The sequence below is a fragment of the Lynx canadensis genome, chromosome E1, assembly GCF_007474595.2.
Source record: "Lynx canadensis isolate LIC74 chromosome E1, mLynCan4.pri.v2, whole genome shotgun sequence".
NCBI classification, from domain to species: domain Eukaryota; kingdom Metazoa; phylum Chordata; class Mammalia; order Carnivora; family Felidae; genus Lynx; species Lynx canadensis.
The window spans coordinates 46,542,929-46,948,678 of NC_044316.2; the positions used below are offsets into that span (position 1 = coordinate 46,542,929).

The 405,750-nt window shown below is 44.6% G+C and overlaps 3 protein-coding genes, 1 non-coding gene and 1 pseudogene across 9 annotated transcripts; 2 read left to right on the forward strand and 3 right to left on the reverse strand.

Moving 5' to 3' along the window:
* Positions 1-543: 543 nt before the first annotated feature.
* On the reverse strand, positions 544-25,941 carry NOL11 (nucleolar protein 11). 2 transcript variants are annotated; one of them, XM_030296147.2, is made up of 18 exons: positions 25,678-25,941; positions 23,608-23,721; positions 23,422-23,478; positions 20,184-20,332; positions 18,756-18,813; positions 18,311-18,455; positions 15,910-16,098; positions 14,151-14,227; positions 11,537-11,660; positions 10,855-10,943; positions 10,211-10,279; positions 9,295-9,479; positions 9,017-9,142; positions 8,640-8,867; positions 8,125-8,203; positions 7,387-7,479; positions 3,063-3,170; positions 544-2,897 (listed from the first exon to the last, which is right to left on the reverse strand). In XM_030296147.2, the coding sequence occupies exons 1-18, from the start codon at positions 25,816-25,818 to the stop codon at positions 2,781-2,783; spliced, it is 2,148 nt and encodes a 715-aa protein (XP_030152007.1). In that variant the 5' UTR covers positions 25,819-25,941; the 3' UTR covers positions 544-2,780. The 2 variants fall into 2 exon arrangements, with proteins under 2 accessions (XP_030152007.1, XP_030152008.1); XM_030296148.1 differs by having other exon boundaries at positions 2,487-2,897; positions 8,640-8,807; positions 25,678-25,862.
* Positions 25,942-40,377: 14,436 nt separating this feature from the next.
* Positions 40,378-299,582, reverse strand: PITPNC1 (phosphatidylinositol transfer protein cytoplasmic 1). 5 transcript variants are annotated; one of them, XM_030295115.1, is made up of 10 exons: positions 235,523-235,714; positions 172,906-173,054; positions 156,453-156,541; positions 155,391-155,398; positions 133,016-133,087; positions 90,456-90,551; positions 63,494-63,649; positions 60,349-60,412; positions 49,133-49,251; positions 44,987-45,072 (listed from the first exon to the last, which is right to left on the reverse strand). In XM_030295115.1, exons 1-10 carry the CDS (start codon positions 235,697-235,699, stop codon positions 45,067-45,069), a joined length of 936 nt encoding a protein of 311 aa, XP_030150975.1. In that variant the 5' UTR covers positions 235,700-235,714; the 3' UTR covers positions 44,987-45,066. The 5 variants fall into 5 exon arrangements, with proteins under 5 accessions (XP_030150974.1, XP_030150971.1, XP_030150973.1 ...); XM_030295114.2 differs by lacking the exons at positions 49,133-49,251; positions 235,523-235,714 and adding an exon at positions 298,669-299,582 and having other exon boundaries at positions 40,378-45,072; XM_030295111.1 differs by lacking the exon at positions 49,133-49,251 and having other exon boundaries at positions 40,378-45,072.
* Positions 100,622-101,210, forward strand: LOC115500595 (annotated as a pseudogene).
* Positions 299,583-310,622: 11,040 nt separating the features above from the next.
* PSMD12 (proteasome 26S subunit, non-ATPase 12) lies at positions 310,623-340,292 on the forward strand. The gene is made up of 11 exons (XM_030295586.1): positions 310,623-310,818; positions 319,841-319,900; positions 319,989-320,117; positions 324,689-324,796; positions 328,630-328,734; positions 331,823-331,972; positions 332,068-332,202; positions 333,210-333,322; positions 334,008-334,182; positions 336,805-336,882; positions 337,830-340,292. Exons 1-11 carry the CDS (start codon positions 310,711-310,713, stop codon positions 338,037-338,039), a joined length of 1,371 nt encoding a protein of 456 aa, XP_030151446.1. The 5' UTR covers positions 310,623-310,710; the 3' UTR covers positions 338,040-340,292.
* LOC115501891 lies at positions 331,103-331,189 on the reverse strand. The gene has a single exon (XR_003964943.1). It is a non-coding gene; the product is annotated as a small nucleolar RNA SNORD35 (small nucleolar RNA).
* Positions 340,293-405,750: the final 65,458 nt, after the last annotated feature.

A 405,750-nucleotide genomic window follows, 5' to 3' on the forward strand; every position in this document is an offset into this window, starting at 1 on the left:
AGAGAGACAGCACAAAGAGGGAAGGAGCAGGGAGAGAGAGGGACAGAAGATCTGAACAGGCTCTGCACTGACAGCAGCGAGCCCGATGTGGGGCTCGAACTCATGAACCACAAGATCATGACCTGAGCTGAAGTTGGACACCCAACTGACTGAGCCACCCAGGCACCCCTAAAGTTGTTCTCCTTCCTTCCTTCCTCCCTCCCTTCCTTCCTTCCTTCCTCCCTCCCTCCCTCCCGCTCTCTCTCTCTCTTTCTTTAGAGTTTATTTATTTATTTTGAGAGAAAGAGAGAGACAGGAAGGGGTGGGGGGGGGGGGAACAGACAAAGAATCCCAAGCAAGCTCAGCCCTGTCAGTGCAGAGCCCAACATGGGGCTCAATCTCATGAACCATGAGATCATGACCTGAACTGAAATCAAGAGTTGGATGCCTAACCAACTGAGCCACCCAAGCGCCCTGCTTTAAAGTTCTATACATGAAAAAAATAAAATAAACATAAAATACTAAAGTTCTAACATGATGCAGAAGTGCCTGGCTGGCTCAGTCGGAAGAGCATGTGACTCTTGATCTCAGGGTCGTGAGTTCCAAAAAGTTCTATACATGATCCAGAATGGATTCCACTATAGTTAGTCACCAAATATTCACAAGAAACCTAAAGAGACAAAAGGCAAACAGATGTCTAATTTCAAGTATTAAAGATAATTTGTTAGTCCACATTACCTTGATAAAACATTAAGTTCACAGCAGGAAACTGCTTCCTAAATGGAGAATTTAAGTTTAAAAAACAATTATTTTTCTTTTTATAGATGTAGTATGTAACCAGAAACAAATCTGAGATATAATTTAGGGTTATGAAAAGTAAGTATAAAGGCAAAAGGTACGCTGACTATATGTAAACACAGAGGATTTAGTTTCCAGAAAAATTAACTGCTGCAAACCTCAGAATTTACTCAATAGCTGGACAGATAAGATCCATTATTCAGTAACTTTATTCAGTAACCATCTACTGAACGCTAATTATGTGCCCGTGGTCCCGTGTTTAGTGTGCAGAAAGGATAAGACATAACCCTTGCCTTGAAGGACTCGGCCTACAAGAGTCTACTGTCAATTATACTTCGATAGAAAAAAAGTCTCTACATATCCTTATAAAATCTTTATTTTTAAATTTAGTGACTTAGGTTGTGGGCAACCTAATTTTATAGCATGTAGCATCAGCAAAATTTCCCTAATATTAAATCCACACTATTAAACTTTACAATAAAGACTTTATAAGGACCATATACAGAAACTCTACTACTACGAAAACCTGGATTTTCTATTTCTGCTGAGAAGTACCCTATCACTTTAAGAGCAAAAATTCCTGTTATGTAAAGTGAGCGTGACAATTAACATACGCTGTTACCTTTGTTAAGTCTTTTCTCTCAGGATTAAAAAGAGATTAAGAACAAGGGAGGGGTGGCTGTTTGTTAAATGTCACAGTTGTAACTAAAGTTTACATGGAGTGCCTGACCTAAAACGAAGCCTCTCTCTGATGCAAATTAAGTTAAGCAATCCGAATTCTGTAACTCTGGGCTCTACAATCACATTTGAACTTATATTTATGCACTAGAATTTACAGGAATTGTTTTTCACATATTGAAACTCTTCAAGTTAAAACAGGTTTCAATATGATTTACTCAACAGAGATTTCATTGCTCAGAAATGTTTCAAGTTATTTACAGGGATCTTAATTCATCACCTGAAAGAATGATTTCATTTTTTTTTTTAAAATTTTTCTTTAATGTTTAATTTGGAGAGAGAGAGAGAGGAGGAGGAGCAGAAAGAGAGGCAGGTGCAGAATCCTAAGCAGGCTCCAAGCTCTGAGCTATCCACACAGAGCCCAACGTGGGGCTCGAACTCACAAACTGCGAGATCATGACCTGAGCCAAAGCCGGATGCCCAACAGACTGAGCCACCCAGGCGCCCCGAATGATTTCATTTTTAACAAAGATAAATCCTGAGTTTATCTCCAAGAAACAAAAGCATCCATTTCATCTACATAAAACCCCTCATCTGTCCTAAATCCAAAGAGTTAAAATGGGAAATTCTATGGTCAACTAACCTATAAAGCTATTTTCAGAACAGACTTTTCTACTATTTAGTAATATAAAAACCTAAATTACCTACTCATCACGAAGATGATCTGAGGGACAATAAATAGAGGGAGGTACTGTTCAACCCCTAGGCATATAAAGAAGGTAAGCAGAAGTCGATAAAGGACAGGAGAAAATGGCAGAAGACAGGCACATGCCTGTACAGACCTTTCTGCACCTGCTTATGGGACCGACTTCTTCGGTCCCCCACAAGCACGGATGAGCTAGGACAGCTTCGGACTCTGATAAAACTACATTCTTCTTAGAATCACTGTTTCAGTGGTGATTTTTACTATTATTATTATTTATTTATTATTTATTTTTTTTTACTAAAAGAAGAACTAACCAAAACACATGGTAAGAAATTAGATTTTTATCAATACACAAATAAGTTTACTTAAAATCAGCTCAGTTACATATTTAAAAAAAGTTTCAGAACCTCTCCCCACCAATGTCCATAAACTAAAATAGGTTCACATGAAACCTATGTTCCAACCCAGAAGAATGCAACAGTGATGGTCCAGGTACTAGAGGACTCATTTCTCTGGTCACGGAGACAGTTACAAACAAAACACATCTCTTGCCTGGATGAGCAGGAAGAATTCACATAAAAGAGCTTCATAAAACATCTATGAAGGAGAATCGGTAGTATCAGAAGAGTTCCAGTACTTCGATTGAATATAATTCCCTATTATTCTTTTCTTGATTTAGTTTTTGCAGCTCACGAAAACTTACTTCAATCTTGTTGAGCTCGGAGCAAATGCATATCTAAAGAAAAAAGTTTCAAAGTAACTTTTACCATAACTTCCACACACAAACAAATCCTCCACTATTACTTATAACTATGCCAAGACAAAAATGTTAAGAATAAATTATAATGTAAGTGATACTCGGGTACAAAAGGAATTCAGCATATATCAAATAATCACACACCTGGGATTTCACAAACTTATAAAGACTTAACAGTAGTCTTTTTGCTTCTGGTATCATTACCACAACGGTAAAGTTAGCATCCAGAAGGAGGCATATCCAATCCATAATCTGAGGATAAACAGGAAAAGGAAAGTTAAGATTTTAAATTTAATTTTAGGTTAATTCATTTTAGAAAGTCCAGAATTATATCAAACAGTTATAAGAAAAGTTAGTCTTGTTTACAAAAATCTAAGCATTTAAGTTTAGAAATGGAAGAATTTCTAAACAATATAAAAATGGTCTTCCTTGCTTTACACTTGTTATTTTACAAGTATAACTCAGTCTTTTTCACAGCATTAATCTTTAAAAAGAAAGCCAGAGTGACATTTAATCCAAGGGAGAGTTAGTACATGGTTTTTATTAAAAATTTTTTTGTAATCAGGGCACCTGGCTGGCCTGGTCTGGTCTGTGGAGCATGAGGACTCGACCTCAGGGTTGTGGGTTCGAGCCCCACATTGGATATAGAGATTACTTAAAAATACAATCTTAAAAAAAAATTATTGACAGTTACAAAAAACAACCCACTCATCTCCTACTCTGAAATATACACTATGCCCCAAGAATAGGATGTGGTGTATCAAAGATGAACTACCATGAACTAAAATACAACCACTATACATTTATTAAAGTATTCTACATAGTTTGACACCTTCAGATGGGCTATAGTTAACATGCAATATCACTTGTCATGAAAAAGCATTAAGGAAACTCATCCACCATTTGGGTGGAGAAGGGAAGGTTCATTCCCTATGAAACTCCTTACACCAAAATAAATTTTTTTATATGAATCAAGGAATTAAACACAGAAAAAGAAACCATGAATGTACTAAGAAAGGGTGACTATTTTTATATTCTCTGAGTTGAAAGGGCCTCAAGCATGACCTAGCCATAACGAAGCCAAAAAGGAAAAGCTTAATAATTTTAAAAATTAAAACTTTAAAATAAAATCAGAAACTTATCTATCGCAAAAATTACACTGAAAAAAGTAAAAAGACAAGTGATAGGAAGAAAGTACTTATAATACACTCCATAGAAAAAGACAATTTCCTAATACACAAAGAATTCTTTATAAGCAAAAACGAAAAAGACAGAAAAAGCAATTGAAAACTGGACAAAGAACCCAACCTGGCAGTTCACGAAAGGAAATGTAAACAGACAAGAAAAGATGGTCACAACCCTTCAGAAAGGTACTGGCATTTTGGAAACTAAAAATGCAGGGCATCTGGGTGGCTCAGTCATTAGAGCATAGGACTCTTGATCTCCGAGTTGTGAGTTCAATGCCAGGTGTAGAGATTATTTAATACGGAAAAAAAAGGGGAGGGGGAGAAATTGTTTAAAACAAACAAACATCTAAAAAAAAAAATGCATGTACCCTTTATCCAGTAATTTCACTCCTGGGAATTTACTCCACAGGTGTTCCCTTATAATCATACTAGAATATCTGTGTAGGGGCACCTGGCTGGCTCAGCCAGTAGGGCATGTGACTCTTGATCTTAGGGTTTTGAGTTTGAGCTCCAGATTGGATACAGAAATTACTTAAGAAAAAGAAAGGGGGGGGCGTGCCTGGGTGGGTCAACCAGTTAAGCAGCCGACTCTTGATTCTGGCTCAGGTTATGATCTTAGGGTTTGTGAGTTTCAGCGTCACAGTGGAGCCTGTTTGGGACTCAATCTCTCTGTCTCTCCTATGCTTGCTCACAATCTCTCTCTCTCTCAAAATAAATAAATAAACATTTAAAAAAATAAAAAAAAAAAGAGTATCTGTGTAAAGATGTTCGCTGAAGGTTTACAATAATGAAAAAACTGTAAACAACTTAATGCAAATCAACAGGGGACTGACATAAATTAAGATTCTCCATAAAATGAAATAGTATGCAGCGATTAAAAGGAATGAAGCAGGGAGCGCCTGGCTGGCTCAGTCAGCACAGTATGTAATTCTTGATATCGAGTCTGAGTTTGAGTCTCATGCTGGGTGTAGAGATTACTTAAGAAAGTTTTTAATTGAATTAAAGAAAAAAAAAAAAAAAGAAGAAGAGAAATGAGGCAGATGTTTGGTCCAGAAAATGTCTAAAACTCAGGGCTGAATAAAAAAGCAAATTGCAAATAGCATGCATACTATGACCTAATTTCTGTTAGAAAAACAAGAGGAAGATAAGTTAGGGTATAGAAAGAAAATTCCCAGACATAAAAGAGACTTTTTTAAGTTAACTTAATCTCTTCACCCAACACGGAGCTTGAACTCACAACCCTGAGAATGAGAAATGCACGCTCCACCACCTGAGCCATACAGGTGCCCCAAAAGAAACTCTTAATATTGGTTATCCCTAAGACGGACAAGGGGAGTGGAGAAGCAACCTCTGATAATGTTGGAATTTTTAGCTCCAAAAATTAAGTTCTTAGGGGCACTTGGGTGGCTCAGGTGGTTAAACATCCCACTTTGGCTCAGGTCACGATCTCATGGTTCGTGGGTTTGAGCCCTATGTGGGGCTCTGTGCTGACAGCTCGGAGCCTGGAGCCTGCTTCGGATTCTGGGTCTCCCTCTCTCTCTGCCCCTTCCCCACTTGCGTTCAGTTCAGTTTTTCTCTCTCTCAAAGATAAATAAAAACATTTTAAAAAATTAAAAAAAAATAAAAATTACTTAACAAAATTTTACTAAAAAAAAAAAAAAACGAAAGTAGGGGTGCCTGGGTGGCTCAGTCAGTTGAGCGACCGACTTCGGCTCAGATCATGATCTCACAGTTTGTGAGTTCAAGTCCCGAGTCAGGCTCTATGCTGACAGCTCGGAGCCTGGAACCTGCTTCAGATTCTGTGTCTCCCTCTTTCTCTGCCCCTCTGCCACTCATGCTCTGTCTCAGACATAAATAAACATTAAAAAAAACTTTTTTTTAAATGAAAGTAGTCAAATTAAGTGTTTGAACTGCTTAATTAGGATAACATATTCTTAAACCACAATACTTTTTTTTTTTTTTAAGGAATTTCTATACCCAACATGGGGCTCAAACTCACAACCCTAAGATTGAGAGTTGCATACTCTACGGACTGAGCCAGCCATGCGTTACTAGCAACAATAAACTTTTTAATGTTTTAAACTGCTTCTCAAATAAATACTGTATTTAAAGAGATTCTCTGAAAACATTTTTTTCCATTAATCTTAATTCTCTTATTCTTAAAGAGATTTGGACACTTACACCATCTCCCAAAGAGATAAGGAAATTCTTGAAAAGGGTCGCAATAGCAAGAATTTAAGATGTATTTAAGTTCTTTAGCACAGAATTTTGACCCCAAATTGAGAGATCCTCCCCACCTCTCACTCCAGTGGTTTGTATACAGGGTGAGATAGGAAATTCATACGGACTAGGAGACAAAGAGAAATCAGTTACCGAATTCCAAGTTCTGACACTATTATATATAACATTATTTTGTTCTTACAGACTTTTCCTAGCACCAGATCTAGTTAAAAAGTTAAAAAGATGATCTCACCCCTATGTTTACTGTGGCATTATTTACAATAGCCAAATTATAAAAGCAGTGTAAGTGTCCATCGATATATAAATGGATAAAGAAGATGTGGGGAAGGTGTGTGTGTGTGTGTGTGTGTGTGTGTGTATAATGGAATATCACTCAGCATTAAAAATGAATGAAATCAAGGGGCACCTGGGTGGCTCGGTCAGTTGACTATCTGACTCTTGATCTCAGCTCAGGTCATGATGTCACGGCTTGTGAGATCAAGCCCTGCATCCGGCTCTGTGCTGACAGTGCGGAGCCGCCTTGGGATATTCTCTCTCTGTGTCTCTCTCTCTCTCTCTCTCTCTCTCTCTCTCTCTCTCTCCACCTCTACCCCACTTGCTGCTGCTGCCCCACTCATAAATAAATAAACATTAAAAAAAAAATACCCGGAAAGTTGCTATTTGCAATAACACGGATGGAGCTGGAGTGTATTATGCCAAGTGCAATCAGTCAGAGAAAGACAAATACCACATGATTTCACTCATATGCGGAATTTACAACACAAGTGAACAAAGAAAAAAAGAGACAAACCAAAAAAACAGACTCTTACTGTAGAGTACAGACTGTTGGTTACTAGAGTGGAGATGGGTGGGGAGAATGGGGGAAATAGGTGAAGGGGAAATAATGAGAGTTCACTAATTATGATGAGCACTCAGTAATGCCTAGAACTGTTCAATCGCTATACTGTGCACGTGCAATTGATATAATACTGTATGTTAGCTCTACTGGAATTAAAATAAAACTAAAAAGCTAAAAAAATTTTTAAAAAAGATGATCTTACTTGGTTCAAGGTTGGAGGGTGCAGTCCAGGAAGAGTCATAGTAGCATTTTCACTACACTTCAGATAAAGGAAATACAAATACTGGAGAAATAGCTGGGTAGGAAGAAAAAGGACAATTTATCACTTTGATAGAAAAATTTTCTCTCTCTATAAAGCTAACAAAGAGACTGAAGAATTTTAAGAAGCTACTGAATTTAATTATACAGCAGACAAATATGCTAGACATCTGGGGACATAAAAAGAATAAAACACAGTCTTTGCTATCAATGGGGAGTTCATCTGGTTGGGGAGGGGTAGCTGGGAAGCTTATCCTGTTTGTAAACAATAAGCAGAAAAGAGAGAATCCATCTCTGGGCGATTCTTTTTAGTTTCTACTTTTTTTTTTTTTTTTTTTTTTAATATTTGTTTGTTTAAAAGTAAGCTCTACGTCCAACACGGGCTCAAACTCACAACCCTAAGATCAAGTGTCATATGCTCCACTGAGAGCGAGCCGGCCAGGCACCTGTTTTTAATGCAGATGGATCAACTTGGCCTTCAGGCTTGGCACCAAGCATGCCAAGATCTGCCCACCAAAAATCACTCGTCTCCTTGGCACAGTTTTTCACCGTGGGGGCTGGGAAACCTCTTATTCACATGAAGGAGACTTCATTGATCACCTTTCAAATGCCCTAAAGTCGGTCAGTTGAGCAGTGAAATGTATAGAATATAAAATTCCATAGGATGTCTACAAACACTTACAGTGACGTGTTGTGCTGGGATGTCTTTCAAGTGCGGCAGAAGAAACATTTCGCTATAAGCTGAATGAAGAATTGCATTTCTACTCAGGACTAAAGGAAAACCTTGTTTCAACAAATGAAGGCTTTTCTACCGGAATTATGAGTAACTCCCTGCCTCAATGAGATCTTTTCTAAATTTATATGCAAGTTTCACTTTTCTGAAAGAGCTCGATCACTGAACTTTCTACTCATCACGACAGGTCACCTGGAATACTTCACTCATCTAACTGGTATTTATTCAGAAGACTAATTTTTAGAATTGATAGAGCTTCTGCTTTCATACGCCTTCTTAAAACAGGTTTAAGTAAGTTATTTGAATCTAGCACTGAATGTATTCCACATTCAGGCAGAAACTGAAAAAAAAACTGAAGAAAACAAAAAGCAGCTGAAATGATCTACTTATTCCCGGGTTACTGCCTGGCACTCGCCTGTATCTGTGGAAAGAGACAATACGGGGGAGAGGGTTTCAAAGGATACAGCAGTGCCGCTCTCTTCGGTACCACAGGGCACGAGGTGGTCTCCTCGGCTGCGTCCTGAGGCTTTTGGTTTAACTTCCGATCACAGCTATCACAGTTTTGTTCGTCAGCATTGAAACCGTTTTGAAGAATTTCCGTTTGCTCGTCCATTTTCTCTTGCACAGGATCACTACAGTCAGAAACTGATTCCATATTGATTTCTGTTTCTTGAAGACTGTCATCACTAATGCTATCATGTTAATTGAAAGTGAGAAATTAATTCATTGCTGCATGAACTAGAAAAATGTTCATTCTGTAAGCATCTGAAGTTTTAGAAATCAAGGACTGTAAGAGAGTAAAGATGCAGTGGAGAAAAAGGACCATCAGCTTCTAACTTACCTCAAGAAAAGTTTTAAGCAAGCGCAGGTGATCGATTCAGGAATGTCGGGGAACTGCTGTAGACACAGCTGTAACATCTGCACATCTGTCTTTTCCAAGGCCGCCTCCATCAGGCCGGGGCACAAGCTGAGACAAAACACCATGAACCACTTTTGTATAGCAAGAAAGATCTCAACTGCAAATAACGTATAAGCTTTTTCAGAGTATGAATACTAGAACTGTAAAAAACAAGGTCAAAAGAGTTACAGACACAAAGCGTGGTACACAGAAACACTTACCTGTAAGAAAGCACGTGTGTCTGGATAAGTTGCATCAGAGAGTTCCGGGGGTAAAATGATGGCTCTGTTGTATGTCGTCCCAGAAGTTCTAATACTATGTCCCCAACAATAGTATGAAAGTCAGGTGTCCGCTTCACAGCCAAAAATTTACATAGTTCTACTTCAATGTCTTTTTCTGAATCTTTCTGAAAGGGTGGGAAGTAACAGACTTCAGTCTAGTACAGGAAACAAACGTCACTCTGAAGTCAAAAGTTCCTAGCTCAACATCTTCTCAAATCACTCAACAACATTCATGCATTCCTGTGAAACTGGGAGTTGATACGATATGCTACACAAAGACCAAACCAAAACAGAAATTAATTCCAGGGTTTAGAGATCAAATTCTTTAAAAGGCAAAGTGACAAGTGTATTCAACGCAAAGGTGAAAGAGATCCTGATGAGGCCACCTCCCTCTCACAAAATGGTCAGTAAGAGTCAAATAAGCCAAAGTATTAGGTAGCTCTGACAACCTGAAGACACTATACATATGTTAGCTGCAGATATTAAACCATGATCAGAAAAATTAGAATGGAAAGCAGATGGGATTTCTTTTACCACTTCGGTTGATTTTTCATATTTCTTTTTTTTTTTAATTATTTTAATGTTTATTTTTGAGAGAGAGACAGAGAGAGAGAGAGAGAGAGAGAGAGAGAGAGAGAGAGAGACAAAGAGACGGAGCGCAAGCAGGGGAGGGACAGAAAGAGACAGGAAAACACAGAATCTGAAACAGGCTCCAGGCTCCGAGCCGTCAGCACAGAACCCGACGCGGGGCTCGAACTCACAAACGGTGAGATCATGACCTGAGCCAAAGTCGGACGCTTACCCGACTGAGTCACCCAGGTGCCTCGATTTTTCATATTTCTAATATTTTATTTACCTTTATTGTTGATAAAAGTTGTTCGAATGCTGGAGGCGGCACATTCACTTCAATTTTCCTTCTCCTTAACTGTAATTAAGTAAATTGATTAGGATCTCAAAACAATGCAAAAGATCCAACATGTATTTAGAAGAATATAAAATGTCCTAAAGACACTAGAATTGCACCCTTAATGCTCTCATCACAAGCTTTTCAAAATATTATAGCTTCGTTATAGTGAAGAGTGGGTTTATTTAGAGTAATTTAAATACCTTTAAGGTTTTTGTTTTTTAAACACACACACAAAACTCGCTATACTCAACAAGGTATTATTACTAATTGCAAACTGTCCATTTTCACACTTGTGTCTTAGACACACACACACGCCCATAAAAATTAACTACTAAACTACACCTGACATTTTGGATAAAGGCTGTCAGGTCACTGGGTTCACGATTCAAATTGCCGTCATGAAGATCAAAGCCATAAGAGTTGTACAGATGTGAATTATTAAAACAATCCCACCTTTTTTTTTTTCCTCTCTTTTTTTTAAATATTTGCACTAACATTTTTGGAGAACTTTTTTTTTCTTTTTTTAAGATCTTATTTTTAAGTAATCTCTACCCACCCTGCACTAACATTTCTATTTCAACTACCAAACTTACAATTCTCTTCGACTGCTCTGAGTTCTGGGATCCAAATCCATATCCTCGAGATGTTTCCCAGTTTACAAAATGAGGCACAGTGTGAGTGCCTAAGAAAACACAAAGCATACAATTTCTGAAAATTTTTGACCTATTGGTGTTTAGCCAAATGACAACCATTCATGCACAATTCAAGAGATGCTTTAAAGACCATCGAATTCTACAGATAACCCCACATCAGTAAGTCACAATACCGTAAAAGGGTATGTGCCCAGCAACATTAAGCCAACAGATGAGATCACTGGGAAACACGAGAGGATAAAGCAGTTAGTGATTTTGCCTGGGGGACTCTTCCAATGCCCCTAAAGTCAGAACACTGGTGTTCAAAACAGTGTAGCTCTTCAGCCTACACCAGTACCTGCAGTATAGACTGCTCCCAAGGTAGATACCTGGGTCAAGGAAATTTCAATGAACAGTGGCAAATTTCAACATCAAAAACAGGCTCTGTAAACTGATGGCTGTAGAAATCTACATCACACTGGAAGTTAATAAAATGGTTTACATTAATAAGAAAAAAACAGAAGTTCCTGGGGTACCTGGCTGGCTCAGTTGGTACAGCATGCGACTCTTGATCTTGGGGTCATGAGTTCGAGACCCACATTAGGCACAGAGGTTACTTTAAAAAAAAGGGGTGGCCTCCTACCTGGATCTTGACTATGCTTGAGTTTTCCAAGAGCACCTGCTAATGAAGATACTTCACACTTGTATGGAATCACAGTAAGAAATTTTCCATGTAGCATAAATAAATTTTCCCCAAAATACCAGAGCTACAAAAAATGTTACAGAAAATATAAGCAATTTTTTTCTAAGATCTGAATCACACTTATAACAATAACTTAGTGTTAAGTAATCTTAACATAACAAAAAACAACAGGATAAAGTTAAACAACTTTCCAGAATAACCTCACATGTACAACTTATTAACTGGGTAGGCTTACACAGCTCTTATTTCTACCCACGACTGAATGAAGCACAATTTAATGTTTATTTATTTTTGAGAGAGAAAGAGAAAGACAAGCACAAACAGGGAAGGGGCAGAGAGAGAGGGAGACACAGGATCTGAAGCAGGCACCAGACTCTGAACTGTCAGCGCAGAGCCTGATGTGGGGCTTGAACTCATGAACCACGAGATCATGACCTGAGCCAAAGTTGGGCACTTAACCGACTGAGCCACCCAGGCGCCCCTGAATGAAGCATAATTTAAAGGATACTCTCAACTCTTAAAAATCTGATCACTGTATGCATTTAAAATAATTATTTAAAAATAGTATTGCCACTATTCTAAAGCTATTAATGTAATGACTACCAAGGCTACTTAACAGGGCACTCAGTTAATGATGTGCTAGATGAAAAAAGCAGATGGGAATGCAAGCTGGTGCAGCCACTCCGGAAAACAGTATGGAGGTTCCTCAAAAAACTAAAAACAGAACTACCCTACGACCCAGCAATTGCGCTACTAGGTATTTATCCGAGGGATACAGGTATGCTGCTTCAGAGGGGCACATGCACCCCAATGTTTATAGCAGCGCTATCGACAACAGCCAAAGTATGGAAAGAGCCCAAATGTCCATCGATGGATGAATGGGCAAAGAAGATGTGGTGTATATATACAATGGGAGTATTACTCGGCAATCAAAAAGAATGAAATCTTGCCATTTGCAACTCTGTGGACAGAACTAGAGAGTATTATGCTAAGCAAAATTAGAGAAAGAAATCTCCTGTGACTTCACTCATATGAGGACTTTAAGAGACAAAACAGATGAACATAGGGGAAGGGAAACAAAAATAATATAAAAACAGGGAGGGAGACAAAACAGAAAAGACTCATAAATATGGAGAACAAATTGAGGGTTAATGGAGGGGTTCTGGGAGGGAGGATGGGCTAAATGGGTAAGGGGCACTAAGGAATCTACTCCTGAAATCACTGTTGCACTATATGCTAATTTGGATGTAAATTGTAAAATAAAATTAAAATTAAAAAAAAAAAAGAAAAAAGCAGAATTTAACATTGTTTCTATCTTAGGATTCCAATTATTAAAATAGTATAAATAAGATCTATGAACAAAAAGCTTAAAGAAACATGGAAATCATATGTTACAGAACTGTGAATGGTTAACTCTGTTGTAAGTATAAATTACAATTTTTTAAAATGTTTATTCATTTTTGTGAGAGAGAGAGAGGGGGTATGAAAAGGGGAGAAGCAAAGAGAGAGGGGAACAGAAGATGTGAAACAGGCTCCACGCTGAGAGCAGCAAGCCTGATGAATTCATGAACCGTGAGATCATGACCTGGGCCAAAGTCAGATGCCCAACTAAACCACCCAGGCACCCCTATAAATTAGAATTATATTGTATGCTGAGAAATTTAGTCTCTTTATCCTCTAATTACAATTATCAGTAAAGCTGTATTACCTTTATTTGCATTTTATTCACATTCACTAAACCACCAATATTCACTGAGCACCTCTGCTAGACACTGAAGATAAAATAGGTAACAAAATAGACAAGGACCCCCGGCCTCAGGAAGTTTAGTTTGGTTGGTCTAAATTTTAATTCTTTAATAATTCTTGTGTAACTCCATGAGAACGTTTAACATATATCTAAAAGACTAATTTGTTAGAAAAGTAACAGCCCTGGCACATGGTTCAAAATACAGAGGCAGGGGTGCCTGGCTGGCTGAGTCGGTAGAGCATGTGACTCCTGCTTGGTCTCAAAGCCGTGAGTTCAAGCCCCACACCGGATACAGAAAATACTTAAAAAATAAAAACAAAATATAAAAAACAATACAAAAGTAAAAAGGTCAAACCAAAGAGCAGCTAAAAACAGAAGTTGTTTTATTTACTAATTATTCTCCCTTGATCTAAAATTACCCCAAATTTAGTGTTTTGAAAGTAACAAACATAAAAGAAAATTCAAATAACCAAACAAGTATACTCTTGCAGATAAAAAAATATTTCTCAATTTATTTTAATCGAAAATTGCCAAATAGGGACGCCTGGGTGGTTCAGTCAGTTGAACCATGAATCAGCTCGAGTCATGAATCCAGGGTCTTGGGACTGATCTCCACGCTCAACATGGAGCCTACTTAAGATTCTCTCTCTCACTCTCCCTCTGCCCCCGGCTCACGTGGGCTCACACACACTTTCTCTCAAAACAAAAACTGCCAAATTATTTAGATCGGAAGTCTCTTCCTTTACAGTGTATTTATCATGCACAAAAGTACTAAATTTGAAAAAAGAGTCAAGGACAAAAACTTACTTGACCGCTGGTCCCCTGTGGTAACTCTCTGGAAGTCTGTAGTGTTTGAAATTTCGTGTTCCATATGGAAAGGCATTCTGTAAAATAAGACATACAAATTCAGACGTCGTGCCACATGTAAATACGTGATGCTGAGGGCAGGGGGAAGTGGGGAGACTGGGGAGAGTTACAGTTAAACACACAAGTCTTGCTTCATTCAGTATAAAAAGAAGTCACAAAGACAGTGAGTACCACAGAAATTCAAGGAAATGAGATCTCATGACAAGTGGACATGTGTGAGGGCAGGGGGCATATGGGAGATCTATGTATCTTCCCCTCAATTTTGCTGTGAACCTTAAACTGTTCTAATAAAAGAAAGCTAATAATACTAACAGTAATAATAATGACAAATGTTAATATGGAAAGGGCTCTTTGATCTCTCAGGTAAGTGAATAAACAAGGTACACAACAGCATGTATGGTATGCTACCATTCATGGAAAAAGAAGAGGAAAAAAACTAAGCAGTAGTATTTGCTTGCATACATATAAAAACCCTCTGGAAAGAGACGATGGAAGCTCTAACGGTGGTTACCAGGTTTCGGGGGGTAGAGCAGAACCAGAAAGAGGGATGATGGTGGGGGAGAGGAACAGCACAGGGTGGTAAAGTGGCGGGGCGCCAGGACTTGAGAAAAGTAAGGTCCGTGACTGAAGAGGCAATCTGCTTGGGCTGAATCCCCGCTCTACTGAATCCTCTAACACTTGTTTCCTGGTCTGTAAAACAGGAGTGCAGGAGTGCTATTAGTAACTACCTTCTCTCCTGGCATTGTTGGAAGATTAAATAATGCAAAGCGATAACACAAGTAAAATGCCTGGCCCAGGATAGCTACGCTGTATCTAGTAGCTTCTATCTCAATAAGCAGGAGAAACAAAGAACCACCGATGAGCACAGGCAGATGAGAGCACAGGCAGATGACGCGTACAGTCAATAGGAAGCCTGGACTGAATAAATCAAAGGGTTTTTGCTCTGCAACTGGGAAAGGAGACCGGAAAAGGTGGGTGGGGTCTAGACTGTAAGAGACCTGAATACCAAACAAAAGACTCTTGAGTTTTATAGTGTTGCCTAAGAGATCCCAATCTAGCACTGGTCAGGAACAAATGTGTTCTTCGTGATAGACTACAATTCTGTGTTGTGTGGAGGGGTGTTTGGGGGCTAGGGGAGGTGCAAATGAGAATCATGCTCTGAAGTCACAGATGGAAAAGCATTCTAGTAGACCCTGAATTTCAAGTCATCCAGGTCGTGTGGACTTCCATTCTGCTGAAATGCCACCAGGCTATGAATTCAATTCTCTACTGTAAGGCTTACCAATGATCAAACGCCCATGGGCTGGTACAGATATTTGCAGTTTTTATTTCTTTAAGACATTAGTCACGAGCAAGGTAATGATATAAGGAAATGTTTTTTAAAAAGATGGGGCATCTGGCTGTCTCAGGAAAGTATGTGACCCTTAATCTCGGGGTCGCTGAGTTTCAGCCCCACGTGGGGCATAGAGATGACCAAAAAAATAAATAAATAAATAACCCGGGGGGAAGAAAAAGATTAACTAATGTTGAGATAAAATCAAAGACCTATTCAAGAAGAGTTAGGAAGCTACAAAAATAATTTGAGTACGATGATAAAGAAAATGAATGGGTGGTAATAAATACAAAAGAAAAAGAAGAAAAAGAGGCACACGTTGAGGGAAAAACCCAAAGGACTTCTTAATTGATCACATCCAGTCACCCTTGGAAGCTGGCAGCGGCGGTCCTAGGACTGCTACGTGATCCTGATCCAGGACGGTGAGTGCAACACCACTTCGAGCATTACCGGCCACCACAGTCTTGAGCAATAGCGATCTGACTACCCTCTGATTTTCGTCTGGGTCCCTCGGATGTATTGGTATCGAGGTTTCATATACACACCCATCAGAGCCTGTTGGGAACAAGCATTTGTTGCTCATTATCAGTTAAAGGACAGTTCTAGATCTTTCAGAGCTAAAGGTACCAGGTTATTTGTAAGTTGGACCAATTTGATAGAAGATATAATCAGAAAAATAAAGTTAACAATCACACTGCTCTTTGCTTTCCCTTAAAGAACGCACTGCGCTACAAACCTAAAATTGAGCTGGGTGTGGAGCCTGCTTACGATTCTTTCTCTCTCCCCCCTGCCCTTCCCCTGCTCACTTGCTCTCAAAAAAAAAAAAAAAAAAAAAAATCGTCACAACAGGTAAGAATTACAAACTGTAGATACTAGTACGAACTTAAAATATGAGAAGGAACTGTCAGGAATACAGACAATCTAGTCACCAAGAGGATGTATCTCACATTTAAGATTAATTAGCATTCGGGTCTGCACATGACATTGTTTGTTACTCCATCACCCTGAAAACTGTATGAAGTTGCCGTTTTTTGTATCTCAATTGAAGTTGGGCAATTTCACGTGGTTCTAGCTGAATAACACAAAGATTTTAGGGCTCTTTGGTTCAGATTCCCTTATTTCTATGTTCATGCATTAACTCACAAGCTTTCATTTAATCGTAAGTATATCTGGGGTGCCTAGCTGGCTCAGTCAGTAGAGCATGCGACTTTTTTTTTTTTTTTTTTTTTTTTAATGTTTGAGAGAGAGAGAAAGAGAGCACATGCAGGAAGGGGCAGAGAGAGGGGGACAAAGGATCCAAAGCGGGCTCTGTGCTGATAGCAGAAAACCCAAAGTGAGACTCAAAGTCACAAACTAGGAGATCATGACCCGAGCTAGCATCAGACACTTAACCAACTGAGCCACCCAGGTGCCCAAGCATGCAACTCCTAGTCTCAGGGTTGTGAGTTCAAGCCTCATGTTGGGCATGGAGCCTACTTAACAAAACAAAACAGAACAAAACCAGTAAGTATATAAGTGAAACCATAAGAAAACCAGTCCTTCTTGAGCAAAGGCATTAAGTGCATTCCAAAGATCTTCTAGATACGATAGGAATCTTTTTCTTAATAGCCATTGCAAACATTTGCACATTAAAAAACTTCACAGGTTTTTAATTGTGATAATAGGAAAATGCTGCTTTTGTTTCTTTCTCCCTTTTCTCAAAACAACTTCAAGAGGAGCCATAAAGAGCAGGAGGATGAGAATCCCACACAGGCACTCTTCTTTCTCCTAGTCACATAAAATTGGATTATACTTTAGACCATTACATACAGCTAAACTCCAAGGCATTAACAAATCTATAAAATGCTGGCCGGCAGAGGCCACGAATGCTTTGTTAGTCTCCTTTAACCCATCTGCCTCCACCACTGTTCAAAGAAGGGCAAACTATACCTTAAGGCTAAAAAAGAGGACTACCGGAGCCACTCAGTACCAACCTTAGGGGCGCCTGAGTGGCTCAGTCTGCTGAGCGTCTGGCTTCAGCTCAGGTCATGATCTTGCGGTTCGTGGGTTGGAGCCCCACAACAGGCTCGCTGCGGACAGTCTGTCAGTGCAGAGCCTGCTTTGGATCCTGTCCCCCTCTCTCTGCCCCTGCCCTGCCTGCACTCTCCCAAAAATAAATATTAAAAAAACAAAACAAAAATACCCTCTTAATTTATGGGTCACTATTTACAATATCAAACAACCTGACTTTATCACGATAGTGATTTTTCCTTCTTTATTGGTATTATATTATTATTATTTATTGCTTATGATAAATTTTAAGATATAAAAGGTACCTGCCGATGGGGCGCCTGGGTGGCTCGGTCGGTTAAGCTTCCGACTTTGGCTCAGGTCACGAAATCATGGTTCATGAGTACAAGCCCCATGTCAGACTCTGTGCTGCCAGCTCAGAGCCTGGAGCCTGATTCAGATTCTGTGTCTCCCTCTCTCTCTGCCCCTCCCCTGCTCATGCTCTGTCTCTCTCTCAGAAATGAATAAACATTAAAAAAATTAAAATAATAAAGAAATAAATAAAAAATAAAAGGTACCTGCTGAGAAATACTGACTTAATGCATGACCACACATGACAAAGTGCAAAAAGTGAGGGCATAAATGCTTGTAAGGAAGCACGTGAAGGGAAGTGTTACAACAGACAACTGCAAAAACCTAAGACTCAAACTCCAAAAAACCACCATCCTGTGATATCCCTTTATTTACAATCTCTGAAAGTTCAAAGAAAAATACTTACTTAATGACATCAGAGAGATGAATTTCCGATCCACAGATGCAGTAAAATTCTGTATGACAGATTTTTCTTCTTGTCCATGGAAGAGTGTGTATTTGCTTAAGGTGCGAGAGCTAAATGTTTGTATGTAAGCAAAGTGATTTCCATGCTGCACACAAAAAAAAGGGTTATTTTATTTAAAAATATTTCCATTTCAACCAACTGTACCTAAATGTTAAAGCCAACTGTCACTCTAATTACTTCAACGAGTGCTTAAAAACCTCTTATCCATTTAAACGTATTCGAAAATGTATTTCCTTGTAACTAATAGGTTTTTGAGCATTTAAAAATACACACACACACACACACACACCTGAGAGAAATACTAATGCCCGATTTTAGTTTTAAAAATAATATAGGTGAATTTGAAATGTCACAAAACAGGCCAGGAATTAGAGCAGTCACTTACTTTTTCAGTAATAAAGATTAAGACAGGATGCCTAAATACCATGAAAACCTTTGTCCACCTAAAAAACAGAAAAATTATAAAACATCAAATCACCAGCTGAGAGAAACCCATCAAACTAAATTTAAGAGGATACCTTATCTTCAATATTTTTTAGAGCCAGAGAGACATCAGAGAACATTTGATTCGGTGTTTCAAGATACATATACGACAGGGAATCAGTAGGCATTTCTCTGTCAAATGCATCTCTGGATTAAATGCAAGTTCCCGGAGCTTTGAAAGACAATGTGAGGGGCGCCTGGGTGGCTCAGTCGGTTAAGCGTCCGACTTCAACTCAGGTCACGATCTCGCGGTCCGTGAGTTCAAGCCCCGAGTCGGGCTCTGGGCTGATGGCTCAGAGCCTGGAGCCTGCTTCTGATTCTGTGTCTCCCTCTCTCTCTGCCCCTCCCCCATTCATGCTCTGTCTCTCTCTGTCCCAAAAAAATAAATAAACGTTAAAAAAAAATTTAACAAAAAAAAAAGGAAGACAATGTGAATTGTAAAGCTCCAAAGGGGTGGCTGTGGGACATTGTGCAGTGTTATTAACCTCATCTGACTCACCTCCTCTCCCTTTTCAGTCACTTTTGGGACCATGCTCTAAGGAAAACATGAGGCGCTCATGTGCCTTCCTCGAGCCACAGAAGGACAGTGGGCCGGGGGTTGGGGGGGGGGCGGGCGGTGACGGGCTTCTAGGCAAGGCCACACACAGCCAGACTCTGGCAAAGTGGCCATTAGAACCCAGGTCCTCCACCTACGTCCCTTTTCCGAGGGATTTCCTCCCTTTCCTCCACACATTAGGAGCATTCAAAAGGGCAGTCCAAGATACACATGGTCACTGTCCACACTGTTCACTCAGTACAAGCCTTCACCTTGACTTTCAGGAACTTAGCTTGCATCAAGTAGACCTGGACAGGGAGCAAGTTCACTAAACAGGAAATGTGATAAAATAATGGGGACTGGAGGGAATTTCCTTCTATCATTTGAGTGAGTCATTTTTCCAGTTTTATTCCAGAATTTGGGACAGCAGGGGGCTCAAAGCACTATCATGATTTTACTAACAACAAACTACTTTTGCTCAGGGGTAAGGGTTCCAACCTTGGCAGTCAGGGCAATAGGACAGAAAACAGAGATTTTGGTCTCCTGGAGTTACCCACTTCATCTTCAAATAATTGACTATCCAGTTCTCTGTCATTAGAACAGGATTCGTATGTCCCTGCAGTTTCCTCAATCGCCTAACACTCTGAAGGCTTCTGGAGGATGCTAATTTGGCCAACGGCACATACATGGTTTTTAATTAAGGTTTGTTATGTTTATAACCAAGGCAAAGAATGTCAAAAAACATGCAGAGTCCATTATTTTGGTAAAAATTCACTTACAAGTATTGGAACTTACTTAATCACTTCATCATCAGAGAGAACAGTTTCAATTTTCTGCTGGGGCTCTGCAAGCAAGGCCTCTAAACCACGAACAGCACCTTCCTTGAATAGCACTAAGGGTTCTGTCCCTTGTATTGAATGTATCCTATAGATCTCAGCTGACAACTTGAAAAACATAAAAATGCATTAATTTTTATTCTAAAACAATTGTCACCTAATAAAATAAGGATGTTTATAGAAAGCTTATTTTTAAGAACTGATTTGTTTTCATTTTGATTCAGCTTTGTATGGTTCCAAAGTCAAATGCACAACATAAATATACATAGAAGCCTTTTCTTTATAAAGTTTATTTATTTACTTATTTATTTAGAGTGCAAGCAATAGGTTTAAGGGCAGAGAGGGAGGGAGAGAGAGCATCCCAAGCAGGCTCCACACTGTCAGCATAGAGCCTGACTCGGGGCGCGATCTCACCAACTGCAAAATCATGACCTGCGTGGAAATGAAGAGTAGGATGCTCAACCGACTGAACCACCCAGGCACCCCCACACAGAAGCCTTTTACTCCTATTCTGTGTACTCGGTCCCCTGCTCTCCCCCTTAAGTATTTTTTTGCATTTCTATGCATTTTGGGTTTATCCTTTCATTGTGAGTACTGGAGGTTAGGTACAACCTAGCTTTCCAAAAACTGAAGGTGGAAGAGGTATAAATAAAGCCACTAATTAGATTTAAGCAGTTGTGGTGCAAGACAAAGACTGATGCCATAATTACAACTACAGCCTACAAACCCAAGAAAATAAGTTAACCCCACTGTAAAAATCAAGATCATGTTACCGCAGGGTAAATGAAAAGACAGGGGCCGAGAGACAACATAGTTAGCTAGCCAGAAGTTTCAAGGTTCCAGGTGATAAATGCGATTATATCTGAACCAGCTCCATTATAAGCCACGTCTACAATTTGCCAATTAGGGGCTCCTAAGTGGCTCAGTTGGTTACTCCTCCAACTTTGGCCCAGGTCCTGATCTCACAGTTCCGTAATTTCAAGCCCCTCGTCGGGCTCTGTGCTGACAGCTCAGAGCCTGGAGCCTGCTTCAGATTCTGTGTCTCCCTCTCTCTGCACCCCCTCCACTCACATTGTCTCTCTCTCAAAAATAATAAACATTTTAAAAATGTTTAAAATTTGCCAATTATACTTAGAATTAGACATCTTTGTTTATTTATTCATAGCACACGCAGAGTGGGGGGAGGGGGGCAGAGAAAGGGGGAGAGGGACTGAGAGAATCTTAAGCAGGCTCCACACGCAGCACGGAGCACGATGCTGGACTGGATCCCATGACCGTGAGATCATGGGAAGCTCAGTCGATTGAGCCACCCAGGCACCCTTAGAGTTAGACATCTAGAACCGGAAGGAGCTTTGGGGGCGCCTGGGTTGGCTCAGTCAGTTAGGTGTCCAACTCTTGATTTCGGCTCAGGTCATGATCTCATGGTTCATGAGACTGAGCCCTGTGTTGGGCTCTGCAACAGTGTGAAGCCTGCTTGGGACTCTCTCTCTGCCCTGTCCCCACTAGCGCTCTCCACTAAAATAAATAAAAAGTAAAAAGTAAAAATAAATAAATAAATAGATAGATAGATAAATAGATGGATAGAAAGAACTGGAAGGAACTTTCAAGGTTACCCTAATTTGAGACTCTCAATTTGTAAGAAAAAGTTAATTAACATACTTTAGGTCATCACTAGAAAATGCACAGTTCCTCATGGTTATTTTTACTGCATTCTGAGCCACTCTTAAAATACATAATGCAGGGACGCCTGGGTGGCTCAGTCAGTTAAGCGCCCAGCTCTTGATTTCAGCTCAGGTCATGATCTCACAGTTTGTGAGTTCAAGCCCTGCATCGGGCTCTGCGCTGATAGTGGAGCCTGCTTGGGATTCTCTCTCTCTGTATGTATGTAAATATATATATATATATATATATATATATATATATATAGGCACATGGGTGGCTCGGTCAGTTGAGTGTCCAACTTCAGCTCAGGTCATGCTCTCACAGTTCGTGGGTTTAAGCCCCGTGTGGGGCTCTGTGCTGACAGCTCAGAGCCTGGTGTCTGCTTTGGATTCTGTGTCTCCCTCTCTCTCTGTCCCTTCCCCTCTCTCTCTCTCTCTCTCTCTCTCTCTCTCTCTCTCAAAAATAAACATTGAAAAAACAATACATTATGTATGTATGTGTATATATATATACATATATACACACACACACACATACACACACACACACACACACACACACACATATACATATATATTTCATCAAAGTAGCAGGACGTGTTCTACTTATTTTAAGAAAGGGCATGGTAAGTTCTCACAAGAGACATACCATAAACACCTGAACTCGTGGAAATTAACTGTAAACTTATTCAAGAATTATTTAAAAAAAATTTTTTTTAAATTATTTATTCTTGAGAGAGAGAGAAAGAGCAAGCGAGCAGTGGAGAGGCAGAGAGAGAGGGAGACACAGAATCCGAAGCAGGCTCCAGGCTCTGAGCTGGACAGCACAGAGCCCGACACGGGGCTTGAAGTCACGAATCATGAGATCATGACCTGAGCAGAAGTTGGGACACTTAACTGGCTGAGCCACCCAGGTGCCCCAGGAATTATTTAAATTCTTAATCTCATGGAATAAAAAAGTTTATATTTTCTAACATTAACTCATGAACTAAGATGTGTTACCAAGATACACTATAAGATAATTAGAATGAAAGCTAATGTAACCTTTATGCTCACTTTCACAGATGCATGAAGAGAAACGATCTACTACATTAAAAACGTTAGAAAATTCCAGGACACCTGGGTGGCTCAGCGGGTTGAGTGTCTGACTTCAGCTCAGATCTGATCTGGCGGCTTGAGTTCAAGCCCCACATCGGGCTTGCTGCTGTCAGTGCAGAGCCCATTTCCTATCCTCTGTCCTCCTCTCTCTACCCCTCCCTCCCTCCCTCTCAAAAGTAAATGAACATTTGGGGCATCTAGGTGGCCCAGTAGGTGGGTGTCCAACTGTTAATCTCTGCTCCCATCACGATCTCACAGGGAGTTCGAGACTCACATCGGGCTCTGCACTGATGGTGTGCAGCCTGCCTGGGATCCTCTCTTTCCTTCTCTCTCCCCGTCATCTGCTTGTGCTCTGTCTCTCTCTTTCTCTCTCAAAATCAATACATAAACTTTAAAAACAAACATTTTTTTTTAAAAAGTCAGAAAATTCAGACTTACTGTGGCTTTAAATACTTTATCCAGGTTTACATCTTCAGTATTCCATATTCTCAAAACCTTAAATCAAAACATACAAGTTAAGAAAGCATTCCAGTTTTCATTTATACATAACAGTTTTCATTTACACAGTTAATAAATCAACACTTGTGCTGTATATATTATTATATAAATAGTTTTAAAACTCACCTTATTGTCATGTACAACAATAAACTCTCCAGTTTGAAAGTTGCACACAGCTGGACACGTTATAATTTGGCCTTGTTTCACTGACCAGCTCCCCAAGGGTTTCTGATCAGAAACCTAGTAAAATTAACATACAATATTCAAAAGGTCAATTTCAGATATTATAAGCAATTAAATTTACAATCAAAACAAAGGAATAAATCATTAACATAATAGCATTTAACAAACTTCCTAAATTAAAAAAGTAAGTAGGGGCGCCTGGGTGGCGCAGTCGGTTAAGCGTCCGACTTCAGCCAGGTCACGATCTCGCGGTCCGGGAGTTCGAGCCCCGCGTCAGGCTCTGGGCTGATGGCTCGGAGCCTGGAGCCTGTTTCCGATTCTGTGTCTCCCTCTCTCTCTGCCCCTCCCCCGTTCATGCTCTGTCTCTCTCTGTCCCAAAAATAAATAAACGTTGAAAAAAAAAAAAAAAAAAAAAGTAAGTAGTCACAAAAGACAGTGTCGGATTCCACTTAAGACAGAAAGTAGAATGGTGGTTTTCAGGGGCTGGGAGAATAGAGATTTATTGTTTAATGGTGGAGTTTCAGTTTTGTAAGATGAAAAGAGTTTGGGAGGTGGAAGGGGGTGATGACTGCACAACAACGTAAATGTACTAAATACCCTGAGCTGTATGATCAAAAAATGGTTAAGATCTAAGTTTTTTTTTTTAAGTAGGCTCCATGCCCAGCATGGAGCCCAACGTGGGGCTTGAACTCACAACCCGGAGATCAAGACCTGAGCTGAGTGAGATCAAGAGTCAGACGCTTAACCAACTGAGCCACCCAGGCATCCCGAGATGAATTTTATGTGTATTTTACTACAATTAAAAAACATAAACAATTTTCAAAAAGTAATTTAAATGAAAATATGACTAAGTTCCTAAAATGAAAATGTAAATAAACAACACTATTTAGGGAACAGTACATTTAAAAAATGGATTCCACTGTGCCTTTGAACAGAGGCATGGGAAACTGAGTAGGGACAGTCCCGATCATGTCAGTTCCAATCAGCCACTGTATTCCTATGCAGGAACTACAAAATTTTAAGTCCACTAGACAGCCAAGGTAAAAACCAACAGTGTCATCAGAGGAGTCAAGGGGCACCTGGGTGGCTCAGTCAGTTAAGCTTCTGACTCTTGATTTTGGGTCAGGTTGTGATGTCATGGTTCGTGAGTTCGAACCCAATATTCGGCTCTGTGCTGGACAGCAGGCAGCCTCCTTGGGATTCTGTCTCCCTCTCTCTCTCTGCCCCTCACCCGCTTGTTCTCTCTCTCTCTTAAAATAAATAAAAATAAACTTAAAAAAAAAAAAGGAATGTTGGGAACCTGTTCCCCAGCTAGCTTCTTAAAGACACGTGAAACTATGTTCAGCAGCCCAAATAAAACAATTACTTTCTATGAGACCACTAAAAGCACAACTTATTAGAACGTGTGGTGAGCCAAGAGCGAGGATGAAAAGGGGGTGGGACGTATAGAGCCTGTCCAGGACTCAACTCCAGGATTTACAACATGGGAGTTGGCAAGAAACGGCTCACTCGGAATCAAAATTCCATCAAGCTACCAAGGAAACAAACAAACAACCAAACAAACAATAAAACAATCCACACATCTCTTTTCCCCAAAGAGAGGGAAGAAGGGTATGGACACAAACACTGTTCCCATGCTGCCAATCACGCTCTCCCGCCCAATCTCTGTTCAACCTTCTGCGGGCAGCTGGGGTGACAGAAATCCCAGGAGGGGATGTTAAGGCCCTGTCGGAGAGATGCGAAGCGAAAGCACAGGTTTTCTTTTCGTTTCTGAGTCTAGCCCACGTGCACTTAGACGCTCCGCCACTTGCAACTCCGAAATATGCCTCTCTCTCCAGGAAAACAGCCGAATCCTATTCTAGACCTCACTCAGCGTCCCGGAGGGGCCAAGCCAGCTCTCCAACAAGCTGCTCGGCGATCTCTTTCTGAAGCCGTGAGAAACCTGCGGCTCTAGCTCAGTGAACGGAAAGGGGCAAGACCTCAGCGGGGGCTCTCCGATCACATCGCCCTCACCTTATAGAGGATGACGGTCCTGCCGCCGTGCGTCACTAGAAACTGGTCTGTTTTGTCGCTCTGCTCCACACCTAGGAGTCCGTTAGGCCCGGCACCCAAGGGTACCGTAGACAACGTGAATTCCTCCTCCAGGGCTGCCATTTTGGGCAAACCTACCGACGGCCGCGCATCCCTCCCGGCAGGCTTTGCGCTTTCTATCGCGAGAACTAGGATCGCAGCTGGACAGGCGCTCGCCAAATAACAAACCTGTTTGCTGAGCCTGCGACCTCTGCCGGGCGTGGCGGGCGTGCAGGGCTGTGGGCGCCGCCGGGTGGGCGGAGCCTGGACTTTCCTCCTAGACTCCGCCTCCCAGCCACGCCCCGTCAGCGTCCCGGATGTACTCTGCGTGACGGGGATGGGCAGGCTGGGGAAAGCTTACGTTGCGTACAGCTGCCCAAGGTGCAGCGCCTTCTGCTAAGGTTTTGAGAGTCTGAAGGGTGGGCGTGGCAGGTGACCGAACAGAAATAAGCTCATTTTTGTTTTGGTTGTGGGTTTGTTTTTGTTTTGTTTTGTTTTGTTTTTACTCTACGTGAACTCTCTGGGAATTCTTTACCAAGGCCTCAAGGAACAGTGTGCTAGAGAAATTTACCTCTTTAAATAAACTCGATAAAGTGCTGTACCTAAGTGAGATGCCTAACCCACCTGCATCTGTCTCAGTCGCCTTCTGTTTTCTGAGCCCTGTCTAGCTAATGAGAACTTGTCTGATAGAAGGTGAAGGCCAAGGTCCTCTTGGGCAATTTTTATTTACATCATTTCTGGGAGAGATTTCTAATGTCAGCATGATTGATTTAACTAGTAATGTAAAAAAAAATAATAACGATAAATAGTTCATGTTCTTAGGGAGAAACCATCTAAATGGGCAATTACTAAAAAACCTATATCAGGTGTTACATCAGGGCAACATTTAAATCAAGCATCCACATGGATCGCCTTATGTGTGGAGATACTTTATGGCTACAACATTACAACACTGGAGACAAGAGGATATTTAGCTACTGTAAAGGAATCAAATACTGTTAACTCTTAATAAGGCTAACAGGCCTTTAATTTTTCAAAGTTGCCAAGGAATTTGACTACGAATTTGTGGCCCCTTTGTTAGTTGGAAAAGAAGTACTATGAGATTCGACCCATCTTGGCCTCTGTGAAACCTTCCTTTTCCTCCCAGGACAGTTAATCGGCCTCTCCACTGAACGTTGTCTGGTGCATACTGCCCATGGTTTGGTTCCAGCCTAGACGTTTCCTCCTCCTCCAGGAAGCCTACCCTGATTCTCTGGGACTGGATTAAATGATTCAATGCACCGATGTTGTTGTAACATGTGCCATCCAGTACTGGGAAAGCCTACTCAAATATCTGCCCCATTATGTTTTATTGCTTTGAAGGAACTCTGGATTTTTCGCTAGTATCTGGCATAATGCCTATCCCATAAATATTTGTGCGACCAATGAATAGTGAAAGCTTACTCATAATTTTGAATTTGTGCTTTCCCTTTTCCTTCAGCTTGAAGACTTAAAACAGGGGTTCTTGGGATACCTGGCTTGCTCAGTTGGAAGAGGGATAGCTGGATAGCTCAGTGAGAGGCACATGCAGCTCTGGATCTCAGGGTTGTGAGTTTGAGCCCCACATTGGGTGTAGAGATTACTTTAAAAAATTAAATAAATACAGGGTTTCTCAAACTTTGTGATTTCAAGATTCCTTTACATTCTTTTTTTTTTTTTTTTTGGATTTTATTTTAGGTAATCTCTATACTCACCATGGGGCTCAAACTCAACCCCAAGATCAAGGGTCACATGTTCCATGGACTGAGCCAGCCAGGTGCCCCAGGATTCCTTCCAATTCTTAAAAATTATTGAGGATCACAAATAGCTTTTGTTTCTATGGATTATATTTATTGATATTTACTGTATTGGAAATTAAAACTGAGGAATCAGGAAAAAAGTTACTCATTTTAAAATAGTAACAAACTCATTACATATTAACATAAATAGTATTTTTTATGAAAAATAATTTGAAAGACAACTTTTTTAAGTTTATTCATTTTGAGAGAGAGAGAGTGAGTGAGGGAGGGGCAGAGAGAGAGAGAGGGAGAGAGAGAATCCCAAGCAGGCACTGCGCTGTCAGCACAGAGCCTGACACAGGGCTTGAACCCACAAACAGAGAGATCATGACCTGAGCTGAAGTGGGACACTTAACCGACTGAGCCACCCAGGCGCTCCTACATTTTCTTTCCATCCTTTCTTGTGATAGAGGTTATGGGCTGAATCATCCCCTCCCCTAAACCAAGTTGATATGTTGAAGATTTAGCCTCCAGTACCTTAGAATGGGACTGTATCTGGAGACAGAGCTTCAGAGAGGTCATTAAGGTAAAATGTGGTCATTTGGGTAGGCCCTAATCCAGTATGACTGGTTTTATTATAAGAAGGGGAAATTTAAAAAGGAGAAGGAGAAGAGAATAGGACACAGACCCACAAAGAGGAGGTCTTGTGAAGACATGAGGAGACAGCCATGGACAAGCCAAGGAGAGAGGTCTCAGAAGAAGTCACCTTGAAGACACCTTGATCTCAGACCTCTAGGACCCAATTATGGCAGCACCAGGAAACGAATACGATAGGTTACGCAGAATTCCAAACATACAAAGGCTATGTGGAGTAAAAACTCTCCCATCCCTGTCTCCAGCTACCCTATCCTCCTCCTCAGAGATGATCAGTGTTACCAATTTTTACGTAACATTTCAGATAGATTTTCTACCCATATAAGTCTTGTGTACGTACACCTTTTTTCATCTCGCTTTTACGAAAAGGATGGCATAGTGTACCCAGTGCTCTGCCCTTTGCTTTTTTCACCTAAATAATATGTCTTGTAGCTCACTCCCTATCAATACATAAAGAACTTTCTTCTTCTTCTTGATTCTTGCATAATCGGTAATAGATTTTTGATGGTTTGGGGATTTCATGAAATATGCAGCCATATATGGAGTAGCTATTGATATCATTCTATTTTTTAGGTTGGGTGGTGGGTTCAGGAATATGTGTTTTATTACGCACGTATTATGCTTTGTAACTTACATGATTATAAGTGGCAAGGAGGAAAAAAAAAAAAGCTCAGAAGGGAGAAATGAAAAGGGGAGGGGGGAATTGGATGATAGGTGTGTATGTGAAATTTTAGTAAGGATGGGACCATAGAAGGTGTTCTTGAGAAGATGTCTTTTGAGTAAATGACATGAAAGAGGAGAGGGAGCTAATGATGGAGTTAGCCGAGACAAGAGCATTGTCGGCAGAAAGTGCAAATGTCCTGTGGCACAAGCAGGGGACTTTATTGGAAGGCTATTGTAGTTACTGTAGTTATCCGAGTGATAGATGATGAGGATACCATCATCAGAGAGGCCTTCCTGTCTACCTTGTCTAAAACAAGTCTTGCCCATCATTCTCTTAACAATTTGTTTCCTTTTTATCATAGTTTGTAAATTTTTAAAAATTAGTTTTCTCACTCACCTAGGCTCCCCAACTATATCATAAACTTTTTTTTTTTAGTTTATTTATTTTGAGAGAGAGATTGAGAGTGCACACACAAGCGAGCAGCAGAGGGGCAGAGAGAGGAGAGAGAGAATCCCAAGCAGGCTCCATGATGTGGAGCCCAATGCAGGGCTTGATTTCCCCAATGTGAGATCATGACCTGAGCCTAAATCAAGCAGCGGATGCTTAACTGACTGAGCCACCCAGGCGCCCCTATATCATAAACTTCTTGGGCATAGGGAGTCCCCGTCTGTCCTATTAACCTACACATCCTCATTTCCTGGCACTTAGTAGGTACTCATTAAAAATATGCTATTTGAATGAATGAATCGATCACTTTACATCTTTGCATTCCTAGCACCAGCAATTGTGTCTGATCTACATAAAGGGTTCAATACAGGGGTGCCTGACTGGCTCAGTCAGTAGAGCATGTGACTCTGGATCTCGGGGTCATGAGTTTGAGTCCCATGTAGGGCATAGGGTTTACTGTAAAAGAAGAAAGAGTTTAATATACGTTTGTTAAATAGCAGAACGCTCACATGGCAAGCCATTGCAATAAATGGGCTGTGGGCTTGATCCATTAGGATAAAGTAAGACTTGGTGGTTGAGAAAGCTGAAGCTGCGTTTGCGTGTTCATCTGTAAATTCGAGTCTAAGTTTGGTAAACTATTAAGGGAGATTGCAATCCTTTCTGGAAGGACACCAGCCGTAACAAGGGAACTAGGAGGCTTCAGTAACCTAGTCTCAGATAAGAACGGGTCAAAATGTTCCACTTCCAAGATGCATCAGTCAAGGTCAATGAGCAAGAACATAGCCTGGGTATCCATCGCCGGTGAGAGACACAGAAGAGCCAGGCTTCAAAGGCGGCTGTGACCCTGTACATTTTACTGTGAGCTGTGGCTGTTCCATCTGAATTGTTTGTCGTGTTTATGCTGCTTGGCTGCCTAGCCGTGAAGACTGGGGGAAGTTATCGCCTCTCACATTCAATTCCTAGAATAGAATTAGGTGATAAATATACAATGAACAAGTCTAATTATGTAACGGGTAGGAAGGGATGCCTGCCCATATTCAAAAGGGAGAATGTTGCCCATTATGGATTTTTCATGGAAGGTTGACAGTTGGTGGTGTGCACATTGCATGAGTGGGTTATAGTAAGAGCTTTGCCAAAGGAACATTTCTAGAAGCACCATTCTGAAAAGAAGATGCATGGCAGATATATATATTCTACCAGATCTCCATATCATATGGAAGTTATGGTGGTTCTTAAATATGGTCTAAGATGCTCCAAGATATATTTTCTGGTGTTAGACTCTCAAAGTACCTTTGAGGCAAATGTTGAGACCGCCATGATGAATTGAACAATATCACTGAAACTCAGTCAGACACCTCTGTACTTCCCACGGTAAATTTCAGAGATAAAGGAAGAATCTAAGCTTTTTGTTTTTAATTTTTATTTTTTGGTAGTTTAGGGCACACATTTCAGTCTAATGCTAATGCCCTTCCATTGTGCCCAAACGCAACAGGTGTGTTTGGAATTTGAGGTCAAGCAAACACTTGTAATTTAATTTCACAGGACAGGGAAGGAGGAGGAAAAAACTTGAGCTGAGGATCAGAAGAGGTTTTTGTTTTTGTTTTTTAAGATTTTATTTTTGGGGCGCCTGGGTGGCTCAGTCAGTTAAGTGTCCGACTTTGGCTCGGGTCATGATCTCATGGTCCGTGAGTTCGAGCCCCGCATCAGGCTTTGTGCTGACGGCTCAGAGCCTGGGGCCTGCTTTGGATTCTGTGTCTCCCTCTTTCTCTGACCCTCCCCTGTTCATGCTCTGTCTCTCTGTCTCAAAAATAAATAAACATTAAAAAAAAATAATAAAAAAAAAGATTTTATTTTTTTTTTAAATTTTTTTTTTCAACGTTTATTTATTTTTGGGACAGAGAGAGACAGAGCATGAACGGGGGAGGGGCAGAGAGAGAGGGAGACACAGAATCGGAAACAGGCTCCAGGCTCTGAGCCATCAGCCCAGAGCCCGACGCGGGGCTCGAACTCCCGGACCACGAGATCGTGACCTGGCTGAAGTCGGACGCCCAACCGACTGCGCCACCCAGGCGCCCCAAGATTTTATTTTTAAGTAATGTCTACACCCAACATGGGGCTTGAACTCCCAACCCCGAGATCAGATTAAGAGTTGCATGCTCCCCTGACTGAGCCAGCCAGACACCCCTTAAGCTGAGGACTTTTAGACAGGTGGGCGGGGTACAGTGTCCACAGAAGCCAACAATCTTCAAGAAGAATTTGGACAACTTGTCACTAAGGGTCCAAGTTGAGGTCAGAGCAGTAACCAGGGCTCTGCAAAAGTGATTGCTGGCAGGTGAACAAACAATCTGGGAGGGGTCTGGCCTCTGGAAGTGGTTTCTAGTCACTGGACTGAGGATTGGATCTGGCCAGAAATCACTGATACTTCCTCTCCCTTGTCTCCCAGATCCAAACTGTTCCTATGTATTCATTCACTTCACAAATATTGATGAGGGCCTAGGAGTTGTGAATTTGGCAGTGAATGAGACAGATGAGGCTCCTACTCCCAAGGAGCTCTCAACCCCATGGGAAGTGGGGGAGACAGTCTGCTCAAGAAAAGTCTCCCTGAAGATGGGACTTTCCCACTGAGATTTGCGGGACAAGAAGGGGTCGGGTGATGGGGGACAACCTATGGTGATGAGGCGGAGAAAGGCGGGAGCCTTGATCTTCTAGGACTCTCTGTAAGCCAAGGTGAGGAGTTGGCACGTTCTAAATGCCATTAGAAGTGCTGGAAGGGTTTTAAGCTAAGATCTGATTTCTATTTTGAACGGATTACCTTTGCTCCCGAGGGGAGAATGGGTTATAGGTGAAGAAAAGTGGAAACGGAAGGACCAGTTTTGAGACTCTACCATTCATCTGGGTGCGACAGATGGTGACTTGTGGTTGGTTAGTAATAATGGAAATAGAAGAAAGTGGACTGATTCAGGATGGGATTTGGGGTGAAGTCAACAGGACGGTAGATGGATGGCGTGTGGTAGGAGAGAGGGAGGGGAATCGAGAGCAAGCCCTGTGCTTTTGGCTTGAGTGACCAGGTGGATTGGGGTGTTCTTTACCGACATAGGAGGTCGGGGCAGGGGAGGGGGGATTTGGAGGGAGTGGTTTGGAGAGGCCAGACCTAGAGTTCTAGTCTGGCTGTGTTGAGCTTGAGGTGCCAAGTAAGCAGTAGCTCTCATGGGCCCGGAGTTCCTGGCAGAGGTTCAGGTCAGACATACGGATTTGGGCATTTCAGCACCCTCGGCATGTGGAAGGTGGGACCAGAGTAGGTAGGTGTCCAACGCTGTTGATTTGATCTTCTCAACCTAGCTCAACGTGTCCACCTCGCCCCTTCTCCCCTACCATCCCTCAGGTCCAGCCCCCTGCTCTTCCTTGGGCCACTGTAATTGTTCCTTGTCCCCGTGCTTCTCTGCTTGTTCCTGTTTAATCTGTAGCCAGTGTGACCTGTTCAAAATGTAATCAGATTATGCCGCTCCCCAGCTTCAAACCCTTGAATGCCTTGGTCTCAGGAAGAACAAAAGCAAATCCTTACCTGACCCGCAAGTAGGGTTGCCAAAGAAAACACAGGATGCCCAGTAAAGTTTGAATTTCAGATGAAGAATCACTTTTAGTATAAATATCATCACTCGCCTTAAATTAAACTCAACCTGGCATCTTGTACTTTTTTTAAGTTTATCCGTTCATTTTGAGAGAAAGAGAGAGAAAGAGAGGGCACGTGCACACGAGTGGAAGAGGGGCAGAGAGAGAATCCCAAACAAGCTCCACACTGTCAGCCTGAAAGCCCCATTTGGTCCTCGAACTCATGACCCGTGTGCCCGTGAGATCATGACCTGAGCCCAACCGAGAGCCAGATGCTCAGCCGAATGAGCCACCCACCCTTGGCATCTTGTATTTTTATTTGCTAAGTCTGGCAACCCTACCTACCCACCAGGGCTTTGCAAGATTTGACCCCTGCCATTCTTCCCTGGTTCATCTCTCATCAGATATCCCTTGTTCTCTGACTCAAGTCATATTAGTTTTCTTCAGAACCTGAAATACAGTCTGCCCTCTCCACCTCAAGGCCTTTGCTAGGAATGCTTTGAGTATTTATTTATTTATTTATTTATTATCAAAATTTTTTTTTAACTTTTTAATGTTTATTTACCTTTTAGAGAGAGAGAGAGAGACAGACAGACAGAAAGTGTGTGTGAGCGGCGGAGTGGGAGAGAGGGAGACACAGAATCCGAAGCAGGTTCCAGGCTCTGAGCTGTTAGCACAGAGCCCGACGCAGGGCTTGAACCCACAAACTGTGAGATCATGACCTGAGCTAAATTCGGATGCTTAACCGACTGAGCCACCCAGGTGCCCCATTAAAAAATTTTTTTTGAATGTTTTATTTATTTTTCAGAGAGACAGAGACAGAATGCAAGCGGGGGAGGAGCAGAGAGAGAATCCAAAGCAGGCTCCAGGCTCTGAGCTGTCAGCACAGAGCCCGAGTGGGGCTTGAACCCATGATCCATGAGATCATAACCTGAGCTGACGTTGGACACTTAACCCACCAAGCCAGCCAGGCGGCCCTGCTAGGAATGCTTTAAGTTCCTCCTGGATTAGCTATGACTCACCTTTCAGATTTCACAGCCTTCTCTTTGTGTTGTGTACTCTCCTAGAGTGGTGTAACTTTCCTTCACTGACCCTGTGTCAGACCGCAATTACACATTTGTGTGACTATGTTAAGTATTGTATCTTTTCCGCTAAACTGTAAGGTGAGAAACCAGATTTATTTGTGCTCACTCTGTGTCCCCTGTGCCTCTCCTCGTGTCTGATACATAATAGGCACTGTGAAGGGAGAGAAGAAAGGAGTTAAAGGAAAAAGGAGGGGAGGAAAGAGGGAAGGAAGGAAGGAAGGAAAGAAGGAAGGAAAGACAGAAGGAAAGAAGGAAGGAAGGAAAGAAGGAAGGAAGGAAAGATGGAAGGAAAGAAGGAAGGAAGGAAAAAAGGAAGGAAGGAAAGAAGGAAGGAAGGAAAGAAGGAAGAAGGAAAGAAGGAAGGAAAGAAGGAAGGAAGGAAACAAGGAAGGAAGGAAGGAAAGAAGGAAAGAAGGAAGGAAAGAAGGGAGGAAGGAAAAAAGGAAGGAAGGAAAGAAGGAAGAAGGAAAGAAGGAAGGAAAGAAGGAAGGAAGGAGAGAAGGAAGGAAAGAAAGAAGGAAGGAAGGAAAGAAGGAAGGAAGGAAAGAAGGAAGGAAGGAAGGAAGGAAGGAAGGAAGGAAGGAAGGAAGGGAAAAAGATGAAGGATAGTACTAGATTACTGAATAAGTTTTATCAGGACCAGGGTGAGGAATAAAGACTCCAGCAGAGATTGGCCCTAGGAACCAGTTTCACAGGGAAGGCAGGAAGAGAATGCAGGGTAACGACAAAATACCCAAGTCAGCTTGGGAAGAAGGTGCCGGTAGTTTTCCCAATATGTGGGGGATGGGGCCAAGGATGAGGTTTGAGGCTGCTTAAACATATTCTACCTCTAAACTCTATTAGGTCCGGCATATGGGGCAGCACGGGGGTGGGTACGAGTGAACTTCTTTGTGCAGTTGTTGCCTCAGGGAAAGGTCAAGTGGGTCTGGGCTAGGACGCTGCTCAACTATGTGGGGATTGTTCCCCTCCACCCCTGTGGCCCCAACATCTTCCTTTGTCAGCTTAGCGTGAGCAAGGGTTAAAGACAGTCCGTTCACCAAGCTCTTCTTCCTCAGTCAGCTCTACAAATAAATTGGTTCTATTCCTTTTTTTTTTTTTTAAAGTAGGCTCTACACCTAACATGGGGCTTGAACTCACGACCTTGAGATCAAGAGTTGGGGATTCCACCAGCTGACCCAGCCAGGCACCCCTAAATTGGTTCTATTCTTTTCTTTTTTTTTTTTTTTTTTAATTTTAAGTGTTTATTTTTTGAGAGACAGAGTGCAAGTGGGGGAGGGGCAGAGAGAGAGGGAGACACAGAATCTGAAGCAGGCTCCAGGCTCTGAGCTTAGCACAGAGCCCGACATGAGGCTTGAACCCACGAACTGTGGGCAGCTCAGTTGGTTAAACCTCTGATTTCGCTCAGGTCATGATCTCACGGTTCATGAGATCGAGCCCCGCGTCAGGGTCTCTGCCGTCAGCGCAGAGCCCGTTTCTGATCCTGTGTCTCCCTCTCTCTGTCCCTCCCCTCTCTGTGCTCCCCTCCTTCTCTCTGAAAAATAAACAAACATTTAAAAAGTATCTATCTATCTCTATATATATGGCGCCAGGGTGGCTCAGTGGGTTAAGCGCCTGACTCTTGATTTTGGCTCAGGTCATGATCTCACGTTTGTGGGTTTGGGTTTGAGCCCTGTGTAGGGCTCTGCAGTGACAGTGCGGAGCCTGCTTGGGATTCTCTCTCTCCTGCTCTCTCTACCCCGTCTCTCAAGAATAAATAAATAAACATTAAAAAAAAAAAAAAAGATTCCGGAGGGAGAGGAAGAGAGGAACTCACCAAAAACACTTAAAATAATTGATTCGTATTTGGATCAAGATCTGAAGAGGCTCTTGTTAAAGATATGTATGCTTCTTTGAGTACATTTGGTTTAATTTTACTTAAAAGGATTCACTGAAGAGTTTCAGCTGAGGCGGTGTTATTGCTTAGCAAATCCAAATAACAAAATGTTGGTTTTTCTAGTTAAACTTCTGTGTATTAATTAGATCTGTCTCAAAAGCCATTCATCAGGTTGGGGAGGGTGTCTTATGTGAAAAAGCTTTTTCATTTAGATGTAAATTAGACCTAGCCTATCAGGAAAAAAGGAAAGTTCTTGACATTTTTATATTCTGAAAATACAAGGTCATGTTGCTCAAAAGAATCTGAGTATACATACTATTGACCCACCAGATAATATGAATTAGCCAGTTTTTAAAAAAATGACCCAAGCACCCTCATTTAATTATCTTTATAGAAGTAAAATGTAGGGGCGCCTGAGTGGCTCAGTCGGTTAAGTGACTGACCCTTGGTTTCGGTTCAGGTCATGATCTCACGGTTTCATGAGTTCGAGTCCTGCATCCGACTCCGTGCCGACAGCGCAGAACCGGCTTGGGATTCTCTCTTTCTCTGCCCCTCCCCCTCTGGCACATGCTCTCTCTCTCATTAAAAAAATAAAAGAAACACATATAAATCCAAATGCTTAGCCTTTAAAAGGTTTTAAACAAGATTGCCTGCCCCTAAACTCAAATATTAGCCTTCCTCCCACATCCCCCAACGCAGCCCCTCAGCTGTAGCTAACCCAACGGTGCACGCTCTCTCTCTAAATTAATAAACATTTAAAAAATAGCCAAAAAGGGGCGCCCGGGTGGCTCAGTCGGTTGAGCGTCCGACTTCAGCTCAGGTCATGATCTCGCGGTCTGTGAGTTCGAGCCCCGCGTGGGGCTCTGTGCTGACAGCTCAGAGCCCGGAGCCTGCTTCAGATTCTGCGTCTCCCTCTCTCTCTGCCCCTCCCCTGCTCATGCTCTGTCTCTCTCCGTCTCAAAAATAAACAAAAACATTGAAAAAAAAATCTTTAAAAAATACCCCCAAAATGTTTGAGAGCTGTGATGAGTATGTTATGGTGAAAAAAAGATATGGCTGCGAAATATTTCACTAATAAAATATTTCACAAAGGTTTGGGAGGCGGAACCAGTGGCCGCATGTATGAGAGGGTCCTGTGGGAATCAAACAGTTCTGTAGCTTGAATACGATGGTGATTACACGAAGCTACACAGGTGGTGAAATTGCACAGATACACACACACACACACACACACACACACACACACAATGTGGTGCACGTAGAACCGGTGAAATCTGAATGAGCTTTATGGATTGTATCAATTTCGTGGTTATCATATTTATTGGGGGAGGCCGGGGTAAGGATGTACGGGACATCCCTACCCATTGCTTTGTAACTCCCTGCGAATCCATAGTTCTTTCAAAATAAAAAGTTAACCCAAACACACGACACGGACAACAAAAAAGTAAAGACAGCAGTCAGATGGCGCACGAATTTGAGGGTAGATTTTATTCCTTGTCCTTGTGATGTGGGAGGAATGACCATTCTCCTTGAGGAGAATTCTCTCTTCTCCAGGAGTGGCTCTCCCGTGGCGTCAGTGAGAGAGGATGATGCACAGTCTGTTGATGTCCTTTTTTCTGGGGACACACATGCAATCTATCATCATGTTCTTTCCAAGAAGTTAAAGGAAAGACTTAAGCTTCTGCTGTCCTTACCAAGGTCCTGTTAGAATCAGGAAAGCATGGATTCTAAAATAACAGTGAGCTTGAGTTCTTACTTTCATTCTCTCCTGGTTAAAAACAAAACAAAACAAAACCACCCCAAAAAATTCTGTTGGCGTTTACATGGTGGTTTTCAGGAAATCCTCAAGTCAAGATGCATTCAATGTTATCGCTGAAAGTGTGAACACAGATGAGAATTGATGTTTGTTTATTCAATTAAATGGAGTTCCTTATGTTTTTGTCTCTTTCGTAGCCAATGTTTCTGCAGTGTAGTAAGCCAGCGAAGACACCGAACCTCTAAATAAATCAGAGAACTTCTTCGTCTACGTTTGCCCTTCATCACATGAACACCCAAAAAGAGAGTATTAATACGTTAACCCAACAAAGGACTTAAACGGGAATTGGATGCTAGCAATTGCTTAACAAGTGGAGAGTAGTAAACTTTTAAAACTGTAAATACTTGTTTAAAAAGACAAATGTTCTCACTCATATTGTCAGCAGGACTGTAAATTGTTACAATTTTCTTTGGAAGAGATGTTGGCAGTAAATACTCAGTCATAAAAACATTCATATCCTTTGGCCCAGTAATTCAATTTCTGGGAATTTACCCAAAACAAATCATTAAAAAGAAGACATAAACTATGTTATAAAGATGCTCCTAACAACACTCTATATAATAACAAAATCCAGAAAATAACCTAAATGCCAAATAATAAAGGAATGTTTAATTATGGATTTCCAACCTGGGGGACTATTATATAGCTATGAAAAATGGTAAACAGGCTATGTATCAAATGGAAAGGTGCTTATAAAACAATTCGCAATCGTCAAAGCATTTTATAGAAAGGTATGCACTTATGAGTTACCCTCCATAGAAGAAAGAGCAAACTCTACAGTGCTTAATTAAGGTGGAAAGTGAAATTCATGTCCTCGGGTCTATAGAATAGATTTTAGCAAAATGCAAATACATAGAATAAGTCTAAGATGGGTGTGAGGAAATTCAAACTTGTAGAAACATTTATCAGTTTTCAAGTTACGTTCTGAGAAGAGGCGTAACACACATTAGAACTGATGGCTGGTCTTGGGGCGCCTGGGTGGCTCAGTCCGTTAAGCGGCCGACTTCGGCTCAGGTCACGATCTCGCGGTCCGTGAGTTCGAGCCCCGCGTCGGGCTCTGGGCTGACCGCTCAGAGCCTGGAGCCTGTTTCCGATTCTGTGTCTCCCTCTCTCTCTGACCCTCCCCCGTTCGTGCTCTGTCTCAAAAATAAACAAACATTAAAAAAAAATTAAAAAAAAAAAAAAGAACTGATGGCTGGTCTTTACCCAGTGCACACAGAGGGCAGCAAAGCTACCTTTGGAATGCTCTGGATGTGATCACTAGTGTGCTTAAGATGCCACCATGATTCTCAAGCGTTTCTCAGGAGCAGCAAACTGCCAGCATCTTGCATGTGGAATCGCTTAGAAGCAGGAAAGTTATTTTGAAAGATAAAGGTTTAAAAAAAAAATCACAAAGGTCCAGATGTGGCTGTCCTTAAATATGCTCGAGAGACAGAGTGGCCAGTCTCCCTTCTATAAATTGGAGGGGAAATGATGATCTCCAGGCTTTTGTGTCTGCCTTCTAAATTCCAGGTGTTTAGTTCATTTTGTAAGGTCGGTAACGTTGCTCCGTAATGTTGCTGTACCGAACAGCCACGTTCAGTAGGATTTGAAGCCATGTCGAGTTTCCTTGGCTACATCTTACCTTGAGTCCTCACTGCTGGGACCAGAGCCAGAGCATTAAGGCAGAGTACCAGACTGTTTCCAATCTTCCCAGTTTAATGTTTGGACTTGAATGGCATATCCCACTAGGTTGCATGTTATAGAAAAGGAATTTTTGAGAGCACGGAATATTAGAGGGCTGATAATTCAATGGAGAAAGTCAACATAACAAACTTGAAAACAGGGATTTGCTTGGATCAACCACGTGGAGTTAAACACACACACACACACACACACACACACGCACACACACACACACACATGTACATGCACACACAGGTTGATTGCTGTTCCAAGGCCATCAAAGCTTCAGGTTTGAGAGAAACATTTTCATGGAGGGATATTTCAGAACAGGGCTTGGAGGAAGGATACATGATTTATCCTGAACTTGACAGGCCAAGGTACAATCGGAGGTTGGAGGCAAAAACTCCCAAAGGGAAACAGGGAATTTTAGAGAACAGTGTGGGCATTTGGACGTCTAAGAGTAATACTCAAACAGGAAACACTGATTAAAAGCAGTACTGGTAAGCTGGTAAACTACAAACTATTTATTCACCAGTAAGCATCCAAATACTTAGCAACCTTTCTAGTTTGGCCCCAGGAAGAAACAGCCAGGCTGGCTGTACCTGAGTTTGCTGGCACAAAGTGAAGTCTGCGTGTGTGGAAGAGAGAATTAAAAGGCGGGGTGGGAGTGGCAATGGCGAAATGAGAGCTATAAAAGCAAGCATGTTTTAGTTCATCGGCTCAGCGTGACATGATTACGTGAAAGTTTTCGGTGTAGAAAGCCTAGTTATGGTGCAGTTATATGAAGACTGTGGCCTGATGGCAATCGGGACACGGACGTTGACATTAGCTTCAGGTTTGAAGAGAGCATAGGCTGGGAGGTATGTAGCAAACGAGTGCTGACAAAGGGCAGTAAAGCATTTCTGTCTTCACACTACCCACTCCCACTCCTACCTAGAACTAGGTCTCAGTGCCGACCATTGGCTCATTCCTTCTTCCTTGAAGCTTCTTTTCCGGCAACCCGCAAGTTCACAATTGCTAACATTCCCTTGAGAATGGCTGAGAACGGGAAAGAAGGAAGCTACACTTGGAAAGAAGATTGCTTGGTAGTTTATTTACAATAGAATGTAAGAAAAAGGAAGTTATTAGCAATAATAAATAACTGGGGGAAAAAAACCAACAACACAAAACAGCCATAAAATGACACAGGAGGATGGCACGTATGATGATCAAACCTTGCTTGCTCTGCTCGTAGTCTGTAACACTGTGCATTCCAAAACTTGGTCCTTCGGCAGTGGCAGTGGTATTTTGACTCAATATATGTAACTAATCCAGATCCCGGCTTGAAATGTAAACACTAAAAAATTACACTCGAAGCCACATGTAAGGGGCATAGAGATAACAACAACTCAAAGAACCTCTTCTTGGTGATGACACAGAAACTGAAGGGAAACTTGCAATTCGACAGACGTTTTCCATTTTAAGCAAAAACATCCAGAGGCTTATCCTAATGCACTTGTTAACGATGAAATTATAATAACGGCATCTGAAAAATTCTTAACTTATTCACATTCTCTTATTGCACTAACTCCTAAAAAGCTTAAACACTTCTATTTCAAATGCAAACAGATTGTTTTGAAGGTAGAACACAGAAGGACCCAGTAGGTGTTGTCTCTGCATGCCAACGCTGTGCTCTCGAGTAACACTTCAGTTTCGGCAAGAATGGAGAGTTTAAATGGTCTACTTATGATCAATTGCAGTTATTAAACAGACCTTTTTTTTTTCTTTTTAATTTCAAGAATTATGGCTCAGATGGCAGGTTGTCACCTAGCCTACTGAGTCAGATGATCAGAAAGGGACTAAAGCTATTTAGACAATTCTTCTCTATTGGATTATCTGAATACACATTCTATGTGACTAAATTATACTCTGGCCCTTGTAACAAGTAAAATTCCTATTGACGTAAGCCAGCCAGTGACCTTGTTGTTTCTGAGGCCACGCAGAGATGCTAAGGTAAGTAAAATTGGAAAACACACATAAAGACAGTAGTCCTGAAATTTTCACGGAAAAATGACTTCCTGAGAAGTGTCAGAATCTTTTCTCTTAGGTCACTGTTGGTGACAGTGTCATTTGCTTTTGGAGGTCTCGTGTTTTTTTAAGTGTCTGCGTTCATTCGACACCCACAACTGCACCCCTTAGAGATTTATTTTCACAATCCAAAACATGGGTATTAAATCCTCCCAAATTAAAACCATTTCCCCCCACACACAGATGCAAACCCAAAGCAGAAGGTTTATAACTTAGTTCACCAGCAAACTCTTTGTTTCTGTTATTACGTTGGTAACTGAAAGACGTCACAGACTCCTTTGTTATGCTTTTCCTTCGCTTTGCTTTATTTCAGCCCAACTGTAGGAAAATGCGATGATCTTCAGAGCTCATCTCAGAGAAAGTCTGTGCAGTAAAAACACGGAGACCTTCTTATCCTGGGACAGCACAGCCAAAGCGACAATGCTGTATTATAGCCAATGAGAAGCACAGGGGTATTTCACCATTTGAAATCCATCCAAAGCAACAATATTTATGGCCATTTTGATGGTCTCCACTAACGACAGAGATAAAGATGGGGCGAACATATGTGTTCTTCTATGGATTATTTATTTTAATTTGGCGACCAGAGACTTAAAACTGGTGGTGTCTCATTCACTATACTATATTTATATATATACAGGTATAATACAATTTCGGTGAACAAAGTTGAAGGTTTCCACATTGCAGACAGAGGCACTGAGTTAAGATTCTATGTTTCCCCAAACATGCTTAATAAATTCAAGTTTCGGCTTTGTTTTCTTCTAAGTTTCCATCATGCAAGCATTTAATTTCCATCCTTATAGGAATTATTAATGGTCTATATATACACGTTCATCGCAGGCTTGTATCGCACAAGAAACAGACTCATGTATGGAGAATATGAAAGGACAGGTGAAAAATCAAGATAGACAAAATATTGAAGTCATTTATGCCTTGTGATGACCGCATTAAATATTCAAAGCAGCTAAGGGAATATTTGCACCCCCCCACCCCCTTGTTTAAATGCACACAAACCACATGTAGACAGGAAAAACTGAACATACTTGGAGTGCACACACATTTGTTGGCTAAAAACCACACGATCATTGGCAGCTTTGAAACTGATGTCTGTGTTACTGAACTGGCTACAGGAGAAAGAAAACTCACAGAAAGAAATCAGAAATCAGCTTTCTAAAGCATATAGCATTGTTGACCTTGATAGCAGAAGCTGCTTTACAAAAAAAGAAAAATGGCAACGGTATTAATGGAAAAACTGGGTGCCAGATGTGTTAACAACCTGCACAAGATAAATCTGTTCTGTGCAAAAATAACGATCCCGCCCCATCCTGGCAAATTTCAGCTGGCAAATAGTAAGCAAATACGTATACTATGTCAGTGTCTTCTGAGAGTAGAAGTTTGCACTCGAAAGCCACACATTCTCATTAAGTACTACTGTGTGGAGAGGGGACCACTGAGCAAGTCCAAGAGGTTTGAGAAGATTAAGTTTTCCCACAGGCAAAAATCATGCTACTACACCATGCAGAGAGGTCTTACTACATGTAGCGCCGTCATTCTCAGGGAAGAGACGCACCGTGGATCTAAGCTATTTGCAACTGGTTTCCTTTGAGTTCTGGGTTTATTTATTTCTTAAGCTCAATGTCAACCTGTAGATAAAGAGATGATCTTGACAGTCTGACGTAGGACTTAGAATACTCGGTGCTGGGTTCGTGGGGCCAGCGCCTGCACCTTGGGAGAGTTGATCAATTGGAAAGACACTATGCAGTGTGCTGAGTGCTGAGAGAGAGAAGCAGGCAGGGTCCACTGGCTGAGAGGCTGTGTGGGAAGGAGAACGCGCTCCTTGGTTCCTGTTGTTTCCTTTGGAATCTGTGTTTTGGGAAGGTCCCTTTCCTGAGGTTGGAGGTTACGGTCAGGAAGGCTAGCTGGGGCCTCGGAGTTGCCCAACTACCTTGTCGTCTTCCTCTCTTGGAGGACAAAAATAAATTCTAGGTTCTGCTTGCCCTTCCTTCTGCGTTTAAAGGCAGTGAGGCGCGACGATGGCAGAGTTTTCTCTTTAGAGCAAAGGAGAGTTCGCTTTCTGCCACTTGGGTGGAATGGTCTTGCTTCCTGTCAGCCTGGGTTCTGATCCTGCATTACGGCTACTTGCAGAAAAGAAAGCTAGCCAGGGGGGCACCTTTTCTCACGCTTCCTGTATACTCTACAAACAGGAGTCATCAATTCTGCGCATTCTCTCCGCCCCCCCCCCCCCCCCACCGACAGCATTTACTCCACGTCTGCAGCATTCCCAATATTTGGATTTCAAGTAAGAGCAAGAGAAGGACAGTCTTTTTTAAGGTCCGGTGATGGGCAATCTGTTCCGGGGAAATCTGGATGCTATGAAAAGTAAAACCTGGAGAGGGATGGGAGACAGTTCTCTTTTTCAGGGTTCCCAAACCAGACATCCTGACAGTGCTAAAGTCCAGTCAGCTTAGACTACCCCTGCGCTTTTTAGAATGGACAAAGAGTCAACGAATTCTACTCAATTAATTGCAAATACTGTGAATCTTAATGGATGACGGAAGGTGACAATTCAGGGTTTGTTGGTACCTGTAGAGAAAAAGGACGTTTGCCTCACCTGGGCCTCTTGGTTCCTAAACCAAGCCATCCCCGAATCAGTCAGTTACGGCCACACTCATCCATGCAATTCTGAAAGGTTTCTGAGGCCACAAGGGCACAAAGGGGGAAGTTATTAAAAGACAGAAACAAGTGGAATCTTTATTAAATTCTGCGAAAGGTATAAATAAGTTCTCATTAATTGCACTTGGAGCCTCTATAGGTTGATAATTAAAATTTTCAAAAAATTTAAAGAGTTAATTAGGCCCCAAATCCTGAGTCAGATTAATCAAAATAGGAATCTCAGTTAAGTACTAGTATTCAAGTCTTGGCGATAAACAGTTTGAAATCGAACAGTTAGGTATGTTATGCCTGAGAGTATTTTTGAGAATTCAGGTTTGATGAGAGGAGACTGACTTCACTATTTTACCACCCCTGTAACAGTGACATAAGGTTTTCATTTATTTACTCTTTAAGTCCACACCTACCTCATCAAATGCTCAATAACAAGGCTTCCTGCCTTCCTCCCGGCTTCCAGCTGTGGTTACAGAAGATTCCTTCTGTCCTTTGCAAGCCTTACTTTTTACATCTAGTATGATGCTGTGTGGCATACTTAGGGAATCGTATTATATGGGAAATTACTTAACCACATGCATACTCAGAGATTGAAAGAACATGGTTGAGTGACAAAGCAGTCTTTTTCTCTATCAGAAGATTCTTAAAAACAAACAAACAAACAAACAACCCAACAACCCAAATGAAAATATAAAAACCCCATGAAAGATTCATAGGAAGTTACTCTAATTTGGGCCGACATGGCTTATCTGAAAAGTGTATGCCAGGTAAATTCAGGGTGGCTTTTTTCTCAGGGTCTGGAAGCGTGAGAGTTTCTGGGGCTGACTTTTTCCGGGGTCGATCTTTGGGAACGGACAGAAATTCTGGTGCGTCTGTGGAGAGAGGTGTGGACGGAGCACTGGAAGGGGCACTGCGGACTGAGGAAGGCAGCAGGGGGATGCTCGAGATAGAAATCGCAGGAGGGAAAACGCCAATTTTCCTGTTGGTGGCTTCCTGAGTGGCTCGTTCAAATTCTCGGACTTCATCCATTGTCATGTCTTCAAAGGAAAAAAAATAGAAAAATGACCAGTCATTTAGAAGAGATGTAAATGGCTTTATCTCTACACCTGATTTTAAGGGAACTACGGGAACTGTATCATAAAGAGGTCTGTCCAGATTATAAACCAAAAGTAACACTGAAATGCTAAACCCTAAAAATAATTTTTTTTTTTTTTTTTACTAAGGCAAACCTCTGGGGAAAAAAAATTCCTTTATGAATATCCATCCAAGATTTTCCAAAGCATTCTTCAGTGAGTAGTTTAAATGTTCTGAATTAGAACTGATCAGCAGAGTACAGAACCAGACTCTGTGTGTGTGTGTGTGTGTGTGTGTGTGTGTGTGTGTGTGTGTGCATGCGTGGTGGGTATGGTATGATATATGGAGCTATTATTAGACCTATCTTTTCTATAAAGGGAAGGCAGTTAAAGCCATCAATGGCCCAGGAATGACACATATTATTACCTACTTTAGGTCATGCAAGTATACCTTTATAGTTACCGGTAAAACAGGCAAATCATCAGATTTTCTTCTTATTCAATAAATGTATTTTTTTGTATTCTGGGGGTTACTGGTTTCCTGACTGTGAACCCATCCTGACTATGTATCCATCCTGTATTTTAATTAATTCAGCTTAAAAAAACAGGTAAGATAATGACAACAACAAACCCTGCTAATTATCCCAAAGCCAAGAAAAATAAAGCCATTTTTCAAGGAAACATAAAAGAAAAAAAGCATTCAAGAAATAAACTCAGTGATGCCCTGTGTAAGAATTGCCAGATGATGGAGATTTTCTAAACACCTGAGATGTTTTTATTTAAGTGAGAAAGTAAAAAAAATATATCTATTTTAAATGTAAATCTTTCCCTAATCTATTTATTTCTTAAACAGTTTTTATTTTTAAGTAATGTCTATGCCCAACGTGGGGCTTGAACTCACAACCCTGAGATCAAGACTTGCTCGCTCTACCAGCTGAGCCAGCCAGGACCCCACCCTGCCCTGCCGCTCCGGCCATATATTTAATGTATTATATACACTTGCTACCATTTAGACCTAATACATTGAAAATATATCATTGTGCTACAACACAGTGATGACTCCTCTATCACGGCCTATTTTTTTTTTTTAATAGTTTGAGATCTCTAGTTTTCAAAACTCTATGACTATTACCATCATCACTATTGTTACGGTTCTTATTAATTACTCTCTGGCTATCCCTGGTCCCCTTTGCCATTTTTCCTTACTGGGAACAGAGAAAATGGGTAACTGGGCTTATTAGAAAAAGCACTGAGTGAAAGTCTAAGGGCTTGTCCTTGAATAAAAGGTGAAAGCTATTGCCCATGGATTTTTTACATGTATTTTAACTTCCCACAGACCCATTTTTCATTCTTGTCCTCTCCCATGCACCGAGTGGTAGAACCATGAGATGACAGTGCATCAGCTAGCAAGGCGCAATACATCCACTTTGGAAATATTAATTATGGGATGAATATTCATAACATGGTATTAATCATTAGGAGATATATATGCATATATGAGGTCATATCGTAACATGAGCAGACCAGAAATGTTTCTTTGGGTGTTGAGTTTGATAAGTTCCTTATAGATTTTGGATACTAACCCTTTATCTGATATGTCATTTGCAAATATGTTCTCCCATTCTGTCGGTTGCCTTTTAGTTTTGCTGATTGTTTCCTTCGCTGTGCAGAAGCTTTTTATTTTGAAACCAGAAATATTTCTTAAAAAACTAACCCCTTAAGAGGATTTCTTGGGAGCAATTGCTAAAAGATTCTGAAAGGGGAAATTTATAAAGTAAATACAAAATTACGATCGTATCGATATCGTAGAAAATTTAGACTATAACAAGAAAAATTGTACCTATAAATTTACCACTTAAAAAATAGTAAGACTATTAAACAAGCTAAGAAATGAGATTAAGTTTTTAAAAAAGAAGGATTTACTCCAAAATATAATTGAGACTCCCAGAAAAATTTTAGTCAATGGAGTATGTTTCTGCTATCATAAATAAATGTCATCTTGGAATATTAGACTTTCTAGTGGCTAGTATAATGCTCTATTCCACACATCCAGCAGGGGGCAGAGAGCATCCAAAATACAGAATTGGGTTTTTACATTCCCAGAGTCTCTTAGAAGTTCCCTTCCTTGAAGGCACTGAAACTGCTCAGTGGAAAAGAAGACTGTTATTTTCTTATTGCCGTGTTCATGGATGCTAATTTTGCATAATTTCAACCTACCACGTCCTGTCTGAGGTTGAGGATTTAAACTTTACTGAGCACGCATGCAGTTTTTATTTGTGACGGACAGCGGCCTCTTGATGTCAACTGTTTTTCATTATGATAGAGAAGAAAGACAATGGAAAAATAAATGGTCCCCAATTTGATGGAATTCCAAAGCATAAGGGAAATGTCGTCAGCACTCAAAATAACTGCTTTGTATAACTTCTGAGGAAATAGGCATCTCTTATGCTGAAGTCATGGGAACCACAGTGAATCTCAGCCAGAGAACACATGGGGCTTCCCCATGGGAGAACCATCTAGGTACCACTGTCTACATACATAGTAAACGGACTTTCTAATGGTAATCATCACAGCAAAACAGAAAGAAAACCAAACAAACAGCCGTAAGCTATAAACCATAAGAGCCTGGAATGAGAAAAGCGCTTCGCTTAGTATCCCTGGGAATGTGGCATTTCTCCCCCTTTCCCCTGGCTTCCTTTGTCTGGTCACACTTCCAGCAAAGCAGCTTTCAGAGCGCGGCTGAGCGAGCGCTAGCATCTAAGATTCCAAAAGGAAAGGGAATAGAAAATGATGCATATTCAAGGACAGTGTCTTTAATGAGCATTTCCAACGTGGGCACAGGGACAGAGGAAAGGGGGAGGTCCTGCTGGGACTGGCCTGTGCATAGAGAGGAACACCCCAGTTAAGTCTACCCAACAGCTTTCCGCAAATCCAATCACTGCGTGCAACATGGGGAGGAAAGGTCAGGGCCATTTTGGCCTCAAGGACAGCCACACACACCCGACAAGAACAAACGAGCCTTGCGGGGCACACACCAAACACATGCTCTAAAAACTGAACTAAGAATTTCCAAAGCGCAACCAAAGGATCTTCACAATTCCGAAGCGCCCATTTACAACAATGGCCGTTGCTCAACTTTCCACAACTAGGTTACCAGTTTCTTAAAAATCTAGTATGTTCTGTCCTGGGGCATGGGCCAGCTGACATGCAGGCTCAAGCCGATACCCAGAGAGATCACGGCTCTGGCCAAAAACACATACAAACAACTTGATGATTACATTTTCTTCGTTATCTGTATCTCCCCTTCATTCGCACCAAATGATTGGGAGGGAACAATATTCAAAACGCTGACATACACCATGCAGTCAGCTCTCAATGTCCAATGTGCCACTAAATAACCTGTGGCTCTCTGAGTCTCATTTTAAGTCCCAGGCTGGACGTGCTACATGGCCCAGCACGTTCCCAGCTCACCACACCTTCACCGCTCAGCCAGTGCGTGCACAGATTGCACCCCATCTTGAGATGAACCCAAGTAAAAAGGAACTGATTGGCTAGAATAGAACAGCTATAAAGAGCCATAGAAAGCATTTCAAAGGAAATGTAAAGAAATCTCAAATACCAGATGAGTCACAAGCTGTCCCTTGAATGAATAACTTGAATGCTAACTACGTTCTTAAAAGTTACGGTCACGACGTTCTAGTTTTCCTAGGACTTCTGTTTTCACCCCTGTCTTCCTTCGTGGTGCAGGCCATTCACCAGCCACAAATGTTTCCACTCTCCACGTTCTTGGGTTGTAGGAGTGGAACAACCCCCAAATCAAGCGGCTTTTTGAAGGAGCGAAAAGTCGAGAGGGGGGTGACACTGTCCAGTTTAGACCCAGCTCAGGTTCCTCACCAACAGCCTCTGGGCGACGACGACATGTTTTTGTGGCAGGCCGAGAACTGAACGTTTGCCGTATTTCATATATCAGTTTATGTGTACGTTTGGTAAAGGGTGGGCAACATGTTTTAAAAATTCTACATACACTTGTTTGGGCATGGCTCTCTATGTCATCCACAGTGGAGGAATGCTGATTGCAAACTTTTATGTTGGTTTGTTCATGCATGTTTTTCTCGTATTCCCGAACATCATCCATTGTCATATCTGAAAAAAGGTCAAGACGTTGGCAACTACTGTTATTAAACGCAGACTTTCAAGGGGGAGACTTTAGGGAAAGAGGATAGCGGAAGCCAAAGAGAGGTTTAAAAAGCAGGGGATTCGCTAACTTTATGAAGAGGATGTCATAAAGTTAGCTACACCAGCCAAACGGGGAGTGAGTGCAAGGAAGTGAAGTTGAAATAGTCTTAGAACAGAGAAGAGTGGAAATTATTTAGGGGTGAATCTTGTAACGTGAGCTAGATGGGTAGAAAGTATTAGCACGTGGGCAGAGCCATAGCCTGAGATCTCCTAAAGCGATCGTTAGAAGATCCCTTCGGGAACGGGGTCAGGTTTGTTTGGTTTAATACTTACCTTTCATACACCCTTCAAAACAGATTTGGAGATTTTTTTAAGTCAACGCATTCGACCATAGAAAGGACACTTTCATTGCTAGTGCAGGAGACACGACATAGAAGGCAGACAAACGATGTTTACCGGTACAAGGGATATTGGGCGCAGTGCTCACACATGGATGTATTTCTGCACAGAATTCATAGTGTTGGAGAGTGCGGGTCTACATCGAACTTCAAGTCTAGTCTAACAGCTTGGAGATGGCTGGCATTACTTCCACCTACACTGATCTATAAATAAAATGGCACATGACATTATGCTTTTGGGTCTGAGTCTGTAGTTTTTCAGCATTTCAGGATAACGATCTCCTAATCTAGTGGTTCCCAGCAGGGGACAACTTTGTGACAGTTTCGGTTGTCACACCTGGGGTGGTGGTGCTACTGGCATCTAGGGGGTGGAGGCCAGTGACGCCACCGAATATCCTACCAATGCACAGCACTCTCCCCTTCTCAACAGGGAAGTGTCTGGGCCAAAATGTCAATGGTGGTAAAGGCTGAAGAACCCCCGTCTAAATCCAACTGACAAAAAGCTGAAACAAAGAACCCATTCAACTTCAGCATGTGAAATGCGTAAAAATAACAATTATTCTCACTTTCAAGATGGCTGCTGTTTTACCCTCAACGCCCCACCCCGCTCTTTGGTTATTTTACACCATGCTACCAGCAATCTTCCCAGACACAGGCATTCCTCTGTTGCTCTCATGGCAGAATTTAACTTCATGCCCCTCTACAATGAAGGTATGCTGAATAATTGGTTATGCGACCACCCCGATCACGAATTAGCTTGGTGGGGATTCAGAGAGGGTATTCACAGCTGGAATTTTTCCCTAAGTATTTGCTGCATCATGTGGTTTGCTGTCTTTTTATATCAATCCATGTATGTCATGTGAGCTTCTCTTCATCTCCACAGGGTACACTTGCCAGAACCCTGTGATTCAATTCAGTGTGGTCTGGGGCCAAGATGGAGGGCGGCTCTAAATCCGAACCTGGGCTATTTTATTTAGCCGATGACCCCCCTCCCGCCCACCCCAAAACCATCAATCAAAAATACTGTCCATAAGCAATGGAAGTATCGAGGATGCTAAGCAGCAGTCTGGCCAGGCAAAGAGCATGCTTTTCTTTTAGAAAATCGAGGTAACTGGAAAGCAACAAAGAGACGCTGCTTTGTAATTAGAACAAACGTTATCTTAATTAACAATATTCTTTCAATACAATCAACTTTAACCTCAAAGGCTAGTTATCAACATTTCTTAAACACAAATACACCTGGAATGAATACTGAGGTCATTTTTAAGCTAAAACTTTGGGGACGTTTCTCTATATATGTGTTCATTAGACATTTCCCTCCCTCCCCTCCCTTCCCAGACACTGGCATGACAGTATTTTGGCAAACAAAAACAAAGGCATTGTAGTTTTTTTGTTCTAGTGAATCCCAACAGAAATCGTTCTTTATCTTTAATTAGCTCAACGTGAGGAGAAGGGTTTAACTGTGTAACCGTGTGCTTTCAGAGATATTTCAATTTTGTAGATGTGAAGAAGGATTTAACAACAAAGGTATTCATTACTGCCTTGTTCGTAATAGTGAGAAATGGAAAACAACCCAGGGGACTGAAGGTAATATACAACCATTCAAAAGTGATGTAGAAGAAAATTAACACTATAGAGAAATGTTCTCGGTATATTGTCAAAAATTGGAGGTGAAAACACTGTAGGTATTATATGAAATCATTTTTGTCAGAAAAGCATTATATACATTTTAAAAAGACTAAACGGATACATTTCAAAATATTAACAGTGATTGTTTTGAGGAGTTGGAATTATAGGTAATTTTCATTTTCTTCCTTTTGTTTATTATTTCCTACATCAAATCTGCTGTACTTGTGTAAGAACAAAAACGAAGAACATTATTTAAAATCTATTGTTTGGGGTCAAATACCATCAGTTTAGGATTGGTAAGGAGAAAATACAGTTTTCTAGGGGCACCTGGGTAGCTCAGTAGCTTGAGTCCGACTTTGCCTCAGGTTATGATGCCGGGGTTCGTGAGTTCAAGCCCCGCTTTGGGCTCTGTGCTGACAGCTCAGAGCCTGGAGCCTGCTTCAGATTCTGTGTCTCCCTCTCTCCCTGCCCCTCCTTTGCTCATGCTCTGTCTCTCTCTCTCTCTCTCCCAAAAATAAATAATAAATATTTAAAAAAGAAAAAAGAAAATATAGTTTTCTAGAATTTCTGCTCATTCTAGAAACATGGTGCCTTTTAAACAAATTTTTTTTTTAAAGTTTACCTATTTATTTATTTTGAGAGACAGCACAAGCAGGGTAGGGCAGAGAGATGGGGAACAGAAAGAATCCCAAGGAGGCTCCACGCTGTCAGCACAGGGCCCGATGTGGGCCTCGAACTCAACAACCGTGAGATTGTGACCTGAGCCAAAATCAAGAGTCAGATGCTCAACCGCTGAACCGACTGAGCCATCCAGGCGCCCCACCTTTTTTGTTTTGTTTTGTTTTAAACGAAGAGTTACAAAACAAAGTTCCAGGAAATTTCACCTAGAAGAAGAAAATCTCCCAATTAGACCACATAAGACTCCTGAGTTCTCCCCATGTACCATACATACATGCTTATGGATATGATGTAAATATTTTCAATATTCCTTAGTAATTTATGGAAAGCCTAATCAAGTGAAAATATTCCTGTTTAGTTTATCTGGTGAAATGTATTATGTCTTGCTTCTGCAAAGTATATTACCTCAAAATCTATATATGAATCAATTTTTTAGTGAATTCGATTGCACTGCCCAACGACAGATTATACTTTCAGAGATGATTCATCTTCATTACGGATTGATTTTCAATGATCAGAGAATGACTTCTAACAGTTTAGGTTCAAACCTTTTTATTTCCAGTTCATGGGTACTAAGACACTCTAAAAGGAAACTTATGTTAATTGTTTTGTAAATAGACCGATAAGTAATCACTCCTCAATATACAGATTTGGAAGGTCATAAGTTAACTTTTCATAAATAACGTTTCTTAGATAAAAGGTTTTTAAATAAGTAACCCTGGGCTAGTTCCTTGATTTAAGAGTATGTTGTAACTAGTATGATGTTTCTGGTGGTAAGAAAGGTACATCATAGTATCTTTGACATTAGGCTGTTGGAAGTTTTATGTGTGTGTGTGTGTGTGTGTGTGTATAACACTGACATGATCTGCTCTGGGAAGTATGCTGGGGGTATAAATGCCCTCATTACACTTCAGTGGCACAACATTTCCTCTCTTTGCTCTCTTGCGAGGCCGTTTCTTTCCTTCTCTTTCTTACCCTCCTTCGGATGACGGGAGAGCTGATCCTGTCTCCTACTCCGGCCACATGGAGGTCACACTGAATGTGGCCCAAATAGAACCTTCCCCCTTGCCAGATGACCGGGCTGAGATGGGAACCTTCTGCTTTTATTAGCAGTCTGCTTTGTCCAAGAGGCTCTGGATCCAGGGAATTTGTTAATTGAGGAATCTGCTTTGATTTCTTCAGCTGTGAACTAAAGGCTTTCATTTAACAACAAAATATAGGGGGTGTCTGGGTGGCTCAGTTGGTTCAGTGTCCAACTTTGGCTCAGGTCATCATCTCATGGTTTGTGGGTTTGTGGGTTCGAGACCCTCTTTGGGCTCTCTGTTGTCCGCACAGAGAGCCTGCTTTGGAGCCCGTGCTCCCCTCTTTCACCCCTCCCCTGCAGCATGCACATGTGCTCTCTCTCTCTCTCTCTCTCTCAAAAAAAAAAATATATATATAATATATATATAATATGTATATAATATATATATTATGTGTGTGTATGTGTATATATATATATATATATATATATATATATATATAATATAATATATATATATTGTATTGGGGTGCCTGGATGGCTCAGTAAGTTAAGTGTCAGATTCTTGACTTCGGCTCAGGTCATGATCTCATAGTTTGGGAGACTGAGTCCCGCTTTGGGCTCTTTGCTGACCTCAAGGAGCCTGCTTGGGATTCCGCCCCCCATCTTCTCTCTGCCCTTCCCTCATTCGCATACGCAGTCTCCCTCTCAAAATAAACATTAAAAAAAATACGAAGAAGTGACATTAAAAAAATATATAATATATATACACCTCCACTCTATGAATGTTGGTCTGCTTCAACCATTTTCTGCTTTTTAATAAAATACGGATTTCAGTGACTGTTTATGAAATCACTCAAGTAATACATGAATTGTGTTCCATAGAAATAATTCAAACAGTACTGATTTATATCGAGAAAAGAATTTAATTCCTTGTAACCTCTCCCACTAATCCTATTTTTTCTGAATATCACTACTGTTAAGAGTTTGAGGTACAGGCTTTTCTTTTCTATGAATTCACATGTATATTACTACACATACATATAGTCTCACTTATTTCTACATTTATGGAATCATACTATATAGTACCCTATGCCATACATCCTACACATACTGTTCTTTTTCTTTTTAAATTTTTATTTTATTTATTTACTTATTTATTTATTCATTCATTCATTCATTCATTTAGAGGGAGAGGGTACAAATGAGTGAGGGGCAGAGGGAGAGAGAGAGAGAGAGAGAGAGAGAGAGAGAGAGAGAGAGAGAAAGCTCACCCAAAGTGGGGCTCAAGCTCATGAACCTGGAGATCATGACCTGAGTGGAAATCAAGAGCCGGATGCTTAACCAACTGAGCCAACCCAGGCACCCCATTTTCATTTTTTAATGCATTTTTTAAAAGTTTTAAGGGCACCTGGGTGGCTCAGTTGGTTAAGGGTCTGACTTTGGCTCAGGTCATGATCTCACAGTTCGTGAGTTCCAGCTGCAAGTTGGGCTCTGTGCTGACAGCTCAGAGCCTGGAGCCTGCTTCGGATTCTGTGTCTCCCTTGCTCTCTCCCCCTCCCCTGCTCACGCTCTGTGTCTCAAAAATGAATAAATGTAAAAAAAAAAATTAAACAAAATAAAGTTTTATTTATTTAAGTAATCTCTACATTCAACATGGGGCTTGAACTCATGACCCTGAGATCGAGAGTCACATACTTTACCAATGGAGACAGCCAGGCACCCCTATACATATTGATCTGATTTGCTTTTTCCACTAATGGAAAATATACATATTTCCATAGTGGTATATATAGAACTAGCTTATTCTTTTTAACTGTCACAAACAATATTAACAGTATGGGTGTATCGTAATTTATTTGCTCATATTCCTATTAATAAAATAAACACTTAAACTGAGACTAATTTCTAGCTTTTATAAACAACACTATACTGAATAGCTTCTTTGTACCCACATTCAAGGGCACATGTATAAATAAACAAATTTCTATAATAAATTTCTAAAAGTGGAATTGCTGGGTCATGGGTTTTTGTACTTAATCATTTTTATAGTAACTGTTTATTTGTTCTCCCACTTTATCCAAAACAGAATATTTTCAAGATCTTAATTTTTTGCTATCAGATGAACAAATGTCATATTTTGTTTTCATTGTATTTCTTGTGATTAGTATCAAAGTTATTGGTCATTTGTGCTTTTTTCTATGGTGTACCTATTAATGTTCTTTACCTTTTTTTTTTCTACTGAGTTGCTGGATTCTTTATTTACAGGACCTCTTTATACATTATCGATATTCTCTGTTGGCTACCCTATACTACAAATATCTTCCCCTTGTCTTTCAACTTTGTTTATGGTGGCAATTTTTTTTCAATCGCTTTATTTTTTAAAGGAGGCAGGCTGACTTCACCGTTTGTGGAGGTAAGATCATATATTTGAAAGGACAGAAGTCAGCTGAACATACAGAGAAGTTACAAATGTCATGGGACAAAACGTCTGCAATCAAAAATTTTCCTTCATTGTATTGCATACCTACAGCAGCTAAAATTTTAATGGAGTTATATACTTTAATTCAATGACCTGTCTAGCAGTACGTGTTTTATTTCCTTCTACAAACATTTTCTCTCTACTTCTAGGATCTTCAGCCTAAACAGAAGCAATTTTTTCTTAATACTAGGTCAAAATGGAAGTGTTAAACAAGTGGTTGGGTTAGGGGCGGAGGGAAGCTCCAGCAACCATGAATGAAATTTGATACTCCTCGGCTCTAGCAAAATGACAATTATCCTTTGGCGTGGGGTGGGGGGGGAGGGGCGGAAGGGAAAGAGAGAATGAGGTAGGGGCAGAGAAAGAAGAGAGAGAATCCCAAAGCAGTCTCCGCACTTTCAGCACAGAGCCTGATGCGGGGCTTGAACTCACGAACCATGAGATCATGACCTGAGCTGAAATCAAGAGTAGGACGCTCAACCAACTGAGCCATCCAGGTGCCTCCCGCCTTTAAAACTCTTTACAATGAGGGGCGCCTGGGTGGCTCAGTTGGTTGAATGTCCAACTTTGGCTTAGATCACGATCTTGTGGTCTGTGAGTTCAAGCCCTGTGTCGGGCTCTGTGCTGACAGCTCAGAACCTGGATCTTGCTTCAGATTCTGTGTCTCCCTCTCTTTCTGCCCCTCCCCCACTCACACTTTGTCTCTGAAAAATGAATAAACTTCAAAAAAAATTAGAAGAAAAATAAAGCTCTTTACAGTGATTATAAATTCAATACAAGCTTGTTATAAATAGCTTAGGGGTGGGCTCCACTGTTTTTGTAGTGAAAGTAGCCAATCCTCAAGTCTTGGCCAATTACCCTTTCCATGTAATTCAGACCCCTAAGACCTAGAATTGTAATACACGGTTATGATTTTTTTATAGTTCTTAATTTGGGGAGGTAGAAGAGAGTCGCAGATCCCTTTGAAAATCTGATGAGAAGCTAGGAGTTCTCTCCCCAGAAAAATGAACACAGGCACACACACATAAAACGTTGTGTAATAGCCACGGCACTGAAATTCATACTTCAGGAAACTGGAGGCCATGGGAAAATACCGGCTTGGTGAGTTCAACCAGCTAATGCTAGTCTAGTCCCTCAGTAGGCTTCCTTCTCCACCTTGGGCTAGCTCCATTCATTTTTAGGCCTGCTCTAGGGACTGGAGAATAATTTCTAAGTCACTTTCATGAGGGACTTTCATCTATACTAGCAAGACTATGCCACCCCCCCCCCCCCACCCCCCACCCAGTCTCATAATTTTTTTGGAAGGGTGACAATTTCAAAGACGTTCATGAAGTTCCACTCAATCATAGCCTCTCTTTGGCAATCCTCTTTGTGCCTCTCTCAAAATACCGCCAGATTTGTGAACCTTTTGTGGACATGGTTACACTTCACAATGAACATGAGCAGAATAAAATTTGTTTAGGGAAATAGTTATGAGACAGCCACGTGCTCAGACTCAGAAAAGATACAAAATTAATCCCTGGGTAAGAGAAGATCAACCACCATGTACAATGTCCTTCCCACTGACCCCCCTCCCCGCTTCTTTCTTCTTAATTAAGCACTGGAGGTGGTTAGCTTAATTAGAGAGAAAGACATTCAGGGGTGCCACTGCCTATGGTGTAGAGTTTGTGTTCGGTACAAACACATCGCCCGGGAGGCCAATGGGACTAAAATTCAGCCTTAAGCTGAGATCACCTGCTGAACCGGCCCAGAAGGATGTCTTTTTCCAATTCTCACAAGGCACCGAAGCCTACCAGTTGGCCCGGAAGACATCCACCATTCTCTAATCTGTTTGGACTGAATTAATTAAGCTGTACTTGCAATCTAATCTGATTTAAAGTTGTTCTTAAACTTTAGCAAGTATCCGAATCATCTGGAGGGCTTGTTAAACCACGGATTGCTGGGCTATTCCCCCAGAGTATTTTATTCCGTAGGAGCCCAGAATTTGAATTTCTAACAAGTACCTGAGGTGGGGGCTGATGTTGGCCTGGGGACCTCACTTTGCACCAATGCTACAAACCACAGGCAAGGGTTTTTTAATTGTAACTTTATTATTATTTATTATTATTATTTTTTTTACTTTGGACCTTTTCTGTGTCTACTAATGAGAGCCTCACTGAGCCTACTGGGACCAAAGAAAAATAAGTAACTTCAGGTAGCCCAAACTGAAGGGCCATCCTCATGGCCAGTGACACACCCATTTCCCCCCGAAAGGCCCACAGTCCCTGGGATCACCTTGAATAAGGGACTGAGAAGGCACTCTGTGGGCAGGGCTATTATGACTGAGCCGTCTGTAGCTGTGTAAGGAAGGAGCCACAGTTTTCCTGGCAAGCAGTTGCGGGGGAGGGGGGCAAGAATGCCAGTAATTTACATGAAATTGATGGGGTGGTTCCTAGACCCCTTGCTAGTGAAAAGGCTGCCTGTTTTGGTTGGAGCTAAGACTGTGTATACAGGGGGTGGAGACCTTCTCTGCAGAGTACACGGTTTCCCCATGATCTACATCCACTAAACCACACACTGCTTTTCTGCACTCAGATACAGAAAGGCTTTTTGTCAATAGACTCCTCGAGTTGTTAATAGGTCCACCTAACCCATCCTGAGTAAATAGGTAGGCATTCTCCCTCTGAAAGCTCTCCAGGACTGGAGGCCTCTATTTTCCTTTGATGCATTAGTCTAGCTTTGGGCCCCCTGGAATGGTCTGAGATTTTTTTTTTTTTTTTTTTTTTTTGGACTAAAAGACTTTAAGTCTCTTCCTTGCTCTGGCATGCCTGAGACAGAAAAGAATCAGCCCCCATTTTTTTGTACCCCAGCTGTTCTGTATTGGATGCCCACCCACATTTTTTTTTTTCCTATATCCTGCCTCTACTCAAACCCTCTTTTCTGATCAACAGGCTTGAAGTATTTTGTCCTCTTAATCAGGAACCAGCTACCCTTTTTGATGTTGCCTTTTCTGAAAAGACCTCTATGGCATTCTGGTACTGGAAGGAAATCTATCAAAGTGCCCTCCCTGTCTCTTCGTCTTCAAAGTGTCAGATTCTTGGCCCTTCAGGTCCCCATTCACTTGCCAATTATTCTTTGAATATCCTTTTGATATTCTCTTAGTGTTGGTGGCAAGGACACCACGAGCTTAGAGAAGTCCAAGTTCAGAGAGAGCAGCAAGTCTTCAGGATTTTTTGCATCTACGCGCCCTCTCTAAGAAGCTGAGAAAAGCTCCGGGTGTGTGTGTATGGGGGGGGAAGCAGAAAGATTTGTTTCATGATCAGGGTAAGTAATCACAGGAGGCTCTCCCTCTACCTGCCTTGGGGAGACATCATGAAAATCATGACAATGTGGCAAGCCAACATCTGCTACATGTAAGCAGTGTCCTGGGGGTGTGCGGTAAGAACGAACAAATGATGATCTTTCAAAAGAATCTCTTCCAGAGGTCTTCCTTTGGACAAACCCAGGAAGATGCACTTGGCTCTCCAGAAGATGCTGATCTGGGAAAAATGCACACACACATGCGCACATACACACACAGACCAAGCCCTCCAGAACAAGGTTTTTTGAAATGTGGCTCGAGGCAGCTAATGACATTAATGACAATCATTTTCTTTGCCTGTTTAGTCCAATGTATCTTTTCATTGTGGATTTGATATCTTCTGCTAAGAAGAGGGAGGGATTGGTGGAACAATGACAGACAAGCACTAAAATGCAATGTAGGTTACACTGAGGACAAATTCAATTGACTTAGGAAGAGGCCAAGGAGGACAGCATTTCATTGGCTAATCAGATCTAACCCAAGTCACCAACTGGGTATGTTCATTTCTATTTATAGTCAAGGACAAGAGCCTCTGATGACTGATTCTGGGAATGTAGAAGATTCATGTGGATGAAATGATAGTGCTGCGAATCTGGAAAGGGTGGTCCATCCATCACAGGATGAAGCAAACCTTATTTTCTTTTAGTGGAAATGTGCAGAACTTGTTTAACTCCTCCCAAATCATGAAAAAAAACGAAAGAAAGAAAGAAAGAAAGAAAGAAAGAAAGAAAGAAAGAAAGAAAAAGAAAAAAGCCACAACAGTCTTAGGATGAAGGGGCACCTATGGATCCTTGCAGAATCCTTAGGTTTTTAGCGAGAGAGTATTGCAAAGTGTCCTGTGAATCCAAGGATTCACTTTCACTTGATATGATGCTTCAGACAGTTTTGATCTTGAATCGAAGTCTGGGATAAATCAGGATGGGTTTAAAACCCATCCAACAGAAGTACAGAGCCCTTGTGTTCTCAAGTATGCCAGCAGCAAAGGTACGGAGGTCCTACTTATTAGTCAATAACTAAGTACAGTTGACCCTTGAACAATTAGGGCGTTAGGGGCGCCAACACACACATTCTCTCCTGTGGAATCGAAAATCCATGCGTAACTTTTGACTCCCTCCAATAGCCTACGACTGACTGGAAGCCTTACTGATAACATAAACAGCTGACGAACACATATTTGTATGTTCCGTGTAATCAATTCTGTATTCTTACCATCAAGTAAGCTAGAGAAAAGAAGATGTTAAGAAAATCATAAGGAAGAGGAAACACATTTACAGCAGTGTACTGTGTTTAGTGAAAAAGAAAATCTGCCTAAGTGGATCCACACAGTTCAAACCCGTGTTGTTCAAGGGCCAGCTGTACCGTGGTTATTTGAGACAAAGCTTCTATCGTTATATTCTTCTTTGTTATGTTCCCACAGACAGCGCTGCTTGCAATTCAGGGCGGAATAGTCCTGCCTTTGTTGTGTCTTTCTAGGTAGCATCTGAAGCCAGGAGGGATGAAGGTGGGGAAGGTGACTTACCATACCACTCATCAACCCATGCAAAAGCCTGTCTATGTCCAATCAGCAGAATATCCCGGACCACCTAAAAAAGTAGAAGAAGGAAGGTGAAGTAATAACCACGTCTGACGAAAATGATCCAGAAAATAGGTTGTTCCCAATTCTAGGAATCCTGGCAATTACAAATTTCTCAATCACTCTGTCCATGGGACGGCAATTATAGTCTCATGGACACAGATACGGGCTCGTTCGCTCCGAGTCCTTCCATGGCGTGCTCTACTCGCTGTAAGTTAATCTCTTCATCTTGTTTGAAACTTGGACTGGGAGTGTATACATTGTGGACAACCTTACTTGGCAGTCGTACAGCAGGGGCTGGGATGGATCTCTAGGCTCATCACCCTGAGACTTTTCATTTATCTTTACCTAAAACAGGTTCAACTTTTCGCTCGTGGCACGGTGCGTGTCTCGGTGGTGCAAGGAGGTCCTAGGTGTTGGGAATCAAGAATGCTTTTTTGGATAGCAAGTGACTTCTAAGCAAAGAGCACTTAACTCTTCCCTGAGGAAATAACCTAAATATTGATAAAAAAAATTTTTTTTTAAAATGTAATTGAAGATGTGGGATACGAGATAAAGAAATATCATTTGGGGAGTGACTTTCACATAACAGAAGGGGAAAAAAGCAGTTTACACAAGTTATTATTGAAAGAGACGAAATAAAGAGACCTCAGCAGGTATAGAACAGATGGGGATGCTAAGCTTGGCTAGGAGACAAAAGGAAAGAAATTGTTTCTTGTAGTGACACGCAATGGCAATAGAAGACTAAGAAAGATAATATATATAGCTTGTGTGTATATGTGTGCCTGTGTGTAACCCTGTTCATGAGTTTTAATTTTATTTATTTATTTATTTATTTATTTATTTATTTATTTATTTATGAATCTTCTGGTGCTCTTTTTGTCCTCTATAAATATGCCGCTTTACGTTTCTTGGATACTCACACGCTCCCTTCAACATTCCTTTCTTCCTGCCAAACAAAACCCAGCAATTGTCAAAAACCTCTCGCGAAAGGTTCAAGCACGTTTCAATAAATGAAGGAGTTTAATCTGGCGAATTTGCAGAAACAAGGGAAGCGTTTATAATGAAGTGTTTATTTCTCCATGCCTCTGGATAGCTGGTGAGGCTTTTATGATTTGGAAGGAGGAAATATGTCAAGAAAATAAGAAACAACATGAAACCATACACACTCAAGTGCTGACTGTCAAATTCATGGAAATGAAAAGAACGGCATCGAGCCATCAGTAAAATATACCCTATTACATTAAGCACAACACAGCTGTCTGCTGGAACCAAGAATTCAATAATGTGCTAATGGCTCGCTTTCGAACATTTTTCCCCCTTAACTGTGAATAGATTCTTAAAAAACAAAAGTATTCAGAGAAAGGCATCCCTGGTACTTTAAACGCATGCAAATACTAGCCTCCTATACTCATTAGCAGCTCATGGGCCAGAGCAGGTGTGGTTAGGGGGTGTGGATAACACTTCCTTATGTTTGGAAACGGGCATGCCTTTTACTAGAGCATAATTCCTACAGGTATTTTAAAGAAACAGAAGTCAAAACTAGCCAAAGTCATCGGGTGAGAAAAGAAACACAATAAGCCCTACAGCAATCTAAATAGGCTTTGAGAAGAGAAAGGAGGATATGACAAGTGCTCTGTGTAGTGGCCCCGAGAAGAGGAGATCCTTTTGGGCTAAAAAATAAGGGGGTAGAGATAGTGCAGGAAGTCAAAGAAGATATAGCCCAAGTTAGACACAGAGCCGGGAGCGTCTTCCCGCTTAATCACTTGGGACACGGCTGGGAAACAGGTGGTCCCCAAAACTTGATTTCTATGTGTCTCTCATGTGGCTCCCACCTCTGGCTGGGCCGACAGGGCTCTAGAGCGCAGAAGAACGAAACACCTCTCCGTTAAAAAAAACACCAAAGCTCTCAGATCTGTTCTAGAGTCTCATGAGCCCAGGTTCAATCTGTTCCTTTGTACTTAAATTCAAAACGTATACGTGTTATTGCCAATCGGCCTTCAATCTCAGTAGACCAATCCGTCTAAGTAAGTAACACAAAGCTCAGTGCATTAACGTTAAATTCCAGCGGCCCCAAAAGAATTTCAGAAAGCTATTCTTTATCAGTTTTTAAGTGGAAAAATAAACAGATATCCAGCCTATCTGGAATGTAGAGACAATGTGGGTAGTATTTATTTTTATGAAAATGGGAGGCATTACAAAGGGTCATGCAAAACACTACATTTTCCATTTGTTTCCATGAGGGTAACAGTCATGCTAGAAGCCCCTAACAAACTTAAGTCATCACCACCAGGTGATGATTTCCTGCTACACAATTAACATGTTTAGCTAAAGTGGGTATACAATTGAAATCTGTGTTTCGAGGCTATTAATAATTCTTTGGTAACAGAATTATTAAATGACAGAAATACTGAGACGCACCATCTAGGGGACAATCGTGTTTTCTCTTGGGGGCATCTTCTACCTTAAGTGTCTATATTTGCAGGGTCTTTTGAGTGAGAATGATCTTGGGGGCTGCACACACAGATAAGCCCTGTGCCTCTGCCTGGAATCCAAGTACCCAAGTACCAAGTACAAGTACTTCTGCCTGCAACGAGGTTAGCCTGATGCCAGAGGGAGAAGTATGTTTTGCAGTATGTTTTAAATTCAGTTAATTTCCTGAATATACTCATCCAGCAGACATGGAGGTCACGGAATGAGAAATGAAGGGCAAAACATCAAATTAAGCCTGGATGTAAAATGCATTTTCACGAAAACAGGGTTTTCTAGATGCAGTTGGCTCGTGTTGGCTCAGCACTGTACAGGTGTTGTGCGTTGTGCACTCCAGCTGACAGTAAAGACAGTCACGGAGAGCCTGGGTGGCTCACTTGGTTCAGCATCTGACTTTGGCTCAGGTCACGATCTCACGGTTCGTGAGTTCAAGCCCCACATCAGGCTCTCTGCTGTCAGCACAGAGCCTGCTTCGGATCCTCTGTCCCCCTCTCTTTCTGCCCTCCCCTCTCTCAAAAATAAATAAACATTAGAAAAACAAAAACAGAAACAAAACAAGTCACTGTGTCCACAGTCCGGGAACTGCTGTTTATTCACTTACCTTGTGTACAAATTGTTCCACTCTGGTCTGAAGTCCCCAGACCTCAAACTTCACGGTCACCAGCTTGTAGGAACACATGATGGGTTGATGACTATCTCTCCAGCCTTCCCTTAATTGGCCGCGTCCTGTCTTCTCAGACTTGAAGTGTTTAGGATCCTGAAAAAGATACATCAAAGAAATGATAACTTTAAAGCTTAATTATCATTTATATAGGAAATTTCCAGAATAGGTAAGTCCATAGAGACCAGCAAGATGAGTGGTTGCCAGGTGTTGGAGTCACTACTAATGGATAAAACGGTTCCTGTTGGGGTGATGAAAATGTTCTGGAACCAGGTAATGGTGGGAGTTGCATAGCTTTTGTGAATACACTAAAACCCTCTGAATTGTACACTTAATTAAAAGGGGGAATTATATACATCTCAATCAAAAGAGGGGCTTACGGTGTAAGTAAATAGTAAAATGATAGCTCACCTATTCACATGTCAAAAATGGGATTTATTTATTTATTCACATTTAAAAGATTTTATTTTTATGTAATCTCTACGCTCAAATTCACAAACCTGAGATCAAGAGTTGCACATTCCACCAACTTAGGTAGCCAGGTACCCCTCAAAAACGTGATTTTAAGCCAGATTTGTGCTGGGACGCCTGGGGGGCCCAGTCAGTTAAGCAACAGACTTTGGCTCAGGTCGTGATCTCACGATTTGTGGGTTTGAGCCCTGTGTCGGGCTCTGTGTTGACAGCTCAGAGCCTGGAGCCTGCTTCAGATTCTGTGTTTCCCTCTCTGTCCCTCCCCTGCTTGTGCTCTGTCTCCCTCTCTCAGAAATAAATAAACATTAAAAAAAAAAAAAAAGCCAGATTTGTGCCACTGCATTGTATTTTCTCTGACCTTAGATTCAATAAACTTTACAAAAAAAAAATTTTTAGGTACAACCCAGTACTGGGTGTGTAAATTTGGACAATTGCTCAACAATGTGTATAAATATCTAAGAGCTAAGCATATGCACCTACCTATGACCCGACAATTCAATTTCTAGGTGAAATGGGTGCATCTGTCCATCAAAAGACTGTACTTGAAATTCACAACAGCTTAAAAAAATTTTTTTAATGTTTATTTATCTTTGAGAGAGAGAGAGAGAGACAGAGCGCAAACAGGGAAAGGCAGAGAGAGAGGGAGACACAGAATCTGAAGCAGGCTCCAGGTTCCGAGCTGTCAGCACAGAGCCCAACGTGGGGCTTGAACTCACGGACCGTGAGATCGTGACCCGAGCCAAAGTCGAACACTTAACCTAATGAGCCACCCAGTGCCCCCAAAATATATAAAATAGTTAAAAACAAAGAAACAAATAAATAAGAAAGATTAAAAAAATTGTTGTAATGTTTAACCATTTAATATTTCCTCAATGATTGCCATTTGGAAATCAGCTTCTGATTTATCTCATCAGAGGATTATTTTTCAGAGATACCTCACAAGAAATGTGTGAATTAATAAAGTAAGAGAAAATGCATATATACACCTAAAAATATTTTTATTTCTTTTCCCAGCTTAGAGTTAGTAACAGATAACACTGTGTCGGCTTAAGGCGTACAACGTGTATCATTAAAAAAATTGTTTAAAAATTTACGTAGGAGAGAATTTTCGTTAACATACGGAAGACTTTGCTCTGGGGATTACTGTCCAGCTCTGTTTCGGGGCTCCCCTCTACCACAACCCTGCCCCCGCTCGGGGGGAGGTAGGAATTTGGAGGAAATGAGCCCCCCAAACACAGCAGAGGCCACAAGATAAAGCAGAATGAGGCTCCCCCCACCCCCCGTCCAAGAGAGACCTGGGGACCCTGTGCAGGAAGGGAGGTAGTCTGAGCCACGGAACTGGATTATCTCGACTGCCCAGCCCTTTTAACTCAGCCCGGACTGTGCCTCAGGGGTAGGTCCAGCAGGTGCAAGCAGGATGCTTACAACTAAAGAGAGCGTTATCACTGGGGTCTGGCTTGGCTCTGAGGGGCTGGCAGGCTGCCCCTGCCTTTCTTTACTGGCGTGCCTCCTGCGGACAAGACTTTGGCTGCGGTGGCCACTCCCAGAACTGTGGCTCCCCCAGAAAACACAGCACACCCCCGAGACCAACGCCCACACGAGGCTGATGCCAGGCCCTCAGCGACATCCAGGCAGAGCCCACAGCTTCCCTGCCCCTGTGGCCTCTGCCTCTAGCCGACATTCCCCATGCTGCTGCCAGAGTGACCTCCCAAACGAAGACTTAATCCCATTGCTGACTTCCTCAGAATCCATCTACAGCACCATGACTTCAGGATACCATTAAAATGCCTGGCATGAAATACAAGGCCCTTTATGATCTTGCCTACCTTTCTAGCAGCTCTTCTGGACCACTGTCCCAAAGCCACACCTTTCCCTTCAGCCTTACGAAGCTCCTGCATCCCCATGCTCCAGGGCTCCAGAACCTTCTAGGCAAGTGTCAGTTCTTCTTCCCGAAATTTTTTCTCCCCAGCCAACTCCTCCACTTTGCCTCACTCTTCTTTTCCTTCTTTAAGACTCAGCTGGAGGGTCCCCTCCTCCCAGAACACTGTCCTATGTGGTTCAGAATGAACACGCCTCCTTTACGCTTCCAAAGCCATGAACCTGGCAGGTGGGAAGGACTCTCATCACTGGTGTGCTTGTCCATTTCCACAAGACCACAGTCGTCTTGAGCCCAGCGGATGCTGAATGCCCATGATGCTGGTACACGACACATGCTGAATAAATGTTTGTTGAATGAATGCCGGAATTGTTTGGACCCACCACACACACACATGGCTGGGCATCTCAGCTACATTTGGGTAAATCTTAAAGTGAAAGACAGGTTAAAAATGCTATGTGCCTCATTACAACTGCCGGCAAGCATGTGAAAAAATTAGAACCCTCACACACTGAGGATGGGGATATAAAATAGTGTGGCCACTTTGAGAAACAACTGGGTAGTCCCTCGAAAGGTTAATACGGAGTGAATTTGGCTCTGCCATTCCACTCCAAGATACCTACCCAACACAATTGAAACCTATGTCCGTGCAAAACCTTGCACGTGAATGTTCAAATTCCTAATAGGCAAAAAATAGAAACAACCCAAGTGTCCATCATCCGATGAATGGATACGCAAAATGTGGTCCATCCATACAATGGAAGATTATCCAGCCATTAGAAGGAATGAGGTACTGATCCATGCTCTAGCACGGATGAACTTCAAGAAACATTACAATAAGCGGAAGAAGCCAGTCATCAAAGGCCACCTTGTATAATTCCATTTATCTGAAATATCCAGAGTAGACAAATCTACAGAGAAAGAGAGCAGAGTAGTGGCCTGAGCTGGGGTGAGCTGCCATGGAAACAGAGTTTCTCTTGGGGCTGATGAAAATGCTCTAAAATCAGGTTTAAGGTGACGGCCGACAACTCTATAAATATGCTAAGAGCCATTTAACTGTACCCCTTAAACGGGTGAACGTTAGGTAAATTATGTATCGACAAAGCTGTGAAAAACACACAAATGCGGTATAAAAATGCCACGTGCTACCTTAGTCGGATTTTTCAGGGTATGTACTAATTCTGAGATTCCTGAAAGTCCTGCATAAAGTAATATTGTAACAGTCATTATCCTAAGCATTTACTGAATGCACAATGTGGGCACAGTAGAGAACCAGATATTACATTATGCTCTCCCTTGACCTGGTTTCTTTGCCCTGAGGGGTGTGGGAGGGCAGCAGCAGCAGCTGTGTGTGTGTGTGTGTGTGTGTGTGTGTGCGTGCGCGTGCACATTCGCACGCCCTGGAAGGTGTGGGCTGTGTGTGGTCACAGAGCACTTCCCCCCAACCATGGTGGAATCCGCTCTACTTGGCTGATTTCCATTCCTTGACCTTCCCCCGGGTCCCTCATTGGCATCGGTTGCAGGAAGACATTGGGCCTGGAGGTAGCAGGGACCAGAGTGGGACAAATATATAATTAATGGATTACTCAACTGACAAAAGAGGTTCTGAAAGAGAGAAGGAAAAGAGAAAGCACAGTAAGTATCCCATAGGAATAAGTGTTCTGTGAAAGGAATAGCTGGAGATTGGAGTATGGGTAGCATTTTCAAATCTTTGATACCAATATTGTCATGCTGTGTTTTTATCACCCGAACCAGCCCAGAAACGACTACTGAAATATACATACAGGCCTGGAAAGATTATGTTAATTTAATAATAACATGATTCAGGAAAAAGGCACAGGCCTAGGGTCTGGTTCATGGCAAGTGTTCAACTGACGTTAGCTATTACGGTACTCCGAAGGCAGTCTCAGATGCGTTTGAGTAACATGCCCAATCCTGCAGTCAAGGGCAGAGCCACTGATGCTTTTCCAAAGTACCCTGGAATTGCTGGTAGGAGATTTGATGGTTTAAGGTCACGGGACTAATTCCTGCCTACCCCATGTTCCTACAGTCTATAACGCCATTGAGAATAAAAAGAGAAAATCAATAAATCAAGAGGTATCACCAGGGAGTCTCTGGTGGATAATCTCCAAAGATGGCCTCCAGCAGCTCCTTCCCTCTCTGTGCCAGTATGCTGTTCCTCCCACCAAGAGATGGAGGCTATCTCCCCTCACTTTGAATCTAGGTTGGCCTAGGTCACGCTCTGACCAATTGCAAATGGCAGAAGAGAAACTGTGTCAGTTCAGGCCTCTCAAGGAAGCTAGTAACCGGACGCCTGACACAACGTACAGAGTCGGGTCTGATTACCCCGAGCCCACCATGTTGGGGGGAAGCCCAAGATAGCCTTGCGGAGAAGTGCCCACCCATTCCAGCTAAGAAGCCAGCAGGCATGCGAGGGAACAGGCCAAATTGGATATTTCAGTCCAAACATACATCGTGAGGAACAGAAGATCTGCCCAGCTAAGCCTCATCAAAAAATTTACAGCTGCCACGTAGTCAATGTGAGTTAACAGACAGGAGCTGGAGTTAAACAGGGAGGGTTGGTTTCTTTCGCCACCCGCCTACTAACTTTCCAACGAAAGGCAAATGAGGAGTATAATTATCAGCACATGGACAGTAACTATCCTTTTTAAAAACAATTTTTTTACGTTTATTTATTTTTGAGAGACAGAGAGCACGAGGTGGGGAGGGGCAGAGAGAGAGGGAGACACAGAATCCGAAGCAGGCTCCAGGCTCTGAGCCGTCAGCACAGGGCCCGACGTGGGGCTCAAACCCGCGAACCGTGAGATGATGACCTGAGCCGAAGTCGGACGCTTAACCGACTGAGCCACCCAGGTGCCCCTGGACAGCAGCTAGCTTGAGGCTTGGAAGACATGGCCTCCATGCTTTGGCCGACCAGAATACACATAGGCAAACCACTGAGAACCTGAGAGAACGTCGTCCTTCTTGAGTTTGCAAGTGGGCAATCAAACCACAGTTCCGGAGCGAGCAAGTGGCGGAAGGCGGGAAGGCAACTCTCTCAGCAACGCAGACGTGTGGGAGACAAAGGACCCCGCAAACAGAGCAAGGGGCCAGGCACAGGAGGTAGGGGGATGGGGTAAAAGCCATGGCTGTAGCCTGACTGCCTTCACGCGTCTCGGATCTTGTGCAGGGAGTCCGAGAGAGGCCTGAAGATGAAGGTCCCGGAGCCACCTGGCGGCGCCCCGCCTTGGTTCGTGGACTAGCCTTAGCTCGCCTCTTGGGCTGGCAACTACTTGACTTTGAAATGGTACCTGTTCCCGAATCTTCATATACATTCTAGGCATAGGCTTCTCAAGAAATCAAGCGAGACTCTGCAACATTAGGCAGGGAACGCTGGTAGATCACGTTTTCCCAAACAGTGAAGAATCACAGGCCCTCACAGCAACCATCAGCTCTGAAGAAGACTGGAAAAGTAACGTCTGCACAGCAAAAACCATGCAGATGCCAAGATCTATGTGTGGCTCCGGATCACGCCACAGAAGCACGAGGTCACAAGGAGGAGACCAGAATCCCAGCTCCCCTAATTCTAGGCCAAATGTTCTTTCCACTACATTTACTTTTAATGTTAAACAGCAAAGGGTGTTTTTGTCATAGCCAGATGCCAAAGAAGCAATTAACAATTGGGCTTTTGCTGGCGACAGTGGGTTGATGTTTTTGCAAGTCTGGTGTCATATCTACAGCTGCTGATTTCATCTAGTAAATCTTATACGTGGCCTATAATTAGGGATTCACTTTCAAAGAGAGGGAGGGAGGTAAGAGAGAGGATTTACCCGAGGACTCCTTTAATCAAAACTCGAGATCTGGGGCGCCTGCGTGGCTCAGTCGGTTGAGCGTCCGATTTCGGCGCAGGTCATGATCTCGCGGTTTGTGGGGTCGAGCCCGGCATCGGGCTCTGTGCTGACAGCTCAGGGCCTGGATCCTGCTTCAGATTCTGTGTCTCCCTCTCTCACTGCCTCTCCTCCCCCCCCCCCCCGCCCCTCACATTCTGTCTCTCTCTCCTTCAAAAATAAATAAACATTAAAAAAAATTTTTTTAAACCCCTCAAGATCAGAAATGAATGTCCAGCTGAATGAATGCCTTTAAGTGAGGATGGAAAAAAAAATCAAACCACCGGGTCTTATCTGAAATATTCTGGTCACTGCAAACCTTTCTCCTTGGTCATGTTCTCCCCCTCCCCCACCCTTGCCCATGCACCCCCTAACATCCATTCCACTTGAAATCATCTTCTTCGGTTTCATTTTCTCACTTGAGTTTGTGAACATAAATGACTAAATCGCCCCATTCACACATCAGTTGACCTTTCTTCTAACCTTTTAAATTTTTTAAATTTCTGGTTTGTGTTTCTATAGCTTCTGTACTATTTTGGTCCTGACTCAAAAAAAACTCTGTGATAGGATTCACTCATTCTTTTTTTTTTTTTTTTTAATTTTTTTTTTTCAGCGTTTATTTATTTTTGGGACAGAGAGAGACAGAGCATGAACGGGGGAGGGGCAGAGAGAGAGGGAGACACAGAATCGGAAACAGGCTCCAGGCTCTGAGCCATCAGCCCAGAGCCTGACGTGGGGCTCAAACTCACGGACCGCGAGATCGTGACCTGGCTGAAGTCGGACGCTTAACCGACTGCGCCACCCAGGCGCCCCTTTTTTTTTTTAATTTTTTTTTCAACGTTTATTTATTTTTGGGACAGACAGAGACAGAGCATGAACGGGGGAGGGGCAGAGAGAGAGGGAGACACGAACTTTGGCTTTTTTTAAATGAGGACATCAATCACATGGGATTAGGGTCCACTCAACCTTATTTTAACTTGATTCCTTCTGTAAAGATGCTATTTCCGGGGCGCCTGGGTGGCTCAGTCAGTTAAGTGTCTGACTCTGGCTCAGGCCATGATCTCGTGGTTGGCGGGTTTGAGCCCCGCGTCAGGCTCTGTGCTATCAGTGCAGAACCTGCTTTGGGTCTTGTGTTCCCCTCTCTCTGCCCCTCCCCCACTTGGGTGCTCTCTCTTTCTCTCCCCAAAATAAAAAAACATAAAAAAAAAAAAGGATGCTATTTCCAAATAAGCTCACATTCTCAGGTGCCAGGGGGTTAAGGGCTTCAACATCTCTCTTCTGGGGGACACAACCCAGCCCGCACCAGTGGGTCATAATTTTCACAAGGCAAATCTTACAGGGTCCCCTGTAACTAGCTCTCGCGTAGCATGCCCACTCACTGGGTCACGGAACAATGAACCTCGCGCCCTGGCTGCGGGTGGATCCACGGGCTGCCGGGGAAGCAGTGCTCTTGCCTCCAGGCTGTGTGATGTACGGCTCCTGGAGCCCAGCAGCTGGCTGGCGGGCTGGGATCACGTCAGGCTGCAAGTTCCTCTGGCTGGGGGCTTCTAAATTCATCTCCGATGAGAGCTCTGGCTCCGGAGTCTGCTGGTACTCCCCAGGCTTGGCACATGGCAGATCGGGCCCTCGTAGTGAGTTACAGCCCATCTGTGTGGAGGGAGGTAATCTCCCAAGCCAGACGGACCAAATTGGTGAAGGGAAGGAAAAATTCTTCCTCTGCCTTTCAAGGTCTTCCAGTTGGACTAAGAATTCAATTTACATGAGACAGATTAACAGGAGGAAAAAAACCAAAGTGTTATTATGTGCGCACAGAGGGCCAATAAGGAAATTGAGGCCTGAAGAAATTACCAAGATATATATATATATAATATATATATATATATTATATATATATATATTTTTTTTTTTTTTTGCCCCCAATGTTTATTTATTTTTGAAAAAGAGAGACAGTGTGAGCAGCGGAGGGGCAGAGAAAGGGAGACACAGAATCTGAAGCAGGCTCCAGGCTCGGAGCGGTCATCACAGAGCCCAATGCAGGGCTTGAACTCACGGACCGCAAGACCATGACCTAAGCCGAAGTCAGACACTTAAATGAGCCACCCAGACGCCCCTGTTTTCATAAATTTTACACAAAGAGAATAAATCTCTGAGGGACTGACAGGACAGAGAAAACTTTGGGAGCTTCAGTTAGGAAGGTATTCTAAACAGAATTTGGGCTGGGGTAGTAAATACACAAAAACGTAACAAGGGTTGTTTACACAGCCTTCTGCACCCTGAACTTCCCACCTCTGGTGATAAGAAGGTCTCTCTACTTCCTGATGAGGCTACCTTTCACAAGGGAGATTGATTTCCTGCATTCAGGGGACAGAGAAGGGTCTGAGTGTCCTCCTTTTTTTTTTTTTTAAAGATTTTATTTTTTTTCAAGTAATCTCCACACCCAATGCAAGGCTTGAACTCACAACCCTGAGACCAAGCGTTGCATGCTCTACCAACGGACTCAGCCAGGTGTCCTGGAGTGTCCTTCTTGCACAGCCAATCTCTTAAGTAACTTTTATTTAAAATAACCAAATGCCAAATTGGCACATTTGGAACAGCCTGCCCTTGGCCTCCACATTGGCCACCCCTTCCATGCAGGTACATCTTCTTTAGAAGGCTTCCTCTCCCTGGAGTCAGTCACACCTCCAGGCTTCATCCATCTTGCACTTGGACAAAGCAGAACAAAGGCGAAGCCGAAAGGTGAAGCCGAGGGCCTCTTCATTAGTGCAGTCCTTTCGAGACTGTGTCTCTTTGTTTGTTAGAATCAGTCTCACATCCGGGAGGTGCAAGGAGGAGCCCCCCCAGGAGGTCCTGGCCTGGCTGGGGCTCAGCTAGCATCTCAGAGGCAATATTATCAGTCTACATTCACTGAGATTTAAAGTCTCCATGATTAATTATGCTTTCAATGTGAACCACAAAGGACTAAATCCAACGGGGGCTTGCCCTGTTAATTGAAATTAGAAGTTTTTGATAAATGTTAAATGAAATAGGGCTAAGCAGTAACTGGGTAGGAATTGTTACATTATGTAACTACAACGCTCAGTCCTAAAATAGGGATGAACTAACAACACTTATCGGACTTTTTTTTCCTGCATTCTTGGAGTCTTGAAGACTCCAACGTGATGAATATATCCTCATTCCCCATCAATGAATGGCATTTCAACCAGGTAAAATTCGGCTCTGAATTTGGACTCAGATTCATTGAACTTGAATCCTAAAAGGAATGCACATAAAAAATTAAGGAGCTTTCAAAGCAGCTAGTCACAACAGACCACATATTAAAGGATCCCATTCAGATGAAATATCTCGAACAGGGAAATCTACAGAGACAAAAAGATTAGGGGTTTCCTAGGGCTGGGGTGGGATCGGGGGTAAAAAAGCCGGGTGTGTGTGTGTGTGTGTGGGGGGGGTGATAGTTAAAGCATGCAGGGTTTCTTTTTGAGGTGATGAACCTGTCCTAAATTTGATTGTGATGACGGCTGCCCATATCTGTGAATACACTGAAATCCATCAAATTTGCCACTTGAAATGGGTCATTGTATGGTATGTGAACTCTTTCTCAATAAAGCTGTTGAAATAAGCAAAACAAAACTAAGGAGCTTTCAGAGTGCGTTTGAGAAGTGACCTAAAACTTTACTTAAAAGGTCAACTGCTGTGCATCAGCTTAAAAAAAAAACAAAACCAAACAACAACCCTAAATGCAAATTGTAGCCACAAGCAGCCAATTCTTGCTTTGTTAGCAGTTAATACCTAAAGTGCTATTTTTAAAGCATTTGCTCTTGGCACTCGAGTATACCACAAACGCTGAGTGATTTGTGCTATTCCTCTGCAAAGCGACTCTCTTAAAGGAGCTTGACTTATAAAGTGCTACTGACACGCAGAAAGGCAGAGAAAAGGGGGGATGTGGTGGGGAGGCGTTTTGGTGTGTGTTCTGAGCCCTTCTCAGTTATAATTCAGTGCCAGAAAAACTCAAAACTTCTCTACTGGAGGAGGGAGCATGAGAATGGAAAATATGAGCACAAACCACAAAATAATTTAATAGTCGGTGGTCTCCAGCTGGAAGGGTAACCACTGTTGATGCCTGTTAGGACCGAGGGAGAAGATTAAGTCCAAAGAAAATCCTCAGAGGTGATCAGAAGAAAGAGAGGTTGGAAGGAAAAATAACCATGCTAGCTAATGTTTATTAGATGCTTCCTGTGCACCACAGCCAGGGTCAAGCACTTTATAGATACACTTTTCCTTTTCATCTTTATATAATAAGAGACCTATTTTGAGGTGACTTAGGGTGAGGTTCCCAGATGGCCTCGGAATGGAGCTGGTTACAGAAAGCTCTCGTGCTGAGGGTGGAAACCCTCAGCCCCACCCACTGACCTTTGGGGAGGGAGAAAGGGGGGCTGGAGATTGAACTAGAAAAACTCTTGACAAGATCTGGAGAGCTCCCTGTGGACACAGGGATGCGCTGGGGGGTGTGGCATGCCCAGAGAGCGCAGGGAAACTCTGCACCTCCCCCCACCCATACCTCGGCCTGTGCCTCTTTTCCATTTGGTTGTTCCTGAGCTGCATACCCTTTGTAATAAACTAGTAAACATAAGTAAAGTGTTTTCCCGAGTTCTGCGAGCCTTCCCAGCAAATTTTCCAACCAGAGGAGGAGGCTGTGGGAAGCCCTGACTTGTGTGGGTGGTCCTGGACTTCTGACGGGCATCTACAGTGGGAGCGGCCTTGGGGGACCGAGCCCTTGAACTTGTGGGGTCTGACGCCAACTCCAGGTAATGTCAGAACTGAACTGAATTGTTGGACACCAGGTCAGTGTGGCGGAACTGGAGCAACAGTTGGTCTCAGGGCAAATATACCAGAATTCTCCGGACAAATCTCTAAAACAGTACACGGTAATCTTCATTTTGCATGAGGACCAAGGGAATGTCTGCATCCTATTCCCAGACGGACTCGCCCACATTTCCACCCCAGCTCCCACCATGGGCTCCTTCCAAAAGCCCCCTCCTTCAGAAATCTCCAGATGGGCAGTAGGCATCAATGTCTGTGTTCCCCTACAAACCTCTGGGGCCACTTTTCAGTCTCGCCCCTGTCCCATAGGGTGGCAGTGCTACGGCTGGACCTGGAGGTTTGCAGCTTGGCAAAGAGTCAGCTTTTTTGCAGATGTCCCAATTTCTGTAATTAATGCCCTCCGAACACTCCCTTCACAAGGCTTTGGGGTTAGGCAAGAAGTGTACCCCCAATGAACTCTCCTCCCCCCTCTCCAAATACAGACTAGAAGTGGGGCAGGGGGGCAGGGGAGTGGGGTGGGAAGACGGATGGCCCGGCCATGATGAGAGGGCCAGCTGGGCCACCTCAGTCCCAGCCCTGGGGAGAACCTGGCCTCGGTGATTAGCACCTGCCCGTGGAATGTGGAGTCATAACCCCTTTGTCCCCAGCTTTGGGCCTGGCTCCCATTTCTAAAGCAACCAGAGACGGCTCCCTAAAATCCTGTTATATCACACTAACCTGTTCCTTTCAGCACTAACACATATGACTTTATATTTTTAAGATCACCTTATCAAAACCAGTACGGTCACTCAAGGGCACATTGCAAAGAACCCCCGTCTTACTGTGTGTGACGGTGAGGCCAGGCACCAGTTCTCCTAAGAGCCCATGAGGCAAACTCCGCTCAAAAAGGAGGGTGGTTCAGACTTGGCTCGGTTTGCAGCCTTTGAACTGGGATTGCTTGCTGTGGACTGTCCCTGCTCACTCCGCTTTTAGCAGTGCTGTTTGGACACAGGCTATGACGCATGAGGAGCCTTGATCCATACCGAGGACATACAAATTTGGCCCTTAGATAGCTTGATAAATCAAAAGCTTGTAATAGACTAACAAATATTCTTGATGAGTTGCAACATGGCAACAGCAATCAGCACTGGATTAACTGTCCCTAAATCGAGCTTGCCTTTCATGTACTGTATTATTTTGGGAAACCTGGACCTCCAACTTGAAGAGAAACCAGGATAGAGATGTTCACTCAGCCAATCAATCTGTAATTTGAAGGCAATACAGGATTTCCATTTTTAAACCTGGAGGAGATTTCAGACATATTTTAACTTTAGGACCCATTTCATTTTTCCAAATAGAATATTATTGGGAATCCCAATACATTTATAAGGCAGGTGAAAGTGACAAGTGGAGTCCTAGGGCTATTTCAACCTTTATTGTTTGACACAATGCGTTGCATTATTTACTGGGTCCGGAAGCACCCCTGAGGGGCGCAAGGTTCTGTGGAACCAAACTAAGGAGGCAACAGAAAAGGCTTTGGAACGAGACACGCCTGGGTTCGAATTTCTGTTCTAGCAACGACTACCCGCGTAAACCTGGGCAGGTTATTTAACTTCAAGACTGTTGGGGTGCCTGGGTGGCTCAAGTCAGTTAAGTGTCCAACTTTGGCTCAAGTCATGATCTCATGGCTTGCGAGTTTGAGCCCCGCCTTGGGTTCTGTGCTGACAGCTCAGAGCCTGGAGCTGTTTCAGATTCTGTGTCTCCCTTTCTGCCCCTCCTCTGTTCACACTCTGCTCGCTCGCTCTCTCTCTCAAAAATTAATAAACGTTAAAGAAAACAAAAAACCAAAAACTTCAAGACTGTTGTGGGGATGATAGGGTGAGAAAAGGAATGTTTTCCAAACTGGGGTCTGGAGATATCTCTTTAGGGGCTAGGACATCTTTTTTTTTTCTTTAATGAGTCCCTGCATTACCTAGTTATAGGAAGGCCAGTTTTTATTTTTTCCAGTCTAGGTTTGTTTTGTCCAATCCACTATTTTCTAGAATATTCACAAAGAGGAAAATTTCCCCCAAAGATGTAAAATGGAGTGCTAGCAGATCAATAAACCTAAGGGGAGTTAAAAAGGCCCTTTCTCTTACCCTGTCTTTCCCCCAAGTCCTCCATTCATATGATCGGTGAGACTCGGGGTTAATGAGGTACATTTAGAGAGGAAACCAATTGAGTGTTCTTCAAAGACAGACAACAGTTGTACCTCCAGCTTTAACCGAAGGAACCAGCTTGGTGTGGGGGAAGCTCAGTCTTTAAGCCTGGACAATTCGGGGTCTAAATCGAGGTTTTGGAAACTTCCAGCAAGTTATTTAAGATTCTCTGAGCTTCGGTTTCCTTATTTATAAAATGGAGGCAGTATCTATTCTATTGGATTGTCAGGCTTAAGTGATATAACTGAATGAAAACAACTTAGCCATGACTTTTATTTTTCTCAAAAGTTAGTTCTTGGCCGTCTAGGTCTGGGTCTAGCACTTCTGTGAGAAATCTGCTGAAACTTCTGAGGCCCAAATTAATGAGCTGGTAATTGTAGGTCTTTCTCTGGGCCCCTTAAGACGGAGACAGGCAACTTAATAACACCTATTCTTTCCTGGATATTTTTGGAGCAGAAGCTGAACAGTTGTACTTGGAGTCTGAATAAAGAGAAGAAGTGGAGGAGAGAATCACAGGGTCACGTCTTGTCTCTCAAGGGGAAAAATATGACCTCCGTCATTAGCCTTGTAGCCACAGATTCTTGGAGAGCCAACTGGGAAAAGGCCGGGACAAGACTGGGCCAGAGGACCCGCTGGGGGTCAATCTGAAGCCAGTCCCCAGCTCAGAAACCATTTAGGAGGGAACCTGCCCAAATGCATATTATAATTAACACCAATGGCTGGCAAGGACAACGCTGATGTGACTCCCCAGATGGTATCAGATTCTCAACAGACGGAGTGATATTCAAAGGCATTGACCCCTCCCCTTAGTAGGGAAATAGGCAGTTTTCCAGGCTTAGGTTGCTATTACCTTCTCCCTCCACAAAATTAAATAACAATAAGTTGGCATAAAAACTTGAACACAGAAAATAAATAATAAAAAAACCCAAAAGCTCGAATACAGAAAATGGAGCTCTCTTAGGCAGAGCTGCCTTACCTTGAATAGATCATAGATGTGGAAAGATACTCTTTCTCTTGGCCACCGGCTAAGCACACTAGGCCATGTGACCCCGCGAGGCTGGTCAGCTCTCACCGGGAGGTCCTCCCTGATATGCCAATCAAAAAACTACTTTCCACATGTATCATGGCAGGCAAAAGTTGGGAAGGTCTGCTCTGAGGCTTATTTCCCCAAACCCGGTGTAATTTTATGTAGATCCTTGGGTCCTGTCTTACTGCGTCTCGTTTGGTAAGTCTAGGGTAGGGTCCAGATATCTGCTTTTTTTTTTTAAAGGTGCCAAGGTGATTCTGACCTGATTTGGGAGCTCTGCTCTAAGGGCTAAGAAATTCTGATGCTTTAATTTAATAAAACTAAAAACAGCAGAGGCTGATGTAGCTGGTCCAAGTCCTGAGCAAGTTGTGGATTTAATGCCTGTTTTCTTAAACAGGTTCTCCATGGGACAGAATTTTTTTTTAATTTTTAACATTTATTCTTTTTTTTTTTTTTTTTGAGAGAGAGAGAGAGAGAGAGAGAGAGAGAGAGAGACAGACCGTGAGCAGGGGAGGGGCAGAGACAGAGAAGGAGACACAGAATCCGAAGCAGGCTCCAGGCTCTGAGCTGTCAACACAGAGCCAGACGCGGGGCTCGAACTCACAAACCGTGAGATCATGACCTGAGCTGAAGTCGGATGCATAACCGACTGAGCCACCCAGGGGTCCCTCCATGGGACAGAATTGAAAAGCTCGGTTGCATCTATTCACTTTTGGCTCCTTCTTTCTTCTTTTAAAGTCTTAAAAGTTATTCTTTTAAAATATGCCTGGTAAGGACTTCGGACAGTGACAGAATGCCCCAAACTGCCTTGGGCACCCTCTTGGACTCCGGTGCCACAGACAGCTCGAAGTTAGCACGACAGACGGTAAGCGTAACTGCTAAGGTTTCCTAGAGGTGAAGTATCAGAGACACGCGTCACTCTGGATTCAGATGAAGTAACAGCAGAAGAAATAACAACATAGTTTTTAAAAAGTCTCAGCAATAAAAAAATGGCTGCAGTTTCTGAAGGAGCTCGCTGTACCCACAGAGGATTCTGTGATCTTGAGAACTAGAGGGATTGGAACCAACCCTCCTCTGTTTCTCTTCTCCATGCAGTCATGCCAACAGGTAAAACGCAATATGCAAACTCCCAGAGCACCATCCATTCACGGCAGCCGCTTTCCGAAGACACATGGTTTCTACTGAGGAACCATCCCAGCAACACATCTGTAGATCTCAATGCCGGAGCCCAAGCAGGGGGAGGGGACATTTATTAAATGCTTACTATGAACCAGAGACTATGCTAGTCATTTTCTTTGTTTGTTTATGTTTATCTTATTTTTGAGAGAGAGAGAGAGAGAGTGCAGAAGCGGCAGAGAGAGAGGGGAGACACAGAATCCGAAGCAGGCTCCAGGCTCTGAGCTGTCAGCACAGAGTCCGACGCGGGGCTCGAACTTACGAACCGCGAGATCATGACCTGAGCTGAAGTCGGAGGCTCAACTTGAGCCACCCAGGCGCCCCTGTCCTAGTCATTTTAGTGTCGTGCCTTTCACGTCATATCATCCCATCCCATCCTGCAATCTCTCCATCCACTCATTTGAAGGTACAGTAATTGGAGGCCATGCAGCACAGCACAATGACTGTAATCACTTGGGAGGCGACTGGGAGCCAGGGTCCCTTATTACCTTGGGGTTGAGTCATTTTCACACGGAAAGAATGGGTGGGAATCCCCACCCGTAGGCTCTAGAGGTTATCTTTTGCATAGATCCCTCTACAACAAGCCTAATTGTTTCTCCTTTTACGGATGTTTTGCTTGGATGAGTCCTTCCTTTTGGGGCATGGAGCCATTTCCCAAGGACTTTTTCTTTTATAAAGTAGGCTTCACGCCCAGCTTGGAGCCCAATGAGGGGCTTGAACTCAAGGCCCTGAGATCAAGACCTGAGCTGAGATCAAGAGTCAGAGGCTTATCCGACTGAGCCACCCAGGCATCCGAGCCCCAAGGACTTTTTCTTTTCTTTTTTTTTTTTTCAACGTTTATTTATTTTTGGGACAGAGAGAGACAGAGCATGAACGGGGGAGGGGCAGAGAGAGAGGGAGACACAGAATCGGAAACAGGCTCCAGGCTCCGAGCCATCAGCCCAGAGCCCGACGCGGGGCTCGAACTCACGGACCGCGAGATCGTGACCTGGCTGAAGTCGGCCGCTTAACCGACTGCGCCACCCAGGCGCCCCTCCAAGGACTTTTTCTATTCAGTCGGTGATCCAATGCCACAATCAGCAACTCCACTCCCTGCAGAAGCTTAGAATCTCTGGTTCCGAACTGTTATTTGGGAATTCATTTGCCTCAATTTTGTTTGACCTACTTGGTCTGGCCTTTCACTACCTGATCCAATTGGTAAGATTTGGTCCTCTGAGCACCGAGCTCTGGGGGACCTCGTTCGTGCAAATTGCTGCAGCAGTTAAAATTTTTTTTTTTCCTTTGAAAAATTAAAAAATGAAAACCTTTTCTCGAGGCTGGAGTTGGGCACTACTGTTTTCCTAGTAAAATTGGCTTTGCTTAAAACAGTGCAGTAGTTAGTTCCGCATAATCAGGCCAAAAGAACAGAGGTGCTTTTAAGAATCAGCACGAGGTACGGTACTTTGTCAAGACTTGGTGACCTAGCTTTCTTTTGTTTGGAAGAAATGAGATCCCAAAGAGATTACCTATTTGTTCCTAGGGAAGGGAGCTCCTGATTATTGGTCTAAAAATGTGGTAGCCAGGGTTGCTGAGGGCTGGACTGCTGTTTAACGCCTTTTCACTTCTAAAAGTTCCTGTTCATTAACAAAATATTATTGCTGTTGAAACGGCTGAAGCCCGCTTGTTCGTGGAAGGGATGGCGGAGGGAGCGAAACAGGCTGGTGGAGTTGGAGAATCACCAACCCGTTGGCATCCAGAAGCCCGGCCTCACCATCCCCTGGAGGAGTTAGACTCTCAGGAGAGGTCACAAATGGAGTCCCGCTGCATGGTGGCTGGTGACCCCTGCTTTGAAGGCCCTCTGCTACTTGCAGAATAAAATCCAAATTCCTTAGCTTGGCATTCAAGGCTCTTCTTCCCTTCTGACTCAGTCAGTTATTCACTGACCCTTGAAGAGGCACGGGGATTATTACTGCCTCTGCCCTCAATACACTGCTCTTCAACCTTACTCATCTTCAAAATTCAGTTTGCTCCCACACACGTGTGGATCAGAAGGTAATTTTTAAAAAGATTTTTTAATGTTTATGTATCTTCGAGAGACAGAGACACAGAGCTTGAGCGGGGGAGGGGCAGAGAGAGACAGGGAGACACAGAATCTGAAGCAGGCTCCAGGCTCTGGGCCGATGTAGGTCTCAAACTCACGAACCATGAGATCATGACCTGAGCTGAAGTCGGGACGCTTACCTGACTGAGCCACCCAGGCACCCTTCTATTTTTTTTATTTGAGAGTGAGAGAGAGAAAGAGAGAGAGAGAGAGAGAGAGAAAGCAAGTGGGAGAGAGGGGCAGAGGGAAAGAGAGAATCTTAAGCAGGCTCTATGCCTAGGGCAGAGCCCAATGCAGGGCTCGATCCCATGACCCTGGGATGGTGACCTGAGCCGAAATCGAGAGTCAGACGCTCCACTGACTGAGCGAGCCACCCAGGTGCCCCATAATCTGCAGCAACCTTATTAGAACAACACGGAAAAGATAGCACGTGAGATGCTTCCTACAGTACTATCCCTGCAAGAGAATGGAAAGCCCTCTCAAATGTCCAGCAAACGACGAATGGCACGAGAACGGAGGAACCACACACTGGCACGTCATACAGCTGTTACAAAACCTGCTAGGGACACGTGCGCTGCCACAAACAGGCGGCAAGCTTATATTGTTCGTGAAAACCTACACGTTGCAAGCGGTACAGTGTGGTGTCGTTGCACAGGGTGGGCTTATTTTCATAAAATAACGTCACTTATGCATTATGGTTAAGTATACACATCAGAAACACCGACTTTAACTACAGCTATCTCTGGGACGAGACATCACAGGACATTTGTCTTTTCGATGTTATATATTCCTATGCCGGTTTTTTTGCTTTTGGTGGTGGTCGATGCCGTTGTCGTTTACAAGGACCACATCTTACTTTGTGAACAAAGAGGAAAGAACATCATTTTTGAAAGGTCCCGCTCAGATGCCACCATTCCTCTAAAGCCTGTCTTGATCGCTTCTGTTTAGAGAGCTGCCCCCTCCTTGAAATCCTGTAGTGATGACGGAACAGAGTTTCAGGGGAGTAAACCTCAGCTGCGAAGCCTCCTGGTCCGCGGCCTCCTGCTGTTCCTTACTTAGCCTTTTATGTTGTGATACCTGGATTACAGGCTTCTTAAAAGTGAGGGTGTCCCACTTTTTCCCTTTACATCTGCTGCTCTGGCCGCTTCCAGAACTCCTCCCCCCCACCCCCCGCTCCAAGTCCTTCCCTCTCTAAAGCATTGGCCTCATGGAGACCCTGCCACCGAGGAGGGCTCCGGGTCCTGCGACCCGGCAGCTGATGTTAGCGTCTGGTCACCAGGGAGCACTTTGGTGGCAGAGGGTGTCCCCTCCTCTCCACGATACGGTCAGTCCAACTACCCAGAAGCACCTGGCCCCAGTGAGTTGGAACCCATCACAAAACAGTTGCGTTACTCTCAGAAACAGACAGACGGAGGGAAAGGGGGGGAAAGATGACGTCACGTACCCGGCGTGAGGCAGCTGTGTTAAGCCTGGCCATTTGGAGACAAGTGAAAATTTTTACCACCCTAAATCGCCAACATGAGGACCAAAATGAGAAGATTTTAATCTGAGGGAGCCGAGCAGTTCGGACGAAGCACTTTGTACGGAAGGGTAGAGCGAAGCGTGACAATATTTACTCATTTGGTCTCTCGGTTCCCTTTCCGCGGCCCGTCGGACTTAGCAAACAGCATTTAATCCTCACCCTGGGCGGTTATTGGAAGAGTTAGATGTTTCTCTCTTTGTTCTGTTCTTTTCCCTTAAGAGAGAATTCAACGGGTGTTTAGATCGGTGTGACCAATGAACGGGCTACCGGTCCAAGAAGATTCTAGAATCCAGGGGCTTACAGACTGAGTTCAAAGGAGTCCCCTTAGGCATCCAGCTCAAGGGGAATGCTCTCAAATTCTAGCTAAAACCTCCCTGGTACTGTCCTAATTCTATTACACCACTTCAGGAGTCCATGGTTTTGGGCAGCATCACTCACATGAGCCCTTCCCAGCGCCCGAGTTCCAAACATTGTAAATTTCTCCATTAAAATTATTATGCTCTAGGGGCGCCTGGGTGGCTCAGTCGGTTAAGCGTCCAACTGCAGCTCAGGTCATGATTTTGTAGTTCGTGGGTTTGAGCCCCGCGTCGGGCTCTGTGCTGACAGCTCGGAGCCTGGAGCCTGCTTCGGATTCTGTGTCTCCCTCTCTCTCTCTCTGCCCCTTTCCCACTCGCACTCTGTCTCTCTCAAAAATAAATAAACATTTTTTTAAAAATTAAAAAAAAAAAATAGGGGCGCCTGGGTGGCACAGTCGGTTAAGCGTCCGACTTCAGCCAGGTCACGATCTCGCGGTCCGTGAGTTCGAGCCCCGCGTCAGGCTCTGGGCTGATGGCTCGGAGCCTGGAGCCTGTTTCCGATTCTGTGTCTCCCTCTCTCTCTGCCCCTCCCCCGTTCATGCTCTGTCTCTCTCTGTCCCAAAAATAAATAAACGTTGAAAAAAATTAAAAAAAAAAAAATTAAAAAAAAAAAAACTATTATGCTCTAGCGGCACCTGGGTGGCTTAGTCAGTTAAGTGTCCGACTTCAGCTTAGGTCATGATCTCACGATTTGCGGTTTCGAGCCCCCATCAGGCTCTCCACTGGCTCCCGCCCCAGATTCTTGCTCTCTCCTCTCTCTCTGCTCGTCCTCTGCTCGTGCTCTCTCTCTCTCAAAATTAAAAAAAAAATTTTTTTTTAATTATTATGCTCTCTTTATCACTGGTAAGATGGGGACTTCTTTTACATCCCTGTAAATAAAGGGAAAGAGGAATTTCTGTCATTAAAAAAAATTTTTTTATTTTTTATTAAAAAAATATTTTTAACGTTTATTTATTTTTTGAGAGACACAGACAGAGCATTAGCAGGGGATGGGCAGAGAGAGAGGGAGTCACAGGCTCTAAAGTGGGCTCCAGGCTCCGAGCTGTCAGCAAAGAACCCAAAATGAGCCTGGAACTCATGAATTGTGAGATCACGACCTGAGCCAAAGTCAGACGCTCAACTGACTGAGCCACCCAGGCGCCCCGGAATTTCTGTCATTTAAAAAAAAAAGATCAAGTTCAAAGGCAGAGACTAGACACAATCATGGCCTCTGTAACCTCAGTGCCCAGCACAGAGCCTGGCACACAGTAGGCCCTTAGTGAATGCAAACTAAAAAAATTCACTAAGGAGTCTTGCTACTAGGAGCACCTGGGTGGCTCAGCTGGTTAAGTTTAAGTTTCTAACTCTTTTTTTTTTTTAATGTTTATTTACTTTTGAGAGGGAGAGACAGAGCATGAGTGGGGAAGGGGCAGACAGAGAGAGAGAGAGAGAGAGAGAGAGAGAGAGAGAGGGAGACACAGGATCTGAAGCAGGCTCCAGGCTCCGAGCTGTCAGCACAGAGCCCAACGAACCCATGAACTGTGAGATCATGATCTGAGCTGAAGTCGGACGCTTAACCAATTGAGCCACCCAGGCGACCCTAGGTGTCTGACTCTTGATCTCAGCTCAGGTCTTGATCTCAGGGTCATGAATTCAAGCTCTGTGTTGGGCTCTATGCTGGGTGTGGAGCCTACTTAAAGAAAGAGAGAAAGGAAGGAAGGAAGGAAGGAAGGAAGGAAGGAAGGAAGGAAGGAAGGAAGGAAGGAAGGAAGAGTCTTGCTACTACTGCTTTTATTAAATTTCCTTTCTTTGGATTGATCTACAACACGGTTTCTCGACTTAGCCACTCCCGGTGTTTGGGGACGTCCTGTGCATTTGTAGGACGTTAAGCAGCGTATCCGGCCTTTCCACCCACTAGACGCCATAAGGACCCTACCCTCCGCAAGTGGTGACAATCAAAAATATCTCCAGACAGTGGCAGATGTCCCCTGACAGGAAAAATTGCCCCTCTGTGTGAGACAATGGTCTAGAGGCTCTCCTCTTTGCTTTACATAAATCAATGAAGATTAAAAACAACAAGTAAAAACAAAGCACAAAAAAGTCCTCTATGTATAAACTTAGCTCCAGCAGGTAATTACGTTCCCTGCTCCTTTCTACGCAAGGCACATCTGAACATTTAGAAGCATATGCCCGTATGCCACCCCCCCCAACATTTGTGTCCCTGGTGGACAGCTGTGGGGGGGCAGCACCTGGGAGGCCAACACAGACATCACCGTCTCTGGTCAATCAAGGACACTGAGCTCGGACTCTACCTTAAGTCAACACCAACGGCCTCCGAGTTAGAGCTCTCTAAGCTTGACTCTGGGAATTGGCCGGGCCGGACCAGTCCCGTAGGCTGGGTGTTGAGATGTGTTCCTGCGCCCCCAAACTGCCAACTCAGCTTTGCAGGCCCGGGCTCCCTGCCTGTGTCCTCCGCAGGCACGCTTTTGACATATTGTACGGAGTTCCTCATTCCTGGGCTGGGATCTTCACCTTGAAGCCTTGGCAGAGCATGAGAGGGTTGGGATGGAAATCTTGGCAGAGGAAAGAACCCACGTATCAAGTGCCTGACAAGCACAACCTGTTCGGATTTTGGCTTCACTTCCCCTCTCCTGCTTTGGGGGGTGCTAATGTGACTTGATGCAAAGAGCTTTACGATTGATGGGGGCGGGGCCTTGGTGGGGCTGTGCCGAGGTGAATGGAGGTGCTCCCTGTTTCTGGGAAATCACGCTGTTTTGTTTTGTTTTGTTTTGTTTTGTTTTGTTTGCAGAGTCTTGCAATGGTCATGAGAACAAAACCTGAGGCTAAGAGGCTCTTGGGGGTTGAAGCTCAGGCCCTTGGTGTGGCGAGGAGACAGCAGCACTGCAAAACGAGAATAAGGAGAGCACCGTGTTGTCACCTGATCCGAATCTCCAGAGTGTCCTTCTCAATCTCTGGTGAGTGGTGGCACAAGGCTCCGCCAGGCGGAGGGCACCCAGTGGAAAATTCCCAGCTCCAGTCACCTTAACGAAGAGAGGCACTCTCGCCTCTCGTGTGGCTCGGAGGTTTCCAGGGAGAAACGGGAGGAGGAAAGCAAATGCTTCAGGCCGCTGCCTCGGCCTGGACAGTGGTGCGTGTGACCGGAGCTGGGAGGAGACGGGTGACCCACATAGCCCTGGTCCGAAGGCATAAGCATCAAAAATCGCAGAACAGAGTCAGCCCACGAGCGCCTGAGCTTTCTCCGTGGAAAACATGCTATTTATGATGCTGACACAGCCAATTCGGCTGCCCCGGCTTTCACTTATTCATTCAACAACCGTCTCGTAAGCGTCTGCCACGTGCTGGCCGTGGACTAGCTGGGCAGGTACGGTGATGGGAGAAGACGGCTCTTGTTTTCTCGGGTGGGGTGGGGTGCCCAGGAAAGGCCCCAGTGGAGAAGTTCGCCAGCTGAGTGGCGCAGAGGTGGGGAGGACCGGGGAGTGGAGAGGGCGGAGGGCCCTGCTAAGGCACGGGGCTTCCTCCCAGCCAGTGAGGGGGTCTGAAGCAGAGAATGACAAGGCCAGTCATTTTAGAAGAAAGCTCTTGTGGTGGGGAGGAGGATGTGAATTCTTTAGGGTGCCCAGTGGAAACTTATTTGGAAGTGGTTTGCCTTCTGAATTGGCTCCTTCCCTTGTTCCCAGCCCCTGGCTGATGACACACAACCAAATGAGCCTAGGACACTCCCTTCTCTCCCTTCAGGTGGGCTCCTATGCGGTCTGGAGTCTGGAAGCGGAATGATGTGGGGTTGGCGTCACGAGGGAGTCCCACGGAGCATACTTTCCCTAAGATTTTGTTGGGGGCTCCCGATTACGCCTCTTCCTTGGTGGTCTAACTGCTAGGGCAAGTGAGGAAGAATTCCACCTGCAGTGTAGGCCAGGGATCCTCTGGGAAGGGGTACCTGGTGGAAAGCGTGCAGGGCTGAGCGCTCTGGAGCCCCTTTCTTCCACAGCTGCTAAGAAATCCTGAGACTCCGGGACAGGCAGGGCTGGCTCTGCGTGGGAGCCAGAGTGGCAGGGTGGGAGAGCTGGATCCCAAGTTCCGTTCATCTCCAGTGACCATTTCCTCTAGGGCAGGGTTTCCCTAGGGTGTCACTAGCCTCGGCACGAGGGACATTTGGGGCCAGGTAATTCCCTGTTGGGGGCAGGGGGCACTGTCCTGTCCATTATGGTAACTTTAGCAGCATCTTTGTCCTCCACCCATCAGCTGCTGGTAGCGTCCCCAAGTTGGGACAATCAAAAATGTCTCCAGATACTGGAAGCGTCCTTGTGGGGTGAACTCCCCCAGCTGACAGCCACCGCTCTATGGGACAGTATTCCATTCTTATCTTACCGGACCTCCCAGCAGCGCTCAGTGCAACAGGTCACTCGCTTCCTCCTGAAACTTCTATTCCTTCGTGCACTCTCCGTGTCTTCCTTCCAACTTTCTGCCCGGTTCTTTAGATTCCTGGGGCCTCGCCGTCTTCCTCCTGATCTCCACATGCAGCCCCCTCCCTCAATGCTGGTACTCAAACTCATTTCCTGCTTATACTTTATGCTTTCTCCCTCTCATTCATCCCCAGGATTTTCCAAATATTCCCGCATCTGTCACCGGCCCGGATTTCTCTAGTCTACGCTCTAGACTCATTTCTCTGTGCTTTGGATGTCTCGTTGGCATCGCAAAATCCATCTATCTTTCTCAGAAATCCACTCTTCAACCCTGTCAACTTGTTGTCCGATCCATTAAACCTTAAGGTCATCCTGACACCTGCTTTTCTCTCATCTTCACATCCAGTGCATGACCAATCCCGGCCCAATTCTATCTTCAAAATCGCCCCCAAAACCATCTGTTTCCAACCACACTAGTTCAAACCAGCACATAAGGTGAAAAACCAATAATGCAGATGACTCCAATGGCCTCAGTGGTTTCCTGCCTTCTGCTGTGCTCCTCTCCAGTCCATTTTCCATCCCGAGACATCTTTCATAATTTTTTAAAATGTTTATTTACTTTTGAGACAGCACACACGAGCAGGGGAGGGGCAGAGAGAGAGAGGGAGGGAGAAAATCCCAAGGAGTCTCCACGCTGTCAGCGCCCAGCTCAATCTCACGAACCACGAGATCATGACCTGAACTGAAATGAAGAGTCTGATGCTTGACTGACTGAGCCGCCCAGGGGCCCCCAGAGCAATCTTTTAAAAGCACAGATCAGATCACACGATGCTCGGCTTTAATTTCTGCAAAGGCATTCCGTTGCACTTGAAGAAAATCTACGTGTCTTAACATGGCCCCATCCTCCTTTCCAGTCTTCTTTGTGCCATTCACCCTTTTGTTCCTGCTGCTGCCATGTTGGTCTTCTTTCGCTCCCTCACGTGTGTCACCTCAGGACCTCCACACATGCTGTTATCTTCTCCTCTTACCTTCTCCCCCAGCTCTCTTCATTATGCAGATCTCAGTATGTCATTTCTTCCACAACATCTTTCCTGCTCTCATCCTCTCAAATTCAGTTTGCCCATCATGGTATCTCCCGGCATGCTTCTTTATAGCACTTGTGACTTTTAACGCCTTCTGTACTCAAGTGATTCTCTATTGTTGGCTCCCCTGCCAGATTGGACGTGTCCTGAGGGAAGGGACTCTCAGCGTCTCTTCTGCTCGCTGCCATGTCACCATCTTAATATTGCTATGTGACGCTCAGTGAGTGCTCGGTAAACATTGATTGGATGAATGACTATTCACCTCTCGCTTCCCTGGCCAACCGCGTCCAGAAAAGAATACTTTGTGACCAAGAGAAATGAATGACGTGGAGAATGAAGAAAAAAGCTCCTTGAATGGCTGTGTAAATGAAAAGAAGCTTTCCAGGGACGGTTCTTGAGAGCGCAAAGCACAAGGAGATGAATCGGGTACCCGCTGACTGGCAATGAGACTTGTTGATTTCGTCATTAGCATTTTCCATATTTATCCTAAGACTTTCCACCAAATCAAGAGGGATCCCCGTGAGTCCCAGGCAGGATCACATCAAAGCAATCTAAGAGGCAGAGCTGAAATTAATTCAGTCTTCTGCCTTCCTGGAAGGCCTGAGCTCGCAAAGAGGGAGACGGCAGCCCCCCACCCGGGCCGAAGGAGCCACGGAAGTGACGGGACACAGCTTCCCCCGCTGTGCTGCGTGGCGCTCTAATGCGTCCCCGAAGCCCCGTACGTACTGGGGGACTTGATATGAAACCGTAGAACATCCTCCGTATGATGAGACAAGGAGAGGCCGCGTTTCTCCTCCTCCTCCTCCTCCGCAGGCCCAGTCACGCAGAGCGCATTTCACTCTGTTTTTCTGAAAATTCATGAGGGTGGTTGGCTGCACAGTGTTGGTGTCAGTGGATGACGCTACAAAGCTCAGCCTTGGAGGCCAACCGAGAGTAAGTCACATCAGCCTCTCCCCATCGTTTGAAGAAGAGACATCAGCCCTAGAGCTCTCACGCCCGCAATCAATCAGCTAAGCATTTGCTAAGGGCAGGTTAAGATCCCAAAATGTGGAGGCAAAAAAAAAAAAAAAAAAAAAATCCAAAACCATACTGGGAGCCCAGTCGGTAGAACAGTGGAATTCATTTTTAACGGGTTTATTTATTAGTCTTAAATCAGCCTTAATGAATCTGAGGAAAGAGTCTCAAGGTCCATGTGTTACGGCTCAAGGACGAGTCTGGGGCCCTGAGTCCAAACATACTGTGATTGGCTGCCTGTTGCTAAACAACAGAAATAGCCCTGCATCTGCTGTCAGCGCAGGGCTGGGATGTTATTTACAAGGGGGGGGTCACCCAAGTTCCGCCAGCAGCCATTAATAAAATACGAACGGGATATAAATGGCAACTCGCACCAACAGTAAAATCACAAGGTTGGATGGACTGAGGCACACGATGGATTCTAGTAGGGGGGAAGCTGTAGAAAAAGACACGCTCTTAGATTTACTCTCCATCAAGAATGGAAAAAAAGAGAAGCCCTCACGAAGGCACTTCCTGTTTTGAGAGAAAAGTTCTGTGTTAAGATGAGCTGTTTCCAGTTTCAGTATTCGCTCAGAGGATGGAGAGAGCATTTTCTTTGTGTCACACCCCAAAGATACAAATAAAACCCAGCCCCTGCCGTCACAGAGCATGCAGATGGGGAGACGGGTTGTGCAGGGCCTGGCAAAACAGGAAGTCACAGGTGACTGCTGTTTTTTTTGGAGGCCAGTATGTTGGATGGTTTGGCCTAAGGGATATTTTGCTACCTGGAACGATGGCAGAGCTGGGGAGACAGGAAAACTAAACTGAAATGGAGTGGCGGCCAGGGCCCTGAGGAGTAGGAACTTAATTTTGAGACTCGTATCAAATAATCCAGCAAGATGTGAGACCAAATTGAATCAACACAGAGATGGATGAAAGTCTCCCGGTTGAGGACTTACTTAATAACTATCTGTTGAACGAATGAATGAACGAATGAATGAATCTCTTCTATATATCATCCCACATTTACTGCTTACCTCAGATTCTTTGTAGTAACGTTCCGGAATTTCATCGCAGGCAATATCAATAAAGCAAACTTCTCTCTCTAGGTCTTTGGCCTCATTGTCAAAAATCTGAAAGGGCAGAGCAACATATCAAAAGTTAGTATCTCCGGGCGCCTATGGTTGGCGTGACTGTGCCCGAGGCAGAATAACACCCCACGGAGTATCTTCACATGGTTCAGTGCTCCTGGCTGGGGCTTTCTGCCGGCCTTGGCATGTGCAAGACTCATGAAAGGCTTTTTATTCGTCGCTTACATTTTGTCACATCAGAGGCAGGTGTAGCATCAATCACCGCCTGGCGAGGAGTAGAAGAAAAAGTGGTCTGTTTTTAGAAGTCCAAGAGTGAAGAAATAAATCTCTTCCAAAAATGAAGACTGCTGAGTTTTTTTTGGCAGTGAATCTGAACAGGGGGCGTGAAGAGGCTACAAAGGGTCTGGCTAGATAGAAGACCACGAGTGGCAACAGAGCCCAAGATTTAGGGAAGACAAAGGTGTTTTGTTTTGTTTCATTTTCACGAAAAATGTTATATATGTTTACCTTCACAAACAACACATGCCCATGGCAGAAAAAAAAACAAAAACAAAAACAGATAAACCAAAAGAAGAAAATAGAGATTGTCCACAATCTCATCACCCAGGAATAAACCCACGTATTACTTTTGTTTATTTAAGAACACGATTTCTTTGGGACACGTAGGAGTAAGAAGGGAGAGCTTGCGGAGAAACGGCGAGAGGTTCCCTGATCGCCTGCTTTAGGTTCCAATGGCCCAGAATGTCCATCACTTGCAATGAAATACGTAAGACAGCTACACATCTGGATATAAATTCTGGTGGAACGATGAAGTTCTTCTACTTTTCTCCCTTCTCATTTTTTCTAGCCTAAAGCGTTGCTCTTCCCAGCCCTGCTGAAGGCTGGTAGACAGACTAAGTTTGCAAAACCACTTCATCCTTGGAAGACATTTTAGCTTTAGCTGTATCCCCACCTCACTGTTTGGCTAATTCCTGCCAGGGAAATCAACTGTGCCCGCTGATTAAATCTGATTCTTCAGAAGACAATGAAATATTTTGGCAGAAGAGTGTGCCTAAGAACACTGACTTGACATGTGACACAAATTGGTGCCTATTAATAACATGATCTCCCACAGGACAGCCTCTGCAGGACCCTTTCCATGCTACACTCTCCTTGGTTGATTCGTGACTTAAACTATTAGTCTTTTCCAAATGCTTTCCAATAATATCTGTGCTGGTATGTATCCTCCAAGTCTGATGTTTGCTCTGTTGTCTATTGTCTTCTAAAATGGTCGGGGACTGGACATTTCGGATTTGTCCAAGGAGACTGACTGTCCAGTCTGACCTGAGGTGGCCACCGCCTCTTCCTTAAAGGGAGAGAAGGACCGGTTCTCGGATCAGCTCTGGCTCCTTCCGCTGCCACTTGAGGTCAAGTGCCTGGGGACACTCGAGAGTGTTCAGGAAGGACAGGTGGATGGCTTTGAAACGAAAGAGATTGTATGGAAACAAGTTCAAGTTTGAGTGAAGAAACAAATAAATGAAATACTGGGTGTCAGGTTGTTTTCATGGGTCTCCTTCCCTCCCCCTCTCTTCCTCTCTCTCCTCCCCCACCCCCTCTCTTTACCGGAGTCTCTTTTAAGTATGTGCCAAGAGAAGAAAGACATGTGCCTCATGAAGAAAACAAAACAAAATGGAATACCCCAGAGGGAAATGAGCTTCTAGAGAGTAAATTACAAAAGAAGTTAGAGAGGTTTGACATTTATTGGTGGTAAAATTTATGGGACTGAAGGAAGGGGAAATAAACAGGGGTTAAGGGAGTTACTGACAGATTGTGTGGCTTTTCCTAATTTAATCCAAACATTTTTGATCACCTATTATACCAGTTATCACATTATTGCCCCTCAGCTGCGAATTAACCCATTAGTTTCTGCTCTGAGACAACGCACTGGACCCTAGAAGCACGTCTTCTTTATAGCAGTTATGACATTCCGTCATTTACTGGAGGGACGTGGCAGGAGGAAGGGGGCTTCTCTTCCTGGTGTTGGATCTTCTCCTGCTGCAGAGTCCGTCAGTGGGGACACTCAGTGGCGTTCTGTCTCAATTGCACGCCGGGAGCGCATGGTTGCCTGGTGACCTTGCGGCCCTGGCCTTCACCTTGGCCCTCTGCATGTAGGACCGTGCGTTCCAGGGTTTGCACTGGCTGTGGCACTCGCCTCTACACACCTGCCCAACAGTGTCATCTGACCAGTGCCCAGCGGGCTGTTTCCCAGTGCCCAGCGACCGTGGACCGGCCCTGGTCCAGGAAAACCTGCAAACTGCACCATTCAGTGGGTCATGACCACAGCCTCTCCGGTAAAGGCTGAGCCCCACAGCCACGGAGAAGGACCTCTTCCGAGTCTGTTCTTCCTTCCGTATTCTCCCTCAGCCTTGGGTACCCTTTGGGGTTCCCTTTACATCTTTATAGTTCCACCTATCAAAGTTTAACAGTTCCTTATATTACACTCCCTCTATTCAAATTACCGTGTGCCTCCTGATTGAGCCCTACTGACACACTGTGTCTATAAATTGCTGCCCTCAGCTCTGCGGGCTACAAAGACAAGGAGGGCTGAGTTCCTGCCCTTACAGAGTTACCATTTACTAAGACCGATTAGGAAGCTATTTCGTAAGATGCAAGGCAGAATAAAGTATTTGCTACAATGAAAAAAATAGACTATAAAGCCAGGGGGAGAAGCCATTTATGTTAGCAATTATATTATCAGGGATTCCTGGGTGGCTCAGTCGGTTAAGCGTCCGACTTTGGCTCGGGTCATGATCTCACGGCTTGTGAGTTCGATCCCGGCGTAGGGCTCTGGGCTGACCCCTCGGAGCCTGGTGCCTGCTTCGGATTCTGTGTCTCCTTCTCTCTCTGCCTCTCCCCCACTCGTGCTCTCTCTCTCTCTCTCTCTCTCTCAAAAATAAATATTAAAAACCAACCAACCAAACAACAAAAAACTACATTATCAGGACACTGAGAGAGAGAACTGAGATGAGAAAATTCTCATTTTTCAGATGAGAAAACCAAGGCTCAAGGAAGCAAAGAGCTTTGCCTGAGGTCACACAAGAGCTGGCAGAGAACCTCAGATTCAGGGCGAGCCTCCAGCCTTCACAACCAGACCCCTCCAGGGATAAAAAGCTGCCCTTCGGCACCCAAGCGGGAAGATAAATGTCAGTCAAAAGTGTTTCCTGCTTCTTCCCAGAAAGATGAAACTGGAAACTGCTTCCCCTCTCACTACTGACAAAATGTGTGTCGTGAGCAACTGAGTTTGGGAACTCCCCTCAGGCTGGGAACTTTTCTGGTTTGTTGAATAGCAGAGATTGCTGCAGAATCTACTCGGCCTTCACTACCTTGACACTTAATTTACATTGGAAATACGGAGCACCATCACAGTAATTGTTCCAGGGTGGGGTTCCCACCCGCTCGAACACAGCCACAGAAATCACTTGAGGCTTGAGACTGAAACCTGTCTTCAGGCCCGAGGTTACAAAGAGTTCTAATTTTCAATAAATAATTAACCTCCCAATGATTAGAGATTTGGGGAGATGCTCTTAGGCGCTCAATCAGTGCCCGCCGACTTAATGGATGGCATTAGCTTTTACTTCCCAAAGAGGAATCTACGGCAGGAATATCGCTTACTAATTGATCTTAGTTTCCTTTCGTGAGCAGGAGTTCTACTGCCTTGGTCGGAAGCACCCTAACTTTCCGTAATTCTCAACAGAGGGCTCAATGTCCAGTGGGAACTTCACAGTAGTTGCCGACAGGTCTTAGATTGGGCCTCAGGTGAGCTGAGCTGGACTTCAGTGATCTCCTCTGTGTAACCTTGGGCAAGACCTTGTACCTCCTTGGGGTCTCTGTAGCCTCACCTGAAAATAAAAGCCTTCGTCAAACGGATGGGTACCAGGAAGCTGTGAAACATCCTGGGATCGTACCCCAAATGTGGCGAGGTGCGTTTTTCTGGAGCAAGCGTTCAAGCACTCTCATCTGATCACTACAGAGATCTGCGGCCCCAGTGAGGTTGAGACCAAGAGATCCAGAGGACCACTGAGATTCTTTCCAGTTAAAACGTCTGTGATGTCGAGTGACCTCTGGGTCGTGTTGCATCTTGCTCTTTGGCCCATTCCTTCTCTGCCCCTTCACAGCCAGCTGCCTTGGGTCGTCCACAGGGGCGCTGAGGCGGAGAAATGGAACAGAGCCGGGGATCACGACGACGGAGTGTAATCAGAGGCCACATGGGGGGTGGGGTGTGAAACGGTCGGATCTTCATGCTCAGTTTCAGGGCACAATCCAGAACTAAGCCACCACTGTTACAGAGGCTTAGTCAGGCCCCAGAGGAAAACACCATGAGTAACTACTATTCATTTGGGTTTCCCCAGCAGCAGAAGTAGCTGCCAAAATTCTGGTCAAACCATTGGCTCTCTCAGCGGGAATACGAGATCTGCTGAGATAGTTTTATGATGAGATGCATCTTGTTGATACATCAAGTCACGGCTCCGTCAGGCCCGCACCTAACACAGGTGCCGTGCACCTTGATGGTCTTGGGAGCTTCTTGGGGAGAAGTTGTTCCCTTCTGAGATGGGAGCTGGGTTAGGGAGTTAATTGTGGTACTTTCCCTACATCCCCAAGAATAATGTTCCCATCTTTGGTTAATTACCAGAGACACGCCCGCCCACAGATCATCTGCAGTGGATATCAGTGCCAATCCGGTTGACTCTCCCGACCTTCTCCCACCCACCCACTAGGCAATGAGCGCTCAATAAACAAACTCTTTTTGATTGGAACTGAGCACTACGACAATGAGAAGGCAGATCTCCTGAGTAAATATTATCATATAGATTCCAAACAAAAAGGGAGTAATTTCCCCTTTGTTGTAAAGTATTAGGAACATTAAGTATGAAACATCTTTAAAATCTTAATATACTTTGACCTAGTAAGCTGAAGCTTTGAGAATTTATCTTAAGAATCTTAAATGATGGGGCGCCTGGGTGGCGCAGTCGGTTAAGCGTCCGACTTCAGCCAGGTCACGATCTCGCGGTCCGTGAGTTCGAGCCCCGCGTCGGGCTCTGGGCTGATGGCTCGGAGCCTGGAGCCTGTTTCCGATTCTGTGTCTCCCTCTCTCTCTGCCCCTCCCCCGTTCATGCTCTGTCTCTCTCTGTCCCAAAAATAAATAAACGTTAAAAAAAAAAAATCATTTCCCCAGGAGAGTATAGATACATGGAGGTGGGTGGGACAGAGAAGGGCAGACACCCCGTTTTTTTTTTAAGATTTTATTTTTAAGTAATCTCTACACTCAACATGGGGCTCGAACTCACAAACCTGAGGTCAAGCGTTGCATGCTCTGACTGAGCCAGCCAGCTGCCCTGAAATGCCCCCTATTTAATAGGAGTCATGTGGTCCTAACACAGAAGGGAAAGGTACACTGACAAATATGAAATGCATTTTAACAATGCACTAGATTTCTTCCTCGAACAGGGAGGGATGTCTTTCTAGATTTGGAATCTCTCTTGTTACAGTCCAGTGAGGGACAGCACTGGGTACAGTGGCTTTTCAGAAATCCACAAACCTGGGAGTCACAGATTCTGCATCCCTTTTCTCTATAATGGTAACTTTTGTGGTTTAAGATCCAAGTTTGTTTGTTTGTTTATTTACTTATTTATAAAGTAGGCTCTCTGCCCAACTTGGGGCTTAAACTCACAATCACGAGATCAAGAGTTGCATGCTCTACTGGTTGAACCAGCCAGGTGCCCCTAAGATCCAAGTTTAGATTGGAACTATCTGTACTTGCCGCACAATTTTTCTGTAAACCTAAAACTGCTCTAAAAAAATAAAGTCTATGATTTTTTTTTTAACTGAAGAGGAAAAAAAAGATCCAAGCTTAGTAGCTGTGTGTATTTTATCTTCCTGCCATCAGCTGAAGCTATCAGTCCAAGGTAGAGGTGGGTGATTTGTAGGGATTTTGAGAAAAATTCACCAGTCATCTTGCTTTATGCTTCACATATGATTAAAGGGAAAAGAATCCCAGCTGAGCCACTGTTCTCTAACGTCATTTTGCTGCACTTGGGAGGTCTCTGGAGAAGCAACTGACGGAAGACATACCAACAAAGAACAGGTTCAACAAGAAGGAGCCTTGGAGGCAGAATTACTGTTTTAACAATCCTTTCATTTTAATGCTCTCGATTTGCAAGATGGCCATTGGTTTGGTGGAGGGCAGGCAATGATGGTCCATGGGTTAACACATTAGGCATATGGGGCTAGAGTCTGATTCATGGTTTATTGATTGTTATCTGTCATCGGTACACCCAGTAGACAGAGCCTAAAATGCAATTATGGCTGGGATAAAACATAGTCCAAGTTATTGACAAGGCAAACCGTCATTTCGTTACCCCATCTTTACTGGTATTCTCACCAAGAACATTTTCACACCTACACAATTCAATGGTGACTGTTTCATTAATATGTATACTCTGTGATCCAACCCAACTTATTTTCCAACTGCCATTCAGATAGAGATAAAAAAAGCTTGGTCTTCTTTGGTCTTTTAAAAGCACTGCGTCCCCTTCCACTCCCCCACCTGGAATACAGAGTTGGGTAACTGTTAATTTGTTCTAACGGTGCAATTACTTAAAAATGGTGCTCTGAAAAGAAGAAACTAGATGCACAGCAATTAAAAAATCAGTATTTTATTTTACTTTATTTATTTATTTATTTAGTTAGTTAGTTAGTTAGTTCTGAGAGAGAGGGAGAGAGACCAACCACAATTGGGCAGGGGCAGAAAGAGAAGCAGACAGAGAATCCCAAGCAGTCTCCATGCTGTCAGCACAGAGCCTGATGTGGGTCTCCATCTCACAAACCACGAGTTCATGACCTGAGCCAAAATCAAGAGTCGGACACTTAACCAACTGAGCCATCCAGGCGCCCCAATTAGCAAATATTTATGAAGCACCTACTATGTGTTCAACACTATGACTTTTAGAATGTGTCCACTCTCAAGGGGGCTTGTGATTTTGGAGAGAAGACTAGATTGAATGCATGACTGAACCAACACCACCATATAAAATATAATCTATATGTTACTAAAGTACTGAGTACTAAAAGGTATGCTTCAGACAAGAGTATTCCAGTCCAAATTCAGCAAGGAGGAAACTCAGCAATGGCCCATAGTAGCCTGGGCTCAGGATCATTATTTAACCAGCAAGGATGATTCAAAAGATTGGCCATTTTGGTGTGGCATGGAAAGGAGCCCCTCCATGTGCCTGCACAGTGTGGTCCAGAGACACCTGAGGCTGGGATATAACTTATGGCTGCTGGAGTTTCTGTCTAGGGGGCCTCAGAGAACTGTCTACCAGTGCTGGGGGTGTTGGGGTAAGTGATCACCCCAGACTCACTTCTGAACTGACCCTAGTTTTGGAGCCAAATTGGAGCCCCATATGGTAATAGCATGGGAAGTGAATTGCATTGACTTAATTCTCATCAAATGCTCCACTGGCCATTGGGTTTAGGGGGTATTACGGCTGAGTAAAGGAAACTCATCTATCAGGGTTAGGCCAGTTTGTCTTAGCTACTGGGTAAACTTCAGTGCTTCCCCAGAGAATGTTCCCTGGTGGACAATATCATTAGGCTTTTCAGCACAGAATGGAAAACTGTTTTCCCAAAGCCAGCGGGAGTAGCAAAGCAAACTGAAGGCAAAGGTTTCCACCCACAAGTGTCTGAGAAAATTCTGTCTTCAATGAGGTGGTAATGATGTGTGCAGAGCTGCAGGAGGGGTGGAGAGGGGTGAGGGATGGGGCAGGGGAGCTCCAAAGAACGCCTCTGTGAATCTCAGCAGACCTTTCTAGTTGCGCCATTTTCTTTTCTTTACACTGCCCTCTCTCCTTGAATTGCCAGCTCACTTACCTTCGAGTGTATTGGGTTTGAGTTTTAAAGGGCTTTACGTAGACAATCGGACGAAGGGTCTCTCAGAGGGACTCTTCTCTTTGCTGGTAAACTGGGGAAAATATTGTCATGACCCAGCAACCCTATAGTGTCTTAGAACTGGGGAGGGGCCGCTGAGTTAGGGGAGGATGGGGCAGGGACAAATAAAGCTCTGGGTGGTGGGAGACAGCTTAGATCAGAGCCGAAGATGGGTGGTGGACAAGTGGCTTCCCTCAGCATCATCTGTGGGTATTCTGCATGTTATCTACAGGTCCCTGGACAGTAGCCAAGGGAAGCTGGCAAGCACTTGGGTAAGGCCAGGGCTCCCAAGAGGGCTGTAGAGTTTCTAACAGAGGGAGGACCACTCCCACCTTGGAGAGGAATAAGGATGCGAGTGGGGGTCCTTGGGAGGCCAGGAAGCAGGGGTAGAAAAGAACGCCACATGGTGAGCCATCTTGAGGGAGCCGATTCAAAAAAGTGGGGCATTCGTGGTGCCAGCAACAGGGGCTTGCCTGTTTCCTACATGAGTTACTGAATATGTTTCTCTATATTAGTTCAAATTAATTAAACTCCTAAACAGATCTCTCTGCCAAAAAGGCTTCCAAGATAGGTGCCTGGAGAAAGTTCAATGCAATGGTCATTCCCAGTTTGGGCACACAGAAACAATGGGTACGACTCCCAGATCGCTCAGTCTGGCCCCTTCATGGTTGAACTAGCACAGAAGGCACACCACACCCCTCCAGAGTTGTGTTTTTTTTTTTTTTTCTTAAAAAAAAAAAAAGTCTCAGGAAGTAGATGTTTTTAGTTAGAAGAAGAATCAAGTACAAAGAAGAAATTAGCAACCACCCATAAGATGTTATCCATATCTTAATCCCCCAGTCTTTCTAGCACGGGACAGACACAATTTTGAAAAACTAACTTTATACAAAATCCAGTGCCATTTCATCATTCACAAAAAATAAATGACAACTCAATATCTCAGCAAGATATGTTGATCCTTGTTTTTTCATGTTAGACTCCCTGCCCCTGAAACAACCTTTTAAAAATGTTTTTTTGGGGGCCGTACAGTCCTATCAATTTTAACACGTGGATGTGTTCCTGGAACCACCACTACAATTAAGATACAGAACAGTTTGAGCAGCCCAAAAAACTAATTTATAGTCACACCCTCCCCAGGCCTCAACCCCTGGCAACCGCTGATGTGTTCTCCATCCCTTCAGTTTTTTTTTTTTTCTTTTTAAGAATGTTATACAAACGGAATCCTATAGATTTTAACCCTTTGAAACTGGCTCCTTTCACTCAGTATAATGCCTTTGAGATTCATCCAGTTGTGGCGCAAATCAAAGTTGTGGCACAAATCATTCCTTTTTGTCGCTAAGCAGTATTCCATCGTGTGGACGCACAACAATTTGTTGATCAATCCTCCTGTTTCTAGCCTGGGGCAATTATGAACGGAGCTGCTGAAAGCATTTGTGGACAGGCTTTTGTGTGAATGCATATTTTCATTTCTCTAGGGTACGTACCCAGAAGTGGGATGGCAGGGCGGTAAGGTTTCTGTAGAAGCAGATGTATCAACACCCCCATAGTGGATTCAGATTCACACCATGCCCAGAAACCTCTGAATGTGACCTTATTTGGAAATGGAGTCTATGCAAACAGAATTAGTTAAGGATTGCTATGGACTGATATTTGTGATTCCACTGTTCCTGGCCCAAAATTCCTCTGTTGAAACCTAATGCCCCATGGGATGATGTTAGGAGGTGGGCTTTGTGGAAGTGATTCGGTCATGAGGGTGGGGCCCTCATAAACGGACTAGTGCTCTGCAAAAAAGACCCCACAACGCTCCCTAGACTCTTCTACCACGTGAGCTTACAGGAAGAAGCTGAGGCCTGCAACTCAGAATTCAACCTAATGGTTGGGTTCTGAACCCACTCTTACCCTGGATCTCCTGCCTCCAGACCGTGAAATGAATTTCTGTTGTTTATAAAGTTCCCGGTCCGTGGACCGAAAACGATCTTGGATTTAGGATGGCCCCTAAATCCCGTTGACTAGTGAGACAGAGAAACACATGAGGAGATCATATAAAGCCAGGCAGAGATAGAAGTGATGCTGTTGCAAACCAGGGAATGCCTGGAGCCACCAGAAGCTGGAAGAAGCAAGGAAAAAGTGGCCTGTGGTGATATCGGACAATGATTCACTCTTCACTTGACCCTGAAGACCAGACAAAAATCATGCAAGTCAAGAAGTTCAAATCTTCGTGTTTGCTTTAAGAACACACGTGAAACTGCGCCGGCCCTCACGGAGTATGCATCTCCGAAAAGCCACCAATATCTGAAAGATGTCACTTCACAGAAGCAGTGTGTGGCACTTTGTCACTACAACTGGTGGAGCCGGTAGGTGTGCCCAGACCAAAGAGTGGGGCTTGGACACAGGGTCGGTGGCCCAAAAGGAGGGCTGAATTTTTAGTGCACCTGCTTAAAAATGCAGAGAGTCATGCTGAACTTAAGGGTTTAGATGTAGATTCTCTGGTCATTGAGCACATCCTGGTGAACAAAGCCCCCAAGATGTGGGATAGAATTTACAGGGCTCATGGTCGGATTAATCCATATATGAGCTCTTCCTGCCATACGGAGACGATCCTTACCGAAAAAGAGCAGATTGTTCCTAAACCAGAAGAGGAAGTTGCACAGAAGAAAAAGATATCCCAGAAGAAACTGAAGAAACAAACTTATGACCCGGGAGTAAATTCTGCATAAAATAAATGCAAATAAAAGTAACAAAAAGAAAAAAAAAAAAAAAGAAAAAGAAAAAGAAGCAAGGAAAGATTCTTCCCCAGAACCTTCATAAGGGAGCAAGGCCTTGGCCCACGCTTTGATCTCAGACTTCTGGACTCCATAATTTGAGGGAATACATTTCTGCTGTAATCTCAAGCCACCCAGTCTGTGGACATTGGTTATGGCTGCCCTAGGACACTAATGCAACTGTCTGCTCTTTGGGGGGGAGTGGGGGGAAGGGGTAGATCTCTTTCCTTTCTCAAGTTCAAGATGAAACTCCCTGGAGTTGAAAAAGCTGGCTTTCCAAGAGGCCTCGCTGTTCTGAACTTCCATGACTGAAGGCAATCAGGCCTTCTTTGTTTTGTTATTAAATGTGTGCGGTCAGTAGAAAAAGGTTAGAAAATGAAAAGCAAATCTGAGCACAGGAAGTGTGGACTTCAGACTAGTGACAAAGACTCACCCCCTTTCACCCAACTTTCACCCGTGGGTCCTCTTTTTGACGAGGCCTCACCTCGGTCTCTGTTCTTGGAGGGTTTAGTCTTTTTGTTTAGCAAGAAGCCTGTTGGGTACGTTTAGGGAGAAATCTCCTACTCTTGCTATCACCCTGGCTTGCCTTCAGCGAGAATCCCCCTTCCGTTCACTGACCCCCATCCTGCTCCTTGGCTGTCGATCCCCGCTAGTCCTTCTTCTTGTGCTCACGGTGGAGCCCATCTCTCTCCCCTACGACAAACACCCGTTCTAGAGGTCCCCCTGAATGAGGCTGCCTTACCATCTTTAACAAGTGTCAGGAGTAATTTTTTCTTCAGCATTGGCCAGCGGAGGAGATTTTCCTTTTCCTTTCTCCACCCACCTCGAAGGTTGCAGAAAATTCAACAGGGACAGTAACCTGACGACAGCAGTACGGAAGAGACAAGGGCACTGCTCATCGGTGAAGTTCAAAATAAAAAGCTGTTGGTAAACGCACCTGGGGAATGAGGGCATCAGAGAGAAGAAACCGGGAAGGATGCCTGGGAACGTGGCAGGGTGGAGATCTAAGGGTAAAAGAACCTAACAAAGCGGAAATGAATTCATAGTGTGATCCCTCTGAGAGAAAGGACACTTCTTTCTATTCCAGGGTATGTCTAGAAACAGCTCTGGCAAACCGGTGGAGGGCTGAGAACCACTCTGTGCCGTGACCTGAAGTCCCACGCAAGGAGCAACGGTGAACCCCAGCTCATTTGGGTGAGATGAAAACGTGAGGAAGAAGGTTCAACAGACAGTAATCAAAGTGACCCAGTGACCGATGAGAAAAAGATTCTGATTGGAAAAACACCGTTCTAATAATGTGCTCCGGGTCATAGCAACTAATTAAGAAAAGGGCAGAAAAAGACATTCAAGCGATGCAGAAGGCCGTTCACAAATGCTCGGACACAATTCATTTACTAAAAAGGCTTTAGTAGCACAAAAACGCTTCTAAGCTATGGTTCCCGGGGCAGCTGGAACAAGGCTCTTTTCATAAACTTGGGCTAATTTCGGCACAGAGCAGCCTCAATCCGAATTCTTCCTCTGGGCCACAGCCTCCTTTGGACAGACAGACGGTGCCATGCGATCAGGCCAACACCGCACACGGGCACCTGGGTCGGTGGACGGTTTCCCCGCAGTATGATCAATAATGCTTCCTAAAATAGGTCTCAGAAGCTGAGCTTAAAATAGTTTCAATTTCTCCCAGTTCCTTCTTATTTCAATTCACAGGGTGGTCTCTGGGAACTAGAGCTGATGGTTTTCTCTGAAGTTGACAAATTGATATTTCGCCTGGAAGCCGCCACGGGCTCGCTGAGGGCCAGCCTTCAGGAGCCCCAGTGTTTGGGGGTTCGCCCCATCAAGGTGACTCTGGTCCCCTGTCCTTCCCTGAACCTTTTTTTGAGCCTCAACAATGAATCCTTTGCACAAAGTGGCAGAGTTCCTGACAGAGAAAAATGACTGGTACCTGCCTTTGCCCTCAGAAGCTACCAGCTCGGCCTTGAGGGAAGAGAATAAAAGCAGCGGACACAGATGGCTTGCTGAAGCCCGCGTGGTGGGGTGGCCACACTGGGAAGTCAAGACACAATGGGGAGAGCTGGGAGACGGCTGCCAGCAGCTCAGCTCTAGAGGCCAGAGAGTTTCCGCCTCTTGTTCGCCAAACAAGCGTCCCTGAGGTACTTCAGGGCCTTGTGTCTCCTTCCAGCTCATTCCTGGCGTGCCTCTCTGGGCCAAACAATGGAACGGGCATCAGCCCAAAACCGCTTCAGAATCATGATAGATTGCATCTACTGTCAGAAAAAACAAAATAAAGGAACAAATTGTTACATTTGCCTGGTAGGTTGTGTTTTGTTTGGTTTTCCCTTCTGCGGGATTGGTTCTAAATACCTCTCGAGGCAAAGTTGGGGAACTGTGCAAGGCCTCCTGGCTGAGCTCCACGGGCGGGCCCCAGGCAGCCAACCGGAAGGCTCCAGAAGGATTGCTCCAGGACTGGATAAGAGAGACATGGGCCAGCAGGTGGGAGACGGTTAGCTTCCCAAGCTCTTCCCAAGGTGGTGCATGATTAGGCCTGACGCCCCCAAAGGGGCACGTCGCTGCTGCTTTCCGTCGTTGGGCAGGGAGCACTTTGCCCTCTGCTGTGTCTTTCCTGCCCTGACAGGCCAGCGCAGGGGTCAACTTTGGACTGTCCGTGATGTCATTCCTGTAGTAACAACCTTTTCTCTTTTTTCCTTAGCATAATACTTCTTTATTATGGGAAATAGAGGAAGAAAATTCCATAGAGAGGTAATACAGCACCACAATGGCAAGCCCGGACCCCAGCGTCAGCAGACCTGGGTTTGTGGTCGGGCTCTGCTGCTTGGCTGGGTGACCTGTAGCAGGATACTGAAGACAGCCGGACCTCATTTCTCTCATCCGTAAAGTAAAGCATCACCAGATCTTTCCTCTTGGGGCAGCGGTGAGGGATCAACGACATAAAGCAGGCAAAGCCCGCTTCATTTTGACCTGGCCTTGCTCTGTGAAAAAAAGCCCACAAGGCTGACACTTTGAAAGTCTGAATCGCATTTCATTATATTCCTGTAATAGAAATGAAACCGTCTTCCCGCTCTTAACTCTTTTAAGATCATTCCTTCCCCCCCGACTTTTTGTCCCCTTTCCCACACCGTTGATAATGCTACAGGGAACGCCTGTGATAAAATGTTAATCTCTGATTGCTAAGAACCTAACGAATCTCCTCAATAACCCCGGCATTTTTCCGGAATTCCAGACCTTTTGGTATCAACTGACTGCTGGACACCTATCTCTGGTTTTACTCAAAATTAAATATGAAAACTACATTTACCATCCCCATCCCTACTCTTGGTTCTAGGGTTTGAGTCTGCTCCTCCGTGGTCCTTGAATCACCCAGAATAGAAACTTGGGTGTCATTCTAAGCTCTTACTTCTTCCTTGTCCTCACATCTGCTCAGGCGCTAAGTTTGATGAACTCACTGCTTCTGTATTTCACCAATCCATCTCCTTCTATTCTCTATTCACCTGGAGGAATGCAGGACCTCATAACTTCCTCCCCACCCCCCCCCCTTTGTTTTTTAAAAATAAGCTCTATGTTCAACATGGGGCTCAAACTCATGACCATGACCAGGAGTCGCGTCCTCTACCCACTAAGCCAGCCAGGTGCTGCTAACTTTCTATCTTTTGAGACTCTGGTTTCCACAATCCATTCATCCATTTGTCCATCCGTCTGTCCATCCGTCCATCCATCCATCCATCCATCCATCCATCCATCCATCCAATCCATCCAGGCCTCCACCATCCCATCTATCGGAAGGGGAACAGAATATGCCACCCCAAAATATGCCGTTTCATTTTGAATTAAAGTTACTTGAGGGACGCCTGGGTGGCTCAATCGGTTAAGCATCTGACTTCAGTTCAGGTCATGATCTCATGGTTTGTGGGTCCGAGCTCTGCGTCTGGGCTCTGTGCGGACAGCTCAGAGCCTGGAGCCTGTCTCTTGTCTCCCTCTGATCCTTCCCCGCTTGCTCTCTGTCTCAAATATAAATATTTAAAGAAAAAAAAAAGTTACTTGAGAGACAGCCAGTTCAAGAAGCACACTGTGACCCTTCTTCGTCCCCCTGAAAGCAGGAGATAAATGTCCCAGGTGAAAGGCACCTTCCTTGTACCAGGAGGGTAGATGGCATCCTTACCACCAGAAACAGGGAAGGTAGAGAGCCAAGAGGCTGTATAAACACACTTGTTACTTCTTCACTAACTTACTGCTCCAAGCCTAAACCCCTTTATCTGGTCAATGTTTTCACAAATTTACTGTTTTCTTTGTCTAAAAGGTAGACAAGCCCCCGCACTGGTCATTTCTTTGAGTCCCATATTTGTATAGGGTTCCCGTGCATACGAAACTAAATTTGTTTTGCTTCTGTCTTAAATTTGTCTTCTGTCCATTATTAGGTCAAAGAACTTAGAAGGAAGGAAGGGAAAATTTTCCATCCCTACACATCTATCTATCCATCCACACGCTCCCCTGTGAGTTTTCTTCCCAATATGTTAGAATGGTTTCTTCATCACAGTTCAGGGGTCAAAACATCTGGTCCCACTCTGGGTCCCACGGCTTAGCAATTGTGTGTTCCTACAACCCCTCGAGGTCCCCATATCGTCATCTGGAAGTCAACGCTCTATGCGTCCTGCCCCCTCACTGGGCCATCAGAACCAGATGAGACAATGGACGTGTAGGTGCATCTCAAAATGCTCCAAAAGGCTACACAAATGTCTGGCATTAGTACACCTGCGTCCACCTATCAATTCACACTGCCTGGACTGTCCTTTCTGTCTTCATGGCTCCAGGCGTGCCCTCCTCCCCATGATAAGCATCCGGTTTTCTAACTCACTGTTTCAACCTTCCACACCCCGGGTCTTCCTCCTCCTCCCTACCTGACTCACACCAACTCATCTTTCCAGTTCACGGCCTCTGCCAAGTCTTCCGATTACTGAAGCCACAGTACGCGTAGTGAACAATGAATTCATTTTGGGGGGTGACATTTGGTTGTGGTTCAGTTCTTGGGTTCCCAGAGATCCCAATGCGTGGCTTCCTGGTGGACTTCCCAGGGGCAGACTACCACTAAATAAGTAGTCTGTCTCAGCTGTTGCTACTTCTGTTCCATCAGAAGGTCACAAATCATTAACACTCACGGAAAGGTGGCACAGTTAATCTTTCAGCTTCGGGCCTCTGAGGTCTCTTCAACTAAAGTCAAATCTAACAAGTGGCAACAGGTTCATTGCGATTTTTGTCTTAAAAACTACTTATCGAGCTGGAGAACCCAGGGTACATGTCCTGGTTGTATCAGCTTGGAGAGCGAGCTGGCCGTGGAAGATGAAATCAACTTGACAGGTGACAGCAAAAGTTTTGCAATTCACTGGATTCTGCAGATCTGGACAAGCAGCATCTCAATGACTCCAGCAAAAAGACGGTCACTGCCTAGGTCCCAGAAGGTGCCCCAGCACTATGAGCACATGCGGCCCCAGGGTAGTGGGGGCTATGCTACACAATCGATGTATATCATTCACCTGTGCCTCTCTCTGGCATGACAGCCTCCTACGTAATCAAACCTAACGTTTTGCTGTTGCCAAACTGAACTGTTGGACCATCAATTCGAGTTTTCATTTTTTTTAATGTTTATTTATTTTTGAGAGAGAGACAGAAAGAGAGGGTGCACGCAGGGAGGGGCAGAGAGAGAGGGAGACACAGAATCCGAAGCAGGCGCCAGGCTCTGAGCCATCAGCACAGAGCCCGACGCGGGGCTCGAACCCACGAACAGTGAGATCATGACCTGAGCCGAAGTCGGACGCTTAACTGACTGAGCCACCCAGGCGCCCCCATCAACTCTTGAGTTTTAACACTAGCATTTGTTACCTGTTAGTCCATCCATTTTGTTGTCGGCCAGCGGAGGACTATCCTGTTAACTAGAAAGGAGTAGCGGATGTCAAAGTTTAGGAGAAAAATTGTGACGGAGAAAAAGAAAAACAGAAAAAAAACTCGTCGGTGAAATTTCCTTCTTTTTGCAAATTAGGAAAAATGATTGCAACATTTGATTTTAGGGGCTGAATCCCTTGGATCAAAGAATAGTTTGAGCCTCAGGCCTCAGTACCAAGGACAGTAAGAGCCTGAGGGGCAACCTAAGATCTTGCACAGAACAGTCCCTTCCAGCACGTTCTAAATAGCCCTTCCTGCTCTTTCTTGTGGACACAAATCTGGGAAATCTTGCTAAAATGTAGGTTCTGGTTCAGTGGCTCTGATGTAGAACCTGAGATTCTATCTAAGAAGCTCCCAGGTGGTGCTGTGCTGAAGTTTCTATAAACATCTGATATTGGGGGCCTTTAAGTTGAGGCAGGGAGTATGGAATAAAGAAACTGCAGGGGAAAGTAGTGGTCAGATGGAATTCTATCCCGGCAATGGAAGCCACTGTGAAATTTTCTGATTTGGGCTCTACACGGATCCCATCAGACAACTCTATGGGAGGTGGGTTTAGTGAGACTGTTCTAGAAAAGAGAGAAGGATGTCATCTAGAGTAACAGTAGTTGGAATGGAGAAAAACAAGATGGATGGAATAGTGAGGAGGTAAAACCATCCAAATCGAATTCCCAAGCTCAGCAACATGGGTACATAAGGCAAATAGAGAGAGTTTGGTCTTTTTTTCCCTAATCCAGTCAGACCCATTTCTCCTCTGAACAATCCTGTTACGGATTCGTCAGCAATCTACACAAGCAAGAGGCCAGGCTGGAAGTCCACTGTTGCCCTTGCTTTGGGATTCTTCCTGCTCTCTCTCAGGTGACTTTACAGACCAAGTGGCCATCACGCCTCCAGTGCTGGGAGAACACGTCAGCCTGAGCCTTGGCTGACACCAACCCTTCACACCGGTGCCACGCAGCTCTGCGATGAACGCAGCTTGGAAAATGGAAGGAGGCCAGAGTCTTCTCAAAGGCCAGAAAACAAAACACAGGGAAGCCATCCATACGTGTTGGGGAAAGGACATTTTGAGAGTCCACAAAGACCCAACATTGCTGTTACAGAATTCCTGCAAGGGGCGCCTGGGTGGCTGATTTCGGTGATTTCGGCTTGGGTCGTGATCCTAGCGTCATGGGATCGAGTCCCGAGTTGGGCTCTGCACTGCGTTGTGGAGCCTGCTTGGAATCCTCTCCTTCTCCCTCTTCCTCTCTCACCAAAGAAAATATAAATAAATAAAAGAAAAAAAAAAAAAAAAGAATTTCTGCCAGAGATGCAGGTCTGAATCTAATCATGAGAACACAGTTAGGAAAACCCAAGAATGAGGAACATTCACAAAACACGGCCTGTGTTTCTTTTCAACTGTCAGTGTCACCAAAGACAGAGAAAGCTGAGGAAAGACCTCCAGACTACAGGAAATAGCAACTAAATGCAGCGTGTGTGCCTGTGTTGAGACATGAACCTGAAGGTTTTTATTTTTGTTCACTATAAAAGTCATCGTTGGGACAACTGGCGAAATGTAAATATGAGTCCGTATCAGAAAATAGCATTGCATCACTGTTAACATTTGCAGAATTTAATCATTGCACTATGGTTACGTAAGGGAAAGTCCTTATCCTCCCCCCACCGTGTTTATTTACTTATTTTTGAGAGAGAGAAAGAGAAAGGGTACGCGAGAGGGGCGGAGAGAGAGAGAATCCCAAGAAGGCTCCACGCTGTCAGCGCAGGGCTCAAACTCACGAACTCTGAGATCACGACCTGGGTTGGATGCTTAACTGGTTGAGCCACCCAGGCACCCCGCTGTCCTTTTTTTGTTTATCGATTTTATGTCTAAGTAATCTCTACACCCAGCATGGGGCTCAAACTCACAACCCTGAGATCAAGAGTCGCAGGCTCCACCCGGGTACCCCAGGGAAAGTCCTTATTGCTAAGACCGCACACTTACGTATTTTAAGGGTGAGGGGTCATGATGTCCCCAACTTACTCTCAAAAGGATTCTGGAAAAAAAGTGAAGTGTTAATATTTATACATAGAGAGAGACTAAGCAGATGTGGAAAAATGTTAACAACGGGTGAATCTAGAATCACTCGCAACTGCTCTGTAGGTTTGAAAGTTTTTTAACTGAAAAAGAAGAAGGTTTAAGAGAAGGTCACAAGAAATTGTTTGCTGGCTTGGAGAAAGCGGCTAAGATGCCAGAGGCAACTTCTGAACTGGGAAACTGGGCACCTCTTCGATTCTCGAGAGTTACTTGCGACAGAGGATGTCCCGCCCATCGGGGCTGCTCAGAGATTGGGGGTGCCCTGAGACTGGGGGTGGGCAGCCCTAACGTCTCTTGGAAAATGCCGCCTAGGCACGGTTTCATCTTCAAGCTCCTGGGGCTGACTACCTCCCCCGAAATCTCAGAAGGCTGCGCCCTAAAGGATACAGCTTGTTAGAAAAGTGCCGCCTTGCAACAGGTCTTACTGGGCCCCGTATCGACGTGCCATCATCCCAGGTGACGGGTGCCACAGGCTCCCCACCACCTTCCTCGGAGCTCCACAGGGTGAGAAGGCGGCGGCCTGAATTTTTGCTCAAATGGTGTTTTCTCCAACTCCAAGTGGAAAAATGGGCCTTGCTGATCATTCTTTTCCCTTTGCACCCGGGCCAACGAAGGACGCAGAGAGCGGCTGGCCGGAAGGGCTACCTCGAAGGCCATTTTTACTTTGCAGACAGACGGTGGTTTGTTTCTCTGCTTATCTGGAGGTCGGAGGAGAACAATCTGCAAGAGGGCCGCTAAACAAGAATTCTTTCGCACCGTTCCTTCATTTTTTTTCTCTCTGCCTTTTTTATTATTATTTTTTAATGAAAAGGAAAAAAACCTCTCCTGGCCCAGAGCCTAAAATCTCTTACTTGTGATGTTAATCTCTCCTCCCTGGCTCTGAGCCACTGCTGTTGGCGCTGTGCCTGTTTAATATCGTGGCTGCTGATAGCAGGTTCTCAGTGTTTCCATTATGAAGCTCGGCTTTGGAAGTGTTTTCTGAGATGGACGTACAGTCTTCCAGGCAAAGGGCCCTTACTCCATGCCTGGTCATCCACATGTGGCCCAGGGGTCCCCAGCCTGCATTTATAGACTACTTGGCCTGGAAGGGTGCTTCTGTAGGGCTCTTTGGAAAAGCTCATTTTCTGTGAGATGCTTCATTCCCTAAACATCTCTTGGGATGTATCTGAATTTGGGATTTGGGTTAAGAAGGGTCATGTGGGGGCGCCTGGGTGGCTCAGTTGGTTAAGCGTCTGACTTCACCTCAGGTCACGATCTCGCGGTCCGCGGGTTCGAGCCCCGCGTCCGGCTCTGGGCTGACGGCTCAGAGCCTGGAGCCTGCTTCCGATTCTGTGCCTCCCTCTCTCTCTGCCCCTCCCCCGTTCATGCTCTGTCTCTCTCTGTCTCAAAAAAATAAATAGAAATTAAAAAAAAAAAGATTTTAAATAAAAAAAAAAAAAGAAGGGTCATATGTATGGGGCGTCTGGGTGGCTCATTTGGTTACACGTCCGACTTTGGCTCAGGTCGTGATCTCACGGCTCGTGGGTTCGAGCCCCGCGTCTGTGCCGACGGCTCGGAGCCTGGAGCCTGCTTTGGATTCTGTGTCTCCCTCTTTCTCTCCCTGCCCCTCTGCTGCCTGTTTGCACTCTGTCTCTCAAAAATAAATAAATACTAAAAAAAAAATTTTTTTAGAAGGGTCACTTGTCTTAACATTTTTTCTTTTTTTTAAGAGAAATGCCACATTAGGTATTTTAAAAAGAGTGTTTTCCCTTAAGGCTTGATAAAGAAAATATTTTTGTCCCTTTACTCTCCTGTCTCATTTTTCTCAACCCCATTTTTCATGACTTATGTAACACTTGTTTACATACTGAAGACTTTTTCAACCGAACTAGTGAATAATTCTTTCATTTATCACCCATGGCCCACTGTTGTGTTCATTCAGACAGCCAGTGTAGGGCAGAAATCTTCCCCATCTCTGACGCTTCCCACTGAGGGGCACTCTGGCCACACGATCTGTTTCTTGGCAGCTCAGGTGGAATGTGGAAAGATCAAAGGACATAGAATCAAAACACTGGGGACCTCAGTTCTGTCAGTTATTAATCATGTGGTCTTGGGCAATTCCTTTAAATATCTTTCAACAGGAGCGCCCTCATGTACAAACTGAGCAATAACAGTATCTACCTTAAGATATTGTGAATGAGGGGCGCCTGGGTGGCTCAGTTGGTTAAGCAGCCAACTTCGGCTCAGGTCGTGATCTCACAGCTTTTGAGCTCGAGCCCCGCGTCGGGCTCTGTGCTGACAGCTCGAAGCCTGGAGCCTGCTTCGGATTCTGTGTCTCCTTCTCTCTCTGCCCCTCCCCAACTTGTGCTCTGTCTCTCTCTGTCTCTCAAAAAAGACATAAGTGGCCCAAAAAAAATTTTTTTTCAATAGATTTTTTAAAGACTTAAAAAAAGATGTTGTGAATATTAACTGAGATAACATGTAACACAATGCTCTCCTAACTTTAAGTGCTGGGATATTACACTTTGGTGCTCACTTAACGGGAGCTTCATGAGTGCCTATTGAATTCACCCAACTTTTTATAACCGCAGGAGGTGTTTTTTGGTCTGGCACTGATGGAGTTTTCCCACACGGTTTCAAGAGCTGTCTTCCTGCCCATTACACATTATTGTATTGTCCATTACGACTCCCAGGCACAGCCCAGAACGAATACAAGGACTTACTGGACTGCCTTTACTTACCACTCCCATCATTTAGGTGATCTCTGCACCCAACGTGGGGCTCGAACTCACGACCCCGGGATCAAGAGCCACGCGCTCTACTGACTGAACCAGGCAGGCGCCCCATCCACACAGCACGCACAGCATTTGGAAGGGCGACAGCAACACGTGAGCCATTAACGTAATTTCTCCCAACTGAAATCTTCATTAAGAAAAGGTCAGGGTGAATATGCAAAACAGGGGCAAGTCACGATAAAGCCAGGGAGGACTCTCCCGCATCAGGGGCAAGGTCATCCCTAGGCCGGGTGGCAGCTGCCAGTTGCAGGCAGCATGTGTTCAAAGTCTTGCACAGACTATGGAAAATCCATAAACAGTTCAGGACAAAGACTTTTGCAGAACTGTTATCCTCTCCACATGGTGAGATATGCTGAGTAGTTGTGGCTGTGATATTTTGAGATGTCCTTTGGCACTTGATCTCAGCCGAGGAAGGCGCACGGGGACTAAAAGGTAGGAAAAATAAATTGTTCAGACGTCGGGCTCTAGGAATAGAGTTGTCGTTTCAACTTTGCTCCTGTCAAGGAGCCCTTAGGTTTATCATTAGCCCCGTTTTATTTTTAACTCGTTTCCTTTGCCTTTGGGTCTCTGGGGGCCAGTCTCTCTCTCCCCTATCATGGTGTTTCCACCCAGATCCTTCTTTTCTCAGAATCTGATCATTTTCATCTCCTTGGCACGTGTCACCAGCTTACCATCCTTCTAACCCCCGGCATCTGATTTGAGCTGGACGCAAGATGACCCGGCTGTCCTTCCATCCACACTTAACTCTGTATAAAAACTGAAGACACGTTTGGAAAGCCATTTTCCTGACTATTCCGGTTGATAAACATGCTTTATAAGGCACTAAACCTCTGAGAAAATTCCTCCCAATAAAGACTTTTTGAAAAAACAAGATCATAAAGGATATCATGACAACTACAATCCCTTTCAGGAGTATTTGCTGCCCTATAAAACTTGGAAGGAGGAAAAAAACGTTTTTTTTCCGACATTGCTTCTGTAACGTGGGAGGGACTATTTCCCTTGCCTCTCTATGAAAATTTAAACCCTCAGCCGGGCTTGAAAAACTCAGGTAGCAGATTCCATATACGGTCTTCTAATTCAATTTTTAGAGCCAAATATAGCATATTAGTTATACGAGACTTTGTGCTCCAAGGCCAGACTGACCTAGAATCAAGTCCCAGGGCTGATGCTTGCTAGCTCTGATCATGTGCAGACCACTTGCTCTCATTAAGACTCAGTTCTCAGCTGTAGAATGGGGATAATAATAGTTGTGAGCTTTGAGTAAGAGCATGGCTATAGATAGGCTAGCAGGATGCTGGGCTCATGCTCAGTAACTATTCCTGCCAATACCCACATGACTATCATCACTATTACTCCCCCACTCTTGAAGACGGTGCTTCCTAGCTGGGGCCAGCTGGTTTACCCTCTACCCTTCTGCCTCCCTTTGGCTGACAAGAGGGGCCCAGGAGAGTCGGCTTGCTCCTCCTGTACTTTGCAAAAGGGCCATTAGGTGGGGCCCTGCCTTCATCGCCCACGTCAGCAAGCGGCGCAGATTCTGGACTTTGGAACCTGGGTAAAAGGTGTGAGAGAAATGTCGAATTCTGCGATGGCTGCTCAGATTGAGCAAATGAACCCGCGGCTCTGGTGAAGCGGGGGCTTAGGGTCTGCAATGCAGCAAACACCGCAGCCCCCGCGGCTTGGCGCCGGGCGGGACAAGCCGGGTGGCCGGCGTGGAGGAGAGGAGGTGGACTCCCTTAGGACCAAGAGCTCAGTGTTGAAGAGACGGCATATTCGGAATCATTCATCAAGCCGTGCCCAGAAAATGATTATGAAGACTCCTGGGGAGTGAATTCCTAGAGGCCACTGGTCACTTGGAGAACGTGCTGCTAGGCTCGTGCTTTCTAGTTGCGACGCCTCACTGCCAACGCGTGTTACTTACAGACCACCGATCTGGAAAACCTTGGCCCCTCCATTCACTGAACAAGGTCCAAGGAGCCACACTCAAGGTTCTGTTTTACCCTGACTCATGCCCATAACCTGTGATTTCAGAGTCCACGTGGACGACCCCTCCAAGGGCAGAGCCTAGTGCATTTTCTGCTCCTCCTCTAACGACCTTCACGTCATTCTACTTCTTACCCGCTTCCTCCCAAGCCCCAGCCTGGTCCTGGATCTCCTGGAAGTGACTCCACGTCCGAAATCTGGAAACTCTAGTTGCCTTTTCTCCAGCCTCAACCTCACTCCCAGACACTTTCACCTTGACCTTGCTGGGCCCTCCACTCCCCAAGAGCTTCCACTGGTCTCAAGGCTCATTTCGACTTTCACTTACTCACTCGGTTTTTCCATAGCCTGCTGAGCCCACCCTGAAAGCAAATCCCGAATCAGTCCAACCATCTCCTCTGCTCCCACATGTCGGCTGCAAAGCACAACTGGGAAAATGACACAATTCCTTAGGCTGGTGGCACCAACTCTTTCAAAAATCCCCAAATCACCAGACTGCCAAACCTTTCAAGACATCCTCTTAACTCTTCTGGAGTTGGCTCCCTCCTCTATTTCCCCACACAGGTTATCTTGAACTTTCATCAGCCTCCTTAAGTCCTTTTTTTCCTAAGTCCTTCCTTTTCAGTGGATGACACTTCTCACATTCCTGGAAAGGAGAGGTCATCAGGCATGGCCACCGACTCTCTGCCCCTCTTTCCCTTCCCTGGAGACATATCCCCGCCCTCTGGCCTCTCCTCGTCTCTTGGAGGTTTTCAGGAAGACCATCCCCTCTAACTTCTGGGAGCAGGTTCTTTCTCCTGCTTCCAAACTCTCACCCACCTGCTGGTTCTTTCCTCTCTATATTTCACAGGCAAGAGTTCATTTGTATTTTACCAGCTGATGGGCCCACATTTGTTTCTTGTACCCCATGCCTTTCCCTGGGTTCACTTCTTAAATATATCCCTTCAATAACTTCATTCATCTATTGTTGCTAAATCAGAGAAGTCCACAGTCAGGGTTATTGCTGTCCCTTCGTGTGTGATCTGTCTTTCTTCTGAAGCAGCTTCTAATGACTTTTTAAAAATCTCTGATATTCTGCAGTTTCATTACAACGTGAGTAGGTATGGACTTATTCTTGCCTATCTCCGCAGTCTCCAGAGAGGTAGCTGAGGGTAATCAGATTGCTTGGGGTTAAATCCTACCACCTAGCTGTGACACTATCACCTATCCATGGCAAAATCCTGAATTATTCCAGACCCCTCAGCTGGTCTTCCTGTCCCATTCCCAAATTTAATCTGGCACCCATGTCTCTTTCTCGTCCTAATTTACCCTCTCCCTCTTTCTGCTGTCACTGCTTTCTTTAAGCTTTGGGCAGTGTTCCTTCTCATCTGATCTACTGCAAACCTCCTGTTTTCTCAACTAGCCTCTGCCTGCATTACAATCCTGCCTTTCTTTCCAGTCCCACCCTCCCTCCTGTGTTCTCTACAGCATCTTCCATTTTATGCTGCAATGAATTAATGCACTATTGAGGTCATCTTCTCCTTTCAGTGCAAAATAAAGGACTCCCCAGGTTCTCACTGGGAAGTGGAGACATGGGGATCAAGGAAGATAACTGGTATTTACTAAGCATCTATTAACTGTAGGAATTGTGATAGGTGGTTTTATCAATTGTTTGGTGCAGAATATTCATTATCACTTAAAAAACCGATCCAACGGGGGGGGGGGGGGGGGGGAGGCGGCGCCTGAGTGGCTCAGTCGTTTGGGCGACCAATTTCGGCTCAGGTCATGATCTCACAGACTGCAAGTTCCAGCCCCGTGTCAGGCTCTGTGCTGACAGCTCAGAGCCTGGAGCCTGCTTCTGATTCTGTGTCTCCCCCTCTCTCTCTGCCCACCCCTTCTTGTGCTCTGTCTGTCTCTCTCTCAAAAATAAATAAACATTTAAGAAATTAAAAAAAAAACAAAACTGATCCAACTGGGTAAGGAAAATCCAGGGGGAAGAATGTTCAAAACACAAGAATTTACTCCATCTCCAGGGAATAAGAAACACCCGAGGGAACAGTCTTTAAACCAGAAGGCTTAACGTTCTTGTCCGTTTGGGATAATAATGGTCGGGGACAACACAAGTCAATTCAGGTCTGTGGACAACAGCTCTGCTTCCTCCATCTTTTAAGGCAGGTGCTGACTGCCCTTGAGACAAAGTAGGACTCTTCGGCCACCTGACCCCAACTCTGCAGCAGGAAAAACCCGTTCATGTCCCCGAAGGTTTTGCCCAACAGAACCACTTCTTGACTTTGTCCAGTGTAACTAACTAAACACCTGTTATCTGAGGAGGGCACTGGCTTGGTACGAGATAAAACCCACAGACTTTAAAAAGCCCTCTACATTGGACCTTCCTGTTTGCACAAGTACTTAATGATAATTCTAACCCATTGTAACATTCTGTTCCTCAACACCCCACGGTGCAAACTTACAAAGTGGGCACCAGAAGACACGATCTTCCAGGCAGCTAGAGAACAAACCTGGCAAAAAACCACAACTTCCAAAAATCTGTACCCAGTCACTAATTAATTTTGTTATCCTTAACTGTATGAGAGAATATTCTTCTCTAATAGTACGATTGTTCAAATAATAAGAGCAAATCTCAGAAATAGGAGGCAATATGCAGTTACATGAACACTTAACCCAGAGTATTAAACCACTCCTGGGTATCACAAGACAACCTTTTTTTTTTTTAACCAAAATTGTTTTCTATCTCCGTTACGAAAACCTTCAATAAAGGCATATCATGTGCGCAACTGGTGTATCTGGTTTAACATCATCTATTTCAAGCGACCCAGATGGTTCTAAGCAGATTTAGCTGGGTGTTGAAAACAAGGCTTCATATATAAATCAAAATTAAGTTACTAGAAAAATCAATCTTGCCAGTGTCCTGCATTCCTGAGGACCTTCCTTAGTGTGTTTCATGTTTCATTTCGACGTTTCACTGTAGTTTTCACATGCCAACCAAGGTGAAGTTGAGTTCATAACAAACTCAAACCCGTGACAGATTTCTGATTTCCTCTGAACCTAGGTATGAGGAACAATAAAACATTTCAGCACCGAATGGTCAGTTATTTGGTTTCACCCCCTGAGTATCTACTCCATGATGGCATTTCGTTCATGCTTTTCAAGATCTACTTATTACCAATCTAATGGGAATAGCTAAAGGAAATTAAAATGATTCCTCATAACGGTCTACATATTCCGAAGGTATTTACGACAGTCTCTTTAAAGACCTGGGAACAAGATGGAAGATCTTCAGACGCAGCTTCATGAAGTTTCTATTTAACAAATTTATGTGCCAAAATGGCTGTAAAGTCTGATGGGCTAGAAACAGTCCTTCAGTGGGTATTAGTGTGGAAATATGATGTAAATATGAGTCAGAAAGACTCATATTTAATATTAGTCAGAAAGGATCGCCATTAGTCTCAGAAGATCAGGTGTAGAATTTGGTGCGCAACGGATGACATGTGCTTGCTTAAAATACATAGTCTGTGGGGGCGCCTGGGGGGCTCAGTCAGTTGGGCATCCGACTTGGTTTCGGCTCAGGTCACCATCTCATGGTTTGTGGGTTCGAGCCCCCATCGGGCTTGGCACTGACAGTGCGGAACCTGCTTGGGATTCTGCCCCCCCCACCTCTGCCCCTCCCTGGCTAACACGTGTGCTTTCTCTCTCTGTCTCAAAATAAGTAAGTGACCTTAAAAAACAAAAAAAAAAAAACCCAACCAAACAAGAAAAACCCCCCAAAAAACCCACACAGTCCGTGTACAAGTAAGGGAGCACATGAAAGCAACGCTTTCAGTGCGTCAAAGGGAAAAAAACGCTTTTAAATCATGTCTGCTGGAAATCATTACGGAAACTTCTTTTCCATAAGGTCAGCCCCTATCATCCCGTTGCCCCATTTTTTTTTTTTTTAAAGACTAAAATACTAGCAGCGACTTTGTCCTTGTGGGTATTTATCGGCGCGATGATATCCAGGGATTTTAGAGAGAAATCCATTTGACAAAAACGATGGCTCTGAACCCGTGAGTGGAGACGATCCACCTGTTCCTTTTTCAGAGCTCTATCAAGTCATTCTCTTTACTAGGAAGGCAGTCAGTGCCCTGGAAAAAGTTAACACGCCACCTGCCAGGCCTGAACAGCTTACTAATCAATCACTTCTCTTCCGCAGAATCCAGCACAATGTTCGCACTTTACCTGCAAACACCATTCAGGGCTTACATTCACTATTCAGACATCTGGACGTCCTGTCCAGGAGGAGGTCTCATGCTGAATTCGTTGAATCTAAGACATTACCAGTTATAACACCAAAAAAGAAAAAAAAAGAAAAATGGTGCCAGTTATAACTGCAGAATGCCATCAACCCCAACATGCGTTTCATTTTTAGCGTTGCTGACATGGAAAAATCAGTGGCCACCTTAGACTTGACGAGATAGAGAAATGCCAGTTACAGCTGACATGTCGAGATCCTACTATGTGTAACCAGCACTATTCTGAAAGCTCTTCACGTTTAGTGCATTCAAGCTTCACAAGTACCGATGAGCAGGAACTGTTATGAAACCTATTTGTGGGAGCACTGAGAGGTGAAGTAACATGCCTTCGCCAGCTAAGCCAACTGGTCTTAACCCAACTGGTGTGATTCCAGCGCGTGCAGCCTGAATCCCTCCACCATTCTGCAGCTCTCCTGTTGGTTACTATTTTGGAGCGACAGGACAGGTGTCTGTCACGTCTTGGAGCCAAGATGTGCCAATCAAGATCCTCTACAGGTGAATGAGAGCCAAGGAAGGACTGGCTCCGAAACCAGAATTCCCAGCTTCCTTTAAAGAAGCTACTGGACAGAGGGTCCCAGGCTCCAGCCTGTGTTCAATCCCTCCTCGACCTTGGCAAAGTGAACACAAAGGTCCCAGGGACGGGTGACTTCTCAGCTTATGTCTGGGGATGCCCCATTCTGGAAGGTGGACAATGAGAAGAGACTACAGACATTGAAAACGCGAGAACTCAGCACTTTTCCACTGAAGAACTCCACCAACTTCTCTGCTGGCCGATCTCTGAGAGTCTTAACTCTGAAGTGGTTTTCATGAAGCGTAACTGAAGTTAAAGAGGCTAAAAGAATCACTGTTTATGGAGTATTTGACATGCATCTTCTCACCAAATCCTCCCAATGACTCCCTGAAGTGGGAAGGTTCAGGACAATGAAGCCCCATTATCACGGAGTGCCTGAGCCCCGCTTTGGACCCCGTTCGGTCCAAGGCTGGCGAGTTCTCTGAATCCAGTACATCATCCTTCTAAATGGGCCTGGCCAGCTGCTAGCTTTGGGCAGACTCCTAAAGTGTCCTCATCCAAAATGCTCCGAGACCCAAAGGTTGTTGGCCACCATCTGTTGTAAGCAATCCATTCACTGAGGTACCAACAATTGGGCTCAATAAACATAAACACAAAGCTCTAGGTAAATAAACAGGAAAGCTGTGCTTTATTTGTAAGTGAAGTGCACTGTTTTCCCACAGTAATTAGGTTTCGTATGTAGGGGGAAGAAAAGCCAAGCATTTGGGAAAACAACTGCAAATCAACGGGAACTGAGAATGGATCTCAGAAAACAGGAGCGGTTTGAGTTTCGTGGAACCGACGAGTTGGAAGAGTATTTTTTCTTCAAAACTCAAGATACAAACCTCCAGAAGAATACCAAGGATCCCATGACAAACAGCTACTACCCACCACTCAAAACGAACACGTGTAACCATTTTGTCACATTTGATTCTGAATCTGCCCCTCCTTTTCCTTTCTTTTCAAAGAAATGTCCACGTTTAAAGTTGAAATCTCTTCCCCTTCTACTTCAGGCTGACAGTTATTGTAAACTTGTGATGAACCTGATAAATTTTATATTTCATTTGGTATGTAAACGTATCCATAAACAGAATATGCTTAAGTGATTTTAATGGCTATCCATACTTAGGTTTGTATACTTCTTTGGGAGATTAGTTTTTCATACGGAGTGAGGTAGGGATCTAATTTTATTTTTCCATATGAATAGTCAATTGACTCAACTTCATTTTCTGAGAAAATGACCCAATTAATCTCCCTAATAATTTGAGTTGCTTTATCTACTATGTATCAAACTTCCCTCATCACCTTAGATCTACTCCTGTCTTTGTGCCAATACCATGCTCTTTTAATATGTTTTTGTTATCTGGTGGGATAAATCTCCTCTTCTTGTTCTTTGTTCAAAATTTGTTCTGGTTATTTTTAGACTTTTATTCCTCATTTCAATTTTACAATCAATTTATGACAATCCTGTTGGGATTTTGAATGGCATTACAATTAATTTGGAAGTTAATTTAGAAAATGACTTACTTCTTTATTGTCTTTAGTTTAGCCATCCAGGAACATGGAGCATTTATCATTTATTCACGTCTTTGTTATGTCCTTTTTTGTCTATGAAAGTTAGATTGCTCCCAGATACTTTAAAGATGTGTTGATATTACTCATGCTATCTGACCTTATTCAGCTTTAAATGAGTTTATGAGTGATTAAATGAGCAATTACTATTTAGCATGACAAGATAAAGGGAAGGAGGCACAAATAGGGTAGTATACAAACATCTAGAGAGGCACATAGCCTGGGCTCTAACCCTTAGCAGAAGGGTACACTTAGAAGGCTAGTCTAAATCATCTTATCTGCCCTTTCAAAATTTCAGGACACATCCCAGAGAGTGAAATTTCTCACAGTGAACCTAGGGTTTCTGCAGTTCAAAAAAATCTCCAATTCATAAATATCTTTTGAATGAATAGAATCAATGTTGATGCTAATAACAATAGTTCTGATTAGGCTCATATTTCCCCCTATTTCATTAATGAAATCAGGATATCATTGGAAAGAAAGAGGACTGAAAACTTGTTTTGTGGTACAAAAAAAAGAAAAACAGGGGGGCGGGGGAGAGGGGAAAATGGGTGATGGGCATCGAGGAGGGCATTTGTTGGGATGCGCACTGGGTGTTGTATATAAATGATGAATTATGGGAATCTACCCCTAAAACCAAGAGCACACTGTATACACTGTATGTTAGCCAACTTGACAATTTTATATATATATATATATATGTATATGTATATATATATATATATATATATATATATATACATACATACTACGGTGATGAGTCAAAGCATAGAAATAAAATCACATGGTATATGATTGATAAAACCCATACCACCTGGGTAAAAAAAAAAAAAGAAAGAAAAACAAAAGACTCATTGTGCAACCTTGAGTAAGTTTTTTGACATCTCATTGCAACATGTGAACAGTTCCTCAATTTTTAAAAGGCTTTTTTTAAAGAAAATAAAACCTATATAAATAAAATTTTATTTTTGGCTGTACCATGTGACAGTAAGATACATCGCATGACACTTCATTCCTGAATATGCCGGCACGTATCTCCCAAGAACAAAGAACAAGACATTCCATATATCCACAAAGCACAGACCACAGGCAAGAAATTTAAGATTGCCTCAATACTATACCATACTATTTACCTAATATATGGTCCATATTCAAATTTCCCCAAATGTCCCAAGAATATTTTTCCTTGTCCTCTGCGCTGGCCCACCCCCTGTTAATTCAGAATCCAATCAAAGATTGGGCCTTAAATTTAGTAGCTGGATTACTTTAGTCATTAATTGAGGGCAGTTCCCCAAGTTAACGACATGTTCTTTTAAAAAGTTTTGGCTAGTCGTTTTGTAGAATGTCTTTCAATTTGGGTTTGTCTGATTGTTTCCTCCTGATTGATCCAGGTTAAGCATTTCTGGCAAGAATCCACAGGTGATGTCGTGTTCTCAGTGTGTCACAATGGGAGGCACATTATGTCAGTGCGTCCTATTACTGGTGATGTAAAATTTGCTTACTTGATGGTATCCAATATATTTCTCTACTGTTTATAATTAATACAGAATCTTATAATGCTTTGAGACAGCATGAATTCCTGTTCCCCAATACTGTTTCCTTCCGTGGTTTTAGCATCCATTGATGACTCTTGCTTGAGCCAATTATTACTGTAATAGCTTAAACGGTCACCTAGACCTTGTAGTTGGTGTTGCTTTTCTAGCCCTGATTTCTGGTTTCCCAACCATGATTCAGCCTTGTCCCTTTGATTACGCTGCTTTTGACCAGTCTGGTTAACGGTCTTCCTAACCCTTAGAACTAACCACCAGGCCTTTTTGCATTTACCAGAGCATCTGCGAACCAAGCCTCGACAGAAAGCAAATATTGCTCTAAGCTATTGACTACTACTAATGATCATGAGCAGTATGTTCTAGCTCTGAATGCAGAGGTAACATGCATTCTGAGTACAACTTTGAGAATCAGAAAGCTAGTTGGATAGATGCTACTTTTGTTCACATGTCTTTTACATCCAGCTCTCAGATCACAAATTATACCACAAACAGCAAAGTTACCATCTTAAGGAATCAAACCTGACCTGTTTTCCATTGTCCTCAAAATGATACTGTTAGACATGGAGTGAGCAAGGACAGTGACTTTCCACGTCATGGACCACAGTGGATAATAATCCTTTGAAACCGCAAATGGGGGTATTTTGTGCAACCTTCTTTTTAGCATGTACTGTTATATTAGAGAAAATTACAGATTTCGTAGGTGGCTGGTTATAATAAGGTTAAAAAGAGAACCATAAAAGTTGAAGACATCAGAGATCACATCTAAAAATAAAGCAAATGCTTTTTACTTTCTATAAGACTCAATGAGAAGTCATTTAAGGAAAAGAAGATCAGCTTCAGAGACCTGTAAATATGGATTCTATAGTTCTCACTGGCCCCCTGCTTTGTAAATTGATTTTAGTAAATTTTGAAATCTGCAAACAAATTATTTTACTGTACATCCATCCATGTCATCCTCTTTATGTTAAAAATATGAAAGTAATGGGGCACCTGGGTGGCTCAGTTGGTTAAGCATCCAGTTCAAGTCATGATCTCACGGTTCGTGAGTTCGAGCCCCACATCGGGCTCGGCACTGACAGTGCGGAACCCGCTTGGGATTCTCTCTCTCCCTCTCAGAATAAATAAAATAAATAAAATAAACTTCAAAAAATACAAAAGTAATACTAATAATGAAACAAACTTCATAATGACTACTGCAATAATAAATGTTCAAGGGGCGCCTGGGTAGCTCAGTCAGTTAAGCGTCTGATTCTTGATTTTGGCTCAGGTCATGACCTCCCTCTTGGTTTGTGAGTTCAACCCCCCCCCCCCCCCCCCGTTGGGCTCCATGTTGACAGTGCAGAGCCTGCTTGGGATTCTTTCCCTCTCCCTCTCTCTGCCCCTCCTCTGCTTGTTCTCTCTCTCTCTCAAAATAAACAAATAAATTTCAAAAAAAGAATCCTCGATAAACAGAGTTATCCTTATGATAAAATTCCCTCTTTGTCAGTTGGTAACTATCAGTGGAAGCTATTTGTGGCCAAGAGGAGAACTTTTCTGGCCAACTCTCCACAGCAATGCAAGATAAGCAGTCAAAGCATTGAAATGTTTACTCAGTTCTCCAAAGAAGGCACCCACCCAGGAGAAGAAACTAGATTTCTCAGTTAACTAAATGAGATAATCTAATTCCCTAAAACCAAGCACAATTTAGTGATTGAAAATCAGTCTTTTTTTTTTTTAAGAGTTTATTTTTAAGTAATCTGGGCACCCGATGTGGGGATCGAACTCACAACTCTGAAATCAAGAGTCACATGATCCATCAACCAAGCCAGCCAGCTGCCTCGAAAATGAGTCTTTTTTTTCTTTTATTTATTTATTTTGAGAGACAGAGAGAGAGAAAAGGAGAGGGATGGGGGGGGAGAGAGAGAGAGAGAGAGAGAGAGAGAGAGAGAGAGAGAGAGAATCCCAAGCAGGCTCCATACTGTAAACACAGAACCCAATGTGGGGCTTGAGCTCACGAACTGTGAGATCGTGACCTGAGCTGAAATCAGGAGTGGGACGCTTCACCGACTGAGCCACCCACGCACCCCCCAAAAATGAGATAACCAAGAAGAGATAATAATAATCAGAAGCTGGACTTGAAAGCCAAGGTCCTTCTCAGGACCAGGGTGTTCTCCATCCTGGAGCACTGGAACTTTCATTTTGCTGTCACTTCTCTCCCTAGATAACTTTACTTATTTCTGTCTCTGGGTCATGACCTACACACCTCTCCGAACTCCAGATTCCTATATCCAACTCCTTACCTGCTGGTTCCAGTTGTAAGTCTCAATGGCACCTCAAACTGACTGTATCTCGGGTGAAACCCCTGCACTGTTCCCCCCGATGGCAATCAGGGTCAGGAGACAAAGCTGGATATCCTGAGGTCATACTTACGCCCCCCTCCTCTAATGCATCAAGTGCAAAAGCAAGTTGGTCTGTTTCCAAAATATATCTATCCTTCCTCTCTTTATCCATTGTCACATCTCCAGCCCAAGCCACCATTATCTTTGGTCTGGATGATTACGACCGCTTGCCAACTGTCCTCCCTCCTGCTCCCACTCTTGCTCTCCCTACCACATAGTCTCCATAGAACAGCCAGAGCAAACATTTAACAACATAAATGACATACAGCAACGTGGTCTCCTAAAGTGGATTCTGGAACCGAAAAAGGACATTAGTGGGAAAACTGGTGAAATCTGAATAAAGCCCACGGTTATGAGAAACGTAGCGGGTTTACGTAAGATGTTAACATTAGGGGAAGCTGGGTAAAGGGTATATGCAAACTCTGTCCTATCTTTGCAACTTTACTGTAAATTTAAGATTATTCCAAACCAAAAAGTTTATTTTATAAGCCCATAAATATCGTGTCTTGCCTTTGTTTAAAATACTTGCATAGCTTCCCACTGTGCTAAAATCCAAACTCTTTGCCATGGGCTCACAGGTCTTACGTCATCTAGCTTCCAATACTTTTTTTTTGTCGTTAGGTTTATTTATGTAAGTAATCCTAATGCAGGGCTTGAACTCATGACCCCGAGATCAAATGTCACATGCTCTTCTGATGAGCCAGCCAGGTGTTCCTCGATACTTAAAAAAAATTTGGGGGGGGGGGGGCGCCTGGGTGGCTCAGTCAGTTAAGCATCCGACTTCGGCTCGGGTCATGATCTCATGGTTCATGAGTTCGAGCCCTGCATCGGACTCCTCGCTGCCAGTGTGGAGCCTGCTTGGGATTCTTTCTGCCCCTCTTTCTGCCCCTCCCCTACTCACACTTCCTCAAAAATAAATAAAAACTTAAGAGAATAAAAAACAATTTACAAATTTCATTTCTGAACAGCTACTGCTCTGGCCACTGGTTTTCTGACAGTTCCTAGAACATATCAGGCTGTGTCAGGGGCTGTGTTAGTCCCTGTGGTAGTTTACTAGGGCTGCCTTAACAAAATATCACAGATGAGTGGCTTAAACAATGCAATCCGAAGCTACAAGTCCACAATCAAGGCGTTGGCAGGTTTAATTTCCTCTGAGACCTCTCCCCTCAGCCTACAGGTCGCCATATTTTTGCTGTGTCTTTATATGGTCTTTCCTCTGGACTGACACACCTCTGGTTTTGTGTGTCCCAGTTTCCTCTTCTGTAAGGACAACAGTCAGGTTGGATAAGGGCCCACCCTAATGGCCTCGTTTAACTTCATCAACCTCTGCAAAGCCTTATCGCCAAACACAGTCACATGCTGAGGTACTTCAACATAGGGGTCCTGGGAGGACACAATTCCGCCTACAACAGTCTCCTTTCCCGGACGACCCTTCAGACGGTTGGCTCCTTCCATGCTCACGTGGCACCTGGACCTGTCACCTCTTCCGAGAGGCATTTCCTGACCACCTGGCTTCGAGCCGAGCACCTCCCCCCACCTCTCCACCACATTTATTGCCTTCTTTGCATTTACTACAGCTGGAATCCTTTGTTTACCTGCTTGTTCATCTGTTTTGGCCTACTCCAGGAATGGTGGAGGCCTTGTCGGTCTTATTGCTGTCTCCTCACTGCTGGTTATAACGCCCAGCACATTAGTACTCGACGCTTGTTGACTAAGAAGTAGCTTATTGACAATTCAGACAAAAGCAGGGCCTTGCTAGGAAATCATTAACGGGAGTTAATGCCAAGGTATGACCGTAACAGAAAAAAACTAATATTTTCACAGCACTCTACAGTTTATGAAGTGTTTCCAGGTAAATGAACCTGTATGAATCCTTGTGATGCAAGCATTATTTACTCTCCTTTCTCGATAAAGAAACCAACACTCCATTGCTTAAGGTCACGAAGCTGGGACTTCAATACTGATCTGTTTGTTTCACAAGGGATGACTTTGTGTTCTCTGATTATAACACAGCTGAACCAGAAACTAAATAGATTCACATGCCACTTTTAGGCAACCTCCAAGGAGAGCTCTGTGAAGGACACAGACTCATTCTTCCAGGAACTAAGCTGGACATTCTTTCCACCTGATCAGAGGAGTCTTTTTGCTGAGGAATAATGGCTAAACAAGAATAAATACGGTGCCCTAAGGCCCTTTTACTGTGTGTGTGGGTGGTGCTGATGGTTACATAAACACGCTTTTTGTAAACTGTTCTGTTTCCTGCGGTATGAAGAAGCGAAGAAATTGGGAGAACCCGATTTCCTAAGCGTTCACAGTTGGTTTTAAATAGCGCTTAATATTTCCTTTAAAATCTATACTTCTCAGCTTGGACACACCTTGGATTCACCTGGGGGAGCTTTACAAATCCCAATGCCCAGACCCCATTCCAGACAAATGAAATCAGACTCGTGGAGGGATGGGACAGTGGCATCAGTGAGTGCTAAAACTTCCCAAGTGACTTTAATGCGTGGCCACCACTGACGACCATTGGTCTAGACTTCAAATGGGGTGGCGGGGAGGGGTTGCATATCTTACCCCCAAGAGAACATATCAGGTTTAATTGGAGGATGGATAGAGTCTCTAAAACTGCAGACACTCCTGATGGGAGACTTTGGCATTCCTAGAGGGCTCATGTTCTATGCTTCATGTGTCTTACCTGCCTTAACCCAGTCTGCACCCAGGACCAATAAAATCAGAAACCCAGAGGGATGGAACTCAGCCATGAGCTGTTGTTCAAACTTCTCAGGTGACTCCAGTGTGCGGCTAAGGTTGAGAGCCACTGCTTTATTTTTTTTTTTTATTTTTTTTTTCAACGTTTATTTATTTTTGGGACAGAGAGAGACAGAGCATGAACGGGGGAGGGGCAAAGAGAGAGGGAGACACAGAATCGGAAGCAGGCTCCAGGCTCTGGGCCATCATCAGCCCAGAGCCCGACGCGGGGCTCGAACTCACCGACCGCGAGATCGTGACCTGGCTGAAGTCGGACGCTTAACCGACTGCGCCACCCAGGCGCCCCGAGAGCCACTGCTTTAAATGGTGCTGACTTTGTCTGGAAGAGGAAGTAAAGGCACGGCGGCTGGCTCCCCATTAACCCCACTGAGCCACCGTCGCCCGGCGGCAGCTACACAGGGACTCTCCCAGACCTAGATTTATGGCCTCGGACAAACAACAGATCCCTACCCTGGCGTGGTGCTGGCCTCCCCAGCGCTAATTAAAACCTAAATAAGTCTCATCATTATGCGCATAAAATAAATGGGCCTCAATTTAAGACAACTTTCCCACTGTGCCCCGGTGAATGTAATCACAACTTACGGGGTTTTCACAATCATCAATATACGCGTTTTATTTTAACAAGAAGGAGAAGATATTTATAGCTAGTCATCCCACTACTTTTTTTTTTTTACTAGATAGCGGGACACGTAAAAAAAAATTACTTGCACGGTAATTGATAATGGGATAGCAACATGTACTCTATTCAATCACTCATCAATATGATTATCACTGGCGTCTTTCAATTTAATTATTGCTTCTTATCGTCTGTCATCAATTTCATTAAGTTTTTGGCAGGTAGGGGAGGAAACAGGGTACAGATAGCAATATGAAGGATGGAACGATAAGACTATACGCTCAGAAGATGCAAAGAAATACACTGAGTTTATTAAATGATTTGGCAAAGCAGTGAGACCAGAGAAAGAGCCCACGACTCTGCTACTTTCTCTAGCAACTAGCTATGCCTCCCACCAACAACTCCGTTCGGCTCCCCGGACAGAAAAAGGACATGTCAGCGCACACCATCTGCTGAAGGCTCTAGCTTTGAACCCCTGGACAAAGCTATCCTTTAACAGTTTAAGTATTATTACATAAATATGTATTTGTCACGTTCTGATTTTGAAGCATTAACAAGTGTGAATGAAAACCAATGAAGTCTTCCTTTGCCGCCTCCCTGGGACCAACCTTGAAGCAGCTGGCGACCAACAGCTGCTGTTGAATATGGAAATCGGAGGAAGGCGAACGGGCAAAGAAGTCTAATCAGGCCAGGGTTGGCCTGTCTGGTCTAAAGCAAGACCTGGGGATCTATGGAGTGGAGCCAGGCAGAGGCTGGGGTGGGAGCTTAGACAAGTTGGGCGCCATGACAGAGAGATGAAGCCCAGGACCCCACGGGCAGTCAGCAAGCTGGGGAGGAGGCGGCAATCCAGGGGACAACAGCTGGCATTTCTCCTGGAGGCAGCAAACTGTGCTGACAAGGACTGCATGCGAGTGCCCGGGGGCTTAGCGCTTCTCTTGTGGACCGGCCCAGGTCTCCGAGGGCAAGGACAGAGGATGCTGATGCCAACCCCGGGTCCTGACTTTAGTGTGGCTAACCTGGGATTTCACAGTCCTACCAGAGTAGTGAAAGGAACTCAGCACCTACCACAAAGGGATACGAGATAATAAAATGACAACCATGGACATTCTTTTTGACTGTTTGAATTCAGCAGAGAGAATAAACCAGAAGATCACGCTGGTCCTATCAACCCATGGGGATCATGGTGAGCCTGCGCATGCCCTCACGCCTCTCCGAATGGCGCAGGTACAATCTGCTCATGAGGACAGAGCCATAGAGGAAAAGAGAAAGCAGGAGAATTTGTTTGTAAAGACTGAAAGATATTTGAAAACATTTATCCCCCACCCTATTTTCAGATTGTGCTGCTTAAAGCAGTGCAGGCACGTCTGCTCTGTATCACCCGTTTCCTGATGGTCCTCAGCCACAAGGAAACATCAAAAAGGTCGAGCCCATTTCAAGTACACTTAAGTGTGGAATACAGTGCAGCCATTAAAAATGATACAGGGAAGGGGCGCCTGGGTGGCTCAGTCAGTTCAGCGTCTGACTTCGGCCCAGGTCACGATCTCACGGTTCACGGGTTCGAGCCCCGCATTGGGCTCTGTGCTGACAGGTCAGAGCCTGGAGCCTGCTTCGGATTCTGTGTCTTCCTCTCTCTCTGCCCCTACCCCGCTCATGCTCGCTTGCTCTCTCTCTCTCTCAAAAATAAGTAAACATTAAAAAAAATTTTTTTTAAATCATATAGGGAAGGATACATCACGACATGTTAAAAACAGTCTACTGAGTGATTCAATATTGGGGGAATTGGTCAAAAAATAAATTTATTAATGGTCTGCAACATGAACATGAAGTGCTATCAGCAGTAATCTCTAAATTACAGAAAAATTACTGGCTTTTCTTTTCCTTTTTTGGGGGGTACCCTTTTGCATTTTCCAGGTTTTAATAACCATGTATTAATTTTCCAATCAGAAAAGTCATTATTGGGAGTGGCTCAGTTGGTTAAGCATCCGACTTCAGCTCAGGTCGTGATCCTGCGGTTTGTGAGCTTGAGCCCCAAGTCGGGCTCTGTGCTGACAGCTCAGAGTCTGGAGCCTACTTTGGATTCTGTGTCTCCCTCTCTCTCTGCCCTTCCCCTCCTCACACTCTGTCTCTCTGTCTCTCTCTCTCTCTCTCAAAAATAAATAAACATTAAAAAAAAAAAAAGAGAGAGAGAGAGAAAAGTCATTATTTTACCAAGGGTTCAAGTTTAAGTACGATGTAACATTATTTTAGACATTGAGGTTTTAATGTAGTTGGCCACCACAGCACCTTTTATTTCAGGCTGCTGACAGGGATATGGTCCCAAACTTTTCCCTTGAGGTTACCAACCACCAAGGGACGCTAACCATTGGAGATCCTGAACTTATGGGGGGAGGGTACCCCAGCCAGTGGCATTCCTCTCTCCTCTGGAAAGTTCCAGGAATTCTGGAGAGGGCATTTGGCTGGGACAGATGGTGAGATCTATCAAGTGGTCAAATTCTGAGATCTGCTGGGTGCTGTTCTGATGTGAGTCCCTCCAACCAGGGGTGAGCAAGAGCAAACATTTTTCAAGTAGTAAATAGTTTAGGTTTTATGGGCCACATGAGCTCTGTTGCAATTATAAAACTCTGCCGTTGTAGCATGAAAGCAGCTTAGATGATACACAAATGAGTGAGCGTGTGGTTGTGTTCCAATAAAACTTTATTGACAAAAAAGGTAGTTTGCTGACCCCTGATAAACTCCAGGTTTCTTAACTTAGTTCAGGAAGCTGAAGTGACCTGGTACAAGCCAAGTCAGTCCCTGCAAATATAGTAATATCCCCTTGTCCGCATGTCGCGTTCCGCGGTTTCGGTTACCCACGGTCACCCGTGGTCTAGAAGCAGATGAACCTCCCTCCATCGGACCTGTCACCAAAAGGTCAATAGCGGCCTAATGGTTACGTCACTGCCTACATCATTCAACTCGCTTCATCTCATCACGTACGCATTTTATCACCTCACATCATCACAAAAAGGCTGAGAACAATCAGATATTTTGAGAGAGAGAGAGAGAGAGAGAGAGATCATATTCATATAATAAGTTATTATTAGCTTTAGTAAAAGCTAAAGAATATTGTTATATTGTTCTATTTTATGACTGCGGCTGTTGATTTCTTATTTGTGCCTAATTTATAAATTAAACTTTATAATGGGTACATATATGTAAGAAAAAACACGTATATACACAGTTCGGTATTATCTGTGGTTTCAGGCATCCCCTGGGGGTCTTGGAATGGATTTTTCCTCTCCAGCGATGGGGGGGACAACTGTACAGGGCTCATTACGGAATGCTGCCCTGTCAGCTCTTTCCACTCTCAGGGCTTAGCAGTGGTGGCTCTCTACACTGAAGGAAGGGAAGCCCATTATTGTGCTTATATTTTAAATTATTCACTCTGTTGGTTTTTCCCCCAGCTAAACTAGGAGTACCTGACGTTTGAGAATCGAGCCTGCATTTTTTTTAATACCATGCATACAATTCATACAGTGACATGTAAATAGAAGGTGCTTGATACGCCCTTGCTGAAGACTGAGTGAATAAATGAGTTTCCTCCCACCCCAAGCTGGTGTGAAAGGTAGTTCTTGAGTGACGCCCCTTGGGAACCACTCACGCTCTGTCCGGGCAGATTCCACCTTGAAAGGGCAAGCAAGCTGTGTTCCCCACAAATACACCTACACCTTCTAGAAGAATTTGTTACTGCCACAGGCAGGAACTTTCTAGAAGATATTTCTAGAAGATATCAATGTAAAGAGCCATAGAGTAGGCCTGGCCAACGTTGTTCTTTCTAAAGGGTTTCTTAGTTCTTTTCAGTGACTGTTTTCACATGAATAAAAGATTTCAAGTTGCTGATGCTTAGGAGTCCTTACATCTTGCCTCGTGGCACTTCGTTACCTCCACAACTTCCTGCATCCTGTTTTGCATTCCCTTGGCAGTGTCAAGGCACCACAGGGATCACCTAGTCAGGAAACTCTCTCTTGACCGTTATGACCCGGTCTCAGTCTTCATCATTCTCCACAAATGCAAAACACGTAAATGACGTAGAAGAAGACGTGTAGCTTCTCGATCCAGGCTCTTCCCTGAGTGGATCCTGATGGAACCCATAGCCCAATCTCAGGGTGAGGCTCTCGACAGGTCAAAACATCCACTCCCCAAGAGAAGGCAATTCAAAATTATATTGCCCCAACAGAAAGAGGCTGGCGTAAATGCTAGGTCAGAAGATGGATTCTCAGCAATACTAATCAACTTCATGGCTGAGATCTAGTAAGAGTCAGAATGTCCCACAAGGTAAGTATTTTGCAGGAGGGGCAAACTGATTTTAATGTGGGATATGTGTGTATATATGTGAATATAAGCATAGTCCCGAAAAAATATACAGCATGCGCACATATATTTGCTTGCATTCATTTTTCTAGGTAAATGTGAACAGTCACTGAGAAGACGTATGCTCAATCCAATGACCAGAAACCGAATCCTGGAGTTCAAGGTCCCCACCGTCCCCCTCAAATGCCAGTGACAACCACTCCAGGCCACAGAGATTTCCGCACGGAGGCCCATGGAAAGTACATAAAGATGGGAAGAAAGGCGGGACTGCAAAGTAATTCCAGGGAGAAATCCCAGGGAAATGGCCCCAGAAAGCAAATGCCAGAACTTGTCTGGGGTCCTAGGTACAGATCCTCCTGCTGGGTGCTGGGCCTGGCCACCCAAGGGGCTGTGAAAAGCGCCGCGACTCTGAGAGCCCAGCGGATGAGGGCACGGTACAAAATGGGGGTTCTACAAATGTCCACTGATGGATAAAGAAGATGTGGTGTATATATATACAATGGAGTATTACTCGGCAATCAAAAAGAATGAAATCCTGCCATTTGCAACAATGTGGATGGAACTGGAGGGTATTACGCTAAGTGAAACAAGTCAGTCAGAGGAGGACAGATACCTTGTTTTCACTCATGTGGAATTTGAGAAACTTAAGACATAGGGGAAGGGAAGGAAAAATAAGTTACAAACAGAGAGGGGGCAAACCACAAGAGACGTTTAAACAGAGAACAAACTGAGGGTTAATGGGGGTAGGGGGTGGGGGGGCAGGGAAAATGGGTGATGGGCATTGAGGGGGGCACCTGTTGGGATGAGCCCTGGGTGTTGTATGTAAGCGAAGAATCATGGGAATCTACCCCCAAAACCAAGAGCACACTGTATACACAGTATGTTAGCTAACTTGACAATAAATTATCAAAAAAAACCCCAAAACCATGGGGGCTCTACTCACGCGGTCGTTGCTTCCTTTGTTGTCTTCATACTTGGTTTCTATATGAATGGAGAATTTTGGCAGAAAGGAACACTACGGGAAAAAAAAGGAAAGTTTCATTAGCATACCATTCTTCCTCTCTTTACACCCTCAGTACGGCCGCCAGATGCTCTCCTGACCATCACGTCGGGAGCACCATTCTCGATCAGCAATGTTAAGATACTAGGTCAACATCCAAATTCGGACAGAAAAGCCGCCCTTGGCAACATGAACACAATCGCATCCAGAAGCCAGGCCGGAGAGAATGACCAAGCAATGGAAGGCACGTTGTCCATTTCCAGAAAGAATACGTTCTGTCAGTCCTACCACAGGCTTTAGAAAAGCGAACCCCTGAAACAGAGGCAGGTCCGGTCCCGGGGTGCTGACCTCTGCGGCGAGAAGCTGTCACTGCTGGGGACCCAGCCTTCACCTTCACGTAAGTATTCCCATAAAGTAAGGGAGGTAATTAGTATGGGAGAGCTTTAAGATAACAGATTACCGAAGTCAGACACACCTGGCTTTTCGTTTCGAATTTATGACTGGATAGCTATGTGAGTTTGGACAAGTCATTTAATTTTTCTGAGCCGCGGCAGTATTAATATGGGCATAATAACTATTACCCAGGAGTGACTTTTTGAGGGTTAAGTCATCACGTGTGTAAGTCGTGTAAGTGCCGGGCGCAGAGGAGGCATTCAGCAAATGACAGCAATTGGCTGCGGTAAGCTTGATGTAAAAGGCAGCCCCCCTTTTTGCCAGCACGAGGGGGAAAAACCCCCAAACACTCTGCCCTACCATCCCCGTCTCACTGAACCACATTGTGTGCATTAAGTGGACTTCAAGGGTTAAGGTGGCTTGAGAAGAGGCTTTTGATGGATGTTGATGTAACCTCCCTCCTGCTGCCACTGAGCTGGCCAGTGACTTCCTCGGCCACCAGAGATGGGACTGAAGGCCTAATAGGTAAAATGACCCGGCAACTCCACTGGGAGCTGCAGGTGTCGGAGAAATGAGACGTCTGCCGACAGGCTCACAATCCTGAGTCTGGCTTTCATTTATTTACCCCACGTGCACAGAGCACATATTCTCTATATCAGGCACCAGTCTAGGTATGTCCAAGTGCTCGTTCATTTATTCCTCCTAACTATGCCATGAAGTAGATACTACTGTTATCAGCCCTGCTTTAGAGACGACGGAATGGAGGCAAAGAGAGGTTAAGTAAACGGCCCGTGATCACACAGCTCGTCAACAGTAGCATCAAGATAGCAAGGCTAGTAGCCTGGTCCCAGTGTCCTTGCTTTTCATCACCCCTGCCCCCAAGCTGGTTCTCAAAGTGGGGTCTCCACACCTGTAGCAGTACCTGTCAGAAATGCCGATTCTTGGGCCCAACCCCGTACCCACTGAATCAGAAACTCCAGGGAAGGTGCCCGGGGAATCTGTTTCACAAGCCATCCAGGGGGTGCAGATGTGGGCTTGCACTGGAAAACCACCTCATTACCCCGTGCACGGGGAGAAAACAGTGCATTATCTAAAATCCATTAGTCCCCAATCCCTCACCCCACGTGCTTCATCCCCCCAAGTCCAGGATCCCCTTTCAGCCTAGCTGAGAACCCCGGTGGCATGTGTACAGGAAGGCAGAGGCCTTGGACGTGCCATTGATAATTCTGACATCACGTGACTGTGTGCATTCGGCGTTCATCTGTCTCAATCCAAGTGAAACAAGCAAACTGAACCGTGACTAAGGAAACACAGAAACAATCAATCCCAGTAATTGCCTTTATGGAGAATGAGGCTCTGAGATTATTCATTAACACCTTCTTTGCTGTCTCCTCTCAAATCTCTCACTCCACAGTTGCTGCCCTCACACCCTCAGTCCCTGGGGGTTCCAAGGAGGGGCTGCTCCTCATGAATCGAGGCCCTGGAGGAATCGGAGCGGCTCAGACCCCATGGCAGAGCTCTTGACATGTGAACCTGGAGAGATGCACCTGCCAAGACCCTTTTAAAAATGTCAAGCCTTCCGGCAAACTGATCGGTCCTTTTTAACCCATAATTCATCTGAGAATCAACTTAATGTGTGCACAGGGCCAGATGGCGAGAGAACAGAGCCGTCTTGGGTGGGGAGCTGGGTCCGGGTGCATCAGAGTGGAACCCCACGAGGAGTTTTTATCGGTTGAAACTCTAAACCACTTAACTAAGGTCAAACAAATGAATCCGGGTATTCAACCCAAATATGAAATGCAAACCTCTTATGCAAATTAGCAGATGCTGTTATTTTTGAGTCAAGGGCTTAGGTTATTTTCATATCAGAATGGCAATCTTGCCAGAGGCAGGGAGCACACCTGGCTCTGGCGAGGCAGCGGGGAAAACCCGGATCGGACAGGTCAACTCTGGGCTGGTCAAGGTCTTCCCCTATAGCACCGGTTCGGGACTGATAATCTCCAGGGGCTATCCGATGGCTGGTTCTCAGAGCCCCAGAGGCTGGTGTCTCAGACTCTGAATGTGGAGGATCTCTGGCCTGGGGCATTTCCAGAAAGATCACTAAAAACTTTCCGGCTAGAAGTCTATCTCGAGATCGAGTTCTGCTTGCCCTACACAGGTTAACTTCCCTAAAGACCGAGCCCACTAATCCTGGTAGAGCCTCGGTGATTAAGCAAGGTTCTTCTTTCTCCCTGGCCGGCTTCCTGTTGTGTCTCACTACTGAGGTTGTCATAAATCCCTTCCCTTCTCTAGACCACCCAGGTCTAGAGAAGTCTGCGGGCTTCCCTCTTCCTCCCTCGCAACTAGTAATTTTGATTCATAGTTTAACGAGGCCATGTGATAGAAACACCAACAACTTCCCTCTCCTCCACTGCTAATCTGCTTATTTCTATACGCTGCTTCTTATTCCTTGTGAATCAGACAAAGATGTTGCTTTCTGTATTCCAGTGGAAAATAACGTAACGAGAAGGACTGAGGCAGTGAGGGCAGCAGACCCAGGCTCAAATCTGAGATGTATGGATTTGAGCAAAGTATTTTGGCATTCCCGGCCTCAGTTTCCTCGCAACAGAAGGGAGACCACCCTTCTCCACTCTGTAGGAGTGTTGAGAAGATCACTGACATCATTCCAGTAACCCCCAGCACGGTGCCTGGCACATAGCAGGTGCACAGCAAAAAATTTTAAGTCTCTTCCCTGGAAACTTGTTCCGTCGATTACTTGCATCTTCTCCCTGCTTCCTTCCTGCAGCCTAAAAATATCATGAAAGGTGTCATCTTCCTTAAAAACTAGTGTCAAAGTACCCTTGGTGATGTTCCTTCCTTCATCCACAATTAATTCCATTTCCCTTTGTCTCCCCATCAAACTCTATTAAAAAGTAGCCCATGCTCTGCTGTTTTTTCGCCTCTCACCTCTTCTCAACCAGAGCAACAGGGTATGGAAACAACTGAGAGTCAAAGAATTTTCAAACAAACATCGCTTCCCTGTCGTCCACACCCTGAGGAACTCTCTATCCTGTTCGGTAGGAGTCCAGAATTCCACCTTTCTGGAAAGCGGTTCCTTCTCTGCCTTCCGTTCCCTCCCCCACCCCTTCAATGGAGGGGTCCCCTAGGATTTTGTCCTCTGCCCTATTTTCTTGCACCAAACCCTCTCCCCTGGGGAATCTCATCTGCCCCTCACTTTTCCTAGACCATGTTATCTGGCTGCCTCCCAAGCTGACGTCTAACTCCACCTGCTTTTCTCACGTATGCAGCTCCCCGCCGGCCATCCCCAGCAAGGGTCCAAACTGAAAGGTCCATACTGAATTAGAATGTTCCCTGCACTGTATGAGATTCCTGGGGCTGCCGTAGCAAATTGGTACAGGCAGGGTAGTATAACGCAGCAGTTTACCTGCTCAGTTCTGGAGCCCAGAAGTCTGAAATCAAGGTGTTGGCAATGCTGCCCTCCCTCGGAAGGCTCCAGGGAGAACCCTTCCCTGCCTCTTCCAGCTTCTGGTGGCCCCAGGGGCTCCCTGGTTTGTGGTTGTCTCCCTCCAGTCTCTACCGGTGTCTTCACATCACCTTCTTCTCTCTGGGAGTCCTCTCCTTTTCTTATAAGACACCAGTTACTAGATTCAGGCCATCTTAAATCTAGTGTGATTTCATCTTGCACCTTGAGGTCCTTAACTAATTATATCTGCCAAGAACCTATTTCCAAAAAGGTCACGTTCTGAGGTTCCAGTGGACACGAATTTTGAGGGGACACCATTCAATCTACTACTCTCACCCATCATGGCCAGTGAACCCCCAAATCCTGCTGGCTCAGCTTCCCCCCTTAAAGGCAAGACCTAGAGTCTTCTATATCCGATCCTAATTTTCTTTATATCTCTGTCCTGTATTCCTCCCATAGTCCACCACAGAAGAGTGCTCGCCACTCCCTGGAACACTTCTGGCTGCCATGTTTTGTTTTTTGTTTTTGTTTTTGTTTTTTTCCTGCCTACAGTTCCCTCAGCCTGAAGTCTCCTACACAGCCCATCTCAAATCCCATGTCAGAATGTTGACCCCATGTGTGCGGGTAGCGTTCTGTTTGTACCTGTGTCATAGCACTTATCTCCTTGTCCATCATCACCATTAGCTGCCGGGTGTCCGCCTCACCAGCCAGAAGAGAAGTCTGCAACACTGTTCCATCAAGAAGACCCCCTCCTCACTCCCTGCTGTCACGAGGAATGGCGTAAGTCACAGTCACCCCGTCATTCGGGCATCAAAGCTTCTGTGACGGAGGGCTTTGCTCCAGCTAGGAATACGCCATCTCACCTGGTCACTCTCACATTTCTCAAAGTGGAGTACCCCACCTTCCAAACCTAGACTTTCTCCAAACACGTCACATCCCCTAAAGATTCTGACACATTTCCATCGGGGAGGGGGATTCCATAACACTGAAGGAATGATCGGGAGTGTGGAAGCAGGAAAAAAAAAAAGGGGGGAACCCAGACACAACCAACTGGAACATGCTGCAGGAAGGGAGACGTCAGGAGCGTCCCCCATTGGCTGAACCTGGAAGGCGTCAAGGGATTCGGAGGACTCCTATGCTCTCTAGGGTACAGTCACTTGGGAACAGCGAACACTTCAAGTCCCATCTGGCCCGTGACCCAACATGAAGGACAACCTGAAGGAAAGACTAAAACCCTCCCGCCAGATAGAATGCTCAGATGGCCCCCAAGATTCCCAGCCCTTGATAAACACACGTGGCACAGTTCCTTCCCCTCAAGTGTGGGCAACACCTGTGAGCACCATAGGGTAGGAGCCCCTCTGATCGGATTACCAAGGTGATCAGTTGGTGCACCTTACATAAGACTTATTTTTTGAAGAAGCAGAGATTCTAGCTGCTCTTGAAGAAGTGAGCTGCCATGAGGGGAGAGGACCATGTGGCCAGAGCCCGAGGGAACCCTCCAGGAGCCGAGAGCGAGAGCGAGAGCGAGAGAGAGAGAGAGAGAGAGACACCTCTGGAGACCAGCCAACGAGAAAAGCGGACTTCAGTCCTACAACAGCAAGGAACCGATACTTGCCAAAAAACTAGTGAGCTTGGAAGAGGACCCTGAGCCTCAGATGAGACTGGAGCCCAGCCGAGTGAGGCTCTGAGCCAGGACCCTGCCAACCTGCGCCCAGGAGACACTCTGAGGCCGTAAATGCGTGTTGTTTAAAGTTGCTACGTTTGTGGGAAATTGGTTATGTGACGATAGAAAAGCCAATACAACACCCAACCTCAAGAATCCAACCACTGCTTCCCTTTCAAATCACCCATCCGGCTTTCATCTGAGTAAAAGATTACTCAAGTTGAAGTGTGAACAGGTCCCAGGAAATGGGGACTCTGTACTCTTGGAACTTAGTAGCTCCGGCTGTGAGGTCGACTGCTTTGTCAATGACCACAGAGAGCGCAGGACACAATGACCCCACAGGAAGCAAGAATACAGTAGAAGGAATACAGATTTTCAAGTGAGATGCACGTTAGTTCGAGCCCTGGCTTCTTTTTTCACAAGTTACCGTGTGATTCGGAGTAAATTCCTTAGTCCCTTTGAGCCTTCGTTTTCTCACCCATAAAACGGAGACGATACCAACCTCAGCACCGTGGGGTGAAGACTGAATGATCTAACAAAGGGCCATGCAGTGTCTGGCAGGACAGGTCCTCAGGTGCTGGCCCGTCCCACCGTACCGGTCCTCACGAGATTTCACAGGCTCCGTGGGGAGAAAATAAACTGGGTGGGGAGATCCTCCGCTGCAGAGGTGCATGGACACACTGGGAGGCTGTGGGCTTGTGGGTGCGGTGCAAGAAAAGGACACTTGATTGGTCCTTCCCATGATGTGGGTGGTGGCCATGCCACAGAGCGGGTTTGGGCTTTTTCCGCCTCGCTCTGCCGCCGAACCTGCTCTGTTGTTGAGGACTCATCCTCTCGTCCGTGCCCACAGTGTCCTCCTTTTCCTGAAAGCCTGGGAGCTCCTGCCTCTGAGCAGGGGCTCGATCCCCTGACCTCTCCTCTGCTTCCCTCGACCCCCTGCCAGCTTCAGGCAAGGAAACAAGAACACTACCGAGATCCCCGTGGACTCTCTTCTTTCCTAGATGTAAAGCCTCTACGCCTGCGCGTTCACTCAGCCTTATTACAAAAACTGAGGTTCAGACGAGTTGAAAAATAGCATCACAAAACAGCATTTGGGAGCCCCGGGGGCCCCACGAGATGACCCTGCTTACAGGCAGAAGATTGGGGCAGTGACTCTAGGGTAGTAAGATGAGGCAGGGAGACAGGCAATAAAATGCCCTAATCCCCTTGGAGCCTGGGGGACACCATGAGTCATTTCAGCCCCTCCCTGCTCTCCTTCCTCTCCTGGGCCCTTTCAAGATCTGGAATCTTCGTTCTCACGAAAACTCTCTTTCTCCCTTTCTCTTCTTGACTAGAAGAAAAACAGCTTGGCCAGGAGAACTGTAACAAATATTCACTTTCTTACACCCAGGGTCTGTTTTGCCCCTAACCCCGTAAAAATAGTAGCAGTGTCACGGAGAAATCAGAGAAACGAGGCAGAGTTCTGCCGTCATCTCCACTTTGATTTGCTAGCTTAGATCCTCCAGAGCCAGAAGAGTCTCAGTAGGGCTGCTGTCATCTGCTCCCGCTGTGACCAAGCTTCCTTTGTACCCAGTATCTACACATCTTTCATTTGCCTTCCTAACGCAACGGCAGCCAAGGAGATCGCCGGGTACCTGTGAAATCTCTAGCACCTAAAGCTGAATGTGCACGAAAGTGATGGTTCTTTGTCGAACATTTGAACGCATGTGCTTGTATCTTTTGGAAGTGACGAGAGAATCTGCAGTTGGGGAAAAAGAATGCCAGGAAAAACAAGCAAAGTACCTCCCTCGGCTTCTGCAAGAATAATTTTCCAGACCAAGCGACTCCCAGGTTCAGTGTCGGGAAACGAAAGCAGCCTATGCAAAATGCACGGCAGGGCTGAATTTTCAATTCACTACAGACATGCTTTGGAAAAATGAAAGGGCTATTTTTAGTCCAGTGATTGATTAGGGTTGCTATGGCAATCAGAAACACTTACGAGAAGAAAACTAAATGTAAGCAAGTCTTAAAGAGAAAGGGGCAAGCCCATGGGAATTTCATAGTTAGCTTCTGGGTGGTGCTGAAAACCCTTTCTGCAGTCCCCACACGTGCACAGAGAGAGCAAATGGTGGCTGCAGAGACCCAGGCAGGGGAGTCAAGTCTGAGGCTCTCCGGGGGGCTGCCCTTCAGAAGCGTGCGGTGACAAAACTTCTGGAAGAATGAGCGCCATTCAGGTAGAGGATCGCCATTCCTGTCATGCTATAGACGCCCACAGCACCCATGAAAACCATGAGCTAAAGGGTAGTAATCCCACCCTACATCAGTTTACAAAGGAAAGTGAAAATCATATTCTCTCTCACAGTATAGTTCTTTTTAAAAAATTTTAATCTTTATTTATTTATTTTTGAGAGAGTAAGAGAGACAGAGAACTCGTGCCGTGGGGGAGGGGCAGAGAGATGGAAGAGAGATGGGGGGGGGAGAGAGAGAGAGAGAGAGAGAGAGAGAGAGAGAGAGGGAGAGAGAATCCCAAACAGACTCTGCATTGTAAGTGCGGAGCTCAGGGTGGGGCTCGAACCCAGGAACTGTGAGATCATGACCTCAGCCAAAGGCATATGCTCAACCAACTGAGCCACCCAGCCCCCCTCCGTTTAACCTTTTGAGGAACTGTCAGGTGGTTTTCCAAATCGACTGCACCATTTTACATTCCCGATATGAGGGTTCCAGGTTGTCTACATCCTTTCCAACATTTATTACTTACTGCCCAGGTGTTTCTTCACCTTGGGAAGTTTTGGTATATCTTTGGGTCAAAATGATGATGCAGGGTAACCACAGTCAGCATGCTTTATGCCCATGCTGAGACAGACATGACCCAACACTGAGGTAATGAAGACCAAAATATGAGGCAATGATGACCATAATATGGCGTTATTCCAAGTATTTGATCTATAATAATTCTGTTATTAACTCTCCACCCTCGTACAACTCGATGAGGGATGTACTATCATTACCCCCATTTTACAGATAAGAAACAAAGGCACGGAAAGGTTAAGTCATATGCCCCAAATCACGGAACATTTACATGATGGAGCTGAGATTCAGCTCAAGCTGTCAGGCAAGGAAGTTCGTGCTTGTGACCCTACATTCTGCTGCCTCTTGAGCACTGGGAAAGCACACGAGTGCTTCGAGTGGAGTTGAGCACTCGGTCAGCGGTGATGGTGACTAAGGCAGAGTCTTTGCTTTTCAGTTTGTCCTGTGGCCCCTGAGAACAAAGAAAATGTGTGTGTGTGCATCTGCCAAATGATAGATGTGTCCTACTTCAAACAAGCCCGAAGAAGAAAACAACGGTTTACTCAAAAGATAAATTGAGGGGCGCCCAGGTGGCTCAGCCGGTTAAGTGTCCGACTCTGGATTTCAGCGCAGGGCACAATCTCACAGTTTGTGGGATTGAGCCCTGCATTAGGCTCTGTGCTGTCAGCACAGAGCCTGCTTTGGATTCTCTCTCTTCCTCTCCCTCTGCTCCTCCCCGCCCCCTCTCAAAATAAATAAATAAATAAACGTTAAAAATAAAAGAAAGATAAACTGGGGAAATCATTATTCATCGACGAAATTCACAGTGATATCCCTTCAAATGCCAAAATATCCTAGTACCTTTCAAATACAATCATTTTCAAAAATTGATTTTAAATATGGTGGCTTAAGTTGATCCCCGCCGTGAAGTGCTTTCAAAACCCTGCTCAGGACTCAAGGAAGGGCAGAAATTCTCAAGTGTAAAAAATATTACGAAGAAAAAAACCATTCATTATCGCATTGCTGTTGTAATTTTACGATAAACATCTACTTTCAGAAAAGACATGGAAACAATCCAAAGACCACCAACAGAGGGTTGGTTAAGTACATTACGGTGAACTCTAAAGCCATTAAAATGTAAAGTGTAAAACAGGATGATCCATTTTTGTAAAAAGAAAACAAAAACATGCTAAAAAAAAAAAAAGCATGTTAGTATATGCACAGAAAACAGGGAGAAACAGACACCAAAATATTCTCATGGAGGAGATCAGCGGAAATCACGAGCCCCTTTTATCTGCCCTCATATACGTTTTTATATTTTTATGTTTTAACGTTTTTAATATTTAGTTTTGAAAGAGAGAGAGAGAGAGAGAGACAGAGTGTAAGTGGGGGGTGGGCAAGAGAGAGGGAGACACAGAATCCAAAGCAGGCTCCAGGCTCTGAGCTGTCAGCACAGAGCCTGATGTGGGGCTCGAACTCACTCAAATGGCGAGATCATGACATGAGCCGAAGTCAGATCCTCAACCGACTGAGCCGGGGAGCACCCAGGCGCCCCCTGATACACATTTTTATAATGCTTGCATTTGACAATAAACATCTACTTTTTCAGTAGGAAAGAAAAATTCAAAGCAGTAAAAAAGTAAATAAATATGTCAATGAGATCCCAAAGGAACTATATGGGATCTAATGGAAATTGCAAGGTATTCCAGAAATTCTCTTCATTTTAGTCCACTTTAACCTAAAGGGGAGCATATCATAAAGAGCATGGTTGAGTAGATGGAGGAGGTGTAAGTGAAGGAAGTTTGGGAAATGGCTACTTCAAGTGGTTCCCATCTCATCCATCATACTTGTTCACGGATGAGGAAGGATCTCAGGGATGATACAGTCCTGGAGTTCACACCGCTTTTTAAATGGCACCAGGGTACTTTCTACAAATAAAGCATTATGTAGAGACATGGTGGCTGGTGAGGCATGCCCATGGAACCTCCTGGACCAAGACAAGCAAAGTTTGAGAACCAACGATTGAGCTCAATAGCAGTGTTTTATTGCCGGTTACCAGCCGGAATCCTTCCACGTCTGAGGACAAACCTTCCAAGGAGGCTCAAAGACAAGACTGTTAAATGGAAGACTTGAGAAGCTGGCGTGGGGTTGATGGAGTGTTTACAGGCTTTCAAAAGATCATTTCCTTTTAGCTTTTATCCGGACTCAATGCATTCCTCTCCGGCCATCTTGTTCTGTCTCCGTGCACACGGGTCCCCCTGCTATCCGTGAACATTAAACTCAATATAGACTTGACCTCCTCTCTAATGGAATTCCCCTGAAGACATTGATTCTCTGGTACTGTATTCTATATTATCATATTAAATGTACTCCAAGGCCGTACAGGGTATTTCAGCCTGAGATGGGATCATTAATAAAAATGAATCTGCAAATGTTTTCAAGTTTCACCAGCAGGAGACCTACACGAGAATGTGCCACAGGGCTCATGAGATCAAGTCTAGAATTTAGGATTTACTGTCTTTTTGGACTCTGGGGCTGCAGCCTGTGTTGTCTGTAAACTAGGAGACTATGGGTGGTCAATCTGTACGTAAAGGCAGCTGACAGATATCTAGATCTTAAAGTAACTCTCAACTTCCTTTACTCCGTTTTTAAATACTTTTCTTTGTTTTTTTTAATTACTAATTAATTCATTAATTTTAGAGAGTGAGAGAGAGCGAGCGCACATGGTTGCACGTGAGCAGGAGAGGGGCAGAGAGAAAGAGAGAGAGAGAATCCCAAGCAGATTCCAGGATCAGCACGTAGCCCGACGTGGGGCTTGATCCCTTGACCCTGGGAGCATGAGCAGAGCCAAAATCAAGAGTTGGATGCTCAACCGACTGAGCCATCCAGGCGCCCCTTCCTTTACTCTTCATGAGGAAATTTTACTCTTCCAATTTGAAATTTTGCCCCATAATTGTAAAGTGTTTTACACACACATACACACACAGTCACATATATAAACTCCTCTATTAGGCAGAGATCCTTCACACACACACACACCAATTTCAAGAAGGCATATGCCCAGCTGTCCCTCCCATCTACTCAGAATTGCAGTCATCATGCAGGCAAAGGTGCACAGGAAGGAAGCGGAGCTATCCGGGCTTCCATTGGGTTCTTGGGTTCCGAGGGCCATGTATGACTTTACACCTGGATAGGGTGGGTGGCAATGCAATGGGGCGATTGGGAAAATAAACTGCAATGACAATTCCAGAAAACTGAGAAGAGGAACCCAGGTGGAGGAGGAGGAGGAGGAGGAGGAGGAGGAGGAGGAGGAGGAGGAAGAAGAGAAGAATTTTAAATTATTTTTTTTTGATGTTTATTCTTACATTGAGAGCAACAGAGCGCGAGTGGGGCAAGGGCAGAGAGAGAGAGAGGGAGACACAGCATCAGAAGCAGGCTCCAGGCTCCGAGCTGTCAGCACAGAGCCCGACGCGGGGCTCGAACTCACGAACCGCGAGATCATGACCTGCGCCGAGGTCGGACGCTTAACCCACTGAGCCACCCAGGCGCCCCAAGAAGAAGAATTTTAAAGCAAAGAGAAGGAGAAAGGGATTGCATGTAAAGGATAACGATGACGATGAGTCTGAGTGACTTCCCTAATATATGCCGCACAGGAAGAAAAGGGTGGCCAAGAAGAACAGTGGGGCCTGAAAGAGAAGTGGGGGAGGACGAGAGGACGGGACCGAGTGGAAGGAAAACATCTGTCTGTATTCCAGCCCCCAGCCTCTGCGAGGCCACTCAGCAGCTTGCACCCTACACTGAGGCTCTCTGTTCATTCATTAGTTCATTCATCGCAGGAGCCTCTTCCGTCCTCTGACAAGCTGAGTAACAGCATCTTGCAGGAGAAGCAAGGCCAGGAGGGAGAGGCAGCGAAGACATGAATGAAAATATGTTTTCTCAATGGGGCATGGTTTGCTCCTGGCGCCTCTACGAAAATCGAGCAGGGAAACTAAATTCAGGCTCATACAGTCTAAAGCTGGACCTGTCACGGAGAAATAAGCAGAAGGTGCCTGTGAATACTGATAGCTACACACAATGAAGGCAGGACAGGGATTTAAAGAGACAGGCAGAACACATCCAATGAAAAAGAATCACACGTAAATAATGGAGATGGGAAAGACTCAGAGGAACTCCCCAAATACACAGGCTGCATAGCAAACTTTATGACAAGCCTTCTCAATTAAAAACTGAAGCCAGGTCACGATCTCGCGGTCCACGAGTTCGAGCCCCGCGTCGGGCTCTGGGCTGATGGCTCAGAGCCTGGAGCCTGTTTCCGATTCTGTGTCTCCCTCTCTCTCTGCCCCTCCCCCGTTCATGCTCTGTCTCTCTCTGTCCCAAAAATGAATAAACGTTGAAAAAAAAAATTTTAAAAACTGTAAGAACCACCCCTCTGAGCCAAACCAGGCACATTCCTTATTTAAAAATATATTAAAACAACAACAACAACAAATCGCACTCACTCTTAAAAAGAAGATCAATGTTGAGATTCTGAACTGAAAAGATGTTAGATATCACACAGTTGAGATTATCTTAGTGGTTAGAGGGTCAAAAACACGGGGGCAATTTTGCACTCACTTTATTTTAATCACCAAATTTAGTATATCCATAGTTATAGGCAATTTATCGTATTTTTACACAACGAAATCTGCCCCACAAAATCTGTGCAGTTGTACTATTCTTCCCTCCCCAACATACACTGAACACAATTCCATAGGTACTAATAAACCAGAGAAGAGAAACCCACTTTTCAGTGCCACAAGTGGAAAACAGAAAACAAAAGAGAAGGAAGGTTCTATGAAACATGTATTTTCTCTCTGATGACTGACCCATATAAAGTCATTCTGAGCGGTGTTTAAAAAAATGCAAACAATTTCAAAATGTTAACGTTATGGTAGAGAAGCCCATTTTATCGCCTGCCCTCTCCCCCAAGATGGCTGAATTAATTTTCTTTGAAGTACAAGGAACAGCTTGGGAACAGCCAGAGGAAATGGAAAAGGGGATCCACCAGACAAAGAACACTGCTTTTCCAAGGATCCTGAGTCACCAGGCACCAACTGACTAGGTCTGTGAATAAGGTCCCCCCGCCACCCCCTATATGACCAGTTCATTTTCGAAACGGAAACAAATCACTGTCATCTCCGTGCAGGGCTGCCTTTGCACGGCACCATTTGGAAAGAAATTCACAGGTCATTACTGTTGGGAGTCTTTCAAACCACTGGTATTTGAGGAACAGTAATCACTATGCAATGTATTAACTCACTGAAATTTTAGAGAAAACAACATTTACTGAAATAGAATTGATCCACTGACCTACTTTGTGGGTGCATAATGGCTTTAACCCTGAGAGAAGTTTCTGGAGCTCCCCTAAGGTTTAGAAGGCTGTCCTTACAAAACCCAAGATCCCAAGGAGAAAATAAGTGTGGAAAGTCCTGCAGCTCCCACGTGAAGATTCACAATGTATGGCAGAAAAGTGAAGCCTCTGACAAGTCCTGCAATAATTTAAGCTTTGTAGCTTTGTATAACCCAGTGCTTCCCAACCTAACTGGCTGTGCACAGTTTAATGATAGGTGTAAGTGGTTTTAGACTCTTTCCACCTAAAATCTCTTGACCCCTGAAGATTTCTGAACTTGGCTATTCTGACTCTCGACTCTTTATGGTCTATGACCTGTGTCATGACCTATGTCTCCCTTGACTTTTTTCTTTTCTTTCTCTGGGAGGGTCCTCCTCCGGCCTGTGGCTAAGTGCTGCCTTGCTCATCTGCGCCCCCAACTGGAAGACTGTTTCTTTTTGATCACCACGATTACCTTCTGCCCTGGATGTTCAGGGTTAATTGCAATGTGGAGATAAAAGTTATTCCCTAACTATCTAACCCCCATCCCTACCCTTGTCTCCATGACTCCAGAGAAGGAACACTTAAGGACCATCATTCTCCTAGCTTAGTTGAGATGGCCAGATTGTACTCTCATGTCCGTCTGAATAAGACTAATCCTAGCGTTCAGGCGTTGAGTGTATTTTCTCTGTACTGGCACCTATTTCCTAGTTATGTAATTCAGTGATTTCTACGACCCTTGGCTGGGACTCAGTGGAAGGTGGGGATGGGGAGCTCAAGAAAAGCCTGATGGGCATGGAGATCATCGGTCTGCACACACAAGCACCCATCAGCACTTTCAATTATCGGGGATCTACTGAGGCTAAGATTTCAAGGAAAGTTCCTATCCAGAGCCGTTAGTTGCTTTCGGAAAAATACCTCAGCCTCCCTTGCCACTCCTGGGAAGATGGCCCGAGTTCACCTCGGGTGACTCATGATACGTTCTCAACGGTGAGCAGGCTCGACTCTCTACCCTGGCTGGTCTGAACCAACCCCAAACAACCCCATCTCTCATTGTGGCTCAACACCATTTGAGCTACTCATTCAAGAGTCATCTCCTTCTCCCTGGTCTGTTATAATTTACCCTGTCCATCTTTTTCAACTAAATAACGACAATGTGGAGGAACACGGGACAGCTCACCACCTCTGCATCTTGGGCAACAGAAGCCATTCTCACTAGTACAAAGGGGCTTCCCATCTGTCATTGCTCCTTCTGAAAATTCTTATTGAAAGGTATTTTGGCGGAGGGGAGCCTAGCTGGCTCAGTCGGTAGAGCAGGCAGCTCCTGATCTCGGGGTTGTGAGTTCAGGTTCTGCACTTGGGTGTGGAGCCTACTTTAAAAAACTAAAATCTTTAAATAAATAATAAAAAAAAAAGATATTTTGATGGAGTGGGATGGTCATGGCCCCCAAATATATATAGTAACTGTGTATCTGGGTCACCACTATCAAATTACTGTAAGCTTCAGTTTTCAAATTCGTACAAATGAGAAAAAACTTTTTCCCCTTTATCACGACCAAGGCTGAACTGATGCGGCTGAGCTATGTTCGTGGTCCAGTGCCGCCTTTTTTTAGCTCAAGAGAAACAAAATCAGTGACTTTGGAAGGCAGCCAGTCTCTTCAGGCACCTTCCTTTGTGACTTTACAAACTACAGAAGAACCGGCAGGTTTTGAAGAACGGGCTAGATAGATAGTCCGTCCTCTGGAAAATTGTCATCGTGTTAGTCTTTGTTTACTGTGTAATTAAGACTTTTTCCTATAACCAAGCTAAAGATATTTTTTCCACTTCCTGGGCACATGGCATTTCCACGTAATCCTAACGACTCAGTCATACACAGTGATGAAAAAGCTTTTATGTTTTGATCACTGTGATAATGTTGAAGCCTTACATGACCCTAAATAGAAAGTTCTCTTGTCTGGGTTTTGTCACAAATGAGGGCAGCATGAGGTCCCAGTAATAGGCTGGACAGTCAGATAGAGGACCTAGGGCATCCTAGGAATAGATGAACATTGCTCTGGGCTAATCCTATGAGAACAGAGAGCGGTCTAGAGTATTAGGAGCCCCTGTGTCTCCCCGGAGGGTAGGGAGGGCAGGGTGTGGTGATCCCAGCGGAGAGTCAGGCATTGGAGAAGTTTTGCTCTGGGCAAAACTTTGGGCACAGACAGGAAATATGGGCTTGAAACGACATCAAGAAGAGGTATTTAGGATGAAAGGATTGGGGGACAAAAAGGCCAACGGAAAAGCATTTAAAACAGGAAAAAAGGATGAAGACAATTGAAAGCATCTGTCATAAATCCAGGGAGCAGAGCCTGGAGTCAGAGAGAAGAGTGGGCTCTTCCTCCCGAACTGTCGGGGCAGAGAGCGTGAGAACTTGGCTGAGTGTGAGGCAAGGGGAGGGAGGCAACTTCAGAATGACCACTGCAGCCAGAGGGAGAAACCCAGACCCCCAGTCACTGGGAAGGCAGACAGAAAACCTGTGCTATGTTTAGGATGGAAAATCAAAGTGTGAACTAGCCAGGAACAATGTGGCCTCCTGTAGAGAGTTAAATACAGACCTCACATGACATTCAAAGCCACCATGACCTGGCCTCCAAGCTTCCAGGATCCAGCAATGTCACTTACCCACTGGGCCTGGAGTGTGCATGCTCCGGACTGCCCCCCCCCCCGCCCCCACACCTCACCATCCCATATTTATATTTGAAACCTTAACCTCCAATGTGATGGCATTTGGGGGTAGGGCCTTGGAGAGGTGATGAGGTTTAGATGAGGCCATGAGGGTGGGGCCCTCACAATGGGATAAGTGCCCTCATGAGAAGAGATCAGAGCTGGCTTTCTGTTTTTCCCAGTTCTATGAAGCCATAGTAGGAGGAGGGCTTTTTCTCCAGGAACTGAATCAGCTGCTACCTCGATCTTGGACTTTCCCAGCCTCCAGAGCTGTGAGAAATAAATGTCTGTTGTTGAAGCCTCCCTGTGCATGGTGTTTTTTGTTATGCAGCCTGAACTGACGAAGACACAGCGGGTGTCTGCAGGTAGGACTTCTACTATTCCCAAGGTCCAGCTCAAATCCTGCCTTCTCCAGGAAATCTTCCCTATTTCTTCCAGGCAAAATTTCTCTCTCCTTTCTACAACGCTCTGTGCTTCAACCACAACCCTTAGCACACACATTCCTTGAAATATTGACAGTTCGGGGCGCCTGGGTGGCTCAGTTGGTTGGGCGGCCGACTTCGGCTCAGGTCACGATCTCGCAGTCCATGAGTTCGAGCCCCGCGTCGGGCTCTGTGCTGACAGCTCAGAGCCTGGAGCCTGTTTCAGATTCTGGGTCTCCCTCTCTCTCTGACCCTCCCCCGTTCATGCTCTGTCTCTCTCTGTCTCAAAAATAAATAAGCGTTAAAAAAAAAATTAAAAAAAAAAAAGAAATATTGACAGTTCTACACTCATCTGCTCTCCTCTAATCTTCCCAAGCCCCACCCCCTTTAATCCATTTCACTTCCTGAGCCAAACCTACCTGAGGCAGGAAGTACTTAAGATGTTCTGACAGGCCACTGGATTGGCCTTCAGGTTAAGGTGGCAGGTTAACTTTAGGACAAGCTGCCGAGTTATACAGTTCCCTCTCCTCCTTTTCTTCTGGCCCACCAATGTGCCCCTGTCCTTATAACCTGACTTTTGTCCTTAAGTCTCTGACATGAGCTCTGCCCCAGTGCTGTCCCCCCTCCCATAGGGTTGCCAGAAAAAAAAATAGAAGATGAGCAATCTTTCAGTAGAAGTATATTCCATGCAATACTTGAGAAGTACTAAAAACTATATGCCATTAATCTGAAAAGTCAAATTCAACAGGACATTCTGTATTTCTACTTGCTAAAGCTGGCGACTTTATCACTCCTGTATCTCATGATCAAGTCCCCTGTGAGAGATGGCCGTGTCCTGCTCCTACCTGTACACCAAGCTCCGGGCCCCGGTCCAGAGACCAAGGCTCTTCTTTTCACCTTTGCTCCTTGCACCTGCTTGTCTGCCTGGATGGCCCAGTGCCATGCATTCTGCCCTCTGGTCTGAATTTCTGCCATCAGCCTCACTCAGAGCTCATCCAGCTCAGTGGGCAGGTCTGGTGTCAGCCTGCCCTCTGGGCTGAATGATGGCCTGTCCCATTTTGCCTCCAGAAAACCCTGTGCCTTGCTGATGGCTGCCACTGGAATGTCTAGCTTTTCCCCCACAAGATTGTGGCTCCCCAAAGGACAGGAGCTACTCAATGGAACCTACTAGCATGATGTTTTATACACTGTCGGTGTTTAATAAATGACTGTTGATCTAAAACTGAAAGATGGTGCTATGGGTTGAATTGTGTGTGTGTGTGTGTGTGTGCGCGCGTCCCAGCCCACCCTACCGCCCCACGATCCAGATATGTGCTTAAGTCCTAACCCGGGTTCCTCAGAATGTAATCTGATTTGGATTTAAGGCTGCTGCAGATGGAATTATTTATAATAAGATGAAGTAGGGCAGGTCCTTAATCCAACAGGACTGGTCTCTCTCTCACTTTTTTTTTAATGTTTATTTTTGAGAGGAGGGGAGGGGCAGAGAGATAAGGAGACAGAGAATCCCAAACAGGTTCTGCCAATGTGAGGCTCGAACCCACGAACCATGAGATCATGACCTGGGCTGAAGTCGGACGCTCAACTGACTGGGCCACCCAGTCACCTCAGGACTGGTGAACTGATAAGAGGAGACACAGGAAGGAGGACACCAGGTGAAGGCACAGACACACACACAGGGAGAAGATACCATGTAAAGATGGAGGCAGAGACTGTAGTTATGCAGCCACAAGTCAAGGAACTCCTGAGGCCATCAGAACCTGGAAAGAGGCAAAGAATTCTGCCCCTATAAGGCTTCAGAGGGATCATGGCCCAGCCAACCACCGATTCAGACTTCTAAGCTTCCAGAACCACGAGAAGATGAATTTCTGTTATTTTGTGGTACTTTGTTTCAGCAGGCCTAATCAACTACCCCAAGGATTGGGGGTACCGTTAGGGGGGAACTGACAAAATAAAAATAAAAAAAATAAGGGCCCTAGAAAAGATCAAGCAATGCATCGAGTCAAACAGAAGGGGGTGAGTATGAGCCTATACAACTGTAACTAACTTCTTTATGTTTTATCCCAAAAGGTTTCTCAAATAGAAATAAAATAACGTGATCCTTTGAAAGTCTGAGCTGTGTGATCAGAACTACAGCTGGGGCACCTGGGGGCTCAGTCAGTTAAGTGTCCGACTTCGGCTCGGGTCGTGATCTCGCGGTTCATGAGTTCAAACCCCGTGTCAGGGCTCTGTGCTGACTGCTCGGAGCCTGGAGCCTGCTTCAGATTCTGTGTCTCTCCTCTCTCTCTGCCCCTCCCCTGCTCGTGCTTTGTCTGTCTCTCTCTCCCTCAAAAATGAATAAACATTAAAAAAAAAAAAAAAAGACGTACAGGAGTCCCATGGGGCAGAAGCTAGACAGAAGGAAAGGCCACGACCCCTGAGAAATCCGCCGTGGCCTGTGCAGAGGTCAGCATAGGAGACCGAGTCCACGTAATGGGGGCTGGCCAGAAAGCTTTTCATAGGAGGTGCGTCCCCATGGGAATGGCTTTGTCAGGAGCTGTGGTCTTCATTCTGATGCATCCTGTTTTCAGAACCAAAGTCCTCTAATGTATATTCTTAAAAACTGAACGTGATGTCAAACATTTTTCAGACTTCATTTCTCCATGAATCACCCCCACATTTCATGGTATGGTCATTGGCTTCTGGGGGAATAAGTGCCATGAGTTTTGGGTCAAGTCAAGGTGACCTAATTCTAAAGCTCGCTGAGCAAATAACTGCCTTCGCATAGTTATAGGGACATGAATTCTCTTGTCCCTGTAACTACTGATCACATTTCAAGCGAAAAGTCCATGTACAAGCTTTCGGAGAAGCAGGAAAAAGGATAACATCAGATATCAATAAAATCAAATAATATCCTAGACAATTAGCCCCATCCGGTCTAAGAACTGGAGCCCAGTCTGCATTGAAGGGCACCAAGATGTATTCCCATTTATTCGCCCATAGGACTTCCATTGTAACGATGGCAGCTTCTAGCATTGAACATTTAGCGAGCATTCACCATGCACCAAAGACTGGGCTAAGATTGCACGTTAGATTATTTAATATGATCTTCGTATCGCCCTTATGAGATAGTTACTACATTTTCCCCGCTTACAGATGATGAAATGGAGGTTTAGAGGGAGGTAACTTGCACAACTGTTAACAGAAGCAAGACTCAAAAGATACCCAAGCATTCCTCTTAGAGGCGGTTCAATTGCTAGCAGCCATGGAACTGGGATAGTGTTGGTGGGGAACCATTTAATTGCCTGCTATGTACAGGCAACGTGCTAACCACTGTATACATCAGGGGTTGGCAAACTATAGCCTGGGACCCAACTGGGCCTGCTGTCCGAGGAAATTCAACCAGGCCAACATCTTTTACATATTGTCCATGGCTGCCTTCACAGTGACGGAAGCTGGCCCCCAAAGCAGAAAATATTTACCATATGACCCTTTACAGAAAACGTCTTCTAGGGGCGCCTGGGTGGCTCAGTCGGTTGAGCGTCCAACTTGGGCTCAGGTCATGATCTCACAGTTTGTGAGTTCGAGCCTCGCGTTGGGCTCTGTGCTGACAGCACAGAGCCTGCTGTAGATCCTTGGTCTCCTCTCTCTGTGAATCTCCCCCACACATGCTCTCTCTCTCTCTCAAAAATAAATAAAATCATTAAAAAAAAAAAGTCTTCTGATCCCCATGTTAAATCACTGAATCCTTCTATTAATGGCTCTATGGAAGAGGGTTTAGTCCAATTTTAGAGATGAAGAAACTGGTCCAGAGAAGTTAAGCTGCTTACTTCTAAAATGTAATATTTGTATTTTGCCAAAGAATTGCCTTTTTACAGACATTAGGGAAGAAATGCTATATATATTCCTATTGCTTCGTAAAAGGAAATATATTTTATTATCTTTTTATCTAAATTTTTTTTATCTAAATTGTTTTTTTAATTTTTTTTTTAACATTTATTTATTTTTGAGACAGAGAAAGAGCGTGAACGGGGGAGGGGCAGAGAGAGAGGGAGACACAGAATCGGAGGCAGGCTCCAGGCTCTGAGCCATCAGCCCAGAGCCCGACGCAGGGCTCGAACTCACGGACCGCGACATCGTGACCTGAGCTGAAGTCGGACGCTCAACCGACTGAGCCACCCAGGCACCCCTATCTAAATTTTTTTAAATAGGCTTTACACCCAGCATGGAGCCCAATGCTGCACTTGAACTCACGGCTCTGAAGACCTGAGCTGAGATCAAGGGTCAGATGCTCAAGCGACTGAGCCACCCAGGTGGCCCAAGGAAAGACACTGTAATACCCAAGAATGAGGGATGTGATTTATTCTCCTGAAGGAAACTTTAAGTGGAATAAATTTAATTTTATGAACAACTTTGGATACTATTTTCTTCCTTTTGCAAAGGACAGGTAGGAATATAGTCATAGAGTCATGTAAGTTTAAAGAACTGGCAACTGGGGTCACGTGCTTAAGAACTTTGGGCAGGAAGGTGGCAAAGCCAGAGCCAGAGGACACTCAGGCTACCTGACTCCAACCCTTCTCCTCTGCCTGAGGAGATGATCCATCTGTCTTTGCCTTCCTTCTGCCATTCAATAACTATTTATTGAGCATTCATTATGTGCAAAGCACTGTGCTCTTGCCAAGGACACAATGAATCATTTTCCTCCACTTCCCTCTCACCAGGTCTCTTTCCTTTGATTGTTTTGATTAAGACCAAAAACTCAACTCCATTATAGCTCAGTTAACCATTTTCTTTTTTCTTTTCTTTTTTTTTTTTTTAAGTAGGCTTCACGCCCAGAGAGAGCCCACTGCGGAGCTTGAACTCACGACCCTGAGATCAAGACCTGAGCTGGGATCAAGAGTTGGATGCTCAACTGACTGAGCCACCCCGGCAACCCCCCATTCTTTTATTATGACAACCTGACCTGTTGGTTGTTGAGGAAAATGATCCAAATGAAAATGCGGTAACACGGTGATTCTATAGGGTCTCCTTTTTTAATGCTAACTAAGTAATGATTTTAGAGGCCCTTAGGGCAGGAAGAAATCAAATGATTTTCATCAAGCCATCAAGACTGCCCAATCCAGAGCTCAGAGGAAAATAATCTGAATGAACGTCTTTCTAGTTACGAGGTTCTCCAATAAGTGATCAGATCACAGCCTTTAGGTATCAGCCCCGCCTTCTGTCAACAGCTATTATCATCACTTTAATATTGCATTTCTGGCAACTGCTCTATTACATTGAACGATCACCAGTAGAGCAGTCAAGCTATTTAAAAATACAAGCAAAAGTTAATTATGTAAGGTGAATATCAAGGCATTTCAAATTAACATTCATATTCTTGAACAAATGAGAACATGCGAGTTATTGCATTACATACAGCTATGTAATAGCCTACATTTAAATATTTCTGATTTGAATTATTCCCCTATTTTTTTATTACGTGGTACGATGAGAAAGACACAGGAAGTTCCAATTACTCCACTGTTCTTAAACTGACTATTTAAAAATGATTAAATGACACTTACTGTGTATTCTGGTCCCGGATGTTCATTTGGGCAAGAGGGAAAAGAAAAAAGAGAGACAAAATGATGATTTAGACCATGCTTATATGCAACCACATGGCTTATAAAACCACAGAACTAACAAATACTGGTGAATTATAATTATTAAAAATATGTTAAAGAAACCTTCCAAAAACTGAACTTTCATAAATATCTCCATGTTTGCTCATGAAACTCTTACAGATGATACTTCTGTGGTTGGGCAGATAAGGACTGTAAGACAAGGTTCAATTAGCCTATAGGTTTGTGGCTAATTAAAAACCAGAGAGCTGGCATTATAAAAGCAGAATTAAAGACTAATAATTTCAGTGGAGCATTTCATTAACCACAAAGGAAATCTTTTAAGTGGAAAAGCAGCTTTTATAACCAGTAAGAAGAGCCTGTTATGATATTCAAGTAGGGTCTTAAATTTTCGTGTTTGAGGGACAGGAACCAAACCTTCCAAATGTGGGAGCACAGTTTCTAGTTCAGAATCAACACAGAGTTTATTATCATCCCATTCCAAGTAAGAGGGAAAGTGATCTTATAATTATCGTATTATCCAACTGCAGAGGAAGTAGTTGGGGCAGAGAGACCCAATAGAACCTTCGACATAAATTATAGTCAACGTTTTGGGAGAAGCTGTAAAACAAATCAAAGTAAACAAACTTGTTTATTTACAAACCACATCCCCAAATTACTTGGGGACTACTGAGGAAATAGGGAGAAATAGGGATCGTGAAAACTCTAGACATATTACTAAAAAACAACAACAACAACAACAACAAAAAACCTTCCACGTTCCTTCTCCACTAGCTATTTAATAAAATCACTTTAAGAAGCAAGCTGGAATGGTTTAGTTCAATTCCTACCAGCCCCCACTAGGAAGAGCACTGATCTCAAAGGACGAAGGCAAATGGTGAAGAGACAGATACTACGGGGCTCTCACAGTCCCTGCTTGGATAATAAACCCTGAATCAGTGAAATCTGACTACCGCACTACGTTCTCTTGCTACATGTGACGTGCCGGTTGTAAAACGGACTTACCTGTAATCGTGTAGGGATAATAGTTCCAAGCCTTCTCTGTAACGTAAAATATTTTGGGAACAACAGCTCTAGCCCAGCTGGGCAGTTTGCTAAGAGGAAAGGGAAAAACAAAACAAAACAAAAAAGACAATTAGAAAGAGTCTGTCCAGAATCTCACGTGCTTCCACACCTTTCTGGATAAACTGCTAGAGAAGTGGAGACATGCCTAGACAGCCCTTCTCTCCACGGGTCATCTCTTCCCCATCCCTCTGGTTTTCACCATAGTTCACCCTTTTCTGTGCATATTCATATGCTCTTTTTTTTTAATGTTTATTTTTTATCTTTGAGAGAGCGAGACCGCGCGCACAAGCGGGGGAGGGGCCGAGAGAAGGGTGACAGAGGATCCAAAGCAGGAGCTACACTGACAGCAGAGAGCCCCATGCAAGGCTTGAACTCACGAACCACGGGATCAGGACCTGAGCCAAAGTCGGATGCACAACCGACTGAGCCACCCAGGGGCCCCTTCATATGCTCTTAAAATGTGGGGAGGCAGATGGCAGCCTGGGTGTGGGGATGGGGAACCTCATACGATTGTTAGCCTGTCCTCTTTGACCTGATCTACAAGGACATGAGGTTTCAGTGCCTGGAAGGTGCGCCGTTGGGAGGGTTTGGCCAGCCTGGCCTTGGTCTCCTAGGAGTCATTGGGCGGAAGTGGTCGGACAGGATGTTTAAGACCGAATAGGGAGGGAGGGAGACGGAGGCAAATGTCAGGGCCGGGTGTCAGCTCAACAATCCACAAGGACGATGTTTTAAAAACGAACTAAAACGACAGACAGTAATGATTTTAGAGATATGAAGAATAACAAAACATAGCCCCTTGGTGACTGGAGTTGGGGGACTTGTGTCCCCTCCAAAGATGTAGCCACGTCCTAACCGCCAGCACCTGTGAACTTAACCTTATGTGAAAGCAGGCCTTTTGTAGGTAATTAAGGATCTCAAGATGGAATCCCGTTGGATCTAGGCTAGGCCCTCACTCCAGGCACTAGTGTCCTCGTAAGAGAAAGGAGAGGGAGATTTAGAGACAGGTATACACAGAGGGGGAGAAGCCAGGTGAAGACAGAAGCTGGAGACAGGAGTGACGTAGCCACGAGCCGTGGATTGCCTCAGACACCAGAAGCTGGAAGGGAGGCACAGAACAGCCTCTCCCGCGGAGCCCCCAGGGGCAATCAGCACTGCCCACACCTTGATTTCAGACTTCTGGCCTCCAGAATCGAGACAGGACAAATCTGCGTTGTTTGAAGCCACCCCGTGTGTGGGGATCTGTTAAGGCAGCCACTGGAAAGGATACAGTGATGGAGCCTTTCCCTGCAGCAGGAACCCGCGCAGCCATTAGCAGAAAACAAATTCTTAAAACAAAGAAAACCCAGGGGCACAGGTCTCAAGACCTTTTGTACACCAAAGACTCACTGAGTTTTGTTTAGTTTTATTTGGCTTTGTTTTCCTTCAGGGCCAACTCTACAGCAGTACAGGCCCAGAGAATTCTGTAAATACTATATTTAAATATATAGTACCCTGTATTCCTTAAATATGTCTGCATGATTTTATTCTACCTCCCTGCCCCCGCCCCCAGCACTGTACCTGGGGGCTTTGTGTCTTTCCGGATGCTACCATTTTGTTTTAGTTTTTTTTTAAGTTTACTTATTTATTTATTTTGGAAGGGAAGGGCAGAGAGAGAGAGAGAGAGAGAGAGAGAGAGAGAATCCCAAGCAGGCTCTGCACGGTCAGCACAGAGCCTGATGCAGGGCTCAAACTCATGAACCATGAGATCATGACCTGAGCTGAAATTAAGAGTCGGAAGCTCAACAGACTGAGCCCCCCAGGCGCCTCCCTGGCCCCCACCCCATTTTGTTCCTTTCCCATCCTGGCGCTTCCAGCTCAAGGGTCTGGGACTCTGGACCTAGCCGGACATCAGACCCCGAGAGGACGCAGACTCTGAGCTCCTGAAGGCCCCCATGTTGACGATAACACTACGGGGCAGTTGTGAATTCCAAGAAAACGGGGCCATCAAGCTAACAGAACCCCAAATCCCCACCCTCTCTCAGACATGGAGTTTAAACGACAACCCGAGCCAGAAAAATACTGTGCACTTCGCATGTCTTCTCGAATTGTTTCTCTTACTTCTGACAGTGTCCAGGACCCCCTTTTTTTGTTTTTTTTTTTTAAAGACAAATATGTATTTTCAGTGGCCAGCCGGACCTAACCCAAAGCTCCGGGCGGCTCATCAGGGCCAAATCAAATGGGGGACCCAAGGCTTCCCCGAAGTTGGGGGGGGTGTCAGACAGAGGGCCACTGCTCTCTGGTGGGCTGGGCGGCGTGGGCAGGAGCATTTTCTGCCCCGCATCGCGATTTTTCTTGCCGCTCTCCCGCACAACGTCTCACTCCCATAAAATCAGGTCTGCAGTAACTGCTCATTTACCTTACGTTCACACTGCTTGAAAGGAACGAGCTGCTTCCTGACGGGGGTTTTTATAGCTTTTGCCTTTGATTTATCCTTTCTGTCGCGGAAGCAGCAGGGCAACCAGGGTTGACGTGCAGGGTGGGAAAATCGCGCTGGGCTTGCTTTGCAGGAAATGGGCACGAGCACAACTCCCCCCGGGGCTCCCTCCTTTCTGCCCCAGAGCCCAGAGCGATGCGTGTCAGCAGGTGGTGTAGGAAGACAAGGCTTCTACTCACGGGCAGGTGGCTTCCCTGGGCTGTTAATGGACTGGAACAGAATGGACTGGAACAGCATTGTAGAATCTCCCCCAAAGAAAGCTAGGCATTCTCTAGCTCGGACCAAGATCAAGTACCTAGGTCTCCCTACAAGCATCAGAGCCTATTCTCCACTGTCCATGCTGGGGGCAGAACCCCTCCCCATACGCATTAGGCTCCTGAGGCATGGCACTCTGGGGTCCCAGCCCCCTCCCTCCATAACTCAGACCCCAGGTCACTTAGACAGCCTCCCAGAAGAACCACATCCCTATTCGACAACCCTTTCCTGGAAGGAGACTGGCTGAAAAGCACCAGCAATTTTCTATCCACGCCAAGACCTTTCCTATTTGTACGTGGTCAGGACTTCAGCCCCTAGAATCTTTAGCTCAGGTGTTTCATCCACCAACTCATCCAGGATACGAAGCACTGGAAAAAGCTGCCTTTTCCAAAGCGACACCCTAAAAAACCCCCACAACATTCAGGCAAGAGGGCTGATGCCACTTTATAGGATTCTTCAATTAGTCTAGGAAGGAAAACCTCTCACTACAAGCCATTTACCAGGCCGGGGGCAGGAGGCATTGGCAGAAAGTTCCATGATACAATATTCAAATATTTTAATCCCACTAACAGACTTTCTCTCAGCCCCCACTTTCCCCAGAGCACATCATTATTCAAATCATTTTTGTCTGAGGAAGTAAAATTTATTTTTCCCCGTGGCAATGATTTATCAGGGCTGCAAAGGAAAATGGAATTAAATTAGTCCCCACTGCTGCTGTCACTTTCATGATGTATACTGTCACACAGCCTCCAATTCTAAGGAGAAGTCTGTCACTCAAACTCACTCCCAGGTGTCAAACAAGAGTCTCTCTTCTGGAGGGGGCGCCTGGGTGGCTCAGTTGGTTAAGTGTCCAACTCTGGCTCAGGTCATGATCTCACAGTTCGTGGGTTCGAGCCCGGTGTCAGGCTCTGTGCTGACAGCTGGGAGCCTGGAGCCTGTTTCGGATTCTATGTTTCCCTCTCTCTCTGTCCCTCCCCCTCTTGCACTCTGTCTCTTTCTCTCTCTCAAAGATAAATAAACATCAATAAAAAAAAAAATTTTAAGAGTCTCTCTTCTGGAATGGCGGCACGGTTTGAATCATGTCCTCTTGATCCACTGGCCGGGACCAGACCTCCCAATGGCCCGTATCACCATGTCAGGCTTCAGAGGCACGGAGGAAAAGGACAGACGGACAGACAAAACCCTGAAGCCTTTACAGAATCGTAAAACATGCTGACGTGGAATGATACTGTTGCCCAAACACCTCTGTCAATGCCCCCCAAAGACAGACTTTTCAAAACGCTTGGCTTTTCACTTTTATGTATTTTTTCCACTTTTAAACTCTAGTATGAAACACAGAACCTATCAATGACACACCCAGGTGACCCACCCATCCCAGTCTACATGAGGCTGTCCTGCTTTTAGTGCTACAAGTCCTACATGCCAGAATTCTCTAGTCCTGGGCAAACTGGTATGGTCGTCACCCTAGAGCACTGGTTCTCAATGGGGCGGTGGGGGGGGGGGGGGATTCTACACCCCGCCCCGGCGGGGGGCGCATTTGACCAAGTCTGGCAACATTTTTGGTTGTCACAAATGAGAGGTTGGGGGAGCGGGGCAGACTCGCCCTGATATCTAATCTCTCTTTGCAATCTAGGCTCGTTTGGGAATATTTTTTTGGCCCCAGGAGGTACTGAACATCATTAGGCCAGATGTGGTCTAAATGGAGTCTAATTTCATTTTCTCCACGGGGATCAGAGTTATGATGGTCTGCACCAGAATCTTTATTTGAGCTGTTCTACCCACCGACTCGTGCGGGATATGCAGCACTAGAATCAACCACCTTTTGGACTTAAAACACTCCCCGCAGAAAGACAGCCCGTCTGGGTTCCCTTTGCTCAGGCGTTTCTCACAGTGTCCCTGAAACGTGTCACTGTCGATGCGGAGACTGTGCTCACATAAGCAAAGCCCACTTGAGGGACTTCTAAAAAGGACGAGGCTACCTTTTAGAACCTCATTTCCCGCTGGTCCAGGAGGGATGTTCTCACCTTTTCTTTCCAACCTGGCATCTGACAATTATTTGATAAGAATCGTCGGTACCCAGTTCCGCGTATGCTCATCTCCGATTAATGACTGTTCTGGCTGGTCTTTGAATTCTGCTCGTAATTTCACTTACACGCCACCACCGCTCTCCCTACTTAAAAGAGTAGTTTGGGGGCACCTGAGTGGCTCAGTTGGTTAAGCGGCCGACTTCGGCTCAGGGCATGAGATCGCGGTTCGTATGTTCGAGCCCCGTGTCGGATTCTGCGCCGACAGCTCAGAGCCTGGGGCCTGCTTTGGATTCTATGTTTCCCTGTGTTTGGATTCTGTCTCTCTCTCTCTCTCTCTCAAAAATGAGTAAGCATTAAAAAAAATATTTTTTAAGAGCAGTTTGCATTGGGATTCTGGGAAAAAAAGGTCTGCCTGTGTGTCAGTTCTTGGAAGGCTGTGCTCGGACAGCGTTATGGTAACACGGCTAGCACGCTGGGAAGCACTCAAGGGAGAGGGCCACGTGATGTCAGTGGCACAGGTCAGGAGTGAGGCAGAACCAAGGTGGCACGTGTTTGACTGGATGGACGTTCCAGTTCTTTTCAGATCCAGCCAGGCCAACATTCTGTTCCTGTGAGTTCCCATGGGAGAAGGTGAATGAGGAGCAGAAGGGAGCGATCCTGGCAACGTGAGAATCTGCAGCATGTTCTTAAGGACTGAGACGGAACGGAGCAGAATTGCATGGACTGAAAGGCACGCTGGGAGGAAGTCGCTCACATGTTCTACTTCTCCAGTATACAAAACACAGTAGGTTAATCAATCTCATTTATTGAGTATTATATTCAACGCTTACATACTGACTATACATTTACGTAGAATATGTAAGATGGAATATTCTAAAATACTTGACGTTCAGGGGCGCCTGGGTGGCTCAGTCGGTGGGGCGTCCGACTTTGGCTGGGGTCATGATTTCACGATCCGTGGGTTCTGGCTCTGCATCGAGCTCTGTGCTGACAGCTCAGAGCCCGGAGCCTGCTTCGGATTCTGTGTCTCCCTCTCTCTCTGCCCCTCCCCCACTCACGCTCTTGTCTCTCTCTCTCTCTCAAAAGTAAATAAACACTTAACAATTTTTTAAAATAAATAAACATTACAAAATGAAATATCTGATGTTCCCACACGTTATGGCCACTGCGCACTGTCACTCCCACCTAGAAGGTAAGATCCCCCAGGACAGGGATCCTCGTTCTGCCCCTGCTGCATGCCCAGCACCTAGGACAGTGCCTGGCACACAGCAGGCACCAACGGCTATTTCCTGAATGAGTAACGGTTGACTCCGAACATTCAATACTGACCATAAAGATTCTTTCAACACGGCAAGGACATAAGCCCGCAGGTCAGGATCTTTGACCCCGACAATCTCTCTATGACCTGTTGCCTGGGCAGCGGGCTCTCCCCAGGCCACACAAGCTCTGGGCATTGAGCTCTTACTGTGGGCAAGCTCTAAGAGATGAGACCGATCTGCTCGGCAGATCTGGCAGACCTGGGAGAAGAGAGAGGCAACGTGAGAGAAAGAGCCAAGCCCTGGCAACCAAGCTGGACCAACGAGCTGGTGGGCAAAGTGACCGGTGGGCGGCTTTGCTTGCCCAAACAGGACTCGTAGCTTGGGGAAGTTGGGCCCTCTCTTACCCAGCAACACACAGAGGCCAGGAGAGTGACCCTGGAAGGCCAGGGCCACGGAACAGGAGAAGGATGGTCCTCGTCATTAGATCGATTCAGGCATTGGGCGGAATCACCGTTATAAAAGCTGGCAACCCTCCCTGACGGGCAGCTGCCAGCACGGCCTAATTAATCCAGCAGCCGTGGTGGGGAAGAACATGACACTTCATGACTGAAAAACAAGCCTAGAAATAGGCTCCCTCTTTTCTCCCATGCCCCCCACCCCCATCCCTGAATCCCTCCCCTCCTGGGCTTCATGGGGAGGGACGGGAGAGATGCTGCAGACGAAAAGAAAATGCAAAGGGACCAGAGAAAAGACCCACCCGCATCTGATTCTGGGAGACAGGTTTTATTTAGAATCACTATTTGAGAGACTGATGAGTATCTCGCCTCCTTTCCCTGGATGCCAGTTGAAACGGGGATTTGTTTGAAGCCAAGCCAAGAAATACCACTTATTTGGTTAACTGAACTGGATCGAAGGCCCAAGGACAATCACCAAATGTGCTAACGTAGGAGAAGTAATGTAATGTTCCGAGCGTATGAGGCAACCGCCGAAATGAACGGTGCACCCAGCGGTGCCTCAGACGCCGTAGGGAGGGGCCCGAGGAATCCCCTCCCTGGGAGATGAGATACAAGCAATAAAAGGACGGATGGCATTTTCGAAAGACATTAGACTCCATTTAAAAATGGGCAAAGGACAACAACAGCCATTTCTCCAATAAATGGCCAATGAGCACAAGAAGAGATTCTCAACGGTCATTAGTCATGAGGGGAAATGCCAATCGAAACCAAAATGAGATACCATTTCACACCCAGGAGGATGGCTAGAATCAAAAAGACAGACAATGGCAAGGGGCAGTGATTACGTGGAGAAGTTGGCATCCTCACACATTTGCTGGAGGGAATGTAAAATGCAGCCACTTTGGAAACCAGCCTGGAAGCCCCTCTCCCCACTCACTGGCAGCCCGAGCCTGGATCGGAAACTCAGTGGGATGCTTGTGTTGGGATTTTGGAGTAAGTGATAGCAAGAAAGAAAGAAAAGGGACAATTTGGACCCATCCATGGCAGTCGTGGTGGTGCTGGCAGAATGGAGTCTGTCTGCTGCCCTTGGCCCCTCGCAGGTGCCCAGGCAGCTGCCCGTTCTCAAGCCTGCAGGCAGTTCTGTGGGCCACTGACATCCTTCCACGAAATGTCCTTTCTGCTCAGGTCAGACTCCGAGAGAAGGCTCTGACTACCCAGGCTCTGAGTAACTCCAGTAAGAACAGATTGATAAACCTATCTCTGAATGGGATTTGCCTTCCCATATGACATAAGGAGGGGCGCCTGAGTGGCTCAGTCGGTTGAGCGTTGGACTTCGGCTCAGGTCACGATTTTTGGGAGTTCAACCTTCACGTCGGGCCTTGTGCTGACAGCTCAGAGCCTGGAGCCTGCTTCGGATTCTGGGTCTCCTTCTCTCTCTGCCCCTCCCCCACTTGGGCTCTGTCTCTCCCTGTCTCTCAAAAATAAATACACGTAAAAAAAAAAAAAATTTAGGTTGATGTAAGGGAGAAAATTCACTCACTTTGACGGCTCGTGAATGCGGGTTCACGGGACACAGATGTTCCTGCGTGTAAATTATTAAGTGGGCACTGTGACGTCTCAGCTAATGCCAGTCCAGCTCTCAGAACCCACTTCCCTGCGGCTGGCAAAGGGGTCTCCAAGATGCCACCCACACCAGTGTAAGAATTATTTGGAGCTGAAGATATTTGAGAATCAACAGTTGCAGGAAGATGCTTTCACTGAACTGCCCTTATCAACATAAAAGCGGAGCCTCTCGAAAGAATTCAGCTGTCATAAATCCCCTCCCCAGGAAATTCACAACCAGGGAAGACTGACTCCTATCACCAGAGGTGAGAAGTTACCATCGAGATAAGAAACTGGCTAATAAACAGCCGCTGTCACAAAACTATCATATCTCCTATCCACCCTCCTCAAGTCCCGTTTGTTTTTCATGAAAGCCATTTGTTTCTTCCAGAAGTGCCTTTCCCCCCCACCCTGCTCGCCCCCTAGTAAAATGGCATATAAGCCTCAAACTCTAACTGTTTTTTGGGGGGCTCCCATGTACATCCATGAATAAAACAAATGTCTTTTCTCCCACAAATCCGTCAGTTTTAGTTTAATTTGCAGGCCCCCGCTCACCGAGTCTAAGTGGGCTGAGCAAAAGATTTTCCTCCCTGACACCATTCCCAAGATGGACAGATAGACTCGCAAATGCTAAACACTGTCAGCCCAGATCTTGCTTTGATCAGAAGGCAAAGGCCACGTGTTACTTACTAAGCGATCCTAATAGAGGAACAATTCACTATAAGTTTAAAGTTCCAATAAGTACCTATTTGATGAATTTCAATTAGGAAGCAGCCTTGCCAAGACAGCAGTCCCATGACCTGTGCGTGCAGGACATGATTAACTCAAGGTGGCTCCAGTGTGTAACAAAGTAACGGATCTGGTGTTCTTTTATGATTACGGAGATCCATATTCTTATTTTCTAGTACGTCGCATAGACATTTTTTCTTTTTCTCTTACTAAACCATCATCTCCCTGGTCCTAAGAGATGTGCCACACTCTTCCAAATATACCAAGAGTCTTTTATGTTATAAAATGATGGACCTAGTTCAGACTCGTGCAAAGGGAACAGAAAGTACTTTTCTCCAATGTCTCATTGGTTACTCATTTACGAATGCTGGAGGTGAGTCAGGATAATGTCTGCCACTTACTTTGAGCATAGAAAATTAAGGTTGAAAAGGATCTGAAAGGGTGCCCGGTTTAACCACCTATTTGATGTTCAAATCTGCTCAAGGACAGTCTGGTAGGTGGGAGCCCCGCTCATGTTCAGGCATCCCCAGCAAAAGCATAACGGACTCTTAAGGCACCCTTCTGGGTTCTCACACACGCACTTAGATTCCTTCCTTAAACTGAGCCTAGACCTTTCTCCTGGCATTCTTACCCATTGGTCTTGGTCCAGTTGGTCCCCTGGAGGTCGTATCGAATATGCATGTCTAATTCTCTTCCCACCTGCCTACACCATTACATACCCTGAGTCTGGCCTTTCCAGGTTAAATGCCCTTGGTTTTTTCAGTCATTCTTCACATCATTGGTGGTTCTCTGATCTTAACATTCATATTAACAATTTTGGAAAAATTGAATAAGTAGAAGGGACTTGCCCCACTAGATACCAAACCTCATTATAAGGCTATAATAACTAGGAATTTTAGAATTATATTCTCAAACTCTATTTTAGAAACAACCCTGTTGGCATTTTAATTACATTTGTATTAAATTTATAATTAATTTGGGAATTGATGGCAACTTTATAATACGGCATTTCCTATCCATGAACATTACCACTTGTCTAGGTTGTTATTTTGGGTGCTTTTGGTTTTGTTTTGTTTTTGTAAGCTTTACACCCAGTGTGGGGCTTGAACTCATGACCCTGACAAGAGTCACATGGTCCACTGACTGAGCCAGCCAGGTGTCCCTGTCTAGGGTTTTTAAAAATGTCCTCCACTGGGATGTGTGGCTGGCTCAGTCAGTGGAGCATGTGACACTTGGTCACAGGATTGAGACTTCGAGCCACAGGTGGGGGCATGGAGCCTACTTTAAAAAGATAAAAATGTCCTCCACTACTGTTTTGTTTTGTTTTTTTTTCCTCCAAAAAGATGTTGTATATCTTGTAGATTGATTACTGGGTACCTTTAAATTTCTTTGCCTATCCTTTTCCTATTATAATGGATTTTTTTTTTTTTTTCCAGAGAGAGAGAGAGAGAAAGAGATAGAGAGAGGGCAGGGGAGAGGGGAGAGGGGGAGAGAGAGAGAAAAAAATCCCAAGCAGGCTCCATCCATGCTCAGTGCCAAGCCCGACATGGGGCTCGAGCCCATGACCCTGGGATCATGACCTGAGGCAAAATCAAGAGTTGGAGGCTCAACAGATTGAGCTACCCAGGCACCCCTCTAATGGAATTTTTTCAAAGTTACATTTTCCACTTATTGTTCCTGCTGTATAATAATGCTGATTTTGTACATGGATTTTATCCCCAGCAATCTTGCTGAATTCCCATATTGGTGTTAACAGTATGAGAATCTGGTCGAGTCATGATTTATATTATTACCATGATTATTATTGTTATTCTCCGAGGTATTTGATCTGCTAATGTTTTATATGGGCTTTTCACGTCTGTGTTCTTAACAGAGATTGGTCTATCAGTTTCCTTCTTGCACTACTGTTCAGTTTTATTGTCAAGGTCCGGGTGGTAGACACTGTCAGTTACCTTCCCAGAAGTCTCCTCTCATTTCCTCCCTTTCTTAGAGCAAGATTATGCCTCTTGGACATCTTTCTCTCTCTCTCTGTTTTTAAGATTTTTGATTTTAAGTAATCTCTCTACGCCCAACCGAGTGCGGTATCGAGGTCACAACCCAGAGATCAAGAGTCACGTGCTCTACCCTGAGCCAGCTGGGTGCCAGACTCTTCATCAGGGAGGAAAACCTTACATCTCGTTGGCCAGAACTACGTCACATGGCCATCCCTAACTGCAAAGGTGGCCGAGAAAGGGAGTATGGACATTTTTATCCCATGAATTATTTAAAAATTTTTCCATTTCTGAATGATGAGGAAGTTGACTTGTTGTCAATTTCTTATTGTAGGGCTTTGTAACCAGCAAACAGGATCTACATGATACTGATATTCTGGTACTTGTTGAGACTGATTTCTTGCCTAGTGTGTTGTCAGTTTTTTGTACATTTTCATGTGTTTATGAAAAGCAGGTCGGTGGGGCACCGGGGTGGCTCGGTTGAGCGTCCAACTTCGGCTGAGGTCACGATCTCATGGTTCATGAGTTCGAGCCCCACATTGGGCTCTACACTGACTGTGTAGAACTTGCTTGGGATTCTCTATCCCCCTCTCTCTCTGCCACTCTCTCTCACTCAAAAATAAACCTTAAAAAAAAAAAGAAGAAGAAGTAGAAAGAGAAAAGCATGTTGGTACTAGGGTCTATTAATGTCCACTACATCAAAGTTCTAATTCTGCTGTTTACATCTGCTCTACGTGTGCTAGATTAATTTGGCTATTTGCTCTATCCATTTATTCAACAGGTATATGAAAATCTCCAGTTATAACTTCAGGCTACCTGTGATTTTTGTCAGTGTGGTGCTATGTTTGTTGAGCTGGTTCAGGTGTGGGATTTAACTTACAAACCTTCAGTGTGACCACTGATATATTTTGCTTTATCTTACCATCAAAATTTATGTTTTTTTTTTAAAGTTTATTTCTTTATTTTGAGAGAGAGAGAGAGAGAGTGAGCGGCAGTGAGCACAGAGGAGGGGCAGAGTGAGGGAAAGAGAGAATCCTAAGCAGGCTGCATGATGTCAGTGAAGAGCCCAATGAGGGGCTTGATGCCGTGAACCGTGAGCAAATATCAACAGTCCAATGCTTAACCAGTTGAGCCACCCGGGCACCCCCCAAATTTACATTTTCTGTTTACCATGTCTTTTGTAGGCTTGTCTCTGTTCTTACTCTGCTTTCTGTCTGATGGATCACATTTTCTCTTGGGAGTTTTGTAGTGTTTTACCATTTCTTTAGAGGTCATCTTTACATTTTTGAATATGCACACATGCCTTTAAAGTTTTTAAATCAATCAACATTTGTCTCCTCCTCTTAAACAATATTAGCAACTGACAGTGTTTTTTTTTTAAGATAATTACCACCCTCTCATCTTCTATCATTGTCCATTATTTAAATTCCAAGAGTATAGGCCCCTTAACAGGATTTTTAAAACATCCTATTGCTGATTCAGACTCATTGAGATGTTTACCAATTTCTTGGCTTATTACTTTTGGATCCTCCACTCCTCCTTCTTGGGCTCAATTTCCTTCTACTTCTAATAAAACCTTTAGTAGTTCTGTCCATGTGTGCCTCTGAGTGGTAACCTCTCTGAGTACTCGATCGTTAGGAACAATTTTTGTGCACGACTCTCAGCTCCAAGTCCCCGTTTGTAGGGGCCCGAACCCACATTTCCTGTCTCCTTATGGGCACGACATTCCCTGTATGTCAGTTCTGACATATCCCAGCATCTGGAGCCATAGCTCATCAGCTTTCCACTCTGGTTTGCGTTTCCTCTTTATTTCTTGTACCTGAGGATTTCCCTTTCTTTGTTTTGAGCCAGCTTTATATTGTTATATTTCATCCTGTGTTTGTCACAGGAGGTGCGGGGCGGAGGGTCCACATTCATCTCTTTAGTTTCTATTACTGGAAGTCCAGATATTCTATTTATAACAAATTTCCCTCTTACTAATGTTTATTATTCTCCTTTAAAATAAACATCATATATTCTGATAGAGAAAACAGCCATGACACAGACAGCTGGACAGTTCTTGCTCTGTTTCAGGAAAAGATCGAGGTTTATTTTTTTTAAGTTTTTGTTTATTTATTTTGAGAGAGACAGACAGAGAGAGACAGAGAAAAAGAGAGTGGAGGTGGGCCAGAGAGAGAGGAAGAGAGAATCCAGCGCTATGGGGGAAGGGGACAGAGACAGAGGGAGAGAGAATCCAGTGCTATGAGAGAGAGAGAGAGAGAGAGAGAGAGAGAGAGAGAGAGAGAGAGGAGGAAGGGCAGAGAGACAGGGAGAGAGAATCCAATGCTATTAGCGAGGAGGCTAATGTAGTGAGGGCTCGATACCACAAACTTTGAGATCAGAACCTGAGCTGTAATCGAGAGTTGGATGCTCTGGCACAAGAACAGACACTCAGGGGCACCTGGGTGGCTGAGTCGGTTAAGCGTCCGCCTTCAGCTCAGGTCATGATCTCGTGGTTCATGAGTTCCAGCCCCACATTGGGCTCTGTGCTGACAGCTTGGAGCCTGGAGCCTGCTTCGGATTCTGTGTCTCTCTTTCTCTGCCCCTCCTCAGCTCACTCTCTGTCTCTCTATCTCTGTCTCTCAAAAATATATAAACATTAAAAAAATTAAAAAAAAAAAAAAAGAAGAACAGACACTCAGATCAATGGAACAGAATAGAGAACCCAGAAATGGACCCACAAACATATGGCCAACTGATCTCTGACAAAGCAGGGAAGAATATCCAATGGAATAAAGACAGTCTCTTCAGCAAGTGGTGCTGGGAAAACTGGACAGCGACATGCAGAAGAATGAACCTGGACCACTTTCTTACACCAGACACAAAAATAAACTCAAAATGGATGAAAGACCTAAATGTAAGACAGGAAGCCATCAGAATCCTTGAGGAGAAAGCAGGCAAAAACCTCTTTGATCTTGGCCGCAGCAACTTCTTACTCAACGCGGCTCTGGAGGCAAGGGAAACAAAGCAAAAATGAACTACTGGGACCTCATTAAAATAAAAAGCTTCTGCACAGCAAAGGAAACAATCTGCAAAACTAAAAGACAGAATGGGAGAAGACATTTGCAAACGACATACCAGATAAAGAGTTAGTATCCAAAATCTGTAAAGAACTTACCAAACTCAACACCCAAAAAACAAATAATCCAGTGAAGAAATGAGCAAAAGACATGCATAGACACTTCTTCAAAGAAGACATCCAGATGGCCAACCGCCACATGAAAAAATGCTCAACATCATTCATCATCAGGGAGACACAAATCGAAGCCACACTGAGATACCACCTCACACCTGTCAGAATGGCTAACATTAACAACTTGTGCAACAACAGATGTTGGCGAGGATGCGGGGAAAGAGGATCTCTCTTGCACTGCTGGTGGGAATGCAAACTGGTGCAGCCACTCTGGAAAACAGTATGGAGGTTCCTCAAAAAACTAAAAATAGAACGACCCTATGACCCAGCAACTGCACTACTAGGTCTTTATCCAAGGGATACAGGTGTGCTGTTTCAAAGGGACACATGCACCCCCATGTTTATAGCAGCACTATCGACAATAGCCAAAGTATGGAAAGAGCCCAAATGTCCATCGATGGATGGATGGATAAAGAAGATGAGGTGTACATATACAATGGAGTATTGCTCGGCGATCAAAAAGAATGAAATCTTGCCATTTGCAACTACGTGGATGGAACTGGAGGATATTACGCTAAGCGAAATTAATCAGTCAGAGAAAGACAAATATCATATGACTTCACTCCTATGAGGAATTTAAGAGACAAAACAGATGAACATAAGGGAGGGGAAACAAAAATAATATAAAAACAAGGAGGAGGACAAAGCATAAGAGACTCTTAAATATGGAGAACAAGCAGAGGGTTACTGGAGGGGTTGTGGGGGGGGGGGATGGACTAAATGGGTAAGGGGTATTAAGGAATCTACTCCTGAAATCATTGTTGCGCTATATGCTAAGTAATTTGGATGTAAATTTAAAAAAAAAGAAAATTAAAAAAGAAAAAAACGAGTTGGATGCTCAACCTGCTGAGCCAACACAGACACCCCAGTATGAAGTTTTCTAATTTTTTTTTTTAATTTGGTATGTAGGGAACATTTCCTAAGCAATAATGTAGGAAAGGGCAATTGTCTGCCAAGGAATGGAATTTTCCATAGGTCTGTATCTATTTTCTTACATCATGCTCACTCCTCTTTGCTCTACACAGGTGATTCCTGCTCAGTATTTGATTTTCACCCTCCACACTAAGAATGCCAAAGCAGCACACTGAGAAACCAGTCTCTGTAAGGAAGTCATCCCTAGACTAGTCCCAGAGCTCAGCTACTCTTGCGAATCGGCAGCTGGCTGGAGGCTGAATGGGTTCCAAATCCTGCGAATTCACAGCTCCTAATAGATGAATAAGATCAATCCCATTTGCATTTCATCGTGACTCAGGAATTCCCTGATACTGCATCCCTGGGTAGATTAAAACATGTCAGTTTAATCAGCCCATGGCCTTCACTGTCAGGATATCGGCCTGAGAGATTTCCACACACCGTAGTGACAGGACCCAAATGCACCCATCGAGAAGGAATAGTCCACTTGTGCTTGCTGGAAGGTGGAGGCCATGTGGGCATGGCAGAGTCCCAGTGTGGCTCCTCTCAGAAATGTCTCATGGTCAAGGCACAAAGAATGGATAAATATTCACGAGTATCAGTGAATAAACTGGGGCGCTGTCCAGTTATTATGTTGGAAATGCTTTCTGAATAATCACATCGGGGCCAACAGGAGGAGCCGTAGGTGGGGGTAAAGAGTATGCACAGAAACAGTAGCAAAGACCAAACCAGTCATCCACTGGTTCACTGGAGCAGACAGTTAATTTCAATAAAATATATTTCCAGTGAGTATACAAATGTCCCGACCTGGAAGAGAAAAAATGGAAGAAAACGGGCTGGAAATGGGTATTGGGTGGGGAGAAGGTCAGACAAGCCCCGATAATCAACTATGCCATTAATGGTAAGAAAACAGCAAGAGATTAAAGAATACGCTTTGCAAAGCAGAAACGGCTGTCCCGATGAGTGCTGGGTTATAATCCTTGCTTGTTTACCCTTCCAAAGAAGCAACGACAAGCGTTCATTGTCAGTTCCCTTTGTGAACACCCGAGTGGTCACCTGGCGGGAACGAGAACGCTTACCAAGTCAAGACCCCAACGGCACACTGCGATCTTTGGCACGTCTCTACAACCCTCAGGCAAAGCCATCTCTTTCCCGCTGCTAACACCGAACCAGGGGTAGGAGACAAAGCTCTGTAACCCTTTAGACCAAATTTCATCTGAACACGTCATCCAGCGGGTGGGAAATGGAAGAGGAAAGCCCCTCCTCATGAAAATGCAGTTGGGGACTCTCTTGCCGAAGGCAGGGGACTCTGTTTTGGGGAAGCTACGAGACTGGTGGACGGAGCGGGCAAATGTAGTGACTTTTCAGGTCACCTTTTTATCCCACACACCGCCTCCAGCTCGGCCGTGGGGTGGCGTGGGAGAGCCTGCAGGTGGATGGCCGGCTGCCGTGACTTACCTGTTGAGATACACCCGCTTCTCGGTGAACTGCCCGTTGCCATGGTGAGGATCCTCAAAGGGCTCATTCTGGACCACCTCCACCCCTTCTCCTCGGTCGCTCTGTTCGTGGCTGTGCTTGCTGATCATGTACAGCTGTCCGATTTTGTACTACAAAACACACAGTGAGAGAAAGGTCAGCCCCGCCGCTTGCCTTCGAAAACATCCCCCCCAACTTCCACGGCGTGGCAAGCAACTATGGTCAGCACTGTCTGCCAGAAAAGAAGGCAGACACGTGGGCCTGGCGTTGTTTTTTCCTCCGGAGCGGGGAGGAGAACCAGTTGTGAGTAGAGTGTAGATACGGCGTGTTCCTGTGAATGTTCTACATCACCCTGGTGATGCTTGCTGGGGTGGCTGGCAGTCTAAGCGGCGGGGGGGGGGGGGGGGGGGGGGGGGGAAGGGGTTGCAGAGCATCAGCCCTACAGGGTTAAATGGTGCTAAAGTCCGATTTTGTTTGGCAACAAACAGGCCAGGAAGCGTTATTTCTGTCCCTTCTCTGCCTAATTAACTGCATTGCTGGGCAGAAGCGGACTAGATGTCACCTATCTCTTCCGTCATCAGTCTCAAACTCTCCTGGAGTTCTCTGTCCCCTAGATCTGCAGTTCTCAAGAGTGGCTGGACATTAGAATCACCTCGAAGCTTTAGCAAACTCCAGATGACCGAGCCCCACCAAGAATGGAACCTGTATTCTACACACTGATCCGCAAAGAGGCGAATCTACAGAGTCTTTAACTCTTTTTTATCCAGTTGCACCCACAGTGTGGAGCCTTCCAGCCTGAGGTTCCCAGAAGCCACGTCTACTTACAGGAAAATGATAATAAGGAGCAACATACAATGGGAACATTCTCTGCCCTGTCTGCATTTTTCAACTGTTCCACTCTCCTTCCTGCCTCTCTGAAAACCCCAGGGCCAACAGGCATTTCTTCCCCCTGTGTACTTTCCACATGGCAAAACTAATTTGATGGGGAAGAGAGAGAGAGAGAGAGAGAGAGAGAGAGAGAGAGAGAGAGAGAGGAGGGGGTCAAATGCCTTTTGCAAAAAGGATGTCTGCTCAGAGCCAGGAGACAGGATGCTGTGGTCCTTCGGGCAGATTTGGTGTGAAAACAACAGACACACTGTGTCACTATCATCAAGGCCCCTGGGATGGGGAAAAGGGGCTTGGGTCTGTAGCAAAATAATGGTGGGTTGTTCAGGGTTGTTCCCCAAAGCGCCCAGGCCGGCAGGGCTGTAGGTCTCCTATCTGTGTGCCTAAGAGAGAGAAACAGATTTTAAATTAAGGGGGCAGATGAAATGGACAAATCAACAGTGCGGTCAATTCTAAGGCTGAGAAGACACACACCTCCGAAGGTCCCTCTTTCGCTGTGAGGCAGGTGCAGGGAGGGGAGTGTGAAGAAGAGCTGAAAGCCTCTGGTCTGAGACCAGCCCTGGGGGCCAGGCCAGTAACCATGACAATGGGAACGGCAGGCTGGGTCTCCTCAAAGGGCAGTGCCACGATTCTGTGCCATACGCCTCCCCAGGATGATCCGCACTTAAAATGCTTTTCACATGAGCGTGTATGTGCGTACATGCATGCACGTGCTGTGCACAATCGGGGGGAAGAGGGGGTGCTGAGGAGAAACACAGGAAGGGGAGAGAGAAACATCAAAGATGAAATCAATCTTTGAGTTTATTTTCAATCAGAAGTTTGACCTGGCTTCCCCTTAGTAACTCTGGCTCTTACTCTTGCTCATAAAGACTACGGCTCTTTCAAGAAGGAAGACGGTAAAGGGGCGCCTGGGTGGGTCAGTCGGTTAAGCGTCCAACTTGGGCTCGCGGTTGGTGGGTTCGAGCCCCGTGCCAGGTTCTGCGCTGGCTGTGCGGAGCCTGCCTGGGATTCTCTCGCTTTCTCTCGGTCCCTCCTCAGCTTGTGCTCTCTCTCTCACACAATAAATAAATAAACTTTTTAAAGTAAAAACAAAAACCAAAGGCCACCAAGGGCTTTAGTTGGGGGTGGGGGAGGGGTCTGGCAGAAGGCGCGTGTCTTCAGGAGCTCCAGCCCACTCCCATGTGAAGAATGCATGGCATTAAGGACAATGCCTGACACAGAAGAGCCGTCCCTGGTTCAAGCGCTTCTGCTCTGTGGAGACGGGAACGGGCCGAGGCAGCCGGCAGCTGATTCACCAGTGGCCAGAGAAGGGCCCGTCTGCTCAGCCTCATTGATCATTCCAGCGGCTTCTGAACGAGCCACTGTGGGGCAGACACCAGCCTTAGCTCACTAAGATAACGTCAGTCTGGGGGCGACCGACAGACGCTGGATGCAGTAGGTGACATTACTGGGGGTGGCGGGACACTCAAGGCCAGACGCAGAGATGGCCAAGCGTTCTGCAGCTGTCGCTCCTTTCCCTCCCAAGCAAATCAGGCCTGCTCTGCTGGTTGTGACCGTCTGAGCTGGGCCATCCAGAAGCACAGGTTTTGCCGTTGTTTTTAAAGCCACAAATTAACTCACAGACACATGCACCGAGCAGTTTCTCAGTGACGCGGTAGAGGGTAGGACAGATGGTCCCTGAACCATCGGTCTCAAAGTCGGCAGACATATTCCTCAAAATGTTGGATCCCAGGCCATTCCGGTGCTTTGACATCCAGACCCTTGGGGAAGAGGCGGTTGGGGACCGGGCTCGGATGCACACTGAATGCTGAGAGCCACTGGGGCAAATTCGGCGAAGGCATTCACAGCACTCACGGGGTACCTGACGGTACTGAAGCCAAAATGGTCCATCTTTAGGGGACCCGTCTTTTCTTTCTTCCTGAATACCATTTTTTTGCAAGGCTGCATCCCTAGTTTAGTGAAAATACCACCTTCCTCATCACTGTCTCCAAACAAACTTTGTCAAATGAAGGCTGCAAATCCAAAGATTCAGAAGTACTCTTAAGACTTTTGAAGCCAGTGAACTGATAACAGATCCGATCACTTCATGCTCACGATGACTTCCAAATTAGGAAACTGAGTCTCGAGAGAGGGTTGACTTTCTCCGGGGCCACGTGGCTTCTAGGTGGCAGAGCTGGGACGTGACCGCAGGTCTACTGTTTCTTCTTTACCCACCTTCAGCCTTTGTTTCTCTGACAGGTGAATTGCTTTAACACATCTGGGCCTCACCATGATTTTGGGAGAAGTGATGGATGAGTTCCATCGCTTCTGAACTTTGCTATTTCAGAAGCCGAATAACCAAAGCCTGATACCATGTGAAAGACCCAGGTTGTTTAAACTGTGCTCACATACGGACTTGTGGAGGAAGTAAGCTCTAACTTTGTAAGATCTATTGTTCTAACTCCAGAGTCTGGGTAATCATCATTACAGGCAATCACGATTCCAGACAGCTCTGTGCTGCAGGGCTGAGCCTCCGTGTGAGCCGTCATCGGAACAGCTACCCCAAATAATGATCTCTATTGTCAAAAAAAAAAAAAAAAAAAATCATGGGGATTCAGATCCTTCCCACTTGCACACAGTGCCACAAGTTTGATAGAGCTGCACAGTTTAAGAAAAGGCACAAACGTGGGGCGCCTGGGTGGCTTGGTTGGTTAAGCGTCCGACTTCAGCTCAGGTCATGATCTCACGGTCCGTGAGTTCGAGCCCCGCGTCGGACTCTGTGCTGACAGCTCAGAGCCTGGAGCCTGTTTCAGATTCTGTGTCTCCCTCTCTCTCTGCCCCTCCCCTGTTCATTCTCTGTGTCTCTCTGTCTCAAAAATAAATAAATGTTAAAAAAAATTTTTTTTTTAAATAAAAAATAAAAAAAAAAAAAGAAAAGGCACGAACGTGTCTGGGGAAGCCAAGGGTTTTTCTCAGTCTGTCCTATTGCAAACTCTCCGACTGGGCACAGTCAAGTGACTCAATATAGTTCGACCTCAAATCTTGATTTTAGAAAAGGTGACCCCGAGCCAGAACCTCTGGGTATATAGTTTATTAACTGAGCACCACCAACACCTGAAATGTCCTCCTTGCCAGAATTACTGGACCCAAAGTTTTAGGCTCAGGAGAACCCCGAGCTATGATTTTTCACTAAATTGCACCCCCACCCCCCGCCGCCAGTGCTGCACTTCAGAGATCTCTGCGAGGCCAGGCTCTCATATATCCCCACCCTAAAGCACCAACCAAGCGGCTGTCATCTTCCAACCAATCCCTGTCTCATCCCTTCCTGTCCCCTTTCTCTTCCTCCATTGGTCTCAATACCGTTCCTAAATATCAAGATGTGAAAAGTGGGGCAACCCTTTGTAATACACATGACCCATTCTGAATGGAGTTATTCCCCAAAGATATGACTCAGGACATCAAAGCCCCAGCCCAGGAATCAGAGTTTACATGTGCTTTTGCCTTTACCATCAAAATGGATGAATGCCACATAACCACGGGGAAACGTCTGGCCCTCTGACTTAACATGATACCATGTAGTTTTTCCAGCTGTGAAATGGGTGCAATTCCTGCCTGTCTCTGCTCTGGCAGTGTGGAAAGAGGAACGAGCAGGGGTTGATACAATTTGGCATTCTTGGGACTTTCCCACGGGATTCACATCACTGTAAATGCTCTGTCAAAAAGCTTCCAGCTTTCTCCACTCTCAACACGTGGACGTCGAAGCAACTGCCTTATGATGTGCAAAGAGCCCGCCGAAAAGAGAGTCTGAGATGTTTTATCTTCAGGTGCCCTGCGAGCTTCACACCAAGTGGTGCCAAAATTGTAATTGCACACAGGAAGGGAGATACAATGAGTCTAGCTTTTCACCGCCTCAGAAAACTAGGGTCTAGAGCTGACTGTATTCTGTAATCCATAGCACAGCTAAGGCACCGGGGCAATGTTCTGGACCAGCGGTCGGCAAACCGTGTGGGCTGTTTCTTGTTTGTTAAATGAAGTTGTGGTTGTGGTTGTGGTTGTTGTTAAATACGGTTTCAATGGAACACGGCACTACTCGTTCATTCTGTGGCTTTCGCCGCACGGCAGTAGCATTGAGTACTTTCAACACAGACTGCATGGCCTGGCAAAGTTGAAAATATTTACTGCCTGACTCTAAAAAATAAATAAATTAATTAATTAAAAAAAATAAAAATAAAAATAAATAAATAAAAATAAATAAATAAAAATTTAAAACTGACAGGGGCGCCTGGGTGGCTCAGTCAGTTAAGCGTCTGACTTCGGCTCAGCTCATGATCTCACGGTCTGTGAGTTCGAGCCCCGCGTCAGGTTCTGTGCTGACAGCTCGGAGCCTGGAGCCTGCTTCGGATTCTGTGTCTCCCTCTCGCTCTCTGCCCCTCCCCTGCTCACGCTCTGTCTCTCAAAAATAAATAAGTGTTAAAAAAAAACCCTCAAACTGACACTTGATTCAGCTACTAGAAAACTTTTACACAAGGTCGAAACACCTTGGGCATGTGAATCTACTTTTCCAACTGGAAATTTTTATGAAATTTAAATTCAGATCAGATGCCACCGATGAAAATTTAGCATCTGACTTGGGATTGCTGTAAGTGTAAATGCACACTGGATTTTGCGGACTTGGTAACAACAACAACAACAACAAATGTTTTTACCCCTAATTTCTATGTTGATTACATATTGAAATGATAGTAGTTTGGATATACTGGGTAACTGGAATCCATTCTCCAAATGAACTTCACCTGTTTCTGCTTACTTTCATGTGGCTACTAGAAAAATTTTAAACCACTTTCAATGGAAACCACTGCGGCTTGCATTTGTGGCTCACATAGCTCTGTTGGACGTGCTGGTCTAGACCCTGGTCTAGATCCATGGGGTCTGAGTGAGGCTCAAGCCATTAGGCTGCACTAAGACTCGTTGAGGCTGGCTGGTCAGGAAAGCGTTTCCATGCGTTTCCAAGCTAACAAAGTGGAACACGGACAATTAGGGATACATTTGGGGAAGCTTCCGTTTTCTTCTTCTTCTTCTTCTTTTTTTTTTTTTTTTTTTTTTAGTGTTTATTTTTGAGAGAGAGAGAGAGAGAAAGAGAGAGAGAGAACCAGAATCCAAAGCAGGCTCCAGAGCCAGACGTGGAGCGCGAGCTCATAAGCTGTGAGATCATGACCCGAGCTGAAGTCAGATGCCCAACCGACTGAGCCACCCAGGTGCCCCGAAGCTTCCCTTTTCTGAGGACTGGCGATTTTACCTGGACCTCTAGAGAGGTGATAATTGCTCACCGCGTGCTATGGTGGAAAGCACTGGGGTTTTAAAATCGAAACCTGGAGCTGAAGTCCTGATTTTGCCTTTGATTAGCTTTGTAACCTTAGACAATTTATTTATCTGAGCCACAGTTTCTTATCATTAGAATGGGACTAAGAAAATACCTCACAGGCCATGGTGAGAATCAAGTGAGAAGAAACTTACAAATTAAAATGCCTTGTAAAATGTAAAACTGTACCCAAACCGCCGTAGTTACCGCTCCTTCTGTTGTTGGGCAATGCATCTGGCTGGGTCTTGAGATCTGTTTTGCCCATTTCCCTGTTATGCTACGGCTCTGTAAGGGACACGCATGAGAACAGGGCATTGCCACATGCCCGTATGACGCAAAAACCAAAGAAAATCGGACCCTTTGCCCAAGACGATCTCTTCTTTCTGTAAAAATTTTCTTAGATGGTCGTCAGATTGAACACTTCCCAAATATAAAAAAGCCTGGGAACTTCCACTTACAAAGTAGTCAGCTTCACAGGGACAGAAAGTAGAATGGCAGTTGCGAGGGAGGATGGGAAGTTAGTGTGTAATGGGAAGATGGAACCGTCCTGGAGGCAGACGGTGGTGATGGTCGCACAGCCCTGTGAGTGCACTCAATGCCCCTGAACCATACCCTTAAAAACGGCCAAGACAGTGAATTTTATGTGCGGTCTATTCCATGACAATCCTTTTTCTTTAAATGTCTTAATTTAGATTCCAGTTAGTTCGCGTAGTGTAATATTAGCTCCAGGTATACAACAGAGTGATTCAACACTTTCGTATGTCACCCGGTGCTCATCACAAGTACACCTCTTCATCCCCATCACCTATATACCCACCCCCTGCCCTTTTCCTTTTTAATGTTTATCTTTAAAAAAAAATTTTTTTTTCTTAATGTTTTTATTTATTTTTGAGACAGAGACAGAGCATGAGCAGGGAAGGGGCAGAGAGAGAGGGAGACACAGAATCGGAAGCAGGCTCCAGGCTCTGAGCCGTCAGCACAGAGCCCGATGCGGGGCTCCAACTCACAGACTGTGAGATCATGACCTGAGCGGAAGTCGGACGCTCAACCGACGGAGCCACCCAGGCGCCCCTAATGTTTATCTTTCGAGAAAGAGAGTGAGCACATGTGTGAGCGTGGGAAGGACAGCGTGAGGGAGACAGAGGATCCAAAGCAGGCTCAGCCCCAGCACAGAGCACGAACCTGGCTCGAATCCACGAACCAAGAGATCATGACCTGAGTGGAAATCAAGAGTCGCACACTGAACCGACTGAGCCACTCAGGTGCCCCCCTCATCCCAATTCTCAAAAAAGCCTGGGAACGTGTCATTCTTCAGTGAGTGTGGCTCCCACCTGCTTCCTACCTCACGGTGGCCATCTAACAGAGAGTCTGTCTTTTTCACTATGAAAAAGAAAAAATATTTAAGGACAGGGACTTTTACATTTGGTGGATCTTTGGTTTGGACGCTAATTTGAGGGTGTTGGGCTGCGCCAACACAGTTCTCTAAATTTGAGAACTTTAGAAAGTTCTAAAGTTCTCTAAATTTGAGAACTTTAGAAAAGGACTTCTCTCAGAGACAATGTTGCATGAATGCCCGATTCCTGCCCTGCTGGTTACTTGTCTGGCTCGTGATGCCCTAGAGTTAAATGTCTTTATTATTGTTATTTTTTAATGTTTATTTATTTTTGAGAGGGAGAGAGACAGAGCATGAACAGGGGAGGGGCACAGAGAGAGAGAGACACACGCGCGCGCGCGCGCGCACGCACACACACACACACACACACACACACACACACACACACACAGAATCTGAAGCTGGCTCCGGGCTCTAAGCTGTCGGCACAGAGCCTGACCTGGGGCTCCAACTCATGAACCGCGAGATGAAGTTGGCTGCTTAACCAACTGAGCCACCCAGGTGCCCTGAGTTAAATGTCCTTGATATTGACATTCTGGAGGGTTCACAGTAACGATGCTCCCAAGTAACACGGTTTGACTATGATGACTTGCAAAGACCCTGACAGTCCAGAAAGAATGATTAAATACAAAATGCATGCCGATCCCCCCATCCCTAACATGCGCCCATGAAAACACCAGCTCCTTATTGAGAAAGGACCGTCTCATTTCATGACCCTCCCCCTCCATTTGCTAGTCAGCCTGGGGCTCCGACTGAGAGCAACTCTACAAGCAAGACCAATTCCAAATCCTTTCCTTTTGGAAAGGTAGTGCGTGCTTTTGCTACCAAGGGCTGGATCTGACTTGGGTTCCACAAGGACACGGCTGCCAACCCCTTAGTCTTTCTGACTCTGTGATTCAATGTCCAGATTTCTCCAAGCAGACAAGGAGGTTTCAAAAAAAACCCAAAAAACAAAGGTGTAAGGTTCTCCGGTGTTTCGTCAGATCTCCCTGCCAGGTCAATAAACCACGAAAACCAATATCCGATCCCACAAGGAAAATACAAACTTGCAGCTCATATTTTCAAGATATCAGTGCATCATCGCATATTTATCTTTCCTCCTGGATTTTTATAAGCAGCCCTCTGAGGTGTCTTGTTTACGGAATACCTGTGTCATTATGCCAGGGTGCAGGAATGAAAAAGCTGATAAAAAGATTTAAGAAGGAGCTGGGTGATGGACTTTAATTCAAAAAAAAAAAAAACCTTTTGTGACAAACCCATAGAAATAGCATCATACACCGATGCTTAACCCGTCCTAAGTTTTGGACCCAACTGAATAGAAATAGAGCAATTTAACGCCAAGGGAAGGGCTCAGGATAGGCTTTATGCTGGTGCAAGCAGAAGTCTGCAACCCGTGGCTGCCCCAAGACTGCAAATCATTTCCAGGACGCTCGGCGTAATCTACCTGACCCCGTAAGGGAAGGTAGCTACATTCTTCACAGTGCAGGAAAAAGCGAGAGTGCACATTTGATCTGCCCCTTCCAACACTGGCTCGCCTTTGGGGTGGTATTCTAGCCCCAAGAATTCATTTGATGCCAATATTGAACAGCCCAACTGGTAAGGTGCAGCGCATATCGGCCACTTTATGAGCATCAGCTCGAGCAGGAGGGGTCATCCCCTCGTGTTTATAAATGAGAAGCTGGGGCCCCTGGGTGGCTCAGTCGGTTAAGCGTCCGACTCTTGGTTTCAGCTCTGGTCACGATCTCCTGGTTCGTGGGTTCAAGCCCCGCGTCGGGCTCTGTGCTGACAGCATGGAGCCTGCTTGGGATTCTGTCTCCCTCTCTCTCCCTGCCCCTCCTTGTGCTCTCTCTCGCTTTCTCAAAAATAAATAAACATTAAAATATGTTAATATTATATATAGGTACATATATATGTACGTATATATATATGTACATATATATATATATATACACATACATACATAGGTATATATATATATACACATATATATATACACACACACACACACACACCTGGGTGGTCCAGTCCATTAAGCATCCAACTTCGGCTCAAGTCATGATCTCATGGTTCGTGAGTTCAAGCCCTGCATCGGGCTCTGTGCTGACAGCTCACAGCTCGGGGCCTGGAGCCTGCTTCCGATTCTGTGTCTCCCTCTCTCTCTGGCCCTTCCCCTCTCGAGCTCTGTCTCTCTTTCTCTCTCTCTCTCTCTCAAAAATAAATAAACATTAAAAAATTTTTTAAATATATATATGTGTGTGTGTGTGTGTGTGTGTGTATATATATGTAGCTGAACGAATCAGTCATTATTGACTGCCATGAAGAACCAAAGATAGGACATGCTAGAACTCAACTCAAGGCCACAGGGGTAGCTGGCCTTCACGGCAGAATGCGAGATTTCTCCATACCGTGGTTGTGGGGACAAGCCTTGGTGCTGGAGAGCCTTGTCCGTCCTGGCTTGTGCACTGAACAAGCACTCGGTGTGTGCCAGGCCCCGGAGGCGCTGGAAGCAGAGCTAGGAACAAGACAGACCTCGTCTCTGGCGAAGAGGAGGGTTTCCACACCTTTCCGCCGTGAAGACAGAAGGCTCTGCGCTGTAAGAAGCGGAAGCTTCCATCTCAGCCATCAGACCGTTTGCTGCGAAACCAACCGCAACTCAGATAAGTGGAGAGAGGTCTGGGGACAGGTCTGACCTCGGGAAAGCAATCAAGGCACTTGTGTTTACTACTGAACATAAACCCACAGCCAATCACAAGGCCCTAAAGGGGAAAGACTGAGACAGGACTGTCCTGGGAAATGAATCCTGCACCTCCTCCTTGCTTCCCCCTTGCCAGTGCTCCTCTCCTTAACTTTGGCCCCATAACCAAAGGGAGAGCGGTCCGTCTACTATGCAAGCAACAGGGTCTTTCCAGAATTAGGGTCTTTCCTGTTTGCGAAACCTATCATGGCACCTATCCATCTTTTAGGAAAAATGACCAGTAGCATCCAGGGAAGCTGTTGTACTGGCTAAAAGTTGAAATAGACTTGCAGGAATGATAGCAATTAGTTTTAGTGTCTTTGAGACCTTCTGAGAACAGAAGCGCAATTGAATGCAAAGAAAAGCACTTGCTGCTTCATATACAACTGAACAATGGGAGTTCTCGCTGTGTTGAAAGAGTTATTCAAGCCACTTCATGCCTAGAATAACATTTGAAGGTCACCGAACTCCTTTGTTTGCTTAAGTGTTAGCTGCCTCTGCGAACTGTCTAGCAATGCGGAGAGTTACGACCAGGTTGTAACCGGGGATCTAAGTATGGAAAGTTCCAATACCTTTCTTCGCCTCGCTTTGGAAGAGAGGCCCCAGGCTGCACACTCATGGTACCTGTAGCCCAGAGGCAGCCGGCATTTGTAGGGTACGTGGCTGGCTGCAGGGAAGGCACTATTCGTTAATGGCAATGGCAGCCTGAGGGTGTTTCGTCCTTGCTTAAAAGAAGCAGATAACTGATAGAGAAAGGCAAAGGGCAGTCAAATCCTGCTCTCCTGAGACACGGAATGAAATAGGCAAGACAGAGGAAATCGGGTACAATTTCAGAAATTACTACGTTAAGAAATCTATCTTCTGAGCTCCTCTTGCATTCTGGATTTATGACCTGGGGAGGTAGTTTATCAACCGGCACCTTTGAGGCCAACCACGGTGGCCCTTCTGACTCTCTGTATCCTTGTTCCGGCAAACCCCCCCCCCCCCCCCCCCGCAACAAGTCCCCAAGGCAACACCAGGATGAAAGAGAATGTATCAAGTTTCAAAGGGTTGACAGCAAAGAGAATGTGACAAACAAAATGAGGAGCAGGAAGTGTTGGTCTTCATAGGATCCTTACCCCCCCCCTTTTTTTTACTGTGGTAAAATATACATTACCAAAATCGACCGTTTTAACTATTTAAAAAAAATTTTTTTTTTACATTTATTCATTTTTGAGAAATGGAGCACAAGTGGGGGAGGGGCAGAGAGAGAGGGAGACACAGAATCAATCCAAAGCAGGCTGCAAGCTCCGAACTGTCAGCACAGAGCCCGACACGGGACTCGAACTCACAAACTGAGAGAGATCATGACCTGAGCCGAAGTCGGACGCTTAGCCGACTGAGCCACCCAGGCGCTCCATCGTTTTAACTATTTTTAAATGTACAATTCAGTGGTGTTAAGTACATTCACAATATTGTTCGACCACGACCACCACCCATTCCCAGACTTTTTCATCATCTCAAGAAGAAACTCCATAACTCATCGGACAACAACTTCCAATCCCTCCCAACTCCTCCTCCCACCCCCATGACCTCTAATCTCCTGTCTGTCTCTATGTATGGACTTGGCCATTCTAGGTACCTCGTATGAGTGGAATCACACAACATGTGTGTGTCCTTTTGTGTCCGGCTTCTTCCACTTGGGCATAATGTCTTCAAGGTTCATCCATGTCGTAGCGAGTGTCAGAATTTCATTGCTTTTTAAGGCTGACTAATAGTCCATTGTATGGACAGACCACATTTTGTTTATCCATACATCTGCTGATGGATATTTGGGTTGTTTCCGCCCTTTGGCTATTTTTGTGAGTAATGCTGTTACAAACATTGGTGTACAAGTAACTGTTTGAGTCCTGAGAATTGACTTATAACACGTGTGTATGGTTTATATTCAAAGGTTTGGGGTGAAAAAGCCATTCTTAGTAATTTTAATTTTTCTTTTTTTTTTTTTCTTGCAAATTAAGTAAGTCACTTCTTATTCTCTTTCAGGTGACAGCTACTCTTGAAAAAGTAACCCTGGAAATGACTTGAAACTCTGCAATAGATTATACAGATCTTCTCATACCTTTTTTTTTTTTTTCTTTTCTTTTTTGAGTACACAATTCAGTGGTTTTTAGTACATTCACAGGGCTGTACAACTATCACCGCTATCTAGTTCCGGAACATTTTCAGTCACACCCCACCCTTCCCTCCTCCCAGCTCCTATCAACCACCAACGTATGTTCTGTCTCTATGGATATGCCTACTCTGGATATTTTATACAGAGGGTATCATTCAACATGTGGCCTTTTGTGACTACTTCTTTAATTTAGAATATTTTTTTAATGTTTATTTTTGAGAGAGAGACAGAGACAGAGAGTAAAAGCAGCGGAGGGACAAAGAGAGACAGGGACAGTTTCTGAAACGGGCTCTGCTGCGGAGAGCAGAGAGCCTGATGTGGGGCTTGAACTCACGAACTGCGAGACCATGACCCGAGCCAAAGTCAGAAGCTCAAACGACTAAGCCCCCCCAGGGGCCCCTAGAATCGTGTTTTTAAGATTCATCCATGTTGTAGTATATATCAGTATTTCCTTCCTTCCTTTTTTTTTTTTTTTTTAAACCAAATAATGTTCCATTGCACGGAAACACCATATTTTGTTCATTCATTCCTCAGCTGATAGACATCTGGGTTGTTTCCACTTTTGGGTTAGTAGAAATAATGCTGCTATAAACATAATGTGTACCAGCCTTTGTGTGGACATAGGTCACACGTCTTCAGTTCTCTTGGGTAGACACCTAGGGGTGGAATGGCTGGGCCACAGGGCAACTCTGTGTTTAGCCTGTTGAGGAACCGTCAAACTGTTCTCCGCAGCAGCTGCCCCATTTTACATCCCTGCCGATAACGTGTCATCCTTACTTTTTGGGTGATAGGTGTTAAGTTACTTGTAGAAACGAGAAAAGTCAAACAAGTGACTTCGAAAGCCAAGAGTAAGCTACGGAAGGGTAAGGTTTTCTTTGCTTCTGTCACCGTTATTTTACACGTGGGCACATCCAATGGACAAATACCATGGGCAACTATCCAGCCACATGGCCTCTTTTCATTACCAACGGAGAGCTAAACTGGACACAGCAGACTATTAGAAGCTACAGTAGCACATCCAAATCCATGGATTATGTGGCACAGACGGAAAGTGGAGAAGGAGTTAGGAATGGAGTAGAGCAGCGGGGTCTGTGGTTATCCAGGAGGCGTCTCATGGGAAAAAAGGCTTCACCTGTGCCTAGATGGCACTAGCTTGGCAAGAAGAGGGAGGGAGGTCACAGCCTACGAGCAAATCCTACACACTTCCTTGCCCACAGCAAAACGTCACTTCTTCCCAGGAGCCCTGACGATGCACAACAGAAATAACAATAATAAAAATAAAAAGTAACAAGAATAAAATAAAATAATAAAAATACAAAATAATAACAAAAATAAAAGCCACCACCCTGTTCTAACTTCTCTAGGTCAGCATGGTTCTAAACTGTTTATACGTCTTCAATCCTTAACAACCCTTTGAGGTAGGTAAGTGTTTTGTGTTTTGAAGATTTTTATGTTTAAGTAATCCCTACACCCAGGTGCCGGGGTGGCTCAGTCAGTTAAGCGTCCGACTCTTGCTTTCGGCTCAGGTCATGATCTCACAGTTTGTGAGTTCGAGCCCTGCATCGGGCTCTGTGCTACAAGTGTGGAGCCTGCTTGGGATTTCTCTCTCCCGCTTTCTCTGCCCCCCCCCCCCTTGGCTTGCTCTCTCTCTCTCTCTCTCTCTCTCTCAAAACAAACAAACAAACAAACAAAGTAATCTCTACACCCAACATGGGGCTTGAACTCACAACCCCGAGATCAAGAGTTGCATGCTCTTCTAAGCCAGCCAGGCGCCCCAAGGTAGGTTAAGTATTTTTATCCCCGTTTTACAGATAAGGAAACTGGTGCACAGACAGGCTGCACAACTTGCCCAAAGCTATGAAGCAGTTGAGTTGGGATTTGAACCCAGGGAGTCCGGCTCCAGGATTCACTGTCCCCTGTCTCTGGCATAATCTCCTGGGCCACTTAGGTGGCATCCAGATAAAAGGTTATTTATTTATAAGGCTGGAAAAAGTACCCTGTAAGGAACGTTGAGTTTCCTCACCCTCCTGTGCTGCTGACAGTTTCAGGTTGATATTAGGAAGAGTTTTTTAAAGAGGTGGGAGACAGCAGTACCAAAGAGAGCAAGGAGAGAAGAGGTCACAGGGGGAGTTACCAGCGGGGACAAAATTAGAAGCCAGCAGCCCAAGGTTCTCAGCCCTCGTCCTGGAAAGCCTTCCTCCTACACACATCGTGACACACGGCAATTAAAAGAAGCATACCCACTCACAGAAATCCCCGAGATTTTAAAGTAAAAATTTAAATTAATGAGTCCATCTAATTTGGACGCACAAAATGCGTGGGTGGGAGACATTTCTGGAGCCGACGGCTGATGTGACAGTTATTTCGCGAAAAGGAAGAGAGGTTGCCTGCCTTCGGATTTGAATGTTTCCAAATGGGATTCTAAACCCCAGCCTGGAACAACACACAGGACGAGGGCTGAATATAGAGATTCTATGGGAGAAAATCCCTTCGGCTCACCCAGTCAACCCATCGTGCAGGAAAATGAAATGGACTATCCCCTTCTAGTTCACCCTTCATGAGAGCGCGCCCAAGAAAGGCAGCGGGTTCCCTATCTAGCTCATACGCTCCTATCAATTGGAAATTCGATTCCTAAATGCGCTGTGGAGGACAGAATCATCTATTCAAAGACTTCATTAAGCTACTGCAAGGGATCTGAATCAGAGGGTTTGGGGACACACTGGGTGTGTAGTATCAGAGGGTTTGGGGACACACTGGGTGTATAGTATATATGACCCTTTCTGCTCACTCCTCCAGAAGCAAGGTAAAATCTCAACCCCACCTATAGATCGCCCCCTAATACTGTGCCTTATAGGACTGTCCACAAGGCAAACCACAAACTCCTGGAAAAATCACGTCGTCCCTGGTTTTCCTTTCTCTTCTTTCTCTGCCCTCCGCCCCATTCCCAGAGGAAGACAGTTCCAGAACTGCTGACAACCCCCCAGAGGAGGAAGGCCTTTCTTCCTTCCTCCTCTTGGGCAGATGGTATTTGCATACTGACATATTGTAAATCTAGTCACCCAGGTAACGGGCTCCAGTTAGCAACAGCGCAATGAAGGTCAGCCTGATTCCTTCTAAAATTAGAAGTCAGACCAATCTGATTTTTAACTGTTCAAGGTAGGATGCCCAGTTAGATGGCGAATTCGGTTCTTACAGTGAATTTTCACTTGGGAGATTCGGCACTGGTTAATAAGGGCCAGTTGGGGCATTTCAACACGACACCGACATCGGTTTTGACATGCTGAATGAAGTTTCAGCCGCAAGAAGTTGCTGTTTTCTGTAAATAATCCTACTAGAACGCTAGTCTCTGTCAGTAAAGTCATCTTTGGCCTCGGCTCTCCCTTGACCTTCATAGTCAGTTGGTCGTTAAGGACTGCTGTTCTGTGCCAGGCATTTCAGCCTTTACGCAGTTGGCCTCCCCGACTCCACTGTGGCCCCCTCTCCCTGCACAACCTCTCCTCACCCCCTTCCAAAGTGACTGGCATTGATCCAGGACCATCTTTTCCAGCCTCTTTTGTCCTGGTCCACAGGCATCCCTCTTACTGGGATCTGCTCCCTTCTTTTCCATCCCTGACCATGGACAGCGGTCTTGGACAGGCTTCAAGGAACGCATAGATGGTGTACAATCCTCCCCCCCAACCATTAATTCTAAAAAGGTCCATGCGCCCCCAAAACGTGAAGACCCACCGACTAATTACAGATGGTACCTACACTGGCATTTCCCTCAATGATTTGAAGGCATGACAGTTCCAAAGGATGTTAAAATGGTGAGGGAAAAAGAGCTCCACAGTCAAGTGAGTGACTGTTTCAACTGAGTGTGGGAAACACTAAGTCAAACAGAGTTGGATGGGTTTTTTTTTTTTAGTTTATTTATTTATTTTGAGAGAGAGAGAGAGAAAACACAAGCAGGGGAGGAGCAGAGAGCAGAGACAGAATGCCACACAGGCTCCCGCACCATTCGTACAGAGCCCCACGCGGGGCTCGAACTCACGAACCTCAAGATCATGACCTGAGCTGAGACCAAGAGTTGGACGCTTAAGTGGCCGAGCCACCGGGGCCCCTGGATGGGTTTTTTAATGCAGGCTTTCTCAGGGCCTTTGCTGTACTGCCACATGCCATGGATCACTGATTTCACAGTGGAGTCCCATTCCCAGCAGACACTTCTAAGTAGCCCTTGGTCTCCGATAGGAAAGTTGAGCTTTATTTCCCCCTAACCACCACGTAAGCCATGCACTGCTTTGTGATAGTTCTTCCCTTATGGTTTTGAGCTACTTATGTTTTACTCTATATATTTAACCATTACTAGAAACTGTATCATTGCACTTCCACATTATGGCGTGTGTGTTTTATATCGTTTTCTATCTGTCTCCCCTACTAGACTGGAAGCCACTTGACACTAGGCTACACACCTCGGTAACTTTACATCCCCAGGGCCAAGCTAGCCAGACCTTAGAAGTGTTGCAGAACTGGGGGCGCCTGGCCGGCTTGGTCAATGCAGCACCCGACTCTTGATCTCAGGGCTGTGAGGTCAAGCCCCACACTGGGTGTAGAGATTACTTAGGAAAAAAAAAGAAAGAAAGAAATGTTGAATAACTGAATGTATAAATGAAGGTTGATAACTGGATAATGAACTCCTTCAGAATACAAACTGCATTTTGACCTTCTTATATTCCCACGGCACCCAGAGAAGTTTTTCATATAGCAAAAGTCAATAAAATTTTTAAGACCTAAATCCCTTAGGAAATATTTATGGAACATCAGTTATGTCCTGGGTACCAAGGATATTAATATGGTAACAGGCAATCAGGGAGCTTAGATTCCAGTAAGGGAAAGAGACATGTAAACAAAAAATGATGGTAAAATATAAACACTCTAAAAGGAAGGGCAGGCTGTCTGGGAGCACAAGTGGAGTATTTCGTTCTGTATGTGCCGGCAGGGAGGCGCGAGGGGTCAGTACTAGGATACTCGGGTTTGATGGTGGCACCCAGGTCCCCAACTGACCACATTTGGGGGGCAACGGGCCAAGAGGTAGCTCCAGTTGAGTGAGTACGGATACCCACTGGGTGAAGCTTTGGCCTCAACCCCAATGTGGATCCCAAGCCCCGGTGAATGGGCCTCCACCACCTGGAGCTGGTAGGTTCTTGTTGCCCAGGGAGAGCTGTGCCAGGGCCTACAGCCACACACGTGGCACGGCTGCACCATCCCCAGTCCACGGTCAGAGCCCGGCCCTACGTTGTTACGCTGACACCAAAGGGTGGATCCAAAGAAAAGAACACAGGAAAGGGGCGCCTGGATGGCTCAGTCGGTTGAGTGTCCGGCTTCGGCTCGGGTCATGATCTCATAGCTCATGGGTCCAAAGCCCCACGTCGGGCTCTGTGCTGACTGCTCAGAGCCTGGAGCCTGCTTCGGATTCTGTGTCTCCCTCTCTCTCTGCCCCTAACCCACTTGCATTCTGTCTCTGTCTCTCTCAAAAATAAATAAACACTAAAAAATAAACAAACAAACAAACAAAAGAAGAGAACACAGGAAAGAAAAGAATGGAAGTGCTCCTCTCCTTTATGAGAACTAGGGCATGGCCAGTCTCGTTCGCCCATCCGGCCTTCCAGGCAGGGCAACCTCAGAGTCCAAGAATCCCAGAACTTACAACCCGCAGTTCTAAGGGGAATCCTGGAGTTCCCAAGAGACGGTATACGCCAAGGAAGACAGATGACGCTCCTAGACAGAAGTCCAATAGACGTTCCTCTCTTGACCCCTCCAAGAAGGTTCTTCCGCTCTTTAGGAAAGCAGTGAGGCAGAGGGTAAAACACCCCAACACCCAGGCCTGAGTATTTTTTAAAAACGTCCAGTTTAAGACTGAGAACTACTGGGGTAACAGGAGGAGAGAAAGTGAGAAAGAAAGCCCTGTAGGGGCAGGCTGTTAGAACTGATTCATACATGAATCACATGTTCATTGCCTTGGCAGGTGGGGTGGGGTCAGTGAATGAAACCAATGGCTAAAACGACATCATTCCTCAGCAAATTAAACACTTGGGAATATCACTCGCCTATACATAGAAATATGCTTGTTTTAATATTTTTACCTTGGTACATGGGTACCAAGAAATATTCCTCTATGGTTTCGAAAACAACAGGGCCTTGTGGTGATGAATTACCAACGATACCCAGCTGCACGGGTTGGAGAGGACAGAAAACGGCATGGCATGGAAACCTGGAGAACCCATGCCCCGTCTACAGAAGGTAGCAGCAACCCAGCTCTCGTGGATGCTTGCCAACATCTCCAAAATATTTCTCCAGAAAAGCTAGAAATCTAGATTTTTATATGAATGGCCTAACTTCTAAATGTTGGCTCAGATTAAAACAAAACGAAACAAAACAAAACACAGGGGCGCCTGGGTGGCTCAGTTGGTTAAGCAACTGACTCCTGCTCAGGTCATGATCTTGCCCTCGGTGGGTTCGAGCTCCGCGTCGGGCTCTGTGCTGACAGCTCGGAGCCTGGAGCCTGCTTTGGATTCTGTGTCTCCCTCTCTCTCTGCCCCTCCCCCAATCGCGCTCCGTGTGTGTGTGTGTGTGTGTGTGTGTGTGTGTGTGTGTCTCTCAAAAATAAATAAACATTAAAAAAATTTTTTTTAAATCACAAACCTCACAACACCCTGAATAAACATAAAAAATTGGTAAGCAGCTACCTTTAGCCATATGGTTTTAACCTCCAATTACATGTAACTCAGTTACGATAAAAACAAAGAACGGAGGTGCTTGGTCAGAATCATGCTGCCAAGGGTGACATTTAGAGGCAAGCAACTTCATTAGTGCTTGAGGCTCAGGGCGGTTATGGGAAAGGGGAAGATATAAAACACTGTAAATATCTGAGCACCGTAAATCCTTCGCCATCTCAATATTGCTACTGGTCAGAAAGCTTAAGTTAGAACAAAGGGCACAACTTATTAGAACAATAATAACAGTGATTAGTATTTCCTGAACATTTACACTGTAAGAGGCAAGGGCTAAGTGCTTTACATAAAAATTACCCCATTTAATCCTGAAAGACAAATTACCATCTCAGTTTTCAAATGAGGACATGGGGCGGGGGCGGGGCACACAGAAGTTAAGGAAAGCGTCAAAGGTCACGCCATCTGTGGAGCTCGGGGGTGACCCGAGTCTTTCCCGCTGCAAGTCCTGGGCTGGGCATCGCTCTGCAGCTTTGAGGCAGGGAGTGGTCTGAAGGAGAGAACGGACTGAAATATAGAATAAAAGTGTATAGTCAGAGGTCTGGGCGGGAACCTAATGAAATAAAACGGGCCCATAAGCAAGGGAAAAACGTAAAACTTTTAACCTCGGGTCACCGGTATCGCCTCAGTTTAGCAATGAGGGAACAAGTGAAAAAAAAAATGTTTAGTGCAAACTCAACACCTATCAGATTAGTAAAGATTTAAAAGGCTACCCAGTGTTGGTGAGGTGGAGGGAACAAATCCTGAACCACACTGCTGGGGGGAGCAAGGTGGTTAGGACGATGATCCGGCGATTAAAATTTAAGATGTTTATACTGTTTGACCTAGCTACTCTACCTAGGAATTTCTTCCAGAGAAGCTCTTATGCAATTGTGCAAAGATTTATATGCTTAAGATTCTTCACGGCTACATGATATGCAGTAGAAAAAAAGCTGGAAAAACTCCAGTTGTCCATCAGTGGGACCGCTTAGATAAATCAAGGGACATCCAAATAATGAAATACAATACAGACATTAAATCATGAAAGAGATCTCTACTTGCCAAAATGGAAAGATGTCCCAGATGCATAGTTAAGTGGGAAAAAAAAGTAACTGCAAAATAGTAGGAATAGGAAGAGTTTCAGTCAAGTGCATACACATGAGAAAAAAGTACAGACATGCCTACCAGTACCTGAACAGGGAGGGGGGAAAAAAAACCCTAAAAGAATATATATATAGCCAATTTTTAATCGCAATTACCTAAGAGAGGATTGTGGGAAATGTTACTTCTAGAAGGTTGGAAGTTTTCACAAGAAGCATGTACATTCCAAGTAAAGAAATAAGCTGACATTAGAAACGTGGCCCTATGCTGAAATTTCAGGGTAGGATTCCAGTTCCTGGGGAGGAGGTAGATAGACAAAGACCTGGGAGTCTTTAGGACATGGTCAGCCACACAGGTTGTGCACTGCACAAGGGCACCCTCTTGAGATGTGCAGGCTTGGGGCATTAGACGGATTCCCGAAACAAATTCAGAAAGGCAACCAAAGCAAAAGGTCAGCTAAGCAGGGCAGGAAGGGGGCTCAGAAAGAAGAGGGTGAGCATGTCACTTCTGAACATCTCAGGATATAGGAGTCAGTGACAAGGCCAGGTCAGGGTGGTCCTGAAAGCGAGCAACACGGTCGCCAACGGAACCTGAGTGTGGCTCTGATTCTCAGATCTGCAGGTGGTTTAAGACATGAAGCCTTCAAGTGGGCGGAGCCTCTAAAGTACTTCCTGCCTCAGACCCAGATGGGTCTGGGTCCTGAGACAGAGGCGAACAGAGGAAGAAATGCAACGCCCCAAGCTGCCCATTTCGGCACCTCTTCACTCACACAATTCCCTGTGCTCAAACCTGAGTTTCAACACCTCCAGACTGGTGACAGTGACCAGAAACTGGAAGTTACCCCCAAAACAGGTGGAACCGCCTATCCTTCAAAAAATAAATCGAGCAGACTGTGCACTTAGACCCGTCGAAAGAAATCTCTCTCCAATTTGAGTGAACAGTGTTCTAGAATTTCCTTTTCAGGCTAAAGCTCCAAATACCCTCTCCCATAGAAATAACGATATTAGGTCGGCACAGAAACTAGCTGGCCCTAAGGAAAAGCCTAATCACCATTTCTAATAACGTTTCTGAAGGAAATGCATTGAGTTCCAACAGGGTGTGAGGCAATGAGGAACTTAATTCCTCTTCTCTGTTCCCAAAAATGTGGGAACGTTGCCCAAAGCGTGTTCCTTCAACATCTAAATGATGCGAATGTATGTTATACTTTAGAACACTTTTTTCTTTTGATACAGGCTTCCATTGTCAAATAAGACCGGGAGAAACTAATTCAAACCAGGCCAAACGGGCTTTATTATTTAAAAAATTTTTTTAATTGTGGTAATATATACACAACATAAAACTGACCATTTTAACCATTTTTTAGTGTACCATTCAGTGGCATTAATTACTGTTACAATATCGTGCAACCATCACCAACCTTTTTTATCATCCCCAAACAGAAATTCTGTCCCCATTAAAATCTCACTCCCCATTCCCTCCCTTCCCAGCCCCTGGCAACCACTGTTCTAATTTCTGTCTCTATGAATTCGACTATTCTAGGGATCTTTTTTAAGTAGAATCACACAATATTTGTCCTTCTGCGTCTGTTGTGGGGACATGCCAAGTTTCGGGCTTCAGGAACGGGTAGGATGGGGAAATGGAGACTATGCCCAGGGTCTAGATAGAGGAGAGAGAGAAGCAGACTTGGGAAGAAAGACATTTCTGGGAGGCTGGGGAGTCAGCAGGTGAAGGTGAACTGGACATAATTAAACACATACTGGTTTGGAGTCTTTGAGCCAAGGAAAGAGATCCGGGCTGGAGCTCGGGACTGAAACCAACAGCATTCTGAAGGTGGGTATAGCGGGGGAATCATGGGGACAGTGCACAGTACTCAGGAGGACCCAACAATTAAGGGAGAGAGGAAGCAAGAAAAATTCGGGAAGATGTCTGAAAAATTCAGGATCAGCCAGAAAAAACAGAAGACGCCAGGAGCGTACCTTCTAAGTGTTTCCCAGCCTTCCCTTTACCCTACTCGTCACTCCTTTCCAGAACCATCTGTCTAAACCACAGATCTACTCCTCATCTGAGTCTCTTGCCCCAAATCTAAAACCTTTAATGATTTTGTACGGTGTTCAGAGCAAAATCCGAACCTCTTACTGAAGTTTCCAGTGCTCTCCCCAGCTCACCCTGATGCTCTCCCGACTCTCACCCCACCTGGTCCAGCCGCTCGGTTCATCTGTGGTGCACATGTGTGCACGTGTTCCTAACCAGCGTCTTTCTCTTGGTGTCTGTGTTATTCTTTCTGAATATTGGCTTATGGTCTCCCTTCAAAGACCACATGCAATCCCACCTTTTCTGAGAGATCCGAATCGATCCCTGGAGTGGGGATAAATGTGCCCATTTCCCATAATCCTATACAGCAGGCATACATCCTTTAAAAACAACAAGGGGCACGTGGTGGCTCAGTCGGTTAAGCCTCCGACACTTGATCTCGGCTCAGGTCGTGATCTCGCAGGTTCATGAGTTTGAGCCCCACATTGGACTCTGTACCAACAGTGTTGAGCTTGCTTGGGATTTTCTCCTCCCCACCCCCATCCCACCCCCCGCTCTTCCCTCACTCTCTCTCTCTCTCAAAATTAAATAAAAATTTGTTTTTTAATTTTTTTTAATCTTTTATTTATTTTTGAGACAGGGAGAGTCAGAGCATGAACAGGGGAGGGTCAGAGAGAGGGAGACACAGAATCTGAAACAGGCTCCAGGCTCTGAGCTGTCAGCACAGAGCCCGACATGGGGCTCAAACTCATGGACCATGAGATCATGACCTGAGCCGAAGTCAGACGCTTAACCGACTAAGCCACCCAGGCGCACCCCCCAAATAATTTTTTTTAAATAAAAATTTTAAAAACAACAAAACAACAAAATCATACTATCATCTGGTTACAAAATCAACTTTTTTCATCATAGAAAAATTAGAATATGGAAAAAGTTTAGTTTTTTTACTCATCCAGAAATAATATTAACATTTAGATACATATTCTTTTTAGGTTTCAAAAATATTGTAGATAAATTGGAAATTATACTGAATATATCACTTTGTAAAGTGCTTTTTTTTAACATATATTATCAGCATTTTTCCTATCCTTAGTCTTCAGAACTTATTAATGGTTGCATTCACTCCCCTTGTGTGGGCATAATTTAATCAGTCCCCAATTACTGAATGAGAATTTCAAAAATTTTTGTCTCCCCCAGTACATTTCACCTAGTAAGTATTCAGAAGATGTTTGTTGAATTGAATGGTTATGATCAGGACAAAGCATTATCAATAGCTAGATCCTGTTCTGAATTGACTTTATCATTCAATTAACAGAAAATTTTTTAAATGGGGAAAAAACTGTTTTCCGCTTGTGTGGTAACACATATTTGCAGAATTTGTAAGCCCAATGAAATCAAATGAAACTACTGCTTTCTCCAGCGTATGGGGATCACTCCATCTTCTGCAAAGACAAATCCATGATGAAGGTAGTGATTTGGAAAGAAACAAAGAATGGATACTCTGAACTATAGAGAATCAACTGAGGGTTGGTGGACGGAGGTGGGCAGGGGATGGGCTAAATGGGTGACGGGTATTTTATTTTATTTTATTTTATTTTATTTTTAATTTTTTTTTCAACGTTTATTTATTTTTGGGACAGAGAGAGACAGAGCATGAACGGGGGAGGGGCAGAGAGAGAGGGAGACACAGAATCGGAAACAGGCTCCAGGCTCCGAGCCATCAGCCCAGAGCCTGACGCGGGGCTCGAACTCCCGGACCGCGAGATCGTGACCTGGCTGAAGTCGGACGCTTAACTGACTGCGCCACCCAGGCGCCCCTGGGTGACGGGTATTAAGGTGGGCATTCGTTGTGAGGAGCACTGGGTGTGTGGTACGAGTAAGTGACGAGTCACTTTTACTCCTGGGGCGCCTGCGGGTGGCTCAGGTGGTTAAGCGTCCATCTTTGATTTCGGCTCAGGTCATGATCTCACGGTTCGTGAGTTTGAGCCCAGCATCAGACTCTGTGCTGACAGTGCAGAGCCTGCTCGGGATTCTCTCTCTCTCTCTCCCTCTCTCTCTCTCTCTCTGTTCCTCCCCCACTTGTGCTCTCTTTCACTCAAAATAAATAAATAAACTTAAAAAAAAATTCTACTTCTGAAGCTAATATTGCACCATATGTTAACTAACTAGAATTTAAATAAAACCTTAAAGAAAAAGGAAAAAACAAAGAATGTCTTAAATCTATAAGGAGACGGTATGTTCAGAAACCTTCTACAGATTTTTAGTGTCATCTAATCTGAACATTTGTGTAAAAGCCCATGTCACCTTTTCCTGAATCTCCTTCCTTCAGTGTTTTCTCTTCACATTAAAATATATTGAAATTTTTTCAGTTGGTAAAAGCCAGTTTAATATGATTCATGTACTTGCCCACAAGAAAGTGAACTTTCCGTATCACTAATTAATATCCACCCGACACAGTTTTATCAGCCAAGCATAATGATTTGAGGGAGGAAGGAGAGAGAGTGGAAAAGAAAAGAATGGGACTGAGATCGAAGGTCACGATCTCCACGTCCATGAGGGCAGGAAAGGGGCTCTAAGGATGAACTACAGGGGACCAACCACTGGACAAAAGACGCAGCCTAAAGCCATGACAGCAAGCTCCAAGGCTATGTAGGTAAAGACGTGGAAGCTGACGTTGCTGGCCCGAAGGCAAAAAAAAAAAAAAAAAAAAATCAAATTAAAAAATAAAATAAAAACCTTCAGCACATGAACTTTGGGAGTAAAAGAGAATGACTCCAAAATTTTACATATGACCTAGCCGCCGTTTGCGTGAAAGGGCTCACACACAGCCCTGACAGGTGTTCCCAAAAAAAAAGCCAACTTGAAGATCTCTTCCAGATGTCTAATAACTATAAAAATTAAGAGCTCAACGTATAGAAGATCTAACGATGTACATTGAAACCGGCAAAACAGCGATGTCTAAATAATCACTGCAAATATGATATAATATTGTGACATTTTAAAAACTTCAATGTAAAAAAAATAAAAATTAAAGTAAAGTAAAAAAACTACGGGCACCTGGGTGGCTCAATCGGTTTGAGCATCCGACTTCGGCCCAGGTCATGAACTTGTGGTTCGTGAGTTCCAGCCCCGCATTGGGCTCTGTCCTGACAGCTCAGAGCCTGGAGCTTCCTTCAGATTCTGTGTCTCCCTCTCCCTCTCTGCCCCTCCATCGCTCGCACTCTGTCTCTCAAAAAAAAAAAAAAAAAGAAAAAAGTAAAAAAAAAAAAAAAAAAGTAAAAAAACTAAAAACTTAAACGTAATGTACAATGCAAAACGTATTAAGAGCGTTCTGAGTTCCACATATTATTTTAGGTGGAAGTGACACGCAAGTTCATGAAAGAGGACGTGGAGGAGAGATAATAAATACTGCTCTGAGGGCGCCTGGGTGGCTCGGTCGGTTAAGCGTCCGACTTCAGCTCAGGTCATGATCTCACGGTTCGTGGGTTCGAGCCCCGCGTCCGGCTCTATGCTGACAGCTCGGAGCCTGGAGCCTGCTTCAGATCCTGGGTCTCCCTCTCTCTCTGCCCCTTCCCCACTCACACTCTGTCTCCTTCTGTCTCTCAAAACATAAATAAAAACACTAAAAAAAAAAAAGTACTGCTCTAAGTACTGATTACCTTGACCTTGACAATCCAAAAACGGAAAGGTTGAGGAATGCTCACATAAAAGTAACCACCAGAATTAAAAACAGGACATGAATTTGCAAATTGCTAGAGAAGACACAGTGCATACAGAAAACAGCAGTTGTTAAAAGAAAAGATATAAAAATACAGATAAAATGAGATGAAACCAGACCGTACCATTAGCTATAATGATAAATGTAAGTTACACTTCCATATTAAAAGGAAATAACTTTCATATGGGATTATAAAATAAGGCCCAGTGACTTTTTGCTTACAAGAGGCAGAACTAAAACAAAATGAGACAGAAATGGTCATAATAAAAGGATGATCAAAGATTTAGCAGACAACAAACAAAAAGAAGGGCCTTTAATTCATGATAATGTCGGCCATATTTTATTTTTATGTGCTCACGCAACGCTTATAAAAATTAATCATGTCATAAACCACCATAAAAACCCAAATAAATTCCAAGAAGAAACTACACAGCACTCATTGTCACAAAATACTCCACTAAAAAAATATCTAAGTCTAAATTAAACCCCAACACTTGGAAATTTAAAAGAACTTTTCAATAAGGTTTCTGGTCCGAGTAGACATCGAAACTATAGTTACACGCAATTGAAAAATAGAAAATAAGGATGGGAGCACTACATATTAAATCTTAGGTGACAAAGACAAAGCTGTATTCAAGACAAGGCAAGCAGATGGGAACAGGCCTATTTTATAACTCGTAGGCTGAAAGCAACCTAACTCCAAATTCGGATGCCATTTAAATACTGTAAGCACATACAAACATACACGTTCAGAGAGAGAGAAAAGACTCTTTAAAATATTAAGAATAGTAATCTCCAGGTTATGGAATTTCTACTTTCTTCTGAATTTCCTAAATAAGTCTCAATGAGCATGCAGGACTTTTATAATTAGAACAAGATTAAACAAAAGCACAACAAAAACATAATTTACAGTCACAGGAGAGAAACAAAACACTATCTTGCCAAAATGATCAAGGCAATTAAAATTCTCTCCTTTGCTTTGACTTTAAGCTCTAGCCTAATGATGGTTAATACAAGCCTGTTTTTACTATAATTCAGCACAGTTCTGTCTTCTGGTCTTGTGCCTGGAAGTCAGGGTATGATGCACCGGCTGAAACCTAACCATTGTTGTCTCTTTTGGGGGAAATCAAACATCCAGACAGGTGAGCAACCAAGGGTGGCCTGGTGACGCCTGTGTTTAAAAGCGAACGGTCCCGTAGGACAGCACTCACATTCTAGAGTTGTTGGGGAAGAAACAGAAGGGCTGAAGAGAATTCCCTTTGTGGTTGTGATTGTGCATTGTTTTGTGGGGTTTTTGTGTTTTGTTTTATTTTATTTTATTTTTTATTTGAGAGAGACAGAGCGTGCATGCATGAGCAGAGGAGAGAGGCAGAAGGAAAAAGAGAGCGGATCCTAAGCAGGCTCTACACTCAGTGCAGAGTCCAAGATGGGGCTTGATCCCACAACCCTGGGATCATGACCTGTGTCGAAATCAAGAGTTAGACGCTCAACCAACTGAGCCACGCAGGTATATTTTAAAAACAAAATAGGTGGGAGACAATACACATATATTATGTGTGTATGTATAAATCACATATGTATATATAAATTATATTTCATTAATATATTTTATTAATATATATTATAAATATATATATTATGTTTTTTTATTTTTGAGACAGAGAGCATGAGCAGGGAGGGGCAGAGAGGGAGACAGAGAATCCAAAGCAGGGTCTGTGCTGACAGCAGAGAACCTGATGAGGAGTTTGATCTCCAAACTGTTGAAATCATGACCTGAGCTGAAACCAGACCCTTAACCAACTGAGCCACTCAGGTGCCCCATAGGGGGAGATAATATTAAAAAAAAAAAAGTATAAATGCATATTTCTTCTCCTTTTCTGTCTCAACTGATTTAAAAAGCAATAGTATAGGGGCGCCTGGGTGGCTCAGTCAGTTAACCATCTGACTTCAGCTCAGGTCATGATCTCACGGTTTGTGAGTTTGAGCCCCGCGTTGGGCTCTGTGCTGATAGCTCAGAGCCTGGAGCCTGCTTCAGAATCTGTGTCTCCCCCTCTCTCTGTCCCTCCCCCTATCTATCTATACAGATATAGATATATTCATATATATAACTATTATATATAATATAGATTCATATATATTCATATATGAATTCATTACATATGAATATATATGAATCTATTCATATATATCTCTTCATATATATTCATATATTATATCTATTTATTCATATATATTCATATATTATATCTACTCATATATATTCATATATTATATATCTATTCATATATTATGTATATATTCATATATATTCATATATATAATATATATTCATATATATAATATATCCATGTATAATATATATATATATATATATATATTCAGGGTACCTGGGTGACCCAATCAGTTGAGCATCCAACTCTTGATTTTGGCTCAAGTCACGATCTCATAGCTGTGGGATCAGGCCCCGTGTCAGGTACCATGCCGAGAGCATGGAGACTACTTGAGATTCTCTCTCCCTCTGTCCCTCCCCTACTCTCCACTCTCACGTGCAGGCAATCTCTCTCTCTCTCTCTTTCTCTCTCAAAAACAAACAAAAAAAAAACAAGATCCAACTATATGCTGTCTATAGAAGAGTTTAGTTTCAAAGTCACAAATAGGTTGAAAGTGACAGAAAAAAATATACAAACAATAACCATAAGAAAGTTGGATTAGCTATACTAATATCCGACAAAGTAGATTTTAAAACAAAAAAAGTTACCAAAGGTACAGAGGACATTTCATGATGGAAAAGGGCCAATCTATCATGAAGATACAACTAGAAACATAGTATGCCCCTAACAGAGCCCTGAAACACATAAAGCAAAAACAGACTTCAACCCCCCATTTCAATAACAGATAGAACAGCTAGGCAGAAGACCAACATGGAAACGGAAGGCGTGAACAACACTATAAGCCAACCAGACCTAACATATCTATAGACCGGTCCACCCAACACAGCAGAATACAGTGCACATGAAACAGTCTCCAGGATAGACCATGTGCTAGACCACAGAACAAAACTTCAATAATTTTGAAAGGACTGAATTCATACAAAGCACGTTCTCTGACAACATGGAATAAAGTCAGAAATTTGAGACATTCACAAATATGTAGAAAACTGGCGCACTCTTAAACAACCTATGACTCAAAGAAGAAACCACAAAGGAAATTAGTAATTTCTTTTCGATGAATAAAAATTAAGACACAACATACCAAAGCTTCAGGGATGCAGCTAAAGCAGGTATAAAGAGACATGGAGAGCTGTAAATAGATTTAGTGAAAAAGAAGAAAGATCTCAAATCACTAACCTAACCTTCTACTTGAAGACACTGGAAGAAGAGCAAACTACACCTAAAGCAAGCTGAAAGAAGGAAATAAAGATCAGAGTCGAAATGAATGAAATGGAGAATAGAAAAACAACAGGAACCATCAACAAAACCAAAAGCTGGTGCTTTGGAAAGGTCAACAAAGTTGACACACCTTTAGTTAGACTGACCAAGGGAAAAAGAGAGATGATTCCAATTACAAACATCGTGAGTGTGCTTTGTTTAAAATGTATTTTCCAGGTCTTCTTTTTGCCCCAGGGAGGAATGGGTTCTAGAAAGATCTTGGCTATTTCCTTATAGCTTTTTAGCAGGTTGAAAATGTGCTCTTCAATAGTTTTGCTCATTTGGCCACCTGTTCCTGGAATAGCAAAGCAATTACTGTCTCTGCGCCTTTTCAGCTGCTTTAGATGAAACCCGTTTTGCGCCCACCTGAGAAAATGGGAAGATCTGAGGTGCTTTTCTGTGTTGCGTTTATACGGTGTTGTCAGGTTTTCACTTGCTCCAGACTTCAAGGCAGATACAAAAGAAAATGAAAACAACTTCTATTCAATAACAGAGTGGTCAAGTGGTCTTACTCCTTTAGGGAAGAATGTTCCTCAGATTCCTGGAAGGTTGGAGAGAATGCCAGGGTTGCAGAGCAGTTACCCAGAGTGTGAGACGGGTGACCGGGCAACGTGACCTGCTTTTTCCATTTAAGACAGAGCCACAGCCACCAGGATTCCACCGACAGCTCTGTGAACCAGAGTCCCTGACCTTTGCTAAGCTCTAGCACATTCGTATGTGAGAGGGAGGGGTTCAATAAGTGGTTGGATTTCTCCCAGTTCCTACCACCCTTCACCCAGGTCTCCAGGTGGAAGTCCAGGAGTCAGCATTCTTGATGCCTCCTGCCTTGCCCCCCGACACATCCTGTAGACTGATTTCTCCCTCTCCCCTCCACTGACTTCTGTCCACCCCACAGCTGTCGCCCTGGGCTAAGATACAACCACATTCCACTGGACCCTATAAGAGCTCCTAAAGACGTGTGCCTGAATCCATTCTGGTCCCTCAGTTCCCATTTCACTGCAGATCTGTTTTTGTCACTACCCAAGACAATCCCTTCGGGGCGCCTGGGTGGCTCAGTCGGTTGAGCGTCCAACTTCAGGTCAGGTCGTGATCTCTCAGTCTACGGGTTCAAGCCCCATGTCGGGCTCTGTGCTGACAGCTCAGAGCCTGGAGACTGCTTCGGATTCTGTGTTTCCCTCTCTCTCTCTCTCTCTCTCTCTCTCTCTCTCTCTCTCTCTGTCCCTCCTCCGCTCGTGCTGTCTCTCTCTCTCTCAAAAATAAACATTAAAAAATTATTTTAAAAAAACAATAAACCTCTTATTAAAAAAAAAAAAAGGCAATCCCTTCCACTGCTCTTGGAATAAAGCTCTAGTCTTCAGCACGGCCCACGAGGGATGCCCTGACCTGCTGGGCACCTACTACTCCAGCTCAGGGACGTACCCTCCCATCCTTTGAAGTTTCGTGCCTCGGATACACTGAACTACTCCCTTCCTCCGAGGAGCCTTTGTGCTTAGGTTCTCTCAACCTCCTTCCCTTTGGCTGGTTGACATCAGCCTCGCACGCTCACTTAAGCTTCCCCAGATACCTTCCCTGCGCACCAAAGACTAGACCCCCTCTCCCTCTCAGAGCCTCTTACTAACGCCTTGTATCTTTCTTCATGAGAAAGGATTAAGGTGAAGCCAGGAATGACAGATGAGACTACAATCTCATGGCAGACATCACCTGGAATCCTCTCCAACACAGCGGTCCAAGCAGCCACTGTAGATTGACCACACTGAGGATTTTATGTTTTTCGGCTTTTGTACTTGAGCCAACCTATTCCTTAAATCTTTAATATCCTAAGTTTTCCATCCCCCTTAAGTAGCTTGCATTGTTCCTCTCCAAAACTGCTTTCATACATCTAAACTGAATTTGCATTACAATTTAAATCCATTTCCTGGAAATGACTGTGCTTTACTAAAAACCCAGAGAGCTGAGAAGAGCCTAGTGACCTAAAAAAAAAAAAAAAAAAAAAAAAAAAATACAAGTAAATCCTAAAACACTGATTGCGACTTTATGAAAGAAGGGAAGAAAAACACTAAGAAATAATTCATAAGCCTATGGGGCAACTATGGAAATAGGACTGTTTACTTAATCACACGAACTTTCATCTGACTGCTTTACTGTTAGCCCATACGATGTTTTCAGAGTGCTGAATGCCACGGTGCATCTAAATGCGCTTCAATTACAACATTAACAGCTAATATTTACTGGACAAATTTATTATGTACCAAAGATCGTCTAACAGCTTTTCACACACTAACACATCCAATCCTCACTAATAACTCTAAGAGGTAGGTACAATTATGATCACTCTCGTCATACAGATGAGGCAACTGAGGCACGGGCAAAGCAGCAGGCAAAAATTGAGTTATTTTCAGGCAGGGGGCACCTGGGTGGCTCCGTCAGCTAAGCATCGGACTCTTGGTTTCGGCTTAGATCATGAGTTCAAGGTTTGTAGGATCAAGCCCCGTGTCAGGCTCTGTGCTGACAGCATGGAGCCTGCTTGGGGTTCTCTCTTTCCCTCTCTTTCTCTCTCTCTCTCTGCCCCTCCCCTGCTCATGTTCTCTCCCTCCCTCTCTCTCAAAATAAATAAACATTTAAGAAAAAGATATTTTCAGGCATGCTAGAATTCAGAACGGTTAACTCTCCCATACTTTTTCTTGTGTGTACGTTACCTGAGCGATACGCATTCAAGAGGCTTCAAAATAAGGGAAGAGAACAAAATAGAGAAAGACAGCAATCCAAGAAAATGCTGAGCCATGGCAGAGAAAGGCAGGGGGCAGGGCCTGGTGAGATGGGGCAAGATGACAGTGGCTCTAAGAAGTAAGGGGATGTCATGGAACCAAGAGCTTGGTAATCGCACTAGAGAATGAAACCATGTTATTTTTTGTTCCTATAAAAATGAAAGGGAAGTAGTTTCCAGAAAAACAAAAGCAAAAAAGCTGTAATTGATACATAAGAAAACAGGGCAACTCTGTTCAGAGGGTAAATTTATGCTATGTAGTTGTGTGTGTGTGTGTGTGTGTGTGTGTTTACAGCAGTTTAAAAACAAGCAGAGACGAAAGCCGGGAGGATGCACTGGTCTGAAGGGGGGACGTGGCTATTAGTGGGGAAATTAGCCAGTACCGACAGGGGCAGACCACGTATGAGAAGGCTCACCTTTATAAAGAGAGCTTGCCATCTTGTCAGAAAATCCCTCTGACAGCAGTAAGGACAAGAGAGAGAGTTCCCCAAGTCTTTCTCCATCACTGAAAGGTAAGTTCCTTGAGGGGACAGATCTTGTCTCTGGTATTAGATAAGCCAGAGTTGCCAGATTCAACAAATAAAAATATAGGACGCCCAGTTAACTCTGAATTTCAGATCAACAATGAATAATATATATATATTTTTTTAGTATAAGTATGTCCCATTGGGGCCTTATACTAAAAAAAATTGTTCATTCTTTATCTGAAACTCAAATTTAACTGGGCATTCTATATTTTATCTGGCAACTCTATAGAGAGCCAGTAATTATGGTGGGAGAGAAGGAAATAGAAGTAACTGGAAAAAAAAGACAACAACAGAGGATTCAAATTTAGAGATAAAACCGCCAGACATTCCTTATTAAGTTCGCAACGTTATCTTTACTGAGCAACCCTGTTTCCTGCTGGAAGCATGTGCTGTTAAACAGAGTCAAGGAGAGCCACGGACGAGTCGTGTCACCGGGCACGCAAAGCTAAGGTTCTGCGCGCGGTATTTCCCCTATTCACCACTGCCGCCATCACTAACCCAACCATGCGCCATGTACCGCCAACCAAAGCAAAGAGAGAAAGTGAGATTGTTCCAGCGCCACCATCCCATTTAAGTTCGCAAGACAAAGGCAAGACACCAGCAAAAAATATCTAGTCCTCACTGGTGTGCTGAGCGAAGCTGGGAAAATAATCAAATGCTCAGACTTTTCTGGAAAAGATCCCGTTCACAGTAGCAACCCAAACCATATGATGCCTAGGACTCCATCTAACAACGACGACAAAAATGTACAAGGCCTATATGAAGAGAGAAATAAAATTTTATCGAAAAACATTAAAAATAAAGACCAGGGCGGGGGCGGGAGGGGGTTGCCTAAGTGGCTCAGTCGATTAAGCATCCAGCTCTGGAGTTTGGCTCAGGTCATGATCTCACGGTTCATGGGATCAAGCCCCGCGTCAGGCTTAGTGCTAACAGCGTGGGGCCTGCTTGAGATTCTCTCTCCCTCTCTCTTTCTGCCCCTCCCCTGCTCATGCTCTCTCTCTCGCTCTCTCTCAAAAATAAAATAAACATTGAAAAAAATAAATAAATAAAGACCTGGAATAAATGGAGAGACTTAGAGAGGAACTGTCTTCTTATATAGAGAGAGTCAGATTCTAAATTTACTATATGAAAAGAGCAGAGGAGAATATTTTTGTAGAAGGCGTTTCAAAGCAAGACATGAAATCTAGGAACCAAAGAGAGAAGACTGATGGATTGACTAGGAAGCAATTTTAAATTCCTCTACAATAAAAGACATACTCACATAAGCAATAACGATAGTCTGGGAGAAAATATTTGTAACCTATTACTGACGATCACCAGTCCTAATATATAAAGAGTTCCTAAAATCAATTAAAAGGATAAACAACCTGATTAAGAAAAACAATGAGCAAAAGATATCTGGAAGCAAGTTACTGAGAGGATATACACATGGATTATCAACCTAAAGAAAAGATTAGTCAACCTCATTAGGAATCAGGGAAATGCAAATTAAGTCACTCCCAATATTTTCAGCCAAAAGATTAGCGAAAACTAAAATACGAAATACGAAATGGCAGCATTGGAGAAAGTGCGGAGAATCTGCCCTGCTCACCGTGGGTAGGGCTATAAAGCGGTCTGGCTCTGAAAAGGCAAGAGGCTCTACCAAAAATGAAGGTGTGGGCATTTTGGTCTAGCAGTTCCCCTTTAAGATATCCATCCTGGGGGGAAATACATACACGTATGCATGACAACATGTACAAGCAAACAAATGGGTTTGTGGAGACAGAGATTTAGCTCATTTGTAATAACAGCAAAACCCCAAACTTCCTAAATGTCCATCACTGAGGGCACAGTTACGTTTTTGTTCATCTATGTAATGAGCTGCTGTTCAAAAGAGCGTGGGAGATGTACGTGTAGCCACACAGAGAGACTCCAATTATAAATTAAGTTCTAAGGAGCACCCGGGTGGCTTAGCCGGTGAAGTGACTAACTCTTGATTTCCACTCAGGTCGTGGCCTCACAGTTGGTGAGTTCAAGCCTCACGTCGGGCTCTGGGCTAACAGCGCAGAGCATGCTTGGGATTCTCTCCCTCTCCCTCTCCCTCTCTCTCTGTCTCTCTCTCAAAATAAACATTTTTAAAAAATAAAAAATAAATGAAGTTTCAAAAAAGCAAGTTTATAATAATGTGTCATGTGTGGACAGTTATGTTAAAAAAAAAACTCTATGTTTTAATCTTTTTTTGTTTATTTTTTATTTTGAGAGAGAGACAGAGACAGAGACAGAGCACAAGTGGAGGAGGGGCAGAAAGAGAGGGAAACAGAATCCGAAGCAGGCTCCAGGTCCTGAGCTGTCAGCACAAAACCCCACATGGGGCTCGAACCCACGAACCGTGAGATCATGACCTGAGCAAACTCGGCCGCTTAACCCACTGAGCGACCCAGGTGCCCCTATGTTTTAATCTTATGTTTGCAAATGTACAGCATAAGCTCTGAAAAAAGGTACACAGCACATTTTTTTACTGTGGTGAGCTCTGCAAAGAAAGGCAGAATTAAGACTGTTAAAAATCATCACCCTTAATTTTCTCTATTCGAAACAGAAATAATTTTCTTAACCAGTGGTAACATGGACTCTTTCAGAAACCATGCATGGGTCCCGGTTAAATCCATTCCAGAGGCCTGACACAATTGAAACCATGTTTTCTAGAACTAATCGCCCCTCATACTCTCAGAGGGCTCAACCAGAGGGGAACAGTGAGTGCTTCCCATGCAGAAGGAAATTCAAATTTAGGAATGTGAAGCAGACCCAACAATTTCACAGTAAACACCGGGAGACTGGGATGCAAGTTTGGGGTACAACCTGCACAAAGGGACTCAACCTCACTTGGTTTCTGCAGAGACCAGTGATAACGTTTACAGGACTCGGTGAGAGCCATGGATGCCTTTTGGAACAAGTTAAAAAGCTGCACATTTGGTAATGTTGTTAGAAAGCTGAAAATGTTTTCCCCGTAATTTACATGGGGGAATTGCTACATGCAAAAATCTGTAGTTAAATAGGAGGAGGAAATGGAGAAGAAAAATAAAGGGCAAGGGGAAATGTCTCCCTCATGAAAGTGTTTGTTGGAGAGGTGGGTGGTATTTTGAAATTTTGTTCTTTTTTTTTTTTCCCCCAATTCAAGTTGTGCTCTCCGGCATTTTTTCCTGTAAGGACAAGTATTATGCTTGGCCCTGCTCCAAAAGTGCTGGCTAAAATTCCTGCAACATTTTCTTCTCGAAATTCAACTCCCAGCAACACCAAAAATTCATTTGTATTTCAGAATTTCCAAAAACCTAAACATAAGGAAAGGGGAAAAAAATCAAAATCAAGTAAAAGATGGTCAATTATAAACTGTCCCATATCTGAAGACATTTCTTTCTTTTTTTTTTTAAATATTTATTATTGAGAGAGAGAGAGAGAGAGAGAGAGAGAGACAGAAGGGGAGGAGCAGAGAGAGAGGGGGGCAAAGGCTTCCAATCAGTCTGCACTGACAGCAGAGAGCCCAATGCGGGGCTCAAACCCATGAACCGCGAGATCCCAACCTGAGCCGAAGTCAGCCACTCAACGGACTGAGCCCCCCAGGCGCCCCAAAGACATTTATTTCCATAGGACCTTTTACATTCCGGTTCGGTTCGAAGTCTTCAGTCTAAACAAACAAACAAACCTCTCTAGTAAGGTCACTGTGACAACAAAGGGGAATCAGCTCAAGTTCTCTCCCTGGGAGTCCCCGTATCTGTTACGGCAGGAGCTGTGTCAGTCAGGATCGGCCAGTTCTGCTGAGGCAACAAAGAGCCCCAAGATCTCCAAGGTTCAAAACCGCCCCAAGTTTACTCCTTGCTCTTGCAAGTCAATGGGGTGTCCTGATCGTCCCAGACCCAGGCTGACAGAGCGGTCACCATCGCCAGCCTTGTGGTCACCACACGAAAAGGAGAGCGAGAACTCTGGAGACTCCACAACCAGCAAGCAAATGCTGAGTGTCGCAGTTATGTTGTTCTTGATACAACCCATTGGCCAGAACTAATCACACACGTGGCCTCACCCGTGACAGACGTCCAGGAGCACCCTTCTCTCGTGCCCAGGGTAAGGGGGAACTACAATTATTTGAAGAACGGCGACAAACAATAAATTGCCAACGGCTTTTCAAAACCACTAGAAATGAGACTAGAAAATAGGCTGAGTCTTTTAAATGTGATTTTATCATCAAAATGGATGTACTATTATTCTGAATTCCCTCTGGCTGGCAATACTTGCGCGACAAGCTCCAGGTTGAGAAACCCTTTATCCCCATCAGGGTTGTCTTTACAAGTTTAAGTTTGTGGCCCAAATCCGTAAACCATCCTACCTTCTGTGAGTGTTTCCTGGGAAGTGAAAAATAAACTTTCCATATTTTAATTTTTGATAGATTTTTGCCTCTCAAGAAAGGAAGTATGACTAATTAGGAGGTCGACTGAACTAGTGAGGGCATCAACCTTTTCCCGTTTTACCTTCTTATTTTGGCGTAACAAGATGCCAGCAAGAGAAATGTTGAGTTCTTTAGGTGATCTGAAATAATCTGAGCTAAAATCTACACTTAGCCACTAAGTTTTTTTTAAAAATCAGGGGCGCCTGGGTGGCTCAGTTGGTCAAGTGTCCAACTTCAGCTCAGGTCATGATCTCACAGTTTGTGAGTTCAAGTCCCACATCGGGCTCCTTGCTGACTGCTCAGAGCCTGGAGCCTGCTTCGGATTCTGTGTCTTCCTCTCTCTCTACCTACCCCTTCCCCACTCCTGCTCTGTCTCTCTCTCAAAATTAAATAAACATTGGGGCGCCTGGGTGGCGCAGTCGGTTAAGCGTCCGACTTCAGCCAGGTCACGATCTCGCGGTCCGTGAGTTCGAGCCCCGCGTCAGGCTCTGGGCTGATGGCTCGGAGCCTGGAGCCTGTTTCCGATTCTGTGTCTCCCTCTCTCTCTCTGCCCCTCCCCCGTTCATGCCCTGTCTCTCTCTGTCCCAAAAATAAAATAAACGTTGAAAAAAAAAATTAAAAAAAAAATTAAATAAACATTAAAATATATATATATAAATAAATAAATAAACAAATAAAATCAGAAATGTGATTTGCCAGTTCAATCAAATGTCTAAACGGGAAGTGGGCAGCTATCAATCACCTAAGACATCATTCTGGCTTACTTAACGCCGAATTTCTGTTATCTAATAAGCAGTTTCAACCTGCTAACTTGCATTATTTATCAAGTATGCAATGTACTGTTGCCGAATTCATTGGTCAAGACAGCCACTGAGAATGTGCCATCTCATTCCCGAACTGAGTGGATTTTCCCCTCGTGTTGGAAGAATTCTGTAGACTTATGCCATCGGACTGTTTTCTCGTTTTTCATTTGTCTTGACCCACTCAACAACACGGCTGGCTATCTCTCCGAGTAGATCACCGGAAGGGAAATTCAACCTCACAGATTTGATTCTGACATTGGCTCATGCTCAGTGTAGGTTCCCTCAGAAGCATATGCTGAGAAAAGAACTCAAATGCAAACAATTTAAAGGGAATGGGGAAGTGATATAGGGAAGAAGAAATAGGAAATAAATGGCATGTTTCAAGCCAATTACCACTCTGGGCAACTGGGCTTAATCCCACTGGGGAAGTCTCAAAACCCATGTAGACACATTCTTTAGATTTACCCACCCTGGCAGGTGAGGGGGCTGGGGTATTGATACACCTGTCAGTCATTACTTAGGCTGCTCCCAGGAAGCACTGGTTCATGGGCAGCAAGGTGGCCTACAGGCCAGAAGAGTCCTCAAGCAAAGAAATGCAGCTGCTGGAAGTCAGAAGTCGGGCCAGCGTGCACTGCAGTGGTGAGGATGAAGGGATACAGGCGAGGGCACAACATTTGCTATAGCTGTTAACTCACCTGACAATGGCCACCAGCTCTGAGTCTAACTTCGGCCAAACGCCTTGTTATTGGTCACTAGAAGAATCACACTGAGCGACACACGCCCATATTTCTAACCTAACAGTAGTTAAAATAGCAGAGAACCAAAACAGTTACTTTTAATAAACTTAGGATGAATAAAACTAATGACAAACCAGAAAGAAAAGATTAGAATTCAAAAAACCCCAGTTACACAGCAAAAGCAACATTTCCCAAAGTGAAAAAAAGGTTCCCAGGCCAAAAAATAAAAAGGCTCGGGAACACTCCCTCCAAACTCAACCACAACATCTGACTTGACTGTCTTCTCAGCTTTTGTCACGACCAGAAACGATGTATTCTTTATTTCATGTACAGATTTACTTGTTTATTGGTTGCTTCATATCATTTGATTGCTTCCTAAGTTACAGAACACACACTCAAAAGCTAGAAAGGGGAGTTAATAAGGCTTATAAGAAGTATTAATGTCTTATATACGTCTCATAAGACAGCAAATTTATTTCTGAGTTTCAAGATGGAGATCCAGCAGCTGGGCCACTGATGGGTGAGGTGTATTTAAAATTTACAGTCAGGAGCCCAGCTTCTCTGACACACCAGAAAGTGGGGTGCTCTAACGATTGCCCAGACCTGTAATGGGTTCTTCTGAGACATGGGGCATTCCTCATTGCGAATGCAGAGTTCTGATCTAAGGAGGGGAGACTTGCTCCTAGAAAACCCTATGTCCAACACTTGGTTCTTGCACAATATCCCATTAAAGAATGGTTATTGAATTCATTGTTGGAGTCTCCATTTAACAAAAGAATTCTGAATGTGATTGGCTATTTTAAAAATTAATTCGAAAACTGTTTAGCAGTATCTACTAAAGTTGAACATGTAAGTAGCCTATGACCCAACACTTCAACTCTTGAGAATATAACCAACAAAAATGAACACATGTGTTCACCAAAAAAACCCATATAACAGAATCCATAACAACGCTATTTGTAATAGCCCTAAAAGGAAAGCTACTCAAACGGCCCCAAAAGGAAAAGAATAAGTAAAGAGTGGCATATTCACATCGTACTGTATGGCCAAAACAATGATCACACACACAATAACATAGACACAAATAGAGGGTTGAATGGAAGAAACCTGATACAGAAGACTACATACTATGTGATTCCATTTAATTAAATTCCAAGAACATAAAAACTATCTCTGATGTTAGAAGTCAGGAGAGTGGTTACCCCGGGGTGGTGTGAATTCAGGATGAGGCATAAGGTGAGTTTCTGTGGTTTTGGTAACATTCTATTTCTTGATCTTAGTTTCCATACCAAATTACCACAAACTTGATTGTTTAACACAATAGAAATGTATCTCTCCCAGTTCTGGAAGCCCGAAGTCAGAACTCAAGGTCTCAGCAGGACCAGCTCCCCCCTGAAGGCTCGAGGGGACAATCCACTTCTCGGCTCTTCCAGCTACTGGTGGCCCCCCAGCTGTTCCTTATGGCTGGAACTCCCCCTTCTCTGCCTCCGTCTTGATGTGGCCTTCTCCTCCATGTCTGCGTCTTCTCTCCTGTCTCTTATAAGGACACTTGCCATTGGATTTAGGGCCCACCTGGGGAATCCAGGACGATCCCATCTCAAGATCTCTTATCTAATTATATCTCCAAAGACCTCCCTCCAAATAAGGTCATATTCACAGGCTTCCAGGGACCACCATTCAACCCATTACAGGGTGTGAAATTTTAGCCAGCAATGCATGCATGCACTTTTCTGGTTATATGCTACACATCTGTGAGGAATTTTTTTTTAAGTCAGCTTACAACTTTTTAGAGATAGATTTGTTAGGGCACCTTGGGGGGTGCAGTCAGTTGAGCCCCTGACTCCTGATTTCGGCTCAGGTCATGATCCCACGGTCATGGGATGGAGCCCCGCGTTGGGCTCCGCTCGCTGGGCATAGAGCCCGATTGGGATTCTCCCTCTCTCCCTCTGCCCCACTCCCCCACTCACATGTGCACACACACTCTCTCTCTCAAAGAAAAAAAGCACTTTAGAAATACACTTGTTCTGGGGCGCCTGGGTGGCTCAGTCAGTTAAGCGTCCGACTTCAGCTCAGGTCATGATCTCGCGCTCACAAGTTTGAGCCCCACGTCGGGCTCTGTGCTGAGAGCTCGGAGCCTGGAGCCTGCTTGGGATTCTGTGTCTCCCTCTCTCTCTGCCCCTCCCCTGATTGCACTCTGTGGGTCTCTCTCTCTCTCTCTCTCCCAAAAAGAAATACACATTAAAAAAAATAACAAATAAATAAATAAAAGAAATACACTTGTTCACCCACCATGAGGTGTCTGACACGCATCTAATGAAAAAGACGACCCCTGGCATTTTGTTGGCCCCGTGCCCACAGAGTTTTGTCTTCTCACAACATCCCATCCTCCTTCTGATCTTAGTCAAATATACAGAAACTTCATAGCAACTCACATGTATGGTTTTATCAAGTGATTTTCCCCCACCTTCTACTGCCCAAAGTGATGACATCCTTTAGCAAATTACAAGGCAGGGACCATCCGAGAGTCTGGGCTCTGCACCGTGTCAGCTCAGAGAACCGGGCTGTAATTTTAGACAGATGTTAGTGAACTTGGGGATTCCTGGTGTGTGGACGTGTGCCTCCAACCCCAGATGGCAGGGAAAAGAGCCAGGACTCCTCACCCAGATGACCCAGAAAACGTTTCTTAATGAATCGTCCAGCGTGACTCACGCTGGCTCCCACATCTGGCAGATCTGGGTTACATCACTCACGGTCCTCAGTGTCCTGCGGGTTCCTGGGAACATGCCGCCCAGAGTCAAGTGCACCAGCTGCAGCGGCCGGCTGTATTCACACGCCTCTCTGCGTCATCCTGACGGCCACACGCTATGGGGCGGTTCCAGAGAAGGTGCCACCCCCCCCACCCCCACCCCAAGAGGCCACCTCCTCTTACTTTCCCATGGGCCTAAGAAGTCACCATGGAAGAAAAATTCCATGCCCGGAGGTGTCCAGGACAGAAGTGCAGTCTCTGCTTTTCTACACTAACATCTCTGGCACCGTATCCCAACTGCATTAGCTTGTGTTAATCTGGAGAAGGGGGAAAAAAAAAAAACCCAACACACACACATAAAAACTTGGGCCATCCATATTCCTCGAATAGGCTCAGAGGAGGGGAGGAACAAACTGTACAGTATAAACTTTGAAAGAATTCAGAAGATATATGATAAACAGCTCGTGGCAAGAGGCAAGGAGGTGACAATTTTCAGGGGGACGGGGACCTCTGGCACTCTGTTCCACTAGACCAAGTCCTGCTATGTTCCCTCTATCACTTAAAACGTCCCCAACACTCTCTAACAATCTGCCTGGCACCACATTCCTGCTTTATTAACTACGTATCCTGCGAGATCTTTATTTTGCATCCTTTTATTTACTGATCAGAACTGCCCTGAAGGCTGCTTCTGGGGCACCAGATCTCCCAGTAGCGCCCTATGGGGAAGTTCTTCATCCTCCTACTCATTACTAGAACATGACACAGTTCACATTCACGAACTACAAGCCTCCCTTGTTCCACATCAATCCCCCCTGCTCATTCAGAGCATGTTAGAGCTGGAGGGGATATCTTCTTTTAATCATTAATTTCATTCTTTATGGATCAGATACTGATCCATATTCTAATTTTGAAGACAAGACCAAAAAAAAAAGTGGGGGGGAGGAGAAGAAGAAAAGGCTATGATTCTGACAAGTGAAGTAATTCATCATCCCTGGCTAGATAATGACATACACGAGTATGACCCAGGTCTCCTCATTCTTGGATTCAAAATTACATCATGCAGCCTCATGAATTTAAACAAGCAAAAAAGTCAATTAGAAGACTTTCAAGTTGGGGCTGAGATTTACAAATCTGTAGATACGGTCTAAAGAAACAATCAGAGGGGACGCCTGGGTGGCTCAGTCGGTTGGGCGTCCGACTTCGGCTCAGGTCATGATCTCACAGTTCATGGGTTTGAGCCCCTATCGGGCTCTGTGCTGACAGCTCAGAGCCTGGAGCCTGCTTCGGATTCTGTGTCTCCCTCTCTCCCTGCCCCTTTCCCGTTCACACTTTGTCTCACTTTGTGTCTCTCTCTCAAAAATAAATAAAGATTAAAAAAAATTTTTTTACAAGAAAGAACCAGAAAGAAGACATAAAGAGAGGGGTGAAGAAAACATTTATTTACGTGTGGTCATTTTCCTGGGTGCACATTAGACTTGCCTGCAGGCCTTCCAACCCCCACGCCCAGGCCAGGCCTCAAAGCAAATGAACTCAGAGTCTCTGGACATAGGGTTTAGTTGTCAGTACACAACCAGGTGACTCCAACGGGCAGGCAACGTGCAGCACCACTGATATACTGGAGTTTAGGCTAAAACACATGTGCAGACACCATAACCAGAGTTCTCAAAAGAAGAAAAAGGAAAGAAAAGAGGAAGAAAAGGAGGCAGGAGGAGTCATTTGTATGACTTCAATTTACTTTGTTCATCTCTCTGTGCTTTAGCGGGGTAATCAGATGTAGGGTCAAACTGAGAAGGTCTACACTGGCAATCTCAGTCTAAACAAGGCCAGCTTCCCCCACCAAGCTGATTACCACTGAGGCATGTAGGCTACAGGCGAGGGGAGAAGGAAACAGAGCAAGCAATCAAGTCCTGTCCTCTGAGGGTAGACACACACTGTCATTATACTGTCTTTCTCTGTTTTCTTTTTTCTTTTTTTAAGGAGTCCATTACATATGACCTGGCAGTTCCATTTATGGGCGCATATCCGAAAGAATGGAAAGCAGGGACCCAAAGAAATATCTGTATGCCCACGTTCACAGCAACATAATTCACAACAGCCAAAAGGAGGAAGCAATCCATCTACCTGTGCACAGATGAATGGATAAACAAAATGTGGTATATCCATACGATAGAATATTATTTGGCCTGGAAAAGGCAGGGTATTCTGACGCAGGCTACATGGATGAACCTCGAAGACGTCATGCTGAGTGAAATAAGCCGGCCACAAGGGTCCATACTGCACGTACATAAGGTGCTTCGAATAGTCCCATTCACAGAGACAGAAAGGGGTATGGTAGCTGCTGGGGGGCTGGGGAGAGGGGAAATGGAGAGTTAGTGTTCAATGGGTACAGAATTATTAATGCTCCAGATAGTAGCAGTAGCAATAGAACAAAATGGATGTACTTAATACCACTGAAATGTACTTTTTTGAGAGAGAGAGGGAGAGAGTGCATGCATGCATGCAAGTAGGGGAAGGGTAGAGGGGGGGGAGAGAGAATTTTAAGCGTGGAGCCTGATGGAGGACTCAATCTCATGACCACGATATCATCATGACCTGTGCCTAAATCAAGAGTCAGACGCTTAACTGACTGAGCCACCCACGTGTCCTGAAATGTACCTTTAAAAGTAGTTAAGGGGGTATATTTTGTTATGCATATTTTAACACATATTCAAAAATTAAAAAAAAAAAAAAAAAAAGAGCCCATGTCATGTCCCTCATTTACTTCTCTCTGGTGTTCGCGGCAGTTGCTAAAGACAAAATCCCAAAGGCAGAGATATCGTCTGTTAAACTGCGAAGCCTGAGGTCGGTGTCCGACATACCCCAGGCCCCTGGAATCTATCTGGCAGGCCTGGCTGACTCAACAAAGAGTTATAAAGCCTCGCAAATCCCCCAGGGCACGTGGAGGCCCGGCTGGCAGGCCTTGCGTTCCATGTTATGTAACAAGCAGGTTGCCAACTTTCAAACAACACGAGGTGAATTCCGATGTGCTCCACGTCTGGGATCAGCCAACTGGTGATTAATTCCCAAATAACTCCATATGGGGCCTAGTCCTAATTCCCAGATGCAGTAGTCCCACCTAATTTGTGAGTTGAGAAATCTCAGGTCTTCTCTTTGATAGGGATCCACTCGAACGTATTTTGAAAGAGGGGCTTATCTTTGTTCTTTTCCCTCCTTTCGGCTCAGTATTCTAGAGGCAAAGAAAAACCCCAGCAAGGAGAAAACGCCTCTAGCGACTGCTCGGAGCTGCCTGGCAATCCGAAGCTTTCAAGCGAGTAAGGTTTCTCCTTTACGGACATCCCTGAGACAGGCAGAAGAAAAACATGGCAGGTGTTCTCTGGTCAGTGATCCTAACTCATTCCCTCAATCAGCAGTCTGTGATGATCCTATACAGGGAATGACATATGAAGATGTCTTCTAGGGGAAGGCACGTCAGCCCTAGAGGCCGGTCACCAAGCACATGTGTCTGAGCTCTGGCCAGGTGTCTAAATAAACCCGGGGCCCCACAACAGCTCTCCCACTCGGCCGAGAAAGTCTGTCCCAATGATTCACCATGAAGCCCAAAGTTTAGCAGCTGGAAGAATGTACACTTTCCTCTTTCTTAAGAGTTTGCAAATTAACAGTTCTGCCAGAAGCCAATCATTCAATGGGAGTTGGATTAAGTCCTTGGACACCCTTCCAGTGAGCTCAGACAGACACAGGAAAACACTCACTGGTTTCTTTGGCATAAAGTTCTGCAAAATAAAAGAAATTTCTCTAAATTTGAGCAATAACAGAAAAGGCGGGAGGCTCTTGTTCCTGGAGGGAAAGGGAAATCTACCTTGAATGGTGTGACTCATGTGTTCTGAGGTCTAACCTGTGCTCGTATACGTTTTTTTCTATGTAGGTATTTAGGAATACATGCCACAATACTCTTTAATATACAACATACAACTTTGGGGACTCTGGAAGACAGCCTGAAGGGTGAGGGTTTCCTGCCTCTGAATCGCCACCACCTTCCCTGCTCCTAAAGCACAGACACCTGTCAGTCAACTATAGTCCTCGTTACATGTCTGGATTCAAAATGCTATCTCCCTGCCTCTCCCTACACTCGTGTTTGCCCCCATCTGATTGTCCTCAGGTGGAAAGGAGAAGACCCCCCCTCGCTCACAGTTGCCACTCATGCTTCATGATTTCTACAAGGCTCTCTGGAGTCTATGGATCCACGAAGTTCACGAAGTTCATGGATAGCAGTATCCCAGCGGCACACTGGTAACCACCTCCGGTCAAAGTCATCTTCTCATTAAGTCTTGGGGCGCAGACATAAGGCTAGCAAACTACGTATGGCCACAGGAGGAAAAAAAGGTGTGTTTTCCACCATTACTTCCTTAAAGGCATGCCAAGCACCATATGTAAGTTAATAATAGTCTATCCCTTCCTTTGCCCTTAAGAGAGAATTCAGCTCATGCAGTCCCACCATCACTATATATAAAGTGTTCATTATATACATAGCCCAACACTAAGATAATATACTACATTCCAAAACACTGCCAAGACTCTGAGAGCATCTTCTGGGACCCTGAAACAGCGGAGTGACCATAAATTAGGTAAAAGGAGAAATTTCTTAGTACATTTCAGAAAAAAAAAAAAAAAATCAAAATAACCCCCAGCAACAGAATTTCATGTGTAAACAACTCTCGCATGTTCAAGTTTCAGCTTAATCAACTGTGACTCTTGATATTTTATTTAATACATCTAGGAAGCATCACCAAAAGAATAATTTTAATATCGCTTCTAAATTCAATTAGAAGGGTTACATTTTTATGACAGTGTAACATTTGCAGGGCCCTTCTCTCATACACAAGTTATTAAATCCCCGCAGTCCCTTAATCCACACTGCAGACTAATCTAATGCATTTAAGCCGCCCTTGAGAAGCCATCCCTCAGCTCGTGGCTCGCCCAGCATGATAGCTTTCGCTTTTCTGACCTAAGAAGTCATTTTCTTTTCCCTCTTGACATCTTAAGAGTCATCTTTAATAATGTTTTTTTTTTTTTCGTAGTTGCAATGTCTTTCAACTCCTGATGTTCCAGACTGACTTGGCAAGTCCATTCTTCTCTGATAGAAATACCCATCCGCTGAGGTAGAGTGCCAGCTCTACCCAAGCACACCACCCAGCAGACACCCTGTTACAAAATCCACAAATCCAGATGAAAATCCGGACGCTTTCCAACACGCTCCACACATTTCCTACTGTGCCCACGACAGATGCTCCCAGTAGCACAGCCACCGGGAAACTGACAAACACACACAGGATGCAGCCAAGGGGTTGGGAGTGGGTACCCTGTGACCACACTACTAACTACTGAGAGAAGTCATGGGTCTCTCGGAGTCTCTGTTTCCCCATTTGTAAGATGGGAAGACTAGTTGTAATCACCTGCATTGACACAATGTCCGAGAGTCAAAAGAAACCCTAGTACTTAGCATGACGTTTGAAGTTGCCATTAATTGTGAGTCTGCTTTCTTAGGGGATCGTTCTAATATTTTCATAGGTCCTGGGTCACCTCACTGGCTCACTCAGTGCAGTGTCCAGCTCTTGATCTTAGGGTCATGAGTTTGAGTCCCACACTGAATGTAGAGATTATACTTATTAAATAAACTTAAAAAAAATTTTTTTGGGGGGGACGCCTGGGTGGCTCAGTTGGTCGGGCGTCCGACTTCAGCTCAGGTCATGATCTCGCAGTCTATGGGTTCAAGCCCCGCATCGGGCTCTGTGCTGACAGCTCAGAGCCTGGAGCCTGCTTTGGATTCTGTGTCTCCCTCTCTCTGCCCCTTCCCTGCTCTCACTCTCTCTCTCAAAAAGTAAATAAACATTAAAAAAATAACAATAACAATACAATTTTGGTTTCACGGGTCCAGACTAATGGGCAAAGCAAGAACCACTAAGTCCTAAATTAGGGTCCCGCCGCCTTAAGTATTTTTTTTTCAGAACCAGGTCAGATATAAATTAATAATGACAGCCGCCCCTAGAGAATTACACCAGCTTACGTGATGACTGAACTAAAGATGAATTCTTGGGTATAAAGTCAGGATGGTCCCAATTTAGAATAACAAAATGTGTCAACAGAGGCCTCTGTTTTTCATCTGGAAGACACTGGCTACAAATTATCTCAAGCTTAACAGAAATCTTAATTAGGCTGAGCTAGCAAGTAAGCATTAGCATGAGTATCCAGGACTCTGACAGCAACCTTCTGAGGTGGGTGCGGTGCCCATAGCACGGGTAAGAAAACGGGATAAAGAAACCGGTTGATAGGCATGAAGAGAGCATAGAGAGCATAGCTAATCCACGACAACCAACAGCGTCGGCGACATTATAAAAACTTACTCCTCTTCAGCTACAAACCGAGCTGTGTTTTGAAAATTGAGATCAATATGCTTTTCAAGCAGAAAAAGCACAACGTAAAGTACCAAGTCCCCTCAGGCTACCTACCAATCCAGGCGGTTGGCCCCTCTCTGTAAACTTCCCATTCGCCCCTTCTGCTCTCAGCTGGGTGGGTGGGGGATGCGTGGACGGGCAGACGTACACACAGTCTTTGAAATCAATAAAACCAGAAGTCATAAAACATCTCCCAAAACATTTGCAATGACTGAACCGGAATCATGTCCCCAAAGAGACAATCCATCTTAATGTTGGTCAAAAGAACGTCAGTTAAGAAAATTATTTTACTGTACTGTTTTTCAGTTCTTTGATCACTTTATAATAAGGAAATATTTTATTTTTGTTGTCACTGTGCGAGTGCCACTCTCAGAGCTCTGAATAAGAGTTTAAAAAAGACAGGGGTGCCTGGGTGGCTCACTTGGTTAGGCGTCCAACTTCGGCTCAGGTCATGATCTCGCGGTTCATGAGTTCAAGCCCCACCTCAGGCTCCGTGCTGACTGCTCAGAGCCTGGAGCCTGCTTTGGATTCCATGTCTTCCTTTCTCTCTGCCCCTGCCCTGCTCACACTCTGACTCTCTGTCTCTCTCAAAAATAATAAGACATTAAAAATATTTTTTTAGGGGCGCCTGGGTGGCGCAGTCGGTTAGGCGTCCGACTTCAGCCAGGTCACGATCTCGCGGTCCGTGAGTTCGAGCCCCGCGTCGGGCTCTGGGCTGATGGCTCGGAGCCTGGAGCCTGTTTCCGATTCTGTGTCTCCCTCTCTCTCTGCCCCTCCCCCGTTCATGCTCTGTCTCTCTCTGTCCCAAAAATAAATAAATGTTGAAAAAAAATTAAAAAAAAAATATTTTTTTAAACATTAAAAAAAAAAAAAAACAGAGATGGCGCCCTCGCTCCCCCTTCATCTCATTCCTGGTCTACCAACCCATGAGTCAGGAACTGTGAAAGTATTACCTGCACAAAACCACCAAAGCACCAAATGGTTCTTACTGTCCTCCCCTTCAACTACTTTCTTGCATCTTACGGACTGTCAGCGAAATATCAAATCACAGGTATTTGGATATCAGTGGGTTTTAGGGACTGTATTTGGGGCGGGTTAAAGAATGGGCCCCAATCCTCCATTTGACTTCTGGAGGGTTTGTTTTGTTTTATTAGCTGGAACTCTGCAGACTTGAAAAATCTGATGCGAGGCAAAAGATATGCAACATTTGATCCTATCGTGAAGAAGGTAATAGATCATATGATTGCCAGAAGTCTATGAAAGACAGAAAAATTTCTAACCAAGGGGGAAAAAAACTAGTATGCTTGTGGTTTGTCTTCCAAGTGGGTCTAGAAACACTTATTCAAGATAACCACGTTAAAAAGCTTTTATTAAAGTTTATTTATTTATTTTGAGAGAGAGAGAGCATATGCACGTGCAGGGGAGAGGCAGAGAGAAAGACAGAGAGAGAGAGAGAGAGAGAGAGAGAGAGAGAGAGAGAGAGAGAGAGAGAATCCCAAGCAGGCTCCGCACTGTCAGCTAGGAGCCATCTGCCAATGGCAGGGCTCGAACTCACGAACCATGAGATCGTGACCTGAGCTGAAATCAAGAGTTGGACGCTAAACTGACTGAGCCACCCAGGCGCCCCACATCAAAAAAACTTCAAAACCATACTTTTGTAAGTTTATTTTTAAAATAACTCCTACCAATGTGGGGCTCAAACTCACAACCTGTTGCCTCAAGAATCACATGCGTCACCAACTAAGCCAGCCAGGCGCCCCTTAATTAATTTTTCATTGCTGGACATTTGCTTTTTTTTTCTCCGGACCCTTTTTAAAATTCTGGTGTAAACAACACTGCAGAGAACATTATTATACATAAACTTTCACGTATCTGTCAGTTTGTTTTTTCCCCCTAGGTCTCTATTCTTGACATATCTTTGCAAACAAAGATGTTTCCTCTTTCTGGGTACGTATATTAAGTTTTTGTCTGATAGGTGTTTGCAAGGCTACATTCATTAATTATGTTTTTGGATGAATTCCCCTTCATGTTTTGACATCCATAGACAACTGGGAAACTAAACATGGTTCCAGCTCCCCGGTCAGCACCCAGGATGAATAAATAAATGACCCCCTACGAGTTGGTATCAGCCAAACTCCCCTTATTCAGTGTCGCCCTCGTTAGTGACATGAACAAAAGGAAAAGCAGTAGGAGACCTTGTTTCCTGCTGACAAACCTTGATCTACATCTGTGTTGCCGATTACTTGTTCAACAAACCTGTTACTTTTTTAGAAATAATAAATAATTCAGGGAAAGTCATTTTGAATCGTCTGACATCTGTTGCTTGTATGACTCTGAATTATTCATCAGTGAGCATAAACAGTATTAATTAAAGAAAAGTACTGGAGAAAACCACTGAAATAGAAATGAACACTGCAGAAGAAAATGCCTTTACTCAAAGCATACTCCCTTGTCATTGACAAATATCTCAAAGAACATAACGGTCCTTGGAATTTAAAGGGGCCGGCGGGCACACTTAGAAATCAGAAGGCAAGATAGAAGTAATGAACACTACTTTGTTTCCGAATTTATTTTTCTCTCTCCTTCAGGAAAAAAAAAAAAATCGCTCTCTTAGGTCTGCTCTCTCAGCATTTTACCTCCTTAGTTTGGGGGAGTTTTACTGTCTTCCAGGGGAAAGAAAGTTTACTAAATGAGGCTCAAAAGAATCACAACAATAAGTAGTGGATTCAAGTCACCTCGTGCTCATTTGTCAACTGAGATTTAAATATATTAGTGGAAGAGCTGCTCCCCCACCCCCTCAAATTAAGGATGGCTCGATTAATCTGGCTGCCACCGCCTGATCATTTATTTCCATGACGACTTGGGCACTTCCTTTTGACACAGCGCTTTCTTGTGGTAAAAGAGCAAAAGAGAAAAACCTTAACAGCCCTGCTGGCCACATGGGTGGCCGTTGGCTAACTCTGCCCCAGTCTGTCTGTCGACTCAATTAGAGCGACATTAGATTCAGTAACACCCTCGGCAGTAGGAGACACTAGGGAACATGCGCGCACACTAGGGAACGTGTGTGTGTGTGTGTGTGTGTAGGAGAAGTGTGGGCACAAAGGAAAGGTGTTAAAAGTGTTTACGAAGCACTGTTGGTAAACAGATGCCTGGGAGAGGGGAGGCAGGGGTGTCTCTGTAACTGGTTTCTCAGGTGACAGAAGAAACAGGGCTCTCAGGCACAGCAAGGCTGGGGAGCCGCTGAGGGGGGGCTTGAACCGGGAGATTTGCACAGAAACCTGTTCCTTTGTGTGGCTCCACTGAATTGCTGAGCAACCATTGCTAGACTCCCAGGTAACCAGGCCTGCTCCCTCCACTCCAGGACCGACTGCTGGGGTTGCTGTGGGCAACACAAGAGAAACACTGGGGAGGGCAGAGGGGCAGCACAGGACAGACAGGCGGGAGGAGGAAGAAGCATCGAGAAAAGGACTGAAGGAAAAGCCACAAGCCCCGCTTGGGGTCCTTTCAAAAGCCCTGAATTCGGAGGGATGGTAACCGACTGGCAATCACTGGCACTCGACTAATGAATGGCTTCTGTGCATAAATTAGCACTCCAGTCTCTCCAGATCAGATCTGCGGGAGACCTCCCAAAGCTTCCAGAAAGAGAGAGCCACAGCAACCCTCTTTCAGTGATACCCTTTGAAGGGATTTCACGAATGGGGACAAGCCTCCCTTGTTCCTCCAAGTTTGGTTTGTTCTGGTGGTTTTGTTCCTTTGCAGGAGGTACAGGAGATGGGGGGGGGGGGAAGCTCGGAGAAGACGACAAAACAGCCCTGCCTGGCTTCGAATGGCCGTTCATCACAGAGGGCTTGTTGTCAAAGACGGCAGAGAAAAGAAGCCAAGGATCTCCGTTTCCCAAAAAAGGCTGAACAGGGACTTCAGTGTCTCTTTTAGGCACTACTCAAAATGAAACTACAGATTTAGAAAAGATCTCTCATATAGCATCGCGTTTTAAGAAACAAACTAAAAAAGATCTCTTTTAGAAAGACGATGGATGGATTCGTTGGATCAGAAGAGGGTTGCCCGGCCCAGAGGCCCCTCATCCGAACCCCAAGTCCAACCGGGATGAAGCCTGTTTGTAAGGTCAGATGCCTCCCAGATGCCCCCACAGCCTTAATTTCATTCAAATATTCAAACACCAACGTTTACATTTAGAAAAACAGAAAGGAACAAAGAGGCGCTACCTCCCTCCTTTTCAACACAGGCGGCTTCTAGGCTAGAGATCGAGGGAGAGTCTTGGGGAGCTGCACCCAGGTTCAACCTGTCCTCACGGGTTCAGCCGGCACTGACGCACCATCAGTCTCAACAGGAAGAGCCCAGAGGTAACCCACAGACTGGAGTCTGGGTTTGGCGATTACGCCGTGAGGCACCAGTGCTGTGAAACACACTCTAACGGCTAGCTGTGAGCAAGACCGGGTGGGGGTAGAAGAAGGGCCCCTGGGTTCTCTTGTGGCTTCGATCTGGGACGCCCACGGCACCCACCGAGCAGGCGGAAGCTGGGGCCCTTGACAAAGGCCACCCAAACCGTGAATGGTAAAGATGAAATACAAACAGGTATCCTCAGTGGGGATACCAATGGGCAGCTCAGTACACCCCCCTCTTCAGAGGCAACACGTGTGCTTCCAAACTCCACCGTGCGCAGGGATCACCCGGGAACCTTGTTCCCATGCAGACCGATTCAGAAGGTCTGGGAGGGGGGCCTGAGAATCTGCATTTCTAACAAGGTTCCAAATGCAGACCACACTTTGAGGAAGAGCGGTGCGCCTGAATCACTGTGGTTCCAAAAGCGGAACCCATGACCCAGGGCTTCTCCAGGGGAATTAAATCAGTACCGACGGCAGGGAGGCCAACCTCAGGGATGTTTTACGTTTTCCAGGTGATTCTTACGTATGGTCAGGGCTGGGTATCCACTGGTTGGACTCATTCTGGCTTTCATTTTTAACGGCATCTGTGGACCCAGGAAACCCAGTGTCTGGGAATCACGGTTTTGTATCCAAGAAGGGTTGCTGGCCGAAATGGATTGGTATAGACACAAACATACAGTATTTGAAAACACAACGAAGAGAGATATAATATGATACTTATTTTACATGATAGTGTGTCAGTTTCTTTGATTAAAGTGAGGAGTTCAGAGTGTCCCTGACTAATCAAATTCCACAAGCGTGGGCCACGTGCTAAGGCTCTGGAGGAGACTGTTATAGTTAAGGGTCCTCCCTGCTGTTCTGTTAACCCCCCCAAGGCCAATGCCTTGGGACCGTAACTTTCTTAGATGACAACTGACTCATAAATGGATTCTAGGTCCCAATGGCATCCCAGCTAGTACATTTAAGTACTGAGCATGGGTGGTTCATTCTGTCAAGCCTCCACTCTTGATCTCAGTTCGTGAGATCGAGTCCCAAATCAGGCTCTGCACTGATAGCGTGGAGCCTACTTGGGATTGTCTCTCTCTCTCTCTCTCTCTCTCTCTCTCTCCCAAAATAAATAAGTAAACTTAAAAAAAAAAAAAAGTTCTGAAATTTTTTCAAATATGGATTCCTGCCAACAACTAAGGGCCCATGCAGGACCTATAAAGCAAACTCACGGTCCCTTCCTTTCCACCCCTGTCCTATGTCCTATCCTTCTGATCCACAGCTCCAGGCTGTAAGGAAGGTACCCTGCAGCCAACTTTCCACTTTCTGTGCAATGAACAGAACTCCGAAGGGCATCAGTTCTGCCAGCTGCCAACAGATGGCATCAGCGGTCGCACAAGGTCGTTTGAGCCTTAGCCTTGGCTTGGTTCCTTAATCTCTGTCATGTTTGCTGTTGGAAATGCTGTTAAAAACTTACTGGAGGTGAAAAAAAAATTAGGCCAAAATGCAAGCCATCTTTGGATAATAAAATGAGAGCCACGGGGCGCCTGGGTGGCTCCGTTGGTTAAGCGTCCAACTTTGACTCAGGTCATGATCTCGTGGTTTGTGGGTTTGAGCCCCACATCAGGTGCTGTGCTGACAGCTCAAAGCCTGGAGCCTGCTTTGGATTCTGTGTCTCCCTCTCTCTCTCTCTCTCTCTTTCGGATTCTGCGTCTCCTCTCTCTCCCTCTCTCTCTGCCCCTCCCTCGGTCGTGCGCTCTCTCTCTCAAAAATAAATAAAAACATTAAAAAATAATAGTAATTAAAAATAATAATTAAAAAAATAAAATGAGAGCCTTAAAGGAATTCAGAGTCCCTGACATCCCCAGCTCTCTTAAGAAACAACTGTACCAGCAACCAATGCGCACCCAGCTAGGTTAAGTGTCATGTCGGTTTTTAGAACAAACTGGCTTTTGGAAACTCACCTGTGAAACAGCTTCTATGTCCCCATGTGACATAACAACGAAGTTGCTTCTCTCGGCCCACATAGAAACCACAGAGAAAGCAAAACAACCCTCCACCGTGAAGCAAAACTCTAACCGCAACAACGCTTTTCAGAAGCAAAGACGCTCTGAGAAACAGAACTGTGTTTCCTCTTGATTCATCTGGCTTGTGTGCTCAGAACACCCACTATCCCCAAGGAAACAGGGCCCCGCTTCACCAATGGCAACAAAGCCGAGCGTTCCAGCTGGGACAGCTCAGTTCTTTCTGCGGGAACTTAGAGGTGAATGCCTCGTCTTAGTCTTTCGAAGGTTAAGATCAGGAATCCTGTGGGTTGCCAGACTTCTGTGTAAGTTATTTTACATCAGAGGTTCTTAGCCAGGGGTGATGTTGCTGTCCAGGGGACCGCTGGTGGCACTGAAGACATTTTGGTGGTCACACTGGGGGAGGACGCAAGGATGCTGCTGGCATCTTGTGGGCACAGGACAACCCCCACAACGAAGAATGATCCAGTCTGACTGTCAAGAGTGGAGCGGTTGAGAAACCCTTCTCTGGAGGCCAAGAATTGGGGCCAAGAAAATTTAAATTCCAAAAGTCAGTTTCCCAATTGACTGAGAAGACAAAAGCTAATTAATGGGAACTCCCTCCTGACGTCAAAATTGGCCGTCCAGTCTTTCCTGGTCCCTGTTTTTGAGAACAGAGTGTCCCTCATTTTCACCAAGGCCTCCCCTCTGAATGTCATCATTGCTGACCTTCTCAGGAACTTCGCTCCATCCCCCATGTGCTCTTGATCCGCACTGACACTCTTACCACCTCCCTCCACCTGATTCAAAGAGGCTGTTTTCCTATTTCAAAAACATCTCTCAGGGGGCACCTGGGTGGCTCAGTCCGGTTGAGCGTCCGACTCTTGATCTTGGGGCCATTGAGTTCGAAACCCACACTGAGTGTAGACATACCTTAAAAATAAAATATTTAAAATAAAAAAAAGCTCTTGGGGAACCCTCTTGCACTGTCCCTGGGAATGCAAACTGGTGCAGCCACTGTGGAAAACAGTGTGGAGGTTCCTCAAAAAATTAAAAATAGAGCTGCCCTATGACCCAGCAATTGCACTACTAGGTTTTTATCCAAAGGACACAAAAATGCTGATTCGAAAGGGCACATGCACCCCACTGTTTATTTATTTATTTTTTTTTTAATTTTTTTTTCAATGTTTATTTATTTTTGGGACAGAGAGAGACAGAGCATGAACGGGGGAGGGGCAGAGAGAGAGGGAGACACAGAATCGGAAACAGGCTCCAGGCTCCGAGCCATCAGCCCAGAGCCTGACGCGGGGCTCGAACCCACGGACCGCGAGATCGTGACCTGGCTGAAGTCGGACGCTTAACCGACTGCGCCACCCAGGCGCCCCTGCACCCCACTGTTTATAGCAGCGTTATCTATAATAGCCAAATTATGGAAAGAGCCCAAATGTCCATCAACTGATGAGTGGATTAAGAAAAAGTGGGATGTATCCACAATGCAATACTATGTGGCAATGAAAAAGAATGAAATTTTGCCCCTTGCAACAAGGTGGATGGAACTGGAGGTTATTATGCTAAGCAAAATAAGTCAGAGAAAGATACTGTGATCTCACTCATACGTGGAATCTGAAAAACTTAACATGTTCATAGGGGAAGGGAAGGAAATATAAGATAAAAACAGAGAGGGAGGCAAACCATAAGAGACTCATAAATACAGAGAACAAACCGAGGGTTGATGGGGGTGGGGAACTGAGGGGTAGGGAAAATGGGTGATGGGCATTAGGGAGGGCACTTGTCGGGATGAGTCCTGCATGTTATATGTAAGTGATGAATCACTGGTTTCAACTCCTGAAGCCAAGACTACACTGTATACTAACTAACTTGAGAATAATTTAAAATTTTTTTTTTCAACGTTTATTTATTTTTGGGACAGAGAGAGACAGAGCACGAATGGGGGAGGGGCATAGAGAGAGGGAGACACAGAACCGGAAACAGGCTCCAGGCTCTGAGCCATCAGCCCAGAGCCCGACGCGGGGCTCGAACTCACGGACCGCGAGATCGTGACCTGGCTGAAGTCGGACGCTTAACCGACTGCGCCACCCAGGCGCCCCGAGAATAATTTAAAACACACACACACACACACACACACACACAAACTCTCACCCAAAGAATGAAATAAATATCCGTGAGTCCTTACTGATACAAACAAATGAATCAATCAATCAATCAATCAATCAATAAATAAATGGAAGAGAAGGGACACGTCTTCCTTACAGAGGAATTCCAAATAATAAATACAGAAGGAAGGAGAGAAAATAGAAAATCTCTAGAATGCCAGCCACAGTAATCATAGCTGCACGATCTCCTGGTGAATGTTCAAGGTTTTTAAAGGGGAACTAGGATACTTGCAGAGCCTGAATCTTTCTGAAAGTATTTATTAATTACTGTGGTGGTTTCAGCACATCTGAACCTTTCTTTGATAGCCTCCCCTCAGGAGGTAGAGCTTACTGCCCCTCCCCCTCGTGTGCTGGGTTTAATGGCTCACTTCTAATGGATAGAGTATGTCCTAAAGACAGCTTTCTAGAACGTCAGGCTGACCTCTTTAGGGGTTTTATTCTAAGGTCACGGAGACCTTAGGTCAAGGTTATGGACACAATACCCAAATGCAACATGCACCCGGGTGTGGCTGGTAGTCACCTTTGTTGTTTTTTTTATGATTTTGAATTTTCCATCAAGATACAGATGGGGCGGAGGGGGCGGGGCGCCTGGCTGGCTCAGTTGGTACAATCATCGGATTCTTGATCCTAGGGTCATGAGTTCAAGCCCCACGCGGTGGGTGGAGCCTACTTAAAAAAAAAAAAAAAAAAGATACAGAGCTTAGTGTTTACCCCTTAGTGACAATAACCTGCGGAGCAAATATATTTGGGGTGCAGGCAAGGGAAATCTATTAGACCCCTAAAGGGATTTGAGGGTTTAGCAAAAGAACAATACTGGCTTCCAGAATTCAGAATTTTGCAACAGCCCTTCAATCCTGGAGAAATCACAGAGCAAGGACACTTCAAAAGCATGGCTGACTGCACCCATTTAATTAACACCCCATTCACAACTGACCCCTCTCTCACCATTCCACACCCTCCTCATCCCGTCTTGTGTCAGGGCAAGAAATTTGAGTTGGTGGGGGGGAAAGGAGGGGAATTTCTTGGATGCCTCAGAGCCCTTTTAGCCTGTTCACAGGAGAAAAATACTTACCTTCTACTAAAAATAGGTTGGTTGTGAACCGCCTGGGTGGCTCAGTCGGTTAAGCATCTGACTCTTGATTTCGGCTCAGGTCATGATCTCACAGTTTGTGGGTTCGAGCCCCACATCAGGCTCTACACTCACAGTGTGGAGCCTGCTTGGGATTCGCTCTCTTTCCCTTTCTCTACCCCTCCCCTGCTCATGCTCTCTGTCTCAAAATAGATAAACTTAAAAAATAAAAATAAAAATAAATAAAAGTAGATTGGTTGCTGGGTTGTTTGAGGCAGAAAATTAACACTCCCTTCTGAGGCCTTCTGAGTCAACTAAATATAGTTGACTCTGGTACAACGTGGTTGAAAGACAGATCACGAGTAAAGCATCCGTCTTCTCCCACCCAGCACCAGGGCCCCCCACTCCTCCCCAAGCCAGAGGACCCCCAGTGGGATTCAGCTCAAGCCACAGGTGCAGAAGACACAGGCTTCTGACTTTTCTTCCCACTCTGTCCATGAGTGGAGTTTTTCCAGGGAGGAGGGGAGGACACTGAATTTGGAGGGCGGGGGGGTGGGGGGGACTCTGAACAGGGACACTTGGAGGACAGGTAAATTATGTCAAAGGGGACGAGCTAGAAAAAGGCCAAAGCCTGGCCCTGGTCTCTTTGCTGGGGAATGCCAGAGGGCCCTGCCTGGACCCCTTCAGCAGGGATGGCTGTTGTGAGTGTCACTGCTAAGGGGTCCCATCTGCCTCCTAGTCTCTGGAAGCCACTCCTCCCGGGAAGTTATACTTACACCGAAGGAGGCCCACAACCGATCAATGGTTGACACGGGCGAGGGGCACAAAAGGCAGACCCTCGGGCGTTGGGGGAGACCAGCTCTGTAGCACGAGTCACGCTCCCAAATTCCCCAAGAACCGGGCTGAAGCTCGGCTTTCCCCCACCTGCCCTGCCACTCTCCCTACCTCACCCTCACACTATCCCTCAGCTCCCTGCACACAGCCTGACTTCTAGGGAACTCCTGATGCAAGACTCTGGGAGTTGAGCTTCCATGAAGTTTTGGGGGCATCCGGCAGATCCCGGCCGAGAACTTCCAGCCCAAGGATTCCAGCACTCCCCCGAGAAGAACCGAGCAGAGGGGACTTAAGACCAAAGCCCAGTTGATGCCCTAACCACCAGAACCTCCTGGTTCTTCCTTATTCAGGTTGGAGAAAAAACATTAGAAGGAGGGGCTCTGCCACACCTGGGTGGCAGACCTGTGTCCTAACAAGATTCTACAGCAAAAGGCTGATTTTGCTAGTTCCTGGGCACCCTGTACCCAAGTTGGGAAAAACTCAACATTGGCAAGCCCAATCTCACTGATCACTTACAAAAAAAATTTTTTTTAATGTTCATTTATTTTTGAGAGACAGACAGAGTGGAAGCAGGGGAGGGGCAAGGAGAGAGGGAGACCACAGAATCCGAAGCAGGCTCCGGGCTCCGAGCTGTCAGCACAGAGCCCGATGCGGGGCTCGAACTCACAAGCTGTGAGATCACGACCTGAGCCGAAGTCTGAGGCTTAACTGACTGAGCCACCCAAGCGCCCCTCACTGATCTCTTATAAGGCAAAGAGTTATGCCATTCATCAAGTCTTTTTCAACAAGGTACGTATGGGATTTCGTAATGGTGTTACCATCATGGCAGACTCCGTCCCTAGTGCCTTTGAAGGCTATTTCCTAAATACTGGATCGGTTGGAAATCCTATCCTTTCCACACACACTATTACCTTCCCTTCCTCCCTTTTCTTATTTCTCCTGGGACTTCTCAGGATCACCTCCCCAAGTCTTCATCTTTGGGTCAGCCTCTGGAGACGACTCTAAGACAGATGTATAGATCCGATAACATAAAATCTTAAAATCACAAAATTTTTTTCCAAAGGGCATAGTCCCAGTGAAGAGCCCAAGAATGCAAAGCATGCCTCTGTGATCTAACTAGGAGTAATGCTAAGTTAAAGTACTTGATTCTTGGGCAAAGTAGCTTAAGACCCAGGTTAACTGTAAAAAGACTAAAACTTGTAAGAGCCTAAACACTCCACACAACTCCTAAGACTGTGCTTCTTGGGTACAAGTTTAAATTAGCTTTTTAAATTAGCTTTCATAAATCTTCGCCTAGTCCGTTATATTTCAGATGTTGAATTTAGAACAGCACTCAAAGATTTTTATGGGGCAAGTTTCACGGTTCCAATTCCAATTTACGATTCTTCCTTTACGGACTTCCTTTTGGAGTTCACCGGTATATGAGTCCTTGAGGACTAAAACACCAATGAATTAATCAAAGGAAAAATGTTCTGTTGCCCTCCCCCGTTTAGAAATTCGTTGAAATATAGATGAAGTTCCATCCTGAAGAGCAGAACATTCTGAGAAAGCCATCAGCCTAAATGCCTTTATGAATAACTATGATGTTAGAAGCTCAAAGATTTTACATCTCGGCCACACGAATAATCAGACCACTAAGGAACACAGAGAAGAAAATGCACGTAATGCAGGTCTATATATTTTTTTCTCTGCTTATATGAACGCCTAAGTTATCCTGTCATTTTTACCACCACATACACATTCAGGTACCTTCTCCTGATATCTGTGGTGCTTCCTGACCCTAAGGGAGGGACTTCTGTAAGCTGATTTTGCTTCCTCAGACCTCCAACTATGTGAAGCACAAACTAATCTCAGCATGAAGGCAACATCGTGCTTAACCTGTAAGAACTGGTAGTTTGGGCTCAGGGAAAGCTGAATCAATGTTGCCACAAATGCATACGATGGCAAAATATGCCACAAATTCAATTAAAAAGTGATTGTTCAGTACGGCAGGTAAGTATTTAAACAAGAAAACTTGGGGCACCTGACTGGCTCAGTCGGTAGAGCATGTATGTGACTTTTGATCTTGGGGTTGTAGGTTCGAGCCCCACGCTGGATGCAGAGATTACTTAAAAATAAAATCTTTAAAAAAGAAAAAAAGAGGGGCGCCTGGGTGGCTCAGTCTGTTAAACGTCCGACTTAGGCTCAGATTATGATCTCACGGTTCATGGGTTCTAGCCCCGTGTCAGGCTCTGTGCTGTCAGCTGGAGCCTGAAGCCTGCTTCAGATTCTGTGCCTCCCTCTCTCTCTCTCTGCCCCTCCCCTGCTCACGCTGTCTCTCTCCTTCTCAAAAATAAACAAATATTTAAATTTTTTTTTAAAAAAAAGAAAGAAAGAAAAAAGAAAACTAACACAAATCACACTTTCAACTCCCCCTAGCTGTCAATCAGAGGTACAAAGAGAGAACTGTCCAGCAATATTCATCCCCCTTAAGCTATTATAAACTGTTACTTGCTATGTAATAGTATTTAAAGTACAAATTACTACAGGATGCTTATCATTTTTAAAATAAAAAATGCTGGGGCACCTGAGTGCCTCAGTCAGTTAAGCATCTGACTTTTGGTTTCAGCTCAGGTCATGATCTCACATGCATTCAAGCCCTACTTTGGTCTCTGCACTGATGGTGCAAAGCCCGCTTGGGATTCTCTCTCTCCCTCTCTCTCTCTGCCTCTCCCCCGCTCACTCTCTTTCTCTCTCTCTCCCTCAAATAAATAAACTTTAAAAAAAACTTTAATTAAAAATGCCAAATACCATTAGTATGTTACTGTATATACATGTGTGTATATATAAACACAATCTATGTATTTGTCTATATAGTTATTAACCCTTGAACAACACACGTTTGAACTGTGTAGATTCACTCAGATGCAGATTTTTTCAATAAAATACGGTACAGAACTGTAAATGTATTTGCTCTTCCTTATGATTTTCTTTTTTTTTTTTTAATTTTTTTTTTCAACGTTTATTTATTTTTGGGACAGAGAGAGACAGAGCATGAACGGGGGAGGGGCAGAGAGAGAGGGAGACACAGAATCGGAAACAGGCTCCAGGCTCCGAGCCATCAGCCCAGAGCCTGACGCGGGGCTCGAACTCCCGGACCGCGAGATCGTGACCTGGCTGAAGTCGGACGCTTAACCGACTGCGCCACCCAGGCGCCCCTATGATTTTCTTAAGAACATTTTCTTTTCTCCATCCAAGCACTAACCAGGCCCGACCCTGCTTAGCTTCCGAGATCAGATGAGATCGGGCGCGTTCAGGGTGGTATGGCCGTAGACAACATTTTCCTTTCTCTAACTTACTTTATTGTAGGAACACAGTATGTAGGTACATATAACATACAAAAGATGTGTTCGTCGGCTCTACGTTACAGTAAGGTTTCTGGTCAACAGTGGGCCGCTGGTAGTTAAGTTTTGGGGGAGTCAAAAGTTATATGTAGATTTCTACCTGTGTAGGATGTGGGGGGAGGAGGTCAATACCTCCTGACTCCTGCAATTGTCCAAGGGTCAACTGTAACTATTTAGTGATCAAACTCGTCTTCACCCCCCACACCAAATTTGCCAGTTAGGAAATGTCATTACATGACATAAATCAATTCCCTGGCTCCACCCCATTGGCATAAAAGCAGCCTTTTTTCCAGCACAATATGTATTTGGAAAGTGCCCACTATGGAGCAGTAGGCCACTATACCTTACTCTACTAGATTACTATACCTTAAGCGCAAGACAGAAAAGAGAAAAGAAAAATCAGAGTTAAGCTCACTCTTTCCAACCCATAATACACAGAACTCTCTTTCTGATCAAAGAACCAAGCAAATGAACTTCAAAGATGAGAGCTACGAACAGCACAGGTTTTAAATTCACAAAGTGTGTCTGTCGTGCAGGCAAACCGAGCTCTGCCCAGAGTTCCCAGAGAAGCAGAGGAGAAGCCCTCCCAGGAAGGGTAACGGGTGACAGGCAGGTCGTCATCCTGGCCGCGCAACTGACTCGTTCTATGACAACGAACAAGCTATCGAATGCTTGGCAGGGTTCAGATTGCTAGTCTACATAAAGTTAGAACGGTGAACGAAAAGATCTGAGGTCCATGCGAGTCGAAAATTTTACGATTTTAAAAACAACTGCTTCAATACCTGGGCATTGCTGAAGATGGAGGACACTGAGCCTGACTCCCATGGCTGAACTGTGGTTGCTGAAAAGATTTCTGCTTCGTCACTCTCCAACACAGTGGGACGGGTTTGGAGAAAAACAGGAAACACATGTCCTGCGTGATATGCATGTGGTCCCCTCAAGTGAAAAGAGACTCCCATTTCGTTAGTTCCCACCAAATGTGCCATATCATCAACTAATACAGACCAGCCCTACTCAGGCACTGTTCCTACAGCTGTCTATTATCCTGTGCTATTCTACTGAGCCTATTATTTCTTTGACTCAAATAGGAAGATTCTAGAAGCCTTTTCAAAATGGGAGTATAGGATATGTTTTACTTCTAGTTTGAGTCATCCCAAGGTACCGGTGGAATTTGTCCTTCTTATACAGTTGAAGGCAAAAGTCCTGAGCCCTCCAACACAAAGAAAGGCTAACCCAACCCCTGCAGCACAGTGCCCAGACTGGGAGAAAACCCCGCCACCTTAAACTGTTTACTCACCTCTAATGAACAATGGCAAGCCAGAGGCAGACAGAGAAAGTATGGAAAATCAATGAGGCACTAACTTTGACAGACAATTTTGGGTGCAGTATACCTGTCACAGGTAATAAATCACTTCATTTAAGTTTATCTTTTTAGCAGTGCACAGAGGATTATACCCATATATCACTTCAACCTCTTTTTTCTGTCCTGTTGACAAAGGACAAATTGAGAAGGATGGTGGGAAAGCTGGGAGAAAGTAGGGAGGAAAACAGAGAGCTCTATTACTAGGCCCGTGCAGTAAAAGAAATAATGACAAAACAATGTCACCATTTTTTAAAATGTTTTTAAAGTTTATTTATTTATTTTGAGAGAGGGCAAGCAGAGGTGGGGCAGAGAGGGAAAGAGAGAACCCCAAGCAGGCTCCACGACATCAGCACAGAGGCCAATGCGGGGTTCGATCTCATGAATGGTGAGATCATGACCTGAGCCAAAATCAAGAATCAGACACTTGACCAACTTAGCCACCCAAGCACCCCCATTATCATTTTAATTTTTTTAGTGTTTATTTATTTTTGAGAGAGAGAGAGGAAGAGACAGAGCACAAGTGGGGGAGGGGCAGAGAGAGAGAGAGAGAGAGAGAGAGAGAGGGAGAGAGAGAGTAGGACACAGAATCCAAACAGGCTCCAGGCTCTGAGCTGTCAAGCACAGACCGCAACGTGGAGCTCGAACCTGGGAATGGCAAGATTATGACCCAGGCCAAAGTCAGATGCTCAACCAACTGAGCCACCCATGCACCCCCTCCCTCCCCATCATCACTTTCTAAGTGTCAGTTCTATTTGTAAAATCTTAAAGGGCTTCGTGATTTACCAATGAAGTTACCACAGATTGGAAGATAAAGGTCATCTTTCCAAACCCTTCAAGATACACTAGAGATCTACAGTCTCAACACAATCAAAGGCCCGGGTTTTCTAATCATGAGTGAGTTTATGGGTTTCACTAATGACACTGCTTAGAAACTGGTGCCCAGAGAAGGCTTGAAGCATAGAACTGAATGTGGGGGGGGGGGGGGGGGGGGGGGGGGGGGGGTCAGTCTGGGTGGCTCAGTTGATTAAGCATGAGACTTCAGCCTAGGTCATGATCTCACGGTCCGTGAGTTTGAGCCCCGAGTCCAGCTCTGTGCTGATAGCTCAGAGCCTAGAGCCTGCTTCAGCTTCTCTGTCTCCCTCTCTGCCCCTCCCCACTCACGCTCTGTCTCTGTCTCCGAAAAATGAATAAACCTTAAAAAGTTAGGGGGGGAAAAAAAAAAGAACTGAATGTGGTAAATAGGGCTTCTGATTCAACAATATGGTGATAGGCTAAGATATTTGAAAAAACAAAAAACAACTTCTCACTACAAACACATAGGAATGCTGGGTAAAATATGACCTGAAAAGGGGAAAAAGTGAGTGAAAGCAAGTGAGCTAATCCTAAGGCTGCTTTGGTAACTTACAGACTTGGATTTTAAAACCCAAGTGGACAAAGGAGATAAAACCTTGAGTGGCCATAAGCAGAGCTAGAACTAACACCCTTCAGGAGAGGCAGAATCCTCCAAGGATTGCTTCCTCAGTGAAGATTAAGGGGGAAAACTCTTCCCCGGGGAAAAGGGTCCAAGACGACAATTTCATAGGTCCCTGGGCTCTAAAGGGAAAATAAAAACCAAACGAAACTCTCCCCTAAAAAATGGATATCCCAGATCCAAACCATGAGCATAATGATTGGAAAAATTCCAAACTAAGAAATTAGCAGAAACGTTGGTCCCAAGCCAGGGATGCTCATGGGATCTCTAGAACAATAATGCAAATTGTTCTGGAGAAGTCCCACTATCAGGCCACATGAGATCCCCACAGAAAAAAAATAATCCCCACTAAAAATCAGCTTATAAGAAAATCTAAAATTATAAAATACCATGAGCAGAAAACAGCAAACACAACAAACAAGTCCAGGAACTTGGGATAATAAAATTAAAATTTGAAACAGAGAATACTAAGTAAGTATGTTTAAAACTATTAAAGACATGGGGCACCTGGATGGCTCAGTCAGTTGAACGTCCAACTCTTGATTTCTACTCAGATCATGATTCCAGGGTCGTGGAATCGAGCCCTATATCAGACTCCACACTGAGTGTGGAGACTCCCTAAGATTCTCTCTCTCCCTCTGCCCCCTCCCCAACTTGTGCTCTCTCTTAAAGAAAGAAAGAAAGAAAGAAAGAAAGAAAGAAAGAAAGAAAGAAAGAAAGAAAAGAAAAACTATTAAAGACATAAAGGAGAAAATAAAACCCTGAGGAAAAAAATATGAAAAAGGTAATAGTCAGATTTAAAAATACGCCAAATAGAACTTCAACAAATGACTATTATAAACATTGATATTAAAAAGTCAACAGAAAGTTTAAACAGCAGACTAGACACAAAAGAAGAGAGAATTAAGTAAAATGGAAGACAGATTTGAGGACATTACCAAAGGGATCAGAGAGATGAAAGGGACATGAAAGAATGACCATAGAATAGGGACAATGAGTACATGAAAAATGAGAAGGTCCGTATGAATTTAATGCAAGATCCAGATGACCAAAATAGAAATTGTATTAGTTTGGATCCTCCAAGATGCAGATGCCAAGGAAGGATGTTAGAGAAAAACAGGAGTAGCTAAGGAGGACGTGCAGACCATGATGTAGGTATAACTTCTAAAGGAGGAAGAGGAAAAAGGCATGTTGGAAAGGATGAGATTGAGAATGAAGCACAACTCTGAGAAAGTTTTTGGCCACATTGCTGAGAACCCTTGAGCCAAAGTCACTCGTTGGAGAAGTCCAACATCTTACAGGAATAGGCCAGCACTAGAACCCCCATCACACTCAGTCCAAAACAGGGAGCATCCCAGGGGAAGATAGCTTTTGAGTAAATCCTTAGATGTGGCATCTGGGGGTCAATCAACTATGCTTCCCACACCAGATGTGGAGGCACATTTTATGGTTGCTAAAATGAAAGGGAAGCAATATTTTTTTTTTCAACGTTTATTTATTTTTGGGACAGAGAGAGACAGAGCATGAACGGGGGAGGGGCAGAGAGAGAGGGAGACACAGAATCGGAAACAGGCTCCAGGCTCTGAGCCATCAGCCCAGAGCCTGACGCGGGGCTCGAACTCACGGACCGCGAGATCGTGACCTGGGCGAAGTCGGACGCTTAACCGACTGCGCCACCCAGGCGCCCCGGGAAGCAATATTTTTAAAAAATTTTTAATGTTTACTTATTTTTGAGAGAGAGACAGAGCATGAGCAGGAGAGGAGCAGAAAGAGAGAGGAAGACACAGAATCCGAGGCAGGCTCCAGGCTCTGAGCTGCCAGCATAGAGCCCGACACAGGGCTCGAACCCACAAACTGTGAGATCATGACCTGAGCCAAAGTCGGATGCTTAACTGACTGAGCCACCCAGGTACCCGAGGAGAAGCAATATTTTAAAAGATAGGATGTTCCAGAACTGTGAAAGCCATAAATCTTCCAAGTATAGAATAATACCAAATTCTAAGCAGGATAAATCAAAATAAATCTACACGCACTGTAGTCAGCCTGCAGAAGATCAAAGACAATAAAATACCAAAACTGGGGAGAAATTATAATACTAAATAAAAAGAAAATAAACCAGGCAGAGGTATAATTAATTTTAAACTGTTATTTAAGTCTTAAATATTAAGGGCGCACCTTAAATATTTAAGGCCAACAAAACTAATAGAGAAAAAAAGGAGGGGTAGGAATAGATAAAATTGAATTCAGTAAGAGATAAGAAAAGAGAAAAAGAAAGCAAAGGAAAGGTGTTGGAAATAGCATGAAATAAGAGAAATTATCTAAAATATGTCAACAATTACTATGAATGCAAACAAACTGGGGCGCCTGGGTGGCTCAGTCAGTTAAGCATCCGACTCTTGATTTCAGCTCAGGTCATGATCTTACAGCTCGTGAGATCAAGCCCCACATCGGGCTCTATCTACACTGTCAGCATGAAGCCTACTTGGGATTCTCTCTCCCTCTCCCTTTCCCTCGGCCCTCCTGTGCGCATGCTCTCTCTCTCTCCCTCTCTCTCTCTCAAAATAAAATAAAATAAAATAAAATAAAATAAAATAAAATATAACATCATAGAGGGGCACCTGGATGGCTCAGTCGGTTGAGCATCCAACTCTTGATTTTGGCTCAGGTCATCATGGTTTGTGAGTTCGAGCTCCGAGTCTGGCTCTGTGCCTGCTTGAGATTCACTCTCTCCCTCTCTCTCTGACCCGCCCCTGCTCACGCGAGCGTTTTCTCTCTCTCTCTCTCTCTCTCTCTTTCAAAATAAATAAACATTTTAAAAAACATTTCAATACAGAAAAAACAAATAAATAAAAGAAGAAATATATGTTTACATATGAACACTATGGACTGTAGGGATATATGGTGACATGCTACCAATAAAACATCTTTGGATGATGGAGATTCTGGATGACTTCTGTTTTATTGTGCATTTCTGTGTTTTCCAAATTTCCTCCAGTGAGCATATGGTGCTTTGCAATTAGAAAAAAGTAATCATTATTTCCTAAATAAGTGGCAATAATTTCAGTTTATACGCGACTGCAGGGGCCCATAAACTATGTCCTGCAGGCCAAACCCAGCCCTCCACCCATTTTTGTACTGTCCGTGAGTTAACAATGGTTTTTCCCATTTTTACATGGCTGAAAATCAAGAGAAGAATAATATTTACAAAATGTCATTCTGAATCTCTGTATTTAATCTTTACAATATCCTTGTGAAGTAGGTGCTATTACTCATTTTATAGATGAGGGAACAGAAGCTTCTAGATAGGTTTGTAAGTAGGCAAAGATCTCATAGTTATTGAGTCTCTGCAGGCATTCAAACCCAAGGAGTCTTAGCTCAGAGCCTATGCTGTTAATCAGCTCCTCCCTGTGAAAAGTTTTCCAACGCAATCAGAGCCAACAGAGGCAGCACATTCTGGTGAATTCTCAAGACAGACGACCATGGTGTTTTCAGGGAAGCTTTATTGGATAACGAGGCCCCGTTTCTACCATGATGATAGGCAACATTACCTTTGAACTCTAAGCAAAATGTTATTCTCCCCCGCCAAAATTCTATTCTCATTAGTAAATCTGTATTATAAAAAATCGTACCCGATTATTAATATGTTTTGAATTTCATCAACAAAAATTCATGGAGATTTGTTCGGTCTCTCATTATATAAGCGCCCATGTAACATCCTTGATACTGTTTCTTGGCCCACAAAACCTGAATAGTTACTATTTGACCCTTTACAGAAAATGTCTGCAGACTTCTGCTCAAACTGAGAGAGAAGTGGAGAACTGGCAGATAGTCATAGTGGAAATCCCCCACTCCCAGAACTTGGAGTAATCAATAATCCAAATGGCTCTCCCTCCCAAGCTATTCAACAAGCTCTTAGTCATTTAGAGATTAAGTTTCTGTCTACATGTTTTAATTCCCACCGATGGGTGAAAAAGAAAAGAAAAAAGAGAGGAGAAGAGAAGGGAAAGGTAGGGAAGGGAAGGGAAGGGAAGGGAAGGGAAGGGAAGGGAAGGGAAGGGAAGAGGAGAGAAGAGGAGAGGAGAGGAGAGAGAAGAGAGAAGAGAGAAGAGAGAAGAGAGAAGAGAGAAGAGAGAAGAGAGAAGAGAGAAGGAAAGGAAAGGAAAGGAAAGGAAAGGAAAGGAAAGGAAAGGAAAGGAAGCAAAATTTACTTCAGTCAAGGTATTGCTCCTTGGAAACTGGCAAAAAAAAAAAAAAAATGTGTTCAGGGGAGGAAACTTGACTTTTCTATCATCTCAAGAGTTAATTTATCAATGTTTTCTGTTACCCGAAATGACTGGGAATGGGCCACTCATACTAAGTATCAGTTTGCTCATTCATTCCTTCAACAAACCTTAAGTATTTAACAGGTACCTGCCCAATGGCACTCTGCTAGATAGATCGATCAGCCCTAAAATAGCTCACAGATTAGAAGATAAATATCAATACAATACATTCTAGAAGACAAAGCAGTTTTAAAAGACCACAGGAAATGCAAATCAAAACTACAGGGAGATAACACCACACACCCAATACGATAGCTATAAGCAACAGGACAGATAACATCAAGTATTGGCATCAACGATGTGGGGAAACCAAAACCCTTATACGCTGCTCGTCGCAATAGAACATGTAACAGCCACTTTGGAAGACAGTCTGCAATTTTCTTCAAACGTTAAACACACACTTAACATCTGACCCAGAAATTCTACTCCTGAGTATCTACGCAAGAGGAATGGAAGCATGCGTCCACACTAAGACTTGCAGACCAATGATCACTGCAGTATTTTTATAATAGCCCCAAACTGGAAACAACCCCAAATATCCATCAACCGGTGAATGGGTAAACAAATGGGGTGCATCCATACAATGGAACACTACTCACAAGGTAAAAAGGAACCGACTACTGATACACTCATCAACATGGATGAGCTCAAAAACAGGACCCTAAGTGAAAGAAGCCACTCTCAAAAGACCGCGTACTCCATGATTTTAGATGAAATTTCTAGAAAAAGACAAAACCACAGAGGCAGAAAGCACATGAGTGGTTGCCTGGGATTGGGGCAAGAGCAAGGACTGACCACAAACAACCATGAGGGAAATCTGGGGGATGATGGAAAGTTATAGAACTGTGTTGTAGTGATGGTGGCACAAACGTCCGCATTCACTAGAGCTCATCGGCACGCTGACCACGGGTGTATTAACCGTACGCGGATTACATCACAACAAAGCTCTGTAAACAAACGCAAGGATCAGAGGGGCGGCTAACTGCCTGAGGTGGAAAAAAGGGTAGGGGAGGCTCTGCAAGAGACAGAACCGTGCGATAATATTAGAGTAAGGGACGTGTCTTGGAGGCGAGGATTTAACAGTGTGCAAAGGCGAAAAGAGGAATGAAAACTAAGGTAGCATTTGAGGAAGGAGAACAAATATGTGATCCTGGAGGGCAGGGTGCACAGGAGGGTAAGCAAGAAATCAGGAAGGGTCGCTAGGAAGTTGGTACTTCATCTCACAGGTGATAAACGTCATTAAGAATTTTAAGGAGGTGACTATCAAATTTGAGTTTTGGAAAGCTAACTCTGGAGCCTATGTGAAAATGTGACTTAGAGACGGGAAAAAAAAAACCAAGACGCTGCGTCCAGGTAAAAGACAAAAATGAAAGTGGCAGAAGTCAGAGCAAAGAGACATTTGGAAGATAGAATGAGCCTTTTAGGTTCTAATGAGGTAGTGGGAGAGAGACACAGCTGGCTTCTGGTCCCAGCACCTGCAAAGACAGTGGTGTCACTGAAGAAGGCAAGGAACACAGGACCAGAGGCTGGTTTGGGGGGAAGGGCACAATGAATCCTGCTTTGGGTTGATTTTTGAGGTGTTGTGAAGATATTCAGGTACAAACATCCGGTGCACAGCGGCAAAATTGAAAAGCGTCTGGGGCTGAAGCTATGCCTTGGGGAATCCTTAGCAGGGGGGAAAAGAAAAAAAAAAAAAAAAAAATATATATATATATATATACACACACACACATACATATACGTATATATATATATATAACCATATATATATAACTATATATATGTATGTATATATATATGTATGTATGTGTGTGTGTATGTGTATGTGTATGTATATATATATATATATATATATATATATATATATATATACATATATATATATATGGTCACTAAACCCACTGAAGTGAGTTCAGAATCATACGGACTCATACAAGCAGCAAGTGGATAGGGCTCAAGATTAAAAACGCCAGCAAGAGTCTACCTTCCACATCATGCCTGCAGACACATTAAGAAAACGCCTTTTCCTCCCTTACTATTCTGACAGTTTGTTCCCAGCAGACGGCAAACAGATTTTTATAAAGAGTTAGTAATTACAAAACAAATATGCCAAAGATGATGATCAAACTAGGGACAAATATATAGACTGGAGAGTATAACAACAGGACATGACTGAGGCAATTTAGACTATATTGCTAATTTAGACTCATATTGCTAATACGGGCATTAATCTGCTCCTTCAAGTTCAGAGTAGATAGGTCAGATTGGCCCCTCAGTTCACCTACAACCACCCAAATGCACAACAGTTCTACAATTCTTTCAATAATATACTATGCAAATCAGCAGCCTGGAGACTTACCTTCCTGGACCTTCCCAATGCCCAACAATGGCTGACACATGACGTGACCAAAACATTTCATACACTATTACATACAGGAATAGTAGGATAATTGTAGGACATTAGGAATTGTAGACAAAAAGGGGTGCCTGGGTGGCTCAGTTGGTTAGGCGCCCTACTTTGGCTCAAGGGCAAGATCTCACAGCTCATGGGTTCGAGCCCCACGTCAGGCTCTGTGCTGACAGCTCGGAGCCTGGAGCCTGCCTCGGATTCTGTGTCCCCCTCTCTCTCTGCTCTTCCCCAATGCGCACTCTATCTCTCAAAAAATAAAATAAAATTTTAAAAATTAAAAAAAATAATAAAAAACAAAGAATTGTAGACAGAAGAACAGTGGACTAAATGCCAGGAAGCCCAGATTCAACACTTTATTCTTCCATCATGGACAAGTTCATTATATTCTTTGTATTATGTACAAATGAGAATATAGTGCACAGAACAGATTTTGAAATTGTGTTGTACAATGTACGGTAATATTGCTTGAAAGTTGATCGCCTCATACACACAACCTTTTGTCTATCTGCGGGCCAGGAGAGTTCAAGTTGTGCTCTACTGTTATAGGAGGGAAGAGTTTTTGATGGTAAAACTTGAAAATAATTTACTGGAAATCATGCCTAGGAATGGAGTGACTGCAGCATTACAGATCCCCCTTATGTAGATGGTCTTTGATTCTGTTCCTGTCCATTTCTAGCCTTTTGGGTAAGAGAACTCTGAACGTAACCTAGAACCCTTCATTCCTCAGGCCTTCCCCCACTCCCACGCACCCACCCATCCACTGCCAGTGAATAGGGTCCTTCTCCAATAATGAGTCTCCCACCTTCCCCTCTGCCTTCTGCTTGGGTGGCCACCTGTCTGTATGGGCCTGCCAGACAAAAAATTCCCCAAGGGCAGGGTAGAGGTTGTTCATCATTATACTGTCAGCACCTCGCACAGTGGAGGGGCTCAAGAAATGACCCCCAAAGCGAAAGAAGAGCTGGAAATTAGAAGGAAGACAGACTTCCAAATGACACCTGTTAAAAAGAAAATTTGGGGGCACCTGGATGGCTCAGTCGGTTAAGTGTCTGACTTCAGCTCAGGTCATGATCTCACGGTTCGTGAGTTCCAGCCCCATGTTGGGCTCTGTGCTGACAGCTTGGAGCCTGGAGCTCAATTCGGATTCTGTGTCTCCCTCTCTCTACCCCTTCCCCACTCATGCTCTGTCTCTCAAAGATGAATAAACGTTAAAAAAAGAAAAAAAATTTAGGGGCGCCTGGGTGGCTCAATCGGTTGAGCGACTGACTTCAGCTCAGGTCATGATCTCGCAGTCTGTGAGTTCGAGCCCCATGTCGGGCTCTGTGCTGACCGCTCGGTGCCCGGAGCCCGCTTTGGATTCTGTGTCTCCCTCCTTCTCTGCCCTTCCCCATTCATGCTCTGTCTCTCTGTGTCTCTCAAAAATGAATCAACGTTAAAAATTTTTTTAAAAAAAGGAGAAAATTTTTGTTATTTTAAAGAAAAATTGCATATAAAAGGGAATAAAACTATGATGACACAGTACACGTATACGTATTGAAATGATTACTACAGTCACCCTAACATACTGGGTTGTGTGGTTATTTCTTGTCGGTAAGAGCTCTGTATTTTTTAATATTTTTAATGTTTACTTATTTTTGAGAAAGAAAGACAGAGCATGAGTGGGGGAGGGGCAGAGGTAGAGGGAGACACAGAATCGGAAGCAGGCTCCAGGCTCCGAGCCGTCAGCACAGAGCCCGACGCGGAGCCCGAACTCACCAACGGCGAGATCGTGACCTGAGCCGAAGTCGGGCGCTTAACTACCTGAGCCACCCAGGCGCCCTTCTGTGAATATCACCGTATTAGCTAAAGTAATACTAGTTGTTGCAACCAGCACTCAAGGAGAGGTTCATTGGCCATGGGATGGGGCACCCTGCTCCACACAGTCATGCAGAGATCCAGGCTGATGAGGGCTCTGCCGTCACCAACAAGTGGGTCACCTTTGCTGTTCTGCCAGGACACCGGGAAGACAGAAAGGCTCACATGTGGGAGGTTGGGCCTGGAGGAGTGCTCTCACTTCTGCTCACATCCCTTTGGCCAGCAGCTCGGCGCTTGGCCACCCCCTGCAGGAAGGTTGAGAAAGGTAGTGTACGTGGAAGTCCGCGGGGGCAGCGTAGGAAGTGAGAAATGGGCTTCAAAGGGGCACCGGGAAACCGTTAGGGATGACAAATATTTCTTTACCTTGATTGGGGCGATGATTTCACGGGTGTTGTACATGTGGCAAGACTCGTCAGACTGTACGTTTTAAGTCAGGGTGGTTTATTATACCTCAACTGTACCTCGATTAATAAAGCTGTAAACACAGTTTTAAAATCTTTCCGTTAATCTTTTACCTAATAATTAAATCTAATACCACTTCCCACAGGAGTCTCGTGTGCAATCTCGTGTGCGCTAGATCAGATGAGCAAAACTAATGTTTTAAAAGTCTCTGGTCGGGTGCCTTGGCTGGCTCAATGGGTACAGCATGTGACTCTTGATCCTGGGGTCATGAGTTTGAGCCCTATGTTGGGCAGAGAACTTAAATAAATAAATAAATAAATAAATAATCATTTTTAAAAATTAATTAAATAAAAGCCTCTTGTCCATTCATCTGATGATGAATGTTGATACACAGAATGTGGTACATACAGACAATGGAGTATTTTCCAGCCTTGAAAAGGAATGAAATTCTGATTCACGCGACAACATGGAACCCAGGAAGCATTATGCCAAGTGAAATAATCCAGACCCGAAAGAAAAACACGGTATGATTCCACCTATATGAGGTACCTAAAAGAAAACAGTCAAATTCATAGCGACAGGAAGCAGAAGGGGTGGTTGACAGGGGTCAGGGGGAGGGAGAATGGGGGAGTTCGTGTTTAATGGGGACAGGATGTCTATTTGGGAGGATGAAAAAGTTCTGGAAACCCACAGTGGTGGTGGTTACACAATATTGTGAATGTACTTAATGCCAGTGAACTGTATACTTAAAAAAGGTTACGAAGGTAAATTTTAGGTTTTATACACACACACACACACACACACACACACACACACGTGTATATACATATATACATATATACACATACGTGTATATACATATATATACATATATACACACATATATGTATATATGTATATACACGTATGTGTATATATACTATATATATATGTATATATATACATACATATATATATATATATATATATATATATATAACCACAATTTCTTTTCAAAAGTCCCCTGTACAGGGGCACCTGGGAGGTTCAGTCAGTCACAAGCGTCAGACTCTTAACTTGGCTCAGGTCATGTCATGATTTTGTGGTTCCTGGGTTCAAGTCCTGCATCGGACTCTGCACTGTCAGATTCTCTGGGATTCTCTCTCTCTCCCTCTCTCTCTCTGCCTTTCCCCAGCTCATGTGTGCACTCTCAGTCACTCGCTTTCTCTCAAAATATATAAACATTTAAAAAACAAAAATAAAATAAAATGTCCCCTGTGCAATATTCCATCTGAGGAGGAAGGATATGAGACGTGGCCTCTGGCCCACTTTTAGGTAGCGATTTCTTGATAAGTTAAATATCTAACTTAATAGCAAGAGTAAAAACACATTCAGCAAGTCCTTAGTTTGGAAAATACCGTTAAGAATCATGAAACTGATTCTAAATTTACCTCTAAATCATGAAAGCAAAACGAAGTGTGATTTCAGTTGGATTTTCTGAGAGTGTAAGTGTTATTGTAGTTGGCTTGTTATTTTAATTGTTGGCAATCACTGCTAATGGACTACCCTCACTACTAGAAAGATAAACAGTTAAGTAATTAAAATATGCAAAACCCAGGGCTCCTGGGTCAAACTCTTGATTTCGGCCCAGGTCGTGATCTCACAGTTCATGGGATCGAGCCCCAAGTCGTGCTCTTTGCTGAGTGTGGAGACTGCCTGAGATTCTCTCTCTCCCTCTCTCTCTCTTCCTCACCCCGGCTCATTCTCTCTCTCTCTCTCTCTCTCTCTCTCTCTCTCTCTCTCTCTCTCTCAATAAATAAGCTTTAAAATAAAGTCCTTCTCCCTTTAAAAAAAGTGTTATGATTATTCCAATGGCAATTTCACAAACAATCTTGGGTCCTCGGCGAGGCTTCAGATGAGTGATTAGAATGCAGAAGCTGACAGGCTCCAAATTAAATTAACAATACCCAGTGTCATCAGGCTTCAAGACAAATGTGTATCAACACTATCAAACAAGCAGTTCTCTGGGTCACTTGGAACGTCTTCCAGACGCCAAGCCTTTCCGAACTCAAGCATGGAAGAGGAGAAAATACAACGGAAGGGACTTTGCTCTGTCAACACAGACCCCCCCTTAGCAGGTCGGCGCAAATTAAATAAGTACAACCAAATGGTTTTAACTGCCTGGGTCTCAACGTGCAGGTGACAAGGAGGAAGGGCAAAGAGATAAAAACGTTAGCACTTGAAGGAGCAGAGCAATAAATACTATCATGGATGTGCTCACCTCTGCAGTTCAGTGAAGACGGCCTGGCCTGGCGGTGATGTTGACTGTGAACGATGAGAAGGGACTTGGCACCAGAAACTCTCATCCTTCGACTAGGACTAGAATCACAGGGCCACGGAAGAGAGGAGAGAATGGGCCGGTGGGGGTTCTAGACGGGCCCAGCAGAGGGGAGAAACGGAGGGAAGATTATGAGAGCAGAAACCAGAGCATGTGTGAAGTGCCTACAAAGGGCAGATTTTGGGGTTCTGAGGAAGCCTTGAACCCTCTCCTCTAAGTCAGCGAAAACTGCATCAGTTCTGAGTGCATCTGGTCCCAGATGAGAAAATCACTTTTACTCTGGGAAGCGGAAGCACAGAAGGCCACACGCTCAGAAACCTGTGGAGACCGAAGTGACCAAAGGAAAAGCAAAAACCGAAACACCCAGATTAAGCCCACAAATCATTTTCAAGAAGCCTTTTCGAGCAAGGCAATGTAATAAGTAAGTCCTAGGGACGGAGTGTACAGAGTGGTGATCGTATATTTGAAAGTTGCTAAGAGAGTACATCTTAAAAATTCTCATTACGTGGAAAAAAAAAAAAAAAAAGAAATACAACAACAGTAACAAAATAGCAATGTGTTAGGTGAGCTCCCAGGTAAAAATTTCAGAAAATAAACACCTTCAAAGAAAAGGGTTTCTCTCTGTTTCAAAGACAAAGAAAGCTTCATATCTGCTGCTCCTAGGGGCACCCCCTCCACAAAAGGCATATTGTGCTCGGGAACTGGGGTGTGCGTGCTTTGAGATTTGTATAAATAATCAACTCTTCCTTTAGAGATTCTAAAATGTCTTGTCCTCCTAAGAGATTCCAAGGAGCAATAAATTAATAAATTCACTCTATATTGTTCTTCTAAACTTAAATTTAAAATAATCTTGGGGCCCCTGGGTGAGCTCAGTCTGTTAAGCATCTGACTTCGGCTCAGGTCATGATCCCCCCATTTGTGAGTTCGAGCCCCATGTGGAGCTCTGTGCTGACAGCTCAGAGCCTGGAGCCTGCTTCAGATTCTGTGTCTCCTCCTCTCTGCCCCTCCCATGCTCATGCTCTGTCTCTCTCTGTCTCTCAATAATAAATAAACGTTAAAAAAATTTTTAATCAGAAACAAAATTATTTATTTATCATATTCCTAAATTCTGTGTGAGATTCTGATTAAGCTTGCATAGACTTTTATTTTCCAGTCTTTTGGGGGGGTAGGGGCAGAAGAATTTTTCTCCCCTCTCTTGGTAGAAAAAGCTCCAGTGAAAGGATTGGTTGTGCCCTAGTTCTAGAAGGTGCTGAAGAGGCAGGCCCTAAAGCAATATGGAGAAAACTACTACTTTGGGGGTGTGGGGTAGAGGGAATCAACCAAAGATATCTGGAGTCCGACTGAAACTTCTAGAGCAATTTAAGCCTTATGTTCCAAATACCTAAACAATGGCCGCTATTTATGCACAGTTCAAAAGAACTCATGGCATCAGAAGGCACCTTCGGAATAAGATTGCAGCTAATTCTCTCCGCAGCAGAAATCCACCCCCATGAATAACAAAGCTTCGCTCTGTTATTCATAGTAAGGATTAAACCCAGTGGGATAAAATGCCCAGCTGCCAGGTCACCTTAGCATAGGGCTGAGCGTGGAACACTTCTCGTTTCTCACCCCCCTCGGGAGCCCCACGGTGGGTACAGGAGCCAGTTCCTTCAAATGGGCCAGTCATAATCCCTTTTGCTATTTTTTTTGTTGTGTGTATATATTTTTTTAATGTTTGTTTATTTTTGAGAGAGAGAGAGAGACAGAGTGTGAGTGGGGAAGGTCAGAGAGAGGGAGACACAGAATCCGAGGCAGGCTCCAGGCTCCGAGCTGTCAGCACAGAGCCCGATGCGGGGCTTGAACCCAGGAACCTCAAGATCGTGACCTGGGCTGAAGTCAGACACTTAACCCACTGAGCCATCCAGGCGCCCCATCCCTTTTGCTGTTAAAGGAGAAATTAGTTAAGAAGGAAAATGCTCCCAGAGACAGAGCTGAAGGGGGTTCAGTAAATAGGAGTACAACCCTTGGCCCCTCTCACCCAAGGGTGAGTGCAACCATTCAGAGTAACACAAAACTGGGGGCGCCGAGGTGGCTCATTTGGTTAAGTTTCCAATTTCGGCTCAGGCCATGATCTCGCGGTTCGTGGGTTCAAGCCCCGCGTGGGGCTCTGTGCCCTCAGCTCAGAGCTTGGAGCCTGCTTCGGATTCTGTGTCTCCCTCTCTCTCTGCCCCTCCCCCGCTCTCACACACACACACACACACACACACACACACACACACTCTCTCTCTCTCTCTCTCTCTCTCTCTCTCTCAAAACTAAACAAACATTGGGGCGCCTGGGTGGCGCAGTCGGTTAAGCGTCCGACTTCAGCCAGGTCACGATCTCGCGGTCCGTGAGTTCGAGCCCCGCGTCGGGCTCTGGGCTGATGGCTCGGAGCCTGGAGCCTGTTTCCGATTCTGTGTCTCCCTCTCTCTCTGCCCCTCCCCCGTTCATGCTCTGTCTCTCTCTGTCCCAAAAATAAATAAACGTTGAAAAAAAAAATTTTTTTTAAAAAAAAACTAAACAAACATTAAAAAAAAACTTTTAAAAAGAAAAAAGAGTAACACAAAACTCATAACATAAAATGAAAATAGGGGCACCTGGCTGCCAGGCCCCCACGTTGGGCCTAGAGCTTTCTTTAAAAAAAAAAAAAAAAAAAAAAGGAATGAATAAATATCAAAATGTAAAACCAAAACAAAAAGGTTCCCAGCCTATCCCTACACCTCCAAAAGGCTGCCCCTGGAGCATGGGGTGGGGGGTGGCCGTCAGCCCCTCCATTCCACGGCTCGGCTTCCCCCCCATTCCCGGCTCCCCACCCTGCCCCACTCCAGCTAAAACAATCTGCTGACCGTGCGCGGCTCACATGATTTCACAGCTTCCCACCTAACAGAACTTCTTTGCCAAAATCCATAACCATCCTTCAGGACTTGCTGCAGAGGGCCTCCCCATGATCCCCACCCTTTGTGAACTCTTCTTGGCACCGGGTTCATAGTGAGCTTGCAATCAATTCCAAGTTTAGTGTCCTTACCGAAATAATTCTATGCGGAAGAATACGTTGTCTGGCGTTTGCTCCCGGGTCGTCCCGGGCTGGGGGCGGGCGGCGCGGCCTCCCCCGAAGCCACACTGGTCCTGGGCGGACTGTTACAGATACAAGTGGGTACACGCGGGTTCATCATAGGGTTCTCTACTTTTGCTTATGTTTGGAAGTTTCCACAGTGAAAATCTGAAAATAACTAGCATCACAAAGCCAGCTAATGACAGAACTAAGATTGGACTCCGTATTTTAAGACCAGGGCCCTCCCTGCCTGCTACGGTTTCTCATGGATTATTTCACAGCAGCTCTCGCTGCTTTTTTCACTGTATCCAAAATCGTATTCATTATTCATTTGACAGGAAAGCCCGGTTGCTCTCCTCAAAGAGCAGGCAGTGTAACCAGGGACACAGGTAAACAGATAAATCACAGTGGAATGGTGAGGACAGGAGCCAATGGAGGAATCCGAGTGGAAGCAAACAGTTTTCTGTGGGGGGAAACAGAGCAATTAAGCACACTTGAGGAGCCCAGAAACGCAGCCGCGCCAGAAGGTGGTATTGCAGGTTGAACTCAAGAGCTAAGCAGGGATATTTTAGGTTCAGGAGTTTGGGGACAGAGGCACGACTCAGCCATGGGCCAAGGTGAGGTCTTGTGGAGGCCTGGTGAGGAAAAACAGGGCCAGGTGGGGCAGATGCCCTGGGGAGGTGAGTGGGGGCCGGGCTGTGATAGGGCTTGAAGCCAAGCCAAGGGGGTTGGATTTCACCTCCCAGGCAATCAGGAGTCGACACGCAAGGGACATAATCACCATCAGGATTATTAGGAAGGTAACCAAGCTGTGTGCATGGCAGCCGGGAGTGGGCTTTCACAGGCGACCGGAGCCAGGATTAGTATGAAGGAGGGAGGTACGAAATCAAGGGGGGGCCAGAAAGCCCAGCAATCCAGATGCCTATTACTTTAATGCAGTATTTCTTTAATACTCAAAAGTAATGCAAGAAAACCCACAATTAAAACAAAAATCCAAACTGTCAATAAAGGCAGGTTGTTGCTGTTTGTTTTACAACCCTGCCTTACGCAACTGGCCGTGCAAACCTCCCCCCAACTCCCCATCCCCCACCCCAACTCCACTGGGTGAGTCTAAGAGAGCTGACAATGATATGGGAACAGATTGAACAACATGACAGACTTTATATATATTGGTGTGTGTGTGTGTTTAATATTGTAGAGCTTTTATTAACTTTTCCCACTTGGTTCACAATATGGGAGGATATTTTGATAAGTGCACAGAGGGACACACAGCTTTCTTTGCCTCCGGCTCCAATAGGGCTCGGCAGGGCTCTCAATAGACCCAGACAGTAAATGAGGAGGGACCACCCTTAAAAAGCACCTGGCTAGCTCAATCCGAGCAACTCCCTCCAGACTCCAGATCTCCAGGTGGTGAGTTCGGGCCTCACACTGGGTGGAGAGATTACTTAAATAAATAAAGCTTAAAGAAAAACAAAAATAAAAACCACAAGAGCAAATGCCCAGAGGGTGAAAGAGGAGAGGCCAGATTCAAGCAACATTTCCAGGGCAGAAATGAGGGGGGGGGGGGCGGGAAATGCAGGACGGGGAGGGTGAGCCCAGTGCTCAGCTCAAGCAGAATTTATTCTACCCAACTACATCCTGAATACTTCAGGGGCAAAAATCCCATTCCCCTCGTTTTTTGTATCATTTTGCACCCAACTCAAAAAGTTCCTATTAATTCATTAAGCGGAAGAGAAGAGCTTACATCCAAAGCACACACGACTGAAAGCCCAAATGTGTATTTCCTTCATATTACCTCCCTCAATGAAGCGCGGGTCACTCATGAATATTCAAAACACATAAACCATTAATGATAACTAAGACCCTCCCCCCACACACACAAAGCTAGCAAGTTATTTGAGTGACACTCTCCTGTCCTCTTTCCATCTCATTTTGCATCCTGAGGACTAAGGAGGAGAATAATGAAAGGGAAGGCTCAGTTTATAGTCTCTGCAGCCACAATCAGATTAGAAGAAAGGCTGACCGAAAAATGGTTGTTCCCGCCCACCCTGTACAATTGGGAGAGAATAACTGAGCTGCTTTACAGTTTTCTGTATCAAGTATTAACTGGATTCCCACTGCGCGCTCTCCTTCCCTGATTTGCAGTCTTGCTCATGTTAGCTTCAGCCTTGCGTGGTAAGAACATTTGCTCACTCCATCTCTATGGAGCAAATCAAAGGCCAGCTCAGGACTATGGACAGTTCAAGTGACAACAAGAGTGAGGCATCATCGAGATGAATCATCGGGTGTGGAAATACGCTCAAGAGAGACTCACAATGACCAGGGAGACCTTGATAAATAAAAGCCGCCGTGAAACCTGATTTCTGGATGGCTTCAGAAGGCTGAGTTGCTCTGAGAAAGAGGTACTGAAATGACAGCTTATGGCCCGTGGCTAAGGCCCAGGCAAGAAGCCATGACTAAACAGGAAATGGGTTGAACCGATGTATGAGTGTTCAAAGCACAGGCGCGGGGCTATTCTCTGCTACATCCTACAAAGTGAAAATAAAGCTGCATTAACCCTCACAGCTCCCATCGTTTATTGGGAGACTACTATGCACCCAGTGTTTCACAGGCATCATTTTTAAAAATGTTTTTAAGTCTTTTTTATTTATTTTTGAGAGACTGGAGGGGGTGGGGGGAGGAGGGGCAGCGAAAGAGGGGGAGACACAGCATCTGAAGCAGGCTCCGAGCTCTAAACTGTCAGCACAGGGCCCGGCGAACTCACAAACCATGAGACCATAACCTGAGCTGAAGTCTGATGCTTAAACAAGTGAGCCACCCAGGCTCCCTGCACAGACATAATTTGTAGCCCAACCAAAAGTCCTGCAACGGATAGCGTGATCTTCATTTTACGAAAAGACGCTCAGAGAGGTTAAGTCATTTGCCTGAAGTCACAAAGCTGGTCCTAAAGGAGCTAGAGTTCAAACCCGGAGGAGCAAAGGCAGGTTTAGAGAAATGAGAAACTTTTCCTTTCAAGCTCTTGATGACCCTACTTTTAATTAGAGGGAAGCGAATGAGGTCGAGGTTGCCAGTGCTGGGTGAGATTCCTGTCTTCAACATTTTAATACTTTGTTCATCGTGGAGTATTTGCATGAATTATGACTTTTTAAGTGTCCCATATTAAGATATTATTTATGAGGTTTTTTTTGCACCCAAGAGGCATGTCTCACTGGCCTCACCCTCCGTTTGGCTCTGTTCCGGGCTGCCAATGACCTGTAATAACCTGAATGAAGCCTGTGTTTTCACTGCTGACTTTTCACTTTCCTCCTGTCTATACTGCGTACTGGGAAAGAGGTGTTTGTTGTTGTTTTTTTATTTGCTTCTTTCATTTGTTGTTGTTATTGTTGTTTGTTTTGTTTTTTCCTTTGCCCTCCTTTTTTTCCTCAACACTGGTCAGGATACCTACAAGCAAGAAATGTGGCAAAAGGTGGTAAACTGGAAAATGGGCTGCAAAAAATTCCACGCCGTCCATGAATATATGCAAGCACATTTAAAAAGGAAGTGTCTTAGAGTAATGTCTTGCCCCCTGCCCAAAGCTGGAGAATATATTTATTTTTGTAACAGATGAGCTTCCATAATGATCAGATCTTCACACATCTGCTTCACAAAATTATCTCTGAGCCCCATTACCAGACACAAAATTAAATAAATACTATGAGCTGGGGCTGTGGGTTGTCGTTGGTAGCTGCAGGGAGAAAAGTCATCCTTTTTATTTCTAAACTTTTGTTGCTACAAATGTGGTGCTGTTATGACATACTCCAGGATGAGGAGGGGAACAGCCACGCCAACAGCAAACACAGCTGTTTTGATTTGTATTCTGTGGGCTTTTTTTTTTTATTAACTAAATACAGTGTTTGATTAAAAAAAAAAATCAACATTGGGACACTCATCAATTACACGGGAGAGAAACTGATATAGAAATTGACTAGGTTCAGGTACCCATACATAACCACTTTGCCATTTCAGCGCTGATGTCGATAAAAACGGCATTCATTCAGCACCTACTGTGTGTCCAAACACAGCCAGGAATTTGAATCACCAGGACAAAAGGCCAGGTTTCCAGGGCATCACCATTTGGACCCATGTTTTACAGAGGAGAGTGCAGTCTATTTATTTAATTAAAAAAAAAAAAAAAAAAAAAGCTTGATCTCAGTCCATATACACTTTCTGTAAGACAGGCCAAGAGAAATTTATAGAAGCAGAGGGGGCAGACCTCTGGCAGGGTTACAACAAAATTAAATGCTCGTGGCCTGGAGTTTCCTGTCCCTTTTCAGCACTTTCAACTCCAAACAAAAACAAAATTAAAAAAAAAAAAAAAAAAAAAAAAAAACACAAAGAAACGAAAACCAGGAGCAATAAACCAGCAACAGGACTGCTTTTTGTTGCTGGGGCAGAGGATTACACTTCTGGATGTCTCCTCCACTTCTCCTAACTTGACCTATCTGACCGACATTTAAAAGGGAGCAAAGAAAAATTACCTCTGGGCTCAGAAAATCAATGTTAAAAATCCAGACTCTAAGTTCCACACATTCTATGCATTAGAAAGTCATTTAGGAGGCCCTCACTCTGTCCCCTTCACCTGAATTCTAACAAAGATCTTAATTAATCTGGTTTTTCAACTCACAGGAGTTTAGAGGGCACATAGGAGAAGGGGTGGTGGCTCTACTCACTAGCTCAGCCCTCGCCCTATAGATGGCCATTTTTTTTTTTTAATGTTTATTTTTGAAGGAGAAAGCAGTAGAGGGGCAGAAGAGAGGGAGACACAGAATCCGAAGCAGGCTCCAGGCTCTGAGCTGTCGGCACAGAGCCCAACGCAGGGCTCGAACTCACAAGCTGTAAGATCATGACCTGAGCTGAAGTCCGACGTTTAACTGACTGAGCCACCCAGGCGCCCCTGGATGGCCAATTATATATATCATATTTGATGACCTGAAGGGCAGGCACTCATTGACTCACTCACTCATTAACTCATTCATTCATTCACTCACTCATTGACTCACTCACTAACTCATTCATTCATTCACTCACTCATTGACTCACTCACTCACTAACTCATTCATTCATTCACTGATTCATTCAATCACATCCATCAGAAGCCTCCTCTGGGCTCCTCCAGCTCCTTCAAGTTCCTGCTAATACCACCCTCTCTGACTTCAAGGGATGTCTACAGAGTTGCTGGCGCTCCTGGTAAGACCGTGCCCCCCACCCCCATGCCAGTGCAAATCTCCTGAACCAAAGACCCTTAGGAGGTGTATTAGTTTCCTGCGGCTTCTGTAACAGAGTACTATGGACTACATGGCTTGAAGCCACAGAAATGGATTCCCCTGCAGTTCTGGAGGCTGGAATCCACAGTCGAGGTGTCAGCAGGGTCTCCCTTCCCCTGAAGGCTCTAGGGAAGAATCCTTTCTCTCCTCTTCCATCTTCTGGTGGCCCTGACAGTCCTTGGCTTGTGGCTGCATCACTCCAAATATCTGCCTGTGTGTCCTCTCCTCTTCTGAGAAGGACACCAGTCATTGGATTTCAACCCAGGATGATTTCATCTCGAGGTCCTTAACTAATCATATCTACAAAGACCCTGTTTCCAAATAAGGTCTCATTCTGAGGTTCCAGGTGGATGTGAATTTTGAGGGGACACTATTAAACCCCCCTACTGATTCTCCATCTTCCCCCAAAAAGCTGTCAGAACAAGCCCCTTTACCTCAGCCTCCACGAAAGTCCAAGAATCCCCTGCGCCCCTGACTTTTACCCGTTCCCACTGTTACCTCAACTTTCCACACAGCAAACAGAAAAACTACATACAATTGTATATAGCTAAATATATAGTTACGTAGTATTTGATATATATTATATAATAAATACAAGTCAAGTCATATCACTCCCTTGTTTATAACTCCCAGTGACTCCCACTGCAAGGGGACACTTCCTGGCCACCCTCCAGAGCCCTGCACCATCTGCGCTGGGTACCCTCCCCCCATCTTCCCTTCTTTCTCCCTCCCCTGCTTCACTACTTCCTGCTCTCCTCCTGGGTACACCCAGCTTTACCTTTGCTCGCCTCCTTGCCCAAACACACCAAGGTCATTCCAACACTTGCCGATCCCTCTGTCTGGACAACTGCCCTCCAGACTGTCACACGGATCAGACCCTTGTCCACACGTCAAATCCTCATAGAAGCTTCCATTTATCCTATTTAAAACAATGCATGCCCCCACCCACACCCACACACACACACACACACGCCTTAGGTCACTCTTGACCACATTACCCTAATTTAGTTTCTTCTTTACAGCACGTAATACCATCCAAAAACATCTTATTTATTTCCGTGTCTGCTAACGTGTAGTTTCTGTCCAGCGATAGAATGTCAGCCCCACGAGGGCTCCACGGTTTAGTGAAGGGGATACGGATTCGTCCGAAGCGGAAACGCTCACGGGGCCGGAACTGTGCTGTGGAATGTATCTTCACGACCATCCCACCAGGCAGGTACTATTGTTATTGCTATTTTACAGGTGGAACAAGGGAGATGGGGTAACTTGCCCAAGGGAAGCCAGCGTTCAAACCAGTGGGTCTGACTCTAGATCCCATGCTCTGGGCTCCCTCATCAGGGCCTGCCACGCAAACAAAGATTACATACAGCACTTTGCCAAGGGGTAAAGGTTATGCAATAGGCCTGTGGGGGCCGGATGAGGAAACTCCACCTGAGTCGGGGCGGGGGCTTCCTTTTGCAGCTGAGTTCTCAGGCAGAGGAGGCAATCAACAAGTGAAGACGGACAGCCGGCACAAGAGTGTGGCAGAAAGCAGACCGCACCAAATGGAATGCTAAGGTGTTTCTGGTCATCCCCTGTGCGCACGGGGAGGGGACACAGGACTGTGGTTCCAAGTCTAAGGTATCAGTATTAAGTACTGTTGCTGCAAGGCTCCTTCCCCAACTGCATCCTGGTTCTAAGCACTAAGCTCTTGCCTCCTTAACGAGGCTCTCTCTGAAACCAGACACGGCTTCTGCTTCTGGGAGCCAGCCTCGCTCTGCTCCATTCCGTGGAGCGCGGGGGTCCTGGTCTAAGCCCCAGGAGCAACGCCATCTGCCAGCTGATAACTTGTGGGTCTCTCTCTCTCTCTCTCTCTCTCTCCTTTCTAGAGCTGGCTTCTCTCAGTCTGGCTCCCCTGAGCCCATTTCTGACACGGATGGCTGGGAGGAGACAAGAAAACTATCAAAAACAGAAGGAGGAGAACTATTTCGTGCAGGAGTAAATGGCTCTTTGGCCAAACACCTTCCAGTCCCGTTCTGCGATGCATTTGGGTCTCTGTTCAAATGTCACCTCATCAAATGCCTTCCTGCATCTCTCTCCCCATGCCCACTTCCTGTCCCTTTACTGTTGTCGTTGTTGTTTAATCTCTCCCTGACATATCTGTAGTTTTGTATACTTACATGTTATTGCCGGGATCTCTCCCATCACCACCACCCCCGTCCCCAGCAGAGGACAGAGAGTTTGTTTTAGTCATTGCCGTGTATCTGCAGTGCTCAGAGCAGTGCCTGGCACATAATAATCACTCAATAAAGAGTGGTAAGCTGCGGGACAACAGCAGTCCCCATGAACCTGAAGTCTGAAATCGCTAGGTAGAACGCACTGTAATAGCTGACGTTTACAAAGATCTCTCAAGAAATCAAGACAGGGAAGTATGGTAAAACCTTGGTTTGTGAGCATAATTCGTTCTGGAAACGTGCTTGTAATCCAAAGCACTTGTAGATCAAGGCGGATTTCAAGAGCCATTGGCTCAGCTGTGATCATGTGACGTTCGGCGGCAGGTACTAACTCGAATTGCAAGACATCGCTCTTTTATCAAGTTAAAATGTATTTAGAAACATCTGCTCGTCTTGTGGAACACTGGCAGAACAAGTTACCAGCAATCCAAGGTTTTACTGTATTTCTTTTTTCTTAGAGTTGAATGAGATAATGTTCCGGTAACAAAGGCGGTAACAAAGTTTCTAGAACATAGCAAGCCCACCAAAAGGTTAGCTATTATTATAGGAAACATTCTAGAAACATTTACAGGATCTGGATAAATATAAACCTTCCTTCCCAGGAACACCCAGGTCATTTCCTGAGTTTCAGATGGTTGGAGCTTTCCCGGAGGGCAAACCCAATGGGAACAAAATAGAAGGTAATGCGGGGATGGTCGGTGCTGGACAAAACCGAAAATATCTGATAAAGATATTTGCTGGGGCGCCTGGGTGGCTCAGTCGGCTAAGCATCAGACTTCGGCTCAGGTCATGATCTCACAGTTCGTGGGATCGAGCCCCACGTCGGGCTCTGTGCTGGCAGCTCGGAGCCTGGAGCCTGCTTCGGATTCTGTGTCTCCCTCTCTCTCTGCCCCTCCCCTTCTCGCACTCGGTCTCTCTTTCAAAAATAAACAAACATTTAAAAAAAGTTGTTGAATTTTTTCAAATTCAAATTTTTTTTGAAAAAGACATTGGCCAACGAGAGGTGACTTTAAGTAAACAAAGATGTTGCTGAAATAAACAGAGTCCGTGGTCAAGAAAGGCACGACTTTTGGAATAAACGATCCTCATCAAGCCCTTTGAAATGAAGTAGGTGCAGAGATGTATGAGTTGTGCACGTGTCTGTGTTTGTACTCTGAAGAGGAACTGTAGTAGGGGACAAACCTCTATCAGCAGTCAAGGCCACAGAAACCAGTCTGTTTTACAAATTACCATGTCATTAAACAGAGGGCGCATGAGAACTATTTTAAGCACATCCTTTCCTTAGTCTTGGTTTTCTGCTCAACTTCCAAGGCCTTACCAGCCAAAACCGCCAGCTTCAAAACTTCAACCTCACTGTACTATCAAGGAATGTTTTCTAATCGTGCCCTAAAACCAGACGACCCAGCGAGCTGTGCTCCTGTCATGAGTGATGTTGTAGAAAGAGGCCGGCAGGACGTGAAAACAGGGCTAAATCTTGAGGGTAAGACAAGACAAGAAGCAAACAAGTGTTCTTCACGTTAAAGGTCCTTAATGGGATAGCACATCATCGTGCAGAAGCACATAATAATAGACTTCTTCCCACATTCCAGAAGTTCATAATCACAAAAGCAGCAGAGAGAGGGAATGATCCTGAGCGGGTAACATTTATCAACTCCTCTGCATCTGCAATGGTCTTAAACCCTTTATAAATCTTATCTCTATACCTCTGAAAGGTACCCCTTTTGCAGATGAACAGAAAGAAGGAGGCTCTGAAAAGTTGAGTGATGTGCCCTAAGTGGCCAGGATTCAGAACTGGTTGCTGACATTGTACCGTCCCAAAGCAACGCTCTTTTGGCAACACTGATAACTTCTCGATGATTCCTAAATGCTACTGCTTTGCAAAATTTGCACCAGTTCACTGTCAGAGAGAAAAAAACAAAGTGAGTGCTGTCTGTTTTCAGAAAGCTAAATATATTCACTATTTACATCCCGAAACTGTACCCTTTTCAAAGTTTCACGTTTAAATATTCTTTCATAGGGGTGCCTGGGTGGCTCAGTTGGTTAAGCGTCCGACTTCAGCTCAGGTCATGATCTCGCCCTCTGTGAGTTTGAGCCCCGCGTCGGGCCCTGTGCTGACAGCTCAGAGCCTGGAGCCTACTTCGGATTCTGTGTCTCCCCCTCTCTGCCCCTCCCTCACTCATGCTCTGTGTCTCTCTGTCTCACAATAACAAATAGACGTTTAAAAAAAAATTTTTTTAACCAATAAACGTTTCTTGGGGGGCCTGGGTGGCTCAGTCAGTCAAGTGTCCGACTTTGGCTCAGGTCATGATCTCGCAGTTCATGAGTTCGAGTCCCGTGTTGGGCTCTGTGCTGACAGCTCGGAGCCTGGAGCCTGCTTCGGATTCAGTGTCTCCCTCTCTGTCTGCCCCTTCCCTGCTTGTGTTCTCTCTCTCTCTCTCTCTCTCTCTCTCTCAAGAATAATAATAATAAAAAAAACCCATGAAATAGTCTTTCATAAAAGAAAGGATATTTTGACACGAAAACTCCCCCCAAATCGTAAACATGAAAAATTAATGACGGAATAGCAATTTAAGTTTTAGAATATCTTTAAAAAAATTTTTTTTTATTTTTATTTTTTGGAAGAGAGAGTGAGCAGGAAAGGGCAGAGAGAGAGAGAGGGAGAGAGAATCTCAAGCAGGCACCGCACTGCCAGCACAAAGCCCAGTGTGGGGCTCAAACTCACGAACCGTGAGATCATGACCTGAGCTGAAATCAAGAGTCAGACCAACTAAGCCACCCAGGCGCCCCTAGAATATCCTTATTCTGCAAAATCATAAGTGAATGATCTTACATCAATCGCTGAAATTTCTTCTGAAATTTTACTGACCCATGAAATAAAAGTCTGGCATGACTGCACTATATAATCAGTATTTTTCAATCTACCCATCAGTGGCTCATGAAATCATTTCAGTTGGTCAATACCTATACTCTCTTCTTTCTTTCTCTGCATTCGGTAAAACAGAATAGACAAGTAGTAAAAAAAAAAAAAAGTCAGAGGTGAGGACAGGTAGCAGAAAGGTTAACTAATGTTTCATGAAACTCTTTGTTTTAATTTGATAAACACAGAAATGCAGGTTTGTACTGGGTCAGGTTGTAAAATGTACTTACTGGCAAAAAACTTTGAAAGCCTTAGCACGGTTTTTCTTAGAGTAATACATATTCACTATAGAGCATGTGTGAAACAGAAAAATCACAGAAGTCATCTATAATGCCATCACTCACAAATGACTATAATTAATATCTGTTATCTCCTAGGCAAATTCTGTTTCTGTATCGTAGCAGACACTAAATATCCCTAAATCCTGTAACGTAGCAGCATGATTTAAATAAAAGAGTGTCAGTCAGGGGCGCCTGGGTGGCTCAGTCGGTTAAGCATCCGGCTTCGGCTCAGGTCATGATCTCATGGTTCATGAGTTCGGGCCCCACGTCGGGCTCTGTGCTCACAGCTTGGAGCCTGGATCCTGGTTCAGATTCTGTGTCTCCCTCTGTCTCTGCCCCTCCCCCACTCAGGCTCTATTTCTCTCTCAAAAGAATAAACATTTAAAAAAAAAAAAAAAAAGACTGTCACTCAATGGCAGTGTGCCACAAATGGGGGGAAGGCCCTCAAACAAGAGGAACTACTGTCATTTCAGATGCTTAGGCATCCACCCATCTCTGATTACATCAATTGATAGGTGGAATTGATTTCTCTCCACCCGTTCACAGAAAAAATGCAACATTCCACCCTAAAGGTAAGCATTTCATTCCACCGTTAACATTTTCAACGAAGATTCAATCAAATCAGGTTATATATTCGCCTGGAATTTTGCTTCCAAGTGTTAAATATGGCTTATTTTTAGCCTTGGGAGCGATGAAACTTGTGTTAACAGGTCCTGGTGAGAATAATCAGTTCACAGCCAAGCTTGGGGTGCAGCCGATGTTCGTGGGCAATGAAGGATGACTTTGAAAATATGGCAGATCCGGCTTGCGCTCTCTCGTGCGAGGAATCGGGTCAGAGGAGGGTTCAGTAGTAAGGAAGTGTAAACTGTGTGAGAGGAATAAGAGTCTCACGACACCACAAAGCCCTACGTATTAGTGTGGACTTAGCCCAGACGACCAGGAGAACTTCTCCCAGGGGAATCGTGGACATTCTCAGGATTAAGAGGGTCACCTGGGATGGCAGCAAGGAATTTCAGGGATCCCACGCTTGTGCTTGCTACAAAGGAGACATGCGTGAAACGTGCTACTGAGAACGTTGCTGGCACATGAAAATTAACTTCAAAGTTACCAAGAGTTCAACTGTCATCAATTAGTTTCGTATCAAACGTGGGTACCCTTACCAAGCTTTTAGGAGGAATCCAGTTTCCAGGAAATAAATGTGGACCACTTATCTAAAAATTAAATAGGCTGTAAGAAAACACTGTGATGTATAAATACGAAAACTCTCTTTCTCTGTTATATTCAAAAGAGTTTCTTACTCCAAAGTATGAACTTTCATACTCACAGGGGTACAGGAAGTTTATGATAACCTATGCATGTGTCACCACACCAGGGGCTCCATGCCGGAGGCCCGTTTGTTAAATAAAGTTTTATCGAAACACGGTCACACTCATTCCATTAAACCATCGTCTATGGCTGTCCCTGAGCTACAACAGCAGAGCTGAATGACTGTGACAAGACGTGTTATGGCCTGCAGAGCCAAAAAACAGTTACTTGCTGACCCTTTGAGAGAAAGTTTGCCTATAGCTAGATTTCTGCGGAAGCAATGCGCCTCATTAACAGGTGGCATATCTTGAGTCATCTGTCACCATTTCCGAGGGCCTCATCCTTCTGTACAATGAACTGGTGACTCTTCTTCCTCTACAGAGGTCATTTATTACGGGGCTCACAGGAATAGCTGTAAGATGTAACAGAAACACCAGTGGGGTTTGGATGGGTGTTAAACCAATTTCAGAAAAGCGTGACTTGCAGCGTTGCAAGGAACCTACTCAAAACCTCTCCTGTGAAACCAATCTGGATGTTTCGGTACTAAATCTACATAAGGATAAAGACACCCAAGAAGTAACACTGCAATGCTCTGCATGTAGAAAGGGGGGGGGGGGGTGTGCATATTCCTTCCAGGCTGGATACCAATCTGGAGCCTACTTTTCAAGCTCTCCTCTTTCTTCTAGCAACTTTTTCTTTTCTTTCGTTTATTTATGTTGAAAGAGAGAGAGCATGCGTGGGATGGGCAGAGAGAGAGAGAGAAGGAGAGAGAGAGAAGGAGACAGAGAATCCCAAGAGGGCTCTGCACCATCATCACAGAGCACGTTGCGGGCTCAAACCCACGAAACATGAGGTCATGAGCCAAAACCAAGAGCCGGACACTTAACCGAGTGAGCCACCCAGGTGTCCCCTTTTAGCAACTTCCTTGTATTTATTTGTCCTTCGCCTTTGGATGGAAACCCACAGGGACACATCTGGACGCACGCAGATCCCCACTCCAATGCAGGTAGACCACGCACCCTTGTAGGCTGAAAATACTGGTCACCACATGTCCAGATGTCCAACTCTACATACCAAGCCCATGTCCTCACCCTTAGAAAAGCCACACCTGCCGAGCAAGGTCCCAAGGATGCTCCGGGTGAATATCACCCCCAGGCAAGGCCCTTAGAGACAACAGAAGTTGCAAGGCATCGTGTCAAGGAAAAGACCTTTAGTTGACTTGTAACACATGATTTGAAAGCCAAATCCAAATCTCAGTGCCATCCTGACAATATTTCCATTGAATGAAATCCTGTTTTGCTGGGGGCTTTTAAAATCAATCTGCCGCAAAGAGCTTCTGGACAAGTTAATGATGCAGGTGCCTGACTCACACGCTCCAGCAAGCCCTCCTCCACGAAGAATCAATGGACTTTGTTCAACATATCAAAACAGTTGGCAACTGAACAGTAATACAATTAAAATCCTTATATTCTTTCTCATATTTAAAAAAAAAGCAAAATAATTAAAATTTTAAAAAAACTTTTTTGAGAGCAAGTATGCTGAAGTCTGGGAGTAACAGAACCCAGACATAACTGGGTTTTCAAACCCGAGCTCCACCCCTTAGAGCAGGGGCAGCACCTGCTGAATGTAGATCACATTTAGGCACGTACACTATTTTTCAGTTTTTTTCATTTTTTAAATGTTTATTTCTTTGGGGGCGGGGGGAGACAAGAGCGGTGGAAGGACAGAGGGAAAAGGAGAGAGAGAATCCCAAGCAGGTTCTGCCCTGCCAGCACAGAGCCCCATGCAGTGCTTGAACCCACAAACTGTGAGATCGTGACCTGAGCTAAAATCAGAGTCAGACACTTAACTGACTGGGCCACCCAGGCGCCACCCCCCCCTGCCACTTTTTTTTTACTATAGAGAGAGGGATAGCACACACAAGTGGGGGGGGAGGGGAAAAGAGTTGGGGGGGGAGACAGAGAGAGAGAGGGACAGTGGGAGAGACAGAAAGGGACAGGGAAGGAGGGAGGGAGGGAGGGAGAGAGAGAGAGAGAGAGAATGAGAGCATCTCAAATAGGCTCCACGCTCAATGCTCAGTGTGGAGCCCAATGTAGGGCTCAATCCCACAACCCTGGGATCATGATCTAAGCTGAAAATCAAGAGCTGGACACTCAGGGCGTCTGCTGGCATCTGACCCTTGATTTTGGCTCAGGTCATGAACTTACAGTTCACGTAATGGGCTTTGTGCTGACACTGCAGATCCTGCTTGGGATTCTCTGTCTCCCTCCCTCCCTCCTTCCCTCTCTCCCTCTGTCTCTCTCTCTCTCTCTCTCTGCCCCTCCCACGTGCTCTCTCACTCACTCTCAAAAAAAAAAAAAAAAAAAAAAGAGTGGGACACTCAACCAACTGAGGCACCCAGGTGCCCCTCTTTCAGCCCACTTTTAAGGACGAGCACATTGAAGCTCAGGAGGTTTGAAATGACTTGTTCAAGGTCAAACACCTAATAAGAAGTGGCAGAACTGGGATTCCAACTTAATCTGGCTCCAAAGCCCTGTTTTGCCTCCACCCCGCCCACTGCCCCCAACTCTACACCACGGAAGGAAGTTCGACAATGTCAAAGGGCTCTGACCCCCTCCCTTCCTGGAAGAGGCCTGAGAAGACATTTGCTTTGTTTTTCTCCGTCTCTCCTTTTATTCTTTCGAAGCATATGCTAGTGTCGTTTCTTCAGATGACTTGGCTTAAGCCTTCTTCATTACAGTCACAATTGAGTCATCCTTCCTGCAAGTTCTACCGGCTCACTTGCTGGGTTCTGAGTTCACAGATTCTGGGCTCGTCTCTCATACTGTGAATCTTAACTTCAGTTTGAGGTCATTTCCTGTGGCCCTCATGCATCACCTATACGTGGGATTTGCCTCTCAATACTATTTCTGGAAGGTCTCTAATTGCCTTGGCCGTGCTAGACTGTGGAAGGAAGGCTGTGCTGGCTCATTCGCCACAGCGTTCCCAGAACTTGATACATATTTACTAGATAGACACTGTCTCTTTGCCACATTTCAAGATCAAAGTAACTTCGCTAAGGCCACCCAAGAGTGCGGCTGCAGGCAAAGTGATTTAAGGACGGTCATAATCCGCAGGAGGGTTACCTTGTAAAACAGCAACCTGCCTCTCAATACCACACTGGGCACAAGTGTTCTGAAACAACATAAATGGGTTCCAGAAGTTACTGTCCTCTGTTTCCGAGTCCTTGACACCCAGGTAAAAGACATGCAACCTAGGGGCGCCTGGGTGGCTCAGTCTATAGGGTGCCCAACTTCGGCTCAGGTCATGATCTTGTGGTTTGTGAGTTGGAGCCCCACGACGGGCTCTGTGAGGACCACTCCAAGCCTGCTTTGGATCCTCTGTCCGGCCCCTCTCTCTCTACCCCTCCCCCGCTTGTGCTCTCTCAAAAATAGATAAATATTTTTTTTTTTAAAGGTGGGGGAGGAGAGCGCCTGGGTGGCTCAGTCGGTTAAACGTCCGACTTCGGCCCAGGTCACCATCTTGTGGTTCAAAGATTCGAGCCCCGTGTCAGGCTCTGTGCTGACAGCTCAGAGCCTGGAGCCTGCTTCAGATTCTGGGTCTCCCTCTCTCTCTGCCCCTCTCCCTGCTCCTGTCTCTCAAAAAGAATGAACATTAAAAAAAAAAAAAAAAAAAAAAGACGTGCATCCTAGATACGGGCTGTGTGTGTGGATGAATCCAACACAGGGTAAAAACCTAAAGTTCTTCTTCCACCTGCCAAGCAATCACTCACGCTATGAGGAGGAAAGCCTTCACTCAGCCGACCTGGGAGGAAGCCAGAGATGAGGACACAGAGGTCTCTCCCAGAGCCATTTTCCCTCCATACCCATAAGGACCCTACAGAGCTAAAGCCCCCCCAGAGACTAGGGCCAAGTATGTTCTAGTTCACATCAGCGGTAATACATCATCGTCCTGGTGGCTTCATTGCACATGAGGACCCACATGAGGCATTGCTGATTTTCTCTGCACTACACACACATATGAGTAAAGGACTATTGATTTGATCCAAAGGAATACTGGAGAAGAAGCCTGAATACTGACACACTAAGTGCTCTGTGATGAGAAAACACATTAAATGTCAGGAAATGCCATGTAAATAAAGACACAAGCAGGAAATTGCACCGCTTCATCTCTGTACGCCCCCCAAGAATTTAGGAACTTGGCTGCACGTGGAGATTTTTGCGCCAATGTTTCTGGCTGTGTTTAGGGGCATGCCGACCCGGCCGTGACTTAGTAATTCCCAAGAACCTTTCTTTGAAGGTTTTCAAATTGTATTTCATACCAAGCATGTCATAAAAAGGCTCACTAATCATTGATCAATAAAATATATTCCCTTCCACGGAGTGCCTTTTTTTAGCTCCAACCTGAAAAGCATTGCCTTCTTCCCACCCCCTCAGGGATCAAAGACAGACTAATGTCAGGCCCACGAGCACAAAGCAAAATGAGAGCGTGACTTGTCTCTGATTACTTTGTGCTTTAAGTGCAGCCACAAGTGGATCTTTCTGGAACAAAACGTTTTTTTGTTGTTGTTGCTGTCTCATGAGTCAACGTACCGTGTGATTCAGGAGAAAGAGGGTCTTCCTTTTCTCAGAATTTTCCTGATATCATATTTAAGGTCAGAACTAGAAAGTGTCCCAGGAGCTATGAAAGTCTGGCTACCCCTCTCATCTAAAGCATGTCCTGAAGCCACAAAACTTGAGACAAGGACACAGAGAAGGATCCACGAGTCTGGCACAGCAATTTGAGATGCCGTTCGCTGGATGTAAATCTGTCTTCCTAGGAAATGCACCAGATCTACGCTCTGCCCCAGAAATAGGAAACTTCTAGAATCGATGCCAATGAAATGCTGCTGACGGAGCAACCGAGAAAGCTTCCATTTCCCCGCCATATGTACCTATTTCCTCCCCTCAGCTCCTACACCTGCCTGTCTTTTCCAACCTTGCCCGGCCACCTCCCTTTTTGCTCTCACGTTTTTCGCTCCCTTTCTCGTGCTCTCCCTAAGCAAACTTTTACCGTGGTTTCGAGCCACAGTCTCTGCGTAATTTCCCAGAGCTGTCCATCTGGTGTTAATTGGGGGCAGAGGATGCTGCTCTCTGCCCCTTACCACGTCACCAGGCCTAGAAAGAAGCGGTTACTCTGTAACACCAACCTAATCCTAAACAACAACCCAAGGGATCGCCAGTGTCCATTTCCACTGGTCAAAGGCATTTGCTTTCATCATGATCACAGTAAGCCGGATTCCTAATATGACCCCAAACTCGGTGGTTGCTGATTTCTTGTTTGTTTCCTCCCCTCCAGCCAGACTGTTTCGTGCAACACGTGGAGAAATGTGCCTACCTACCTACCCAAAGAATGCAAAATGGGGATTCTCTTGGGACAGAACTTTTCGTGTGAAACACTGAAGTTCCCTTTCCATGCGTTGTAATTTTTAGGTCACTACTTACTAAGCAAAGTTGGAATATTCCATTTAAATGTAAAATTGTCTTCTCCCAGGGCCAGCAGAGCAGCACGGCCATAAACAAACCAATTGAGCAAGTTAGAAATTTAGTCTCTTAAAAAAAATAGGTATTCTGGAGGCTTTATATAGTCTGCAAGGCAATAAGGAGATCTTAATCTACTGCCTAATAATGAAGTCATGTGCCTGGGAGCCTAAAGACTCAAATCATCTGTGCATAAGAAAGAAGATTTATGACGCATACTTCCCAAAGAAAGGATACTCCAATAGGTCTAGTTCCATCAGCTGAGCAGTCAAAACCAGGTCAGCAGGATACCAAGGAGATCTTTACAATGGTAATGACCTCAAAGGTATGCTATCAGCAGGACAACTGATGAGAAACTATTTAAAAAGGGTGCAAACACAAATACGATCCACAGCAAAGGACATCTAGAATGTTATAGAAAAAAAACAAAAAAAGAACAGATTCAAGACTTTAAATACTCGAGGTTTGTGCAACAGGAGACCCAACCAAGAGATGAAACGGAGATCAAGTTAACCGTGCCTCTGCTACCCTCACTGACACCACATCGGGCTCAAGAACGAGGAGGGTCCCGAATGTTGGAAATTTCCTCTTAAGGGCAACTTAGATCACTGATATAAATTCTTCTTGAATGGGGATATAGATGACAAGTTACATGAGAGAGGAATGTGATAAAGCAAAAGTCGAATTTCTCAAATATGGCAGGACCCCACCCCAGCACATCAGCATCCCTCCACCTGGGAACCTGGACAAGAGCTGGGGGGGGCAAGGAATTTATGCAAAAATACACCGCATCTCCCTATGACCACCTTGTTTCTCCTAGGTTATATATACATCCTTAAGTAAAAAATACAGCTTCTTCATCGTCCATTGTAAGTCAAATATATATAAATAACAAAAACGAGGCATAGGGCTTCCTGGCCTAACTCAGTCAATAGAGCCTGTGACTCTTTTCTTTTTTAAACGTTTATTCACTTTTGAGAGACAGAGAGAAACAGAGCATGAGTGGGGGAGGGGCAGAGAGAGAGGGAGACACAGAATCAGGAAGCAGGCTCCAGGCTCTGAGCTGTTGGCACAGAGCCCTATGTGGGGCTAGAACCCACGGACTGTGAGATCGTGACCTGAGCCGAAGTCAGACACTTAAACAACTGAGCCACCCAGGCGCCCCTGAGCCTGCGACTCTTGATCTTGGTGTTGCAAGTTTGAGCCCCGCGTTGGGTGTCGAGATTTCTTAAAAATAAAATCTTGGGGCGCCTGGGTGGCTCAGTCGGTTGAGCGTCCGACTTCGGCTCGGGTCAAGATCTCGCGGTCCATGAGTTAGAGCCCCGCGTCGGGCTCTGGGCTGATGGCTCAGAGCCTGGAGCCTGCTGTCTGATTCTGTGTCTCCCTCTCTCTCTGACCTGTTCATGCTCTGCCTCTCTCTGTCTCAAAATAAATAAACGTTAAAGAAAAAAATTGTAATAAAAAAAAGAAAGGAAAGGAAAGGAAAGGAAAAGAAAAGAAAGGAAAGAAAAGAAAGAAAAAGAAAAGAAAAGAAAAGGAGGCGATTTGCAAAGTTAAGTGAATTTTCAGTCGGTTTCCTGTGTCCGTTACACTCCCAGTCACAGCCAAGCCGTTTTCCATATTATTCCATATGTAACACTGATACTGCCTTCAACTTTGTGATTTGTCCTTCAACTTACGAGCAAATGAAGTAAAAAAAAAAAAAAAAAAAAAATTAAGACCTTTTGACACATCTACCACATATAAAAAGTATTCAGGTTTATTTTTCAGGCAAGCATGATTTTTTTAAAGTCAACATTTCATTCTGAAAGATGTGACCTACTGCACAGGTAGCACATCTCAGTCAGGACTTTATCGCTTTCGGCCAAAGCTCCTTGCAAATCATCCAGAAGAGAGAGGAGTAAAACATGAGCTTCAGAAAATGTTATAAACCTTCAGACAGAATAAAGTGTGGAATCTAGAATGAGTTTTGGGGTTCAAAAGACTTGCCACTTTATTTTTTTTTTTAATGTTTATTTATTTGAGAGACAGAGACAGAGACAGAGCATGAGCATGAGCAGGGAAGGGCAGAGAGAGGGAGGGAGACACAGAATCCGAAGCAGGCTCCAGACTCCGAGCTGTCATCACAGAGCTCGACGCGGGGCTCAAACCCACTAAACTGCGAGATCATGACCTGAACAGAAGTGCACGCTCAACCGACTGAGCCACCCAGGCGCCCCAAAGGTCCACCACTTTAGATTTCATTTGTAAGGGTATCGTGAGGCTAGTATATAACCATGTCCATGTAGCTGTAAAATAGCCAACACTTTATTAGCACAGGATACGAGGGAGGACAGAGGGTGATAGGAAAAGTCTGTCCAGGAAGACTTTAATGGACATAGACTCATAAAGGGGGCTATGCTGATCCAAGGGATTCGGGAGGAAGGCGGGCGTGGGTCTTGTTATTAGGAATCTTACAATCTAATCGAAGCAACACCATGAGATTCATGAGCTAAAGAAAGGCAGGAGAGGGGCAGCTGGCTGGCTCAGTCACAGACCGTGCAGATCTTGATCTCAGGGTCATGAGTTCGATTCCCCACACTGAGGGCAGAGTTTACTTTAAAAAAAATGGGGGGGGGGGGCGCCTGGGTGGCGCAGTCGGTTAAGCGTCCGACTTCAGCCAGGTCACGATCTCGCGGTCCGTGAGTTCGAGCCCCGCGTCGGGCTCTGGGCTGATGGCTCGGAGCCTGGAGCCTGTTTCCGATTCTGTGTCCCCCTCTCTCTCTGCCCCTCCCCCGTTCACGCTCTGTCTCTCTCTGTCCCAAAAATAAATAAACATTGAAAAAAATAAAAAAAAAAAAAAATGGGGGGGCATACCCAAGTGGCTCAGTCAGTTAAGCATCTGACTTGGTCAGGTCATGACCTCACAGTTTGTGAGTTTGAGCCCCACATGAGGTTCTCTGCTGTCAGCACAGGACCTGCTTCAGATCCTCTCCCGGACCCCCATCTGCCCCTCCCACACATGCGCACATTCTCTCTCTCTCAGAAATAAATAAACATTTGAAAAGAAAAAGGGAAAGCAATTGTTTTTAAAAAAAAAAAAAAAAAAAAAAGGAGGTGCCTTGGTGGCTCAGTCAGTTAAGCATCTGACTCTCAATCTCTGCTCAGGTCGTGATCCCACAGTTCATGAGTTCAAACCCTGCATCGGGCTCTGCACTCATGGCACGGAGCCTGCTTGGGATTCTGTCTCTCCTTCTCTCTGCCCCTCCCCTACTTGTGTGTGTGTAAGGTCATGGAGATCAGGAGTGTGCAAACAAGTGAGAAATTGTCAACTATCTACTTTCCAGTTGAGCTGGAGGACTGGGTTAATGCCAGGGATCCTGGGGCTAGTTGGAAAACGCATCTAGTTTTGTCAGTACTTGCTTGGAATGTTCACCTCCCCCCCCCCCCACCCGCCCCCGCCCGCCATGTCTCTCTTCTCTCCCTAGACGAACTACCTGATTTTTGCACACACATTAAACCCTGCTCCAGGCCCCAGGCCAAGTCCTTTCCTCTGTCCGGAAAGGTTTTTCAGTAGAAGTATTTTTTTTTTTTTTTAATGTTCATTCACCTTTGAGAGAAAGAGAGACAGAGCATGTGTAGGGAGGGGCAGAAAGAGGGAGACACAGAATCGGAAGCAGGCTCCAGGCTGAGCCGTCAGCACAGAGCCCAACACGGGGCTCGAACCACAAACCCTGAGATCATGACCTGAGCCGAAGTCGGACGCCCCAACCGACTGAGCCACCCAGGCGCCCCTCAGTAGAAGTATTAATGAACACCGTAGACTAGGCAAAGGTGTGAGGCACTTCCACATATGATGGGCAAAGCAGGCTCTTACTTTATAAATAAACTGTAACAGAAAATGGAGTTGTCTTATCTAAGACCATAAAGATAATAACGAGGTTGAAGTGAAGGCATGACTGCCTGTTTGAAAGTCATCTAGCGGCTCTGTGCCTCGGTTTTTCCCCATCTGTAACAAACAGGAGGCAGTAACAGAATCCACTTCATAGGATGATTGTGTGCCAGCGAACAAATGAATATACGTAAATGCTTAGCCCATATGAAGCACCCAAAACAATGATGGCTACTATTTGTGGGAGGAGTAGAGGTCGGGCCCACCTAGTTTTGCTATCGTGAGCCGGTTCCAGGAACGAGCCGTCTCGGTCCAGTCGGGCTGATGTAACAAAATACCACCACACTGGGTGGCTCATAAGCAAACCAAATTTATTTTCACAGTTCTGGAGGCTAAGAAGTCCGAGATCAAGGCAACCAGCACATTCAGTGTCTGGTCGAAGGCCTGCTTCCTGGTTCATAAATGGCTATGTTCTCTCTGTGCCCTCCACAAGGAAGAAGGGTCTAGGCGGACTCTGGGGTCCTTTTTATAAAAACCCCTAACCCCATTCTTGAGGGCTCTCAGAGACCCCAGCTCCAAACACCATTCACATCGGGGACTGGGTTTCAAAGAATCTGGTGGGGGGTGGGGGTGCAGGGGGGCGGCACATATATAAATGTTCAGTCTATACCGCATGAGGCATAACATCAACTATTCCTGAGACTAAGTTGCTTCCTTCATTCTAGTTCCATCTTCTTTAATACGGGGCCTGCTGACCTACTGAAGAGCCCATAAGGTTGGGGAGGGCGGAGCGTCTTGCCAACCTCCTCCTTCCCTCCACCCTCAACTCCTGCTTCGTAACTGGCCCCTGTCACTAGGCCCACTCTGAGCTGGAGCACCTCCCCGCGTGCTTCTCTGATGCTGCTGGGCAAGAGGCCCACGCCCCCCACCCGCTTGCCCATCAGAGGCCTCTGGCCACCTCCTGACGGCCACCCGTCCTGTCGCTACCCATCCTGCCTGGACCACACTGGAGGTCTGGCGCAACTCCCTTAATCATAAGCCAGTGGTGTGGTCCCACCCCAGAGGCATTCCATCTCCTTCCGAGCTCTGAGCACCATTGGCCCAAACTGTCATCAACCTTTTCACACAATACTACAAGATAAGATAGGCCATGTTTCCCCTCATCGTGGACACAATTTACTCAGCATCACCACTGTGTGCGAACATGTGGATGCCCAGAAAGGGAAGCGATCCTCCCACCCACCCCCTCCATACCCTGGTTCCACCAACTGTTAATCACACTGCTTCAGGCTCTGTGTAAGACAGCAACAGTGGGCTGGCCATGATGAAGCATACACACGCTCATTTACTATTAGCAGAAAGTTTCAGGGACCTCGACCAGCCAAGATCTGTTCAAGCCTCACATGATATTCACAAATTAAGAGACACTGATGCATACTAGGTTTTCCAGCTAAGGACCTTTTCACTCGTTCAGAATAATTCTTACTAATAAAATATCAGAAGCCAAAAGGCAGATTTCACTTGCAAATACTACAGCTTTCCTTTAGGTAATGACTGGTTTCAGACAGACACTAAACAACAGAATGTTTAAAAACTGAGTTCTCCCAAATGTAACTCTTATACGTAGCTGGATAGGAGCTAAATATTACCATCACTTTGGAGAACATGTGTGTAACTCTACACTTCTAGGTATATTCCCCACACATTCTCACACATGGGTAGTAAGAAATAGTTTCAAGTCTGTTCTCAGCACCAGTGTTCCTAAAAGCGAAACTCTAGGAACACCCAGTGTGCATGGATCAAACAAGCGGATATAAAAACATTTGGCAGATTCATATAAAAGGATATTACAGCCATAAAGGGGTGCCTGGCTGGTTCAGTCAGAAAAGCACAGGACTCTTGGATCTTGGGGGCTATGAGTTCCAGCCCCACGTTGGGTTGTAGAGATTGCTTAAATAATTAGGGGCGCCTGGGTGACTCAGTCAGTTAAGTGTCCAGCTTCAGCTCAGGTCTGATCTTGCGGTTGGTGGGTTTGAGCTCTGCATCAGACTCTGTGCTGACAGCTCAGAGACCTGAGGCCTGCTTAGGACTCTGTGTCCTCCCTCTCGCACTCTGTCTTTCTCTCTCAAAAATAATATACATTAGGGGCACCGGGGTTAAGCTTCCGACTTCGGCTCAGGTCACGATCTCACGGGTCCGTGGGTTCAAGCCCCGCAAAGGGCTCTGTGTCTGACAGCTCAGAGCCTGGAGCCTGCTTCAGATTCTATGTCTCCCTAGCAATCTGCCCCTCCCCGACTCACACTCTGTCTGTCTGTCTGTCTGTCTTCGCTCTCTCTCAAAAATAAACATGAAAAAATTGTTTTTCATAATAATACACTAAAAAAAATTTTTTAAGAGACTGCTTAAATAAATAAAACTTTTTAAGTATACTACACAGCCATAATAAAATGATAGAATGATAGTTATCTGCATCAATCTCAGGATCAAAATGTTGAGGGAGAAAGAGCAAGTTCTGCAATACAGTGGGGAAAAAACAATCTTTTCAACACATGGTGGTGGGACAAATGGACAGCCACGTGCAAACAGAATGAATTTGGATCACTACCTCACAACCATATACAAAATTAACCCAAAATGGACCCAAAGACCAATGTAAGAACTGAAACTATAAACTCTTAGAAGAAACCTTAAGTGTAAATCTTTGTGACCTTGGATTAGGGAATGGTTTCTTAGACAGGACACAGAGAGCGAAAAGAGCCAAAGTGAAAATAGATACATTGGACTTCATCAAAATTAAAGTGCTTGTGCTTCGAAGGACATTATCCAGAAACTAAAAAAAGACAACCCCCACAATCGGGGGAAATAATTTGCGAATTATGTATCTGATAAGGTCTAACATCCAGAATACAGGCACTCTTCAACCCAACGATAAATAGATACGTAACTTGAACAGAACTTTCTCCCAAGATTTATAAATAGCCCACTAAGTACGTGAAAAAGATGCCTCAGCAGTATTAGTCATTAAGGAAATACAAATTGAAACCATAATAAGATGTCCTTCACACTCATGAGGATGCCTAGAATCAAAAAGACAGAAAATAAACAGTGTTAGTGAGGGGTGGAGACACCGGAGCCCTCATATGCGGCTGGTGAAAATGTAAAACAGTGCCATCCACTGTGCGAAACGGTTTGGGTGATTCCTCAGGAAGTTAAACAGAATTTCCACAGGACCAACAATTTCACCAACGAGGTATATAGATCCAAAAGATTTGAAAGCCAGTGTCCAAAAAAGCTTGCACATGAATGTTCATAGCATTATTCGACAACAGCCAAAAAAGTGGAAACAACCCAATGTCCATCCACGATGACTGGATACAAACAAAACGTAGTAGATCCATACAATGGATATTATTCGGGCCATAAAAAGGGATGAAGCCTGATTCATGCTACAACGTGGATGAACCCTGAAACATTACGCGGAAGGGAAGACGCCAGGCACAGAAGGCCGTATATGGTATGATTCCATTTCTATGAAATGTCCAGATTATGCAAATTCATAAAGATAGAAAGTAGAACTTTGGTTGCCAAGGGCTGGGGAAAAAGGCTAATAGGGAGTGACTGCCAATGGGTGTAGGGGCTTTTGGGGGCAATAACAAGGTTCTGGAATTACGGCGCGATGGGTGGTTCAGTTGGCTTAAGCATCCGACTCTTGATTTCAGCTCAGGTCATTATTTCATGGTTCGTGAGATCGAGCCCAGTGCAGAGCCTGCTTGGATTTCTTCCCTCCCGCTCTCTCTGCCCCTCCCTCACTTGCATGTCTCTCTCTCTCTCAAACTAAATAAATAAACATGAAAAAACATGTTCTGGAATTAGATAGTGGTGATGGTTGCACAACCTTGTAAATATACTAAAACCACTGACCTGTACATTTATTTATAAGAGTGAATTCTAAGGGTGCCTGGGTGGCCTCAGTCGGTTGAGCGTCCTGACTCACAGTTCGTGGAGTTCAAGCCCGCGTCGGACTCTGCACTGACAGCGCAGGGCCTGCCTGGGATTCTCTCTCTCCCCTTCTCTCTGCCCCTCCCCTGTTGTGCTCTCTCTCTCTCCTCTCTCTCTCTCTCTCTCTCTCTCTCTCTCAAATAAATAAGTAACATTAAACTTTTAATTAAAAAATAATAATAAATAATTAGAAAAAAACATTTTAAATAAAAAACTAAAAAGTGAATTTTACGATAGGTGAATTGCATCTCATATTATGATACGCGAATTATATCTCAACACAGAAATTTAACAGAAAAAAATGGCAAGCTGTTGACAATTAAATATTAAATACGTTTTATTTTCAGAAGCTCCGAATTTTCATTTGGAAAATTGGTTTCATTCCCCCTTCTATAAATCTGCTTTTAAAGACTCAGAAGCGGAATTAGAATGCATAGTGAATTATAAAAAATTTGTTTACAAGACTTTCCCTTTTCACTTGAGTAATGTATTTTTAAAGCCCTGATTTAAATATCTTTAGATTATCACACATTCTCATCTAGGCTCTATTAGTTTTTGAATATTCATATAATGGCATCTTGAAGCGCCTTGTTGCAAGATAGAGTCTAGATAAATATAGAAGCTTTCTAAAAACAATCAAGGTTTCCCTCAAGACTTATAAAGCTTTAAGGTAATCCACAATTGTATCTATGTTCCCAGTTTTACCAAGAATGGCCAATGCAAATAGTTTTAACTTGATCACTCTCTTTCTATGAAGGGAGGTTCAATTTTCTCATTTTATACTGTTTCTAGGACATACCTTGCAAATATGTCCATTTGAGTAAATACCTCAGAATATACAGTATATCCATTTTAGGATCAATGGTCTATGCTGATGCAATTAACTTGCTAATGAACAAATGTCAACTTCTCTGGCTGTAGAAAGCAATGGTGCAGGGGGGAGAAAGCAATGGAATTTGTAGTCAAAGACCCTGGGTTTGAATCTAGTTCTACCATTGACCTCTCTGAGTGACTTTAGCAAATCCTGTGAGCCTCGATTTCCTATCTGTAAAATGAGATAATAGGATCCACCTTGGACGCTGACTTGTAAGGATAAAATGAGACAATTAACATAGTGGTCCTGAGGGGCGCCTGTGTGGCTCAGTCGGTTGGGCGACTGACTTCGGCTCGGGTCTCATCTCACAGTTCGTGGGTTCGAGCCCCGCGTCGGGCTCTGTGCTGACAGCTCAGAGCCTGGAGCCTGCTTCCCGATTCTGTGTACTCCCTCTCTCTGCACCTCACCTGCTCATGTTCTGTCTCTCTCTGACTCTCAAAACATAATAAATATTAATAAAAAATACAGTGTCCTGGTACACTTGAATGTTCCACAAATGTTGGCCTACTGTGCTTTCCCCCTTCCCCTATGAAAGCAAAGCCTTGCTAAGGAAATGCCCACATAAACAAACATATATTTTAATTAAATGTTTATACACTTAAAAAAACTGGCTTCACCATTACTAATTTTCATCCTCCGCAATGCTAAATTATAATCTAGTTAAACGGTTTCACAAAACCGTTTCACAAAATCTAATGAGGACCATTTTTTAAAAATTAAAACTAATGAGGAAGTAGAGAATAATCCATTCTTAAGCTTATGAAAATAGAATGGAGGGCTTCATTTTTATACCCAAATGCCTATTGGTTTCTGCAACTGAGGTAAGCAATTACAAGCTATATTTTGTGATTTGGCTGCTACCGAAAAGTTGGTGGCTTGGATAAAGACAGAAAGGCATGCTCATTACATCTGCCACTAAGCTAAGAGAATTCACCAACACAGTAAATACAGAAGCAAGAATCAAAAAACATTTTGTCCAACTTGAAATCAGCAGACAGCATCCATCACATTTACATTTCAAAGTCCTATGGTAATGACCGTTGTTGCTATAAGGTGACATTTTTCTGTAGATCTTACAGACCTCCGGGTAGAGAGACTGAGCTTTGGCCAGGAGGCTTAAGGTAGCTGATCACCTTGTCAGAAGCAGCCAGCAGTTTTGTTTGTGTTTTGACAGAGAGAGAGAGAGAGAGAGAAGAGAGAGAAGAGGAGCAGAGACAGAGTGTGAGCAGGGGAGGGGCAGAGAGAGAGAGGGAGACACAGAATCGGAAGCAGGCTCCAGGCTCTGAGCTGTCAGCACAGAGCCCGACGCGGGGCTCGAACTCACGGAACTGTGAGATCAGGACCTGGGCCAAAGTTGGAGGCGTAACCGACTGAGCCACCAGGCGCCCCAGCAGCCAGCAGTTGAACGCAGCTTCTGAAAATAGCAACGGCTAACGCTAAAGCATCCACAAGCCTTAGGTGCTGAAAGTAAACAGTTCCCCTTGTTTTCAGCCCAGGTCCTCCCAGATCTTGGACCAAACCCGGCCCATGCCTGTTTTGTATGGCCCTTGAGCTACATATGGGTTTTGTGTTTTTCAATGATTGAATTAAATTAGAATTAGAATAATACCTTGTCAAGTGCGAACATTATACGAAATTCAAATTTCAGTATCCATAAACAAATAAATGTCATCAGAACAGAGCCATGCCCATGCATTTACAGAACTGCCTTCACCTGCTTTTTTGTGTTACAGGCCAGGGGTGAGTGTGCTGTGATAGGGATGTGATGGCAGGTCTATAGTATGTCCCTCTGGCCCTTACAGAAAGTTTGCTGACTCTTGCTCTAGAGCATTGTGGTCAGTATTTTTTTAAATGCCAATGACAAAGGAGAACCACGGGAAGGGTGAGGGCATCTGGAAACCATTTTTGTAAGGTGAGTCATTGACAGAACTGTGGATATAAAGCCAGCAGAAGAGAAAACCAAGGACATTCGAGTTTTCTTTAAATACTTCAAGAGGCCAGCATGTGGAAGTGTCTCATATCTGTGTCATTATAGAGGGGGAAATGAGTGACGACCCTGAAAGTTCCAGGGAGGCAGACGTCAATGAAACAAATGAAAAGACGATCATGAGTGGACAATCATAGGACAATCATGGCTTTTGGGGTCATACCGCAGAAGAGTGAGCAACCGTGCCATGCTGGTATTTAGGCTAAAAGGCAAGATGATCACCGTGCAAGATCATTATAGGAAAGATTCTTACAGTGGGCAGGAAGCTGAACGGTTTTAAAAACGGTAGGGTTAATGATTTTATCTAAAAAGAAAGAAAATTGGTCATTTAACGGCGGGTGAACGCTTAACGATAGGTCATTGGAAACAACTCCTACTACCAAATTCACTAAGGATTACACCTCACACAGGAAATACATACATAATAGGTATTTATGGATATGAAATATAATACATGCGTGTGTGTATGCAAAATAGCACATTAAAAAGAGGTCTTCCATTTAAATAAAGAGTCCATCAGCTATAAAAAGAATCACGTTAGGCAAAGAAGGGTTATTTTTAGGAGGAGGGCTCCAGTTACACCAAATAAGGAAAGGACATTCACCACTAAATAAAATGAGCTGAAACCTTGTGTTACTACAGGAAACTGGCATAGCACCACCGGAAAGAGAAGGGAAATCTATATATAAATTAAAAGGGAGGCATGTGTTAGAAGAAGAAGAAGAAGAAGAAGAAGAAGAAGAAGAAGAAAGAGGAGGAGGAGGAAGAAGACGGCAAGCATGGGGAAGATATAAAATGCAGTAAAGGGCACAGTTGTGTGATTTACTTGTACTGGACCTCTTCACAAAATGGTTTACCAAACATCACAAAGCACAACCACCTGTTAAGCTGTTATTTTGGCCTAGTCTATTTTCAATTGACAATCCTGACACTCAAGCAAGAGTGTCAATCCTGACACCATAGCAACCATAAACATCACGGTGCTGGAGAGTAAATTTTAAAGAAGCAATTTATAGCCCCCGCATGCTTGGAAATAAACTAATCCTTAAACATGTGTTACTATGACATAACATTTCCACTGGGCAAAGTCAGATCCCATGGATACCTTAGGTTTCCTTCCCATGGACCATTTGGAAAGTAGGCTCCAAAATGTCTATTGCACTGTATGGTCCCCTAATATTAAGGTATTTAAAATGTGAGACAATATCATTTCCTGCATAGACTCAGGGACTGCATCACCAGGAACTCACGCGGCACCCACTGATGGACAATCATCAGTACTTAACATTTGCCAAGGAAGTTCCCTATCTCCTATGATCAGCCCCTGATGGAAGTAAAACAGAGAGGCATTTACCAGTAGGGGAAACGGAGGCACAGGAAATTCCGAGTCTTCCTAAATCAACTCGTGACTATCACCCAGGAAGGACTCAACTTGTCTACATTCTTGTTCCTACTCCTCAATATACTGCACCGCCCTAAACCAGCAACCCAAAACATAGAGCAACATACGTACTTTGGGTTCAAGGAGATAAAACGCAAAGGTGCTTAATTAAAGGAAAGGGTGGAGAAAAATGAAAGGAAAATCTGTTTGAAAGTAATATGCGTTTTTTTCAGGGAGCTAACTCGGTGTGCATGCGAGGTGGAGCAAATTTCCAGGACTTAAAACGTGAACATTGTAAGGTGTGGCTGATGTGCAATTCAAAAAGATCCAACAAAGCAGAAGAAATCGGATCATCCAGCTTAAAGATGAGACACACCCAAAAGGTGAGCCAGAGGGGGGATCTGGGGATGGTGGCAACTCGGTGTGGAGTCGCCTTCAGGGCGAGCAGGCGCCATTCAGGGGAGGATCCTGAGCCCAGGGGTCACAATACAGCCCTGGACTCCAGCCCCCAAACCACAGTCCATTAGCCCTGGCCACCACTTCCCTCCCCTGACTCCTGGCCTCTTTTCACTTTGTTCTCAACTTTCCTCAAAAACAGAGGCCAGTAAGGCCCTTGGGCAGTTCCTTCTCCAGGTGCACGGAAAAGGCTGCCTGAAGGCCAGAACCCTGAAGGAGCCATTCTGCTGATGAAAAATAGATCAATCTCCAATATAGCTTCTGGGATGCCCAGCACCCAGAAGGTGGCTGCTTTTGCTCTAAGAACCAGTGCTGAACCCCTTGAAAAAGTAAGGTGGTTTCTGACACATGGTAACCAACATCTTTTACATTTTTTTTTAATGTTTATTTATTTTGAAAGAGTGAGAGACAGAGCATGAGTGGGAGAGGAGCAGAGAGAGAGAGAAGGAGACACGAATACAAAGCAGGCTACAGGCTCTGAGCAGTCAGCACAAAACCCGACTGGGGGCTTGAACCCACGAACTGTGAGATCGTGACCCGAGCCGAGGTGGGACCTGTAACCAACTGAGCCACCCAGGTGCCCCCAACCAACATCTTTTTTAAAAGAAACAACTCCTAGGCAAGCACGGATAAAAGGCTAGGCACCTATGTAAATAATGACTAATTTTAAATACACCTGACCCTTTTGGAAATGTTTTTCTTGAAAGGCTTAAGGGGATTATTCCATTTGAGCAACTAATAGCCTAATTACTTTTTTTTTTTTCTTTAAAAAAAACAACCACCAAGCTCCTTTTCAACTGGATCTTGGCAAGAAGTCTCTAAGTGCACCCTATCTGCAGCACCATAAGTCACACTGCTGAAAAACATAATTACACTCAGCTGTGTCCAAGTTGCTGTGACCACGATCCGAAAGAGGTGAGCTATTAAATCCTGAATCTAAAGGTTTTTCATTTTGGACATGATGCCTCTTTATGAGCAGTGAAAACGTAATATATAAAAAAAAAAAAAAAAAAAAAAAATGAGCATTCATCACGGCCTTCAACAGAACAGGGTTTGGGTTTCTAGCATGCACGGTACAATCTGTACCCCAATGATAAGTGCAATTCCAGTTATCAAACTCTTTGCACTTTGCGAGGGGAGGATTAAATAACTACATTTCACATCTTTAAGCCTGTCTCACTGAGCAAAAGGACTATTTTCACAGCACTTGCTAAGTAGGAAGAAAACCACCTTTATCTACCCGCGTCACTTTTACGGAGGCTGAAATACTCCCCAATGAAGGTCCGTGTGAGGTGATACCAACGGTCACATTCGCTCTTCATCAACACCAGCATCATCGTTATTCTGGATGAGGACGAACTCAGCAGAATGTTTCCAATGGAGGCAGTGACCACAGGAAACTCACATTTCAGACAGAGGACACGCCCACAGGCTCAAGTAGTTAGTGATAACCCCTAGCTTCCCAACTACGCGTCAAGACAAGTAGGTGGTTACAAATTTACCTTTCTCAAACATCCACCCAAAATTGTTCTCTATTTTGTTTAATCACTAATTACTAGTTTAACAAGAGTGTTGTTTTCTGTGGTTTTGTATTCAGGTGCATTAGAGGCTGAATATGCCTGTAAGCTGCTCAGGCACACTGGAAAGTGCTTCTGAGACAGAATGAAAACTGGGACCAACATCTCATTACATCCCCCCTCCCGGCTTGGGTATGGTAAAACAAGTCCTTGAGCGTGGCAGGACCATCATCCTATACAATCTAACAAAATCCAAGTTGTTGGCTAGTGAGTTTAAAACTATGTGCAGACATCACGAAGAGAATTAACAAGAATGAAAATGTTACAACGTTATTTATATTTTTCAAGAGTTTTATTTTTAGGGGCGCCTGGGTGGCTCAGTCAGTTAAGCATCCGAATTCGGCTCAGGTCATGATCTCGCGGTTTGTGGGTTCAAACCCCATTGTCAAGCTCTGTGCCGACAGCTCGAGCTTGGAGCCTGCTTCAGATCTGTGTCTCCCATATTCCTCAGCCCCTCCCGTGCTCATATTCTGTCTCTCTCTGTCTCTCAATAATAAAACAAACGTTAAAAAAAAAGTTTATTTTAAGTAATCTCTCCACCCAAGGTGGGAACCCCAACCTCCAACCCCAAGATCAAGAATCACAGGCTCTTAAACCAACGGAGCCAGCCAGGCGCCCCCAAAGTTAATTTCTTAATAAGCCATCATACTGACAAAATTATTTTTTTCTCCTGCATAAACATTTACAAAATCAAAAAAAAAAAAAAGTCAACGTATTTCTTTATTCAGAAAAAGGTCCAATTAATGTCTATTTCCACCTGGAACAGGAATAAAGCATTATCATAATCAAATACTCTGTCTTCTGCTTTAACAAGAAGAACATTTTTTCAGTGCCATCCTGTTTCTTTGAAATGCTTCCAAATGCCCTGGTACTTTTTCCTGCCTTAGTAAGGATTCTGAACAAAATGCCCTTTTTCTGTTACGTGACAATAGAGTAGTAGCCTGAATTTAAGTTGCCAACCAGTTCAGCTGTTGCTACAAGGTAGAGGTCACTGAGTCATTAATGTCACCCAGAGTATGGATATGAACCCATTTCATAGTTTTTCTTCCTTGAAAGAAGGCAAAATTCAGGGAAAAAATTCTATTTCGTTAGATCCCATTAATTTAACTTTTATTAGGTATGTTTTCGGAAATGGCGTATGAGTTTAATGATAAAGTAATACAAGCAATACTTTAAGAAACAAACAAACAGGGGCGCCTGGGTGGCTCAGGTCACGATCTCACAGCTCACGAGTTGGGAGCCCCGCGCGCCAAGCTTGTGCTGACAGCTCAGGGCCTGGAGCCTGCTTTGGATTCTGTGTCTCCCTCTCTCTCTGCCTCTCTCCACCCTCGTGCTCTCTCTCTTTCTCAAAAATAAACATTAAAAAAAAATTTTTAAACAAACTGAGCAGATACCTAGAGTAGTAAATGTATATGGAAAGACAGTAGAATGCTGATTCTCAGGTGCTGCAGGAAGATGGAGTGGAGATTTCTTTTTTCCTGGGTATAGAGTTTCAGTTTTGCAAGACACAGAGAGTTCAGTGGATGGATGGTGGTGATGGTTGCCCAACGACACAAAGGTACTCAATGCCACTGAACCCTACACTTAAAAACTGGTTAAGATGGCAAATTTTGTGTTATATGTATCTTACCACAATTTTTAAAAAAATGACCAGAATGTACACATCCAACTATGAGTGGTCCCTTCAAATAGTTCATTTAAAAATCTGTTTTAAACGTTTATTTCATTTTTGAAGGAGAGAGAGACAGATCGTGAGCAGGGAAGGGGAAGGGGGGGGGGGGGAGACGCAGAATCCGGAGCAGGCTCCAGGCTCCGAGCTGTCAGCACAGAGCCCGACGCGGGGCTCGAACCACGATCCGTGAGATCATGACCCGAGCTGAAGTCAGACGCTTAACCGACTGAGCCACCCAGGTGTCCCTCAAACAGTTCATTTTAGATTACGTACCCGTTCATTTCAACCAGTGCCGAGACAGAGCAAAACGTCTCTGAATCGCCACTGTGAAACTTGGTAGGGGCAGGTTTGTTCGGGTTTCTTCAAAACACATTTTTGATAATGGTAAATGTCTCTTGAGGATAATTTTTAATTTAGAAAAAAAAATGTGACAGCTCCATTTTCAAATAATTACCCAGTTAACAAATTTTAGGTCTGCATGAGGTGTGACTTTAAAAGAACAACATTAATTTGTGAGTGTGGGTTGTAAACTGGCATCTGGAGGCAATGCTAGTAAAGGGAAGCCAGAAGTTTCCAAGGAGCAGCTAACTCAGCAGCAAGAGGTAAATACACAACTTTGAATAGTACATTTTGATCATTTTCAGATCCTCCAATTTGCTTACCTACCTGCCTGTGAAGAGTTTTTTAAGTTTTTCAACTAAATGTGCCCAAAACATGGTGTCACTTGTCTGTTCCAATCATTATTTCCTGATACTAATTTTGACAAAGTCACTGGTGTTCATCAGCGAAACATCTCTGCTGATGAGGTCTATGAAAGCCAAAGGCTTTTACACCCATTAAAAGGAATATTTCCAAAAGTGTAGGGGTGGTTCTCTTTTTAGAGCATGAACCACAAAAGGTATTTTCAAAGGAACATGATTCATTTCTCAAAGTAAAAAGAGGACTGTCACTTGGTTTAATACTTGGGTAAATGGCTCATTCAATGGAAGATAAAACTTATGGACCATGCTCTTAGCTTAACTGGAATGGGAAGAACTACCTACCCACCCCCCCCCACCAAACATTTCCTTTGATAATCCTAATAAGTTCTCAATCTTGAAGATTCGTGTGGTGTGTGTGTGTGTGTGAGAGAGAGAGAGAGAGAGGAGAGAGAGAGAGAGAGGAGAGAGAGAGAGAGGAGAGAGTGTGTGTGTGTGGTGTGTGTGTGTGTGGTGTGTGTGCCTGTCTGCCTCTCTGTCTGATGGAACTGGATAACCTTCCCTCGTTCTTTCCAGCTTTCAGATTGTAGGGAAGGCAGAGCAGAGCTGGGTAGAACAAAGAGCTTGGGCTCTGCTGTCTGATCAGCCCAGGTGGTGGATACAGACCCACCACTGACCAGCCATGCAAGTACCCATGATCCATCTGGAAAGTGGGATGATAACATCTAACTCACAGGACCATTATGAAGACTACATAAAACCAAAAGGCACTCAACACATGTAATTCTCTGTCTCCTTCGCCTGTACAATGTGACTGCTATCAGTCCAAGCTTATAAAAACAGAAAACCAAATTTTAAAACACTTTCCAAAAAGCATGTTTCGTGGGATGCATTGCTGAGGCGTACAATGCTATTTTATCGTGTACATAAAAGCAAGGTTACCGTGACACTACACTCAACCATGACCTTGTGACACAGCCTAAGTACCTAGCTTCTGGATGCTGTGATCAAGAGAGGCAGGGCAAGGAACTTCCACAGTTTCTGTAAGATGGAGATAGCTCAGATGAGCAGATATCACTGTCTCTGTAAACTGTCTACACGAGTTGGAAACATTTTTGCCAGAGTGATAAGTGAAGCTTTGCTATGTTAACAATAAATAAATCCCCCCAACCACACACACATACACACAAAACAAAAAACCAAACCAATAAATAAATCTGACTACAGGAGTTAAAACTATAAAATATTGGGGTGCCTGGGTGGCTCAGTCCATTGAGCATCGACTTCGGCTCAGGTCGTGATCTCACGGTTCATGGGTCCGAGCCCCACGTCAGGCTCTGTGCTGACAGCTCGGAGCCTGGAGCCTGCTTCGGATTCTGCGTCTCCCTCTCTCTGCCCCTCCCCCGCTCATGCTCTGTCCCTGTCTCTCTCTGTCAAAAATAAGCATTAAAAAAAAAAAGTTAAAAAAAAAAACAAAAAACTATACAATATGGGAGCGCTCTGAGGAATACAAACAATCCAGCAAATAAGATCCAGTGAATTTGAGGTTTTCAACAACTTAATTATATCCAAGTTAATAGGGACTTCTCATTCCCCGGTTAACTTTTTTCTTTTTTTTTTAGATTTTATTTTAATTTTTTTTTTAATGTTTATTTATTTTTGAGACAGAGAGAGACAGAGCATGAATGGGGGAGGGTCAGAGAGACAGGGAGACACAGAATCAGAAGCAGGCTCCAGGCTCTGAGCTGTCGGCACAGAGCCCGATGCGGGGCTCGAACTCACGGACCATGAGAACATGACCTGAGCCGAAGTCGGAACGCTCAACCCGACCGAGCCACCCAGGCGCCCCTTTAAGATTTTATTTTTAAGTAACCTCTACACCCAAGGTGGGGCTTGAACTCACAACCCCAAGATCGAGTTGCACGCTCCAATGACTGAGCCACCCAGGAGCCTTAAATTTTCTTCTAAATAAACACACAGATTAGTTATTTGGGGTGTAAAAATACACAAATTAGTGCTTAGAAACACCTGGATCTGGCCTTACTACAGCAAATATAATGAGACTTCAATGGGGGAGAGGTGTATGCGTGGATGACATGGGGCGGGGACCCGTGTTTGGAGATTAGCTGCTTAGATTAGGTGCTTAAACAACATTATTATAGGCTGTCATCAAATTACATTTGTTAGACCAATCTTACTTCTCTAGGTGATTCATTCTGGGAAAGAAACAACACCCTAAAGATTGTCAGATATAATCCAAAGAAATTAAAGGATGATTTTTTTTTTTCTTTGCTCAGGAACAAGAAGAATCTAGAAGGTCTTGAAACTTAAAAGGAGCAAAAAGAGAGACATAAAAGAAGAAGTGCAGAGTCATTAGAAAAAACTGGATCAAGAACTTAGGTACTTTGTTTAGATTACGAGTCGACTTCCACTAAAGTCTGAAAGGGAGTTTCAAGAGCAGGCCCCTTTTGTCAGAGGGCTGGGAAATGAAAGAATGAGTCACTTTAATACTTGATGTCAAAACCCTCGGTGAGCGCTGGCTTTCGTGTTTCTGTATCAACAAACAGCATTGGATAATGCTGTTCGGGCAGTCTGCCAGAAAGTGGCGGGGCGGGAGGGGGGGGAGGGGGGGCGGGCTAGACTCCTTCCTGTGACATGGGTGAAGTCAATGGCCAAGACCTTGTGTCCTATGCAGTGGGGCAGTCTGGCATCCCGGGAGATTTGCCCAGCCTAGTGTGGTACGATCTTGCCATCCCAGACGGAGATTGTTGAGACAGATTTTTGTTTTTATTTTAAGATTCATTTTTAAGTAATCTCCACACCCAACATGGGGCTCTAACTCACAACTCTGAGATCAAGAGCCGTATGCTCCACCGACGGAGCCAGCCAGGCACCCTGGGACAGATTTTAAATAGTCAGTAAGCCTCCTTTGCGATAAAACCAGTGATGGGAAGGCTTCAGGACATCTGTCTGAGATGAGTAAGGCAGAAGATTCAACTCCCATGTAGGACCATCTCCTCCAGAATGTGTTTTCTAGGATTCATTCGGCTAACACATATACTTCCCATTCAACGTGCATAGAAAGCAGAGAAATGCGGGGTTCCTGGGTGGCTCAGTTGGTTAAGCATCAGGCTCTTGATTTGGGCTCAGGTCATGATCCCAGAGTCGTGGGATTGAGCCCCACCTTGGGCTCTGCGCTGAGCACAGAGCCTGCTTGAGACTCTCTCTTTCTCTCTGCCCCTCTCCTGCTTATGTGTGCTCTCTCTCAAACTAAATAAAGTGGGGAAAAGAGTTGGGAAAAAAAAAAAGAGGAGAGAAATGCACTTAGAGCTATAGCAGAAAGGTCCCCAGGTACTGTTCCTTCCACCCATGATGGCCACCAGCCTGTCCCCTTGGGGTGGGAAGTGGGGGCAGGTACTCCCGAGGGTTGTGAAATCGGTCAGTGAAGGTTCCCCAGTACTCCAAAGCCCTACGGTTGGCCTTAAGGCAGCTATTCAAGCTGGACTGTTTCTTTCCCCTAAGTATCAAGTTCTGACCTAAATTGCGGTCATTCTGGTCCAAATCTGGCAGATTTTCTGCCCACACTGCTGCAGACAGGAACAACCTCCTTCGGAAAGCTAGCTAAATTCAGGATGACTAGAGCCATCTCCTTGAGGACAGGGACCACAACTTTTCAGTATACTGATAATTCAAATTCAGCACCTTCTGTCAGTGGTTCTCTCTCTAAACACAGATGTCTATTCTGCTGAGAAAAAAAAAAAAAATCCATAGCCACCTAAAGTTTTTAAAACCAGTTTTATTGAGGGGTGCCTGGGTGGCTCAGTCGGTTAAGCGTCCAACTTCAGCTCAGGTCATGATCTCATGGTCTTGTGAGTTCGAGCCCCACATCGGGCCCTGTGCTGACAGCTCAGGGCCCGGAGCCTCCTTCAGAGTCTGTGTCTCCCACTCTCTCTCTGCCCCTCCCCTGCTCACACTCTGTCTCTCTCTCACTCGCTCTCTCTCTCTCAAAAACAAATTAAGGGGCGCCTGGGTGGCGCAGTCGGTTAAGCGTCCGACTTCAGCCAGGTCACGATCTCGCGGTCCGTGAGTTCGAGCCCCGCGTCGGGCTCTGGGCTGATGGCTCAGAGCCTGGAGCCTGTTTCCGATTCTGTGTCTCCCTCTCTCTCTGCCCCTCCCCAATTCATGCTCTGTCTCTCTCTGTCCCAAAAATTAATAAAAAAAAAAACGTTGGAAAAAAAAAAAAAATTTAAAAAAAAAAAAACAAATTAAAAAACTAAAAAAAAAAGTTTTAGGGGCGCCTGGGTGGCTCAGTCGGTTAAGCGGCCGACTTTGGCTCAGGTCACGATCTCGGGGTCCGTGAGTTCGAACCCCGCGTCGGGCTCTGTGCTGACAGCTCGGAGCCCGGAGCCTGTTTCCGATTCTGTGCCTCCTTCCCTCTCTGACCCTCCCCTGTTCGTGCTCTGTCTGTCTCTGTCTCAAAAATCAATAAACATTAAAAAACAAAATTAAAAAAAAAAAAAGTTTTATTGAGATGTATTTTATATACCTACTCAATGGTTTTTAATCTAGTTACACAGAGTTCTGCAACCACGGTCATAATCTATTTTAAAATGGCAGCAAAACTTCTCTCATGGCCTCGAGACTGGAAGCTTTAGGAGGACAGGCCGCGTTTGCTGCTCCATCCTAGCACCTGGCCTAGCACCTGACATACAGAGTCCAAAACACATCTGTGATATGAACACTTTCGTGCCACCCAGAGCACCAAGTTAGGTACAAGAAATAACTACTTCTCCTCTCCTCTAATAGATGCTGCCAATCCAGCTATTCTCCCTGTGGTAGGCAGAAAGGCCCCCCAAGATTCCTGCTCCCTGGCGTGCACACCCTGTTTATCTGTTAATTCCTTCCCCCTTGAATGTGGGAGGGCCTGACCTCATCAGGCCAGGCTTTTTGAAAAAGAGTCTGAAGGTCAGAGATAACACATCAGAGAGATTCAGAGTTGCAGCAGATGCTCTCCTCTTGGGCTTGAAGGGGCAAACTGCCAACTTGTGGAGAAGGCCAGGTCACAGGAAATAGCAGGTGGCCTCTAGGAGCTGGCCTCTAGCTGATGGCTGGCAAAAAAAAAAAAAAAAAAAATGGTGGGGCCGGGGGGGGGGGGGGGGGGGCGGGGAGGGGGTGGTGCGGGGCAGGGAGGGTGGATCTTGGTCCTACAACAGTGAGGAACTGAGTCCTGTCAATAACCACACAAGCTTTGAAGAGACACCAAGCTCCTGAAGGAAATGCAGCCTGCCGGACACCTTAATCGCAACTCTGCGAGACCCTGAACAGAGAATCCAGCCACGCCATCCCCAGACTTCAGGCCTACAGAGGCTGAAGTAATAAATGGGTATTGTTTTGAGCCACTGAGTTCGTGATAATTTGTTACAGAGTAATAGAAACCGAGTACTCTCCTCCAGAAGTTAGGAGGGAAGCAAAATGACTACGTTAACTCCCAGGAAAGACTGGCCTCAAGCTTCTCAGGGATAGCGTATGGCTGAGGAGTCTTACAATGATGTTTTTTAATATAAAAGAATCTCTAGCTTGCAAACTTTTCAGGTGGCATAAAACCTAAGTGGAAAAAAGTGTAAACAGGGGCGCCTGGGTGGCGCAGTCGGTTAAGCGTCCGACTTCAGCCAGGTCACGATCTCGCGGTCCGGGAGTTCGAGCCCCGCGTCGGGCTCTGGGCTGATGGCTCAGAGCCTGGAGCCTGTTTCCGACTCTGTGTCTCCCTCTCTCTCTGCCCCTCCCCCGTTCATGCTCTGTCTCTCTCTGTCCCAAAAATAAATAAACGTTGAAAAAAATTAAAAAAAAAAAAAAAAGTGTAAACAATGTGAAGGAGGACAATGCGATCAGCTTTCCTGATCCCTTATCCCTGCTTCTTCCCATCCGTGCATTAAGCATTTACTACTCGCCAGACCAGAGGTTTAAGCATTTAGAGGCGCCCTGTCCCGAATGGCAGCCACCAACCACGGCTGGTGGGAACTGACACGTGCCGCAAACAGAAAATACACACTGGGTGTCAAAGACGTAGTATGAAAGAAAAGTAAGTTAAACTATGTTCAGCATCTTCCCATGTGGATTTCATGCTGAAAAGATGATGATGGAAATGAACGCCGTACGAGGAAACAAAGAGATAAGCCCAGATTATGATAAATGCTCTGAAAGGAAACAAATTAAGTTCAGAGATAATAATAGGAGAAAGCCATTTTAGATGGAGTGCTCAGGAAAAGACATCTCTAAAGAGGGGACACCTTCCACTTAGAAACCCACAAGTTTGCCGTAAACTTCCAAGTATTTTTTTTTAATGTTTACTTATTCATTTTGAGAGAGAGAGAGAGAGAGAGGAGCAGGGGAGGGGTAGAGAGAGAGGGGGGGGGGAGAGAGAGAGAGAGAGAGAGAGAGAGAGAGAGAGAGAGAATCCCAAGCAGGCTCCACGCTGTCAGCACAGAGCCCAACGGGGGCGGGGCTCGATCTCCCAAGCGGTGAGATCCTGACCTGAGCCGAAATCAAGAGTCAGACGCTCAGCCAAATGAGCCACCCAGGCGCCCCTCCAGTTTTTATATCTGTAACTCACTAGAACCTCATCTGCCATGTAGCCTAGCAAAAAAAAAAAAAAAAAGAAAAGAAAAGAAAATCTCCACTTGGGAATACCACAAAATTCCCGCCTGCCAGCAGGCGACAGGGAGGGCGGGCAGCTGGCAATCTACAATCTGAAATTCTCCTTTTCCTCTCCCAGTGGGCTGAATTTACAAAAGATATATAAAACCTTCCTGACTTCTTGCTACAAATCAGCTGATTTCTATATCTGTCGTTTTCTCCAAACAGGGGCAGAAGTGTTAGCTAGTTTCCAAAAAAGTTTCCCAAGTTACTTGACCGTATAAACCTCCAGGCTACTGAAAGCAGGCCAAAGCCCACACAGACCACAACCAGGTCACCTGTGCCCTCACTCAGGCGGCTAAAGCAATAAACCTCGACGTACTTTTCCAGTAATCACTGCCCCTGAAAAACACGTTTACTGCCTGTCACTGTGCACACAATTTTATATTTAAAAAAAAGAAGAAGAAGAAGAAAAAGAACTTTGTGAACGCTTTTCCCCTTACACACACTTTCCACATTGCCATTCTGGGGCAAAGAGTTGGGGGGGAGGGAGGGTAGGTCACGGTGGATCTTAAAGAGATTGAGTGTTGAAAATATATTAATTTTCTCAAAACTGCTTACAAAAAATAGTATTCTCCGTTCCCCTGAAACAAGAGCTTTTCTGAAAGGAAGGCGACTTGCTTTTCTTTGAATATCAGTATTACTCATTTAATCAGACACAGGGTTTTTAAGTAGATTTTCAAGAGCCTTAGGGACTCACTCGATCCTTTTGTAATGAAAAGCAAAAGTTAATTACCACCTGCTTTTAACTAAGGTTTTGTTAACAATAATGTCCTTTTTTTTTTCCCCAAGCCCCAGCATCTGTTTCGTGTGGCAGACATTCGCTCCCAAATCACAGGGGAAATGGCAGTGTCCTTTGCACACGAAAGTCAATTTCACTGACCAGCCAGGAGGTCAACATCTGCTCCTTGTCAGTTCCATTAGTGGTGAAAGGTTTGCACTTATCCATTAACCCGCCCAGGTGCCGCTCCCAACCAGCGAGGGACCTTTCTTTGCAAGACAGCTGGGCAGCATGCACAACGTGCTTCTCTGACTGTGGGACAGGCAAGAGAAGCCACCATGATCACTCAGAAACCAAACTCATGACCCTGGCCTTGGTCCCTCCCAACTAGGCTGAGAGTCCGGGGGGGGGGGGGGGGGGGAGTCAAAATAGTGCCTGTTCTTAAAAACCTTTTCAAAATTATGTTTATGAGGAACCCCGGGAGAGGTGAGATTAACCCAAGGAGCCTTTATTCTTTATATTCAGGGTATCGCTTTGTACAACATACAGTGTCAATGCCGGCATTAAACTTAAACGCCCTTTCCTTAAAGAATTTGTGCTCCCATATTTGCAGATGCATTTCATGAAAATCGTTTAGAACAGATTTAAGGAGCATTATTGGGCATTGTGGAATCTCCATTTAGGTCATTCCAGAGCCGGCACTACCCCAATCCCAAATCTGTTCTCAGAAATGTGCGCAAGAAAATTCTCCCGGGACCCAGGGGAGCCTGGATAAAGTGCACTGGCTCCTGGCCAGGGCAAAGAACAAAATAATATTCTGTATTTAAAAAGTTGTTTTTCTTTCCTTTCTTTCTTTCTCTTTCTTCTCTTCTTGGAGGGGAGGGGAGTGTTTCTATCTTTCATTGTGCAACAAATCCCTAAGGACCACAAATAAGTCCCTTAAAGTGCTCCCATTAACGTTAATGCAGTCAGAACAGGAACTGTTAAAACACCAGAGCAAGCAATGAAAATAAAAGGGGTCCTGCCTTAGATAATATTAGGATGTGCTTCATTCACTCTTGACGATGCTGATCTTACGGGCAAGAACCTGGCAGTGGGGGGTGATCTTCAGACCGCTGCAAGGAGTCCAAGGAAGGCGGAGTCTGGGATGCTGGCAGCAGCAAAGAGAAGCTTGTGGGGAAGGGGCCTTGAACTCCACCATGATCTCCATTGAGCCACACATCCCAAAGCCACCCCAAATAAATACACAATCTAAGGAAAAGCAGTAGATGAGTTATACTAAATCAGCCTCAAATGGAGCCCCTGGCCGGTCAGCTGCCTTAATGTCCCCTAAGTAGACGGAAGGTCAGTGTCTTCGACCCACCTTCAACTAGAGACTACTTAGACTTCTCTAGTGGCCCTGCTTTTGTAAACGGGCTGAGGGATAATATTTCCTTCCAACGAGGAAGCCCCCAGAGAAGGAAAAGTGGGAGAACCGCTGGCCAACAGTAAAACAGCTGTGCACCGGAAATCAGAAGACCCGGGTTCTGGCCTAGACCCTGCCCTTAGCTATGAGACGGACCTTCTACAACCGTAGTCTTCTCCACGGAATGAAATGGCTCAACTACAGAAGATCTCTACCAGCCCTTCTAAAATTAAAGAATCTACATCACCAAATGTTCCAAAGGAAGACAGTGACAACTGTCTCTTTGAAATCAACTATCAGCCCTCAGGAACCTTTCCTGTTTAGAACTTTCCAGTGGAGGGGAATATATATATCCAGTTCAGAGACGACACTAAACATAAATGAGGAAACTATTCCAGTGAAGTCTTTTATTAAAATTAACCCATGAGGGGCACCTGGGTGGCTCAGTCAGTCAAGGGTCAGGCTCAGGTCACGGTCTCACAGCTCGTGGGTTCGAGCCCCAGGTCGGGCTCTGTGCTGACAGCTCAGAGCCTGGAGCCTGCTTCGGATTCTGGGTCTCCCTCTCTCTCTGCCCCTTGCCCGCTCACGCACTCACGCTCTCTCTCTCTCTCAAAAATACATAAACATTTAAAATTTTTTTAATTAAAAAAATAATGAAATAAAATTAATGCATGGGATGTTAATTAGGATCTTAAAACCCTTTAATCCGAAATTGTCTAAAAAAACAAAACACCAACACTCTGATCTAGACCGTGGTTCAGCTTTATTTTCTTTACCTCCCAATGCTTTTCCTCTTTCCTGGAACTAGGGAACATTTCATGAGTTAAAATAAGGTTTAGAGAAATAGTAGAATCTAGTACCCTCTAGAACAATTCAAAAGGTCTTTGATTTTTCATTTAGTTGACAGAGGCAATGTTATCGGTTTTCAAGAAAAGTGTTTGTTTGTTTTTTTTTTCCTTTTTCCGCATTAAATACCAGGAACAGGCAAAGGGCAGCATAAAGAAAAACAATGGGTTTTGCCATGGCTCTGGTTGTGGCTTGGCAATTAATTAGCTGCGTGACCTGGCGCACAATACTTAACCTCTATTACTCTGTTTACTTATCTGCAAAAATGTGGATCCTAGCACACAAGTTCCCCTGACACTCCCCTCCACTGGGAGTGAAAGGGGATAACAAGGCCAGGGAAGAAGAATGGACAGTGTTGGTTCAGTTCTCTCACTGACTCTCCAAATTGAGGGCGTTTGCCTCATTTTCAAAACTATGGGCGCCGCTAATTAACCTTGCTGGTTAGGAACAAACTCCTGTGTGGATGGAATCAGGCCCAAAGCAAATGAAGTGTTGAAGCAAAAGTTAGGCTTCTAAGAGTCTACCTAGGTTGACGTAACTGGCTTCTTTGAAGGTACCGTTCAGTTCCTTCCCAGTTTTTAATCTTAAGGACGGTAGGACGCAGCACAAGAGAGACTGAGTCAGACTCCAGGGATCTAACCTCCGACCAGCTGGGCCTAGTTTCCTCATCCATCATCTGGCTTGGAAAAATCTGAATCCTATCGGTGTGAAACCCTCTATCGATCTATACACTGTCCTGCAGCTTCCCTAACCAAGTAGAAGACTAACTTCAAAATTCAACTTTTATAGTAACTGAATCATGCGCTAGTCTGAATGAATTATACATTAGGTAAATTATAATTACACATTTTATTGTTAAGCGGAGCCTGATTTCATTTGCCAATTAAGAAAGGGCCTCCGCCTGCACCATTCAAATGCGATTACCTCACCCTGAAGCGGTGGGTATTTCAGCACCAAAAATAAATAAGTAAGTGCGGTAAGAGGTGTGCCTGAGCATTCACCAAAGCCTGCGAATAAAACCAACCCGAATAAAGAGAATAAAAAGACGCTGGGGGTGCCTGCGTGTCTCAGTCAGTTGAGCGCCCAATTTCGGCTCAGGTCATTATCTTGCAGTTTGTGGGTTCAGGCCCCGCGTCAGGCTCTGTGCTGAGAGCTGGGAGCCTGGAGCCTGCTTGGGATTCTGTGTCTCCCTCTCTCTCTCTCTCTGTCCCTCCCCCCGGCTTGTGCTCACTCGCTCTCTCTCTCAAAAACAAATAAACATTAAAAAAAATTTGTAGGTAGTAAGAAGATTCTAGAACTGGCTTTTTCAATTATCACCTGCATTGTGGGTTCTTTCACACAGTACCAACACTGTCCCTAGCTTCCAAACTCCTCTCCATAAATAAAGTCATTAGGAAGAGATGAAGAAGCTCTCATCCCTCCAGGCGGACCTGCTCCAGCTTCAGCTGCCCACGGTGGGAACATCTCAACTCTTTCTAGAAACACTCTGATGAACCAGATTCACTCATTTGTCTCCCCACCCCCACAGCTGTGTGCTGCTTCCTCCCCTTGATTTACACCTTCCGGACGCACCCTCCAAACTCTGCCTGTCCACATGGATTCCATCCTTCAAGACTCTACTCCAATGTTCTCTCAAACGCCACCAGGCAAGAACGCTCGGTTCATCATTCCGGTGGGGGCTGTCCTCTCTCTTTGGCAGCCAGTGTTCTTGGGATATATGTTTTGTCAACCCGGAGCTACTTTGATCTTGCCTTGGACTGTACCGGGGTCTTGCCTGAACACTTGCTCCAGATGACGGATGAAGGCTGCCCCTCGGGAGCACAGCCACTTACTTTACCGGTTAAATATCCTTTTCTTTCCCAAAGCACCAAGCCCGCGCCACAAGGTGGTGGCTCAAATAACGCATCTGATAGATTAAATGCTCTGTAATTAAATATAAATACGGTTTGGCTCACCCGTTTCTTTGGTGTGGCACACCAAAACACACTGGTGAGTTTCAAATTTCCCTGATTGGCTTCATGCTTCCTTGATGTCCCTGGACAGGCGCTAAGCAATTGTGAAATCACCAAAAAGGTAGGGAGGCGAGGGGGAAGAAGGGAAGAAAGGGAAGCCGGGGCCTGAATAATCCTCACTGAGTCATCATTTCCTGAATGATGGAGCTTGCTGCTTCGGGGGGATCTGGAGAATGGAACCGGAGCAGCGGGTGGAGGACGAGCCCCCGCCCCCCGCCCGCCCTGCAGCTGCAGGACCCAGACCCGGGCCGGGCCCGCACCCACGTGCTGGAGCGCCCTCCTGTGGCCGCGCCGCAGTCCTCGCCGCTCCCGGCTCGCCCGCAGACCACGCTCCCCGCCGCTGAAGAAACAAGAGACGCAGAAAGTTTCCGAGCCAGGCGGTTAGCGAAAGGTCGAAGCCAGGTCTGGGAGCCTCGATGCGCGGGCGTGGCGGGAGCGGCGCCCAAGGCTGGCGGCGAGGGCGAGCAGTGCGGGCCCAGGAGGACTCCCGTAGGGCTGTGAGGTGCTCCCCCCCAGCGGGTTCGGGGCCTCGAGATCCCGAGAGCAAAGGCTTCCCCCGTACCCCGGCCACACAGCAAAGCGCGGGAGGGGAGCCAGGGCCCACGACAGGACCGGATGCCTCCCCTCGACCCCCAAGCTACCAGGGCGCTCTTGCGGCGCTTGGGTTTGTTTTATTCATTTTCTTAATTGGAGGGAGGGGCGCACCAGCTCCCTTTGGTGCATCCGATCCCCCACAGTCAGGATTCTGGGTGCCCCCCAAGAACCCACCTGGAGTCCACCGCCCCACCCAACGCCGCCCTCCCCCTCTGGGGTGACAAGTGGAAACAGCAACCCCCTCTCTTCCTCCTCCCCGCTGGGGAGGTAATGCTCCAGCAGGGTCTCCCTGCGGCCCGCAGAGGACCCGCCGACCGAGAGGCGGCAGCGGGGTACGCGGCGCCCCGGGGCGAAGGGCCCCGAAGCGGGTGAGGCCGGGCCGGCGCGGCGCTTACCTCGTCCACGGTGAGCGGCATGCAGATCCGGTACTCCTTCAGCAGCATGGTCCTGCCGGCCGCGGGCCCCCGGGGCGGGAAGCGAGGGGCGCCCCCCAGACCAACAAGGCTGCCTCCCAGGCGCAGGGCAGGGCGCCCGTAGCCCCGCGTTCGGGAGCCGGCCGGCGAAGCAGTCCCGGCGCTGCGCTCAGCTCCTGGCTTCCTCCTCTCCGCCCGAGAGCATGTCAAGGTTCGGGTCCGAGTGTTCGGGGCTCCCCCGCCTCCTTCCTCGCCGAGGTCGGTCCTCCCGGTACGCGGTGTTGCAAAGTCAGGGAGGGATCGGGGCGGGCGGGAGGGAGACCCGCTGGAAACCGCTCAGATCGGCAGCCCTGGGCGGTAGGAGCGGCCACCGGATCAGGACATGCCCGGTGGCGGGCAATGGAGGAAAAAAAGAGAGATTTCCAAAAATTGAAACGAATGCACAAAAGTCACCCGCTCGATCCGCCTCCGAAAGCAGACATGAACCTGGCGACCCCCCCTCCTTCTCCGGCGGGTCTGCCAATGCTAATGTCACCAGGAACACATTGCAGCCGGAGCTGGAGATGCTGACTTTCCAGACAAAGGCTCGATCGGCTCCTCTCCCCGGGCGGTAAACAAGATTTCCTGCTCTTTTAGGGCCGGTCCCCGAGGCGCTCCGGGGCTCTCAGCAGGAGAAAAGGGAAGCTGCCGCCGCCGCCGCCGCCGCCGCTCGGCTCTGTCGGGCTGGGGCCCGGGGTTCCTCCAACCCGGGCTCGCGGCGGCGAGGGGCGGGCGAGAGGAAGCTGGCGCCTTCCGCGCACGTCCCCTCCCCCGGGTCCCTTGGCTCCCCGAGCGCCGTGCGTGCCCGCGAGTTTGCAGCCACCGCGCCGGAGCCGGAGAGTCCGCGCGGAGCTGCAGTGTGCCTCGGGCCGGGGAGGTGGGTGCGGGAGGAGCGAGCGCCAGCGAGGCTGACATCAGCAGCGGCCGCGGTGGGGAGGGTAGCCCCATCCGGCCAATGGGGAAATGGCAAAGAATGTGGAGGATTTAAACAAAACAGCATGTCTCTCTCTCTCTCTCCCCGGCTCCTGCCAGACGGCAGGGCTGCCCCGGAGCTGAGCTCGGCCGGCGCTGGGGTGGATCGGGAAAGGGGGCTTTTCCCTGACTCCCCTACCCTTGGAGTCCGTTCTCCAGTGTTCCCTGGGTGCCACGGTGCTCCGCCCGGCCACTCTGGGTAGCTTCTGGTTGCCAGGTGCACAAGCGAGGCTTGACCTTTGGGGGAGAAAAGGTCTTTGCAACTGCCCACCGCGATTGTTTTCACTTGGGTCCAGGGAGCAAGCCCAGCGCTGGAGAGGCGATGAGCTTTGGGAGCCTGAGAACGAACTCTCGCCTGGGTTCCTGACTGATTTCAGAGGAGGAATCCTGTTAAACTGGGAAGTGCAACAGCGTGGAAGAAAATGAAGTACAAACAGAAAGCACACGACCAGAGGGAACGTGAACCGGACATAGCCTTTTACCTCTCCCGGTCCGCAGGGCTGCAAGAAGAGGTTTTCCTGTCAGCACTCCTAAGTTCAAAAAGTCACAGTGAAATGTCAATGAAAATGCCTGGCGTGTTGGTATTTCATCCATATTAAACAGATCCCTCGTTTTAACCACAAGAGGCACATTCTTCAGTTACTCAGGAAGCTGCATGTAACTGCTGAAGTCTGTTTTTCATTTGTCTGGTATTTTTAAGCTTGTTTTTCTGAAAAGTTGCTGGATGAAAAAAAATGCATCGTTTGCCTCTGTGCAGAATAACCAGCAAAGCATCATCTTTTCTCAGAGGAAATATTTGTGCTCTAGAGTCCCGCCGCTACCCACAGAGCTTGGATGGTGCTGCGGATGATCTCAGTGTCACAGTATTTAAAATTATGATTAATAAATAGTTAACCAGAAGAACTATGGTGGGCTGTGGCAAAAATCATCCCAGATGGCTGGAGGGAATTTATAACTGTGTGAACATGATACAAAGCCTCATAGAAAAACAACACCCTATATCCAGTTTATATTTTAGTGACAACTATTTTTCTAGATAGATGCTTCCCAGAGTTGGCCCCGAAATATTCACAGCAACTAATTAAAGCCAAACCAAATTCCTCGAGGTGGAAAATCTAAATCTGACACCGACACCGTAGTGGTGAATAATAACACATTGAAAGCCTGTGATACGGAAAGCCTGTTTTTCCTTTTTTCCTACTTCTTACTTGAAAACAAGTGTAGCGGCTTTGCTTCTGGTACCCAGTCCTCTTCCCAGAGGCAGGGAGGCGATGTGCTGGCTAGCCACACATACACATGCACACAGGACATCACAATGGGTAGATGTATTCCTAGCTTCCTAGATGTTTCCTGACATTGATTCTGTAACTGTTTGTGTTTGTTTTTTACTGAAATTGATATTAAGGTTGAGGAACTCCCTCCCCTCACTTCCCAAACTGCAAATTACGCTTTATACACTTCTCTCCTGACTCTGGTAAGCTGCCTGAACTTCCTTTTCATTCAGTCCATCCGCATGCCTGGTCACATTAATCTTGTTCAAGCACTGCACTAATCCTGCCACCTTCAAAACCTCTCGCTGATTCTCTGTGGCCTACTGAGCCCGTTAAAATTCCTTGGCAGGAAGATCAAGGCTCTGAATCTACCTTTCCCCTGTTCGCCAGTTACCTTTCCCCTGTCCTTCTGCAGCCAAGTGAGACAAATCTGTTGGCCTGGGAAGGCATCCACTTTACCTTGACCCTTCTGCTCCTGTCACTGCCTTCACAGAGAATCCCTCCCCCCAGTTCTTCCCCCATGACACCATCTTTCAGCAGTCTGTTTTTGGAAAGTGACTCTGAGGACAGTGTATTGGATGGGACAAGGCAGAAAGATACCAGAGGCAGGAGGTTATTGGTTATTAGAATACTACAGGAGACCTATGAGGAGGATCTGAATTAGCACAGAAAGAAAAGACGATGAATTTTGAAGATTCGATAAGGACTTGGGGAGAATCCGTTTCCACTACAACAGTGCTTGGGGGAGGGGAGGGCAAAGGGAGAGCTTATCCATTCATAATGCAATCGCACAAAGGGAGGAGAGCGCCATCTACTGGTCAGATACGCTGTTTAAAATGTTTTCAGTCCTCTCGTCAGCAAGAGTCTGGCAAGAATTCCATCTTTGTTTCTTTCCCACCAGTGGAATCCCCAATATCTACTGCCAAAGAGCTTTGAAGGTGTTGCTATCATCACCAGGAATAGTACTGATGAGGGGCGCCTGGATGGCTCAGTGGGTTGAATGTCTGACTCTTGATTTCGGCTCAGGTCATGATGTCAGGGTTGGTGGGTTCGAGCCCCATGTAGGGCTCTGTGCTTACAGTGCAGAGCATGCTTGGGATTCTCTCTCTCTCTCTCTCTCTGCCCCTCTCCCATTTGCATGCTCTCTCTCTCTCTCTCTGTGTCTCTGTCTCTCAAAATAAATAAACTTTTAAAAAGTTTTAAAAAGGGAATAGTGTGATGATACATTAACAACTGTATAATCTACAGTTACTGATTATCACATATTAAAAAATAGGATGGGGCACAAAGCAGAAAGAGGAACAAAGAGTTATCAGTGAGGAATGACATGAGCAGTAGGAAAAGAGTATCAGCCTATACAAGTCTCTGACAGCATATATTCCTGGATAAGTGACAAGCTGTGAAGGCACGGGTTCTCAGAAGGTGAGATGGGGGAGGTGCACATCAAAACCGATCATCTAAGGAGCTTTTTCAATCCATTGTCTTCACCTGGATTCTGATTATGTGCACCCCACACACACACTGAAACCTTTCTCAGTCCCTGTGAATAAAAATAGGACCCACCCTGTAAGTTACATCTGAAAGAAGAACGTAGCAACAGTCTTTGTGACCGTTCAAGTCATGTTTTATTCCTAGAATATCCCTGGCACTGCTGAAGTAAAATATTACAGTTCCTTCCATCTTCCTCTTTTCTACTCTCTAAGTTGTGTGGGCTTGTCAAAGCCCATTCAAAGTCCCATCTCCTACACAGAACCATTCCAGACAATTCTTTACCTTTCTAGACTGCCCAGAACATTTATCTGGACTATTCATTTTTGGTTCTGGTTTGTTACATAAGTGTGGCCTTTGTATACAAAATGCCACCTGTTCTCCAACTGCCCGAAATGGTTTTAAGCTTCCAGAGGACACAGACCATATCCTCTCTGAATCATCTGGAAACTGTTTTCTGCTAGAAGGGGTAGTGTAGGTACCTAATAAACATCTATTAGATGTGTGTATATATTAGTTCAGGGTTCTCAACCTCCGAGCTACTTGGCCCCTGGTGCCAGGTTAATTCTTTGTTGTGGAGGTCACTGTAGGATACTCAGCAACATCCCTGATCTCTACCCACCGAGTATCAGTATCATCCGCCCCCACCCCCCCCACACACACACACTGTCAAATATGGGGGTGCATATGGAGGGGGCAAGTCTTGCTGCGGAGACCTGCTGTATCTGTGTAACATTCGTTAATCTTATCTAAATGTTTCGCTTCTCCAGGAAGAAGCTTTCGGAGAGACTGACTTTCAACTTGTCAAAATTGGGGCTAAGGAGAGAAGGATAAGACAAAACTGTTACACCACAGTAACATAAAGATGTACCTTCTCAATCCCATGCTTCTCTTCACATTACCAAAGTGGCCCTTGAAAAAGGGCTTGATTTTAACCTTGATCACTTGGTTAAGGTCATGTCTGCCCATTTTTTTTCCACCATAAAATTACTATTTTTCCCTTTCCATGCTCTGTTCTTTGGAAGTAAGTCATTAGGTCCAGCCCACAATCAAGGGAGGGAGAATTAAGCCTGTGTCCTGAGGACAGGGTATCTACATATATAATGGGACGTTCTGTGAGATTTGTCTCTTCTCCATTTATTTATTCATTCAATTATCTGTATTTATTTTATACTCTGAGTAACAACTCAATACTGTGTGAGTTTTCTTGCTCAGATCGTTTCTGCTGTGGACAAGCTGTGGTAGCTCTCCCAGGTTCCTGTGTCCATTTCACATACCCCCTTTTCAAGGGCTGTTTTTGAAAATCAAACATTATCCTTTGCAATTAAATTTTGTTTTAATAAATATTGTTTTAATTCCAGCAAAGTCTAAGCCTGTGTGTGTGTGTGTGTGTGTGTGTTTTAGGTTTATTTATTTTGAGAGAGAGAGATCACGAGCAGGGGAGGGGCAGAAAGGGAGGGAGAGAATCCCAACCAGGCTCTGCACGATCAGCATAGAGCCTGACGCAAGGCTCAAACCCATGAACCAACTGTGAAATCATGACCTGAGCCAAAATCAAGAGTTTGGACGTTTAACTGACTGAGGCACCCTGGCTCCCCTTTGTGCATGTTTTAAACACCTGTGTGTCTGATTTTGTTAGGAAATAAGCAAATGTTAAATTCATTCTTAACACAACTACAAAAAGCAAGTCCCAAGGCAGTTCTTACGTGTAGACCCATTTATCAGGCCTCTGTTAAACACAGAGAATAACTGACATGTAATTGCTTATAGCTGTGCATTAAATGCTCATAAAATAAAAATTCATCCATGATGATGTGGTATAAATTGCTTCACATAGAAAAAAAAAACAAACCAGGAAGTTCTGTGGCCAAAGGTATAGTTTTGTCTTTTTTTTAAAAAATAAAAAAATAAATAAAAATAAAAATAAAAAATAAGTAAATAAATAAATAAAAATTAAAAAAAAAAAAAAAAAGGCTCAGAGCCTGGAGCCTGCTTCCAATTCTGTCTCCCTCTCTCTCTGCCCCTCCCCCGTTCATGCTCTGTCTCTCTCTGTCTCAAAAATAAATAAACGTTAAAAAAAAAAAATTAAAAAAAAAATTAATTAGCGGGGCGCCTGGTTGGCTTAGTCAGTTAAGCATCCGACTTCGGCTCAGGTCATGATCTCACGGTTCATGGGTTCGAGCCCCACATGGGGCTCCGTGCTGACAGCTCAGAGCCTGGAGCCTGCTTTGGATTGTGTCTCCCTCTCTCTCTGCCCCTCCCCTACTCATGCTCTGTCTCTCTCTCTCTCAAATATAAATATTTTTTAAGGTTTTAAAAATGAATAAATTAGCTAGTAATAAATGTCCTTTTATTGCATTTCCTGTTTTTACAGAAATTTGCAAAACACTGGAATAATCTGAAATAAATTCTTAGACTATATGTAACTATACTCACCGGAGAGAAGGTTTAGTGATGAAAGAAGGCACTGTCCTTGATCCTAAGTGTCCTTTAAAGGGAGGCACCTATGCAACCATAACTGATTGTAGTTATTTAATGCCAAAGCGTATTTGACGTAGTATCATCAAATGATGTCAACACAGATCTGGTAATAGTATTTCTTTTCTTTTTTTTTTTTTTAAGATTTTACTTTTAAGTTATCTCTACACCCAACATAGGGCTCAAACTCATGACCCCAAGATGATCAAGTCACATGCTCTCCCGACCGGTCCAGCCAGGCGCCCCTGGAAACAGTATTTCTCAGCAATGTAGTGCCATAGGAATAGCATGTAATTTGACTTTTTGTGGAACATTTTTTTTTTTTCAAAAATTTTTTTTAGCGTTTATTTATTTTTGAGACAGAGACAGAGCATGAACAGGGGAGGGTCAGAGAGAGAGGGAGACACAGAATCCGAAACAGGCTCCAGGCTCTGAGCTGTCAGCACAGAGCCCGACGCGGGGCTCGAACTCACGGACCGTGAGATCATGACCTGAGCTGAAGTCGGACGCTTAGCCGACTGAGCCACCCAGGCGCCCCATGTGGAACATTTTTTTAAATGTTTACTTATTTGTTTTGAGGGTGGGGAGGGGCAGAGAGAGAGGGAGAGAGAATACCAAGCAGGCTCCACACTGTCAGGGCAAAGCCAGATGTGGGGCTAGAACTCCCAACCATGAGATCATGACCTGAGCTAAAGTCGAGTTGAACACTTAACTGACTCAGCCACCCAGATGGCGCCCCTAATTTTATTTTACAGAGAGAGAGAGAGCAAGCAAATGGGGGAGAGGGACAGAAGGAGAGAGAGAAAAGAATCTCAAGCAGACTTCATGCTCAGCACACAGCCCAACGTGGGGCTCAATCCCACGACCCTGGCATCATGAACTGAAATTTGGCTCACCAAATTGGAGAGTGGGATGCTCAACCGACGGAGCCACCCAGGCGTCCCTCGGGAACATTTCTGTAACGCAGACCTTGTGGCTTACGTTACGTGACTCCCAACTTCAAACCTCTAGCCCAAATGACTCCCCCTAATTTGACCCTTGTACATGCATTTGCCTTTTCAACACTGTCACTGGATACCCAATAGGGCCCTCAAACTTAACATATCCCAAACGGTGGACTCCTGTCCTTTTCTGCCTGGCTTGATTGTCCCCAGTCGGCTTCCTCCTTGGTAAATGGCAACTCCATCTTTCCAGACGCTCAGCTCAAAAATCTTGCCGACATAGTTGACCTCTCTGCCCTCAAGGCCAGCAATCTTGGCACCACCTTCAGATTATATCCAGGATCTAGCTGCTGCTTACCACTTCCACTGCCTCCACCCTAGTCCAGGCCACCATCGTGTTCCTCCCGAACTACCGCAATAACCCCCCAGCCAGTCTCCCAGCTTCTCCCCAACCTAGTCACCACATGGCAGAGACTCTTTTACTATGTAAGTCAGCTCATACCACTCCTTCGCCCAAACCCCCCATTGGCTCCCCATCTTACTTAGGTGAAAAACCAAGTCCCGGGGCACCTGGGTGGCTCAGCCGGTTACGCGTCCGACTTTGGCTCAGGTCACGATCTCGCAGTTCGTGAGTTCAAGTCCTGCAACAGGCTCTGTGTTCACAGCACGGAGCCTGCTTTAGATTCTGTGTCTCCCTCTCTCTCTGCCCCTCCCATGCTCATTCTCCCTTTCTCTCTCTCTCTCTCAAAATAAACAAACATAAAAAAAAAAAAAAGTCTTTATAATGGTTGAATTGCCCCAAACTTCATCTCCTGTAACTCCTACCCTCGCGTATTCTGGTCTTCAGACAGGGTGACCTGATCGCTCTAACCTCAGGGTTCTTGCTCCTGCCTCTGCCTGGAATCTTCTCCCCTGCAAACTATCCGCAAGACTCCTTTACTGGGGCACCTGGCTGGCTCAGTTGGTGGAGCATACGACTTCCGGTCACTCCGGTCTAAGGGTCGTGAGTTCCAGCCCCGTGTTGGGGGTAGAGATCACATAGAAAAAGGTAAAAAGAAACCAAAAAAGACTCCCTTACTGACTTCAGGTCTTGGCTCGCTAGCAAGGCCTTCCTTGACCACCTCCCACTCACTATCACCCCTGCTACATTATTTACATGTTTATTTTCTATCTCCCCTCTACCCTCCCGCCCCCTTTATAAGGTTCACTTCACAAAGGCGGGAACTTGGGGTCAGATGTGTGCACAGCCAATAAGCTGAACGGGCCAAAGATGCCAAATATGGAAAAAATAATAATAATATATAGACACATTATTTTCAATAATTAGTATCATAATATACATTACCCCTGCTTTTCCAATCAGTTTTTCTCTCTGTTGTCGAAAACTGACGTCTGTGCTCAGAGCAGGAACTGGAAGACAGAGTTGGGGTATACAGAAGGAAGACAGTTTACTACTTTGCCAGGCAAAGGAGGTTACAGCAGACTAATGTCTCCCAAGACTGCAAGCCCGCCTGGGGGAAAGGGCTGAGGGCTTTTATAGGAAAATACAGGATCTGGGCGATTTGGATAGCAGTCTGGTCCCCGCTGCCAGCCTGGTTCCTCAAGGTGGTCTCATGACTAGAGCTGGAGGGGCCATCTGAGTCTCGTTACTAAGTATACATTGAGGGCAGCATGTCAATATCTGTACTGAGTTCTTGGAACAAAGGATTCCACAGAAAAACAAGTGAAAGGGAAGGGGAGGAGGAGGCTTTCAAGAATGAGGAAGAGAAGAATTTGTTCAGTTTATAAAGTCCAACCCAAAACAAAAAATAGTGATAAAGTCAAGCCTTGCTGGGGGACTAGCACGTTCACCTTTTTTTGTTATTTATTTTTAAGTAATCTCTACTGCTCAAGCGGGGGTCAAACTCACCACCCTCATTCTTTGTTTTTTAAATCTCTAGCTCCAACGTGGAGCTTGAACTCAGAACCCCAAGACTAAGAGTCGCATGCTCTACCGACTGAGCCGGCCAGGTGTCCCAACTAGTTGTCCATCTCTCTCTTTTTAATGTTTATTTGTTTAGTTCTGAGAGAGAGAAAGAGAGAGGCAGAGGGAGGGAGACAGAGAATCCCAGGGGCTCGAATGCAGGCATCATGAAATCATGACCTGAGCCAAAATTAAGAGTTGGACGCCTAACCGGCTGAGCCACGCAGGCACCCCTCTTGTGTCCATCTTAATTTCCATCCCTCTTTACATTTCTATAGAGGTTTCATCTCTACCTTTTAGGTTCCTTATTCTTTGCTAATTTTTCTCTTCTGAAACTAAATTCTTACGATGTCCGATTCAGACAAATAAAGGATTTATAAAGCGTCGACGTAACCGCACTCTCAACCTATTTTCTCTCTTGCTCAGTCTTTCACCGGGTTTCTTCTTTATTTATTTCACTTTGTTGTTGCTTCCTTTGTAAGCTTTCCCTTAGATTTCAAAGTGCTTTCATTGTTCATTTCCTCCAGGCCCAGCAAGGAAGGGCTTCAGTTTGGTGGAGTTTTCTCCACCCTCTCTCACTCTTACTTTTTGAGTCCTGGAAACCGGGATTTACTCGAGATTTACTCCACCACCACCTTGTTACTTTTTGTCTTTTCACATTCTTGACACAAAACGGTAGACCTCCAAATGCTTTGTCTACTCTTCACCAAACCAACTGCACACTGAATACAGAGCCAGAAACAGCTCAGCCTAGTGCTCTCAACAATACTGGCTCCTAGAAATGCGTTTTAGGGGCGCCTGGGTGGCGCAGTCGGTTAAGCGTCCCACTTCAGCCAGGTCACGATCTCGCGGTCCGTGAGTTCCGTGAGTTCGAGCCCCGCGTCGGGCTCTGGGCTGATGGCTCAGAGCCTGGAGCCTGTTTCCGATTCTGTGTCTCCCTCTCTCTCTGCCCCTCCCCCGTTCATGCTCTGTCTCTCTCTGTCCCAAAAATAAATAAACGTTGAAAAAAAAAATTTTTAAGAAATGCGTTTTAGAAATTTGTGTGGGTATTTCAGGTTGTCAAGATCACTGGGGGGTAAGGGGGATCAGCATGTAATTGGGATGCCAGACATCTACGATGCGACAAACCTGCATGGTAAAATATTGTCCCACAATCCATCGGATTTTTCTTTCTTTTAAAAAAATTTGTTTTCCTTAACAAATTTTGAAGAAGACAGAGCGTGAGTGGGGGAGGGGCAGAGAGAGAGGGAGACACAAATTCCGAACAGCCTCCAGGCTCTGAGCTGTCAGCACAGACCCGGACATAGAACTCTAGCCCACAAACGGCCAGATCACGACCTGAGCCAAAGTCGGCTGCTCAAGCGACAGAGCCACCCAGGCGCCCCTCCACCTGACTTTTCAATGTCCTGCCAGACACCCACTTACGTGTCTGAGGCCTAGACTCGAACTTCACTTTACGTATGCTCTTTTTTGACGTTTGAATATACACTAAAATTTCTAAGAATTCTTCTATGTAAAAAAACAATGGAAAATTGTACTTTCACAGAGTCAGAACTTTACCAAGAAGTTGTACACCATTTTGGAGAAATCATGTCACCCACAGTAAATCCTTACGATGCTTGGGGAACCAACCTACTGAGGTTGCAACTTCTGATTTCACAGTTGTTATGTGTGTGAACAACCACACAACGGCTTCTTTTTTATTTTCTATAGTAGACATGTCTTAGCCTTTAAATTTTGAAGTTTATTCATTTATTTACGTAACTAATCTCTACACCTGAGGTTGGGCTGGAACTCAGGACCCAGAGATCAAGAGTTGCCTGCTCCTCCAACTGCGCCCGCCAGGCGCCCCTAGCCTTTATATTCTGAAGTATTATTATTTTGCTATTTTGCGATGCTTCTCCTTTACATTACAGCTAGGGTGTTTTGTTGTTGTCGTGTTTAATTATGTGTGCAGGTGGGTTATATTACCCATGATTTTCATTACAGAACAGTAAAAACAAAAACAACAAAAGGAGGTCTATTCAGTATATAAAAAGGGATGTTGGTGCTGATTTAATTCGCTAACAGGTAGACCATTCCAAGATTTCCCATTTGCTTTGGAAGCTACGGTTTATACTTTGACCACACCACACACAACCTCATTTTCACTTTCAAGCATCCTAAGCTGTTAAATAGGGACCCAGACGATGCAGATGCTAATGAAAACTTGCACGGTCCTTAAAAATGGAAATAATCCTGCATGCGTAAAATCTCATTTGATGCTCACATGAGTCCTACAAAGAAAAGTCAACAAAATCTTTCTAAAGATTCTTCTTACCCACGTAGTGGATTATAGTAAAAATGAAAACAAACAAAAAGTACTTGTTATATTACTGAGCCGCTGTCATACCTTCTCTTTGAGCTTTGAGAGATCCCACAGATTAAACCAAGATTCTCAACCAGATGAAACTTTTTTCTTTAGGATTTCAGCCTGCTCATGCAGAGATGAGAAAACGGAGATCCAAGAAAAGCTAAGCGACTTGCCCACGGCTCTGAGAAATAATATCTGCAAGGCAGGGAGACGTAAGAGTACATGGGATGGCCTATTCTATTACACTAGCTTTTCTCACCGCAAAAGCCGTGGATGAAAGTCGGTTATCAAGGCAAAACCGGACGTGAGCTGCAGGCTCGAGGGCGAGCCCCGCCCTCCGCCCCGCCCCCAGGGCTGTCTGAGGCAGTGCCTGACTGGCGGCCAGCGCAGGGGGCCTCGTGGGGGTCCTTCGCGCGGGCTCCCGACGCACTGCCTGAGTGGGTGCGCAGGCGGCTTCCGGTGTGGGTGACGAGTGGTGGCCGAAGCAGGGGGACATCAAGGGACGTTCAGGCCGGGACCATGGCGGACGGCGGCTCAGAGCGGGCTGATGGGCGCATCGTCAAGATGGAGGTGGACTACAGCGCCACGGTGGATCAGCGACTGCCAGAGTGCGAGAAGCTGGCCAAGGTGAGGGGAGGCCGGCTGGCTTTTCGCGGGCGCCAAGGGCTGAGTCACGGCGCGGAGCTTGCTTAGGCCTCAGGGGGCCTGCGGGCTGAAGGGTGCGTCCCCCACTGCCTGCCCAGCCCGAGTTGGGCCTGCGTGAGCAGGAGGTCCCAGGTGTGCCCCGCAGCGGGAGTACGCTGGTGCATACAGCTTCCCAAACTCTTCCCCTGGACTGATGGCCACTTCCCGGAGGAGTTGGGGCCTCATAGTACTCTTTGCCTTTTCTCGGTACTGTTTAACGTTTACTTTAACAGTTTCCCAGGGGTTACGGCCGCTTTAGCGTTCAGGCTAGATCAGAGAGTTGAGTTCTCTTACTCTGGCTGAATGAACGTATGTCGTTAAGTTGTTTATGGATCATGGGATGTTCCTGGCCTATAGCCAGGAGAAGCAGTGGGAAAGTGAAACAGGACGAAGGTAATGAGCGCAGGACCCCTGCCCTTAAGGAGTTCGTATATATAACGAATTAGACGAGTCAGGCATGGTGGTGCGTGTTACACAAGTATAAAAGTGCTTATTGGAACGCAGAGAAGGAAGCTGTTGTTTTTTTACTGGTGGGATAAGGGAAGGTTTTACGGAGAAGTTGACGTTTGTTTGGGGCCTTGAAGAAGAAAATTGGGATGGGGAGGAGTCGTCCCCGGAGCGGGAACGGCAGCCGCAAAGACTAACAGGCACAGCAGTGCAGAATAACCTAATTAGGGGAGGTCATGAACCGTGGTTTACTCCAACTGCTTATCTCCTCTGGAATAGAAATTGAACTTGATCCGAACATTTTTCACATCTCCTGATATGTGTCAGGCAACTTTTATGTACCACTTTACATATAAAGAAACCAAGCCTCCTGGAGGTATTTGTGGAACACAGGTAGGAACAGAACCAGGGTTTCAAAACTAGATTTGTCTGACTAGGGTTTGAATGGTTGTGGAATCAATTCCCATCATGGGCTGTTGCTAAGGATTACGCTCAGGCCTCATTAAATTCCTTGATCAATCTAGCCACAAATATTTATTGCTATTCACCTGGGATGCATGTACTAATAGGGTTGTTTTTGTCTCTTAAGGTGCTTACTACAGAAGTACATTTAAGTGCAACTAATTCAGGGACAGGAGGAGTGTCAAGTAATATTTCACAGTAATATTTCTTAAAAAAACAACCTTTCCACTGCTTCCCTTTTTTTCTGATAAAGGATTTAGTGGGGCTTTAAAAAGACAGGGATAGGGAAGGCTGATGAAGTTGATACACCTGAATTTCTTAGCTTCAGTACCACTTGATGGAGGGGAGCCATAAATTCATCTCTGAAGTTTCTAGCAGCTTGTGTAAAGAAACATCCTCACTTACATGAGAGTTGGAAAACCCCGACAGTGCCAGGCAGATAACGATAGCTGGCATTTGTCGAGTATTTTCTACACTGCCAGGCAACCTTCTGCGTGCTTACACGCATTAGCACGTTCGGGCCTCACCTTAGCCCCATGTGATAGGTGTTGTTGTTTTACAGACAAGAAAAGAGTCTAAGAGAAGTTGAGTCACGTGCCCCAAGGTCATACAGTTAGTAGAGTGATGGAGCCAGGATGCAGAGCAGGCAGACTGATTCTGGAGCTTGTGCTGTCTCCATGCTCTCCTGCCTAGTGAGCCAAGTGTAATGAAATCCTGAGCCAACTTCTGACCACTTATCCAGGGAAGGGGGGGAAGTAACTCCTCACCTCCGGTTAATCTTTGCCAATTGGGCATGACAGCCAGACCTCAACTCTTCTAATTTGAGGGAGAAACCTGGGGTATGGATTTGTTTTATACGAATTGCCTCAGTATTTAGAATCCGGGCACAGATCTGTTTTAAAACACCTTTTGAGCCAATACCACACAGATCAGACAAAACATACCTACGGTCCAGAGTCAGCCCCTGAACCAGCACTTTGGAATTAATAGATTGCCGGTTTCCATAAGGAAGAAACCGTTTGCTGAAAAGAAGTACAGCTGTGCCTAGAGCTGAGACCTGGGAGAAAAAAAATCTTCCCTTTACCAATTTCTGATAGCCTACTGTCAGTTGTCCATGCTAGACGTTGTGGGGAATATAAAGGTTATTAGACAAAGCTCTTGCCCTCAGAGAGCTTATAGGCCAGTAAGGAAAAAAAAAAATTTCACTGCTACAGTTGTAGTAATCACGTGTATGGTGTTTATGTAGGATATTATGGTTATGTGTTCAAGACAGTTGGAAAGACTTGCAAACTCAAATGCCTTTTTAGGTGTCAAGTGGGTAGCAGAAATGTTTAAAACAGGGAATGTTGTGGCCTGTTAAACTATGTAAAATAAAAGCCGTTTGAATTTTTTTTTTAAGTTTGTTTATTTTTGAGAGAGAGAAGACACATGTGCACAAGCTGGAGAAGGACAGAGAGAGAGCGAGAGCATCCCAAGCAAGCTCTGCCAAGGGGTTCAGTCCCAGAAACCATTAGATCATGACCTGAGCCGAAGTCAAGAGTCAGAGGCTCAACCCACTAAGCCACCCAGGTGCTCCTGGATTTTTTATTTATTTTTTTTAAGCCAGTGTGCCAGTGGAACAAAACAGGGTACAGGTGTGGATTCTTTTTGTGAGGGAGGAAGGTAGAGGGCTGGGGATGGGAGGGCATAAATGTTTGTGGTTTTGTTTTTTAATGCAAACCCACAATTTTCAACTTTTGGATTAGACGATTGTCTTACAGTCTAGTTAATTTTTTTAAGTTTTGTTTTGCCTTCTGTTTGTCATCTTATATTTTCTAACCATTCTGCCAAATGTAAGAAAATACCTATTTAAAGCATTGTATTTTTACACTGGAATGTATGGGACACTTTAGCATACATTCTTTTGCTTTTTTACTTTAAGCCTATCAATAAAACTGAAGAAAGTTTTGTTGTTTTTACTTTACTTGTGAAAAAACTAAGGTTCAGGCAGCTTAAGTGGTTTATCCAAGGTCTACAGCAAAGCCAGATCAAGCTCACGTCTCCTGGCAACAGGTAGTGTTCGTTTTGCTACATCTCACGATATCTTCAAGAGACTTGCTCCCGTGCTTATTTTCCTTACAGCATTTTTAATTTATTTTTTATTTTTATGATGTTTATTTTAAGAGAGTGAGAGTACGAGTTCTTGCACTAATGAGTGGGGTAGAGGCGAGAGAGAGAGAAAATCCCAAGCAAGCTCCCCATTATCAGTGCAGAGCCGACTTGGGACTTGATTCCACAAACCTCGAGATTATGACCTGAGCCAAAACCAAGAGTCAGATGCTCAACTGACTGAGCCACCTGGGTGCCCCAAGACAGTTTTTATTCTTAATGTGAGCAACATTGCACTTGAATCTGTACACTTGGAATTTCAAGTGTATAGAAACTTAATAAGAATATACCCAGTGAGAAAAGCACAGAGAGCAGAAACCTTCAGAAGGCATCCTGAAGTCTAGACCTGGGTGGTAAAATTGACAAATCCAGGCCATTTGAATCTCCTACAGTTGTGACTTACTACGACTCTGTTTCTGTGTCCTAACACCAGTCACTAATATTTATTACTGTGTACTTTCTATATAATGGTAGCTGTTATGATGATGATAATGTACCTAGTATATTCCAGGCATGTCTTCATAAGTATTGCTTTAATCCTTACAGCAACCCTGTGGGGCAGGAATTATTTTTATTATACTCATTTCTTTTAAGAGAAAATTAAGGGTCAGAGAGCATGAGGGTCTTGCCCTAGGTAGCACAGTGGTGGACCTGGGATTTAGACCCAAGCAGTCTGGCTGCAGAGCCTGTGTTTTTAACCGTTACGTTCTCCTCCTCTGTGATTGCTATTTGATTGATGAAATAATAAAAGTGATACTAGTTCTTGATAATGGTTAGGGCTTCACCGTCCTATTAGCTAAGGAGTTAAAAATTAATCTGAAGAGGGCCTTTTCTGAACTGTATGTAGTATTTAGCAGTTCTTACTACACAGAGGATCACCACCCCCCTTTTCGATTACACTATATTTGGTACGTGGTTGTTTGGGGATTATATTCTTAAATTGAATGTATCCTTTGGTTCTCCTTCATGTCTTTTCATTTCATTTGGTTACCTGCAGCCTCTTCTCCAGGAGGAGGTGAAATGTAAAACAGTTTATTGATTGCCAGCAGCTCGGACAAAAAGACCCTCTTAAGAAATAGGTAACGTTAGGGGCTTCAGAGTGGCACATTTGGTTGAGCATCTGACCTCGGCCAAGTCACGATCTCACAGTTGGTGAGTTTGAGCCCCATGTCGGGCTCTGTGCTGATAGCTGGAGCCTGGAGCCTGCTTCAAAGCCTGGAGCCTGTCTCCCTCTCTCTCTGCCTGCTCATGCTCGCTCTCTCTCTCTCTCTCTCAAAAAGAACAGTAAAAAAAAATTTTTTTTAAAGAAATAGGTCATGTAAAAATACTGGATTAACTTTAAATTTCAACTACTTGTGGTTAACTTTCTATTGGCCTTTTTCTTGTGTAGGTTGTTTAACAAGTCATTGAAAGGTTGGATTCATTTAGGAGGTAAAAGGTAGAAACATAGAGAACTTACAGATACATAACGTACATTGATATGTATGTTGATGATATGTATGTTGAACAAATATACATTGATATGTATGTTGAACAAACTCCTTAGTAAGTTACCTCATTTACAAAGATTTTAATGAGAAAAGTGAGTCACAAAAGTCACATGTTCTAATAAGTTGGTTTTGGTAGCTTTGACCGTCTCCTGCCTCTGAGTTGAAAGGCAGCAAGATGGGGTGGAATTTCAAGAACTGTGAATAGTTAGGAAAGGAGGAAGGTGGTTAGCCATAGCATTGACCATGGAAGATTTGGAGAAAAAAGTGGAATAATTAGAGAATTGGGAGTTGTATTTATTGAAGTTGATGGTAGCATCCCCCAGATAGAACTGAATTGCCGGCCATATAACTTATCACATCCTACTTACCTTGACAGTAAGAATCAGGAATTTTGGGTACCTGGGTGGCTCGGTTGGTTGAGTGTCTGACTTCGGCTTAGGTCATAATCTCGAGGTGAGTCAGGAATTGTAAGCCATTAAGATCATCTGCTAGTTGTGGTCCAGCCATTCAGTGCATACTATGTACAAGTTGGTGTGAGGGAAACAATCGAACAAGGTCCACCCCTGAAGGAAGTTATGGACCACTTAGGAGGCAAGACATGCACATTAATGACTGTAGTACAAGGTATAAAGGGATGTACCGTAGTAGCTACAGAAGCAACATCATGTGCTTGGCCAGGTACTGAGCTGCATTGGTGAACAGTATAGACACAGTCCCTCCTCTTGCAGAATTTACATTCTAGTGAGATTAGAGAGACCATGAACATTAAAAGAGAAAAGAGTTTGGGGTCATTACAAAGCAGAAAGTCAGTGGGCTTGTTAGTTAAGTGCTGAATGACTACTGACTTCCGGAGAGTTACTTAAGAATGCCTTCCTGAGAAGGTGACCTCTGATGTTTTGTTAATACCCGCAGATGATGGCTCTAAAGCAGTATGTGATTTCTTCACATGAAGAATACAGTTCTTTTACTGGTTTGTTTTTTCTGCTTTTTTTTTTAATGTTTTTTGTTTTGTTTTAATTTTCTTTATGTTTATTCATTTTTGAAAGAGAGAGACAGCACAAGCAGGGGTGGGACGGAGAGAGAGGGGGACACAGAATCTGAAGCAGGCTCCAGGCTCTGAACTGTCAGCACAGAGCCTAACAAGGGGCTTGAACTCACTGAACCATGAGATCATGTCCTGAGCCAAAGTCGGACGCTCAACCGACTGAGCCACCCAGGTGCCCCTGTTTGTTTGTTAGAGAGAGAGAGTTTAAGTGGGGAGGGGTAGAGAGAGAGGGAGACACAGAATCCTTAGCAGACTCCAAGCTGTCAGGAAAGAGCACGACATGGGGCTCAAACTCATGAACTGTGACATCATGACCTGAGCCTGAGTTGGCCACTTAACTGACTGAACCACCCAGGTGCCCCTAGACTGCAGTTCTTTAAAACCTATACTTCTGGGGCACCTGGATGGCTCTGTCAGTTAAGTGGCTGACTCTTGATTTTGGCTCAAGTCATGATCTCACAGTTTGTGGGTTCAAGTCCCACATTGGGCTCTGCACTGATAGTGTGGGGCCCACTTGGGACTCTCTCTCCCCCTCCCCCTCCTGTGCTCTTGTGCGCTGTCTCTCAAAATAAATAAACTTACCAAAAAAAAAAAACCGTACTTCTGAATTAAAATACCATAAACAGCGGGTGCCTGGGTGGCTCAGTCAGTTAAACATCAGACTTTGGCTAAGGTCATGATTTCATGGCTTATGAGCCTCGAGCTTTGTGCTGACAGCACAGAGCCTGGAGCCTGCTTCGGATTCTGTGTCTTCCTCTCTCTCTCTACATCTTTCCTGCTCGCAGTCTCTCTCTCTCAAAAATAAATGAACGTTAAAAAAAAATCTAAAATGAGTTGATTGGATTAAATAATCTGTGGCAGTCTTTAAGTTCTGAGATTCTTTGATCTTCTATGATTTATTAGCTTTTAACTTTGGAGAATTTATGGATTTGTTCTTTGTTCTTTTCCTTTGATGGGCATTTAGTTAGCCTTTATTGTACACATGAATCTGTAGAGTTTTCAGAACTGATGCTCTCCTTTGCGTAGGAAACATTGTTACAACGCTAGTCATGGTGTTTCAGATTTAATTACAGTAATCATATATTTCAGAGTTAAAGAAAATTCAAACAATGACCATACAGTACATAATCTGTACTCCATAGAAAATTCATAGTTTAAACGTTATTTTGGAAAATATAGAAAGTATTTTGAAAAATCCAAACATTATTTGTGTCCTTAATTCAAAAACTGTTTAATTACTTTCTTTGATCAGTAAAAGAGTAGGACTCGTGTACTGTCCATGAATGTCATTAAAATAAAATAAAAAAAAGTTCTGGGGCTCCTGGCTGGCTCAGTTGGTGGAGCACATGGCTCTTGATCTCAGGGTTGTGAGTTTGAGGCCATGTTGGGTGTAGAGATTACCTAAAAATAAAATCTTAAAAAAAGGCTCAATCAGTTAAACATCCAGCTCTTGGCTCAGTTCTGAATCTCACAGTACGTGAATTGGAGCCGCCGCACCCCCCCCCCCCCCGCACTGACAGCCCGGAGCCTGCTTGGGATTCTCTCTCTCTCTACCTCTCTCTCTCTCTGTCCCTGCCCTGCTGTCCTGCACAGGCACGCACGCTCTCTTTCTCTCTCTCTCTCTCTCTCAAAATAAATAAACTTAATTTTTTTTTCATTTATAGTTAGAAAAACAATTTCAAAATAAAATCCTCATCACTTTTGATTCATTCATTGTTATTAATACCAGTATCTCAAATACTTGTAATTTTTTTTTGCTGTGGGCTGGTTTTGTTTTTATTAAAATGTGTGGTTTCTAATAGGATGGCTTATTTTAGTCCTGGTGTATTATCATTTAGGTTTATATGATTTGAATTTTGTTACTCCTGTTTCCTAATGTGCGCCCCAGGGGGAATATTTTGTTTTTGCATATGAGATGGAGGTCATTATCAGTTGACCAAAAGGGGTATATTCCATTTGGATCAGTATCTGCTTAAAGGCATGACCTTTGGTATAGCATGTATGGATATTCTCAGGTGGTCTTTATTTCCTTTAAGCACAGTTATAATTTATTTTTTTTAATTATTTTTAACGTTTATTTATTTTTGAGACAGAGAGAGACAGAGCATGAATGGGGGAGGGTCAGAGAGAAAGAGACACAGAATCTGAAACAGGCTCCAGGCTCCAAGCTGTCAGCACAGAGCCTGACGCGGGGCTCGAACTCACAGACTGTGAGATCATGACCTGAGCCGAAGTCGGCCGCTCAACCGACTGAGCCACCCAGGTGCCCCAGTTATAATTTATTTTTAAAGGCATTGAAAAATTAAGGGCACCTGGCAGGCTCAGTCGGCAGAACCTGCAACTCGTGATCTCAGGGTCGTGAGTTCAAGCCCCACTTTGGCCATACAGCTTACTTTAAAAAAAAAAAAAAAAGTCATTGAAAAATAAAACCAGGGTTTCTTGTCTTTTTACCACCAGATATCCTTTTTATTTTTCCTCAAAACTTCATGTTTTAAGTTTATTTGTTTTGAGAGAGACAGAGCGAGAGGGGGAGGAGCAAGAAGAGAGAATCCGAAACATGCTCTCTGCTACCAGTGTGCTAAGCCCAGCACAGGGTTTGAACTCCCCAACCGTGAGATCATGACCTGAGCCGAGATCAAGAGTTAGAAGCTTAACTGAGTGAGCCACTCAGGTGCCCCTCAGAACTTCGTGTATTAAAGTATTTGTTATGGTGACTTCATAGAGAAATCACTCGTTTTCCCCATTTTTCTTCTTTAAAGACACGTGTGACTGCCAATTAAGAGTCTATTCAGAACAAGATATCTGGTATTACCACACTGAGTTGATAATTAGAATCCAAAACAAAGACTTGAGGTTTTTCTCAGGTGTTAAATTATTGTTCTATATTCAGTTTCTCTTAGGTGATTTGAAATGTTAAAAATAGCTTGTGGACCCCAAGTTGGAAACCAATGACTTAAGGAGTCCACAGGAAAAGCAAGCACTACGATGGAAAGGAACAAAACAATAATAGTAATGGGGATGGACCTTTTCCTCAAAAATGGATTTTTGTGTGTGTGTCAGAAACCTCTCATTTTAAAATTTTTTTTTTTCAACGTTTATTTATTTTTGGGACAGAGAGAGACAGAGCATGAATGGGGGAGGGGCAGAGAGAGAGGGAGACACAGAACTGGAAACAGGCTCCAGGCTCTGAGCCATCAGCCCAGAGCCCGACGCGGGGCTCGAACTCACGGACCGCGAGATCGTGACCTGGCTGAAGTCGGACGCTTAACCGACTGCGCCACCCAGGCGCCCCAGAAACCTCTCATTTTAGACTGTTGTTTGGTTTTGTGTTGCTGGTAGTGTTTTCATTGTTCGTTTGTATCTTTTGTTTTAGGAAGGAAGACTTCAAGAAGTCATTGAAACCCTTCTCTCTTTGGAGAAACAGACCCGCACCGTGAGTAGATTATAGTGAAAAACCTCAATTATCATTGATTTTATTTAACAATGTTCTGTTGACTCTCAGCATATTTTCATTCTTACAGGCTTCTGACATGGTGTCTACATCCCGTATCCTAGTTGCAGTGGTGAAGATGTGCTATGAGGCTAAAGAATGGGATTTACTTAATGAAAATATTATGCTTTTGTCAAAAAGACGGAGCCAATTAAAGCAAGTGAGTTCGTGACTGCTCATAAAACAAATACATTTGCATTTAAATAAGGACATTTAGAAAACCTTTCTGTGAATCTGTTTTAAATTACTGTTAAATCAGCATTACAACATTCTAGACAGTTTTCAAAAATTCTGTCCATATTTTCATGTCAGCTGCTTTTATGTTTTTTTTTTCTTCTAGTTTTCATATATTTGCATATTTTTACAAAATTGTGCTGAGAATGTTGGTGCAGCTTTGTTCTGTTTCCGTGTTGCTCCCTATCTTCATATTTATTATTTTAAGTGATTGTGTTATAAGCCATCAAGCTGATAGTCTATCATTTACTTAATCATGTATTTTGGGGCATCTGAGCGGCTCAGTCAGATAAGCCTCCAGCTTTGGCTCAGGTCATGATCTCGTGGTCTGTGGGTTCGAGCCCCGCATTGGGCTCTGTGCTGACAGCTCAAGAGCCTGGAGCCTGCTTTAGATCCTGTGTCTCCCTCTCTCTCTGCCCCTCCCTTGCTCGCACTCTGCCTGTCTGTATCTCAAAAATAAAGGTTAAAAAAAATTTTTTTAATCATGTCTTTCATTAAACATTTAATTAATATTTCACTTATTTTGAGGCAGTTTTTCAGACATTTTGACTACTTATTTTGTTTAAAGATTATGTTTTCTTTTGGTGTTTTGGGAAAGCTAGATTTTACTGTTTCCCTGTTCTTTTGCTTGAGGTTTTTTTGTTTTGTTTTGTTTTTTAAGTAAACTCCATCCCCAACATGGAGCTTGAACCCATGACCCCAACATCAAGAGCCCCATGTTCTACGAACTGACTTGGCCGGCACCCCTTTCGCTTGAGATATTTAAATGATCCTCTGTACAAAAGAGTCCACTTTTGTCATTCATATCTCATCTTTCAAGTACTATTCCCTGAGTAGCTTCTGGGTTTTTATTTTTTGCTTTCAAATAAAGGTATTGACGTTGTAAAACGGGGAGTAGTAGAACCAAAAAACAAATAGGGTGTTCTTGTTCAAATCCCTTGTTTTATTAGTTTACTGCTAGAGTGAACTTAGTGATAGAGTAGGTTAAATTATTTTTTGCAAAAAACAATTTGTTGTTCTTTTTTTAGATAAGTTTACATGCATATAATTTGTTGTCAAGAATTAACATAGAGGGACACCTGGCTGGCTCAGTCAGTGGAGCGTGCGACTTTTGACCTCGGGTTCGTGAGTTCGAGCCCCTTGTTGGGTGTAGAGATTACTTAAAATATTTTTTAAAAAAGAATTCACATCGATTTGAGGCAATCTAGTACATGTGAATGCGAAATTCCTCTAAATACGCCTTTTGTTGCTCAGTTCTGTGCTTTCAGAGACCATCATAGAGTTGGTTGAGAGACTGGCATAGATGAGTCATTGCCTTCCTCTGGTTTTCTGAGATTTGCTTGCTATGGGACGATTTGGAAAGGGCTGCTTCCCTAGACATCTTGAGGTAGCCTGGCTTAAACGAAAACGTGTTTTGTATAGGACTGATGCCGTTCAAACAAAGCACGTATCCTAAACTAAAGGTTTAATAGAGTCCTAGCATTTCAGAACTAGTAGAGGGACTGTTAACTCTGTCCCTTTTCTGATTGAGAAACTGACATTTCTATGTAAGACTCTTGGAATGTGAAGAAATGTGCCAGGTCACCTTTGGTTCAGTACAGAATATGATCCCTGATAGTAGTGTAGTACCTCTTTAACAAGTGCCCTAAAGGTCACTTATTTTTTATTTTACTTTTTTTAAGTTACACACACACTCCCAGCAGTATACAGTAAGTGACACACAATGTCAGCGGTGCTAGGAGACCTGATAGGAGGAAGAGAGGGTTTTGATTACATTTGGCGGGGGGCGGGGGGTGGGGAGCGTCCTGGAGAAAGAGGAGTGTGAGCCCATCTCCCAGCTGGCTGACGGATGACCCCGACTGCAGTGGCACTGCCCTTTTCACCGTGACAACAATGTTATGTCTTAGCTCTGGAAGGTGCTTAGGGACTCAGAGTGTCTCTTTCCTTTTCCCATAATTAACTTTTTACCTAAAGCTTTTCTTTCTGCTTTACCAGACTTAGAAAGTAATGATTTTCTTAAAATAACCTTTTCTGGATTGCTTAAAATTAATGGTTTCTAATTCACTGTCTGTCACTTGAGCCCAGGGGGTAAGCCTCACTTCTACCATGACTTACCTAATGACTTGTGTTTTTCTCAGAGAGCAGCAGGATGTTCACTTATCATTAGAATATTGATATAACTGTTTTGTTTGTTTTTCTTTTACCCCATCTGATTTCTGTTAATGTAGTTTTTGCACAGCTTTTAGAATTACTAATTTGTATGCCCTTGTAGAAATCATTATTATAATTAGTGTTGGAAGGATCATGGTTTTTTGTTTTTTTTTTTTTAACGTTTATTTTTGAGACAGAGAGAGACAGAGCATGAACGGGGGAGGGTCAGAGAGAGGGAGACACAGAATCTGAAACGGGCTCCAGGCTCTGAGCTGTCAGCCCAGAGCCCGACGGGGGGCTGGAACTCACGGACCGCGAGATCACGACCTGAGCCGAAGTCGGACGCTTAACCGACTGAGCCACCCAGGCGCCCCAGAAGGATCATGTTTTGAGATACAAAGTGTCCCAGACCCTTGCTGAAAGAGTTGTGTTTTACAATAAAACCTTTATTTTCTGGAACTCCTGTGTGTCTCTGAATGGCCATTTTTTCAGTTAATTAGAACTTTGACCTGAACTACATGAATATTGTTTTTTAAGGAAATCTTTGCAAGATATACAATGGGATTTTTTTTTTCCCAGCATGATTGAGGTACAGTTGACAGCAAGATATTCTGTTTACTTTTCTGCTGCCTTAAACAAAATATATTTAATATAGTTTAACATTTTCTTTATGACAAAGAGTCCTAATTATTATTCTCAATGATTATCATAACTGATAATGCTGTTCAGAGTCTATATTAGAGGTTGCAAACTACAGGCCGCGGTCCAAATCCCACCTGCCAGCTTTGTAAATAGAGTTTTTGGAACACAGCCACACCCATTTGTTACATATTGTCTGGCAGCTTCTGAGGTTACAAAGGCAGTTGAATAGTTGAGGCAGAAACCCTATGGCCCACAAAGTTTAAAATATTTACTGTGTAAACGTTTACTAAAACGTACAAAGAAGTTTTGCTGACCCCTGACCTAGAATGTTAGAGCTAGAGGAAATGTATCCAACCCACTTACATTATCTGAGAAACCTGGGCAGGGGATGCTGTGACTTTCAATGTCCTGTTTCATTGAGGGGAGTATGGGTGATTGTGGCTTCTCCGCCCTCCTGAGGCCCGGCAGGGGTGGGGGGGTGCTGCTAAACCCTCTGCCTCTGCTACGGACTCTTTCTTAACTCAAAGTATCTGCTAGCTGTGGCTTCATTGCTGTTCATAGCCACTGGTGACCCCTGCTTTTCTCTTGTCCTTTTTCCCCCTTTCGTCTGTTACAACTTCTTCCCATGCTTTTTTGTTTGGCTCCAAAAAAGCTAGCTAGGAAGCCTTCTAATAGACATCGTCAAATACTCCTTTTATGTAATCATGTATGTTCGCTCTTTGTAGTGGGGAGGGGTAAGGTCTTTGCACCTGAGGTTTTCCTAACCTTTTTACGTTATTCCTGGGTGTTCAGTACATCTTAGCTGTCACAGACATTTTGATTTTTTTTTTTTTTAAGCAAGCTCTATGCCAAACATGGGGGTAGAACTCACAGCTCTTGAGATTAAGAGTTGCATGCTCTAGGGGCACCTGGGTGGCTCAGTCTGTTAAGCGTCTGACTTCAAGTCAGGCCATGATCTCGCGGTTTGTGAGTTGAAGCCCCATGTCAGGCTTGTGCTGACAACTCAGAGCCTGGAGCCTGCTTCAGATTCTGCGTCTCCCTCTCTCTCTCTGCCCCTCCCTGCTCACTCTGTCTCTCTCAAAAATAAATAAAACATAAAAAAAAAAAAAAGTTGCATGTTCTACCAACTGAGCTAGCCAGGCACCAGGCACCCCCTCCCTTTTATTTTTTTAAGATTTTATTTATTTGTGTATATTTATTTAACAGAATGGAAAGTATACCTGTTCTTTTTTTTTTTTTTCCTTAAGGTTTATTATTTATTTGGGGAGAGCGAGCAAGTGAGGGAGGAGTGGAGGGAGAGAGAAAATCCCAAGAAGGCTCTACACTGTCAGGGCAGAGCCCGATATGGGGCTCCAGCTCATGAACCATGAGATCATGACCTGCGCTGAAGTTGGACACAACCAACTGAGCCACCCAAGTGCCCCCAAGATTTTATTTAGTAATTTCTACACCCAACATCAGGCTCCAACCTATAATCCCAAGATCAAGAGTTGCACGCTCCACTGACTGAGCCAGCCAGGCGCCCCTTTTTTTAAGTAACCTCTTCACCCGACTCGAATCCACAACCCAGAGATCAGATTAAGAGTTGCATGCTCTACGAACAGAGCCAGCCTGGCGCCCCTTATGTTTCGTTATGGGCATAATACTTCATTTTTAACTGTATGAGAAATGAACCTTGCTTATGAATGGTTTTTATTATTTTAGGCTGTTGCAAAAATGGTTCAACAGTGCTGTACTTACGTCGAGGAAATCACAGACCTTCCGATCAAGCTTCGATTAATTGATACTCTGCGAATGGTTACAGAAGGCAAGGTAAGTTTTCCATTGGCATAACTCATAGTGGAAATTACTATCCTATCTGTGTTCAGAGATATTTAGATATGCAGACATTAGATCAGTATATATTTAAGATGACAAAATAGGTCATCACCTTGATTCAACCATTATCTTTGTACTTTTCCTTGTAGTATCTTCCCATTTACAAATGAATATATTTAAAATAGTGGCAGTCTTGATATATCCAGATTTTTCTGGGAATTAGTGATCTTACTCCAAATTTACATGTGGCAATAATTAAAGTTAATTCTTCACCCTGGCCTAGATCTGCTTGAGAAATTTATGCTTGGGATAGCTACGGTTTTACTCTACTATTTAAATTAATAGAGGGGCTCCTGGGTGGCTCAGTTAAGCATCTGACTCTTGATTTCAGCTCAGATCATGATCTCATTCCTGAGATGGAGCTCTTCGTCAAGCTCCACGGGGAGTATGGAGCCTGCTTGGGGTTATCTCTCTCCCTCTCTCTCTGCCCCTCCCCAGCTCACATGCACATGTACTCGCCCTCTCAGAACAAATAAAAAAAAAGAGTATTGGGGTGCATGTCTGGCTCAGTTGGGAGAGCTTGTGACTCTTGGAGTCCTGAGTTCCAGCCCCATGATGAGTGTAGTTTACTTAAGCATTAATAGTAACAGGGGTGCCTGGTTGGCTTACTTGGTTAAGCATCCGACTGAATTTCGGTTCGGTCATGATCTCATGGTTCATGAGTTAAGCCCTGTGTCAAGCGCTGACAGTGCAGAGCCTGCTTGGGATCCTGTCTCTCCCTCTTTCTCTGCCCCTTCCCTGCTTGTGCTCGCTCGCTCGCAAAACAAATAAAGTAATTGAGTATTTGCAGTGTAAACTTAATTTTAAAACTTTCACTGTCTTACCAGAATCTGTTTGTATTTGTTTTGATGTTTTTTTTTTTTTCCCTCCTAATCTTGTTTCTTTAAAAACGGCAAGTATAAAATGGTGACTGAGGTAAATATGTTTTTTTCTGGACAGATATTTGTGATTTGAGGACAAAACTTTAGCTTATGTTTAACTTCTTGGGTCTTGGTTTGACTGTCCCATCAGTTCAGTAAATGTTTATTGAGCACCTGTGTTGTGCTAGATCCAGAATGAACATGACGCTGTTCTTTACCACCGCAAAGAGATCCATCAGAAAAATAGTCGCTGCGCTGTGTCTCGACAGTGGCAGTGGGTCTGCCGTTCCCATGTCACAGAGGCAGGGTGTGATGGCTGAGCTGGCTTTTTAAGAATGAATAGAAATTTGGGGCGCCTGGGTGGCTCAGTTACGCGCCCAACTCTTGATTTCAGCTCGGGTCGTGATTTCACAGTTCGTGAGTTCAAGCCCCACGTCGGGCTCTGTGTTGACAGTGTGGAACTTGCTTGGGAGTCTCTCTCTCCCCTTCTCTGTCTGCCCCACCCACACTCGTGTGCACTCTCTCTCTTTTTCAAAATAAATAATGTTTTTGGAGCGCCTGGGTGGCACAGTCAGGTAAGCATCCGACTTCAGCTCAGGTCATGATCTCTCACTTTGTGAGTTTGTGCCCCGCGTCGGACTCTGTGCTGACAAGCTCAGAGCCTGGAGCCTGCTTCAGATTCTGTGTCTCACTTTCTCTCTGCCCCTCTCTTGCTAGTGCTCTTTGTCTCTCAAAAACAAACGTTAAAAAAAATTATTTTTTTAAATAAAGTTTTTTTAAAAAAAAGAACGAATAGAAATTTGGGGCACCTGGGTGACTGAGTCAGTTGACTGTCCAACTCTTGATTTCAGCTCAGGTCACGACCCCATGGTTCGTGGGATCAAGCCCACATAAGGGCTCTGCGTGGTGCCTGCTTGGAATTCTCTCCTTTTTTCTCTCTCTGTCCTTCCTCCACTTGCACGCTCTCTGTGTCTCTCAACATAAATAAACTTTATTTAAAAAAAAAAAGAATAGAAATTCACAGGGGTAGGGGCATAGGGAGAACGGCAGTTTAGACATAGGGGAAATTCTATACAAATATGTCAAAGTAAGAAACACATGGAACATTTAGGAAAGTGGAAGTAGTTTGTTATTCTTGGAGATTAAGGTTTTTGGGGGTGGAGTGGGAAAAAGGGTTACTGCAAAGCAAAGGCTGAAGGGACAAGCAAGCCCAAACATGAAAATTAGTTCCCTAGACTTGATTAGGCTATAGTTCTTTAAAAAAAATTTTTTTTGTTAGGTTTATTCATTTTTCAGAGGCAGAGAGAGATGGAGTGTGAGCGGGGGAGGGGCAGAGAGAGGGGGAGACACAGAATCTGAGGCAGGCTCCAGACTCTGAGCTGTCCACACAGGGCCCAACATAGGGCTCGAAGTCACCAACCGTGAGATCATGACCTGAGCTGAAGTTGGACACTCAACCGACTGAGCCACCCAGGTGCCCCGATTAGGCTATAGTTCTATTTTTTATGTTTAATTTGTCGGAAATTATATCATCTAACATTACATAGCTGCAAAAAATGCTCATAACTTTAATACTTAAGATCAGATATTTTTATCTTATTATTATTTTTTTAAGTCAGCTCTATGCCAACATGGGGCTTGAACTTATGACCCCAAGGTCAAGAGTTGCATACTCTACTGACTGAGCCAATCAGGCGCCCCTCAAATAATTCTTTTAAAGACACTGTTCTATTTTCTGTGCTATTTAACATAGCATGTGGTTCTGTTACTCATTAAACACAAGAATTTCATACTTAGGTTCTCAAAGTAAAGCTACAAAATATGGATAATGTTTTGTAGAAACATTTTCTTAAAAAATTATGTGATTGTGAGATGTAAAATCACACAGCTGTATTTGTACATGGAGGATAAAGTGCACCATAACTGGATGATAAATACTAATACTATTAAGCTTGGTTTGAATAATAGTTCAATTCTACCTTTAAAATTTTAACACACACACAAATTTAACACATTTTGGGGCACCTCAGTGGCTCGGTCAGTTGAGCATCCACTTTTTTTTTTTTTTTTTTTTTTTTATGTTTTTTGGTGTTTGTTTATTTTTGAGAGAGAGAAAGAGAGCGTGAACAGGAGAGGGGCAGAGACAGAGGGAGGCACAGAATCCAAAGCAGGCTCCAGGCCCTGAGCTGTCAGCACATGAACTGCGAGATCATGACCTGAGCCAAAGTTGGATGCCCAACTGACTGAGCCACACAGGTGCCCCTTGAGCATCCCACTCTTGGTTTTCACCCACTCAGGTGAAGATCCCAGGGTCATGGATCAAGCCCTGCGTCTAGCTTTGCCCTGCGCTTGGAGCCTGCTTGAACTTTCTCTCTTTCCCTCTGCCTCACTCGCTTGTTCTCTCTCAAAACTAGGGGCACCTGGGTGGCTCAGTTGGTTAAGTGTCCAACTCTTGATTTTGGCTCATGGTTCATGAGTTCCAGTCCCGCGTTAGGCTCTGCACTGACAGCACGGAGCCCACTTGGGATTCGCCGTTTCAGTCTCTCTCTCCACCCCTCCCCTGCTCGTGTGCTTGCTCACTCTCAAAAATAAACATTTAGGGGCGCCTGGGTGGCTCAGTCGGTTGGGCGTCCGACTTCAGCTCAGGTCACGATCTCGCGGTCCGCGAGTTCGAGCCCCGCGTCGGGCTCAGGGCTGATGGCTCAGAGCCTGGAGCCTGCTTCCAATTCTGTGTCTCCCTCTCTCTCTGCCCCTCCCCCATTCATGCTGTGTCTCTCTCTGTCTCAAAAATAAATAAACGTTAAAAAAATTTAAAAAAAAATTTTTTTTAAATAAAAAAATAAACATTTAAAAAACTTTTAATACATGTCTGAGAATTTTCATAATACAGATTTCTCATATTTGTAGATTTATGTTGAAATTGAGCGTGCTCGACTGACTAAAACATTAGCAACCATAAAAGAACAAAATGGTGATGTGAAAGAGGCAGCCTCCATTTTACAAGAGTTACAGGTAAGGAGTTGTATTTAGAATGTGAAAATCCTGATATTTAGTCGGCGGTGTTTCTTGTAGATAGAGTTTATTTTGGCACCTGGTCACTTCTTCAAAACTACCAAGGTTGAGGGTGAGGGCAGTGGAGGGTGAGGTTATTCAAGTACCTGAAAATTATGTCATTATGGTCCCAACTAAACTGCTAAAAAAAAAGTTGTGAAGAAAAGTTAGAAGCAATGAATCAGTCTTGATGTGTGCTATTATTTTAACATTTTCATCCTCTTTAGAACTTAAATCAGTAATTCATGTACTGTTTACTGATGCGTTAGGGATTTGCTGTTAATCATCAGCTTCGTTTTAAATGAATACTTGATTGTTGGTCAATTTCTAGACTAAATTGGTTTAACAAAGACAAATTGCATCATAATTTGCTATGTTTCAGGACAGATTTTTAGGAGAGATCTTAAAATGAGATAGCAAAGAGCTAAGAAATCTGAGAAAAGCCATAGACTCCCTAATAAAAAAATGTACCTGAACTGCACTCAAAATTTTGCTTATAATTTTGGCCCATCAAGGTTTCCCCAGTAAGTTAAATTGCTTATTCTGATTTTTCAGTCATGTGCCATTTTAGCCAAAGGAAGGGAAACCATAGTACTGAGAGGATCTTGTGTGCTCTGCGTTGTCTGTGTTCTTTTTTTTGAAGCATGTCTTGAGTTCTCTATACACTGTATCTTATTTAATGTTCACACACGACACTATTTCTATCCCCATTTTTCTGCCAAGGAAACTGAAATTTAAAAGGATTAAGTAATGTGCCTAAAGTCACTGCCAAGAATTGGTAGAGTTCAGATTCATACTAGTTCTGTTTGACTTCAAACTTCTTTTCTTCTTTTTAATTAAAAGACTGTATTTTTTGGAGCAGTTTTATGTTCACAACAAAGCTGAGTGGCAAGTACAGAGAGTTCCCATATAGCCCCCGATGCACCATCCCCCCCACACCCACACATACACACGCACCACTTCCCCTCCTGCCAGCATCTCGAACCAAAGTGGTTCGTTAGTTACGGTTGATGAACCTGTGTCAACACGTGATCACCCAAAGTCTATAGTTTGCCTTAAGGTTCACTCTTGATGTTGTACATTCTGTGGATTTTGACAAATGTCTAATGACGTGTGTTTATCAGTGTAGTACCATACAAAATAGTTCACTGCCCTAAAAATTCTCTGTGCTCCAACTATTCCTCCCTCTCTCCACTCCCCCACCCCCTGGCAACCACTGATCTTTCTACCATCTCCATAGTTTTGTCTTTCAACCAGGAGGATTATGTGCCCCACGATTTAACATCCTCTGAAATATTCTTGCCAGAAAAAATCACCTCAATTATATAAAGCTTCTAGGTTTAACTACCAGTTTACAAGATACACTGGGGACAGAGGAGCTTATTAAATGATACCACAGGGATGCAATCAGTGTAATTTAGACTCCAGGAAACTGTAGGATGATTGGCTTGATTTTGTCAATAAATAAATGGCAAGGCTGAAAGAAACTTACCTACCACTTGCAAAGTATAAGCCTTATTTGGATTCTGATTTAATTAAATGAGATATTGAGGACTGACTAGATATTTAGTGATCTAAGAAATTTTTAGGTATGATCATTTTTTTTGTTCAGTTTCTCTTTTAGAAATACATACTGAAATAAATGTAAGATGTTACCTGAAATTTGCTTCAAAATACTTGACACATACAGAGTGAGTGAACATACATAGATGGAACATCGATGGTTTCGTTCCTTAGGGATTTGCATACATACATTCATCAGTGTATACGTTTTTATTTTCTTTAGTAAAAAAATTACAAAGACCATGAAATAAAAACCTTTTCAGACCTAATAATAATAGCCTTACTTCATTTTACTTTGTTATTCTACATTTTATAAATTCATTTGCAATATGTGTGTACCAAGTATTAAAAATGTTTTTATAGTATTTGACGTAACTGATTTTCTATGTTGTATCTGTTGCATATTGACTGTAACTGTACATCCTGCATCCGTTTGGAGTCATGTCAGCCTTGTTATCCGAATTATAAAAAGGCTAGAACCTCTTTTTTTCCTTAATTTTTTTATTATATAAATAGCCTGCAAGTGGCATCGTATTTTGGGTTCAGAATTGTAACTTCCTCACTAGCCATGAGGAAAACGCAAATTAAAACCACAGTGAGATATCCCTACATGCGTATTAGAACAGCTCAGAAAAAAAAATACAATACCAAGCGCTGGCAGGGATGCGAAGTGATGAGAACTCTCACCCGTTGCTAATGGGAATGAGAAATGGTGCAGTCACTCTGGGAAACAGTTTGGCAGTTTCCTTCTTTTTCTTTTTTTTTTTTCCTGGCATCGGCTGAGCCATTGGCATTATCGGCACCGGCCACAGTGCCATCCACAGACCATCGTGAGAAAGGGCCATCGTCTGCAGTTTGGCAGTTTCTTATGAAGCTGAACGTATGCTTGCCAGACGACCGAGCAGTCCTGCTTCTTGTGCCCAAGAGAAATGAAAACTTAAGTTCACACTCAACCTGTCCACTGGTGTTCAGAGTAGCCTTGTTAGTGATGGGCACAGGTTGGAAACGGCCCAGCTGTCCTTCAGCCGGGGAGTGGATAAACTGGTTCCTCCACACAGTGGAACACTTCGTGGCCGTAAAAAGGAATGGACCTGTTGTTTCAGAATCATTGGCTGTCGAGGGTTCAAAGTGGGGGAACTACGTGACTGTAAAGGGGTAGCACGAGGGAGTATTTGGGGCTGAAAGAACTGTTCTGTATCTTGATTGTGATGGCGGTTAAACTACATAGGTTAACTATATAGTTCTATTGTTAACTACGTAGGTGAAAATTCACAAAACTTTTTATACCAGAAGGAAAAATAGCCATTTACTATATATTTTTTAAAATTGTAATTTCCTGGAGGAAACCAGCTTTTTAGATCATCATCAGTACTCTGTCAGTGTGCGAGAAGTTTCTTGTTATTGGACAGGCGTGAATGTTTTAATACATTTAACTTTGCAGTTTTTAAAAATTAACAAATATAAACTTATTTGGGGACTTCGCTAGGTGGAAACCTACGGATCAATGGAAAAGAAAGAGCGAGTGGAGTTTATTTTGGAGCAGATGAGGCTCTGTCTAGCTGTGAAGGATTACATTCGTACACAAATCATCAGCAAGAAAATTAACACCAAATTTTTCCAGGAAGAAAATACAGAGGTAAGCATGTCTCTTAACTACAAGTTTACTATAGGAGTATTTGGGGGGAAAAACCATAAGCCCCAATTTATTTTATCAACTTTTTTTTTTTCCAGAAATTAAAGTTGAAATATTATAACTTAATGATTCAGCTGGATCAACATGAGGGGTCCTATTTGTCTATTTGTAAGCACTACAGAGCAATATATGATACTCCCTGTATACAGGCAGAAAGTGAAAAGTGGCAACAGGTAAGAATATATTCTTATACTGGACGTCGATACTTATTAGGAAGAATTTGCATTTTTTATTTTGAAATAAGTTTAACTTCAGTAATCATAAGCAGTTGTATGGTGCTGCTTTCTATTCAGTGTGTTGACAATTCAGTTTATCTTTACTGATTCAAACAAATTGTGGCGATACTCTAAGTTCTTTGTCACTTTTGAAGAATGTAGGTTTGCTATTTAAAGTGTGTATAGCGGCACCTGGATGGCTCAGTCGGTAGAGCATGCAACTCTTGATCCTTGAGGTTGTGAGCTCAAGCCCCATGTTGGGTATAGAGATTACTTAAAATACAGGGCACCTGGGTGGCTCAAATCAGTTCAGCATTCGACTTCGGCTTAGGTCATGATCTCAAGACTCGTGGGTTCGAGCATTCAATTTCGGCCCGGGTCATGATCTTGAGGCTTGTGGGTTGGAGCCCTGTGTTGGGTTCGGTGCCAACGGCACAGAGCCTGGAGCCTCTTTGAGTTCTGTGTCTCCCTCTCTCTCACCCTCCCCTGTTCATACTCTTTCTCTCTCTCTCAAAAATAAATATTTTTAAAAGTTAAAAATAATAAAATAAATGAAAGTAAATATGTATAGCAGGTCACTTGCTAATAAGGTTACAAGCAAAGACCTGGCATTACTTTGGAAAATTATTTCACAATACTGTTTCAAATAGTTGATAGGTATATTCCACATTTGTGCTGCTAACTTGTTATAAGAACTTTTTCTTTATACATTTGTCACCGAAAAAGATGTCAGCCCAGAGAGTAATTCAGATTAGCGAGGATTTACGTAATTGCTCCAGAAAAACTTATGGCAGAAAGCCACTGTGTAAAGATCAGCTTGGTAGGGTGTTTCTTCCCTAAGACTTTTGAGTACAATATCAAACATGAATATAGACAATTCTCTTGTGATTTTTTTAGTTCCTGCCAAAGTTTCCATTTTGTTTCTAAGCTTACATATAATCCATTGTGTTATAAAACATTTGTAGGCTCTGAAAAGTGTTGTCCTCTATGTGATCTTGGCTCCTTTTGACAATGAACAGTCAGATTTGGTTCACCGAATAAGTGGCGACAAGAAGTTAGAAGAAATTCCTAAATACAAGTAAGTACATTTATAGCTAAAGTAGCGGAAACACCATCGTGAAAGAAAATTGGTTAATCTAAGTGTGCACCTTCTTACTTGGTTGCTGATAGATTGTATTGGCGAATAAAGCTAGAGTTCATAAAATAGCGAAATGTGTTTTTGCGCTGTATTCAAAATTACACTCTTCGTTCTAAACCACTTATCGAGTAGAAGTTGTATTTCAAGCTCACTTTAGCAGCTTTTGGTTAATTAACCATTTGATAAAGTTTTAGTAATTTGGGGCTTCGTGATTTTCAGGCGTACATACTATATGAAACAGACACACGCTTCATAAGCACAGTGGGCTTTTATTTAAAAGCTGTTTTTTTCTTTTATCTGCCTCATTAGTAAATTTACATTAATTATTCCAGAGATTGGCAAATACGTTGCAGTAGGGGATAGAATGTTAAGTAGGGGAATGCTCCGTTCAGAATTACTATGGAAAAAATGATAGTAAAGTAGGCAAAATAAATACTAATCAGGGGCTCCTGGCTGGCTCAGTCGGAAGAGTGTGCGACTCGTGATCTCAGAGTCCTAACTTTGAGTCCCCATTGAGTGTAGAGATTTTATAAGTACAGTCTTTGACAGTTTTTAAACATTTGCTCTCATATTAGATAAAACAATTTTTACAGATTGGGAATATTAAGTTTTATACAATTTACAGGGATCTTTTAAAGCTTTTTACCACAATGGAGCTGATGCGCTGGTCCACGCTTGTTGAAGACTACGGACTGGAATTAAGGAAAGGGTCTCCCGAGAGTCCGGCAACTGATGTGTTTGGTTCTACGGAGGAAGGTGAAAGAAGGTGGAAAGACCTGAAGAACAGAGTCGTTGAACATGTAAGAATCTGGCATGGTGGATGGGGCACCTGGCTCAGTCAGAAGAGTGTGCGACTCTTGATCTCAGGGTCATGCGTTCGAGCCCCATGTTGGGCATAGAGATGGCCGAAAAAAATAAATGGTGAAGAAAAAAAAAGGCATGACAGAGTTGCCAACCTGGAAGTAAAGTTGAGCATAAACTTTGATTTTTAAGTTTGATAGTCCAATGTTTCTTTGGAGGTTATGTCTTTAGTTTTTTGCTTTAGGATTTTTTGGAGGTAGGGAGGCTATTCCCAATGTAGTAGAGATGTAAATTTGTTATTTAAATGTTTATTGTATATTTTCCCAAAGCACATCAGAATTTATCACCTCCCTCTTACTCCCTCTTCCCCCCCACCACCACCACATTCCCCCATTTTTGGCTTCTCAGAAAACTGTGTTTTAGCATGCTTATTTTGTGGGGACCTCTCAAGAATCCAAAATTTTACGGCATATAAACCAGCAGGAAATTCTTAAGAATGTGGGGGGTACTTGTGGGTGAAAGGAGTGTTTTCCATCTGATAACTCGCTTGGTAGTTTGGAGAATGGGTAACATGTCTTAAACCTGACCTTTGATCTTGGTGTCACTACAAATTGAATTAGCTCAGCATTCATTCATATAACATCCTATTGAGCCTTCTGTGTGCCAGACACTGTTCAAAGTGCTGAGGCATGTGGGAAAGGAAGACTTGGGCCCTGCTTTCAGAGAGCTTAAACAGAAATCATAGGAAAGATGCATTTATAAATAAAAGCGTTACAGGGGCGCCCGGGTGGCTCAGTTGGTAAAGCGTTTGACCCTTGATTTCAGCTCAGGTCACGTCCTTTCAGTTTGTGAGTTCACCCCGCATGGGGCTCTTTGCAGACAGCGTGGAGCCTGCTTGGGCTTCTCTCTCTCTCTCCCTCTGCCCCTCCCCCGTTCGTGGACATGCACACGCTCTTGCTCTCTCTCAGAATACAAATAAATAAACTTTAAAAAATGTTACAGATATTAGGGTACAAGTATATATCGAATGGAGTAGAGCATGAGGAGAAAGTTGATTGGTTCTGCCTGAAAGAACGGTCAGGCAAGAGCCGCGGTTAATTGACACAGGAGGGAAGATTCGTAAGAAGAGAACCAGGTTAGCGTGCAGGTGGGATAGTTTGAGCAAAGGCATGGAGACACCGACCAGCAGGGGAACCCTAGGGCCTCCAAGAACAGGGCTCAGCCAGGAAGGAAGTCGGAGATACGGTAAGGGTCTGGAACATAACAAGGTGTATATACTCCAGTCGTGGAAACCGAGAGGACGGTGACCAGGCCCATATCTGACACAGAGCCCTCTAGCAGTAAGCGTGGAGAATGTGTTTGGAGAGAGACCACAATGGAACTGAGAAGACGAAGCGAGGGCTCCTGTGGGCTCCAGCCAAAGCAGTAGCTGAGGATTGAAGAATGGATGAGGTGGAGATATTTTAAGAAAAAATCAATCGAATTTGGCCACTGATTAAATTGAAAGTTATGAAGGAAGAGGGGTCCAGAATGATTCCCCTGCTTCCTAAGAAGCTGGTGTGGCCCTGGACCCTAACAGAGACGGGAGAAGACACGGCTTCTTCAAAGATCCATTCATTTTTCTTCCCACTGTTCCCCATTTTCCCTGTGAATGCTGTTGTTTTGTTAATAACATAATAATAAAGGGAAGTCTCTAACTTGAGCACCATTTCCAGTGAAAATTGGGACATTTAATTTCAAGTTACCTTTCAACAGTTACGATAATGTGTTTTGAGATACTCTCGATCATTTTTTGAATCTGAGCCATTTAAACATCTGTGTCATAATTAGGAAAGTTTAACTTCAGATTCTTGCATTTAGCAAAAATAGTTTAGTATCGTTATAGTTTTTAACCATTGTTTTAGTTAAGATAAGCCTAGGTTTTGACCACATATATGTATTTTTAATAGATTCTATTTTTTTTTTATTTTAGAGAGTGAGCGAGCACATGCATGAGCAGGGGAGAGGTCCAGAGAGAGAAAGAGCATCTCAAGAAGTCTCCACACAGCACAGAGCCCAATGCGGGGGTTGATCCCACGACCCTGGCATCATGACCTGAACTGAAATCACGAGTCGGATGTTCAACTGACTGAGCCACCCAGGCAGCCCTTGACTATATATATTTAAAGAGAGTTGGAGAGAGTAGGGGCGACTGGTGGCTCAGTCTCTTAAGCATCTGACTCTTGATTTTGGCTCAGGTCATACATGGTCTCACGGTTTCATGAGTTTGATCCCCGCATCAGGCCCTGCACTGACGGTGTGAAGGCTGCTGGGGATTTTCCCTCTCTCTCTGTGCCTCCATGCTTATGCTATCTCTGTCTCTCTCTAAATAAATAAATAGATAAATAAGCTTTAAAAAAGTTGTGGAGAGTATTCAGAATAACTTCCAAATAACTACAGAAGTCAAAATACCTAAATTTTTTACTTTGTTGTTGAACTTTAGAACCGTGGTGGGCTATAGAGAACCAAAAGCTCTGAATCCGACATTTTAACTAAACCTGTTTGGGAATGAAAACAAATGGGCTGTTAGCTTTATCGACAACTGCTACCCGTCCTTCATATGCCCTCTGTTCTCTCCCCAGAATATTAGAATAATGGCCAAGTATTACACGAGGATAACAATGACGAGGATGGCCCAGCTTCTCGATCTGTCTGTTGATGTAAGTGGTAAATGTTGCATGAGCTGTTTGTAGCCAGTCATTTTGAAGATCAGCTGACTTACAAAAATCAAATGAGAAAATCAGTTTTGTTTCATTATTTAGTTTTAAGCTTAGGTGGCAGAAGGTTTCTCCAGGCTATCTTGAGGATCAAAAAATAGCCTAAACACCAAGTTTATAATTACATTAATATTATGTCCTAGTTAAAATCTTCTCTTAAATATGGCAGTTTTACATTGATTCATTTGCCTGGGGTTTATATTTCTGTCATAAATATGTCTGGGTTCCCAGAAATAACCATAGAGATGTAAACTGACGGAGACTTTGCTGCAGCCCCCCTGCCGAGGGCCCAGGTCACATTAGAAGAATGTTACGTTCAGGCCTGAGTTCCTGTTGCTGGAATGTTCACCCACCACAGAGATAGGAGTTAAGTGATGTGAGCTAAAAGCCATTTCTGTCGTCGCATAGTGTTTTCCAGTTTAGCTAAAAAAGAGGAATCACGGATGTTAGAGGTCAAAGGCTTGATCGTTGGTTGGCTCATCAGCTCCTCACATTTCTGGACCACGAGGACCAGAGTCCTTAGAAGTAAACTGCCTTGTCCTTAGTTACGTAGCTGCCAAGTGACAGGGCATATATAGTAACCCAGTGTTTCCGGAAACAAATTAACTGCATAATGTGCTGGGGGGGGACCATTGTAGACCAAGAGCAGACATTTCCTAGACTCGCAGTAAAATAAATATGTTATTATAGGAAGCCTGCTTTGGATTCTGTGCCTCCCTCTGTCTCTGCCCCTCCCCCGCTCACATTCTGTCTCTCTCAAAAATAAACATTTTTTTTTTAAAAAGACAGAAAATGCTTTCCTTAAATTTTTCCTTAAATTATTTTCTGTAATTACGCTTTTTTTTTTTTAATTATCCTGTCTTAATCCAATTTGTCTTTCTCTCTTGCAGGAGTCAGAAGCTTTTCTTTCGAATCTAGTAGTTAACAAGACCATCTTTGCTAAAGTAGACAGGTTGGCAGGAATTATCAACTTCCAGAGACCCAAGGATCCAAATAATTTATTAAATGACTGGTCTCAGAAACTGAACTCACTGATGTCTCTCGTTAACAAAACTACACACCTCATAGCCAAAGAGGAGATGATACATAATCTACAATAGGGTCTCCTTGCCCTTAATGCTTTTAGAAAAGAGTTAAAATTGGAAGTCATTTAAAAACAAAAAAAAAAAAGACTGTTATGGTGTATATGTTGGGGTTTTTTTTCTATTCTCAGCTCCTTTGTCTAAAATTTAAAAGATAGTGACTATGTTTAAGGCCCCTTTTGACCTTTCACTTCCCTGATTTTATCGTTAACTTTGCATTTGCAATTGGTGCAAAAAAAAAAAAAATTTCTATTTCTATGGTCTACGTACTCAAAAACTTGTGTCATAACTTACCCAAATGTGTTTTTCTATCATTTGAAAACTTTTTAGCTATTATTTGTTCTCATTCAGCTAACAACCGTCATTATTATAATAAAAGCAGTATATGCACATTGACTTTCTATAGTTACCTGTGTTTCTGAACATTTTGTGGGATAGGGATTTAAGTATTTTTTAAATAAAAGAAATTCTGTTGTAAAGCTATCAATTATTTAGTAGAATTTCAAAAACAACATAGGGCATATCAGAACATTTGGGATAGAGTTGTAATTTGTGAAGAATTTGTATTTTAGTATTGTGGCAAAAGGCCTCTAGACTGAGTGTAGAGAGTGATTGGTAGGCTAAAGACTTAATGTAGACTTAATTTTTTTTCCTTGAGTCAAACTGGTTTCGATCACAGTAGCTCGATTCTTTCCGTTCCCCGTCTTGACCAGTTACTGAACAAAATCAAGTGACGTCGTGTTGACACAGGTTAACACACAAAGTCATTTTTATAAGATTTGTTCGTGGCTTTCACATCTAGGTCTAATGACATCATTAGTGTTCCAAATTCATTAACTCTATAAGAACTTATTTCCATTACATGAACACTGGATAACAACCTAAAACGATCCAGAAGGACTCAGCCATCCTCTAAGCAAATAGCACAGTATTGACATTTCTTTTACAGAAGTAAACAAAAGTAGTTTTACTGTCAAAAGAAACATCTGAGATCAATTAATATGAGCAAATTTTTGGAAGTTTTTAAAAAATTTGATTTATCGCAGGGAAAACAGAACAATGAAACAATGTTAGAAGGTTATTTAAAGTAAAGAAAGTAGGAGGTCTGCTTTTTTGAAAATCCAAACGAAGGGAGGGGGGAACAAAAGGCATTGTGGAAATAACCTTTTTTTCATAATTTGTTTTCATTTAGTGGTCACTAAACTGTTCTGTGATCCAGAGCTGGGGACAATTGTAGGGACCTCCGCTATTTATGCTGAGTCATTGTGAGTAATAACCCAGTATTAAATCCAAGTCTATTCTTCGGAAATTTATGTATCGGTCACATTGATGACAAACATCTGCTACCACTCATCTTTAAAAATCTAACCCAAACTGTGGTGGCAAGTTCAGGAACATCAGAAGTTCACACTAGCAGTAGAATATGGTTTCAATTTTCTGCTGAATGAAAAGGATAGAAAATGAAATCATTTTGCATTGTTCATTTGTAAACCAAATTGGAGCTAATTTGAATCTAGCTTCTCGTTAACTCACTAACGCGTTACCCTTGTACTTGGCAAACACCTAGGCCATTTGGCCAGATGTATTGTTGTCAAGCTCTCAAATGACCCTCTTTCGTCTTTGTTTAACGTGCTTGCCCTCCAACTAAGCTCTTTGTGTGTCCTGATTTGGTGCCATTTGTAACGGTGTCCCAGTCACTGGATCTCATTTAATTTGCTCATCCAGTTCTTGAGTTTTTCCTATCCAAGCAACTTAAATTTCTTAGTGTTACGAAGAAGAATCAGCTAACACAGGGCAATAAAATATTTGAGACGTTCAGAACCCCAAACCCTGGCTTCCATTTCAGACTTCCAGCTGGCTGTTCGTGAAAAGGACAGAACCACTTTGTTTTAAATATGGAGAAGATAATACTTAACTCCTTTTCGTTTTCATTAGGTTACTAACTACAGAGAGATGATGAGCCACTGTTTTTTGTTTTTGTTTTTTAAATGAAACACTTTTTACCCTTTTATTTTTATATAATTTATGTTTTTATTTTAGAGTTCAATACCGATTTCTGTAATTATCCTCAGTTTCCATATGCTTACTGAATCATTGAAAACTAATCTTTAAAAATCATGCTGTTCCATTCTATCTCTTACAAGTGTTACATGTATGATACAACAAGTACGTATTTTACATTGTGTTTGGCTCCTGGATGTAGCTGCAATAAAAGCACTGATTTGTGGGTGTGTAAAACCCTGGAGAATAAACTCATACTTTTAAAGATCACGTCTTTTTTCAGTTCTCTTGCCGTCTAAAGCAAAAAGCCATAGGATTTTCGTTCTTTCAAAATCATGTCCTCTCCATAAACCTGTTTTTTAAGCCGGGGGACAACGTTGTGCATGTTTTACACGCCAACTGGTTGGCTCCCCCCCCCCCCCGACTCCTTTCTGATCTGGCGTTCACGACAGGCCATACCTTATTGTGCCCTTGACCAGCGGTTCTCCAGTGGAGCCCACATCAGAGTCACCGGCGGGGCTTGTTAAAACAGATGGTTGGGCCCTACCCCCAGAGTTTCTGATCCAGGAGGTCTGGGGTAGAGCCCAAGAACTTCCATTTGTAACAAGTTCTCAGGGGTTGCGGACGAACACTTGCATAAACGGTAGGGTTTTCAAAAGGGCTTTGTGAGAAAGTACTGCGTGGACATGGGCATCGGTACAGTTAGGCTTATGCCCCAGTGTGATTCTTAAGTCCCGTGCCCGCTGTTTCTGAGTCTAGTGATCCAAAGTTCTGGGTTTTGTTGTCTTGCTTGCGGACATGGAGAGAGATGTTCTTGCTTTCTGAGTGGATACAAAGCAATGTCCCTGACCTGGGGCTCAATATTTACCACGTTGAAAGAATTGAGGATTGGAAAAGTTTCATTATGTTGCTATTTCTTTTCTCTCTGTAAGATTAGTAATTGGGACTCCTGGGTGGTTCAGTGGGTTAAGCCACCAAATCGCGATTTCAGCCCAGGTCACCATCTCAATGGTTCCTGAGTTCAAGCCCTGCATTGCTGACCATGCAGAGCCTTGGAATTCTCCCTTTCTCCATCTCTCTCTGCCCCTCCCCCACTCGGTCATTTTCTCTCTCTCTCTCTCTCTCTCTCTCTCTCTCTCTCTCTCTCTCTCTCATACACGCAAAATAAAAACTTAAATAAGATTGGGAACCGTGTTTATCTTGTTATCCATCATTTCTGTTACATAGAAACGTAAATGCTTGCCGAGTTTAATTGTTGCATAACCAATTAATCTTGTAAAATCTCTCCTTATACACTGTTGGTGGGAATGCAAATTGGTGCAGCCGCTCTGGAAAACAGTGTGGAGGTTCCTCAAAAAATTAAAAATAGACCTACCCTATGACCCAGCAATAGCACTGCTAGGAATTTACCCAAGGGATACAGGAGTGCTGATGCCTAGGGGCACGTGTACCCCAATGTTTATAGCAGCACTCTCAACAATAGCCAAATTATGGAAAGAGCCTAAATGTCCATCAACTGATGAATGGATAAAAAAAATTGTGGTTTATATACACAATGGAGTACTACGTGGCAATGAGAAAGAATGAAATACGGCCCATTGTAGGAACGTGGATGGAACTGGAGAGTGTGATGCTAAGTGAAATAAGCCATACAGAGAAAGACAGATACCATATGCTTTCACTCTTATGTGGATCCTGAGAAACCTAACAGGAACCCATGGGGGAGGGGAAGGAAAAAAAAAAAAAGGTTAGATTGGGAGAGAGCCAAAGCATAAGAGACTCTTAAAAACTGAGAACAAACTGAGGGTTGATGGGGGGTGGGAGGGAGGAGAGGGTGGGTGATGGGTATTGAGGAGGGCACCTTTTGGGATGAGCACTGGGTGTTGTATGGAAACCAATCTGACAATAAACTTCATATATTGAAAAAAAAAATCTCTCCTTATACCTTACTGGGATTTTGTTTGATCCTCACTTCCCACTGTATATTACCTTTATATTATGTAATTGTAATACAAGTCAGTGGCATTAATTACATTCATAACGTACAACCAGCATTCATATCTATTTCCAAAACTTTCTTCATTTTTTTTTTTATTTTTATTTTTTTAAGTAATCTCAACAATCAACGTGGGGCTTGAACTCACAACCCCAAGATCAAGATCAAGAGTTGTGTGCTCTACCGGCTGAGCCAGCCAGGTGACCCTACTTGTGAAATTTTATCCCAACCAGAAGTTATTAGGTGGTCGTTCCCCATCCCCCTCTCCCTTTCCCTTGCTCCTGGTAGCTTCTAATCTATTTTCTGCTTCTCTGAATTCACCTACTCCAGATATTTCATGTAAGTGGAGTCCTACAATTTGCCTTTTTGCGCCTGGCTTACTTCACCTAGAGTAATGTTTTCGAGGTTCGTCCATGCAGCATGTATCAGAACTTCGTTTCTCTCATGGCTGAATAGCATTCCATTGTATGGATATAGCGCATTTTGTTTATTCATCTTTCGGTGGCCACTTAGGTTTCTGCTTCTGCCTCTTGTGACTAGTGCTGCTATGAAGATCGGTATACACGTGTGAAGTCCTGTTCACAATTATTTTAGGCATTTCTGCATGTTGGCTTTTTTTTTTTTTTTTTTTTTTTAAATAAAAAGACTCAGGGGCACCTGGGTGGCTCAGTCGGTTGGGCGTCCGACTTCAGCTCGGGTCATGATCTCACAGTCCATGAGTTTGAGCCCCACGCCGGGCTCTGTGCTGACAGCTCAGAGCCTGGAGACTACTTCGGATTCTGTGTCTCCCCCTCTCTCTACCCCTCCCCTGCTCATGCTCTGTGTCTGTCTCTCAATAATAAACGTTAAAAAAAAATTTTTTTAATAAAAAAATTTAAAAAAATAAAAAGACTCAGAAGAAATTATAAAGATTGTGCAGCATATTTTTCACTCAGTTTACACATTGGCTTTTTTTTTTTTAAGATTTTTATTTTTTTAATTTTTGTTTATTTTTTTCGTCATCTCTACACCCAACCTGAGTCTCAAACTCACAATCCCGAGATCAAGAGTTGCATGCTTTTCTGATTGAGCCAGCTAGGCACCCCAAAGATTTTTTTTTAATTATTTATTTATTTATTTTTGAGAGGGAGAGAGACCATGTGAACAGGAGAGAGGCAGAGAGAGGGGGGCGTAGAGGGTCCTAAGCAAGCTCTGTGCTGACAGCAGAGAGCCTGATGGGGGGCTCAAACTTGAACTGTGAGATCATGGCCTGAGCCAAAGTCTGATGCTTAACCAACTGAGCCACCCAGGTGCCTCAAGATTTTATTAAAAAAAAAAATTTTGGGGGGGCGCCTGGGTGGCGCAGTCGGTTAAGCGGCCGACTTCAGCTCAGGTCACGATCTCTCGGTCCGTGAGTTCGAGCCCCGCGTCGGGCTCTGGGCTGATGGCTCAGAGCCTGGAGCCTGTTTCCGATTCTGTGTCTCCCTCTCTCTCTGCCCCTCCCCCGTTCATGCTCTGTCTCTCTCTGTCCCAAAAAAATAAATAAACGTTGAAAAAAAAAATTTTTTTTTAGTGTTTATTTTGTATTCATTTTGAGAGAGATTGTGCATGCCTGAATGGGAGAGGGGCAGAGAGAGAAGGAGAGAGAAGATTCCAAGCAGGCTCTATGCTGTCAGTGCAGAGCCCGACATGGGGCTCGATCTCACAACCGTGAGATCATGACCTGAGCTGAAATCAAGAGTCAGACACAACCAACTGGGCCACCCCGGCGTCCGAAAGATTTTTATTTTTAAGTAATCTCTGCACCCAATGTGGGGCTTGAATTTACACAACCTTGAGATCGAGTCGCATGTTCTACGTACTGAACCAGCCAGGTGCATATTGGCCTTTAAAACCAAAAGAACAGGTGCCTGGGTGGCTCAGTCAGTTAAGCTTCCCACTTCGGCCCAGGTCATGATTTGCAGGTTGGGAGTTCGAGCCCCTCATCGGGCTCTGCACTGACAGTGCAAAGCCTGCTTGAGATTCAGTCTCTCTCCCTCTCGCTCTCTCTCTCTTTCTCTCCCTCCCTCCCTCCCCCACCTGTGCACTCTCTCTCAAAAAAATATGTACAAAGGAATGATGTGGTAGGCCAGAGAGACCAATTTCTGGCCAAGCTGTTGCTATTTCAATCTTAACACTAACTTACTAACAATCTTAACACTAAACATAAAGACAAATTTCACAAGAATTCTTGTTCTCTTACACCCATTGCCAGGAGAGGCCAAAGTCAGTGGAACAGGAACTACTTGTGATCAAGTTATCAGACCACATCTCAGCCTTTTGGAGCATATATCATATGTGTATCTCAAAACAATCAGCATTAAATAAGGCATTCTTGTCTCCATAATAGGTGATCTTGTATCTGAAACCCTTAAGGACTTTTTAGGGTTCAGAACCAAAACGTCTAAACATTTGGTATAACTGGGACAAATAAAAAGAACTATTCAGTATGAATCAAAAGTAGCCACGGGGCTCCTGGGTGCCTCCCTCGGTTGAGCAACTCTTAATTTCCGCTCCGTTCGTGATCCCTGGGTCATGGGATCAAGCCCCTAGTCGGACTTCACATAGAACATGAAGCCTGCTTGGGATTCTTCTGCTCTCTCCTCCCTTCTCTACCCCCACCCCCCCCCCCCATGTCCCTCTCTCTGGCTCAAGGTCTGTCTCTCTCCTTCTCTCAAAAAAAAAAAAAAAAAAAAAAAAAAAGAGCTAAATAGAGGCACCTGGCTGGCTCAGTAGACCATATGACTTGATCTCAGGGACATGGGTTCAAGCCCCAAGTTGAGCGTGGTCCCTACTTTTAAAACTCATCTTCAAGAGTTTTAACATTTCTAAATTGAATAGCCTGCTTCAATTTCCCATCTTAATTTGAACTCTGGACACTTTCCTTGAACTGAGAAAGAAAACTTTGTGGTTTCATAATACCTTTTTTTTTTTTTTTTTTTATGCTTCAATGTCACTGGCCAGTGCAGAAAGTAAAAAGGTTAAAGCAATATGATGTAAACTACTTTTACTTCATCAAGATTTCAGCATTGTATTCATTTGAAAGTTTTTAGGATTTGCAAATTAGATAACTTTAGAAGAGTTCACCTTCAAGAAAGAGCAAAGATGATGTTGCAAAGGAGTAAGACGATTCTTAAAATGCATATCATGTCTGCTACTGCTGAATGTGCTGCATAACGCCTCACTACAGAATACTAACCAGCTGGTTTCCCGACGCTTCCACATTGATTTCCATTGTGCCTGGAATGCAGGCCAGATATTTTATTCAAAGTGTTCCACTTAATGGAAACACTATGAGACCACATTTCCTGCACCTTTTAGAATGCAAATCTTGAAAGAGAAGGATGATGTGACTTTTTTTTTTTTTTTTTTCCCTGCTGTCAGTACTTGGGGATTACAGGAAGAGTTTGGAAATCAGTTTCTCCTGTAAGATTTAGATTATAATAGCAGCATATTCTGGGCCAGAGTGGATAAGCAGACATAATGGCCTCCTGGCTTGCAAAATCTGACGACAAAAAGGCAAGCGTCTGGAGGACAACTTTTACAGTGAGTTGACAACAAAATTTCCCAACACGGGGCATTTATGCCCCGCGTATAGTTGCAAAAGGTATGCACTTTGAAAAATGACCAGATAACTGGCTTGAGTAGCCTCGCGGTATGGAACTGGAAGACAGGATGTGTTGATCAAAGAGTTAGCCATGAAAGCTAGGAGAAGAGTTTCGGAAGCACACCTTCATGGTGTCGGTGGGGGGGGGGGGGGGGTACGAATCCTTAGCGAACTGAATCCAAGAGTTCTGGACTTGCAGTCAAGGCCATCCTAACCACGGAAATGGATACAGGAAATACAGCCAAACCCCTGTGACCCCCTTGCTGGAAACATTTGTCTCATGAAATTGAGACAGCACGTACAAATGGCCTAAAATCATATAAGGAGTTCACCTTGATCTGACCCCATGCTCTATAAGCAAATTTCTAATGATGATATTTACCGTATCATGAAGTTCATGATAATTTACCAAGTTTTATTTGGTAACTTACAAGTGTTATTTTCAAAAACGTAAAATTGAATGTAAAATGGTTCAGTCATGTGGAAAACGGTTTCGTGGTTCCTCGAAAACTTGAACAAAGAGCCTGGGCGGCTCAGTGGATTAAGCGTCCCATGTCGGCTCAGATCATGATCCCATGGTTCATGAGTTCGAGCCCCACGTTGGACTCTGTGCTGACAGCTCAGAGCCTGGAGCCTGCTTTGGATTCTGAGTCTCCCTCTCTCTCTGCCCTCCCCTGCTCATGCTCTGTCTCTGTCTCAAAAATAAATAAACATTAAAAAAAAATAAAAAAAAGACAAAACAGAATAACAGGCGCTCCTGGGGGGCTCAGTCAGGTAAGTGTCAGACTCTTGCTCTCAGCTCTGGGGACCAGCGTCTCTTGGTCTCGGGTCTTGACCTGGGGGTCGTGAGTTCAAGTCCTATGTTGGGCTCCGTGCTGGGCATGAAGCCTACTTAAATAAATAAAAATAAAAATAAAAATAAATAAAACCATATGACCCAGCAATTCTACTCCTAGGTATATCCCCAAGAGAACAGTGAAAACAGTGTTCAAATACTTGCAAGGGAATATTCATAGCAGCACTATTTGCAATAGTCGAAAGGTAGAAACTACCCACATGGCCATCAGAGTATGGATGGATAAGTAAATGGTGGCATAGCCATACCATAGAATATTATTTAGTCATGAAAAATCATGCTGATCTATGCTACAGTGAGGATGAACCTTAAAACATGCCAAGTGAAAAGTCAGACACAAAAGATCACACACGGTATGAATCTATTTATATGAAATATCCAGAATATGTAAATCCAAGAGAAACAAAGTAAATGATGATTTCCAGGGACTGGGAAGGTGTAGGGGAAGAATTAAAATAACTGTTGGGGCACCTGAGTGGCTCAGTTGGTTAAGCGTCCAACTTCGGCTCAGGTCATGATCTCCCAGTTTGTGAGTTCAAGCCCCGCATCAGGCTTTGTGCTGACAGCTCGGGGCCTGGAGCCTGCTGTCCGATTCTGTGTCTCCCTCTCTCTCTGCCCCTCCCCTGTTCATGCTCTGTCTCTCTCTGTCTCAAAAATAAATAAACGTTAAAAAAAAAATTTTTTTTTTAAATAAAAAAAAAAATAAAGATTTTATTTATTTTTAAAGTTTATTTAGGGGCGCCTGGGTGGCGCAGTCGGTTAAGCGTCCGATTTCAGCCAGGTCACGATCTCGCGGTCCGTGAGTTCGAGCCCCGCATCAGGCTCTGGGCTGATGGCTCAGAGCCTGGAGCCTGCTTCCGATTCTGTGTCTCCCTCTCTCTCTGCCCCTCCCCCGTTCATGCTCTGTCTCTCTCTGTCCCAAAAATAAAATAAACGTTGAAAAAAAAAAAATAAAAATAAAGTTTATTTATTTTGAGAGAGACAGACAGTGCGACCAGAGGAGGGGAAAAGAGGAAGAGGGGACAGAGGGTCCGAGGCAGGCTCTGGACTGACAGTGGAAAACCCGATGCAGGGCTTGAACTCATGAACCATGAGATCATGACCTGAGCTGAAGTCAGATGCTTAACTGACTGAGCCACGGAGGTGCCCCATAAAGATTTAATGTTGAAGTATCTCTACACACAACACGGGGCTCAAACCCACAACCTCGAGATCAAGAGTCGAATGCTCCACCAACTGAGCCATCCAGGGCCTCTGGAATGGTTACTTCTGTTTTGCTAATGTCACCTTAATTTTTTTAGAAAGGCAAAAACATGGCTCATGTAAATATAAAATATGTACATCAAAGATTTGATTCAACTTACAAGTAATGAATAAGAGAACCAGTAAAAAAAATTTTTTAATTTTGTTGACGTCTCTTCATTTTTGAGAGACAGGGAGAGACAGAGCACGAGCAGGGGAGGGGCAGAGAGAGAGGGAGACACAGCATCCAAAACAGGCTCCAGGCTCTGAGCTGTCAGCACAGACCCTGATGCTGGGCTCGAACTCACGAACCGCGAGATCATGACCTGAGCTAAACTCTGACGCTCAACCGAGCCACCCAGGTGCCCCTGAGAACCAGTAAAATTTTAAAACCAGTTCAAAGGCGGCGGGGGGGGAGGGGGGGGGTGGGCACCTGGGTGATTCATCAGTGAAGCATCAGACTCTTGATTTCGACTCAGGTCATGATCTCAGGGTTGGTGGGTTTGGGCCCAGCGGCGTTCGGGCTCCGTGCTGACAGCAGGGAACCTGCTTGGGGTCTTCTCTTTCATTCTCTTTCTGCCTGTCTAAAATAAATAAATAAATAAAAATAAACTTTAAAAATAAATGACAATAAAACCACTCCAAAAGGATATTTAAGAATAAAATCGGGGGCGCCCAGGTGGCTCGGTGGGTTAAGCGTATAACCCTTTGCTTTTGGCTCAGGTTCGTGCCTGTGTTCGAGCCCCGAGTCGGGCCACGCTGACAATACGGAGCCCACTTGGAGTCTCTCTCCCTCTCTCTCTGCCCCTCCCCTGCTCTCGTGTGCGTGCTCTCTCTCAAAAATAAATAAATAAACGTAACAAAAAAAAAAATGCGCATGATACAAAAATGGTTCGTGTAAAACAGGCCCAGGCATCGTAATGTGTTGAGTGTCTTATCTTTTGGCCGGACAGGTATCACTTCCGTCTTCAGTGAACAAAAATCTCTAAGTTAATCTCTGCTCCTACAGAATTACTAAATAGCCCAGACAATACAGAGTCAAGCTCAGCCACTGCACTGACACAAAGCCCAGTAATCTCTTTTATCCATTTCCAAGTTTTAAATACTTTTTCTGACATCATGTATGTTCATCAACCTGGAGAGAGGGACGGTTGATGAGGTGTTTTCTTGGATGACCGTGAAATGTCTTCTCAGGAAGAAGTAAATGGTTGCTGTGGTTTTATACACAAGTATTACCATGGACGGATAATGGACATCCGTCTCTGAAAGACAGATCTGCTCCATGAGCTGGAAACACAGAGCCCGTGGGCCTCTAAGGCCAGAGGCCAGGCTTGGCCTATAGAAAAATTAACCGAGAAAACTCAGATGATCCGGTAAAGTCCTTCTGGAGAGGCAGCTTCTTTTCTCTCCGAAGAGAGAGACTCTTTTTCTAATTTTGATGTTTAACAACTTCATTTGTGGCCTGGACTTTTCCCCCACGCCCCAAACCTTGAAATTAAGTGTTTAATCATATATGTACTTCTCTGGTTTTTTAGGTACATCACGTTGGTAAAATAATTTGCTAAACTCCAATCACTATTGAATGTTTGCTGATATATTCAGGCAAATTATCCACTCCTTGAAGTTATTCTAAGTATACTCAGTTGTCAGGAAGGAGTCGTGTGGGACACAACTACAAGTGAATGTATATCATTCATGTCTTTGTGAGGAAGTTGTGTTCCTTCCCATGAGATAACTATCATTCATTTCCTTCCTGGTTTTTAAGTTCCCATGCTATTTGTGAATGTTCACGACAGTTTTTATGATGAGGAAAACATTGGCCAATATTATATTCAAGTGCTCTTTCTCTGAAAAGCATTCTCTTTTTTTTTTCTTTTTTTCTTTTTTTTATTTTTTTCTTTTTTAATTTTTTTTTTCAACGTTTATTTATTTTTGGGACAGAGAGAGACAGAGCATGAACGGGGGAGGGGCAGAGAGAGAGGGAGACACAGAATCGGAAACAGGCTTCAGGCTCTGAGCCATCAGCCCAGAGCCTGATGCGGGGCTCGAACTCCCGGACCGCGAGATCGTGACCTGGCTGAAGTTGGACGCTTAACCGACTGCGCCACCCAGGCGCCCCTTTTTTTTTCTTTTTTTTTAATGTTTATTTATTTTTGAGAGACAGAAAGAGACAGAGCAGGAGCGGGGGAGGGGCACAGAGAGCGGGAGACACAGAATCCGAAACAGGCTCCAGGCACTGAACCATCAGCCCAGACTCCAACCCGGGGCTCGAACTCACGAACTGTGACATCATGACCTGAGCCGAAGTCAGACGTTTAACCAACTGAACCACCCAGGTGCCCTGGTTTCTTTTCTTTTTTTAATGCTTATTTATTTTTTCTGAGAGAGAGAGAGAAAGGGGAGGGGGAGGGGGAGAGAGAGAGAGAGACAGAGAGAGAGAGAGACAGAGAGAGAGACACACACAGAGAGAGAGAGAGAGACACAGAGAGAGAGACAGAGAGAGAGAGACTCCCAAGCAGGCTCTACACCCCATACAGAGCCTGACTCAACCTCGAGATCATGATCTGAGTTGAAATCAAGAGTCAGATGCTTAACCACCCAGGTGCCCCTGGATGCATAGATTTTTAAGGTATTAAATACCATCATTTATTAAACAGTCCCCCATTGACCAAATGGTTATCTTCAGGTTTTTAAATTTTACATTTTTTATTCTTTTTCTTTTTTCACCCTGACTTTGTTGGAGACTGATTGACAAATAAACACTGTATTATATTTAAAGTGCACAGGGGCGCCTGGGTGGCTCGGTCGGTTGAGTGTCCAACTTCCGCTCAGGTCATGAGCTCACGGTTTGTGAACCCCGCATCGGGCTCTCCGTTCTCAGTGCAGAGCCTGCTTCAGATCCTCTGTCTCCCTCTCTCTGTGCCCCTACCCTGCTCTCTCTCTCTCTCAGAAATAAATAAAAACGTTTAAAACTTTAAAAAATAATAATAACAAAGGCATATATTTTTATTTTTTGAATACAATTTTATTAATGAGTTCCCATTGAATGGTTTTTCCCAGTTTTTAAAAAGATTTTCTTTATTTATCGTTATTATTTCTTAAGGTTTTACTTTTAAGTAATCTCTACACCCAATGTGGGGCTCAAACTCACAACCCTGAGATCAAGAGTCACGTGCTCTACTGACTGAGCGAGCCAGGTGCCCTCCCAGTTTTGGTTCTGGATTTTGATTCCCACCCTCCCCCACCCCCATTACAAACAGTGCTGCTGTAAACATCCTTGAATACCTATCTTGGTTCAGTTCTCTTGAAGACATGAGGTGTTATGGATATTTCTAATTATTATGTTCTTTTTTTTTTTTTTTTTTAGTTTATTTATTTTGAGAGTGAGAGAGGGCGCACAGGAGAGAGTGCGCATAAGCGGGGGAGGGGCAGAGAGAAGGTGGGAGAGAAAGTATCCCGGCAGGCTCCCCACCATCAACACAGAGCCCTACGGGGGCCTCGAACTCACGAACCCGAGATCATGACCTGAGTTGAATCAGGAGCTGGACACTTAAATGACTGCACCACCCAGGAGCCCCTAATTATTATGTTTTTTAAAGGGACCGTCCAGGGCTGCCTGGGTGGCTCAGTCATTTAAGGGTCCGACTTCAGCTCAGGTCATGATCTCGCGGTTCATGAGTTCTAGCCCTGCGTCGGGCTCTGTGCTGACGGCTCAGAGCCTGGAGCCTGCTTCAGATTCTGTGTCCCCCTCTCCCTCCGCCCCTCCCCCACTCACACTCTGTCTCTCTCAATCAATCAATCAATCAAAACATTAAAAAAATTGATAAAGTGACGTCCAGACTATTATTCAGGTGACATATCAGATGACTCCTAGGCACCACTTCAGACCTTCTGGGCACCTTCTGTCACTTTTCCAGCCACCAAAGCAGCAATCACTCTTTTGTAGACACAAGTGATGTGGAACTGGTGTGACCATACCACGGGTCGCCTTGGGTCCACCCCCCTTCTCTCCTTCTTCTCTAGGACTTCCCTGTTGACGGGAGCCCAGCTGGCACCACCAAAAGAGAGTGAGAGTTGACGTCCCTTGAGGTGAACCCCTGACCAAGGGGTTGCCTCTTTCCCACTTCTCCCTGCTGGACCGTCCCGAGCGCAGGTCATATACCGTCTTAGAGGACAAGCCCCCCAGGATGGCACAGTCAGCCGCACTGAGCAGCGGCCGGTTTGATAATGCGATTTCTTGGGCGCCAGGATGGCTCAGGTGGTTGGGCGGCCGACTTCGGCTTCGGTCATGATCTCGTGGATCATGGGTTCGGGCCCCACGTCGGGCTCTGTACTGAGAGCGTGGGGTCTGCTTGGGATTCTCTCTCTTTCTCTCTCTGCCCCTCCCCCTGCTCTCTCTCCTCTCTCTCTCTCTCTCAAAATAAACAAACTTAAAAAAAAACAAATAATGCATCTGCCTCCTGGTAGTGTCTCCTCCTGCTCCCGCCTCCTTCCTCTGGCCCTTCTCTCCCGCCCCCGAAATCACACTCGCTAGTAAATTAGTAGCACCTAAGCTTCTGCCTCAGGTTGTGCTTCCCGGGGAATCCAGGCTGAGACAGTTGGTATTTTCCACACGATTCTACTAACTTGAAATTAAGCCATCTGTAAGTCTTTCTCGCGATCGATGTTGAAATAGAATCCCGAGTTCTCGGGATTGTACAATACGGTACATCACAAACGCGGACCTGCTCCTTCTTCTTCTGGGTAAGAGAGGGGTGAGAGTAGAAAGAAGTCCAACAGAGGGCGGAGGCTCTGACCCAAACACTTTCTGTAGATTTCCTCACTGGGTCTGCTTTCTCTCCTCAGCCTACTGCAAGCTGGCTTTCAGCTCTACTATCCTTCTGAAACGGCCCTTTCGAAGACCCCCGTGCCCACCATCATGTCACATCCAAAGGTCGGGTATCGCGTCCCCCTCTTACGTGGTCTCTCAGCAGCGTTTGGCTCAGTTAACCACTGACTGCCTTATTGAAACATTTTCTTCTTTAGAGTTCTCTGGTAGAGCTGCCATCACACCCTACCTCGATGGCTGTCTCCTCCTCCAATGCCACCGGATGGGTGGCCGTTGAAGGGTGCCAGGGTCTCTCCTCAGCCTTCTCCTCTTTTCCAACCATGCTCTCTCCCCAGATAATCTCATCCAATCCTGTACCTTCACATATCTCTCTAGGCTGATGACTTCCAAAACACTATTGTCTACCTTTGCCTTTCTTTCGAACCCCACACTCTCAACGTGTTTCTACTTGGATATCTAAAAGGGGCACCTGGGTGGCTCAGTCAGTTGAGCGACCGACCTCGGCTCAGGTCATGCTCTCACGGTTTGTGAGTTCGAGCCCCGCATCAGGCTCTGTGCTGATGGCTCAGAGCCCGGAGCCTGCTTCGGATTCTGTGTCTCCCTCTCTCTCTCTCTGCCCCTCCCCCACTCATGCTCTGTCTCTCTCTGTCTCAGAAATAAGTAAACATTAAACAATTTTTTTTATTATTAAAAAAAAAGGCAACTCAAATTTAACCTATGCAAAGCACCTCCTGATTTCCCCATCAACCTGCTTCTTCCTCTTCTTCCCACATTTCAGGAAATGATACCACGTGGTAACTCAGGACCAAAACTCAGATGATGTCATTTTTTTCCCTCTCCCCTCATCCTATCCATCAGCAAGTCCTGAATCTCTACAATTCATCCCGAATCCAGCCACTTCTCATCACCTCCACTGCTACACCCGGACCCATGCCACCGTTGTATCTAGCCTGGGCCGTAAGAGCCTCTTGTACCGGCCAAATGCAACCAGAGTGATTTTTGTAAAACTTAACTCTGATTATCTCTCTCACTCCTGCTAAAAAATCTTCTAACAGCGTCCCTTGCAAGGAGGATGAAATCCACAAGCCCCTACCTGATCTGTCCTTGGCTGATCTCTCTGATCTCTTATTTGGATCCTCCTCTCCCTCTTCTTTCTTGCTTTCTTGCTTGCTTGCTTGCTTTTAGACAGACAGAGCCTAGGAGCAGAGGGAGAGAGAGGGAGAGAATCTCAAGCCCAACGCAGGGCTCAATCCCACAACCCTGGGATCACAACCTGAGCTGAAATCAAGAGTTGGACACTCACCTGATTGAGCCACCTAGATCCTTCCTCTCCTTCTTTTTGTCTGCCACTGGAACATGTTGAGCTTTTCTTGGGTCAGCACCTTCCCACGTTAATGCCTCTCTTCCCCACTCTTCTCCAGATCTTGACATGGGTGGGTCTTCTTGGGCTCTTTCTTATCACTTGGGGCTCAGCTCAAGGGTCGTTTCAAGAGGACGTCCCTGATGTCTCTTATTAGGGATGACCTGACCTGATCCTCTCTATCCCACTATCCAGCTTTATTTCGCCATGTCATTTGTCACCGTCTGAAATTATCTCATCATTTATTTTCCTCCGTCCTTATTCCCTTGCGCAAGTAGTGACAGTCTCCATCTCCTAGACTGAGTGGCCCAGGAGGGGTAGACCTTTGTCCTGTTCCCTACTATATCCCAGAAGTGTAGAATAGAATCAAGCCTAGAACCAAGCCCCTAGGAACTCGGGGCGCCTGGGTGGCTGAGTTGGTTAAGCGTCCGACTTCGGCTCAGATCACGATCTCGCAGTGCGTGAGTTCGAGCCCCGTGTCGGGCTCTGGGCTGACGGCTCAGAGCCTGGAGCCTGTTTCCGATTCTGTGTCTCCCTCTCTCTGACCCTCCCCCGTTCATGCTCTGTCTCTCTCTGTCTCAAAAATAAATAAACGTTAAAAAAAATAATAATAATAATAAAAGAATCAGGGCGCCTGGGTGGCCTAGCCGGTTAAGCATCCAACTCTTGATTTCAGCTCATCACGGTTCATGAGTTCCAGCCCCGCATCAGACTCTGTGCTGGCAGTGCAGAGCCTGCTTGGGATTCTCCCTCTCTGCCCCTCTCCTGCTCAATAAATAAACTTAAAAATAAAAATAATAATAATAAAAGACAGAATAAAGGAGGTCAGAAGGTGGTTTGCAATCTTTGGACATAGCTGGCTTTTATTGCCCATGAAGAGATAAAGTTCCCCGGCCTTTCTTCATTACCTTTACAATTTGCTCAGAGTGTCGGGGTCACCAAAGAGCTCGCTGTGAGAAGCAAAAATCATCCTGTGCCTCTCCCCATAGGTCATGGGCTTGGAGAGTGTCAGAGCTTGGAGGAGGGACCTGAGACACAGAGGACCCAACGTGTCCGGAGGAGTGTCCCGAGAACCTTGACCTCAGTGCCGCTGCCTGGCTCGGCCCAGGCATGAACATGTGGTCGCATCACTGGAGCCAGGACACCGATCCGGACTTGAGACTTCCCTTGTTCAATAACTCTGTAACCCTTGGGTAAGTCACGTCCCCTCTCTGTACTCCAGTCTCCCCATTTGTGTGGGGATGATGATGATGATGTTACTTCTTCCCAGGGTTTGCATAAGGCTTAGATAAATTTATCTACGCCAGTAAATATTGGCACAGTTACCAGGCTGGATTCCGAGCTAGTTTGCTAAAAAGGGGCCAGGCTTGAGGCGGCAAAAAGCAAATGGCCTCACGCTTCTTTTAGGAGAATATTTAACCCTGCCTCACATTTACTAAACAGGTTAAAAATTCCCTCAGTCCCTCATGCACACCTCCCACCTTGCTTCTTTCTCTCCTTTTCTGTCTCCTTCCTCTCTTAGAGATATAGGAGAAAAGAGAGAAATAAACACTTCCTCCAACATTTACAATTTTTTTTTAAGTCTTCCCCCCCCCCCCCCCCCTTTTAGGGAACTCTAATTCCAATACACGACTTTCTGGAGAAGCCTGCCTGGCCCTTAGACGCCACTAGGGGGCAGCTCTGCTCGTGGGTCCCGGCCCCTCTCCCAGCGGTGGGCTATAAATAGGCCGCAAGTGAGAAGGTCTGAAATCCCTTCCCACTCTCTTCCAACACTCCTGTTCTCCCCCAGGGAAGTGCAGGGCACCGGACGCGTCTCTAGTCTCTCAAACGGGAGCAGGAGAGAGATGCTGTCTCCTGTTTGTGGTGGCCAGTGGCCCAGGTGATCAGTGGCCTTGGGTCCACCCATGACCCGCGGTCCCAAGAATGACGGGGCTACAGGAGACGCAGAGGCTGAGGCCTTGGGGACTTTCCCTTGTGATATGGAGGGACGGGACTGGAAGTTGAATGGGAGAGAAAGGGAGGAAAAGAGGCAGTAGGCCAGGTGTCCTCTCCCTACCCAGGCGCCCCTGGGGACGGGGTCTTTAAAGAAGTGATTATGTTGGGGCGCCTGGGTGGCGCAGTCGGTTAAGCGTCCGACTTCAGCCAGGTCACGATCTCGCGGTCCGTGAGTTCGAGCCCCGCGTCGGGCTCTGGGCTGATGGCTCAGAGCCTGGAGCCTGTTTCCAATTCTGTGTCTCCCTCTCTCTCTGCCCCTCCCCCGTTCATGCTCTGTCTCTCTCTGTCCCAAAAATAAATAAACGTTGAAAAAAAAAAAATTAAAAAAAAAAAAAGAAGTGATTATGTTAAGGGGCACGTGGGTGGCTCAGTGGGTTGAGTGTCTGACTTCGACCCAGGTCATGATCTCACCGTTGTGAGTTCAAGTCCCACATCTGGCTCTGTGCTGTCAGCGCGGAGCCTGCTTCAGATCCCCTGTCCCCCCCCCCCCCCCCGCTCTCTCTGCCCCCTGCCCCACACTCTCTCTCTCTGTCTCTTAAAAAAAAAAAAATTGGGGCGCCTGGGTGGCTCAGTCGGTTAAGCGGCCGACTTCAGCTCAGGTCATGATCTCGCGGTCCGTGAGTTCAAGCCCCAGTGTCGGGGTCTGTGCTGACAGCTCAGAGCCTGGAGCCTGTTTCAGATTCTGTGTCTCCCTCTCTCTGACCCTCCCCCGTTCATGCTCTGTCTCTCTCTGTCTCAAAAATAAATAAAAACGTTAAAAAAAATTTTTTTTAATTAAAAAAAATTAAAAGAAATTTTTTTAATTAAAAAAATAATAAAAATAAAGCCCTCATCTCCAAATATGGTTACTTGCCGAGGCACCACAAGTTAGGCCTTTGTTATAGGAGTTCTGCGGTCACAGTTTAGCCCAAGATAGACTGTGACTCACTGAGCTCAGTTCTCCTCAATGTCAAGGACAACTAAAAAGACCACCAGAGATTTCACATTCTGCCCCCCCCCCCCCGGGATGATAGAGGCAAGGAGGGGAGGTGGGGGCAGGGAGCTCCATGAGGATAGGAGTGGCCTTTTGGTGGCTGGTGGGAAGGCCAGGGAGAATTGTGTGAGGAAGGTAGTACGAACAGTGCTGTGGGTGCATAGAGTGGGGCTGTCCCCCACCCCCATACCCTTGCACCAGGGCAAGAGGCACCACCTGAAGCTGCTGTCTGGTCCTTTGAGTGGGGACTATGATCCCTTTCTTCACCCTCCTAGGATGAACCCTTTGTGCGGTAGGGAAGGGACACAGACAGTGGGAAACATGTGCGGGGTCCGGTTCAGTCCAAGGGGCATTTGTACCGCCTAGAGAGATCGTGAAAAGGCCCAGACTTCTTGATAGGAGGCCAGGGGAACCAGGACCCGTTTTGTGTGTGTGTGTGTTTTAAGTTTATGTATGTTTTGAGAGAGCCCAAGTGGGAGAGGGGCAGACAGAGAGGGAGAAAGAATCCCAAGCAAACTCTGCACTGTCAATGCAGAGCCGGAAGCAGGGCCCGAGCTCACACACCGTGAGGTCACGACCTGAGCTGATATCAAAGAGTTAGATGCTCCACGATCTCACACTTCGTGGGTTCGAGCCCCGTGTCAGGCTCCGTGAGGACAGTGCAGAGCTTACTTAGAATTCTCTCGCGCGCTCGCTCTCCCTCTGACCTTCCCCTGCTTGCATTCTCTCTCTCTCTCAAAATAAATACATAAACTTAAGAAAAAGAGAAGGTAGAACTAAAAAAAAAAAAAAAAAGAAGTCAGATGCTCAACCGACCGAGCCACCCAAGCACCCCAGGAACCGCTTTAACGTTGAAACGTTCCGCCCCGCCTTGCTCTCCTTCATTCTGCCTCTGGAGCTACGCTTCAAGAGAGCCTAGCAGGAGGGCAACCCCTGTTCCCAAGTGCTGTGATGTGCCTGTGCGTGTGCATGTGCGTGTGTGTGTGTCACACCTGGAAGCGGTGAGTGGAGGAACTTTCTAGCTCTCCTCACCTCCTTACCACACACTTCTCTCAAGTCAGGGCCGGTCTCTCGCACGGTCACCCAGCTTCCGACGTACCCATGTCTCCTCAGAGTACTCTTGACGATTAGACCACCTTCCGAAGCAACTGGAACATTCTCGACGTTGCCTTCTGAGGCTCCATGCAGCCCACCCGACCACACGGTGAGAATTCTGACGAAGCATCTGGAATGGTTTTGCTCTTCTGAGGTGGCCGTAAATACAGCTTCCCTACAGCGTCCACGTGAGGAAAATCTGTTCTGTGGGAAATCAGGGGCCGTGCAAAAATCTAATAATGACGGGGGACGGGGGGAGGCCGAGAAGTAGATTTCTGCGGAACCCAGAGATTACTGCACCGTCCCCAGCTCTCCGCTGTTCCTTGGGATGAGCTCAGTTTTTCCTCCCAGGGAAGAAGCCAAGTGTTTCTAAGGACAAACTGTCTATGTCATTTTCCACAGCTGCGGGCTGGTGTTAGTGACGTGGTCCCGACGTGGCTGACCAGGCCCGAGGGATGGTTCGGATCGAAGCAGGGGCAGAGTGGGGCCGGAACATAACCAGCAGCCCCGGAACGTAGGCCACACTCTCTGGAGCCTCAGGATGTGGATATCCGAGGACCAGGAAGAGGGGAGCCCTTCGGGGAGAGGGTGATGTCAGGTGAGGGACGTAGGGCTGGCAACCGAGGCAAGAAGCTAATTCAGCGCTGGGCGTCTGGACCGTGTTCTACGGGGGAAAATATCTGCTACCGTGTTTCTTGATCAGGAGGCCCACGCTTGGGAAATATGGAATAACTTCGAGAAACACTACCGAGCAAAAATCAAGGGGGGGGTACCCCCACCTCCGGCCTTCCAGACGTTTCCGCTCTTCGCCTGGGCAGCGAGCTTTTTGCAAAGGGCAAATCTTTCCCAGGGCATTCCCCACCCGTTTTTCCGTAGCCCTCACCGCACCCCCTCCCCCAAGCCGAGGGGCTACTGGGTTGATACAGTTCAAAATGTATCACCACTTAAATAACACATTCTAGTTGCAGAAAAATTTTAAACCACAGAAAAATGTAAATAAGAGATAAACCTGTGGTCCAACCACCCAGAGAGCCTCACTGGTAATATTGTGATGTATTTCCCCCTGGTCTTGTTTTTCTTTCCTTTTTAAAAATTTTTTAATTAAAAACAATTGTTTTTGTCCGATGTACGGGTTCAACTCACGACCCTGAAACATTTTTTTAATATTTATTTTTTAGAGAGAGATAGAGACACAGAGAGATAGAGAGGGAGGTGTAGAAAGAGAGGGAGACCCAGAATCCGAAGCAGGCTCCAGGCTCTGAGCTGTCAGCACAGAGCCCGACACGGGGCTGGAACTCACAGACTGTGAGACCGTGACCTGAGCTGAAGTCGGATGCTTAACCGACTGAGCCACCCAGACGCCCCATTGAAATCCCGACCCCTAGATCAAGAGTCTAGGCAGCCAATCGCCACCCCTGATTTTGTTTTTCAATACATGCTTTAAAATTTTTTTTAAACATAAATGCGATTAAAAAAAAAAACATATAGATGTGATTTATATTTCCATTATATTATATTCACACAGATGTTTTATATATATATACTTTATCTTGACTTTTCCATTTAACGTTTTATCGTAAGCATTTTTCCATGGGTGGCGTCCTTTTGCAAGAATTCCTCAGACATCGGGGAAAGCTACCGGGCAGAGTCTGCTGGGCCGGCTGCCTCCCTCTCTCGCTCCCTGAGAAAGCACAGGATGTCAGCACTCAGGGCCGAGCAGAGGCGCTGGATGGGACCCCAGCCTGGTGCTCCCTTCCAGGGTCAGTCGGAGCTGTTTGCCCGCTCATGCCAAGCTTCCTCCCACGGGGCCTTCTGAAGCTTTCCACAGCTTCAATATCAACGACACTTTTGTCTGCTCCTCTTGGGGGAGAGGGCTGGATAGTCTGTTTTTTGTGTCCTTGATGGATCCGGCCCAAGTTCGATGGACCCATGTACTTGCTCAGTTTCCCTGGATGGCCCTGCTCCAAGAACAGCTCAGAAGCCAAGGAAATCAAAATCCGTGCCTCTGAAGCCAAAACGGACAGGCTGTTTCCTGATACTGTGTGTGTGTGTGTGTGTGTGTGTGAAGGGAGTCTCAACCTGTGAGTTTATTTCTGCGATCGTACGAAACAGCTCGGTGCACAGTACAGCACTGTTTCCCTGCTGCTTTCATGCCAAGTGGATGAGCTGTCCCGCCCCAGCTGCCTCCGTGGTGAAGAAGAAGAAGTGACCGAATGAACATGTTTACAAATGAATTCAACCAACAACCGGACCAGAGTTCTGTTGATGAAAATAACCGATGTTTCCGTAAATGGGCAGGTTCCTCGGGTGTGAGCTGGGTCGTAGGTAATGTGTTCCTCGTAATAATTGCCAATGTACCAGGGTTTGCAACTGATTTCACTGCGATAGAACATGCGTGACATAAACCTCGCCGTGTGTACCATGTCGAGGTGTATACTTCCGTGGGTTAAATGCATTCACGTTGTCGAACGACCAGTACCACCATCCGTCTTCAGAACTTTTCATCCTCCCAAACGGAAACTCCACACCCAGTAAACAGTAAATCCCCATCCCCTTTCCCCCAGCCCCTGGCAACCATTATTCTTTCTGGAAAACGACTTTAGAGTGTACCCTAGATTATCCTTATGCCATCCCTCACATTTATCTATTTATCTATTCATTTAACAAATATTTACTGAGTGCCCATGCCAGCAATTGAACAAAACACATGCCCATGTGAAGCTTATGTGCTTAGGCGATAAACCAGTTAAAAAAATACAGGGGCGCGTGGGTGGCTCAGTCGGTTAGGCGTCCGACTTCGGCTCAGGTCATGATCTCATGGCTCCTGAGTTCGAGCCCCGCGCCGGGCTCTGTGCTGACAGTTCAGAGCCTGGAGCCTGCTTCAGATTCTGTGTCTCCCTCTCTTTCTGCCCCTCCCCCCACCCAAGCGCTCTCACTCTCTCTCTCAAAAATAAACATTTAAAAATTTTTAAAAATGTGTATGTACAGGGGCGCCTGGGTGGCGCAGTCGGTTAAGCGTCCGACTTCAGCCAGGTCACGATCTCGCGGTCCGTGAGTTCGAGCCCCGCGTCGGGCTCTGGGCTGATGGCTCAGAGCCTGGAGCCTGTTTCCGATTCTGTGTCTCCCTCTCTCTCTGCCCCTCCACCGTTCATGCTCTGTCTCTCTCTGTCCCAAAATAAATAAATAAACGTTGAAAAAAAATTAAAAAAAAAAATGTGTATGTACATATATATACTACACACACACACACACACACACACATAGGGGCACCTGGGTGACTCAGTCAGTGGAGAATGTAACCATTGACCTCAAGGTTGTGCGTTCGAGCCCCACATCAGGTGTAGAGATTATTAATGTCGGGGGGGGGGGATAGTAATAAATGCTTTGTAAGAAAATAATTACCAGATGGTCCAAGATGGTTTCTCTAGGGAGGTGAAATTTCTGATGGAGACTTTAATGAAGTGAGGGAGTCATGCAAAAATCTGAGAGAAGAGCATGGGGGGGGGGGGGCGACGAAGGAATGGGTACACCAGTGCTGAGGAGGGGTAGCAATTGTTGGAACTTTGCTCCATGTAGTAGGACATACAATTAAGAAAGGCTTAGACAACCCTTTGTCAAAGTGAGATCTGGGGACCCCCTGGGAATTCCCAAGACCCTTTCAAGGCATCCATGAGATGAAAGTATTTTCATAATAGCACCGAGACCACCCTCATTGTTTAATGAGTACAAAACTGTGGGGGCTCCAGTGGCTATGTGACATGTGATGGCACAACAGATCAAGTACAGAAGCAGGTATTAGAATCCAGCTGTCTCCCGTTAATTCAGACGTTAAAGAGATTTGCTAAAGGGTGGGACAATTCTTCTTACTAATTCTTTCGCTTTTGGAAAATGTAATTATTTTTTCACAAAACTGTGTTGTTTATATTAACATGGAATGGGTTTACGATTTTATTATTTTTAAATTTAAATTTTTTTATTTATTATTTTTGAGAGAGAGAAAGCACGTAAGTAGGGAAGGGGCGCAGAGAGAGGGGAACAGAGGGTCCCAGGCAGGCTCCACGCTGACAGCAGAGAACCCGACGCGGGGCTCGAACTCACAAACCACGAGATCACAACCTGGGTGGAAGCCAGACACAACTGACTGAGCCACCCAGGTGCCCCTGTTATTTTTAAATTAAAAAAATTTTTAATTGTGTTTTCATTTTTTTATTTTAGAGAGAGAGAGAATGAGCACGCATGGGGGAGAACATGACACTGAGGACCCAGGTTGCTTTCCAACTTTCCATTTGGCCACGCTCAGCTGGCCAGCAGCATCCCATCCTCATGGTCAAAGACAGATGGCTGAGCAGTTCCAGGCATCGCAGACCGGCACACATCAAACCAAGGAAGGCATTTGCTCCCATGAGTCTCTGCTTTAGGGGAAACCTTTCCTAAAAGCTTTCCTACAGGTCCTGTTGGCCAGGATCCCGCCACATGCCTACCCTCAGTCCCAAGGAAGGTGAGAAACAAGCCTTGACCTTTTCATCTTCTATAGAACAGGGTCCTGCGACAGGAAGGGCAGTGGGGGAGGCTGCTGTTGGGCTGGAGCACCGGAATAGTCCGGCCTGTTGGAGAAGCAGCAAGCAGGCCAGCATGGGAGCACAGGAGTGATGTTGGCTACCCGTGGGCAGAAAAGTGGGAAGAAGGCTGGGATCCACCTGCTTTAGCTCCGAACTGTGGTTATATCTGGGTCCTGGGTTGACCCGGGTCCTAGGTGCCTTCTGACAAAGTTCTGTCAACTGCAAGAATGAGGCGCAGGTGTTTTGCTGGGTGAAAACCCGATACAAATTTGGAATCCATTATATAGGTTTCCTTAAAACATAAGCCATATACAGTCAGCAAATTAAACAACTGACTTGTTAAAAAGGAGACAGCAGGCCCAAAATGGAGTCACTTGTGCTAAACCTCACATCACCAAACCAGGACTTAATACCTAATCTAATTGTAGTTCCCACCCCCAAGGAACGTAACCTTTAAACTCATCCTGGGACTACCTGGTCAGCACTAGTAAGATAATCTACCTGATAGCCCCCTCCCTTCCCTTTAGGAAGGTGACCTTGCCCGGAAACAATGCATTCTTTGCTAATAATGTTCTTTTTCCAGTCCCTTTCCACCTTTAAAACACTCTCCTTTTCTATAGCTTAGGGGAGCTTCTTTCTACTGCTAGATGGGACCCCTGCCTGATTCACAAATTGTTGAATAAAGCCCATTTGATCTTCAAATTTACGAAGTTGAATTTTTGTTGTTTCATGGATTTGGTGTCAGTGATTGGGAGCAAAGGAGACTTCCAAGGATTCTTCCAAGGAACAACAAGAAACACAGACGTGGTCCCCTGCCAGCACTTTTGAGTCCGCTGTCTTTCTCATCCTTTCTGAGGGCTGTGGGTGAGTTCCTCTTGGTTCTGAGCCGCTGCTTTCTCTGCACTGAGCTCCCGATCAAATGGGCTTTCTGGTCCAGGGCTTAGCGGGTCAGCTCGAGCTGGCGGATGGTTCCATTCAGAACTCTTGGTTCAGTGTGAAATTCTCTTGTTGTTTGCGATCGCTTTTCCCAATTCCAATCCCCAGGCCCCACGTACTGGGGTTTGCTGGTTTAGTCCTGAGCCCCATCCCAGTCTACTATCCCCATGTACTGGAGTCTGCAGATTTAATCCATGCTGAGAATTTCTGGTCATGCGCATAGCCTTCTCCTGGCTGTCCACAGTAACTCCTTTTGGTTGCTGCCCCTATGTTAGGTGCACGTTTGTCTTGTTTTTTGTATATAAATGCTATTGTTCACGGGGATCTCAGAGGCCCAAACGCTGCAAAAATCAGTGGTCATGGGCCAAGCCCTTAAAATCTATTACAGTGCTTGCCCCATCACACAAAGACTCCCATGCTAGAATAAGTTGGTGGAGGAATGGGTTAGATTGCCACTAAGTCACCCGCCAACTTCAAGAAAACTTCCATTCCCCGAGGTGCACCAAAAAAACACTCACAATCCCCAACCCGAAAGCACATCCCAGTTGGGTGTTATTTTGCCTGCAAGAGATCCCAAGGCTTAGCTGGAAAAAAAATAATAATGATAGAAATGAAATTCTTGAAATCTATACAGTGAAACATGCCACCTTCTGGCACCCCCTCTGATTTTCTGTCCAAGAACTTTGGTCCCGGAAGCTATAAATATCTACAAAAATGGCAAAATCTCACTATGCTTGTTTCGTGTCCTGAGAATTTGGCTTGGTAACCGCCGGATCGGGGGACTCAAAACATGGCCTGACAAAAATGTAGGTCACACCCTGTTTGTGACCAGATATAGCTGGACAGAAAATGTGAGTTAAATTCCTTTTGAGGCTAGGGTCCTACCAAACTGCTGCCAGCTCTCAGGGGAATTACAACCTAGAATCACAAAGGCCTTTAAAAAGAATGTTCCAATTAGATAAGATCCTTTAAGAAGTGCATTTAAAAGCAAGGGCTCCCAAATCACACAGGATGGAATACCTGTTTTCATTGGCATATCAAAGCCTCCAAACTTCCAAAATAGCTTCATTAAATGATGGGTTGTAGGGGTGCCTGGCGCAACTCTTGATCTGGGGATTGTGAGTTCGAGCCACACATTTGGTGACTTAAAAATAAACGAGTAGGGGCGCCTGGGTGGCTCAGTTGGTTAAGCCTCCCACTTCTGCTCAGGTCTTGATCTTGAAGCTCATGAGTTCGAGACCCCCTGTCTGGGTCTGTGCTGACACCTCAGAGCCTGGAACCTGCTAAGGATTCTGTGTCTCCCTCTCTCTCTGCCCCTCCCCTGCTCATGCTCCGTCTCTCTCTCTCTCAAATAAACATTAAAAAAATTTTTAATAAACAAGAAATTTGAAAAAAAGATTCGTGGAAAAAAACTAATGAAAAATTAAAGAGATAAGAGGCACCTAAAAATAAGAAACAAGGAGCGCCTGGCTGGCTCAGTCAGTAGAGCATGCCAGGGGCCCCTTGTTTCTTATTTTTAGGTGCCTCTTATATGAGATCAAGCGTACTCTTGATCTCAGGGTCATGAGTTCAAGCCCCACACAGAGCTTAGAGCTTACTTAAAAATAAATAAATACATAAATAAAGAAATAAAAGAGACAATAAGATTGATGCAACCCTCACTGCTTTTCTCTATCACCCATTATCTGAGTACTCATTCCAGTAATCCTCTGTCTGAATTGTCTTTATATGACTGTAAACAGAAGTCTGCCACGTTAATGACCTTACCTTGAAGAAGGAGGGTGGGGGGCAGGGGGAGGGGGGCATATGGACCCCTCCCAAAGTTGACGGGACTCCGAGGGATTTTCTGATAAACTGCTACGTTACTCTCTTAACCAGCCAAGGGAAAACTAAAATGAAAAATAGTGAAAAACCTTGCCAAATTCTGGTAAATACCAGAGCTACAGATGGGCTCCTGGAAAAGCTGGCAGAAGCTGGCTGAGGGTGAGAATTCTTGCGAGGGTAGCACTTCAGATCTTTGTCTACACTGCCTGATAGGGGAAAATAAAATACCTTCTGCACCTTCTTTGGGGATGCCTCTGGAGTCCAAGGAGTTGTCTGATACCACCAGAAATATTTACTGTTTGTCCCGACTAAAAACTACAAACGTAGTGCTGTGGTCAGGAATTGGCCGGATTGCAGAGCAAGAGAGAATTCGTTTTAGGCCCTCTCCCTTCACTTACAATACAGTTATGAACCCACAGGGAAGAAAAAGTCTTCCCAAACGGTTGTAAAAGGATTTACGGGTGAATCAACCTATGATGCCGGTTAAATTGCAGCGTGGCTCTTTGAGGAATTGAGAGCAGTCCTTGTCTTTATAGTTCTTTACAAAACTAAAAATGCAGCTAGAAAGGCAGTTCAAAGTTCACTTAATCCTTTTTTACCAATCCCCAAACTTCCCCTATTTATCTTACAACTCTTCTAACTTGCATTCTTCCCTGTGCCTTTGAGATGTAAATATTAAAGTAAACACTTCAGGGAGGTAATTTTTTTTTTTGGGGGGGGGGGAAGGCAGGGATTGCAGTAGGTCAGTTAGAACTTGGGCTAATGGGGGGCGCCTGGGTGGCTCATTCCGTTAAGCATCCGACTTTGGCTCAGGTCATGATCTCGCGGTTCGCGAGTTCGAGCCCCGCGTCAGGCTCTGTGCTGACAGCTCAGAGCCTGGATCCTGTTTCAGATTCTGTGTCTCCCTCTCTCTCTGACCCTCCCCCATTCATGCTGTCTCTCCCTGTCTCAAAAATAAATAAACGTTAAAAAAAAATTAAAAAAAAAAAAAGGAACTTGGGCTAATGGGAAATCTTAAGTGTACACAAGATATAATCTGTTTGCGTCTGTCCCTAGGTTTATGTGGGTTTATATAATATATATATTGTGGGTATGTGGTATTTTCTACCTCTGGATGGTATTACCAACATTAATTTGTAAAGAAGCTCTGTTTAATTGGCTTAAACAAACAAGCCCATATAAATTGAGTACTCAGGGGCGCCTGGGTGGCGCAGTCGGTTAAGCGTCCGACTTCAGCCAGGTCACGATCTCGCGGTCCGTGGGATCGGGCCCCGCGTCGGCCTCTGGGCTGATGGCTCAGAGCCTGGAGCCTGTTTCTGATTCTGTGTCTCTCTCTCTCTCTGCCCCTCCCCCGTTCATGCTCTGTCTCTCTCTGTCCCAAAAAAAATAAATAAACGTTGAAAAAAAAATTAAAAAAAAATAAATTGAGTACTCAAAACAATTCTCAAAAATGTAAGAAAAACTAATCCAAATGCTTTTCAGATTTACATGATCTGGGAAAATATCCAATATTAAAGCTAATTTAATTTGGGGGGCTTAGTGAACAATAGACATTTCTTTCTTTCTTTCTTTTTTTTGAGAAAGAGAGACAGGCAGCAAGCGGGGTGGGGGGGGGCGGGGAGGCACAGAGAGACAGGGAGACACAGAATCCGAAGCAGCCTCTGGGCTCTGAGCTGTCAGCACAGAGCTCGCTGTGGGGCTCGAACCCACAAGCCGCGAGATCATGACCGGAGCCAAAGTCAGACACTTTACTGTCTAAGCCACCCAGGTGCCCCTATTATTAGATCTTTGAAAGATATTCGCCTAGAAAACAAGCATTCGGAGTTTTGCGAAATAATTCCCTGTATTGTTTCTCTCAGGTCTTTGATGATTTAAACTGAATACTCTTGAGTTTTTTAAAAGAATTAAGTTTTGCTCAAAATTATGTAAATTTCAATATTTGCCTGTGAAGGCTTTAATTGTCACTTTGGTTAGATAACTAAATATCCTTTCACAGTGACCTATGACCCTATTTGACCAAGTGTTTTAAAACTGTTTTGATAATTTTTACAAACGTCCCTTGAAATCAGATTCGAAATGATGTTTTTTTTTTTTTTAATTTCTAAAAGCTCTAGAGGTTTTATTTATTTATTTACTTATTTATTTATTTTGAGAGAGAAACAGAGTACATGAGCGGGGGTGGGGGTGGGGTAGAGGGAGAGGGAGACACAGAATCGGAAACAGGCTCCAGGCTCTGAGCCATCAGCCCAGAGCCTGACGCGGGGCTCTAACTCACGGACCGCGAGATCGTGACCTGGCTGAAGTCTGACGCCCAAACGACTGTGCCACCCAGGCGCCCCAACACTTATTTATTTTTGAGACAGAGAGAGACAGAGCGTGAACGGGGGAGGGTCAGAGAGAGGGAGACACAGAATCTGAAACAGGCTCCAGGCTCCGAGCTATCAGCACAGAGCCCGACACGGGGCTTGAACTCACCGACCGCGAGATCATGACCTGAGCCGAAGTCGGCCGCCCAACCGACTGAGCCACCCAGGTGCCCCTAAAATATACAGTGTGTTATTAGTTACTGGCATGCAATACAGTGATTCAACAATTCCATACATCACCTGGTGCTCATCTCAAGTGTACTCCTTAATCCCCATCACTGATTTCACCCATTCCGCACCCCCCACCGCCCCTCTGATAACCACCAGTTTGTTCTCCATAGTTAAGAGTCTGTTTATTGGTTTGCGTCTCTCCAAAATTCATAAACTATTGAAAATTCTTTTTTTTAATATTATTTTCCTGGCAGTATAGTTATTCACATGATTTAATAAGAATCTGTTCTCCTTATAACAAGATACAATTGAAAATACTGGTTATATCATCAAAGCTTGGACTAGAAAGTCACATTCGAGAGAGATGTGTGTAGACTCGGGTATGACCCAACAGTTTTAAGGAACTAAGGTTGATTTTACAGAACCAATAAACCAGCCTGGAACTTTGCTTACAAGGTTCCAGCAAAAAAAATCTTAAATAGAACTTACAGGAGGGATAGGGGGACTCTTGGGTAAGCATCCAGCTCTTGGTTTTGGCTCAGGTCGTGATCTCACGGTTCATGGGTTTGAGCCCCACGTCAGGCTCTGCGCTCCCAGTGTGGAGCCTGCTTAGGATTCTCTCTCTTTCCCTCTCTCTCTCTCTGCTTCTCCGCTGCTAGCATGCTCCCTCTCTCTCAAAATAAATAAATACACTTAAAGAAAATACACTTAAAGAAAAAAAAAAGAGCTTAAATGATCAATCACTATTTTTGTTGCCTGTATGTAAATAATCAGGCCAAGTCTGATACAAACAAATTAGTTTTACTGTGATTATCTTTAAAAGAAAATGGGAATAACTGTAGAAAGAAAAATTATGTTTATGCTTTTATAGATATTGCATTCTTTATTTGTAATTTTTTAAATGTTTACTTATTTATTTATTATTATTTTTTTTTAATTTTTTTTTTAATTTTTTTTTCAACGTTTATTTATTTTTGGGACAGAGAGAGACAGAGCATGAATGGGGGAGGGGCAGAGAGAGAGGGAGACACAGAATCGGAAACAGGCTCCAGGCTCTGAGCCATCAGCCCAGAGCCTGACGCGGGGCTCGAACTCACGGACCGCGAGATCGTGACCTGGCTGAAGTCGGACGCTTAACCGACTGCGCCACCCAGGCGCCCCTATTTATTATTATTTTTTAAATGCTTATTTATTTTTGAGAGGGAGACAGACAGACAGAGCTCGAGAGAAGAGGAAGACACAGAATCCGAAGCAGATTCCAGGCTCTGAGCTGTCAGCACAGAGCCCGATATGGGTCTCAAACTCCCAAACTGTGAGATCATGACCTGAGCTGAAGTCGGTCGCTTAACCATCTGAGCCACCCAGGCACCACCAACCCCCCTTTTTTTTAATGCCTTAAAATTTGATCACATTTCTCAAGTTAAGTTGAAGGAATTGGTTTTTGTTTTTTATTTTTTTAATGTTCGTTTTTGTGAGAGAGAGTGCAGAAACCGGTGAGGGGCAGAGAGAGAGAGGGAGACTGAGGATCTGAAGCTGACTCCATGCCCACAGCAGAGAGCCCAATGTGGGGCTCGAACTCACGAACCATGAAGTTATGACCTGAGCCAAAGTTGGACACTAAACCGACTGAGACACCCAGGTGCCCCAAAAGGGGGGGATTTGTTAAAACGAGATAGCAGGACCAATATGGAGTCACTTGTGCTAAACCCCATATCAGCAAACCAAGACTTAATACCTAATCTCAGTGTCCACCCCCAACGAATGTAACCTATAACCAGTCAACATGGAATTACCTGGTCAGCACTGATGTGCGAAACAAAGGCAAAAGAAAAAAATCAAATTTTCTTGGGGCGCCTGGGTGGCGCAGTCGGTTAAGCGTCCGACTTCAGCCAGGTCACGATCTCGCGGTCCGTGAGTTCGAGCCCCGCGTCAGGCTCTGGGCTGATGGCTCGGAGCCTGGAGCCTGTTTCCGATTCTGTGTCTCCCTCTCTCTCTGCCCCTCCCCTGTTCATGCTCTGTCTCTCTCTGTCCCAAAAATAAAAAATAAAAATGTTGAAAAAAAAATAAAAAAAAAAAAAATCAGATTTTCTTAAAACTTACAGCCCATTGACAAGTCCCTGAGACAGGCAGAGTGACATTGCTCTAGGGGTTCAGCTGCCTCGATGATGATACTTTGCTAAGGGCAAAAGACAACTTTAGGTGAATATTAGCCCAATCTGCAGGATTCAGTAAGTCCACTCTAACATATAAAAATTTCTTTGCAGGGGTGCCTGGGTGGCTCAGTCAGTTATGTGTCCGACCTCAGCTCGGGTCATGATCTCGAGGTCCGTGAGTTTGAGCCCAGCAAGGGGCTCTCCACTGACAGTGCAGAGCCTGCTTTGGATCCTCTCTCTGCCCCTCCCCTGCTTGCTAGCTCTCTCTCAAAAATAAATAAACACTAAAAGAAAACCTTTCTTTGAAAACTTCCTTTTTCTCTACCTTCCAAATATACGTTAGCAATCATCTTCCAAGCAGGAGGCCCCCTGATATGCATCTGAAGGGCCTCATGACTGATGTTTTACCAAACAGTAATAGGTGACCTTTTCCTAACAATAGTAGCCCCCTCCGAAGGTCCTGGAAACCTTGCTTCCAAAATTCCTTAGAGACTTACGCTATCCCCAACCCCCTCCCAACTTGAAAGTGTATAATACCTGTCACAACCCCAGTGCAGCTCTTTATGCCCAGGGGTCCTGACCCTGTGCTTTAATAAAACCACCTTTTTGCACTGGAAGGTGCCTCAAGAATTCTTAGCCTTTGGTTCTGAACTTGAATATTTCCACATCAAACACCAGTGAGGTAATACACCTGATAGCCCTTTCCATTCCCCTCAGGAAGGCAACCTTGCCTGAAACAAGGCATTCTTTGCTAATAATTTCCTCCCCCCCCCCCAACCCCTTCCTACCTTTAGGAACCTTTCCTTTTCTACAGCTCAGTGGAGATCTCCTTTCTGTTTCTAGTTGGGATGCTGTGTCCTTCACGAATTGTTGAATAAAGTCAAATCTTTAAATTTCCTCAGTTGAAATTTTTGTTGCTTAACAGATGTCTTGGGATGTTTGAACTTCTTTGCCAGCCTTTTAATGAAAAGGTTATCTGATCTAGGGGCAGCTCTTTCTGCCCAAGGGTCCTGTCCTTGTAATAAAACCACCTTTTTTGCACGAAAAAAAAAAAAAAAAGGTTATCTGATCGATGGCAGGGGAGCCATGTAGGACTATGGAAGTGTGGAAGTGTGGGTGAGGCATTCTGTAATTAATTAAGACAAGGGTACCCAGCTTTTTATCTGGAGAGCCTGGCTTGCCAGGCTGTTCCTTGCATCTTGGACTCTGGTTGCACTTTCTGTAGGCAAAAGACAGAGGTGCAGGTGACCCCTCAAGACAGTCTCTCTGGGTGCTGTTGGCACATTGTGATTGCGATTGGACTTGGAAACAAAACAAAACACAAAAATGCAAATAAACCCAGGCCAGATGGATCACAATTCTGCTTGCCCGCTGGATTACCATTTCCCTCCAATGATTTTTTTTTTTTTTTCAATGATCGATCCAGTCTTTATTGATGATTTTCTAAATCCAGGGATAGGGCTGGACCCTAGGAAATTGATATCCGACAAAAAGTGTAATTGACTGACTGGGGCACCTTGGGTGGCTCAGTTGGAGGAGCATGACACTCAAGGTCATGATTTCAAGCCCCATGATGGGCAAGGAAGGAGCTTACAGAAGAAGAAGAAGAAGAAGAAGAAGAAGAGATAAGGAGAAGGAGGGGGAGGAGAAGAAGGAGGAGGAAGAGGAGGAGGAGGAAATCGACCAGGAACCGGACTGAGAGAGTGTTTATGGTGTGCATGTATCCCAAAAGCAACACAGTAAAGTTTGTACAATAAATTTGATTATCTGGCCTCACCTGGGTAATAACATTTTCTAGCCTGGAAATATTGTTGTTGTTTTATTGAGGTTGTTTTGTCATTGGAGTTCTATTTGTTACAGATTTACTATTTAGGTCAGACATTTGCTGACTCAATTTTTAAAGCATTTGCAAACAGTGCTTCCTCCGGCTCTCCCAGCCCCGGTGGGGAGGGCGCAGAGGCATGAATAATAATGGCAATTGTAATGAGACTGGGTGAACTGAACTTTTATCTTGCCCGCACCCCCAAGGCGCCAGACCTGTGGTCTAGGGAGAAACTTCCTAGCAATTTGGGCCTGCTAGCAATCTTTGTGGGCCGAGGTAGGACGCTTTGTCATGCAACTGTGGGCAAGGAAAATGTGCACGCTCACGAAGCAAGGGGCTTAACGGATTAGTTTACTGGAAACAGTCAAAGCTGTGTTAATAGAAGGAATACAAATTTCTTATGTAGTCCAGACAGGGGAAGGTTTGGGGAGAAAATTAATCCTCATCAAGGCAAAGAGAGGTTTGATTTAAATGCACTAGGAGAAACGGGCTGTGGTTCCAAGTGGAATCTCCCCCATCTTTGAAACCAGAGCTCCCTCTTGCCGGCTCCCTGGGAAAGCCTGGAAGACTGAGTTTCTGGAGCCTCCCCTCCCCCCCCCCCTCCACCCCGCAGCTCTGCAGAAGCAGCAGTTACTAGGTCGAGGAGAAGGGCCGTCAATATCTTGTGACATCAGAGGCTTGTGAAATTTGCAAGACACTGAGAGAAGGAGCAGCAGAGTTGAGGCTTGACCATTTTTGAAAGGAAGGGTGATGGATGGGGGAGGAGAGTGGGGGCAGGGTGTTGGAATGGGAGGGGGTTTGAGGGCAAGGGCTGCCTGAGAGAAGGCAAAGAATCGCAAGAGAAGAATTCTCTACGGCATCTCCGAATACTCTAGATGCTGTTTCTAATTTGTCAAAAGGAAAAAAAAAAAGACAATTACATTCAGGATTCGAACAGATTTCGTGAATTTTACATACGGCAAAAGGCTAGATGTTCATGATCAGGGGTTGGAGGCGTAAGGAAGGAGTGATAATCTGCACTACACTTGATTTTAGCCAAAAGGCCGAGAAGCCATAGCAAGGAGTGATAATCTGAATATATCTGGGGTTGTCTAGCAACCTTCAGAAGTACTAGGTTCAATATAAAGCCCAGAAATCCTCTCAAAGAAACAGTGAGAAGAACTTTGCAGGACGAGTAGTAGCTGATTTAGGCTTCTCCAGTCAGGGCTGCTCATGAGTCTAGACACTGGGCACTGGTTGCTCTGAATTTCTTTGGCAAAAATGAAATAAAGATGTTGGCGTTGGGAGAGCCCCTATAGCAACCGTGAGGCAGATGATGGGGAGGGGGGCTCTGGTTTCTGCAAAGGCAGAGGCCAGGATAGCGGCCATCTTTCTCTCCCTGACAAATCGGGCCTTCGTTTCTAGGGCCAGCCAGGAGCTCGGGAGTCCGGGCTGCGCTTGGGGGAGGGTGTGGTTGGTCAGCAGTTAGAAGGCGATGGAACCAGAGTGAAATTGGGTCCTGAGCAGGGGCGGGTTAGGTCCATGCACTGGGTCATGATGCAAAAGGGGAACTGGTGGTGGGTCTTGGGAAAGAGCAAAGTAGGAAGCAAGTTTGGACTTAAAACATCACCCCCAAACCCAGGATGTGAAGGGGTGGGAGAATGAGTTTAGGAAGAGGTCAGAGGAAAATCTATATAGGCAAGAACTTTTATGGAGAGGAATGGACCGAAGTGTAAGAATCGGCATGAGCACTGTGGACACTAAGACCTTCTGTGGCCCTTGGAAAACCACAATGGCTCCAAAAGAGAATGAAGGAATCTTCTGTAGGACTTCCATTCCAAAATGGTGTTTCTAGCTGTTCTTTGTGGAACAGGTAATTGGGCAGTCCTTTCCCGGGCCGTGTGCTCACCGTTGGGGGGTGCTCTTTGCTGTTAATGATCCCTGAAGAGGGGGTTGCTGATGTGTGGAGGAGATCTTGGACAAAGGAGATACCCTTTGCTTGCTCTGGGTAAGTCTTTGCTCATCTTTCTCTAAACCAATTACATACTCAACGCTAATTACTGTATAAGCACCTCTTCTGTGAAGGGTTTAAGAACATACCCAAAGTTGGGGCGCCTGAGTGGCTCAGTTGGTTAAGCATCCGACAACGGCTCAGGTCATGATCTCACAGTTTGTGAGTTCGAGCCCCGCGTCGGGCTCTGTGCTGACAGCTCAGAGCTGGGAGCTGGGAGCTGGGAGCCTGGAGCCTGCTTCAGATTGTCTCCTTCTTTCTCTGCCCCTCCCCCGCTCAAACTCTCTCTCTCTCTCTCTCTCTCTCTCTCTCTCCTCTTTCAACAACAAACATTAAAAAAAAGAACATACCCAAAGTCAGAGTGGGAAAGGGAGGGTAGTTGGGAACCATATCCTTCTCTGCCAGGATCAGAACCAGTGCCTTCTTTTTAACCAAATTGCCCTCTCAGTTCTTAAAAAAAATTTTTTTTAATGTTTATTTATTTTTGAGAGAGACAGAGACAGAATGCAAGTGGGTTGGGGCAGAGAGAGAGAGGGAGGCACAGAATCTGAAGCAGGCTCCAGGCTCCGAGCTGTCAGCACAGAGCCTGACATGAGGCTTGAACTCATAAGCTGTGAGATCATGACCTGAGCTGAAGTTGGACGCTCAACTGACTGAGCCACCCAGGCACCCCAATACCCTCTCTCAGTTCTGAAACGAAATTCATACATAAAATAACAAACCTACACACATCATTCCCAAAACAAAACCCCACATATGAAGCCTCAATATAAAGGAGAAATAAATGGAAAGTAATTTATAATAAAATAATATAAATAGGGGTGCCTGCCTGGCTCAGTTGGTAGAGCATGTGTCTCTTGATCTCAAGGTCTTGAGTTCAAGCTCCGTGTTGGGTGTGGAGTGCCTACTTAAAAATAAATAAATAAATAAGTAAATAAATTTTATAAATAAAATATTTTCATATGTAAGTGCTTGGGCTCGACTACACTAGAAGACATAAGGAACTAAGCAGATGTTTGTACCTCTGTATAGAATCCCCTTGAGGGAGACACTATGAGGGCAGATTGGTATAGGTGGATGGTTATGGACTTAAATATCACGAGGAATGTGGCCATTAAAGACATCCTTTCCAAAAAAGTAAACCTTTGGGAGTGGCTTATTGCTTGGGCTGACTGTTTGTGTCCTACCCCCCATTCATATGTTGAAGACCTAATGCCCAAGGTGATGGTATTAGGAGGTGGGGCCTTTGAGAAGTAATGAGGTCATTAGGGTGGAGCCTTCAGGAATGGAATTGGTGCTTATTTTTTTAATAAGAGACCCCCCCAGAGCTAGCTTGCTCCTTCTACTGCAAGGAGGATGTGTGAAGATGCAAGGAGAATCTGGCAGTCCCCAACCTGAAAGACCACCTTCACCAGAACCCAACTAAGCAGCCATCTTGATCTTGGACTTCCAGCCTGCGGAACCGTGAGAAATAAATTTCTGTTGTTTATAAACCACACAGTTTATGGTTGGTTGGTTTGTTTCTTAAGTAAACTCTGCACCCAGTGTGGGGCTCAAACACACGACCCTGAGATCTGAGCTTGCCAGGTGCCCTTATGGTATTTTGTAAGAGCAGCCCAAATGGACTAAGACGCACGTGTACAAAACCAAGCACAATTGTCCCTGAATTTATATGATAGCTGGATCCCCCAAATTTTTATGTTTAATGAAAATATGGTAAGACTCTAAGATTACAATGTAAAACAGGTTCTAGGCTGAGATAAAACCTATATGATAATTCACACCTAAATGATAATTTTTGCCTCTGAACATCCAGTGGGATGTTTGAAAGTCCTGTGCTGCCTACCATGTGTATCGAAGGATGTCCGGCATGCCTGGTTTCCAACTTGATTTTGCAAATTCCCCATTGATTTTGAAAAGAAAAACTGTCCGTACAGATTTCAAAAGTCTCATAGGGAGCAGTACCAGCCTCTCAGAGAATCTCTTCTCTACCTACAAAGTTCCCCACCACGGGATGAAGCCAGTAGCTTGGGTCTTTGGGATCCATTGGAAATCGATGCATTGATACTTCCTTGTTCCCTGTGATGGTTGATTTTATGTCAGCTGGACTGGGTCACGGGGTACCTAGACATTTGGTCAAACATTTCTCTGGGTATGTCTGTGAGAATGTTTCTGGATGAGGTTACCAATTTAATTGGTAGACTGAGTAAAGCAGATTGCCCTCCCTAATGTGGGTGGGCCTCACCCCAACTGTTGAAGACCTGAATAGAACAAAAAGGCTGAGTAAGAGAGACCTGCCTGCCTGCTTGGGCTGGAACATCTGCCTTTTTCTGCTCGCAGACTAAAACTTGCACCACTGGCTCTCCTGGTTCTCAGGCCTTCCAACTTGGATGGCACTACGGCATTGGACTGGGGTCTCCAGCTTGCTGATTGCAGATCTTGAGGTTTTTTGTTTTTTTTTTTAAGTTTATTTAACTTAAAAAAGGGAGAGGGAGAGAGAGGGAGAGTAGGGGAGGGGCAGACAGAGAGGGAGAGAGAATCCCAAGCAGAGTGTGCTGTCAGCATGCAGCCCCATCCCAGGAACCACGAGATCATGACCTGAGCCAAAATCAAAAGTTGGACACTCAAGTGACTGAGCCACCCAGGTGCCCCAGATCTTGAGATTTCTTAACTTCTGTAATTCTTTAAAAAAATTTTTTTAACATTTATTTATTTTTGAGACAGAGAGAGACAGAGCATGAGCAGGGGAGGGTCAGAGAGAGAGGGAGACACAGAATCTGAAACAGGCTCCAGGCTCTGAGCTGTCAGCCCAGAGCCCGATGCGGGGCTCGAACTCACGGACCGCGAGATCATGACCTGAGCCAAAGTCGGACACCCAACTGACTGAGCCACCCAGGCGCCCCTTAACTTCTGTAATTCTGTGAGTCAATTTCTTACAATCAATCTCTTTATGAACACACATATGTGTGTGTGTGTGTGTGTGTGTGTGTGTACTAAGTACGTTACATACATTATATAATTCCATCTCTCTACAGAACCGTAACTAATAAGTTCCCTAACATTTCCCCTTCTCTTTCACTGCTTGCCCTCCTGTTAACCCTCTCCCCTACACCGTCTCTTCCTTCTTAACTTTCTTCTCATCATTCTTCCCTACGGAAATAATCAAATTTCAGCCCTTTTCATTCTCTCCTTCTACTGTGCCTCTGAGTCTTGGTGCAGAAGAAGGAAAGAGCCCCATTGGAGAATAAAGAAAGTTAAATTTTAATCTTGGCTCTTCCGTTTATTAGCTGTGTTGACCTGGACATGAATTAGGGCTGATCATTGTTTGCCATTATGGTTAAGCTGAATGGAGACTTCACAGTCCCAGGACCTGTGTCCAGTCCAGAAGTATTCTTTATTTTATTAAAACATTTTTTTTGTTTTAAAGTTTATTTATTTATTTTGAGAGAGTCAGAGACAGTGTGATGCAGGACTTGAACTCTAGATCGTGACCCGAGCCGAAACCCAGAGTTGGACGCTTAACTGACTGAGCCACCCGGGCACCCCTAAAAAAATTTCTTTTAAGTGTATTTATTTTGAGAGAGAAAGAGAGAGCACAAGTGGGGGAGGAACAGAGAGAGAGAGAGAGAGAGAGAGAATCCTAAGCAGACTCCACACTGTCGGCACAGAGCCCAGTGTGGGGCTCGAACTCATGAACCATGAGATCATGATCTGAGCTGAAATCAAGAGTCAGCTGCTTAACCAAGTGAGCCACCCAGGCGCACCCCCCCCCCAATTTTTTTTTTAAAGTAAACTCTCTACCCAGTGTGGGGCTTGAACTCACAACCCTGAGATCAAGAGTTGCGTGGTCTGGCGGCTGAGCTAGCCAAGCACCCCCACCCTGGGAGTAGTCTAAGCCAGCCGACTTCTCAGCTTCCTGAGAGCAGGATTTGTCTTATACTATGACAGTAGCTTCTACCTCCAAATGTACCTGCTGCCACATGAGACACATCCTAGGCACTCGCCATGCACGTGCCAGGAACCCACCTGTCTGGAATGTAGAAACGAACATCTCTGCAGTTCCTAAAAGGCTGGTCAGCGGGAAAACCACCCAGTTTTCCTCTAAATCCAACTACAAGATTACCTAGACTCCCAGGCACAACGTGATCCTTGGTTTCTGTCTCGAGTGTCTCATTCTTACCACACTCTTGTCCACATTCAATGTCTCTGTTGTATCCTGCCTTCCTGGATCCTGACGTCTGGCTCCTGATAAAGATCTTTGTTTCACTCCTGGTTTTAGCTTTGGCCCATCTATGCTCTTTGGCCTCGGATTCCAGCTCCAAATTCTTGATCTCGGTGTGCCCGGCTGGTTTCTTGCTCTGTTCCGATCCTAGGTCTGGACAAGTTTCGTCACCGGGAAGAATGCATTGGGCCGTCACTGCACACTGTTACACACACACACACAGTGCACAGGCAGGGCCTGTGACTATACGTAGGACCTCATTTAAATAAATGTCCAAATCTCAGTTCCCATTTCTTTTTTTTTTTTTTAATTTTTTTTTCAACGTTTATTTATTTTTGGGACAGAGAGAGACAGAGCATGAACGGGGGAGGGGCAGAGAGAGAGGGAGACACAGAATCAGAAACAGGCTCCGAGCCATCAGCCCAGAGCCTGACGCGGGGCTCGAACTCACGGAGTGCGAGATCGTGACCTGGCTGAAGTCGGACGCTTAACCGACTGCGCCACCCAGGCGCCCCGAGCTCTCACTTTTTCAATCCTTTATAGTAACCTCGCCTACGTTTGCAAAATCACTTCGGGAAATACCAGGGTCCTTAGGCATAGTCACCAGCAGTCACGGTGGCCACGTTGGCTACCCGAGTTTGGACCTAATGGAGCCAGGTCCTGACAGTTATACACGGCGCTGCTCTGTGGGTAATACTTAGCTTCCATTGCTATGATCACCACCTAGGTGCTGACGGGACGGGAAACCCCCATGCACAAAGCCAGTAAAACTGGAACACCACCGGTGCTCTAAAAAACCAGCAATCTGGGGCGACTGGGTGGCTCAGTCGGTTAAGTGTCTGATTTTGGCTCAGGTCATGGTCTCACGGTCCCTGAGGCTGAGCCCCGCATCAGGCTGTCTGCTGTCAGCACAAAGCCTGCTTCAGATCCTCTGTCTCCCTCTCTCTCTGCCCCTCCCCCAATTGTTCTTCTCTCTGTCTGTGTCTCTCTCCCTCTCAACAAATAAATAAACTTTGGAGGGGTGGTGGGAGGGGGGATGGGCTAAATGGGTCTGCTGCATTAAGGAATCTACTGATACTGTCGCACTATATGCTAACTAACTTGGATGTAATTAAAAAAAAAATAAATAAAATACCAAAATAAATATATAAATAAATACATAAACCTTAATAAATAAATAACCAGAAATCTCTGTTGCCACCTTGGGAAGCAGAAGGCCATTACTTTTCTTGCAAGAGCAAGCTTACCATCTGAGGGGTCTCCAGGACGGGTTCAAGTACCAGCAGTCACATCAGACCTGGAAATAACCACTTTTCCCTAATTTTCAGATCCTGCCACTGGATTTAACACTTTTAGGACCGTTGTAAAATTCAGAGGACAAGATAAGTCAATGGGGGGAAGGATAGTCTTTTCTTTTTTTTTTTTTTTAATTTTTTTTAACATTTATTTATTTTTGAGAGAGAGAGAGAGAGACAGAGCATAAACGGGGGAGGGTCAAAGAGAGAGGGAGACACAGAATCCGAAACAGGCTCCAGGCACTGAACCATCAGCACAGCCCGACACGGGGCTCGAACTCACGGGTGGCGAGATCATGACCTGAGCCGAAGTCAGATGCTTAACCGACTGAGCCACCCAGGCGCCCCAGGAAGGATAGTCTTTTCAACAAATGCTGCTCCAACAACTGAATACCTACCTGTAAAAGAATTAAATTGAACTCCTATCTGACACCATGCAAAAACACTCACTCACACTGGATCATAGAAGGGTAAAATGCTAAAATTCTTTCTCTCTTTTTTAAAGATCGTAGTTTCAGGTAATCTCTACACCCAACGCAGGGCTTAAGCTCACAAGCCCGAGATCAGGGGTCGACTGTTCCACTGATTGAGGCAGCCAGGCAACCCCAAAATTATAATACTCTTAGAATAAAACATAGGAATAAATCTTCATGATCCTGGCTTGGGGAATGATTTCTTAGATACGACACCAAAAGCACAAACAATAAAAGGAAGAATTCGGGGGCACATGGCTGGCTCAGTTGGTGGAGCATGGGACTCTTGATCTTGGGGTTGTGGGCTCGAGCCCCATGTTGGGTGTAGAAATTACTTAAAACTAAAATCTTAAAAAATAAAAATGGGCAGGGGAACCTGGGTGGCTCAATCGGTTGAGTGTCCAACTCTTGATTTCAGCTCAAGTCATGATCCCAGGGTTGTAGGATTGAGCCCCGAATTGGGCCCCATGCTGAGTGCGGAGCCTGCTTAAGATTCTCTCCCTTTCTCTCTCTCTGCCCCTCTCCCCTGCTCACACCATCTCTCAAATTAAAAATGAAATGAAATGAAATGAAATGAAATACAATAAATGGGCACAGGATTTGAATAAATATGTCTCAAGATACACAAATGGCCAATAAACACATGAAAAGATGTTTGACATCACTAATCATTAGGGAAATGCAGAGTAAAACCAAAATGATGGGCACCAGGGCGGTTAAGTCAGTTGGTTAAGCACCTGACTCTTGGTTTCAGCTCAGGTCTGGATCTCAGGGTTCCTGAGCTTGAGCCCCAGGAGTACAGAGCTTTCTTTGGATTCTCTGCGCCCTTCCCCCTCCCCCTCCCTCCTTCCCCGTGTGAGAGTCTGCACGTGTGCACAATCTCTCTCTCTGTCTCTCTCTGTCTCTCTCTCTCTCTCAAAATAAATAAAACTAAAAAAAAAAAAAAAAAGAACCACCCCAAAGGATCTACTACTCTATACCCACCAGAATGGCTGGAATAAAAAAAGAGAACAACAAGTGTTGGTGAGAACGTAGAGAAAGTGGAACCCTCATTCACTGCTGGCAGGAATGGAAAATGGTGCAATCACTGTGGAAAACGGTTTGGCAATTTCCCTAAATGTTCTCACATGACCCAGCAGTTCCATTCCTGGATAAACAAAAATATATATCCACACAAAGTCTTGCACAAAATGTTCACAGCTGCATGGCTTACAATAGCCCCAAAGTGTAAACAACCCAAGTGCCCAGCCGCCGGTGAATGGATAATGAAATGTGTTCCATCCATACTAAGTAATACTTAACCAGTAATAAAAATGAATTTAATACTGATACATGCTACTGCATGGATGGACCTCAAAAACATTAGACTACGTTGAAAGAAGTCAATCACAAAGACCACATATTATACGATTCCATTTATACGAAAAGTCTAGAAAAGACAAATCTATAGAGACAAGAAAGTAGTTGTGCGGTTGCCAGGGATTAGGGGAAGGATGGGGGAGTGACGTTAAGTGGGCACAAGGTTTCTATCTGGAGTGATGAAATGTTCTAAAATTAGATAGCGCTGATGATTCCATAAGTCTGTAAATGCACTAAAGACCATTGAATTGTACACTTTATTTTTATTTTTTTTAAGCTTATTTATTTTGAGAAAGAGAGAGAGAGAGAGAAAGAGTGTGTGTGTGTGTGTGTATGTGAGCAGGGGAGGGGCAGAGAGAAAGGGGGGGGGGAGAGAGAGAGAGAGAGAGAGAGAGAGAGAATCCCAAGCAGGCTCCTTGCTGTCAGCACAGAGCCCGATTCGGGGCTGGAAGTCACAAACCGTGAGATAACACCCTGAGTCAAAACCAAGAGTCCGATGCTTAAATGGCTGAGCCACCCAGATGCCCTGAATTGTACACTTTAATGGTATGGAAATTAAATCTCAATAAAGCCGTTTTTTTTTGTTGTTGTTGTCTGTTTTTTTAAGAAGTTTGAGGGGCGCCTGGGTGGCTCAGTCGGTTGGGCGTCCGACTTCAGCTCAGGTCACGATCTCTCGGTTCGTGAGTTCAAGCCCCGCGTCGGGCTCTGGGCTGATGGCTCAGAGCCTGGAGCCTGCTTCCGATTCTGTGTCTCCCTCTCTCTCTGCCCCTCCCCCATTCATGCTCTGTCTCTCTCGGTCTCAAAAATAAATAAACATTTAAAAAAAATTAAAAAAAAAGAAGTAAGTTTGATTAATTCAGGGACATTTGTCTCTAAGATAAAGTAAATAAAACTTCTTGCAACTTAAAATTCATTAGGTACTGCAGATGTGGTCCCTTAGTCCTATGAGCTGTGCAGAAGCCTACAAAAAGATTTGAGACCTCAAGAAAATGCATTGCCTTTACACTCAAAACTTACTACAACTAATCAAATGCTGACAAAATAGGCCAACTAACCAGTGAAAACCGACACATATAATGTAACACAGATACCTATGAATTGACGTGATTACAGGATGTGGGTGTGTTTCACGTTTGGTACAATGCCGGGTGAGATCTCCCCAGGTAGGTGCTAGGACCATGAAGATACTGGGATGGGAAGGCTGACACCTAGCCAATTCTTTCTTTTAATTAAATTTTTAAAAAATTTTATTTATTTATTTGTTTTTAAGAGAGAGAGAGAGAGAGAGCAAGCGGGGGAGGGGCAGAGAGAGAGGGAGACACAGAATCCGAAGCAGGCTCCAGGCTCTGAACTGTCAGCACAGAGCCCGATGCGGGGCTCGAACCCATGAACTGTGAAATCATGACCCGAGCCAAAGTTGGACTCAGGCGCCCCTCATAAAGAGATTTCTTAATGGGTAAATTATTTATTTATTTTTTTAAAAATTAAAAAAAATTTTTTTTGATTAGTTTATTTATTTATTTTGAGAGAGAGACCGAGAAGAGAGATGCAGGGAGGAGCAGAGAGACAGGGAAAGAGAGAGAGAATCTCAAGCAGGCTCCATACTGTCAGCGCAGAGCCCGATGCAGGGCTCGAACCCATGAACGTCAGGCCATGCCCTGAGCCAAAAGCAAGAGCGGGATGCTTAACTGACTGAACCACCCAGGCGACCTTAAAAATACTTCTAAGTAATGCGTACACCCAACGTGAGACTCAGATTTACAACCTCAAGATCAAGAGTTGCATGCTCTGCCTACTGAGCCAGCCAGGTGCCCTCGGGCAAATCATTTTTATTTATAGTGTTCATGGAGAGAATCACCACCTGCCTGGGTTTTTGCTTTCATGTTCTAAATTTCAATCTTATATGTCAATCAAGTGGGTTCAGAAGCAAATAAATAAAAATTTAAAAAATGAAGAAAGTTTGATCCTCCTTAGAAATGAAAAACTGTTATAAAATCACTTTGGGGGGGTGGGGAGCATGCCTGGGTGGCTCAGTCAGTTAAGCGTCTGACTTCAGCTCAGGTCATGATTTCACGGTTAACGAGTCTGAGCCCCGTGTTGGGCTCTGGGCTGACAGCTCAGAGCCTGAAGCCTGCTTCAGATTCTGTGTCTCCCTTTCTCTCTGTCCCTACCCCGCTCCCTCTCTCAAAAATAAATCAGCACTAAAAAATAATAATGATAGTAAGTAAAATCATTATTGGGCAACCAGTAGAGTAATAATTGATTCACGCAAGAATCATCAATGGATGCTGAAATTAGTGGGTAAAAGCTGGAGGATTAGCAGGATATTTCCACAGTCTCCAAGTATCTCTCCACAAGATACCTACTAATTTTTCAAAGAGAAAACAATAACCTTGCAATGGCCAAACCTGGCAGACACAAAGCTAACCAATGGTCAAGGTTAACATCACCAGTAACAGGAGAAATTGGTGCCATGTGCCTCCTGATAGGGTGGATGCACTGAGAATCAACAGAGCATTAGTTCTGGAGTATTCTGGCCCCCAATTCACAAACTGAATCTAATCATGAGAAAAGCATTGGATGTACCCAAACTGAGGGACATTTTACATAATAACCAACTCTCCAAAAATGTCAAGACTATGAAAGACGGGGTAAGACACATTTTTCCAGATTGAAGAGGGATAGAGAGACACGCAAGAGACTGCAACATGTGATTTGGGATTATCTTTTGTAGTCAAGGACTCGATCTGGGCAACCGGTAAAAACTAAGAGAAGTCTCTTGGTTAGGTAATAGCATTACATGAGGGCTGATTTTCTGATTTGGATAATGTTACTGTGGTTATGGTGTCACATAAGCCCTTATTTTTAGGAAACACGCTTAAGGTATTTCTTGGTGAAGGGCCAATGTGTCTGTAACCTACTCTCAAATGTTTCAGGAGAAAAACATTGGGTAACAGAGAGTGATAAAGTGAATGCAGTAAAATGGTAACTTTCTTTTTTTTCAATGTTAATATTTGAGGAATGCGGGTAAAGATTGTATGGGAACTGCTTGTACTATTCTTCTTTTTCTATTTTAATATTTATTTATTTATTTATTTATTTATTTTTAAAGTAGACTGCATACCCAACGTGGAGCTTAAACTCAAGACCCTGAGTTCAAGAGTCACAGGCTCTGCTGACTAAGCCCCTCCTTATTCTTTTTTAATTTTTAAAGGTTTATTTATTTTTTGAGGAAGAGTGAGACAGAGCGTGAGCGGGGAAGGGACAGAGAGAGAGGGAGAGGCAGAATCCGAAACAGGCTAAACAGAGCTGTTAGCACAGAGCCCGACAAGGGGCTCGAACTCATGAACCGCGAGATCATGACCTGAGCCGAAGTCAGATGCCCAACGGGCTGAGCTACCCACGCGGCCCCCTTCCTTGTGGTCTTCTTGCAATTTGTTGCTAAGACTGCAGTCTCCTCCCCCCCCCCCCCCCCCCCCAAAGTTCCAGAACATTAAAATATCTTCTGCCTCTGGACCGAAAGGCTATATTCTTGCTCATCATTTGTGGCACTGAGGGAATCTGGTAAACCTATGAAAAACTGGTCACCAGGGTTTTGAGTAATTAGAATTTCTTTCCTTTATGTCTGTTCTCTTTGCAAGGCCCAACCTTGGGCATGGGTCTCAGCAAATTTGATTTATGTGCCATATGATTTTATACATTCCATGTTAGAATGTACATTTGGCTACATCTATCTTTCAAAGACAATAGTGGCTTAAATGTGATGGAAGGTTAGCTTCTTCCTCCAGTAACAGAACTTGGCAGTCCGTCCAGGGCTGGTACGGAGGCCTTCTAATCAAGAGACCGGAGACCCCGCCCCGGTCTTACTGCTCTGTGGCTCGGTGAACAGCCTCATGATCTAAGCTGGCTACTGAACCTCCAGACAACGCTCATATTCTAGTCGGTAGGAACTAGGAAGGTGCAAAGAAGGGTGCTTCACGTTACCCTTTAAGGACGTATGCTAGGCACTCCACATGGCAGTTCTGGTGTCACCTCTTTGTTCAGGGCAACTTCTGGCTGCAAGAGAGGCTGTGAATTGCAGTCTGGGCAGCCATGTTCCATCCAAAAGCAGAGGAGAAGAAAAATGGCTATTGGGGTGTGTGACAAGCCTGCATTCCAAAAGCCAGAAGGAAGTAATCACCAAGGACAATTTAACAACTCTGACTCCGGGGACAGTATCGGGACTGGTGGCATACAAGACACTAGATTTGGGTGGGGGTGGCCTGGGCCCCGTACGTGGAGACAGGAGATGTTTGGAAAGAGGAGAAGAAAACAGGAACAAGTCCAAAGATGCCCCGGAAAGTAGGATGAAGGACAGTAAGACGTCTGGTTAAGAAGTGTGGTATGAGTAAGACTGCGGCTGCTAAGGGAGGAAGGGGAGGGAAGGAAAACAGGAAAAGGAAAGAGGCAGGCAAGAAAGCACGAGATGCGCCAAGCAAGGGAGAGAGGTCGGGAATGGCAGGGGAGAAAGTTCAGCTGTTCCCGTCGGCCTGAGGCTGGCTCCTTGGTCTCCGGGGCTATGGCTTTTGACCCGTCTGGAAGGAGAGTTCCAGGAAGCACAGCTTTGTCCGGTGCACTGAACCACTATCTACTTCCGATGGTCATTTTGTTGGAGACTCTTCACTTCACACAAGCCTTTATTCAAGTAAATCAGGCGAGCGGACGTGATACAAGGGCCAGCAAAAAATAATTAGGCTGCGCTGAAAAGAAATCCGGCTGTGTGCAAGTGGGGATTTGAATAACGGCTGATAAATCAACCCTTGGCCCTGCTGCTGTCTTCTGGGACACCGAGGTTCACTGTTATGGGAGGGCCTCTGGTTGTGGCTCTGAGGAGGACCGCTGAGTTCCATGAAAGCTGGTCACAAGGCTCGTGGGTCTGCAAGGTTTTTTTGGTTGTTGTTTATACTTTCAGGCTCCTTAATAAAACGGACTTACATCCAATATAGATTTGGCTCCTTTCTTGTCCGGAGAATCACAAGGGATATTTACCTTTCCGCCAAACCTATGGAGCAAAAAGAGGTGTTTAGGTAAAATTAGGTACTAGAAGCTTTCTGAGGGAATGGGTGTTTTCACAAAGCACTTCATTTATAGTAAATGTTTATATTATAGCATCCTAGAGCTGAAAGGGACCCTTTTCGCTGGGCATAAATATTTCCACAAAGGGCTGCAGAGATTGGAGTTTACTTTGTTTATAGAAATTTGCTCTACCCCACTCATGAGAATTTCACGATTGTAGACGCTTGCCTATGCCAGTAATTTCAAAATCTAGAACTGGTGAATTTTTGCAAGTTTTGCAAAATATTTTGCAAGCCTGGATGCGAATTCCTTTGAAGAGTTTAGGTCGTGGTCAAGGGCCTGTAGCTACTCCCAGGAAATCTCTCTCCCAGTCCCCAAATGGTTCTTTAGAAAGACAAAGGGAAACCAAGATACTAACCAAAGCAGTGACAACACAGTGGGAAAGTTCTGGTGTCTCTGAGTCTAGACCCAAGCACTGTGATCAAATAAACTGCTTGGCCTATTAAAAATACACTGAAGGCAACACATTTTTGTTTCGCAACATATGAGAGGGCCGGTTGCCAAGTACTTGGTTATGAATGTGGAATCTAAAAAAACAAAACAAAACAAAACAAAAAAAACCCTGCACTTTGTCACTCTCTTCATACCGGATTAACCCTGTAGCATCAGAAATGGCAGAAGAAATTGACTCAAGGCACTTGAACAGGGAGAGTTTCTTTGCAGGACTTTATGTAAAAATGGGAAATCAGCTTCTGGGAGGGGGGGGGGTCTTTGGTATATAACTGGCCTGTAGATAGAAACTGTGAGGAACCTTGACCCTTTCTACTGAAGAGTTACCTGCTGGAGAGAAAGATTAAAATTAAGCTAAATAGAACAGAAAAAGCCTAAGGGTTGTTTTTTCCCTGAAAGTGAAGTTTGACTTGTAATTAAAACACTGTTCTCCCACCCCCTCAAGCTGGTTCTTAGCCAAAACCCTCACGACTATTTTTTTTCTTTTTCTTTTTAGTAAACTCCACACTACACGTGGGGCTCGAACTCACCACCCTGAGATCAAGTCACATGCTCCACTGACTGAACCAGCCAGGCACCCTTCCAACAACCCCAATCCGATGGGCAGTAAGGCCCAGGTCTCATGGCCTCTCAAGACCTAAACACTTTTCCTGGTACATCCTAACATTTCTAAAGTTTATTTATTTTGAGAGGAGAGAGAGAAAGAGAGAGAGAGCGCGCTGGGGCAGGGCAGAAAGAGAGAGAGAGACAGAGACAGAATCCCAAGCAGGCTCCGCCCTATCAGAGCAGAGCCTGACGAGGGGCTCGATCTCAGGAACCATGAGATCATTATCTGAGCCTATATCAAGAGCCGGACGCTTAACTGACTGAGCCACCCAAGCACCCCAATACTGATACTTGTAAAGATGAGGTTTGCCATGTAAGGCTTCATCCCTGAATTGTGTATTTCTTGCTGTGCTTGTTGAAGGAAAGTATCCACTCTGAACCTTCCACTGCTAGAATATGGGATTTGGACTTGTGGCCCTCAGTTCCAATGGCAATAGGACCCAGGATGACAGTTTCCTGTGACCTCACCCTGTTTGGGTGCCCTTTGCCTGTGGAAGAAATCCTGGTTCCATGGCAAATGCCAAAAATAGGCTAGCAGGGTGTTTCTGGTTTGTTCACTGGTTTGCTCATTTGATGTTCGTTATTAACTGGAACACAAGAGATGAAAGGCAGGAAGAAAATAAATGGGTATTTTCCAATTCTCGACTTTGAAACTGAAACGTTTGAAAGTAGGAGGAGGTAACCTCGTTATGCACTTAACTCTCACCAAGCTCTGGTTTCAGATGCCTAGGATCCTCACGACAACCAACGGGAAAGGCTGTTTTATCATTCCCATTTTACAGATGGGGAAACTAAAGGAGGGAGAGAGGCAAAGGACTTACTCAGGGTCGTTTGATCGGAAGAAACAGCATCGCTGGAGCCTTGCTCTGGAGCCTCTGCCTCTATTCGCAGATGATGGGACTCCGGGCATAACATGGTTTCTTTTTTCTCAGACCTGTCCCTAGAGGTACAGATTCTGCCTTCAAGTTGTCTTCTTCCTCTTCGACAGTTCTGTGGCCTTTTTATTTCCTTCCTGCTCTGCTGATTCAGGACCCCAGGAAGCCTGGCTTCCTCTGGCGATCAGTTTGAGGACCGCCTGTAGACATGCAGACTCAGCAAAGCACGCTCCCCACAGGAGAGCCTGCGAAAGGTCAGAGAACTGAGGCAAAGGCAAACCACAGAGGTGCCTGTGCATGCTCACAAACACAGACGCACTGAAAATATCTAACTGGCAGAGAGAAGGAAAGGTGGTGGGTACAAGACTGAAAAGCAAAAACAGCATGGCTCAAGCTGGAGGACGTTATGCCGAGTGACATAAGCCAGACACAGAAAGAGAAACACTGCGTGATCTCGCTTCTATGTGGAATCTAAAAAAGTCAAACTCCTCTGGGGAGCCTGGGTGCCTCAGTAGGTTGAGCGTCTGATTCTCGGTTTCGGCTCAGGTCGTGATCTCACAGTTCAGGAGTTCGAGCCCCACACGGGGCTTCTGGCACTTGACGGTGAGAAGCCTACTTGCAATTCTCTCTGTCCCAATCTCCTGGCCCCTCTCCTGCTTGTGCTCTCTCTTTCTCTTAAAAAAACAAAACAAAACAAAAAAAAAACTACCCAGGGGCGCCTGGGTAGTTGAATCGTCCGATTTCGGCTCAGACTATGATCTCACAGTTTGTGAATTTGAGTCCTTCAGCAGGCTCTCTGCTGTGAGCACAGAGCCGGCTTCAGATCCTCTGTTCTTTCTTTCCACCCAGTGACGTGCGCACACACACACACACGCACACGCACACTCTGAAAAATAAACATTAAAAAAATTGCTTTAAATAAAAATAAAAAAGTCAAATTCCTTGAACCAGAGTAGAATGGTAATTGCCAGAAACTGTGGGATCAGGGAAATGGGGAGATGTTTGTCAAAGGCTACAAATTTTCATGTTTCCTAAGATGACAAGGCTCTGGGGATCTGATGAATGGTGTGGTGGCTATAGTCAATAATACTATATTGTATACTTGAAATGTGCGAGCAGAGTAGTTCTTAAGTCACCCCTCAGAAAAGTAAACTATGTAAGCAGATGGATGCGTTAATTAACTTGATTACGATAATCATTTCACCAGGTATACACGTATTAAATCATCACATTGTACACCTTAAAAAATCACCTAGCGCAACCTTAAAAAAAAAAAGAAGCAACTTGATAGGTTTAGGGATGCCAGACACTTTATTTTTCATTGTTAAATTTTTTATTATTTTTTACTATTTTAAGATTTTATGTTTAAGTAATCTCTACACCCAATGTGGGGCTCAAACTCCCGAACCTGAAATTAAGAGTTGCATGCTCTTCTGACTGAGCGAGAAGGGTTGCCAGAAACTGTAAAAGTCTATTTCTTTTTAGAAAGATATGTTCTGCCTTTATGTCAAAAGAAAAGTACATAGTCTTTTGCTTGTTTGTTAAAGATGTCCACTGAGTTTTGCATTATTTTTATTTTTTTTAATATTAAAAAAATATTTACGGGCACCTGGGTGGCTCAGTTGGTTAAGCATATGACCGGCTCAGGTCATGATCTTGCGGTCCACTGAGTTCAAGCCTTGCGTCGAGCTTTGTGCTGACAGCTTAGAGCCTGGAGTCTGCTTCGGATTCTGTGTCTCCCTCTCTCTCTGACTTGCCACCATTCACGCTCTGTCTCTCTCTCTCAAAAATAAACAAACATTAAAAAATATACTAAGAGATGTTTATTCATTTATTTTGAGAGAGAGAGAACGAGTGAGGGGGGAGCACAGAGACAGGGAGAACTGTTAAACATAAGTTTAACCATCTTTAAAAAAGATATTATTTTTAAGTAATCTCTATACCCAACGTGGGACTCAAACTTACAACCTCAACATCAAGAGTCACATGGGGGTGCCTGGGTGGCTCAGTTGGTTAAGCGTCCAACTCTTGGTTTAGGCTCAGGTCATGATCTCATGGTTTGTGGGTTCAAGCCCCGCATCCAGCTCTGTGCCAATGGCACGGAGCCTGCTTGGGATTCTGTCTTCCTCTCTCTGTCCCTCCCCTGCTTGCTCTCTACCTCTCTCTCTTTCTCTCAAAAATAAATAAATACACATTAAAAAAAAAAAAAGTCGCATGCTCCACTGACTGAGTGAGCTAGGTATCCTTAAGATGAACCATTTTATTTTGTTTTATTTTATTTATTTTTTATTAATTTTTTTTTAACATTTATTTATTTTTGAAAGACAGAGAGATACAGAGACCGAGTTGGGGAGGGGCAGAGAGAGAGGGAGACACAGAATCCGAAGCGGGCTCCAGGCTCTGAGCTGTCAGCACGGAGCCTGACGTGGGGCTCGAACTCATGGAGTGTGAGATCATGACCTGAGCCGAAGTTGGACGCTGAACCGCCTGAGCCACCCAGGCGCCCCTAAGAGGAACCATTTTAAAGTGTACAATTCAGTGGCATTTAGTACACGGCTTATTACACTTACCATCCGTAGTTCCAAAACATGTTCACTCCAAAAGCAAACGCCGAATCCGTTAAACAACTGCTCTTCGTTCTTTCCTGCCCCCAGCCCTTGGCAACTGTAGAAACTTTTAAAATGCCTAGTGAGTTGGCAGAAAGTACCGTCTTCCTCTATCCCCCACAGACAGCTGGGAAGAGTGGGTGACAGGACCATAACACTGGAGTAAGGGACTGCTTCTCCTGTCCTGCCTTCACTGAGGCTGAAAGGGAGAACACCCATGGCCAGTGCTGGTTTTGTTGCACCGATGTTGCTCCTTTCTCCAGGGCAGACTGAAGTTCCGTGCCCACTCACACGCATGGTCTCTTGCTGCAGTCTGGGCCTCTTGGAACTCCAGAATTTCAACACCATCCAAATGCTCTGGCCGGGCATGAATAGATAAGCGTTAGGACCCCCAGTAGCGTATCACTGAAGCTTAAATAAATGAAAAGACCATGGTAAAAAAAAAAAAAAAAAAAAAGTGCCAAAATACCAAATATATATATATAAAACCAAATATTGGTTTTATATACATATTTATATATTTATAAAACCAAATATTCAGACCAATATTTTATAACTTTGTTTTATTTATAAATGTTTATTTATTTTGAACTTTTTAAAAAATGTGTATTTATTTTTGAAGGAGAGAGAGAGACAGAGTGTGAGGGGCAGGGGTGTGGGAGGGTCAGAGAGAGAGGGAAACACAGAATCTAAAGCTGGTTCCTGGCTCTGAACTGTCAGCACAGAGCCCTAGGCCAGGCTCGAACTCATGAGCCGTAAGATCATGACCTGAGCTGAAGGTGGACGCTTAACTGACTGAGTCACCCAGGTGGCCCAAATGTTTATTTATTTGGGGGGGGGGGAGGGACAGTGAGAGAGGGAGAGAGAGAAACCCATGCAGGGTCTCCAAGGGCTCGATCTCCGTGTTCTCGAGATCATTCCCTAAGCCAAGATCAAGAGTCCTGCACTTAACCACCTGAGCCACCCAGGCGCCCCCAAGTTTTTGTTTTAAACTTTTTCATTGTGAAATAGAACACCCTTCCGGAAACGCATAGGAGACGGAGATGTTCAGCTCATTGTTTTATGGAAAGAGCCACATCACAAAACATTCGGTCAAGCAACTTAGACCTCTCACTCCTGCCTTCTACCTCCTTTTGAAGACAATCATCTCCTTGGTAAACAGAGGTATTCGTCAACACTAGGGTTTTGTTTGCATTTTGAACTTTGTATAAATGGACTTACACAGTATAGACTGTATTGTAATTGCTGTGTTTGGCTCAGCACAGTTTGTGAGATTCATTCATGTTGTTCAATGAAACAGTAGTTCATTCTTTCTCATTGCTATGTGGTATGCCATTACATGAGTATGGCAGTTTACTTAATTTTTTTATGAGAACAGTTTTATGTAGTGAAGTTTATTGTCTTCTGTTTGGCTAGTGTGTGTTTTTTGTTGTTGTTCTGTTTAAGAAGTTCTTCTTGGGGCGCCTGGGTGGCTCAGTTGGTTAAGTGTCCGACTTCGGCTCGGGTCATGATCTTGTGGTTCATGGGTTCGGGCCCCGCGCCGGGCTCTGTGCTGACAGCTCAGAGCCTGGAGCCTGCTTCCGATTCTGTGTCTCCCTTTCTCTCTGACCCTCCCCCCATTCATGCTCTGACTCTCTCTGTCTCAAAAATAAATAAACGTTTAAAAAAATTAAAAAAGAAGTTCTTCTTATTCTCAGGTTGTGGAGATCGTTTTTGGTATTATCTTCTACTTCTGAATTGTTTGATATAGTAGCTACTTGTGGCTGTTTAAGTGAGATTAATTAAAATGAAATAAAATGAAGAAAAAAATTCAGTCCCTGGGTCTGTAACAGCCTGCCCTATTGTCAGCCTTGGCATTCCCTAGGAGAGTCACCATTATTGAACTTCTTGGTGGAGCTGGTACCCTTCGAACCAGCACGTTCCTTATGGCCTGATAAACAGTATGTCTTTTGAGCCTTTCTGTGAAACCTAACAAATATCCAGTGGGTCCTGCTGTTCAGTGTTCCTACTACCCTAAACCTTTTAATTCACTTCTCCACCTTCTACCATGGCAATTCTGGATCCTTAACAGAACTACTAAATCCCGTATCTCAACAGAGCACTCCCAAGTCAACAGAGTTACCCAGTTTAATCTTCTGGCCCCTTTGATGAAGCATGCTTAGAATCCAGTCCCTGGCTGCAGCGAGTGCCTACTGGAGACGTCTTGAAGCCCTCTTCCGGGGTATAATTCCTTGGCATGTCCTTGGCTGGCATATGCCGTGACTTACGCTATAGGCACGGTGGCGGGGGAGGGGGAATTCTCAGAGGGGCCTATATTCTTCTCAGGGAGAGGCTCCCACTTGGGAGGTTAGGGGGTGATGGACCACTTCTGCAGGATCAGAAGGTTCATAGGACACGAGGGAGTCATCTTCAGAGCTATTGTCCATAGGTCTTTATCCCATCTAGGGTCCTGACATAACAGACCTGACTTTGTTGGGTGTTTAATCTTCTTTGGCGTGGTCCTTAGCTTTCTCTGCCTTGCCACTGCAGGAGTTGAGCACTTCATTAGATGCAACCAAGGGGTCTGTTTTTGGCACTTGGCTTTCCATTGCTTATTACCTCCCGCTGTTCATCATCTTCTTGTAGAACACGCGTGGTAATTATCGATCAGCACCGAAATCTTTGATCTCTCTAGTAACCATTTCCTCCAAAAGTCTCAAGTGCCTGATATGCTGCTTCAGTTGGTGCTTTCACTTGGACCCGGACACACATGCTCATGCACCAACAGTAAGGCTCTGAGCAACTGAACCAGCACCTTATGTCAAGGGCTGTTTTGAGACCCACCAACTTACCACCAGTGAAGGGGACCTCCTTGCCGGCCTATTCCAAACCCATCTTGTCACCCGCTCCCTGGAACTGCTGGTGTCAGCTGTGGCGGGTTATGCTCTCCAGAGGCAGAGACACAGTGTGGGGTGCAAGATATTTATAGGTATCGGTACTGGGGGCAGCGAGATCACGCAAAGGAAAGAGTGAAAACGGCGACACTGGCCCAACAAAGCTTCGGTCAGTGATGTGGCAGGAAGTTGCCTTCAGTCTCCAGGGCTTTGGAGTGTCCTGCATGAGGTCGAAAAGGCACTTTCATGTTCCTGTCTCATTCGGTCACTGCACGCGTGCTGCTCTGGGCCCCATGTGCCCTCAACCAAGGGAGCGCTGCAGCTGAGACAGATCCTGAAGGAGCTGGTAGCTGGAGGCTGGGCACAAAGTTCGTTCCTTTCATCCTTCCTTCCTTCCTTCCTTCCTTCCTTCCTTCCTTCCTTCCTGTGTTTAGTTCTACATCGAGGTCTGCCATGTTTCATTAGATTTATTCCTGTGTACTCAGTATTTTGACATTGTAGCATCTTTTTAAGCTTTTTAGAATTTACGTGATCATTGCTTCATTTTTTAATTTTTATTTATTATTTTTAAAAATTTATTTTTTAATGTTTATTTTTGAGAGAGAGAGAGAGAGAGAGAGAGAGAGAGAGAGAGACTGCGAGCAGGAAAGGGAAGGAGACGGAGACACAGAAGCTGAAGCAGGCTCCAGGATCTGAGCATTGGGTCAGCATAGGGCCCAATGCGGGGTTCAAATCCACAAACCATGAGATCATGGCCTGAGCCAAAGTCAGAGGCTTAGCCGATTGAGCTACCCGGGTGTCCCTATTTTGAAAAAAAAAAAAAAAAGTTTATTTATTTTGAGAGACAGGCTGTATATGTGAGCATGTGTGAGTAGGGGAGAGGGGCAGAGAAAGAGGGAGAGAGAATCCCCAGCAATCTCTACGCTATCAGTGTGGAGCCTGACTTGGGACTCAGCCCCATGAACCATGAGATCATGATTTGAGCCGAAATCAAGAGCCCCTAGAAATACATTTTATTATTGATCTTAGCAGCCTTACTGAACTCACTTGTTAATCCAAATTATGCATTTTTGGATTTTTCTACATACATAATCAGGTTATCTTGTAAACAATGAGAGTTCTTTCTTTTCAGACTTACATCTTTTACTTTTTTTATTTTTTTTTTTCCTACTTACTGCACTGGCTTGGTCCTTCATAACGATGCTGGACAGAAATGGTCAAAGAAGGGGCACCTGGCTGGCTCAGTTGGTGGAGCATGTGACTCTTGATTTTGGGGTTGTGAGTCTGAGCCCCACGTTGGGCATACAGCTTACTTAAAAAGAAACAGAAGTGGTCAAAGCAGGCATCCTTGTTGCCAATTTAAAGGGAGAATTTTTAGGGGCGCCTGGGTGGCGCAGTCGGTTGGGCGTCCGACTTCAGCCAGGTCACGATCTCGCGCTCCGTGAGTTCGAGCCCCACGTCAGGCTCTGGGCTGATGGCTCAGAGCCTGGAGCCTGTTTCCGATTCTGTGTCTCCCTCTCTCTCTGCTCCTCCCCCGTTCATGCTCTGTCTCTCTCTGTCCCCAAAAAAATAAATAAACGTTGAAAAAAAAAAAAATTTAAAAAAAAAAATAAAAAAAAATAAAGGGAGAATTTTTAATATTTGACTATTTGGTGTAATGCTTGTAGGTTTTTGTATACCTACACTTTGTTTGTCAAAGGTTTTATACAACCTTAAATGAAGTTAAGAAAACTCCTTTCTTGGGGCGCCCGGGTGGCTCAGTTGGTTGAGTGCTAGACTTCAGCTCAGGTCATGATCTCACCAGTTCATGGGTTCGAGCCCTGCGTCGGACTCTGTGCTGACAGCTCATAGCCTGGAGCCTGTTTCAGATTCTGTGTCTCCTTCTCTCTCTGCCCCTCCCCACGCTTTCTCTCTCTCAAAAATAAACATCAAAAAAATTAAAAAAAAAGAAAACTCTTTTCCATTCCTACTTGGCTAGCACGTATATTTTTAAAAAATCATAAATGGTGTTGAATGTATTCAACACTTTTATTTTTACAACTCTTAAGATGATCATATGATTCTTCCCTTTTAGTCCATTAAGATAGTGAATTACACAGATCAATTTCTCAAATGTGAAGGCAAGCTAACATCCCTACAATAAATCCATGCTGGCGGGCTCTGCACGGATATCGCAGAGCCTGCTTGGAATCCTCTCTCCCTCTGTCTCTCTGCCCCTCACCCACTTGTGCTCTTTCTCTTTCCCAAAATAAAAAAATAAACTTAAAAAAAAAAAAAAAGTCCAGACTGGCAATGATGTATTATGTTTATATATTGCTGGATTCATTTTGCTGATAGTTTAGGAGTTTGGTGTCTACATTTATAAGTGAGGTCAGTCTGTTTTCCTTTTTCTGTAATGTCTTTTTTAGGTTTTGGTATCAATATTATGTTGGCCTCAGAATGAGTTAGGGATTATTTCCTTTTCCTATTCTCTCAAGTTTATCTAAGGTTGGTGCTATTTCTTCATTAAATAGAACACCCTGACAAAACTATCTAGGCCTGGAGTTTTCTTTGAAGATTTTATTTAATTATTATTTTGAAAAGATTTTATTTTTAAGTGATCTCTACACCCAATGTGGGGCTTGAACTCACAAACCCAATGTCAAGACTCATGTGCTCCATTGACTGAGCCAGTCAGGCGTTCCTGAAGATTTTAAATTATAGACTTAATTTTAAACAGTAGATACAGGACTATTTAGGTTTTATGTTTCTTATTTTTACGTACCTTTATATTTCTTATTGGTAAACTGTATTTTCAAGGAACTTGTCTTTTTTAATCAAATTTTTAGACTTCTTGTCATAAAGCTCAGTATGATCTCATTTGTAACGACTGAAAATCTGTAGAAATGTTTCCTTTCAAGTTTTTTGGCATTATTTGTGCTTTTTAAAATTAGTCTCACCAGGGGCTTAATAATGTTATTAGTCTCATCTAAGAAAGAACTTTTGACTATGTTTCCATTTATTCGCACTTTCACTGTGCTTAATTAGCTGCTCTCTTTCTAATTTCTCATGAAGAATACTTGGCTTATTTTTGTCTTATTTTCCATTAAGAAACTAACTTTCAATGTTAGTATGGCTTTAGTTGCACCTTAATTTGAGAATGTAGTATTCGAAAATTTTTTCAGTTTAAAATATTTTCTAACTCCTATTGTGATTAAAAAAATTTTTTTTGAGATTTATTTATTTTTGAGAGAGAGACAGAGTGAGAGGCAGAGCGAGAGTGGGGGAGGGGCGGAGAGAGAGGGAGACACAGAATCTGAAGCAGGCTCCAGGCCTGTGGGGGGGAGGGGGGTGCGAACCCAGGAAGTCAGACATTTAACTTCCTAACTTACTGAGCCACTCAGGCGCCCCCTATTGTGATTTCAAAAGAAAAAAAACATCCATGAGTTATTCAGGAGTATACACAGTTTTCAAATATGTTGGTATTTTTTTACTTACCTTTTTTCTTCTCGTTTTCTAGCTTAATTGCATCATTGTCTGAGAATGTACTCTGTATAATTCAGAGCATTTGAAATTTGTTGAGACTTGCTATATTGCCTGGCCTTTTCATAAACATTCCATGTTCACGTGAAAAGAATCTGTGATCTGCAGTTGTGAGCCCAGTATTCTCTCTCTCTATATCTATTAGGTAAAGCTTTGCTTATCCAGTTATCCAAATATACTTCTTACTAGTTTTACATCTGTGTGTTCTAACAGTTGCTGATACACATATCGTCTGCTAGAATTGTAGATTTGTCTTTATCGTCTTGCAATTCTGCCCATGGTTTTGCTTTGCAGATTTTGAGGATATGTGTGTTAGGCTTGGACAAATTTAGAGTTGTTATATCTTCTTGGTGAATTAAGCATATTTTCATTATGATGTGTCCCTCATAAAAATTTCTAGTAATGCTTTTTGCAGTAAACCCACTTTGTTTTGGTTAGTTTTTGCATAGTGTCTTTTTAAATTTGTTTTTGTTTGAAAAATCATGGGGGTGTCTGGATGGCTCAGGTGGTTAAGCGTCTGACTCTTCATTTCGGCCCAGGTCATGATCTTATGGTTGGGGAGACTGAGTCCTTCGTGGGGCTCTGGCTGACAAGGGAGAGCCTCTTTTTCTGCTCTTCTCCCACTTGTGCGCTCCCTCTCAAAATATATAAACATTAAAAAAAAAATAGTGGTAAAATACACCTAACACACAGTTTACCATCTTAACCATTAAAAATTTGAAAAAAAAAGTTTGCTGTTTTATTTATTTTTGAGAGAGAGAGAGAGAAGGAATGGGGGCAGGGCAGAGAGAGAGGGAGACAGAATCTGAAGCCAGCTCCAGGCTGAGCTGTCAGCACAGAGCCCTGACACGGGGCTTGAACTCATGAACCGCGAGATCATGACCTGAGCCAAAGTCAGATGCTCAACTGACTAAGCCACCCAGGCGCCCCTAAAACATTTTTTTTTTTATGGTAAGAAACACATAAACTTTACCATTTTAATCATTTTCAAAGCGTACAGTTAAGGAGTGTTAAGTACGTTCACAGTGTTTTGTGATTTCTCTCTATAACTCTTTCTTGCCAAACTGAAAACTGTACCCATTTAACAACAATCCCCCAATCTGCCCTCCCACCAGGCCCTGGCAATTACCCTCTACTTTGTATGATTTTGATTAACTTAGGTATCTCATATAAGTAGAATCATATGTAATTTGTGTTTTTGGTCCTGCCTTATCTCAAGCAACACAATGTGCTCAAGGTCCATCCACGTTGTAGCAGGTGTCAGCATTCGCTTCCTTTTCAAGACTGGATAATATTCCATTGTATGTGCAGATCACATTTTTTTAATCCATTCATCTGTTGATGGACACTCGGGTTGCTTCTACCTTTTTGCTATTGTGAAGAATGCTCATAGGAACAAGGGTTTACAACTAAATAACATGTTTGAGTCCTTGCTTTTGGGTATATACTCAGTAGTGGAGTTGCAAGGTCATATGCTCATTCTTTTTAATCTCTTGAGGAACTGCCATAGCTTTTTTTTTTTTTTTATGTCTACTTATTTTTGAGAGAGCGCAAGCAGGGGAGGGGCAGAGAGAGGGTGACAGAGGATCCAAAGTGGGCTCTGCACTGACAGCAGCAAGCCCAATGTTAACGCTCGAACTCCCCAACTGCAAGATCATGACTTGAGCCGAAGTCGGATGCTCAACCGACTGAGCCACCCGGGTGCCCCAACATGCAGCATTGTATTAGTTTCAGGTATACAATATAGGGACTCTACACTTTTATACATTACTCAGTGCTCATCACGATAAGTATACTCATTAATTCCCATCACCTATTTCCCCCATCCCCCCCCACCTACCTCCCCTCTGGTAAACCGTGTGTTCTCTATAGTTAAGAGTCTGTTTCTTGGTTTGTCTCTTTTTCTTTGCTTGTTTTGTTTCTTAAATTCCACATGAGTGAAATCACATATATCTTTCTGTAACTGACTTATTTTGCTTAGCATTATTCTCTCTAGCTCTACCCAGGTCATTGCAAATGGCAAGATTTCATTTTCTTTATGGCTGTATAATATGCCACTGCACATATATATATATATATATATATATATATATACACACCACCTTTTTTTCTATCCATTCATCTATCAATGGACCCTTGGGTTGCTTCCATAATTTGGCTATTATAAATAATGCTGCAATAAACATTTGAATAAACTTGGTATTTTTTTGGTAAATGGCCAGTAGTGCCATTACTGGATTGTAAGGCAGTTCTATTTTTAATTTTTTGAGGAAACTCTGTACTATTTTCCACTGCAGCACCACCAACAGTGCACAAGGGTTCCTTTTTCTCCACATCCTCCCTAACACATTTCTTGTTTTTTGTTTTTTGTTTTTTTATTTTAGCCATTCTGACTGGTGTGAGATGTTACCTCATTGTAGTTTGGATTTGCGTTTCCCTGATGATGAGTGATTTTGAGCTTTTCACATGTTGGTTGGCTATATGTAGGTCTTCTTTGAAGAAGGGTCTGTTTAAATCTTCTGCCCATTTTTTTTTTTTTTTTTGCTGTTGCTATTAAGAACGAAGAGAGCACATGAGTGGGGTAGGGGCAGAAGGAGAGAGGAAGGGAGAAGAGAAAAGAGAGAATCTTCAGCAAGCTTCATGTTCAGTGTGGAGCCTGATATGGGGCTTGATCCCATGATCCTGGGATCATGACCTGAGGTGATATCAAGAGTCAGATGCCCAATTAACTGAGCTACCCAGATGGCCCTTTTTTGCCCATTTTTAAATTGGATTATTTGTGTTTTTTTGGTGTTGTGTTGTATCAGTTCTTTATGTATTTTAGATACTAACCCTTTATTGGATGTGTCATTTGCAAATATTTTCTCCCATTCAGTAGGTTGTTTTTTTCAGTTCTGTTGTTTCCTTCACTGTGCAGGTTTTTATTCTGATGTAGTCCCAATAGTTTATTTTTGTTTTTATTTCCCTTACCTCAGGAGAGAGATCTAGAAAAATGTTGCCATGGCTGATGTCAGAGACATTCATGCCTGTACTCTCTTATAGGATTTTGTACGGCTTCAGACTAGGCAGTAAATTCTTGTTAGATCAAGTGAGAAGAAAAAGACAAAATCCAGGAAAGAAAAAGGAGTGAGAAAGGGAGAAGGGGAGAATGAAGAAGGATTTGGGCAGAATAGAGACGGAGGAGGTGGAAATGTGGGAGGAAGAAAAGAAGAAAAAGGTGAAAACAAGGAAGAATAAAATTCTATGGAATTCTCTTTAGTTTTTATCAAAGACTTGTAGCCAACAATTCTCTAGCAACCCACAGTTTCTGCTTTTGTATAAAAACTAAATTGCTTCCCATTTTCATTTCATTTTTTTTCATTTATTTATTTATTTTGAGAGCGAGAAAGAGTGTGAGAGAGCGAGCAGTGGGGAAGGGGCAGAGAGAGAGAGAGAGAGAGAGAGAGAGAGAGAATCCCAAGCAGGCTCCATGCTGTCAATGGAGAGCCTGATGTGGGGCCTGATTCCATGAACTGTGAAATCGTGACCTGAGCCGAGATCGAGTCAGAAGCTTAAGCAACTGAGCTACCCAGCACTACCCCCCCCCCACCATTGTCCTTTCTTTGTCAACCATTTACTGATTTTCATGACTGGTTGTGGAGAAGGGTATTCAGTCCCTTACTCAACAAGTAGTTATTAAGTACTGTATGATAAACCCTGTTGTGGGCAGTAAGGATAGACACGGTAAATGAAGAAAGCATAAGCAAATCCTTGCCTTCATTGACCTCGCATGCTAGCGGGCTGTAGGAATCATGGTGTAATCATCAGGTGCTGGATGCTATAGCAAATGGACAAGTTCTCAATGGATCAACCGTAATAAAGGTCTATTGTCTGCTCAGCTTAGAGTCTGATGCATGTATTTTTGATGAGGCAGATTTCCATAGTCATACTTTTGCTCTAAGTCCATCTGTAAGAACTAGTCACAAGGCCCCAGCCAGCTGCAAGGGCATAGCTGGGAAATGTTGTTCTCAGCAGCAAACAGACATCTTTGGTGATCAGCAAGTTGCCTCCTCACATGGAGAGAGACAGACAAGAAACTGAATAACTAAGCAAATTACTTTTTATGTTAGAAGGTGATAAATGCCTTGGAAGAAAAGCATGGAAAGAAATACAGAGCACGTGGGGTCCCTGGGTGGCTCAGTCGGTTACATACCCGACTTCAGCTCAGGTCACAATCTCAGGGTTCCTGAGTTAGAGTCCCTCGTTGGGTTTGCTGCTGTCAGCACAGAGCCTGCTTCGGATCCTCCGTCCCCCTCTCTCTGCCCTACCCCCACTCATGCTCTCTCTCAAAAATGATTAAAATTAAAAAAAAAATACAGCACGTGTTTGAGGAATATTGAAATTCACAGAATAGTGAGTAGACTCACTTGGGTGAGCAAAGGCTTGAAGCAGGGGAGGGAGTGAATCATGTGGACATATTACTGGAGGAGGGAATGCTCAAAAAGGAGGCCATCATGGCTGAGGCAGAGCAAGGCTGAGAGAGGTGGGCGATGGGGTCAAAGAGAAGAGGCCGATGGTGTGGGACTCTGGTTTCTTTTCCGAATGGCAAGAGAGGAAGGAAATCAGAGGGTCACATGCAGAGGACAGAAAGGATTTGATATGCATTTTATTAGCCAGACCGGCTGTCGCAGCTACCCTCAGAATGCCCTGGAAGGCATCAAAGGGGAGAAGATGTCCGTGGACTGGACCAAAGTGGCAATGATGGTTGTGATGAGAAACGGCAGGATTCGGGGTACGTTTTGAAGGCAAAGCAGGATTTGCAGATGGACTGAAGGTGGAGTTTGGCAGGAAGTTAGGCGAGACTGTGGCCTGATCAATTTCAAGGATGGAGTTGCCAAGAAGGGAGCTGGGGAAGACCGGTGGTGAAGCGTATTTGTGGGTGGAGATCAAGAATTTGGTTCTGGATGTAAGGGTTAAATTGTAGTGTAGGGCTAATCTGTAGCCTTAAGAAATAACAGCTTTGTTTTAACACTGTAGATTAAGAGATAACAGCCTTGTCCTATCAATCAAGGGAACAAAAGTTTAAGGGAAATCAACTGGTTTAGTGTTTGATTGGATTGGGGCAAGGAAATGTCTGAACTGTTTCCACCCCCATCTGGGAACTATTTCTTTGTTCTGTCCCCAGGTGATGAGAAGACGATGTGGTCAGCTATAAAAACTCTGTACCCCTGTACCCCAGCTGTTTGAGACCGCACTCTGGTCAAGAGTGCCAATCCCAATCGGCTGGCTTTGCCTCTCATCGCACTAAATTTTGTTGTGGCTGTCACTGGTGCCCGTAGCATTCTGTTTCAGGAGTCGTGTGGACAGCACTGGACACAAGGAGTTTGGGATGTTTATGAGAGATCGAAGTGGGAAGGCCAAGAGTCTGAAGCTCAGGAGAAAGCCCCGGACTAGAGCTGTAGGTTGGAAGCCCTACTTTAGGCTAAAGATGGTATTTAAAGCCTTAAGACGGAGATTGGGGGGGGGAGGGGGTCAGGGGAGTGCAGCAAACAAGAGAGACCCAAGGACAGAGGCTTGGGATTGAAAAGAAAGTGTAGCCAGTGAGGGGGATGGGGAGGAAGGGCTGGAGCAGTGTTTTTATCAGATCAGAATCACAATGAAGTGCCACTAATGTTGGCCAGGGGGGTCTGTTCCCCCCCCCCCCCAACTTCATTCCTATTTGTGCATCTCTAGTTGTGGGTGGTCAGTGTGGCCTGAAGAGATGGGATGGCGGGCCCTCAGCCCTTCCTTCCATACTTCAGCACTATTTCACCACCACCACCCTACTCTGATAAACGTGTGGTTCAGGGGTCCCTGGCTGGCTCAGTCAGTAGAGCAAGCGACTCTTGATCTCCGGGTTGTGAGTTCGAGCCCCACGCTGGGGGTAGAGATTACTTAAAAAAAAAAAAAAAAAAAATCAATGTATGGCCATTCATTCAACAAATATTTTGCTAAGCGTCTATTTATGTGCCAGGCCCAGGTCTGGGCCGTGAGTGAACAAACCAGACGAAGCATGTGTCGGTTGTGGAGCTTACACTCTAATGGGGTTTGCGGCAGATAACCAACAAGCACCATCATTTCTAATGCAGGGTAAGAGAATAGAGAGTGACGTGCTTTGGTTAAGAGGATCAGGAAAGTCCTCTTGGAGGAGGTGACATTTGAGAACTGAGTGTTGAAAAGATGATGGTCATCAGATCTGGGGCAACCGGGTTCTAAGTGGAAGGAAGCTTGAAGTGCTGCAGGGGGAGACAAGGCCAGTGTGCGGGATCACGGTGAAGGAGGGAGGGAGGCAAGATCTACCTCACACAAGAGCCTACGGGCCATAGTTGGGAATTTGGATTTTATTTCGACTGTTAAGGGGCTGCCTTTGATGGGGTGAAGCAGAAGAGTCAGGTATTTCCATTAACATTTCAGGCATGCCACAGGATTGGTCGGGTGGAGGGAGAATGGACCACAGGGGGCCGAGCGGAGTCTGGGGGAAGAGCTGCCACCTAAGTCAGGTGGTGTCTTGGACAGGGATAAAGCAGGATGCACTCTGGAGTGGATGAATGGGTCAGGCAGTCACAGAATAAGTTGTGTGCCTCTCTGGGTCAAGGCCTATGCAAGGCAAAGAAAGGTACCCACCAAGAAAACGTGGGAAAGGCACAGTCCTTGCTGGCGTTTTATTCAGCGTTTAATTTTAGGAAACTCAGACCACACACCCGAAGTGCTATGTAAACACAAAGCACCCATTAAGTAAGTACACAGGAGTATCTAAGCAAGTGTAGGAGAAATGGAAAAGGAGCAAGTGGGGGTACTGGGACGAGGGTGATGAGGGAGAGTGGGGCAAGCTGAGGGCACAGTACAGGCTAACAGCAATACCTCCCCCACCCCCGGTGGGGGGGGGGACATGTAAGATATTCCTTGGACACTCCCAGCTACCCCAAAACAGGAAAGGACAAAAAACAAATGAGTCTGCATAGTTTACAAGAAAAAGACAATCTTATCACTGGCCTAAAGTCCAGGAACTCCCTACAGTCTTAATGTTAATGCTTTGCTAGAGGGAAAAACAACCTTAGCTTGACAATAGCTAGGCCTTAAGTAAATCTTTAGCATGTGAAAGTCTCTTTGGAAACTCCCTGTGGACTTTATCTCCCCCGACTCCATAAAATGGACCCCCCCCCCCCAACTTGCAGTGCAGCTGTTCCTGCCCATGGATCCTGTCCCCCAGCTTTAATAAAATCACGTTGTGCACCAAAAACGTCTTCAAGAATTCTTTCTTGGCTCTGGACCCCACGAGCCCCCCATCAGCCCAAAAACCTTGGGGGCCTCCTTTATATGGGAGGGGAAGGCCATTTTTCAGATGGCAGCAACAGAGGGCCCTCTGGGCCCCGCCCCCTTGTCCACAGGCCCCATGTGGATGCCTGAGCCCAACAGCTAAGAACCTGGCTCCAGGCTTCAGTTTCCCAAGCTCAGAGAAGTGGGTGACTCAGGGGAGGTCCCTCCCCAGCACGCCTTGTTCTTTGCCTGGAGTGACTCATTACCTTGTTCCCTCCCTCACGGCTGACCCCGGGCCAATCCCTTAATGAGTCTACACCTCATTCTACTCATTTGGCCGGGACAATTGCCTGGTGGATTTTTTTTTTTTTTTTGCTCCCTGGGGCAGGGCTCGTGTCCGCAACCATCTAGGTTCCTTGAGAGAGAGGGCTGTGGGTCTGGAACAGAGCAAAACCCTAGGGTAGACCCAGGCCCTAGGCACTCCCCGTGCCCCGAAGAGGGCTTTAATGCCCATGCATTCTTCTCATTTCAGAGCCCTTGAACAGCATTTGGTAGGGAACACAGTTTCACAAGCACTGATGTCCTAGAGGATTCTCCCTTGGACACTTCTTTGTAAACGCTTGCTTGGTGGGGGATGGGGCGGGGGGGGGGGAAGCAACCAGAGTCGCCGTAAAGGGAAAGAGCTGGGGGACTGACAACGAGGCTTCAGGGGGTATGGGACCACTGCGCTTGAGTGAGGACGCGTGGTGTGGTCGCCGCGCTCAATCGAAAGCCGGCGGCGGGTATCCGGCAGAGCTCTGCGCCCTACAAAGAGTCCGCAGACGGGAGCAGAGGCCCCTCCGGCGTGCGTGGGCTGCAGGGTTGCTCGCCCCGCGTCTCGTAGCCCCCTCCTTAAAGCGAACCCGGGCAACTCCGGACGTCCCCCCACAACCCCCCGGCGGGAGTGGCGCCCGCGGTCCTCCCCTAGCTCTGCCTCCGGGGCTCGCCGCCCCGCTGGGACCCGGCAGGTGGACCCGGGTGGGCGCACCCTCCTCCCAGCCCTGGACTCTCTCCGCTCGCGGACTCTCCCGGAGCCCTGGCGCGCCTCCCCGTCCGGGCCAGAGCCCGCAGCCTGCGCCCCCGAGTTACCTGCCCCAGGAAGTCACAGTCCACTCTCAGCCGGGACTGCAAATGGGTGGATACTGCAGTGCCCAAAGCCACATTCCTAGGGGAGGGGTCCCCACCTAGAGGGTCACGGATCACGTTACCGGCCGAGGGGAGGAGACA

What these genes read in the sequence shown, in the direction of transcription:
- PITPNC1 (XM_030295111.1), bottom strand. Translation starts at nt 235,699, where the DNA reads ATGGGAGTCTCTTTTCACTTGAGGGGACCACATGCATATCACGCAGGA. An exon ending in CCATCTTCAGCAATGCCCAG is followed by an intron (nt 173,055 to 235,522) that starts GTATTGAAGCAG and finishes TGTGTTTTGTAG; the next exon opens with TACAAAATCGGACAGCTGTA. An exon ending in AAGCGGGTGTATCTCAACAG is followed by an intron (nt 156,542 to 172,905) that starts GTAAGTCACGGC and finishes CTTTCCTCTTAG; the next exon opens with CAAACTGCCCAGCTGGGCTA.
- PSMD12 (XM_030295586.1), top strand. Translation starts at nt 310,711, where the DNA reads ATGGCGGACGGCGGCTCAGAGCGGGCTGATGGGCGCATCGTCAAGATG. An exon ending in CCATTTTACAAGAGTTACAG is followed by an intron (nt 328,735 to 331,822) that starts GTAAGGAGTTGT and finishes GGACTTCGCTAG; the next exon opens with GTGGAAACCTACGGATCAAT. An exon ending in TTCTCGATCTGTCTGTTGAT is followed by an intron (nt 336,883 to 337,829) that starts GTAAGTGGTAAA and finishes TCTCTCTTGCAG; the next exon opens with GAGTCAGAAGCTTTTCTTTC.
- NOL11 (XM_030296147.2), bottom strand. Translation starts at nt 25,818, where the DNA reads ATGGCAGCCCTGGAGGAGGAATTCACGTTGTCTACGGTACCCTTGGGT. An exon ending in ATAAAGTATTTAAAGCCACA is followed by an intron (nt 20,333 to 23,421) that starts GTAAGTCTGAAT and finishes ATGTTTTTCAAG; the next exon opens with TTGTCAGCTGAGATCTATAG. An exon ending in ACCCTCCAACCTTGAACCAA is followed by an intron (nt 3,171 to 7,386) that starts GTAAGATCATCT and finishes GTTTATCCTCAG; the next exon opens with ATTATGGATTGGATATGCCT.